At 47.2% G+C, this 576,716-nt stretch overlaps 2 protein-coding genes, 1 long non-coding RNA gene and 1 pseudogene across 13 annotated transcripts; 3 read left to right on the top strand and 1 right to left on the bottom strand.

The window, feature by feature from the left end:
* The first annotated feature begins 43,208 nt into the window (after positions 1-43,208).
* LOC134937689 (5S ribosomal RNA) lies at positions 43,209-43,326 on the top strand (annotated as a pseudogene).
* Positions 43,327-145,684: 102,358 nt separating this feature from the next.
* Positions 145,685-177,247, top strand: FIGLA (folliculogenesis specific bHLH transcription factor). 2 transcript variants are annotated; one of them, XM_063930376.1, is made up of 7 exons: positions 145,685-145,787; positions 146,004-146,094; positions 158,142-158,372; positions 158,463-158,615; positions 171,958-172,191; positions 172,552-172,589; positions 177,144-177,247. In XM_063930376.1, exons 2-6 carry the CDS (start codon positions 146,020-146,022, stop codon positions 172,570-172,572), a joined length of 714 nt encoding a protein of 237 aa, XP_063786446.1. In that variant the 5' UTR covers positions 145,685-145,787; positions 146,004-146,019; the 3' UTR covers positions 172,573-172,589; positions 177,144-177,247. The 2 variants fall into 2 exon arrangements, with proteins under 2 accessions (XP_063786446.1, XP_063786447.1); XM_063930377.1 differs by having other exon boundaries at positions 145,700-145,752.
* A 43,888-nt stretch (positions 177,248-221,135) lies between these two features.
* ADD2 (adducin 2) lies at positions 221,136-497,983 on the top strand. Of its 8 annotated transcripts, none has more exons than XM_063932101.1 (16): positions 221,136-221,276; positions 349,729-349,806; positions 377,906-378,125; positions 379,099-379,237; positions 386,937-387,088; positions 388,003-388,083; positions 400,754-400,903; positions 401,026-401,169; positions 412,934-413,032; positions 428,103-428,279; positions 430,061-430,309; positions 439,493-439,612; positions 442,445-442,534; positions 444,214-444,379; positions 453,439-453,555; positions 492,783-497,983. In XM_063932101.1, the coding sequence occupies exons 3-16, from the start codon at positions 377,943-377,945 to the stop codon at positions 493,058-493,060; spliced, it is 2,145 nt and encodes a 714-aa protein (XP_063788171.1). In that variant the 5' UTR covers positions 221,136-221,276; positions 349,729-349,806; positions 377,906-377,942; the 3' UTR covers positions 493,061-497,983. The 8 variants fall into 8 exon arrangements, with proteins under 8 accessions (XP_063788171.1, XP_063788176.1, XP_063788169.1 ...); XM_063932106.1 differs by lacking the exon at positions 349,729-349,806 and adding an exon at positions 454,123-454,156 and having other exon boundaries at positions 492,783-492,851; XM_063932099.1 differs by lacking the exon at positions 349,729-349,806.
* Positions 496,580-534,706, bottom strand: LOC134936832 (uncharacterized). 3 transcript variants are annotated; one of them, XR_010180556.1, is made up of 5 exons: positions 534,523-534,706; positions 532,706-532,895; positions 506,498-506,701; positions 497,864-497,947; positions 496,580-496,668 (listed from the first exon to the last, which is right to left on the bottom strand). It is a non-coding gene; the product is annotated as an uncharacterized LOC134936832 (long non-coding RNA). The 3 variants fall into 3 exon arrangements; XR_010180558.1 differs by having other exon boundaries at positions 532,706-532,898; positions 534,561-534,706; XR_010180557.1 differs by having other exon boundaries at positions 534,561-534,706.
* Between the last annotated feature and the right edge of the window lie 42,010 nt (positions 534,707-576,716).

The following is a 576,716-nucleotide window of genomic DNA, read 5'->3' as shown; positions in this document are numbered from 1 at the left end:
TTAGGGTTAGTGTAGGGAAAAGGTGAGGGTTAGGGGGCTGAATTGGGGGCTGTCAGGATTATAATGGATGGGATACTGCTGTCGGTATACTGACCGCCGGCACACCATCCATCGGTGACTCTTACTGAACCCCCACAGTCATAAGGAGTTCTCCAGCTTCACCAATGTGTTTCTGATAACTGTCCTTCCTCAGGGGCAAACCATCCACGATGATTGGTACTGCATATTGATAATCGCCACCCAGAAAATCCTACTTCACCTTAGGCTGTGTTTGTACCAGATGCACCACGCACGTACCTACTGGTGACTTTGGGCACTTCATGTTTTCTATTCGGATGCATGTGCAGTCAGCTGGAAATCGGAGATGCGTCCAAATCAGAGTCACCCCGTCACTCTTACATTGAGCACAAGCAGGATAAATGTGGAAACACATGAAGATGAAGCCAAACTTTATTTAGAGATGTAAAAGTGCTGGAAAACGTGACTGTACTTGGATTTAAAAATTCCCAATTATCATTTCTATTAAGCAAAATAACAGAGATCACCAATACCTGGCTAGACAGAGTGTTAAATATAGCAGTAACTGTCACACAAAGGTTACACTTTCCCTGACGTTATTTCTTGGTTCATGATTGTCACAAATAACATTTTCAAGGACTGAAGCCCAGGGTTAATTGTAGAGTCATTAATGAGGTCAATGGGTTTCTACTTGGCAGCGGTATCAATAAGTACAGCATGACATGCCATCCACACCATAGCATTTCCCACCAGCTGCAGTCAAGCAGTTACACCATTTGCTTAATTACTTACATTAATAAGTATCAGTTTGTTTTCAAAAGCTAGAATTTAGATTAGAGATGAGCGCCTGAAATTTTTCGGGTTTTGTGTTTTGGTTTTGGGTTCGGTTCCGCGGCCGTGTTTTGGGTTCGAACGCGTTTTGGCAAAACCTCACCGAATTATTTTTGTCGGATTCGGGTGTGTTTTGGATTCGGGTGTTTTTTTCCAAAAACACTAAAAAACAGCTTAAATCATAGAATTTGGGGGTCATTTTGATCCCAAAGTATTATTAACCTCAAAAACCATAATTTACACTCATTTTCAGTCTATTCTGAATACCTCACACCTCACAATATTATTTTTAGTCCTAAAATTTGCACCGAGGTCGCTGTGTGAGTAAGATAAGCGACCCTAGTGGCCGACACAAACACCGGGCCCATCTAGGAGTGGCACTGCAGTGTCACGCAGGATGTCCCTTCCAAAAAACCCTCCCCAAACAGCACATGACGCAAAGAAAAAAAGAGGCGCAATGAGGTAGCTGTGTGAGTAAGATTAGCGACCCTAGTGGCCGACACAAACACCGGGCCCATCTAGGAGTGGCACTGCAGTGTCACGCAGGATGGCCCTTCCAAAAAACCCTCCCCAAACAGCACATGACGCAAAGAAAAAAAGAGGCGCAATGAGGTAGCTGACTGTGTGAGTAAGATTAGCGACCCTAGTGGCCGACACAAACACCGGGCACATCTAGGAGTGGCACTGCAGTGTCACGCAGGATGTCCCTTCCAAAAAACCCTCCCCAAACAGCACATGACGCAAAGAAAAAAAGAGGCGCAATGAGGTAGCTGTGTGAGTAAGATTAGCGACCCTAGTGGCCGACACAAACACCGGGCACATCTAGGAGTGGCACTGCAGTGTCACGCAGGATGTCCCTTCCAAAAAACCCTCCCCAAACAGCACATGACGCAAAGAAAAAAAGAGGCGCAATGAGGTAGCTGTGTGAGTAAGATTAGCGACCCTAGTGGCCGACACAAACACCGGGCCCATCTAGGAGTGGCACTGCAGTGTCACGCAGGATGTCCCTTCCAAAAAACCCTCCCCAATCAGCACATGATGCAAAGAAAAAGAAAAGAAAAAAGAGGTGCAAGATGGAATTATCCTTGGGCCCTCCCACCCACCCTTATGTTGTATAAACAAAACAGGACATGCACACTTTAACCAACCCATCATTTCAGTGACAGGGTCTGCCACACGACTGTGACTGATATGACGGGTTGGTTTGGACCCCCCCCAAAAAAGAAGCAATTAATCTCTCCTTGCACAAACTGGCTCTACAGAGGCAAGATGTCCACCTCATCTTCACCCTCCGATATATCACCGTGTACATCCCCCTCCTCACAGATTATCAATTCGTCCCCACTGGAATCCACCATCTCAGCTCCCTGTGTACTTTGTGGAGGCAATTGCTGCTGGTCAATGTCTCCGCGGAGGAATTGATTATAATTCATTTTAATGAACATCATCTTCTCCACATTTTCTGGATGTAACCTCGTACGCCGATTGCTGACAAGGTGAGCGGCGGCACTAAACACTCTTTCGGAGTACACACTTGTGGGAGGGCAACTTAGGTAGAATAAAGCCAGTTTGTGCAAGGGCCTCCAAATTGCCTCTTTTTCCTGCCAGTATAAGTACGGACTGTGTGACGTGCCTACTTGGATGCGGTCACTCATATAATCCTCCACCATTCTATCAATGTTGAGAGAATCATATGCAGTGACAGTAGACGACATGTCCGTAATCGTTGTCAGGTCCTTCAGTCCGGACCAGATGTCAGCATCAGCAGTCGCTCCAGACTGCCCTGCATCACCGCCAGCGGGTGGGCTCGGAATTCTGAGCCTTTTCCTCGCACCCCCAGTTGCGGGAGAATGTGAAGGAGGAGATGTTGACAGGTCGCGTTCCGCTTGACTTGACAATTTTGTCACCAGCAGGTCTTTCAACCCCAGCAGACCTGTGTCTGCCGGAAAGAGCGATCCAAGGTAGGCTTTAAATCTAGGATCGAGCACGGTGGCCAAAATGTAGTGCTCTGATTTCAACAGATTGACCACCCGTGAATCCTTGTTAAGCGAATTAAGGGCTGCATCCACAAGTCCCACATGCCTAGCGGAATCGCTCCGTGTTAGCTCCTCCTTCAATGCCTCCAGCTTCTTCTGCAAAAGCCTGATGAGGGGAATGACCTGACTCAGGCTGGCAGTGTCTGAACTGACTTCACGTGTGGCAAGTTCAAAGGGCATCAGAACCTTGCACAACGTTGAAATCATTCTCCACTGCACTTGAGACAGGTGCATTCCACCTACTATATCGTGCTCAATTGTATAGGCTTGAATGGCCTTTTGCTGCTCCTCCAACCTCTGAAGCATATAGAGGGTTGAATTCCACCTCGTTACCACTTCTTGCTTCAGATGATGGCAGGGCAGGTTCAGTAGTTTTTGGTGGTGCTCCAGTTTTCTGTACGTGGTGCCTGTACGCCGAAAGTGTCCCGCAATTCTTCTGGCCACCGACAGCATCTCTTGCACGCCCCTGTCGTTTTTTAAAAAATTCTGCACCACCAAATTCAAGGTATGTGCAAAACATGGGACGTGCTGGAATTGGCCCAGATTTAATGCACACACAATATTGCTGGCGTTGTCCGATGCCACAAATCCACAGGAGAGTCCAATTGGGGTAAGCCATTCCGCGATGATCTTCCTCAGTTGCCGTAAGAGGTTTTCAGCTGTGTGCGTATTCTGGAAAGCGGTGATACAAAGCGTAGCCTGCCTAGGAAAGAGTTGGCGTTTGCGAGATGCTGCTACTGGTGCCGCCGCTGCTGTTCTTGCGGCGGGAGTCCATACATCTACCCAGTGGGCTGTCACAGTCATATAGTCCTGACCCTGCCCTGCTCCACTTGTCCACATGTCCGTGGTTAAGTGGACATTGGGTACAGCTGCATTTTTTAGGACACTGGTGACTCTTTTTCTGAGGTCTGTGTACATTTTCGGTATCGCCTGCCTAGAGAAATGGAACCTAGATGGTATTTGGTACCGGGGACACAGTACCTCCAACAAGTCTCTAGTTGGCTCTGCAGTAATGATGGATACCGGAACCACGTTTCTCACCACCCAGGATGCCAAGGCCTCAGTTATCCGCTTTGCAGTAGGATGACTGCTGTGATATTTCATCTTCCTCGCAAAGGACTGTTGAACAGTCAATTGCTTACTGGAAGTAGTACAAGTGGGCTTACGACTTCCCCTCTGGGATGACCATCGACTCCCAGCGGCAACAACAGCAGCGCCAGCAGCAGTAGGCGTTACACGCAAGGATGCATCGGAGGAATCCCAGGCAGGAGAGGACTCGTCAGACTTGCCAGTGACATGGCCTGCAGGACTATTGGCATTCCTGGGGAAGGAGGAAATTGACACTGAGGGAGTTGGTGGGGTGGTTTGCGTGAGCTTGGTTACAAGAGGAAGGGATTTACTGGTCAGTGGACTGCTTCCGCTGTCACCCAAAGTTTTTGAACTTGTCACTGACTTATTATGAATGCGCTGCAGGTGACGTATAAGGGAGGATGTTCCGAGGTGGTTAACGTCCTTACCCCTACTTATTACAGCTTGACAAAGGGAACACACGGCTTGACACCTGTTGTCCGCATTTCTGGTGAAATACCTCCACACCGAAGAGCTGATTTTTTTGGTATTTTCACCTGGCATGTCAACGGCCATATTCCTCCCACGGACAACAGGTGTCTCCCTGGGTGCCTGACTTAAACAAACCACCTCACCATCAGAATCCTCCTGGTCAATTTCCTCCCCAGCGCCAGCAACACCCATATCCTCCTCATCCTGGTGTACTTCAACACTGACATCTTCAATCTGACTATCAGGAACTGGACTGCGGGTGCTCCTTCCAGCACTTGCAGGGGGCGTGCAAATGGTGGAAGGCGCATGCTCTTCACGTCCAGTGTTGGGAAGGTCAGGCATCGCAACCGACACAATTGGACTCTCCTTGTGGATTTGGGATTTCAAAGAACGCACAGTTCTTTGCGGTGCTTTTGCCAGCTTGAGTCTTTTCAGTTTTCTAGCGAGAGGCTGAGTGCTTCCATCCTCATGTGAAGCTGAACCACTAGCCATGAACATAGGCCAGGGCCTCAGCCGTTCCTTGCCACTCCGTGTGGTAAATGGCATATTGGCAAGTTTACGCTTCTCCTCCGACAATTTTATTTTAGGTTTTGGAGTCCTTTTTTTTCTGATATTTGGTGTTTTGGATTTGACATGCTCTGTACTATGACATTGGGCATCGGCCTTGGCAGACGACGTTGCTGGCATTTCATCGTCTCGGCCATGACTAGTGGCAGCAGCTTCAGCACGAGGTGGAAGTGGATCTTGATCTTTCCCTAATTTTGGAACCTCAACTTTTTTGTTCTCCATATTTTATAGGCAGAACTAAAAGGCACCTCAGGTAAACAATGGAGATGGATGGATTGGATACTAGTATACAATTATGGACGGACTGCCACGGTTAGGTGGTATAAAAAAACCACGGTTAGGTGGTATATAATACAATTATGGATGGACGGACTGCCTGCCGAGTGCCGACACAGAGGTAGCCACAGCCGTGAACTACCGCACTGTACACTGGTTGATAAAGAGATAGTAGTATACTCGTAACAACTAGTATGACGACGGTATAAAGAATGAAAAAAAAACCACGGTTAGGTGGTATATATTATAATACAATTATGGTTGGACGGACTGCCTGCCGAGTGCCGACACAGAGGTAGCCACAGCCGTGAACTACCGCACTGTACACTGGTTGATAAAGAGATAGTAGTATACTCGTAACAACTAGTATGACGACGGTATAAAGAATGAAAAAAAAACCACGGTTAGGTGGTATATATTATAATACAATTATGGATGGACGGACTGCCTGCCGAGTGCCGACACAGAGGTAGCCACAGCCGTGAACTACCGCACTGTACACTGGTTGATAAAGAGATAGTAGTATACTCGTAACAACTAGTATGACGACGGTATAAAGAATGAAAAAAAAACCACGGTTAGGTGGTATATATTATAATACAATTATGGTTGGACGGACTGCCTGCCGAGTGCCGACACAGAGGTAGCCACAGCCGTGAACTACCGCACTGTACACTGGTTGATAAAGAGATAGTAGTATACTCGTAACAACTAGTATGACGACGGTATAAAGAATGAAAAAAAAACCACGGTTAGGTGGTATATAATACAATTATGGTTGGACGGACTGCCTGCCGAGTGCCGACACAGAGGTAGCCACAGCCGTGAACTACCGCACTGTACACTGGTTGATAAAGAGATAGTAGTATACTCGTAACAACTAGTATGACGACGGTATAAAGAATGAAAAAAAAACCACGGTTAGGTGGTATATATTATAATACAATTATGGTTGGACGGACTGCCTGCCGAGTGCCGACACAGAGGTAGCCACAGCCGTGAACTACCGCACTGTACACTGGTTGATAAAGAGATAGTAGTATACTCGTAACAACTAGTATGACGACGGTATAAAGAATGAAAAAAAAACCACGGTTAGGTGGTATATATTATAATACAATTATGGATGGACGGACTGCCTGCCGAGTGCCGACACAGAGGTAGCCACAGCCGTGAACTACCGCACTGTACACTGGTTGATAAAGAGATAGTAGTATACTCGTAACAACTAGTATGACGACGGTATAAAGAATGAAAAAAAAACCACGGTTAGGTGGTATATAATACAATTATGGTTGGACGGACTGCCTGCCGAGTGCCGACACAGAGGTAGCCACAGCCGTGAACTACCGCACTGTACACTGGTTGATAAAGAGATAGTAGTATACTCGTAACAACTAGTATGACGACGGTATAAAGAATGAAAAAAAAACCACGGTTAGGTGGTATATATTATAATACAATTATGGATGGACGGACTGCCTGCCGAGTGCCGACACAGAGGTAGCCACAGCCGTGAACTACCGCACTGTACTGTGTCTGCTGCTAATATAGACTGGTTGATAAAGAGATAGTATACAATACTACTAATATACTGGTGGTCAGGCACTGGTCACCACTAGTCACACTGGCAGTGGCACTCCTGCAGCAAAAGTGTGCACTGTTTAATTTTAATATAATATTATTTATCATGTACTCCTGGCTCCTGCTATAACAACCTGCAGTGCTCCCCAGTCTCCCCCACAATTATAAGCTTTATATACAATACATTGATGTGCAGCACACTGGGCTGAGCAGTGCACACAGACTGAGTCACTGTGTGACTGTGTATCGTTTTTTTCAGGCAGAGAACGGATATATTAAATAAAACAAACAACTGCACTGTCTCTGGTGGTCACTGGTCACTGTGGTCGTCAGTCACTAAACTCTGTCTGCACTCTCTTCTAATCTACAGTATCACAGCAATCTCTCTCTCTCTCTCTCTTCTAAATCTAATCTAAATGGAGAGGACGCCAGCCACGTCCTCTCCCTATCAATCTCAATGCACGTGTGAAAATGGCGGCGACGCGTGGCTCCTTATATAGAATCCGAGCCTCGCGAGAATCCGACAGCGTCATGATGACGTTCGGGCGCGCTCGGGTTAACCGAGCAAGGCGGGAAGATCCGAGTCGCTCGGACCCGTGAAAAAAAAAGTGAAGTTCGTGCGGGTTCGGATTCAAAGAAACCGAACCCGCTCATCTCTAATTTAGATGTGTATGAAACATACTGATGAGTTCAATGCTGGGTACACACTAAATTATGTGTGTACCCAGCAATGGCACAATGCGATGGCACGATACCCGATGCAGCGAACGATGGCTTGATGTATTGTTGCTCGCTGCATTTAAAATGCATGCCGTCATTCCCTGGGTTATCCCATTGGACAATGACATGCAACGCCCAACAGGATGATCCAGGGAAAGAGCAGAGGGAGCACGTGATCGCAGGTATACACTGAGCGAAGTGGCCGATATATAGTTCCGACCCATATCAGAACTATATATCATCTGATTAATCGCCTAGTGTGTACCCAGCCTAAGACCCTGTGTATATACATAAACTGCAAAACAATGCTTGCTAAAAAAATCTGTTGCTTTTAACAGTGTCCAAAGTGTCCCTGCAGCATAGTGTACTAACTGCAGAACGCTAATTCCAGTGACCTCTGCGTGCAGCATTGTAATGCAAATAACAGCTGTTTACCAGATGATGGGGTCTGTTCAATTTCAGACCTCGGCACAGCCGAGCGTTCCCACGCATCGGCCACATCCAGGGGGTCTGCGCACGCACACTCACCACAGTACGCATGCGCGACCCTTCACCATGCGGCTGCATCCCACCAGGATGCAGCCACAAAGTGATTTATAGCAGCGGCCGTCGGGGGAGCGTCAGGATGAGGTCCAGACAACACAGACGTATCTGGACCATTTTTCAGGGCGGCTGCGTGACGTTATATGCAGCCACTCTGATCAAAAAAATGGCGGTGGACTGCCTGCCAGCATAGCCAGGGGTCAACCTTAAATCGATGCGTCTGCAATAAAAATGTACACTGTAGAAAGCATTCATTCTGACTGTTTGTTATCATTACTGCATCTGTAGTTAATGGCTACTATTAATTGCGCCAGCAGCTAATTTTTCAAATTAGCCTACATTTATGAAGGGATAGAAGTGATTCACCCACTTGTAGTCAAAAATAGGAATGAACCACCCGAACGTAGGGATTACAGGTGAATCCGAGCCACGGCTCAGGTTTTCCTGCCAGGCTCAGATTCCAAAACAAGTCAAAATATCTTCTTCCCGGTGTCAGTTCTCGTGTGTTTTGGATTCGATATAAGTCCCTCCCACTGTGATTTACTCAGGACTCAAATATTGAGGAAATGCAGTAAGGTGGATCACACCAGAGACCCTTACTGAATTAGTCCCTATGTCAGAGCTTGATACAGCAAACAAAGTGAAAGAAAACTCAGACTGAGAACACAGAGCAAAGCCTTAAAGGTACTGAGGGAAATGGGTCCGGTATTGATGACCGTCAGACAGTATGCCGGCGGTAACAATACAGATGCCGGCATCCCGACGGCCACAATCCTGACAGGGGCGAGGTAAGTATTCTAATTCCTAACCACCCACCCCGCTAACCCTAACCTTCCATTACCGCAGCCTAAACCTAACCCCCCTCTCCGCAGCCTAACCCTCCCCCTTAGTGCCTAAACTGAACACCCCTTCCCGGTGGTGCCTAAACCTAACCCTCCCGGCTATACTTACCTTCAGGATTCCAGCTGTCAGGATTCCGGGGTCGGGTTGATGACCTGGGGGTATATTTACTAAGCTCCCGATTTTGACCAATTTGGTGTTTTTTGATCAAAGTGTCATCTCGGGAATTTACTAAACTAAAATCTCGGCAGTGATGAGGCCATTCGTATTTTTTTGGTAGGTAAAAAAATACGAATGAATACACCATCGGTCAAACGCGGCTGTTTAGGTTAGGTATACAACTCGGTAATTTACTAAAAATTGTATTTCACAAACACTGCCGGCAATAGCCAAACACTGCCGTGAAAAAAAACAATTCGTAAAAAAAAGCAGTTTTAAAACAGACCTGCTTTTTTTTACCGTGTTCTGATAGTCATGCACGGATCCATAAGATCCATGCATGTTTATTAGTGGGAAGGGGTGGGAAACTGTTAAAAATGTAAAAAAAAAAAAATGCGTGGGTTTCCCCCTCCTAAGCAAAACCAGCCTCGGCTCTTTGAGCCGGTCCTAGTTGTAAAAATATGGGGGGGGAAATGACAGGGGTTCCCCCATATTTAAACAACCAGCACCGGGCACTGCGTCCGGTCCTGGTGCAAAAAATACGGGGGACAAAAAACGTAGGGGTCCCCCGTATTTTTTTAACCAGCACCGGGCTCCACTAGTCAGAGAGATAATGCCACAGCCGGGGGACACTTTTATATTGGTCCCTGCGGCCCTGGCATTAAATCACTAACTAGTCACCCCTGGCCGGGGTACCCTGGAGGAGTGGGGACCCCTTAAATCAAGGGGTCCCCCCCCCTCCAGCCACCCAAGGGCCAGGGGTGAAGCCCGAGGCTGTCCCCCCCCCCCCCCCCCCATCAAAGGGCTGCGGATGGGGGGCTGATAGCCATGTGTAAAAATACGAATATTGTTTTTTGAAGCAGTACTACAAGTCCCAGCAAGTCCTCCCCTGCAAGCGGTGAAAAAACGGGCCCGCTGGTACCTGTAGTGCTACAAAAAAAAATACCCAAATAAAAACAGAACTCACACACCTTGAAAGTAAAACTTTATTACATACATGCACACCTACATTCACACATACTTACCTATGTTCACACGAGGGTCGGTCCTCTTCTCCATGTAGAATCCATGGGGTACCTGAAAATAAAATTATACTCACACAATCCAGTGTAGATCGGTCCTCTTCTGAGCTTGTAATCCGGTGCACACGGGCCCCTGAGTCCCGGGGGGCCCACACCGCACACAATGCACCCATTTTTCCTATACTTACCTTTCCGGAGTCCATCTCTGACCGTGTGTGGGCCCCCTCCTCTCCCGTAGCACCGCTGCTAGCGCACTGACCTCTAGAGACTCTGGTACAGTGCCAGAGTCTACAGCGCATGCACAGGACTCCAAAAAAATGACGCAGCGGCCATTTTTCGGAGTCCTGCGCATGCGCTGTAGACTCTGGCACTGTGCCAGAGTCTACAGCGCTCAGAGCGCTAGCAGCGGTGCAACGGCTACGGGAGAGGAGGGGGCCCAAACACGGAGTCTGCACATTGGTCCCCTCCTTTCTAGAGACACACCTGGTTCCAGCGTTAGCGTTCAGATTGCTGTCAGGATTCGGAGTCTGTATTCCGATTGGCCGGATCCCAACAGCTGGGATCTTGAACGTATAACGAGGGAATATCATACAAAAAATCCCCCAAGTGATTCCAATACTGTCTCAATTTGTACTACACTGACCTTTCCTTTTCCTTTATAGTTCAGTTCACAATACCTGAAGCCAATTACACAAATTGTCCTTCTGTTTTGGCCAGTTCTCTTTTTTTTTTTTTTTTTTAATTAATCAATCTATTTAATATCAATGACATGGAAATAATGTTTTGAGCTTTACTTTTCAGACTTGTATATTATACTTGGCACAGAGAAAAAATTAATTACATAGAGCATTGACCTGCTCAATAAATAATTTCTGCCTCTGCTCATTTGGCTTGGTAAACTATAGGTTTTCTAACAATCTTGGAAAAAATAAATCATTAGCTTTCCATAACAGGCAACTACACCACAACATTCCTGCAAATGTAATTAAAGGCTCCCGTATAGCCATGTCACCCATTGTTATCCATGCATTTGTCTTTTAGGGCTTTGTTTAGGTGCCATTAGGTGCCAGTGCAGTGAGTCACAGCAGTGTGTAAAAAAAGAAAAGAAAAATAAAGAACACAAAAAAAAATGTACAGTATGTTTGTAGTTTAGGTTCAGAGAGGGTGTTGTAAAACAATAACATTAACATACCTCCCAACATAACCCTCTCCAGGAGGGACAAAATGCTCTGCTTCTGGACTTTTCTCTTAATTTATTATTTCCGGCACCTGTGTTGAACAGGGTAATGGATAAGAAAGGTGTTTCACCACAGGTGATGGTAAGCATAAATTAGGAGGGAAGTCCAGGAGCAGAGCATTCTGTCCCTCCTGGAGGGGGTCATGTTGGGAGGTATGTATTCATTAGGTGTCAGTATGCCTATAAGCGCAATGATTCATAGCAGTGTGTAAAAAAATGAAAAAATAAAATAGAGCCTTGTGTGTGTTCAGGGCCAAGGCAATAATGCTCAGTAGGTGGTGTGAGCTGCAGTGTTAAGTTGTTGAGATTGTTAAAATACAGAAAAAAACTATATTAATGTGTGTGTTCAGGGAGGCACTATGTTAAAATAACTCTCAGTAGGTGCCATGCCATTGCGTTAATAATATAAGCGCTGTGAGACAATATGGATCACAATCAGTCGATAGAAGAGGAGGAGCAGCAACCAAGTACTAGTGCTGTGGCTGCTGCCAGTCATGATGAGACTAGTACTTCAAGATTTATTTATTGTTTACTTATTACCAGTTATTTATATGGCATGAATATATTATGCAGTGCTTTACAGAGAATATTTTGACCAGTCACATCAGTCCCTGCCCCAGTGGAGATTACAATCTATGGGAGTCATTCCGAGTTGATCACTAGCTGCCGTTGTTCGCTGCGTAGCGATCAGTGAAAAAAACAGCTAATCTGTGCATGCGTATGCACCGCAATGCGCACGTGCGACGTACGGGTACAAAGAGCATCGTGGTTTTGCACAGGTTCTAGCGAAGCTTTCAGTTGCACGGCCGAACGCAGGAAGATTGACATGAAGTGGGCGTTTCTGGGTGTCAACTGACCGTTTTCAGGGCGTGCTTAGAAAAACGCAGGCGTGTCGGGAAAACGCAGGCGTGGCTGGGCGAACGCTGGGTGGGTGTGTGACGTCAAAAGCCGTCCCACGGCTGCTAAAAACTGCTAGCGAGCGATCAACTCCGACTTACCCCCTATATTCACTACTATGTGTACACACATTCATTCTATGGGTTATTTTCTTATTGGGAGCCAATTAACCTACCAGTATATTTTTGGATAGCGGGAGGAAACCGGAGTACCCGGAGGAAACCCACACAAGCACAGGGAGACTATACAAATACTACACAGCTGGGGCCATGGTGAAAATCGAACCCATGACGGCATTATACAGAAGGGGGCATGGCTATGATGACGCGATTCAACAAGAATCGCATCATCGCCTGTCCGGACCGCCCACTTTACTCGCTAAGTAGGCGGCCGGGCAGGGGGGACCCCTGAAATCGGGAGACTTGCCTGCTCTTCCGATTTTCGGGAGCCTCACGGCCATTCCGGGAGAGTAGGCAGGTATGGTATGTGTCTGTTATATAGAATGCAGTTAGTGTGTGTATACTGTAGAACACTTTAAGATGTCTCCTCTAGTTAGTCTTGTTTTGTAGTGTTGCCCTCTGAAACTGAAATAACATTAACTGCAATTTTTGGTATTCTTTATAGTTTTGTGTGTGATTTTATCACATAATTTCCAATATGTTTTTTTTCTTTTCTTTTTATCTACGTAGCATAACTGGAATAAAAAGTACTGTAACTTTACTTTGTATGCTCCCTCTTCGTCTCATATGCGCCCTACACACTGGGCGATGTTGCAGGGTGATATGAATGTTCTCGTTCAGTAATGAACAAGAAATCATTCATATCGAGTGTGTATGCACCAAAGATGAACAATGTGCATCCCTGCGGTCGTTCATCTTTGGTTTCCGACGTTTTTCAACGCAAGTCAATTTGGACGATATCGAGATCGATCATCGTCAAAATTGTTGCCATCGGCCAGTTTGTAGGGTGCATTATACTAGAATAGGAATCACACTGCTTGCTGGCTGAGATGACTAGCTGCTGCTGGACTGTACACTCACTGGGTGTTTCAGGAGTTATTAACATTGCTGTCTAATGGTCACTTCTCCAGATTCCAAGGTATGTATAGGTGCCTCTATACTCTTCTCTTACAAAGCCTGCATAAAGGTCACATCTAGCTTTGTCTGGTAATTTAGGTAAGCTGCAGTTGTTTTATGCGAAACAGTTGTATGTGTGTTAAGCCCCGTACACATGGTGCAATTTGTCCTTAAGATTTTGACTATATAGTTAAAATCATAAGAAAAGTTAGTGCATATTGCACCATGCGCATGCTCTTGCGATGCGCGTTCCTGGGGGATCGGCATGGTAATAAAAATAGACTGTGCAGGCAGGGCTGATATTGGCTAGATTGGAGGCTCATGCCTCTGGGCAGTTTCTTGCCAATATTGGGGGTCATTCCGAGTTGATCGCGCGCTGTTGATTTTCACAGCGCAGCGATCAGGTTACTACTACGCATGCATATGCTCCGCAATGTGCAGGCGCGTCGTACAGGTACAAACAGCATTGTTGCTGTGCAATGCTTCTAGCGACGATTCCATTCGCACAGCTGTTCGCAAGGAGATTGACAGAAAGAAGGCGTTTATGGGTGTCAACTGACTGTCTTCTGGGAGTGGTAGGGAAAACACAGGCGTGTCCAAGTGTTTGCAGGGCGGGTGTCTGACGTCAATTCTGGGACCGGACAGGCTGAAGTGATCGCAGCGGCTGAGTAAGTTCAGACCTACTCAGAAACTGCAAAATACTTTTTCGTCCCGCTCGGCTGCACATGCGATTGCACACTTGCACAGCTAAAATACACTCCCCTGCGGGCGGCGACTATACGTTTGCACGGCTGCAAAAAGTAGCTAGTGAGCGATCAACTTGGAATGAGGGCCATTGTCCATAAACCGAAATCGTGTAGACACCATCAGACTGGTAACCTGATAAATACAGTACTGATTTATAGCAAACTTCAGAGGCAGGTTAAGCCTTACATATTTATTTATTGCTAGCCAGACTTATAAATTCTGTAAATTCTGTAAATCATCCTGAGGTTCTGACCATACAGCGGCACCAGCTTGTTAGTTAAGTGACTTAGGGGTTTATTTACTAAGCCTTGGATGGAGATAAAGTCAACGGAGATAAAATATCAGCCAATCTGCTCCTAACTGCCATGTCACAGGCTGGGTTTGAAAAATGACAGTTAGGAGCTGGTTGGTTGGTTCTTTATCTCCATCCACTTTATCTCCATCTAAGGCCCATACACACTTGATGATGCACACATCGTTAACGACCGTCGTTAACGACTTCCCTTGAACTTCCCTTGAACCGCTGAGCAAACGACATGAGCATACACACTACCAACGATCAAAGACAAAAGACGAAAGACCAAAGACGAAAGACCAAAGACCATAGACCATTCATCGTTGAAGCATCCAAGCTGAACAGTTTATTAAAATAATGAGCTGAGAACAGGGCTGGTGAACAGTGGCTTGGTCGTTGGTCTTTCACACCATACACATTCAACGACGTCTCTGGTCGGTAACGACCATAGTGGAAATTGAGCATACATGCTCCACAGATAAGCGAGGGTCGTTAACGTCCCGCGGGCCGCACATCGGTGGTCGTCGGATGCATACACTCTTGACGATATAATGAGCGACGTCGTTGATGAGGGCTGAAATGAACGACGTCGTTCATTTTATCGTCATACTGTAATGTTAGCAGTTTTGTTTGGAGCTTCTGTACAATGAAAAGCTAACAAAATGTAACCTGGGTGAAGTACGCACAGTGTGCAACACAGCACAGTCCTCCCTGACAAACGCCTCTATTGGGCTCATATATGTGTAAATCTGGCTCTGATGCAAGCCAGTGCCTCCCCAGCCATTTACCTCACCGCACGTCACTGGGCAGTATTGATAACCGTTACACCACCTGTCCTGCCTAATCTACTAAAGCCGGTGCTCAAGGCCATAGAGAGTTTAAATCAGGGTACCTGAAATGAAAACAATATTTCACAATGATAAAGAAAATATCATCACCTCTAATTAAGGGAAAGTTTGCTTCCGAAAAACATAAAATTGACAACATGCCATACACCACAAGCGGTGGCAAAGAAATGCTCAGGCCTTGACATTTATTTGTGAGTGGTGGTTCTAGAAGTACTGTCAGTAAGGTATCTTCTTCTGTAACCTCGCATGATAATGCAACACCTTCTAACTCAGAGTCTAGAATAGGTACACAAAAGAAAGTTACAAAAAACGGTAAGCTGCGCAATGGATCGGCATGCAGGGGGAGTTTCCAGGTACTCAGAAACTCCCCCTGCGTGCGTGTATGCATGAGGGTGGTTTTGCAAAGCCGGAACTAAAACACGCAAATGTATCCAAATCCAAAACAAACACACGGGAGTCAGTGCACATCTTTATTCACAATGCATTTATTAGTGCTGATGTGCAGGAGAGAAAAAGGTTCTGATTGTGACAGCAGTCATGGTTGATGCATAATGCAGGTGTGAGGTTGGAATGAGTGTCCCTAGTACATACTTACTTATATGTTGTTTTATGTATTTTCTCATATTTTTTATTTACGCATAGTGATTTATATCACAATTCTAGCAATTATGTTGTTCCTTTGAGCTGGTCAACATAACTTAACATATATTACGATATGTTAAAATAACACTCCCTATTTTTAATGTATTTGGTGAGTGTAGATGTTCTGTGTTCCTCTTGCATGGATATTGGGGTCATTCCAAGTTGATCGTAGCTGTGCTAAATTTAGCACAGCTACGATCATCTACCCTGACATGCGGGGGGACGCCCAGCACAGGGCTAGTCTGCCCCGCATGTCAGTCCGCCTCCCCCGCATCAAATACAAAAGCATCGCATAGCAGCAATGCTTTTGTATTTGTGGAGTAACTTCCGGCCAGCGCAGCTCCTGTGCCTGACCGGGAGTTGATCGTCACTGCCACTGCCCGCAGCGGCTGCGTGTGATGTCACACAGCTGCCACGCCCTCCCACATGGTGTGGCCACGCCTGCGTTGGCCGGACCACGCCGCCGTCCAGTCCCCTCCCGCCCTGCGACCGCCTCTGGCTGTCAATCAGGCAGAGGCGATCACTACTGAACAACGGCCTTCGGCCGTCCGGCATGCGCCGGCGCACTGCGGTGCCGGCGCATGTGCAATTCCGAACTGATCGCTGCGCTGCGATAAACTGCAGCGAGCGATCGGGTCGGAATGACCCCATGGTGAGTTCCCTCATGCACCCTAGTTATGGATATGGTGAGTTCCCTCTTGCACACTAGTTATGGATATGGTGAGTTCCCTCTTGCACACTAGTTATGGATGTGGTGAGATCCCTCTTGCACCTTAGTTATGGATATGGTGAGTTCCCTCTTGCACCTTAGTTATGGATATGGTGAGTTCCCTCTTACACCATAGTTATGGATATGAAGAGTTCCCTCATGCACACTAGTTATGGATATGGTGAGTTCCCTCATGCACCCTAGTTATGGATATGGTGAGTTCCCTCATGCACACTAGTTATGGATATGGTGAGTTCCCTCATGCACCCTAGTTATGGATATGATGAGTTCCCTCTTGCACCCTAGTTATGGATATGGTGAGTTCCCTCTTGCACCCTAGTTATGGATATGGTGAGTTCCCTCATGCACACTAGTTATGGATGTGGTGAGATCCCTCTTGCACCTTAGTTATGGATGTGGTGAGTTCCCTCATGCACACTAGTTATGGATATGGTGAGTTCCCTCTTGCACTTTAGTTATGGATATGGTGAGTTCCCTCATGCACACTAGTTATGGATGTGGTGAGATCCCTCTTGCACCTTAGTTATGGATATGGTGAGTTCCATCTTGCACCATAGTTATGGATATGGTGAGTTCCCTCTTGCACCATAGTTATGGATATGGTGAGTTCCCTCATGCACACTAGTTATGGATATGGTGAGTTCCCTCATGCACCCTAGTTATGGATATGGTGAGTTCCCTCTTGCACCCTAGTTATGGATGTGGTGAGATCCCTCTTGCACCTTAGTTATGGATGTGGTGAGTTCCCTCTTGCACCCTAGTTATGGATATGGTGAGTTCCCTCTTGCACCTTAGTTATGGATATGGTGAGTTCCCTCATGCACCCTAGTTATGGATATGGTGAGTTCCCTCTTGCACACTAGTTATGGATATGGTGAGTTCCCTCATGCACACTAGTTATGGATGTGGTGAGATCCCTCTTGCACCTTAGTTATGGATATGGTGAGTTCCCTCTTGCACCATAGTTATGGATATGGTGAGTTCCCTCTTGCACCATAGTTATGGATATGGTGAGTTCCCTCATGCACACTAGTTATGGATATGGTGAGTTCCCTCATGCACCCTAGTTATGGATATGCTGAGTTTCCTCTTGCACCCTAGTTATGGATGTGGTGAGATCCCTCTTGCACCTTAGTTATGGTTATGGTGAGTTCCCTCTTGCACCCTAGTTATGGATATGGTGAGTTCCCTCTTGCACCATAGTTATGGATATGGTGAGTTCCCTCATGCACACTAGTTATGGATATGGTGAGTTCCCTCATGCACCCTAGTTATGGATATGGTGAGTTCCCTCTTGCACCCTAGTTATGGATGTGGTGAGATCCCTCTTGCACCTTAGTTATGGATGTGGTGAGTTCCCTCTTGCACCTTAGTAATGGATATGGTGAGTTCCCTCTTGCACCATAGTTATGGATATGGTGAGTTCCCTCTTGCACCATAGTTATGGATATGGTGAGTTCCCTCATGCACACTAGTTATGGATATGGTGAGTTCCCTCATGCACCCTAGTTATGGATATGCTGAGTTTCCTCTTGCACCCTAGTTATGGATGTGGTGAGATCCCTCTTGCACCTTAGTTATGGTTATGGTGAGTTCCCTCTTGCACCCTAGTTATGGATATGGTGAGTTCCCTCTTGCACCATAGTTATGGATATGGTGAGTTCCCTCATGCACACTAGTTATGGATATGGTGAGTTCCCTCATGCACCCTAGTTATGGATATGGTGAGTTCCCTCTTGCACCCTAGTTATGGATGTGGTGAGATCCCTCTTGCACCTTAGTTATGGATGTGGTGAGTTCCCTCTTGCACCTTAGTAATGGATATGGTGAGTTCCCTCTTGCACCATAGTTATGGCTATGGTGAGTTCCCTCATGCACCCTAGTTATGGATATGGCGAGTTCCCTCATGCACCCTAGTTATGGATGTGGTGAGATCCCTCTTGCACCTTAGTTATGGTTATGGTGAGTTCCCTCTTGCACCCTAGTTATGGATATGGTGAGTTCCCTCTTGCACCATAGTTATGGATATGGTGAGTTCCCTCATGCACACTAGTTATGGATATGGTGAGTTCCCTCATGCACCCTAGTTATGGATATGGTGAGTTCCCTCTTGCACCCTAGTTATGGATGTGGTGAGATCCCTCTTGCACCTTAGTTATGGATGTGGTGAGTTCCCTCTTGCTCCCTAGTTATGGATATGGTGAGTTCCCTCTTGCACCTTAGTTATGGATATGGTGAGTTCCCTCATGCACCCTAGTTATGGATATGGTGAGTTCCCTCTTGCACACTAGTTATGGATATGGTGAGTTCCCTCATGCACACTAGTTATGGATGTGGTGAGATCCCTCTTGCACCTTAGTTATGGATATGGTGAGTTCCCTCTTGCACCATAGTTATGGATATGGTGAGTTCCCTCTTGCACCATAGTTATGGATATGGTGAGTTCCCTCATGCACACTAGTTATGGATATGGTGAGTTCCCTCATGCACCCTAGTTATGGATATGCTGAGTTTCCTCTTGCACCCTAGTTATGGATGTGGTGAGATCCCTCTTGCACCTTAGTTATGGTTATGGTGAGTTCCCTCTTGCACCCTAGTTATGGATATGGTGAGTTCCCTCTTGCACCCTAGTTATGGATGTGGTGAGATCCCTCTTGCACCTTAGTTATGGATATGGTGAGTTCCCTCTTGCACCCTAGTTATGGATATGGTGAGTTCCCTCATGCACCCTAGTTATGGATATGGTGAGTTCCCTCTTGCACCCTAGTTATGGATGTGGTGAGATCCCTCTTGCACCTTAGTAATGGATATGGTGAGTTCCCTCTTGCACCATAGTTATGGCTATGGTGAGTTCCCTCATGCACCCTAGTTATGGATATGGCGAGTTCCCTCATGCACCCTAGTTATGGATATGGTGAGTTCCCTCTTGCACCCTAGTTATGGATGTGGTGAGATCCCTCTTGCACCTTAGTTATGGATATGGTGAGTTCCCTCTTGCACCCTAGTTATGGATATGGTGAGATCCCTCTTGCACCTTAGTTATGGATATGGTGAGTTCCCTCTTGCACCCTAGTTATGGATATGGTGAGTTCCCTCATGCACACTAGTTATGGATATGGTGAATTCCCTCTTGCACACTAGTTATGGATGTGGTGAGATCCCTCTTGCACCTTAGTTATGGATATGGTGAGTTCCCTCTTGCACCTTAGTTATGGATATGGTGAGTTCCCTCTTACACCATAGTTATGGATATGAAGAGTTCCCTCATGCACACTAGTTATGGATATGGTGAGTTCCCTCATGCACCCTAGTTATGGATATGATGAGTTCCCTCTTGCACCCTAGTTATGGATATGGTCAGTTCCCTCTTGCACCCTAGTTATGGATATGGTGAGTTCCCTCATGCACACTAGTTATGGATGTGGTGAGATCCCTCTTGCACCTTAGTTATGGATATGGTGAGTTCCCTCTTGCACCATAGTTATGGATATGGTGAGTTCCCTCTTGCACCATAGTTATGGATATGGTGAGTTCCCTCATGCACACTAGTTATGGATATGGTGAGTTCCCTCATGCACCCTAGTTATGGATATGGTGAGTTCCCTCTTGCACCCTAGTTATGGATGTGGTGAGATCCCTCTTGCACCTTAGTTATGGATATGGTGAGTTCCCTCTTGCACCCTAGTTATGGATATGGTGAGTTCCCTCATGCACCCTAGTTATGGATGTGGTGAGATCCCTCTTGCACCTTAGTTATGGATGTGGTGAGTTCCCTCATGCACACTAGTTATGGATATGGTGAGTTCCCTCTTGCACCCTAGTTATGGATATGGTGAGTTCCCTCATGCACACTAGTTATGGATGTGGTGAGATCCCTCTTGCACCTTAGTTATGGATATGGTGAGTTCCCTCTTGCACCATAGTTATGGATATGGTGAGTTCCCTCTTGCACCATAGTTATGGATATGGTGAGTTCCCTCATGCACACTAGTTATGGATATGGTGAGTTCCCTCATGCACCCTAGTTATGGATATGGTGAGTTCCCTCTTGCACCCTAGTTATGGATGTGGTGAGATCCCTCTTGCACCTTAGTTATGGATATGGTGAGTTCCCTCTTGCACCCTAGTTATGGATATGGTGAGTTCCCTCTTGCACCTTAGTTATGGATATGGTGAGTTCCCTCATGCACCCTAGTTATGGATATGGTGAGTTCCCTCTTGCACACTAGTTATGGATATGGTGAGTTCCCTCATGCACACTAGTTATGGATGTGGTGAGATCCCTCTTGCACCTTAGTTATGGATATGGTGAGTTCCCTCTTGCACCATAGTTATGGATATGGTGAGTTCCCTCTTGCACCATAGTTATGGATATGGTGAGTTCCCTCATGCACACTAGTTATGGATATGGTGAGTTCCCTCATGCACCCTAGTTATGGATATGCTGAGTTTCCTCTTGCACCCTAGTTATGGATGTGGTGAGATCCCTCTTGCACCTTAGTTATGGATATGGTGAGTTCCCTCTTGCACCCTAGTTATGGATATGGTGAGTTCCCTCTTGCACCCTAGTTATGGATGTGGTGAGATCCCTCTTGCACCTTAGTTATGGATATGGTGAGTTCCCTCTTGCACCCTAGTTATGGATATGGTGAGTTCCCTCATGCACCCTAGTTATGGATATGGTGAGTTCCCTCTTGCACCCTAGTTATGGATGTGGTGAGATCCCTCTTGCACCTTAGTAATGGATATGGTGAGTTCCCTCTTGCACCATAGTTATGGCTATGGTGAGTTCCCTCATGCACCCTAGTTATGGATATGGCGAGTTCCCTCATGCACCCTAGTTATGGATATGGTGAGTTCCCTCTTGCACCCTAGTTATGGATGTGGTGAGATCCCTCTTGCACCTTAGTTATGGATATGGTGAGTTCCCTCTTGCACCCTAGTTATGGATATGGTGAGTTCCCTCATGCACACTAGTTATGGATATGGTGAGTTCCCTCTTGCACACTAGTTATGGATGTGGTGAGATCCCTCTTGCACCTTAGTTATGGATATGGTGAGTTCCCTCTTGCACCTTAGTTATGGATATGGTGAGTTCCCTCTTACACCATAGTTATGGATATGAAGAGTTCCCTCATGCACACTAGTTATGGATATGGTGAGTTCCCTCATGCACCCTAGTTATGGATATGATGAGTTCCCTCTTGCACCCTAGTTATGGATATGGTGAGTTCCCTCTTGCACCCTAGTTATGGATATGGTGAGTTCCCTCATGCACACTAGTTATGGATGTGGTGAGATCCCTCTTGCACCTTAGTTATGGATATGGTGAGTTCCCTCTTGCACCATAGTTATGGATATGGTGAGTTCCCTCTTGCACCATAGTTATGGATATGGTGAGTTCCCTCATGCACACTAGTTATGGATATGGTGAGTTCCCTCATGCACCCTAGTTATGGATATGGTGAGTTCCCTCTTGCACCCTAGTTATGGATGTGGTGAGATCCCTCTTGCACCTTAGTTATGGATATGGTGAGTTCCCTCTTGCACCCTAGTTATGGATATGGTGAGTTCCCTCTTGCACCTTAGTTATGGATATGGTGAGTTCCCTCATGCACCCTAGTTATGGATATGGTGAGTTCCCTCTTGCACACTAGTTATGGATATGGTGAGTTCCCTCATGCACACTAGTTATGGATGTGGTGAGATCCCTCTTGCACCTTAGTTATGGATATGGTGAGTTCCCTCTTGCACCATAGTTATGGATATGGTGAGTTCCCTCTTGCACCATAGTTATGGATATGGTGAGTTCCCTCATGCACACTAGTTATGGATATGGTGAGTTCCCTCATGCACCCTAGTTATGGATATGCTGAGTTCCCTCTTGCACCCTAGTTATGGATGTGGTGAGATCCCTCTTGCACCTTAGTTATGGATATGGTGAGTTCCCTCTTGCACCCTAGTTATGGATATGGTGAGTTCCCTCTTGCACCCTAGTTATGGATGTGGTGAGATCCCTCTTGCACCTTAGTTATGGATATGGTGAGTTCCCTCGTGCACCCTAGTTATGGATATGGTGAGTTCCCTCATGCACCCTAGTTATGGATATGGTGAGTTCCCTCTTGCACCCTAGTTATGGATGTGGTGAGATCCCTCTTGCACCTTAGTAATGGATATGGTGAGTTCCCTCTTGCACCATAGTTATGGCTATGGTGAGTTCCCTCATGCACCCTAGTTATGGATATGGCGAGTTCCCTCATGCACCCTAGTTATGGATATGGTGAGTTCCCTCTTGCACCCTAGTTATGGATGTGGTGAGATCCCTCTTGCACCTTAGTTATGGATATGGTGAGTTCCCTCTTGCACCCTAGTTATGGATATGGTGAGTTCCCTCATGCACCCTAGTTATGGATATGGTGAGTTCCCTCTTGCACCCTAGTTATGGATGTGGTGAGATCCCTCTTGCACCTTAGTTATGGATATGGTGAGTTCCCTCTTGCACCATAGTTATGGATATGGTGAGTTCCCTCATGCACCCTAGTTATGGATATGGCGAGTTCCCTCATGCACCCTAGTTATGGATATGGTGAGTTCCCTCTTGCACCCTAGTTATGGATGTGGTGAGATCCCTCTTGCACCTTAGTTATGGATATGGTGAGTTCCCTCTTGCACCCTAGTTATGGATATGGTGAGTTCCCTCATGCACCCTAGTTATGGATATGGTGAGTTCCCTCTTGCACCCTAGTTATGGGTATGGTGAGTTCCCTCTTGCACCCTAGTTATGGATATGGTGAGTTCCCTCATGCACCCTAGTTATGGATATGGTGAGTTCCCTCTTGCACCCTAGTTATGGATATGTGAGTTCCCTCTTGCACCCTAGTTATGGATATGGTGAGTTCCCTCATGCACACTAGTTATGGATATGGTGAGTTCCCTCTTGCACCCTAGTTATGGATATGGTGAGTTCCCTCATGCACACTAGTTATGGATATGGTGAGTTCCCTCTTGCACCCTAGTTATGGATATGGCGAGTTCCCTCGTGCACCCTAGTTATGGATATGGTGAGTTCCCTCTTGCACCATAGTTATGGATATGGTGAGTTCCCTCATGCACCCTAGCTATGTATATGGCGAGTTCCCTCATGCACCTTAGTTATGGATATGGTGAGTTCCCTCATGCACCCTAGTTATGGATATGGTGAGTTCCCTCTTGCACCCTAGTTATGGATATGGTGAGTTCCCTCATGCACCCTAGTTATGGATGTGGTGAGATCCCTCTTGCACCTTAGTTATGGATATGGTGAGTTCCCTCATGCACCCTAGTTATGGATATGGTGAGTTCCCTCTTGCACCCTAGTTATGGATATGGTGAGTTCCATCTTGCACCTTAGTTATGGATATGGTGAGTTCCCTCTTGCACCCTAGTTATGGATATGGTGAGTTCCCTCATGCACACTAGTTATGGATATGGTGAGTTCCCTCTTGCACCCTAGTTATGGATATGGTGAGTTCCCTCATGCACACTAGTTATGAATATGGTGAGTTCCCTCTTGCACCCTAGTTATGAATATGGTGAGTTCCCTCTTGCACCTTAGTTATGGATATGGTGAGTTCCCTCATGCACCCTAGTTATGGATATGGTGAGTTCCCTCATGCACCCTAGTGATTGATGTGATGAGTTCCCTCTTGCACCCTAGTTATGGCTATGGTGAGTTCCCTCATGCACACTAGTTATGGATATGGCGAGTTCCCTCATGCACCCTAGTTATGGATATGGTGAGTTCCCTCATGCACCCTAGTTATGGATATGGTGAGTTCCATCATGCACACTAGTTATGGATATGGTGAGTTCCCTCTTGCACCCTAGTTATGGATATGGTGAGTTCCCTCATGCACCCTATTTATGGATATGGTGAGTTCCCTCTTGCACCATAGTTATGGATATGGTGAGTTCCCTCATGCACCCTAGTTATGGATATGGCGAGTTCCCTCATGCACCTTAGTTATGGATATGGTGAGTTCCCTCATGCACCCTAGTTATGGATATGGTGAGTTCCCTCTTGCACCCTAGTTATGGATATGGTGAGTTCCCTCATGCACCCTAGTTATGGATGTGGTGAGATCCCTCTTGCACCTTAGTTATGGATATGGTGAGTTCCCTCATGCACCCTAGTTATGGATATGGTGAGTTCCCTCTTGCACCCTAGTTATGGATATGGTGAGTTCCCTCATGCACACTAGTTATGGATATGGTGAGTTCCCTCATGCACCCTAGTTATGGATATGGTGAGTTCCCTCTTGCACCCTAGTTATGGATATGGTGAGTTCCCTCATGCACCCTAGTTATGGATGTGGTGAGATCCCTCTTGCACCTTAGTTATGGATATGGTGAGTTCCCTCATGCACCCTAGTTATGGATATGGTGAGTTCCCTCTTGCACCCTAGTTATGGATATGGTGAGTTCCCTCTTGCACCCTAGTTATGGATATGGTGAGTTCCCTCATGCACACTAGTTATGGATATGGTGAGTTCCCTCTTGCACCCTAGTTATGGATATGGTGAGTTCCCTCATGCACACTAGTTATGGATGTGGTGAGTTCCCTCTTGCACCCTAGTTATGGATATGGTGAGTTCCCTCTTGCACCTTAGTTATGGATATGGTGAGTTCCCTCTTGCACCCTAGTGATGGAAATGGTGAGTTCCCTCATGCACACTAGTTATGGTTATGGTGAGTTCCCTCGTGCACACTAGTTATGGATATGGTGAGTTCCCTCATGCACACTAGTTATGAATATGGTGAGTTCCCTCTTGCACCCTAGTTATGGATATGGTGAGTTCCCTCATGCACACTAGTTATGGATATGGTGAGTTCCCTCATGCACCCTAGTGATTGATGTGATGAGTTCCCTCTTGCACCCTAGTTATGGCTATGGTGAGTTCCCTCATGCACACTAGTTATGGATATGGCGAGTTCCCTCATGCACCCTAGTTATGGATATGGTGAGTTCCCTCATGCACCCTAGTTATGGATATGGTGAGTTCCCTCATGCACACTAGTTATGGATATGGTGAGTTCCCTCTTGCACCCTAGTTATGGATATGGTGAGTTCCCTCATGCACCCTAGTTATGGATATGGTGAGTTCCCTCATGCACCCTAGTTATGGATATGGTGAGTTCCCTCATGCACCTTAGTTATGGATATGGTGAGTTCCCTCATGCACCTTAGTTATGGATATGGTGAGTTCCCTCGTGCACACTAGTTATGGATATGGTGAGTTCCCTCATGCACCCTAGTGATTGATGTGATGAGTTCCCTCTTGCACCCTAGTTATGGCTATGGTGAGTTCCCTCATGCACACTAGTTATGGATATGGCGAGTTCCCTCATGCACCCTAGTTATGGATATGGTGAGTTCCCTCATGCACCCTAGTTATGGATATGGTGAGTTCCCTCATGCACCCTAGTTATGGATATGGTAAGTTCCCTCATGCACCCTAGTTATGGATATGGTGAGTTCCCTCATGCACCCTAGTTATGGATATGGTGAGTTCCCTCATGCACACTAGTTATGGATATGGTGAGTTCCCTCTTGCACCCTAGTTATGGATATGGTGAGTTCCCTCATGCACACTAGTTATGGATATGGTGAGTTCCCTCTTGCACCCTAGTTATGAATATGGTGAGTTCCCTTTTGCACCCTAGTTTTGGATATAGGGCGGTATCCAATTAGCCGTGGTAATGAATTCACCGGGGGCTATCCAATTACCCTGATAGCTGGCACTTAGCTGGGATTATGCTTCCTGTGCTTCATGCCTTAGAGATTATGTTTCATGCGCCAATAATCAGCTCTTAGAGTGATGATAACGCCTCTTTCCAAGGTTTGATAAATCTCCCACTATGGGGTAGATGTACATATTGCTCTTCCAGCTTCCCAAGGACGGTACATTGATGAGATGTAAGAACATCACATTTGTTGGAGTGAGTGGAAACTCCCCCTTCTGGCGATTCCCGCTAGGGTGCACAGTGCATCAGTTTAGTGCTAGTCTTGTGAGATCTCACATGCAGCCCAGAGAAGGCACCCGCCACAGTAAGGGACAGCGCAGTCCATGACTGTGGTGTATGGCCAACCACAACTGCTGCTGTCAAAATCGATAGCTGCAGGTGTCGGAATGGTCAGTGCCACTGACCGCTCTTACATTGCCCACAATATCTGCATGCTATCTTGTAGACAGCAGCACCAATAGAGACATAGCGCCCCTGTCATACAGCGCACATCTCCTTCTTCATATATGGGGAGAAGCGGTATCAGAACACATAATGGCGCTGAGAGTGCTTCTCCCCCATAATGAGTGTTCTTACATCTACTACCCAACAATGGATGCTTATGGACATATAAATGTTTTTATTTCACCAATGTAGTATACAAGTCAGGATGCTACTTACTCCAAAAGGTAAGTACAGCTGTCGCTTTAGAGGGACTCTCTGCATGGAACCACAAGTCTCAGCCAGTCTGTTTGCTGCTTATCTCTTTATCTGCGTCACACTGCCCAGTGGCGCCCCCCCAGCTCTCCTCTGTCAGTGGCTCCAACTGTCACCCCTCCAACTGCTCTTTTCGGCGCTGGCCTCTATGGACGTCTCCAAAATGGCCTAATTTAAGTGGTCTCTCATCAACCACAGTTTGCGATGGACTTGTATCATCTGTGGATGGGATAGATCTTTAAGTGATACCTCACAACTCTAGGGTATCACATGCATTTGGCGAGCGCAGAGTTTCCATTTCCCATTTGTATTTATGTATATACAGTATGTAGGTTATACCACCACCATTCTTGCAAACAGATATACTGCCTAAAAAAGTTCCACATTTTTCTGTAATGTGATGATCTAGCAAATTCCATTAACAGATCTAAATAGATTCTTTAAAGGACTTTCATGATTTCAGCATGGTGTATGCCTATGAGAGTAGCATTGTTTAGAAATATAGCTGTATAAAAATACAGAACTGGGCTCTAGGAGGTGATAGTGTGTATGCAACCAACGCAACAGCTGAGTTATTTCATACAAGTGCGACACCTAGTGGTCTGGTTTTAATATTACAGAAAAACAATCAGGTTCACTTTGAATACAGTAACAATAAATATGGGCAAAGGGCTCAATAAAAACAGTCAAATTACATACATTCTGTATCTAAATTCACTTTCTTCCACACTCACTGCTTTTTTGTTCTCAGATCTTATCGTTTAATTGTGGCTTCTTGAAAAATTCTTGATTAAGAAGTCATTGTGATCAAGAAGACAGCAACCAGACACGCATCAACGCATCATCATAAAGCAGAACTACATAACAATGGGCAGGTGTAAAGAAATATCATTATATGAACTCTATGTAACGACAGTCGCACTTGCATTAATGGACACTGCATTCAGAAGTTTCCCTTGCCTATTTCCCTATAGATTGCCTTCCTACCTCTATGTCTGTCTGTTTTTTTACCCAGTTTTGTTCTATTACTGTTGTTCTAATTGTAAAGTGCAATGGAATATGCTGCGCTATATAAGAAACTGTTAATAAATAAATAATAAATAAATAAGTTACTTTATGGGCATAATTATAGGAAACACAGTTTTCCAGTCACACCACATTGCTTCACCTATTGCACAAGCACGCTGTATCCCAGCTTCTTCATTTTTTGAACATGTACATACCTGTGGTTAATTAAAGTAACTCAAGCTTATATTTAACTCATACTTGCCAACTTTTTAATTTTCCCTTGGCGGCGGGTGATGTAAGTAATCAGTATAGGGGGATTTACTTTATTAGCTTCCTCTCCATGGAATCACAAGAGGGAGAGCTGGGCTAAGAAGATACAAATCTCTGCTAATTGCATCATCAAGTCCCCTGATTTAACAAAAGTACCCCTTGCATCTGTCACAGGTACCCCTTTAGGTTCACATAACACATCTTGACAACCCCGAATTTTATGTAACACGGAAAACATGGAGTAAATTTTACTTGCTCATCATCACACATCGCCAGCAGTAGCGGATCTTGCCACGGGCAAGCAGGACTTTTGCCCGGGGCGCCACCTTCCGGAGGGTGCCGGCGCCATCCAGTAGTCGCCGCACCATGGCAAGATCCGCTACTGTGCCCCCCGCTGTGTCCCCCGCTGTGAAGGGAACTAGACGCTACCTGTCTAGTTTCCCTTCGTGGAGAGGACCTTTGCTGTGCGGTGCGCGATGACGTCATCGCACACCGCACAGCATTGTGGGACTGACACAGACACTAGAGCTCATAATTGACCTCTAGTGTCTATCTGTCCCATAGATTCGAGGAGAGGAGCGGCGACGGCGGAGGTCTGCAGCGGTCGGGAATCAGGAGCGGGGATAGTAAGTATTATTTTTTTTGTGTGTGTAAGCGGCGCTACTCCTACAGGGGGCACAAATGGGGGCACAACTCTACAGGGGGCGTAACTGACCACGCCCTCTGTATGAAGTCATGCCCCTATTTTCCGCCCGGGGTGCCAAAGGGGCTAGAACCGGCCCTGATCGACAGCAGTGTGCAGCTACAGAGGATGAGCTCTCAAACCATTGGCAATGCCAAATGCATGGAAATATATACATAAAAAAAGCATAACGCGGGGGCGTGGTCTGGCTGCTGAAGGAGGCAGCTGTGTGTTAGTGGAGCTCCCGGGACTCACAGCCTAAAACACTTCTTTAGCACCTACCTAAACTCTCCTGTTTGCCCCAATACCTCCACTGCCCTTCTCGTGCCCCCTGCTGAGCCCCCCTGAGGTACCGCGGAATCGGGGAGCAGTTTTAACTGCTCCTGCGGGTTGCGGCCTACGGGGCTCACGGAGGCCGGGGCCTCGAGTTTGAACTTCAAGCCGGAGTTAGTTCTGGGACCCGCTGCTCGGGCCGCGGACCTCCTCCGGAGCTCCGACCTTCCTGCTGCCACTAGCCGCTGACCGCGACTAAGCGTGTCTCCCCGCTACCGGCCGCATATACAACACTCCTGCCCGGCGGGGACCCTGAGACGCGTCGCGCGGGACGGCGCCGGCGGGTGCCCGGCAGCCATATTGGAAACACCTCAGACATTGATTGTCTTTCTCCCGCTGGGCCACCAATTGCAATTGCGACCCCAGGGCCAGTGACCCGCGATGCCCAAGTAAGAGAGAGGAGAGGGGCATAAATAAGGCTGGGATACACAGATCCTGGTGTTATACACTATTGGTCACAGTGCCCCCCCCCATCCATCCATCCATCCACCCATCCATCCATCCAGGTGTCTGCGTCAGCCGGCGCCCTGCTTAGTGGCTCCCACACAGCCCGCCACCCGCTGCCGTCATTCATCTATAACACCGTGAAACGGGGACAGGGCAACGTACTCTCTAACGCATAGAGTCCCGCAGATACACCTCAATTGGACCGAGACGGATGTACGGCCAATGTGAGTGGACGTATGGATCCCTAGCCATGCGCCTGCCTGATGTCACCCTAAGGCCGCGGGGGGGCTTTGGCACGGTGTCGACCCACATGCTTTCCACTGCCGAGGATATGTGAAAGTGTAATTCTAAACTGCTATATTTGAAGACCGATCTCATGGTGAGAGGGATAAAGAAAAAAAAGGCCAAGACCAAGCCGGACGCGATCCCATCCCCCGCGAACCGACATTCGGCGGACCTACGTCAGTTCTTAACTACTCCAACCTCAATTCCCGCTACTTCCTCTACTGTCCCAACCTCCCCGAATCTACACGACCCGGTGGACGACATGGCATCCCCTGGGACTCCGTTGCCTCCACAGGCCCTCTCCCTGTCTGCGGAGATAAGCGAGATATTGGCTCATGTAAGGTCACTTCCTACGAAACAAGATTTCTCAGCCTTGGAGACTCGCTTGCTTTCCACCATCACTCAGGAAGTGACAGCGCTCCGACAAGATATGTCCCAAATCGCGACTCGAGTCGTTGTCCTGGAACGCCATGAATCGTCTACTGTGGATTCTCTGATGAAATTTCGGGAGGTGCTGTCTCACCAACGGGACGATATCTCTTTTCTAAAATCACGCATTGAGGATATGGATAATCGCGGCCGGCGAAATAATATCAGAGTCAGGGGCTTACCCGAGAGTGTCCAACGGGCGGATTTGACAGCTGCCTTATCTACGATATTTGGAGAACTTATTGACCTGGATCCGAACAAGGACATTATATTTGATAGAGCTCACCGAGCCCTCCGTCCTCGCGGCCTACCCTCCGACAGACCACGAGACGTGATTTGCAAGCTCCATTATTATGCCCAAAAAGAGGAAATAATGAGGTCGGCCCGTCAGCTGGACAGCATTGACTTTCAAGGGGACAAGATTCAGATATTTCCTGACCTTGCCTGGTCGACCTTACAACAACGTCGAGCCTTGAAACCTCTTACGGACTCTCTTAGGAAACTGGAGCTGAAATACAGATGGGGCTTCCCTTTCTCCCTTCAGGTTTCTCATGGTGGTAAAGTCGCGAGTCTCTCTAGACCTTCGGATTTACAGGCCTTCTTCACGACCTTGGGAATTCCTCCGGTACCGTTACCAGATTGGGACGCTTTTCACCACCTGCCGGACCTGCCGGTTGTTCTCCCTCCAGACGACGCGTGGCAACAAGTTCGTTCCCCACGGACACGGGGAGCCACTCCTGGTCCACATTCTTCAGAGCCTCCCTGAATGAGAAGTTTCGTCCCGAGCGGACGTAAATTTATTGGCTACTCATGTTTAATATTCAGTTCTTTTTTCTCTTAAATAGTGCTATGTGTTGCTCACATGTGAGATCGGTTTTTGGTAACTTAGTAATAGTATGCAGTTGCCATGGTTTCATAGATAAGTGATGTGGTATCGTCAACATGTTATTTTGGTTTATTTTTATGCTGAATTTTTTATCTTGTTGTCGATGCTCACATACACAACTGGTCAGCCTTCATGAAACCTGGTATGATTGTTTAAGGATTATATGTACACTTTTATATAAGCTTTTATATATGTATATTTATTTTTTTTATTTTTATTTTTTGTTTCACTTGTGCCTTTGTGCACACCTCAGTAATACCACATATTTGTTTAGATTTTATCTTGTGGATGGTCACTGTCCTGGGCCCCCCGTAGGACCCCCACTATGCTGCATCCCCTGTTTCTTTGGACTGGGAGTCGGCAGGATTCCGCTCCTGTCCTTTTTGCAGCAGCCCTTTTAGTAGTATTATCATCTCTGTTTAATGTCAAAGTACTTTTCGGCGTGGTTTCCCACGCTGCATCTTTTTTTCTTCCATTCTTAGCTTTTCCTTTTTTCCTATTTCCTTCCCTTGCTGCTCTTCCTTCATCTCCCCCAGTGTCTGCCGTAGGGAAGGCTAATGTGAAACAACTAGGTCTGCCTGATAATGGGGGTGAATGATTTACATGTAACTTCCCTTAACGTTAAAGGGTTGAATATACCTGAGAAAAGGTCTAAACTTCTTAAATGGCTTAGAGATGAGAAAGTTGACGTTGCTTTTATTCAGGAAACACATTTCAAGATGGGACACGTACCGTCCCTAAAATGTCACTATTATCCTCATGTTTTCCTGTCTAATAACTCTGCTGGTAAGACATTGGGAGTGGCTATATTGCTGGCCCGCCACCTGTCTGTCCTTAATGTTGCTTCCCACAGAATAGCTGAGGGTAGGGGGTTGCTGGTGAAATGCGACATACATGGTCAGCGTTTTTCTTTCTTGAACATATACGCTCCTAACACTAAACAACCTTCCTTTATATCCTTAGTTCTAGATAACGTGGAACCTCTCTTGGAGGGGGTGGTGGTGATGGGAGGTGATCTTAATTGGACCCTAGATCCCCACCTGGACAATTCTAAAAAGATCTCCTGTAGGCCAGAGAGGGAGCATAGGGGAATGAGACGCGCCCTGCTCGACCACCAGATGATTGACACTTGGAGACTGACGCATCCTACTGAGACAGATTACTCTTTTTTCTCACACCCACATCAGACATATTCCAGACTTGATTACTTGTTCCTGAGCCACCGGCACTTACACCTCCTTTCTGATGCCTCTATAGGACAGATTGTGTGGTCAGATCATGCCCCAGTTAACCTCACTTTACGCTTGCCTCCTAGTACACATCGCCAATGGTCCTGGCGTTTTAACAACACTTTTTTGCAGGACGCAGACTGTAGGTCTCGAATCGACAAAGCTTTAGATTCCTACATTTGTACCAATGACTTAGAGGACATTTCCAAAGTCTCAGTCTGGGAGGCTCACAAATGTGTCATTAGGGGGTCTGTGTTCAGATAGGATCCTTCCGCAAAAAGCAGAGGGAGAAACTTCGGGGTGATCTATTGTCTAAAATACAATCTCTCGAGCTTCTACATAAAAAATCCCAAATCCCTCAACATTATGCCGATCTCGAAGCCGCTAGGGCTGATCTGAATAAGTTACTCTCTGATAGAGTCAAGTTCTCTTATCGGAAGTGTCGTAGTAGATACTATCAATGGGGCAACAAACCTGGGAAATTATTAGCCAAAGCACTTAGAGAACAACGTGCTCTTACTTTTATTCACACAATTAAAAATAGTCACGGCCAATCCCAACACCAGACGCCCCACATCGCTAGGGCCTTTAGGACATATTATTCCACTCTGTATAACCTCTCTGGTCCGACCGGAAGATTTGACAAGTCGTCCCACCAAACAGCCATAGCTGACTATTTACGGGCCTTAGACTTCCCCTCGCTATCCACAAAAGAGGTAGAAGATCTAGATGCCCCGTTTTCTATTGAGGAGGTTACGAAAGCCATTGAATCCTCTCCCAACGGCAAGAGTCCCGGCCCCCATGGATATACCATTGCCTATTACAAAGCTTTTAAAGAGAAACTAGTCCCTATACTCACAAGAGCCTTTAATACCATATCGGAACAATCACCTTTCTCCCCACAATCTCTCGAAGCCCATATTACAGTTCTACCCAAGGAGGGTAAAGACCCCAGCCTTTGCTCCAGTTACCGGCCAATCTCACTATTAAACATAGACATAAAACTTTTTGCTAAACTGATTGCAAACCGCCTTAAACTATTATTACCTGGTCTGATACATGGAGATCAAGCTGGATTTGTCTTAGGCCGAGAAGCCAGGGATAATACCTCTAAAGTGCTTAACATGATTCACTATGCCGGCCAGCTTTCATCCCCCTCAATCATACTGTCGACTGATGCTGAAAAAGCATTTGATAGAGTAGACTGGGACTTTCTGGCTGGTATACTGAAACATTTGGGACTCGGTAATGCCTGTCTTCACAGAATCCTATCCCTTTATACCTCCCCATCCGCCAAAATTAGGATTAATGGCTCCCTTTCAGACTCCTTTCCAATTTCCAATGGCACGCGACAGGGCTGTCCATTATCTCCATTGCTCTTTGTCCTTTGCATGGAAACGTTAGCTCGAAGTATTAGGGCTAACCAGAGCATTTCGGGTTTGTTGGTAAAAGGGACTGAATACAAACTGGCTTTATATGCTGACGACCTACTTGCTATAATCACAAAACCGGTCACTTCTTTGCCAAACTTGATGGTAGAATTTGAGAAGTTTGGAGCCCTCTCTAACTTCAAAATAAATTATTCCAAATCTATTGCCATGAATTTAACTACTCCTCCTGATATAGTAGAGGGCCTGAAACATGCCTTCCCTTTTACCTGGCATGATCACAAATTAAAATATTTAGGGGTGTTACTGACTAACGATCTATCCAAACTATTTTCCCTAAATTTTAACCCCTTATTGGCTAGGCTTCGCCTAGACTTCCAGAAATGGAAGAAACTAAGATTGTCTTGGTTCGGCAGGATTAACGTTGTCAAAATGAACGCCCTCCCTAGGATACTATTCTTTCTCCAGACCCTTCTGATACACATCCCCCTGCTTTGGCTCCGAGATGTCCAGAGCCTTATTCGTGCGTTTGTATGGGGTTATAAGACACCCAGGTTTAAACACGACATTTTATTTAGGAGAAAACATCAAGGGGGGCAACAACTCCTGCATATTCCTAACTACTACCACGCAGTGCACTTGAATAGGATTCTGGAATGGACGCATGCTAAAGACCGCAAACAATGGGTCCTACTGGAGGAGAGCTGTCTCCCACATTATATTGAAATTGCACCTTGGCTTCCTTCCCTTCCGAGGGTCTCACACCCCACGGTTTCCCCCACGCTCAAATTATGGGCCACGTTGAGAACCCAGAGCCATATTGTCACAACTGAGGGCCTGAGCTGACGGAAGGCAGCCTCAGTTGTAGGGGCTGAGATGTACCGGAACCTGGGAGGTTGTATCAGACCCCTGGACATGTAAGTAACATGAAGAGAAACCGCCCGAAGGCGTGACCACGACAACTTGAGTAAAAGTCAATGATATTTATTTATGACAAACTCCATGCATCACAGTAGCAGTAAAAAGAAACGTAAAAATCAGCAGAGAAATAATAATACAGTTCCTGGGTACTACAGGGTGGCAGGGGCCACAGAGCTCTGGTGGTATGAGACAGTTCTTATTATCTGCAAGTTGGAAAGTCCTTACCAGGCTCAACTGTAGCAATGAGGAAAGCCCAGGGTCGTACCAGCTGGTGTTCCAGGGAAAGCTGGACTGCTGTAGATAAAATGCTGCTGTGGGTACTGGTTAGAACCAGACAGGTGTTGGCACGGAGTGGATACTGGCTGCAACCAGTTAAATAATAAATAAAGCTTGAGAGCGATGCAATATAGATGAAATGTAGAATTTGAGAGCGGAGAAATAATAATACCGGTGGAGAGTGGTAAACTGCAGAAAGGACACCGGCCCTTTAAGAGAAGCTGTACACTGCTGGAAGCTGAGCTGGAAGCAGGTGATGTTGTAGCTGGAAACAGGTGAGTCCAGAATGGATCGGAGAGTCAGGCTACACCGCAGATGGAATGCTGGTGCGGGTCTCTATAGCAGAAGTCTGGAGACAGGAGCTGGAACCTGGAAGACAATCACAGGAGAGAGACAAACTGGAACTAGGTTTGACAACCAAAGCACTGACGCCTTCCTTGCTCAGGCACAACCTATTTATACCTGCAGCAAGGAAGGCATTGGCTAGGCAATTATGCAAATTAATAATAGACAACGGATTGGTAGGAATGATCAGCTGACAGAATCCAAGATGGCTGCGCCCATGCAGACACTTGGAGGGAAGTTTGGATTGTAATCCATGTGGTCTGGAAAACAGTAATGGCGGCGCCGGCCACCGGAGACAGGAGACGCCAGGCTGACAGATGCACATCCGACCACGCGGACACAGCGGAGGCCGCGGCTGACGTAATCGCCACTCTGAATGCAGAAGCTCAGGGACGGCGGCGGAGGCCGCGGGAGACGCCATGCCAAATGTATAAGGCGTTACTGTGACTGCGTCCAGAGAGACAGGAGAGGATGCGGGAATGTGCACATCAGGATAACAGATGGGATCCGGTCCTGGAGCGCTGAGTCAGCCTTAGGAGGCATCTGATAGGTAAGAAATGGCGTCCAGATACCCGGATCGTGACAGCACCCCCCCCTTTAGGAGTGGCCCCAGGACACTTCTTTGGCTTTTGAGGAAACTTGGAATGGAATCTCCGGACCAAGGCAGGAGCATGGACATCAGAAGCATTGGTCCATGAACGTTCCTCAGGGCCATAACCCTTCCAGTCAATAAGATACTGAAGTTGACCGTAACGGTGACGTGAGTCCAGGATCTTGGCTACTTCATACTCAACGCCTCGTTGAGTTTGGACTTTCGGAGTTGGAGGAAGTGAGGAATGAAACCGATTCAAGATTAGCGGTTTCAACAGGGAAACATGGAATGTCCTGGGTATTTTTAAGAAGGGAGGCAACTGGAGTCTGTAAGCAACAGGATTGATGACTTGATCAATTTTAAAAGGACCGATGTAGCGAGGTGCAAACTTCATACTGGGAACTCTTAACCTCAAATTCTTCGTGGATAACCATACCCGATCACCCACTTGAGAGCAGGAACTGCTCGACGCTTCTTATCCGCAAACTTCTTGTACCTGAACGATGCCTTGAGCAGAGCTGATCGTACGCTCTTCCAGATATTGGCAAACTGATGCAAGGTGATATCCACTGCGGGAACAGAAGTTGCTGGAAGCGGTTGGAACTCAGGGACTTTAGGGTGGAATCCAAAGTTGGTGAAGAATGGTGTTGAAGAAGATGAAGAATGATACTGGTTGTTATGACAGAACTCGGCCCAGGGAAGTAATTGAACCCAGTCATCTTGAGAGGAGGACACATAGATGCGGAGGAAGGACTCCAAGTCCTGATTCACCCTCTCAGTTTGACCATTGGTCTGAGGATGGTAAGCCGTGGAAAACTTTAGCTTGACTTGGAGGACTTGACATAAACTTCGCCAGAATTTGGCTGTGAATTGAACTCCTCGATCTGAGATAATTTCTTCTGGAAGACAGTGGAGTCGAAAGATCTCTTGTATGAATACTTGAGCCAACTTGGAAGCTGACGGAAGACCGGTGAGAGGAATGAAGTGTGCCATCTTGGTGAACCGGTCAACTACCACCCAGATGGTATTAAACTTGTTGCACATGGGCAAATCTGTAATAAAATCCATCGACAAATGGGTCCATGGTCGACGGGGAACAGATAGTGGAACCAGTTGCCCCGCAGGCGACTGGCAGGATACTTTATGTTGAGCACACTTTGGGCAAGATGCAATAAACTCCAAAACGTCCTTTTTCAGAGTTGGCCACCAATAGGACCTAGAGATAAACTCCAGGGTTTTTTGGATACCTGTATGTCCGGCAAAGCGGGAAGCATGGGCCCAATGCATGAGCTTCTTCCTTAGTGTCGGCTTCACAAAACTTTTCCCTGATGGGGGCGTAGAGTCCATCCCTACCGTGGAGAATGTCAACGGATTTATAATAGGATGCTTGTCTGAAGACTCTGACTCATTTTCTTGCTCCCATGAGCGGGAAAGGGTATCGGCCTTGTGATTCTGAGAGCCCGGACAGAACTGGAGTTTAAAGTCGAACCTGGAAAAGAAAAGTGCCCATCTGGCCTGACGAGAGTTGAGACATTGTGCGCCTTTCAGATATAGAAGGTTCTTGTGGTCTGTAAGGATGGTGATTGAATGAGAAGCTCCCTCCAACAGATATCTCCACTCCTCTAGAGCGAGCTTGATGGCTAGCAACTCCTGGTCGCCAATGGCATAGTTGCGCTCCGCTGGGGAGAACTTCCGTGAGAAGAAACTGCAAGGATGTAAATGGCCATCTTTAGCCCTCTGAGATAACACCGCTCCTACTCCAACGGAGGAGGCATCCACCTCTAAGATGAAAGGAGAGTCGATGTCAGGCTGTTTCAGGACAGGCGCAGAGATGAACCTCTGTTTTAAAAGATGAAAAGCTTGCATGGCTTCTTCAGACCACTTGGACGGGTTAGCACCCTTCTTGGTGAAAGCAGTAATAGGCGCCACAATGGTGGAAAAGTCTCGTATAAACTTTCGGTAATAATTGGCGAACCCTAAGAACCTCTGGACCCCTTTGAGGGTTAAGGGTACCGGCCAATTCTGGATTGCTTGTAGTTTCTCAGGATCCATCTCTAGTCCGGAACCGGACACAATGTACCCTAGAAACGGAATGGACTTGACTTCAAAGACGCATTTCTCTAATTTGCAATAGAGATGATTGACACGGAGACGGGACAGAACCTCCTTTACCCAAAAACGATGTTCCTTTAAATTGTTGGCAAAAATGAGGATATCATCTAGATAGACCACGACATGACGGTATAGAATGTCTCTGAAGATCTCATTGACGAAATGCTGGAAGACAGCTGGAGCATTGCTCAATCCGAAGGGCATGACGAGGTACTCATAATGTCCGTCACGGGTGTTAAATGCGGTCTTCCACTCGTCACCCTCACGGATCCGGATGAGATTGTATGCACCTCTCAAGTCCAGCTTTGTAAAGATGGTAGCTCCGCTAACTCTGTCAAAGAGCTCAGTAATCAGGGGTAAAGGATAGCGGTTCTTGATGGTAATGTCGTTCAAACCTCTGTAGTCGATGCACGGCCGCAGACCACCATCTTTCTTTTTTACAAAAAAGAAGCCTGCGCCGGCTGGAGAAGAAGAAGGTCGAATGAACCCCTTTGCTAGGTTCTCTTTAATGTATTCCTCCATAGAATGCGTCTCGGACAGAGACAACGGATAAGTTCGGCCTCGAGGTGGAACCTTCCCTGGAACGAGATCAATCGGGCAGTCCCATTCTCTATGAGGAGGAAGGATATCAGCAGAAGCTTTACTGAACACATCCGTGAAATCTTGATATGGAGGAGGTGGAACATTAGACGACCTGGGGGAGGAAGAACAGACAGGCAACACTTTAAACAAACATGTCTCAGCACAGGAGGGACCCCATGCCAGGATTTGCGTAGTCGTCCAATCAATTGTAGGATTGTGAAGACGGAGCCATGGAAGGCCCAGGACCACAGGATGTGTGGCTCTTGGAATCACTAAAAGTGAAATAAGTTCGGAATGAAGAACTCCCACTCTCAGACGAACTGGTAGAGTCCTTAGAGCAATAACTGTATCAAAAATTTTACTGCCATCCACGGCAGTTAAGGAAAAGGAGGAAGGAAGTCTCTCGGTGGGTAGGGACCACCGTTTAACATAGGCTTCGGTAATAAAGTTCCCAGCTGCTCCGGAATCCAGGAGGGCAATGACGTTCTGATAACGTTGAGCAACTTGAAGCGAGACTGGGAGATTACAATCTTGAGGAGATGGAGAGGAGATCATTACTCCTAGCCGGCCCTCTCCTTGGCGAGCTAGGATATGGAGTTTCCCGGACGTTTGGGACAGGCATTAATAGTGTGAGACGGAGCTGCACAATACAGACAGAGAGACTCAGAGAGACGTCTTCGGCGCTCAGCAGGAGTTAAACGGGAACGGCCAATTTGCATGGGTTCATCTTTAGTTGGTGACAGTTGGCGAGGAGGAGGAGCAGAAGATTTTGGAGCAGATGATCTTCCACGCTCAGTTGCTCTCTCTCTGAAACGTAAGTCAACTTTCGTACAAAGTGAGATTAGCTCATCTAACTTGGAGGGTAAGTCTCTGGTAGCTAACTCATCTTTAATACGCTTGGATAAACCATGCCAGAATGCAGCATACAGGGCCTCGTCGTTCCATGCCAGTTCAGATGCCAGGATCTGGAACTGTATAAGATATTGTCCTACAGTACGTGATCCCTGGCGTAAACGGAGAATCTCAGACGAAGCTGAAGTTACCCGGCCTGGCTCGTCGAAGATGCGCCTGAATGTTGACACGAATGCAGTGTAAGAAGATAGCAGGGTGTCGGACCTCTCCCATAACGGTGATGCCCAGTCAAGGGCTGAGCCACCGAGAAGAGAGATGATGTAGGCAATTTTTGTACGGTCACTGGGAAAATTGCCAGGTTGTAGCTCAAACTGAATCTCACACTGGTTGAGAAATCCCCTGCAGAATCTTGGAGATCCGTCAAATTTTGCTGGCGTTGGAAGATGAAGACGTGGAGCAGAAACGGGTAAGGTGGGTGGGGTTATAGTTGGAGTCACTGTGGTTGACGCCCCAGATGCGCCTGATCCACGGAGAGTTGTCTGAATCCCATCCAGCCGAGTAGAGAGATCCTGGAGACAGCGGATGATGTGGCCCTGTGCAGCCTCCTGATGTTCAAGTCGGGCTGCCAGTTCTTGCATCGGCCTGGCCGCTTGATCCTGGTCTCCGGCTGGATTCATTTGGTCAGTGCTTACTGTCACAACTGAGGGCCTGAGATGTACCGGAACCTGGGAGATTGTATCAGACCCCTGGACATGTAAGTAACATGAAGAGAAACCGCCCGAAGGCGTGACCACGACAACTTGAGTAAAAGTCAATGATATTTATTTATGACAAACTCCATGCATCACAGTAGCAGTAAAAAGAAACGTAAAAATCAGCAGAGAAATAATAATACAGTTCCTGGGTACTACAGGGTGGCAGGGGCCACAGAGCTCTGGTGGTATGAGACAGTTCTTATTATCTGCAAGTTGGAAAGTCCTTACCAGGCTCAACTGTAGCAATGAGGAAAGCCCAGGGTCGTACCAGCTGGTGTTCCAGGGAAAGCTGGACTGCTGTAGATAAAATGCTGCTGTGGGTACTGGTTAGAACCAGACAGGTGTTGGCACGGAGTGGATACTGGCTGCAACCAGTTAAATAATAAATAAAGCTTGAGAGCGATGCAATATAGATGAAATGTAGAATTTGAGAGCGGAGAAATAATAATACCGGTGGAGAGTGGTAAACTGCAGAAAGGACACCGGCCCTTTAAGAGAAGCTGTACACTGCTGGAAGCTGAGCTGGAAGCAGGTGATGTTGTAGCTGGAAACAGGTGAGTCCAGAATGGATCGGAGAGTCAGGCTACACCGCAGATGGAATGCTGGTGCGGGTCTCTATAGCAGAAGTCTGGAGACAGGAGCTGGAACCTGGAAGACAATCACAGGAGAGAGACAAACTGGAACTAGGTTTGACAACCAAAGCACTGACGCCTTCCTTGCTCAGGCACAACCTATTTATACCTGCAGCAAGGAAGGCATTGGCTAGGCAATTATGCAAATTAATAATACTGACAACGGATTGGTAGGAATGATCAGCTGACAGAATCCAAGATGGCTGCGCCCATGCAGACACTTGGAGGGAAGTTTGGATTGTAATCCATGTGGTCTGGAAAACAGTAATGGCGGCGCCGGCCACCGGAGACAGGAGACGCCAGGCTGACAGATGCACATCCGACCACGCGGACACAGCGGAGGCCGCGGCTGACGTAATCGCCACTCTGAATGCAGAAGCTCAGGGACGGCGGCGGAGGCCGCGGGAGACGCCATGCCAAATGTATAAGGCGTTACTGTGACTGCGTCCAGAGAGACAGGAGAGGATGCGGGAATGTGCACATCAGGATAACAGATGGGATCCGGTCCTGGAGCGCTGAGCCAGCCTTAGGAGGCATCTGATAGGTAAGAAATGGTGTCCAGATACCCGGATCGTGACACATATATCCTCAAAATGGTCCCCCCTAACTTCCCTTCTCCATAACTCCGAATTTGCTCCAGGCCTTCACGGGACAGCCTTCGCTCCATGGGCGGAAGCCGGGATTTTTAGAGTCGGTCAGCTGGTGAGCTCGGGTAGAGTGCGCTCCTTTTCAGATGTTCAGTCTTCTTGGAACCTGCATAGTTCTGAGTTTTGGAGGTTCCTGCAGGTTCATCATTTTATATCACCTTCTAAGAACCTCTCTGACATAACTAGGGATCTCACCGGGTTTTAAAGACTATGCACCTCTCCCAGTTCTCCCACACATACCATCTCACAAATCTATACGCTGATCATGGAAAACTTTTTTCCGCAACCTCCTACCTTTCTGGCTTCCTGGGAGAGGGAACTGTCAGGGCTACCTACGCAGATTAACTGGGATTCCGTATTCACAAACACTCAGGCGAGTTCTTTATGCTTATCGACATTGGAGACCCTCTATAAACTTATATATAGGTGGTATAAGACCCCTCTTGTTCTCAATAAAATGTTTCCCTCTCTCTCGAATTTGTGCTGGAGATGTAAAAACACCCCAGGAAGTTTTATACATATTTGGTGGGAATGCCCTCTTATAACTCCATTCTGGGCAGAGGTTTTTAAATGCACCGAACAGATAGTGGGAGATGAGATCCCGAAAGACCCGGGCTTTTGGCTTCTCAATCACACCCCTACAGGAACACACTCTTACAAACATTCCCTGCTGAGACATCTTAGCAACGCAGCAAAAGCGGTAGTTCCAATCCTTTGGAGATCCCCTTCTCCACCCTCGATTAAATTATGGCTCACAAAGGTCGATTACTTTTTAGATATGGAAGACCTTGTCTCCTTCTCATCCGGGAAAACCGTTAATTTTATAGCTATTTGGTTTCCCTGGTACGACTTTAAAGACACGCCTTTGTATCGGTCCTACATGGCGACATAACCCCCTTCGTATTCATATTTATATCCACATTCATATTCATAGCCATATTCATATTCCCACAACGACGTCTCTCTAATATGTCTCAGTCCCTTAAGGGGTGGAGACCCCCCCCTCCGTCCCCCAAACAACCTTCCCCTACTGTGCAGACTCTCACACCTGACTTTACCCGTCTTCAGTGGCGTAAGTTCGTCCCAGTCGCCCGGAGGCAAGATAAATATTGGTGCCCCCGTATATTTAGATAAATATATGTATGTCTGTGTGCTTGTACTAATCAAGCCTATCACTGCTTTGCTTCCAAGAGCAGACGGATTTGGGCATGTCCAGTGAGGTGTGGCAGCAGTATTAGTCCAACAAATGAGAGAGTATGTGGTTGTGGCTTAATTACCAAAGTGAGAACTTCTGCTGTCCTATTGGTATGCCCCAAAGCCCTGTTACTGATGCATTGCAGGGAAATTGATATCAGGCATGGGATGAGAGAGTTCTCGAAAAAATTAGAGAAATAGGCAGGACTGCCTATTTCTATAATTTGTTGGACTAATACTACTGCCACACCACACTGGACACGCCCAAATCCGTCTGATCTTGGAAGCAAAGCAGTGATAGGCTTGATTAGTACAAGGTGGGTGACTCCCTTGGAATATCAGGTGCAGTAGGTGTACAACACCCTCAAACAGCAGAAGTGGTGGAGAAAGCATTGGCCTTACCTCTCATGTTTCAAAGACTATTCTATCTTCTATCGAATAGAAGAGATACATATATCAGTGAGCATTATTAACCAAAACATTTATCAACAGTAAATCATCTTTGCCCTACCTTTGTTTATACCAAGAAAGTCATCATATGTACCAAAAATGAAGATATCTATCATTACACTTAGAAATGATTTTGCCTCAGTAATATACATACCAAGAGAGCTAATACAAAGAAGTGTATCATTATAAGAAATTTTGTTTGAATAATTGATGATATAAGCACTTCCATTTACTGTATTTGTTTTTAATATTTTCACCCAGGTACAATTTAACTCCAAATAGGAGCATAATTTTCGCTTACACTGGACAATCAAATCCCTATGTGAGCGTCTTTCTGTTCCTTAATGGGTGATGATTTTTATACAAAGGTCTGTACAATATCATAAAATAAATTCAATCAAAGTTAAGTTTTAACATAATTTATATTTTGGAGTGCCCCAATACGCATTATTGACTCTGGGAGCACCACCAACCTAAAATATATTTATGACTGATACCCTGTTTAGGGGACTGTCATTGATTTTCTTCTATTGTTGTTTTTTTTTAAGGTATCCTTCATACAATCCTTCATAAAAATAAGTCCAGTGCTGCCTCAACCCCTCTAAGCTTACACTTTACCAAAGGAGCAATTTGCTCCTGTACAGGAAGCATGAGAATTCTAACTATATGAAGTAACATGTAAATGTCAGAGAAGTAACTTCATATAGTTAGAATTCTCATTTCTCTAATGTCCTAGTGGATGCTGGGAACTCCGTAAGGACCATGGGGAATAGCGGGCTCCGAAGGAGGCTGGGCACTCTAGAAAGATCTTAGACTACCTGGTGTGCACTGGCTCCTCCCACTATGACCCTCCTCCAAGCCTCAGTTAGATTTCGTGCCCGGCCGAGGTTGGATGCACACTAGGGGCTCTCCTGAGCTCTTAGAAAGTTATAGTCTTAGAATTTGTTATTTTCAGTGAGACCTGCTGGCAACAGGCTCACTGCAGCGAGGGACTAAGGGGAGAAGAAGCGAACTCGCCTGCTTGCAGCCGGATTGGGCTTCTTAGGCTACTGGACACCATTAGCTCCAGAGGGATCGACCGCAGGCCCAGCCTTGATGTTCGGTCCCGGAGCCGCGCCGCCGTCCCCCTTACAGAGCCAGAAGCAAGAAGATGGTCCGGAAAATCGGCGGCATGAAGACTCAGTCTTCACCAAGGTAGCGCACAGCACTGCAGCTGTGCGCCATTGCTCCTCTCACACACTTCATACTTCGGTCACTGAGGGTGCAGGGCGCTGGGGGGGGCGCCCTGAGGCAGCAATAAAAACACCTTGGCTGGCAAAAATACCTCAATATATAGCCCCAGGGGCTATATATGAGGTAAATACCCCTGCCAGAAGTCCATAAAAAACGGGAGAATAGGCTGCGAAAAAGGGGCGGAGCCTATCTCCTCAGCACACTGGCGCCATTTTCCCTCACAGCTCCGTTGGAGGGAAGCTCCCTGGCTCTCCCCTGCAGTCTACAAGGGTTAAAAAAAGAGAGGGGGGGCACTAAATTTAGGCGCAGTATACATTATATATATATATATAAAGCTATAGGGGACATAACTCAGTTAGTCCCTGCAGTATATAGCGCTCTGGTGTGTGCTGGCATACTCTCACTCTGTCCCCCCAAAGGGCTTTTGTGGGTCCTGTCCTCGTTTAGAGCATTCCCTGTGTGTCTGCGGTGTGTCGGTACGGCTGTGTCGACATGTTGAATGAGGAGGCTTATATGGTGACGGAACAGAGGCCGATATATGTGATGTCGCCCCCTGTGGGGCCGACACCAGAGTGGATGGATAGGTAAAAGGTATTAACCGACAGTGTCAACTCCTTACATAACAGGGTGGATGACGTAACAGCTGTGGGACAGCCGGCTTCTCAGCCCGCGCCTGCCCAGGCGTCTCAAAGGCCATCAGGGGCTCAAACACGCCCGCTCTCTCAGATGGCAGACACAGATGTCGACATGGAGTTTGACTCCAGTGTCGACAAGGTTGAGACATATACAAAATCCACTAGGAACAGCCGTGACTTGGTCCCGGCAATAAAAAATGTGTTATATATTTTTGACATTAACCCAAGCACCTCTGAAAATGGGTTTTTAGGTTTGGGGAGAAAAAACAGGCAGTGTTTTGTTCCCCCATCAGATGAATAAATGAAGTGTGTGAAAAGCGTGGGTTCCCCCGTTAAGAAACTGGTAATTTATAAAAAGTTACTGATGGCGTACCCTTTCCCGCCAGGAGGATAAGTTACGCTGGGAGGTATCCCCTAGGGTGGATAAGGCGCTCACACGGTTGTCAAAAAAAGGGTGGCACTGCCGTTTTAGGAACGGCCACTTTGAAGGTACCTGTTGATAAAAAGCAGGAGGCTATCCTGAAGTCTGTATTTACACACTCAGGTACTAGACTGAAACCTGCAGATTGTGCTGCTGCAGCGTGGTCGGTGACCCTGTTAAGCATACTAGCTTGCTAATATGAGAACATATTAAAGACGTAGTCTTATATATGAGGGATGCACAGAGGGATATTTTGCCGGCTGGCATCCAAAATGAATGTAATGTCCATTCTGTCAGGAGGGTATTAGAGACCTGTCACTGGACAGGTGATGCTGACTTAAAAAGCGCATACAGATTCTGCCTTATAAGGGTGAGGAATTATTTGGGGGTGGTCTCTGGGACCTCGTATCCACAGCAATGTGCTGGGAAGAAATATTTTTACCTCAGGTTTCCTCACAGAAAAAGGTACAGTCCTGTCGGCTTCAGAAAAGCAAGCGGGTCAAATGGCGCTTCCTTTCTGTACAGAGACAAGGGAAGAGGGAAAAAGCTGCACCAGCAGCCTGTTCCCAGAATCAAAATTCTTCCCCCGCTTCCTGTGAGTCCACAGCATGACGCGGGTGCTCCACAGGTGTAGCCAGGTATGGTGGGGGGCCGTCTCAAAAAATTTCAGCAATTAGTGAGCTCGCTCACAGGTGATCCCTGTTTCTTTCAAGTAGTATTTCAGGGGTATAAGCTGGAATTAGAGATGTCTCCCCCCAGCCGTTTCCTTAAATATGCCTTGCTGACAACTCCCTCAGGCAGGGAGGCTGTGCTAGAGGCAATTAATAGGCGGTATTCCCAGCAGGTAATACTCAAGGTGCCCCTACTTCAACAAGGACGGGGTTACTATTCCACACGGTTTGGGGTACCGAAACCGCATAGTTCGGTGTGACCCTTCTTATATTTAAAATCCTTGAACACATACATAAAAAAATTAAAGTTCAAGATGGAATCGCTCAGGGCGGTTATTGCAAGCCTGGACGAGGGGGATTACATGGTATCCCGGGGCATCAAGGATGCTTACCTGCATGTCCCCATTTACTATCCTCGCCAGGAGTACCTCAGATTTGTGGTACAGGATTACCATTACCAAATCCAGACACTGCCGTTTAGACTGTACATGACACCGAGGGTGTTTTATCAAGGTAATGGCCGAAATGATGATACTCCTTCAAAAAAAGGGAGTTTTAATTATCCCGCACTTGGACAATCTCTTTATAAGGGCGAGGTCCAAGGAGCAGTTGGTAGTAGGGGTAGCACTATTTTGGAAAGTGCTACAACAGCACGGTTGGATTCTAAACAGTCCAAAGTCACAGCTGGTTCCTATGACACGTCTACTGTTCCTGGGGATGGTTCTGGACATAAACCAGAAATAGTTTTCTCCGGGAGGAGAAAGCCAAGGAGTTGTCATCTCGAGTCAGAGACCTCCTGAAGCCATAACAGGTAGCGGTGCATCATGGCACGCGAGTCCTGGGAAAAATGGTAGCTTCCTACGAAGCAATCTCATTAGGCAGGTTCCATACAAGAACTTTTCAGAGGGACCTGTTGGACAAGTGGTCCGGACCGCATCTTCCGATGCATAGGCTGATAACCCTGTCTCCAAGGACCAGGGTATCTCTACTGTGGTGGCTGCAGAGTGCCCATCTTCAAGAGGGCCGCAGGTTCGGCATACAGGACTAGGTCCTAGTGACCATGAATGCCAGCCTTTGAGGCTGGGGGGGCAGTCACACAGGGAAGAAACTTCCAGGGACTTTGGTCAAGTCAGGTGGATTTCCCTACACATAAACATTCTGGACCTGAGGGCCATTTACAATGCCCTGAGGCCGGCAAGGCCTCTGCTTCAAAACCAGCCGGTACTGATCCAATCAGACAACATCACGGCAGTCGCCCATGTAAACCAACAGGGCGGCACAAGAAGCAGGATGGCGATGGCAGAAGCCACAAGGATTCTCCGATAGGCGGAAAATCATGTGTTAGCACTGTCAGCAGACACGACCTCCACCCGGGAGAGTGGGGACTTCCTCCAGAAGTCTTCCAAAGGATTGTACACCATTGGGAAAGGCCACAGGTGGACATGATGGCGTCCCGCCTCAACAAAAGCTATAAAAGATATTGCGCCAGGTCAAGGGACCCTCAGGCGATAGCTGTGGACGCTCTGGTAACACCGTGGGTGTACCAGTCGGTTTATGTGTTCTCCCCTCTGCCTCTCATACCAAAGGTACTGAGAATAATAAGAAGGCGAGGAGTAAGAACGATACTCGTGGTTCCGGGCTGGCCAAGAAGAGATTGGTACCCAGAACTTCAAGAAATTATATCAGAGGACCCATGGCCTCTGCCACTCAGACAGGACCTGCGGCAGCAGGGGCCCTGTCTGTTCCAAGACTTACCGCGGCTGCGTTGGACGGCATAGCGGTTGAACGCCGGATCCTGAAGGAAAAGGGCATTCCGGAGGAAGTCATTCCTACGCTTACTAAAGCCAGGAAAGAGGTTACAGCAAATCATTATCACCGCATATGGCGGAAATATGTTGCATGGTGTGAGGCCGAAAGGGCCCCAACAGAGGAATTTCAACTAGGTCGATTTCTGCATTTCCTGCAAGCAGGAGTGACTATGGGCCTTAAATTAGGTTCCATTAAGGTACAGATCTCGGCTCTGTCGATTTTCTTTCAAAAAGAACTAGCTTCAGTACATGAAGTTCAGACATGTATAAAAGGAGTGCTGCATATTCAGCCCCCGTTTGTGCCTCCTGTGGCACCTTGGGACCACTAAAGACCGTGGATCTGTAATATCTCACTTGGAAAGTGGTCATGTTATTGGCCTTGGTTTCGGCCAGGCGAGTATCAGAATTGGCGGCTTTATCATGTAAAAGCCCTTATCTGATTTTCCATATGGATAGGGCAGAATTGAGGACTCGTCCCCAGTTTCTCCCTAAGGTGGTGTCAGCGTTTCACCTGAACCAGCCTATTGTGGTGCCTGCGGCTACTAGGGACTTGGAGGACTCCAAGTTGTTAGACGTGGTCAGGGCCCTGAAAATATATGTTTCCAGAACGGCTGGAGTCAGAAAATCTGACTCGCTGTTTATCATATATGCACCCAACAAGCTGGGTGCTCCTGCTTCTGCGCAGACTATTGCTCGTTGGATTTGTAGTACAATTCAGCTTGCACATTCTGTGGCAGGCCTGCCACAGCCAAAATCTGTCAATGCCCATTCCACAAGGAAGGTGGGCTCATCTTGGGCGGCTGCCCGAGGGGTCTCGGCTTCACAACTTGCCGAGCTGCTACTTGGTCAGGGGCAAACACGTTTGCAAAATTCTATAAAATTGATACCCTGGCTAAGGAGGACCTGGAGTTCTCTCATTCGGTGTTGCAGAGTCATCCGCACTCTCCCGCCCGTTTGGGAGCTTTGGTATAATCCCCATGGTCCTTACGGAGTTCCCAGCATCCACTAGGACGTTAGAGAAAATAAGAATTTACTCACCGGTAATTCTATTTCTCGTAGTCCGTAGTGGATGCTGGGCGCCCATCCCAAGTGCGGTTTATCTGCAATACTTGTACATAGTTATTGTTAACTAAATCGGGTTGTTGTTGAGCCATCTGTTGAGAGGCTCTATTGTTTCATACTGTTAACTGTGTTTCATATCACGAGTTGTACGGTGTGATTGGTGTGGCTGGTATGAGTCTTACCCGGGATTCAAAATCCTTCCTTATTGTGTACGTTCGTCCGGGCACAGTAACTAACTGAGGCTTGGAGGAGGGTCATAGTGGGAGGAGCCAGTGCACACCAGGTAGTCTAAGATCTTTCTAGAGTGCCCAGCCTCCTTCGGAGCCCGCTATTCCCCATGGTCCTTACGGAGTTCCCAGCATCCACTACGGACTACGAGAAATAGAATTACCGGTGAGTAAATTCTTATTATTTCCTATACAGGAGCAAACAGCTTCATCAGTAACGTGTCTGCTTCCAGTGTAATAGGTTAAGATTTCTAATCCTTGCTATGACACTTGTAAAATGTGTATCTACAGTATAATAAAAAGGGAGTGATTTGTAAGGTGCAGGGACCAGTGAGGAAGTCGGCCACTGAAGAGATAGCGGCTGCTGTCAATTAACTTAATTCAATGGTGTCACAGAATGGGAGGCAAGGTGCCCCCCTTCAGAGCAGGAGCCCGGCGGCAGATGACTCCGTTGCCTCCCAGAGTTACGCCTCTGTCCGTCTTAATTTTCCCTCTCTTCTCCTTTTTCCTTCATTTCTTCTCTCTCTTTCTCCTCTTTTCTATTTTCCTATGCTGTTTTGTTAAAATGTTCCTCCTTTTATAAGTTCTGATGTTGTAAGCGAAGTAGACAAATAATTTTTCTACTTTGGACGCTCTATGTATAGTGTATTGACATACATGATATGTGATGTTTTTGTCGTCCCCCCCCCCCCTTTTTTTCTTTTTGGAAAAGTTTTTGCTGTAATGTTTTGTCTGCTGACTAAATTAATAAAAATAAGATTTTACTTACCGATAAATCTATTTCTCGTAGTCCGTAGTGGATGCTGGGGACTCCGTCAGGACCATGGGGAATAGCGGCTCCGCAGGAGACAGGGCACAAAAGCAAGCTTTTAGGATCACATGGTGTGTACTGGCTCCTCCCCCTATGACCCTCCTCCAAGCCTCAGTTAGGTACTGTGCCCGGACGAGCGTACACAATAAGGAAGGATCTTGAATCCCGGGTAAGACTCATACCAGCCACACCAATCACACCGTACAACTTGTGATCTGAACCCAGTTAACAGTATGATAACAATGAAGTAGCCTCTAAAAAAGATGGCTCACAACAATAATAACCCGATTTTTGTAACAATAACTATGTACAAGTAATGCAGACAATCCGCACTTGGGATGGGCGCCCAGCATCCACTACGGACTACGAGAAATAGATTTATCGGTAAGTAAAATCTTATTTTCTCTAACGTCCTAGTGGATGCTGGGGACTCCGTCAGGACCATGGGGATTATACCAAAGCTCCCAAACGGGCGGGAGAGTGCGGATGACTCTGCAGCACCGAATGAGAGAACTCCAGGTCCTCCTCAGCCAGGGTATCAAATTTGTAGAATTTTACAAACGTGTTCCCCCCTGACCACGTAACTGCTCGGCAAAATTTTAAAGCCGAGACCCCCTCGGGCATCCGCCCAAGATGAGCCCACCTTCCTTGTGGAATGGGCACTTACAGATTTTGGCTGTGGCAGGCCTGCCACAGAATGTGCAAGCTGAATTGTACTACAAATCCAACAAGCAATAGTCTGCTTAGAAGCAGGAGCACCCAGCTTTTTGGGTGCATACAATATAAACAGCAAGTCAGAATTTCTGACTCCAGCCGTCCTGGAAATATATATATATATATATATCTATATATTTTTAGGGCCCCGACAACGTCTAGCAACTTGGAGTCCTCCAAGTCCCTAGTAGCCGCAGGCACCACAATATGTTGTTTCAGGTGAAACGCTGACACCACCTTAGGAAGAAACTGGGGACGAGTCCGCAGTTCTGCCTTGTCCGACTGGAAAAACAAATATGGGCTTTTTTAAGACAAAGCCCCCAATTCTGACAATCGTCTGGCCGAGGCCAGGGCCACAACATGGTCACTTTCCATGTGGGATATTTCAAATCCACAGATTTGAGCGGTTCAAACCAATATGATTTTAGGAATCCCAACACTACGTTGAGATCCCACGGTGCCACTGGAGGCACACAAGGGGCTGTATATGCAATACTCCCTTGACAAACGTCTGGACTTCAGGAATTGAAGCCAATTTTTTCTGGAAGAAAATCTACAGGGCCGAAACTTGAACCTTAATGAACCCCAATTTGAGGCTCATAGACACTCCTGTTTTCAGGAAGTGCAGAAATCGACCTAGTCGAAATTTTTTCGTGGGGCCTTCCTGGCCTCACCCACGCAACATATTTTTACCACATGTGGTGATAACGTTGTACGGTCACCTCCTTCCTGGCTTTGACCAGGGTAGGTATGACTTCTTCCGGAATGCCTTTTCCCTTAGGATCCGGCGTTCAACCGCCATGCCGTCAAACGCAGTCGCGGTAAGTCTTGGAACAGACAAGGTCCCTGCTGGAGCAGGTCCTTTCTTAGAGGCAGATGCCACGGTTCCTCTTGGAACAGACATGGTTCTTGCTGAAAGCAAATCCCATCTTACCTCCCGAGGCCATTAGTCCTCTGTGAGCATCTCTTGAAGTTCCGGGTACCAAGTCCCTCTTGGCCAATCCGGAGCCACGAGTATAGTTCTTACTCCTCTACGTCTTATAATTCTCAATACCTTGGTTATGAGAAACAGAGGAGGGAACACATACACCGACTGTTACACCCACGGTGTTACCAGGACGTCCACAGCTATCGCCTGAAGGTCTCGTGGCGCAATACCTGTCACGTTTTTTGTTCGGGCGGGACGCCATCATGTCCACCTTTGGTCTTTCCCAACGGTTCACAATCATGCGGAAAACTTCCCGATGAAGTTCCCACTCTCCCGGGTGGAGGTCGTGCCTGCTGAGGAAGTCTGCTTCCCAGTCATCCACTCCCGGAATGAACACTGCTGACAGTGCTAACACATGATTTTCCGCCTAGCGAAAAATCCTTGCAGTTTTGACCACTGCCCTCCTGCTTCTTGTGCCGCCCTTTCTGTTTACGTGGGCGACTGCCGTGATGTTATCCCACTGGATCAATACCGGCTGACCTTGAAGCAGAGGCCTTGCTAAACTTAGAGCATTATAAATTTGCTCTTAGCTCCAGTATATTTATGTGGAGAGAATTCTCCAGACTTGATCACACTCCCTGGAAATTTTTTCCCTGTGTGACTGCTCCCCAGCCTCTCAGGCTGGCCTCCGTGGTTACCAGCATCCAATCCTGAATGCCGAATCTGCGGCCCTCTAGAAGATGAGCACTCTGTAATCACCACAGGAGAGACACCCTTGTCCTTGGATATAGGGTTATCCGCTGATGCATCTGAAGATGCGATCCGGACCATTTGTCCAGCAGATCCCACTGAAGAGTTCTTGTGTGAAATCTGCCGAATGGAAGCGCTTCGTAATAAGCCACCATTTTTACCAGGACTCTTGTGCAATGATGCACTGACACTTTTCCTGGTTTTAGGAGGATCCCGATTAGCTCGGATAACTCCCTGGCTTTCTCCTCTGGGAGAAACACCTTTTCCTGGACTGTGTCCAGAATCATCCCTAGGACCAGCAGACGTGTCGTCGGAACAACTGCGGTTATGGAATATTTAGAATCCACCCGTGCTGTCGTAGAACTACTTGAGATAGTGCTACTCCGACCTCCAACTGTTCTCTGGACCTTGTTCTTATCAGGAGGTCGTCCATTCTCTTTGACGACGAATCCTCATTTCGGTCATTACCTTGGTAAGGACCCGGGGTGCCTTGGACAATCCAACGGCATCGTCTGAAACTGATAGTGACAGTTCTGTACCACGAACCTGAGGTACCCTTGGTGAGAAAAGCAAATTTTTGGGACATGGAGGTAAGCATCCCTGATGTCCCGGGACACTATATAGTCCCCTTGTTTGCTATCACTGCTCTGAGTGACTCCATCTGAATTTGAACCTTTGTAAGTGTTCAAAAAAAAATTTTTGATTTAGAATCGGTCTCACCTAGCCTTCTGGCTTCAGTACCACCATATAGTGTGGAACAATACCCCTTTCCTTGTTGTAGGAGGGGTATTTTTATTATCACCTGCTGGGAATACAGCTTGTGAATTATTTTCAATACTGCCTCCCTGTCGGAGGGAGACATTGGTACAGCAGACTACAGGAACCTGCGAGGGGGGAAACGCCTCGACATTCCAATCTGTACCCCTTGGATACTACTTGTAGGATCCAGGGGTCCTGTACGGTCCCAGCGTCATGCTGAGAACTTAGTAGAAGCGGCGAAGGGCTTCTATTCCTGGGAATGGGCTGCCTGCTGCAGTCTTCTTCCCTTTTCTCTATCCCTGGGCAGATATGACTCTTATAGGGACGAAAAGACTGAGGCTGAAAAGACGGTGTCTTTTTCTGCAGAGATGTGACTTAGGGTAAATAACGGTGGATTTTCCAGCAGTTGCCGTGGCCACCAGGTCCTATGGACCGACCCCAAATAACTCCTCCCCTTTATACGGCAATACATCTTTGTGCCGTTTGGAATCTGCATCACCTGACCACTGTCGTGTCCATAAACATCTTCTTGCAGATATGGACATCGCATTTACTCTTGATGCCAGAGTGCAATATCCCTCTGCGCATCTCGCATATATAGAAATGCATCCTTTAAATGCTCTATAGTCAATAAAATACTGTCCCTGTCAAGGGTATCAATATTTTTAGTCAGGGAATCCGACCAAGCCACCTCAGGTCTGCACATCCAGGCTGAGGCGATCGCTGGTCACAGTATAACACCAGCATGTGTGTGTATACTTTTTAGGATATTTTTCAGCCTCCTATTAGCTGGCTCCTTAAGTACGGTCCTATCTGTAGATGGTACCGCCACTTGTTCTGATAAGCGTGTGAGCGCCTTATCCACCCTGAGGGGTGTTTCCCAACGCGCCTTAACTTCTGGCGGGAAAAGGTATACCGCCAATAATTTTCTATCGGGGGAAACCCACGCATCATCACACACTTCATATAATTTATCTGATTCAGGAAAAACTACAGGTAGTTTTTTCACCTCACACATAATACCCTTTTTTGTGGTACTTGGAGTATCAGAAATATGTAACACCTCCTTCATTGCCCTTAACGTGTGGCCCTAAAGGAAAATACGTTTGTTTCTTCACCGTCGACACTGAAATCAGTGTCCTTGTCTGGGTCTGTGTCGACCGACTGAGGTAAATGGGCATTTTACAGCCCCTGACGGTGTTTGAGACGCCTGGACAGATACTAATTTGTTCGCCGGCCCTCTCATGTCGTCAACCGGCTTACAGCGTGTTGACATTATCACGTAATTCCATAAATAAGCCATCCATTCCGGTGTCGACTCCCTAGAGAGTGACATCACCATTACAGGCAATTTGCTCCGCCTCCTCACCAACATTTACCTCATACATGTCGACACACACGTACCGACATACAGCACACACATAGGGAATGCTCTGATAGAGGACAGGACCCACTAGCCCTTTGGGGAGACAGAGGGAGAGTTTGCCAGCACACACCAAAACGCTATAATTATCCAGGGACAACCTTTATATAAGTGTTCCTCCCTTATAGCATTTTAATATATGTACATATCGCCAAATCAGTGCCCCCCCCTCTCTGTTTTAACCCTGTTTCTGTAGTGCAGTGCAGGGGAGAGCCTGGGAGCCTTCCCACCAGCATTTCTGTGAGGGAAAATGGCGCTGTGTGCTGAGGAGAATAGGCCCCGCCCCCTTTTCGGCGGGCTTCTCCTCCGGAGTTTTTGATATCTGGCAGGGGTTAAATACATCCATATAGCCTCAAGGGCAATATGTGATGTATTTTTCGCCATACAGGTATTATACATTGCTGCCCAGGGCGCCCCCCCCCCCCAGCGCCCTGCACCCTCCGTGACTGCTGTGAGAAGTGTGCTGACAACAATGGCGCACAGCTGCAGTGCTGTGCGCTACCTGATGAAGACTGAAAGTCTTCTGCCGCCTGGTTCCGGACCTCTTCATCTTCAGCATCTGCAAGGGGGGTCGGCGGCGCGGCTCCGGGACGAACCCCAGGGCGAGCCCTGTGTTCCGACTCCCTCTGGAGCTAATGGTGTCCAGTAGCCTAAGAATCCAATCCATCCTGCACGCAGGTGAGTTGAAAATCTCTCCCCTAAGTCCCTCGATGCAGTGAGCCTGTTGCCAGCAGGACTCACTGAAAATAAAGAACCTAAAAACTTTTTCTAAGTAACTCTTTAAGAGAGCCACCTAGATTGCACCCTACTCGGACGGGCACAAAAACCTAACTGAGGCTTGGAGGAGGGTCATAGGGGGAGGAGCCAGTACACACCATGTGATCCTAAAAGCTTGCTTTTGTGCCCTGTCTCCTGCGGAGCCGCTATTCCCCATGGTCCTGACGGAGTCCCCAGCATCCACTAGGACGTTAGAGAAAACAGTTTACACACAAAAAAAAAAAGCATAACGCTCTTAGGGGGACATTTACTAAGCAGTGATAAGAGTGGAGAAGTGAGCCAGTGGAGAAGTGCCCATGGTAACCAATCAGCACTGAAGTAAAATCTATAATTTGCATACTATAAAATGATACAGAGCTGCTGAGTGGTTGATGGGGAAACTTCTCCACTGGCTCACTTCTCCGCTCTTATCACTGTTTAGTAAATGTCCCCCTTAATCGGCTAAGCAATTTGTTTGTGAGAGCAACCACTCCGCAACAACAACACCAATTTTAATGGATCAGGTGCCATTCGATAGGGTGTGTGATGTAGATGTGCAATAAGGTCGAAGAATTTTGATAAGTGGTCTTTCTAACACTTTTAATATACAGTAAACTTTTGGGATACAGTAAAATGTTGGGGTACAGTACTGTACAGTAAACTTTAGATGAAAGCATTGTAGAACACAAAATAAATTAGTTTTTTGCTCGATTTCAAGCAACTCGTTTGACTAGTTATTTTTTTATTACAACAGAGTAGTTAGTCTGGGCCTCTCTAAGCACAAGAACCCAATCACCTTTTAGACCTAAGGGCCTTATTCATGTTTTTAGAAAACAAAAAAAGCACACTAATGGCAAAACCATGTTGCACTGCAGGTGGGGCAGATGTAACGTGTGCAGAGAGAGTTAGATTTGGGTGGGGTGTGTTCAAACTGAAATCTAAATTGCAGTATAAAAATAAAGCAGCCAGTATTTACCCTGCACAGAAACAATATAACCCACCCAAATCTAAATCTCTTTGCACGTTACATCTGCCCCACCTGCAGTGCAACATGGTTTTGCCCATTAGTGTGCTTTTTTGGTTTGCTAAGAAACCTGAATAACCCCCCCCCCCCCAATTCCTCTAATGGCTAGAACAGCCCATTATAAAGTGTAAAAGGAGAAATGAGACTTTTTTGTCTTTAGTTCATTTTTTACTTTTTTCCATTCTGACAGAGAAGATCATGCAGTCTAAGTGGTTTTGGGGCCAAAAAAAAAGAGAACCAAAACCTGTGTATAGTATAATCATGCACCCATATTCAGAGCTAGGCGAATCCTATAGGGCTCTATTCATGAAGCAGTGAAAAGATTGGAGAAATAAGCCAGTGGAGAAGTTACCAATGGCAACCAATCAGCTTTGAAATGATATTTATCAAGTGCATTCTATAAAATTATATATAGCAGTTGATTGGTTGCCATGGGCAACTTCTCCACTGGCTCACTTCTCCAATCTTTTCACTGCTTCATGAATAGACCCCTTAGAATGGTGTGCATTCATGTAAAGCATGTTGATACACTATTAAGTGTATCTTCACACATAAATACACCAGTAATCCTCTATTAAAGAACATAAATAAAAATAATACAATATGCTAAATTGCCGCTAAACCCCATGTGGGTGTAACTACTTTAACCAATCACAATGCTTTCCTCGCACACACAAAAAGAGAATACAAAAGATAAAAGTAGGAATAAAGGAGGCACCAAACTTCCCACACCCTGAAGGGTCGAAGAAGGTGAATGGGTGGTGGAGAGTAATGGGACAATGGGCAAGGGAAGATAAAGAAAGGAGAGTTGTTAATGTTATTAGTGGAAACTATATACTACTCAGCGTGATAAGTTCTACTCTCTTTAGGTAAAGCTGTTTTCATTGAAGGACTAGTGGAGGAAGTAGATAGAGCGTAGAAGATAAAAGAGTTGTAGTAAAGTCTTACAATTAAATGAATATAATGATTATTTGGCATGTTGGAAAATGGAGCAAGGATATGATCACTATTGGCTCTGTGCCATCAATTTATGATCTCACTAACGGTCCACAGTGATGCCTTAATTGACATTTGGGCCAAACTGTACAGTAATCTTGATCTGTACCATCATGTTAAAAGTTGTAAAGCCGACACATAGAAACATAGAATTTGACGGCAGGCAAGAACCACTTGGCCCATGTAGTCTGCCCCTTTTTTTATCCTTTAGGTAATCTCCACCCTTTTTGAACCTTAATTCTTTGTAAGGATGTTCATATGTCTATCCCAAGCATCTTTAAATTGCTCTACAATCTTAGCCTCTACCACCTCTGATGGGAGGCTATTCCACTTATCCACTACGCTTTCTGTGAAGTAATTTTTCCTTCAATTTCCCTAGAACTTGCCTCCCTCCAGTTTCAGTGTATGTCCTCGAGTTCTAATACTTCTCTTCCTTTGAAGAATGTTTCTCTCCTGAACTTAGATAAAACCCTTGGTATATTTGAAAGTTTCTATCATGTCTCCCCTTTCCCTTCTCTCCTCCAAACTATACATGTTAAGATCTTTTAGCCTTTCCGGGTACGTCTTGTGATGTAGGCACAGTTACAGTGCTGCACATCGCAGTAGTAGTACCATGTTGGCATGCCGAGTTCAACATCATGCTGTCAACTTTTTGATTGTAGATCACTTATATCTAGCCATTCCTGCTTCTTTAACATATGGAAAAGAAAGAGATGTGAGAAATTTCAATCAAAGCAGTAGCTAAACAGTACACAGTGGTGATCATTAAACTGTCAGGAATGCTATAAATCAACAGGAACAGCAAATAATGAGTTCTTACTATAAGACACCAAAAACTGCACCAAGCACTCAGCACATAGCATTTTGCTATTTTTTTTTTTTTTCATCTATTGCTCCCAACAAATTGGGGAACATCATGCTACTTTCTTGGAAACGATACCAATAGTATATCATTACCTTTTTTCCCCAGGTTCATACAGGCTATTTCGTATAATAAAAGCACCTAAAAATGTTTACTTTTTTAATCCCTGTTCTTTACACCGTAGCGGCCCAAGATTTTTCCCATGCTTACCCTCCACTCTGGAACTTACATCCACATTCTCAGGCTTTTCAATCTCTACATCTTCAAATGACTTTTTAAGGCTCACTTATTACTAGGCGATATTTTAAACTATATTGCTCATTTTCACCCTTCCGAGCGATATCGTATGTAATATCGTCCAGTGTGTATGCACTATGGCCCTCATTCCGAGTTGTTCGCTCGCTAGCCACTTTTCGCAGCAGTACACACGCTAAGCCGCCGCCCTCTGGGAGTGTATCTTAGCTTAGCAGAATTGCGAACAAAGTATTCGCAATATTGCGATAAGATTTTTCTGTGCAGTTTCTGAGTAGCTCGAGACTTACTCTTCCAGTGCGATCAGTTCAGTGCTTGTCGTTCCTGGTTTGACGTCACAAACACACCCAGCGTTCGCCCAGACACTCCCCCGTTTCTTCAGCCACTCCCGTGTTTTTCCCAGAAACGGCAGCGTTTTTTCACACACTCCCATAAAACGGCCAGTTTCCGCCCAGAAACACCCACTTCCTGTCAATCACACTCCGATCACCAGAACGAAGAAAAAACCTCGTAATGCCGTGAGTAAAATACCAAACTTCTTAGCAAATTTACTTGGCGCAGTCGCAGTGCGAACATTGCGCATGCGCAATTAGCGGAAAATCGCTGCGATGCGAAGAAAATTACCGAGCGAACAACTCGGAATGAGGGCCTATATCATTAACGATGCACACTCCCAGGGCTCTTTAACGATATAGCTGTTGTCTGTGCATGCAGCTCAATTTGGAGTATATCGTCCAAAACTGCATGTTCGGCCAAGCAGCAGGATGATGTCACTAAAAGATATCGTTAGCAATATCGTTCAGTGTGTACACACTATGGGGGTCATTCCGACCAGATCGCTCGCTGCAGTTCGCAGCGCAGCGATCGGGTCGGAACTGCGCATGGGCCGGCGCCACAGTGCACCGGCGCATGCCGGATGGTCGAAGGCCGTCGAACCTTAGCGATTGCCTCTGCCTGATTGACAGGCAGAGGCGGCCGCTGGGTGGGAGGGGGCGGCACGGCGGCGCTTGGCCGCCATTTGGGGGGCACAGTCTGGCCAACGCAGGCATGGCTGGACCGTGCAGGGAGCGGGCCACAGCGGCTGCGTGATGTCACACGTAGCCGATGCGACCAGGGGCAGCGACGACCGCAAGAGCTGCGCTGGCCGGGAGTTACTCAACAAGTACAAAAGCATTGCCGCTGTGCGATGCTTTTGTACTTGTGCAGGGGGCGGCCTGACAGACATGCGGGGCGGGCTAGCCCTTTGCTGGGCGTCCCCCCGCATGCCTGGGAACATGATCATAGCTGTGCTAAATTTAGCACAGCTACGATCAACTCAGAATGACCCCCTATAGGCCTAATTCAGCATGAGTTGTAGTTGTGCGAGTCATTACACTTACATGCGGGGGGGTGCCCAGCACAGGGCAAGGACACCTCACATGCTGGGTCCTCTCCACTCCGCTACAATGTGAGCGCTTCCCCGTTGCATCTCACTGTGTGTGCACGTGCAGTACAGCTCCTGCGCGTGCACACACCTCACAGGGACTTCCGTATGCGAACGCATCGCTGATGAATTCCATACTGAATTAGGCCCTATGTCATCTACCCGGGAGACAAGGGAAAACACTAGGCGATATCGTTAATTGAGTATATTGTCTACCTACCTTTTAGCTATTAGCCCTTCCAGGCAGGACCCTCTTCCATCGTTCATTTTCCTAAATATTATCCCTGTCATCAGTGTGCCTTTCTTCCTGTGTGTCCTCTTTCCTGGCCGGTGACTCTGATCTTGTCCGTATGCCCACTTCTGGAGGCATACTAGTATGGAGTCATTCAGTGTAATCTGGCTTCCTGCTACCTATCATTGCTTCACTCTACCCCAACCTGTAACTCCTCTACTCTATCATCCTGCCTCTGGCTGTATCTTTGTATTAATAGCTATTATATATGTAAATTGTATTGCTTATCACTGTACAGCACTGCAGACACGATATAACTAAAAGATAATAATAATAATAATAATAATGATAAGTGTATGATACTATAATTAAATATATAAAGAGATCTAGATCTTTGTATTTTCATGAATGATTGAAGGGCTACCAGGGTCGGACTTGCCCATAGGGGTACAGGAGAAATCCTTAGTGGTCCCCACTGCTCAGGGCCCAGCTCCTTTTCTAGGGATCAGGTTCCAGACTGTGCACTTGAATTATTCATTATACTGTACACAGTGGCGCACCCAGGGGGGGTTTCCGACCACCCAGAAACCCCCCTCCACTAAAAAAATATATATATATATATATTTTTTTTTTAGCTGCATGAGTATTATTAATGGCTGTCTAGCGTCCTCTGCAGCCTGCTGTCTTCCTGGTGGCACTTGTAAGTGCAATAAAAGTTTACTTTATTTTAATTATAGTACATATATATCCATGTGCATACATATATACACATGTATATACATACATACATACATATAAACACACACACATACACACATATGATATATATATATATATATATATATATATATATATATATATATACACATGTGTATATATATGTGTACTGTATGTGTGTGTACATATATATATATATATGTATGCATGTTTAATATGCTATGTATATGTGTATATGTATGTGTGTGTAGATATATGTATATATATATATATATATATATACACACACACAGACACACTATTTTTACGGACCCAGCATATACTGGGTCACCTCAGTCGCCACCCCCGTGATTGGCTCCGCCCAGTTCTGGAAACCCCCCCATGCAAATCCTGCGTTTGCCACTGGTACAGCAGTGCTTAAAGTGGTCCTAGAGAGGTGATGGAACTCACCCCACCCCCTCCTCCTGGCGCCCATCCAAAAAGGGGCGTGGTCTCAAAAAGAAAGGGGCATGGTTACACAATAGTATTAATGCCCACAGTAGTAGCACCCCTAATACACATAATGCCCACAGTAGTAGCACCCCATAATACACAATGCCCACAGCAGTAGCGCCCCTTTTACAATGCCCACAGTAGTAGTACTCCTTATGCAATGTCCACTGTACTGGTAGTGCCCACAGTGGTAGTGCCCCTTATATAAAGCCCATAGTAGTAGTGCCCCTTATCCAATGCCCACAGTAGTAGTGCCCCTTATGTCCCCAGGAGTGATGCCCTTTATGAAGTGCCTCCTTTACAATGCCCTCATTAGTAGTGCCCCCATTAGTAATGCCCTTTATGGTAATGCCCCTGTAGTATTGCCCCCAGTAGTAATGTTGCCTGTAGTAATGCCCCCAGTCATTTAGCCCCTGCAGTTTAGCCCCATGTAGTTTGCCCCAAATAGTAATGCCCCCAGTAGTTTAGCCCCTGCAGTTATGCCCCCAGTAGTAATGCCCCCCTATAGTTTGCCCCATTGTAGTTCAGTACCCCTCTAGTTTAGCCCCCCAGTAGTAATGCCCCCAGTAGTAATGCCCATTTAGTTATGCCCCCAGTACTAATGTGCCCCTGTAGTTATGCCCCCAGCAGTAATGTGCCCCTGTAGTTATGCCCCCAGTAGTAATGTGCCCCTATAGTTATGCCCCCAGTAGTAATGCCCCCAGTAGTTTGCCCCCTTGTAGTTAGCCACTGTGGTTTAGCCCAATGTAGTTTGCCCCCAGTAATTATCACCAAGTAGTAATGCCCCCAGTAGTTTAGCCCCCTTGTAGTTTGCCCTCTTGTAGTTTAGCCACCAGTAGTTTAGCCCCGTTGTAGTTTTCCCCCTTGTAGTTTAGCCCACCTGTAGTTTATCCCCCCTGTAGTTATGCCCCCAGTAGTTTGCCCCCAGTAGTAATGCCCCAAGTAGTTATGCCCCCAGTAGTAATGCCCCCAGGAATAATGTCACCCTGTAGTTATGCCCCCAGTAGTAATGTGCCCCTGTAGTTTGTCCCCAGTAGTTTGCCCCCTTGTAGTTTACCCCCAGTATCTTGCCCCCTTCTAGTTTGCCCCCAGTAGTTTACGCCCCTGTAGTTTGCCCCCAGTAGTTAGCCCCCTTGTAGTTTGCCCCCAGTATCATTCCCCCTTGTAGTTTGCCCCCCAGTAGATTGCCCCCAGTGGTTAGCCCCCTGTAGCTTGCTCCCATTGGTTAGCCCCCTGTAGCTTGCCCCCAGTAGATTAGCCCCCTGTTGCTTGCCCCCAGTCACACATGTTTAAAAAAAAAAAAAACATACTTACCAAGCCGCGCTCCCGCGTCCAACCGCTGTGATCCTCCTGGCGTCCGGCTCTCTCATAGCACACACTGACAGAGCCGGAAGTCAGAGCTCAGTAGTGAGCTCCTGCCGCTGGCTTCCGCTGTGCAGGGAGAGCCAGGCGCCGCTGGTAACACAATCCCAGCGGGCGCTCGGCATCTCCCTGCGGCGCCGGCACACATCGGGTGAGGTGAGCCGGAGGAGGCGGAACTGCGTTCCATCTCCAAGTGGAACTGACGGAACACAGTTCCGGCTCACTTTAGCCCCTGCTGTACAGGACTATGGTGTATTTACTACAGTCTATTTTTGTTATTAATCTGGTACATACCATGCACTAGCAATAATTACTACACATATCATGCAGTCTGTCTGATTGTAACTCAAGCCACTGTGAATGCTGGCCACACCCCTGAGTATGGACCCCTACCACAGCATTCCCCAGTGGGCCCTTCATTTCCCAGTCTGACACTGAGGGCAACTACTTGCCTCTGTCCCCAACAAGTACTCATATTACTTCAACACATTCAGTTTGATAGATGCAGGGGAGAGCGTTACTCATTACAAACATAAATATGAATAATGCTGTCTTTCACTTAGCATTTTAGCTCACTTTCCGCATACTGCAATCTTCAAACTGTGCTGTATTGTCATATTCATCTGATGGTTTTGAATTGATATATAGTACAGATCAGAGCCGTAACTATGTGTGTGCCAGGTGTGCCTGGCAAACAGCGCAGTCGCCCTGAGGGTGCAACGGCCAGCATTCCATGTCAGCGGCTTGTAATGAGTCAAATTGACTCATTACAGGCCGCCTGTGCTGTGTGTGCCAGAGGAGAAGAGGAGCAGCGTCAGGGGAGGACCGGGGAGGAGAAGGAGGGAGGGGGACTGGAGCCGCAGCAGCGCTATGTAATTAGTAGAGGCACCGCTGCAGCTGTCCCTCTCCTTCCGCATTGGCTGGCCGGCGCTTCTGTGAATGCTGGGATGCGCTTCCCTCAGCCAATGCGGAAGGAGAGGGACAGCTGCAGCGGCGCCGCCACCAATTACACTGCGCTGCTGCGGCACCCAAGTCCCCCTCTCTCCTCCTTCTTCTACCCTGCCCGGGATCTGCCAGCACCGAGGAGCCTGACTGCCTGAGCCAGCGGGGAGAGAGGCACAACCCCTATCTATCTATCTATCTATCTATCTATCTATCTATCTATCTCTCTATCTATTCTCTCTGCCTTACTGTTTAAAAAGGGGACGCTGTCTGCCGTACTGTGTAAAAAGGGGGAAGCTGTCTGCCGTACTGTGTAAAAAGGGGGACGCTGTCTGCCGTACTGTGTAAAAAGAGGGACGCTGTCTGCCATAATGTGTAAAAAGGGACGCTGTCTGCCATAATGTGTAAAAAAGGGAACGCTGTATGCCGTAATGTGTAAAAAGGGGGACACTGTCTGACGTCATGTGTAAAAAGGGGACGCTGTCTGCTGTAATGTGTAAAAAGGGGGACGCTGTCTGCCGTAATGTGTAAAAAGGGGACGCTGTCTGCCGTAATGTGTAAAAAGGGGTACTGTCTGCCGTAATGTGTAAAAAGGGGATGCTGTCTGACGTAATGTGTAAAAAGGGGACGCTGTCTGCCGTAATGTGTAAAAAGGGGTACTGTCTGCCGTAATGTGTAAAAAGGGGACGCTGTCTGCCGTAATGTGTAAAAAGGGGTACTGTCTGCCGTAATGTGTAAAAAGGGATGCTGTCTGATTTAATGTGTAAAAAGGGGACGCTGTCTGCTGTAATGTGTAAAAAGGGGGACGCTGTCTGCCGTAATGTGTAAAAAGGGGACGCTGTCTGTCGTAATGTGTAAAAAGGGGTACTGTCTGCCGTAATGTGTAAAAAGGGGATGCTGTCTGCCGTAATGTGTAAAAAGGGGACGCTGTCTGCTGTAATATGTAAAAAGGGGGACGCTGTCTGCCATAATATGTAAAAAGGGGGACGCTGTCTGATGTAATGTGTAAAAAGGGGACGTGGTCTGCCGTAATGTGTAAAAAAGGGACGCTGTCTGCCATAATGTGTAAAAAAGGGGACGCTGTCTGCCGTAATGTGTAAAAAGGGGGACACTGTCTGACGTAATGTGTAAAAAGGGGACGCTGTCTGCCGTAATGTGTAAAAAGGGGTAGTGTCTGCCGTAATGTGTAAAAAGGGGATACTGTCTGCCGTAATGTGTAAAAAGGGGACGCTGTCTGCCGTAATGTGTAAAAAGGGGTACTGTCTGCCGTAATGTGTAAAAAGGGGGTGCTGTCTGCCGTAATGTGTAAAAAGGAGGACGCTGTCTGCCGTAATGTGTAAAAAGGGGACGCTGTCTGCCGTACTGTGTAAAAAGGGACGCTATCTGCCGTAATGTGTAAAAAGGGGACGCTGTCTGCCGTAATATGTAAAAAGGGGGATGCTGTCTGCCGTAATGTGTAAAAAGGGGGACGCTGTCTGATGTAATGTGTAAAAAGGGGGACGCTGTCTGCCATAATGTCTAAAAGGGGGACACTGTCTGCCATAATGTGTAAAAAAGGGGACGCTTTCTGCCGTAATGTGTAAAAAGGGGGACACTGTATGATGTAATGTGTAAAAAGGGGACGCTGTCTGCTGTAATGTGTAAAAAGGGGGACGCTGTCTGCCGTAATGTGTAAAAAGGGGACGCTGTATGCCGTAATGTGTAAAAAGGGGTACTGTCTGCCGTAATGTGTAAAAAGGGGATGCTGTCTGCCGTAATGTGTAAAAAGGAGGACGCTGTCTGCCGTAATGTGTAAAAAGGGGACGCTGTCTGCCGTAATGTGTAAAAAGGGGACGCTATCTGCCGTAATGTGTAAAAAAGGGACGCTGTCTGCCGTAATATGTAAAAAGGGGGACGCTGTCTGCCGTAATGTGTAAAAAGGGGGACGCTGTCTGCTGTAATGTGTAAAAAGGGGACGCTGTCTGCCATAATGTGTAAAAAGGGGGACTGTCTGCCATAATGTGTAAGAGGGGCTCTACCTGGTGTAGTGGCGCTACTGTGCGTCGTAATTTGAATAATGGAGACTACTGTGCGCCGTACTATGAATTGGTATTATTTTGTGGCCACACCCCTTCCCCATGAAGCCACGCCCCTATATTTTTTGCACACGCCTGCGGCACGCACTGCCCCTATTTTACATAAGGGGGGGGCGCCAGTGCAATTTCTTGCACACAGCCCTAAAATGCCTAGTTACGGCACTGCACAACGCCCCTAGTAGTAGTGACGATTATGCATACAACACCCCCTGTAGTACTGATGCTTACGCATACAACGCCCCCTGTAGTAGTGACGCTTAAACACTGCCCAGTCACACATACACAGATGAACCCACATACACATATATACAGTATATACACAGTAGCGGATCTTGCCACGGGCAAACAGGACTTTTGCACGGGGCGCCGCCTTCCGGAGGACACTGGCACCATCCGGAGAGCGCCGCACCATGGCAAGATCCGCCACTGCTGTGCCCTCCGTTGCCCGCTGTGTCCCCCGGCTGGGTCCCCTGTGAAGGGAACTAGACGCTACGCGTCTAGTTTCCCTACGTGGAGAGGACCTTTTCTGTGCGGTGCGCGATGACGTCATCGCGCACCGCACAGCAAAGGTCCTCTCCGCGAAGGGAACTAGACGCTACACGTCTAGTTTCCCTTCGTGGAGAGGACCTGTTGCTGTGCGGTGCGTGATGACGTCATCGCGCACCGCTCAGCATTTAAGCGGCGCTACTACTGTACAAGGATTGTAACTGACCACGCCCCCTGTATAAGCCATGCCCCCATTCCCTGACCGGGGCGCAGTGAGGGCTCGAACCGGCCCTGTATACACACACACACACACACACATTCTCTTGCTCACTCTCTTTCCATTCACTCACCTAAAAAAGTCTGGGTGCTGGAGCCGCTCATCATCCTGTGTAACAGGCTGCAGCTTGGTCCCGTGTAGCCCCCCCCCCCCTCCAGTTCCGTCTAGCTCCGCCCCCTTATTGGCAAGGCTACGGACGCTGCAGGGGGAGTAGGGGGAGGCTTCTAGCTGCTGGCACCGCTGCCTGCAGTGTTGGATCCATGGGGGGGGCACTCGGGCCCGTGCCCCCCCTGTCATTTGTGGCCGTTCTCCCTCCCTCCATCCGTCCGTCCCGGCCGCCGCCGCACAGGGAGATGAATGGCGCCCGCTGAGATTGTTTTACCAGCAGGCGCCCGTCTCCCTGCACAGCGGCAGCCGGAGGCAGGAGCTCAGTACTGAGCTCCGGCTTCCGGCGCTGTCACTGCGGCGTGCGCTATGGGAGAGACGTCAGTCATGACGTCTCTCTCATAGTGCTGAGGAGAGGACGCCAGGAGGAGGTCTGGAAGCGGGAACGGGGCTCGGTAAGTATGTCGTTTTTTATCTTTCTTAGTGCAGCGGGGGCATCTACTGGGGGCAAATTACGGGGGGACATTACTACTGGGGGGGGGGCATCAACAAGGGGCATTACTGCAGGGGGGGCATTACTACTGGGGGCATTATTATTGGGGGGCATCTACTGGGGGCATTACTACTGGGGGGGTCATCTATTGGGGCATTACTACTGGGGGCAGCTACTGGTGGACATTTTTACTGGGGGGCATCTACTGGGGGCAAACTACTGGGGGCCATTATTACTGGGGGGCATCTACTGGGGGCAAACTACTGGGGGACATTATTACTGTGGGCATTATTACGCTGCCCCCTGCCCCTCACACACTGCCCCCTGTACCCAGCACCTCACACACTGCCCCCTGCACCTTGACTCTCACACGCTGCCCCCTGTCCCTCAAACGCTGCCCCCTGCACACTGCACCATGCATCGAAGCCGCACGCAAATGTACTTGCCCCTTCCATGGTGCCCCCCCTATCATTTTCTTCTGGATCCGCCCCTGGCTGCCTGTACAGTGTGACAGGCACAGCAGCCGGCAGCAGCAAGGGGAGATAGGGCGGCGCAGCAAAAATAAGATTTTAAACCTACCGGTAAATCTTTTTCTCGTAGTCCGTAGAGGATGCTGGGGACTCCGTAAGGACCATGGGGATAGACGGGCTCCGCAGGAGACATGGGCACTTTAAGAAAGACTTTAGGTATGGGTGTGCACTGGCTCCTCCCTCTATGCCCCTCCTCCAGACCTCAGTTAGAGAAACTGTGCCCAGAGGAGACGGACAGTACGAGGAAAGGATTTTTGTTAATCCAAGGGCAAGATTCATACCAGCCACACCAATTACACTGTATAACTTGTGATATACTAACCAGTTAACAGTATAAAAACAACATAGCATCAGTCCAAGACCGATGAAACTATAACATAACCCTTATGTAAGCAAAACTATATACAAGTCTTGCAGAAGTAGTCCGCACTTGGGACGGGCGCCCAGCATCCTCTACGGACTACGAGAAAAAGATTTACCGGTAGGTTTAAAATCTTATTTTCTCTTACGTCCTAGAGGATGCTGGGGACTCCGTAAGGACCATGGGAATTATACCAAAGCTCCCAAAACGGGCGGGAGAGTGCGGATGACTCTGCAGCACCGATTGAGCAAACAGGAGGTCCTCCTCAGCCAGGGTATCAAACTTTAGGAACTTTGCAAAGGTGTTTGAACCCGACCAAGTAGCAGCTTGGCATAGTTGTAGTGCCGAGACCCCTCGGGCAGCCGCCCAAGACGAGCCCACCTTCCTAGTGGAATGGGCCTTAACCGATTTTGGTAACGGCAATCCAGCCGTAGAATGTGCCTGCTGAATCGTGTTACAGATCCAGCGAGCAATAGTCTGCTTTGAAGCAGGGGTGCCAACCTTGTTGGCTGCATATAGGACAAACAGTGCTTCTGTTTTTCTGACACTAGCCGTTCCGGCCACGTAAATTTTCAAAGCCCTGACTACATCAAAGGACTCGGAATCCTCCAAGTTTTGCGTAGCCACAGGCACCACAATAGGTTGGTTCATATGAAAAGATGACACCACCTTAGGCAAGAATTGAGTACGGGTCCGCAATTCCGCTCCATCCATATGGAAAACCAGATAGGGGCTTTTATGAGACAAAGCCGCCAATTCCGACACTCGCCTAGCCGAAGCCAAGGCTAATAACATGACCACCTTCCAAGTGAGATATTTTAACTCCACCGTTTGAAGTGGTTCAAACCAGTGCGACTTAAGGAAACTCAACACCACGTTAAGGTTCCAAGGCGCCACCGGAGGTATAAAAGGAGGCTGAATATGCAGCACTCCCTTCACAAAAGTCTGTACTTCTGGGAAAGAAGTCAATTCTTTTTGAAAGAACATGGATAAGGCCGAAATCTGAACCTTAATGGAGCCTAATTTTAGGCCCAAATTCACTCCAGTCTGTAGGAAGTGAAGGAAACGGCCCAGATGGAATTCTTCCATAGGAGCATTCCTGGCCTCACACCAAGAAACATATTTTTGCCATATACGGTGATAATGTTTAGCTGTCACGTCCATCCTAGCCTTTATCAGCGTAGGAATGACCTCATCCGGAATGCCTTTTTCCGCTAGGATCCTGCGTTCAACCGCCATGCCGTCAGACGCAGCCGCGGTAAGTCTTGGAACCGACAGGGCCCCTGTTGCAACAGGTCCTGTCGTAGAGGAAGAGACCACGGATCTTCTGTGAGCATTTCCAGCAGATCCGGATACCAGGTCCTTCGTGGCCAATCTGGAACAATGAGAATTGTTCTCACTCCTCTTTTTCTTATTATTCTCAACACCTTGGATATGAGAGGAAGAGGAGGAAACACATAGACCGACTGGAACACCCACGGTGTCACTAGGGCGTCTACAGCTACCGCCTGAGGGTCTTTTGATCTGGCGTAATACCTCTGTAGCTTTTTGTTGAGGCGGGACGCCATCATGTCTATCTGGGGCAGTCCCCACTGACTTGCAATCTGTACGAAGACTTCCTGATGAAGTCTCCACTCTCCTGGATGCAGGTCGTGTCTGCTGAGGAAGTCTGCTTCCCAGTTGTCCACTCCCGGAATGAACACTGCTGTCAGTGCCCTTACATGATTTTCCGCCCAGCGAAGAATCCTGGCGGCTTCCGCCATTGCCACTCTGCTCCTTGTGCCGCCTTGGCGGTTTACATGAGCCACTGCGGTGATGTTGTCTGACTGCATCAGAACTGGTTGGTCGCGAAGTAAGGTCTCCGCTTGACGTAGGGCGTTGTATATGGCCCTCAGTTCCAGGATGTTGATGTGAAGACAAGTCTCTTGACTTGACCAAAGACCTTGGAAGTTTCTTCCCTGTGTGACTGCTCCCCAACCTCGGAGGCTCGCGTCCGTGGTCACCAGGATCCAGTCCTGAATGCCGAACCTGCGGCCTTCTAGAAGGTGAGCACTCTGCAACCACCACAGGAGAGATACCCTGGTTCTGGGGGACAGGGTGATCAACTGATGAATTTGTAGATGTGACCCGGACCACTTGTCCAGTAGGTCCCATTGGAAAGTCCTCGCATGGAACCTGCCGAAGGGAATGGCTTCATATGATGCCACCATCTTTCCCAGGACTCGAGTGCAGTGATGCACTGACACCTGTTTTGGCTTCAATAGGTTCCTGACCAGAGTCATGAGTTCCTGAGCTTTTTCTATCGGAAGATAAACCCTTTTCTGGTCTGTATCCAGAATCATGCCCAAGAAGGTCAGACGAGTCGTAGGAACCAACTGCGACTTCGGGATATTGAGAATCCAGCCGTGTTGCTGTAACACCTTCAGTGAAAGTGAGACGCTGTTCAGTAACTGCTCTCTTGATCTCGCTTTTATGAGGAGATCGTCCAAGTACGGGATAATTGTGACACCCTGCTTGTGCAGGAGCACCATCATTTCCGCCATTACCTTGGTGAAAATTCTCGGGGCCGTGGAAAGCCCAAACAGCAACGTCTGAAATTGGTAATGACAATCCTGTACCGCAAATCTCAGATATGCCTGATGAGGTGGATACATGGGAACATGAAGGTACGCATCCTTTATGTCCAGAGATACCATAAAATCCCCCCCTTCCAGGCTGGCGATGACCGCCCTGAGCGATTCCATCTTGAACTTGAACCTTTTCAAGTATAGGTTCAGGGATTTTAAATTTAAAATGGGTCTGACCGAACCGTCCAGTTTCGGGACTACAAATAGGGTTGAGTAATATCCCCTCCCTTGTTGAAGTAGGGGAACCTTGACCACCACCTGTTGAAGATATAATCTGTGAATTGCATTTACCATTATCTCCCTTTCTGGGGAAGAAGTCAGCAGGGCCGATTTGAAAAACCGGCGAGGAGGCACCTCTTCGAATTCCAGCTTGTAACCCTGAGAAACAATTTCTATTGCCCAAGGATCCACCTGTGAGTGAACCCAGATGTGGCTGAAAATTCGAAGACGTGCCCCCAATGGGGCGGGCTCCCTTAGCGGAGCCCCAGCGTCATGCAGTGGATTTTGTAGAGGCCTGGGAGGACTTCTATTCCTGGGAACTAGCTGTGTTGTGCAGCTTCTTTCCTCTGCCCTTACCTCTGGCAAGAAAGGACGCACCTCGTACTTTCTTGTTTCTCTGTGATTGAAAGGACTGCATCGGATAATGTGGTGCTTTCTTAGGTTGTGAGGGAATAAAAGGCAAAAATTTTGATTTACCAGCTGTAGCTGTGGAGACCAGGTCCGAGAGACCTTCCCCAAACAATTCCTCACCCTTGTAAGGTAAAACCTCCATATGCCTCTTTGAGTCGGCATCACCTGTCCATTGCCGGGTCCATAGGACTCGTCTAGCAGAAATCGACATAGCGTTGATTCTAGAACTCAGTAGGCCAATGTCTCTTTGAGCATCTCTCATATATAACACAGCATCGTTAATATGACCCCGGGTCAATAAAATGGTACCCTTATCCAGGGTATCCGTTTCTGTCGATAATGTACCTATCCACGCTGCTACCGCGCTACAAACTCCAGCCGACACTATTGCCGGTCTGAGTAAGGTACTAGAATGTGTGTAAATGGACTTTAAGGTAGCCTGCTGTTTGCGATCAGCAGGATCCCTGAGGGTAGCCATATCTTGGGATGGCAGCTTTACTCTTTTGGATAAGCGTGTCCATGCTTTTTCCCCCCCTTGGGGAAGATTCTCACTATATCCTGTCCTTAGCGGGAAAGGATACACCCTAAGAATCCTTTTGGGAATCTGCAGTTTCTTGTCTGGAGATTCCCAAGCCTTTTCAATAACTCGTTCATGAGATGGGGGAAAGGTTACCTCAGGTTTCTTTACCCTATACATGTGTACCCTCGTGTCAGGGACAGGGGGTTTCTCTGTGATATGCAAAACATCTTTTATTACAATAATCATATATTGAATACTATTTGCCAATTCTGGCTGTAACTTTGCATCATCGTAGTCGACACTGGAGTCAGAATCCGTGTCGGCGTCAGTGTCTACTATTCTAGATAGTGGGCACTTTTGAGACCCCGGAGGTCCCTGTGACATAGGAGAAAGGCAGGGTTTGACGCCTGTACATTCCCTAGACTCAGTGCAATAAATTCACATTAGCACTAAAACATTCCACATATCCAACCAGTCAGGTGTCGGTGTTGCCGACGGAGACACCACAGTCATTAACTCCACCTCCTCCCTATGAGAGCCTTTTACCTCAGACATGCCGACACACGCGTACCAACACACCACACACTCAGGGAATCCTCTTATCTGAAGACAGTTCCCCCACAAGGCCCTTTGGAAAGACAGAGAGAGAGAGTATGCCAGCACACACCCAGCGCTATATGACCCAGGAAAAAAACACACAATATGTTTACCCAGTTAGCGCTGTAATCCAGGGGCGGATCCATTAGAAAATGATAGGGGGGGCACCATGGAAGGGGAAGTACATTTGCGTGCGGCTTCGGTGCATGTGAGGTGGCGCTTCTTATACAATGCCCACAGTTGTAGCGCTCATTATGCAATGTCCACTGTACTGGTAGTGCCCCTTATATAGACCCCATAGTAGTGGTGCCCCTTATGCAATGCCCGTATTGCCCCCAGTAGTAATGTTGCCTGTAGTAATGCCCGCAGTCATATAGTGAGTGTGGCCAATTAAAATGCGACGTGATACACAGACATATGCCCCCAATAGTGCAGTGCCAAATCCACAATTGCCCCCACAGTGCCAGATCCACAATTGCCCCCACAGTGCCAGATCCACAAATGCCCCCACAGTGCCAGATCCACAAATGCCCCCACAGTGCCAGATCCAAAAATGCCCCCACAGTGTCAGGTATACAAATGCCCCCACATTGCCAGGTAAACAATTGCCCTCACAGTGCCAGGTAAACAATTGCCCCCACAGTGCCAGGTTTACAATTGCCCTCACAGTGCCAGGTATACAAATGCGCCCACAGCAGGTATACAAATGCCCCCACAGCAGTTCTGCAGCTGCTTACTGCTGCTGCTGCTTCTCTGCCCGGCTGGCTCTGAGGGTGTCAGGAGGAGAGCGCGGCTATGTCTGGCGGCGTGTAGGACTTCAAACTAGCCGCCAGTTCGTGAGCCAATCATAGCTCACGGACCGGCGGCTCCTGATTGGCTGCCGGTCCGCGAGCTCTGATTGGCTCACAAACCGGCGGCTGGTTTGAAGTCCGCAACACGCCGCCAGATAGCCGCGCTCTCCTCCTGACAGCTGAGACACGCTGCCGCCGGACTGAGCGGCAGCGTGTCTCAGTGACACAAGCGGGGGGGGGGACGGATGGGGCCACAAATGACAGGGGGGGCACGGGCCCGAGTGTCCACCCCCCCCCCCCCTGGATCCAACACTGCTGTAATCTTTATTTTTGCGCCAAATTATGTGCCCCCCCTTCTTTAAAACCCTCTTTCACTGTGGATAAGCAGGGGAGAGTCCGGGGAGCTTCCTCTCAGCGCTGTGCTGTGGAGAAAATGGCGCTGGTGAGTGCTGAGGAAGAAGCCCCGCCCCCTCAGCGGCGGGCTTCTGTCCCGCTAAAATATATAAAAAACTGGCGGGGGCTCTTTATATATACAGTGCCTAGCTGTATATATCTTCTTTTGCAAGAAATTGAGGTTATATTGCTGCCCAGGGCGCCCGCTCTGCACCCTTACAGTGACTGCCGTTTGTGTGTGCTGTGTGGGAGCAATGGCGCACAGCTTAACTGCTGTGCGTTACCTCAGTGAAGATCTGAAGTCTTCTGCCGCCTCTGAAGTCTTCTTTCTTCTCATACTCACCCGGCTTCTATCTTCTGGCTCTGCGAGGAGGACGGCGGCGCGGCTCCGGGACGAACTCCAGGGTGAGACCTGTGTTCCGACTCCCTCTGGAGCTAATGGTGTCCAGCAGCCTAAGAAGCAGAGCCTTGAAACTCACAGAAGTAGGTCTGCTTCTCTCTCCTCAGTCCCACGATGCAGGGAGTCTGTTGCCAGCAGTGCTCCTTGAAAATAAAAAACCTAACAAAATACTTTCTTTCAGGAAACTCAGGAGAGCTCCCTGTAATGCACCCAGTCTCCTCTGGGCACAGTAGTAAACTGAGGTCTGGAGGAGGGGCATAGAGGGAGGAGCCAGTGCACACCCATACCTAAAGTCTTTCTTAAAGTGCCCATGGTACCTGCGGAGCCCGTCTATCCCCATGGTCCTTACGGAGTCCCCAGCATTCTCTAGGACGTAAGAGAAAGGATGCAGGGCAGGCAGAGCGCCTGTCCGGTGCCTACCTGCTCTGTAACCCTTTGCTGAGCGGGAAGCGCCGGGCCTGTGCATACAGTACAATGACATTCTGATGAATTGTGTGCTTGCCACCTTGTGCAGTTTGGAGAAGGTCCTAACCTGTTTCATAAGGACGTGTTCCATTAAAATAAAAAGTAAACCACAGATTTACCTATAAAATTACCAAATTACCAGCTTGATGTGTGGGGATAGGGGAATTGGCATACAATGATGCAGCGCGCAGAGTTGAGTCACAAGTTTCCCGGTGAAAGATGATCCATCCGTTCCCATGAGACAGGAGGCCCAGGGCATGTGCCCTCTTTGCCCCTCCTTAAACCAGCTGTGCCAAACCCCCAATATGTGTCCTCTTTGTACACATGTTGTGGACCTTGGGGGAAACGTGTTGTAGAACTTACTTTTGGATAAATATATGGTAAGGCACCTGGTATTGCATAGCCCCATATATCAATGTTCCCCATTAGTAGTTATGGTCTATGACCACCGCACCGGGATGTAAACCCCATGTCTCCCCCATATTGTGTCAAATAGAAGAAGTTCACTCATTTAATACAATACATTTCCTGGTTTAAAAAACAAAGGTATGCCTTGTTGAGCTATTATATTATTCCTACATACTGTAAGCATTTAAATGGCAAACGCTAAATTAGAAAAAAAAATAGTATTTTAATTACCTATCGGTAAATCCTTTTCTCGTAGTTTGTAGAGGATACTGGGGTTCCATTTAGTACCATGGGGTATAGATGGGTCCACTAGGAGCCATGGGCACTTTAAGAATTTGATAGTGTGGGCTGGCTCCTCCCTCTATGGCCCTCCTACCAGACTCAGTCTAGGAAACTGTGCCCGAGGAGACGCACATACTTTGAGAGAAGGACAGATAAAGATAGTGGTGAGATTCCGAACCAGCACACACAAAACTGAGGAAAGCTATGCTAACCCAACTTTAAACAGGAACAGCAACAGCTGAACCAACAATACCTAACCAAGTAACAGTGCAGGAAGAACGAAGCACCGGGCGGGCGCCCAGTATCCTCAACGGACTGCGAGAAAAGGATTTAACGGTAGGTAATTAAAATCCTATTTTCTCTTACATCCTAGAGGATACTGGAGTTCCATTTAGTACCATGGGGATGTACCAAAGCTCCCAAAACGGGTGGAAGTGTGCTAAGGTTCCTGTAGAACTGACTGAGCAAACTGAGGGCCCTGAGAGGCTAAAGTATCGAACTTGTAGAACTTAGCAAACGTGTTCGCCGCCCAGGAAGAACCCACCGACCTAGTAGAGTGGGCCTGTACAGATTTTGGAACCGGCAAGCCTGCCATGGAATAAACATGCTGGATAGTGAGCCTGATCCAGCGTGCAATTGTCTGCTTTGAAGCAGGACATCCAATTTTATTGGGATCATATAGAATGAACAGCTAGTCAGATTTCCTGTGACGAGCTGTCCTCTTTACGTATACTTTCAAGGCCCTCACAACATCCAAAGACTTTGAAGTAGCTGAAGTGTCGGTGATAACCGGAACCACAATAGGTTGGTTGATGTGAAATGCAGACACCACTTTCGGAAGAAATTGCTGACGAGTTCTGAGTTCATCTCTGTCCTCATGGAAAATTAAATAGGGGCACTTGTGAGACAAAGCCCCCAGCTCCGACACACGTCTTGCTGAAGCCAAGGCCAACTTTGTGACGGTCTTCCACGTAAGATATTTTACGTCCACCTCCTGTAATGGTTCAAACCAGTCTGATTGGAGGAACTGCAGCACCAAATTGAGATCCCAAGGTGCCGTGGGAGGCACAAAGGGAAGTTGGATGCGCAGAACACCTTTAAAAAACGTCTGGACCTCAGGGAAAGCAGTCAATTGTTTTTGAAAGAAAATGGACAAGGCCGAAATTTGGACTTTTATGGATCCCAGACGTAGGCCCACATCCACACCCGCCTGCAGAAAAAGCAGGAAACGTCCCAGGCGAAATTCCACCGGAGAATAAGTTCTGCTCTCACACCAAAAGATGTATTTCTTCCAAATACGGTGGTAATGTGTAGACATTTCCCCCTTCCTGGCTTGGATCATAGTCGGGATAACTTTGTTAGGGATCCCTCTTCTGGCTAGAATCAACCGTTCAACTTCCATGCCCTCAAACCTAGCCGCAGTAAGTACTGATAGACGAACTGGCCCTGTTACAGAAGATCCTCGTGAAGAGGCAGAGGCCACAGATCTTCGAGGAGCATCTCCAGAAGGTCCGCATACCAGGCCCTTCTTGGCCAGTCTGGAGCAATGAGTATTGCTTGAACCTTTTCCCTTTTTATTCTTTTGAGAATTCTTGGGATCAGAGGAAGTGGAGGTAACACATACACCATCTGATAGACTCATGGAGTCGTCAGAGCGTCTACCGTCAATCGCTTGAGCTTCTTGTTGAGACAAGAGGCCATCATGTCGATTTGTGGATATTCCCACCGACGTATCAAGCACCTGAACACTTTCGGGTGAAGGCCCCACTCCCTCGTGTCTGCTGAGGAAGTCTGCTTCCCAGTGTCATGCCTGTGGTTTTTGTGAACCCAGTGTTAGTGAAGTCTGTGTGGGCGACTGGAGGACTATGTGAATATAAGGCTGGTCTGTAGGAATCAGTGAGAAGAAGGAGCAATCCCTGACCGGGGATCGAACCCGGGCCTCGGCAGAGGAAGCCGTATCCTGACCACTGGATCACCAGGGACTTAGTGTTGATAGCAGGATGATGAATATACAGGTGAGATTGAACTGGATATAGGGGTATATGCAATTGCGGTTGAATTCCGGCTGGAATTTGACCGTTTTTTAATTCGACACAATTCGACAGTCAGACTCCCTGCCGCCGGGACCCGAATTCGACATATTCAATAAAGAACGGATTCTACAGTCCCGCTGTCGAAAAACGGACCAATTGACGGATAGTGTGCGTCCTGGATTCGACTTTTTGGACGGCACAAAAGTGTTTAAAAAACCCAGAAAAAAAATGTGTGGGGTTCCCCCCTCCTAAGCATAACCAGCCTCAGGCTCTTTGAGCCGGTCCTGGTTGTAAACATACGGGGTAAAAATTGACAGGGGATCCCTCGTATTTTTACAACCAGCACCGGGCTCTGCGTCCGGTCCTGGTACAAAAAATATGGGGGACAAAAGACGTAGGGGGTCCCCCGTATTTTTAACACCAGCACCGGGCTCAACTAGCTGGAGATATAATGCCACAGCCGGGGGACACTTTTATATCGGTCCCTGCGGCCGTGGCATTAAATCACTAACTAGTCACCCCTGGCCGGGGTACCCTGGAGGAGTGGGGACCCCTTAAATCAAGGGGTCCCCCCCTCCAGCCACCCAAGGGCCAGCGGTGAAGCCCGAGGCTGTCCCCCCCCCCCATCCAAGGGCTGCGGATGGGAGGCTGATAGCCAAGTGACAAAAATAAAGAATATTGTTTTTTGTAGCAGAACTACAAGTCCCAGCAAGCCTCCCCCACAAGCTGGTACTTGGAGAACCACAAATACCAGCATGCGGGGGGGGGGGGGGAAACGGGCCCACTGGTACCTGTAGTTCTACAGCAAAAAAAATACCCAAATAAAAACAGTACACGCACACTGTGATAGTAAAACTTTATTACATACATGCACGCCGACACACACATACTTACCTATGTTCACACGCCGACTCGGTCCACTTCTCCAAGTAGAATCCACGGGGTACCTGAAAATAAAATTATACTCGCCAAAATCCAGTGTAGATCTGTCCTCTTCTTTTTTGTAATCCTCGTACTTGGCAAAAAAATAAAACGCAAAACCCGGACCACGCACTGAAAGGGGTCCCATGTTTACACATGAGACCCCTTTCCCCGACTGCTGAGACCCCCCGTGACTTCTGTCACAGTGGGTCCCTTCAGCCAAACAGGGAGCGCCACGTTGTGGCACTCTCCTGATTGGCTGTGTGCGTCTGAGCTGTCAGACGGCGCATAGCACTGCTGCTCCATTATCTTCAATGGTGGGAACTTTGCGGTCAGCGGTAAGGTTACTCGCGGTCAGCGGCTGACCGCGAGTAACCTCACCGCTGACCGCAAAGTTCCCACCATTGAAGATAATGGAGCGACATGTGCCGTCTGACAGTTCAGACCCGCACAGCCAATCAGGAGAGTGCCACGACGTGACGTGGCGTGGCGTGGCGTGGTCCGGTTATTGCATTTTATTATTTTGCCAAGTACGTGGATTACAAGGAGAAGAGGACAGATGCTACACAGGATTTTTGTGAGTATAATTTTATTTTCAGGTACCCCATGGATTCTACATGGAGAAGTGGACAGAGTTGGCGTGTGAACATAGGTAAGTATGTGTGTGTCGGCGTGCATGTATGTAATAAAGTTTCACTTTCACGGTGTGCGTGTACTGTTTTTATTTGGGTATTTTTTTTGCTGTAGAACTACAGGTAACAGCGGGCCCGTTTCCCCCCCGCACGCTGGTACTTGTGGTTCTCCAAGTACCAGCTTGCGGGGGAGGCTTGCTGGGACTTGTAGTTCTGCTACAAAAAACAATATTCTTTTATTTGACACAAGGCTATCAGCCCCCCATCCGCAGCCCTTGGATGGGGGGACAACCTCGGGCTTCACCCCTGGCCCTTGGGTGGCTGGAGGGGGGGACCCCTTGATTTAAGGGGTCCCCACTCCTCCAGGGTACCCCTGCCAGGGGTGACTAGTTGGGGATTTAATGCCACGGCCGCAGGGACCGGTATAAAAGTGTCCCCTGGCTGTGGCATTATCTCTCCAGCTAGTGGAGCCCGGTGCTGGTGTTAAAAATACGGGGGACCCCCTACGTCTTTTGTCCCCCATATTTTTTGTACCAGGACCGGACGCAGAGCACGGTGCTGGTTGTAAAAATACGAGGGATCCCCTGTCAATTTTTCCCCCGTATTTTTACAACCAGGACCGGCTCAAAGAGCCCGAGGCTGGTTATACAACACAAAAAAAACATGTTTTTAAATTTTTTTATTAGATTCCGCCACCAAAATTAGGCGGACTGAAATTGACGAAATGACTGTCGAAAAGCACTGTTGTCGAATCGACATTCTTCAATTGAATATACTTTTGTCGCAAAGCCGCATTTTTACCATTGCAGACATCTTGAATTTGACAACTGTCGAATTTCAAAAAGTCGAATCTGAAACGGCCGTTTTTTTGTCGAAAAGTACTGTATTGCATTGTCGAATTTTTTTTGTGTTGAAAATGCCCCGTTTTTCGACATTTGCGGCAATTCGACCGCAATTGCATATACCCCATAGTGTCACAGGAGTAGGTGCTTATGTACTCAAGGTTACTGGTGAGATAGTAAGCCGGAGTGGTTACTGGTGAAACTGAGAACCGGGCTGGTTACCATTGAGACTGGGACGCAACTATAATCCGGGCTGGTACCGGATATGACTGGAAACGCAACTGAAAGTAGAACGATGACTGTGGCTGTGACTTTAAGATAAAACTAGAATACTGCAGCTGTGGCTTTAAGAGGAGACTATGGAATACTGTAACTGTGACTTTAAGATGAAACTGTAGAACACTGCAGCTGTGGCTCCAAGATGAGACTGTGGAATACTGAAACTGTGACTTTAAGATGAAACTGTAGTATACTGCAGCTGTGGCTTTAATAGGAGACTGTGGAATACTGCAACTGTGACTTTAAGATGAAACTGTAGAAATACTGGATATCAATGGTAACACAACTGTAATCCAGACTGCGTGGCAAAGAAACAGAGTTTTACAGGAACCGAAGTACAAGTGTTACCTTTAGGGAGCTCAGCTTCTAAGCTCACACAGAGCTGTGTGTGACACGAGGCACTGGCAGAGTTTCCAACTCAAGTCTCCTGACTTATACTTCCTGGTCCTTGGTGATTGGTGAGCAGTGTCAGGTGATTCAGAGAGTTCCAGGCTGGCACAGGATTGGACAGCTCTGGGTCAGGTGAAAAGTCACAGTCATGTGAGTACTCTAGACTAGGCTGTGATGTGGAGTGAGGCCTAGCAGGCCGAAAGAACACTGAAGCCTGAACTTCTGCATACAAACAGAGGATGCTGGCTTTTAGGCCTAAACTTCAGATTGCTGAATTCAGACTCACACAGAAGATTAATCACCACAGGTGGAGCTCGTTAACTCTTATCTTCCAGGCAGAGAACTCAGGACTCAGGAAACTCATGGTATTGGCAAGCTGTTTATCCCAGTGAGCAGAAAGATGCAGGATCCAGGACAGAGATGGCAGAGGTAAATCACCAAATATGAGAACTACAGTGAGGATCATGACACCCAGTTGTCTACTTCTGGAATGAAGACCGCTGACAACGTCACAGCGTTTTTTTCTGACCAGAGGATAATTCTTGACACCTCTGACATTGCTGCTCTGCTTTTCGTTCTGCCCTGTCGGTTTATGTACGTCACTGCCATCACATTGTCCGACTGGACCTGAATGGCCCGATCATAAAGAAGATAAGAGGCCTGCAGAAGGGTGTTGTATATGGCCCTGAGTTCCAGAATGTTGACTGGAAGGATGACTTCCTGACTTGACCATCTTCCTTGAAACTGCACCTCCAACCTCTGAGGCTTGCGTCCATGGTTAACAGGATCCAGTCCTGAATTCCAAACCTCCGACCCTCGACGAGGTGAGAAATCTGTAGCCACCACAGAAGGGAGATCCTGGCTTTTGGCGACAGACGGATCCCCTGGTGCATGTGAAGATGCGATCCGGACCATTTGTCCAACAGATCGAGATGGAAGGGTATTGCGTGAAACCTTCCGTATTGAAGCGCCCCGATATCCGGGTTGGCTTCAGTACATCCCGACATGCGACTCCATGTCCAGTATCATTCCCAGGAATGGGAGCCTCAGTGTTGGCTCTAGGTGAGATTTTGGAAGGTTCAGAAGCCACCCGTGATCCTGGAGAAGTTTGGTTGAGAAACCAATGCTGTCCAGCAACCTCTCCCAGGGACGGCGACAGGGGGGGGTCAAAGGGGACATCTGTACCGGGCCCCAAGGGTATGCCACTTAGTGCCCGGCAGGGATGTTAGTCATCTTGTCCAAATGGGGCAGCAAGCTGTAGCAGGTGCGTTCGCAGCCTCAGAGTGACAGGAGCCTCTCACACACAGTGATTGTGGGCTGTGACTGTGCGTCTGCTCTTCCAGATCCAACTCTGTTGCAGGCAGTTATGGGACATGGCAGCAGCTCTGCTGACAAGGATTCCCGTGCCTTGTACCGGCCTCTTCTGGTGGGTTGTGGGGGGTGCATGGTACCTGCTGTGCGGTGTTCGAGTCTGGGTACTGAGGAGTGCAGTGCAGGTGAGTCTCTCACCGGGGTAAGAGTGGCTTGGTGAGGGGAGCTTTGGGATGAGAAGGGGGGGAGAGCGGGGAATGCTGCATGGAATCATTGGGGAGAGACAGACTGTGGGGTGTGTGGGAGGAAGGAGATTATATATGTGTACACATAAATAAATATTTATTTATTAACAGTTTTTTATATAGCGCAGAAAATTCTGTTGCTCTTTAAGATATATATGTGAGGAGGCCCCAGAGATATCACTGTACTGGGCCCCGAGATTTCTGTTGCCGGCCCTGACCTCTCCCTGGACCAGGGGCGGATTGGGACGCCGGGACACCGGATCAGTTTCCGCTTAGCCGGTCCCGGCGTCCCCTTAGTGGCCTTCACGCACCCCTGTGTTGGGCCGGATGCCGTGATCGGGCTGCATTGAGAGACAGCTTCTGCGCATGCGCAGAAGCTTAAGCAGGCTCAAATGTGCGGCGCAACCTCCCGTCCCTCTGCTCTCACAAGGCAGGGGGTCCCCACTGCAACCGCACTCCATGGCTGCGGCGTCCATGGCATGACAACATCACGGCAGCGCAGGCTCAGTGTCTGCCTGCGCTGCATGTAGCAAAGAAGAGGAGGACCCCAGGGAGAATAGTGCGGCTGGTGCCTGCCTCAGCCCACACACCACGCTGAACAACTGCCGCCAAATTGCTAGGCTGCAGACGTCCTCTTTAAAACATAAGATAGCGATGCATCTGGCCTGGCTGATCCTAGCTCCATTCAGCTTTTCCCAGGCCGTCTCTGTCATCTGCAGCTGCTTTCAAAAGGAACCTGCCACCATGGAGCAACCGCCCCCAGCCACAGCCATTCAACTAAAGGTAAATACACAGCTCTCCCCTCCTCACTCAGATCCCCACACACAGCCCTACCATCACACAGCCCCCCCCCCACTCAGATCCCCACACACAGCCCTACCCTCCTCACACAGAACCCCTCACTGCTCCCCCCACTCAGGTCCCCACACACAGCCCTACCCTCCTCACACAGAACCCCTCAGTGCTCCCCCACTCAGATCTCCACACACAGCCCTACCCTCCTCATACAGAACCCCTCACTGCTCCCCCCACTCAGATCCCCACACACAGCCCTACCCTCCTCACACAGAACCCCTCACTGCTCCCCCCACTCAGATCCCCACACACAGCCCTACCCTCCTCACACAGAACCCCTCACTGCTCCTCCCACTCAGATCCCCACACATAGCCCTACCCTCCTCACACAGAACCCCTCACTGCTCCCCCCACTCAGATCCCCACACACAGCCCTACCCTCCTCACACAGAACCCCTCACTGCTCCCCCACTCAGATCCACACACACAGCCCTACCCTCCTCACACAGAACCCCCACTAAGATCCCCACACACAGCTCTCCCCTCCTCACACATACCTCCCCACACTCAGATCTCCACTCACAGCCCCCCCCCCCCAGCTCTGCATCGTCCCACTCAGATCCCCCAACACACTTCTCTCCGTCTTACACCGCTCCCCCCCCCCCCCCCCCCCCTCATAGAGCTCTCCTCTTCTCACACAGATCCCTCGCACACTGCTTTGCCTTGACCCACACTCAGATCGCCCCAAACAGCTCTCCTTCCCTCACGTAAATCATTGCTAAATATATTATCAGGAGAGGATCTTACACACATGGATGAGATGGTAATGAAATCCCGGTGGACAGGATGCCAACTGTCAATATACCAACAGCGGCATCCCGGCCGCCAGAGTGCCAGCAGTGGGGCGTGAATAAAGAGTCCCATTGCGGGCTCACTGTGCTCGCAACAGTGCAGATTTTATTCCCACTCTATGGGTGTCATGAAGCCCACGAGTGGGAATAGCCGTGGCAAGCGCTGTCGCATTCCCGGCTGTCAGGATTTCAGCGTTGGGATCCCGGCCGCCGGGATATTAACTACATCCCACATGGATATATCAGCACATAGTATGTCCCTCTGCACAGTAGTGGCCCATGTCAATTGCTGGGGGGATCGAATGAATAGTCATTTTTGTTTTTTGAGGGGGTGGCCATGCCTCTCCATATTTGGCCACACCCCACCAGTACATCGATCCATTGCTGTTCTCTGCTGCCCTGACCCCACCCCCTATTTAGGGCTGCTTCCCGATATTTCCCGGTCTGGTTCTGTATCCCAATCCGCCCCTGCCCTGGACTATGTCTTTATCAGAAGATCGTCCAGGTGCAGAATTATGTTCACTCCCTGCTTGCAGAGTATAAACATCATGTCTGCCATCCCTTTGGTGAACACCCTTGGTGCATGGAGAGACCAAATGGCAGGGCCCGGAACTGGTTGTGACAGTCCTGCAGTGCAAACCGTAGATAAGCCTGATAAGGCGGCCAGATCGGAATGTGAAGGTACGTATCCTTGATATCCAGAGACACTAGGAATTCCCATTCCTCCAGACATGAGATCACCGCTCTCAGAGACTCCATCTTGAACTTGAACACTCTTAAGAACGGGTTCAACGACTTGAGGTTCAGAATTGGTCATACTGAACCGTCCGGTTTCGGTACTACAAACAAGTTGGAATAGTACCCCTTGTTGTGCAGATGAGGTGGAACTGGAACAATGACTTGAGTCTGTACCAGTTTTTGAATGGCATGCTGTAAAGTTATACTTGCCTCTTGTGAAGCTGGTAAGCCTGAATTGAAGAATCTGTGAGGTGGGAGCTCTTGGAACTCCATTCTGTAGCCCTGGGAAATATGACCCAGGGAACTATGACCCAGGGATCCCGGCACGACCTTGACCAGATGTGACTGAAGAATTTTAGTCGGGCTCCCACCTGACAGTCCTCCAGACATTGCGCTCCACCGTCATGCTGAAGGCTTTGAGGAAGCAGAACCTGAGCTCTGTTCCTGAGCACCTGCTGTTGCTGGTTTGCGTGGTTTTCCTCTTGCACCTCTGGAGGCCGTAGAAGCACCTCTGAATTTTCCCTTAAACTTGGCTGTCCGAAAGGACTGTAAATTTGAAGCTGAATAAGCTTTCCTGGCTAGGGGAGCTGCGGAAGGAAGATACGTAGACTTACCCGTAGTAGCGTTGGAGATCCATTTGTTTAGGTCATCTCCAAACAAGGCCTCTCCTGTGAGTCCGCATCAGCAGTCCACTGGCGTAGCCACAAGCCCCTACATGCTGACACTGCCATAGCGGTGGTGCGTGCATTAAGCAAACCAATCTCTTTTATGGCTTCCACCATAAAGTTTGCAGAGTCCTGTATATGCTGTAGGAGTAAAACAACATCCCCCCTAGACAAGGAATCTAACCCCTCAATTAGGTTATCTGACCATTTAGTAATGGCTTTTGTGATCCACGTACATGCAATAGTGGGTCTCTGGGCCACCCCAGCAGCTGTGTACAATGATTTGAGTGTAGTCTCAATTGTACGATCAGCCATATCTTGTAGATTTTTCGTGACAGCCTAGAGACTGATACGTCCACTATCGGTTGATTTTCCCATTTTTTCCTATCCTCCAGAGGAGTAAGATGAGAGCAACCTTTTAGGGTTTTGAAATTTCTTATCAGGATTAACCCACGGTTCTTCAAACGGGGTATTCAACTCCTTTGACGCAGGAAAAGTGACTGAGGACTTCTTTTTTACATTAAAATAAGATTCCTCACACTCCTCTGACACCTTATCAGGAATTTGCAGAACATCTCTGATAGCCTCTATAAGAGCCTCTATTCCCTGTGACAGAATAGCATCCCCCTCTCCTCCAAATCCACCTCACCCTCCTCCATGTCTGACCCATCAGCGTCAGAGTCAGACTACAGGATATGGGCCAGAGATCGTTTTTGCGGACAAATTGGAGGGGATTGAGATGCTGGTTTGGGGACTGAGTCTCTATTCATAAACTCATCCACAGTCTGTCTTAAGTATTGCGTCTCTTTCTCATTGCGGGATAGCTTTGTAGAAATATTTGAGATCATTCCCTAAATGGAATTAACCCACTCCGGTTCAGCCCCGCTATTCTGGGAAGGTGCACTACCCTGGGTACCCAGTAGTTAGCCACCTGGTGAAGAGGAACACTCCGCTGTACAAGAAACACACTCATTGCTTGACATAATGTAAATGTGACAGCACACACACACACACAAACACTCACACACACACACACACACACACACACACACACAAAAAGGTTAAGCACAATTAACCCACAAAGTGCCCTTCAGGGAGACACAGAGTTATTTGGAGCCAGCCCCCACCTTGCCCTTATCGCTAATGCCATGCATAGCCGGGTCGCAGACTAAGGCCCTCATTCTGAGTTGATAGCTCGCTAGCAGTTTTTAGTAGCCGTGCAAACGCATAGTCGTCGCCCACGGGGGAGTGTATTTTCGCTTTGCAACAGTGCAATCGCATGTGCAACCGAGCGGTACAAAAACATTTTGTGCAAAACAAGACCAGCCCTGTAGTTACTTATCCTGTGCGATGATTCTAGCATTGGAGGTCCCGGAATTGACGTCAGATACACACACACAGCTTTCATATTGGAAATTAAGACACATTTGGGGGGTGTTATAGGTAACCAGCCTTCTAACCGATTGCCAGGATTGTGATCTTAGAACCAATTACATAGACCCCACGGTGTGCTTTTATATAATTACGCTTTGTGGCCCTCATTCCGAGTTGATCGCTCGCTAGCTACATTTATTAGAAACTCGCCCTCCAAACGCCTGGTCACGCCTGCATTTTCCCTACCACTCCCAGAAAACGGTCAGTTGACACCCATAAACGCCCTCGTCCTGTCAATCTCATGTTTGTACCCGTACGACACGCGCGCGCATTGCGGTGCATACGCATGCGCAGTTTTGCCATATTTTTACCTGATCGCTGTGCTGTGAAAATCGTCAGCGTGCGATCAACTCGGAATGACCCCCTAAGTACCCTGATAGGGGACTTAGTACACTAATAATCGCTTCCCCCCTGCTATGACCCCCTGGTACCGCTGAGGTAATCTGGAGTCTCTCCGGAGGAGCTGCGTCTCCCTGTCAGTCAGCGTCTGTGTCCACAGCAGAGGGAAAATGGCACTGGTGAGCTGCTGGATCTGCTCATAGTGAAGGCCCCGCCCCTACAATGGCGCGTGGTCTTCCCACTTTTTTTATACTGGCTGAGGTAATCTGGTGCTTAAAATGGACAGAAACCCATATTTAATGCTGTTTTTGCCAGTGTGGGTACTGTGTACAGTATACTGAGACGCAGCTGTGTACTGTGTCAGGAAACGCATTCCGCCCCAGTTAGAAGCCGTGCGCCCCCGTACCCTCATGCCGCCATAATGGCCAGCAACCCACTAGTCGGGATGCCGGCTTAGTACTCACCACTCTTCATTCTTCTGGCTCTGTTAGGGGTGGCGGCGTGCTACGGGAATGTACGCTCGCCATGGTGGGGCTTGCAAATAGTTCCCTCAGGAGCTCAGAGTCCTGTCAGCAGAGAACGGGACCATTAACCCTTCAAGAGGTTGGGCCGTTCCCACCCCCCTAAGTCCCATGAAGCAGGCAGATTGGTGCCAACCAGCCCTGCTTGAAAATAACAAACATATAAAATAAATGCAGAAAACTCTTCAGGAGCTTCCATAAGCGTGACCGGCTTAAAGTGCCCATGGCTCCTACTGGATCCGTCTATACCCCATGGTACTAAATGGAACCCCAGTATCCTCTAGGACGTAAGAGAAAAAAACCTTATAATTTTAAAGCAGAGACTTCTTATGAAAACCACAGCATAGGATTCTGCGTTTTGGTATTCTGGAAAGCAAGAAGGAAGAACCACTAAGTATTTTTACATGTTATTTTATTTGAATGAAGACAAAATAACATTTGCTTTTAGTTCATTTTGAAATGTACATTTTTGTCTAAGGGGGTAATTCTGAGTTGATCGCAGCATCAAGTTTGTTAGCAGTTGGGCAAAACCATGTACACTGCAGGGGGGCAGATATAACATTTGCAGAGAGAGTTAGATTTGGGTGGGTTATTTTGTTTCTGTGCAGGGTAAATACTGGCTGCTTAATTTTTACACTGCAATTTAGATTTCAGTTTGAATACACCCCACCCAAATCTAACTCTCTCTGCGCGTTATATCTGCCCCTCCTGCAGTGCACATGGGGGGTCATTCCGAGTTGTTCGCTCGCAAGCGGATTTTAGCAGATTTGCTCATGCTAAGCCGCCGCCTACTGGGAGTGAATCTTAGCATCTTAAAATTGCGAACGAAGTATTCGCAATATTGCGATTACACACCTCGTAGCAGTTTCTGAGTAGCTCCACACTTACTCGGCATCTGCGATCAGTTCAGTGCTTGTCGTTCCTGGTTTGACGTCACAAACACACCCAGCGTTCGCCCAGACACTCCCCCGTTTCTCCGGCCACTCCTGCGTTTTTTCCGGAAACGGTAGCGTTTTTCCCCACACGTCCATAAAACGGCCTGTTTCCGCCCAGTAACACCCATTTCCTGTCAATCACATTACGATCGCCAGAACGATGAAAAAGCCGTGAGTAAAATTCCTAACTGCATAGCAAATTTACTTGGCGCAGTCGCAGTGCGGACATTGCGCATGCGCATTAAGCGGAAAATCGCTGCGATGCGAAGATTTTTACCGAGCTAACAACTCGGAATGACCCCCCTGGTTTTGCCCAACTGCTAACAAATTTCCTGCTGCGATCAACTCGGAATTACCCCCTATGTTGGTTACTTTTTTTTTTATGCGTTGGTTAGAGGATGCAAAATGTTCTGAGAACACAATGGAGCCCTCATTCCGAGTTGATCGCTCGCTAGCTACTTTTAGTAACTGTGCAAATGCATAGTCGCCACCCACCTAGGAGTGTATTTTAGCATAGCAGGAGTGCGAACGCCTGTGCAGCAGAGCGGCTGCAAACACATTTTGTGCAGAACAAGACCAGCCCTGTAGTTACTTATGCTGTGCGATGATTGCAGCGTCAAATTACATGGTAATGACATCAGATACCCACCCAGCAAACTCCCGGCCACGCCTGTGTTTTTCCAAACACTCTCAGGAAACGGTCAGTTGACACCCAGAAACACCCACTTCCTGTCAATCTCCCTGCGTTCGCCAGTGCGACTGAAAGTGTCGCTAGAACCTGTGCAAAACCACAATGATCTTTGTACCCGTACGCTGCGCGTGCGCTTTGCGGTGCATACGCATGTGCAGTTTTGCCATTTTTTTAACTAATCACTACGCAGCGAACAATGGCAGCTAGCGATCAACTCGACATGAGGGCCCATGTCAGATGCGGGACAAAAAAGATGTTGGAGTGTGACAAACACAAACATCAGAAAATGGGCTCAGCCCAGGACTGAGAGAAACCACAGCAGGAAAGGGGTTAAAGCTCTGGTGGTACTCTAAGCCTACTTAGCACTGAACAAGACATATACTACAGATGGTGGGGGCAGCACAGAACAATACATGCAGATGGTGGGGGGCAACATAGGACAGGACAGGGCATACAGATTGGGTTGTGGGGGCACAATAAGAAATCAGAAATAAGGGTGTACAGTCAGGGCTGCCATCAGATATTGTGTGGCCTGGGATTTACAAAATAGCTCCCCCCCCCCCCCTTCTGGAACCTTCGGTGTGCCTGGAGATGCCTCCTGAGTCCGCAGCACGGGCCTGACTATCCTACCTCTACATTGCTTCAAGGGAAATGTGAACTTTGTTTATGGTAACTTATATTTGACAGACTGAAGGGTTTCATTTTGCTAACAAAAGATCCTGCCTCACCTATTCCATTGGTCAGAGTGTCTTGCAGAGTGTATCTAACAGGGTACAACCAAGTTGAATATTTCCCGTAGCCATCTTTTCTCTGCCATTTGATGTCCATGATTTTGGCAGGACTGTCAGCTCACCCCTGAAGCGTGGCCTCTCCTGCTTGGTTTACCAAGTTACGCTGGCCCATTAGACATGTTGGTAACCATAGATAACTTCCAAACTATGCAAGATGAAATCCCATATGTCTGGATACAGGGTCTTTGTGTGTACACTACGCACCGTAGTCTTCGGAAATTCTCATGCATGCGCAGTTGCAAATAATAACTCAACTACGTGATTGTGGTTATTACGTGTGACTTAGAATCAGGCCCACAATATCCTATTTAGCCAAATCAGACGCTGCTCCTGTCGCTCAGTGCTCATCTCAGTGCTCAAGGGCTTTAGAAGTTACTTAATTGTAATGGCCCAGATTTATCAGGCCTTGGAGAGTGATAAATAGCACGGTGATAAATGACCAGCCAAACAGCTCCTAACTGTTATTTTTCAAACACAGCCTGTGACATGGCAGTTAGGTGCTGATTGGTTGGTACTTTATCACTGTACTATTTATCACTCTCCAAGGCTTGATAAATAGGGCCAATGTCACCATACGTAATTGGCTTTTATGTAGCTGACACCAGCATTACAGAACATTAACATCTGTCACCATAAAAGGACTGTGGAGCAGTTATATAAGTGAAGTATCTTTATCACAGTCACCCACAGGCTGAAACCCTGCCTCCCTGATGCCAATCTGGCTTCTTCACCGGATGTAAGCCCTGACCCCCAGACAAGCCCGGCGACAGGAGTGTGTGGGGGGGGGGGGGGGGGGGTGTGAGGACACACCTGTGGAGGGCCACAGGGTTCAGGGGGGCCCCAAGGATCAGGGTCCCAAAACACGGGGTCACAGTGCCAATATTGCTTTTAAAGTATATGCTCCAACTGCTCAATTTAAGTAGGAAAACAATTAACAGGCCCCCTAGCCCCTCCCCCTCCTTTTACCCCATCACTTTGTCCATTCCCTGTGGTCCATGCTGTATTGCCATCATTATGCATGTCGCTGCCCTGGTGCTTTTCTGTATGTCCCTGCCACCGAAGAGCCGGATAGCCCAGCAGGAAAACCACCGGCCAGGCTCACTGACAGTCTATGTTTTTATGTGTATAGGGGGTCATTTCGACCCGTTCGCACGCAACGGTTCTTTGCTGCGGTGTGAACAGGTCAGAACAGCGCATGCGCGGCCGCCGCATTGTGCACCTGTGTCGTTGCCCGATGACGGTCGTCGCCGGGCAGCGGCCAGAACAAAGAAGAAAGTGATCACTAGCGCGATTGCAAGAAGATTGAAAGGGAGGAGGCGTTCCGGGGCGTCTACTCACCATTTTCCGCCCGTGGAGATCCGGCGTGTCCAGGCATTTGGAGGGCGGATGTCTGACGTCAATCCCGGGACCTTCGTCGCTGGATCCGTCGCACAGGGTAAGTAGGTCTGACCCTGGTCTTGTTTTACAGGAAACTTTTTTAGCATAGCAGGGCTGCAGAAGTGATCGCAGCCCTGCTATGCTAAAATACATTCCCCCATAGGCGGCGTCCAGGTGATCTCACGAGCAGCAAAAAGTTGCTATATGCTGTCAAAGTCGGAAAAATATCATGCTACACGTTGCCATATATTCACCTCATGCGCTTGCCCGCGGCACGTGCACATTCTCTCCCGTGCGTGCGGATACTCGCAGCTGCGTGATGGCGCTTCCTCGGCCATGCGCTCGAGCGCGTGGTATGTGCATTTACGGTAGAGTTTGTGTGCGTCTAGCGGGCGACTCAATCGTTAAATAATAAAACCAAATAGTATGTGTCCAATGAACAATGAGATTGTAGGTCCCTTTGTAGTATACTGTACGCAGTGTATATAAGGACAGCCAGCCTGGCCAGCTCAGTCTCTTCTCTCCACAAACGGTTTTCATCTTGACTAACTCGGAGCTGGTACCAGGACTGCGCAGCGATCATTCCCCAGTGTGTGTAAGTTATTCTCTGTGACCATTCTAAATCTCTGACTGTATTCTGCCACGATCTCTCTCTCTCTCATTGTATGTTATTGTTTGCGATTGTGCCGCTATTGTATATTTATGTGTAGTTATTCTGCTTAGATATTGATGTTAGCCTGTAGTGTATGAACTGTTAACTGTTTTTTTTTCCTTTTTTACATAGCTAGATATTGTTAGTAAAGGTGTTGGAACCTTAGCAAGATATTGTGTGTTTATTACATTGCACAGGGTAATCGGAGCGTCTCAATCGCTCAAGCAGCTTTAGTATTAACAAGGTTAAGCAGCGTTATATCGCTACAGTATTTCAGTAGTAAGGTTTACAGTACAAACTCAATCTTTCACTGTGTTGCATACAAGGTTTACTGAGTGTCATCCCGTGAGCGTCTGCGCCGCTCGTGTTCCCCTCGTGGTCACGAGCGTACGCTACGCTAATAGCGTAGCATTACGGTAGTCGGCCGCCTATAGCGTGCTCGTCACCAAGCGTTAAGCTGTGAGCGAGCGTGTCGCATGTGCGTCTCGACCACGGATAAGCGTCTGCTACGCTAAGTACGTACCCTTACGGTGCCCCATACGCCAATTGCGTACTGAGTCTCTTACCCATTTTATAGTGAATGTTATAAGATAAATAATTAGCTTTATCAATGCGATCAACTCGGAATGATCATCATAGTGTATTGCAAGAAAATATCTGCAAATCTAGTGGTACGGTAAATGCGGTATATACTTGCACTTCTTTGCGGGGAAATAAATTCTCCCCTAATTGAATTCAGCCCTATGAATAGTGTGATACCTATGCAGCAGTCACAGAAAGGGTTCATCTCTGCAGTTTGTCACTCAAATTACATTGTTGCATTTTTTGCAGAAGTGGAGCTGGGAGCTGTAACCCACAGACCAGCTGCAATAATTATGCTGGGTACACACTAGACCAGTGGTTCTCAAACTGTGTGCCGTGGTTTGGATTGGTGGCCCAGGACCAATTCAAATTATTTATAGTCAATGTTATAGCCAAAACCAGTGCTGGTGGCCGGCAATCAGAACATATATGTGCACAAACATAAGCAAATCCTGTCCCCCACCATATAACTGAGCCTAAGGATGATATATAGCGATTTACAGATAGATATAGATAATATTTCTGAAAGCCACTCTCTGACAAGTCCAAAAATGCTGTTGCCGGCCCTGTCCCGATTTGTAGGTTTGTAGAAGCAAAAATAATGATTGGGGGTATTACATAGAGTAATGAGGGGTAGTTTAATGTGCATAATGCTTATGTGTGCAGAGAGCTGGTGACACAGTATAACGTGCTGGTTTATCAATGTGTGTAGGCAGTGTCACAGTGGAATACGGTAATGTGTAAGTAAGGTGTTGTATGGGTATTATGACTGTACACAGCTACAATACATACCACTCAGGATTCCCCATACTTTGTACATGGCCTGATGGATAGTAGCAGTGTGAATGGCGATACAGGATGTGGCTGGGTGCATTCACCTGATTTGCCAGTGGCCTGGGTGCATGTAGCGAGGTTGTATGTTGGAATGATGGATAAAGCAATAAACAAGCTAGATAGACGTTATTATTCAGGGAGGAGATAACAAATTCTTCACCAATGTAGACATAATACATCCCAGCCTATACTGTACATCAGGGCCCAAGGGTAGGACCATGTGCAATGAGAAAGGGAGATGGGGATCTTGCATAGTTGTGGATGTGTGCTAGTTATGACAATCATGCCTTTTTAGGCACCAAACTATGGGGGAGGTTTATCAAAGCTTGGAGAGAGATAAAGTGAAGAGAGATAAAGTACCAACCAATCAGCTCCTAACTGCCATGTTACAGGCTGTGTTTGAATAATGACTGGAGATGATTGGTTGATACATTATCTCTCTCTGCTTTATCTCTCCACGCTTTGATACATCACCCCCTAAGCGGCATATTTATTGAAATTCACAATTTAGCCCCAATATTGGTAACTTCTCATTGCCTCATATTGTGACAATAAGAAATTATGTTTTCGGGAAATGTATCAAAAAAGACATGCAGAGACACAGGCTACGGTAGGAGCCCATCCCTGAGATGCGTAAGAAGTAAAGAGGTCTCTTTATTTCCGGCAGAGCCACTGCACATGTGCAAGCGGACTATGGGCCTAATTCAGGTAATCGCCGCCTACAGGGGAGGGGATAAACGCTTTGCAGGGGTGCGATCGGCTGTGCAGTGAGCTGAAGTGTCTGCACAGCCCAGGACTTACTCAGCTGCTGCGACGATCCGGGATGTTGCTGACGTCAGGAATCCTCCTCCCAAATGGCTGGGCACGCCTGCGTTTTTCCGGACACTCCCTGAAAACGGTGAGTTGCTGCCCACGAACGCCTTCTGCCTGTCAATCTTCTTGCGATCGGCGGTGAGATTGCTTTCTTTGTTAGTTCTGTCGCTGCCCGGCGATACCTGTTGCCGATCTCACAGCTGTGAAAAAAGAAAGCGTGCAATCGGGTCTGAATGACCCCCTATGGGGGTCATTCAGACCTGATCGTAGCAGCAAATTTGTTCGTATATGGGCAAAACCATGGGGGTCATTCTGACCCGATCGCACGCTGCAGTTTATCGTAGCGGTGCAATCGGGTCAGATCTGTGCATGCGCCGCTGCCGCAGTGCGCCGGCGCATGCCAGACGGCCGAAGGGCTGGGGGGGCGGAAAGGCGGTGTTTGGCCGCCGTTTTGTAGGCGCGGTCCGGCCAACGCAGGTGTGGCCAGACCAAATGGGGGGCGGACCGCAATGGCTGCGTGACGTCACACGTAGATGCTGCGGGCCGAGGAGCGATGAGTAGCTCCCGGCCAGCACGCTAAAGCTGCGCTCGTCGGGAGCTGCTCTTGAAGTGCAAAGGCATCTCCGCTGTGCGATGCCTTTGCACTTCTGTGGGGGGGGGGGGGGGGGGGGGGCGGCACTGACATGCGGGGCGGGATAGCCCTGTGCTGGGCGTCCCCCCACATGTCAGTGTGAATGATCGTAGCTGTGCTAAAATCTCGGTATGACCCCCAATGTGCACTGAGAGTTAGATTTGGGTGGGGTGTGTTCAGACTGAAATCTTAATTACAGTGTAAAAATAAAGCAGCCAGTATTTACCCTGCACAGAAACAAAATAACCCACCAAATCTAACTCTCTCTGCAAATGTTATATCTGCCTCCCCTGCAGTGCACATGGGCCCTCATTCCGAGTTGTTCTCTCGTTCTTGTGCGATCAGTTCAGTCAGTTTCGTTCCTGGTTTGACGTCACAAACACACCCAGCGTTCGCCCAGACACTCCCCCGTTTCTTCAGACACTCCCGCGTTTTTCCCAGAAACGCCAGCGTTTTTTCACACACTCCCATAAAACGGCCAGTTTCCGCCCAGAAACACCCACTTCCTCTCAATCACACTCCGATCACCAGAACGATGAAAAATCCTCGTTATGCCGTGAGTAAAATACCTAACTTTTGAGTAAAATAACTAAGCGCATGCGCTCTGCGAACCTTGCGCATGCGCAGTAAGCGACTAATCGCAATATAGCGAAACTCGGCAACGAGCGAACAACTCGGAATGAGGGCCATGGTTTTACCCAACTGCTAACAAATTTGCTGCTGTGATCAGGTCTGAATTACCCCCATTGTACTCTTGCACATGTGCAGTGGCTCTGCCGGAAATAAAGACGAAGCAGTTTTTAGGCTATTTATTTTCTTTTCCAAAAAATAGGAAACAGTTTTTGTTCAGGGCAGCAAATTAAGGGGCCAATTCAGACCCTGACGCTGATGTGCAAACATCACTATGAAGCGATTTCTGCACATCTGTGCATGCGTGTACTCCAGTCTATGTATGTGCAAGGTCCTAAACTGCGTTCTATTCAGAAGGGGGGCCTGGAGGGGGGCGGGAACGGGACATCGATGCTGCATTTTGTGGGCGTTGATGCTCCGTTTTTGGGGCACAGTCCGAACAATACAGGCGTGTCCGGACCGTTTGCGGGTTGGCCATGGCGGCTGTGTGACAGCACACGCAGCCGCTGTGTCCCTTAACATGGGTAGCCATCTGCCTTCACAGGCTGTGCAGGCAGAGGGCTACTTTAAACATGCGAAAGCATCGCCGCCGCGTGATACTCTCGCATGTCTGTGGGGATGGGGGGGCTGGAACCGGCATGCGGGGCGGACTTGCCATGTGCTGGGCGTCCCCCCGCCTGTCAAAGAAATTGACCGTAGATGTGTGTGTTCTCGCACATCTATGATCAAGTCTAAATCAGGCCCTAAGTCTTGATGCATGGTAAAGTCTTACATAAAATACAGAGAGACACGGGTCCTCATTCCGAGTTGATAGCTAGCTGCCGTTGTTTGCTGCATAACGATCAGTTAATAAAATGGCAAAACTGCGCATGTGTATGCACCGCAATGCGCACGCGCGGCGTACGGGTACAAAGAGCATCGTGGTTTTGCACAGGTTCTAGTGATGCTTTCAGTCGCACAGCCGATCACAAGGAGATTGACAGAAAGAGGACGTTTATGGGTGTCAACTGACCGTTTACTGGGAGTGTTTGGAAAAACGCAGGCGTGGCCGGGCAATTGCTGGGCGGGTATCTGACGTCATTACCGGGTCATTCATCGCAGCAATGATCACACAGAATAAGTAACTACAGGGCTGGTCTTGTTCTGCACAAAATGTGTTTGCAGCCGCTCTGCTGCACAGGCGTTCGCACTCCTGCAAAGCGAAAATACACTCGCCCATGGGTGGCGACCAGGGACGTGCAGTCAGGGGAGGCAGTGCCGCCCCTGTCATAATGATTAAAATAATAAAAAGAAGATATTTATAACAGAGTCTGTGATAAATATCTTCTTTTATTATTGTAATCATTTTTCCCCTCTTACAATGGCTGCATGTGAGGGTGGGAGGCAGCGGGAGAGGTGCCTCCCGCTGCTAAAACTAAAAGTCCGAGCAGCGGGGGGTGGGCAGGGGGCGGGGCGCAGCAATGGACTGTGAAAGCCCATTGAAAATGAATGGTGAAGCGGCACCTGTACTGGTGCCTCAATGACAGGGGCGTGCATTCATCCCCGATGAATGCACGCCCCTGTCAGTGCCCCAGATGTGATTGGCCCAGCGGATCAAGTGCTGGATCCGCTGTCCAATCACTAGCGAGCCCCCTTCCCGGCTGCAGCAAGCGCCGTGGACTGTGTGGGTGCCCGCTGCAGCAAGCGCCGCTGACTGACACCAGAGGTCATAATTGACCCCTAGTGTCTGAGCGGCGCTACTATGGGAGAGACGTCATGAGTCATGACGTCTCTCCCATAGTAGAGACGAGCTGGCGGACGGAGACGGAGGACAGCGCTGCAGGAGTATGTGTGTGTGTGTGTGTGTGTATTTTTTTTTTTATGTGTTTGTGTTGGGGGCACAGCAACAGGGGCACAACTACAAGGGGCACAACAACAAGGGGCACAGCAACTGGGGGCACAACTACAAGGGGCACAGCAACAGGGGGCACAGCTACAAGGGGCACAGCTACAGGGGCCACAGCAACTGGGGGCACAATTACAGGGGTCACAACTACTGGGGGCACAGCCACAAGGGGCACAGCTACTGGGGGCACAATTACAGGGGTCACAACTACTGGGGGCACAGCCCCAAGGGGTACAGCTACTGGGGGCAAAGCTACAGGGTGCACAGCGACTGGGGTCACAACTACTGGGGTCATAACTACTGGAGGCACAGTTACAGGGGGCACAGCGACTGGGGGAACAACTACAGGGGTCACAACTACTCGGGGCACTGCTACAAGGGGTACAGCAACTGGGGGCACAATTACAGGGGTCACAACTACTGGGGGCACAGCTACTGGGGGCAAAGCTACAGGGTGCACAGCGACTGGGGTCACAGCTACTGGGGGCAAAGCTACAGGGGGCACAGCGACTGGGGGCATTGCTACTGGGGGCACAGCTATTGGGGGCACAACTACAGGGGTCACAACTACTCAGGGCAAAGCTACAGGGAGCACAGCTACAAGGGGCACAGCAACTGGGGTCACAACTAATGGGGGCACGGCGACTGGGGGCAAAGCTACAGGGGCCACAGCGACTGGGGGCACAACTACTCAGGGCACTGCTACAAGGGGCACAGCTACAGGGGTCACAACTACTGGGGGCACAGCCACAAGGGGCAAAGCTACAGTGGGCACAGCAACTGGGGGCACAACTACAGGGGTCACAACTACTCGAGGCACTGCTACAGGGGGCAAAGCTACTGGGGGCACAGCTACTGGGCTCACAACTATTGGGGGCGCCTGCTCCATCATCCCAGCTAGCAGCAGCACTCTCCCCTGTCTGTGCTAACGTCCTCCCGCGTCAGCGAGTGTATAATATTCATTCATTTCTCTCTCTCCTCCTGTGGATTACTTTGTTTGTAAGTATAATTTTCATTTTTACAGGTACCGGCCCTATTGGATTCTACTAGACAAGTGGACGTGACCAGCGTGGGATGTAGGTAAGTAATCTCTCTCTCATTTTTACAGGAACCGCCTATTGGATTCTACATGGACAAGTGGACGTGAACGGCGTAGGATGTAGGTAAGTATGTGTGAGTGTGTAAGTGTGTTTTAATAAATTTTTACTTTCACGGTGTGCATGTTGTGTTTTTATTTGGGTATATTTTTGGTTGTAGAACTACAGGTACCAGCAGGCCCATTATTTCCCCGCATGCTGGTACTTGAGGTTCTCCAAGTACCAGCAAGCGGGAAAGGCTTGCTGGGCCTTGTAGTTCCACAACAAAAGACAATATTCTTTTTTTTACACACTTATGGCTATCAGCCCAGCACCCACCACCCAGGGGTGCTGGGGACAGCCTCGGGCATCACCCCTGGCCCTTGGGTGCCTGAAGGGGGGGACCCCTTGATTTAATGGGTCCCCACTCCTCCAGGGAACCCCGGCCAGGGGTGACTAGTTGGGGGGGTAATGCCACGGCTGCAGGGACCTACATAAATGTGTCCCCCGGCTGTGGCATTATGTCCGTGGCTAGTGGAGCCCGGTGCTGGTTTTAAAAATATGGGGGACCCCTACATATTTTGTCCCCCGTATTTTTGGAACCAGGACCGGTCTAAGAGCCCGGTGCTGGTTGTCTAAATACGGGGAACCCCTGTCCAATTTTTCCCCAGTATTTAAACAACCAGGACCGGCTCAAAGAGCCCGAGACTGGTTATACTTGGGAAGGGGGACCTCACGCATTTTTTTTTAAATTTTTTAACCCATTCAGACCCTTCTCCATTAAGTTAATGGAAGCCCTGGACAACAAAATTGCATTCATGTCCTCCTCCCACTCCCTTCCCAGTCCCAAACACTATTTTTTATTTTTATTTTCTATAAAAATGTACAATATATCACAAGTATGATGAGCAGGCAGGCAGCGGGCATTGGCAGCATCGGATTGAGATGCAAATTAGTGGCGGAGGGCTGGGTCAGTTGATGGTGGGCAAGTTTGTAAGCCATTGGCGGTGGCAGCAGGCATCGGCTCAAAGGCAGTAGCGGGCATTGGCTCGGCGGCGGTAGGGGTCATCGGCAGGATCTGGCATACATTATGGCTGTAGTGCCTCACCAGCCACTGACCTCACCGCATGCCACTGGTGGCGACTATGGGGTATATTTACTAAGGTCCCGATTTTGACCGAGATGCCGTTTTTTCTTCAAAGTGTCATCTCGGTAATTTACTAAGCAAAAATCACGGCAGTGATGAGGGCATTCGTAATATTTTGTAAGTCCTTGGAAAAAATCACGAATCAATACACCATCGGTCAAATACGCCTGCAATTTGCCAGAAATCGGTCATTTACTAAAAAGTGCAAAACACAAACACTGCCGACAATAGCCAAACACTGCCGTGCTAAAATACAAATCGTGAAAAAGTGCTAAAAAAAAAACAGACCTGCTTTTTTATCCCGTGTTTGTATAGGCATGCACGGATCCATGAGATCCGTGCATGTTTTTCAGTGGGAAGGGGGGGGAAATGTTATAAATTAAAAAAAAAAAAATTGCGTGGGGTCCCCCCTCCTAAGGCAAACCAGCCTCGGGCTCTTTGAGCCGATCCTGGTTGCAGAAATATGGGGGAAAAATGGACAGGGGTTCCCCCATATTTAAGCAACCAGCATCGGGCTCTGCGCCTGGTCCTGGTTCCAAAAATACGGGGGACAAAAAGAGTAGGGGTCCCCCGTATTTTTGAAACCAGCACCGGGCTCCACTAGCTGGACAGATAATGCCACAGCCGGGGGTCACTTTTATACAGTGCCTTGCGGCCGTGGCATCAAATATCCAACTAGTCACCCCTGGCCGGGGTACCCTGGGGGAGTGGGGACCCCTTCAATCAAGGGGTCCCCCCCCCAGCCACCCAAGGGCCAGGGGTGAAGCCCGAGGCTGTCCCCCCCATCCAATGGGCTGCGGATGGGGGGCTGATAGCCTTTGTTCAAAGTGATTGATATTGTTTTTAGTAGCAGTACTACAAAGCCCAGCAAGCCTCCCCCGCAAGCTGGTACTTGGAGAACCACAAGTACCAGCATGCGGCGGAAAAATGGGCCCGCTGGTACCTGTAGTACTACTACTAAAAAAATACCCCAATAAAGACAACACACACACACACCTTGAAAGTATAACTTTAATACATCCATCCACACCTCCATATACACATACTTACCTTATGTTCCCACGCAGGTCGGTCCTCTTCTCCAGCAGAATCCATGGTGTACCTGTAGAAAAAATTATACTCACATGGTTGAAGGCTCCTCTGCTTGTAATCCTTTTGTAATCCACGTACTTGAAAAAATAAAAAAACGGACACCCGACCACGAACTGAAAGGGGACCCATGTTTTCACATGGGACCCCTTTCCCCGAATGCCAGAAACCCACTCTGACTGATGTCTAAGTGGGTTTCTTCAGCCAATCAGGGAGCGCCACGTTGTGGCACCCTCCTGATCGGCTGTGTGCTCCTGTACTGTCTGACAGGCGGCACACGGCAGTGTTACAATGTAGCGCCTATGCGCTCCATTGTAACCAATGGTGGGAACTTTCAGGTCAGCGGTGAGGTCACTTTCGGTCAACCGAAACTCTTTTTGTCCCCCGTATTTTTGGAACCAGGACCAGGCGCAGAGCTCGATGCTGGTTGCTTAAATATGGGGGAACCCCTGTCCATTTTTTCCCCATATTTCTGCAACCAGGATCGGCTCAAAGAGCCCGAGGCTGGTTTGCCTTAGGAGGGGGGACCCCACGCAATTTTTTTTTACATTTAAACATTTTTTTTTTTTTTTTACAAGGTGCACAATGAAGCCCAGCACGGATCTCTCAGATCCGGCCGAGATTCATTGTATTAAAGTCGGCAGTGTTTTACAAGTCACTCACGTAAAACACTGCCAAAAAAAATGAATGACATCGACATCGGAAAACCCGAAAATGCAGAATACGGCAGCTTAGTAAATTAGTCGTAATCAATTCAAAAAGTTGCATATTTACACTTTCGATGTCATTCGTGATTGAACTTTGACCTCAAACGGGAAAATACGAATCTTAATAAATTTACCCCTATGTGTTTGCACGGCTGCTAAAAGTAGCTAGCGAGCTATCAACTCCTCGGAATGAGGGCCACACAGTGTAATTATATAAAATCACACCATGGGGTCTATGTAATTGGTTCTAAGATCACAATCCTGGCAATCGGTTAGAAGGCTGGTTACCTATAACACCCCCCAAATGCGTCTTAATTTCCAATATGAAAGCTGTGTGTGTCCCCATGCTGGGAAATAATGAATATATGTTTATCTGACCCATTTAATGATGCTCCCAAAGATACATTCAGCATATAGACACTTCAGTGGGGGGGAAAACAGAGAGCGTAGTACATAGGCGCTGATTCCGTGGGTGCTCCCGGGGCTGAGCACTCACGGACATTGAGGAGCACCCACGGAACTAGCCACCCAATAAAGCTAGCACCTGCCACAGCCCCCACAGTGGATTGAGACGCGGTGGGGGCTGCGGAAGGGCTTCCGTACATTACAGTGTAAAAAGATCTACCAAAAATGGCCACTGCCAAGGAGGAGACAAACGCTAGAGGTCACATTTGACCTCTAGCGCTTGTCTCCCCGGCGGCGGGCATTTTAAGTTTTTTTTTTACATGCATTGTACGGAAGCCCTTTCCGCAGCCCCCAGCGCGTTTCAATCCACTGCGGGGGCTGAGCGCATGAGGGGGAGACAGGTACGGTATATGTAGGTGTGTCTGTGCTCTATGTGTGTGTGTTCTATGTGTTTGTGTGTGTTATATGTGTGTCTTTGTGTGTTTGTTCTATGTGTGTGTGTGTGTGTGTGTTCTATGTGTTTGTGTGTTATATGTTTGTCTTTGTGTGTGTTTGTATGTGTTCTATGTGTGTATACATGTATGTTTGAGTTTGAGTGTGTACATGTATGTGTTCTATGTAACGTGTATGAAACTCACCCAACACCCCTCCCCTACAAAACCTGCATTTACTCCTAACAATCATGTACAGAAACCCCCCAGGAAAATCCTGCATTTGCCCCTGGGCTAGCAGCACAGTATACTTAGTGATGCCCACTTGCTCCCACCCTCACAAACTTTGCAGGCAATGTGCAGGATACCTCTGGAAACACGCATTAAGCCCCTGGCAATGCACATTAAACCCCTGACAACGCGCAGGAGACCCCTGACAATGCGCATGAAACCCCTGGCAACGTGCTGGAGACCCCTGGCAACGCGCAGGAGCCCCCAGCGAGCATGGAATCCAGAGCATGAAACCCCTGACAACAGGCAGGTAATTTAAAACTAATTAGAAGCATCATTTGTAAGGGGCATTATTGTGTGTGGGGCATAAAATGTGTCAGGGCTATAATTGTGTATGGCATAATATGTAATTGACGTTACAGTGTGTGGCATATTGTGTAATGGGCATTACGGTGTGTGGCATAATATGTAATGGGCATTACTGTGTGTTGCATAATGTGTAATGGGCATAGTCACTGCAGCTGCCGCCCGTTCATTCCCGCTGCTGCCGAGCACCCACCAGCAAATACATACATTGGCACCTATGGTGTAGTATCATTAGCAACAAGTATTTTATTTAAAAAAAATTGTGTCTGCAAGTATTTCTCCAATGATGGTAGTGAGGGCGCATACCTCTGATGGTAGTGAGGGAGCATGCCTCTGATGGTGGTGAGGGCGCATACCTCTGATGGTAGTGAGGGAGCATACCTCTGATGGTTGTGAGGGAGCATACCTCTGATGGTAGTGAGGGAGCATGCCTCTGATGGTGGTGAGGGCGCATACCTCTGATGGTAGTGAGGTTTGCATGCCTCTGATGGTAAAGAGGGTGCATACCTCTGATCGTAGTGAGGTTTGCATGCCTCTGATGGTAGTGAGGACGCACACCTCTGATGGTGGTGAGGGCGCATACCTCTGATGGTATTGAGGTTTGCATGCTTCAGATGGTAAAGGCATGCCTCTTAGGTGGTGTTGGTGTAAGCCTCTATGGCAGGGGTGCCTGCCTTGCCCGGGGAGGCGGAGGTGCCTGTCTTACCCGGGGTGGAGGAGGTGGCTGCCGTGCTCGAGGTGGTGGGGGCACCTGTCTTGGCCGAGAGTTGGCTCCTTGTCTTGCCCGAGGTGGTGGGGGCACTTTTCTTTCCCGGGGTGCAGGAGGTGCCTGTCTTGCCCGAGGTGGAGGGGGTGCTTGTTTTGCCCGGCCTTGGTTCGGCTCATCCCTCTCCGAGGGTGGCACAGGCTCCTGCCTCTCAGGTTGTGGCAGCTGTTCGGGCATCTCCCGTGCTGGGGGCACCTCTTTCTCGATCAGCCTCTCCTTAATTAAATGAAGATGAAATAGAAATTCTCTATAAATAATTAAGCATAGTTATACGCAAACTTCCCTAGTCAGGCTTCCACCATTACAATCTCCTGAGGCCGCTCTTACAAGAGGTGATCAGTGATCTACGTATAAAAAAATCTAAGGGTCCCATTTATCAACAATCGCATTTGCGGTGCAATGTGCTTACGATGTTGGTGCCCAAAATCACATTGTAAGATGTGATTATACCACCCAAATGTATTACAGAGCACATGCATGGTGTAGGGTACAGGCATTAGGTATATGAGGTGGGGTACAGGCATTCAGGTACATGAGGTGAGGATTCGATAGACCAGTGGTCACCATTCCGTCATTCGCGAGCGACGGATAGCTCGGCCGCTTTTTCAGTAGCTTGATGTGCCGGCGGCGGTGCTGGGTGCATATTAATATGGTGCCGGCCGTCAGCCAATCAGAGCACGCACGCCGGCTTCTGATTGGCTGGTGGTCCACACCATATTTCAAACGGCGCGCGGCAGGTGATGGCAGCGGCAGCGCCGGTCGGAGCAGGAGATTGAGCCTCGAGGCACACCACGCGTTGTGCTAGTGCCGGGCTCTCATCTCCTCCCCAGACGCACATAAGCGAACGGCAGCTGCGGGGGCAGTACTACTGTATCTGGTGAATACTACTTGTACCTGGCACTGCAGGGGGGCCTTACTTGTGTATCTGACACTGCTAGTAGGCATTACTTGTGTATCTGGCACTGCTGGGAGGCATTACTTGTGTATCTGACACTGCTGGGGGGAATTATTTGTGTATCTGACACTGCTGGGGGGCATTATTTGTGTATCTGGCACTACGCAGGGGGCATTACTGTTACGAGGTCACACCCACTTTTGTGAGACCGCACCCACTTTTGTGAGCCCACACCCACTTTCACAGGAATGTGCACGCATTGGGGGGAGGGTGCAGCTCTTCCAGAGGTTTTTTTCTGAAAGTAGCTCACACCCTAATTAAGGTTGGAGACCACTGCGATAGACTAACAGGGATGTTCAAGGTGCGGCTCTCCGGCTGTTCTGGGGCTGCATGTCTCAGCATACTCTGTGGCGGGGCATGCTGGGATGTGTGCTTCCACGGCAGCTGGAGGACCGCATGTTGAACCCACTGGACTATATAAACCATTTCTAGAAAAAGGAAAAATGATCACTGCGTTTAGTGAAACTCAATTAAATGTTATTGAAATTATATAGAAAAAAAAGTATCTATGTCTGACTGTGTTTGCTCCCAGATGAGTCAATAGATAGACCCGAGGCTTGCTTCATATATAAAATCACACTTTACTTAGAGAATATCCACATATGAAATTTGTTTTGCAAATATCACATACACAAAAAAAAAAATTAAGTTGTTCGATTTTTTTTAGGACATCATACACAGTATATACTGAATATGGGATCACTATGAGATCCCGGCGGTCAGGAGACCGACATCGGTCAACTGACTGCCTCCACTGAATATACATATAAAAAACCTATTCCAGGCTAGAATTCACTTTTGAATAAGGAAATAAATGTGTCCATTTGTTGTAGGAAAGCAATTAGTGTTACCGAGCAGTTCTCAATGTGGTGCTCACTTAATAAGCACCATACAACCAGTTATGATGTCATCAGAAACCGGAACAGAGAGAAAATGAGCTTATTAGGGCAGTAACCTACTACCAAAAATGTATATATATATATATATATATATATAAAAGGAGAAATGAACCACAGATGGTTAACAGTAGGGACATTGCTATTCCCACAAAAGTGGACAATTAGTCATGAGTTTATCACCCTAAACCTCTATTGGATATAGAACTCTATTCTTAAGTGTATAATTGGAAAGATTTGGGGTACTTTAATTTGAGTCAAATGGCTGTTTAAATGCATTCTTATTTCTAAATGGGTAAGTTAGCTCTCAATTTGGGTATATCTGTTAGGTGCCATTATCATGTGGCACTATATTTAGTATGACCCAGAAGGGCTGCTATTATTATTATTATTATTATTATTATTATTATTATTACTGGAAATGGGTCTGGGGTGCAGTTCCCCCTGATTGGAGTGGCTGGGCTGCTGTGGGGTAGCACACTATTATATTTATTTAGCACCCCCCTTAACACTGTTATTAATCCTTTAGGTCTTTTAATTACACCGTCACTAGTGTATCACTTTCTGTATACAGATTTTGCGTTCCCTTTAATTAACACATACTAACACTTTACCTTCTCACATGTGTGCTGCCCTGGGGTGGCTGGCCTGTGCCGGTTTGTGGGGTTCTGCACCCCAGGCCCAGATATAGTATTAGGTTTAGGACCACCAGCATCAGAGGAGCCTTGTCGAGGCCTGGTGGCTTTGCCATATTTCTGCAGATATATGTAACGAAGACCTCTGGATTTCTATTATATGTAGGTTTTCAAGTCATGTTACCCATATAGTTTGGTGTGCTGGGGGACACCAGGGGTTAATCCCCATCCTGTCTCTTGCTTAGAATTACCCCTCCCTTTCAAGCACCTGAAGTATATTGTCAAATTGATATGAGCAACTTGCATTCTGTTTTGCTAGAATTCACTTTTGAATTAGGAAATAAATGTGTCCATTTGTTGTAGGAAAGCAATTAGTGTTACCGAGCAGATCTCAATGTGGTGCTCACTTAATAAGCACCATACAACCAGTTATGTCATCAGAAACCGGAACAGAGAGAAAGGGAGCTTATAAGGCAGCAGCCTACAACCAGAAATGTGTATATATATATGAACCACATGAACCACAGATAGTTAACAGTAGGGACACTGCTATTCCCACAAAAGTGGACAATTAGTCATGAGTTTATCACCCTACACCTCTATTGGATATAGGACACTATTCTTAAATGTATAAATGGAAAGATTTGGGATACTTTAATTTGAGTCAAATGGCTGTTTAAATTAGAGATGAGCGGGTTCGGTTTCTCTGAATCCGAACCCGCACGAACTTCATGTTTTTTTTCACGGGTCCGAGCGACTCGGATCTTCCCGCCTTGCTCGGTTAACCCGAGCGCGCCCGAACATCATCATGACGCTGTCGGATTCTCGCGAGACTCGGATTCTATATAAGGAGCCGCGCGTCGCCGCCATTTTCACACGTGCATTGAGATTGATAGGGAGAGGACGTGGCTGGCGTCCTCTCCATTTAGATTAGGAGAGAGAGAGAGAGATTGACCTGAGGCTGATACTGTAGAAGAGAGTGCAGAGTTTAGTGACTGACCACAGTGACCACCAGCAGTGCAGTTGTTTTATTTAATATATCCGTTCTCTGCCTGAAAAAAACGGTACACACAGTGACTCAGTCACATACCATATCTGTGTGCACTGCTCAGCCCAGTGTGCTGCATGCCTGCATCATCTATGTATATATTATATATCTGACTGTGCTCAGCTCACACAGCTTATAATTGTGGGGGAGACTGGGGAGCACTGCAGTGCCAGTTATAGGTTATAGCAGGAGCCAGGAGTACAAGACAGTCACATACCATATCTGTGTGCACTGCTCAGCCCAGTGTGCTGCATCATCTATGTATATATATTATATATCTGACTGTGCTCAGCTCACACAGCTTATAATTGTGGGGGAGACTGGGGAGCACTGCAGTGCCAGTTATAGGTTATAGCAGGAGCCAGGAGTACATATTATATTAAAATTAAACAGTGCACACTTTTGCTGCAGGAGTGCCACTGCCAGTGTGACTGACCAGTGACCTGACCACACTGACCACCAGTATAGTTAGTAGTATACTATATTGTGATTGCCTGAAAAAGTTAAACACTCGTCGTGTGACTTCACTTGTGTGGTGTTTTTTTTTTTATTCTATAAAAAACTCATTCTGCTGACAGACAGTGTCCAGCAGGTCCGTCATTATATAATATATATACCTGTCCGGCTGCAGTAGTGATATATATATATTTTTTATATCATTATTTATCATCCAGTCGCAGCAGACACAGTACGGTAGTTCACGGCTGTAGCTACCTCTGTGTCGGCACTCGGCAGTCCATCCATAATTGTATACCACCTACCCGTGGTTTTTTTTTCTTTCTTCTTTATACATACATACTACTACATCTCTTTATCAACCAGTCTATATTAGCAGCAGACACAGTACAGTACGGTAGTTCACGGCTGTGGCTACCTCTGTGTCGGCACTCGGCAGTCCGTCCATAATTGTATACCACCTAACCGTGGTTTTTTTTTCATTCTTCTTTATACATACATACTACGACATCTCTTTATCAACCAGTCTATATTAGCAGCAGACACAGTACAGTATGGTAGTTCACGGCTGTGGCTACCTCTGTGTCGGCACTCGGCAGTCCGTCCATAATTGTATACCACCTAACCGTGGTTTTTTTTTCTTTCTTCTTCATACATACATACTACGACATCTCTTTATCAACCAGTCTATATTAGCAGCAGACACAGTACAGTACGGTAGTTCACGGCTGTGGCTACCTCTGTGTCGGCACTCGGCAGTCCGTCCATAATTGTATACCACCTAACCGTGGTTTTTTTTTCTTTCTTCTTTATACATACATACTACGACATCTCTTTATCAACCAGTCTATATTAGCAGCAGACACAGTACAGTACGGTAGTTCACGGCTGTGGCTACCTCTGTGTCGGCACTCGGCAGTCCGTCCATAATTGTATACCACCTAACCGTGGTTTTTTTTTCTTTCTTCTTCATACATACATACTACGACATCTCTTTATCAACCAGTCTATATTAGCAGCAGACACAGTACAGTACGGTAGTTCACGGCTGTGGCTACCTCTGTGTCGGCACTCGGCAGTCCGTCCATAATTGTATACCACCTACCCGTGGTTTTTTTTTCTTTCTTCTTTATACATACATACTACTACATCTCTTTATCAACCAGTCTATATTAGCAGCAGACACAGTACAGTACGGTAGTTCACGGCTGTGGCTACCTCTGTGTCGGCACTCGGCAGTCCGTCCATAATTGTATACCACCTACCCGTGGTTTTTTTTTCTTTCTTCTTCATACATACATACTACGACATCTCTTTATCAACCAGTCTATATTAGCAGCAGACACAGTACAGTATGGTAGTTCACGGCTGTGGCTACCTCTGTGTCGGCACTCGGCAGTCCGTCCATAATTGTATACCACCTAACCGTGGTTTTTTTTTCTTTCTTCTTCATACATACATACTACGACATCTCTTTATCAACCAGTCTATATTAGCAGCAGACACAGTACGGTAGTTCACGGCTGTAGCTACCTCTGTGTCGGCACTCGGCAGTCCGTCCATAATTGTATACTAGTATCCATCCATCTCCATTGTTTACCTGAGGTGCCTTTTAGTTGTGCCTATTAAAATATGGAGAACAAAAATGTTGAGGTTCCAAAATTAGGGAAAGATCAAGATCCACTTCCACCTCGTGCTGAAGCTGCTGCCACTAGTCATGGCCGAGACGATGAAATGCCAGCAACGTCGTCTGCCAAGGCCGATGCCCAATGTCATAGTACAGAGCATGTCAAATCCAAAACACCAAATATCAGTAAAAAAAGGACTCCAAAACCTAAAATAAAATTGTCGGAGGAGAAGCGTAAACTTGCCAATATGCCATTTACCACACGGAGTGGCAAGGAACGGCTGAGGCCCTGGCCTATGTTCATGGCTAGTGGTTCAGCTTCACATGAGGATGGAGGCACTCAGCCTCTCGCTAGAAAAATGAAAAGACTCAAGCTGGCAAAAGCAGTAGCACCGCAAAGAACTGTGCGTTCTTCGAAATCCCAAATCCACAAGGAGAGTCCAATTGTGTCGGTTGCGATGCCTGACCTTCCCAACACTGGACGTGAAGAGCATGCGCCTTCCACCATTTGCACGCCCCCTGCAAGTGCTGGAAGGAGCACCCGCAGTCCAGTTCCTGATAGTCAGATTGAAGATGTCAGTGTTGAAGTACACCAGGATGAGGAGGATATGGGTGTTGCTGGCGCTGGGGAGCAAATTGACCAGGAGGATTCTGATGGTGAGGTGGTTTGTTTAAGTCAGGCACCCGGGGAGACACCTGTTGTCCGTGGGAGGAATATGGCCGTTGACATGCCTGGTGAAAATACCAAAAAAATCAGCTCTTCGGTGTGGAACTATTTCAACAGAAATGCGGACAACAGGTGTCAAGCCGTGTGTTCCCTTTGTCAAGCTGTAATAAGTAGGGGTAAGGACGTTAACCACCTCGGAACATCCTCCCTTATACGTCACCTGCAGCGCATTCATAATAAGTCAGTGACAAGTTCAAAAACTTTGGGTGACAGCGGAAGCAGTCCACTGACCAGTAAATCCCTTCCTCTTGTAACCAAGCTCACGCAAACCACCCCACCAACTCCCTCAGTGTCAATTTCCTCCTTCCCCAGGAATGCCAATAGTCCTGCAGGCAATGTCACTGGCAATTCTGACGAGTCCTCTCCTGCCTGGGATTCCTCCGATGCATCCTTGCGTGTAACGCCTACTGCTGCTGGCGCTGCTGTTGTTGCTGCTGGGAGTCGATGGTCATCCCAGAGGGGAAGTCGTAAGCCCACTTGTACTACTTCCAGTAAGCAATTGACTGTTCAACAGTCCTTTGCGAGGAAGATGAAATATCACAGCAGTCATCCTGCTGCAAAGCGGATAACTGAGGCCTTGACAACTATGTTGGTGTTAGACGTGCGTCCGGTATCCGCCGTTAGTTCACAGGGAACTAGACAATTTATTGAGGCAGTGTGCCCCCGTTACCAAATACCATCTAGGTTCCACTTCTCTAGGCAGGCGATACCGAGAATGTACACGGACGTCAGAAAAAAACTCACCAGTGTCCTAAAAAATGCAGTTGTACCCAATGTCCACTTAACCACGGACATGTGGACAAGTGGAGCAGGGCAGGGTCAGGACTATATGACTGTGACAGCCCACTGGGTAGATGTATGGACTCCCGCCGCAAGAACAGCAGTGGCGGCACCAGTAGCAGCATCTCGCAAACGCCAACTCTTTCCTAGGCAGGCTACGCTTTGTATCACCGGTTTCCAGAATACGCACACAGCTGAAAACCTCTTACGGCAACTGAGGAAGATCATCGCGGAATGGCTTACCCCAATTGGACTCTCCTGTGGATTTGTGGCATCGGACAACGCCAGCAATATTGTGTGTGCATTAAATATGGGCAAATTCCAGCACGTCCCATGTTTTGCACATACCTTGAATTTGGTGGTGCAGAATTATTTAAAAAACGACAGGGGCGTGCAAGAGATGCTGTCGGTGGCCAGAAAAATTGCGGGACACTTTCGGCGTACAGGCACCACGTACAGAAGACTGGAGCACCACCAAAAACTACTGAACCTGCCCTGCCATCATCTGAAGCAAGAAGTGGTAACGAGGTGGAATTCAACCCTCTATATGCTTCAGAGGTTGGAGGAGCAGCAAAAGGCCATTCAAGCCTATACAATTGAGCACGATATAGGAGGTGGAATGCACCTGTCTCAAGCGCAGTGGAGAATGATTTCAACGTTGTGCAAGGTTCTGATGCCCTTTGAACTTGCCACACGTGAAGTCAGTTCAGACACTGCCAGCCTGAGTCAGGTCATTCCCCTCATCAGGCTTTTGCAGAAGAAGCTGGAGACATTGAAGGAGGAGCTAACACGGAGCGATTCCGCTAGGCATGTGGGACTTGTGGATGGAGCCCTTAATTCGCTTAACAAGGATTCACGGGTGGTCAATCTGTTGAAATCAGAGCACTACATTTTGGCCACCGTGCTCGATCCTAGATTTAAAGCCTACCTTGGATCTCTCTTTCCGGCAGACACAAGTCTGCTGGGGTTGAAAGACCTGCTGGTGAGAAAATTGTCAAGTCAAGCGGAACGCGACCTGTCAACATCTCCTCCTTCACATTCTCCCGCAACTGGGGGTGCGAGGAAAAGGCTCAGAATTCCGAGCCCACCCGCTGGCGGTGATGCAGGGCAGTCTGGAGCGACTGCTGATGCTGACATCTGGTCCGGACTGAAGGACCTGACAACGATTACGGACATGTCGTCTACTGTCACTGCATATGATTCTCTCACCATTGAAAGAATGGTGGAGGATTATATGAGTGACCGCATCCAAGTAGGCACGTCACACAGTCCATACTTATACTGGCAGGAAAAAGAGGCAATCTGGAGGCCATTGCACAAACTGGCTTTATTCTACCTAAGTTGCCCTCCCACAAGTGTGTACTCCGAAAGAGTGTTTAGTGCCGCCGCTCACCTTGTCAGCAATCGGCGTACGAGGTTACATCCAGAAAATGTGGAGAAGATGATGTTCATTAAAATGAATTATAATCAATTCCTCCGCGGAGACATTGACCAGCAGCAATTGCCTCCACAAAGTACACAGGGAGCTGAGATGGTGGATTCCAGTGGGGACGAATTGATAATCTGTGAGGAGGGGGATGTACACGGTGATATATCGGAGGGTGATGATGAGGTGGACATCTTGCCTCTGTAGAGCCAGTTTGTGCAAGGAGAGATTAATTGCTTCTTTTTTGGGGGGGGTCCAAACCAACCCGTCATATCAGTCACAGTCGTGTGGCAGACCCTGTCACTGAAATGATGGGTTGGTTAAAGTGTGCATGTCCTGTTTTGTTTATACAACATAAGGGTGGGTGGGAGGGCCCAAGGACAATTCCATCTTGCACCTCTTTTTTCTTTTCTTTTTCTTTGCGTCATGTGCTGTTTGGGGAGGGTTTTTTGGAAGGGACATCCTGCGTGACACTGCAGTGCCACTCCTAAATGGGCCCGGTGTTTGTGTCGGCCACTAGGGTCGCTAATCTTACTCACACAGTCAGCTACCTCATTGCGCCTCTTTTTTTCTTTGCGTCATGTGCTGATTGGGGAGGGTTTTTTGGAAGGGACATCCTGCGTGACACTGCAGTGCCACTCCTAAATGGGCCCGGTGTTTGTGTCGGCCACTAGGGTCGCTAATCTTACTCACACAGTCAGCTACCTCATTGCGCCTCTTTTTTTCTTTGCGTCATGTGCTGATTGGGGAGGGTTTTTTGGAAGGGACATCCTGCGTGACACTGCAGTGCCACTCCTAAATGGGCCCGGTGTTTGTGTCGGCCACTAGGGTCGCTAATCTTACTCACACAGTCAGCTACCTCATTGCGCCTCTTTTTTTCTTTGCGTCATGTGCTGATTGGGGAGGGTTTTTTGGAAGGGACATCCTGCGTGACACTGCAGTGCCACTCCTAAATGGGCCCGGTGTTTGTGTCGGCCACTAGGGTCGCTAATCTTACTCACACAGTCAGCTACCTCATTGCGCCTCTTTTTTTCTTTGCGTCATGTGCTGATTGGGGAGGGTTTTTTGGAAGGGACATCCTGCGTGACACTGCAGTGCCACTCCTAAATGGGCCCGGTGTTTGTGTCGGCCACTAGGGTCGCTAATCTTACTCACACAGTCAGCTACCTCATTGCGCCTCTTTTTTTCTTTGCGTCATGTGCTGATTGGGGAGGGTTTTTTGGAAGGGACATCCTGCGTGACACTGCAGTGCCACTCCTAAATGGGCCCGGTGTTTGTGTCGGCCACTAGGGTCGCTAATCTTACTCACACAGTCAGCTACCTCATTGCGCCTCTTTTTTTCTTTGCGTCATGTGCTGATTGGGGAGGGTTTTTTGGAAGGGACATCCTGCGTGACACTGCAGTGCCACTCCTAAATGGGCCCGGTGTTTGTGTCGGCCACTAGGGTCGCTTATCTTACTCACACAGTCAGCTACCTCATTGCGCCTCTTTTTTTCTTTGCGTCATGTGCTGATTGGGGAGGGTTTTTTGGAAGGGACATCCTGCGTGACACTGCAGTGCCACTCCTAGATGGGCCAGGTGTTTGTGTCGGCCACTAGTGTCGCTTAGCTTAGTCATCCAGCGACCTTGGTGCAAATTTTAGGACTAAAAATAATATTGTGAGGTGTGAGGTATTCAGAATAGACTGAAAATGAGTGGAAATTATGGTTTTTGAGGTTAATAATAATATGGGATCAAAATGACCCCCAAATTCTATGATTTAAGCTGTTTTTTAGTGTTTTTTTAAAAAAACACCCGAATCCAAAACACACCCGAATCCGACAAAAAAAATTCGGTGAGGTTTTGCCAAAACGCGGTCGAACCCAAAACACGGCCGCGGAACCGAACCCAAAACCAAAACACAAAACCCGAAAAATTTCAGGCGCTCATCTCTAGTTTAAATGCATTCTTATTTTTAAATGGAAAAAATTAGAAATGCAAATTTTTCAGCAAAATAAGCGCTCTCATTAAATTCTGGGTGCATAAAAATGTGCAATCCTTACTGAATAACCCCCCAAGTGTACAAAGTATTATGAAAATCTCAGCCGCTGGATGTCCTATTGACATTTTTCTGGGTGATTGGACATGGAAAGTCCAGGCATGTCCAAACTGCGGCCCTCCAGCTGTTGAGAAACTACACATCCCAGCATACCCTGACACAGCTTTAGCATTCTCTGACAGCAAAACTGTGTCAGGGCATGGTGGGATATGTAGTTTCACAACAGCTGGAGGGCCGCAGTTTGGACATGCATGCCTTAGTCAGATATGGGCAGAGATACCTTCTGACATTTAGGCCTACTCCACTGGGACAAAACCGCCTTCTATGCCCTGGCCACACCCACCTTCAGGTGAGCCGTGCCCTTTAGAAAATCCATGAAAAACCCTAATAGTGCAAACAACAAAGTACAAATAAAAATGACAGCGCACTTACCTTCCGCTTTCCAAATGGCCAGCACAGGCCAAATGGGAAGCAGCAGCCCATGGCTGCTTCCTTCTCCGTCCTTCCTCCTCCTTCCGCTCGCCTCTCCGATATACTTTACTATAAAGTAAATATATATGACGCTACTATCTAAACTTAGACAGCCTGCAGACTCTGTAGAATATCACCAAAACGGTAATTTAAGAACAAATGCCAGGAGTACCGACAAATGCTTCCTGCTCTAGGGGATACCACGAGACAGGATAACCCTAGTGTTCTGCGCTGGCATTCCATTCATAGGACCATTATGATGTCATAGCACAGACATTAGCAGCAGCCATACAGGCCAATGTGTGTATGACAAAAAGCATCAGACTGTGTATAGGGGTAAGCAGGGGCAGAACAGCATCTCTCCCACCTGCCCCAATTCACACACCATGAAAGGGGCTTATTTTGTCCCAATGTCACATGTCTGAATTAGAGATGAGCGGGTTCGGTTTCTCTGAATCCGAACCCGCCAGAACTTCATGTTTTTTTTCACGGGTCCGAGCGACTCGGATCTTCCCGCCTTGCTCGGTTAACCCGAGCGCGCCCGAACGTCATCATGACGCTGTCGGATTCTCGCGAGGCTCGGATTCTATCGCGAGACTCGGATTCTATATAAGGAGCCGCGCGTCGCCGCCATTTTCACACGTGCATTGAGATTGATAGGGAGAGGACGTGGCTGGCGTCCTCTCCGTTTAGAATAGATTAGAGAGACACTTGATTTACTAATTTTGGGGAGCATTAGGAGTACTCAGTACAGTGCAGAGTTTTGCTGATAGTGACCACCAGTTTTATTTATAATCCGTTCTCTGCCTGAAAAAAGCGATACACAGCACACAGTGACTCAGTCACATACCATATCTGTGTGCACTGCTCAGGCTCAGGCCAGTGTGCTGCATCATCTATTATCTATATATAATATTATATATATCTGTCTGACTGCTCAGCTCACACAGCTTATAATTGTGGGGGAGACTGGGGAGCACTACTGCAGTGCCAGTTATAGGTTATAGCAGGAGCCAGGAGTACATAATATATTATATAGTGAGTGACCACCAGACACACAGTGCAGTTTATTTAATATATCCGTTCTCTGCCTGAAAAAAGCGATACACACAGTGACTCAGTCAGACACATACCATATCTGTGTGCACTGCTCAGGCTCAGGCCAGTGTGCTGCATCATCTATATATATTATATATCTGTCTGACTGCTCAGCTCACACAGCTTATAATTGTGGGGGAGACTGGGGAGCACTACTGCAGTGCCAGTTATAGGTTATAGCAGGAGCCAGGAGTACATAATATTATATTAAAATTAAACAGTGCACACTTTTGCTGCAGGAGTGCCACTGCCAGTGTGACTAGTGACCAGTGACCTGACCACCAGTATATATAATATTAGTAGTATACTATCTCTTTATCAACCAGTCTATATTAGCAGCAGACACAGTACAGTGCGGTAGTTCACGGCTGTGGCTACCTCTGTGTCGGCACTCGGCAGCCCGTCCATAATTGTATATACCACCTAACCGTGGTTTTTTTTTCTTTCTTTATACATACATACTAGTTACGAGTATACTATCTCTTTATCAACCAGTCTATATTAGCAGCAGACACAGTACAGTGCGGTAGTTCACGGCTGTGGCTACCTCTGTGTCGGCACTCGGCAGCCCGTCCATAATTGTATATACCACCTAACCGTGGTTTTTTTTTCTTTCTTTATACATACATACTAGTTACGAGTATACTATCTCTTTATCAACCAGTCTATATATTAGCAGCAGACACAGTACAGTGCGGTAGTTCACGGCTGTGGCTACCTCTGTGTCGGCACTCGGCAGCCCGTCCATAATTGTATATACCACCTAACCGTGGTTTTTTTTTTCTTTCTTTATACATACATACTAGTTACGAGTATACTATCTCTTTATCAACCAGTCTATATTAGCAGCAGACACAGTACAGTGCGGTAGTTCACGGCTGTGGCTACCTCTGTGTCGGCACTCGGCAGCCCGTCCATAATTGTATATACCACCTAACCGTGGTTTTTTTTTCTTTCTTTATACATACATACTAGTTACGAGTATACTATCTCTTTATCAACCAGTCTATATATTAGCAGCAGACACAGTACAGTGCGGTAGTTCACGGCTGTGGCTACCTCTGTGTCGGCACTCGGCAGCCCGTCCATAATTGTATATACCACCTAACCGTGGTTTTTTTTTCTTTCTTTATACATACATACTAGTTACGAGTATACTATCTCTTTATCAACCAGTCTATATTAGCAGCAGACACAGTACAGTGCGGTAGTTCACGGCTGTGGCTACCTCTGTGTCGGCACTCGGCAGCCCGTCCATAATTGTATATACCACCTAACCGTGGTTTTTTTTTCTTTCTTTATACATACATACTAGTTACGAGTATACTATCTCTTTATCAACCAGTCTATATATTAGCAGCAGACACAGTACAGTGCGGTAGTTCACGGCTGTGGCTACCTCTGTGTCGGCACTCGGCAGCCCGTCCATAATTGTATATACCACCTAACCGTGGTTTTTTTTTCTTTCTTTATACATACATACTAGTTACGAGTATACTATCTCTTTATCAACCAGTCTATATATTAGCAGCAGACACAGTACAGTGCGGTAGTTCACGGCTGTGGCTACCTCTGTGTCGGCACTCGGCAGCCCGTCCATAATTGTATACTAGTATCCAATCCATCCATCTCCATTGTTTACCTGAGGTGCCTTTTAGTTGTGCCTATTAAAATATGGAGAACAAAAATGTTGAGGTTCCAAAATTAGGGAAAGATCAAGATCCACTTCCACCTCGTGCTGAAGCTGCTGCCACTAGTCATGGCCGAGACGATGAAATGCCAGCAACGTCGTCTGCCAAGGCCGATGCCCAATGTCATAGTACAGAGCATGTCAAATCCAAAACACCAAATATCAGTAAAAAAAGGACTCCAAAACCTAAAATAAAATTGTCGGAGGAGAAGCGTAAACTTGCCAATATGCAATTTACCACACGGAGTGGCAAGGAACGGCTGAGGCCCTGGCCTATGTTCATGGCTAGTGGTTCAGCTTCACATGAGGATGGAAGCACTCAGCCTCTCGCTAGAAAAATGAAAAGACTCAAGCTGGCAAAAGCAGCACAGCAAAGAACTGTGCATTCTTCGAAATCCCAAATCCACAAGGAGAGTCCAATTGTGTCGGTTGCGATGCCTGACCTTCCCAACACTGGACGTGAAGAGCATGCGCCTTCCACCATTTGCACGCCCCCTGCAAGTGCTGGAAGGAGCACCCGCAGTCCAGTTCCTGATAGTCAGATTGAAGATGTCAGTGTTGAAGTACACCAGGATGAGGAGGATATGGGTGTTGCTGGCGCTGGGGAGGAAATTGACCAGGAGGATTCTGATGGTGAGGTGGTTTGTTTAAGTCAGGCACCCGGGGAGACACCTGTTGTCCGTGGGAGGAATATGGCCGTTGACATGCCAGGTGAAAATACCAAAAAAATCAGCTCTTCGGTGTGGAGGTATTTCACCAGAAATGCGGACAACAGGTGTCAAGCCGTGTGTTCCCTTTGTCAAGCTGTAATAAGTAGGGGTAAGGACGTTAACCACCTCGGAACATCCTCCCTTATACGTCACCTGCAGCGCATTCATAATAAGTCAGTGACAAGTTCAAAAACTTTGGGTGACAGCGGAAGCAGTCCACTGACCAGTAAATCCCTTCCTCTTGTAACCAAGCTCACGCAAACCACCCCACCAACTCCCTCAGTGTCAATTTCCTCCTTCCCCAGGAATGCCAATAGTCCTGCAGGCCATGTCACTGGCAATTCTGACGAGTCCTCTCCTGCCTGGGATTCCTCCGATGCATCCTTGCGTGTAACGCCTACTGCTGCTGGCGCTGCTGTTGTTGCCGCTGGGAGTCGATGGTCATCCCAGAGGGGAAGTCGTAAGCCCACTTGTACTACTTCCAGTAAGCAATTGACTGTTCAACAGTCCTTTGCGAGGAAGATGAAATATCACAGCAGTCATCCTACTGCAAAGCGGATAACTGAGGCCTTGGCATCCTGGGTGGTGAGAAACGTGGTTCCGGTATCCATCATTACTGCAGAGCCAACTAGAGACTTGTTGGAGGTACTGTGTCCCCGGTACCAAATACCATCTAGGTTCCATTTCTCTAGGCAGGCGATACCGAAAATGTACACAGACCTCAGAAAAAGAGTCACCAGTGTCCTAAAAAATGCAGCTGTACCCAATGTCCACTTAACCACGGACATGTGGACAAGTGGAGCAGGGCAGGGTCAGGACTATATGACTGTGACAGCCCACTGGGTAGATGTATGGACTCCCGCCGCAAGAACAGCAGCGGCGGCACCAGTAGCAGCATCTCGCAAACGCCAACTCTTTCCTAGGCAGGCTACGCTTTGTATCACCGGTTTCCAGAATACGCACACAGCTGAAAACCTCTTACGGCAACTGAGGAAGATCATCGCGGAATGGCTTACCCCAATTGGACTCTCCTGTGGATTTGTGGCATCGGACAACGCCAGCAATATTGTGTGTGCATTAAATATGGGCAAATTCCAGCACGTCCCATGTTTTGCACATACCTTGAATTTGGTGGTGCAGAATTTTTTAAAAAACGACAGGGGCGTGCAAGAGATGCTGTCGGTGGCCAGAAAAATTGCGGGACACTTTCGGCGTACAGGCACCACGTACAGAAGACTGGAGCACCACCAAAAACTACTGAACCTGCCCTGCCATCATCTGAAGCAAGAAGTGGTAACGAGGTGGAATTCAACCCTCTATATGCTTCAGAGGTTGGAGGAGCAGCAAAAGGCCATTCAAGCCTATACAATTGAGCACGATATAGTAGGTGGAATGCACCTGTCTCAAGTGCAGTGGAGAATGATTTCAACGTTGTGCAAGGTTCTGATGCCCTTTGAACTTGCCACACGTGAAGTCAGTTCAGACACTGCCAGCCTGAGTCAGGTCATTCCCCTCATCAGGCTTTTGCAGAAGAAGCTGGAGGCATTGAAGAAGGAGCTAAAAGGGAGCGATTCCGCTAGGCATGTGGGACTTGTGGATGCAGCCCTTAATTCGCTTAACAAGGATTCACGGGTGGTCAATCTGTTGAAATCAGAGCACTACATTTTGGCCACCGTGCTCGATCCTAGATTTAAAGCCTACCTTGGATCTCTCTTTCCGGCAGACACAGGTCTGCTGGGGTTGAAAGACCTGCTGGTGACAAAATTGTCAAGTCAAGCGGAACGCGACCTGTCAACATCTCCTCCTTCACATTCTCCCGCAACTGGGGGTGCGAGGAAAAGGCTCAGAATTCCCAGCCCACCCGCTGGCGGTGATGCAGGGCAGTCTGGAGCGACTGCTGATGCTGACATCTGGTCCGGACTGAAGGACCTGACAACGATTACGGACATGTCGTCTACTGTCACTGCATATGATTCTCTCAACATTGATAGAATGGTGGAGGATTATATGAGTGACCGCATCCAAGTAGGCACGTCACACAGTCCGTACTTATACTGGCAGGAAAAAGAGGCAATTTGGAGGCCCTTGCACAAACTGGCTTTATTCTACCTAAGTTGCCCTCCCACAAGTGTGTACTCCGAAAGAGTGTTTAGTGCCGCCGCTCACCTTGTCAGCAATCGGCGTACGAGGTTACATCCAGAAAATGTGGAGAAGATGATGTTCATTAAAATGAATTATAATCAATTCCTCCGCGGAGACATTGACCAGCAGCAATTGCCTCCACAAAGTACACAGGGAGCTGAGATGGTGGATTCCAGTGGGGACGAATTGATAATCTGTGAGGAGGGGGATGTACACGGTGATATATCGGAGGGTGAAGATGAGGTGGACATCTTGCCTCTGTAGAGCCAGTTTGTGCAAGGAGAGATTAATTGCTTCTTTTTTGGGGGGGGGTCCAAACCAACCCGTCATATCAGTCACAGTCGTGTGGCAGACCCTGTCACTGAAATGATGGGTTGGTTAAAGTGTGCATGTCCTGTTTTGTTTATACAACATAAGGGTGGGTGGGAGGGCCCAAGGACAATTCCATCTTGCACCTCTTTTTTCTTTTCTTTTTCTTTGCATCATGTGCTGATTGGGGAGGGTTTTTTGGAAGGGACATCCTGCGTGACACTGCAGTGCCACTCCTAGATGGGCCCGGTGTTTGTGTCGGCCACTAGGGTCGCTAATCTTACTCACACAGTCAGCTACCTCATTGCGCCTCTTTTTTTCTTTGCGTCATGTGCTGTTTGGGGAGGGTTTTTTGGAAGGGACATCCTGCGTGACACTGCAGTGCCACTCCTAGATGGGCCCGGTGTTTGTGTCGGCCACTAGGGTCGCTAATCTTACTCACACAGCTACCTCATTGCGCCTCTTTTTTTCTTTGCGTCATGTGCTGTTTGGGGAGGGTTTTTTGGAAGGGACATCCTGCGTGACACTGCAGTGCCACTCCTAGATGGGCCCGGTGTTTGTGTCGGCCACTAGGGTCGCTTATCTTACTCACACAGCGACCTCGGTGCAAATTTTAGGACTAAAAATAATATTGTGAGGTGTGAGGTATTCAGAATAGACTGAAAATGAGTGTAAATTATGGTTTTTGAGGTTAATAATACTTTGGGATCAAAATGACCCCCAAATTCTATGATTTAAGCTGTTTTTTAGTGTTTTTTGAAAAAAACACCCGAATCCAAAACACACCCGAATCCGACAAAAAAAATTCGGTGAGGTTTTGCCAAAACGCGTTCGAACCCAAAACACGGCCGCGGAACCGAACCCAAAACCAAAACACAAAACCCGAAAAATTTCAGGCGCTCATCTCTAGTCTGAATACTGTGACTTGGATCAGGCATTGCCAGGCACCAGAATAAAGTTTGGGTAAGGGCCTGTCGATGCTGCTCCAGTTTTCCAAGGCACCCTCTGTGCTCTCAGAAGGGCAGAGCGGGCGCCTCTTCTGATCAAAACTTTTGTTCACACAAATTTGTAAAATCCGTGTTGTAACCAATTTGTCTGAATGACCGGTTGTGTCCATTTCCCAGTGTTTGGGAGCAGATGGGCGATTGTCATTTGCTCTCATCCATTACCAGATTTTCATTCCAGCCAGCCAGATCTGGCAGATGATTTACCAGATAATTGTAAAGTGTATGCCCAAGCAATAAAACGACAGGGGTGATAATGTGCCCTACATTTATAGCCAGTAGGTCAGCGTGGCAGATGAATCCAGTTCTACCATATGAGTCTTCCTGTTCTGGCAATATGTACTGCATATGGGGCCTGAGTAAGGCATGTACACTAATGCATGCGCAGCTGCCATCCCGTACCCAATTACTGTGTGACAGTATGCTAATGAGATGCCAACCGGTGGCCTCGCTAATATCAGCATCTGTGTACACACACAGTGAGTAACCCTATGGTCACGCAGAATGGCCGCTGGAACTGAGATGCTGGCGCCATGTTTTCTGCGTACAAGATTGCAAATGTAGGCATGCCCCAAACACTGTTGCACACTGTTGCCCCCTCATCCATGACTGCGATTACGATGCGCTGCGCGGTCCCGTGGGTCGAATGTCACTTTCTCTGATCATACATGCAGCCCATATTATCCGTTGTAATTGTATGCACGTCGTACTGTGTTTTATGCACATACGATGCATCATCAGACTTTGAGTGGCATTTCCCTGGAGGCACACGATCGATCATTTAACGACAGTCGTTAGCATGTCGTGTATCACTGGTGTGTCCGGGATTTCCAGGGAGCTGCCGGGGAGGTTAAAGGGAAATCGTGATACGGCTCGCATCGGATACTAGTTGTCCTAATGGGTGCTCTTCAGTATGCCGATTGTCGAGATCCCGGCGCACAGTATACCGGTGCCGGAATCCCGACAGCCGACATACCGACACTTTTTCTCCCTCGTGGAGGTCTACGATCCCCCTGGAGGGAGAATAAAATAGCGTGGCGCGCGCCACCGTGCCTGCAGCGTGGCAAGCGCAGCAAGCCCGCAAGGGGCTCATTTGCGCTTGCCACGCTGTCGGTATGCCGGCGGTCAGGCTCCCGGCGCCAGTATGCTGGTCGCCGGGAGCCCGGCCGCCGGCATACCATACTACACCCGTCCTAATGTATGGTCAGCATTACTCTCTATCCATCTATAATTGTTTATATTTAGGAGGCGCAATTTTTTAATTTGCCCTGCGCACTGTCAAAGTCGGAAAAATATCATGCTACACGTTGCCATATATCCACCCCATGCGCGTGCCTGCTGCACGTGCACATTCTCTCCCATGCGTGCGGATACTCGCAGCTGCGTGATGGCGCCTCCTCGGCCATGCGCTCGAGCGCGTGGTATGTGCATTTACGGTAGAGTTTGTGTGCGTCTAGCGGGCGACTCAATCGTTAAATAATAAAACCAAATAGTATGTTTTATAGATAATGTTCCCCTTAATAATGACTGTAAGTTTGTTTAATGTAACTGGTCGCTGGACAGAGGAATTCCTCTTTTCATGGTACGAAGGGTCAGACAGGGTTTGAGCAGTTGTGTTTGGTACCTAACTAAAGAACATTTTATTAGAAACAATCCGGTGCTGGTTAGGTAAAGATTAATCGCTCCTGCGTATAGTTATGTCTATTAGTAGTTTCTGGACATTTACTATATTTGCGGTTCATTATCCTTGTGGCGGGAATTCTCAGATTCCCTCCCACCTGAGCAGTTTGATATAGTCACAGCCCACCTGTTCAAACTAACCTATGACCTTTTGTTATGATGCGAGGAGACATTCCTGTGTCCAATGAACAATGAGATTGTAGGTCCCTTTGTAGTATACTGTACGCAGTGTATATAAGGACAGCCAGCCTGGCCAGCTCAGTCTCTTCTCTCCACAAACGGTTTTCATCTTGACTAACTCGGAGCTGGTACCAGAGCTGCGCAGCGATCATTCCCCAGTGTGTGTAAGTTATTCTCTGTGACCATTCTAAATCTCTGACTGTATGTGCCATATTCTCTCTCTCTGTTATTGTATAAGATTGTGACGATATTGTATATTTATGTGTAGTTAGTCTGCTTAGATATTGATGTTAGCCTGTAGTGTATGAACTGTTAACTGTTTTAACTTTTACATAGCTAGATATTGTTAGTAAAGGTGTTGGAACCTTAGCAAGGTATTGTGTGTTTATTACATTGCTGAGAGTATTCAGAGTGTCTCAATCGCTCAAGAGGCTTTCATACAATAGAGGTTAATTAGCATTGCATTGTGCTCACATTACAAAACCAAGGTTTACAGTACAAACTCAATCTTTCACTGTGTTGCATACAAGGTTTACTGAGTGTCATCCCGTGAGCGTCTGCGCCGCTCGTGTTCTCCTCGTGGTCACGAGTGTACGCTACGCTAGTAGCGTAGCATTACGGTAGTCGGCCGCCTATAGCGTGCTCGACACCACGCGTTAAGTTGTGAGCGAGCGTGTCGCATGTGCGTCTCGACCACGGCTAAGCGGCTGCTACGCTAAGTGCGTACCCTTACGGTACCCCATACGCCAATTGCATACTGAGTCTCTTACCCACATATAGTGAATGTTATAAGATAAATAGTTAGCTTTATCAATTGGCAGCTCGTCCGTCCTCCACATATCCGCACCAGCGAACACAGACTTTATCTGTCAGCAAGGGCGGGAAGGCAGTATCCCTTCATATCCGTATTGGTGGTGAGGGATACAGTAGTGCTGACTAGATAAGCGTCTGCATCGCTACGCTGTAGGAGTGCTGGTGGAATCCGGAACCGGAAGGTAAGAACAGTACGCTATTGTCTTTTAAAACTGTTTATTTCTGTTTTGCGTACGCACACACGCACGCACGCACACACCTGTATTTCTTTTCATTTGTGTATTTTCACAGCTCACTTTCCTGTTTGCCATTTCACAATTGATAACGTGCTGAGAAAGATTTGTTGCTATTGGTAGTTAAAAGTAATATTAATACGTTAAGGAGTAAATTGTAAAACACGCGCACGGCTTGCCTAAGATACAAGGAAGTTCGGTGTGATGTTCAGTAGATGATTACAGTTAAAGATCATCTACATTGATATAAACGTGTTAATTGTATTTCTGTGGATATACCTGGCCTGCGTACATGTGTCTCTAACAAAGGGCGGGACTAGCGTACGCGACGCAAGGGCCGACGCACGGAGCGTATATTACGCAACGGAGCGTCTGGGTACGCCCACATGATACAAATCACACGATAGTATTGTTTTAGTTAGGCGATAAGGAGGCAACGCGATAATAGCGCAAACCAATCTCAGTGTCCAAAATTTTAAGCTAATAGATCCTTCTCTAGTTGCAACTCCTCGGGATTAGCCTGCGATACTGAATGAAAGGGATTTCTGCGCAGAAACGAAAGTAAAGAGTATATGAGGTGAAAGAGTGTGTATATATATATATATATATAAGTTTCTAAAATTTTGGGGTTGAACCACAGGAAATCATCGAGTTCTCGTGAGGTACATACGTGTAAGTGACTGCACGGTGGCTTGGGAGGCATCCCTTGTTAAACATTTAAAAAAAGAGCATTAGAGTATAGCAGACCAGGAGGTCTACTGTAGCACAGACCAGGAGGTCCAGACAGACCAGGAGGTCTAGGTACGGCAGACTAAGAAGTCCGCTATAGATAAAGAGTAAAGGAGCACAACACCAGAAAGGGTTGGTGCGGTACCCATATAGGCCATTAAGCTCTGGCTGAAGGAATTCGCAGCCACAATTTTCGATTCCACTGGTCGCTCCGCACATAAGATTAGTTGCTTATGTGCAGAACGATTGTACCGCACGTAATTGTGTGCATTAGTTAGTAACTTGACCCAGTACCATTTGCGTACGCTAGAGGGGTCATAAACGCTATTTGTACATTCTAACGTGATTTGTGTAATTTTTTTTATTTTAAGGGAGGTTCGCTGGTCACTCGGGAATTCTCTAACAACCAATAGTTACTGGGAAGGGTTAAGTGCTCTTCGGATCACACCCACATGTTCCAGTAAATAGAGGTTCAGGTCGCAGGGGCCCGAGGTCGAGTACGCCAGCGCTAGGGCAGTGTGTGGGCGTATTGGTCGACGTGGGCGAGTGAGTGGAGGTACTCGGTAAACTTCCGCCGCCGGCCTACCCCGGACATCTTGGTTTTTGTAAGGGTTCGCTGAAGACCCTGATTTGAAGGTCAGAGGTAGTGAAAGCAACACCTGCAAAGATGGGGGCCAGTTGTTCAGGTAGGGGGCGATCAACCTCGGTTCGGGTTGACTTAGTAAACCGACCAATCGGGTCGGCAAGGTATGTCATGTGTGAGAAATACGGTTCACACACAGAGGTTTTGTGCGATGAATGGGAAAGAATGACTGTGCATGATGGGGAAAAGTTTCCATGGGTAGGCAGTTTTAGTCCCGAGGTGTTACAAAATCTAAGGAGAAAGATATGTCTCATTAAATTTGCAAAGAGACGGATAAAACATTATGATTATTTACAATTATGGCAACAGGAAGGTGAAATACAAAGAGGATTGGCTCAAGCGGCTGGATCTAACCCTATCAGAAAACTGATAGCCACCGCGCCACCACCACCATACATAACGGGAGAGAAGGTGGTTACAGAGAATGGCACACTGGTGAATGATAAACATGCACTTAGTAACTGTATAAATGTTAAGAATAATGTAACCAAGATTGTTGATGCTAATATTAACCCGTGCAAGCTGTACCCTGTTTTAAACTTTCCCCAGGATTGTGACCAAGAGGATGAGCCAACAACAATATCGGCACTCTCTCTAGCAGCCACCAGAGCAGAAACAACAGTGGGCACGTCCCAACCAGTAAGAGCAGTATCAAAGGCCCCTAGTGGAGGGACAGGTAAGGTCGTATCAACTGGTAAGTACGGCACCATACACTATGCTGAAACCATTTCACCACATGTTGTAGAATCTACTCAGAATGATGTTATTGAACTTAATCCCGTTAGGGTAATTGCAGTGCCAAATGGGAAAACTGACACTTCAGGAGTCACTCCTCTCAGACACATCGCCATGCACTGCCCCTTTTCCCGAATGGAATTAAGATCAATGGTGTCTGAATTCCCTGATCCTAGGAAAGATCTAGTTGCAAGCCAGAAATACATTAGAGAGCTAGGAAATACTGTGGAGCCCAATAACAAAGACTGGCAGATATTGCTGAGGGCATGTTTACCCTCCAATGTCGACTCAGCGAGATTTATAGCTGACTGTAAATTAGATGAAGAGGTACCCCTTACGGATGTGTACAACCAAGATAATGTAAAGAAAATAAATTCACAGTTAAAAGAGTATTTTCCAGCTGTTGTCAAATGGAACAGAATTTTCTCCATCAAACAAAAAGAGGGAGAAACAGCTGCTGATTATTTTCATCGGGCACTACAGGATATGGCTAAGTATACAGGCATAGAAGACATTAAGACAAATGTGAATCATAGAGAAGTAGCAGTATCTGTGTTAATGGATGGTTTAAAGGAAGTATTGAGGACGAGGGTACAGACCACCCAACCATGTTGGCGAGGTCTGTCGGTGGCTACTTTGAGAGAGGCCGCTATTGATCATGATTGGAATATCACCAGACACAGGGAGTCACAAAGTGATAAGTTAATGACCGTAAGTATACAGGCCCTGACCACAAGGCCACCTCAGTATAAATCTCCGACCCCTGTGGGTAAGTCAAATGTGGTAACTTGTTATTACTGTCATAAAGAGGGACATTTTGCACGAGACTGTAGATCGAAAAATGCACCAAAATCATATCAACCCCCTAGACAACGACATGACACACGAAATTGGGATCAAGGACCGCAGAGACGGAGTTATGAGCCACACGCAGGGGAAACAAAAAGGTATCCCCCAAAAAGAGACTGGCAAGTCACTGATAGTTCCCATTTACCCCCTTCACAGGTAATAGCTGCCAGCGCAATGCAGGGAGGTCACCACGCACCATAGGGGCGGGGTCACACCTGTAATCTGCAGCCAGTGAAATTAATTGCAAGCCTTAGAAGTGAACCCGAGGTCACAATTGATGTAGCTGGTAAATCTCTAAATTTCCTTGTAGATACGGGGGCGGCCAAGTCAGTGATAAATTCGACCGTGGGCATGAGAACCACTGGTAAAACAATTCCAGCCATGGGAGTAACAGGAGTAGTACAGCACTACCCTTTAAGCAAACCTGCAGAGATTACGATAGGGCCTTTGCATACCAAGCATTCTTTTCTGCTGGCTGCATCGGCTCCGACTAATCTCCTAGGGAGAGATTTACTGTGCAAAATGGGATGCGTCATATACTGTACTCCTGAAGGTGTGTTCTTGGACATACCCGAAAACCACGCTCAGGAAGCGCAAGATATGCTAGACTCCCCAACAAGATTAATGTCACACACTGTTGTTGTAAATAGGTGTCCGTCCAAGGTAGAGGAAATGATTTCCCAGATACCGGAATCACTTTGGACCAAGGATGGACAAGACACTGGATTGATGGCAAACGTAGCCCCAGTAGTAGTACAAGTAAAAGATGGTAGGATAGCTCCAAAAATCCCACAATACCCTCTGAAGCCAGAGGTGGAGTTAGGAGTTTACCCTGTAATAGAGCGCTTGCTACAACAGGGCATTCTGGTAAGAACGTCCAGCACTGCCAATAGTCCCATCTTCCCTGTTAAAAAGAGTGGGGGGAGGGGTTACAGATTAGTGCAGGATCTAAGAGGGATCAACAAAATAGTTGAGAGTCAATTCCCCGTAGTGCCAAATCCAGCTGTCATCCTTATGCAAATCCCTCCCACTGCCAAATTTTTCACAGTGATTGACCTCTGCTCCGCTTTCTTCTCGGTACCTCTGCACCCTGACAGTCAATACTTATTCGCATTCACATACAGAGGAGTTCAGTACACTTGGACTCGATTACCACAAGGTTTCATAGACAGTCCAAGTATTTTCTCACAGGCCCTGCATGATTGTTTACAGTCTTTCCAACCAGAGTGTGGATCAATATTGATACAGTATGTGGATGATTTACTGCTGTGTTCAGATTCACTGGAAGCGTCCCTGAGAGATACGAAACAACTCCTGTTTCATCTTTCAGACACAGGACACAAGGTTTCCAAGGACAAGTTACAATTATGCCAAACCCGTGTGAAGTATTTGGGACACTGTCTAACACAAGGACTGAGACACCTTACCGCTGATAGAATTCAAGCAATTCGTGACATGACCCTGCCACAAACCCAGCAACAGATTAGAACATTTTTAGGAATGTGTGGGTATTGCCGTAACTGGATCCCAGGTTTTTCCATACTAGCCCTACCTTTGCAGGAGATGGTCTCCTCAAACAAACCTGATCGGATTTCGCACACAGACGAATCTGAGATGGCATTTGAGAGACTTAAACAGTGCCTAACGCAGGCACCAGCATTAGGTATGCCTGACTATGGGAAACCCTTTGAGCTGTACGGAACAGAGAGTGCTGGGTGCGCAGCAGGTGTCTTAACCCAGAAGCATGGTGATGCCAGCAGGCCGGTAGCCTACTATAGCGCTCAGCTAGATACGGTAGCGCGATCCCTCCCCACATGCTTGCGAAGCGTTGCAGCAATAGCATTGCTAGTCACAAAGAGCGAAGATGTAGTGCTAGGACACAACCTCACAATTCATACACCACATGCAGTGTCAGCCTTACTGAATTCGGCCCAAACCAGACACGTCTCATCAGCGCGGTTTACAAGATGGGAATTGGCATTGATGGCCCCCGTAAACATCACCATAAGGAGATGCAGCGCATTAAATCCTGCAACGTATCTCCCAGGTGTGCCTGGACAGGCACAAAGGGTGGAGGATGAGAGTGATGGTGAAGGAGGATTTAATACAGGGGATGACACGCATGATTGTATGGAATATTTGACCCAAAATTTCACGGCAAGGCCTGACAATCAGTGACAACCCACTGGAAGATGTAGATTTTACTTTCTACATGTCACGATCCGGGTATCTGGACGCCATTTCTTACCCATCAGATGCCTCCAAAGGCTGGCTCAGTGCTCCAGGACCGGATCCCATCTGTTATCCTGATGTGTACATTCCTGTATCCTCTCCTGTCACTCTGGGACGCTGTCACAGTAAACGCCATATTACACCTGGCATGGCGTCTCCCGCGGCCTCCGCCGCCGTCCCTGAACTTCTGCATGCAGAGTGTCTGAGTGGCGATTACGTCAGCCGCGGCCTCCGCTGTGTCCGCGTGGTTGGATGTGCATCTGTCAGCCTGGCGCCTCCTGTCTCCGGTGGCCGGCGCCGCCATTACTGTTTTCATTACCACATGGATTACAAACCAAACTTCCCTCCAAGTGTCTGCATGGGCGCAGCCATCTTGGATTCTGTCAGCTGATCATTTCCACCAATCTGTTCTCAATATTGATAATCTGCATAATTGCCTAGCCAATCCCTTCCTTGCTGCAGGTATAAATACACTGTGCCTGAGCAAGGAAGGCGTCAGTGCTTTGGTTGTCAAACCTAGTTCCTGTTTGTCTCTCTCCTGTGATTGTCTTCCAGGTTCCAGCTCCTGTCTCAAGACTTCCTCCATAGAGACCCGCACCAGCATTCCACCTGCGGTGTAGCCTGACTCTCCAATCCATTGTGGATTCATCTGTTTCCAGCTACAACATTACCTGCTTCCAGCTCAGCTTCCAGCAGAGTACAGCTTCCCTTAAAGGGCCGGTGTCCTTTCTACACTTTACCACTCTCCACCGGTATTATTATTTCTCCGCTCTCAAGTTCTACATTTCAGTTCATATTTCATCGCTCCCAAGTTCATTTATTATTTAACTGGTTCCAGCCAGTATCCACTCCGTGCTAACAACAGTCTGGTTCCAGCCAGTATCCACAGCAGCTGTTTTATCTTCAGCAACCCAGCTTTTCCTGGAACACCAGCTGGCACAATCCTGGGTTATCTCCATTGCTACAGTCGGGCCTGGTAAGGACTTTCCATCTAGAGGATCATAAGAACTATCTCACACTACCAGTGCCCTGTGGCTCCTGCCATCCTGTAGTACCCAGGAACTGTATTTATTCTTTGCTGACTTTTACGTTTTCTTTTACTGCTGCTGTGTTGCGGAGTTGTCATAATAAACATCATTGACTTTTATCCAAGTTGTCGTGGTCACGCCTTCGGGCAGTTATTATTCATGTTACTTACATGTCCAGGGGTCTGATACAACCTCCCAGGTTCCGGTACATCCCAGCCCCTACAACTGAGGCTGCCTCCCGTCAGCTCAGGCCCTCAGTTGTGACAGTAAGCACTGACCTAATGAATCCAGCCGGAGACCAGGATCAAGCGGCCAGGCCGATGCAAGAACTGGCAGCCCGACTAGAACATCAGGAGGCTGCACAGGGCCACATCATCCGCTGTCTCCAGGATCTCTCTACTCGGCTGGATGGGATTCAGACAACTCTCCGTGGATCAGGCGCGTCTGGTGCGTCAACCACAGTGACTCCAGCTATAACCCCACCCACCTTACCCATTTCTGCTCCACGTCTTCATCTTCCAACGCCAGCAAAATTTGACGGATCTCCAAGATTCTGCAGGGGATTTCTCAACCAGTGTGAGATTCAGTTTGAGCTACAACCTGGCAATTTTCCCAGTGACCGTACAAAAATTGCCTACATTATTTCTCTTCTCAGTGGCTCAGCCCTTGATTGGGCATCACCGTTATGGGAGAGGTCCGACACCCTGCTATCTTCCTACACTGCCTTCGTGTCAACATTCAGGCGCATCTTCGACGAGCCAGGCCGGGTAACCTCAGCTTCATCCGAGATTCTCCGTTTACGCCAGGGGTCACGTACTGTAGGACAATATCTGATACAGTTCCAGATCCTGGCATCCGAACTGGCATGGAACGACGAGGCCCTGTATGCTGCATTCTGGCATGGCTTATCTGAGCGTATTAAAGATGAGTTAGCTACCAGAGACTTACCTTCTAAGATAGATGAGCTAATCTCACTCTGCACGAAAGTTGATTTACGTTTCAGAGAGAGAGCAACTGAGCGTGGAAGATCATCTGCTCCAAAATCTTCTGCTCCTCCTCCTCGTCAACTGTCACCATCTAAAGATGAGCCCATGCAACTTGGCCGTTCCCGTTTAACTCCTGCTGAGCGCCGAAGACGTCTCTCCGAGTTTCTCTGTCTCTATTGTGCAGCTCCGTCTCACACCATTAATGCCTGTCCCAAACGTCCGGGAAACTCCAAATCCTAGCTCGCCAAGGAGAGGGCCGGCTAGGAGTAATGATCTCCTCTCCATCTCCTCAAGATTGTAATCTCCCAGTCTCGCTTCAAGTTGCTCAACGTTATCGGAACGTCATTGCCCTCCTTGATTCCGGAGCAGCTGGGAACTTTATTACCGAAGCCTATGTTAAACGGTGGTCCCTACCCACCGAGAGACTTCCTTCGTCCATTTCTTTAACTGCCGTGGATGGCAGCAAAATTTTTGATGCAGTTATTTCTTTAAGGACTCTACCAGTTCGTCTGAGAGTGGGAGTTCTTCATTCCGAACTTATTTCTTTTTTAGTGATTCCAAGAGCCACACATCCTGTGGTCCTGGGCCTTCCATGGCTCCGTCTTCACAATCCTACAATTGATTGGACGACTACGCAAATCCTGGCATGGGGTTCCTCCTGTGCTGAGACATGTTTGTTTAAAGTATTGCCTGTCTGTTCTTCCTCCCCCAGGTCGTCTGATGTTCCACCTCCTCCATATCAAGATTTCACGGATGTGTTCAGTAAAGCTTCTGCTGATATCCTTCCTCCTCATAGAGAATGGGACTGTCCGATTGATCTCGTTCCAGGGAAGGTTCCACCTCGAGGCCGAACTTATCCGTTGTCTCTGCCTGAGACGCATTCTATGGAGGAATATATTAAAGAGAACCTAGCAAAGGGGTTCATTCGACCTTCTTCTTCTCCAGCCGGCGCAGGCTTCTTTTTTGTAAAAAAGAAAGATGGTGGTCTGCGGCCGTGCATCGACTACAGAGGTTTGAACGACATTACCATCAAGAACCGTTATCCTTTACCCCTGATTACTGAGCTCTTTGACAGAGTTAGCGGAGCTACCATCTTTACAAAGCTGGACTTGCGAGGTGCATACAATCTCATCCGGATCCGTGAGGGTGACGAGTGGAAGACCGCCTTTAACACCCGTGACGGACATTATGAGTACCTCGTCATGCCCTTCGGATTGAGCAATGCTCCAGCTGTCTTCCAGCATTTTGTCAATGAGATCTTCAGAGACATTCTATACCATCATGTCGTGGTCTATCTAGACGATATCCTCATTTTTGCCAACGATTTAGAGGAACATCGTTTTTGGGTTAAAGAGGTTCTGTCCCGTCTCCGTGTCAATCATCTCTATTGCAAATTAGAAAAATGCGTCTTTGAAGTCAAGTCCATTCCGTTTCTAGGGTACATTGTGTCCGGTTCCGGACTAGAGATGGATCCTGAGAAACTACAAGCAATCCAAAATTGGCCGGTACCCTTAACCCTCAAAGGGGTCCAGAGGTTCTTAGGGTTCGCCAACTATTACCGAAAGTTTATACGAGACTTTTCCACCATTGTGGCGCCTATTACTGCTTTCACTAAGAAGGGTGCTAACCCGTCCAAGTGGTCTGAAGAAGCCATGCAAGCATTTCATCTTTTAAAACAAAGGTTCATCTCTGCGCCTGTTCTGAAACAGCCTGACATCGACTCTCCTTTCATCTTAGAGGTGGATGCCTCCTCCGTTGGAGTAGGAGCGGTGTTATCTCAGAGGGCTAAAGATGGCCATTTACACCCTTGCAGTTTCTTCTCCCGAAAGTTCTCCCCAGCTGAGCGCAACTATGCCATTGGCGACCAGGAGTTGCTAGCCATCAAGCTCGCTCTAGAAGAGTGGAGGTATCTGTTGGAGGGAGCTTCTCATTCAATCACCATACTTACAGACCACAAGAACCTTTTATACCTGAAGGGCGCACAATGTCTCAACCCTCGTCAGGCCAGATGGGCACTTTTCTTTTCCAGGTTCGACTTTAAACTCCAGTTCTGTCCGGGCTCTCAGAATCGCAAGGCCGATGCCCTTTCCCGCTCATGGGAGCAAGAAAATGAGTCAGAGTCTTCAGACAAGCATCCTATTATAAATCCGTTGGCATTCTCCACGGTAGGGATGGACTCTACGCCCCCATCAGGGAAAAGTTTTGTGAAGCCGATGCTAAGGAAGAAGCTCATGCATTGGGCCCATGCTTCCCGTTTTGCCGGACATACAGGTATCCAAAAAACCCTGGAGTTTATCTCTAGGTCCTATTGGTGGCCAACTCTGAAAAAGGACGTCTTGGAGTTTATTGCATCTTGCCCAAAGTGTGCCCAACATAAAGTATCCCGCCAGTCGCCTGCGGGGCAACTGGTTCCACTATCCGTTCCCCGTCGACCATGGACCCACTTGTCGATGGATTTCATTACAGACTTACCCATGTGCAACAAGTTCAATACCATCTGGGTGGTAGTTGACCGGTTCACCAAGATGGCACACTTCATTCCTCTCACCGGTCTTCCGTCAGCTTCCAAGTTGGCTCAAGTATTCATACAAGAGATCTTCCGACTCCACGGTCTTCCTGAAGAAATTATCTCAGATCGAGGAGTTCAATTCACAGCCAAATTCTGGCGAAGTTTATGTCAAGTCCTCCAAGTCAAGCTAAAGTTTTCCACGGCTTACCATCCTCAGACCAATGGTCAAACCGAGAGGGTGAATCAGGACTTGGAGGCCTTCCTCCGCATCTATGTGTCCTCCTCTCAAGATGACTGGGTTCAATTACTTCCCTGGGCCGAGTTCTGTCATAACAACCAGTATCATTCTTCATCTGCTTCAACACCATTCTTCACTAACTTTGGATTCCACCCTAAAGTCCCTGAGTTCCAACCGCTTCCAGCAACTTCTGTTCCCGCAGTGGATATCACCTTGCATCAGTTTGCCAATATCTGGAAGAGCGTACGATCAGCTCTGCTCAAGGCATCGTTCAGGTACAAGAAGTTTGCGGATAAGAAGCGTCGAGCAGTTCCTGCTCTCAAGGTGGGTGATCGGGTATGGTTATCCACGAAGAATTTGAGGTTAAGAGTTCCCAGTATGAAGTTTGCACCTCGCTATATCGGTCCTTTCAAGATTGAACAAGTCATCAATCCTGTTGCTTACAGACTCCAGTTGCCTCCCTTCTTAAAAATACCCAGGACATTCCATGTTTCCCTGTTGAAACCGCTGATCTTGAATCGGTTTCATTCCTCACTTCCTCCAACTCCGAAAGTCCAAACTCAACGAGGCGTTGAGTATGAAGTGGCCAAGATCCTGGACTCACGTCACCGTTACGGTCAACTACAATATTGTATTATACAGCATCAGAACCACTCCCAGGTCCCCTCTTAATCTGTCTCCTTTTGAAATTCTGTTTGGTCGACAACCTCATGTTATGATTAACCCCCAGGATGTTTTGAAATGTAACAATGAAGTAACCGTAAAGTACTTGGTTAAGATGAGTAAGCAATTGAGGAATCAGAATGATAATCTAAAGTTGGTGATTCCTGATCTGCCAGACAGTAATTGTCATGACATTGAACCTGGGGATTATGTAATGATACAGAATTTTCTACGCTCAGGTTGCCTTATTGACAGATGGGAAGGACCATATCAAGTCTTATTGACCAGCACAACAGCATTGAAGGTTGCCGAGAGAGAGACTTGGGTCCATTCGTCTCATTGTAAAAAGGTCTCTGACCCAGAGAGGTCCCGTGATAAAGAACAGACGGTAGAGGTTGTATCACTAGAGTGTCTGTTCAGGGAGGATTGAGACGACACCTGAGCGCTGAGAATAATAAGACCGGAAACTTGTCGAGCCAGATTTCTTTTTCCCATTTGTTATTTTCTCCAGTTCCCACCTCCCTCCTATTTCCTTTCCCCCTTCTTATTTTTCTCCTTTTACTCCTCTAAGATGGACTTGCCCCAAGAGACTGTGATCCGGATTTTCCTGTTGACCATGATGTTGACCAGAGCAGTCTGTTTCGGTGAGAGTACCATGGAGGTCGAGAAAGGATCGGGAATGGGTTCTGATGACCAGGATGGAGGCGTAAATTTCCAAGAGCAACATAATCTCCGAGTAAAGGCGAGTATCAGAAAACGATCTGGTAGCATTGACAATAGAAGGAATTGTGAAGGATTGTTAGCTGAAGAGAACTGCATCTGTAGGCATTGTGACAATATAGTTGAGGATGGGTGCATCAAGAAATGTCAGTCCAGTTTTAATGACCACATGGACCGGCATCCATTGAGTGACTATCACTCCTTAGTGGGTAAAGTGTTAAATCAGACAGACTGTTGGGTATGCTCTCAAGTACCTCAAGGTCATAGCAAATCAGGACTAGTACCATTCCCTTTAACTGTAGGAGAGGTACTTGAGCTAAGTGGTGGGAGGCCGGTGGACAAGAGGTTTAATATCTCTAGTCCTCCTAGTTTGAAGCTCCACCAATATCATGTGGATAGGTCCTTAGTGTGCTTTAACATTTCCAATCCCCGAAAGCCGGGAAATTGGGAAGTGTCATGGAGTAATCAAACCATGACCTTTTCATACAGACCCGACAGAATGCCCATAGACACAGAACTTATACGCCAGATAGCCGACCATGAAAGATTTTTCCGGTACAGGTACACTCTAGGAAGTAGGACCATGCGAGTTGGAGAAGTATCACCAGGATACTGTGCACATATCGTACAACCTGATACGTGTACTAAACAGATGCGAGAGTTAGGGTTAGGAGATTTCACATGGAAAATTTGTAACATGGTAATGTCATACTCCGTCCCATATGTTCTCCCCGATGATGCATATTTCATATGCGGGAGAAAGGCGTATAAGTGGCTTGCCCCAAACTCAGAGGGATTGTGCTATATTGGAAAAGTACTGCCTGAAGTAATGACTGTAACCCATAACAAAATGAAAGATATTCACCGCAGTGCCCAAGCTCCTTATACTCATACTCATTACGAGCACGTCGTTAAACGGCACCTGATAGAGAGGACAGAGCATTCAGCCTCTGATCTGATCCATGAATCCACCGGGATTCAATTCCTACTCGCGTTAGATATCACTCGTACCGCCAGAGGAGTGATAAATTATAAATATATATCTGCGCTTGCAAATTTATTAGACAATATTACCGAAATGTATGACGACACATTCAGGTACACTGGGAAAGAGTTACAAGCCTACAAAACAGAACTGGTACAGCATAGGATGATTCTCAATTACCTCACAGCTGTGACAGGCGGGTATTGTGTTACCCTAGCAACTCAATATGGAATAAAGTGCTGCACGTACATTACAAACAGCACGGAGGACCCAGCCGAGGTCATAGACCAAAAGATGGATGACATTTTACAATTAAAGTGGGAGTTTCGAAGGAAACACAATCTCACACTCGCTGCTATGGGTAATGAGCTGACCAGTTGGGTGTCATGGTTGAACCCACAAAATTGGTTCTCGGGCTTAGGAGAATGGGCCCAAGGTATTATTATGGATGTAGGGAAATTTCTTTTGTGTATTATGGGAGTCGCCATATTGGTTGGCCTGATGTTTAGATGCGTTCGGGTTTTAGCGAAGCGTAAAAGTAATACCAGGGTGATGAGTCTGAGGAGTGAGGACACTGTACTAACAACAACTAATTTGATTTATGACCCAACGATAGAGACAATGTTGTGATGAAAATGTGATTCCACGGTCCGTTTCTTTCACCCGTTTCTCCTTTGTTTTCCTCCAAGGTACAAAGACATCCGCTTGGAAGAAGAATTTGACAACCTCTTTTATACAGACCATTGATGAACTATGCTACAAGCCCCAATTTCCCTAGTGACTTTAACTTTTACGATAGCCCAACACTTTAGAGACTGTAACTTTATGGACAATGGAACAACTTTTGCTCGTTATTTATAGCAAAAGCACCGAGAGACATCAGACAACATGTACATCAAGGCAAGACATCAGACAAGACCTCAATCGGCGAATGCATATTAAACTCACATAGTTTACGACTGCATTTATAATAATTGCTTCTTATCTTCACCTCTACAACCTTCAGGTAATGACACACATAGTCGATAGGGAATATAGATACAGATATCAGCACTCACATATCCCCCCATTCATGTATCATCAACTAAATGTGCTCCCCCATTTGTTGCAACCAAAAGCCGAAAAGAGCTCGGTAAAGTTTGACAGCCCATCCACAGACCCGTAATACAGGATAAGAAGGAATTCAAATGTATACTTCGCAATACCTCGAAGCTTGATCTAAAACACGTACGGCACGATGATACATGACCCCCCAAACATGGATTAATACACACATGCTTCTACTATCCCACTAGGTCATACCTTTTTCCCACCTGCTCCTCTCCTCCCTTTACCCAATCATAAAATGGTATTTACATTATGACATATATTTTTCTTTTTTGAACTGTTTTAGGAAGTGGCAGTTATTGATGACTGCCAAAGGGTGGACTGTCAAAGTCGGAAAAATATCATGCTACACGTTGCCATATATCCACCCCATGCGCGTGCCTGCTGCACGTGCACATTCTCTCCCGTGTGTGCGGATACTCGCAGCTGCGTGATGGCGCCTCCTCGGCCATGCGCTCGAGCACGTGGTATGTGCATTTACGGTAGAGTTTGTGTGCGTCTAGCGGGCGACTCAATCGTTAAATAATAAAACCAAATAGTATGTTTTATAGATAATGTTCCCCTTAATAATGACTGTAAGTTTGTTTAATGTAACTGGTCGCTGGACAGAGGAATTCCTCTTTTCATGGTACGAAGGGTCAGACAGGGTTTGAGCAGTTGTGTTTGGTACCTAACTAAAGAACATTTTATTAGAAACAATCCGGTGCTGGTTAGGTAAAGATTAATCGCTCCTGCGTATAGTTATGTCTATTAGTAGTTTCTGGACATTTACTATATTTGCGGTTCATTATCCATGCGGCGGGAATTCTCAGATTCCCTCCCACCTGAGCAGTTTGATATAGTCACAGCCCACCTGTTCAAACTAACCTATGACCTTTTGTTATGATGCGAGGAGACATTCCTGTGTCCAATGAACAATGAGATTGTAGGTCCCTTTGTAGTATACTGTACGCAGTGTATATAAGGACAGCCAGCCTGGCCAGCTCAGTCTCTTCTCTCCACAAACGGTTTTCATCTTGACTAACTCGGAGCTGGTACCAGAGCTGCGCAGCGATCATTCCCCAGTGTGTGTAAGTTATTCTCTGTGACCATTCTAAATCTCTGACTGTATTTGCCATATTCTCTCTCTCTGTTATTGTATAAGATTGTGACGATATTGTATATTTATGTGTAGTTAGTCTGCTTAGATATTGATGTTAGCCTGTAGTGTATGAATTGTTAACTGTTTTAACTTTTACATAGCTAGATATTGTTAGTAAAGGTGTTGGAACCTTAGCAAGGTATTGTGTGTTTATTACATTGCTGAGAGTATTCAGAGTGTCTCAATCGCTCAAGAGGCTTTCATACAATAGAGGTTAATTAGCATTGCATTGTGCTCACATTACAAAACCAAGGTTTACAGTACAAACTCAATCTTTCACTGTGTTGCATACAAGGTTTACTGAGTGTCATCCCGTGAGCGTCTGCGCCGCTCGTGTTCTCCTCGTGGTCACGACCATAAGCTACGCTAGTAGCGTAGCATTACGGTAGTCGGCCGCCTATAGCGTGCTCGACACCACGCGTTAAGTTGTGAGCGAGCGTGTCGCATGTGCGTCTCGACCACGGCTAAGCGTCTGCTACGCTAAGTGCGTACCCTTACGGTACCCCATACGCCAATTGCGTACTGAGTCTCTTACCCACATATAGTGAATGTTATAAGATAAATAGATAGCTTTATCAGCACCATGAACCGTAGTTGCGCCTCTGACCACAAAACAACTTTAACAGTCCAGTAAGTAAGGATTACAGATTCTGCTAAACGCAGAATCTGCATTCCTCACAATCACATGCTGGGTGCCGTCCACCATATGGCAAGGCCACCCAGCATGCTACCCAACGCCCGCCCAACTGCGATCATGCTGTAATTGCGATCCCATGCCCCTATATTTTGCCTACGGCATGCACTTGACCTATTTTAAATATGGGGGGCACCAATTCTCTCTCTGGCACAGGGCACCAAAATGTCTAGTTACGGCTCTGGTACAGATCACCCTATTTATAAAGCTGCTCAGTGTAAAAGCTTAGTACTGTACATGGTGGACAAGTGCTACTGGAGAATTTTTATGAATAAAAAGCGAATATCTTTCTCCATTCCGGCCATATGCCAATGACATTTAAAAACGCCCACTTACCTCTGACAAGTGAACGGCTGTGTGCTATTTCTCTACAGAATTTGCTATCCTCTTTACTAACAAACAGTCATAGGGGGTCATTCCGACCTGATTGCACGCTAGGATTTTTCGCTGCGCTGCGATCAGATCACAACTGCGCATCGTATGAGTACAAAGCAGATCGTTACTGAGCAATGGATTTAACGAAGAATCCATTCGCACAGCCAATCGCAAGGAGATTGACAGGAAGAGGGCATTTGTGGGTGGCAACTGACTGTTTTCTGGGAGTGTTTGGAAAAACGCAGGCGTGTCCAAGCGTTTTCAGGGCGGATGTCTGACGTCAATTCCGGACAAGAACAGGCTGAAGTGATCACAGCGGCTGAGTAAGTTCTGAGCTACTCAGAAACTGCTCAAAACTTTTTTGTACCTCTCGGCTGCACATGCGATCGCACACTTGCAATACAAACGTACACTCCCCTATAAGCGGCGACTATCTGTTTGCAGCGCTGCAAAAAATAGCTAGCGAGAGATCAACTCTGAATGACCCCCATAGACTGAGAATATCAACTACTGATATTTACTGTATTTCCCACGGTGACAGAAGGGGATATTTATCACACAATCAGGAGATCTATTCAATTTAGACTCCCTCAGATGGGTTTTCTATGACACATAAGAGGACATGAGCAAAAAAAGGCTCTAGTTCAGGGGTAGGCAACCTGCAGCTCTCCAGCTGCTGTGAAACTACACATCACAGCCTGCCCTACCACGGGTTTGCTGTTAGAATGTCCTAAAACTGTGGCAGCGCATGCTGGGATGTATAGCTCCACTGCTGCTGGAGAGCTGGGTTGCCTACTCCAGGTTGTCTACCCCTGCTCTAGTTATATCCAAAGGTGTTTGTATGAATGAGGGAGCGATGCTCAAACTCGACTCCTGATTGGTGTTCATTTCAAGATGATTTCTCAAAATCTACATATGCATTTTTAGGTCTCTCTCATTGGAGAAATCACCTATTCTATGTGTCAATACACATAGAATATGTGATACACCCTAAGACACAAACAGAAGGGTTGTTGTTTGTACAAGAGTTCTCTGGATTTTTGACACAAATCACAGGTATTTCTTGTGAGATAATTAAGAAATTACCTTACGGTTTCTTTTATATATTATTTTTTCTCCCATGTTCATTGGTTCTCTAGTGGATCTTGTAATACTAAAGCAAATTATTTTCTGAAAGACTCCAATGTACATTTAATTCTTTGGGGGGTATTCAATTCGTGTCGGAAACTGCCGTCCTGTCGGAGCGACGGCAGTTTCCGACAGGTTTAGGTTGGAAAAGTTCAATGTCACGTGGATTGTCGGAATCCACGTGTACTGTCGAAGTGTGGCCAAACCCGACAGGTTTTAGCCCCGTTTCCTACAATGTCAATACGACTTTAAAAAACTTATCGAGTTTGGCCGATTATTGAATACTCACATTTTGGATCCTTTCCATCGGAAAGGATCCGACATGAATTGAACATACCCCTTTGCAGTTGTATTCCATCAGTATGTGTTGTTTCTTATTTACACCAAACTTGGGCCTGCTTCTGAGGTGGATGTATGCCGATGTTTGTGTAATTGAGCTTTTTCTTTGTACCGCACATGCATCAATCGCATTCCGCATGCACCAAGGGGGGTAATTCCAAGTTGATCGCAGCAGGAAATTTTTTAGCAGTTGGGCAAAACCATGTGCACTGCAGGGGGGGGGGGGGGGGGGGGCAGATATAACATGTGCAGAGAGAGTTAGATTTGGGTGGGTTATTTTGTTTCTGTGCAGGGTAAAATCTGGCTGCTTTATTTTTACACTGCAATTTAGATTGCAGATTGAACACACCGCACCCAAATCTCTCTCTCTCTGCACATGTTATATCTGCCTCCCCTGCAGTGCACATGGTTTTGCCCAACTGCTTTCAAAGTTCCTGCTGCGATCAACTCAGAATTACCCCCAAGGTCAATAACCGAGACGGCAGTCGTAGCAAGGATTTTCCGCAGAGACTGACAGTCAGTGAGCATTTGGGGGTGGCGAGTCAAACGCAGATGTGTTGCTCTCATTTTGAGGGAGTGTCTTACATTCTGAGCATATGACACTGTTGACCACTCTCTTCTCATACAGGGCGGGATGTACTATAAGACATCGCCGCCCCTCGGCAACTACCGCAGCGATACTAATTGCATATGTACTAACATATGCGATTAGTATCGCAATGCGGTATAGGAGGCCCCCCGCGATGATGTCTGCGGTGGTCGGCGGGGGTCAGCGGAGGTCTCCGTCACCTCTCAGACCCGGGAGGTGACGTGCGCAGGGAGTCCCCGGGCTTCTCCTCCTCCCCCCTGCAGCCGGAAGGAGACAAGCCTGTTCTGCGGGGGGGGGGGGGGGAGGAGGGGGGCCGCACCAGCAGCCTCTCAGGTATGCCGGGGGGAAGGGGGAGTCGTTGTGAGCGGCGCGGGACGGCGGCGGTGAGAGTCCCATAGGCTTCTATAGGGTATCGCCATAAAAAGATGGCGATACCCTATGGGGCGAAAACGCGGCGGTCGGGGGTTAGTACATATGAAAATGCGGTAAAACGGGGGTTTTACCGCATTTTCCCTTTAGTAAATCCCGCCCACAAACACTACAATTCCTACGTCTTCAAGATACAGCCCTTTCTTGGTTCCTATCCTACCTATCTAATCGCTCCTTCAGTGTCTGCATCTCTGAATCCACCTCCTCTTCGCTACCTCTTTCAGTTGGAGTACTGCAAGGCTCAGTCTTGGGTCCTCTGCTTTTCTCATTCTATACCACATCTCTTGGTAAATGAATCAGCTCTTTCCACTGGCCAATAGTAGTTACTAACCTGATATCTCTATCACTGTTAAAAACTCAGCAATAAATCCTACCCCACAAGCTCACTACCTAAGTGTCATCCTTGACTCTAAACTGTCCTTTGTTCCCCACATTCAGTCTCAAAATCGTGTTACTTACATCTAAAAAACATATCCAAAATACGACCATACCTTACACAAGACACTGCAAAAACTCTAATCCATGCTCTCATTATCTCCCACATTGGTTATTGCAATAGTCACCGATCAGCAATGGGATGGTGTGAAAAATCCGATCGCATGGGTGTTTGCAAGGTGATTGACAGAAGGAAGCCGTTTGTGGGTGGTAACTGACCATTTATTGGGAGTGTCCAGAAAACCGCAGGCGTGCTCAAGCGTTTTCAGGTAGGGTGCCTGACGTCAGCTCAGCCCCCGATCAGCCTGATGTGATCGCACTGTAGGAGTGAGTCCTGGGCTGCACAGAGACTGCACAAAGTGGACTTTAGCTGCGGGGCGTACACATAGCATTGCACACTTGCACGGCGAATATACACTCCCACGGCCAATAATCAGAGTACCTCATACACTGCAAGATGTATGGCATTAATGTTCATTCACAGCCTGAAGCTGGCTAATCGATAGCTGGGTGGATCAGACAGGTTTGATAACTAAACCAAATGTAACTAAACCAAATGATCCAGATATTTTTTTAGCCATTTTCAGGCTGTGAACAATCATCATTCAGTACCATGCACGATAATCGTTTAAACCAGACATTCTATAGCCAGCTTTACTCTCCTTTTTTTAATGGATTTTATGAAAGTACAGAATTAATAAACATTTTATTTTAGAAATATCTAATAGCACACACTGCGTTTAGCAACTTTGTTTCACAAAATGCTGCAGGTCACCGCTGCAGCGTCTGCCTCTGCGTCTTGTGCCAGTATTGCTTCTGCGACACTACAAGCCCTTCCCTGGTGTATAACCATGCGTCTGCATGTGCAAGGGCTGAGACGCAGCTTTAGATGCTGTAATACCACATTGTGCGTCTGTACACACAACCATCGATCACACCATCAAACACCAGCCCCATGCTAGGTGCAGATTCTCTGTCAGAGTATGGCTTCCAATGAGAGTGATGAAGCATCTGAGTTTGCAACCACTTCTGTGACACGTTCACAACACTCACGTAGCACGCCCATAATTTGGACCATCCCTGTCTTGGTGAATTAAAGCTTTGATAACTCTTTTTTTTTTTAAAAACCACAGACAAAGGATTATCCCTGCTGTATAAAGAGTCCCCACAGAGACACATCATCCATAAAACATAATGTACAGAGACCTACAGTATTAGCCATATAATATACTGAGGCATCTCATTCACCATATAGCACAGGCGCCACTACACGGGGAGACCATACACTTACTGTAGGTGACAGTTTGTCATTTTTAACACAGAATCAACACAACTCTATAGGAATCAATGAAGCTGACCAATTTAATCTGGCTGATATTTGTGTGCTCCTGCATTTAACACATTGGGCCGGATGATCAACTAATCTATAGAAAAGGACAATTCTATATCGGCTAATAAATTGACAAATATATGCTTGATGAAATGGACAATGAGAAGTCACAGAGGATGCAGGATAATAGCACAGGAATAATCTTCTGGATATATGCTCTGTCCTAAAGGTGGGTACACACTAGGCGATGTACTCCATGAGCGACATCGCCTAGTGTGTCCCCTCCTGGCCCGCTAGTGATATCGCACAGTGATGTCATGCCGCTGCTGGGCTGTACATGCCGCGTTGGACAATGAGTCCAAATTAATCTACACGAACAGTCGACACCGAAGGTCGTTAACGACCCACATGGCCGCACATCAGTTGTCCCCAGCTGCATACACACTGGGCGATATAGTAGACGATATCGCTCAGGAGGGTGAAAATGGACGATTTTGTTTACCTTATCGCTAAGTGTGTATGCACCTTCACTATTACAGATGCATGCGGGCTCTGGTATAAAGAATATCCCTATCCCTACAGGTCTTTCACAGCAGTTTTCCTAGATGATTAATAAGGGATCCGGACTGAAAGTCGACAGTAACTAGGTCGACAATGTCTAGGTCGACCACTATTGGTCAACAGTAACTAGGTCGACAGGGTGTCTAGGTCGACAGGGTCTTTAGGTCGACATGTTCTAGGTCGACAGGTCAAAAGGTCGACATGAGTTTTTCACAATTTTTTTCTTTTTTTGAACCTTTTCATACTTAACGATCCACGTGGACTACGATTGGAACGGTAATCTGTGCCAAGCATGGCGAGCGAACGCGGTGCACTAATTGGGGTTCCCGGTCACTCTACGAAGAAAACGACACCAAAATAACATAAAAACTCATGTCGACCTTTTGACCTGTCGACCTAGAACATGTCGACCTAAAGACCCTGTCGACCTAGTTACTGTCGACCAACAGTGGTCGACCTAGACATTGTCGACCTAGTTACTGTCGACTTTCAATACCACACCCGATTAATAAAGTAAAATACTTCTAGCAGTTTATATTTTATACTCCTATTAACCTAGGTCTATGAATGATAGAATTGTGAGAAATTAAACATTTTGGATTAAGCAGCGTAGAAATACAATAAAATGGAAAACAAGCTGCACTAAAGGGGTATATTGTATGTACTAAGCAGTGGATTTTCAAAATCCTCAATTTTTGCAGATTTATCCTGCCAGATTTAAAAGGGCAATACTGTCTAATGTGAAACCAGCTTGCTTTTGCAATTACTTTTATCGCCCTTTTAAATATTGCAGGCACAAATCGTGGTTATCGCAAATCCATTGCTTAGTAAATACACCCCATATCACAGACGACCCCATCCAAGAGCCCAGTCTGCCAGATCTTCCTAATCACAGCCCTACTAAACGAGGGGTCACAGGGCTTGCCTATATTAATAGCACTAATTAAAGCACCTGTGCCCCATAGAAGCAGCCTCAAAATCTGGGACTGAAAGTAAGCTCTCGAGTTCATTAGAAAGCAGGGTGAAGGTTTGTACCTATACTGTCTGATAATATAATATACAGATTACCACCTTCTTCCAGGCCTTATATATGACCTTATAATGACATGGCATCGCACTAAACTGTGCGCAGTGTATGAAGTATGCATGGATTTATTCCCATCAGCTGTATTCCCGGCTTTATAATGGCTGTGGCTCCAACCTGTTCCCGTGTAATGTGTATCATTATGTCTCCCGCTAACAGCGCCGCCTGCAGGACGATGGAGGCCATTCCCGGGGAGGACGGAGGGAAAGTTGTTGGAGTTGGATTGGGGGGCGGATTCCCGGCCAGGGAGGTATGCAGCCGGGGGAGTTCTCTGAGGGAGATGATGGCTATAAACGGGAGTCCAGCTAGTGCATGCGACAAGATCTGTAATGACCACGGTGTGATGCTAATGTATAATGCAATGAGTCTGTATAAATAACATGCAGGATTCTTACTTCAGTTGTTGCATTAATCCAAATTACTATAAGTGGGTACTGTATACTGTATCTTGAATTGGATGCCAGAGCGAAAGTGTTTCTGTGCGCTTGTTATAAAGCAGGGGGCACTTCTAGGGCCTTAGAATAGAGCCTGTGCATTTGGCTTTTACACATCATTTCCTCATACGTTTTCTAAAAAATTAAGTGTGTAAATTTTTTTCTTTTTTGTAATTCTAAATTCCTAGAGCCATTAATATTTTTGTGTTTGCATTCTGCTGTTAATACATGGGGATATTTACTAAGCAGTGGATTTGAAGACCATTCATTTGTCTGTCATATAAAAAGGCAGTACTAGTGAATGCAGAATCAGGCTTGTTTTATGTATATTAAATATTTCCCCTTTTACATTTGGCAGGCAAAAAATTAAGGGGTTTAAAAATGCATTACTTGTTATATTTTTTCATATCTCATTTTACTTATTCAATTCCTCTGGGAGTCCTGTTTAGTCACCAATGGGTGAGTGTAATAGAAACAAACCTTAAGAATAAGCTATTCCATGGAAAAGATTGTCAGCTTTTGAGAACATCTACAAGTAACTGATACAGCATTTATTACGTGTATACATACATGTGTCTCTCTGGCCCACCCCATTTCCGGCTGGGGGAGTCTACACGTTATTTTATATTAATCATATTCCCCTCTGTCCCTAGCTGTGTACTATTGTAGACCATGTCCGTTAAATGCTCTTTTACAGGACAGAAGTGGACAGATTACCATTGTCCTGGTATGCATAGTACTGACGTTGGGGTGTAAATACAGTGCAAATGAAATATTATCATCCTTATTGAGATTGGGGCTGCAGTTTCTCTCCAGCATAAATGTGTGTGTGTGTGAGCAACTGCCCAAAAACCGGTTCCTTGATACTGTAGCCAAGAGTTGACAAATGGCCATTATATAGTGACTGAAGTGAAGCTAGCCATGTACATATTTTATTTTACATTATATTATATACATAACTGCGTAACTGCTTTCGACATGTAGGGATAGAAGCACCCTTAAAGGTTTTCAAATAGGGGGCAGCTAAAGGGATCCCAAGTGTAGGGTGTACACAGTATAAACTGTGGTGCAAGTACAAAAAAATATTTCTCTAGCATCCATAAGGGATATTGGGGACAGAATTAGTACGATGGGGTATAGACTGGTCCAAGGGAGCTAGTGCTCCTGGGTGTGCTGGCTCCTCCCCTTTATGCCTCCTCCTACAGGTCAGTTTAGAAAAAAGTGCCCTCAGGAGAGGATGCACTCTCTGCAAGCTCCAGAGTTTTTCTTCAATTTCTTTTAAACTTTTATTTCTTTCGGTATGCTGTTTGGGCAACAGCATACCTACACCGTGGGAGTTAGGGAGGGGACGGTCACCGGCCTCTTGAGGTGTAGAGCCGCTTCCCCGCTGCAGGACCACCGTCCTGAAAGGCTGTTTGTTCAGCGGGGCATTGCGCCTTGGCTGTCACAGCCGCAACATACCGCACACCCCTAACGCTACCTGAAGGTGATCATCGGTGGAGAGTACACACCGGGGTCCCCTGGTTTACTGTGCGGCAGAAGCGCGGCTGAGGTGCATGGGTCCCTGTTGAGGGGGGGGGGACCCGCTTTGACCTCTGCGTGAGACTGGCTTAATACAACTGTATCAAGCATTTGTTAGGCTAAAAACATTTAGACCTGGCCAGTATAAAAATTACACAGTAGCTCCGGCGCCATAGTGGGTGGTGGCACTACATAAGAGCGGGCTCTGCAGCATTTTGGCGCCTTACTCTGCATAAGAAGCAGCAGCCTCGCACAGCTCCTCCATAAGTCACATGCTGGATCACTGGTACAGGGGTTACGGCCGTTAGGTCGACATGAGTTCCCCCCCCCCCCCCCCCCCCCCCCCCTTAATTTTCAGGATTTTTTCATACTTAACGATCCACGTGGACTACAATTTGAACGTAATCTGTGCCAAGCGAGGCACCCGATGGGACACTGTGCACTAATTTGAGTTCCCCGTCACTTTACGGAGAAAACGATTCCAAAACCAGTCAAAAACCATGTCGACCTTTTGACCTATCGACATAGTACATGTGGACCTAATGACCATGTCGACCTATTGTCCCTGTCGACCTAATGCATGTCGACCTAAATTGTCTATCCAACGACCCATACCCCTGGTACAGGGTGTAGAGGGGGAACGCCAGTATATTGTGCACAAATATCATCACTCTGAGGGATTTTTCATTCAACAGACTTACTGTTGATCTATATCTAGCTCTACACTACTGCAGGTGTAGCTCAAAGGCCGGTCGTTGCTGGATGACACATGCCATTCATACATGGGCTACTCAAATTCAAGAGGGCTTTTCAGGGGATATGACTTTGGTTACTACTGTAACTTTCCAAAAAACACATTCAGGACGCTGCAAGAGTCATCTGACTCCCTTAAAGAGATTGGCAGTATACAGGCTAGAACATCTGATATGGCTGTGTCTGCACACAGAGCCATATGGTTGCGTCAGTGGATTACAGACGCCGACTCCAAACGTAATGTGGAATCTCTTCCATTCACAGGCGATTGGCTCTTCGAAGGGGAATTAGACGCATGGCTCTCCAAAGCTACTGCTGGGCGGGGTGGATGCAGCTGTCACAGGGAATAGAGGCTCTTATAGAGGCTATCAGAGATGTTCTGCATATTCCTGATAAGGCAGGGGTGGGCAAAGTACAGCCTGTGGGATGGATGCGGCCCGCGAGCTGAACCTGCCCGGCCCGCTACCTCCCATCAGTGTGCAATGACAAGCGGCCCGACTGGCTGAGCTGCTTGTCATTGCACTGCATTGCCTCCTAGCCGTCGGCGCCACTGAGGAAGCTTTGTCACATCGGGTACCGCTGGCCGGATTACCTGTGACCTCAGGCGCTGTTGGGGGTGGAGCCAAAGGTAGAGCCTCAGTGTGGATGTGGGTGGCGTGCGGCGGCCAGTTTGAATACATGCACAGGCACAGCACCTTCTGTGCTTGGGAAAGTGCACCTAAGTAAGGTACATGCTTGAATGGCGGGTGGCAGCAGGACCTGTCTGGCAAGGGGGAAGGGGTGCCCAGTAAAGGGGGGGGATCTGGAAGTTCTTTCCAGGGAGGGAGGCTGGTAACTTTGTCTGGGGAGGGGGAAAGCTGGTAACTTTGTCTGGGGAGGTGGGGAGCTGATTATTTGGCCCAGGGAGTGGGAGAGGGGGGGGAGCTGATTATTTTGTCCAGGGAGGGGATAGACGGGAGGGAAGATAACTGTTATGTAGCCCATACACTTATGACAGGTATGTCCAAACTGCGGCCCTCCAGCTGTTGAGAAACTACACATCCCAGCATGCCCTGACACAGCTTTAGCATTCTCTGACAGCAAAACTGTGTCAGGGCATGCTGGGATATGTAGTTTCACAACAGCTGGAGGGCCGCAGTTTGGACATGCCTGACTTATGAGATATCAGGTACAATCCTTCGATTTCGACCACATCTGTGAGATAAATCGAAGGATTGTATGCACATTCTAGGTACCATGCGAAGTGATGCGTGGTCACGATATTTTCTGTGCGGCCCTCGAGTATTTGCTGGAAAGTGTTAAGTGGCCCCCCAGCTGAAATAATTGCCCACCCCTGTGATAAGGTGTCAGAGGAGTGTGAGGAATCTTATTTTAATGTAAAAAAGAAGTCCTCGGTCACTTTCTGCGTCAAAGGAATTGAATACCCTGTTTGAAGAACTATGGGTTAGTCCGGATTAGAAATTTCAAATCCCTAAAAGGTTGCTCTCATCTTTTCCTTTTTCTTTGGAATATGGGAAAAAATGGGAAAATCTGCCCATAGTGGACACATCAGTCTCTAGGCTGTCACGAAAGATTGTATTGCCTGTCCCTGATGCAGCCTCCCTAAAAGACACGGCTGATCGTAAAATTGAGACTACACTCAAATCAATGTACACAGCTGCTGGGGTGGCCAGAAGACCCACTATTGCATGTGCGTGGATCACAAAAGCCATTGCTAAATGGTCAGGTACCCTAATTGAGGGGTTAGATTCCTTGTCTAGGGGGGATGTTTTACTCCTGCAGCATATACAGGACTCTGCAAACTTTATGGTGGAAGACATAAAAGAGATAGGCTTGCATAACGCACGCATCACCGCTATGGCAGTGTCTGCACGCAGAGGCTTGTGGCTACGCCAGTGGACTGCTGACACAGACTCCAGGAAAGGCGTGGAAGGCCTACCATTCACGGGAGAGACCTTGTTCAGGGCCGAAACTAGGGGGGGGCAGGGGGCACGTGCCCCGGGTGCTGGGCTGTAGGGAGCGCTATTGAGCCCAGTTTTCGTGTTACAATAGCTTCCGCTAGCTCCCCGACAGCAACTGACCTGCTGTAGGGAGCCAGCAGCACTAGACGCGGCTTCCGGGATGCGGACGGCGGCACATTGCGCGTGTGACGTCATGACGTCGCACATGCATGTGACATCACATGCGCGCACCCGGCTAGAGAGAGGACGGAGCCGGAGGCGGGAGTCTCTGGCGCCGCGGCCGCATCTATCCCCACGCTATCAGCAACGGGGGCCAGGGCTAACATGCCTGGCTGCAGAGTACGATATACACTGTGACTGGCTCACTGACAGGTAAAAAAAATGTTGAACCAGTATCCCACATTAATATTAATATATATATATATATATATATATATATATATATATATATATATATATGAAATATATGCCTATTTTTGTATGTATATGACAGCAACTTTTGGCTCTTGTCCTGTTTCTCCGCCGTAAGTGCCGCCTGCACAGACGTTTTATGTTTGAGGAAAAAGTTTCTTTCTTCAATTGGAGAGCGCCGGCATGCTTTATGTCAGGGGTGGCCGGACTTTTGGCACCTGGGATCTACTTTTTGTTCACTTACTAACCGGTGATCTACCGGCGTCAAATAACACCATTAGTAACGCTCACATTTAAAAACAGCCTTAACAATGATGCCCTCAAATAACAGCACCAATAATAATGCGAACATTTAAAAATAGCACTAAGAAAAACAACATCAAATAACCCCCCTCTGTACAAATCCCCCGTTTTGCAGATCTCCCCCTTGTGCAGATATCCCCCTTCCACTCACCTGCATAATAGCCCCCTGTACAATAATCCCCTCCGTGCAGATCCTCCACCCTTTGAAGATCCCCCCTGTGTAAGAAAAAACCCCTTTGTGAAGATACCACGTTTGTGCAGATCACCCCCCCCCCCATTTGCAGATTGTCCTTCCCCTTGTGAAGAAACCCCCCTTTGCATAACTGAAAAGTTGTCACGCTACCTAGCTTCAGTCCTCCCTCTCCCCGCAGTCATGGCTCCCGCTTTCATGCTGCAGGGCCTCCCGCTGGCTGCTTCTACTGTCGTCACCACCGCCAGCTGGATCAAACTGGATCCAACTAACACCCAGACTCCTCACAACGCGGGTGATGTCATTACGTCACCCGCGTACCCGCACACTGCATCCCTGGGAACTGTGAAGAGAAGCAGCGGCGGCAGGCTCCTTACAGTTATTTTTATTAAGTCTGTCGTGATCCACTAGGGGATGCTCCGCGAGCTACCGGTAGATCGCGATCTACCTTTTGGCCACCTCTGCTTTATGTGAATCATTTGAAGTAATTGGAGTGCCGCCTGACTGGCTGTTCTATGTATGTATGTATAAATATATATAAATATATATATATATATATATATATATATATATATATATATATATATATATATATATATATACATATACTTAGGAAAAAATAATTCTCATGGGAGCTGAACCACCTCAGATGTCACATATAGATGTATTTATTCTTAAAATTTAACAGTAAATACTGCAATATTACATAAAAACATCAATAAAACAAGTAGATAACTTTATACAGGTTGAGTCTCCCTTATCCAAAATGCTTGGGACCAGAGGTATTTTGGATATGGGATTTTTCCGTATTTTGGAATAATTGCATACCATAATGAGGTATCATGGTGATGGGACCTAAATCTAAGCACAGACTGCATTTATGTTACATATACACCTTATACACACAGCCTGAAGGTCATTTTAGCCAATATTTTTTATAACTTTGTGCATTAAACAAAGTGTGTCTACATTCACACAATTCATTTATGTTTCATATACACCTTATACACACAGCCTGAAGGTCATTTAATACAATATTTTTAATAACTTTGTGTATTAAACAAAGTTTGTGTACATTGAGCCATCAAAAAACAAAGGTTTCACTATCTCACTCTCACTCAAAAAAGTCCGTATTTCGGAATATTCCGTATTTCGGAATATTTGGATATGGGATACTCAACCTGTACCATAAGTGAACAATATAGATTGATAATCATCTGGCGAATTTTGTTTAGTGATAACTACACTTTAATCGAATATCAATTCTTCCACCAGAGAGTTCAGATGTATACTCAAATTCACAAATTCGTGAAAACCCAACGCGTTTCGTCCATATAGGACTTCTTCAGGGGTCGTTATCAAAATGGTCAATGTTTGTAAATTTCAAAATCCCATCCAGCCTTTGCCGTGGGCATGAACAGTATTCTCAAAGGTAGATAATATTACAATATTCGTGTTTATCGTATATAGTTAACCAATATATACAAAGAGTAAAATTGCTGTGACAATGACCTTTTAAGTATAAGATGACAACTCCAATTCTGAATGAGAGCAATAAGGTAAGCTCAAAATAGGTCAATTAAAATCCCTAGTAGTATGTCAGGATTCCCTTCACAGCTATAACCATAACATATATATATATATATTTTTTAATATAAATAGATTATATATATATATATATATATATATATATATATCTATCTATCTATCTATCTATATATCTCTCTATATATCGGCACTCAGGCAGGTCTTTTGAAGTGCTACAAATTTGGATATTTGATGGTGTTATTTAAGAAACCATTCAATATTTTTAAGGGATGGATACTACATTTATGTCAGAAAGGCCATCGTTCATGGTTGAAAAATGTCTGAAAGGCAAAGTGTACAGTTGTGGGGTTTTCTGTGTTTTTTTTATTTATTTTATTTATGTTTTTATTTAAAAAAATGTATTCATTATTTTAAACATTTTTGTGGGGTGTGGGGCGCCAAATTAATGCCTTGCCCCGGGTGACAGGAATCCTAGTTTCGGCCCTGCCTTGTTTGGAGATGAACTAGACAAATGGATCTCCAAAGCTACTGTGGGTAAGTTGACGTATCTTCCTTCCGCAGGCCCCCCAACCAAGAAGACTTATTCAGCTTCTAAGTTGCAGGCCGTCCGAAAGGACAAGTTCAAGGGCAAATCCAGAGGTGCTTCCACGTCCTCCAGCGGCCAAGAGGTAAACCACGCAAACCAGCAACTGCAGGCACTCGGGAACAGAGGTCAGGCTCTGCTTCCTCAAAGCCTTCAGCATGACGATGTACCGCAATGCCTGGAAGGCTGTCAGGTGGGAGCCTGACTATGATTCTTCAGTCAGATCTGGTCAAGTTCGTGTCAGGATCCCGGGGTCATGGATCCTATTTCCCAGGGCTACAGACTGGAGTTCCAAGAGCTCCCACCTCACAGATTTTTCAAATCAGGCTTACCAGTTTCACAAGAGGAAAGTATAACTTTACAACATGCCATCCAAAAACTGGTACAGACTCAAGTCATTGTTCCAGTTCCACCTCATCTGTATAACAAGAGGTACTATTCCAACCTGTTTGTAGTACCGAAGCCGGATGGTTCAGTAACGCAGATTCTGAACCTCAAGTCGTTGAACCTGTACTTACAAGTGTTCAAATTCAAGATGGAGTCTGAGAGCGGTAATCTCGGGTCTGGAGGAGGGGAAATTCCTAGTGTCTCTGGATATCAAGGATGCATACCTTCACATTCCCATCTGTCCACCTCATCAGGCTTACCTACGGTTTCCACTGCAGGACTGTCACTGCCAGTTCCAGGCCCTGCCATTTGATCTCTCCAGAGCACCGAGGGTGTTCACCAAGGTCATGGCAGAGATGATGTTTCTACTCCACAAACAAGGAGTGAACATAATTCCGTACCTGGATGATCTCCTTATAAAAGCACCGTCCAGGGAAAGGTTACTGGACAGCATTGGTCTCTCAACCAAACTCCTCCAGGGTCACGAGTGGATTCTGAACCTTCTGAAATTCACCTGGAGCCAACACTGAGGCTTTCATTCCTGGGAATGATACTGGACACGGAATTGCAGAAGGTGGACAAATGGTCCGGATCGCATCTTCACATGCACCAGAAGATCTCGGTCGCCAAAAGCCGGGATCTCCCTTTTGTGGTGGCTACAGACTTCTCACCTCATCAAGGGTTGCAGGTTCGGAATACAGAACTGGATTCTGTTAACCAGACGCAAGCCTCAGCGGTTGGGGAGCAGTCACCCAGGGGGTGCAGTTTCAAGGAAGATATTCAAGTCAGGAAGTCATCCTTCCAATCAACATTCTGGAACTCTGGGCCATATGCAACGCCCTTCTTCAGGCCTCACATCGTCTTCAAGATCGGCCCATTCTGGTCCAGTCGGACAATGTGGCGGTGGTGACGTACGTAAACCAACAGGGCGTAACGAAAAGCAGAGCAGCAGTGTCAGAGGTGTCAAGAATTCTCCTCTGGGCAGAAAAACCCGCTGTGGTGTTGTCAGCGGTCTTCATTCCTGGAGTAGACCACTGGGAAGCAGACTTCCTCAGCAGACACGACCTGCACCTGGGGGAGTAAGGCCTTCACCCGGAAGTGTTCAGGTGCTTGATAAGTCGATGGGGATATCCACAGATCGACTTGATGGCCTCTCGTCTCAACAAGAAGCTCAGTCTGTATTATTCCAGGTCGAGAGATCCACAGGCAGTGGCGGTAGACGCCCTGACGACTCCATGGGTCTATCAGATGGTGTATGTGTTTCCTCCACTTCCTCTGATCCCAAGAATTCTAAAGCGAATAGAAGGGCCTGGTATGCAGACCTTCTGGAGATGCTCCTCGAAGATCCGTGGCCTCTACCTCTTCGTGAGGATATTCTGCATCAAGGCCCATTCGGCTATCGGGACTTACCGTGGCTATGTTTTGATGGCATGGAGAGCAGAAATTAATCTGCGGTGGAATTTCATCTGGGACGTTCCTCTCTTGTGTTTTTTTTTGTTTTGTTTTTTTTATTTTTATTTTTTTATTTTTTGCAGGCAGGTGTGGATGTAGGCCTACATCTGGGCTCCATAAAAGTCCAGATTTTGGCCTGGTCTGTTTTCTGGCAAAGACAATTGGCTTCTCTTCCTGAGGTCCAGACGTTCTTGAAAGGTGTTCTGCACATCCAACCTCCCTTTGTGCCTCCCGGGGCACCTTGGGATCTCAATGTGATGCTGCAGTTCCTCCAATCGGACTGGTTTGAACCATTACAGGAAGTGTAAAATATCTTGCGTCGAAGACCGTCACACTGTTGGCCTTGGCTTCAGCATGATGTGTGTCGAAGCTGGGGGCTTTGTCTCACAAGTCCCTATTTAATTTTCCATGAGGACAGAGCTGAACTCAGAACTCATCAGCAATTTCTTCCTAAAGTGGTGTCTGCGTCTCGCATCAACCAACCTATTGTGGTTCCGGTTGTTACCGACACCTCTGCTACTTCAAAGTCTTTGGATGTTGTGAGGGCTTTGAAGGTGTATGCAAAGCGAACAGCTCATCACAGAAAATCAGACTCATGGTTTGTTCTTTATGATCCCAATAAAATTGGGTGTCCTGCTTCAAAGCAGACAATTGCACGCTGGATCAGACTTACTATCCAGCATGCTTATTCCACGTCAGGTTTGCCATGTCCAAAATCTGTACAGGCCCACTCAACTAGGTCAGTGGGTTCTTCCTGGGTGGCTGCCCGGGGTGTCTCAGCTTTACAGCTCTGCCGAGCAGCTACTTGGTCAGGTTCGAAAACGTTTGCTAAGTTCTACAAGTTCGATACTTTGAGAAAACTGAAGGTCCTCAGAGGCCAATCAGTTCTGCAGGAACCTCCGCACTCTCCCACCCGATTTGGGAGCTTTGTTTCATCTCCATGGTACTAAATGGAACCCCAGTATCCCCTAGGATGTAAGAGAAATTAGGATTTTAATTACCTACCGGTAAATCTTTCTCGTAGCCCGTAGAGGATACTGGGCGCCCGCCCGGTGCTTCGTTTTTCCTGCGCTGTTACTTGGTTAAGTAATGTTGGTTCAGCCGTTGCTCTTCCTGTTTCAAGTTTGGTTAGCTTGGCTTTCCTCTAGTTTGTGTGTGCTGGTTCGGAATCTCACCACTATCCTTATCTATCCTTCTCTCAAAGTATGTCCGTCTCCTCGGGCACAGTTTCCTAGACTGAGTATAGTAGGAGGGGCATAGGAGGAGCCAGCCCACACTATCAAATTCTTAAAGTGCCCATGGCTCCTAGTGGACCCGTCTATACCTCATGGTACTAAATGGAACCCCAGTATCCACTACGAGGAAAGGATTTACCGGTAGGTAATTAAAACCCTAGTTCTAGTGGCACTGACGTGCCGGAAAAATGGGCGTGGCCAATGAAAAGGGGGGGGACTGATACACAAAAATGCCCCCACCGTGCATATTCATTCTCCCCCCCCCCCCCCCCCCCCCTCCCCACCGGTCCGCAAGCTCTGTCTAATGAACCAGCGTCTCATTTAAGATTCATGCCACCGGAGACCGCACTGAGGGGCTGGTGAAGCACGCTCTGCGCTCTCCTCCCCTCACACAGCAGCTGTGGCAAACATGGCGGTTGGGCCAGCGGGCCGTTTCTTACTGGTATGCAGTACCGCCATACTTGCAGCACTAAGTGTAAGTTACATACTGTTAGACCAAATGCTTCACATTTTATACTTCTCACAGAATTTCAATTTGTCATTGACTTTTCTGTATATAATACAGTGCAGTATAACCATTGCATTCTGATGTCAGACTGTGCTGGATCTGTGTGTGTGTGTGTGTGTGTGTGTGTGTGTGTGTGTGTGTGTGTGTGTGTTTTATTGCATTGGATTCAGAGTGTGCAATCTGCTGCCCAAGTTGATGCCAATACAGCCTGTTTTGACTTGTTTACCTCTGACATAACTTGCCTGTAATCACAAAACAGAGGTTCTCCAACGCGGTCCTCAAAGGTCCAGGTTTTAAGTATAGCCATGGCTCGGCACAGATAATTAAGTCAAATTGACTGAGGTACTAGTTAAGTCACCTGTGGCCAAGAATGGATATACAGGTTGAGTATCCCTTATCCAAAATGCTTGGGCCCAGACGTATTTTGGATATGGGATTTTTCCGTATTTTGGAATAATTGCATACCATAATGAGATCATGGTGATGGGACCTAAATCTAAGCACAGAATGCATTTGTTACATATACACCTTATACACACAGCCTGAAGGCAATTTTAGCCAATATTTTTTATAACTTTGTGCATTAAACAAAGTGTGTCTACATTCACACAATTAATTTATGTTTCATATACACCTTATACACACAGCCTAAAGGTCATTTAATACAATATTTTTAATAACTTTGTGTACATTGAGTCATCAAAAAACAAAGGTTTCAGTATCTCACTCATTCAAAAAAGTTCGTATTTCGGAATATTCCGTATTTTGGAATATTTGGATATGGGATAATCAACCTGTACTTAACCTGCCCTGTTGGGGTACCCTGAGGACAATGTTTGAGAATCTTTGACATAACACATTCCCTAATAATGGACCTATTTAGCGAACTGAACCGCAAACCAACATTGTGCTGTTAGGTGAGACTTTGTTCGCTATTACTGTAACCACTCTCCTATGTGGACAATTCTTCTTCCCCCCCCCCCCCCCCCTTTTTTTTTTTTATTATTGCAGGAGAAGAAGCAAACCGCTCAGACGCAGAGGAAACGGGAACTTCCGCAGCTACACATTACACCCGATCCTGAACTACTGGGGGATGTTCTAAAGGAGCATTATAACTGTGTGCCTCTTATGGCCTCCATCAGTAAGATGAAGAGAATTCCAACTGGGCACTACCTATGTTTTGAAAACTTTGAGGAAGTTCTAGAAAAGAGGCAGATGGCCAACGCCAAGGAGAGAGAGCGGGTGAGAGAGTATAATGGGCATCACACTGCTCAGTTGGCTAGATCAGATACAGATATACATGGTGGTGGCACTGAGTTTAATTCTTTACAGATCCGAAATATCAACAGTGGGTTTTCCAAGCTGAAAACCATTGTCCCACTGATCCCCAAGGATAGGAAACCAAGTAAAGTGGACACATTGAAAGCAGCCACAGAATACATTCAATTTCTTCATGACCTCCTAGAGGAAACTGGAGGGTTCGAGGTATGTGCTAGATACTGTGCTCAGTATGGTATTTCTCTTACGTCCTAGAGGATGCTGGGGATTCCGTAAGGACCATGGGGTATAGACGGGCTCTGCGGGAGATAGGGCACCTAAAAAGAACTTTGACTATGGGTGTGCACTGGCTCCTCCCTCTATGCCCCTCCTCCAGACCTCAGTTAGATCTTGTGCCCAGAGGAGAATGGGTGCACTGCAGAGAGCTCTCCAGAGTTTTCTGTTGAAGAATTTTGTAAGGTTTTTTTATTTTCAGGGAGTCCTGTTGGCAACAGGCTCCCTGCATCGTGGGACCGAGGAGAGAGAGAAGCAGAGCTGGCTTGTCAAGTTGGGCACTGCTTCTAAGGCTACTGGACGTGGCTCCAGAGGGAGTCGGAACACAGGTATCACCTGGGGTTCGTCCCGGAGCCGCGCCGCCGTCCTCCTCACAGATGCCGAAGATAGAAGCCGGATAGAGAAGGCAGAAGACATCAGATCTTCATGAGGTAAGGCGCGCAGCGGTAAGCTGCACGCCATTGCTCCCAGTCACACACACAGAGCAGCACTGAAGGGTGCAGGGCGCAGGGGGGGGCGCCCTGGGCAGCAATAAACCTCACATTTGGGCAAATACAGGTTGATTAGGCTGCGGAGGCAGTAAATCTATGATCCCCCGCCATTTATATGAAAAAATCACTGGGACCGAAGCCCGCTGTCGGGTGGGCGGGGCTTGATCCTCAGCACTAACCAGCGCCATTTTCTCCACAGAAGCTGCATGAGGAAAACGCTCCCCCCTGCTGAACTTCACAGGCTGGAAAAAAGAGGAGGGGGGCACATTAGCGACGCAGTGAGTGGGAATTGGCATATTATATATAGAAAAGCGCTATCTGGACATATTTTTTTCCAGTGTTATTAAGCGCTGGTGTGTGCTGGCATTCTCTCTCTCTCTCTCTCTCTCTCTCTCTCTCTCTCTCTCTCTCTCTCTCTCTCTCTCTCTCTCTCTCTCTCTCTCCTTAGGACCTGGTTGGGGTTTTGTCCCCTTATAGGTTAATCCCTGTGTATGTGGGGTGTCGGTACGTGTGTGTCGACATGTCTGAGGCGGAAGGCTTCTCCAAGGAGGAGGTGGAGCAAATGAGTGGTGTGTCCCCGTCGGTTGTGCCGACTCCAGATTGGATGGACATGTGGCATATGTTGAATGCAAGTGTGGCATCTTTACATAAAAGGCTTGATAAGGCTGAATTAGGGGGGACATCAGGGGGTCAATCCTCGGATTGGACAGACTCACAGGGCCCGTCGGGGTCTCAAAAGCGTCCCTTAACACAAGACACTACTACCGACACGGATTCTGATTCCAGTGTCTACTATGACGAAGTAAAATTGCACCCTAGGGTGACTAAAACCATTCAGTGTATGATTGTGGCAATAAGGGATGTGTTGCATATTGTGGATGAAGCCTCGGTCCCCGACACAAGGGTACACATGTTTAAGGAAAAGAAACACATTATTAACTTTCCCACATCTCATGAATTGAATGATTTCTTTGGGAAAGCTTGGGAGACTCCGGATAAGAGACCGCAGATCCCCAAAAGAATTTATATGGCATACCCCTTCCCTAAACAGGACAGGGAGATTTGGGAATCACCCCCCACTGTGGACAAGGCCCTGATGCGCTTGTCCAAGAAAGTAGCGCTACCGTCTCCTGACACAGCGGCCCTTAAGGACCCTGCAGATCGCAGGTAAGAAACTACCTTAAAGTGTATTTATTCTCATACGGGTGCTGTGCTAAGACCGACAATTGCGTCGGCATGGGTGTGTAGCGCAATTGCAGCTTGGACAGATGAGCTGACAGATCAATTTAATAATATGGATAAGGATACTATATTCTTAACTCTAGCCCATATTAAAGACGCAGTCTTATTTATGAGGGATGCTCAAAGGGACATTGGATTGCTAGCTTCTAGGGCCAATGCCATGTCGATCTCAGCGAGAAGATCCTTATGGACTCGCCAATGGACGGGTGATGCGGATTCCAAAAAACATATGGAAGTACTACCCTATAAGGGTGATGTATTGTTTGGGGATGGGCTGACGGACCTGGTTTCCACAGCTACAGCAGGTAAATCAAATCAAATTTTTTACCATATATTCCCCAACAGCAAAAGAAAGTAACACCCTATCAGATGCAGTCCTTTCGGTCGCACAAGTCCAAAAGAGGTCTGGGATCCTCTTTCATCTCCAGAGGTAAGAGAGCACCTGCTTCGGCAGGTGCCCAGGAACAAAAGTCCTCCCCGGCTGCTCCAAAACCCACAGCATGACGCTGGGGCTCCCCTGAGGGAGTCCGCACCGGTGGGGGCATGTCTTCGACTTTTCAGTGAATCCCTGGGTGTTGGAAATAGTTTCCCAGGGTTACAAATTGGAATTCGAGGAGGTGCCCCTGCGCCGATTTTTCAAATCGGCCCTACCAGCTTCCACATCGGAAAGGGATATAGTGTTAGCTGCAATTCAAACGCTGTGTATACAGCAAGTGATAATCAAGGTTCCCCTGCACCAGCAGGGAAGAGGTTACTACTCAACCCTATTTGTGGTCCCGAAACTGGACAGTTCGGTCAGACCTATTTTGAATTTGAAATCCCTAAACCTGTACATAAAAAGATTCAAATTCAAAATGGAATCTCTCAGAGCGATAATAGCCAACATGGACGAGGGGGGAGTTTATGGTGTCTCTGGACATTCATGTCCCCATATATGCCCCCCATCAGGAATACCTGAGATTCGCTGTACAGGATTGTCATTACCAATTTCAGACGTTGCTGTTTGGACTCTCCACGGGCCCGAGGATTTTCACCAAGATAATGGCGGAAATGATGGTGGTCTTGCGCAAGCATGGAGTCACAATTATCCCATACTTGGACGATCTCCTGATAAAAGCGAGATCAAGGGAGAAATTGCTGAGCAGTGTGGCGCTCTCTGAGTGCTCCAGCAACACGGTTGGATTCTAAATCTACCGAAGTCACCGTTGATTCCGACAACTCGACTACCGTTCCTAGGTATGATACTGGATACGGAGCAAATGAAGGTCTTCCTCCCAATAGAGAAAGCCCAAGACATCCAGAACATGGTCAGAGACCTGCTAAAACCGAAAAGGGTGTCAGTTCACCAATGCACTCGAGTTCTGGGGAAAATGGTGGCGGCCTACGAGGCCATTCCCTTCGGAAGGTTCCATGCAAGGACTTTTCAATGGGACCTTCTGGACAAGTGGTCTGGGTCCCATCTGCACTTACATCGGAAAATAACTCTGTCCCCAGGGACTAGAGTGTCCCTCCTGTGGTGGTTGCAAAGTGCTCACCTCCTGGAGGGTCGCAGGTTCGGAATTCAGGATTGGATCCTGGTTACCACAGACGCGAGCCTCCGAGGATGGAGAGCGGTCACACAGGAAAAAAATTTTTTTCAGGGTCTTTGGTCAGACCAAGAGTCCTGTCTACACATCAATGTGTTCGAACTCAGGGCCATTTACAACGGCCTTCGACAAGCGGAGAGTTTTCTTCGAAACCTACCGGTTCTGATTCAATCGGACAATGTCACAGCAGTGGCTCATGTGAACCGCAAAGGCGGGACAAGAAGCAGAGTCGCGATGGCGGAAGCCACAAGGATCCTTCGCTGGGCGGAAAATCATGTAAGCGCTCTGTCGGCTGTCTTCATTCCGGGAGTGGACAACTGGGAAGCAGACTTCCTCAGCAGACACGATCTCCATCCAGGAGGGTGGGGACTTCATCAAGAAGTCTTTGCAGACGTAACACGTCTTTGGGGAACTCCTCAAATAGACATGATGGCGTCACGCCTCAACAAAAAACTTCGGAGGTATTGCGCCAGGTCTCGGGACCCTCAGGCAGTAGCAGTAGACGCTCTGGTAACACCGTGGGTGTTCAAATCGGTCTACGTGTTTCCTCCTCTTCCTCTCATCACAAAAGTGATGAGGATCATAAGACGAAGAAGAGTACAGACGATACTCGTTGTCCCAGACTGGCCTCGAAGGGCCTTTTACTCGGATCTACAAGAGATGCTCACAGGAGATCCCTGGCCTCTTCCTCTGAGGGAAGACCTGTTGCAGCAGGGGCCCTGTGTATTTCAAGACTTACCGCGGTTACGTTTGACGGCATGGCGGTTGAACGCCGAATCCTAGCGAAAAAGGGGATTCTGGAAGAGGTCATCCCTACTTTAATAAAGGCTAGGAAGGAGGTGACGGTAAAACATTATCACCGTATCTGGCGAAAGTATGTGTCTTGGTGTGAGACCAAGAATGCACCTACGGAAGATTTTCATCTGGGTCGTCTTCTCCACTTCCTACAGACAGGAGTGGATATGGGCCTGAAATTAGGCTCTGTTAAGGTACAGATTTCGGCCCTCTCGATTTTCTTTCAGAAGGAATTGGCTTCTCTTCCAGAAGTCCAGATGTTTGTAAAGGGAGTGCTGCACATCCAGCCCCCTTTTGTGCCTCCAGTGGCACCATGGGACCTGAACGTGGTGTTGCAGTTCCTAAAATCACACTGGTTTGAACCGCTTAACAAGGTTGAGTTGAAATTTCTTACCTGGAAGGTGGTCATGTTGTTGGCCTTAGCATCAGCAAGGAGAGTGTCAGAATTGGCGGCTTTGTCACACAAGAGCCCCTACTTGATTTTTCATGTGGATCGAGCTGAATTGAGGACACGTCAGCAATTTTTGCCTAAAGTGGTTTATTCGTTCCATATGAATCAACCTATTGTGGTGCCTGTGGCTACAAGTGACCTGGAGGATTCCAGATCCCTGGACGTAGTCAGGGCATTAAAAATTTATGTAGCCAGGACGGCTAGAATTGGGAAAACAGAGGCTCTGTTTGTCCTGTATGCGGCCAATAAGATTGGCGCTCCTGCTTCGAAGCAGACTATTGCTCGCTGGATCTGTAATACGATTCAGCAGGCTCACTCTACAGCTAGATTGCCGGTACCAAATTCGGTTAAGGCCCATTCCACTAGGAAGGTGGGCTCTTCTTGGGCGGCTGCCCGAGGCGTCTCGGCATTACAACTTTGCCGAGCGGCGACTTGGTCGGGGTCAAACACTTTTGCTAAATTCTACAAGTTTGATACCCTGGCTGTTGAGGACCTAGCGTTTGCTCAGTCGGTGCTGCAGAGTCATACGCACTCTCCCGCCCGATTGGATGCTTTGGTATAAACCCCATGGTCCTTACGGAGTCCCCAGCATCCTCTAGGACGTAAGAGAAAATAAGATTTTAAACCTACCGGTAAATCTATTTCTCCTAGTCCGTAGAGGATGCTGGGCGCCCGTCCCAGTGCGGAAACTCTGCAAGACTTGTATATAGTTGTTGCTTACATAAGGGTTATGTTACAGTTGACATCGGTCTTGGACCGTTACTGTCGTTTGTTCATACTATTAACTGGTAATGTATGTTCCAGGTTACATGGTATGATTGGTGTGGGCTGGTATGAATCTTGCCCTTGGATTGCTAAATCCTGCCTTGTATTGTCCATCTCCTCTGGGCACAGTTCTCTAACTGAGGTCTGGAGGAGGGGAATAGAGGGAGGAGCCAGTGCACACCCATAGTCAAAGTTCTTTTTAGGTGCCCTATCTCCTGCGGAGCCCGTCTATACCCCATGGTCCTTACGGAGTCCCCAGCATCCTCTACGGACTAGGAGAAATAGATTTACCGGTAGATTTAAAATCTTATTTTTGTTTGGACAAATATTTTAAGAATGTGAAAATACAATGCAGATTTGACCTGGTTTCCCTTTGTGTAATAGGTTTGTTGCATTGGGTGGTAGTCATGTGACCGGCGGTCGGGAGACCGACAGTCACATGACCTCCTCCAGCATCCCGACACCTCACTATCCCGATGGGCGGCATGCCGACCAACAGGGATTATTTCCACTCGTGGGTGTCCACGACACCCATAGAGTGGGAATAGAACCCGTGGCGAGCGCAGTGAGCCCGCAAGGGGCTTGCTGCACTCGCCCCTCCCCGCCGGGATCTCGGCGTCGGTAAGCTGAAGGCGATCTTCTGACCGCCAGGTAGCAATACTGCACCTGTTGCATCACCTGCTCTTATATTAGGGCTGGTGTATCCATCTTGCCTCCGTCAGAAAGATGCCTCGCATTGCTACTTCTTGCTGTGGGACAGCCGTGGCCAACCTGTGGCTCTTGAGCCGCATGCGGCTTTCTTTATTCAAATTTTGGCTCCCGACACTCAGTCACCTGACCACAACAGATCCCGGAAACTGGTGCACTCCAACCAGACACACAGCAGCACTACGACGACTGAAAACTGAGGGAGCCAGATACTGGGCTGTAGTGACATATGAGGGTGGGCTGTAGTGACATATGAGGGTGGGCTGTAGTGACACAGAAGGATCCTGGTAAGAGAGACATAATGAGGGTGCTGGCTGGAGTGACACATGGAGGAGCTGAAGTGTATTATGTGAATATGGCTCTTTCAATATATTTTATGTGGATATGGATTTTTACATTTTATGTGGAAGTGACTTTTTCAATGTATTTTGTTGATTCTGACTCTAAAATGTATTTTATGTAGTGATGAGCAGGTTCGGTTCCTTGGAATCTGAACCCCCCCGAACTTCACCCTTTTTACACGGGTCCGAGGCATACTCTGATTCTCCCGTATGGCTCGGTTAACCCGAGCGCGCCCGAAAGTCATCATCCCGCTGTCGGATTCTCGCGAGATTCGGATTCTATATAAGGAGCCACGCGTCGCCGCCATTTTTCACTTGTGCGTTGGAAATGATAGTGAGAGGATGTGGCTGGCGTCCTCTCACTTTGTTTCAGGGGGCTGCAATGCAAATATCTTTATTCTGGGGACCAGCAGTATTATAGGAGGAGTACAGTGCAGAGTTTTGCTGACCAGTGACCACCAGTATTATACGTTGCCTGCCTGAAAAACGCTCCATATCTGTGCTCAGTGTGCTGCATATATCTGTGCTCACACTGCTTTATTGTGGGGACTGGGGACCAGCAGTATTATATAGGAGGAGTACAGTGCAGAGTTTTGCTGACCAGTGACCACCAGTATTATACGTTGTCTGCCTGAAAAACGCTCCATATCTGTGCTCAGTGTGCTGCATATATCTGTGCTCACACTGCTTTATTGTGGGGACTGGGGACCAGCAGTATTATATAGGAGGAGTACAGTGCAGAGTTTTGCTGACCAGTGACCACCAGTATTATACGTTCTCTGCCTGAAAAACACTCCATATCTGTGCTGCATTGTAGTATATAGTAGGAGTACAGTGCATAATTTTTGCTGACCACCAGTATATAATATATAGGAGTACGGTACAGAAGGCCACTGCTCTACCTACTTCTGTGTCGTCAAGTATACTATCCATCCATACCTGTGGTGCATTTCAGTTGTGCGCAGTATATATAGTAGTAGGCTATTGATACTGGCATATAATTCCACACATTAAAAAATGGAGAACAAAAATGTGGAGGGTAAAATAGGGAAAGATCAAGATCCACTTCCACCTCGTGCTGAAGCTGCTGCCACTAGTCATGGCCGAGACTATGAAATGCCATCAACGTCGTCTGCCAAGGCCGATGCCCAATGTCATAGTAGAGAGCATGTAAAATCCAAAACACAAAAGTTCAGTAAAATGACCCAAAAATCAAAATTAAAAGCGTCTGAGGAGAAGCGTAAACTTGCCAATATGCCATTTACGACACGGAGTGGCAAGGAACGGCTGAGGCCCTGGCTTATGTTCATGGCTAGTGGTTCAGCTTCACATGAGGATGGAAGCACTCATCCTCTCGCTAGAAAAATGAAAAGACTTAAGCTGGCAAAAGCACAGCAAAGAACTGTGCGTTCTTCTAAATCACAAATACCCAAGGAGAGTCCAATTGTGTCGGCTGCGATGCCTGACCTTCCCAACACTGGACGGGAAGAGTTGGCGCCTTCCACCATTTGCACGCCCCCTGCAAGTGCTGGAAGGAGCACCAGCAGTCCAGTTCCTGATTAGTCAAATTGAAGATGTCACTGTTTAAGTACACCAGGATGAGGATATGGGTGTTGCTGGCGCTGAGGAGGAAATTGACAAGGAGGATTCTGATGGTGAGGTGGTTTGTTTAAGTCAGGCACCCGGGGAGACGCCTGTTGTCCGTGGGACGAATATGGCCATTGACATGCCTGGTCAAATTACAAAAAAAATCACCTCTTCGGTGTGGAATTATTTTAACACAAATGCGGACAACCGGTGTCAAGCCATGTGTTGCCTTTGTCAAGCTGTAATAAGTAGGGGTAAGGAAGTTAACCACCTCGGAACATCCTCCCTTATACGTCACCTGCAGCGCATTCATCAAGTTCAAAAACTTTGGATGACAGCGGAAGCAGTCCACTGACCACTAAATCCCTTCCTCTTGTAACCAAGGTCCTGCAAACCACACCACCAAATCCCTCAGTGTCAATTTCCTCCTTACACAGGAAAGCCAATAGCCCTGCAGGCCATGTCACTGGCAAGTCTGATGAGTCCTCTCCTGCCTGGTATTCCTCCGATGCATCTTTGAGTGTAACGCCTACTGCTGCTGTTGTTGCTGCTGGGAGTCTATCGTCATCCCAGAGGGGAAGTCGGAAGACCACTTGTACTACTTCCAGTAAGCAATTGACTGTCCAACAGTCCTTTGCGAGGAAGATGAAATATCACAGCAGTCATCCTGCTGCAAAGCGGATAACTCAGGCCTTGGCAGCCTGGGCGGTGAGAAACGTGTTTCCGTTATCCACCGTTAATTCACAGGCAACTACAGACTTGATTGAGGTACTGTGTCCCCAGTACCAAATACCATCTAGGTTCCATTTCTCTAGGCAGGCGATACCGAAAATGTACACAGACCTCAGAAAGAGTCACCAGTGTCCTAAAAAATGCAGTTGTACCCAATGTCCACTTAACCACGGACATGTGGACAAGTGGAGCAGGGCAGACTCAGGACTATATGACTGTGACAGCCCACTGGGTAGATGTATTGCCTCCCGCAGCAAGAACAGCAGCGGCGGCACCAGTAGCAGCATCTCGCAAACGCCAACTCGTTCCTAGGCAGGCTACGCTTTGTATCACCGCTTTCCAGAAGAGGCACACAGCTGACAACCTCTTACGGAAACTGAGGAACATCATCGCAGAATGGCTTACCCCAAATGGAGACATTGAAGGAGGAGCTAAAACAGAGCGATTCCGCTAGGCATGTGGGACTTGTGGATGGAGCCCATAATTCGCTTAACCAGGATTCACGGGTGGTCAATCTGTTGAAATCAGAGCACTACATTTTGGCCACCGTGCTCGATCCTAGATTTAAAACCTACGTTGTATCTCTTTCCGGCAGACACGTCTGCAGAGGTTCAAAGACCTGCTGGTGAGAAAATTGTCAAGTCAAGCGGAACGTGACCCGTCAACAGCTGCTCCTTCACATTCTCCCACAACTGGGGGTGCAAGGAAAAGGCTAAGAATTCCGAGCCCACCCACTGGCGGTGATGCAGGGCAGTCTGGAGCGAGTGCTGACATCTGGTCCGGACTGAAGGACCTGCCAACGATTACTGACATGTCGTCTACTGTCACTGCATATGATTCTGTCACCATTGAAAGAATGGTGGAGGATTATATGAGTGACCGCATCCAAGTAGGCACGTCAGACAGTTCGTACGTATACTGGCAGGAAAAAGAGGTAATTTGGAGGCCCTTGCAGAAACTGGCTTTATTTTACCTAAGTTGCCCCCCCTCCAGTGTGTACTCCGAAAGAGTGTTTAGTGCAGCCGCTTACCTTGTCAGCAATCTGCGTACGAGGTTACTTCCAGAAAATGTGGAGAAGATGATGTTCATCAAAATGAATTATAATCAATTCCTCTGTGGAGACATTCACCAGCAATTGCCTCCAGAAAGTACACAGGGACCTGAGATGGTGGATTCCAGTGGGGACGAATTAATAATCTGTGAGGAGGGTGATGTACACAGTGAAAGGGGTGAGGAATCGGACGATGAGGAGGAGGTGGACATCTTGCCTCTGTAGAGCCAGTTTGTGCAAGGAGAGATTGCTTCTTTTTTGGTGGGGGCCCAAACCAACCAGTCATTTCAGTCACAGTTGTGTGGCAGACCCTGTCGCTGAAATGATGGGTTTGTTAAAGTGTGCATGTCCTGTTTATACAACATAAGGGTGGGTGGGAGGGCCCAAGGACAATTCCATCTTGCACCTCCTTTTTTTTTTTTTTTTTTTTTTTTTTTTTTCTTTCATTTTTATTTGCATCATGTGCGGTTTGGGGACTATTTTTTGAAGTGCCATCCTGTCTGACACTGCAGTGCCACTCCTAGATGGGCCAGGTGTTTGTGTCGGCCACTTGGGTCGCTTAGCTTAGTCATCCAGCGACCTCGGTGCAAATAATAGGACTAAAAATATTGGGAGGTGTGAGGTGTTCAGAATAGACTGAAAATGAGTGGAAATTATGTTTGAGGTTAATAATACTATGGGATCAAAATGACCCCCAAATTCTATGATTTAAGCTGTTTTTGAGGGGTTTTTGTAAAAAAACACCCGAATCCAAAACACACCCGACTCCGACAAAATTTTCAGGGAGGTTTTGCCAAAACGCTTCCGATGCCAAAACACAGCCGCGGAACCAAAACACAAAACCCGAAAAATGTCCGCTGCACATCACTAATTTTATGTGGATCTGGAATTTTCATTGTCTTTTTTTTTTTTTTTTTTTCTTTTTTTTTAAACCAGGGTTGTGGCCTAGCAGGCACAAGGTCACACCCCATTTTTGCACACACGCCTTCGGCTTGATGTCTGCTCTTTGACGTACCTAACAAGGTTTTTGTTTTTTTTGTCTCTGACTGGTTGGCCCTGCTGTAGGAGGATTCTGTAACACTTGTGGATGTAGCTGTTTTAAAACTCTGTGTAAATAAATCCCGTAGTCTGAGTTTTTGAAGGACCCAGAATCTGAAAAAGTTGCATTTTTGCACCCTATGTAGAGGTATATTGCATACACACATGTGTGCCACTGCAGCTCCCTCCCCTTCATGGGGATCCGGTCTGAAAATCGACAGTGCCTAGGTTGACCACTATAGGTCCAGTCACTAGGTCGACATGTTTTCAAGTCGACAGGGTTTCTAGGTTGATATGTTCTAGGTCGACATGAGTTTTTTTTATTTCTTTTCGAACTTTTTCATACTACAATTGGGAACGGTAACCTGCCCGAAGCATGGCGAGCGAACACTGTGTGCACTAATTGGGCTTCCCGGTCACTGAAAACGACACCCAAAAAAAATGAGAAACTCATGTCGACCTTCAAACCCTGTCGATCTAATGATCCCCACCCCCTTCATGTGCCTGATGCGGCTGGCGTATGACTGGAGGAGTGGCTTCGTTGTGAGAGCTATACAAGTTGCGATACACCACCGTTCATTTAAGAGTTGTATAGTGGAGGAAAGTTCTACCCAAGTGGCTTAGAGCTTCTGAACTGCTAAGACCGTCAAAGGGGTGGTATCCAATTGGCGTTACTAATGCCATTTTTAAAAAATGTATTTATGATGTAAGCAGCTTTTTAGGTCCATTAAGTATTTTTAGAAGAAAATTGCTCTGACCTCTACTAATAAGAGGCCATTGGCTGCCGTTTCTGGAGTTCAGTACTGAGCTGCTGCCACTGTGGGGAGAGCCGGGCGCCCACTGATAACACAATCTAGGCGGGCGCCCGGCATCTCCCTGCAGCGCCGGCCACACATCGGGTTAGGCGAGGCGGAACTGCGTTCTGTCTCCAAGTGAAACTGATGGAACGCAGTTCCACCCCGTTCCGGCTCACTTTAACCCCTGCACCCAGCACATTATTTAAGGACATCTCTCATGGCTCAAGGAGGAAGAACAAATCACACTTGGAGACCTATTATTTTTATTAATGGACACAGTAAATTATTAACATAATAGTGCCCTCTAGGCGTTATGTTGAGATTATTGTAGGATCCTGCTAATTGGCTCCTCTTAGAGGTGTAGCTGTCTCTTTTGGTGCAAGATAAGGGTCATCTTCTACATTTATATTTAATATAAAAATAGTATATACAGTAATCCACTTTTTTTTCTGCTCTGTAACAAAACAAAAGTTTACATTTAATGCAATACAAAAAACTAGAAGCTAAATTATAATCATATCAGGATTATTTATTTATGTTAATATTATAGTACACATTTGCAACAGCAGCTTGTTGGACCTTATGCTAAACTACAGTACGTGTGTTCAGTTCCTGTGCCACAGTTAATTAGGGACCCATACCTCTAGTAATTCAGCTATGACAAGTAGAAATGCTCCTCAATTGAAACGCATACTTTTGGCTGTTGAGCATAAAATATGCACTGGTGACTTTTAGGTGGTGGTTTTCATCGTATTTAATCTAAATAAATAGGATATTAATGCCATCTACTGGACAGACAACTTACTACAATATAAACTGTTTCACTGCCCTATTTGCGGAGTCCAGAACTAGTTATTCTTCTGGTAGACTTAACTGTAAAGGTCCTTTGTGAAATTTGAAATGGATTATGTGATGGAATGGGGTACTTGGACAGCGTGGTGGTTTTTCTTTGTTGGGGTGTTTGTTTACTTTTTGTTAAATTTGAACATTTCTTCTGTTATGTACGGTGGTGATGGGTCTGTTTTTGCACCTGTCAGATTGGGAGTGAGGCACTGGGCAGAAGTATTTTCTCCTTTTACTCCCTGACAAATGGACAAATTTCCTGTGACTGCTTAAGTTCTTTCTGTACTTTAAACTGAGTGTAGACGGGTTGATGTGTGGAAATGTCAGTCGAGTGAGTGGTGCAGAGGCTGTATTACCAGTCTTCTCCTTGTAGTCCTACCCCTGTTCTACAATGCTGCAATTAGTCATTGTAAAGTAGGAGTTGGGGCCATGATGAGATTCAGCATGAATGTCTTCAAGCTGTCTGGTCTGCCATTTAAACCCTGAAGTTGGCTGTAGTGGCGACCTCTGGCTTGCTCACTTCTTCCAGGAGAGCCATCTGGGAGTCTCTTGGACATTCTGAAACATTAAGCATGTATATGATATGCAATTGTGCGAATTTAAAGTTGTGGACTTGTTTGTAGAAGTCTGTACTCCATGTAATGTGGTGTCTGCTCTACTCCTTGTATGCCTTCTAAATAAGTTTAGTGTAACATGGACTGAGTCTTGTAAACTCTTTTTGGATGGGTGGAGTGGTCCTTCGAAAGGCAACTGTGCAAATGAGATCCTGTTGATGTGCTCAATGTGACTTCTACTGAAGATTTTTGCTTTGGGTTTTGATACCATACATTTTCTTTAAATTTAATTTAGAAAGTAGAAGATATTCCTGACCTAGAATCTCCCGATGGATACCTGGGGCCAGTACCTTTCAGACCAAACTTTATGGACACCTTATCTGCCGACTACCACATAAAGCGCCTTGGAAATATTCAAGGAGGAATGCCGTTCATGTTTAAGCGTGAAGATCCGATGGGTTTATGGAGGGCAAATGGCATGTTACCTGGATATCTAGGCTTCATGCAATTTCACAAGGCTGGTAGACTGGTACGTTTTTATACTATGGTTATGGTCCCCTGTCTGTCGAACATTAAACTCTCGCTGTGCATTGGTTCCTTGACCATTAAGGGGGAGATGTATCAAGTGTTGGAGAGATAAAGTAGGGATGTTTCCCAAAGAAACTAATCCCTTCTGTCATTTAGCAAAGTCTTTGAAATTACAGAAGCTGGTTGTTTTTGCAACTTCTCCACTTTATCTCTCTCCAACGTTTGATACAGCTCTTTGCTTGGGAGGAATATATTAGTCACCTGTTACTCTGCACCAACATGTGGAGGCCTCCACCAGTCCCTGTATCTCATTAATGACTAATTTTGCTGTAAAATTTATTTATTTTTTCCCTCCCACCAGGCATTTCAGAGCAGTCATTAAGCCTCGTTGCTCTTTTGGTGAGTATATGCTTGCACTGGTTAACACTGGTTTTGTTTTTGTGGGCAACACATTACTTTTTGCGTTAAATTTCATATTATAATGTTTTGGGGGTTTTTTTTTTTTTTTTTTATATATAGAACCACAAGTGCTCTGTTGTGCCTTTTTTACAAAGCACAAACCGTGTGAACACAACAGTGACTTACAGTACAACACAATGCAGGACAAGGCTTATAAACATTGTCACGTCAGCAGTTATAATACCACTGCTTATGGGAGAGGGTAGACACATGAGCCAGTTAGCAGCATTGAACACAGTGGAATGGAGAAAGGTAGCAGTCAGGGAGACTCATCAGTTTGAAGATGACCAGTGAGTGGATGAGGGTCTTAAAGTGCTGGTACAGCCACAAGGGGATGGCAAAAAGCCAGTTGGAGATTTGAGTGAAGAGAGAGGTGGAAGTTCAGGGGAAGACAGAGATCGGAGTGTCCTCAGCATAGAGCAGATATTTGAGGCCAACAGAGCGGAGGAGCTCAAAGGGAGAAGATAAGCAGTCCCAGAACAGAAATTGGAGCACACCTACTAGTAGAGTAGGTGGGGGAGAAGTAGAATCTTGAGAGCAGGATGGCCAGGAGAGGGCAGTATCACTCAGACAGAGGGAGTGAAGGATTTAAAGGAGGGTTTCAGTGTCAAAAGCAGAAGAGAGGTAAAGGTGAATGAGCAAAGAACAGTGGCCCTTAAAGTCGGCAGCAAGGAGTTCATTGCTGACTTTAGTGAGGGCAGCTTCTGTGGAAAGGATGAAAGCCAGATGGAAATGGGTCCATCAGGGAGAGGGAGGAAAGAAAAAGAAAAGTGGTTTATAAACAATGTGCTCAAGGAGTTTAAAGGCAAAAGGGAGAAGAGGGATGGGGCAGTAATTAGTGTCAAAAAATTTTTTTAGAATGAGAGAGACAAGGGCATGCTTGAATGCAGAGGTATTACAGTAAATTAAACGTATCTGTTGCAATAACATTGCTGCTGTAGCAAATTTTGCCATTCATCTTCAGAATCTCTAATTTTGCTTAATCCCCCCACTACCACCATTTCTCTGACGTCCTAGTGGATGCTGGGTACTCCGTAAGGACCATGGGGAATAGACGGGCTCCGCAGGAGACTGGGCACTCCAAAAGAAAGATTAGGTACTATCTGGTGTGCACTGGCTCCTCCCTCTATGCCCCTCTCTCAGACCTCAGTTAGAATCTGTGCCCGGCCAGAGCTGGATGCACTTAGTGGGCTCTCCTGAGTTCACTAAAAAGAATTTGTTAGGTTTTTTATTTTCAGTGAGATCTGCTGGCAACAGACTCACTGCTACGTGGGACTTAGGGGAGAGAAGCAAACCTACCTGCTTGCAGCTAGCCTGTACCTCCAGCAGGTGATAGTCAAAGTTCCCCTCCAACAGGGACGGGGTTACTATTCTACAATGTTTGTGGTACCGAAATCAGACGGTTTGGTGAGACCCATTCTAAATTTGAAATCCTTGAACACTTCTATAAGGAAGTTCAAGTTCAAAATGGAATCGCTCAGGGCGGTTATTGCAAGCCTGGAAGAGGGGGATTATATGGTATCACTGGGCATCAAGGATGCTTACCTACATGTCCCCATTTACCCACCTCACCAGGAGTACCTCCGATTTGTGGTACAGGACTGCCATTACCAATTCCAGACGTTGCCGTTTGGTCTGTCCACGGCACCGAGGGTATTTACCAAGGTAATGGCCGAAATGATGATACTCCTTCGAAAGAAGGGAGTTATAATTATCCCATACTTGGACGATCTCCTTATAAAGGCAAAGTCCATGGAGCAGTTGTTGGTCGGAGTAGCGCTATCTCAGGAAGTGCTACAACAGCACGGCTGGATTCTGAATATCCCAAAGTCGCAGCTGGTTCCTACGACGCGTCTGCTGTTCTTGGGTATGATTCTGGACACAGAACAGAAGAAGGTGTTTCTCCCGGAGGAGAAGGCCAAGGAGTTGTCATCTCTGGTCAGAGACCTCCTGAAACCAAAACAGGTGTCGGTGCATCACTGCACGCGAGTCCTGGGAAAGATGGTAGCTTCTTACGAAGCAATTCCCTTCGGCAGGTTCCATGCAAGGATTTTTCAGTGGGATCTGTTAGACAAGTGGTCCGGATCGCATCTTCAGATGCATCGGTTGATCACCCTGTCCCCGAGGGCCAGGGTGTCTCTGCTGTGGTGGCTGCAGAGTGCTCATCTTCTCGAGGGCCGCAGATTCTGCATTCAGGACTGGGTCCTGATGACCGCGGATGCAAGCCTCCGAGGTTGGGGGGCAGTCACTCAGGGAAGAAACTTCCAAGGACAATGGTCGAGCCAGGAGACTTCCCTACACATAAATATTCTGGAACTAAGGGCTATTTACAATGCCCTAAGTCAAGCAAAACCCCTGCTTCAAAACCAGCCGGTGCTGATTCAGTCAGACAACATCACGGCGGTCGCCCATGTAAACCGACAGGGCGGCACAAGAAGCAGGATGGCAATGGCAGAAGCCACAAGGATTCTCCGATGGGCGGAGAATCACGTGATAGCACTGTCAGCAGTGTTCATTCCAGGAGTGGACAACTGGGAAGCAGACTTCCTCAGCAGGCACGACCTCCACCCGGGAGAGTGGGGACTTCATCCAGAAGTCTTCCAGCTGATTGTAAACACCGTGGGTGTACCAATCGGTTTATGTGTTCCCTCCTCTTCCTCTCATACCAAAGGTACTGAGGATAATAAGAGAGAGTAGTAAGAACTATACTCATCGTTCCGGATTGGCCAAGAAGAACTTGGTACCCGGAACTACAAGAAATGATCTCAGAGGACCCTTGGCCTCTGCCGCTCCGACAGGACCTGCTGCAGCAGGTCCTGGTCTGTTCCAAGACTTACCGCGGCTGCGTTTGACGGCATGGCGGTTGAACGCCGGTCCTGATGGAAAAGGGCATTCCGGTTGAAGTTATTCCTACACTGATAAAAGCTAGGAAGGATGTGACAGCAAAACATTATCACCGCATATGGCGAAAATATGTTGCTTGGTGTGAGGCTATGAAGGCCCCAACAGAGGAATTTCAGCTGGGTTGATTTCTGCACTCCCTACAGTCAGGAGTGACTATGGGCCTAAAATTGGGATCCATAAAAGTCCAGATTTCGGCCCTGTCTATTTTCTTTCAAAAAGAACTGGCTTCACTGCCTGAAGTTCAGACGTTTGTCAAGGGAGTGCTGCATATTCAGCCCCCTTTTGTGCCTCCTGTGGCACCTTGGGATCTCAACGTTGTGTTGGATTTCCTAAAATCACATTGGTTTGAGCCACTTCAGACCGTGGAGCTAAAATATCTCACGTGGAAAGTGGTCATGCTATTGGCCTTAGCTTCGGCTAGGCGTGTGTCAGAATTGGCGGCTTTGTCATGTAAAAGCCCCTATCTGATCTTCCATATGGACAGGGCAGAATTGAGGACTCGTCCCCAATTTCTCCCTAAGGTGGTATCAGCGTTTCATTTGAACCAACCTTTTGTGGTGCCTGCGGCTACTCGGGACTTGGAGGATTCCAAGTTGCTGGACGTAGTCCGGGCCCTGAAAATCTGTTTCCAGGACGGCTAGAGTCAGAAAAACTGACTCGCTATTTATCCTGCATGCACCCAACAAGCTGGGTGCTCCTGCTTCTAAGCAGAGTATTGCTCGCTGGATCTGTAGCACGATTCAGCAGGCTCATTCTGCGGCTGGACTGCCGCATCCTAAATCAGTAAAAGCCCATTCCACGAGGAAGGTGGGCTCTTCTTGGGCGGCTGCCCGAGGGGTCTCGGCTTTACAACTTTGCCGAGCTGTTACCTGGTCGGGATCAAACACGTTTGCAAAATTCTACAAGTTTGATACCCTGGCTGAGGAGGACCTTGAGTTTGCTCATTCGGTGCTGCAGAGTCATCCGCACTCTCCCGCCCGTTTGGGAGCTTTGGTATAATCCCCATGGTCCTTACGGAGTACCCAGCATCCACTAGGACGTCAGAGAAAATAAGAATTTACTCACCGGTAATTCTATTTCTCGTAGTCCGTAGTGGATGTTGGGAGCCCATCCCAAGTGCGGACTTCTGCAATACTTGTATATAGTTATTGCTTAACTATAGGGTTATTGTTCTGAGCCATCTGTTGAATGAGGCTCAGCTGTTATTCATACTGTTGACTGGGTATAGTTATCACGAGTTGTACGGTGTGGCTGGTATGAGTCTTACCCTGGATTCCAAATCCTTTCCTAGTAATGCCAGCTCTTCCGGGCACAGTTTCCTTAACGGAGGTCTGGAGGAGGGGCATAGAGGGAGGAGCCAGTGCATACCAGATAGTACCTAATCTTTCTTTTGGAGTGCCCAGTCTCCTGCGGAGCCCGTCTATTCCCCATGGTCCTTACGGAGTACCCAGCATCCACTATGGACTACGAGAAATAGAATTACCGGTGAGTAAATTCTTATTTTTCCCTCCTCTGACCCCTCCAACTAAATTAAAATTAAGAAACTATTTTTGAAACAATTTGTAATTGTAGAATAATTTGTTCTTCTAGGTTCCAATGAAGATCAATATGAAATGAAGATTATTTAATTTGTTTATATAATATATATGTTGTATAATGTACACCTGCTAAATATGAATATTTTAAGAAACTCATTTTGGCAAGCTGTTTTCTTTCGGTATGTAGAGTATGTGGTTTATTTCTGCCCTCAGGGAAGTGTTTTTAGTGGAGAGATTAGCAACATCAAGGAATTAATAACTATTTTCATGTATGTTCTAAACTCCAGATTTAGAACCTTCACAAGCTGCATTGTGTGCCACCCCCGGAACATGGGGGGGTGTCATTCCGAGTTGATCGCTAGCTGAAAATGTTCGCTGTGCTGCGATGATGCAAAAAAAGGCAGTTCTGCGCATGCGGCGCAATGTACTTTCACAACGGCCAATGTAGTTTAACACAAGGTCTAGCGAAGCTTTTCAGTCACACTGCTGACCGCAGAGTGATTGACAGGAAGTGGGCGTTTCTGGGTGTCAACTGACCGTTTTCAGCGAGTGTGTGAAAAAATGCAGGCGTGCCAGGAAAAAAGCAGGCGTGGCTGCCCGAACGCAGGGCGTGTTTGTGACGTCAGAACTGAACATTCTGAAGTGATCGCAAGCACGGAGTAGGTCTGAAGCTACTCTAAAACTGCACAAAATTTTTATGTTGCCGCTCTGCGATCCTTTCGTTCGCACTTCTGCTAACCTAAAATACACTCCCAGTGGGAGGCGGCATAGCGTTTGCACGGCTGCTAAAAACAGCTAGCGAGCGATCAACTCGGAATGACCCCCATGGAGTCTAGCAAAGTGCAGTGTTGACTCCTTACACTATCTCCAAGACACTGGTCACTCAAACTTCATATCCTGAGCCTCTTTTTCACAGCATCCCTAGGCTAGAAGTTCAGTAAAATGATTACAGTAAGCAAAGTGTGCTTACTTGTCATCCTTAGTTTCCATTAAGTTGTAGTTGACCATGTTGCTCCTGTCTATGTATTATGATGTGCAACCTCCAGGGTTGTTGTTGTTGTTGTTGTTGTTGTTGTTGTTGTTTTTTTTTAACTACTGCATGGACCATGAACAGGGGTGTATCTCCGGGTCCAATTACCCCTGGTCTGGGCCTGGGGCACTCTGCCTCCTGGGGTCAGGGCTTAATAATTTCAAAGGGGCAGAGCTAGAATGGACTCTGAGGAGCAGCAGCTGAGGGGCGTCTTATGCTGTAGAAGTATTAAACTGCCCTGGACTTGGGTCAGGAGTGCATAATTTCAGTATCCTCCCTGCGCTGCTAATTGGTCAGTCCTGCGCTGTAAATTCAGTTGTGTATACAGGTATAACCCTGATTGCCACTGCACCCTTCCAGACTGTAGCGCTCTATCCCTTGGGCACGGCTGGGTGGTGTCCCTTTCTGCGGGTACACCTGGCAAGTGCCATCCTGGCCAAGGGGTAGATATGCCTCTGACCATATAAAATGGGGATTGGACCATGATCCTGTGCCATGGCACCAGTCTCCGGTTGGGATATGAAGGGCCCACAGATGCAATGGTAGGTGCCCACTAAAGCTTAAGATGTGTTACCAGCTCCTTGAAGAGGTGTGGAAAGGAGCATCACAATGCCCACCATATAATGCAGGGAGCCTCATGATGCCTGCCGCCTAATACAGAAAGCAACACAGTAACTACCATAAAATGCAGAGATCATCACAGTGACCGCCATAAAATGCATGATTACGTGTTTAGCATCCAATTCCACAGCTCGGACGACAGTGCAGCATAGCGGACTCAGAAGGAGTGCTCAGTGTAGCCACAAGTTGCATGAATGTGACTGACAGCCAAGCCACAGTCAGATACTGCCCAGCCATGCTGATGTTTCTATATGAACACCCTGTGAGACTACAGAGGGCCATATGCCCCCTCCCTGCCCACCCCTAGTTGTTACACAGCAGAACATGCAGGGCAGCACAATCCCGTGGCATGTAAGCAGTGGATCCTACTAGATAATTACCTGTTCCTCCAGTCTGACCCTGCATGGAACCCAGTTTGGGAACCACTGGTCTGTGTTGCAATGTTTTAAGATTCTGACACTCACTGCACTGGTGACTCGACTCTCTAATTTGAGAAATCTCGTGGAAGAATTAAATTCTGCTCCTGCGCTCTTTAAGATTACTCAAATACAAAATTGCACCTGTAACAGTGTGGGAAGCGTTCAAAGTTGGTATCTGGGGGTTATTGATCCGTACTGCATTGGTCATTTAGAAAGTGTTGCCTAATGAAATCACCACTGGCGAATTTGAGAGCTTAATTTCTTGCCCCAAACAGATCATTGCAGCTAAAGGTGCCCATACGCTAGACGACCTGTAAACGATGCATTCTCGTTAACGCTTTCCCTTGAACTCACCCTGCAGCTTTAAAGGTCAGAAGCTCTGACAGACTACCAGCGGGACCACAGACACTGAACCATCTGCACTATTATGAACTGTTTTGAACATTTCCGATGGATCGGAACTACAATCGCTCATATCGTCTAATGTATGGGCACCTTAACACCCAAGTAATGGCACTTTGTTGTGACAAAGTGGACAAATCTGTCAGCATTTTACATTGGAACATAGAATTTGATGGCAGTTAAGAACCACTTCGCCCATCGAGTCTGCCCTGAACAAGTACACTAGGGTTAATTATTTTTTTTTTTTTTTTGGGTGCCAGTTAACCTACCACTATATATTTGGATTGTGGTTGGAAACCCATGCAAGTCTGGGGCGAATATACAAACTCCATGCTGTTACTGTCATGGTGGGAATTTGAACCTATAAGCTTGTAGCAAATGTTGCAGCTTGAAATTTTAAAATGATCAGAACCCTGATGGCTGCCTTGCATGTACAGTTAATTGTCACAAAGCAGTTCAGGAATGCTGGAGATTGTGTACCCCTATATAACTTACAACACTCCCCACAGTCAAAGACATGCATGCACTGCTGCTATAAACCGTAACTTTTATTTATTTTTTAAAGCTCCAGAATACAGAGGCCTCACACACCAAAGTTAATGCAATTGTAGTTTGCCATTTTAGGACCTATAAATGTATGTTGCAATGTAGAAATATATTAAGAAATGTAGATGCATACGTGCTAGCCACCCCTCTACATCGTCCCCTCCTTTCATTGCTGGAACACTTGGTTAAAGTCTGTTTTCATGCAAGTTGTCAGGCCTTGGAGAACATCAAATGCACAACCTACACATGAAGAAATGTCCGCTCTCTTAATTGCTCTAGGCATCCCAGCCAGTCATGATGTTTTTAAGGGGTCCCTTTCGGAGGTCTGTTTCTCTGGTCAATTGACCACATAGCTATTTTTTATCACAACTCGCTAGTCACCATTTTTCCAAACTGCTTCAAAGCTGCCGATACCTGACCCACAATCATTCATTTCACACCTATTGCAGCAAAAACTCGTAAATTAATCTCTTGTGATACAAAATAAATACTGATACCAGTTACTGCTAACCTAGAAGCCAGTTTCCCCTTCAGATGCCAGTGTCGCAACTGAAACCCGTTCATACAAATCACAACTGATCAGACAAGCAGATGATATCGTAGATCAACTAGTTTTAATTGGGGGGGGGGGGGGGGGGACTAGACCCACATTTTAGAAAATGTAATTTAGCTGTACAAATAATTTCCTGTGTGCAATGCCTCTCATTATTCTCCAATGTGTGGCCTAGTATTGAAGCGCAGAGCAGGGATCTCTCCCCTCTCTCCCCTGGCAGCCTAGACAGCAATGCCCCTTATGTACAAACCACCATCCCATGAGCTCTCTCCTTTGTAGCTTGGGCTTATTTGTGCAGATGTAGCCACATCACAAGACCTCTTTACTTCAGTCCTGCTGTGGTATGACCCTTGGCTTGTGAAATCCTTTGGACTTTGGCCCCCTCTTTGCAAAGTGGAATTACATTTCTTAATGACCAATATAAAACCTAAAACTTTTCTGAACAATTTGGTGTGCAATATGAAAATGAAAAAGCCTCTCAAACAGAAGGGAAGCCATCTTGGCCATTGCATCTCTCTCCCTTTCCTACTTGTCCCCGACTCCCATTTTTAGCCAATACATAAAGTGAAGAGCACCCTGCCTAGTGCCACTGTACATCTAATCTTTAGTGTTGTGTTCATTTATAGTAAAGATTAAATCTAATCCGAATGCACTTATAAAGTAAAATAAAAACAAATCTTTCTGCAGCAGGGTACATTGGTTTCCACAGGGAAGCATCGGGTGTAGCGTGGATCTTGATCCAGAGAGGCACCAACAGGCTAAGGGGGTCATTCAGAGTTGTTCGCTCGTTGCCGATTTTGGCTATGCTGCGATTTGTTGAAAACTGCGCATGCGCAAGGCACACAGGGCGCATGCGCTTAGTTATTTAACTGAAAACTTAGTAGATTTGCTGTGGATTCTGCGGCGCTTTTCAGTCGCACTGCTGATCGGTGAATGATTGACAGGAAAGGGGCGTTTCTGGGTGGTAACTGAGCGTTTTCCTGGAGTGTGCTACAAAACACAGGCGTGTCGGAGAAAACCGCGGGAGTGTCTGGAGAAACGGGGGAGTGGCTGGCCGAACGCAGGGAGTGTTTGTGACGTCAAACCAGGAACTAAACGGACTGAGCTGATCGCAATCTGTGAGTAGGTCTGGAGCTTCTCAGAAACTGCAAAGAATTATTTATTAGCAGTTCTGCTAATCTTTCGTTCGCTATTCTGCTAAGCTAAGATACACTCCCAGAGGGCGGCGGCCTAGCGTGTGCAATGCTGCTAAAAGCAGCTAGCGAGCGAACAACTGGGAATGAGGGCCTAAAGCTTTAGGCTGTCCCAGGATTCATTGTGGGGCCTCCTCTATAACGAAAGCCTCCATGCACTGTGAACTCGGTTTTGAGTTGGTGCCTGTAGAAGCAGTCACTAACAGGAGAGCTGCACTGGGCAGCCCTGAAAAAGCTATTTCTGACAGAAAATTTCTTCAAAAATAGGCTGTCAGGGCGACACTTTAGCGCTGCAGCTTTATCACCTCCCATGCGGCGTTGCATACTCCCACGGCCTGTTCCCGGGTACTTTCGGCGGAGACGCTCCGGCTCTAGGCACGCGGTCGCAGACGCTCTCCTGGTTCACGTGGCTGCTACGGGGAGGAGGTAAGAGGATCCCTCAGGCGGGACCCGCCACTAAATCTCGTTCCTGTCGCAGCCTATGAAGATGGACAGCGACGCTGGCGTGGACACTGTAACCGAACAGGAACCCCACTATATCCACCAGGGCATAGGAGTACAGGTCGGATATACTAATATCCATTTTAATTACTTGTAGCCTCTCCCCCGGCCCAGGGCGCCATCTACTGCTGGTGTTCCCTACCTGGAGCTGCCTCAAACTCTCCCTCAGTCCTGACTGAGACACTGCGCACCATTTTCTAAAATAGATGTGACTGGTCTCCAGGACTGCAGGGCAAGGTCTCCTTTGTAAACCTGCCTGTACATCAGTGCCCTGGTTTTACAAGCACTTAAGTATTCTACATGTCGATATATTAAGACGGCGTTCGTTAAGAACAAGTGTATCTGTGCCAGAATATATTGTACAAGTATTCTGATATATACATCCGGTCTCAGACCGTGCATTGCTATATATGATATACATATACTAGTCCAGTGCAGTTTTATTGTATTACTAAAATAATTATCTGCATTGTCACTGACTCTGTGTACCTGTATCTGCTGTGTGGATTTCACTTTCAGTGTATCCCAGCTATATCTATCACTGTATTCTGTACCCTAAAGGACTAGGTGCGTCAGGGTCAATATATAGTGCTTCACAGTATTGACTGATTTAAAGTGTACTCGGTCACTTAATGCCAGATTTATTCGCTAGTGTTGTGTACTGTGGGCTCAGTCGCATAATACCGGACTTATTCGCTGGTGTTTGTGTACTGTGTACGCAGTCACGTACTAGGGAATTTATTTGCAGGTATTGGACTCTGTCTGGCTGTATCGAACTAATACGCTCTGCAGTTGCATTCACTAATAATGTCTAACACAAAGGGCAGGAAATCCGAGGATGCGCCTGCATGCGCCAAGGATTTGCCTGAGGGGGAAGTTTTGTATGACTGTCTGTGTTCTATGTGCCAAACATCTCCCAGTCAGTCCGCGGCTCCTGTAACCAATCAGAAGCCACCTTGGGCGGCGTTCTCAACTATGCTCAATACGCTTGTGACACTCTATGGTAAATCCGCCTTGGGCGGATAATTTGTCTACCCAGTTGCAGTAATGGAGTCACTCCTTGGTTAGACATGAAACTGCCCCAAGTCACTCTCGCGTCACGGGGTCATCTAAGCGGGCCACTTCCTCCTCACAATCCACTAATCTCTCTCAGAAGATTCTTCTGCTGAGGATGGAGTATACTACTCGGGTTGATGTCCCTAACTTAGTGGTTGCTATTAAGCAGATCCTACAAATCACTGATGATGATGATTCCACTACGGTGTCTAAGAAACCTGATAGGTTTGAAAGTCAGAAGGTAACTAAAACGTAATGACCTCTGACCATCTAGTGGACATACGACAAGAACCCTGGTCTTTTCCAGGAATGAAATTCTCCCTGTCTAAAAGGATGGTAGCTCGATATCCTCTCCCTGCAGAGTTGTGTAACAAGTGGAAAAATTCACCACCGGTGGATTCCCATTTTACCCCTGTCTAGTGGTGTTGCCTATTCTGCCTGTCACCTCACTGAAGGAACCAACAGATAAGCATGTGGAAAGATGCCTGAAGTCTATTTACTCCCTTCCAGGTGCTGTACATAGACCCACTATAGTAGCCTCTTCGGCTGCAAAAAGGAATTGAAGCATGAGTTCAGGCATTAGAAGAACTGCCTCAGGATATATCTGACATTGCCAGACAGTACCTGCCTCACATGACCACCGACGCCTATTACATTCAGGAGGCATCCTCTGAGGTGTTGGCGGCCAAGGCACTGATTACGTCCATCCTGGCTCGCCGTATTCTGTGGTTGAGGTCATGGAAGGTGGACCTGGACTCCAAAAAGACCTTGGAGGTACTCCCCTTTTAAGGGAGACATCCTGTTTGGGGTAGACCTCAATAAAATTGTGGCTGACTTGGCAGCTGCTAAGACTGCCTTTCTCCCTAAGACTACTCCTTCTGCACAGAAGGCAAAACGTACCACTTTTCGCTCCTTTTGGCCTCAAGGGAAAGCAAAAGGTCAGTCATAATAGACAATCTCGTGCTTCCAAAGCCCAAGGCTAAACAATCCTGGACATCCCGTCAACCTGCTTCTAAACACGATAAGCCTGCTGCATGACTGGGCAAGCCTCCTCCTGGGGGACCCCAGGGTGGGAGGCTGACTTCCGCGATTCACCCATGTCTGGTTAAAGACCACTTCAGATGCATGAGTGCGAGAAGTTGTCTCTCCAGGTACGCAGTCTCTCGAGCCATCCCCCTCGCCAGTTTTGCACAACGGTTATCCCTTCGGATCCATTACAGGCGCAAGCTCTACAAATGGTTGAGAGTTCCCTCTTGGATACAAGAGTGGTGGTGCCAGTACCGCTATCCCAGAGAGGCAGAGGATACTGCTTGACCCTGTTTCTAGCACCAAAACCCAATGGGCCTTTCCGGCCTATACTCAACCTCAAATCACTGAACAAGTTTGTGAGAGTATCCAAGTTCCATATGGAAACACTGCTCTCAATTGTACTGGCCATGGAACCTGGAGATTATATGGTATCCCTGGATATACAAGATGCTTACCTGCATATACTTATTGCCATATCGCATCAGCAATATCTGCAGTTTGCTATTGGCAACCTTCACTATCATTTCCAGGCTCTGCCAAGGTTATGGACGTGATGATGGCTCATCTCCGTCACCAGGGAGTAAGGATCCTGCTGTATCTGGACGACTTGCTGATCCTGGCAAACTCCCACGATGTCATCTGCAACTGACGGCAAACTTACACCAGCCCACATATGGCTTATCAACTGGAAGAAGTCCTCGCTGGTCCGTGCTCTGAGCATGGTGCACCTAGTGGCACTTCTGGACATACACAGTCAACGGCTGCAAGTACTAGGCCTGACTGTCGGCTTGTGTCATAGTAGAGTATGCTCAATTTCATTCCCGCCCTCTGCAGAGGTTAATCCTTTCCAAGTGGGACGGCCTACCTCATCCGATCAGGTCTCGCATGATCTCTTTGACTCCGGAGGTTCGTCTATCGCTGACCTGGTGACTACAGGACCAGCAGATCAACAGGGGCCGTCCCTTCTGGATCCCCAACTGGGTCTTACTGACTATGGATGCCAGTCTGAGGGGCTGGGGCGCAGTGTTGGCGCAACATTCTTTCCAGGGTCAGTGGACCAGGAGGAATCGCTCCTCTTGATTTAAACATTCTAGAATTGCGGGCAGTGTTCATTGCTTTGTCTCTCGCCCTGCTTCTGTTAAAGAACAGGCCTGTTCAAGTACGGTCAGACAATGCCACCACAGTGGCATACATAAACCATCAGGGAGGCACTCGAAGCCTCATGGCAATGATGGAAGTGTCAAAAATTCTTCGTTGGGCGGAACACCATCTGCCAGCAGTATCAGCAGTGTTCATTCCGTGAGTCCTCAATTGGGAAGTGGATTTCCTCAGTCGTCAGGACGTGCATTCCGAAATGTGGAGTCTTCATCAGGAAGTCTTTCAACTCCTAGTGGACAAATGGGGCCTACCAGATGTAGACCTGATGGCGTCTCGACACAATCACAAAGTTCCGGTCTTTGGATCAAGAACCAGGGATACTCAAGCAGCGTTGGTGGATGCACTGGCAATTCCATGGAACTTTTGGCTGCTCTGTGTTCCCTCCAGTGTCACTCCTGCACAGGGTACTACGGAAGTTCAAACAAGAAGGAGGAATACTACTTGTAGTCGCTCCAGCGTGGCCCAGACAGCATTGGTTCTCAGACCTGCAGGGTCTATCAATAGAGCGTCCTCTTCTACTTCCTCAATGCCCAGGCCTCCTCGTTCAGGGCCCTTGTTTCTACCTGGACCTGGCCGGACTGGCTTTGACGGCATGGCTCTTGAAGCATCACTCCTGAGGGCCAAAGGATTCTCTTAGGTGGTTATCCAAACTATGCTAAAGGCCCGCAAACCAGCATTTGCACGGATACATTACAGGGTCTGGAATTCTTACTTTACCTGGTGTGGTGCAAAGAATTACGATGCATACAAATTCGGAACTTCCAGAATTCTGGCTTTTCTGTAACAAGGCCTGGACTTTCGATTTTCGTCTGGCCTCCCTCAAGGTTCATATATCTGCCTTGGTTGGTGTGGTTTCAGAGAAAAATTGCATCTATTCCTGACGTTCATACTTACTTTCTTTATGGGTGTTTTTATGGATTCCGTTTCCCTATGTCCCCTTCTGTGGTTCCATGGGATCTGTCTGTTGTCCTGAATGCCCTGCAAGAGTCTCCATTTGAACCTCTTGAGTCAGTGGACCCTAAATAGCTCAAGGTCCTGTTCCTACTGGCTATTGCTTCTGCTAGGAGGGTGTCAGACCTAGGCGCTTTGTCCTGTCATCCACCCTTTCTGATATTTCACCGTGACCGGGCAGTTCTTAGAACTCGCCCTTGTTATTTACCTAAGGTGGTGTGAACTTTTCACCTGAACCAAGAGATTATGGTTCCGATCTTCACCTCTTCTGGTTTGTCCTCCAAAGAGCGATCTTTGGATGTGATACGGGCTCTCTGTATATACGTGGAGAAGACTGCCTTTATCTGGAGGTCAGATTCCATTTTTGTTTGGGTTTTCACAAACGTGGCTGGCCTGCGAATAAGCAATCCCTGGCCAGATGGATTAGAATGGGGAATGCACAAGCTGAAGCACAGGCTGGACTCCCAGTTCCTGCTGCTATTGCCTATTCTTCTTGGTCTGTTGGACCTTCACGAGCGGCCCGCCGTGGTGCGTCTGCTGAACAATTGTGCAAGGCGGCTACGTGTTCCTCCGTGAACACGTTCATTAGGTTCTATGCCTTTTGATACTGCCGCCTCCCACGATGCTTCCTCTGGAAGCCGGGTTCTCATACCCGCTAAGGCGTGCCCCCTCCCTTGAGGAACTGTTTTAAGACCTCACCCCATGTTCCCTGTGGAAACCAATGTACTCTGCTGCAGAAAAGGAGATTTATGGTAGACTTACCATTAAATCTTTCTGCAAAGTACATTAGGTTCCACACGGCGCCCACCCTGACGCACCTAGCTTCTATGGGTTTGTATGGCATTAGCTGCTGGTCTCTTCTCCTGTCATGAGAATGTGGTTCTATGTGACTAACATCTGCCTTCTTTTGCCTGCTCCTACATTGGACTGGTTAACAAAACTGAGCTCACAGTGCCTCGAGACAGGGTTAAAGGGGAGGCCCCACAATGCATCCTGGGACATCCTAAAGCTTTAACCTGTTGGTGCCTCTCTGGATCAAGATCCACTCTACACTCGATGTTTCCCTGTGGAACTCAATGTACTTTGCAGAAAGAGATTTCAAAATGGTAAGTCTACCATAAATCTCCTTTTTATACAGTCACTTTAATCTGATTCCATTGATTTTTAATAATGAATGATGCATTGTTTAACTAGGTGTTTTTCACAGTGGATGCTCTGTAAAAATGGTGCACACATGCTATAGGTAGCGGAACTTAATGCTAGAACTAAAGAGTATATATTAGGGGCGGAGGTGTGTAAAGGGAATACTGATGTATATGTATAACTGGGTAGGGAGGGACCTTTTGTAAAATATATGAAACACAGAAATGGATCATATGGCCCTTTACTTTTATGCATGTCTGCATTTTCTCATACACCAATACAACACATGTGCCCCTGGAAACTAGGATTTATGTGTAAAATATTTGGGTGTATTTAAGGACGGAGCTACCATTAGGCAACTGCCCAGGGCGCTGGGATCTTGGGGACGCCTCTTTTGAAAACGAGGTAATTTGAGAGGAACTGAATGGATCTGCATGTAAACGGCAGATTAATGTCTTAGTGTAACCAGTGGGTCAAAATGATTTCTGCATGCCTTGTAGTTTACTGTGGGGCAGAATGAGGCCCTGAGAAGGCGCTTGTACACAAACTTAAGAACAAATATAGCAAACCGTGAAGATAAGATGGTGGTGTAGCAGAGTGGGTACACTGAGTATTAGGTCAAAATACCAGTTGTGTGTGAACAGGATCAGGGGCCATAGCCAATAAGCAGAAGCTCTAGCTTTGTAAGTAGAAACTATAGTATATGAATGGAGTCTTCCCTGTGTTTAATTAGGATTTACCCTAAGGCAGAGAGACATGCATATCTGTGCTTAGGAAGGTATTTCTGTGATGACTGACCATCGATTCTGAGTGTCATGTGTGACAACAGATCCTCCTCAGATGAATAAATTAAGATATGAAGGACATTTTTTAAGGACTTTCACATATAGGGAGTTATTCGGAATCTGCAATCCTTTCTTTCGCATGCTGGGGCCTGCCCATCGCAGGGCAAGGCCACCCAGAATGCTGAACATTCTGCCAGCGGCTGTGTCTGCAATTTAATTGCTGTGGTAGCAACTGTGGATGACCCCCTGCCTTACCAACCTGGCTGCAAAGGTGAAGTTTTCCATCGGATCGTCTGCATGTCACGTCACGCAGCTGCCCCGGAAAGGCTATCCCTGAAACTGTTCACCAGGTAGAGGCGTTCGCAGCCAATGCGTTGGCATCGCATTGGCTGCAAATGCCCCTACCTGGTGACTGTTTCGGGCAGGATATGCAGCTGGTATCGCATTGGCCGGACAGGACGGGACCTGCGCATGCCCACTGGCGCCAACAATGGTAAAATTGTGGTCACATTGCTATGTAATCTGAATAACCCCCATAAGTTGACTATTGAGTCTTGTTTGATCATTCTTTTGAATTGCATACTGTTTTAAGATCATTTTATATGCACCAATAAACTGAATTTCCATATTTTTACATACAGTAATACTGATTTTAGAGTATGTTTACTGATTGACATAGAACAAACATTGTGAAGGATTATACTTGGTTTACCAATAATAAAAATAAGCATTTATGTAGTTAAAATAAATTAATAAAGTCAATTTAAAGTAATAATAAAATGTTACTTCTATAAAAAAAAATAGTTTTTGGTTTCCCCTCTTTTTCTTTACCTGTGTGCCAAAAGGTCCCTGAATGCTTGGCAATGTAGCAAGTTGTGAGTTACTGCTCCCAGGTATGTTTACCATTGTTTAGCTGCTCTGTCAACTTTTCCTTTTTGTTAAGCCTGAAAATATTTTGGTGATCAAAATTATTAGACCTTGATGATGATAAACTTTAAATAAGAGATGGTAAAGATATTTCCTCTCACTAAAATGTTTACCACTGTTTTTCAGCAGAAAGTATTTATTTCTCTTACGTCCTAGAGGATGCTGGGGACTCCGTAAGGACCATGGGGGTATAGACGGGCTCCGCAGGAGACATGGGCACTCTAAAGACTTTAGAATGGGTGTGCACTGGCTCCTCCCACTATGCCCCTCCTCCAGACCTCAGTTGGATCCTGTACCCAGAGGAGACTGGGTGCACTGCAGGGGAGCTCTACTGAGTTTCTCTGAAAAATACTTTTTGTTAGGTTTTTTATTTTCAGGGAGCACTGCTGGCAACAGGCTCCCTGCATCAGGGGACTGAGGGGAGAGAAGCAGACCTACTTAAATGATAGGCTCTGCTTCTTAGGCTACTGGACACCATTAGCTCCAGAGGGTCGGAACGCAGGTCTCACCCTCGCCGTTCGTCCCGGAGCCGCGACGCCGTCCTCCTCACAGAGCCGGAAGATAGAAGCCGGGTGAGTATTAAGAATAAAGAAGACTTCAAAGGCGGCAGAAGACTTCAGATCTTCACTGAGGTAATGCGCAGCGGTAACGCTGCGTGCCATTGCTCCCACACATATACACACAGCGGGCACTGTAAGGGTGCAGGGGGGGTGCCCTGGGCAGCAATATTAACCTCAAGGGACACTGGCAAATAGATTAGACACTGCAGAGGCGGTATATTGAAAAACCCCCGCCAGTATAAATAATTTGAGCGGGACCGAAGCCCGCCGGTGAGGGGGCGGAGCTTGATCCTCCAGCACTAACTAGCGCCATTTTCTCCACAGCACACTGCAGAGAAGCTGGCTCCCCAGACTCTCCCCTGCTGAACACGGTTACAGAGGGCAAAAAAGAGGGGGGGGGGGCACATTTGATTGGCACAGTGAGTGTATTTATATAAAAGCGCTGTACTAACTGGGATTTTATTCCGGTGGCGCTGGGTGTGTGCTGGCAAAGGGCCTTATTGGGGGGACTGTCTCCATATAGATATATCCCTGAGTGTGTGGGGGTGTTGGTATGTGTGTGTCGGCATGTCTGAAGCGGAAGGCTCATCTAAGGAGGAGGTGGAGCCGATGATTGTGGCGTCTCCGTCGGCAATGCCGACACCTGATTGGTTGGAGATGTGGAATGTTTTAAATGCAAATGTGTCTTTATTACATAAGAGATTGGACAGAGCAGAGTCCAGGGATAAGACAGGGAGTCAATCCATGGCTTTGACTGTGTCACAGGCCCTTCAGGGTCTCAGAAACGTCCCCTGTCCCAGGTAGCAGACACTGATACCGACGCGGATTCTGACTCCAGTGTTGACTACGATGATGTGAGCTTGCACCAAAGGGTGGCCAAAAGTATTCATTATATGATTATTGCAATAAAAGATGTTTTACATATCACAGATGACCCCACTGTCCTTGACACGAGGGTATGCATGTTTAAGGAAAAGAAACCTGAGGTAACCTTTCCCCCATCTCATGAGCTGAACGCTTTATTTGAAAAAGCTTGGGAAACTCCAGACAAGAAACTGCAGATTCCCAAGAGAATTCTTATGGCGTATCCGTTCCCTGCACAGTACAGGTTACGGTGGGAATCCTCACCCAGGGTGGACAAGACTTTAACGCGCTTGTCCAAAAAGGTGGCGCTACCATCTCCAGACACGGCAGCCCTCAGGATCCTGCTGATCGTAGACCGGAATCTACTTTAAAATCAAGTTTTGCACATACGGGTGCCTTGCTCAGACCGGCAATAGCGTCGGCTTGGGTTTGTAGCGCTGTAGCAGCTTGGGCAGATACCTTGTCAGCTGACATTGATACCCTAGATAGGGATAGCATTTTATTGACCTTGGGTCACATTAAAGACGCAGTCTTATATATGAGACGCTTTCAGAGACGTTGGTCTGTTGGGTTCAAGAGCCGACGCCATGGCGATTTCTGCTAGGCGAGCCCTGTGGACCTGCCAATGGACGGGTGATGCCGACTCAAAGAGACATATGGAAGGGTGAGGTTTTATTTGGGGAAGGTCTCGCGGACCTGGTTTCCACAGCTACCGCGGGTAAATCTACTTTTTTACCTTATGTTCCCCCACAGCAAAAGAAAACACCACAATATCAGATGCAGTCCTTTCGGTCGCATAAATCCAGAATAGATCGGGGCTCTTCCTTCCTCGCCAGAGGTAAGGGTAGAGGGAAAAGAATGCCTGCTACGGCTAGTTCCCAGGAGCAAAATTCCTCCCCGGCTTCTACTAAATCCACCGCATGACGCTGGAGCTCCACTGAGGGAGTCCGCCCCGGTGGGGGCATGTCTTCGACTCTTCAGCCATGTCTGGGTTCAATCAGACGTGGATCCTTGGGCGATGGAAATTGTATACCAAGGATACAAGCTGGAATTCGAAGAGGTGCCTCCGCGCCGATTTTTCATATCTGCTTTACCAGCTTCTCCAGAGAGGGAGATAGTTTTAGCTGCAATTCAAAAGCTGTATCAACAGCAAGTGATTGTCAAGGTTCCCCTAGTTCAACAGGGGAAGGGGTACTATTCAACCCTGTTTGTGGTTCCGAAACCAGATTGCTCAGTCAGGCCCATTCTAAATCTAAAATCCCTAAACCTGTACTTGAAAAAGTTAAAATTCAAGATGGAATCGCTCCGGGCGATTATCTCCAGCCTAGAAAGGGGGGGGGGGGGATTTTATGGTGTCACTAGACATAAAGGATGCATACCTTCATGTCCCCATATTTCCCCCTCATCAGGCATGCCTGAGATTCGCTGTACAGGACTGTCATTACCAGTTTCAGACGTTGCCGTTTGGGCTTTCCACGGCCCCGAGGATTTTCACCAAGGTAATGGCGGAAATGATGATGCTCCTGCGCAGGCAGGGAGTCACAACTATCCCGTACTTGGACGATCTCCTGATAAAAGCGAGATCGAGAGATCAGTTGCTGAAAAGCGTGTCGCTCTCCCTGAGAGTGCTGCAGCAACATGGCTGGATTCTAAATCTACCAAAGTCACAGTTGGTTCCAACGACTCGGCTATCTTTCTTAGGCATGATTCTGGACACGGAACAAAAGAGGGTTTTTCTCCCGATGGAAAAAGCCCAGGAACTCCAGAACATGGTCAGAGACCTGTTAAAAGCGAAAAGAGTGTCAGTCCATCAATGCACTCGAGTACCGGGAAAAATGGTGGCGATCTACGAGGCCATCCCCTTCGGCAGGTTTCATGCGAGGACATTTCAGTGGGACCTTCTGGACAAGTGGTCCGGGTCCCATCTTCAAATTCATCAGAGAATAAGCCTGTCCCCCAGGGCCAGGCTGTCTCTCCTGTCGTGGGTGCAGAGTGCTCACCTTCTAGAAAGTCGCAGGTTCGGCATTCAAGACTGGGTTCTGGTGACCACGGACGCAAGCCTCCGAGGATGGGGAGCAGTCACACAAGGAAGACATTTTCAGGGAACATGGTCAAGCCAGGAGGCTTGTCTACACATCAACATACTGGATTTAAGGGCCATATACAACTGTCTACGACAAGCGGAGAATCTTCTTCGCGACCTACCAGTTCTGATTCAATCAGACAACGTCACAGCTGTGGCTCATGTTAACCGCCAAGGCGGGACAAGGAGCAGAGTGGCAATGGCGGAAGCAACAAGGATTCTGCGCTGGGCGGAAAATCACGTAAGCGCTCTGTCAGTAGTCTTCATTCCGGGAGTGGACAACTGGGAAGCGGACTTCCTCAGCAGACACGACCTGCACCTGGGGGAGTAAGGCCTTCACCCGGAAGTGTTCAGGTGCTTGATAAGTCGATGGGGATATCCACAGATCGACTTGATGGCCTCTCGTCTCAACAAGAAGCTCAGTCTGTATTATTTCAGGTCGAAAGATCCACAGGCAGTGGCGGTAGACGCCCTGACGACTCCATGGGTCTATCAGATGGTGTATGTGTTTCCTCCACTTCCTCTGATCCCAAGAATTCTAAAGCGAATAGAAAGGAAAAAGGTTCAAGCAATACTCACCAAGGGCCATATACAACGGTCTACGACAAGCGGAGAATCTTCTTCGCGACCTACCGGTTCTGATTCAATCAGACAACGTCACAGCTGTGGCTCATGTTAACCGCCAAGGCGGGACAAGGAGCAGAGTGGCAATGGCGGAAGCAACAAGGATTCTGCGCTGGGCGGAAAATCACGTAAGCGCTCTGTCAGCAGTCTTCATTCCGGGAGTGGACAACTGGGAAGCAGACTTCCTCAGCAGACACGATCTCCATCCAGGAGAGTGGGGACTTCATCAAGAAGTTTTTGCAGAGATAACAAGTCTTTGGGGACTTCCTCAAATAGACATGATGGCGTCACGCCTCAACAAGAAGCTTCGGAGGTATTGTGCCAGGTCAAGGGACCCTCAGGCAGTAGCAGTAAACGCCCTGGTGACACCATGGGTGTTTTAGTCGGTCTATGCGTTCCCTCCTCTTCCTCTCATCTCCAAAATATTGAGAATCATAAGAAGAAAAAGAGTGCAGACAATACTCGTTGTTCCAGATTGGCCTCAAAGGGCCTGGTATTCAGATCTGCAGGAGATGCTCACAGAAGATCCATGGCCTCTTCCTCTCAGGGAGGACCTGTTGCATCAGGGGCCCTGCGTGTTCCAAGACTTACCGCAGTTACGTTTGAAGGCATGGTGGTTGAACACCGAATCCTAGCTGGGAAAGGTATTCCGGAAGAAGTCATCCCTACTCTGATAAGGGCTAGGAAGGAGGTGATGGTGAAACATTATCACCGTATCTGGAGGAAGTATGTTTCTTGGTGTGAAGCCAAGAAGACTCCTATGGAAGATTTCCACCTGGGCCGTTTTCTCCACTTTCTACAGAGAGGAGTGGATATGGGCCTGAAGTTAGGGCCGAAATCTGTACCTTAATGGAGCCTATCTATATTCTTTCAGAAGGAATTGGCTTCTCTCCCAGAAGTCCAGACTTTTGTAAAGGGAGTGCTGCACATCCAGCCTCCTTTTGTGCCCCCAGTGGCACCATGGGACCTTAACGTGGTGTTACAGTTCCTTAAGTCACACTGGTTTTGAACCTCTTCAAACAGTTGAATTGAAATTTCTCACTTGGAAAGTGGTCATGTTGTTAGCCTTGGCATCTGCGAGGCGGGTGTCCGAATTAGGGGATTTTGTGAGACAAAGCCACCATCTGATTTTCCATGTGGATAGAGCAGAGCAGAGTTGAGGACTCGTCCTCAATTTCTGCCTAAGGTGGTTTTATCGTTTCATATGAACCAACCTATTGTGGTGCCTGTGGCTACAGGGGACTTGGAGGATTCCAAGTCTCTTGATGTAGTCAGGGCCTTAAAAGTTTATGTAGCCAGGACGGCTTGAGTTAGGAAAACAGAGGCACTGTTTGTCCTGTATGTAGCCAACAAGGTTGGCACCCCTGCTTCTAAGCAGACTATTGCCTGCTGGATCTGTAACACGATTCAGCAGGCTCATTCTACGGCTGCATTGCTGGTACCAAATTCGGTAAAGGCCCATTCCACTAGGAAGATGGGCTCTTCTTGTGCGGCTGCCTGAGGTGTCTCGGCACTACAACTTTGCCGAGCAGCTACTTGGTTGGGTTCAAACACTTTTGCTAAATTCTACAAGTTTGATACCTTGGCTGAAGAGGACCTCATGTTTGCTCAATCGGTGCTGCAGAGTCATCCACACTTTCCCGCCCGGTCTGGAGCTTTGGTATAATCCCCATGGTCCTTACAGAGTCCCCAGCATCCTCTAGGACGTAAGAGAAAATAAGATTTTAAACCTACCGGTAAAACTTTTTCTCCTACTCCGTAGAGGATGCTGGGCGCCCGTCCCAGTGCGGACTAAATTCTGTAAGACTTGTATATAGTTTTTGCTTACATAAGGGTTATGTTACAGTTTGATCAGTTTCGTGCTGATGCTGTTTTGTTTCATACTGTTAACTGGTTCGTATATTCCATGTTATACGGTGGGGATGGTGTGGGCTGGTATGAATCTTGCCCTTAGATTAACAAAAATCCTTTCCTCGTGCTGTCCGTCTCCTCTGGGCACAGTTTCTCTAACTGAGGTCTGGAGGAGGGGCATAGAAGAAGGAGCCAGTGCACACCCATTCTAAAGTCTTTAGAGTGCCCATGTCTCCTGCAGAGCCCGTCTGTACCCCCATGGTCCTTACGGAGTCCCCAGCATCCTCTACGGACTAGGAGAAAAAGATTTACCGGTAGGTTCAAAATCTTATTTTCATGGCTTAGCTTCTTCAAAAAATAAGTTTCTGAATCTCTCAAAATAATCTTGTATTCTAATTCAACAACTTGTAATACACAAAAAAAATATATAAAATTCAGCGGAAAGAATTAATTGCCACAGTCAATTATGCACTTTAACCCCTCACTGCTGACGCTGGTTCTAAAGGGTCCTACACACTGGCAGATCTTACTGCACGATATAAACGTTCTCGTTCATTAATGAATTAGAACTCATTTATATCGTGCAGTGTGTAGGCACCAACGATTAATGATGCGTGGCCCTGTGCTTGTTAATCGTTGGTTCTCCGTCGCTTATGCATGCAGGCCAATATGGACAATCTCGTCCATATTAGCATGCACTGCTATGTAGCTGGGTGATGTGGGGAGTGAAGAAACTTATCTCCCACAGACACCGCTACCCCACCCCCTGCCGCCGGGTCGGCCAGCTCGGTGGTGGATTGCCGAATATGTAGGGCCCTTAAGACGCAGCCATTCTGATTGTTGTTCTATCTGGCCGCATCTCTGAGAAGGAGCGATACGTTTTTCAGTACCTACATATCGTTTACTGTTTGACAGACAGAATAAAGATGGGCTAGTCGCTATTGCTGCACCAGCCCTTCCTTTGTCTGCCGAGTCTGAAAGATCCAGCATGAAGTAACTCTTTTGAGTGCCTGTAGAACACTGCTGTATGGAAAAATTGCAACTTCCCAGGAAACAAGGAAGATGCAGCAAATGCATCAACAAGGATAGAAAAACACATTATTACTGTCAGAGGTTAAAGTGAGCCGTAACGGGGGTCGAACTGCGTTCCGTCCGTTCCATTTGGAGACTGAACGCAGTTCCGATTCCCTGGGCTCACCTAACCCAGAATGTGAGCCTGGAGCTGCATGGGGATGCCGGTTGCCCGGCTGAGGATGTTACCAACGGGTGCCGGCACCTTACCCTCAGCGGCAACCGGAGCTCACTGCTGAGCTCTGGCTTCCGCTGTGTGCGGTGCCCGCTCCCATAAATCCGAGGGGTGGGCAGTCAGGCGGAGGTCAGTGGTCCGGAAGCAGGAGCGGGGTTTGTGAGTATTGTGTTTTGGGGTTTTGTGTGTGAGATGCGGCACTACTAGGGAGCAGCTTCTACAGGGGCCATATCTACTGGGGGCAATACTACACGGGGCATATCTACTGGGGGTACTACTAATGAGGGCATTGCATAGGGGGCACTTAATAAGAGGCATCACTCCTGGGGACATAAGGGGCACTACTTCTGGGGTCACTGTATAAGGGGCACCAATACTATGGGCTCTACATTTGGGTCACTACAACTGTGGTCACTGCATAAGGGGCACTAGTACAGAGGGCATTGTATAAAGGGTGCTACTGCTGTGGTCATGTGTATTAGGGTGCTACTACTGTGGGCTTTGTGTATAAGGGGGTACTAATGTGTGTCATAACATGAATAAGGGACATTACTATGTGATGTAATGTGAATAAGATTGTGCTACTGTGCAGCGTAATTTAAATTGGGAATACTATTATGTGACCACGCCCCTTTCTTTTTTGAGACCACCCATTTTTTTATGGCGTGCACAATCCCTTTAGGGCTGGGGCGGGAGGGGGTGGTGAGTTCCACCACCTCTCCAGGACCACTTTAAGCACTGATCATTGTGAAAAATTGTAATTTTCTTTGTATGGAATATGTAAAATGTGTGTGAGGAATGCTTAAACAATATTGGACAGGAAATATAATAAATAAATAATAAATTTTCTGGGTGAACTGAAAAAACAATTAATGGTTGGAAGTTAACAAGAGGATTCTAGTTCCGCTCCTGATGTCATTCCTGATCAATATCCATAGGTTTCCTAAAACAACGCAGAAATGCAAATGGGTCTCACAGACCCTGCGGCGGCATTCGGGTCACAAAATTTGGTGTCATTACTGGAGGATTAATAGTCTCCTTTACAATAAAACACTTTTACATAAGTACTTTTCTTATAATAAAAAAAGCTGTTTTACAGAATAATAATCAAGTAGCGAGTACTCGCTCCCAATACGTTTACCTATAGCTAACAGTATTGCGCAATCAATCTAATTCATAATTATTATTTTTTTAGCTTCAACAATCTTTTACAAAATACCATGCAAGTACATATAAGCATTTCAACCTTGGGGCCCCATAGAGCTAGATAATACAGTTTGTCAGTAATGAGTGAGGAGAAAACCGTTGTGAGCACAAACCTTCAGAATCCATATAAATATATAGCCAAAGCCATGGCAATTCTACAAATATAAGAAAAGGAGGATCCATATTAATATTGAAAAAGCCATTTCCACACAAACTGGCAAATGTTACTGCTGCCTGGGTTTTTGGCAGTGATAGCAGCCTTGGGCTGGATACACACTCTTCAATATATTGTTCGTCATATCAACGAACAATATATCCGGAGCGGATCAACCGCTGTATACATCTGATATTTGAATAAAATGGATGTAAGCATGGCTTTGGTATTGCAGAGCAGATATATCAGCATGTTTGGCATGGGCAATCCACTGACTACCAGTACACCGGCTGCAGGAAACACCCAACACTGATGGGCAAATTCAAATCATGTGACCGATTGGTAAGTGTGTATACTGTCGCTTGCCTAATCAGCCGCTGTGGTGGACAAGTCGCCCAAGTGTATGCCCAGCCTAAATCAGCAGTTTGTACTTACCTGCCATGCTCAGGTTTCTCCACATTGTTTCTGATCGTTGCCCAGCAGGAGTCCATCTCCTTCAGCAGAAGAGAATGAAAATGAATGTATTTAATCTTTTTTTGCCTTGTTTCTTTATTGATCCACCACAGCCCTCTGGGTCGGTTTGGGATCAATTTTTTGGGCATTTTGTAGTTCGAGTTTGGCCTAGGAGCGGTATAGGTTAAACGCCATCAACCCTCACCTCTTCCACAACAATACAATCACGGTTCAAGTTAGTATCGTAGAATGTTGAAGGGCTTAATACCCATATTAAAAGGAAAAAGGTTCTTACCTATTTTAAAAAATGCAGCGTGTGATCGGGTCTGAATGAGGCCCTGTGTCCATGACCAATAGAGCTCTGATTTAGAGTTGGAGGCAATTGCGTTGTTCACATAATTTAAAAATATATTGTGTCTAAAATAAAATTTTAGGTCTAAAACACAGTGTCTGCACAGTGGCGTAAGTTCATACCAGGCACCTGGAGGTGATATAGACTATGCTCCTGGAATGAACTTATGTCTGTGGCCACATATGCATACACACAGCTACTTATGAATACACACAGACACATCTACACACACACAGCCACGTATACACACAGCCACCACATATACCACATGTACTACTGTCACCACCCTGGCACTATCCCCCGTCAGTCCAATCTCCCATTCTCATCTGTTGCTACCCACACTGCTACTGCTCCTCACTATAACAGTATGAGCTGCTGAGGCGGGGGTGTTTGGGTGGGAAACAGGCATCAGGGCTGTCAGGAGACGGACACACTGCCTGACACTGCTGGCATACCCTGACTCCACTGACTTTAATTTCAAGTAGAATGATGCCACTGCAGCCGCTTTGCATCGCTGCTCATTGTAAGTGGCTGGGGCACAGAGACTCGAGGTCAGGTTGGCGCCTTCAGTACTGGTGTCCGAAGGCTATTGACTCCATTGTCTCCGGTACTTTTGCCGCTGTCTGTGCAGAGTCACAGGACTGATTGAGCTGCACAAACTCTGGAATGTATTAGGCATTCCTGGAAGGTGACTCGGAGGTGGCTAAACAGATACACAAAGATATTCTGTCTGATGGGTGTGTTCTGGCAGTGCCATAGGAGTGGTTGCGTACTCAGACGTTTAATTGCATACATTGGAGGCCATACTCTGACTGCAGGTGTAAGGGGTTGGGGATGAAATTCCAGAACCCGGTATCCTGGAGGTGAGAATACTGACACCAGTATCCCGGCTGCCAGATTGCTAGCAGCAGGGCGAGTGCTAGAAGCCCCTTGTGGGCTTGCTGGATTCGCCGCAGGTTCTATTCCCACTCTATGGGTGTCGTGAACCTAGCACAGCTGTCGGCGGTCAGGATCCCGGAGTCTGTATTCTGACCGCCGGGATCCCAACCGCTGGGATATTAACTACATCCTGGTGCAAGTCCTGATGGTGTTTCTGATGGTTTCATCTGCAGCCACTGAGAGTGGGCGTCCCAGCACCTGTGCATTTAGACACACACTTGTACACAAGGGGAAGAGATTTAGCACAAAGTCGCAGACACGATTATGGCAAATGACGCTAACACAGTCGCAACAGCGCGAAACTCAGAATCAGCCCCAGTGTGCTTATCTGTGGAAAAATAAATCAAACTGCATCTTGGAGATAAAATAACAATGGCACTAATAACCATTTTCTTAGCCGCTCGCCTACACATTGGAAAGCTAAAAATCTTCAATGGGCTGCCATCATACAGAGGACAAACAGAATGTGCATCCTTAGACGAGTGTCATGTTTTAAGAAGAACGTGTTGGCTAAATACAAGAACATATTGCTGTTATGGCTGCACAGATCATATGCACAGCATCTTGGAGAAATGATCACTAGACATCACTAGATTCAGTACAACTGATGAGAAAAGAACATAAGGGAGAGTAAACTCTTTGTAAACCTTTGCTATTTATTAGGGCTGTGCGCTGGCCCCCGTCATGGGTTTTGGACCTGTTTCTCGTTTTTTTGTTCTGTATTGTTTTTGCCAAAACTGACGTTATATGGTTTTAGATCTGTATTTTTTTTTTTTTTTAATCATAAAAACAGCTAAAATCATATAATTTGTGGCTGTTTTTGTTCCTACAGTATTATTAACCTCAATAACATTAATTTCCAATCAATTTTGACTACCTCACAGCTCACAATATTGTTTTCATCCATTTTAGGCCAAAGGCTGCAGCAAGCTGGCTGGTTACTAACCGACAGAGCAGCAGCACAAATACGCGGCAGTTTATAGCACATCTATGAAACATTGGGGGTTATTCAGAGATGGATGCAGATCTTACTCCCGCAGCAAGATCTGAATCAATCTGCTCACATGCTGGGGGCCGCCCAGTATGTGTGTGGTGCCGCCCTGTGATGCGCTCGCAATTTAATTGTGAACGCATCAATCTGAGGTCAACCCCTGTCAACCCCTGTCTATACAGCCTGACTGCGTACAGCATTTTTTTCTCAGAGCAGCTGCGTGTGACATTATGCAGCCACCCCAAAACCGGTCCGGACATGGCTGCATGTCTGGTCTACACCCCCCGACGGCTGTCGCTGTCAATCACCTTGTGGCCACATCCTTCCGGGATGCATTTGCACGGTGAAGGGTCACGCATGAACACTATAGACCAGGGGTTCTCAAACTCTGTCCTCAGGATCCACAGGTGGAGCTAATTATTTCACTTGTGATTCTGTGAGGAGATGTGCAAATCATGCACTGTGTGGGGTCCTGAGGACCGAGTTTGAGAACCTTTGCTATAGACAATGCGCGTGTGCAGACTCTGGACACATGGCTGTGTCCAGGTCAGAATAGCCCCCATTGCCACTATTACCCATACCCTTATATGGCATATCAAAAAGGACATGCAGTTTAACAAACCAAGCACTTCAGTGACAGCCTTTTGTGGCTAAAGTGCTTGGCTTGTTTGGGCCCCCACAAAACAATTTTTTGGAAGGACTACCTCCAATCACTAATGAGGATGTTGATGATGAGGGTGTTAATTACATTATAGTCTTGTGAAATAAATTTCATGAACTCACCGCAAATTACGTAACATGTAGGAGATGCCTCGATGGCTAACCTCTACTAACCTTGGCCTCAGAAATGGAGCAGATGCCTTCACAAACATTGTCAGGATTTGGGTAAAAATAATCCCACACCCAAGAGGTGGATTTTTTGGTCTTCTGCATAGGCATCACAATGGCTTTCTTTTTATCATGGGCAAGAACTGCAGCCAATGGTGGCTGATTTACACAAACAACATCTGTAGTAGTAGTAGTAGTAGTAGTAGTAGTAGTAGTAGTAGTAGTAGTAGTACAACACACATATCCCCCTCATCCTGTTCCACTTCCACACATGAATCCTCAATTTCTATTATGGACTCATCACCGTATTTACTTGTACTGCTCCCCACATGTGCAGAAATGGTGGATGTAGGTAAAAGCGGCTTCTCTATGAGAACATTGTGAGAAATATCAGTCTCACACATAGCTAACGTGGACACTCCTAAACATTCTTCAGAAATGTGTGATGGTTTTGAACGCACAGTTTGTTCTACTTTCTTAGTGGTTTCAAGTTTTTGGGCACATCTTCTAGACTCTGAGTGAAAAGTTCTTGCTTCGTCATGAGAGTCAGAAGAAGATGCCTATTGACAGTTGTGAAACCACCACTCATAAATACAAAGCCAAGGCCTGAGCCTTCCCTTGCCATTGCGTGTGGTGAATGGCATGTTGACAATTTTATGTTTCTCTGCAGCTAACTTTCCTTTTGATGGTTTTTTTTCTTTACCACTGTAAAATTATATTGCTAATTTGATTTTACATGCCCTGACTTAAGCCCTCTATGCTCTTGGGCATCGGCCTTAGTAGATCATGTTGACGGACTTGTATCATCATGACTGGTGGCAGCAGCTACTGCAATAGTATGTGGTTTCTACTCTCCTCTCAGTTGATTGTCCTCCATATCAACAAACCCGAATGAGGTGGGGTACAGCGCAAACAACAAGCTTTGTTCACAAATGACACTGCGTAGTGACACAGCTTATGTGGATGCACTAGGGTACAACCTACAGCGTCACAATACGTGTATTAATATTAAGCTGCTGTACGACCTGCAGTGTCTCAATACATGTATAAACATTACACTGCAGTACAACTTGCAGCGTTACAATACTTTTAGGAATATTAAGCTACGGTAAGACCTGCAGCATCACAATAAGTGTATGAATATTAAACTGCGATATGACCTGCAGTATCACAATACTTGCATGAAATTGAGGTACAGCCTGCAGCGTCACAATACGTGTATGAATATTACACTGCAGTCTGGCTTACAGCGTCACAATACATGTATGGATATTATGCTGCGGTACGACCTGCAGCGTCACAATACTTGTATGAAATTGGGGTACGACCTGCAGCATCACAATACATGTATGAATATTAAGCAGTGGTATGATCTGCAGAGTCACAATACTTGTATGAAATTGAGATACAGCCTGTAGCATCACAATACTTGTATGAATATTACACTGTGGTCTGGCTTACAACGTCACAATACGTGTATGAATATTAAGCTGTTACGACCTGCAGCGTCACAATACTTGTATTAATATTACTCTGCGGTATGACAAGCAGCGTCACAATACTTGTATGAAATTGGGGTATGACCTACAGCGGTACAATACATGTATGAATATTAAGCTGCGGTACGACCTGCAGCATCACAATAATAAGAATTTACTTATCGATAATTCTATTTCTCATAGTCCGTAGTGGATGCTGGGGACTCCGTAAGGACCATGGGGAATAGCGGCTCCGCAGGAGACTGGGCACATCTAAAGAAAGCTTTAGGACTAACTGGTGTGCACTGGCTCCTCCCCCTATGACCCTCCTCCAAGCCTCAGTTAGGATACTGTGCCCGGACGAGCGTACACAATAAGGAAGGATTTTGAATCCCGGGTAAGACTCATACCAGCCACACCAATCACACCGTATAACCTGTGATCTGAACCCAGTTAACAGCATGATAACAGAGGAGCCTCTGAAAGATGGCTCACAACAATAATAACCCGATTTTTGTAACAATAACTATGTACAAGTATTGCAGACAATCCGCACTTGGGATGGGCGCCCAGCATCCACTACGGACTATGAGAAATAGAATTATCGGTAAGTAAATTCTTATTTTCTCTAACGTCCTAAGTGGATGCTGGGGACTCCGTAAGGACCATGGGGATTATACCAAAGCTCCCAAACGGGCGGGAGAGTGCGGATGACTCTGCAGCACCAAATGAGAGAACTCCAGGTCCTCCTCAGCCAGGATATCAATTTTGTAGAATTTTACAAACGTATTTGCTCCTGACCAAGTAGCTGCTCGGCAAAGTTGTAAAGCCGAGACCCCTCGGGTAGCCGCCCAAGATGAGCCCACCTTCCTTGTGGAGTGGGCATTTACAGATTTTTGGCTGTGGCAGGCCTGCCACAGAATGTGCAAGCTGAATTGTACTACAAATCCAACGAGCAATAGTCTGCTTAGAAGCAGGAGCACCCAGCTTGTTGGGTGCATACAGGATAAACAGCGAGTCAGATTTTCTGACTCCAGCCGTCCTGGAAACATATATTTTCAGGGCACTGACAACGTCTAGCAACTTGGAGGCCTCCAAGTCCCTAGTAGCCGCAGGCACCACCAATAGGTTGGTTCAGGTGAGACGCTGAAACCACCTTAGGGAGAAACTGAGGACGAGTCCTCAATTCCGCCCTGTCCGAATGGAAAATCAGATAAGGGCTTTTTCAGGATAAAGCCGCCAATTCTGACACGCGCCTGGCCCAGGCCAGGGCCAACAGCATGACCACTTTCCATGTGAGATATTTTAACTCCACAGATTTAAGTGGTTCAAACCAATGTGACTTTTGGAACCAAAAACTACATTGAGATCCCAAGGTGCCACTGGAGGCACAAAAGGAGGCTGTATATGCAGTACCCCTTTTACAAACGTCTGAACTTCAGGGACTGAAGCTAGTTCTTTTTGGAAGAAAATTGACAGGGCCAAAATTTGAACCTTAATGGACCCCAATTTCAGGCCCATAGACACTCCTGTTTGCAGGAAATGTAGGAATCGACCCAGTTGAATTTCCTCCGTCGGGCCTTACTGGCCTCGCACCACGCAACATATTTTCGCCAATTGCGGTGATAATGTTTTTGCGGTTACATCCTTCCTGGCTTTGATCAGGATAGGGATGACTTCATCCGGAATGCCTTTTTTCCTTCAGGATCCGGCGTTCAACCGCCATGCCGTCAAACGCAGCCGCGGTAAGTCTTGGAACAGACAGGGTCCTTGCTGGAGCAGGTCCCTTCTTAGAGGTAGAGGCCACGGATCCTCCGTGAGCATCTCTTGAAGTTCCGGTTACCAAGTCCTTCTTGGCCAATCCGGAGCCACGAATATAGTGCTTTCTCCTCTCCATCTTATCAATCTCAGTACCTTGGGTATGAGAGGCAGAGGAGGGAACACCTACACTGACTGGTACACCCACGGTGTTACCAGAGCGTCTACAACTATTGCCTGAGGGTCTCTTGACCTGGCGCAATACCTGTCGAGTTTTTTAATCATGTGGACGACTTCTGGGTGAAGTCCCCACTCTCCCGGGTGGAGGTCGTGCTGAGGAAGTCTGCTTCCCAGTTGTCCACTCCCGGAATGAATACTGTTGACAGTGCTATCACATGATTTTCCGCCCAGCGAAGAATCCCTGCAGCTTCTGCCATTGCCCTCCTGCTTCTTGTGCCACCCTGTCTGTTTACGTGGGTGACTGCCATGATGTTGTCCGACTGGATCAATACCGGCTGACCTTGAAGCAGAGGTCTTGCTAAGCTTAGAGCATTGTAAATGGCCCTTAGCTTCAGGATATTTATGTGAAGTGATGTATCCAGGCTTGACCCTAAGCCCTGGATATTCCTTCCCTCGCAGGCTGGCATCCGTGGTCACCAGGACCCAGTCCTGAATGCCGAATCTGCGGCCCTCTAGAAGATGAGCACTCTGCAACCACCACAGGATGGATACCCTTGTCCTTGGTGACAGGGTTATCCGCTGATGCATCTGAAAATGCGACCCGGACCATTTGTCCAGTAGGTTCCACTGGAAAGTTCTTGCGTGGAATCGAACGAATGGGATTGCTTCGTAGGAAGCCACCATTTTTACCCAGAACCCTTGTGCATTGATGCACTGAGACTTGGTTCGATTTTAGGAGGTTCCTGACTAGCTCGGATAACTCCCTGGCTTTCTCTTCCGGGAGAAACACCTTTTTTCTGGACTGTGTCCAGGAACATCCCTAGGAAACAGAAGACAAGTCGTCGGAACCAGCTGCGATTTTGGAATATTGAGAATCCAATCGTGCTGCCTCAACACTACCTGAGATAGTGCTACACCGACTTCCAACTGTTCCCTGGATCTTACCCTTATCAGGGAATCGTCCAAGTAAGGGATAACTAAAATTCCCTTCCTTCGAAGGGATATAATTTCGGCCATTACCTTGGTAAAGACCCGGGGTGTCGTGGACCATCCCTACGGCAGCGTCTGAACTGATAGTGACAGTTCTGTACCATAACCTGAGGTACCCTTGGTGAGAAGGGTAAATTTTGACATGAAGGTAAGCATCCTTGATGTCCCGAGACATCATGAAGTCCCCTTCTTCCAGGTTCGCAATCACTGCTCTGAGTGACTCAATCTTGAATTTGAACCTCTGTATGTAAGTGTTCAAAGATTTTAGATTTTAGATTTAGAATCGGTCTCACCGAGCCGTCTGGCTTCGGTACCACAATAGTGTGGAATAATACCCCGTTCCCTGTTGCAGGAGGGGTACCTTGATTATCACCTGCTGGGAATACAGCTTGTGAATGGCTTCCAAAACTGCCTCCCTGTCAGAGGGAGACGTCGGTAAAGCCGACCTTTGGAAACGGCGAGGGGGAGACGTCTCGAATTTCAATATGTACCCTTGAGATATTACCTGAAGGATCCAGGGGTCTACTTGCAAGTGAGCCCACTGCGCACTGAAATTCATTGAGAACGGGCCCCCACCGTGCCTGAGCTTGTAAGGCCCTAGCGTCATACTGAGGGCTTTGCAGAGGCGGGAAAGGATTTCTGTTCCTGGGAACTGGGTAATCTCTTCAGCCTTTTTTTCTCTCCCTCTGTCACGAGCAGAAAAGAGGAACCTTTTGTCCGCTTGCCAACAAAGGACTGCGCCTGATAATATGGCGTCTTATTTTGAGAGGCGACCTGGGGTACAAACGTGGATTTCCCAGTTGTTGCCATGGCCACCAGGTCTAAAAGACTGACCCCAAATGTCCCCTTTCAAAGGCAATACTTCCAAATGCCGTTTGGAATCCGCATCACCTGACCATTTTACTGGTAGAATTGGACAACGCACTTATACTTGATGCTAGTCGGCAATTATTCCGCTGTGCATCCTGCATATATAGAAATGCATCTTTTAAATGCTCTATAGGCAATAATATACTATCCTTATCTAGGATATCAATATTTCCAGTCAGGGAATCCGACCATGCCAACCCAGCACTGCACCTCCAGGCTGAGGCGATTGCTGGTCGCAGTATAACACCAGTATGTGTGTGAATACATTTTTGGATACCCTCCTGCTTTCTATCAGCAGGATCCTTAAGGGCGGCCATCTCATGAGAGGGTAGAGCCCTTGTTCTTACAAGCGTGTGAGCGCCTTATCCCCCCTAGGGGGTGTTTCCCAACGCACCCTAACCTCTGGCGGGAAAGGGTATACAGCCAATACTTTTTAAGAAATTATCAATTGTTATCGGGGGGAAACCCACGCATCATCACCCATTTTATTTCTCAGATTCAGGAAAACTACAGGTAGTTTTTCCCTCACCGAACATAATACCCCTTTTTGGTGGTACTCGTATTATCAGAAATGTATAAAACATTTTCTATTGTCTCAATCATGTAACGTGTGGCCCTACTGGAAATCCCGGTTGTCTCTTCACCGTCGACACAGGAGTCAGTATCCGTGTCGGCGTCTGTATCTGCCATCTGAGGTAACGGGCGCTTTAAAGCCCCTGACGGCCTATGAGACGTCTGGACAGGCACAAGCTGAGTAGCCGGCTGTCTCATGTCAACCACTGTTTTTTTTATACAGAGCTGACACTGTCACGTAATTTTCAACAGTACATCCACTCAGGTGTCGACCCCCTAGGTGGTGACATCACTGTTACAGACACTCTGCTCCGTCTCCACATCATTTTTCTCCTCATACATGTCGACACAAACGTACCGACACACAGCACACACACAGGGAATGCTCTGATAGAGGACAGGACCCCACTAGCCCTTTGGGGAGACAGAGGGAGAGTTTGCCAGCACACACCAGAGCGCTATATATATACAGGGATAACCTTATATAAGTGTTTTTCCCCTTATAGCTGCTGTATAGTTAATACTGCGCCTAATTAGTGCCCCCCTCTCTTTTTTAACCCTTTCTGTAGTGTAGTGACTGCAGGGGAGAGCCAGGGAGCTTCCCTCCAACGGAGCTGTGAGGGAAAATGGCGCTTGTGTGCTGAGGAGATAGGCTCCGCCCCCTTCACGGCGGCCTTTTCTCCCGCTTTTTTTAGGAAAACTGGCAGGGGTGAAATGCATCCATATAGCACAGGAGCTATATGTGATGTATTTCTTTAGCCATATAAGGTTTAAACATGTTGTATTGCGTCTCAGGGCGCTCCCCCCCAGCGCCCTGCACCCTCAGTGACCGGAGTGTGAAGTGTGCTGAGAGCAATGGCGCACAGCTGCAGTGCTGTGCGCTACCTTATTGAAGACAGGAACGTCTTCTGCCGCCGATTTTTCCGGACCTCTTCGCTCTTCTGGCTCTGTAAGGGGGCCGGCGGCGCGGCTCCGGGACCCATCCAGGCTGAACCTGTGATCGTCCCTCTGGAGCTAATGTCCAGTAGCCAAGAAGCCCAATCCACTCTGCAGTCAGGTGAGTTCGCTTCTTCTCCCCTTAGTCCCACGATGCAGTGAGCCTGTTGCCAGCAGGTCTCACTGAAAATAACAAACCTAAACTAAAACTTTCACTAAGAAGCTCAGGAGAGCCCCTAGTGTGCACCCTTCTCGTCGGGCACAGAAATCTCACTGAGGCTTGGAGGAGGGTCATAGGGGGAGGAGCCAGTGCACACCAGTTAGTCCTAAAGCTTTCTTTAGATGTGCCCAGTCTCCTGCGGAGCCGCTATTCCCCATGGTCCTTACGGAGTCCCCAGCATCCACTTAGGACGTTAGAGAAATTTGTATGCAATTGGGGTACGGCCTGCAGCGTCACAATATTTGTATAAAATTGGGGTACAGCCTGCAGCATTACAATATTTGTATGCAATTGGGGTACGGCCTGCAGCATTACAATATTTGTATGAATATTAAGCTGCACTATGACTAGCCGCGTCACAATACTTGTATGAAATTAGGGTACGGCCTGCAGCATCATAATACTTTTATGAATATTACACTGCAGTCTGACTGGCAGTGTCACAGTACTTGTATATGAAAAATAATAAGATTTTACTTACCGGTAAATCTATTTCTCGTAGTCCGTAGTGGATGCTGGGGACTCTGTAAGGACCATGGGGAATAGACGGGCTCCGCAGGAGACATGGGCACTTTAAGAAAGAATTTAGATTCTGGTGTGCTCTGGCTCCTCCCTCTATGTCCCTCCTCCAGACCTCAGTTAGAGAAACTGTGCCCGGAAGAGCTGACAGTACAAGGAAAGGATTTTGGAAATCCAGGGCAAGACTCATACCAGCCAAACCAATTACACCGTATAACTTGTGATAAACTTACCCAGTCAACAGTATGAACAACAACAGAGCATCAGTTCAACCCTGATGCAACAATAACATAGCCCTTATTGCAGCAATAACTATATACAAGTATTGCAGAAAAAGTCCGCACTTGGGACGGGCGCCCAGCATCCACTACGGACTACGAGAAATAGATTTACCGGTAAGTAAAATCTTATTTTCTCTTTCGTCCTAGTGGATGCTGGGGACTCCGTAAGGACCATGGGGATTATACCAAAGCTCCCAAACGGGCGGGAGAGTGCGGATGACTCTGGAGCACCGATTGAGCATACAATAGGTCCTCCTCAGCCAGGGTATCAAACTTGTAGAACTTTGCAAAAGTGTTTGAACCTGACCAAGTAGCAGCTCGGCATAGTTGTAATGCCGAGACCCCTCGGGCAGCCGCCCAAGAAGAGCCCACCTTCCTAGTGGAATGGGCTTTAACTGATTTTGGCAGCGGCAATCCAGCCGCAGAATGAGCCTGCTGAATCGTGTTACAGATCCAGCGAGCAATAGTTTGCTTTGAAGCAGGAGCACCCAGCTTGTTGGGTGCATACAGGATAAACAGTGACTCCGTTTTCCTGACTCTAGCCGTTCTGGCTACATAAACCTTCAAAGCCCTGACCACATCCAGTAACTCGGAATCCTCCAAGACACGAGTAGCCACAGGCACCACAATAGGTTGGTTCATATGAAAAGATGACACCACTTTTGACAGAAATTGTGGACGGGTCCGCAATTCTGCTCTATCCATATGGAAAACCAGATAGGGGCTTTTATGTGACAAAGCTGCTAATTCTGACACACGCCTAGCCGAAGCCAAGGCTAAAAACATGACCACTTTCCACGTGAGATATTTTAACTCCACTATTTTAAGTGGATCAAACCAGTGTGATTTCAGGAAACTTAACACCACGTTAAGATCCCAAGGTGCCACTGGAGGCACAAAAGGAGGCTGAATATGCAGCACTCCCTTACAAACGTCTGAACTTCTGATAGAGAAGCCAACTCTTTTCGAAAGAAAATGGATAGGGCCGAAATCTGGACCTTAATGGAACCCAATTTTAGGCCCAAATTCACTCCTGACTGTAGAAAGTGAAGGAAACGGCCCAGCTGGAATTCCTCTGTAGGAGCATTCCTGGCCTCACACCAAGAAACATATTTTCGCCATATACGGTGATAATGTTTAGCTGTCACGTCCTTCCTAGCCTTTATCCGCGTAGGAATGACCTCGTCCGGAATGCCCTTTTCTGCTAGGATCCGGCGTTCAACCGCCATGCCGTCAAACGCAGCCGCGGTAAGTCTTGGAACAGACAGGGCCCCTGTTGCAACAGGTCCTGTCTTAGAGGAAGAGGCCATGGGTCCTCTGTGAGCATTTCTTGCAGATCTGGATACCAAGTCCTTCGTGGTCAATCTGGAACAATGAGGATTGTTCTCACTCCTCTTTTTCTTATTATCCTCAGCACCTTGGGTATGAGAGGAAGAGGAGGAAATAAATAGACCGACTGGAACACCCACGGTGTCACCAGTGCGTCCACAGCTATCGCCTGAGGGTCTCATGACCTGGCGCAATACCTCTGTAGCTTTTTTTTGAGGCGGGATGCCATCATATCCACCTGTGGCAGTTCCCACCGACTTGCAATCTGCGTGAAGACTTCTTGATGAAGTCCCCACTCTCCCGGGTGGAGGCCGTGCCTGCTGAGGAAGTCTGCTTTCCAGTTGTCCACTCCCGGGATGAACACTGCTGACAGTGCGCTTACGTGATTCTCCGCCCAGCGAAGAATTCTCGTGGCTTCTGACTGAATCAGAACCGGTTGGTCGCGAAGCAGGGTCTCCGCTTGACGTAGGGCGTTGTATACGGCCCTTAGTTCCAGGATGTTGATGTGAAGGCAAGTCTCCTGACTTACCCACAGACCTTGGAACTTTTTTCCCTGTGTGACTGCTCCCCACCCTCGGAGGCTTGCATCCGTGGTCACCAGGATCCAGTCCTGAATGCAGAATCTGCGGCCCTCGAGAAGATGAGCACTCTGCAGCCACCACAGGAGAGACACCCTGGCCCTGGGGGATAGGGTGATTAACCGATGCATCTGAAGATGTGATCCGGACCACTTGTCCAGTAAGGCCCATTGAAAGGTCCTCGCATGAAACCTGCCGAAGGGAATGGCCTTGTATGATGCCACCATCCTTCCCAGGACTCGAGTGCAGTGATGCACTGACACCTGTTTTGGTTTTAATAGGTTCCTGACCAGTGTCATGAGCTCCTGAGCTCTCTCTATCATGCCTAGGAAAGGCAGATGAGCCGTAGGAACCAACTGTGACTTTGGAATATTTAGACTCCAGCCGTGTTGCCGTTACACTTCCAGAGAAAGTGATACGCTGTTCAGCAACTGCTCTCTTGATCACGCTTTTATGAGGAGATCGTCCCAGTACGGGATAATTGTGACACCTTGCTTCCGCAGGAGCACCATCATTTCCGCCATTACCTTGGTGAAGATTCTCGGGGCCGTGGAGAGACTAAACGGCAACGTCTGAAATTGGTAATGACAATCCTGTACCGCAAATCTGAGGTACGCCTGATGAGGTGGATAAACGGGGACATGAAGGTATGCATCCTTTATGTCCAGAGACACCATAAAATCTCCCCCTTTCAGGCTTGCTATGACCGCTCTTAGTGATTCCATCTTGAACTTGAACCCTTTCAGGTATATGTTCAGGGATTTTAAATTCAATATGGGTCTGACCAAACCGTCCGGTTTCGGGACTACAACATGGTCGAATAATAACCCCCTCCTTGTTGAAGGAGGGAAACCTTGACCACCACCTGTTGAAGATACAATTTGTGAATTGCAGTTAACACTATTTCCCTCTCGTGGGGGGAAGCCGGCAGGGCCGTCGGTGAGGGGGCATCTCCTCAAAGTCCAGCTTGTATCCCTGAGACACAATATTGCCCAGGGATCCAACAGGGAGTGAACCCACTTGTGGCTGAAATTACGAAGACATGCCCCCACCGGGCCTAGCTCCGCCTGTGGAGCCCCAGCGACATGCGGTGGATTTTGTAGAGGCCGGGGAGGACTTCTGTTCCTGGGAACTAGCTGTGTTGTGCAGCTTCTTTCCTCTGCCCCTGCCTCTGGCAAGAAAGGACGTACCTCTGTCTTTCTTGTTTCTTTGTGATCGAAAGGCTGCATTTGATAATGTCGTGCTTTCCTAGGCTGTGCAGGAATATAAGGCAAAAGATCGGAATTACCAGCCATAGCTGTGGAGATCAGGTCCGAGATCCCTTCTCCACACAATCCTCAGCCTTCCATATGCCTCTTAAGTCGGCATCACGTGTCCATTGCATATCTACAGGACACGTCAAGCAGAAATCGACATAGCGTTGACTCTAGAACCCAGTAGACTAATGCCTTTTTGGGCATGTTTTATATATATATCTTAAGACAGCATCTTTAATATATATATATCTATATATATACATATATATATATATACACATACATACTAGGGTCTCAATCTCTGCTGATAAGGTACCTGTCCACGCTGCTACAGCGCTATAAACCCATGCCGACACAATCGCCGGTCTGAGTAGTGTACCAGAATGTGCACGCTATCTGCAGGATCCCTGAGGATAGCTGTTAAGTCAGGGCTACCTTTTGGGCAAACGTGACACCCTAGGGGAAGATTCCCATCGTATCCTGGCCCTAGTAGGGGAAGGATACTCCCTGAGAATTCTTTGTGGGAAACAGCAGTCTCTTGTCTGGAGATTCCCGCTCTTTTTCATCATGAGAGGAGGGAAATTTACCTCGGCTTTCTTCCCCTTAAACATGTGTATCCTTGTGTCAGGGACAGATGAGTCATCAGTGATATGCAAATCATCTTTTATTACAATAATCATATATTGAATACTTTCCTGCCATTTTGGCTGTAACTTTGCATTATCGTAGTCGACACTGGAGTCAGACTCCGTGTCGATATCAGTGTCTATTATTTTGGATAGTGAGCATTGAGAGACTCTGAAGGTCTCTGCGACATAGGGACAGACATGGGTAGATTCCCTGTCTGTTCTCTAATCTTTTGTGCAATAAATTCACCTTAGCACTTAATACACATATCCAAACAGGTGTCGGCGTTGTCGACGGAGACACCCCTCACACACATATTTGCTCCATCTCCTCCTTAGGGGAGCCTTTTACCTCAGACATGTCGACACACACGTACCGACACACCACACACTCAGGGAATGCTCATCTGAAGACAATTCCCCCACAAGGCCCTTTGGAGAGACAGAGAGAGAGTATGCCAGCACACCCCCCAGCGCTATTAACCCAGGAATAACACAGTAACTTAATGTTAACCCAGTAGCTGCTGTTTATAATGATTTTTGCGCCTAATTGTGTGCCCCCCCCCCCCCCCCCTCTCTTTTTACCCTCTTCTACCGTGTATCTGCAGGGGAAAGGCTGGGGAGCTTCCTCTCAGCGGTGCTGTGGAGAAAAACATGGCGCTGGTGAGTGCTGAGGAAGAAGCCCCACCCCCTCGACGGCGGGCTTCTGTCCCGCTTAAATATACATTTTCTTGGCAGGGACTCATACATATATACAGTGCCCAACTGTATATATGCTAAACTTTTGCCAAAGAGGTCCCAATTGCTGCCCAGGGCGCCCCCCCCCCCCCCCCCCTGCGCCCTGCACCCTTACAGTGACCGGAGTATGTGAGGTGTGTGTGGGAGCAATGGCTCACAGCTGCAGTGCTGTGCGCTACCTCAGTGAAGACTGGAGTCTTCTGCCGCCGATTTCGAAGTCTTCTTGCTTCTTATGCTCACCCGGCTTCTGTCTTCCGGCTCTGCGAGGGGGACGGCGGCGCGGCTCCGGGATCGGACGACAAAGGGTGAGATCCTGTGTACGATCCCTCTGGAGCTAATGGTGTCCAGTAACCTAAGAAGCAGGACCTATCTGCAGAGAGTAGGGCTGCTTCTCTCCCCTCAGTCCCACGATGCAGGGAGTCTGTTGCCAGCAGAGCTCCCTGAAAATAAAAAACCTAACAAAATACTTTCTTACAGCAAGCTCAGGAAAGCTCACTAAGTAGCACCCAGCTCGTCCGGGCACAGATTCAAACTGAGGTCTGGAGGAGGGACATAGAGGGAGGAGCCAGAGCACACCAGAATCTAAATTCTTTCTTAAAGTGCCCATGTCTCCTGCGGATCCCGTCTATTCCCCATGGTCCTTACGGAGTCCCCAGCATCCACTAGGACGTTAGAGAAAATAGTATAGTACACTGAGGTACAGCACAAAAAATATATATTTTTTTTTAATTATAGTTTTAGCTTTTATTTGTGTACACTGGGGCAGAGCCCCTGGATGGATGGACAGAGTAGCCCCTTGATGGACGGACAGAGCATCCCTGGACGGACAAAGCAGCCCCTTGATGGACGGAGAGAGCACCCCTGGAGGACACAGCAGCACTTGATGGACAACACAGCACCCCTGGATGGACAATGCTGCACCCCTGGATGGACAACACAGCACCCCTGCACGGACACAGCATCCTGGATAGACACAGCACGTCTGCACTATACAAGCTCCACAGCCGGAATCCAAAACCTGCGAGAATCCAACAGCGGAAGGGTGACATTTTGCCTCATTTTGGGATCCGAGTCAGGCGGGAAAACCTAAGCCAGACTCTGATCCTATCTCGGATCGTGAAGTTCGGGTGGGTCTGGTTCTCTGATAACTGGTCCTGCTCATCTGTACTATTTATCTTGAACACCCATCCCATACTGGTGATTCCCCCAGGCTTCCTACCCATTATCTGTAATTGACTTTCTTCAGCTGCAATGACAGCTTGCTGAGGAAAGAGCGGTCAGTGTGGAGGGGGCCAGAGCTGGATTAAGGCTTTGTGGGGCTTGCGGCCCTTAACACAGGGGAAACCCTAAAGTTCTAACATCATAGCGTCATCATTCATCATTTTATAAAAGCACTTTTTTTTTTTTTTTTACTGCCTCTGAGGGGTAAATTTTACTAAAGTTCAATTTGAATTCTATTTGAAGCGATCAACATTGATGTTGCTAGATTTAAATTGTTGTAAAATCGATCATAATCTAGGGGGTAATTCTGAGTTGATCGCAGCAGGAATTTTGTTAGCAGTTGGGCAAAACCATGGTGGTCATTCCGAGTTGTTCGCTCGCAAGCTGTTTTTAGCAGATTTACTCACGCTAAGCCGCCGCCTACTGGGAGTGAATCTTAGCATCTTAAAATTGCGAACGAAAGATTCGCAATATTGCGATAAGACATCTCTGTGCAGTTTCTGAGTAGCTCGAGACTTACTCTGCCAGTGCGATCAATTCAGTGCTTGTCGTTCCTGGTTTGACGTCACAAACACACCCAGCGTTCGCCCAGACACTCCTCCGTTTCTCCAGCCACTCCCGCGTTTTTCCCAGAAACGGTAGCGTTTTTTCCCACACGCCCCTAAAACGGCCTGTTTCCGCCCAGAAACACCCACTTCCTGTCAATCACATTACGATCAACAGAACGATGAAAAAACCGTGAGTAATATTCCTAACTGCATAGCAAATTTACTTGTCGCAGTGCGAACATTGCGCATGCGCATTAAGCGGAAAATCGCTGCAATGCGAAGAAAATTACCGAGCGAACAACTCGGAATGACCACCCATGTGCACTGCAGGGGAGGCAGATATAACATGTGCAGAGAGAGTTAGATTTGGGTGGGTTATTTTATTTCTGTGCAGGGTAAATACTGGCTGCTTTATTTTTACACTGCAATTTAGATTGCAGATGAACACACCACACCCAAATCTAACTCTCTCTGCACATGTTATATCTGCCTCCCCTGCAGTGCACATGGTTTTGCCCAACTGCTAACAAAATTCCTGCTGCGATCAACTCAGAATTCCCCCCCTAGTTCTAGTAAATGTACCCCTTAGTGTCTGCGCCAACCTCACTGCCTCCCCCCCTCACCAATGTGTAGAATATGAACCGACAGGAAAAACTGTAGTACTATTTTTAATTGTTTGCACCCCATGGGTCTGATTCTGGGGGTCATTCAGATCTGATCGCTGGGCTGCGATTATTGCTGTACTGCGTTCAGATAGTCGCCGCCTACAGGGGTACTGTATTTTCGCCATGCAATGCTATGTGTACGCCGAGCTGCTAAAATTCAGTATGTGCAGTGTCTGCGCATCCCAGGACTTACTCCTACAGTGCGATCACATCAGGCTCGGGGCCGGAGTTGACGTCAGAGTCCCTCCCTGAAAACACTTGGGCACACCTGCATTTTTCCAAACACACCCAGTCAATGGTCAGTTACCACCCACAAACTGCTTCCTCCTGTCAATCACCTTGCGAACGAACGTGTGTACAGATTTTTCGCACCATCCCGCCGCTGACCAGCGATGCCCTTTGTTGTTGTCCAACACGCGTGCGCATTGCGGTGCATGCGCATTTAGTACCTGATCGCCCGCTGTGCAAAAACGCACAGCAGCGATCACATCTCAATGACCCCCTCTGTGTCACACAATTTTGTGGCTGCTGTTCCCTATGGCCGCTGCATTGTACTTACAGTGCCTTGCTAAAGTATTCACCCCTCTTGGCTTTTTACCTATTTTGTTACATTAAAACCTGTAATTTAATTATTTTTTATTTAGCTGAATTTTATGTGATGGATAAAGGCCCATACACACTTGACGATAAAATGAGCGACGTCGTTCATTTCAGCCCTCATCAACGACGTCGCTCATTATATCGTCAAGTGTGTATGCATCCGACGACCACCGATGCGCGGCCCCGCGGGACGTTAACGACCCTCACTTATCTGTGGAGCATGTATGCTCAATTTCCACTATGGTCGTTACCGACCAGAGACGTCGTTGAATGTGTTTGGTGTGAACGACCAACGACCAAGCCACTCCCCGGACACACCCAGCGCCATTACACTGGACTCGCCAGCCCTGTTCCCAGCTCATTATTTTAATAAACTGTTCAGCTTGGATGCTTCAACGATGAATGGTCTTTGGTAGTGTGTATGCTCATGTCGTTTGCTCAGCTGTTCAAGGGAAGTCGTTAACGACGGTCGTTAACGATGTGTGCCTCGTCAAGTGTGTATGGGCCTTAAGTTGGTGATGTGAAATGAGAAATATTTATATAAAAAATAATTTTTATAAATAAAAATGTGAAAATTGGCATGTGTATTCACCCCCTTTGCTATGAAGCCCCTCAAAAGTTCTGGTGCAATCAATTACCTTCAGAAGTCACATAATTAGTGAAATGAAGTCCACCTGTGTGCAATCTAAGTGTCACATGATCTGTCAGTATAAACACACCTTTTCTGAAAGGCCCCAGAGGCTGCAACACCACTAAGCAAGAGGCATCACACCATGAAGACCAAGGAGTTCTCCAAACAAGTCAGGGACAAAGTCGTTGGGAAGTACAAGTCAGGGTTGGGTTATAAAAAAATATCCAAATCTTTGATCCCCGGAGCACCATCAAATCCATCATCTTCAACTGAAAAGAACATGGGCTCTCATTCCGAGTTGTTCACTCGCTAGCTGCTTTTAGCAGCATTGCACACGCTAGGCCGCCGCACTCTGGGAGTGTATCTTAGCTTAGCAGAATTGTGAATGAAAGATTAGCAGAATTGCAAATAAATAATTCTTAGCAGTTTCTGAGTAGCTCGAGACTTACTCCTACACTGCGATCAGCTCAGCCCGTTTCGTTCCTGGTTTGACGTCACAAACACACCCTGCGTTCGGCCAGCCACTCCCCCGTTTCTCCAGACAGTCCCGCGTTTTATCCTGGCACACCTGCGTTTTTCCGCACACTCCCAGAAAACGGTCAGTTTCCGCCCAGAAACACCCACTTCCTGTCAATCACACTCCGATCACTTCAACAATGAAAATTCTTCGTTCGGCCGTGAGTAAATCTACTAAGTTTTGTGCTAAAATACTTAGCGCATGCGCACTGCGTATCATGCGCATGCACATTTTTGCCTTAATCGCTCCGTTGCGAAAATCGGCAACGAGCGAACAACTCGGAATGACCCCCATGGTACCACAACAAACCAGCCAAGAGAGGGCCGGCCACCAAAACTCAAAGACCGGAGGCAGTTACCAAAGGTAACCCTGAAGGAGCTGCAGAGTTCCACAGCAGCGACTGGTGTATCTGCGCAGGTGACCACAATAAGCCGTACACTCCATAGAGCTGGACTTTATGGAAGAGTGGCCAGAAAAAAAACATTACTTAGTGTTAAAAATAAGAAGGCACGTTTTGAGTTTGCCAAAAGGCATGTGGACGACTCCCCAAATGTATGGAGGAAGGTGCTCTGGTCAGATGAGACTAAAATTTAACTATTCGGCCACCAAGGAAAATGCTATGTCTGGCGCAAACCCAACACATCCCATCAGCCCAACAACATGGCAGCATCATACTGTGGGGCTGTTTTTCAGCAGCAGGGACTGGGAAACTGTTTCGAGTCAATGGAAAGATGGATAGTGCTAAATACAGGGATATTCTTGAGCAAAACCTGTTTCAGTCTGCCTGTGATTTGAGACTGGGACGGAGGTTCACCTTCCAGCAGGACAATGACCCGTAGCATACTGCTAAAGCAACACTCGAGTGGTTTAAGGGGAAACATTTAAATGTGTTGGAATGGCCTAGTCAAAGCCCAGATCTCAATCCAATAGAGAATCTGTGGTCAGACTTGAAGATTGCTGTTCACAAGCGGACACCATCCAACATGAAGGAGCTGGAGCAGTTTTGCCTTGAGGAATGGGCAAAAATCCCAGTGGCAAGATGTGGCAAGCTCATAGAGACTTATCCAAAGCGACTTGCAGCTGTAATTGCCGCAAAAGGTGGCTCTACAAAGTACTGACTTTAGGGGGGTGAATAGTTATGCACGGTGAAGTTTTCTGTTATTGTGTCTTATTTGTTGTTTGCTTCACAATAAAAAAAATTAAAAAATTCTTCAAAGTTGTAGCCATGTTCTGTGAATGAAATGATGCAAACCTTCAAACAATCCATTTTAATTCCAGGTTGTGAGGCAACAAAACATGAAAAATGCAAAGGGGGGTGAATACTTTAGCAATGCACTGTATTTTCATACGTTAATGCGACCGATGTTGCGAATCTGTTTCTGAAACTGCGAGCCTATCCCGCCCACTGTTCTAGTGTCTACAGGTGCAACCGTCATAATAAGTATTCGCACTTACACCAATCCCATGCTAGGAGTAAGAGATCTGTCAGATACAGACTTCCATTTCCCATACGCACTATTCAGAATCACACAAAGCTGTACATACTTCCACCAGAAATAACTGCTCCATGCAACGTGATAGTCACCGCACTGTATCGCCTACATTACATTAGCCTCCGTTAGCACAAGCTGCATCACACACATAGCTACTTGTGACTCTGGGGTCACCATTCAGTCAGGGGCGGTTTAAGGGAGGAGGGGGCCCATGTGCACTCTCCGTGAAGGCGTCCTCCTCTATGTGGCATAGTCTACTCTGCACATGCACTGGTCTCCTGAAACATGGTGCCCACCATGTTGCCGGTGACTAATCTCTATTGCGCATGCTCATGTCTCTGGAAACATGGTGCCAGTCATGTTCCCACCGACAAATATCTCTATTGTGCATGCACAAATCACTGTGAAAATGACCACCACGCCATTTTCTGAGTGATTTTTACTGTAGTAGCAGTGCCGAAGCAGCACTTTAGATAGGTAAGTAATTGAACATGGGTGCAGGGTGTGTGGTGTGGGGCCCCCTTGGTCCATATGCACCGCACACACTGCGCACATTATAGATATGCCTCTGTGCAGCACATGCGCACACCATGCATTGTGATTCAGACGTTGGCGCAGTCAGCTTGTAAACAGAGATGAGTCCATTATCACTGATGTGTCTGACTTAGAATCAGGCCCCATGTTTAAAGGAGTGCTACGAGGTCTCAGAAGTGTTACAAGGTCTATGGACAAATCCCACTTGTCACTGTCATTGGAAGGGGTTAATTAAAGCATGTGAGGAGACCTACAGTATGGCTAATAATATTCAAACAATGATTTGAAACCATAGGCTTCGCCCCATAGCAAAATATTGAAAGCTGCATGTACCACCCAAACGTAAAGCAAACACACTTGTACATATGACTTTAATGGAGAGGAGGGGGCCTTCTGGTGTCTCCCAAAACTTATGCACCCCGATACTGCGGTAGTTATGCCATTGCTGGCACTTTTATATCCAACAGATTATAGCAACCCTTTGTATAAGGCTCTTCCATGATTGTGAGGTACCCAACACTAGGAGCGATGCAGGATCATAAAGGAGGCGTGAGGCACCTCTGAAGGTATGGCGTGGGCAGCCGAATAATCAATCTGTGCTTTCCTTAGTTTTTTGCAGAGAACATGGAGGTGGTTTAATAAGGAGGAGGAGACGTTCATGTCGGCTAACGAGTAATCCAATTTTATGAGAGATTTGCAAAGGTTGAAAGCTGGTATGAGTCAGGGAAGGGGAGTGATCGATCTCTCCCTCTGCATTGTTTGTTTTTCATGTTATCTTTATGGAAATTGGATGTATAATTTGTATCCACCTGCTGTGTGCCTGTAACTCCTCCGCTGCCAGTGTAAATGTCTGTGCTATGCTTTTCCTGTGGATGGTGAAACCCTTTCAGTGCTGAAAGTTATCGCTCCATCTGGACCTTCTCATCTCCTTAATGTGACAGGCATGCTGGGATATTCCCTAGTCCCTGGTGAGGAGGAGAAGATGCACAGAGCATCCCAGGGATGCTGCACGGTGGGTGGGTGTGGTGGGGGAGGGCCCACAGAGATCACTGTCACTGCCTTTTGTTTGCCAGCTGTATCCAGAGAGGGGCTGGGCTTCTCTATAGCCATAAACCAGGAGAAAACATGGGCTTCCCAACCTGCAGGAGATAACATTCCCATCCATTGCAGAGATTAAAGGTATGTCCACATCCTTTCTTTCTACATACAGGGATATTGTACAGAAGAAACTGCCTTCTGCAAATAACAGTGCAAGGGTGCAGCAGTCATTTGCTGCATGATGCTTCTGAATGTGGTGTGAAATAATGCTTTGCAGATGTCTCCAGTCTGGTGACCCAGGCTTTCTACAAGCAGTAATTATAGGATTTTACACGATGGTGTGGCAGGTGGGTGTATATATTATTTTGACGTGTACATTTCATTATGAAGAGAATAGATGTGACAGAGCAGAGGAATACAGCACCCTGCTGACATTCTTTTCATTGCTGCAGTTCTGCCAGCAGCCACGGGGAGCTGTCACGCTGCAGAGGGAATTGCTGGCAATAATATACAGTATATGTTATATTAATAAAGGTGACAGATGGTTGTGATGAAATGCTTCATTGTAAGATATTCTAAACGCTTCATTTGCTTTATCTGGAGAGAGGCTGGAATACTGGAATCACCGCTTCTGCAATGGATGATGAGACGGGCGCTGGGTCCTTGTATGAGCCGAGAGGTACCTGCTGGACCCGTTGACTGTCTCATCCGAATCAGGAGGCTTACTCGGATCTCCCCTTTAACTATTTCATTGACAGAGATTTGTGCGGTCTATGTGTTGCCATTGTCCTCTCCCATCTTAGAGTATGTTAAATTCTAAAGCCATTTTCCTACAGATCCGGGTGTGACCTTATTGGGTTGTCAGTTGTGAACCAAGACAGTGTAGCAAGCGGTTGATGAAACCAGCGGTGTGTCTGTATTGAGACAACCTGAGGCTCAGTCTTACTGCAAGTTTGGAAACGGGGAGACTGAGAACTGAGGATATCTTCATTTATAAATCAAATTTTAATATTTATGTTAAATCTGAATTGGTAATCTTAGACTGCATTATAATAGGAAAAATTGTGATTTAAAGTGCAATCATCTCAAAATTCTATGCAAGCTTGTATACAGGGTGGGACCATTTTAGCTCTCCCTTCAGGCAGTAAAATGGCCAGGCACACCCCTGGATATAGCCATATACCTGTACTGCACTTAGGATAGCGTCTAATAATGTGCTTAACCTATAAACTTCTCTGTGTATAACCAGCTGTACAGCAAGTTTACAGATTGCACAACTCATTTATTCCTTTAAATCCTGTAATGTATTTTGCATGTGTAAAGTGTACTCTTTCCAAAGAATCTTTTCACTGTAATCTTGAACTACAGTATTAGATTAGGAACCTTATATCCAGTGCTTTAAGACACATCCTCACTTCCACTGCAGGGGTCCTGTTTGGACATATATATTTATTATTATATTTTTTTTTGTGTTTGTTTATTGATCTGGTATATTATGGAAGGATGGATAGATAGGTAGGTAGATAGATAGATATAGATAGATTTTATATATATATATATATATATACTGTATAATCTATCTTTGTAGATGGATGAGACTTGAATAGTTTGATGTTGCATTATTAAGTAGTGTCGTTGTATCCGAATTCCAGTTACAAGTTCTTTGTTTTGTTCATTGTTTGCTAAATGTAGATTCTCCCACATTTATGCTTTAGGACCACTAATTATGGCCCTCATTCCGAGTCGTTCGCTCGTTCTTTTTTTTCGCATCGCAGTGAAAATCAGCTTAGAGCGCATGCGCAATGTTCGCACTGCGACTGCGCTAAGTAATTCTGCTATGAAGAAAGGATTTTTACTCACGGCTTTTTGTTCGCACCGGCGAACGTAGTGTGATTGACAGGAAATGGGTGTTACTGGGCGGAAACACGGCGTTTTATGGGCGTGTGGCTGAAAACGCTACCGTTTCCGGAAAAAACGCAGGAGTGGCCGGAGAAACGGGGGAGTGTCTGGGCGAACGCTGGGAGTGTTTGTGACGTCAAACCAGGAACGACAAGCACTGAACTGATCGCACAGGCAGAGTAAGTCTGGAGCTACTCAGAAACTGCTAAGTTTTTTTTGTTCGCAATATTGCGTAAACTTCGTTCGCACTTTTAAGATGCTAAGATACACTCCCAGTAGGCGTAGACTAAGCGTGTGTAACTCTGCTAAATTCGCCTTGCGACCGATCAACTCGGAATGAGGGCCTATGTACAAAGCTCTTGCTCATTTCTGGTTGCATATAAGATACTGATACATGTAACAGGTTTCCGCATTCCTTCACTAAAGGTCCTACCACTGCAAATTGATCAGCAGAAAGAAAATAAAACTTCTTTGTAATAAGATAAAATGCAAATGATTTAAATAATACCGGTTAATCTAGGCAGAACAACAACAAAACTCTTTTTTCAAAAAATTTTTATTGCAAGGCAAAAATATAAGCTATGTATGGGGTTCTGTCCATAGTACAAAGCAGACTAAAAGCAATTGGTCAGATATACTGTCCACACCCATACATTTCGGGGTCTGGAAGAGCAAGGCTTGAATGTCCTTTTCTTCTGCTTGCATTCTGGTCTTACAAGTTGGAGGATAAGTAAGGTTGATGCAGTATTGTGTGAGACACTTTGGGGTATATTTACTAAGGTCCCGATTTTGACCGAGATGGTGTTTTTTCTTCAAAGTGTCATCTCGGGAATTTACTAAACTCAAATCACGGCAGTGATGAGGGCATTCGTATTTTTTGGGAAGTCCTAGGAAAAAAATACGAATGAATACACCATCGTTCAAATACGCCTGGAATTTGGTAGAAATCGGTCATTTACTAAAAAGTGCAATTCACAAACACTGCCGACAATAGCCAAACACTGCCGTGAAAAAATACAAATCGTGAAAAAGTGCTAAAATAAAACAGACCTGCTTTTTTTTACTGTGTTCGGATAGGCATGCACGGATCCATGAGATCCGTGCATGTTTATCAGTGGGAAGGGGTGGGAAAGTGTTAAATTTGCACACAAAAAATGCGTAGGGTCCCCCCTCCTAAGCAAAACCAGCCTCGGGCTCTTTGAGCCGGTCCTGGTTGAAAAAATATGGGGGGAAAAGTGACAGGGGTTCCCCCATATTTAAACAACCAGCACCGGGCTCTGCGCCTGGTCCTGGTTCCAAAAATACGGGGGACAAAAAGCGTAGGGGTCCCCCGTATTTCTGAAACCAGCACCAGGCTCCACTAGCCAGATACATAATGCCACAGCCGGGGGACACTTTTATATTGGTCCCTGCGGCCCTGGCATTACATACCCAACTAGTCACCCCTGGCCGGGGTACCTTGGAGGAGTGGGGACCCCTTCAATCAAGGGGCCCCCCCCTCCAGCCACCCAAGGGCCAGGGGTGAAGCCCGAGGCTGTCCCCCCCATCCAAGGGCGGCGGATGGGGGGCTGATAGCCTTTTTGACAAAATTTGAATATTGTTTTTAGTAGCAGTACTACAAGTCCCAGCAAGCCTCTCCCGCAAGCAGGTACTTGGAGAACCACAAGTACCAGCATGCGGTGGAAAACCGGGCCCACTTTTACCTGTAGTACTACTACTAAAAAAATACCCCAATAAAAACAGAAGACACACACCTTGAAAGTAAAAGTTTAATACATACATCCACACCTCCAAACATACATACTTACCTATGTTCACACGAGGGTCAGTCCTCTTCTCCATGTAGAATCCATGGGGTTCCTGTTGGAAAAATTATACTCACATAATCCAGTGTAGATCGGTCCTCTTCTTTTCTATTTGTAATCCACGTACTTTGCAAAATAAAAAAACAGATACACGACCACGCACTGAAAGGGGCCCCATGTTTTCACATGGGACCCCTTTCCCCGACTGCCAGGAACCCCCCGACTTCTAAAAAGTGAATAGATCACAAACTGTGCGCCACAACAAAGCAGCCCAAGAAAATAGGTGGTGGAGAAAGTGTCACCTACACTTTGGAATGAACAAAATAAAAATAGTTACCACCCTGATTCTCAGGCGCTTTCAAAAAGAGCCCATTGATACTCAATCTCTCAAAATCTTTGGAAATAATTCGACCTTTTAAAAATAAAAAGAGACACTAACATAGCATAATACTGTTATAACAATTGATTTGATTGTATATGGGGGGAGATCCAGACTCGTACCCAAAATGGTGGTCTACCGTGGTAGACAAATGCGCAATATGTAAAGAGCGGATCACCATCCGTACTTGCTGTAGTTCTTATGGATATCCTCCTTATTTCATCAACCGTGATGACATGTAAATGAAATGGATCTCAAATAGCGTTATACCATTTAAAATTTATTGCCACATGAAAACATATAATAAAATATAAAATAAACCCCTTTGACAGATGGGTTCTCACCAGACAAGATGGTCTACCAGGAAAAGTAGACAACAGCGTTTGTTATATGAAAAAACAACCAGGCGTCCCCAGGAGTCGTCATAAACAGCCAAGTGAGAGCTCCACTTGTCCCCTGCTACCTCAACCAACACGTTTCGATAACTAGACGTTATCTTTTTCAAGGTGTAGGTTGTAGCCAGAAGACTGGGGTATTTATCCCCATCTCAATTACATTTCTCTAATTCCTAATGCCAGACATGGAATTTCTAATTGCTATACATCCTATTAACATTAAGAACCACATCATATAGAAAGAATCCATTTCATATATTCCTTTTTGTCCTGGACAACTACGTTTCCCGCCTTAACAATCATGCCCCGCTCCCCGGAAGTGACATAGCGGAAGTTCTCGACGATAGTCCGTGCCGTGAATGTTCCTCCTTCATTAGGGCGGAAGTATCGTGTTCGGTGGTGCCAGAGCTTCTGTCTAAGAGGGTTCCTTCAGCCAATCAGGGAGCGCCACGTTGTGGCACCCTCCTGATTGGCTGTGTGCTCCTGTAGTGTATGTCAGGCAGCACACGGCAGTGATACAATGTAGCGCCTATGCGCTCCATTGTAACCAATGGTGGGAACTTTGTGGTCAGCGGTTGACCGTTTTTTTATTTTGCAAAGTACGTGGATTACAAATAGAACAGAAGAGGACCGATCTACACTGGATTATGTGAGTATAATTTTTCCAACAGGAACCCCATGGATTCTACATGGAGAAGAGGACCGACCCTCGTGTGAACATAGGTAAGTATGTATGTTTGGAGGTGTGGATGTATGTATTAAACTTTTACTTTCAAGGTGTGTGTCTTCTGTTTTTATTGGGGTATTTTTTTAGTAGTAGTACTACAGGTACCAGTGGGCCCGGTTTTCCACCGCATGCTGGTACTTGTGGTTCTCCAAGTACCTGCTTGCGGGGGAGGCTTGCTGGGACTTGTAGTACTGCTACTAAAAACAATATTCAAATTTTGTCAAAAAGGCTATCAGCCCCCCATCCGTCGCCCTTGGATGGGGGGGACAGCCTCGGGCTTCACCCCTGGCCCTTGGGTGGCTGGAGGGGGGGACCCCTTGATTGAAGGGGTCCCCACTCCTCCATGGTACCCCGGCCAGGGGTGACTAGTTGGGTATGTAATGCCAGGGCCGCAGGGACCAATATAAAAGTGTCCCCCGGCTGTGGCATTATGTATCTGGCTAGTGGAGCCCGGTGCTGGTTTCAGAAATACGGGGGACCCCTACGCTTTTTGTCCCCCGTATTTTTGGAACCAGGACCAGGCGCAAAGCCCGTTGCTGGTTGTTTAAATATGGGGGAACCCCTGTCACTTTTTTCCCCATATTTTTTCAACCAGGACCGGCTCAAAGAGCCCGAGGCTGGTTTTGCTTAGGAGGGGGGACCCCACGCATTTTTTTTTTCCAGATTTTAACAATGTTTTATTTTTTACGAAAGGTGCTGTAACACTGTAGGGGTGCAAGGCGCCTTTTCCTGGGGAATATGGTAGCACGCAGCAGCTGAGGAACAACACAAGTCCAGTTTCTGGTACAACTGACCCCGGCCAGTTTTATTGAAACAGAAAATAAAACAAACCCCAAAATAAAAATACCTTGCCTGTCCGGCACTAACTAAACATAAGATATTCCTAACTGTCACTAAACAAAACACAGAGTTCTTCAGTACATACTGTATAGCTCACTTGCATTAGAAAGCGTGTCTCTCACACACAGATCCTGCAGCCTTCCCAGGCAGTCTGCCCATACTAATCAGGTTAGCAGCACTATAACACACTTACACAGCTGAAACCCTGATTAGCCCTCTGTGAGGCCAAAGACCCGAACTGGGCCCAATGTCTAGAACTCGCCTTATCTCTCTCTCAGAGCCTTTACCCAGCTTTTACAGCAAACTGAAAAGGTTCAGACAAAACAAAAAGCATTTTTCCTAGAAGTTAACATTTTCTAAAACATGTAAGACAAGAACCTGGGACAAATATACCTGCCCTCAAACACTATCCCAGTGTTCTTGTCACAGTGCACAATGAAGCCCAGCACGGATCTTACAGATCCGGCCGAGATTCATTGTGTTAAAGTCGGCAGTGTTTTACAATTCACTCACGTAAAACACTGCAAAAAAATACGAATGACATCGACATCGGTAAATACGAAAATGCAGAATACGACAGCTTAGTAAATTAGTCGTAATAAATTCAAAAAGTTGCAACTTTACACTTTCGATGTCATTGGTGATTGAACTTTAACCTCATTCGGAAAAATACGAATTTTAGTAAATATACCCCCTTGAGTTTTACAAACTGCATTGCTCCACTGCAGCTAATAACATATGAACTGCAGGCAGAGTGCACCTCTTCTCAGTGTAAGCAGTGATTGTGGCCAGCAGTGATGGGAAGGACTGGCATGCATTGGCTTTTCTATAATGGGTGCAGTGGGTGCAGTGCACACGGGCCCCTGGGTCCAGGGGGGGCCCACACAGCACCCATTTTAACACTTACCTTTCCTGAGTCCAGCGCCGGGACCTGCAATCACGTCGGAAATCGCCGCCACGCATGCGCGGTAGCCAAATTGGTCTCCGGATCATGGCGGGCGCCATGTTTTCGGAGACATGCGCATGCGCAGTAGACTCTGGCACAATGCCAGAGTCTACAGCGCCGTACAGAGGGGAGGCCCCCTCCTCTGTAGAAACGCCCCTGCTGGCAGGGATGATACATGGAACAGTGAGTTCTCCACAAAGGTTATAGACCAAAGTTCCTCACTGGCAGGGTCGGACTGGCCCACGGGTACAGGGGAAACCACTGGTGGGCCCAACTGCCTGGGGGCCCTCCTCCTCCTTTAGGGATCAGGTTCCAGACTGTGTTCTTGAATTATACATTATACATATGTTACATTATACTGCACAAGACTATGGTGTATTCTCTACAGTGCATTGCCAATATTTATCTGGTACATTATCATGCACGCACTAGCAGTATTTATATATTTGTCAAAGGGCCCAGCCCATGCACTCACTGATGGTTAGGCAAACCAATGTAGCGGCTGGCCACACCACCTCTGGAAACTGACCACACCCCTAAACATGGGCACCTACCACGGCATTCCCCGGTGGGCCCTTCATGCCCCAGTCCGACACTGCTCACTGGGGAAGATCTTGCAGAAGAATCAGTATTTTCTGAGCTTTCACCTGCTCGCATTGCAAGCAAGGGTTATAGAAAGCAAGTGGGAGTTACAGAAGAAGGCTTTATAAAGGAATAGATGTGCAGGAATTCTCTATTGATCGATAAGAGTTACCAGGGGGATTACATAATTAAGGAGATATGCTAGCAGAGGCTTCCTGACCATTATCACGTAGAAGAGTTATAAATATTTGGTGTATAGTGCATAATGAGCTAAGTAGAGATGTGGTTCCCAAACTTTTCTTCAATCATAGCGCCGTAGAGAATCTGCATTTTTTTAGCAGCACCCCTAGGCAAAATGGTTCTTATTCAGAAAAAAAATACAACCGCTGAAGTAGAGGAACATTTGATAGGTAGATACAATGTTTTATTGATATTTATAGGGACCATTCATTCTCCAATTCTGTGTATGTAGAAACATTGGGTGACTTGGTTGCTGTTAGGTGCCGCGGTCCGCGGCGCCGCTTGGTCTGCTTCCGAGCGACGCTCACGGCCGCCGCACCTCCCTCGCTGCCCGCCCGGCGCCTAGCAACGCCAGGATGCCGTGCGTACTGTAACCGCCGTGTCCCTGGCAACGCTAGGACGCCGGGCGTCCTCAGCCGCCGGGTCCATGGCAACGGGGACGCCATTGGCGGACTGCGTTCCCCGTTGCCAGATAAGACTGATTAGTTGTTCGTGCAGCAGGGCAGCTGCACGGCAACTATTAATTAGGGTCTGGGGGCTAATCTTGCTGGCCCTCCTGTCATTGGCCAGCAGGGCCTTTTTATGGGAGACAGCACACTGCAGCCTCGCCGGTGATAGCTTCCTGCACGCTGTTCCTGCCTTGCAAAGTTTGTTCCTGGTCTGCTGTATCTGGTCGATCCTGCTCCCCGTGCTCCTGAGTCCTGGAGTTCTGAAGCCGGTCCTGGGAATCCTTCCAGTCCAAGTGAACCTGTTGCAGTCATCTGGGGTTTCTTGCTTATTGGGGTTCTCTCCCGGTTTCGTGAGTAGCGGCTTCTGCCGCGTGTTGTGGCCTAGGCCTCTTAGTCCTTGCGTTTGTTTTGTACTGGTGTTTTTGCGGAGGATTCCGCTTTTCACTGTCCTCCCCGGTACACGACGGTGCCGTGTGGGGTGTTGACAGTGGTATCTTTTGTTGTTCTTTTCCTTTGGCGGCGTGCCGCACATATATTTAGTTTTAGGGTTGTTAGTAGCCCCTGGCCTTCTGTTTGCTTTAGTTAGAGGTCCCCTTGTTATTGTCCTGTCTCGGTTCACGCCTTGTCTCACTCTAAGACCTGGGGGCATCGGAGTTGGGCAGACCTAATCCGCCCTTCAAACGCGGCTGCCGTGGGCCCAAGAAACCATAGTCACGCAGGCGTGAACTGACCACACGGGTGAAACAAAGGAGGTAGGGTGTTAGGGGCTATTTCCATACCACACCTTATTTCAGCGTCACGTCCTGGTGCTCTGGACTCACTACGCAACATCTCTCTTGTTCTGAGCACCAGGAACGTAACAGTTGCTTACTTTCTTCTGTTGCACGGGACCAAATCAGAAGTTGTTACGAGCAGTCCTGTTTAATGATACACATGAGGATTGCATCAGCACGTGACCATAACATAACATAACATAGCAGATGCAAGTTATTGCTCTCCTTATCACCCTTGCATAACACCCTGACAACATAATAAATTGCTTAAAATAAGATTTTACTCACCGGTAAATCTATTTCTCGTAGTCCGTAGTGGATGCTGGGAACTCCGTAAGGACCATGGGGAATAGACGGGCTCCGCAGGAGACTGGGCACTCTAAAAGAAAGATTAGGTACTATCTGGTGTGCACTGGCTCCTCCCTCTATGCCCCTCCTCCAGACCTCAGTTAGGATACTGTGCCCGGAAGAGCTGACACAATAAGGAAGGATTTTGAATCCCGGGTAAGACTCATACCAGCCACACCAATCACACTGTATAACTCGTGATACTATACCCAGTTAACAGTATGAAATATAACTGAGCCTCTCAACAGATGGCTCAACAATAACCCTTTAGTTAGGCAATAACTATATACAAGTATTGCAGACAATCCGCACTTGGGATGGGCGCCCAGCATCCACTACGGACTACGAGAAATAGATTTACCGGTGAGTAAAATCTTATTTTCTCTGACGTCCTAGTGGATGCTGGGAACTCCGTATGGACCATGGGGATTATACCAAAGCTCCCAAACGGGCGGGAGAGTGCGGATGACTCTGCAGCACCGAATGAGAGAACTCAAGGTCCTCCTCAGCCAGGGTATCAAATTTGTAGAATTTAGCAAACGTGTTTGCCCCTGACCAAGTTGCAGCTCGGCAAAGTTGTAAAGCCGAGACCCCTCGGGCAGCCGCCCAAGATGAGCCCACTTTCCTCGTGGAATGGGCTGTTACTGATTTAGGATGCGGCAATCCAGCCGCAGAATGCTCCAGCTGAATTGTGCTACAAATTCAGCGAGCAATAGTCTGCTTAGAAGCAGGAGCACCTATTTTGTTGGGTGCCTACAGGATAAAAAACGAGTCAGTTTTCCTGACTCCAGCCGTCCTGGAAATATAAATTTTTAAGGCCCTGACTACGTCCAGTAACTTGGAATCTTCCAAGTCCCTAGTAGCCGCAGGCACTACAATAGGTTGGTTCAAGTGAAAAACTGATACCACCTTAGGGAGAAACTGGGGACGAGTCCTCAATTCTGCCCTATCCATATGGAAAATCAGATAAGGGCTTTTACATGACAAAGCCGCCAATTCTGACACACGCCTGGCCGAAGCCAAGGCCAATAACATGACCACTTTCCACGTGAGATATTTCAAATCCACAGTTTTAAGTGGCTCAAACCAATGTGATTTTAAGAAACTCAACATCACGTTGAGATCCCAAGGTGCCACAGAAGGCACAAAAAAGGGCTGAATATGTAGCACTCCCTTTACAAATGTCTGAACTCCAGGCAGTGAAGCCAGTTCTTTCTGGAAGAAAATCAACAGAGCCGAAATCTGGACCTTAATGGAACCCAAATTTAGGCCCATAGTCACTCCTGACTGTAGGAAGTGCAGAAAACGACCCAGCTGAAATTCCTCTGTTGGGGCCTTCCTGGCCTCACACCACGCAACATATTTTCGCCAAATACGGTGATAATGGTATGCGGTTACTTCTTTCCTGGCTTTTATCAGCGTAGGAATGACTTCCTCCGGAATGCCCTTTTTCTTTAGGATCCGGAATTCAACCGCCATGCCGTCCAACGCAGCCGCGGTAAGTCTTGGAACAGACAGGGCCCCTGCTGTAGCAGATCCTGTCTGAGCGGTAGAGGCCATGGGTCCTCTGATATTATTTCTTGAAGTTCTGGGTACCAAGCTCTTCTTGGCCCATCCGGAACCACGAGTATCGTTCTTACTCCTCGTTTTCTTATTATTCTCAGTACCTTTGGTATGAGAGGCAGAGGAGGGAATACATAAACCGACTGGTACACCCACGGTGTCACTAGACCGTCCACAGCTATTGCCTGAGGGTCCCTTGACCTGGCGCGATATCTAGTTTTTTGTTTAGGCGGGACGCCATCATGTCCACCTGTGGCCCTTCCCAACGGTTTACCAACAGTTGGAAGACTTCTGGATGAAGTCCCCACTCTCCCGGGTGTCGGTCGTGTCTGCTAAGGAAGTCTGCTTCCCAGTTGTCCACTCCCGGAATGAACACTGCTGACAGTGCTAAGACGTGATTTTCCGCCCATCGGAGAATCCTTGTGGCTTCTGCCATCGCCATCCTGCTTCTTGTGCCGCCCTGTCGGTTTACATGGGCGACTGCCGTGACGTTGTCTGATTGGATCAGTACCGGCTGGTTTTGAAGCAGAGGCCTTGCCAGACTTAGGGCATTGTAAATGGCCCTCAGTTCCAGAATATTTATGTGTAGGGACGACTCCTGACTTGACCAAAGTCCTTGGAAATTTCTTCCCTGTGTGACTGCCCCCCAGCCTCGAAGGCTGGCATCCGTGGTTACCAGGACCCAGTCCTGTATGCCGAATCTGCGGCCCTCTTGAAGATGAGCACTCTGCAGCCACCACAGTAGAGATACCCTGGTCCTTGGAGACAGGGTTATCAGCCGATGCATCTGAAGGTGCGATTCCGACCACTTGTCCAAGAGGTCCCACTGAAAGGTTCTTGCATGGAACCTGCCGAATGGAATTTTGCTTCGTAAGAAGCTACCATTTTTCCCAAGACTCGTGTGCAGTGATGCACCGATACCTGTTTTGGTTTCAGGAGGTCTCTGACTAGAGATGACAGCTCCTTGGCTTTCTCCTGCGGGAGAAACACTTTTTTCTGTTCTGTGTCCAGAACCATCCCCAGGAACAGCAGGCGTGTGATAGGAACCAGCTGTGACTTTGGAATGTATAGAATCCATCCGTGCTGTTGTAGCACTTCCCGAGATAGTGCTACTCCGACCAACAACTGCTCCATGGACCTCGCCTTTATAAGGAGATCGTCCAAGTACGGGATAATTAAAAACTCCCTTTTTTCGAAGGAGTATCATCATTTCTGCCAAATACCTTGGTAAAGACCCTCGGTGCCGTGGACAGTCCAAACGGCAGTGTTTGGAATTGGTAATGGCAATCCTGTACCACAAATCTGAGGTACTCCTGGTGAGGATGGTAAATGGGGACATGTAGGTAAGCATCCTTGATGTCCAGGGATACCATGTAATCCCCCTCCTCCAGGCTTGCAATAACCGCCCTGAGCGATTCCATCTTGAACTTGAATTTTTTTTTTATGTATGTGTTCAAGGACTTCAAATTTAAAATGGGTCTCACCGAACCGTCCGGTTTCGGTACCACAAACAGTGTGGAATAGTAACCCCGTCCTTGTTGAAGTAGGGGCACCTTGACTATCACCTGCTGGGAATACAGCTTGTGAATTGCCTCTAGCACAGCCTCCCTGCCTGAGGGAGTTGTCGGCAAGGCAGATTTGAGGAGACGGCGGGGGGGAGACGCCTCGAATTCCAGCCTGTACCCCTGAGATACTACTTGAAGGATCCAGGGATCCACCTGTGAGCGAGCCCACTGATCGCTGAAATTTTTGAGGCGGCCCCCCACCGTACCTGGCTACGCCTGTGGAGCCCCCGCGTCATGCGGTGGACTCAGAGGAAGCGGGGGAAGAGTTTTGATTCTGGGAACTGGCTGACTGGTGCAGCTTTTTCCCTCTTCCCTGTGCAGAAAGGAAGCGCCTTTGACCCGCTTGCTTTTCTGAAGCCGAAAGGACTGTACCTGATAATACAGTGCTTTCTTAGGCTGTGAGGAAACCTGAGGTAAAAAAATTTCTTCCCAGCTGTTGCTGTGGATACGAGGTCCCAGAGACCATCCCCAACAATTCCTCACCCTTATAAGGCTCTATGTGCCTTTTAAAGTCAGCATCACCTGTCCAGTGTCGGGTCTCTAATACCCTCCTGACAGAATGGACATTGCATTAATTCTGGATGCCAGCCGGCAAAATATCCCTCTGTGCATCCCTCATATATAAGACAACGTCTTATGTTCGCAAAATAGTATCCCTGTTTGACAGGGTTACAGACCACGCTGCTGCAGCACTAACTGCAGGTCTCAGTCTAGTACCTGAGTGTGTAAATACAGACTTCAGGATAGCCTCCTGCTTTATATCAGCAGGTACCTTCAAAGTGGCCGTATCCTAAGACGGCAGTGCCACCTTTTTTGACAAACGTGTGAGCGCCTTATCCACCCTAGGGGATATCTCCCAGCGTAATTTATCCTCTGGCGGGAAAAGGTACGCCATCAGTAACTTTTTAGAAATTATCAGTTTCTTATCGGGGGAACCCACGCTTTTTCACACTTCATTCACTCATTGGATGGGGGAACAAAACACTGCCTGCTTTTTCTCCCCAAACATAAAACCCTTTTTTAGTGGTACTTGGGTTAATGTCAGAAATGTGTAACACATTTTTTATTGCCGGGATCATGTAACGGATGTTCCTAGTGGATTGTGTATATGTCTCAACCTCGTCGACACTGGAGCCAGACTCCGTGTCGACATCTGTGTCTGCCATCTGAGGGAGCGGGCGTTTTTGAGCCCCTGATGGCCTTTGAGACGCCTGGGCAGGCGCGGGCTGAGAAGCCGGCTGTCCCATAGCTGTTACGTCATCCAGCCTTTTATGTAAGGAGTTGACACTGTCGGTTAATACCTTCCACCTATCCATCCACTCTGGTGTCGGCCCACAGGGGGCGACATCCCATTTATCGGCATCTGCTCCGCCTCCACATAAGCCTCCTCATCAAACATGTCGACACAGCCGTACCGACACACCGCACACACACAGGGAATGCTCTGACTGAGGACAGGACCCCACACAGCCCTTTGGGGAGACAGAGAGTATGCCAGCACACACCAGAGCGCTATATAATGTAGGGATAAACACTATCACTGAGTGAATTTTCCCCAATAGCTGCTTGTATAAACAATATTGCGCCTAAATTTAGTGCCCCCCCTCTCTTTTTAACCCTTTGAGCCTGAAAACTACAGGGGAGAGCCTGGGGAGCTGTCTTCCAGCTACACTGTGAAGAGAAAATGGCGCCAGTGTGCCGAGGGAGATAGCTCCGCCCCTTTTTCGCGGACTTTTCTCCCGCTTTTTTTATGGATTCTGGCAGGGGTAATTATCACATATATAGCCTCTGGGGCTATATATTGTGATTATTTTGCCAGCCAAGGTGTTTTTATTGCTGCTCAGGGCGCCCCCCCCCCCAGCGCCCTGCACCCTCAGTGACCGGAGTGTGAAGTGTGTATGAGGAGCAATGGCGCACAGCTGCAGTGCTGTGCGCTACCTTGGTGAAGACTGAAGTCTTCTGCCGCCGATTTTCCGGACCATCTTCATGCTTCTGGCTCTGTAAGGGGGACGGCGGCGCGGCTCCGGGAACGAACACCAAGGACGGGTCCTGCGGTCGATCCCTCTGGAGCTAATGGTGTCCAGTAGCCTAAGAAGCCCAAGCTAGCTGCAAGCAGGTAGGTTCGCTTCTTCTCCCCTTAGTCCCTCGGTGCAGTGAGCCTGTTGCCAGCAGGTCTCACTGTAAAATAAAAAACCTAACATATACTTTCTTTCTAGGAGCTCAGGAGAGCCCCTAGTGTGCATCCAGCTCGGCCGGGCACAGAAATCTAACTGAGGTCTGGAGGAGGGGCATAGAGGGAGGAGCCAGTGCACACCAGATAGTACCTAATCTTTCTTTTAGAGTGCCCAGTCTCCTGCGGAGTCCGTCTATTCCCCATGGTCCTTACGGAGTTCCCAGCATCCACTAGGACGTCAGAGAAGTCATGGTGATGTTACACGTGGAAGGGCACCATTTTAGGCATACCCCTGGATATAACAATACACTGCATTTATGGGAGTGCTCAGTGTGATTCGCTCATAGATGTATGCGCCTCTGAGATGATTTTCCTACTTTCCAAACCTCTCTAAAGAATCCTTTCAGTGTAAATCTTGAGCCACTAAATTTAGTGGATTGAGGGGCTAATTCAGTAAAGGCCAGTACTCACTGGCCGATGCGGGAGAGATGTGTGCTGAGCGTGCAGGGGGAGACGGGGGGGGGGGGCGCTCACTTCACCCAGCGGGTGAAGTTAGCGACCCGCTAGATTGGCCTGCATGCAGGCCAATCGAGTAGCAGCGATAGCGATGCACGGGGCTGCACATCGCTATCGCTGTGAGGGGTACACACGGAGCGATAATGCTTAAATTCTAAGCAATCTAGTCAGATTGCTTAGAATATCGCTCCGTGAGTACCCCCCTTAAGGATAGCAAATTATGCTAATCAGCAGCATTTGCTATCCTTTTGGTCACATGCTGGGGGCCGCCCATCGCTGGGCAAAGCTGCCCAGCATACTGACCGGCGCCTTTCCCCCCTTCAACAAGCAGAAATTGCGATCGCTTCGCAATTTCTGCTTGTCAGCAGAAACCATAGATGAATCCGGCGCGACCCTGCCCCCGACACCCCCCCCCCCCCCCCCCCCCCGTTCTCACTGCACTGCTCACCGTTCGGTTCGCCCAGCAACGCTCCATCTTCTCCCTGGAGACAGAGCGTTGCCCGCCCCGCGACCGCCTCTGCCTGATTGACAGGTACGGACAGTACGGACGCTGTGCATGCATCCGTGGCCCCAATGCAAAAATTCCGGTTGGATCGCGATTTGCGATCCAACTTGAATTAGCCCCTGAATCCGTACACGTTGGCGCATCAGTTTCATTACCATTCTTTCTTTGGACACATGAGGTCACCTGTTGCAGTTGGATTATGGATTTTAAATATTCTGTTTAACCCTTTAGCTGCATTACTGGATTTATTGGCCAGGAAAATAGAAGTTTGAAGGCTTGCATGTGTTTACTTTTAGTGTTGATTTACTGTTACTTCCGTTTAATATGTTGCGGGTTCCTCAGTTTTTCCATGGTGGATGAAGGCCAGATTTTATCCAATAATAGGTGGCTCAGCGTGGTATGTAGTCCATTATCCTACTTTCTTCACCATATTGTCGCCTACAGGGTCTTGATTGCCAAGTGCCCCATGTATGTCATTGCATGTAGGAATGGATTACGTACTGTATAAATCAACGTTCCTTCTGACTCACTTGAGTTATTTTAGGTTCACGCCTCTGATCTTCCCACGCAGCTGTGTGAATACAAATCTGCCAGCTCTCCCTGATTATCTGAAAGTCGCTGCTGTAGGCAATGCTCACACGTATTTTAATGGGGAAAAAATAACCAATAACACTTAAAAGCGAGATAGAAGCAATTGCCCTCTACATTAATATGTACGGTCATACCTAGATTACCTATCGAACCATAGTATGATTATTGATCATTGCTCCCACTGGATTTGGAAAGGCTTTCCTGTGACTTGCAGATATTTGAATTTATTGATTCAGCCTAAAATGTTCTATGATGAACTAAGGCATTCTGATTCTGAGGTGTAGCAAAAGCATGCCTGTATGTATATTATGCAAACCATTTATTTCACGAAGTTTCCTCTGTTTACATTGTTTGCAGGTGTTTTAATACATTAAAGAAGAGATGTGCGTAGCCCCCCCCCCCCCCCCCCTTCACATGTTTTGGTTCTAAGGGGCCTATTATCACCATCCACATCTTGGATGCGGATATCGGCCCTCATTCCGAGTTGTTCGCTCGCAAGCTGCTTTTAGCAGCATTGCACACGCTAAGCCGCCGCCTACTGGGAGTGAATCTTAGCTTAGCAAAATTGGAAACAAAAGATTCTCAAAATTGCGAATAGAAATTTCTTAGCAGTTTCTGAGTAGCTCGGGACTTACTCTGCCACTGCGATCAGTTCAGTCAGTTTCGTTCCTGGTTTGACGTCACAAACACACCCAGCGTTCGCCCAGACACTCCCCCGTTTCTCCAGCCACTCCCGCGTTTTTCCCAGAAACTGCAGCGTTTTTTCACACACTCCCATAAAACGGCCAGTTTCCGCCCAGAAACACTCACTCAAGCTTTGTCCCTGCAATGCCTCTTCGCAGCATCATCGAGGTATTTTTCGTAAAAAATACCCCGATGCCCTGCTGCGCATGCCACCCCCACCGACATCGCCACTACCGCCGCCTGGTCGACCCCCCCACCGTTGCAACTACTCCCGTGCGCCGCGGACACCCCCCCACCCCAGCGGGTGTAGTATGGTATGCCGACGGCCGGGCTCCCGGCGACCAGCATACCGGTGCCGGGAGCCCGACCGTCGGCATACCGACAGCGTGGCGAGCGCAAATGAGCCCCTTGCGGGCTCGCTGCGCTCGCCACGCTGCTGGCTCGCTGCGCTCGCCACGCTGCTGGCACGGTGGCACGTGTTTTATTCTCCCTCCACGAGGGAGAAAAAGTGTCGGTATGCCGGCTGTCGGGATTCCGGCGCCGGTATACTGTGCGCCGGGATCCCGACAGTCGGCATACTGAAGACCCCCCACCCAGCAGGATCATATACTCACCTATCCAGGAAGCCGGTCCGCGCAGCTCCTGCTGGGCTGCCGGGCGCCGGATCCTGTGTGCTGCGGTGACCCCCGGTGATGTAAAGTGCGCTGCCGCTTTGCAGCATCACTTTACTGCACCGGGGTCACATTGCAGCATATGGGGAACCCAGCACCCGGCAGTGCTCACCGGAGCAGCGGACACCGGCTCTCTGGACAGGTGAGTATGGATTTTTTTGTTTTTACACTGTGATCAGCCTGTGTGTCCATCTGATGCACACAGAGCTGATCACACTGCCGGGTCCCCGCTCAGATTTTTCTGGACAAATGCCTGCCTATTGCAGTGCTGCACTGTGATCTCGCCAGCCTGAGCTGGCGAGATTATCACAGGGCGCACTGCGGTATTTTTTCACTTTTTAAAATTTTTTTGGCCACATCACATTTCCCATTATAAGTATGGGGTATGCGATGTGGGTTGCTTAAAAAAAAAAGTGAATTAAAAAGTTTGGAGCAGTTTTTCATGAAAACTGCTCCAAATGCCTTTTAATACATTCAGGTGATTCTAAAATAATGTTAGTAAATAGACCTCTATGTCATTGTCATGTTTTGGAGTTTGTGAAAACCACCCTCAACTGTTTTGGTTTGGATTCAGATTTCAGTCTGGTTTAAAATCGATTAAAAAATCTATAATCATCGGTAAAAACCTACAAAAACAGCTAAAATCATGTAATGTTTGAAATCCAAAACCCAAAAATTGGATTTAAAATCGAAATTATGAACCGCGGAAGTTTCGTACTGGGACGGATCGGATTGGATTTTTTGGGTTTTGGTTCGGTTTCGGATCCACAGAAATCAAATGGATTTGGATTTCTGGAGAACCAAACCGTATATCATTACTTTGAAGGGTTGCTGACCTTGATCAATCCCAGCAACTTGGAGTGGACATCTTAGTGTAGCCCTGTACTAGCGTCTTCATAAATTCCCACCTTAAACACCCACAAAAACTGAAACCCAACAGGGCATTGACAGCTGGGTGAGGAGTTAGTGCCCACTGCTGGCTGTTTTCATGCAGAAAGGACAAATGTGTGTAATAAATCTAGTTCCTGATTGGGTAGGCTGTTGATTTTGTTACTCTGTGATAACAGAACATCTGAAAAAGCCCTTCCCGGTGAAGTGTTAGAAGCGGAACGATAGCCATCCGGGCTGGGACCCAACAAGCCTAATGTGCATGTGCAGCTGACGGGGAGTACTATAAAATAAAATAAAAAAAAATAAAAATATATATATATATATATATATATATATATATACTAAGGGTTGAGTAAACCATATAGAAAAATGCTTGGAACCAGAAGTATTTTGGATATCGGATTTTTCCGTATTTGGGAATAATTGCATACCGTGATAAGATATCATGGCAATGGAACCTAAGTATAAGCACAGAACGCATTTATGTTTCATATACACCTTATACACACAGCCTGAAGGTCATTTAATACAATATTTTTAATAATTTTGTGTATTAAACAAAGTTTGTGTACACTGAGCCATCAGAAAACAAAGGTTTCACTCTCTCAGTCTCACTCGAAAAATTCCGTATTTCGGAATATTTGGATATGGGATACTCAACCTATGTGTGTGTATATATGTGTGTATATATATATATATATATATATATTTATATATACCACTGTAGCCCAAAGGCTGAAGATGTCATTGGCAACTGAGGCCAAGCTCGGTAAATTTGACAGTTTAGCAGCCCCATAGAAACATATATGTTGGCTGCTTTTGCTATTTAAAAAGGTGGGATTGCATCAAACATCGTCGGAATTTGCTGTGGTTCCCATACATACATACATACATACATACATATATACATACATACATACATGCTGGGGATGCTTAATATTTGCATGTAACCCCTGAAAATATCAAGGGATATCTAGAAAATATTTCATGATAATCACAGCAAAATATTTTGAAGTAATTGTTCATATAGGGGTATATCAATCACTTACATCCTATTTTGGAGACTTTGGGCCACCAGTCCTCACCAAGCTGCTTTAGTTCTTTGATTTTTGAGTACATCGCTTTATGTGTGCTACTCCTGAGGCTACCCCCCCCCCCCCCCCCTTCCTCCCCCCAAACTCCATGTCAGCAGGGTTTAGGGAAGAATTGGCCATTCCACAACCCTGGCTTTTATTTTTCTGCCATTCAGTTGTAGATTTGCTGTTATGCCTAGTATAGCTAGCGTGTTGCATGAGACCATTTGGCCTAGCTCCAGTTGTCAGACAGATGGTCTCACAATTTCCTTTAGATTAGCCTGGTATGGAGAGAAGCTAATGGTGGGCATCCAGGTCGTGTGGCTTCAAAACAATTACAAATCATCAGCCCATCACCACCATGCTTCATGGTTGGCATGAGGTTCTATATTTGGTCAAATTCAGACCAGGTTTGTTTCGATCCATGAGAGGTTTTTCGTTCAGATGTCTTTTATGTTTTGTAAAGAAACGGCTTTCTCCTGAGGAAGGCAAAAAACCCACAGAATATACAGATTGAGTATCCCTTATCCAAAATGCTTGGGACCAGAGGTATTTTGGATATGGGATTTTTCCGTATTTTGGAATAATTGCATACCATAATGAGATCTCATGGTGATGGGACCTAAATCTAAGCACAGAATGAATTTATGTTACATATACACCTTATACACACAGTCTGAATGTCATTTTAGCCAATATTTTTAATAACTTTGTGCATTAAACAAAGTGTGTGTACATTCACACAATTCATTTATGTTTCTTATACACCTTATACACACAGCCTGAAGGTCATTTAATACAATATTTTTAATAACTTTGTGTATTAAACAAGGTTTGTGTACATTGAGCCATCAAAAAACAAAAGTTTCACTATCTCACTCTCCCTCCAAAAAGTCAGTATTTCGGAATATTCCGTATTTCGGATATTTGGATATGGGATACTCAACCTGTATTACACTTTGGCTACTTTGGAATAAAATGTACTCCTTTGCGAGAACCTGCCACCTTTTTTTATTATGTATTGTATAACTGTTAACATTGGAATTTTGGGTGGGATGTAACGCCATCTGAGTTGGCCAGAGGTGCAGGTTGCCAACTGAACTCGGATGTTTTTATAAAGCTCCAAGCCAGCAATCATTTACAAGGCAAAACCATGCCTTATAAATGATTGTGACATTTTAAAAAAAAATGCCCGAGTTCGGCTGGCAACCCGCACCTCTGTCCAAGTCCCCATGAGACGAGGTTCTGCAATAAGCTGCACCAGTGATTATTTTGGTGAAGCAGAATGAATAGGAGTCTTGTACCTTGGACTCTGCTTGCTGGCTTGTCCTTATAGTTCCAATAAAGCAATACTTGTTCTCATGAACTGTAGCATTTATTGACCGAGGCAGGCCCAGCGCCACCCACTCAGAAAAAGGGATGCAGAGCAGGTAGGCGTCAGGCTAGAGAGGCGCTGTCCCTGCTCTTCATCCCCGCTGCTGCGCCTGGCCTCCCTACTGCTGGCAGCTGCTGTGACAAGCAGCGGCGCTGGAAGCTTAAAGCCTCCTCTCCCCCTCCTCTGACAGTGACTGATCGGACAAAAAGAGGGTGAAGCTACATTGGCTGATGGGTGGAGCTACATGGGAGGGGCGGAGCTACACGGGACCAGCAGACTGCAGTGGCACAGAGGAGGACATGTTGCTCCAGATCCTGCCAGCCAGACCGTGATAAGTAAGTGAAGGGAGAGTAAGTGAGAAAGTCTGTTTGTGTGTGTGTGTGTGTGTGTGTGTGTGTGTGTGTGTGTGTGTGTGTGTGTGTGTGTGTGTGTGTGCGTGTGTGTATATGTTAGAGGGGTGCAGGTGCAGTGCCTGCTGCTTTGCAGGTATAGTCTCACTGCTTACCTCGCGCCGCACTTTCACCTTCAGGTCACGGAAACCTCAACGGACCTGGAATCTTCACTGGAACCTGGACACAGCGATCCCCTTCCAGAAACAGATGACGGATGAGTTAGGAAGGAAAGGAAATCAATGAAGGAGTATCATATCTTTTCCAAAGGAAAAGAGGAAACTCCAGGGGTGGCGGCGACCTTCATCGGATAGGATGAAACTCATCATCGGTATAAAGTCTCAGCCACCCAATTTTCACCTAACCGCTAACGCTGAGGTGTACCCTGGACCTTGCACGGCCGAGCAAGGTCCACTGAAGAGGTGCTCAGGGGACAGATGGACACAGGGACAGACAGACACAGATGATGCTCACCGTTGCCAAACTTGTACTCTTATCTTCTCCACTTACAGGTACCTGTAAGGAGGCAAAAAGAAACAACAGCCGTCCAGGGCCAAAAGCTAACCTAGTGTACATTCGCTACACTAGCTTCATTAACAGAGCCCTCAAACTAGCTCAGGTGTATGTGGTGCAACACAATCTATGCACAAACTATAAAAAAACACTTTGCCCTGCATGGAAACAAACATCACAACAGTACAGTACAAGAAATAACAAGTCCTGTCCCTTTAAATCCCTATCTCCTAGTGCTGTTGTGGCTATGTGTGTGGAACTGGTCCGCTTCTCCACACAGGGGAAAATCTACTTTATATTACTGGGGAGTGGGCGCCATACAGCCTACCCACCTCCCCATACACTAATTTACCAAGGGCTCAGGCCATGCGGGCCTGTCTACATGTACACGTTGGAGTGGCCTGGGCCTAGTGCCCAGTACCACTCTTATTCACCTGTGGGGGCGCACCCTATTTGTACTGTACCTAGTGCCCCCTAATTATCCATAGGCCAGAGGCCTGATAATTAGTCACGAGCCTAGTGCCCGCCTAACATGGGTCTGGTTGGGTGACCTGGGCCTAATGCCCAGAGACACTTTATAAACCTACTGGCCGCACTGGAACTAGGGACTAATGCCCTCTAACGTAGCCAAAGGCCTAATGCCTGATATTACCCACGGGCCTAGTGCCTGCTTACTGTGCACACACGCCTGTGGCCTGACTGTCCCCCACGGGCCTAATGCCCGATCCCTAGTAGCCTAGGGAGGAAAAATGTAGGTCCTTACAAGGGCCTACCTTACGGTGGAGAAGGCTGCAGTGGGGAACTTCACAGCTCTAATTCTTCCAACCACTGCAGCGCTTCTTAGTCTTGGATGGGCTCTTCTGCCGCTGGCCTGTCCTGTCCAGCAGCGCCGCCACCTCTTCTTCGCGTCCAGCCGCCACTGGACATATTCTTCCTGGCCTCTTCCGCTTACTCAGGAACGCCTTACCGCTCCTTGGTGCGGCCTCTCCTCTCTTTGTCCCAGCGGCGTCTGACATCAGATGCTGGGAGCAAGGTCAGGTGTGGTGCGGCGAACTCTGATTGGCTCACCGCAGCCGCTTCCTATTGGCTGCCGCTCCGCGAGCAATGATTGGCTCACGGAGGGCACCAGATTCGAAAGCCCGCGGGCGGTGCTTCTAATTGGTTGCCGTATCAGCACCAAGTTTGAATCGCTGCATCTGCAGTACTGCCCGCCGCAAGTCTACCAGTGCTGGGATCAGACACTTGATCCCAGTGCTGTCTGACACCACTTCCCGCTGCCGCTATTCTGAGGCACATCTCTACATGGGATCCGGACTGAAAGTCGACAGTAACTAGGTCGACAATGTCTAGGTCGACCACTATTGGTCGACAGTAACTAGGTCGACAGGGTGTCTAGGTCGACAGGGTCTTTAGGTCGACATGTTCTAGGTCGACATGAGTTTTTCACAATTTTTTTCTTTTTTTGAACCTTTTCATACTTAACGATCCACGTGGACTATGATTGGAACGGTAATCTGTGCCGAGCGAAGCGGTAGCGGAGCGAAGGCACCACGCCCGAACATGGCGAGCGAAGCGAGCCATGCGAGAGGACGCGGTGCACTAATTGGGGTTCCCGGTCACTCTATGAAGAAAACGACACCAAAATATCATTATAAACTCATGTCGACATTTTGACCTGTCGACCTAGAACATGTCGACCTAAAGACCCTGTCGACCTAGACACCCTGTCGACCTAGTTACTGTCGACCAATAGTGGTCGACCTAGACATTGTCGACCTAGTTACTGTCGACTTTCAATACCACACTCCTCTACATTCCTCCCCCTTTTCCTTTGTAGTCCCTCCAAAGGTGTTCTCAATATCCATTGTCAGCGGGACAGGGAATTCCAATATCCCTCCAGCGAGGTTGTATTTGAGGGCCCAGCCTGGACCGACGGTGACCCCACATCCTTCTTCCGCCAGCTCCAAGTTCCTTTTCTTCGTACCTCCTGACCTCAATCTGTGTATCCTCTGGGGGAGTGGTGACTCATCATGGCCACTTACTGTAGGCCACAAGGGGGAATCCTCTTCCATGGGTGCAACAGTCACCCACTCTTCGTCTCCCATATCTTTTGGGGTGTCCTCACCATCTTCAGGGTGTGAAACCGACCACCACCCCACAGTAGGATCCACCGGGGAATCCTTTTCCTCCCGGGCTACCGCCAGCATCTGCAGTGTCTCTTCGTGGGGCACTTCCAACGGTTCCACTTCTTCCGGAACCAATCCTCCCACAGTGTCACAATAATCCCCACGTATGTCCGTCCAACTCGGCACTTCCGGCAGGTGTTCTTGCTCCAGGACTGTCTGCTCCTCTTCATTGAGGGCAATCGACTGCAAACACGACTCCACTTGATCCTGCCAGTCCTATTCGTCGGCACTCCCTATGCCCGAGTCTTAATCCATCTGTTCTTGATGGAGAGATTCATCATCAGACACGGCGGACATCTCGCAGGAGTCTTGGTTCTTCTCCACAACACCTGGACTAGGTGACTATATTGTACCTCAGCATACTTTGTCTTTTCCGCTGGCATCTCTACTTCCTCAGCGTACTTCTCTTCCGCTGGCATCTCATGGTCCCCAGGACACTCCAGATCCACACGTCCTGGTCGTGGACAGTTCCAAAGTGGAGAACTTCTGGACACCTCTGTCACTGGGTCTTCATGCTTTTCCTCACAGCGTGGTTTCTTCTCCTCCCAGTTGTCCACGTCCGCCTTCTGCGGGTAAGGATCCACCTTCACTGGGGTCGCTTTCTTTGGGCAGAGTAGGTCCGCAGCATCTTCCCAGGGGCACTCACTGGCCGAATGTCCCTGTTGCCGACACTTCCAACAAGGGAGTGTTACTGCCACCTTCTCCAACACGGGTTCCTTTGCCACCTCCATCACCGAGGGGTCTCCACCCTTTGGCTCTGGCTCAGATTAAATGGGCCCCCTACTGGGGGCGTTACATGTAAGTTGCGCTACTACTGGGGGCATTACGTGTAAGCTGTGCTACTACTGGGGCCGTTACGTGTAAGCTGCGCTACTAGGGGCATTACGTGTAAGCTGCGCTACTTCTGTGGCGTTATGTGTAAGCTGCACTAGTAGTGGGTTTATTATGTGTAAGCGGTGCTACTACTGGGCTGGTTATGTGTAAGCGGCACTACTACTGGGCTGGTTATGTGTAAGCGGCGCTACTACTGGGGTGGTTACGTGTAAGCAGTGCCACTACTGGGGCGTTTTAAATGGGGGTACTATTGTGTAGCCACGCCCCTTCCTTGCGAGACGGGCGCTGTCCCTTTGTAAAGTGTGGGAGGGCGCAAATTTATAGTTTGTAGGGGGGCGTCAAACACCCTAGCACCGGACCTGGACACAGGCAAGTCATTTTATCAGCATGGTTTTTTTGGTTTGATTGAGTCTCTTGGAACATCATACTGTCTGAACTACCTGTTATGTTCTCAGTTTGTAAGTAGACTGCATGTACAGTGATGTACACAAATCCTTCTGTCATGCCTTTGAGACTCAAACATACAGGCCATTACCATACCTCCCAACTGTTCCGCTCTTGTCTCCTCAATGTGCGGCATCAAGAAGCCAGAATTTTTCCACACCAGCGACTGCTGTCGAGATCCCTGATGTATCTATCATATAATGGCCCTCATTCCGAGTTGTTCGCTCGCAAGCTGCTTTTAGCAGCTTTGCACACGCTAAGCCGCCGCCTACTGGGAGTGAATCTTAGCTTATCAAAATTGCAAACGAAAGATTAGCAAAATTGCGAATAGACACTTCTTAGCAGTTTCTGAGTAGCTCCACACTTACTCGCCAACTGCGATCAGTTCAGTCAGTTTCGTTCCTGGTTTGACGTCACAAACACACCCAGCGTTCGCCCAGACACTCCTCCGTTTCTCCAGCCACTCCCGCGTTTTTCCCAGAAACGGTAGCGTTTTTTCGCACACACCCATAAAACGGCTAGTTTCCGCCCAGAAACACCCACTTCCTGTCAATCACATTACGATCACCAGAACGAAGAAAAAAACTCGTAATGCCGTGAGTAAAATACCTAACTGCATAGCAAATTTACTTGGCGCAGTCGCACTGCGGACATTGCGCATGCGCATTAGCGACTAATCGCTCCGTTGTGACAAAAAATTAACGAGCGAACAACTCGGAATGACCCCCCATGTGTGTGTAACTATAGACATAGACACTAGCATCTGTTCTCGATTCTTTTTACTACATTCCTTGCAGCACTGACTAGAATTCTACCAGGTTGCAGGTTTAGGTGAGGGTGCAGTTCTTGCGTATACAGTTTGTTGGTATTTAATTATCCACATCCCTATGTGTGGTAGTTTTAGTTCTGCTATAGGAAAGAAAAATTCCATAATAATGGCTCAGATGTGTAGTCATTGTCTTGTGATTTCAGGAGGTTGAAGTATCTCTGATTCAGTTTATGTTGTCTCTAATTTTTGTCAGAAGCGTGGCAAATGATGTACGCGACAAGAAACTCTTTCAGATCGTAGCACAACAGAGACATCCTGTTTAATTAATAGCCTTTATTTTTCTCCATCTGCACTAATTAATGACCCTAATGGAAAATTTGGTGACTTATTAACTTACTGTAGTCATCCTGCTTCAGAACTTACTATTGCCTGTATGAAAATGAGGAGGGACCCATTACTGAACTGGCCTGTCCATGAATGTACTTCTTGCCCTTCCCTAGCAGAAGTCTAAGGGATCAGCTTCTGGGATGTCTGATGTTACCTCACCAGACCCTTTAATTAGCACTGTATGCTGTATAAAACTTGTTCTTTGTGTTGTTGTTTTAAACCTTTTACATCTAACAGGGCCTTTTTATTTATCTGTCTGTGGGTCAGACTGTCAAAGAAATATGGCATCTTCCCATGAGCAACTCATAACTGATTGTGAAGACTCTGGTGTCCCGACTTCTGCTTTCTAACCATGATGAATAATCTGGTGGGGCGTAACCCTCTCTCTCACCTCAACGTGCCAAAAACCCTTTTAAACACTGAAATATCTTTTCTAAAAGGAAATATTATGCAAGCACATTTTTTAACATAAATTTGGACTAACTGACTTGCAGACTGTAAATATTGTCCTACAGTGGCGCACCCAGGGGGGGTTCCGAGCACCCAGAAACCCCCCTCCACTAAAAAAATAAAAATGTTTTTTTTTTATTTTTTTAGCTGCATGAGTATTATTAATGGCTGTCTAGAGTCTTCTGCAGCCTGCTGTCTTCCTGGTGGCACTTGTAAGTGCAATAAAAGTTTACTTTATTTTAATTATAGTACATATATATCCATGTGCATACATATATACACATGTATATACATACATACATATACACACACACACATGATATATATATATATATATATACATGTGTGTGTGTATATATATATATATATATGTGTACTGTATGTGTGTGTACATATATATATATGTATGTATGCATGTTTAATATGCTATGTGTATATGTATATATGTGTGTGTGTGTGTGTGTGTGTGTGTGTGTGTGTGTGTGTGTGTGTGTGTATATATATATATATATATATATATATATATACACACACACACACACACACACAAAGACACACTAGTTTTACGGACCCAGCATATACTGGGTCACCTCAGTCCCCACCCCTGTGATTGGCTCCGCCCAGTTCTGGAAACCCCCCCATGCAAATCCTGCGTTTGCCACTGTTGTCCTAGGTGGCTTACATACATCTCTAAGTGCTTATCAATAGAGAAACTCAGTTTGGATCAGTTTATTGTATCTAAAAATTGTACAGAGAGACTAGTAATCATAAAACATTGCCTCATATCTAACAAGCCGTTAATGTCCATTATAAGTGATATCGGAATACATATGATTTACCGGCGGACGGGATGACAGCTGTCCATATTCCAACAGCGGCATCCCGCCAGAATGCAGGCAGCGGGGCGAGCGCAATGAGTCCCCTTGACGGCTCGGTAGCTCGCGCGTGGACACCCACGAGTGGGAATAGTCCTGTTTTGCTGGGATTCCGGCTGGCAGCATTGCCAGCTGGCGGGCTTCCGGCGTCTATATCCTGATCGCTGGGATCCCAATAGCCGGCAAATTGAACGGATCCCCCGAAAGCATAGTAATATTATGTTCTTATCTATATAATATATATTTATATTTGAACATATTTAAAAGTCCAAAGTCATTCTGTTGTAAATGTTGCCTTGAAGAATTGTATTTGTGGGAAAGATATGTAATTACATTCCACTAAAGCCAGCATTGTACTTTATCCAGTATATGGAAGAAAACATTTGCAAGTCTCGTTAGGACAGAGTTAACTCTCTCCTACTATAATGTTCAACTGGCAGGATGACAATAGGAACTGGGATTGTTGCATTATTAATATTCATTTGTATTTACCACTTGGGCCCATCACAAAACATCCATTTCCCTATAACTGTCAAATGTCCGGATGTGGAATTGTGTTCCAAGCCTGTAATTACTCTATATGTCCGACTAACAGAAACAAAAGCTTATTAGAATATGAGCAAACACTCATTGTGGAGAAATCATATCTTCCATTTGACAGGCACATCTTAAAAATGTACATTCCTCATTGGTTTATAGATGAGCACCTGTAATCCTTATACCCTAGCCGCCATGGTGTGGGGTGTGGCATATATGTACTAAGAAACTGTGGCATTTTACATTTGGCCCTGACATAAAGTCCTATAGAAAGGATAAAGAGCATTAAGTGCTTTTTATAACGCTTTCTTTTATACTTTCTATACATATTTACAGCTGAAAAATGTGGGCAAATTCAGTAAAATATTCTATGCCAGGTTCACTAGATGCATATTGTTATATTTATGTAGCTAATTTGTCCTGCTGTGCATATTACGTGTGTTAGCCTTGTGATGCTAAATGCTTTGTTAAAAGTTATTACTGTTTTATTTCCATTTGCAAAAGTAGCAGGGGCTGGGGGTGCTGCATACACCTTACACTTTCTAGAGCTATGGTGATCTGGTAGCTAGAATTAGCAATATCCCTGACATCTAGATTATCTTCTCCAGCCTATTTGGGGGGTAATTCAGACCTGATCGCTAGGAAGTGATTTTTGCAGTCCTGCGATCAGATAGTCGCCGCCTACAGTTGGAGTGTATTTTCGCTGTGCAAGTGTGCGATCGCATGTGTAGCAGAGCTGCAGAAACTGATTTTGTGCAGTGCCTGCGCAGCCCAGGACTTAGCTGCTGCGATCACTTCAGCCTTCCCGGGACCTGATTTGACGCTTGGACACGCCTACGTTTTTCCAGACGCTCCTTAAAAACGGTCAGTTGCCACCCACAAATGCCCTCTTCCTGTCAATCTCCTTGCGATCGCCAGTGCGATCGTTTTTTTTTTTTGCACCATCCCGTAGCTATGCACCGATGCCTGGTACAGTCATCCGACGCGCCTGCGCATTGCGGTGCATACGCATGCACAGTTCGAACCTGATCGCCGGCTGTGAGAAAACGCAGCCTAGCGATCAAGTCTGAATTACCCCCTTAGTCAGGGGCCTCCATTGCACATAGCCAGCGGATAATGCTGGGCTATAACCTTTGTTTGAACAGTCTGTTTTCAGCACCCCGGACAGCTCACCAGATTTATGGCCTTTTCCTAAATAAAAACTACTGCCTTGGTTAGTTTGTAAACACTACTATATTCTAAACTTGTCTAAATGAAACAATAGTTCCCGACCAGGAACTGGCATGTTGGTGAGTGAAAATGCCAGTGTGGGTGCCAGGTAAGAAATCTCATAATGGTAATATAGCATACACTTCAAGCAGTGTGATTAAATATTTCAAGTCATTATATCTTTTGTACCCCTGCAGGAATATATTTTTATCTGATAAAATAATATATGATATTTTTGTAACACTATCGGCCTAACATAGAGTTGGATAGAAATTGGGTTCTACAGCACGACAAAGGGGGTCATTCAGACCTGATCGCACGCTAGGTTTTTTCGCTGCACTGCGATCAGGTCAGAACTGGTATCCGTTCAGGTGGTCGACCATGTTATGGTCGACAGTCATTAGGTCGACCACTATTGGTCGACATTGACATGGTCGGCATGGACACATGGTCGACACCTGAAAATGGTCGACACATGAAAGGTCGACACATGAAAAGGTCGACATGAGGTTTTTACCTTTTTTTTCTTTTGGGGAACTTTTCCATACTTTACGATCCACGTGGACTACGATTGGAACGGTAATCTGTGCCGAGTGAAGCGGTAGCGGAGCGAAGGCACCATGCCCGAAGCATGGCGAGCGAAGCGAGCCATGCGAGGGGACGCGGTGCACTAATTGGGGTTCCCAGTCACTTTACGCAAAAAACGACACCAAAAAAGTTAAAAAAACTCATGTCAACCTTTTCATGTGTCGACCTTTCGCGTGTCGACCATTTCCATGTGTCGACCATGTGTCCATGTCGACCAATAGTGGTCGACCTAATGACTGTCGACCATAACATGGTCGACCATTCATACCAGAACCGTCAGAACTGCGCATGCGTAACGCTACAAAGCGGATCATTGCTGGGTGATGGGTTTTACGAAGAATCCATTCGCACCGCCGACCGCAAGGAGATTGACAGGAAGAAGGCGTTTGTGGGTGTCATACGGACCATTTTCTGGGAGTGGTAGGAAAAACGCAGGTGTGTCCAAGCGTTTGCAGGATGGGTGTCTGACGTCAATTCCGGTCCTGAACAGGCTGAAGTGATTGCAGCGGCTGAGTAAGTCCTGAGCTACTCAGAAACTGCACAAACTCTTTTTGTACCACTCGGCTGAACATGCAATCGCACACTTGCACAGTTAAAATACACTGCCCTGTAGGCCAGTGATTTTCAACCTTTTTTCACTCGCGGCACACCGAACAATATTTTAAAATTTCCAAGGCACACCATCCGTTCCCCACAGAAAAAAACCTAAAAAAACACACATTGGCCCTCACAGTAATAAAAAATCCACACATACATCGGCCTACACAGAAAAAACAATCACATTGCTCCCCACATAAATCATGTTGCTCACACAAAAATCAATTACATTTCTCCCCACAAAAATCCTATTGCTCCCCACGTGAATTATTCACATTGTTCCCCCCCATAAATCCTATTGCTCCCCACAGGAGAAATAACATAACAAATATTAGCCCCTACCGGTCAGCTGTCCTCCTCCCTGTACCTCAGTGGCTGAGGTTGTTCATAGTGGAGTGCTGCGAATACTGAGCAGCGGGCGGTCAGGCAGGTGTGGATGTGGGTGGGCAATGAAAGCTGTGGATACAGGCGGGAACTCGAAGATGTGTATGCAGGCGGGTGGGCTGGCTGGGTGGTGAGATGCAGTGGCCGTGACCTATGATATCACACTGCCGCTTCATCAAGGCATAGGTCATGGCCGGAGCATGAATGATCCTCTAAGAAGAGCCCGGGCCAACAGTTCACTCTGAAGGTGCTGGAAGCTGCTCTGGCTCCGCGGCACACCTTGCAACTGGTCGCGGCACACTGGTTGAAAAAGCCTGCTGTAGGCGGTGACTATCTGATCACAGCGCTGCAAAAAATAGCTAGTGAGCGATCAGGTCTGAATTAGGCCCAAAATGCGTATATGCCCCCACATGCTGTGTGATATGCATTTTGCAGTACACATGCCCCATATCTGTATGCTTGGCTCTTGACTTGTCATCACGCTTACCGCTTGCTTGCATCTGCCCATTACTAGATGCAAAGACATATGTTCATATTTATGCATAGCTGGCAGTACCATTGACATGCCCTCTCTGAACTTTGCCTACATCAGGACACCCCAATTCAGCCCAGTTACGCCTCTCCAGCTGTAAGTGTGGATGCAGTTGGAATGCGCAGGACCATGCATTGCCGATATTTGCACTTGGTGCATGTATAGTGCAAAACCACTCTAGGTACTCTCGTCCAGCTTCTCCAACATTAGCAATATACACATTTTTTACAGTGTTTGTAAATAAGTCCAGTTGAACGTGAGGGCAATTCTAAAGATGTATGTATTTGTATAATACTATTATAACAGGACCATGGGTATTTTACCTTACAGTAGGTTCATTCTTCAATTCAAATTGGGCAATAGTGTCTTGTATATACAGAGTGCAGAGAAAAAATGTGGTGGAAATGTTCTGATCTAATTGTATGTATTTGTATTTATTAAGAGGCATAACATGTAAACAGAGAATGTTGACATAACAGAACTAGACCTGTGATAGTATATGTTGCTGTTGACTGAAAAGTTCATTTATTGTTGTATGGTAATTTGCAGAAGTATGGCAGCAGCAGCTGTTGTGCATTTTATGCTTATAACCGACACTCGAAACAAGACCTAGTATATATGTTTTCAAGTTTTTATTTTAGACTATACTCTTACAAAATAAATGATGTAAAGGTATTTACATTATAAAATAATATTTAAACACATTGGAGTTACTTATAAACGTTCCTGGGGTCATTATAACCTGTATAGGTGACAAAAAGGCATCCAGTTCTACTTCACTACAATGGTAGACACACCATAAAACTCTACATGAAATTAAAAGTGGAATATAGTAGAATAACTATTTTTTTAGCTATAATTATTAGAACGCATCAGATAATTACTGTTTTGTGATCTATAAAGCACAAAAAAGCTATAGTTTAAATACATTAATGAAACAATATTTTTTTTTTTATAAAGACTGTTTATTGAAGAATTTTAGCAGAACACAATGAGTGAACAGTTGGAGGGGGTACAAGGGAAACAGGGTAGTGCAGCTACATACAGCATGACAAAAAGTATACAGACAAGCGGTAAAGACAACAAACCATTAATGCACAAAAATAGTACAACTAACGCTGTCAGATCAGATATCACATGGCACAAGGAATGAGAGCGAATATAGATAAGAGCTACGTGACTCCTAAAATATCAAATTGTTCTAAAAGCCATATGTCAGAGGGGGAGGAGCTCTATGATAAGTCAACCAGGGGGGCCCATGATTCTGTGAAGGGTGATGCTTTACGTTCGACTACACTGGACAGGAATTCCATATGATATGTGTCCCAAATAGCGATGGTAAGGGCAGCCATGGATGGAACAGTGTGGGATTTCCAGTGGTGAGCAATTCTACATTTTGCTGCATTAAGGATATGCCATACGAGTTTCTGAGCAGGTCTAGCCGTCCCAGGAATGTTCCGGGCGAATAGAAAGAAAGAAGGGGATAAGGGTATGCAGTATCAACCTCAGTAACTCGCAAGATCAATCTCCGAACAGCCTTCCAAAGCGGGACTAGTTTGGGACAGTCCCAAAATATATGGAGCAGAGTGCCCTTCAATCCACATCCCCTCCAACAAAGATCTGAGGTATTGGGGAATGCACAATGCAATCCGGTCGGGACTAAGTACCGGCGAACAAAAATTTTAAACAAATTCTCTCTATGTCTAATTGAGGTAGTAGAGGAAACCAAATTCTGCCTTATTTGATCCCAGATATCAGGCCCCATTTGTTCTTGGGGATCAGTTTCCCAAGAAATCTCGTGTGGGGCTAATGAGGGGAGGATGTAATTAAGGAGGAGGCGATATATAATTGAAATGAGGCCCTTAGAGGAGGAGCGAACATAACTTAGCGATTCTATGGCAGATTCTATGGCATTCATGGGGTTATGTGAATGTAGTGTTGCCGAGTGAAAGCTACAAAGCTGCAGGTATTGGAAAAAGCACTGAAGGGGGAGATTATATCTATCGTGTAAATCTGCAAAGGACGGAAACGTATGTAAGGGGGAAATATCAGTTATGAAAAGTAGCACTTTACGAGGCCAGTGTTTGAAAGCCTGACTGTCCCTACCTTCAGGAGAAGCCGGGTTATCCCATAGGGGCGAGAGAGTGGGGGGGTGGGGAGAAACGAATCCAAAAGTCCTAGTTAATCTATCCCACAATGAAACAGTGAAGGCAATGGTAGACCAACCTAAGGGTTACCCACAGAAGGGAGGATACTGAGAACATCTGAGCTACTGCTGATTCTAACTGCACCCATCTACGCGAGGAAGTATTTGAGTGCCATAGTGCAGCTTGGGAGAGATGAGCCGCGTAAAAATACAGTTTAATGTTCGGTACGCCTAAGCCACCTTCCATGGTGCCTTTGTATAGAGCAGGGGTGGGGAACCTTCGGTCCTCCAGCTGTTGTTGAACTACACATACCAGCATGCCTTGCTACAATTTTGCTTTTTGGCCATGCTAATACTGTTGCAGGGCATGCTGGGATGTGTAGTTTAACAACAGCTGGAGGGTCGAAGGTTCCCCATCCCTGGTATAGAGTCTTGAAACGCACCCGGGGTCGTTTACCAGACCACAGGAAACAAGGATTTTCTCTGCAAATTGGAAATACATGTGAGGGAACCATTACTGGGAGAGCCTGAAAAAGGTATAGCAAACGGGTCAAAATATTCATTTTCAGAGCGTTGGCCAGTCCCATCCATGAAATAAATTGGCCTGACCACTCATGAATATCAGTAGAGAGGGTATCAATTAGAGTAGGATAATTAGCCGCATATAGTTGAGAGTATTGTCTGGTGAGATGTATGCCTAGGTATTTCAGGCGAGATTTCTTCCAGTCAAAGTCAAAACTATTGGCTAATGATGCTTTTAGAGAGGGGTCAAGGTGAAGATCTAAGACTTCCATTTTGGAGGCATTCATTTTAAAGTTCGAAACAGTCCCAAACTCTCGTATAATCTTAAAGAGATTGGGAGGGGAAATGAGAGATTTTGATAAAGTAGGATGTCGTCTGCGTAGAGTGAAATTTTGAATTTAATCGAGTCTATTGTAATTCCTGAGATTTTAGAGGCCAGCAGGGGTTCGACCATCAAGGCAAATATTAAGGGTGATAATGGGCAAACCTGTCTGGTACCATTCCTAATCGAGAAAGATTGTGACATTATCCCATTCACTAAAACACATGCGGTTGGGGAATCATAAAGGGACCGAATACCTGTGAGGAAGCGGTTCGTTAAGCCAAAGCGTTGTAAGGTCCTTAGCTGTAACTATTTAAATTGTTTCATTATCAGTTTATTTTTGCTTCTCAAAACTTTAAAGGGGGCATAAGCTAGCCACACATCTATATAACGTTCTTTGCCCTCAGACCCCTGATCAGCATTTTGTCACACGTATCCTAATCACTACCAGCATTTCAACATGGAAGCTTGTCGCGAATGCAGGTGTGCTGAAAGGGAGGACGACAGATACTGATTACATGGGCCTGTTCGAGGGACCTAGTGGGGGTTCGGGGCTTGCTGCTGAGGGGACAACATTTTTTTCGGGCATGGCCACTCCTCCCGGATTTCGCGACACCCACCCCCAGTACTCAAGCCCCATTGATTTCTTAATGGCCCTGCACACATCCTCTGCCCCTGTTGAAAGAGTCAAAAGCAATTTGACACATATTCCCTCTCCCACTGCACAGCTGGTTGTCAGACATCTTCCCACCCTGTCGTAGGTCTCAGGTGCCTCCTCTGTCTACTCCTCTTGTAGACAGGAGGAGTAGACAGCCACACCCATATTGCAGCCAGAAATACTCCTCTCCCCCTCCAGCCCGCAGCAGGTCTTCCCTATAGCCCCTTCAATTGTTCTTCTCTCAAGTACTATGTGCACAAGCGCCCTACTCTAATCTCCTAAATCTGATACCCCCCCATCATTGACCATCTTCTGCCCCCACATCATCAGCATTATCACCATTCACTGAGATGTACTGCTCCCCACAGGGACCGCTCTCGTCACCACCAGCCGAGGATGTGATTGGCGTCTCTGTCCACTTAGTGATCAGCATCCTACAGATTGAGGGAGGGGGGATGCACTAAGACGTGAAAAATAGTGAAGAAGTGAGCCAGTGGAGACAACCAATCAGTATTGAAGTAATATTTATAATTTGCATACTATAAAATTATACAGAGCAGCTGATTGGTTACCATGGGCAACTTCTCCACTGGCTCACATCTCCACTCTTTTCACTGCTTAGTACATCTCCCCTGAGGTTGATTAGTGTCATGATTCCAGGGAATTCCCAGCCCAGTGTCACCATGTCTGACTTGTGGCCTTTCAGGGAGGCACAGCAGCAGGAACATACATGTTGGAGCGGGGGACATGGCTGGATAGATCCTCCTCATTTGCCTCCCCCTGGACAGCTGCAAATTCTACTACATACTGTCACAAGTGCACCCTATTCACAGTAGAGTGAGCCAGTGGAAGAAGCAGAAGTAGGCTGCGCAGTAGCTTGGTTAGGGAGAAAGTTTCCCCATAACTGATTATCATAGAAACATAGAACTTGACGGCAGATAAGAACCATTTGGCCCGTGTAGTCTGCCCTTTTAGGGTGCGGCTATTAGGGCTTAGAGATGAATTAGGGGTTTGGGTAAGGGGACATGTGGCCATTTACTCCTTTTATCTGTACTGATAAAACTTCACTGCTTTACTTCTTTAGCATTTGTTCCACATTCCACTGCTTCTACGCCTTTAACACACTAGTTCTTCTTGATATCTCAGTCCCAGAATCTCTCTCTCTCCCTAAACTATTACCCTTGAAACTAAAACACAGTCTGGCAAGTGTTTTAAAACATTCTGTTCGATTGGTAAATTCAAACTTCTTTGATTCAACCAACTTGTCTGGACGATTGTTTTTCTGCGTTGTAGAGCAAATGAAAGATTATAATTTGTTCCCATAAATGATTACCCGATTATCGTTCCAACTAGCCAACTGGAGTGATAATTAGCTGATGTGTGGCCAGCTTTAGAGCTTCCTTACAGTCATTTGTCTTATGCAAGTAGATCTACGGTGACATCACAGCCATATTTATAGCCCTCAGTGAGCAGCCGGCATCCTTCCTAATGGGAACTGCTTCTACCTAGCAACCATGGAAGCCAGTTTCCTCTGTCTTGGCAACAGCCAGGGTGTTACAGCTGCTAATTGACTGTGGAGGAGGCTGTATAGTCTTCTTCTACCCATCCCGCTGCTCCTCTGTTGTAGAATGTCACTTCAGTAGCTATTAATTACACTCTCCATGTAATAGCTGCCGACCCTCAGACACAAGATCTACAAGCAGATCCCCAACGGCTAGGCTAAATGAATAAATGAATAGGAGAGAATTTAAATCTGACTCATTTTAAAAGGTGACGCATAATAAAATTGTTGGGTTTTTTTTTTTTGTTTATATCTTTTGTCTCCTGCCCCCTGCCTTTGTGCCACAAATACAAATGATTTATCTTTTTGTGAACACCGTTTAATTGGAGGTTTTTAATTAGTGCTGCCTCTTGTTACATTGATTTATTTTGATACACACAAAGTCAAGTACAAAGCAATGGAAGTCTGTAGCAGGGCTACCCAGCTACGTTCCTCAAGGCACACTAACGGACCAGGTTTTAAGGATATCCATTTTTGAGGCAGGTGACTTAATTAGTACCTCAGTTACTTTGATTTAACCATCTGTTTTCAAGCATGGATATCACTAAAACCTGGACAGAGGTTAGAAAACACTGGTCTATAGAGTTGCATTTATGGGCTCAGCGTAAGGGACTACTGAACTGAGAATAAATTTCCTAAACTGTGTTTTATAAAAGTAGTTACTTCTCGCAGTGTTTACGCAGGAAATTTAAAACGGCGATGCTATTCAAAGCAAAACACACCATATAGTATTTCTGTTTTAAATTTCCATTGCCAAATTAAATAAACATATTTCTTTAACCACTGACTTTCTCCCAAAAAACGCTCAGAAACTGTCAGGGTTTTTTTTGATAAGTAAATCAGGTGAAGAACATGAATTTAACCTTATCCAAAATGATTTTAGTAAAAAAAAAAAACAAAAAAAAAAAAACATTTTCCTCAAATATCAGAACATTGGTCGGGAAGATCGGTAACATCGGAACATCGGTAACATTGCTTTTTACACCTAATACAGCTGCCAGGTACACAGTGGGGTCTGGGGGGGTTGTTTTACACTTTCCCAGCAGCTGCTTATTGTCTGCAGCTGCTGGGTGGGGGGTCCTGCCGTGCTGACCAATCAGCAGTGATCGGCAGAAGGGCAACAATGAGCGGAGGGTGCGGGGAGGCAGAGGGACCTTCCGGTCCCTCTGACAGCAGCAGCGGAGGGAAGTTTCTCTTCCCTGCCACTGCTAACACTCTCTATCTGACTGGTCGCATCCTGTGCGACCAGGTCAGATAAAGCACTTGCTGGTGTGGACGCATCTGATGCTACCATGCCAGGCAAGTGGTTAAGAAGTATTCAATTCACTTAATGCAGTGGTACCCAAACACAGTTCTCAAATCACCCCAACAGTCCAGGTTTTTTAAGGACATCCATGTTTAGGCATAGGTGACTTAGGGCCTAATTCAGGGTATCCGGTCTTTAGGTTGACCACACTTAGGTCGACAGTCAATAGGTCGACCACTATTGGTCGACATGGTCACTAGCTCGACATGGCCACTAAGTCAACATCTACTAGGTCGGCATGGAAAAATGTCGACATGAGTTTTTGTTTTTGTTTTAATTTCACTTTTTCATACTTTACGATCCATGTGGAATACGATTGGGAATAGTAACCTGGTAGCGGAGCGAGGCACCTTGCCCAAAGCATGGCGAGTGAAGAAAGCCATGCGAGGGGACACGGTGCACTAATTGGGGTTCCCAGTCATTTTACGAAGAAAACTATACCACTTTTTTTTTAAAAAACCTCATGTCGACCTTTTTCCATGTCGACCTTGGTGGTTCTCAAGTACCCCTAACAGAGCCTGTTTTATAGATTTGTTTAATCATGCACCGGTGAGTTACATTATTTTGCTGGCTCAGTACTTATCCCACCTGATTCCACAGACAGAACTTTTATCAAACATCATATGTTGGGTACACTTCCAGGGCCGTCTTTACAGCGGTGTAGACACCTGGACAAAGGCAGTGGAGGTGTTGTCCAAGGGGAGCGATTTGCTGCCGATGGCTGTGGAGGTACTATCAGCGGCGGCCAGAGCTATAGTTAGACATTTTGGTGCCCTGTGCATTTTTTAAGTAGTGACATCAGGAGTGAGGTGCGTGAAAAAAAGGAGCCTGGTCTAGTAGGGATGGGGTATGGCCTTGCAGCGGGATCCGGTCTTTAGGTCGACAGTAAGTAGGTCGACAATGTTTTGGTCGACCACTATTGGTTGACAGTAAGTAGGCCGACATGTTCTAAGTCGACAGGAGTTTTTCCCATTTTTTTATTTTTTTGAACTTTTTCATACTTTACAATCCACGTGGACTATAATTGGGAACGGTAACCTGTGCCGAGCGCAACTGTAGCAAAGCGAGGCACCTTGCCCGAAGCAAGGTGAGCGAAGTCAGCCATGCGAGGGGACACGGTGCACTAATTGGGGTTCCTGCTCACTGTACGGAGAAAACTACACCAAAAAAACATCAAAAACTCATGTTGACCTTTTGACCTAGACCATGTCGACCTAAAGATCCTGTCGACCTACTTACTGTCGACCTTACATACCACACACCCTTGCAGCATGCCCCTGTAATGCATGCTGAATTAAACCAGTAAGATTATTCAGTAGTTATAGGCATTTTTGTATGGACTTATATACAGTACAGAGCAGTACGGATGGTGTAATGGTTAGCATTACTGCCTCACAGCACTGAGGTCATGGGTTTAATTCCCACCATGGCTCTAACTGTGCAGAGTTTGTGTGTTTTCCCCGTACTTGCGTGGGTATACTGGTAGGTTAATTGGCTCCCAACAAAAATGAACTCTAGCGTGAATGTGTGTGCATGTACATGTGATAGGAAATATAGATTGTAAGCTCCACTGGGGCAGGGACTGATGTGAATGGCCAAAATATTCTCTGTAAAGCGCTGCGGAATATATGTGCGCTATATAAATAACTGGTAATAACTGGTAATAAAATAATAAATAGTACAGAGAGAATCCAAGAGATCAATATACAATGTAGAGAACATTTCAGGGACCAATATACAGGGAGCATTCCAGAGACAAATAATGCATACACTACACACCTGCCCCATCCCCTGTACATAAAACATATTACATACCTGCCCTATCCCCATTACATAACCATTTGTGCATCCACAATCGATAGTAAAACTGTTTGACATCGGTGTGTGACCATTGATAATTTTAAATCATTGATTGATGGCCATCCCTAGCAGCGAGTGACAGGGGGCCTCCCAACTGCCCTCCCACCACCACCACCACCACCACCACCACCACCACCGTGTTGGGGGTATGATGTTCTATACATGCTTCCTTTGAAATATAAACCCTGCACCATAGTGTAAACTTCCAAGCATGCTTATTATACAGAAAGACTAGACATTTCTGGACAACCATTTGGACAACCAGGATACGTTCAATATCCAAGCTGTTGGGTAGGTTTAGGTTTAGTTTGCCGGTTAGGGAGGTTAGGTTCAGGCTGCAGACAGGGGAGGTTAGGGTTAGGCACCACTGGGGGGAGGGTTAGGTTTAGGCAGCGGGGTGTGGAGGGCGTGTGGGAGGCTAGTGTTAGGGTGCAGTCACGGAGGGTTAGGGTTAGGGGGGTGAGTTAGAATTCATAACTCACGCCTATTGGGATCATCATCATCGGGATGCTGGCATTGATATTTGAAGCGCTGGCATCCTGTGTGCCGGGATAGTCTACCCAACCCCCACAACCACCCACCTGTTAATGGCAGTAAGAAGTGGGAAGATTGATGTCTGTTTGTAGTATTTGTACAACAATGGTATGAAAACAAATGCGCTTTGTTCTGTGTATTAATATGTACATGGTACAAAGATAACCACAACTGGTCATTAGTAGGAAAAACTATTGATATATTGTATATGTGATCAACTAAATTTCAATAGTGAATATGTTTCTATAACTTACTGAGAAGTTAACCATAACTACTACCAGGTTCAGATAAAGGTTTGTGGAGGCCCCTACCCAGGGTCGGTGCAAGGGTGTTCGGCACCCTTCTGCAAACTCTCAATTTTGCGCCTTTCTACACATACAAATGTGACTGCTCTCATCCTCAGAGCTGTAACTAAACATTTTGGTGCCCCCCTCAAGATCTATAACATGGACAGTGCGCGCCGAAGGTACGCCGCAAAAATATAGGGACATAAAATAATTACGTAAAATATAGGGGCATAAAATAATTATGACGCACAGTAGTCTCCATTATTCAAAATTACGCCACACAGTAGTACCACTACCCCATTAATGACACCCCCCAGCACAGCACAGCACACATTAACTACACCCCCCCACCCCAGCACACATTAATGACACTCCCCAGTACACATTAATTACACCCCCCATCACATATTAACTACACCCCCCTACATGGCACACATTACACCCCCCCAGCACACATTCACTACACCCACCCCACCCCAGCACACATTAATTACACCCCCCAGCACATATTAATGACACCCCCCCACTCCAGCACAGCACACATTAATGATACCCCCCACCCCAGCACAGCACACATTAACTACACCACCCCAACACATAGTTGCCTACCCTCCCTCATTCTGCAGGAGACTCCCTGAAATAGCAGCAATCTCCCTGACTCCCTGAATAGTCCAGCAATCTCCCTGATTGCACCTTGGCTTAACCCTATTATGCAGCTGTTACATTCTTTGGGGGGGGGGGATAAATCACAGATACATACATTCAAATGGGAACATCAGTGCCATTTCCCTGCATTGGTTATATGGCACAATGATCCCTATGGCTACATGCATTTTAAATAAAGTTTCTCGTGGCTACTTACAGTATATGGAACCTCTTGTAAAGCACAATACACGAACAAACTCTGCAAAATATAAGAGTCTTCTCTTCAACAAGTAGATCTTACTAACTTTGGGGCTCATTTACATTTGGATGTAAGTCATTTTTATGACACGCCTCTCAGATGTGCACGTCCGCACTGATAGGTGTTACTTTCACATTTCCCAGAAATGCTTTTTCAAAAGTAGGCAAGTATGCCCCAACACAGCACACATTAATGACGCCCCCCCCCACCCCAGCACAGCACACATTAATGACACCCCCCCACCCCAGCACAGCACACATTAATGACACCCCCCACCCCAGCACAGCACACATTAATGACACCCCCACCCCAGCACAGCACACATTAATGACACACACACCCCCACACCAGCACAGCACACATTAATGACACCCCCCCACCCCAGCACGCATTAATGACACCCAGTGCCAGATTAAGGACCAAACGGGCCTGGAGCTGAAATTTATGAAGGGCCTATTGTATACCGTCACAGTGGGAGTGACCAGCAACAGCAGGATTGTGACTAGGGGTTGTGTCACGCAGGGTCCGCCACACATTGATCGCTCGCTAGTTACTTTTAGCAGCCGTACAAACGCATAGTTGCCGCCCATGGGGGAGTGTATTTTCGCTTTGCAAGTGTGCGAACACCTTGCAGCCGAGCTCTGCAAAAACATTTTGAGCAGTTTCTGAGTAGCTCTGGACTTACTCAGCGCTTGCGATCACTTCAGTCTTTTTGGTGCCGGAATTGACATCAAACATCCGCCCTGCAAAAACACGGACACGCCTGCGTTTTCCCTACCACTCCCAGAAAACGGTCAGTTGCCACCCATAAACGCCCTCTTCCTGTCAATCTCCTTGCGATTGGCTGTGCGAATGAATTCTTCCCTAGATCCATTGCACAGCAACGATGCTCTTTGTACTCGTACGACGCGCGTGCGCATGCGCAGCTTTGCAGTTTTTTTACCTGATCGCTGCGCTGCAAAAATCTGCAGCGAGCGATCAACTCGGAATGACCCCCATTGTCCCTTGAGTCTGCCAATAATTACAGCAGCCAGTCTCAAGCCAACAAGTAACTAACTGCAGGTTATTTTTGGCTTGAGAGCGGCTGCTGTAATTGTTGGTGGTCTTGAAATTGGTCCGGAAGGGGACCGAAGCATTGACAACCGTTACTACAGCATGTGATGCAGGTTATACTGTTTCTGGTGGTATTACATTTCCATTCTTTCTTCTATATCTATCTATCTATCTATCTATCTATCTATCTATCTATCTATCTCTCTCTACATAATAGGGTTGGGTATGTGTTACCGGCGGCTGGGATCCCGGCTACGCTCACCACAGGTTCTATTTCCACTCTATGGGTGTCGTGGATACCCACGAGTGGGAATAGTCCCTTTTAGTCGACATGCCAACTGTCGGGATTGTCAGGCTTCGGGATGCAGGGGGAGCTATTGTGACTGGTGATCACATAACTACATCCCATATATATCTATATATATCTATAGCTCTATCTCTTTCTCTCTCTCTCTCTCTATATATATATATATACGATACGCTGGTATATTTTATTAGTAATAAATCGATACAGTTCAATCAATGTATTGGCCCAGAAGTGAGTATCAAAACAATCTAAAAACATATTAAGGATGGTGATATAGGTGCTGGCCAGTGTCTAATAGAAGTGTGTAGAATGTAATGTGTACGACACATACAACATGAAATATTTGCCAGTATTCAGGGTGGATGTGTGAGGGAAGTGTATGAAGACAGATATGGGCATGGGGAGCACCAGCGGTAAGTAGAAGTTCACTAGGGGAACACTTGTATAGCACTGTCCTTGAGATAATAGCTAGACGTCTGAGTGAGGGCTTGCGGTGTTGTGGTGCCTTGCTGATGTTATATGCCGGCTGACAGGTGGTATAACTTACGGTTGGTTGGAGGTGCACGCCTCTGTCTGTGCAGCAGCTATTTATCCCGGCTTCCCTTAGCAATAAGCAGCAGCCAGATAACTGTCACGATCTTCCCGGGCCATCTTCACAGAGCCCCTTTTATTCACGTTATGCCAGGTAGAGCCCCTTTTATACACGTTTCACCAGTCCCTTTAATACATGTTGCGCGAGGTAAAGCCAGATATACACACTGCGTAAGGTAGAGCCGTTATACAATCTGTGCCAGGTAGAGCCCGTTATACAAACTGCGCCGGGTAGCCTCTTTTACACACTGTACCAGGTAGAGTCTGTTATACAAACTGCGCCAGGTAGCCCCTTTTATACACTGTGCTAGGTTGCCCCTTATACACTGTGCCAGGTTGCCCCTTATACACATTGCACCAGGTAGCCCATTATACAAATTGCACCAGCTAGCCGTCACTCACCATTTGGCGCCTGTGGTCCCGTGGCTCTATGCTCTCCTCATACATCCGCCCAGCGTGAAGCTGAAGGGGAGTAAGTAGTGGCAGGAGGTGGCCGGCAGGAAGCCTCCAATAGAGGGGGGTAGTCGGCAGGAGGCAGCGGTGAGGTGCGGGCAGTGTGAAGTGGCCAGGACGGGCCGGCTGGCCGGCAGCAGGAAGTGGTGGGGGGTATTGCGGTGCAGTCAGCAGATGGGTGCTGATGGCGCTGGTGGGGTAACTGCAGCCTCAGGCCAAAGCGCCCCGGGCGAACGCCCTGCTAACCCGCACCTAAAACCGCCACTGGCGGGATCCCCTGAGCTGGAAGACCAGCGACCCTCCACGTACCCCCCCCCCCCCCTGCAGCCAACACTCCGTCGACAACAAAGCCCCTCCCAGTGCACATAGTGCAGCCAAATGCACAAGGACCTCAAGGACCGAGTGTCCACAGACATGCGCCTGAGCATAGCTTCCAATGTGAGCAGCCCAGTCTATGCGCGCAACTAATCCCAGCAACATACCCATGTCACCACAGACACACAAAGTCTGCTCCCCTCGCCTCCCTACACACACAGCCTGTTTCCCCTGTCCCTACACACACCACACACATACAGTACATACATACATACTGTACATACACACAAAGCCTGTTCCACCCAGCACCCCCCCCCCCTCCCCACCCACAGCCTGTCCCCTCCAGTCACCATAGACACACTCTCACCCTGTTCATCCCAGTCACTACGCACACCCCCAGCCTGTCCTTTCCAACACAAAATCCCTGTTCCCACAGCCCTCCCACTCTCCCCCATTTCCCCCAGACACTGAGCCTTCCGGAATCCGGACACAGCATGAGCACTAGAAAGACCGGGGGCGTGGCCTAATCACGGACCCGTGGCCACGCCCCCTTGAGGGAAAACTACCTTACCTTTATCATTGAGCAAGGATCACTAGCCGCCCTGCACAGGGGTCACGGGACCAGACAAGTTGCTAAATCACCCTGCATCCCGGCAAGCAAGGGGAGGAGAAGAGAAATGTTTCAGCGCAGGGAGGCATTCTGGTGCTACTGACATGCTGGAACAGGAAAAACATTTTTTCCTGTTTCCAGCAGCAGGGGATGCTGTGGGCCTATTTTGATGGGGTGGCCTGGAGCTGCAGCTCCATCCGCCCCATTGTTAATCCGGCTCTGATGACACCCCCCAACCCAGCACAGCACACATTAATGACGCCCCCACCCCACCCCAGAACAGCACACATTAATGACACCCCCCCCGCCCCAGCACACATTAATAACACCCCCCCACCCCAGCACAGCACACATTAATGACACCCCCCCACCCCAGCACACATTAATAATACCCCCCCACCCCAGCACAGCACACATTAATGGCACCGCCCAGCACACATTAACTACACCCCTCCAACGCAGCACATATTAATGACACCCCACCCCCAGCTCAGCACACATTGATGACCCCCCCCCCCCCAGTGGCGCACCCAGGGGGGGGGTTCCGAGCACCCCGAAACCCCCCTCCAGCAAAAAAAAATTTTTTTTTTTTATTTTTTTTTTAGCTGCATGAGTATTATTAATGGCTATCTAGCGTCCTCTGCAGCATGCTGTCTTCCTGGTGGCACTTTTAAGTGCTTAATAAAAGTTTACTTTATTTTAATTATAGTACATATATATCCATGTGATTGTGCATACATATATACACATGTATATATATATATATATAAAATAAGATTTTACTTACCGATAAATCTATTTCTCGTAGTCCGTAGTGGATGCTGGGACTCCGTCAGGACCATGGGGATTAGCGGCTCCGCAGGAGACAGGGCACAAAAATAAAAGCTTTAGGACTAGGTGGTGTGCACTGGCTCCTCCCCCTATGACCCTCCTCCAAGCCTCAGTTAGGATACTGTGCCCGGACGAGCGTACACAATAAGGAAGGATTTTGAATCCCGGGTAAGACTCATACCAGCCACACCAATCACACCGTACAACTTGTGATCTGAACCCAGTTAACAGTATGACAAACGTAGGAGCCTCTGAACAGACGGCTCACAACAATAACAACCCGATTTTTTTGTAACAATAACTATGTACAAATATTGCAGACAATCCGCACTTGGGATGGGCGCCCAGCATCCACTACGGACTACGAGAAATAGATTTATCGGTAAGTAAAATCTTATTTTCTCTGACGTCCTAGTGGATGCTGGGACTCCGTCAGGACCATGGGGATTATACCAAAGCTCCCAAACGGGCGGGAGAGTGCGGATGACTCTGCAGCACCGAATGAGAGAACTCCAGGTCCTCTTTAGCCAGGGTATCAAATTTGTAGAATTTTACAAACGTGTTCTCCCCCGACCACGTAGCTGCTCGGCAGAGTTGTAATGCCGAGACCCCTCGGGCAGCCGCCCAAGATGAGCCCACCTTCCTTGTGGAATGGGCCTTGATAGATTTAGGCTGTGGCAGGCCTGCCACAGAATGTGCAAGTTGAATTGTGCTACAAATCCAACGAGCAATCGTCTGCTTAGAAGCAGGAGCACCCAGCTTGTTGGGTGCATACAGTATAAACAGCGAGTCAGATTTTCTGACTCCAGCCGTCCTTGAAATATATATTTTCAATGCCCTGACAACGTCCAGCAACTTGGAATCCTCCAAATCGCTAGTAGCCGCAGGCACCACAATAGGCTGGTTCAAGTGAAACGCTGAAACCACCTTAGGCAGAAACTGAGGACGCGTCCGCAGTTCTGCCCTGTCCGAATGGAAAATCAGATATGGGCTTTTATACGATAAAGCCGCCAATTCTGACACTCTCCTGGCTGAAGCCAGGGCCAGTAGCATGGTTACTTTCCATGTAAGATATTTCAAATCCACCGATTTGAGTGGCTCAAACCAATGGGATTTGAGAAAATCCAAAACTACATTAAGATCCCACGGAGCCACTGGGGGCACAACCGGGGGCTGTATATGTAGTACTCCTTTTACAAAAGTCTGGACTTCAGGAACTGAAGCCAATTCTTTCTGGAAGAAAATCGACAGGGCCGAAATTTGAACCTTAATGGACCCTAATTTGAGGCCCATAGACAATCCTGTTTGCAGGAAATGTAGGAATCGACCCAGTTGAAATTCCTCCGTCGGGGCCTTCCTGGCCTCACACCACGCAACATATTTTCTCCAAATGCGGTGATAATGTTGTGCAGTCACCTCCTTCCTGGCTTTTACCAGGGTAGGGATGACCTCTTCCGGAATGCCTTTTTCCCTTAGAATTCAGCGTTCAACCGCCATGCCGTCAAACGCAGCCGCGGTAAGTCATGGAATAGACACGGTCCCTGCTGAAGCAGGTCCCGTCTTAGAGGTAGAGGCCACGGATCTTCCGTGAGCATCTCCTGAAGTTCCGGGTACCAAGTTCTTCTTGGCCAATCCGGAGCCACGAGTATCGTTCTTACTCCCCTTTGCCGTATAATTCTCAGTACTTTTGGTATGAGAGGCAGAGGAGGAAACACATACACTGACTGGAACACCCACGGTGTTACCAGAGCGTCCACAGCTATTGCCTGAGGGTCTCTTGACCTGGCGCAATACCTGTCCAGTTTTTTGTTGAGGCGGGACGCCATCATATCCACCTTTGGTTTTATCAACGGTTCACAATCATGTGGAAGACTTCTGGATGAAGTCCCCACTCTCCCGGGTGTAGATCGTGTCTGCTGAGGAAGTCCGCTTCCCAGTTGTCCACTCCCGGAATGAACACTGCTGACAGTGCTATCACATGATCTTCCGCCCAGCGAAGAATCCTTGCAGCTTCTGCCATTGCCCTCCTGCTTCTTGTGCCGCCCTGTCTGTTTACGTGGGCGACTGCCGTGATGTTGTCCGACTGGATCAACACCGGCTGACCCTGAAGCAGGGGTTTTGCCAGGCTTAGAGCATTGTAAATCGCTCTTAGCTCCAGTATATTTATGTGAAGAGACATCTCCAGGCTTGACCACACTCCCTGGAAGTTTCTTCCCTGTGTGACCGCTCCCCAGCCTCTCAGACTGGCATCCGTGGTCACCAGGACCCAGTCCTGTATGCCGAATCTGCGGCCCTCTAACAGATGAGCACTCTGCAACCACCACAGAAGAGACACCCTTGTCTGTGGAGACAAAGCTATCCGCTGATGCATCTGCAGATGCGATCCGGACCATTTGTCCAGCAGATCCCACTGAAAAGTTCGTGCGTGGAATCTGCCGAATGGAATCGCTTCGTAAGAAGCCACCATTTTTCCCAGGACTCTTGTGCATTGATGCACAGACACTTTTCCTGGTTTTAGGAGGTTCCTGACAAGTTCGGATAACTCCCTGGCTTTCTCCTCCGGAAGAAACACCTTTTTCTGAACCGTGTCCAGAATCATTCCCAGGAACAGCAGACGTGTCGTCGGGGTCAATTGAGATTTTGGAAAATTCAGAATCCACCCGTGCTGTTGCAGCACTACTTGGGTTAGTGCTACTACGTCCCCCAGCTGTTCTCTGGACCTTGCCCTTATCAGGAGATCGTCCAAGTAAGGGATAATTAATACGCCTTTTCTTCGCAGAAGAAACATCATTTCGGCCATTACCTTGGTAAAGACCCGAGGTGCCGTGGACAATCCAAACGGCAGCGTCTGAAACTGATAATGACAGTTTTGCACCACGAACCTGAGGTACCCTTGATGTGAAGGGCAAATTGGGACATGCAGGTAAGCATCCTTGATGTCCAGGGACACCATAAAGTCCCCTTCTTCCAGATTCGCTATCACTGCTCTGAGTGACTCCATCTTGAACTTGAATTTTTGTATGTACAGGTTCAAAGATTTCAGATTTAGAATAGGCCTTACCGAGCCGTCCGGCTTCGGTACCACAAATAGTGTGGAATAATACCCCTTTCCCTGTTGTAGGAGGGGTACCTTGACTATCACCTGCTGAGAATACAGCTTGTGAATGGCTTCCAATACCGTCGCCCTGTCTGAGGGAGACGTTGGCAGAGCAGACTTTAGGAACCGGCGAGGGGGAGACTTCTCGAATTCCAACCTGTAACCCTGAGATACTACCTGCAGGATCCAGGGGTCCACCTGTGAGTTAGCCCACTGTGCGCTGAAATTCTTGAGTCGACCCCCCACCGCCCCTGAGTCCGCTTGTAAAGCCCCAACGTCATGCTGAGGGCTTTGCAGAAGCCGGGGAGGGCTTCTGCTCCTGGGAGGGAGCTGCTTGGTGCACTCTCTTACCCTTTCCTTTGCCTCGGGGCAGATATGACTGTCCTTTTGCCCGCTTGTTCTTATAGGAACGAAAGGACTGCGGCTGAAAAGACGGTGTCTTTTTCTGTTGGGAGGGGACCTGAGGTAAAAAAGTGGATTTCCCGGCTGTTGCCGTGGCCACCAAATCCGATAGACCGACCCCAAATAATTCCTCCCCTTTATACGGCAATACTTCCATATGCCGTTTGGAATCCGCATCACCTGACCACTGTCGCGTCCATAAACTTCTTCTGGCAGATATGGACATCGCACTTACTCTCGATGCCAGAGTGCAAATATCCCTCTGAGCATCTCGCATATAAAGAAAAGCATCCTTTAATTGCTCTATAGTCAATAAAATACTGTCCCTATCCAGGGTATCAATATTTTCAGTCAGGGAATCCGACCAAACCACCCCAGCACTGCACATCCATGCAGAGGCGATGGCTGGTCGCAGTATAACACCAGTATGAGTGTATATACTTTTCAGGGTAGTTTCCAGCCTCCTATCAGCTGGATCCTTGAGGGCGGCCGTTTCAGGAGACGGTAACGCCACTTGTTTTGATAAGCGTGTGAGTGCCTTATCCACCCTAGGGGGTGTTTCCCAGCGCGCCCTAACCTCTGGCGGGAAAGGATATAATGCCAATAACTTCTTTGAAATTAGCAGTTTTCTATCGGGGTTAACCCACGCTTCATCACACACTTCATTCAATTCCTCTGATTCAGGAAAAACTACAGGTAGTTTTTTCAGACCCCACATAATACCCCTTTTTGTGGTACTTGCAGTATCAGAGATATGCAAAGCCTCCTTCATTGCCGTGATCATATAACGTGTGGCCCTACTGGAAAATACGTTTGTTTCTTCACCGTCGACACTAGATTCGGTGTCCGTGTCTGGGTCTGTGTCGACCGACTGAGGTAAAGGGCATTTTACAGCCCCTGACGGTGTCTGAGACGCCTGGACAGGTACTAACTGGTTTGCCGGCCGTCTCATGTCGTCAACTGATTTTTGTAACGTGCTGACATTATCACGTAATTCCATAAACAAAGCCATCCATTCCGGTGTCGACTCCCTAGGGGGTGACATCACCATTACCGGCAATTGCTCCGCCTCCACACCAACATCGTCCTCATACATGTCGACACACACGTACCGACACACAGCAGACACACAGGGAATGCTCTTATCGAAGACAGGACCCCACTAGCCCTTTGGGGAGACAGAGGGAGAGTTTGCCAGCACACACCCAAGCGCTATAAATATATAGGAACAACCCTACAGAAGTGTTGTTTCCTTTATAGCAGCTTAATATATCAATATCGCCAAAAAAGTGACCCCCTCTCTGTTTTTTACCCTGTTTCTGTAGTGCAGTGCAGGGGAGAGTCCTGGGAGCCTTCCTCGCAGCGGAGCTGTGCAGGAAAATGGCGCTGTGTGCTGAGGAGATAGGCCCCGCCCCCTATTTCGGCGGGCTCTTCTCCCGGTGTTTGTGAGACCTGGCAGGGGTTAAATACATCCATATAGCCCCAGGGGCTATATGTGATGTATTTTTAGCCAGAACAAGGTATTATCATTGCTGCCCAGGGCGCCCCCCCCCCCAGCGCCCTGCACCCTCAGTGACCGCTGGTGTGAAGTGTGCTGACAACAATGGCGCACAGCTGCAGTGCTGTGCGCTACCTCATGAAGACTGAAAAGTCTTCTGCCGCCGGTTTCTGGACCTCTTCACTTTTCGGCATCTGCAAGGGGGTCGGCGGCGCGGCTGCGGGACCGGACTCCATGGCTGCGCCTGTGTTCGATCCCTCTGGAGCTAATGGTGTCCAGTAGCCTAAGAAGCCAATCCATCCTGCACGCAGGTGAGTTCACTTCTTCTCCCCTAAGTCCCTCGTTGCAGTGAGCCTGTTGCCAGCAGGACTCACTGAAAATAAAAAACCTAATAACTTTTTCTAAGCAGCTCTTTAGGAGAGCCACCTAGATTGCACCCTGCTCGGACGGGCACAAAAACCTAACTGAGGCTTGGAGGAGGGTCATAGGGGGAGGAGCCAGTGCACACCACCTAGTCCTAAAGCTTTTATTTTTGTGCCCTGTCTCCTGCGGAGCCGCTAATCCCCATGGTCCTGACGGAGTCCCAGCATCCACTAGGACGTCAGAGAAATATATATATACATACATATAAACAAACACACATATGATATATATATATACATGTGTATACTGTATACAGTAGACGTGTACTGTATGTATGTATATATATATATATATATATATATATGTATGCGTTTAATATATATATATATATATACACATATATATGTGTATATACGATATATATATGTGTAGATATGTATGTATATATATATATATATATATATGGGGATCGGCACTCCCACTGATGGCCACAGTAAGCACCGGTGCCCTCTTGAAACAAATACTTACAAATACGGAAAGGAGGAAGCTGCACTCTGCGTCTTTAAAAAGGCAGGTCCTGTAGATGTGTTGTTGAATACACTTTTTGCCTGCTTCCTCCTATCCGTATTTGTGTATTATATATATATATATACACACACACACACACACACACACTAGTTTTATGGACCCAGCATATACTGGGTCACCTCAGTCCCACCCCCGTGATTGGCTCCACCCAGTTCTGGAAACCCCCCCATGCAAATCCTGCGTTTCCCACTGCCCCCCCCTTCCCCAGTACACATAAATATGATGCTCCGCTCAGCAGTATATTTACCCGAGTCTCTGCTCCTCCCTCCGTGTGGCTGCCTGCTCCTCTTCTCATTCCTGACACTGCTGGCTCCTCCAGTGCACATGACTTCCTGTGTATTGGAGGCAGTGCTCCGACTCCACTACCGAGTCACAGGGGAGGGAGGGGCGACATTGCAGCCTGTTTTCCTGCTTGACAGGTGCAGCAGGAGGAGCAAGGGGGAGAGAGAAGGGGGGAGGGCTCTGACATAGACAGGAATCAGGATGTGTCAGTACTCAGCATCAGACGGACGTTTCAGTTCATGCTGCCGTCTCTGCTGCTGACTGACAGTGTGACAGGCGCACTCCGCGCTGAACGTCAGTAAGGTAGCAGAGCAGGAAGAGCGCCTCTTTAGCCCAGCGCCTCCCTGCTTTGCAGACCTCGCTGAGCGGGTAGCGCCGGACCTGCCCCTACCAATAAAGTTGTCAAAATGATATACTGGCAATGTTATTATAAAATATAATGCATATACTGTATACTCCCAGGGCCGTAGAGAATGTGACTGGGCCCAGGTACAGGGGGTATGGTCTGATGTAAGGGAGAGTGGCCATGTCTCAACAACAACAAACAAAACTGTAGAAATAGCACTCCACATGGGGGCACTGTATGCGGGCCCCTCCATTAGGCCCGAACTCGGGTAATTAGTACCCCCACACCCCACTTTTGCTGTCCCTGCTTACCCTCAGCACCACAAATGTGTTGAACATGCTGCCTGTTCACATCCCATACAGAGCTCCCCTGTCATATTATGAATCCCCACTGCTACCCGCCTCCCTGTGTTCTCAGATCAGCAGGATCTGTGAAGGAGCCTCTGGTGGTACACTGTGAACATGTCAGGCCTTCTTGAACCTCCCCCTTGCCCCTCCCACTCACCTCCTCATGCCCTCACTGACAATGTTGCCTGTCGCTGCATCATTTGTTGCATTGTGCACCATGCCACCCATAGGCAGCCTGATACTGATTATGTAGCTATGTGTGGGGGCCCTTAGGTGACTGCCCTGGATATCTTGCTATTCATCCAGCCCTGTCACTGCTGCATTTCTGATATACAATGCAAAAAAACAGACACTATATCATATTTAGGGTGGGATGTACTGAAGCTGAAAATACAGCCAGAACTTTGAAAATCTCATTGTTCACAGTTTTGGACGCATTCCCGTACCAAGGTCTGGAACACATTCCAGAGCTTCGACCTGGTGAGTCCATCTTTAGATGGTGTTAACCAATAGAAGCCCATGGGCCTATATTAGCCTGCCTTCTGAGAGGGATCCAATCGGCTCCCTCCCAGCACCCCCCGTGGCTGCAAACACTACTTTGATCATGCGCAGAAGGACTCTGGGTTCTAAAGTTCTTCTATCTCAAAGGAGAGCTCTTATCGGGAGAGCTGTCCAATGCACATTTCTAAGTACATACCAGCATTATTAAGGCCAGTATGTACCCAATAAATTGCATTGCAGATAAATTGCATTGCCGGTGTGATGCTTAGTACATCATGCCCTTAATGATACCCTGGCTGCCCCCTCCGGGAGGAGACAGCCAGGTGGAAAGTCCTGGGAGCTGCGAGGGTATCACAACATTTTGGAGAGCATTTTAAGCTAGGGCCGGAGCTACAATGACAATTCAGGGCAAATCATGTCATCAAGTTGCCGAACTGGGCAGATGTGTCCTTGAGGTCATGTTACTGCTGACATCAGAGAGGCGAGACTTTCAGATTGTGCTCTATAAACCTCAAGCTGACTTTTATTCTTATCTACCTCCTATGTAGATAGATAGATAGATAGATAGATAGATAGATAGATAGATAGATAGATAGATAGATAGATAGATAGATAGACTGACTTTATTTTGTCATTGTACAAAACAATAAAATACATTTTACAGAACAAAATTTTACTCCAGATCAACCATATACGCATAACAATCTAGAAACAGAATATATATTAGAAATCCCCGGCTAGGTTCGTTCTTACAATAATGGATGGAAAAAAACTGTTTCTAAACTGTGAGGTTCTAGATTTTATACAGCCAAAACATACTGTGGAACGTATGTTCACAATCCATTACAATACTATTTCCTTTCCGTAGACTACTCCTAATATACACTTATTCAGCGGTGGGCAATTCAGTGCCAATGATATTGCCAGCTGTCTTGACAACCTGCTCTAAAGGTCCATACACACTTAACGATAAAATGAGCGACGTCGCTCATTTTCCCCCTCCTTGAGCGACGTCGCTCATTTTATCATCAAGTGTGTATGCCGCCAGCGACGACCGATGCGCGGCCCCGTCCACGACCTTCATGCAGGGCTGGCGGGGGCGTGACGTCACTGAGCGATATGAGCGGTCATATCGCTCAGTGCGTACAGGCGGCCGCCGACCGGCCGGCCCGGGAGGGGGAAACGTTAGACGATGTCGCTCACAGAGCGACATCGTCTAATGTGTATGGGCCTTAACAACTTACTGTCTAAATTGGTGCAATTTCCGTACCAAACTGAAATACAATAAGTTAGAATGCTTTCAATAACACAATGATAACAATGATAAAAATTCATTAAGTGTTTCATGGACAAGTTTACTGCCCTCAGTTTCCTCAAAAAATACAGACGCTATTGTGCCTTCTTTACTATAGTTAAAACATTGGCACTCCATCACAAATCATCTGAGTTGATGGTTCCTAATAATTAAAAATATTTTACCCTTTCAACCTCCAAGTTTGCAATAAGTACCGGTAAGAATTTAGACTTATTTGTCTTCCAAAAATCAGTGATGATTTCTTTATTCTTTTTCGAATTTAAAAGTAAGCAATTAATCTCACTCCAGCTAACCAACCTATCTACCTCTTCTCGGCACAACGTCTCATCTCCATCTGATATCAGCCCCACCATTGTCATATCGTCAGCAAATTTTATAATAGAGTTTGATTCAGACGAGAACGAGGAAACACAATCCTAATGAGAATAAAAGTGGGCTTAAAACACACCCTTGTGGGGTACCAGTACTAATCTTAATAATAGATGACTTCAAACATCCCAGTCTAAAGGTGTGTACACACGGTGAGATTCGGACTTATCCGATTCTCACTGTGCGACGGGGGGCCGGGTCGGCACTTAGCCAGTATCGCAAGCACATAATGAGTGTGCTTGCGATCCTGGTTCTGTGCGATTTTGGCTAAGTGTCAATCCTGACTATCTCTTCTATAGAGATAGTCAGGATTGACTTGCCTGCACAGCCTATTTTTTCGGCCGATGCCGACCGTGCGGGTTCGCGCATCGGCATCGGATCGGGATCGCAAGGTGACTGTCACCTTGCGATCTGCACTATCTTTTCTTCCGATTCTGACTATATAGTCAGAATCGGAAGAAAAGATCTTACCGTGTGTACACACCTTAACTTGTTGCTGTCAATTTATTAAGAAATCTAAAGCCCAGTTGCAAAGTGTGACAGGGAATTCAAGGTGCAACAATTTTCTAATCAAAGCAGTAAGGAGGATGGTTTTAAATGCTGCGCTGTAATCAACAAAAAGTACTCTAAGGGGCCATATACACCGGGAGATTTCTCCCAGAGATGTGTCCTGAGCGATGTAGCAGAGAACGCTCAGCACACATCTCTTCCCCGCTCAGCACACAGCGCGATGTGTGCTGAGTGAGGAAGGTGGACGGGGGGAACGCTCATTTCACCAAGCGGCGAAGTGAGCGATCTAACTAGATTTGGCCTGCATGCCGGCCAATCTAGTACCGACGATAGCGACGCGCGGGGCCGCGCATCACTATCGTTATGGGGCATACACACGGAAAGATCTGTGCTTAATTTCTAAGCTATCTATTCAGATTGCTTAGAACTTAAGCACGGCTCTCCCCCTTAACACAGCTTGTGACATGACAGTTAGGAGCCGATTGGCTGATGCTTTATCTCTAGCGACTTAATCTCCATAATAACCAACGTATTCTTAAAGCATTCAGGGACAATGCACTGTGATAAAGACAGGTTAAAACTATAGGTGAAAATCTGATAGATCCCATCAGCACACCTTTTCAATACTTTCCCCGTAATACCGTCGGGGCCAGAGGCGTTTTGGACACTAAAACCTAATTTCTAAGCTCACCTTCTGAGAAAACGAACACCTGATCAACACACTCAGGAAGCAGTTTAGACACTACCAATTTATTTTCCATATCAAAATGGGCATAAAAATGACTTAGGGGTCTATTTACTAAGCCTTGGATGGAGATAAAGTAGCTGGAGATAAAGTACCAGCCAATCGGCTCCTAACTGTCATTTTTCAAACACAGCCTGTGACATGACAGTTAGGAGCCGATTGGCTGATGCTTTATCTCTAGCGACTTTATCTCCATCCAAGGCTTAGTAAATAGACCCCTTAATTCGTCCAATATGACCTGACTTATCCTGTGACCTTACTCCCTTATATCCTTGTGGCATATCCCAGACATCTCTGTACCAGTCCTATCTAGTCTTGTTTACTGACTTTCCAGTGTTTTATCCCTGTTGTCTTATCCATGACCTTTCTATGTGTCAGTCCCTGGCTTGCGGGCCAATCTTCCATATAAAACAAGTAGCCTGTCACATCAGGACACAGGGCAGGGGGCTGCGACCTGTGGACTGTGCGCCACCACCACGAAAACCAAACTCCCTTGCGGCCATCTCTGGTGAAGACCACTGGTGCATTAGACTCCTCACCTTTGTACCAGCTAATTACCATTAACAAAATGCACTTGAAATTTAGTGCATACAAAAACATTGACATTTTTCGGGTCATTCTAAGTATTCCAGAAATGCTGCAATAACCCCTGAGGAGATTCATACAAAAATAGGCTGTTTGCAGACCTGGAGGCAGCAGACTAATATAATTTGGGTAAGCAGAGTGGGAAATTACATTGTATGGGAACTTTTTAGAAAGTAGAATTGGCTTTTAGAGCCATTAAGAGAACATTATGTATAAATTAGCCGTATTGATTTAATTTAAAGTGTTAAAGAACCAAATTGTACAATTTAAGAGCTAAAGATAATGGAAAAACAACAGAAGCTGAACATATGACTATTGACTACTACAAGCTGCTTACCTGCAAGGCATGGGTGGGCTCAGCCAATATTATATTGGCTGTATGTGAAGGAGATACTACTGGAATACATAAGGTGGGGGCTGGCCCGTAAAGTTGCAAAATCTCTGCGGAAAGGAGGTGTTTATGTTCTACTGCTGCATTAGAGACGTAATGGGGGTGGCGCAGAACTGGAGTTAATATGGCTTACATAAAAAGAAACAGGCACAGAAATATTCACCCATGTGCTGAACAGCACACATCAGCGTCTAAAACATATCAGCCTGGTTTACTGCACTACTAGTAAACATCATTGATGATACTTGCACCTGCCCTGTACTAGGACATACTTGCCTACATTAGAAACATAGAAACATAGAATTTGTCGGCAGATAAGAACCACTTGGCCCATCTAGTCTGACCCTTTTTTTTTTTTACATTATTTTTTTCTCTAACCTTGTTTAATCCTTATTTCTTTGTAAACATATCCTTATGTCTATCCCATGCATGTTTAAATTGCTCTTCTGTCTTAGCCTCTACCACCTCTGATGGGAGGCTATTCCACTTGTCCACTACCCTTTCTGTGAAGTAATTTTTCCTCAAATTTCCCCTGAACCCCCCTCCCTTCCTCCAGTCTCAGTGCATGTCCTTGTGTCCTATTGCTTCTCTTCATTTGGAGAATGTTTCCCTCCTGGACTTTGTTAAAACCCTTGATATATTTGAGTTTCTATCATGTCCCCCCTTTCCCTTCTCTGCTCCAAACTATACATATTGATATTTCTTAGTCTTTCTGGGTATGTTTTGTGATGTAGGCCATGCACCATTTTAGTTGCCTGTCTTTGTACAGTTTCTAATGTATTAATATCCTTCTGAAGATATGGCCTCCAGAATTGAACACAGTATTCTAGATGAGGCCGTACCAATGACCTATACAGTATTGCTTTATGGAATCATATTTATGAATATTAATATTTAATATATCATATATGGTATTTAATATATGGATATATTTTAATTAATATGCGTTTATCATATATATCTGCAAATATATTACGTCAGGCCTACAAACTAATTGGCTGATACATATATGCAGTCCTTATACATATGACTTATTAATTTATGAAGTTAAGATTCCTTAAAGAGAGTTCAAGCTTGAATATTACCGCTCTTTTTATATGATTCTTTATTTACAGGCAGATCAAATCGTACAGAATAAGATATACACAGTAGTGATATATATGCTAATTATTATATTAAGCTTCCTTCGTTACATAACATAAAACAACATGACATAAGTTTCACAAACAGTTCCAATTACTATCATATTTATACTTGCAAGTTAAAGATTGCCATCCCAAGAATCATTCCTTCTGCATGTTCTCCATGACTTCTCCTCCTGACTGACTTCCTTCCTTCTCCTTCTTCTTCTCCCTCTCCCTCTTCCTTCTAACTCCTAACTACAAGTCTGGTCCTTTTATCTCATATTTTACCAATTCAAACTATCATATTCTCATAGTTTCCAATGGAATAGGTAATTATAGGTTTGTCAGATTCCAAGGTGTAATAAAACAAACATTGAACTGGGCTGTCGTGTCCTGTTCACGGAGGCATGGTGTCATAAAAGTGTGGTGTCCACACTGCCTTAAGCAAGTATAGTATTGTAAAATCTGGAATGTCTTTTCATCCAAAGTTCTGTTGTATTGACAAGTTTTCCTGGGGTCGGTTACACAATGTTTTATCAATGGATGTGATCTCTTTTCATAGTAGTTAATTTATGCTCCCTAGCTTTTAACATTCACTGGACAATAGACAAACCAGTAGATTCTGATCTACTGTAAGCACACCTGTGAATTCCAATGACCAACAGAGCTCTGTCACATACCTATTATCATTTATGGCCTAATACCTTTTCTCTACAATGACTCTTGATCTTACTGTAACCTCTCTGGCCTTATTTATGACTAGAGCAGAATAAACCTGTTCCCTACACTATTTTATTACCATCTTGCAGTAAAACACAAATATACAGTATATCTATATAAACACATACACAAACCTAATCTCTTAAATCAGCTAAACATTACCTCATACATTCAAACTTATTTCATATCTATTCCTTACTATATATATCCACTATACTGTCCACTATGGTAACATCGCCTATTTATAATGAATTATATTTTGATTCAGACAACATCTATTGCCCTAATATTAGACGAAGTGCAGACAATTACCTATAAGGCAACAGTCGCCCCCTTGTGGCCATGAGAAATTATTTTGATTGGCCACACATTAAACTAGCGTAATTGCTTCCAAATACATTTCAAAATATTTCTTCAAAACATAACTTTTGTTGTAACCCTAATATATACCATAAGTGTAATAATAATAACCATTGTGATTTTAAAAATCTATAAAAATTCTTAGCTTACCTAACCTTATTCTACTTTTTAACTAAAGCAGACAAGACTGAGGTTTTTATTCAGTATTCATGAGGAAAACTAATTTCTACAGACATTTGGAATACCATAGCCCAATTGTAGACCTTTTTTTCTGTATCTGGATCAGTACGTTTGGACATTTTTGCTGTTCTTGGCTGTAGCAATTTACTGGGAGAGTAATGTCATCTGCGTGGTTTGCTTGCCATTGGAGACGTATTACGTTTGCATCATGAAGGCAGTTGAAGTAGAATTCTTCATAGCAGCTGCTCCTTTGCTTGCCATTTCGCTGTTTGAGGCAGAGGGCTGTGTACGTCGAGTGCTGTGTCTTGAACATTCAGTACTTGTGACGACCCTCAGTAATGGTCTTTAGCCTTGTGCGTCCTTTAAATGTTTTTCCAATGCCGCAGTTGTGACAAGTGTCCATATTGCTTTTGCACAAACAGGTTGTGATTTTGAATAGAACAGGCATATATGAAACAGTCTTTTTTTTTTTTTTTCTCTTTCTTTCCTTCTTTCTTTCTTTCTTTCTTTCTTTCTTTCTTTCTTTGCTTGTTAATAGTAGGTCTTAATTGTCTTCGGGCAATAGTACCACAAATGGCTGTGAGTAGTACACCTACTCTGTTCTGTATTTCCTCACTGAATAAATTACCATGCAGTCTTAAGTCTCCTTATTCTACCTTGAACCTATTTATACATCTCAATCTTAAATAACCCTATACCAGTTTAACCCATATAAAGGCGTTTTCTATCCTACCTATATTTTGACTAATAATTATTTAAAATGCTTTTGATGTGTATATAGTAACATGCTATCAATACAATAAATGAATACAATTTTGCTTCAAATAGATATTAAATATCATTTAGGAATGGCTTTGACTAAATCTAATTCCATCCAGTATTAGATATTTAATTACTTTTGAAGCTTTTACGAAGGAAGCATAGGTAGTATCTACTGTGTAATATAAAAAAAAAAACATAAAATATTTACAAGGTATATAATACAATGATATCAAATATATATATATATATATATATATATATATATATATATCAGACAAATGTTTACATATATGTGATTAAGGTATATGAAGGGATGAGACAGTTCTGTATAATCACAGTGATGAGATGTGCTGTACACTGTTTTGGGAGTGTACATGTAGTTTGAAAGACAAGTAATGATTACTTGTGATGAAAAGGTTAATGAAAACATTCCCCTTTCTTGTGAAACTGGAAAACTCCTTGAGGATTTGTCCATATATCAGTCTTTAGGGATGCTATGTAGATTTTGCTGGATAGCAGCGATGAAAGGGTTAATGAAGACCTTTTCCCTTGTAAATTGGAGTCTTTTTGGAGTCTTGCACCATTCTGTATACAGGTTGCCAGGATTACTATGAATCAAACAAAAATACATACAATGAATATCACAGATATTTATACAGTGATTTAACATACCGTGCTATGCATTCTGTCCTATCTGCTGCATGTTATCAGGTACAGAATTTACAAATGTGTCTTTAAAGATTGAATAACAAACAAACAATTGTTTCTGGCCTGTGCCAATCTTTCCTGTCACCTTGTGTGTCAATGGCAGTACAATTGTCGCTGCAGATATGATGCAGGTTTAATTTGGAAACTGTGGCTGTTGGAACATCAAAGCAAACAATGGCTACATTGGATCTAACAAGTAAAGGAATGATACTACCGTATTCACTTGTGACCATACTCCCTTGTGATGCAGCCTGGTCCCAGACTGTCTCCAACCATAGCGTTTGCTGCTTGGCATGGCTTCTTGGTCTTGAAGCATCTTGTATTTCCTGAAAAATATTCTTGTGGGGAGAGAAACTTGTTAGACTTTGCCAAATATGTTTTGTAGGTTCCAGGGCCTTCTGTTTGTCCACACCTTTAATAAAATGGTTATGGCACCAGTGCATAAAAACATTTTCATCCTGGTGATCCTTTTTGTCATTGTTAATTGGTGTGTGGTTTGCAGAATGACATTCTGCATGTGGTCTCTCTGAGAGACTGCAAACATTTGCACCATCACTAGATGTCTCTGAGTGTTGTGTGGGGGTTACAAAAGTTTGGGAACTTTGTTTGTAAACATGCATTCCTGAATTAATTTCATGGATTTTCCCTTTAAACATGTTCCCAGGTGAATACATTTCAGGGTTTTCAACTCTGGTTACCATTAGATTTTTCACCATGGAGAACTTCTCCACCCCTGTGTGCACTGTACTGCAGCTATCCGTGTTTAAGTCTGCTGACAATTCACCTTTGCCTAAGGGCATAACAAATTCTTCATTTACATTGGGAACTCTGAGAGTGTATTCAGCAGAATACTCATAATCTGAATTACACTGATCTTCCCCCTTACTAGAAACAGTATAGGGGACATCTCCTATTGCTGCTACCTCCTTTACATTAATGTGCTGTCTGATGATAGACACATCCTGCACATTGCTACTTTCTTCATTTACCAAAGAGGCTGTTCTGCTGGTGGTCTGTGTGACCATAGCAGACTCTGTGTGCTGCACATGGACAGTGCTGTCCTGAGTCTCACCTACATCTACAATGTTCTCCCTTGTACTTTCTTTTATCTCCTCCTGAGAGGTCATGACAGTTTGCTTACAATCTGCCAGGCTTTTTGCTTCTGCCCCAAACTTTTTCTGTTTATTTTTCTGTTTAAGGGACTTAAATAATGAATGCATTTTTGCATTAATGGTCAGGCACGCCTTACGAAGACGAGAACCTGATTCTTCTTTACATTTCTGTTTGGCTTCTAAAGCCGCAGTTCTGCGCATTTTTCTTAATGCTACAGAAAACTTTTGCATTTTTAACATTGCAATCATTTACAATGCTAAATTTTTATATTCCTTGTTTTTGTACTGACGGTATCCTCTCCTTAAGATTGACCGGTGTCTTAAGGTTAAACTCTAATACCTGGTACATATATTCATTTATTTGGAAATACTCATTTCCACTGTGCACATTTTCTATTCTAGGCCTTTAAATTCTTTATTCTCATTTGTAACCTATTCCACTGTGATCTTGTACTTTGCCAGCAGGCTTATAGCCATTGGTGCTGCTTCCTAATAGATATTATGTTAGTTAAAATAATGTATATTGCACTAACACATTTATCCTAGGTTATACAGAATACAAAATTGACATTACACAATGGTAATAAATTTTCATAGATACATCCCCACCGTGATTCTGCAGATTTGGTAGCCAGCTTATAGCATTTGCTACTCCTAATAAATATTATAAATCAGATAATCAGATTCAGTAATAACAAGTCCAAATCGTGGTCGCCAATATTGCTGTCTGATGATAAATCAGCTAAACATTACCTCATACATTCAAACTTATTTCATATCTATTCCTTACTATATATATCCACTATACTGTCCACTATGGTAACATCGCCTATTTATAATGAATTATATTTTGATTCAGACAACATCTATTGCCCTAATATTAGACGAAGTGCAGACAATTACCTATAAGGCAACAACAGTGGCATTATTACTTCTTTCTTTCTGCTGCTGATTCCTCTCCCAATGCAGCCAAGCATCTGACTAGCCTTCCTCACTGCTTTGTTACATTGCTTACCTGCCTTTAAGTCACCTGAAATAGTGACTCCTAGATCCCTTTCCTCCTCAGTAGTTTCCAGTATAGTGCCATTTATACTATATTTAGCCTTTGGATTTTTGAGACCCAAGTGCATGATTTTGCATTGTGTTTCTCCTGGCCGGGAGAAGATGCAGCTGGCCACTTCAGGCAGCGGGGCTGGGCTCTCATGTCATTATGCCCCGTAAATTGCGAATCCACGATAACTGTCCTTTTAGCCCCGCACCCTCCATACGGAGTCGCGATAACTGGTATTATCTTCACATCCTGCCCTCTTCACTAGAAGTGGACAGGATGTGGGAGACCCAGCAACTTTTCTAGGGGTGTGGGGAATTACATGAACAAACAGGAGTCTCCTGCAACTTCTGGGAGAGTAGGCAAGTACGTTCTACGCGCACAAGGACCGTATAACTCAAATTAATACGCTGTCCCTGAACTGTGTCTACCTGAACATGCCGGTCTCATCTCAGTCCCACCTAAATGGAGAAGCCATCAAAATGGGTATACTCTGCATTGCTTTACTTGCCTGTGCACATTTCCAGACTGCCCTAATCCAAATCTACACAAGCTGTGCTCTGGAATCTTTAGTGCATTGCATTAGCCCAACTGTATGCAACGGTGTGGAATGATACATTCCACGTCCACATTAAAAGTCATCTTTGACAAGAGTAATGACTTCTGTCAAATATGATTTTTAATATAAAAAGTTTGCGATCAGAGCTTATCCTTAAATCCAAAGTAATTTGCATTTTAGCACAAAAATACTGTCTTTTTTTATTGCTCTTATAGGTAAATGTGTTATAGCGGCACACATTGTGCCGATATAACACTTACTGCTTCGCCTCACTACTAGATCGACAGCTGCAGGTGTCGGAATGGTCAGCGATGCTGACTGGTTCATACATTGCCCGTGCATATCGACCTGCTATCTGTTAGATAGCAGCGCCGATATGGGCAGGTGCGCAGAGCGCGCCTGTCACTGTGGCCGCACCACAGCCATCATACATGGGGGAGAAGCGGTATAGCGCACATAACGTGCACTGATACCGCTTCTCGCCCATATCGCCACATCATACATTTTCCCAATAGTTTCCAGGAACTCCGTTATTGTCTATTACCATTTGCTGTTTCCCGGGGTATAAATATGAGGTTACACACATGTCAGGCCCTTTTGTCATTTAGCAACATGGCTAAAACGAAATAGCTGTCTTCTCAAATGAGACAAAGGTTGTGAAGCTAAATAGATTAGGAAATTTCAAATTATTATTAAAATAAATAGTAGTCTATTGAAATTACCATCAGAGCCGGCCTTAGGCATAGGCAAACTAGGCAAATGCCTAGGGCATTTGGTATGCTATGGGGCACCAGCAGCTTCTGCTGATTAAAATGATATGCGGCATGCCTATATTCTGTGTGTGACTGCGGCTTTATCTGCATCCGAAATGCTACATTGTACTGTGGTCCTGGAAATCACTGTAATGTAGCATTTCATATGCAGATATAGCCGCAGTCGCACACAGAATATAGGCATGCTGCATATCATTTTAATCAGCAGAAGCTGCTTGTTGATCCTAGCCACATAGTAATGCAAATACGATGCATTTTCATAAACAAAAGGCGCCCGATGTTAGCAGAGCTGCCAGCTGACTCATGCCAGGCATCTCCTGCAGAACTAGCGGCGGTGCTAGGGGGCACCAACCAAAATATTGCCTAGGGCATCATATTGGTTAGGGCCGGCTCTGATTACCATTAAGCACAGTCAGAAAAGCATGGACTACTGCATACTTGAGTCGTATTGGGGACAGAGCACTGTATTTATATATATATATATATAGATACAGACAAAAGTCCGGCACTCACGCTTGCAATGGAAACAACGGGTCCGGTGCCTAACCTCTCAGAATGAGCATATAGAAGAACGTATGGTGGCACTCAGAAAAACGACAGCAAAGGCAACGCTGATGCGGTCAACGTTTCAGGGATGGTTCCCTTTTATCAAGACACAACCAGCAACCTGTGATACAAAACATTTAAATACAAAACCGGTACCTGGCAGGACTCCAATCGCGCGGCTACGTCCGTCCCTCCCTGCCGCCGAACGACGACGTCATCAGTGCAGGACTGCACCGAGATACCACGTCAGGCGGGTAGGGGGCGCGGCTGCACACACGTCGGGGCATTGCTAGGCAACCAGAAACAACAGGAAGTGCAGACGTACTGAAATAACACTTTAACAATACAAAAACATGAAAATAACGAACAGTTAAAAACACCTAAAGATATGTATATCTATATACCCGGCAGCACTATCTTATACAGCAGAAAAGCTAATTAAAGAAGCATGCAATGTAAACCATATTCTGATATATAAATCGCTAACCCTCACAATATGAATTGTACTACAGCACAACCATCCTGAAAACAGAATGATGTGCACCTTAATAATAGTATGATAGTGCGATAGCATACGCTAATTTGTGAACGGACAATCTAGTGAAAACAACAAAATATAAATAGTAATACTCTGTAATGCCTTATGTACTAAAAAGCATTGCATACTAGCAATATTCTAGTGAATAATAGTGCCTACATAAAATGTATAAAAAGCACACTTTAACGGCCAAAAATGGAACAGACTGTAGATGATAAATTACAGAAAACAATTAAAGCTAAGAGCTTCATTGAGGCCCTGCGGGTGAACCGTTTGGAGGGTGTAGATCCACCACGCTTCTTTTCTCAATAACACCTGGCCTCTATCACCACCTTTATTACTGGATGGAACATGGTCGATCATTTTATAGCGAATGGACGACAAGCTATGGTTACAATTTTTAAAGTGTCGTGCCACTGGAAGATCGCTGCCTCTACCTTCTAAAGCTGCTCGTATACTAGACCTGTGTAGGGCAATCCTCTCCTTGAACTGTCTAATGCTTTTGCCGACATATATGCCACCAAGGAAATTTCCGTTGGAGACGGATCAATCAAGCACAGCTATCTCATCAAGTGATACAGAATGTGCTATGGCATCCTCCTCAAAGAAAACCAATTCTGGAATAAAGACTCGCTCAAAAAACGAGCGGACAAAAGAGCCAGGACCCGTCGGGGGGGCCAAAACAGGAGGGAAGCCGCCAAAAACGTCACGGAAGAAAGTCTAGTATTTAATCTGTCTTCTAGACCACTCACTATTGATGAAGTTAATGTGTTGAACAAAGGATTGTCCTTTGTCCCTACCTGTACTCCAGATGTCTTCAACAATAAGGTGGATTTGTTTAAATTAAACCGACGCATTAAACTCAAAGAATTTCTTCAAGAGAACCTCTCTGCATCTGAGAAAATCCCCATCTACAAGAAGTCACTATTTAATCCATTCTCACAAAACAAAAGTATCAAAAGTTTTTCCAGTTGCTTGGAAACATATATTAACGAAGCTACTCCACAGACGTTTAAAGGACCTTACAATCTCTCTAAAAATGAGCAGGTGGCACTCAGTAATCTTGGAAAATATGACGACATTACGATCCGCCCGGCGGACAAAGGGGGCGGGATCGTAGTGCAAGATTTAACCAGTTATAAGAACGAAGCCTATCGACAACTGAATAATACAGCTGTTTATGAAATCCTCTCAGAGGACCCTACTGTACAGTATAAAATGGAACTTGACCTTATCTTACAATCAGCAGTCTCTTCAAATGTCATTCCAGCGGCCACTAAAGAAGCTTTAAGTGTCACATGGCCTAAGACTCCAATTTTCTATACGATCCCCAAACTTCATAAGGATGCAGTCAACCCGCCTGGATGCCCCATCATCGCTGCCAGAGATTCGTTATATTATAAATAATCTAGATATCTGGACTTTTATTTACAGCCTTTAATATTGGGATTGCCCTTATGTCTGACAGACACTACCTCTCTCATTCGAATATTGCAATCTGTTTCACCTCTTCCAGCCCGGTATCTGTTATGTACCATTGATGTAGTTAATTTGTACACTAGCATCCCCCATGATAGGGGTTTAGCGGTGATGCATGCTTTTCTGGATTCCAATACTGAATATTCAGGTCCTGATATAAATTTTTTTGTCAAACTGCTTGCATTGACCTTAGACAGGAATTATTTCCTGTTCGACAAGAAAATCTTTCGCCAGCGAACTGGGTGCGCCATGGGATCATGTGTGGCACCCAGTTTCGCGAATATTTTTATGAGTGAAATAGAGAAGCAGTTGTTTTTTGACAATGAGACATACTCCAAACATATCGTCTTATTTTGTTGTTATATCGACGACATTTTGATGATTTGGTCAGGTACACCACAGGAATTTGAAGAGATGATGTTTCAGGTGAACCAGAAAGATGCAGCCATTAAATTTACTTTTGAGAGCAGTTATAATACTGTACACTATCTAGACGTAGCCATTTCAGTAGATAGTGATTGCAATATTGTCACTAGTATGTATTATAAACCTACCGATCGCAATACCTTATTAAGGGCTAATAGCCACCATCCAGAACCTATGAAATGGAGTCTTCCATTTTCGCAGTTTCTGAGAATCAGACGGATCTGCAGTGATGCGGAAGATGCTAAAATCCAGATGCAAAATATGGCTGCAAAATTCACAACTAGAGGTTATTCTCCAGAATCCCTCAAGCTGGCGATGTCAAAAGCCTTAAGCACTCCTAGACCAGACACCTTAGTCCGCAAAGATTCAGGAAGGGTACACAATAGAATGATTTGGACTCAAGATTACACAACAGCGAGTAAGAAATTACATCGCCAAGCCAAAGACATATGGCCAGTGATTGCTAGAGACAAAGAATTACCTTGTTTCAAAGATACCACACTTATGGCAGCATACAAACGTGGTTGCAATATAAAAGACATAGTAGTTCATAATGATATTTCAGATTTTGGTCGAGAAAAATTGCCACACTTCTTGACTCGTAAACCGGGCAACTACAGATGTACAGGGTGCACTACCTGTAGTTGTCTAGAACCTGGTAGTACCTTTAATCATCCTAGATCGGGCAAGCTCTTCAACATTAAGTATACACTGACATGTAGCAGTAAATTTATTGTCTATTACATGTGGGCTGTTATATGTCGGCAAAAGCATTAGACAGTTCAAGGAGAGGATTGCCCTACACAGGTCTAGTATACGAGCAGCTTTAGAAGGTAGAGGCAGCGATCTTCCAGTGGCACGACACTTTAAAAATTGTAACCATAGCTTGTCGTCCATTCGCTATAAAATGATCGACCATGTTCCATCCAGTAATAAAGGTGGTGATAGAGGCCAGGTGTTATTGAGAAAAGAAGCGTGGTGGATCCACACCCTCCAAACGGTTCACCCGCAGGGCCTCAATGAAGCTCTTAGCTTTAATTGTTTTCTGTAATTTATCATCTACAGTCTGTTCCATTTTTGGACGTTAAAGTGTGCTTTTTATGCATTTTATGTAGGCACTATTATTCACTAGAATATTGCTAGTATGCAATGCTTTTTAGTACATAAGGCATTACAGAGTATTACTATTTATATTTTGTTGTTTTCACTAGATTGTCCGTTCACAAATTAGCGTATGCTATCGCACTATCATACTATTATTAAGGTGCACATCATTCTGTTTTCAGGATGGTTTTGCTGTAGTACAATTCATATTGTGAGGGTTAGCGATTTATATATCAGCATATGGTTTACATTGCATGCTTCTTTAATTAGCTTTTCTGCTGTATAAGATAGTGCTGCCGGGTATATAGATATACATATCTTTAGGTGTTTTTAACTGTTCGTTATTTTCATGTTTTTGTATTGTTAAAGTGTTATTTCAGTACGTCTGCACTTCCTGTTGTTTCTGGTTGCCTAGCAATGCCCCGACGTGTGTGCAGCCGTGCCCCCTACCCGCCTGACGTGGTATCTCGGTGCAGTCCTGCACTGATGACATCGTTGTTCGGCGGCAGGGAGGGACGGACGTAGCCGCGCGATTGGAGTCCTGCCAGGTACCGGTTTTGTATTTAAATGTTTTGTATCACAGGTTGCTGGTTGTGTCTTGATAAAAGGTAACCATCCCTAAAACGTTGACAGCATCAGCGTTGCCTTTGCTGTCGTTTTTCTGAGTGCCACCATACGGTCTTATATATATATATATATATATATATATATTCTTAGCTACTAATATTCTTAGCTACTAATATTCTTAGCGTAACTTCCATTGCCCTTAGGGGCCGTACGCCTATCACTCTCATTATCTCCACTGCTTTTGTATTCTGTGGTGTTAGATTTTGCTTTTTAAGATTCTCCTCAGGGAAGAAGGGTGGGAGTTAAAAATGTGGGTGAAGTAGGCAATGAGTTTATCTCATGCAAACAGCCATCTGTCCTCACTCTGTCATCAGATAACAGGACAGATCCACAGCAGAGCTGTGTGACACGTGTGAGTGTGCTCTGCCTGCCGTGGAAGCAGCACATCACCCCGTGGGACAGTCATCTGAACCCAGAACAGGCTGTCAGGAGCAGAAGGTCCCTGATTCCAGAGCCCTCTCCTGTCACCTGATGCCTACACTCGGAGTGAGTAACTGCTTGGTGCACTATAAAGCTGCATTACATAATGACAGAGGGCTGCTCTCCACAGGGCTGACTGTTCCGTGAAGTTGTCCTGGCATTTTGTACAGTCCGTGGGCTCGGAATATCTGTCTCTGTATTACACTTTCACTCCTTTGAAAGTCTCCACTGTGCCTCGTTATATTATCCTGTGTCTTAAATCTCTACTGATGTTTTGGTTCTATATAAAGTATATAATATCGATTTTATTATGATTATTGTATTTATATAAAAACTGTATCAGGACTATTTTCATTGGTTTTATATGCTCTCAGTTTACTGTGCATGCGCAAGTTTACTGGAAAATGGCCATCACGCCATTTTCCTGGTGATATCTGTCTGCAGCACCGGCAAGCGTGGGACTCCGGAGTGGTAATTATAATTATATAGGTGTACCCATGCACCCATTATAGATGCGCCAATGCTTTAATGGTTTTCTTGTGTCAGCGTTCTTGATGGCTTGTCGTGTTTTTTTCTAAATCTGTTGCATATTATGTTTCCATAATATAAAACATATCTTGGAAATAGTTTCCCTGGCACTGGAAATAGTAAATCAGAGGTGCTCAGCCTGTAGCTTGAGTTCCCACATGGTTGTCAGATAGGCAATAATACTTATTAGTAGCTGTCACTGTTCCAGAAAAAAATCCCTAAATCAGGAGCTCCTTTTGGCAGTTGGTGGAAATAGCTTACCGTAGTGATGGGCAACAGGCAACACTGGGGCCACGTGCTGCCCTCCAAGCCTTCCCTTGCAACCCTCAGCTCTGTCCTGTTTTGTTGTCGTCACACTTGTTTGTTATACAGTAGTTTGTAATAGTTGTTTAAAAGGCTGCTTATATGCTATTACAGATAGGTATCTATTACATTGACAAATAGGTCTATTTATAATATTTGTGGGATATCCCCATACTTGCCTACTCTCCCGGAAACCTGCGGCAGACACACAATTTTTTGTGTAGTTCGCCACAACGCAGCAAGAGTGGGAATCTCACCCACATCCCGCCCACTTCCCAGTGAAAGTAGGGCAGAATGGGGAAGTTAATAGAGAGAATCCTGTGGACTTCTGGGAGAGGCCAGGGCCAGTTACTACTTAATTTGCATTGCTATGGATTGCATTTACAAAGCTGCTGCGAGTAGCTTTGCAATTGCCATCCATGCTGAATGAGAACCTATGTTTTTACAGATATATGTTTGGCCGCACACCTGGAGCCAGACTACAATTGACAGTCCAGGGCTCTAGAGAGACATTCAGCAAATGTTATGAATAGTTTAATCACTTCTGCACAGCGATTATTAATAGGATGTTGTTCAATGTATCCCCCAAAAAAACTGTTTGTTTGCCTTATGGTGGAGGGTATGCCTGCCTGACTTAGAGCAAACAGACACTTGATTTACAGATGGAAATATGTTTGTAGTGTCCCCCGAGGATTAATAGCAAAAATAATATTTAAAACATTTTTTTTTTATATATAAAAAGGGTGATTTATATCCTAATCTTGCAATTTCCCAGTAATAGTTTTCAGAAACTAGACCGGAATACATTTTGTACCAAAATAAATGGTATAAATAGGACACAGGGACGTGTGGTGAGCTAAATGGCTCAGGAGGCACTGGCTAGCACCAGAGACAGATTTACATGCAATTTATGAGCCAAAGCGTACATCTGGGAATTATACACAGGTGTAGCAGTATAAACTCCTGGAAATTTGTTGAGTTTTGATTAGAGATATGTGGAAAGGATACCCAGGTGAGGCACTGCCTCACCTGCATAGACTTTATACTCCAGAGTTTTGGCTATAAAAATGATTAGAATAATGCAAAGAAGATAATTCAAACATATTCTTTGTATTTTTCATATACTTTATACAGTCAAACCTCTGGTACAAACGTTAGTATGACAGGAAAGGCTCTGCCTCACCTGCCTCACCCCACCGCACGTCACTGATAGGACAGTGCTTTTAAAGATATATTTCTGTGGGCGCACTAACTGCTTAAAAGTAATTATAAGCGTAATCATCAAAGTGTATTTTTTATATTTTGTAATTTTACTCATTTCTGATTTTCTAAGACATGAAAGTAAAACAAACTACCTAAAAACCCTGTAAATCTAAAAAAAAACAATATGAAAATGTACCGCAATACCATGAGAATGGGGGGAAAAAAGTTATTTTCGTTTAACCAACAAAAAGCACAAAAAAAAAATGTATATACTAATGCTAAACTGTGCCTGGTCATGAAGTTACAGCGTATTCCAGTTCCAGCTAATGAAGAAGTTAAGGGGCCTATTTATCACCATCCGCATCCAGGATGCGAATGACAGGTGATAAAATCTCCCAAACTCGCACAGGGATGTATCAATTATCGCATGCAGGGACAGTGCTTGCGATAATATACTCACCTGTCCAGGGAGCCGGTCTGCGCTGCTCCTGCTGGGCTGCCGGGCGCCGGATCCTGTGTGCTGCGGTGACTTTACTGCACCGGGGTCACATTGCAGCATATGGGGCACCCGGTGCCCCGGCAGTGCTCTGCGGAGCAGCTGACACCGGCTCCCTGGACAGGCATGGGTTTTGTTTGTTTTTTACTTTTCTTTTCTCTAACGTCCTAGTGGATGCTGGGGACTCCGTCAGGACCATGGGGAATAGCGGCTCCGCAGGAGACAGGGCACAAAAGCAAGCTTTTAGGATCACATGGTGTGTACTGGCTCCTCCCCCTATGACCCTCCTCCAAGCCTCAGTTAGGTTTTTGTGCCCGTCCGAGAGGGTGCAATCTAGGTGGCTCTCCTAAAGAGCTGTTTAGAAAAGTTTTTTTTTTAGGTTTCAATCTCAGTGATTCCTGCTGGCAACAGGATCACTGCATCGAGGGACTTAGGGGAGAGATTTCCAACTCACCTGCGTGCAGGATGGATTGGAGTCTTAGGCTACTGGACACTTAGCTCCAGAGGGAGTCGGAACACAGGTCAGCCTGGGGTTCGTCCCGGAGCCGCGCCGCCGATCCCCCTTACAGACGCTGAAGAGACGGCAGAACGGAGGTCCGGAAAACAGGCGGCAGAAGACTCCACAGTCTTCATGAAGGTAGCGCACAGCACTGCAGCTGTGCGCCATTGTTGTCACACGGCTCACTGACTCAGTCACGGAGGGTGCAGGGCGCTGCTGGGGGCGCCCTGGGCAGCAATATAATTACCTTTAGTGGCAAAATAAATACATCACATATAGCCATTAAGGCTATATGTATGTATTTTAACCCAGGCCAGTTTATTAAAAACCGGGAGAAGAAACCCGCCGGAAAAGGGGCGGAGCTTATTCTCCTCAGCACTCAGCGCCATTTTCCTGCTCAGCTCCGCTGGTGAGGAAGGCTCCCAGGACTCTCCCCTGCACTGCACTACAGAAACAGGGTAACAAAGAGAAGGGGGGCATAAATTGGCGATATTTATATATTAAGAGCGCATATATAGTAAACAACACCTTCTAGGGTTGTTTATATACATTTATAGCGCTTTTGGTGTGTGCTGGCAAACTCTCCCTCTGTCTCCCCAAAGGGCTAGTGGGTCCTGTCCTCTATCAGAGCATTCCCTAGTGTGTGCTGTATGTCGGTACGTGTGTGTCGACATGTATGAGGAAAATATTGGTGAGGAGGCGGAGCAAATTGCCTGTAATGGTGATGTCACTCTCTAGGGAGTCGACACCGGAATGGATGGCTTATTTATGGAAATTACGTGACAATGTCAACACGCTGCAAGCCGGTTGACGACATGAGAGGGCCGGCGAACAAATTAGTATCTGTCCAGGCGTCTCAAACACCGTCAGGGGCTGTAAAATGCCCATTTACCTCAGTCGGTCGACACAGACCCAGACACGGACACTGATTTCAGTGTCGACGGTGAAGAAACAAACGTATTTTCTTTTAGGGCCACACGTTAAGGGCAATGAAGGAGGTGTTACATATTTCTGATACTCCAAGTACCACAAAAAAGGGTATTATGTGTGAGGTGAAAAAACTACCTGTAGTTTTTCCTGAATCAGATAAATTAAATGAAGTGTGTGATGATGCGTGGGTTTCCCCCGATAGAAAATTATTGGCGGTATACCCTTTCCCGCCAGAAGTTAAGGCGCGGTGGGAAACACCCCTCAGGGTGGATAAGGCGCTCACACGCTTATCAGAACAAGTGGCGGTACCATCTACGGATAGGGCCGTACTTAAGGAGCCAGCTGATAGGAGGCTGAAAAATATCCTAAAAAGTATACACACACATGCTGGTGTTATACTGCGACCAGCGATCGCCTCAGCCTGGATGTGCAGAGCTGAGGTGGCTTGGTCGGATTCCCTGACTAAAAATATTGATACCTTTGACAGGGACAGTATTTTATTGACTATAGAGCATTTAAAGGATGCATTTCTATATATGCGAGATGCGCAGAGGGATATTTGCACTCTGGCATCAAGAGTAAATGCGATGTCCATATCTGCAAGAAGATGTTTATGGACACGACAGTGGTCAGGTGATGCAGATTCCAAACGGCACAAAGATGTATTGCCGTATAAAGGGGAGGAGTTATTTGGGGTCGGTCCATGGGACCTGGTGGCCAGGGCAACTGCTGGAAAATCCACCGTTTTTTACCCTAAGTCACATCTCTGCAGAAAAAGACACCGTCTTTTCAGCCTCAGTCCTTTCGTCCCTATAAGAGTCATATCTGCCCAGGGATAGAGGAAAGGGAAGAAGACTGCAGCAGGCAGCCCATTCCCAGGAACAGAAGCCCTCCACCGCTTCTACCAAGTTCTCAGCATGACGCTGGGACCGTACAGGACCCCTGGATCCTACAAGTAGTATCCAAGGGGTACAGATTGGAATGTCGAGAGGTTTCCCCCCTCGCAGGTTCCTGTAGTCTGCTGTACCAATGTCTCCCTCCGACAGGGAGGCAGTATTGAAAACAATTCACAAGCTGTATTCCCAGCAGGTGATAATAAAATTACCCCTCCGACAACAAGGAAAGGGGTATTACTCCACACTATATGGTGGTACTGAAGGCTAGGTGAGACCTATTCTAAATCTGAAAAATTTGAACACTTACAAGGGTTCAAATCCAGATAGAGTCACTCAGAGCAGTGATAGCAAAGAACAAGGGGACTATATGGTGTCCCGGGACATCAGGGATGCTTACCTCCATGTCCCAAAATTTGCCTTTTCTCACCAAGGGTACCTCAAGTTCGTGGTACAGAACTGTCACTATCAGTTTCAAGACGATGCCGTTGGATTGTCCAAGGCACCCCGGGGTCCTTACCAAGGTGATGACCGAAAGGAGGATTCGTCTTCAAAGAAAATGGACGACCTCCTGATAAGAACAAGGTCCAGAGAACAGTTGGAGGTCGGAGTAGCACTATCTCAAGTAGTTCTACGACAGCACGGGTGGATTCTAAATATTCCAAAACCGCAGTTGTTCCGACGACACGTCTGCTGGTCCTAGGGATGATTTTGGACACAGTCCAGGAAAAGGTGTTTCTCCCAGAGGAGAAAGCCAGGGAGTTATCCGAGCTAATCGGGATCCTCCTAAAACCAGGAAAAGTGTCAGTGCATCATTGCACAAGAGTCCTGGTAAAAAATGGTGGCTTATTACGAAGCGCTTCCATTCGGCAGATTTCACGCAAGAACTCTTCAGTGGGATCTGCTGGACAAATGGTCCGGATCGCATCTTCAGATGCATCAGCGGATAACCCTATATCCAAGGACAAGGGTGTCTCTCCTGTGGTGATTACAGAGTGCTCATCTTCTAGAGGGCCGCAGATTCGGCATTCAGGATTGGATGCTCGTGACCACGGAGGCCAGCCTGAGAGGCTGGGGAGCAGTCACACAAGGAGTGTGATCAAGTCTGGAGAATTCTCTCCACATAAATATACTGGAGCTAAGAGCAAATTTATAATGCTCTAAGCTTAGCAAGACCTCTGCTTCAAGGTCAGCCGGTATTGATCCAGTGGGATAACATCACGGCAGTCGCCCACGTAAACAGAAAGGGCGGCACAAGAAGCAGGAGGGCAGTGGCAAAACTGCAAGGATTTTTCGCTAGGCGGAAAATCATGTGATAGCACTGTCAGCAGTGTTCATTCCGGGAGTGGACGACTGGGAAGCAGACTTCCTCAGCAGGCACGACCTCCACCCGGGAGAGTGGGAACTTCATCGGGAAGTTTTCCGCATGATTGGGAACCGTTGGGAAAGACCAAAGGTGGACATGATGGCGTCCCGCCCGAACAAAAAATGGGACAGGTATTGCGCCAGGTCACGAGACCTTCAGGCGATAGCTGTGGACGTCCTGGTAACACCGTGGGTGTAACAGTCGGTGTATGTGTTCCCTCCTCTGCTTCTCATAACCAAGGTATTGAGAATTAAAAGACATAGAGGAGTAAGAACTATACTCGTGGCTCCGGATTGGCCAAGAGGGACTTGGTAACCGGAACTTCAAGAGATGCTCACAGAGGACTAATGGCCTCGGGAGCTAAGAAGGGATTTGCTTTCAGCAAGTACCATGTCTGTTCCAAGAGGAACCGTGGCATCGGCCTTTAAGAAAGGACCTGCTCCAGCAGGGACCTTGTCTGTTCCAAGACTTACCGCGACTGCGTTTGACGGCATGGCGGTTTGAACGCCGGATCCTAAGGGAAAAGGCATTCCGGAAGAGGTCATACCTACCCTGGTCAAAGCCAGGAAGGAGGTGACCGCACAACGTTATCACCACATGTGGTAAAAATATGTTGCGTGGGTGAGGCCAGGAAGGCCCCACGAAAAAAAATTTCAACTAGGTCGATTTCTGCACTTCCTGCAAACAGGAGTGTCTATGAGCCTCAAATTGGGGTCCATTAAGGTTCAAGTTTCGGCCCTATAGATTTTCTTCCAAAAAGAATTGGCTTCAGTTCCTGAAGTCCAGACGTTTGTCAAGGGAGTATTGCATATACAGCCCTTGTGTGCCTCCAGTGGCACCGTGGGATCTCAACGTAGTGTTGGGATTCCTCAAATCATATTGGTTTGAACCACTCAAATCTGTGGATTTGAAATATCTCACATGGAAAGTGACCATGCTGTTGGCCCTGGCCTCGGCCAGGCGATTAGCAAAATTGGCGGCTTTGTCTTACAAAAGCCCATATTTGATTTTCCATTCGGACAGGGCAGAACTGCGGACTCGTCCCCAGTTTCTTCCTAAGGTGGTGTCAGCGTTTCACCTGAAACAACCTATTGTGGTGCCTGCGGCTACTAGGGACTTGGAGGACTCCAAGTTGCTAGACGTTGTCAGGGCCCTGAAAATATATATATATATATATATATATATATATATATATATATATATAATTCCAGGACGGCTGGAGTCAGAAAGTCTGACTTGCTGTTTATATTGTAGGCACCCAAAAAGCTGGGTGCTCCTGCTTCTAAGCAGACTATTGCTCGTTGGATTTGTAGTACAATTCAGCTTGCACATTCTGTGGCAGGCCTGCCACAGCCAAAATATGTAAATGCCCATTCCACAAGGAAGGGGGCTCATCTTGGGCGGCTGCCCGAGGGGTCTCGGCTTTACAACTTTGCCGAGCAGCTACTTGGTCAGGGGCAAACACGTTTGCTAAATTCTACAAATTTGATACCCTGGCTGAGGAGGACCTGGAGTTCTCTCATTCGGTGCTGCAGAGTCATCCGCACTCTCCCGCCCGTTTGGGAGCTTTGGTATAATCCCCATGGTCCTGACGGAGTCCCCAGCATCCACTAGGACGTTAGAGAAAATAAGATTTTACTTACCGATAAATCTATTTCTCATAGTCCGTAGTGGATGCTGGGCGCCCATCCCAAGTGCGGATTGTCTGCATTACTTGTACATAGTTATTGTTACAAAAAAATCGGGTTATTATTGTTGTGAGCCATCTTTTTTAGAGGCTTCTTCATTGTTATCATACTGTTAACTGGGTTCAAATCACAAGTTGTACGGGGTGATTGGTGTGGCTGGTATGAGTCTTACCCGGGATTCAAGATCCTTCCTTATTGTGTACGCTCGTCCGGGCACAGTACCTAACTGAGGCTTGGAGGAGGGTCATAGGGGGAGGAGCCAGTACACACCATGTGATCCTAAAAGCTTGCTTTTGTGCCCTGTCTCCTGCGGAGCCGCTATTCCCCATGGTCCTGACGGAGTCCCCAGCATCCACTACGGACTATGAGAAATAGATTTATCGGTAAGTAAAATCTTATTTTTTCTTTTTACACTTTGATCAGCTTGTGTGTCTTTCGGACACACATAGCTGATCACTGGAGCTGGGTCCCGCTCAGCTTTCTCTGCCAGGTGCAGAGAAAGCTGGGCAAATGCCTGCCTATCGCAGTGCTGCCCTGTGATCTTGCCAGGCTGACCTGGCGAGATTATCACAGGGCACACCGGTATTTTAAAAAATATTTTTTTTTTGTAAATCTGGCCAGATCGCATTTCCCATTATAAGTATGGGGAATGTGATGTGCGTTACTAAGAAAAAGTGAATTAAAGGGTTTGGAGCAGTTTTTCATGAAAACTACTCCAAATGCCCTTTAATACATTCAGGATTTCAGGTGATACTAAAATAATGTGAAAAGGGTGTGAAAACGCCCTTTTTCACATTATTTTAGTAAAAATACTAATAAATAGACCTCTAAGACACATGCTTACGGTTTAGCATACAGGGCTGCTGAGAAACTATTTGTGGTGAGTACATACAGGAGCCCGAGCCTCTCCCTGCTCTCCTGCTGTGCTTGAAATTCTGTAAACAAATTGGCTGGCGCTCAGAGACTGTGACACTGGTAACATGTATGAGTGTCACAGCTGAGCTACTGGGTTCAGCTGGAGCTGCCTCTGTGCCTTGGCTTGGCAGTAATAGGTGTGCTTGGTTGGCAGCAGTTATCCTTATGCTTGCAGTGTGTGTGTGTGTGTGTGTGTGTGTGTGTGTGTGTGTGTGTGTGTGTGTGTGTGTGTGTGTAGGGATGCAGTAAACGAGCTGTGCGAGCATCCATCCTCCTGTCTCCCTGTATCCTAGCAACCCCAGAGATGCTGCAACCCTGCACAGGCGGAGGTGGTGGAAGAATAAGGAATGGGGATTGTGCTTAAGTACGGTAACCCATTCGCTGCCGCACTGAATATTAACACATTCCCTTCTTTGTGCTTTCTCACATGATGACTTTGTCTCCTAATCATTTCAGTGCTATTAATTCAGAAGGGCTGTTAATGCTAGGTTGCATCACCAGTCCATCTGTATTTCATCCAGAAATGGATTTTTGATACAGTTACCAAGTGGACAGCCAGCATATTGCAGATGCATTTTAAAGTGCATATATTAAAAGGGACACTAACATGAGAAAGAGCTGTGATTTTAAATAAAGGAGGGTGACCTTTAAATTAGTGGCACAACGATGTAATTTGCTAATACTGTTCAGAATCATTGTGTGCAGAATAGCCGGAGATATCACTGTGCTCACTGTCACCGTAGGTTCTCTGTGCAACAGGATTTACAATGGAGGGACCACAGAAGATATCTCCGAAATCTGCCACGTTTCCTCCATTTCCGACTACAAAGCAGCCCCCATAGGTTTGTATAGGGACTGCTATGCTGTCAGATTTACCACGCTCTGGAATGCTTTGCTTGGCAATGGCAACTAACGTCATCTGAAGGTGATGTTAACCTATAGTAGCCTATGGGTCACTGTGTCAGGTATTTTTCCGGAAGGGGTATCTGAAGGAGCCCATCTCCTGGCAAGGGCATCATTTTGCGTGAAAACATTCAATTCACAATGCAAATTTACATGAAAAATGCGCATTGTAAAAAATATGCCCCATAGACCACTATTGTATTTTAGAAATGTTGGCCCATTAATAATGAGCAAAAGTTTACATGACAAAGCTGCACCTTTAATTTGCAGAGATTTCTGGGCCCATTTATCAAGAATTTTAGCTATTTAAATATGTATAATAATGTATGATAATGAAGGGTTGCACAAAGTGTAGAGTATGTAAATCTTCTGACTTATACAGGGCCAGTGATCACAGCAAGCTGTTACATGCGGTAGTAGGGCCGGCCTGTTTTAGCTGAATGGTTTATCTTTTCCCGGATAATTGCACCACAATCCCAAATCCTCCACTCTGTGGAGAAGTTTGGGAGTATGGAGGAGCAGCAGAAGAAACCAGTACTGTCCCAGGACATGTATGTACACATTGGTGTCCCTATACAATGGATAGTGTATGTAATACAGAATGAATAATTAATAATAATAATAATAATAATAATAATAATAATAATAATTTTATTTATATAGCGCTCTTTCTCCAATAGGACTCAAGGCGCTTAACAGATACATAGCATAATATAGTACAGAAAATAATTAAGTACATTTTCATAAAATACAGAAGCATGAAGATACTGAAAGGGACATTATGGAAATGCTTGAGTAAACAGAAAAGTCTTGAGTCTACTTTTGAAGGATTCTATAGTTGGAGCCTCTCGCACTGTGCGGGGAAGTGAGTTCCATAGAGTCGGAGCCGCATGACTAAAAGCTCGACCCCCAGATGAATTACGGTAGATTCTAGGTACTGCTAAAAGTCCTTCATCTACAGATCGCAGTAATCGAGTGGGGCAGTATGGGGTCAGAAGTTGTTTCAGGTACCTTGGGCCTTAGTCATGTAATGCTTTGAAACTCAGTAAGCCAATCTTGAAGATGATTCGCCATCTTACAGGCAACCAGTGAAGGGAGTAGAGGATGGGTGTTATGTGGCTAGAACGGGGCTGGTTGGTTAATAGCATGGCAGCTGTGTTTTGCACCAGCTGTAAGCGTTGCAATTCTTTTTCTGGTAGACCAAGGTAGAGGGCATTACAGTAGTCTAAACGAGATGATACAAATGCATGTATGACTTTTGGCATATCATCTGAGGGAATTAAGTGCTTGATTCTGGCTATGTTCCTCAGGTGAAAGAATGAGGATTTGATTGTGGCTGATATCTGATGTTTAAGTGTCAAGCCACCATCCAGGACAACGCCAAGATTCCGCACACGATCACTGGTCTGTAATTCTGAATCCCAGAGTGTAAATCCAGTTGGTTGGCTATGCTGCAGTCTTGTCCTTTGATGTTGCGGTCGTATCATAAGGACCTCTGTTTTATCCGGGTTCAGTCACAGCCAACTGGCGCTCATCCACTCCTGTAGTTCAGCTAGACAGCCATTTAGGGTTGCTATTGGGTTATCAGTGCCCGGAGCAAAGGACAAGTACAGTTGTGTATCATCTGCATAGCAGTGGTAGACCAGGCCATGGCGCCTGATTATTTCGCCCAATGGGAGCATGTATACTGCAAAAAGCATGGGGGATAGTATAGAACCTTGTGGGACACCACATGGCAATGGCACTGGTGGTGATGAGTATAATCCAGATGATACTCTCTGTGACCTGCCTGTGAGAAATGATTTGAACCAGCTTAGGACTGTGCCATTCAGACCACAGAAATGTATCAGTCGCTCAATCAGGAGCCCATGGTCCACGGTATCAAATGCTGCCGAGTGATCCAGAAGGATTAATATTGAACAGTCACCTCTGTCTTTTGCCATCAGAAGATCATTTAACACACACACCAGGGCTGTTTCAGTGCTATGTCTTCTCCTGAATCCTGATTGAAATGGATCATAAATATCATGGGTTGTCAGGCGGGTTTCCAGTTGATTTGCAATGACTTTCTCAATAACCTTTCCTAGGAAAGGAAGGTTTGATACCGGTCTGTAGTTGGTCATGCATTAACACTACAGATGGTCTACATCAGGGTTTTTCAACCAGTGTGCCGTCGCACACTAGTGTGCCGCGACCAGCTACAAGGTGTGCCGCGGAGCCAGAGCAGCTTCCTGCACCTTCAGAGTGAACTGTTGGCTCGGGCTCTTCTTAGAGGATCATTCATGCTCCGGCTGTGACCTGTACCTTGATGTCACGGCGGTATGATATCATAGGTCACGGCCGCCGCATCTTACCACCCAGACAGCCCACCCGCCTGCATACACATCTTCCATTTACCACCTGCATCCACAGATTTCCTTGCCCACCCACATCCACACCTGCCCGACTGTCTGCTGCTCAGTATTCGCAGCACTCAACTATGAACAACCCCTGCCACTGAGGGACAGGGAGGAGGACAGCTGCCCGGTAGGGGCTAATATTTGTTATGTTATTTCTCCTGTGGGGAGCAATAGGATTTATGGATTTATGGGGTGAACAATGTGAATAATTCATGTGGGGAGCAATAGGATTTATGTGGGGAGAAATGTGACTGATTTATGTGTGAGCAACATGATTTATGTGGGGAGCAATGTGATTGTTTTTCCTGTGTAGGCCAATGTATGTGTGGATTTCTGCTGCGGGGTACACTGGGCTCCACAAGGATAGACATTGGGGGTATAGAGTAGGATCTTGATCCGAGGCACCAACAGGCTCAAAAGCTTTGACTGTTCCCAAGATGCATAGCGCCGCCTCCTCTATAACCCCGCCTCCCTGCACAGTGGCTCAGTTTTGTAGTTGGTGCCGCAGATAGCAGGCACTTAACAGAGGGGCTGCTCCTAGCAGCCCTAAAGAAGAGCTTTTTAAGAATGAAAAGTGAAGACTTCAAGGGCTGCAGCAGTGTGTAGATGTCAGGAGACATTCACTGCTGCAACTCCATCTCTCCCTAGCGGCGCTGTACACTCCCGCGCCCTGGTTGCCGGGTAACTACAGCCGGAGGCTCCGTTTTTCTTCCTGTCAGGCACACGCGGCTGGAGCTCTCCGGGATCGCGTGGCCGCGCTTCGGGAGGTGGTCCGTGCTGTATCGCGATCCGGCGCGGTCGGTGGGAGGCGGGCCGCACGCACTGGTGGTGGACACTGTGGCATACAGGCGATCCCACTAGATCACCAGGGCATGGGTGCAGGTCAGGTTTTCTCTCTAAACCTTGTTACAAGTAGCCCGCAGTACCAGGTGGTTTTGCCAGCAGGGGGATAAGGCTTAGACCTGGAGCCCCTCCCCCAGCCCCAGGGCGCCATTTACAGTAAATGTTCCCGCCCTGGAGCTGCATATCTGTCTCTCTCTCACTCCCTGTCAGTGTTTGGGCGCCATTTCTCTCAGCTACACTGTTCCTGGGACTGCTTGGGCAATCCTCCTTTGTAAAGCCGCCTGATAGTCAGCGCTGTGACTTTACAAGACACTTAAGTATTCTACATGTCGTTTAGACAGTGATAGTTAAGAAAAAGTGCATTTAGTCAGGGTTCTCTGGTACAAGTGCCCTGTGATATACATCTAGTTTTTTACTGTGCAGTGTTATATCTATTGACTACATAGCTATATAAGCTGGTCCAGTGCAGTATTATTGTTTATAATAACCTCTGCATTGTACAACACGTGTGTGCATTAGCTTGCTGGGTGAATTTCATTTTGTGTCTCTCACTCAACTTGCTATCCCTATATTCTATGAGGGGGCTTGGTGCGTCAGGTTATAATACTGTAATATAGGATATTCACAAGATACACTGTAATTGTATTTTTCTCTGTGATTTTAGTCACCATATCTCTCCTATATCCCTGCTTGTGCTGACTACACTGCGCAGGGGTTTGGGCAAGAGATATTGTGCTGCTGATAATTGTACTGTGTTACCTGATATTGCAAGTTATATCATGTCTGCTTCTGAGGGTAACGGTTCTGGGGCTGAAAACACTACCGGTGTTGCTGACGCCACAGATCCCTATGAGGAGAATATAGCAGCTGAGGGCTATGGTTCTGGGGGCTCCTTGCCCCCCAGTGGGACTGTGGCAACGGGGGTCCATAATGACCCGCCGTGGGCTACTTTCTCCACACTTCTGAATACGCTAGTTACTAATCTAACGCCCCCTATGAGACCTCCTATGCCGGTTCAACCGTATGTGGTCCCCGCGGCTAACCCGCCGTGGGCAGATAACTTGTCCGCTCAATTGAAGAAATTGAACCAGTCTTTGACTACTAAAAAGTCTGACCCTCGCTCGCCTAAGACCAAGGGGTCCTCTAAGTGAGCTCTTACCTCCTCACAATCCACTGCTGTCACTGACACCTCATCTGATGAAGATGGCGCTTACACTGACCCCACAGATTCTGACACAGATACTGCTGATGGGGAGGGTAGTTCACAAGTGGATGTTCCTGATCTTTTGGAGGCTATTAAGTTGATTCTACAGATTACGGATGATCCCGAGCCATCCGTCCCTCCTAAGAAACCAGATAGGTTCAAGCGTCAGAAGGTGGTTAAGCAAGTTTTACCTCATTCTGATCACCTGGTGGATATACGTTAGGAATACTGGGAAAATCCAAGGAAGAAGTTTGTGCCTCACAAGAAGATGCTTACTCGCTATCCCCTCGCGCCAGAACTGTAAAAAAATTGGGAGACGCCTCCTCCAGTGTACTCGCATGTGGCAAGGATGGTGGTTTCCTCAGCTCTACCTTTCACTACCGTCACGTCTCTGAAAGAGCCTACGGATAAACATGTGGAGGGTTGTCTGAAAGCGATTTACACCCTCACGGGTGCTGCGCAAAGGTCCACTATTGCAGCAACATGGGCTGCAGAAGCTATTGAAGCGTGGGCTCTAGAGTTGGAAGCTGAAATCTCTTCTGACCATGCTAGACAGTGCTTGTCATATATTGTCACAGCTTCTCACTATATTAAAGAGGCGGCTTCTGATGCCGGTATTCTAGCAGCCAAGGCTTCTACTACGTCAGTCCTGGCTCGCCGAATATTGTGGCTGAGATCCTGGTCCGTGGATCTGGATTCTAGAAAAACCCTGGAGATACTCCCTTTTAAGGGAGATATTCTGTTTGGGGAGGATAAGATAGTGGATGATTTGGCTACTGCCAAAACTGCCTGTCTGCCAAGTACCGTTCCTTCTGTGTCGAAGGCTAAAAGTACTTCCTTTCGTCCCTTTCGTCCTTCAGGTAAAGCAAAAGGTCAGGCGTACCACAAACAGGCCTGCACTTCCAAACCTGGTAAGCCGAAGCCCAAAAGAGCCTGGGCTGCCCGTCAGCCAGCTTCCAAGACCGATAAGCCTACCGCATGACGGGGCGGGCCTCCCCCTGGGGGACCCCAGGGTGGGGGGCCGGCTTCTAGGGTATACCCAGGAATGGTTGAAGATCACTTCAGGTGCCTGGGTACGGGAAGTTGTCACTCGAGGTTATGCCATAGCCTTCAAAAACCGTCCCCCTCGCCGATTTTGCCTGACAGACGTCCCTTCGGATCAGGTGAAGGCAAAGACTCTACATTCGGTGGTACAGAACCTCCTGGACACAGGAGTGGTAGTACAGGTGCCTCTTGCTTAGAGGGGCCAGGGGTACTATTCTCCACTGTTTCTAGTCCAGAAACCCAATGGGTCCTCCCGGCCCATTCTCAACCTCAAGGCATTGAACAAGTTTGTGAGAATCTCCAAATTCCGTATGGAAACTCTTCGCTCTATTGTTCTGGCCTTGGAACCTGTGGATTATATGGTCTCCCTGGATATACAGGATGCTTACCTGCATATTCCTATAGCAGTGTCGCATCAGCAATACCTGAGGTTTGCGGTTGGCAACCTCCATTACCAGTTTCGGGCGTTACCTTTTGGTTTAACCACGGCTCCGCGAGTCTTCACCAAAGTTATGGCGGTGATGACGGCGGAACTCCGCCGTCAAGGGGTCAGGATCCTACCGTATCTGGACGACTTGTTGATCCTGGCAAATTCCCCAGAAATTTCCTACGTCACTTGGATCTGACTGTCCGGTTTCTACAAGCCCACGGGTGGCTCATCAACTGGAAGAAATCCTCCCTGGTCCCTGCTCAGAGCATGGTGCACCTGAGAGCACTATTGGACACTCACAACCAGCGGTTGTTCTTGTCTCAGGAGAAAGTCCTGAAGCTTCAGGACAGGATTCGTTGCTTCCTCTCTCATCTGCAAGTGTCGATACATTCGGCGATGCAGGTGCTGGGCCTCATGGTGTCAGCATTCGACATGGTGGAGTATGCTCAATTCCATTCTCGCCCCCTCTAGAGGCTGATCCTGGCCAAGTGGGATGGCCTGCCTCACCGGATCAGGTCTCACATGATCTCATTGACTCCGGAGGTCCGTCTGTCGCTGTACTGGTGGCTCCAGGACGAACGATTGTGCAGGGGCCGTCCCTTCTGGATATCCGACTGGGTCCTGTTGACGACGGATGCCAGTCTAAGGGGTTGGGACGCGGTGTTGGAGCAACACTCCCTTCAGGGTCGGTGGACCAAGGAGGAGTCTCTCCTCCCGATCAACATTCTGGAATTGCCATTGAACCTGGCCCAGCATTTAATACAGAACCATCCTTTTCAAGTACAGTCGGACAACGCCACCACAGTGGCTTATATAAATCATCAAGGCGGCACTCGCAGCCACTTGGCAATGAAGGAAGTCTCACGGATTCTTCAATGGGCAGAACGCCATCTACCGGCCATATCGGCAATATTCATTCCGGGAGTCCTAAATTGGGAAGCGGAGTTTCTCAGTTGTCAGGACGTACACGCTGGAGAGTGGGGCCTCCATCCAGAAGTGTTTCAACTCTTAGTGGAAAGGTGGGGCCTTCCAGACGTGGATCTGATGGCGTCTCAACACAATCACAAGGTTCCGGTCTTCGGAGCAAGGACAAGGGATCCTCAAGCAGCATTCGTGGATGCGCTGGCGGTGCCATGGAGGTTTCGGCTGCCGTACGTGTTCCCTCCGGTGTCACTCCTGCCCAGGGTAATTCGGAAGTTCAAGCAAGAAGGAGGAATTCGGCTTCTCATAGCTCCAGCGTGGCCCAGACGGCATTGGTTCTCAGACCTGCAGGGCCTATCGTCAGAGCGTCCAATTCTACTTCCACAACGCCCAAATCTCCTCGTTCAGGGCCCCTGTGTCTACCAGGACCTGGCCCGACTGCCTTTGACGGCGTGGCTCTTGAAGCTTCCGTCTTGAGGGCTAAAGGTTTTTCTGAGGCGGTCATTAAAACTATGTTGCGGGCCCGGAAACCAGCTTCTGCTCGGATTTACCATAGGGTGTGGCATTCTTACTTTGTTTGGTGCGCATCTAACAATTATGCCGCTTCCAAGTTTAGTACGGCCAAACTTTTGGCCTTTCTGCAGCAGGGCCTAGATGTAGGCCTGCGTCTGGCTTCCCTCATGGTTCATATTCCTGCCTTGTCAGTGTGGTTTCAGAGAAAAATTGCGACCTTGCCTGATGTTCATACCTTTACTCAGGGTGTGTTGCGTATCCAAGTCAGGGTGTATTGCGTATCCTGTGGCTCCTTGGGACTTGTTGGTGGTGTTGGAGGCGTTGCGAGAGTCTCCATTTGAACCTCTTGGCTCAGCTGACCTTAAGTGGCTTTCTTTTAAGGTGGTGTTTTTGCTGGCTATTGCTTCCGCGGTTCTTCGAACTCGTCCCGGATATTTGCCTAAGGTGGTATCTTCGTTTCACCTTTACCAGGAGATTGTGGTTCCGGCCCTGGTCTCTCCTGACTTGTCTTCCAAAGAGCGGTCTTTGGATGTGGCACGGGCTCTCCGTATCTATGTGAAGAGAACTGCTTCTGTTAGGAAATCGGATTCTCTCTTTATTCTGTTTGGTTTTCACAAACGTGGCTGGCCTGCTCACAAGCAGACTTTGGCCAGATGGATTAGAATGGTGATTGCACAAGCTTATGTGAAGGCTGGTCTATCAGCTCCTGCTCACATTACGGCCCATTCTACTCGGTCTGTTGGACCTTCTTGGGCGGCCCGCCGTGGTGCGACCCTTGAACAGTTGTGCAATGCGGCTACGTGGTCCTCAGTGAACGCGTTTATAAGGTTCTATGCCTTCGATACTGCCGCTTCCCAGGATGCTTCCTTTGGACGCCGGGTTCTTGTGCGCGCTACAGTGCGTCCCCTCCCATAAGGAACTGCTTTAGGACATCCCCAATGTCTATCCTTGTGGAGCCCAGTGTACCCCGCAGCAGAAAACGAGTTTTATGGTAAGAACTTACCTTTGTTAAAACTCTTTCTGCGAGGTACACTGGGCTCCACAAGGCGCCCACCCTGATGCACTTAGCTTCTTTGGGTTGGTATGGCATTAGCCGCTGACACTTCTCCTGTCGTGAGAATGTGGTGTTTGTGGCTACTAACTGTTGTCGTCTCTTTTCCTGCTACTGCATTGGGCTGGTTAACTAAAAACTGAGCTCCTGTGCAGGGAGGCGGGGTTATAGAGGAGGCGGCGCTATGCATCTTGGGAACAGTCAAAGCTTTTGAGCCTGTTGGTGCCTCGGATCAAGATCCTACTCTACACCCCCAATGTCTATCCTTGTGGAGCCCAGTGTACGTCGCAGAAAGAGTTTTAACAAAGGTAAGTTCTTACCATAAAACTCGTTTTTTTATTACTGTGAGGGCCAATGTGTGTTTTATTGTTTTGGTTTTTTTTTCTGTGGTGAACGGATGGTGTGCTTTTGCAATTTTTAAATAATATTCAGTGTGCCGCGAGTAAAAATAGGGTTGAAAATAACTGGTCTACATTATAGCCAAAGCTGGCCTTAGCCAATTTGATGCCCTAGGCAAAATTTTGGCAGGTGCCCCCTAGCACCGCCACTAGTTCTGCATCTGACCTAGCAACACTCAGTCAGTGGGGCCAACCGGGGGGTTACCCTGTGCCCAGAGCTGGATTAAGGCTCCAGGAGGCCAGGGGCACTAAAGAGCAGGGGGCCCCCATGGACTAAAATAAAAAAATATATATATATTTATTTATTTTTTACCAGGCTTGATCCGGCACTCCACTCTCTGCTATTAATTATCTTGCTCTGGTGCCCTCTACTTTGAAGTGTCACTCCATATAGCAATGCAGGCGGCACTCAGAGACTTGTAGCGTTTATAAATGCTTTGTTTCCTGATGAAGGGGACTCGATCCCCAAAACGTTTAAGTAAACATATCAAAGTTTTTTCACTAAACGCTACAAGACTCTGAGTGCCACCTGCATTGCTATATATATATATATATATATATACATACATACATACTGGGCGCCACACACAGAGAGGTGCAGGGGGTGCTGAGTGTATCAAACATAGAGGAATGGGGGCACAGGGTATCACGAACACAGGGGCAGGGGACACACAATGCACCACACTTGGGAGAGCACAGAATGTTATACACACAGGAGTAGGGGGGGCACAGGGTGACACACACACTCAAAGTCAGTAGGCACAGGGGGCCACACAACAATGTGGGGGGGGGGGGGGCGGTAGATGGTGCCACACACACATAGGACAGGGGGTAGAGGGGCCACACACAGGGGGTTGGGATGGGCAGGAGGACACAAGGTGTCATACACACACAGGGGGCCACACAACAATGTAGGGGGGGGGGGGGCGTTTGGCATTTGATAGTGCCACACACCCATAGGACAGGGGGTAGAGGGGCCACACACAGGGGATTGGGATGGGCAGGAGGACACAAGGTGTCATACACACACAGGGGGCACAGGGGGCCACACAACAATGTAGGGGGGGGGGGGGCGTTTGGCATTTGATAGTGCCACACACCCATAGGACAGGGGGTAGAGGGGCCACACGCAGGGTGTTGGGTTGGGCAGGAGGACACTGTCATACACACACACACACACACACACACAGGGGGCACAGGGGGGGCACACAACAGGCTGAGGGGGGTAGAGGGTGCCACAAACACATAAGGAAGTAGGTACATGGGGCCACACACAGGGGGGTAGGGGCAGGAGGTCACAGGGCTCTCATGTCACTCACCGCTAGTGAGGCCCGCGGATCCAGGCACAGGCTGAAGAGGAGGCCGGCGGCAGCAGGAGCAGAGTGTCTGCGCCATTGCAGTACCATGGAGCCACACTGTAGGGAGAGGTCGGTAACTGTTTCACCCCACACATGCTGCTGGAGGAGGGTGGGTGGCGGGGATGCTGAGGACGGAGTCGAGCATCTCAGATCTCCAGCAGGGGTGGAGGGCGGGAAATGCTTTGTGTTGCGTGAGAGATCGCCGGCGCACGGGGGGAGGAGCAGAGGGGGGAAATGCAGTGTAGTCGTGTGTGACAGGGTACAGCGGGAGCGGCTGCCCCTGAAGGAAGTCCAAGGCAATGGCAGTCGCAACCCTGCACCCAGCACAGTCACACAGCCTGCACCCTCACCCCCACAGTAGCAGCCAGCCACACACCCTGTGGTGGATGGCAGGGACGGGGGGCCCTTGGGAAAGGGGGGACCAGGGTAATGTACCCCTTGGGGCCCCCCCCCCCTTAATCCGGCTCTGCCTGTGCCCCTGTGGGCCACTTCAACCCTGCATAATTCCCCACAGTAATGCCCATAATACACATAATTCCACACAGTAATGCACCTTACACATATGCCCCACATTAGTAATGCCCATAATACACATAATTCCACACAGGAATTCACCTTACACATATGAACCACATTAGTATTGCCCATAATACACATAATTCCACACAGCAATTCACCTTACACATATGCCCCACATTAGTAATGCTAGTAGCTTTTTTCTGTAATAAAACTTACTTTTGCTTGCTGGTGAGCTTGCAGCCAGTGTGTGCGCCCATGCAGCTCCCTAGATCCGTGACTGCTTTTTGTGACATGGGGGTGGCAGGATGGATGAGTGCTTGCGCTCGAACCCGTTAAAGGGGCACCCTTACAAGGGATGTGACCTCACAGGATATACCGTCCTTTGCAAGCCTCATCCTATATTTTAGCTTGCTGGTTGGACACAGATGGCAGCAAAGTCCAGATCCTGCCATACTTGGTGGTTATACACAAAGACCAGTATCAAACATGTAGCAACTGTCCATTCTCTTCACTGCTCAGTGTGTTTGCTGGTGTTACTCCCGGCAACTGCATGCCCTTTATTTTATACTGCAGGAGCAATATGCCCTGCTCTCCAGTCTGACGCATCTGAAAGTCACACTGCACTGACGTTTCATATAGAAATAGCGCAATGCAACTTACTGACCACGTTACAGTGGTGGATGGCAAGGGAATTTTATGGCATGGACTGACTGAGAAATAAAGTGTAGGGAGAACACTGCCCATGTTATATCCCTGCAGACACCTGGGGTTTGAACAGGGATAAGGGACACAGGATAGCAGGGTCTCCCTCCCCATGTGCACAAGCAGTATATGTGATGTCAGATTTATGTGGAGCAGTCTTCCACAATACACATGTGGTATCATAAGGAGCCATCCAGTAATAACCTTATATAGTCAGTGAAAATGTTACAGGTCCAGGAATTGCAGTTACTGGGCTTCTGCTATCTAAGGTCTCACAAGTCAGGGGCATTCAAGCATGTCGGAGGGAGTTCAAGGGACAGTGGCCCTCATTCCGAGTTGTTCGCTCGTTAGTGTTTTTCGCAACGGAGCGATTAGTCGCAAACTGCGCATGCGCAATGTTCGCAGTGCGTCTGCGCCAAGTAAATTTGCAAAAAAGTTTGGTATTTTACTCACGGCTTAACGAAGAAATTTCTTCGTTCTGGTGATCGGAGTGTGATTGACAGGAAGTGGGTGTTTCTGGGCGGAAACTGGCCGTTTTATGGGTGTGTGCAAAAAAACGCTGCCGTTTCTGGGAAAAACGCGGGAGTGGCTGGAGAAACGGGGGAGTGTCTGGGCGAACGCTGGGTGTGTTTGTGACGTCAAACCAGGAACGAAACTGACTGAACTGATCGCAGTGGCAGAGTAAGTCTCGAGCTACTCAGAAACTGCAAAGAAATTTCTTTTCGTAATTCTGCGAATCTATCGTTCGCAATTCTGCAAAGCTAAAATTCACTCCCAGTAGGCGGCGGCTTAGCGTGTGCAAAGCTGCTAAAAGCAGCTAGCGAGCGAACAACTCGGAATGAGGGCCTGTGTGCGATTCTATTTGACAAATGTAAACAGCAGTGTACAAGTACTGATTGAATACATTTAGAAAGTAACAGATAGTTTACAGACTGTCCCTCCCACCATGAGATACTGCAGGGACATGCTTGGATGCCCCTAGACATGCTTGGATGCCCTAGGCAAATGCCTAGCCTGTCTATAGCTAAGGCCGGGTCTGATTATAGCATGCCTCCCAACTGTCCCGATTCTAGCGGGATAGTACCGCTATTCGGGCACTGTCCCGCTGTCCCAACCGAGGACAGCATTGTACCGCAGGTGGGGAGGGGGCAGTTGAGAGATCCTTTTATCACCCGCTGCTCTGCAAAGCAGCGAGTGATCTCTGAATAGATGCCCCGTGCACACTGTATCTATTCAGTACAGGGAGGTGAGCAGGGGGCAAAGTGCTGGAAAATGGATCAGTGCCACGAAGCCACGGCCATCTTTAACCTAGGCCACACCCCCTTTCCGGGCCACGAGGTATGTTATCGAAGTTGGGAGGTATGTTATTGGCTGAAGGAAATACAGTTTTAAAAAAAATAGGACTTTCTGTATCAAACATATATATCATGTAAATAACATAATAGCAAGTAGTCAGGAAAAGGTTAAACATCCCACAAAAAATATACATTTCACGGTAAGATGTCTGTCTCCTCTTGCTTGCAGCCTCTCTCTGGTCAGCAGCACTGGTTGTGCTCTCAGATCCCAAACACAGCAGATTTGGGGGGTCATTCAGACCTGATCGCACGCTAGGATTTTTTGCTGCGCTGCGATCAGGTCAGAACTGTGCATACGTATGCACCACAATGCACAGGTGTGTCATATGGCTACAAAGCGGATCGCTGCTGGGCGATGGATTGTACGAAGAATCCATTCGCGCAGCCGATCGCAAGGTGATTGACAGGAAGAAGGTGTTTCTGGGTGTCAGCTGGGAGTGTTTGGAAAAACGCAGGCGTGTCCAATATCATCTATGTATATCTGACTGTGCTGAGTGCTCACTGCTCACACAGCTTAATTGTGGGGGAGACTGGGGAGCAGTTATAGCAGGAGTACATAACAGTGCACACTTTTGCTGCCAGTGTGACTGACCAGTGACCACCAGTATATTGTCTGCCTGAAAAAGTTAAACACTCGTGTGGTGTTTTTTTTTTTTATTCTATAAACGCATTCTGCTGACAGACAGTGTCCAGCAGGTCCGTCATTCATTATATTATAATATATACCTGCAGTAGTGATATATAATATATATATTTTTTATATCATTATCATCCAGTCTATACTAGCAGACGCAGTACGGTAGTCCACGGCTGTAGCTACCTCTGTGTCGGCAGTGCTCGTCCATAATTGTATACCTACCTGTGGTGGGGTTTTTTTTTTCTATCTTCTTCATACTAGTAGTTTAGGAGTCTGCTGCTGACAGTGTCCAGCAGGTCCGTCATTATATAATATATACCTGTCCTGCAGTAGTGATATATATATATATTTTTTATATCATTATCATCCAGTCTATACTAGCAGACGCAGTACGGTAGTCCACGGCTGTAGCTACCTCTGTGTCGGCAGTGCTCGTCCATAATTGTATACCTACCTGTGGTGGGGTTTTTTTTTTCTATCTTCTTCATACTAGTAGTTTAGGAGTCTGCTGCTGACAGTGTCCAGCAGGTCCGTCATTATATAATATATACCTGTCCTGCAGTAGTGATATATATATATTTTTTATATCATTATCATCCAGTCTATACTAGCAGACGCAGTACGGTAGTCCACGGCTGTAGCTACCTCTGTGTCGGCAGTGCTCGTCCATGTCGGCAGTGCTCGTCCATAATTGTATACCTACCTGTGGTGGTTTTTTTTTTTTCTATCTTCTTCATACTAGTAGTTTAGGAGTCTGCTGCTGACAGTGTCCAGCAGGTCAGTCATTATATAATATATACCTGTCCTGCAGTAGTGATATATATTTTTTATATTATTATCATCCAGTCTATACTAGCAGACGCAGTACGGTAGTCCACGGCTGTAGCTACCTCTGTGTCGGCAGTCACTCGTCATCCATAAGTATACTAGTATCCATCCATCTCCATTGTTTACCTGAGGTGCCTTTTAGTTGTGCCTATTAAAATATGGAGAACAAAAATGTTGAGGTTCCAAAAATAGGGAAAGATCAAGATCGACTTCCACCTCGTGCTGAAGCTGCTGCCACTAGTCATGGCCGAGACGATGAAATGCCATCAACGTCGTCTGCCAAGGCCGATGCCCAATGTCATAGTACAGAGCATGTAAAATCCAAAACACCAAATATCAGTAAAAAAAGGACTCAAAAATCTAAAATAAAATCGTCGGAGGAGAAGCGTAAACTTGCCAATATGCCATTTACCACACGGAGTGGCAAGGAACGGCTGAGGCCCTGGCCTATGTTCATGGCTAGTGGTTCAGCTTCACATGAGGATGGAAGCACTCAGCCTCTCGCTAGAAAAATGAAAAGACTTAAGCTGGCAAAAGCACAGCAAAGAACTGTGCGTTCTTCGAAATCACAAATCCACAAGGAGAGTCCAATTGTGTCGGTTGCGATGCCTGACCTTCCCAACACTGGACGTGAAGAGCATGCGCCTTCCACCATTTGCACGCCCCCTGCAAGTGCTGGAAGGAGCACCCGCAGTCCAGTTCCTGATAGTCAGATTGAAGATGTCAGTGTTGAAGTACACCAGGATGAGGAGGATATGGGTGTTGCTGGCGCTGGGGAGGAAATTGACCAGGAGGATTCTGATGGTGAGGTGGTTTGTTTAAGTCAGGCACCCGGGGAGACACCTGTTGTCCGTGGGAGGAATATGGCCATTGACATGCCTGGTGAAAATACCCAAAAAATCAGCTCTTCGGTGTGGAAGTATTTCAACAGAAATGCGGACAACATTTGTCAAGCCGTGTGTTGCCTTTGTCAAGCTGTAATAAGTAGGGGTAAGGACGTTAACCACCTCGGAACATCCTCCCTTATACGTCACCTGCAGCGCATTCATCATAAGTCAGTGACAAGTTCAAAAACTTTGGGCGACAGCGGAAGCAGTCCACTGACCAGTAAATCCCTTCCTCTTGTAACCAAGCTCACGCAAACCACCCCACCAACTCCCTCAGTGTCAATTTCCTCCTTCCCCAGGAATGCCAATAGTCCTGCAGGCCATGTCACTGGCAATTCTGACGAGTCCTCTCCTGCCTGGGATTCCTCCGATGCATCCTTGCGTGTAACGCCTACTGCTGCTGGCGCTGCTGTTGTTGCTGCTGGGAGTCGATGGTCATCCCAGAGGGGAAGTCGTAAGACCACTTTTACTACTTCCACCAAGCAATTGACTGTCCAACAGTCCTTTGCGAGGAAGATGAAATATCACAGCAGTCATCCTGCTGCAAAGCGGATAACTGAGGCCTTGGCATCCTGGGCGGTGAGAACCGTGGTTCCGGTATCCATCATTACTGCAGAGCCAACTATAGACTTGTTTGAGGTACTGTGTCCCCGGTACCAAATACCATCTAGGTTCCATTTCTCTAGGCAGGCGATACCGAAAATGTACACAGACCTCAGAAAAAGACTCACCAGTGTCCTAAAAAATGCAGTTGTACCCAATGTCCACTTAACCACGGACATGTGGACAAGTGGAGCAGGGCAGACTCAGGACTATATGACTGTGACAGCCCACTGGGTAGATGTATGGACTCCCGCCGCAAGAACAGCAGCGGCGGCACCAGTAGCAACATCTCGCAAACGCCAACTCTTTCCTAGGCAGGCTACGCTTTGTATCACCGCTTTCCAGAATACGCACACAGCTAAAAACCTCTTACGGCAACTGAGGAAGATCATCGCAGAATGGCTTACCCCAATTGGACTCTCCTGTGGATTTGTGGCATCGGACAACACCAGCAATATTGTGTGTGCATTAAATATGGGCAAATTCCAGCACGTCCCATGTTTTGCACATACCTTGAATTTGGTGGTGCAGAATTATTTAAAAAACGAGAGGGGCGTGCAAGAGATGCTGTCGGTGGCCAGAAGAATTGTGGGACACTTTCGGCGTACAGGCACCACGTACAGAAGACTGGAGCACCACCAAAAACTCCTGAACCTGCCCTGCCATTAGCTGAAGCAAGAAGTGGTAACGAGGTGGAATTCAACCCTCTATATGCTTCAGAGGTTGGAGGAGCAGCAAAAGGCCATTCAAGCCTATACAACTGAGCACGATATAGGAGGTGGAATGCACCTGTCTCAAGCGCAGTGGAGAATGATTTCAACGTTGTGCAAGGTTCTGCAACCTTTTGAACTTGCCACACGTGAAGTCAGTTCAGACACTGCCAGCCTGAGTCAGGTCATTCCCCTCATCAGGCTTTTGCAGAAGAAGCTGGAGACATTGAAGGAGGAGCTAACACAGAGCGATTCCGCTAGGCATGTGGGACTTGTGGATGGAGCCCTTAATTCGCTTAACAAGGATTCACGGTGGTCAATCTGTTGAAATCAGAGCACTACATTTTGGCCACCGTGCTCGATCCTAGATTTAAAACCTACGTTGTATCTCTCTTTCCGGCAGACACAAGTCTGCAGGGGTTCAAAGAACTGCTGGTGAGAAAATTGTCAAGTCAAGCGGAACGCGACCTGTCAACATCTCCTCCTTCACATTCTCCCGCAACTGGGGGTGCGAGGAAAAGGCTCAGAATTCCGAGCCCACCCGCTGGCGGTGATGCAGGGCAGTCTGGAGCGACTGCTGATGCTGACATCTGGTCCGGACTGAAGGACCTGCCAACGATTACGGACATGTCGTCTACTGTCACTGCATATGATTCTCTCCCCATTGAAAGAATGGTGGAGGATTATATGAGTGACCGCATCCAAGTAGGCACGTCAGACAGTCCGTACGTATACTGGCAGGAAAAAGAGGCAATTTGGAGGCCCTTGCACAAACTGGCTTTATTCTACCTAAGTTGCCCTCCCACAAGTGTGTACTCCGAAAGAGTGTTTAGTGCCGCCGCTCACCTTGTCAGCAATCGGCGTACGAGGTTACTTCCAGAAAATGTGGAGAAGATGATGTTCATTAAAATGAATTATAATCAATTCCTCCATGGAGACATTCACCAGCAGCAATTGCCTCCACAAAGTACACAGGGAGCTGTGATGGTGGATTCCAGTGGGGACGAATTGATAATCTGTGAGGAGGGGGATGTACACGGTGATGAATCGGAGGATGATGATGAGGTGGACATCTTGCCTCTGTAGAGCCAGTTTGTGCAAGGAGAGATTAATTGCTTCTTTTTTGGTGGGGGTCCAAACCAACCCGTCATTTCAGTCACAGTCGTGTGGCAGACCCTGTCACTGAAATGATGGGTTGGTTAAAGTGTGCATGTCCTGTTTATACAACATAAGGGTGGGTGGGAGGGCCCAAGGACAATTCCATCTTGCACCTCTTTTTTCTTTCATTTTTCTTTGCGTCATGTGCTGTTTGGGGAGTGTTTTTTGGAAGGGCCAGCCTGCGTGACACTGCAGTGCCACTCCTAGATGGGCCAGGTGTTTGTGTCGGCCACTAGGGTCGCTTAGCTTACTCACACAGCTACCTCATTGCGCCTCTTTTTTTCTTTGCGTCATGTGCTGTTTGGGGAGTGTTTTTTGGAAGGGCCAGCCTGCGTGACACTGCAGTGCCACTCCTAGATGGGCCAGGTGTTTGTGTCGGCCACTAGGGTCGCTGAGCTTAGTCATCCAGCGACCTCGGTGCAAATTTTAGGACTAAAAATAATATTGTGAGGTGTGAGGTGTTCAGAATAGACTGAAAATGAGTGGAAATTATGGTTATTGAGGTTAATAATACTTTGGGATCAAAATGACCCCAAAATTCTATGATTTAAGCTGTTTTTTTAGGGTTTTTTGAAAAAAACACCCGAATCCAAAACACACCCGAATCCGACAAAAAAAATTCGGTGAGGTTTTGCCAAAACGCGTTCGAACCCAAAACACGGCCGCGGAACCGAACCCAAAACCAAAACACAAAACCCGAAAAATTTCCGGTGCACATCTCTAGTGTCCAAGCATTTGCAGGGCGGGTGTCTGACGTCAATTCCGGTCCAGAACAGGCTGAAGTGGTCGCAGCGGCTGGTCTGAGCTACTCAGAAACTGCACAAAACTTTTTTGTACCATTTGGCTGCACATGCGATCGCACACTTGCAAAGCTAAAATACACTTCCCTATAGGTAGCGACTATCTGATCGCAGCGCTGCAAAAAATAGCTAGCGAGCGATCAGGTCTGAATGACCCCTTTGGTAAGAGAAGCAGGGGCACTAAGAGGGAGGCCAAGCCAGCTGCACCCCACATTATATTTGACATTATATTTTTTCTTGAGCAAGTGTGTCCACACCTCCCAGATTTGACCATGTGCCCCTTGAGGAGAAACTGCTGCCACTGGACATATGCAGCAGCTCCTTTCTGTCCCTTATACTGCTTACTAATCTCATAGAATAGGGTCATACTAGCCTGCTTCCTGTAGACCTGTAATTGCCGGCATTATTCTGCCCATCTTGCCCACTTCACTAGGAACTAGGAAGTGTGCTAGTGGTTCATTCACAGGTCCAGGGAACTACCGTTCTGGTAGAGCAAGTACAGTAATTATGTACAGCATGTTGGTGCTCAGTGGGAACATCATATTATAGCCCTAGTTCATGTTAATTTGCTTGACATCACAACTGCTGATGTTAGCAAGTGAAGCTGCTGTCCAGAAATGAAAAGAGACGCTCACTGGAGCCATTGCAAACTCATTCACAATTGCGTACACATTCACAGCCTATACGCAAAAAGAGGAACATTGGATCTAAGGGTTGGCCTATGGCTACGCAGATTGGACATGGCAGTAGCGATGCAGATGCCATGTTTTTGTACAGACGAGACTGCAGCTGATAGCAGAGATACGCCCCGAAAATGGCAATGACTCCCCATTAACACCTCCAGAATGTCACTTCTTGTTAATCACTTTCCCATGAAATCCTTATTGTGAGTGGGATCACAACGGCACCTTGATGCATGCGCAGTGCAATTGCAGCACATGCATCTACAGATAATCGCTCACTTAGGTAAATATTGGCCATAGAGTACAAACATGAATTAGGCCTTATATCACATGGTGATGTGGTCATGATTTGAGATGCTGGCCATGGGGTTTCCAGGGAAATGGAAACTCCCTCTGCGTTTGCCTATTTTAGAAGGACCGATCTTGTTAATTACTGCAGCACCTACAGCCTGTGGGACAGAAAGAGCCCCAGCTGTTATTGTTGTGGGGTTCTAAAGAGTGAGGGGTAACACACCTTCAAGTTATACTTACCTACATGTCGGAGGCTCACAATTTTAAGGGTAGTCCCCCACACACTTGGAAGAGTGGGTTCTCCTCCTGCATCCCGCCCGCTTCTTAGTTAATCAGGCAGGATAGGGAGTAAATGCAAAAAATCACGGGTCCGTATGGAGGGGGCAGGGCTATAATGACACGGTTACCGTCATTTTAGCCTCGCCCCTTCCAAGAGGACCCACGATTAGCGGGAATTGCCGTGATGGGGCGGGGGCCTAATGACGTAGATGCCCGGCCCCATGACGTGCCCAGCTGCTTCTCCTTTTCAGGCTTCTCCCGGAGAGGAGTATTAAAAAGTTGGTAAGTATGCTTCAAGTCTTGCTGCCAGTCATTTCCGTAGTAGCTCAACTCCTTGTAGAAGTGTAAATGAATATTGGGCTCAGTGCAGTGTTTGGGTTTTTTTTGTTTTCTTTTATATTTGTTCAAATACAGAAAAGGTTACAGACTTTTTAGGTTCAGCACTTTTTTGTATTATAGCATATCGTTAACTAAAGCTGGATACACAATAGGCAATACAACGGACATTGGAGCGAACATCCAATATATCGCTAGCTGTCAGCGGGTATGTTCAAATTATACGTCTGTGAATGAGTGTTGTTCACAAACCTATCATGTTGGCTGTGCACATGACCAACCGCAGCATCCTGACATTGAAGATCCCAACATCTGTGGGGCTAGTATTTCCACCCCTCTTGTCCCATACCCTAACCCTCGGGGGGTGTCAGCTACGGCTAAGCCTCGGGGGGGGGGGGGGGGGGGGGGCAGGGCAGCCATCAGGGGGGGACTGTGGGGACTGGTGTCCCGGGCCCTTACAGAGAGGGGGGCCCACCCCTGGCTTCTACCGCCAATACCTATAGAGCTGCTTAGTCTGTGAATCAACAGTAGTCTGATGCGTAAGGAGGACTTCTTACAACAAGCCTTATCTGCACATCAGCCCTCTGTAAATTGTTCCTGTAAGTCCTCAACACTCCACCTATATGTAACATCACAATGTATGACATCACATAGGGGTGGAGCAGTGCAGCAGAACCTTTTTTTTTTTTGGGGGGGGGGGGGGGGGGGAGAGTGGTCCTGTCTATTTTGTCTGTCACGGGCCCCATAATTTCTAATGGCAGCCCTGTCGGGGGGCGTTGGTTATGGCTAATCCTATCCCCCAGTCCGTAACCCCCCCCCCCAGTGCCTAACCTAACCCCCCTTGGTGTCTAACTCTAACCCCCTGGCCCTAACCTTAACCCCGATACTCACCTTACGGATGTCAGATATCAGTGATCCAGCAAAAGTTTCCTGAGTGAAGTAGGGATTTCAGTGTAAGTCACATGACTGCCAGAATCCCGATAGACGGGATGCTAAACGCATGCCGAATGGCCAGTGATCAGATACTTGTCTTTTATAAATATATAGGTTTTTGTAGAGACACGATTTAATACATTTTTAAGGCATTGTAAATGATATTATTGAAGTGTTTCTACACATTGACAAATTCTTGCACCCTGACTGCTTTCTGCAATGTGGTTTCCCAGTACAGTAGAATATACTGTAAATTTGATTGGCCTTAGTGACCTGTGAATGAATTGCGCTGTATGAGCGCAATATGGCTCACTCCAGTGTCAGTGGTGTATTATTTAATAATGAGAGCTCTGTGGCTTGTAGCTTTTTACAAACTCTGTATACAGGCAATTACATGGACAATGGTTAAGCATAGCCTCTGGGCATATTTTATAGTGACGTGACATGAAAAATCCCAGATTATATGGGGATATTTATGGAGCATGAACAACTGAGCAACAGATTTTTTGCTGTAAGGAACGATTTAAAAAAAACCTGAAAAATGTTACAATATTAGAAGTTGCTAATTTTTTTAAACTGTCCTGCATTTAGAAAATCCCATTTAATGGGGTCAATCCAATTATTTGCGAGTTTCTCGCACCCGGGAGTCATTGCAGCAGGAGCCGTACTTTACGGCAACGCGAACTCGCACAAAAGTGCTGATTGCCTCACAGGGCTGCAAGCAATTTTTAAGCAAATTCTGGCAGAAATCAGGCTGCAAGGGGTGTGAATCTGAGTGCCATTACCGGCATTGAAACGCCATGGCAACGCTTACTCGTACCCTTCGCAAATTATTGCATTAACCCCTATATGTGTAATCTAGAACATTTTTTAAGATAAGAGAAGATGGCTAGTTTTAGTCACATTGGGATCTTATAACATTGTCACATTGGGATCTTATAACAGTTTCTTATGTCTCACTGGTTTGAACCTTTGCGTAAGGTTGAAGTTTCTCACTTGGAAAGTGGTCATACTTTTGGCTTTGGCGTCTGCCAGACGAGTGTCCGAGTTGGCGGCTTTGTCTCACAAGAGCCCATATTTGATTTTTCATGTGGATAGAGCGGAATTGAGGACTCGTCAACAATTTCTGCCGAAGGTGGTGTCTTCGTTTCACGTAAATCAACCTATTGTGGTACCTGTGGCTACGGATGCTGTGGCAGTCCCAGGATCTCTTGATGTTGTAAGAGCTTTGAAAATTTATGTCGCCAGAACGGCTCTTACTAGAAAAACAGAGGCTTTGTTTGTTCTGTATGCTTCCAACAAGATTGGAAATCCTGCTTCTAAGCAGACTATTGCACGCTGGATTTGTAATACGATTCAGCAAGCTCATTCTTCGGCTGGGCTACCGTTGCCGAAGTCAGTAAAGGCCCATTCTACCAGGGAGGTGGGCTCATCTTGGGCGGCTGCCCGAGGGGTCTCGGCGCTTCAACTTTGCCGAGCAGCTACATGGTCGGGTTCAAACACTTTTGCTAGATTCTACAAGTTTGATACCCTGGCTGATGAGGACCTTATGTTTGCTCAATCGGTGCTGCAGAGTCGTCCGCAATCTCCCGCCCGGTCTGAAGCTTTGGTATAGACCCCATGGTCCTTTTGGAGTCCCCAGCATCCTCTAGGACGTAAGAGAAAATAGGATTTTAATACCTACCAGTAAATCCTTTTCTCCTAGTCCGTAGAGGATGCTGGGCGCCCATCCCAGTGCGGACTGTTCCTTGCAGTTGTTTTGATACTGGTTATTTTCGGTTACACGAGGTTTGTGTATCAGTTGTATTCAGCTTGTTGCTGTTGTTAGTTCATACTGTTATCTGGTTTCCTGTTGTTTCAGTTGTACGGTATGTTTGTGGTGTGGGCTGGTAGTGTTCTCGCCCTTAGTTAACAAAAATCCTTTCCTCAAAATGTCCGTCTCTCCTGGGCACAGTTCCTATAACTGAGGTCTGGGGGAGGGGCATAGAGGGAGGAGCCAGTTCACACCCAGTAAAAGTCTTTTTAGTGTGCCCATGTCTCCTGCGGATCCGTCTATACCCCATGGTCCTTTTGGAGTCCCCAGCATCCTCTACGGACTAGGAGAAAAGGATTTACCGGTAGGTATTAAAATCCTATTTTCTCCAGCACAGAGGAAGCACTTTGTGTCTTTTGATACCGGCTCTTATATTAGATGCGGCCAATCTGATGCCTCACTCTCATAACTTGTGGTATTGTGGGAAGATAAATAGATTTTGGAATACATTTTTGGACTATCTGAACTCCACCTTACAATTGAGAGTAACGAAAAATGCAGCGGCCTTCCTATTTGCAGAGTTCTCTGCCTGGGAAGCAGGTCAATACTTAGACCCATGGAAACCTCTGTTGTTTGTTATGGTCATGGTAGCCAAACACTTAATTCTTAAACATTGGATTTCCCGCTCTGCACCTACCCTATCTGAATGGAAAATTGCAGTGCTAGATATATTATACCACAAGAGGCATATGGCGACTTACAATACAGAAAAAGGTGTTTCAAAATTTTTTACGTAAGCAAATTATTTGATTCCACCTACCACATGACGGTACCCTCTTCAATATGGAGGTGCTTATTGTTTGCTTTTACTTTCATTGACTCCTCTTCTGGCCCTTTTTTAGCTTAAAATCAGGGGCGGCATGGGTATATTACTATTACTAGTATTAATATTATACTATACGAACAGCATATTTTACTACATGGAAGGTGCTAACTCCTCATTCTTATCTTGTATACATTGATATATTATTGGAAAATTAGGAAGCCATTTTGTGATTTCACTCTCATATACGTGTACTGTTTATAACTTATTCTTATAAAATCAAAAAAGAGAACAGTGTCAGTAACATTGATTTACAGTTACTATATTTATAAAGCATTGAAATATTTGTATATGCTGGATTCTGTAATTTATATTTATGTACTTTGTATATGCTGTTTAATAAACAGTTTTTTTTTTTAAAAGACATAGGGCGAGATTCTAATCTCCATCCTCCCCTCCCGCCCCGTATCGCACCCTCCAGCAGTATTTTAATCATACCTCCAAACTGTCCCGATTTTCGCAGGACAGTCACGTTTTTTTGGGGACTGTCCCACTGTCCCTTCTGCAGGCCGCAGTGTCCAGTGGTGATGGTGGGGGCAGCTGGGAGGCTCCTGTCAGTCACTGCTCTGCCTAGCAGAGCGGTGTTGAATAGATGCTGTGCGTATGCGCACAGCATCTGTTGACAGGAGACAGAGGGTCTGGGGCATGTTTGCTGCTCATAGACCGTGCCCCCATAGTAAAGGAAAATGGGGGAGTGGCTGCAGGGAACTGAAGGTATGGGGGGTTAGGGGTAAGACCAGGACAAAACAAGTGGATTCAGTAAGAGTTACAAATTAAGGTTACTATGGACAACATCTCCACTTCTAAAAGCCTGCATTTTATTAAATATACCCACCTAGTCTCTGGACTATATTGCAATGGGACAGAGCAGTGTTTCCCAATTCCTATCAGCACAGTGAAATAATCAGTACCACCTGTGGTTCTTTTAAAACGTGTCAGCCAGTAATAAATACACCTGTGCTCCTGAGGACTAGAGTTGGGAAACAGTAGTCCTGTCTGGGTTTACCATACCATCCCTTTAAACGGGGGAGCTCATGGATTACACAGGTTCTGTGGCTGATTAATAGGGTAAAATACAGACGTGAAATAAGCCAGCCACAGAACCAAGGGCGGAACAGTCGGAGATAATGGAGTCAGTTGCCACCTGAATGGGGCACTTCTTCTTTTATTATTAGCCGCAGTTGGCACTATGTATACTATTCCCCCTTCTCCTTGTCAGTCAGCACAGCTCCTCCAGCTACTCTCACTTCCCCTCCCAGCCAGCCCAGGCAGATATGAGCAGGGTGGGGGAGCTGCTTGCTTTGCAGTAAGAATGGTGGGCTCTCAGTACCAGGAGGTCTCTGGGGGCATGTGTCCAGGGCCCCCCTCTGTCAAAGGGCCATCCTCGATTATCAGAAGGAAGGAGGAAGCAGTGTCCCAGCAGGGATCAGGGCTATCCAGCATGGAGCACAGCCCTGATTCCTGCACTTTAACAAGAACGTAGGATGATATACCTGCCAGAGCAGTCAAAGTTTTCATTCAGTGACAGTCTGTAAGGTATGAGGGACAATAAATTATATTATGTCTGTTGTAATGGGTTGGTATCGCGTGACTAGCGGTTGGGATCCCGGTTTTACACGCCCGGCGAGGGGAGCGCAACGAAGCCCCTTGCGGGCTTGGTGGAAAGCTGTGCCCGCCACAGGTTCTATTCCCACTCTATGGGTGTCGTGGACACCCACGAGTGGGAAAAGTCCCTGTTAGTCAGCATACCAATTGTTTGGATTGTGAGGGGACAGGATCCCGGCATCGGTATTGTGACAGGCGGTTACATAACTAGATCCCTGTGTAATTATATATATATGATAATGTGCCTGTAACTCTGTGTACGTGGCTGTATATGTGTCTGTGTAACTCTATGGGGGATATTCAATTGTTTGAAAAGTCAGTTGGGTGTCTGTTTTTTCCTATCTAATAGACAGGAAAAAACAGACACCCAACCGACTTTTCAAACAATTGAATATCCACCATTATGTGTATATGTGTCTGTGCAACTCTATATATGTCTGTATACTGTATGTCTCTGTGTAACTGTATGTGTCTGTAGCTTTGTGTATGTGTCTGTGTAACTATATGTATCTGTAACTCTGTATATGCGTATGTTTCTGTGTAACTCTATATGTGTGTGTATGTATGTGTATATATATATATATATATATATATGTCTGTGTAACTGTACAGTCAGGTCAATAAATATTGGGACATCGACACAGTTCTCATATTTTGGGCTCTATACACCACCACAATGGATTTGAAATGAAACAAACAAGATTAACTGCAGACTTTCCGCTTTAATTTGAGGGTATTTACATCCAAATCAGGTGACCGGTGTAGGAATTACAACGGTTTCTATATGTGCCTCCCACTTTTTGTGGTGTATAGAGCCCAAAATATGAGAATTGTGTCGATGTCCCAATATTTTTGGACCTGACTGTATATGTGTCTGTGTAACTCTATGGGGTATATTCAAAAAGAGTCGGATCCATTCCAACATACATTTGTCGGAATGGATCCGATAACCCGTATTCAAAGAGTGGCCAAATCCGACTGTCGGATTTGAGCCTAATCCGACTGTCGGATTTGGCTGGTGTCTGTGCGGTTGTCAGCAGCTCCCCGTGTGTAATAACACAGGGAGTTGCTGGAGCCGCACAACACGCCCAGTGGCACGCTGCAGGGAGAGAGGTACCTGGCGGAGGGAATGGCCGTCAAAGTACCTATCATCCCCGCTCCTTGTAGCTGCCGCACCGCTCCCCCTAGCCGCCGCACCGCTCCCCCTAGCGGCCACACCGATCACCATAGGACGCCGCTCCGCTTACCTAAATCCAACTTTTTTAAAAGTCGGATTGAGATTTGGCCTTGTTTCCTACAAAAGCACATGGATCAGTGGCTATTCCGCCGATCCACATGCTTTCCTACAAGTCGGGAATTCTTCTAATGAATATGTCGGAACTCCTTCCGACCTATTTCTGTCGGAAGCTGCCGTCTTTCCGACAAGACTGCAGCTTCCGACACTTATTGAATACCCCCCTATATGTGTATGTGTATATATGTGTCTGCAACTGTGTATACTATATGTGTCTATGTAACTCTATATGTGTCTGTATATGTCTCTGTGTAACTCTATATGTGTCTTTAGCTCTGTATATGTGTGTATATATGTCTGTGTAACTGTATATGTGTCTGTGTAACTCTATATGTGTATATATGTCTATAACTCTGTTTATGGTGTCTATGTAACTCTATATGTGTCTGTATATTTCTCTGTGTAACTCTCTATATGTGTCTTTAGCCCCGTATATGTGCCTGTATATATGTGTCTGTGTAACTGTATATGTGTCTGTAACCATATGTGGAACTCCTGGAGACAGAGTGGGTGGGCAAGTGGTTCAATATTGGGCTGCAACCTTCTTTGCATTATATGGTGGTCACTGTGACACTCTCTGCACAATATGGCGGACACTGTGACACTCTGCATTACATAGTGGTCACTGTGCTACTCTGCACTATTTGGCAGGCATTGCGACACTTTGCATAATATGGTGGTCACTGAGACAGACTACATTATATAATGAGCACTGCAATGCTATGAGTTATATGGTGGGTACTGATGGTCTCTATATTATATGGCAGTCACTGCAATGCTCTCCGTATTGTCTGGTGGTCACAAAAATGCTTTTAGTGGTGTATGGAAGTAATTAAAATGCTTACAGTATTGTCTGGCGGTCACAAAAAAACTCTCATTATTATCTGGCAGTCACTAAAATGCCCTGTATATTGTCTGGCGATCACAAAGATTGCAGATGTAATGAGTAATCTTTATGTTACTTCGCATTTGGTATTGGCTGAGAATTCACTCTGTGATTGAGTCAAATTAGCTGTCCAAAGTTGCATGGATCTGCATCCATGGGCCAAAGCGACTGATAGGTTAGCTGGAAATGGGCTGTAACAGGATGGTGAGTATTGAGACAGACGATATAACTAATTATCATAGGACATACGCGTGTAATTTATTTTACAAGCTGACATGGGGGGGCGGAGCGCAACATCTATCTTGCCTCCGGTGGACTGGGATGAAGTTACGCCACTGCACAGAACCTGTGTAATTCATTAGTGTACTGGTTTATACGGAAAGTATGGTAAGCCTAATTATGTCAAATACTATGAACTTAGGGGAGTATTCAGGTTACATCGCTAATCAATGCGACCGTAATAACCCCGACAGCACTGCACATGCGCAGGTCCCGTCCTGTGTGTGCGCATACAGTTAATGTGATTGGGTTGCATTAACTGTGAATGCTTCTGCCTGATTGACAGGCAGAGGTGTTCGAGGGGCAGGCAGGGGTATTCATTGACCATTGCGGGGGCGGAACAGGGGAAAATAAGATTTTAAACCTACCGGTAAATCTTTTTCTCCTAGTCCGTAGAGGATGCTGGGGACTCCGTAAGGACCATGGGGTATAGACGGGCTCCGCAGGAGATAGGGCACCTAAAAAGAACTTTGACTATGGGTGTGCACTGGCTCCTCCCTCTATGCCCCTCCTCCAGACCTCAGTTAGAGAACTGTGCCCAGAGGAGATGGACAATACAAGGCAGGATTTAGCAATCCAAGGGCAAGATTCATACCAGCCCACACCAATCATACCATGTAACCTGGAACATACATAACCAGTTAACAGTATGAACAAAAATAACAGTAACGGTCCAAGACCGATGTCAACTGTAACATAACCCTTATGTAAGCAACAACTATATACAAGTCTTGCAGAGTTTCCGCACTGGGACGGGCGCCTAGCATCCTCTACGGACTAGGAGAAATAGATTTACCGGTAGGTTTAAAATCTTATTTTCTCTTACGTCCTAGAGGATGCTGGGGACTCCGTAAGGACCATGGGGTTTATACCAAAGCATCCAATCGGGCTGGAGAGTGCGGACGACTCTGCAGCACCGACTGAGCAAACGCTAGGTCCTCATCAGCCAGGGTATCAAACTTGTAGAATTTAGCAAAAGTGTTTGACCCCGACCACGTCGCCGCTCGGCAAAGTTGTAAAGCCGAGACGCCTCTGGCAGCCGCCCAAGAAGAGCCCACCTTCCTAGTGGAATGGGCCTTAACCGAATTTGGTACCGGCAATCCAGCCGTAGAGTGAGCCTGCTGAATCGTATTACAGATCCAGCGAGCAATAGTCTGCTTTGAAGCAGGAGCGCCAATCTTATTGGCCGCATACAGGACAAACAGAGCCTCTGTTTCCTAATTCTAGCCGTCCTGGCTACATAAATTTTTAAGGCCCTGACTACGTCCAGGGATCTGGAATCCTCCAGGTCACCGGTAGCCACAGGCACCACTATAGGTTGATTCATATGGAACGACGAAACCACTTTAGACAAAAATTGCGGACGTGTCCTCAATTCAGCTCGATCCACATGAAAAATCAAGTAGGGGCTCTTGTGTGATAGAGCCGCCAATTCTGACACTCGCCTTGCTGATGCTAAGGCCAACAACATTACCACCTTCCAGGTAAGAAATTTCAACTCAACCTTGTTAAGCAGTTCAAACCAGTGTGATTTTAGGAACTGCAACACCACGTTCAGGTCCCATGGTGTCACTGGAGGCACAAAAGGGGGCTGGATGTGCAGCACTCCCTTTACAAACGTCTGGACTTCTGGAAGAGAAGCCAATTCCTTCTGATAGAAAATCGAGAGGGCCGAAATCTGTACCTTAACCGAGCCTAATTTCAGGCCCATATCCACTCCTGTCTGTAGGAAGTGGAGAAGACGACCCAAATGAAAATCTTCCGTAGGTGCATTCTTGGTCTCACACCAAGACACATACTTTCGCCAGATACGGTGATAATGTTTTATCGTCACCTCCTTCCTAGCCTTTATTAAAGTAGGGATGACCTCTTCCGGAATCCCCTTTTTTGCTAGGATTCGGCGTTCAACCGCCATGCCGTCAAACGCAACCGCGGTAAGTCTTGAAATACACAGGGCCCCTGCTGCAACAGGTCTTCCCTCATAGGAAGAGGCCAGGGGTCTCCTGTGAGCATCTCTTGTAGTTCCGAGTACCAAGCCCTTCGAGGCCAGTCTGGGACAACGAGTATCGTCTGTACTCTTCTTCGTCTTATGATCCTCAACACTTTCGTGATGAGAGGAAGAGGAGGGAACACGTAGACCGATTCGAACACCCACGGTGTTACCAGTGCGTCTACTGCTACTGCCTGAGGGTCCCGAGACCTGGCGCAATACCTCCGAAGTTTTTTGTTGAGGCGTGATGCCATCATGTCTATTTGAGGAGTTCCCCAAAGACGTGTTACGTCTGCAAAGACTTCTTGATGAAGTCCCCACTCTCCTGGATGGAGATCGTGTCTGCTGAGGAAGTCTGCTTCCCAGTTGTCCACTCCCGGAATGAAGACAGCCGACAGAGCGCTTAAATGATTTTCCGCCCAGCGAAGGATCCTTGTGGCTTCCGCCATCGCGACTCTGCTTCTTGTCCCGCCTTGGCGGTTTACATGAGCCACTGCTGTGACATTGTCTGATTGAATCAGAACCGGAAGGTTTCGAAGAAAACTCTCCGCTTGTCGAAGGCCGTTGTAAATGGCCCTGAGTTCCAACACATTGATGTGTAGACAGGACTCCTGGTCTGACCAAAGACCCTGAAAAGTCTTTCCCTGTGTGACCGCTCCCCATCCTCGGAGGCTCGCGTCCGTGGTAACCAGGATCCAGTCCTGAATCCCGAACCGGCGACCCTCCAGCAGGTGAGCACTTTGCAACCACCACAGGAGGGACACTCTGGTTCCTGGGGACAGAGTTATTTTCCGATGTAAATGCAGTTGGGACCCGGACCACTTGTCCAGAAGGTCCCATTGAAAAGTCCTTGCATGGAACCTTCCGAAGGGAATGGCCTCGTAGGCCGCCACCATTTTCCCCAGAACTCGAGTGCATTGGTGAACTGACACCCTTTTCGGTTTTAGCAGGTCTCTGACCATGTTCTGGATGTCTTGGGCTTTCTCTATTGGGAGGAAGACCTTCATTTGTTCCGTATCCAGTATCATACCTAGGAACGGTAGTTGAGTTGTCGGAATCAACTGTGACTTCGGTAGATTTAGAATCCAACCGTGTTGCTGGAGCACTCTCAGAGAGAGCGCCACACTGCTCAGCAATTTCTCTCTTGATCTTGCTTTTATCAGGAGATCGTCCAAGTATGGGATAATTGTGACTCCATGCTTGCGCAGGACCACCATCATTTCCGCCATTATCTTGGTGAAAATCCTCTGGGCCGTGGAAAGTCCAAACGGCAACGTCTGAAATTGGTAATGACAATCCTGTACAGCGAATCTCGGGTATTCCTGATGGGGGGCATATATGGGGACATGAAGGTACGCATCCTTTATGTCCAGAGACACCATAAACTCCCCCTCCTCCATGTTGGCTATTATTGCTCTGAGAGATTCCATTTTGAATTTTAATCTTTTTATGTACAGGTTTAGGGATTTCCGATTCAAAATCGGTCTGACCGTACCGTCCGGTTTTGGGACCACAAATAGGGTTTAATAGTAACCTCTTCCCTGCTGGTGCAGGGGAACCTTGATTATCACTTGCTGTATACACAGCATTTGAATTGCAGCTAACACTACATCCCTTTCCGATGTGGAAGCTGGTAGGGTCGATTTGAAAAATCGGCGCGGGGGCACCTCCTCGAATTCCAATTTGTAACCCTGGGAAACTATTTCCAACTCCCAGGGATTCAGGTCCGAACTGACCCAGGCCTGACTGAAAAGTCGAAGACGTGCCCCCACCGGTGCGGACTCCCTCAGGGGGAGTCCCAGCGTCATGCTGTGGGTTTTGGAGCAGCTGGGGAGGACTTTTGTTCCTGGGCACCTGCCGAAGCAGGTGCTCTCTTGCCTCTGCCCTTACCTCTGGCGAGGAAAGAGGATCCCCGACCTCTTTTGGACTTGTGCGACCGAAAGGACTGCATCTGATAGGGTGTTGCTTTATTTTGCTGTTGGGGAATATATGGTAAAAAATTTGATTTACCTGCTGTAGCTGTGGAAACCAGGTCCGTCAGCCCATCCCCAAACAATACATCACCCTTATAGGGTAGTACATCAATATGTTTTTTTGAATCCGCATCACCCGTCCATTGGCGAGTCCATAAGGATCTTCTCGCTGAGATAGACATGGCATTGGCCCTAGAAGCTAGCAATCCAATGTCCCTTTGAGCATCCCTCATAAATAAGACTGCGTCTTTTATATGAGCTAGAGTTAGGAATATAGTATCCTTATCCATAGTATCAAATTGATCTGTCAGCTCATCTGTCCAAGCTGCAATTGCGCTACACACCCATGCCGACGCAATTGTCGGTCTTAACACAGCACCCGTATGAGAATAAATACCCTTTAAGGTAGTTTCTTGCCTGCGATCTGCAGGGTTCTTAAGGGCCGCTGTGTCAGGAGACGGTAGCGCCACTTTCTTGGACAAGCGCGTCAGGGCCTTGTCCACAGTGGGGGGTGATTCCCAAATCTCCCTGTCCTGCTTAGGGAAAGGGTATGCCATAAAAATTATTTTGGGGATCTGCGGTCTCTTATCCGGAGTCTCCCAAGCTTTTCCAAAGAACTCATTTAATTCATGAGATGTGGGAAAATTAATAATCTGTTTCTTTTCCTTAAACATGTGTACCCTTGTGTCGGGTACAGAGGGTTCATCCACAATATGCAACACATCCCTTATTGCCACAATCATACACTGAATGGTTTTAGTCACCCTAGGGTGCAATTTTACTTCGTCATAGTCGACACTGGAATCAGAATCCGTGTCGGTAGTAGTGTCTTGTGTTAAGGGACGCTTTTGAGACCCCGACGGGCCCCGTGAGTCGGTCCAATCTGAGGATTGACCGCCTGATGTCCCCCCTAAACCAGCCTTATCAAGCCTTTTATGTAAAGATGCTTCGGTCCCATCAACTTTCTATAGAAAAATGGCGGGGGTTACCGGATTTACTGTGCCACAGCCTAATCCATGCTTATCAATGCCAAATATGAGGAATATTGCTGCCCAGGCCCCCCCCCCCCTGCGCCCTGCACCCTTCAGTGCCTGCTTGTGTGTGTGTGTGACTGGGAGCAATGGCGCGCAGCTTACCGCTGCGCGCTTACCTCATGAAGATCTGATGTCTTCTGCCGCCTGATGTCTTCTTTGCCTTCTCATACTCACCCGGCTTCTATCTTCGGCATCTGTGAGGAGGACGGCGGCGCGGCTCCGGGACGAACCACAGGTGAGACCTGTGTTCCGACTCCCTCTGGAGCTAATGGTGTCCAGTAGCCTTAGAAGCAGTGCCCAACTTAACAAGCCAGCTCTGCTTCGCTCTCCTCGGTCCCACGATGCAGGGAGCCTGTTGCCAACAGGACTCCCTGAAAATAAAAAACCTAACAAAATTCTTTTTCCACAGAAAACTCTGGAGAGCTCTCTGCAGTGCACCCATTCTCCTCTGGGCACAAGATCTAACTTAGGTCTGGAGGAGGGGCATAGAGGGAGGAGCCAGTGCACACCCATAGTCAAAGTTCTTTTTAGGTGCCCTATCTCCTGCGGAGCCCGTCTATACCCCATGGTCCTTACGGAGTCCCCAGCATCCTCTAGGACGTAAGAGAAATGGGGGAGTGTCAGCAGTGTTTTCGGGGTGGCTCTGATTGAGAAAAATGGCGGTGGCAGGAGGCTTTTCTAGTTTCTGCGACCACGCACTATTTGCAGTGCAATCGCAATTAGAGTGTGGTCGCAATTGGTGGGCAGCTGGTAGCATGCTGGCCAGATTTGCCCTGTGATGGATGGCCCCAAGCATGCGAAAATCAGGATTGCAGATTCTGCTAAAATGTAGAATCTGCAATACTTACTAAATAGGGTCCTTAATATCTTACAGCCAAAATTCTGGATCTGTACGGAGTGACCTGCTGTAGAAGTCTGCAAGGGACCCCAGGCACAAGCTAGTATGCTTACTGTCTTCTAGTAGCACAAGTTATTTTAGGAGGTGGAAAGGATACATACATGTCTGGAGCACAGTTGATAATTGTCAATTTACATTTTTCACTGGTGCTTTTTAAAAACGTACATTTAACACACCGGTTGAAGCCACCTTTTGCAGATATAACCGCCTAGCACACTCTTGGCTTTCTTTCTACAATGTAGCAAAGCCACTTGTAGGTGGCTTTGCTTTCACCCTTCTGTCCAGTTCATCCTAAACCAACTCAATAGGACTTAAGGGGAGTTGGATACGAAATCCTGGCAGTCACAATCCCGACGGTCAGGATGCTGACAGTGGCATCCCCACAGTCAAAAGCTAGAGGGGTCCCAGTAAGCAGAGGTTAAAGTTTGCCGGAAAAGGGTGGAATTGTGTTCCGTCACCTGTAATGGTAGGTGGAACTAGTTCTGCCTCCGCCGTGGTCCTGCACAGTAAGTCCAACAATGAAGCCTGCCACCTACATCAATAGAGGATGCAGGCTGCGCTAGTGTCACTGGCAAGCTGCAACCACCTCCCCCTTCCTCAGATCCGGGTGGCTCCATTGTCCTCCTCCGCCTGCGGCCCACCTTTCCTGGTTTTCAAATAGGCTGTGTCTGTCGGGCAGCATTGGTACCCTCCAAAGGGCCTTTTTCCGGTACGGCGTATGTGATGTCATGCCATCACTACAGCTAAAGTGAAGAAGAGACATAAAGAGGAGCAGGCACTGTGCATGCTGAAGCCAAGAAGGTGAGAGGCAACCGGAGGGACACAGCTGCTGGAGGGACAGAGGCAGAGATGTGTAAAAGGGGCACTACTATGTTGCATTATGTGGCTAAAGGGCATTACTACTGTGAGCATGATCTGTATAAGGGGTACTACTGTGGGCATTATGAGTATAAGTGGCACTACTGTGGGCATTATATGTATAAGTGGCACTACTGTGGGTATTATATGTAAGGGGCACTACTATTTTGGGCATTATGTGTACAAATAGCACTGCTACTTCGTGCATTCTGTATAAGCGGCACTGCTACTGTTGGCATTATGTGTAAAGGACACTACTACTGTGGGCATTATATGTATAAGGGGTATTACTACTGTGCATTATGTTTATAAGGGGCACTACTATGGGCATTATGTATATAAAGGGCACTACTGTGGGCATTATGTGCATAAGGGCCATTACTACTGTGTGCATTATGTATATAAGGGGCACTAATGTGGGCATTATGTGTATAAGGGAGTACTACTGTGGGCATTATGTGTAAGGGGAACTACTGTGGGCATTATGTGTAAGGACCACTACTACTGTAGGCATTAAGTGTATAAAGGGCACTACTACTGTGGGCATTGTGTATAAGTGGCACTACTACTGTGGGCATTATGTATAAGGGGCAATACTACTATAGGCATTATGTTTAAGGGACACTATTATTGTGGGCACTATGTGTATAAGGGGCACTACTACTGTGGGCATTATGTGTATAAGGGACACTACTGTGGCCATTATGTGTATAGGGGCTACACTATGGACATTTTGTGTAAGGGGCACTACTACTGTGGGCATTATATGTATAAGTGGCATTACTACTGCAGGCATTATGTATAAGAGACACTACTACTGTGGCCATTATGTGTATAAGAGGCACTACTGTGGGGATTATGTGTTAGGGGCACTACTACTGTGGGCATTATGTATATGGCTCACTACTGTGTGGCGTAATGTGTATAAAGGGTACCACTGTGTGGCATAACATCTATAAGAGGTACTGCTGTGTAGCATAACATGAATAAAGGGCACTATTGTTTGACAATGTGAATAAAGGGTGGTGTAATATGAATCAATCAGGGGCACTACATGTGGCGTAATGTGAATAAGATTGTGCTACTGTGTGGGGTAATTTGAATTGAGGGTACTATTGTGTGGCCATGCCCCTTACATATGAGATCACACTCCTTTATGCAGTGCATGCCGTTGGCGCGCACTGTCCCTTTATAAAGTATGGAAGGTAGGCTACAAATGTATAGTTTGCAGGGGGGTGCCAAAAAACCTAGCACCGGCCCCTGCCTAATGGGGAGGGGGGGTTAGGGAAAATTAGTTCCACTACCTCTCCAGGACCACTTTAAGCCCACAAAGTAAGTATTTTAACCCTACCCCTATCCCTAACCAACTCCTCCTGCAGCCAAACCCTAACCATCCCCTCCCACAACTTAATCCTCACTGTCTGTGACCTCATCCCCCCCTCCCCTCTCCTCAATCAACTTGCTTCTAAATGCCATGTCACGGGCTGTGTTTGAAAAATCATAGCTACTGTAGGAGCTGGTTGGTTGGTACTTTATCTCTCTTAGTACGTAGGGCCTAATTCGGCATGGGTTGTAGTTGTGTGAAAAATTGCACAACTACAACCTTTTACACTAGCATGCGGGGGGGCACTCAGCGCAGGGCAAGTCTGCCCCGCATGCTGCCCCCCCCCCCCCCCTCCAACATGCGAATGCTTCGCTAAGCAGCGAAGTACTTGCAAGTTAAAGGTAGCCCTCTGCCTACGCAGCCTTGCTGCAAAGGGAGGCGGCAACCCGCCATGTTTTGGGTTGCAGTGGCTGCAAATGACATCACACAGCTGTCGTAGCCCGCCCCGCAAATGGTCAAGACACCCCTGTGATGTCTGGGCCGCCCCCTCCCCCCCCATGCCGCAACGCAGCCCCCTCCCGCCCTGCGAACGCCTCTGCCTGTCAATCAGGCAGAGGTGTTCGCATATGTGAGATGCCGTCACATCTTACTGGCACTGCAGAAGGGCTTCAGTATGCAAATGCAGATGTGTGCCATGCTGAATTGGGCCTATAGACCCCTAAGTCTGGAGACTATGCTGTTCATTCCATGATTTCAAGCTTATCATCTTGTTCTTTTCCCTAAAAGTAGTCCTGATATAGACTGAAGGTATGATTGGGATCATTATCTTAATGTAGGAATGATCCCTTGAATTACTAGACGACGACGTAGACCAATTTTGTGGCAGTGCAAAAAGGTTATAGTAGCACTTTTGATCAGGGTGCCAGTCCCTCTGTGCAAGTCACCAATTGAGTATCCAGCAAAAGTTCCCCATATACAGATGTGTCCTCATACATCTGACGCAGCTTAAGATGCCTGGAGCGAGTGAGCCGTTTGTTCCCATGCAACTCTGCTAGTATTGGGTGTCTTTTTTTGCCAAAACATGCGTCTTAATTAAAACACGATGCGACAAGGGGTTAAAGTGGGCCAGAATGGGGAGGAAATGCATTCCGATACTACGAATTGCAGACGGAACTGAACCCGCCCACTTGACTACACAGCGCCATACATAGACAGCACTGTGCTCGCCTGCGCGTGGCAACCAGTGTCACTAACACAGTAGCGCCAGCCTGTTCAGTGCTGGTGCTGCAGTTTCCCTGCTCGTCGGATGTAGCTGCAGCTCATTGGCCCGTAATCTGCGGCATGATGTCATGACATCACAGCTCAAATTACAAGAAGCGCATACTGTGCTGGGGCTGGACGCAGAGAGATGGATGCACTTACTTGAAGACATGTTTGAGCTTGTAGTAGCTGAAAGGGTGAGAGGGCAGCACACAGGGAGTGGTGGGCATTATGTGTTATGGGGGTGCTACCAATGTGGTTGGTATTATGTCTTATGGTGGTGCTAGTATTGGGGTGGGCATTATGTGTTATTGGGGTGCTGGTACTGTGGTGGGCATTATGTGTATAAGTGGCACTACTGTGGTGGGCATTATGTGTTATGCATTTGCAATCCTTAGTAATGCAACTGTAGGAGGAGGTGTACAGTACCTCCTTCCTGCATTTGCAACGCGATTGTATTTGAGATGAGCATCGCGACCATCGGTCCTGATGTTCATTTGTGACGACAGGCTTGCCATCATAGGTGGCCTTGCCAGGATATGGAAACTGTGTCCAATTCGCAGTTCTTTGCCACGCCATTCCCAGAAAATGAGGATGACACGCCCCTGTTTTCAGCATCGCCGATCACCCCTGCCCCTCCCTCCGAACGCCTCTGTCTATTAATCAGACAGAGGCATTCGCTTTACTGCGATCGCATTTTTCCCCACCATTGGGAAACTGCACAGAGGCGATCTTTAGTGAATCTAGCCCACTATTTGAAATTATTATTTGATGTTTTAATAAACAGCTGATACCTGAACCAGACCACAATCATTTGAGGTGCAAATAAAGAAGAATTCATATTGGTGAGTAGTATTGCAGATTGGGGCTACTGCATTGTTGTACTTTCTACACAGGTGGCTCTGTTATTCTGTTTCAGGGAAAATGAGGAGGAACAAGTTGAGACTTTTGTATCACTATCTCTAGGGGTTTGTTATTCATTAAAGATTCGTACATTGAGGAAGTTGTGGTTTTCAAAACAGGGAAGCGCTAGATTGAATTTTTCCTGCTTGACACTGCATTATGGTGTGGTGACCGCACGCCTAGTAGTATCTTGTGTATTGCCCTCAGCTAGTGTGTTATTTTCTGTATATTAGTACCCTGCACCATCAGCGTTTCTAGAGAGGAGGAGATCCGTGTGCAGACTCTGTGTGTGGGCCCCCTCCTCTCCTGTAGCCGTCACCGCCGCTGCTAGCGCTTTCAGTGCTCTCAGCGCTGAGACTCTGGCACTGTGCCAGAGTCTCTAGCGCTCAGTGCGCCAGCAGCAGCGGTGACGGCTACAGGAGAGGAGGGGGCCCACACACAGTCGCCGATGGACGCCGGAAAGGTAAGTATAGAAGAAATGAGTGCAGTGTGTGCGGTGTGGGCCCCCTCTGGACCCAGGGGCCCATGTGCACCGCACACACTGCACCCATTATAGATACGCCAGTGCCCTGCACTCTCCTAACTTAGGTCCTAATTCAGATCTGATCGTAGATGTGCTAAATTCTACGATAATTTACTCAGACATGCGGGGGGACACCCAGTACAGGGCTAGTCCGTCCTGCATGTCTGGCTCTGCCCCTTCCCCCCGCAAGGGCGCAATGCTTTTGCACCCAGTGAGTAGCTTCCTGCCTGCCACGTCCCGGGTCGCAGTGGCTGCGTGTGATGTCACGCAGCCGATGCGGTTCGTCCCCGCAATGGTCCGGACACGCCTGCGTTGTCTGAACCGCGCCCCGCCAACCGCGTTCTAACCCCGTTGGCAAGCCCCGTGACCGCCTCTGCCTGTCAGTCAGGCAGAGGCGATTGCAGCCCAGAGATGCTTTTAGCATCTCACTGGGCTCCTGAGGTGTGCACGCTGCGTGTGCGCACCCCACAAAGGAATTCAGACTGCAATTGCTGCAGCGATCCAGTCTGAATTAGCCCCTTTGAGCCTAATTCAGACCTGATCGCAGCAGCAAACTTTTTCTCTAATGGGCAAAACCATGTGCAGTACAGATGGGGCAGATGTAACATGTGCAGAGAGAGATTTGGGGGCGGTGTGTTCAAACCAGTGTAAAAATAAAGTAGCCAGTATTTACCCTGCACAGAAACAAAATAACCCACCCAAATCTAACTCTCTCTGCACATGTAATATCTGCTTCCCCTGCAGTGCACATGGTTTTGCCCATTCGAGAAAAAGTTTGCTGCTGCAATCAGGTCTGAATTAGGCCCTTGCAGCTACTTCTGCAATCGGGCAGCTGCAATTTGGCTTCACCTCTCGGAGTAATCAGCACAGATGAATGCATACCTCCCAACTTTCTTTTCTTGTGGAGCGGGACCTATGAAAAGGGGGCATGGCTTCGCGGGAGGACCCACGATCGCGAGCCACGGCTCCGTTTTCGTCCCTGAGGGGGCATGCCCAGCGCTCTGAGCCGCTAGCATGCTCCCTCTCCCTCTGACTCCACTGAATAGACGCTGTGCGCATGCGCACAGCATCTATTCACCGCTGCTCTGCTAAGCAGAGCAGCGATTGACAGAGCCTCCCAACTGCCCCCCCCCCCACCACCGCGGGACACTGTGGCCCGCGGGTGGGACAGTCCCCAAAAAACGGGACTGTCCCGCGAAAATCGGGACAGTTGGGAGGTATGTGAATGGACCAATGAAATGCATGCGCTACCTTCTCTAGAGATGTCACACTTATACCTCTCGCTAAAGTCCCACAGCCAGGCTGCTATCAATAATAATAAAATTATTAAACCCAAAATAGAGACGCTTGGGAATTAGGCACAAACATAGTAACATTTTAACCATTAGTACAGAGATTGAATAAAACTCCATAGCCCAGTCTGCATTTATTTATAGATTTCTTTGTTACAATATACAACAATCATAAGAGCCTTCACATTGGGAAACAGTTGAGTGCACAATGTCCGTCACGATATGGGTTAATTTCCTGTCCACTCTGCAGACAGCACATTCAGCACAGCTCATAACCTGGTGCCAGTTACTCAGCGTTAGATTTATAGTATAATTTTGATGTGCTGAGGCGGGCACTTTAATGGCATGAGGCTGTGCAGTTCTAGGACAACAGACTAATCTGACAGCACTAATCCTCTCCGCAGACCATTCTGATGGAGCAGGGAGGGGGGGCTCTGGTGCTCATCATCATTGTGTTAAGTGCATGGACCAGAAAGGGCCAAAGTGATGTGCACAGATGTAAAGTGTTGGGAGGGAGGTCACATAGACTCGCATTATACATTTCAGCAGTGAAAGCTTGATGTGTAATGACTAATACGTTTCCAGTGAAGCAGGCGTGACCAGTGTATTGCAGATTTGCCAGTGAAAGAATGTCAGTTGTTTCTCTGCATCATATTATAGCTAGGGCATACAGTATTCTTGCATAATGGTACATCATAATGTACGACAGAGAGAAGCAAGTTACTGTTGTTCCGGGAAGGCTTCCATAATACAGAACTGGATGAGATCACGGCTTGCGTACATTGGTGGTCATTCCGAGTTGTTCGCTCGTTGACGATTTTCGCTATATTGCGATTAGTCGCTTACTGCGCATGCGCAAGGTTCGCAGAGCGCATGCGCTTAGTTATTTTACACAAAAGTTAGGTATTTTACTCACTGCATAACAAGGAATTTTCATCGTTCTGGTGATCATACTGTGATTGACAGGAAGTGGGTGTTTCTGGGCAGAAACTGGCCGTTTTCTGGGAGTGTGTGAAAAAACGCTGGCGTTTCTGGGAAAAACGCGGGAGTGTCTGAAGAAACGGGGGAGTGTCTGGGCGAACGCTGGGTGTGTTTGTGACGTCAAACCAGGAACGAAACTGACTGAACTGATCGCAGTGGCAGAGTAAGTCTGGAGCTACTCAGAAACTGCTAAGAAATTTCTATTCGCAATTTTGCAAATCTTTCGTTCGCAATTCTGCTAGGCTAAGATTCACTCCCAGAGGGCGGCGGCTTAGCGTGTGCAATACTGCTAAAAGCAGCTAGCGAGCGAACAACTCGGAATGAGGGCCATTATTGGAGGGGAGGAAAGATGAGCTGGTGATATAACTATTGCTGATTCCCCAGTTCAACCAGTTGCCAGCTCTCCCCTGGCATTAAATCCCCTTCTGGGATTATTAGTGGTCCTCTGGTTGCAGATTTCTGTAGAACACTCTAATAATTCTGACTGATTTGGATATGAGTCCAAGCTGATGTCAAAAACATAATCTGTAAACTAAATCATCGTGACATCACGCAGCCGCCGTGGCCCACCCCCTTAACGGTCCGGACACGCCTTCGTTGTCCGTACCGAGCCCCGCCAATGGCGTTCTAACCCCATTGGCATGCCCCCTCCCGCTCCACGACCGCCTCTGCCTGTCAATCAGGCAGAGGCAATCGCAGCACTGAGATGCTTTTAGCATCTCACTGGGTTCCTGGGGTGCGCACACGCAGTTTGCCCGCGCAGGATTCAGACTGCGGCAGCGATCCAGTCTGGATTAGGCACTGTGTACAAGATGCATTTGCATGCCATTGATCCGCCTCTTCAGGCATGTGGAGCAGATAGATGTGAGGAAGAGGTGTAAAGAAATTGGGAGGCAAAAGTGGTAGAGAGAGTGATTGGAGGTAGAGGAGGAAAGAAGCGAGAGTGGGAGAGGGAGTGATTTTAAGACTGAGGGTGAGAGAGAATTGATGATGGTAGGAAAGAGGAGTAGAGACAGATTACAGGTAGAGGTGAGAGGAAGTGATTGGAGGTTGAGGGGGAGAGAGTGTGGTTGGAGGTTGAGGAAGAGAAATAGGGGGAAGAAGAGGCGAGAGATAAGAGGAACATGGGGAGATACAGCTATGGGATGAATGGGGAAAGAACAAGAGAGACTGAAAGAAAAAGGAAAAGAGGAGGATATGAGTGAGACATGAGAAGTAAAGGGGGACAGAGAGAGATGAGAAGAAGGAGAGATGAGACGATGGGGAATACCTTGCAATGCTGAGAACAATAGCTAGCAACCCTACGAATGACTGGTCCATAATACTAGTTAAAATATTGTGCATTAATCCTTCATTATAAATATAAAATAACCAATCAGTTATTGTATATAACAAATTCAACAACAATACTAACATGTATTCATCTATTGTTAATCAGGGATGCGGTTATGTGACTGGTGGACGGGATCCTGAACGCTGAATAGCCCGCCAGTCGGCATGCCTACCAATAGGGACTATGCCCAATAGTAGAATGGGAATCAAACTAGGGATGAGCGGGTTCGGTTCCTCAGAATCCGAACCCGCCCGAACTTCATGTTTTTTTACACGGGTCCGAGCGACTCGGATCTTCCCACCTTGCTCGGTTAACCCGAGCGCGCCCGAACGTCATCATCCCGCTGTCGGATTCTCGCGAGGCTCGGATTCTATCGTGAGACTCGGATTCTATATAAGGAGCCGCGCGTCGCCGCCATTTTCACACGTGCATTGAGATTCATAGGGAGAGGACGTGGCTGGCGTCCTCTCCGTTTATAGAGAAGAGAGTGAGACAGTAGAGAGAGACACAGTAGTAATTTTGGGGAGCATTAGGAGGAGTACTAGTTACTTGCTGAAGTGATAGATAGTGTGACTGTATATTATCTGACTTGTGGGGGAGACACTGACAGTGGGGAGCAGTTAGAGTCTGAGAGCAGGACTCAGGAGTACATATAACGTACAGTGCACACTTTTGCTGCCAGAGTGCCACACTGCCATTGTGACCACACTGACCACCAGTATAATATATATTGTGATTGTCTGCTTAGGAGTACTACTTGCAAGTTGCTGATAGTGTGACCAGTGACCTGACCACCAGTCACCACCAGTTTAATATATATATATATATATATATAATTGTATATAATATATATATAATATTGTATACCACCTACCCGTGGTTTTTTTTCTTTTCTTTCTTCTTTATACATACTACTATAGTAGCTTACTGTAGCAGTCTGCGGTGCTGCTGAGCTGACAGTGTCCAGCAGGTCCGTCATCAGTCATTACATAATAAATATATATACCTGTCCGGCTGCAGTACTAGTGATATTATATATATATATATTGATTTCATCTCATTATCATCCAGTCTATATTAGCAGCAGACACAGTACGGTAGTCCACGGCTGTAGCTACCTCTGTGTCGGCAGTCGCTCGTCCATCCATAATTGTATACCACCTACCCGTGGTTTTTTTTTTCCTTTCTTCTTTATACATACTACTATAGTAGCTTACTGTAGCAGTCTGCGGTGCTGCTGAGCTGACAGTGTCCAGCAGGTCCGTCATCAGTCATTACATAATAAATATATATACCTGTCCGGCTGCAGTACTAGTGATATTATATATATATATATTGATTTCATCTCATTATCATCCAGTCTATATTAGCAGCAGACACAGTACGGTAGTCCACGGCTGTAGCTACCTCTGTGTCGGCAGTCGCTCGTCCATCCATAATTGTATACCACCTACCCGTGGTTTTTTTTTTTCTTTCTTCTTTATACATACTACTATAGTAGCTTACTGTAGCAGTCTGCGGTGCTGCTGAGCTGACAGTGTCCAGCAGGTCCGTCATCAGTCATTACATAATAAATATATATACCTGTCCGGCTGCAGTACTAGTGATATTATATATATATATATTGATTTCATCTCATTATCATCCAGTCTATATTAGCAGCAGACACAGTACGGTAGTCCACGGCTGTAGCTACCTCTGTGTCGGCAGTCGCTCGTCCATCCATAATTGTATACCACCTACCCGTGGTTTTTTTTTTTCTCTTTCTTCTTTATACATACTACTATAGTAGCTTACTGTAGCAGTCTGCGGTGCTGCTGAGCTGACTGTGTCCAGCAGGTCCGTCATCAGTCATTACATAATAAATATATCTACCTGTCCGGCTGCAGTACTAGTGTGATATAATATATATTGATTTCATCTCATTATCATCCAGTCTATATTAGCAGCAGACACAGTACGGTAGTCCACAGCTGTAGCTACCTCTGTGTCGGCAGTCGCTCGTCCATCCATAATTGTATACCACCTACCCGTGGTTTTTTTTTTCTTTCTTCTTTATACATACTACTATAGTAGCTTACTGTAGCTGTCTGCGGTGCTGCTGAGCTGACAGTGTCCAGCAGGTCCGTCATCAGTCATTACATAATAAATATATCTACCTGTCCGGCTGCAGTACTAGTGTGATATAATATATATTGATTTCATCTCATTATCATCCAGTCTATATTAGCAGCAGACACAGTACGGTAGTCCACGGCTGTAGCTACCTCTGTGTCGGCAGTCGCTCGTCCATCCATAAGTATACTAGTATCCATCCATCTCCATTGTTTACCTGAGGTGCCTTTTAGTTGTGCCTATTAAAATATGGAGAACAAAAATGTTGAGGTTCCAAAATTAGGGAAAGATCAAGATCCACTTCCACCTCGTGCTGAAGCTGCTGCCACTAGTCATGGCTGAGACGATGAAATGCCAGCAACGTCGTCTGCCAAGGCCGATGCCCAATGTCATAGTACAGAGCATGTAAAATCCAAAACACCAAATATCAGTAAAAAAAGGACTCCAAAATCTAAAATAAAATTGTCGGAGGAGAAGCGTAAACTTGCCAATATGCCATTTACCACACGGAGTGGCAAGGAACGGCTGAGGCCCTGGCCTATGTTCATGGCTAGTGGTTCAGCTTCACATGAGGATGGAAGCACTCAGCCTCTCGCTAGAAAACTGAAAAGACTCAAGCTGGCAAAAGCACCGCAAAGAACTGTGCGTTCTTCGAAATCCCAAATCCACAAGGAGAGTCCAATTGTGTCGGTTGCGATGCCTGACCTTCCCAACACTGGACGTGAAGAGCATGCGCCTTCCACCATTTGCACGCCCCCTGCAAGTGCTGGAAGGAGCACCCGCAGTCCAGTTCCTGATAGTCAGATTGAAGATGTCAGTGTTGAAGTACACCAGGATGAGGAGGATATGGGTGTTGCTGGCGCTGGGGAGGAAATTGACAAGGAGGATTCTGATGGTGAGGTGGTTTGTTTAAGTCAGGCACCCGGGGAGACACCTGTTGTCCGTGGGAGGAATAGGGCCGTTGACATGCCTGGTGAAAATACCAAAAAAATTAGCTCTTCGGTGTGGAAGTATTTCACCAGAAATGCGGACAACATTTGTCAAGCCGTGTGTTGCCTTTGTCAAGCTGTAATAAGTAGGGGTAAGGACGTTAACCACCTCGGAACATCCTCCCTTATACGTCACCTGCAGCGCATTCATAATAAGTCAGTGACAAGTTCAAAAACTTTGGGCGACAGCGGAAGCAGTCCACTGACCAGTAAATCCCTTCCTCTTGTAACCAAGCTCACGCAAACCACCCCACCAACTCCCTCAGTGTCAATTTCCTCCTTCCCCAGGAATGCCAATAGTCCTGCAGGCCATGTCACTGGCAATTCTGACGAGTCCTCTCCTGCCTGGGATTCCTCCGATGCATCCTTGCGTGTAACGCCTACTGCTGCTGGCGCTGCTGTTGTTGCTGCTGGGAGTCGATGGTCATCCCAGAGGGGAAGTCGTAAGCCCACTTTTACTACTTCCACCAAGCAATTGACTGTCCAACAGTCCTTTGCGAGGAAGATGAAATATCACAGCAGTCATCCTGTTGCAAAGCGGATAACTGAGGCCTTGACAACTATGTTGGTGTTAGACGTGCGTCCGGTATCCGCCGTTAGTTCACAGGGAACTAGACAATTTCTTGAGGTAGTGTGCCCCCGTTACCAAATACCATCTAGGTTCCACTTCTCTAGGCAGGCGATACCGAGAATGTACACGGACGTCAGAAAAAGACTCACCAGTGTCCTAAAAAATGCAGTTGTACCCAATGTCCACTTAACCACGGACATGTGGACAAGTGGAGCAGGGCAGGGTCAGGACTATATGACTGTGACAGCCCACTGGGTAGATGTATGGACTCCCGCCGCAAGAACAGCAGCGGCGGCACCAGTAGCAGCATCTCGCAAACGCCAACTCTTTCCTAGGCAGGCTACGCTTTGTATCACCGGTTTCCAGAATACGCACACAGCTGAAAACCTCTTACGGCAACTGAGGAAGATCATCGCGGAATGGCTTACCCCAATTGGACTCTCCTGTGGATTTGTGGCATCGGACAACGCCAGCAATATTGTGTGTGCATTAAATATGGGCAAATTCCAGCACGTCCCATGTTTTGCACATACCTTGAATTTGGTGGTGCAGAATTTTTAAAAAAACGACAGGGGCGTGCAAGAGATGCTGTCGGTGGCCAGAAGAATTGCGGGACACTTTCGGCGTACAGGCACCACGTACAGAAGACTGGAGCACCACCAAAAACGCCTGAACCTGCCCTGCCATCATCTGAAGCAAGAAGTGGTAACGAGGTGGAATTCAACCCTATATATGCTTCAGAGGTTGGAGGAGCAGCAAAAGGCCATTCAAGCCTATACAATTGAGCACGATATAGGAGGTGGAATGTACCTGTCTCAAGCGCAGTGGAGAATGATTTCAACGTTGTGCAAGGTTCTGCAACCTTTTGAACTTGCCACACGTGAAGTCAGTTCAGACACTGCCAGCCTGAGTCAGGTCATTCCCCTCATCAGGCTTTTGCAGAAGAAGCTGGAGGCATTGAAGGAGGAGCTAAAAGGGAGCGATTCCGCTAGGCATGTGGGACTTGTGGATGGAGCCCTTAATTCGCTTAACAAGGATTCACGGGTGGTCAATCTGTTGAAATCAGAGCAATACATTTTGGCCACCGTGCTCGATCCTAGATTTAAAACCTACCTTGGATCTCTCTTTCCGGCAGACACAAGTCTGCTGGGGTTCAAAGACCTGCTGGTGACAAAATTGTCAAGTCAAGCGGAACGCGACCTGTCAACATCTCCTCCTTCACATTCTCCCGCAACTGGGGGTGCGAGGAAAAGGCTCAGAATTCCGAGCCCACCCGCTGGCGGTGATGCAGGGCAGTCTGGAGCGACTGCTGATGCTGACATCTGGTCCGGACTGAAGGACCTGACAACGATTACGGACATGTCGTCTACTGTCACTGCATATGATTCTCTCACCATTGAAAGAATGGTGGAGGATTATATGAGTGACCGCATCCAAGTAGGCACGTCAGACAGTCCGTACTTATACTGGCAGGAAAAAGAGGCAATTTGGAGGCCCTTGCACAAACTGGCTTTATTCTACCTAAGTTGCCCTCCCACAAGTGTGTACTCCGAAAGAGTGTTTAGTGCCACCGCTCACCTTGTCAGCAATCGGCGTACGAGGTTACTTCCAGAAAATGTGGAGAAGATGATGTTCATTAAAATGAATTATAATCAATTCCTCCGTGGAGACATTGACCAGCAGCAATTGCCTCCACAAAGTACACAGGGAGCTGAGATGGTGGATTCCAGTGGGGACGAATTGATAATCTGTGAGGAGCGGGATGTACACGGTGATATATCGGAGGATGATGATGAGGTGGACATCTTGCCTCTGTAGAGCCAGTTTGTGCAAGGAGAGATTAATTGCTTCTTTTTCGGTGGGGGTCCAAACCAACCCGTCATTTCAGTCACAGTCGTGTGGCAGACCCTGTCACTGAAATGATGGGTTGGTTAAAGTGTGCATGTCCTGTTTATACAACATAAGGGTGGGTGGGAGGGCCCAAGGACAATTCCATCTTGCACCTCTTTTTTCTTTAATTTTTCTTTGCGTCATGTGCTGTTTGGGGAGTGTTTTTTGGAAGGGCCATCCTGCGTGACACTGCAGTGCCACTCCTAGATGGGCCAGGTGTTTGTGTCGGCCACTAGGGTCGCTTATCTTACTCACACAGCTACCTCATTGCGCCTCTTTTTTTCTTTGCGTCATGTGCTGTTTGGGGAGTGTTTTTTGGAAGGGCCATCCTGCGTGACACTGCAGTGCCACTCCTAGATGGGCCCGGTGTTTGTGTCGGCCACTAGGGTCGCTTATCTTACTCACACAGCTACCTCATTGCGCCTCTTTTTTTCTTTGCGTCATGTGCTGTTTGGGGAGTGTTTTTTGGAAGGGCCATCCTGCGTGACACTGCAGTGCCACTCCTAGATGGGCCCGGTGTTTGTGTCGGCCACTAGGGTCGCTTATCTTACTCACACAGCTACCTCATTGCGCCTCTTTTTTTCTTTGCGTCATGTGCTGTTTGGGGAGTGTTTTTTGGAAGGGCCATCCTGCGTGACACTGCAGTGCCACTCCTAGATGGGCCCGGTGTTTGTGTCGGCCACTAGGGTCGCTTATCTTACTCACACAGCTACCTCATTGCGCCTCTTTTTTTCTTTGCGTCATGTGCTGTTTGGGGAGTGTTTTTTGGAAGGGCCATCCTGCGTGACACTGCAGTGCCACTCCTAGATGGGCCAGGTGTTTGTGTCGGCCACTAGGGTCGCTTATCTTACTCACACAGCTACCTCATTGCGCCTCTTTTTTTCTTTGCGTCATGTGCTGTTTGGGGAGTGTTTTTTGGAAGGGCCATCCTGCGTGACACTGCAGTGCCACTCCTAGATGGGCCCGGTGTTTGTGTCGGCCACTAGGGTCGCTTATCTTACTCACACAGCTACCTCGGTGCAAATTTTAGGACTAAAAATAATATTGTGAGGTGTGAGGTATTCAGAATAGACTGAAAATGAGTGGAAATTATGGTTTTTGAGGTTAATAATACTTTGGGATCAAAATGACCCCCAAATTCTATGATTTAAGCTGTTTTTTAGGGTTTTTTGAAAAAAACACCCGAATCCAAAACACACCCGAATCCGACAAAAAAAATTCGGTGAGGTTTTGCCAAAACGCGGTCGAACCCAAAACACGGCCGCGGAACCGAACCCATAACCAAAACACAAAACCCGAAAAATTTCAAGTGCACATCTCTAAATCAAACCTGTGGCGAGCATGCAAGGGGCTTCGTTGCGCTCGCCCCTGTCGGTGATCTAACAGCTGGGATCCCAGCGTCGGTATGGTGACCGGTGGTCTCCCAATCGCCAGTCACCTGAACCCAACCCGTTAATCATTATGGAAAAAAATGGTGGATGCTTTTAACTGTGTATACGATTGTACTGTATACTGTATGGTAACATAATGTGAAGCATCTGCTGTTATATTGTAATACTTACACAAAATATATATGTATTGCAGCAATATCATGAACTTAGTACGGGAAAACCTTGGTTACTAAGATACTATCAGTACAAGCTGACAACTGAAACTGCTCAGGTAAACATAACACTACAATACTACAGCTAAGAAACCGTGCAAACATGCTCCGTTTTATATTGCAGTGCACAAAAAGGTGGGGGTGGCAGTCTTTGTCCTTTGCAACAAGGATCGAGATAGAAAGCAAAAAAATATTTAATTTCCAATCTGAACGACATAACAGAGACATGAGGCCGCCAATGGGAGGTGAGCTGTGCTGTCATTCCTGAACTCCTGAGATAGTTCTTAGCATTAGTGAATGCATTTTATGGTTGCCAATAGCACTACAGAATGAGGAAAACGTAGTCTTATGCCATCCAGCACTTGTTTATTATGTAACTCTTTGTTCTCAGCGTTCTGTGCTGATGATTCATAGTACCTGGCACCTTACTGCCAATCCTGTGCACAGCTATTGTCTTCCAGGCCAGAAGAGTTATTCTTGCAGTGACAGTCCAGTGATGCCAGGGTGCTATCGCTCGTAATGCTGACTGAATTCCAATCACTGTGCCCCCAGGTCATTATTTTAGCATTTGTGTAGTATGCAGATGTTACCTTGGTGACTAAGGGGGACATTTACTAAGCAGTGGTAAGAGCGGAGAAGTGAGCCAGTGGAGAAGTTGCCCCATGAATCAGTCAGCTGCTCTGTATAATTTTATAGTATGCAAATTATAGATGTTACTTCAGTGCTGATTGGTTGCCATGGGCAACTTCTCCACTGGATAACTTCTCCGCTCTTATCACTGCTTAGTAAATGTTCTCCTTAGTCAGTGTTCTGTCCATGTGCTTTAATCATCTGCTTACATTGCTGTTCATTCCATCATCTTTAACTTTAGTTTAAAAAGCCCAATCTTCTACTTTCTTGCCAGCATTGTAGGGTTCCTCCGCTGGATATAGCTTTCTCTTCACTTTTGGAGTCCCTGATTAAATTGTGAGTACACAAAGGAGTTTTGGTGGTCATTCCGAGTTGTTCGCTCGGTATTTTTCTTCGCATCGCAGCGATTTTCCGCTAATTGCGCATGCACAATGTTCGCACTGCGACTGCGCCAAGTAAATTTGCTATGCAGTTAGGTATTTTACTCACGGGATTACGAGGTTTTTTCTTCGTTCTGGTGATCGTAATGTGATTGACAGGAAGTGGGTGTTTCCGGGCGGAAACTGGCCGTTTTATGGGTGTGTTTGAAAAAACGCTACCGTTTCTGGGAAAAACGCGGGAGTGTCTGAAGAAACGGGGGAGTGTCTGGGCGAACGCTGAGTGTGTTTGTGACGTCAAACCAGGAACGAAACTGACTGAACTGATCGCAGCTGCCGAGTAAGTGTGGAGCTACTCAGAAACTGCTAAGTGTCTATTCGCAATTCTGCTAATCTTTCGTTCGCAATTTTACTTTGCTAAGATTCACTCCCAGTAGGCGGCGGCTTAGCGTGTGCAAAGCTGCTAAAAGCAGCTTGCGAGCGAACAACTCGGAATGACCACCTTTGGCTCCAGCTTCAGGCTGCTGCCACAGTCAGCAGTGACAAACGCAGGATTTGCATGGGTGGGTTTCCAGAACTGTGTGGAGCCAAGCACGGGGGTGGGGACTGAGGAGACCCAGTATATGCTGGGACTGTAAAACTAGTGTGTCTGTGTGTATGTATATGTGTGTATATATATATATATATATATATATAGAGATAGATACATACATACATACATACATACCATATTAAACATGCATACATATATATATATATATATATATATATATACGCATGTATATATATCACATGTGTGTGTTTATATGTATGTATATACATGTGTATATACGTATGCACATGGATATTTCTGCTGCGGGGTTCACTGGGCTCCACAAGGATAGACATTGGGGTGTAGAGTAGGATCTTGATCCGATGCACCAACAGGCTCAAAACCTTTGACCTTCTTCCCAAGATGCATAGCACCGCCTCCTATATCACCCCGCCTCCGTGCACAGGAGCTCAGTTTGTAGTTGGTGCTTGCAGTGCAAGCAAGTAACAGGAAGAGCTGCTCACAACAGCTCTTTAAAAGCTTTTTCTGAAGAAAAAAGAAGACTACAAGGGCTGCAGCAGAGGCACAGATTGTGCTGGATGTCAGTAGACATTGCCTGCTGCAGCTCCATCTCTCCCCCAGCGGCGCTGTACACTCCCGAGCCCTGGTTGCCGGGTACCTACAGCGGAGGCTCCGGTTTTCTTCACGTTAGACACACACGGCTGGGGCTCTCCAGGATCGCGTGTCCGCGCTTCGGGAGGTGATAAGTGGGTCCCGCTTGCGATCCGGCACGGTCAGTGGGAGGCGGACCACGCACGCTGGCGGTGGACACTGTGGCAGTACAGGCGATCCCACTAGATCACCAGGGCATGGGCGCAGGTCAGGTTTTCTCTCTAAACCGGTTTTTATATTGCCCACAGTACCCGGTGGTTTTGCCAGCAGAGGGGATAAGGCTTAGACCTGAAGCCCCTCCCCCAGCCCCAGGGCGCCATTTCTAGCAAGTGTTCCCGCCCTGGAGCTGCATTTCTGTCTTTTCCTCATTCCCTGTCAGTGTCTGCGGCGCCATTATCCCTCAGCTCACTGTTCCTGGGACTGCTTGGGCAAATCCTCCTATGTAAAGCCGCCTGGTTGTCAGCGCTGTGACTTTACATGACACTTAAGTATTCTACCTGCCTTTTTAGACAGTGATGGTTAAGAAAGAGTACATTTAGTCAGGGTTTTATAGTACAATTACCCTGTGATATACATCCAGTTCTTACTGTGTACTGTTATATCTATTGTTATATAGCTGTGTAAGCTAGCCCAGTGCAGTATTATTGTCAGTAATAACCTCTGCATTGTACAGACTCTGACTTTCTGTGTGTGCATTTGATAGCTGAGTGGTGTCCATTTCGTGTATTTCACTCAACTTGCTATCCCTATATTCTATAACCTGAGGGGGCTTGGTGCGTCAGGTTTTATATTGATATAGGATTTTCACAAAGATATACTGTATTACGTATTTTTCTCTGTGATTTAGTCACCATATCTCTCCTTTATCTCTGCTAGTGCTGACTACACTGCACAGGGGTTTGGGTTTAGGGATATAGTGCTGCTGATAATTGTACTGTGTTACCTCATACTGCAAGTTATATCATGTCTATTTCTAAGGGTAACGGTTCTGGGGCGGAACACACTGCTGGTGTTGCTGAAGCCACAGGCACATATGAGGAGAATATAGCAGCTGTGGGTTCTGGTTCTGGGGGCTCCTTAACCCCCAGTGGGACTGTGGCAACGGAGGCACATACTGACCCACCTTGGGCCACTTTTTTCCACGCTTCTGCATACGCTAGTTCATAAACTAACACCCCCTATGGGACTCCCAATGCCGGTACAACCGTATGTGGTCCCTGCAGCTAACCCGCCGTGGGCGGACGATTTATCTGCTCAATTAAAGACGTTGAACCAGTCCTTGACTACTAAAAAGTCTGACCAATGCTCGCCTAAGTCCAAGAGGTCCTCTAAGGGAGCGCTTGTTTCCTCACAATCCACTGCTGTCACTGACACCTCGTCTGATGAAGACGGCACTTACACTGACCCCATAGGTTCTGACTCAGATACGGCTGATGGGGAGGGTAGTTCACATGTGGATGTTCCTGATCTTTTGGAGGCTATTAAGTTAATTCTGCAGATTACGGATGATCCAGAGCCATCCGTCCCTCCTAAGAAACCAGATAGGTTCAAGCGTCAGAAGGTGGTTAAACAAGTTTTACCTCACTCTGATCACCTAGTGGATATACGTCAGGAACCCTGGGAAAACCCGGGTACGAAGTTTGTGCCTCAAAAGAAGATGCTGGCTCGCTATCCCCTCGCGCCAGAGCTGTATAAGAATTGGGAAATGCCTCCTCCAGTGGACTCACATGTGGCTAGGATGGTAGTTTCCTCAGCTCTACCTGTCACTACCGTCACGTCTCTAAAAGAGCCTACAGATAAACGTGTGGAGGGTTGTCTGAAAGCGATTTACACCCTCACGGGTGCTGCACAAAGGCCCACTATTGCAGCTACATGGGCTGCAGAGGCTATTGAAGCATGGGCCTTGGAGATAGAAGCTGAAATCTCCTCTGACCATGCTAGACAATGCTTGTCATATATTGTCACAGCTTCTCGATATATTAAAGAGGCGGCTTCTGATGCCGGTATCCTAGCAGCCAAGGCCTCTACTACGTCAGTCCCGGATATTGTGGCTGAAATCCTGGTCTGTGGATCTGGACTCTAGAAAAACCCTGGAGGTACTCCCTTTCAAGGGAGATATTCTGTTTGGGGAGGACTTAAATAAGATAGTGGCTGACTTGGCTACTGACAAAACTGCCTGTCTGCCTAATACCGCTCCTTCTGTGTCGAAGGCTAAAGGTACGTCCTTTCGCCCCTTTCATCCTCCAGGTAAAGCAAAGGGTCAGGCGTACCATAAGCAGGCCCGCACTTCCAAACCTGGTAAGCCGAAGCCCAAAAGAGCCTGGGCTGCCCGTCAGCCAGCTGCCAAGATCGATAAGCCTGCCGCATGATGGGGCGGGCCTCCCCCTGGGGGATCCCAGGGTGGGGGGCCGGCTTCTAGGGTATACCCAGGTTGAAGACCACTTCAGATGCCTGGGTACAGGAAGTCGTCACTTGAGGTTACGCCATAGCCCTCAAAAACCGACCCCCTCATCGATTTTGCCAGACAGACGTCCCTTTGGACCAGACAAAGGCAAAAACTCTACACTCGGTGGTACAGACCCTCCTGGATACAGGAGTCGTAGTACAGGTGCCCCTTGCTCAGAGGGGCCGGGGGTACTATTCTCCGCTGTTTCTAGTCCTGAAACCGAATGGGTCCTCCCGGCCCATTCTCAACCTCAAGGCATTGAACAGGTTTGTGAAGATTTCCAAGTTCCGTATGGAAACTCTTCGCTCTATAGTTCTGGCCTTGGAACCTGGGGACTACATGGTCTCCCTGGACATACAGGATGCTTACCTGCATATTCCTATAGCAGTGTCACATCAACAATACCTGAGGTTTGCAACATCCATTACCAGTTTCGGGCATTACCTTTTGGTTTAACAACGGCTCCGCGAGTCTTCACCAAAGTTATGGCGGTGATGACGGTGGTACTGCCGTTTCTGGACGACTTGTTAATCCTGGCAATTTCTCCTACGTCATCTGGATATGACGGTCCAGTTTCTACAAGCCCACGGGTGGCTCATCAACTGGAAGAAATCCTCCCTGGTCCCTGCTCAGAGCATGGTGCACCTGGGAGCGCTGTTGGACACTCACAACCAGAGGTTGTTCTTGTCTCAGGAGAAAGTCCTGAAGCTTCAGGACAGGATTCGTTGCTTCCTTTCTCGTCCGCAAGTGTCGATACATTCGGCAATGCAGGTGCTGGGCCTCATGGTATCAGCATTCGACATGGTGGAGTATGCTCCATTCCATTCTCGCCCCCTCCAGAGGCTAATTCTAGCCAAGTGGGACGACCTGCCTCACCGGATCAGGTCTCACATGATCTCATTGACTCCGGAGGTTCGTCTGTCGCTGCTCTGGTGGCTCCAGGACCAACAATAGTGCAGGGGCCATCCCTTCTGGATATCCAACTGGGTCCTGTTGACGACAGTTGCCAGTCTAAGAGGTTGGGGCGCGGTGCTGGAGCAGCACTCCCTTCAGGGTCGGTGGACCTAGGAGGAATCTCTCCTCTCGATCAACATTCTGGAATTGCGGGCGGTCTTCAATGCGTTGAACCTGTTCGAACAGCATATAATTCGGAACCGTCCTGTTCAAGTACAGTCGGACAACGCCACCACAGTGGCTTACATAAATCATCAAGGCGGCACTCTAAGCCGTTTGGCAATGAAGGAAGTCTCACGGATTCTATGTTGGGCGGAACGCCATCTACCGGCAATATCGGCAATATTCTATTCCGGGAGTCCTGAATTGGGAAGCGGACTTTCTCAGTCGTCAGGACGTGCATGCCGGCGAGTGGGGCCTCCATCCAGAAGTGTTTCAACTCCTCGTGGAAAAGTGGGGTCTTCCAGATGTGGATCTGATGGCGTCTCGACACAATTACAAGGTTGCGGTCTTCGGAGCAAGGACAAGGGATCCTCAAGCAGCATTCGTGGATGCGCTAGCGGTGCCGTGGAGGTTTCGGCTGCCGTACGTGTTCCCTCTGGTGTCACTCCTGCCCAGGGTAATTCGGAAGTTCAAGCAAGAAAAATGAAATCTGCTTCTCATAGCTCCGGCGTGGCCCAGACGGCACTGGTTCTCAGACCTGCAGGGCCTATCGTCAGAGCGTCCAATTCTACTTCCACAACGCCCAGACCTCCTCGTACAGGGCCCCTGTGTCTACCAGGACCTAGCCCGGCTGTCTTTGACGGCGTGGCTCTTGAAGCTTACGTCTTGAGGGCTAAGGGTTTTTCTGAAGAGGTCATTAAAACTATGTTGCGGGCCCGGATACCGGCTTCTGCTCGGATTTACCATAGGGTCTGGCTTTCCTACTTTGTTTGGTGCGCATCTAACAATTATGACGCTTCCAAGTTTAGTACAGCCAAGCTTTTGGCTTTTCTGCAGCATGGTCTAGAGTTAGGCCTGCGTCTGGCCTCCCTCAAGGTTTATATTTCTGCCTTGTCGGTGTGGTTTCAGAGAAAAATTGCGACTTTACCTGATGTTCATACTTTCACTCAGGGTGTGTTGCGTATCCAACCTCCCTATGTCCCGCCTGTGGCTCCTTGGGACTTGTCGTGGTTTTAGAGGCGTTGCAAGAACCTCCATTTAAACCCCTTGGTTCAGCTGACCTTAAGTGGCTTTCCTTTAAGGTGGTGTTCTTGCTGGCTATTGCCTCTGCTAGAAGAGTGTTGGATCTGGGTGCCTTGCGTTTGTAGTTCCCCATATCTGATTTTTCACCGTGACCGGGCGGTTCTTAGGACTCGTCCCGGATATTTACCTAAGGTGGTTTCTTCGTTCCACCTTAATCAGGAGATTGTGGTTCCGGCCTTTGTCTCTCCTGATTTGTCTTCCAAAGAGCGGTCTTTGGATGTGGTACGGGCTCTCCGTATCTATGTGGAGAGAACTGCTTCTGTTAGGAAATCTGACTCTCTCTTTATTCTGTTTGGATTTCACAAACGGGGCTGGCCTGCTCACAAGCAGACTTTGGCCAGATGGATTAGAATGGTGATTGCACATGCTTATGTGAGGGCTGGTCTGTCAGCTCCTGCTCACATTACGGCCCATTTTACTCGGTCTGTTGGACCTTCTTGGGCGGCCCGCCGTGGTGCGACCCTTGAACAATTGTGCATGGCGGCTACGTGGTCCTCAGTGAACACGTTCATTAGGTTCTATGCCTTCGATACCGCCGCTTCCCAGGATGCTTCCTTTGGACACCGGATTCTTGTGCCCGCTACTGTGCGTCCCCTCCCATAAGGAACTGCTTGAGGTTACTTTCGGTCAACCGCTGACCGCAAAGTTCCCACCATTGGCTACAATGGAGCGCATAGGCGCTACATTGTATCTGTGCCGTGTGCTGCCTCACAGACACTACAGGAGCACACAGCCAATCAGGAGAGTGCCACGACGTGGCGCGCCCTGATTGGCTGAAGGGACCCTCTTTGACAGGAGTCAGGGGGGGTCCTGGCAGTCGGGGAAAGGGGTCCCATGTGTAAACATGGGACCCCTTTCAGTGCGTGGTCGGGTTTCCGTTTTATTATTTTGCCAAGTACGTGGATTATACAAAGGTCTGATTCTACACTGGATTATGGGGGTCATTCCGAGTTGTTCGCTCGTTATTTTTTTCTCGCAACGGAGCGATTAGTCGCTAATGCGCATGCGCAATGTCCGCAGTGCGACTGCGCCAAGTAAATTTGCTATGCAGTTAGGAATTTTACTCACGGCATTACGAGGTTTTTTCATCGTTCTGGTGATCGTAATGTGATTGACAGGAAGTGGGTGTTTCTGGGCGGAAACTGGCCGTTTTATGGGTGTGTGTGAAAAAACGCTACCGTTTCTGGGAAAAACGCGGGAGTGGCTGGAGAAACGGAGAAGTGTCTGGGCGAACGCTGGGTGTGTTTGTGACGTTAAACCAGGAACGAAACTGACTGAACTGATCGCAGATGCCGAGTAAGTCTGGAGCTACTCAGAAACTGCTAAGAAGTGTCTATTCGCAATTCTGCTAATCTTTCGTTCGCAATTTTGATAAGCTAAGATTCACTCCCAGTAGGCGGCGGCTTAGCGTGTGCAAAGCTGCTGAAAGCAGCTTGCGAGCGAACAACTCGGAATGACCCCCTATGTGAGTATAATTTTTTTCACAGGTACCCCAAGGATTCTACATGGAGAAGAGGACCGAGCCTCGTGGGAACATAGGTAAGTATGTATGTATGTATGTATGTATGGAGGTGTGCATGTATGTAATAAACTTATACTTTCACGGTGTGTGCTGTTTTTTTGGGGGTATTTTTTTAGTAGTAGTACTACAGGTACCAGCGGGCCTGGTTTTCCACCGCATGCTGGTACTTGTGGTTCTCCAAGTACCAGCTTGCGGGGGAGGCTTGCTGGGACTTGTAGTACTGCTACTAAAAACAATATTCACATTTTTACAAAAGGCTATCAGCCCCCCATCCGCCGCCCTTGGATGGGGGGGACAGCCTCGGGCTTCACCCCTGGCCCTTGGGTGGCTGGAGGGGGGGACCCCTTGATTTAAGGGGTTCCCACTCCTCCAGGGTACCCCGGCCAGGGGTGACTAGTTGGGTATGTAATGCCAGGGCCGCAGGGACCAGTATAAAAGTGTCCCCCGGCTGTGGCATTATATACCTGGCTAGTGGAGCCCGGTGCTGGTTTCAAAAATACGGGGGACCCCTATGCTTTTTGTCCCCCGTATTTTTGGAACCAGGACCAGGCGCAGAGCCCGGTGCTGGTTGATTAAATATGGGGGAACCCCTGTCATTCCCCCCCCCATATTTTACCAACCAGGACCGGCTCAAAGAGCCCGAGGCTGGTTATGCTTAGGAGGGGGGACCCCACGCAATTTTTTTCAGATTTTTTAAGACTTTAATCAACTTTTTAAGGTACACAATGAAGCCCTGCACGGATCTCACAGATCTTTGTAAATATACCCCATGGTTTTGCCCAACTGCTAAAAAATTTCCTGCTGCGATCAACTTGGAATTACCCCCATTGGCCGATCTCTGGGGGAGGCAGATAACATCAGGGACCTCAACAGTGCATGGCAAGGAAGTGGAGGAACTCCCATAACTCAGGTAATGATATTGTTAATATGATAACACTTAAAACTATATTTCCCACTTATGGATGACCTGGTCCTGCACAGCCACGTGGGGCTTCTGTATAGAGTGTTTCCTATGGCTGGTATGGTTTTTCTGTGAGAACATCAGACATCCTGTATAAAACACTATTGGATGGAATATACTGATTATATATCATGTCTTCAACAAAATTGTAATCTGTATTTTAAATATATTCACCATTGGATTTTTATGTGATAATCTATGTTCACTAAAAGTATAATGTGCATAGATAATATGTGAATAAATCTACTGTTTTTATCACTTTGTGGTCATAATCTGGAAAAGTATTTCATATAATCAACATATACAGCTCCCTTTGACATTCTGTATTTTTATATATATATATATATATATATATATATATATATATATATATATATATATATTATAGTTAGATATCTTAGACAGGTATTTTAAATAGTTCATTACTAGTTTACATGAATATTTGATAAATAAATAAAAATAAGTTCATGACTAAATAGTTGATAAATAAAGCCGACCTTCCTTTCCCCTTATTCAAGTCTTTGTGTCTTTATTTATGGAAGAAAGAAAATAGAGAAATAAAGAAAAGAATGAGAAAGAGAGGTGAGACAAAAGAGGGGGCCTGAAAGAGAGAACAGGGGAGGGAGAGAAAGAAATGGCCTAATTCAGAGTTGATCGCAGCAGCAAATTTGTTAGCAGTAGGGCAAAACCATGTGCACTGCAGGGGGGGCAGATATAACATGTGCAGAAAGAGTTAGATTTGGGTGGGTTATTTTGTTTCTGTGCAGGGTAAATACTGGCTGCTTTATTTTTACACTGCAAATTAGATTGCAGATTGAACACACCCCACCCAAATCTAACTCTCTGCACATATTAAATCTGCCTCCCCTGCAGTGCACATGGTTTTGCCCAACTGCTAAAAAATTTCCTGCTGCGATCAACTTGGAATTACTCCCCATGTGCACTGCAGGGGAGGCAGATATAACATTTGCAGAGAGCGTTAGATTTGGGTGGGTTATTTTGTTTCTATGCAGGGTAAATACTGGTTGCTTTATTTTTACACTGCAATTTAGATTTCAGTTTGAACTCACCCCACCCAAATCTAACTCTCTCTGCACATGTTATATCTGCCTCCTCTGCAGTGCACATAGTTTTGCCCAACTGCTAAAAAATTTCCTGCTGCGATCAACTTGGAATTACTCCCCATGTGCACTGCAGGGGAGGCAGATATAACATTTGCAGAGAGCGTTAGATTTGGGTGGGTTATTTTGTTTCTATGCAGGGTAAATACTGGTTGCTTTATTTTTACACTGCAATTTAGATTTCAGTTTGAACACACCCCACCCAAATCTAAATCTCTCTGCACGTTACATCTGCCCCCCCTGCAGTGCATACGGATCTTCTTCCCTGGCATGCGGGGGGACGCCCAGCACAGGACTAGTCCACCCCGCATGTCAGTCTGGCTTCCCCCCCGTACAAATACAAAAGCATCGCATAGCGGAGATGCCTTTGTATTTGAGGAGTAACTCCCGGCCAGCGCAGCTCCTGTGGCTGGCCGGGAGTTAATTGTCGCTGCCGCTGGCAGCAGCGGCTGCGTTAGACGTCACGCAGCTGCCGCAGACCGCTACCCCCCCAACGGTCCGGCCACGCCTGCGTTGTCCAGACCGCTCACCCTAAATGGCGGCTTAACGCCGGCGGCTTAACACTGCCGTTCAGCCCCCTCCCCCCCAGCGACCGCCTCTGTCTCAGAGGCGATCGCTAGGCAATGAAAGCTGCCATGCACCGGTGCACTGTGGCGCCGGCGCATGCGCAGTTCGACCCGATCGCTGCGCTGCGACAAACTGCAGCGAGCGATCGGGTCGGAATGCCCCCCATGGTTTTGCCCAACTGCTAACAAATTTTCTGCTGCTATCAACTCTGAATTACCCCCAAAGAGAGAGAGAGAGAAAGAAAGAGAGAGAGAGAGAAGTGGGTGAGGGTTGAGAGAAAGGGGGGCAGGTGGGAGGGAGAGAGGAGGAGAAGAGGTGAGACAGAGTGTGGGTGAGAGTGAGAAAGGGTGAGATTCAAATGATTATATCACGCATAATTTCCTTTCTAAAATGATCTCCGTTATCGCACATATTGCGACCATAGTAATCAGGTTTAGCTGTGTAAAGGGTTGGGTGCATCGCTGCTCCGGGGGTAGTGAGCTGAAATAATGATACAACATCCCTGAGGGCAGAAACAGAACGGGTGTGGAAAGGGGTGAAAATAATTGAATCCCGCCCAAACAGAGGGAAAGGGGAGAGAAAGACAGAGGTGAGACAGACAGCAGGGAAGAGAAAGCAGTGTGAGAGAAAGGAGAGAGAGAGGCGAGAGGGGGAGAAAGAGAAAACAAGACAGAGAAAGAAAGAGAGACAGAGGGTTGATGGAGTGGGGGAGCAGGGTGTAAGAGGGAGAGGATAGGGAGGGAGAGAGAGAGCAAAAGAAAGTGAGGGAGAGACGGGGAAAAAGAGGGTTCGAGAGAGAGAAAGTAAGAGGGAGAGAAAGGTGAGACAGAGAGCTAGTGTAAGAGAGAGGGTTGAGTGGGATGCGGGGAGAGCAGGGGAGAGAGACACAGGGAGAGATAAGGTTGAGTGAGACAGGGGGGTGAACAAGGGAGAGGGGGCGGAGAAGAGGGAGCAGGGTAGAGAGAGAGAGGGGGGACAGAGAAAGAGAGAGAGAAAGTGAGAGGGAGACAGAGCAAGACAGAGAAATGAGAGAAAGAATGAAAGAAAAAAGTGAGAACGAGAGAGAGAGTTAAAAATAGAGAGAAGGGGTGAGAGAGAGGGTTGAGAAGTGGGGGATATAGAATGAAATACAGATAAAGAGGGAAACAGTGGGTGTGAGAGAGAGGGTTGAGAGAGAGAGAGGGGTCTGGGGAGGGGAGAGAGACCAGCGGAGAAAGGGGAGATTGGGAAAGAGAGAAACAGAGAGAGGTGAGACGGATGGAGGGTTGAGAGAGAGGAGGTACAGGTGGCCCTGTGTACATCGCTCTTTCCCCCTGCCCCCGGTACAAGCGTCACTGTGCGTCCCTGCCTTCAGTGCAAGCGGCACTGTGTACCTCGGGCAGCAGCGGGTCCCCCTTCTTATCAGTGCCAGTAGCAGCGGGTCCCCTTCCAGCTCCAGCCGCAGTGGGTCCTTTCTTCTGTTATTTGCTGGATCATAACGTAGGGCAACAGCTTCAGAGAGTGGAAGAAAAGGTGATTGTGGCTGGATTGGCTGGACCACCTCCTCCTGCTAGTACTGCTGCATGCCCTTTCATTGCACCACACTGCTGCAGGTCCCTGCTTATAAAACAAAAGTGGCAGAAATGACATGGGGTGGATCAGACAGTGCCTCCAGTCACCACACACAGCCTGTTCCCCCCCCAGTCACCCCCCCCACCACCACACACACACACACACACACACACACACACACACACACGGACTGTTACCCCAGTCACCCCCCCTCCCCACACACACAGCCTGTTACCCCTGCCCTGCACACACGCAGCCTGTTACCACCAGTGACACACTCCCTCCCACACACACACACACACACACACACACACACACACACACACACACACACACACACACACACACACACAGCCTGCTACCCCCAGTCACCCCCAACACACACGCACAGCCTGGTACCCCCAGTCACCCCCCTTCCCTCCCCACACACACTCAGCCTGTTCCCCCCAGTCACCCCCCCCCACACACACACAGCCTGTTACTCACAGTCACCCCCCCCCCCCCCACACACACACACACACACACACAGCCTGGTTTCCCCAGTCACCCCCCTTCCCTCCCCACACACACTCAGCCTGTTCCCCCCAGTCACACCCCCCCCACACGCACACAGCCTGTTACCCCTAGTCACCCCCCCCCCACACACACAGCCTGGTACCCCCAGTCACCCCCCTTCCCTCCCCACACACACTCAGCCTGTTCCCCCACAGTCACACCCCCCCACACACACACACAGCCTGTTACCCCCAGTCACCCCCCCACACCCCACACACACAGCATGTTACCCCCAGTCACCCCCCCCCCCACACACACACACACACACACACACAGCATGTTACCCCCAGTCATCCCCTCTAGCCACACACACACAGCTGCAGCTCCATCCGCCCCATTGTTAATCCGGCCCTGATTCATGAGACTGTGTGAGAGAGAGTGTTACAGTGGAACATAGTAGCCTTTCACTTAGCTCCAGTGAGACCTGTGATTTAGATGCTGTTCTAGCACCTTGCTCCGCTACCCGGTACCTACATACACTCACTGACTGGTGAGCGGTCTGACATCCTGCTCCATTCCCTGTACCAGTGTGTATAACAGTGAGTACAGCTGTACCTGATTTATCTTTAGTAAAACTAGAGATGAGCGGGTTCGGTTTCTCCGAACCCGCCCGAACTTCATGTTTTTTTACACGGGTCCGAGCGACTCGGATCTTCCCGCCTTGCTCGGTTAACCCGAGCGCGCCCGAACGTCATCATCACGCTGTCGGATTCTCGCGAGGCTCGGATTCTATCGCGAGACTCGGATTCTATATAAGGAGCCGCGCTTCGCGGCCATTTTCACACGTGCATTGAGATTGATAGGGAGAGGACGTGGCTGGCGTCCTCTCCGTTTAGAAATTAAAATAGATAGGAGAGTGAGAGTGAGACACTTCATTTACTTACTGGAGCTTAGGAGGAGTTATACTAGTGACTGATGACCAGTGACCTGACCACCAGTGCAGTTTTATAATTTATTATTATTTAATAATCCGTTCTGTTCTTGTTCTCTGCCTGAAAAAAACGATACACAGTGACTCAGTCACACTCACATACCATATCTGTGCTCAGCCCAGTGTGCTGCATCATCTATGTATAATATCTGACTGTGCTCACACAGCTTAATTGTGGGGGAGACTGGGGAGCAGTTATAGGTTATAGCAGGAGCCAGGAGTACATATTAAACAGTGCACACTTTTGCTGCCAGAGTGCCACTGCCAGTGTGACTGACCACTGACCACTGTGACCAGTGACCTGACCACACTGACCACCAGTATAGTATATTGTGATTGAATGTCTGCCTGAAAAAGTACACTCGTCGTGTGACTTGTGTGGTGTTTTTTTATTCTATAAAAATTAAAAAACTCATTCTGCTGACAGACAGTGTCCACTCCAGCAGGTCCGTCATTATATAATATATACCTGTCCGGCTGCAGTAGTGATATATATATATTTTTTATATCATTATTTATCATCCAGTCTACTAGCAGCAGACACAGTACGGTAGTTCACGGCTGTAGCTACCTCTGTGTCGGCACTCGGCAGTCCATCCATAATTGTATACCACCTACCCGTGGTTTTTTTTTTCTTTCTTCTTTATACATACTACATCTCATTATCATCCAGTCTATATTAGCAGCAGACACAGTACAGTACGGTAGTCCACGGCTGTAGCTACCTCTGTGTCGGCACTCGGCAGTCCATCCATAATTGTATACCACCTACCCGTGGTTTTTTTTTTCTTTCTTCTTTATACATACTACATCTCATTATCAACCAGTCTACATTAGCAGCAGACACAGTACGGTAGTTCACGGCTGTAGCTACCTCTGTGTCGGCACTCGGCAGTCCATCCATAATTGTATACCACCTACCCGTGGTTTTTTTTTCTTTCTTCTTTATACATACATACTACATCTCATTATCATCCAGTCTATATTAGCAGCAGACACAGTACAGTACGGTAGTCCACGGCTGTAGCTACCTCTGTGTCGGCACTCGGCAGTCCATCCATAATTGTATACCACCTACCCGTGTTTTTTTTTTCTTTCTTCTTTATACATACTACATCTCATTATCATCCAGTCTATATTAGCAGCAGACACAGTACAGTACGGTAGTCCACGGCTGTAGCTACCTCTGTGTCGGCACTCGGCACTCGGCAGTCCATCCATAATTGTATACCACCTACCCGTGTTTTTTTTTTCTTTCTTCTTTATACATACTACATCTCATTATCAACCAGTCTATATTAGCAGCAGACACAGTACAGTACGGTAGTCCACGGCTGTAGCTACCTCTGTGTCGGCACTCGGCAGTCCATCCATAATTGTATACCACCTACCCGTGGTTTTTTTTTCCTTCTTTATACATACTACATCTCATTATCATCCAGTCTATATTAGCAGCAGACACAGTACAGTACGGTAGTCCACGGCTGTAGCTACCTCTGTGTCGGCACTCGGCAGTCCATCCATAATTGTATACCACCTACCCGTGTTTTTTTTTTCTTTCTTCTTTATACATACTACATCTCATTATCAACCAGTCTATATTAGCAGCAGACACAGTACAGTACGGTAGTCCACGGCTGTAGCTACCTCTGTGTCGGCACTCGGCAGTCCATCCATAATTGTATACCACCTACCCGTGGTTTTTTTTTTCTTTCTTCTTTATACATACTACATCTCATTATCATCCAGTCTATATTAGCAGCAGACACAGTACAGTACGGTAGTCCACGGCTGTAGCTACCTCTGTGTCGGCACTCGGCAGTCCATCCATAATTGTATACCACCTACCCGTGGTTTTTTTTCTTTCTTCTTTATACATACTACATCTCATTATCATCCAGTCTATATTAGCAGCAGACGCAGTACAGTACGGTAGTCCACGGCTGTAGCTACCTCTGTGTCGGCACTCGGCAGTCCATCCATAATTGTATACCACCTACCCGTGGTTTTTTTTTTTCTTTCTTCTTTATACATACTACATCTCATTATCAACCAGTCTATATTAGCAGCAGACACAGTACAGTACGGTAGTCCACGGCTGTAGCTACCTCTGTGTCGGCACTCGGCAGTCCATCCATAATTGTATACCACCTACCCGTGGTTTTTTTTTTCTTTCTTCTTTATACATACTACATCTCATTATCAACCAGTCTATATTAGCAGCAGACACAGTACAGTACGGTAGTCCACGGCTGTAGCTACCTCTGTGTCGGCACTCGGCAGTCCATCCATAATTGTATACCACCTACCCGTGGTTTTTTTTTTCTTTCTTCTTTATACATACTACATCTCATTATCAACCAGTCTATATTAGCAGCAGACACAGTACAGTACGGTAGTCCACGGCTGTAGCTACCTCTGTGTCGGCACTCGGCAGTCCATCCATATGTATACTAGTATCCATCCATCTCCATTGTTTACCTGAGGTGCCTTTTAGTTGTGCCTATTAAAATATGGAGAACAAAAATGTTGAGGTTCCAAAATTAGGGAAAGATCAAGATCCACTTCCACCTCGTGCTGAAGCTGCTGCCACTAGTCATGGCCGAGACGATGAAATGCCAGCAATGTCGTCTGCCAAGGCCGATGCCCAATGTCATAGTACAGAGCATGTCAAATCCAAAACACCAAATATCAGTAAAAAAAGGACTCCAAAACCTAAAATAAAATTGTCGGAGGAGAAGCGTAAACTTGCCAATATGCCATTTACCACACAGCTACCTCATTGCGCCTCTTTTTTTCTTTGCGTCATGTGCTGTTTGGGGAGGGTTTTTTGGAAGGGACATCCTGCGTGACACTGCAGTGACACTCCTAGATGGGCCCGGTGTTTGTGTCGGCCACTAGGGTCGCTTATCTTACTCACACAGCTACCTCATTGCGCCTCTTTTTTTCTTTGCGTCATGTGCTGTTTGGGGAGGGTTTTTTGGAAGGGACATCCTGCGTGACACTGCAGTGACACTCCTAGATGGGCCCGGTGTTTGTGTCGGCCACTAGGGTCGCTTATCTTACTCACACAGCTACCTCATTGCGCCTCTTTTTTTCTTTGCGTCATGTGCTGTTTGGGGAGGGTTTTTTGGAAGGGACATCCTGCGTGACACTGCAGTGACACTCCTAGATGGGCCCGGTGTTTGTGTCGGCCACTAGGGTCGCTTAGCTTAGTCATCCAGCGACCTAGGTGCAAATTTTAGGACTAAAAATAATATTGTGAGGTGTGAGGTATTCAGAATAGACTGAAAATGAGTGTAAATTATGGTTTTTGAGGTTAATAATACTTTGGTATCAAAATGACCCCCAAATTCTATGATTTAAGCTGTTTTTTAGTGTTTTTTGAAAAAAACACCCGAATCCAAAACACACCCGAATCCAACAAAAAAAAATTCGGTGAGGTTTTGCCAAAACGCGGTCGAACCCAAAACACGGCCGCGGAACCGAACCCAAAACCAAAACACAAAACCCGAAAAATTTCCGGCGCTCATCTCTAAGTAAAACCACTCCGCTGTTTAAGTAACTGGGGTGATCGTAATTGTAAGGCATTTGCTGGTGTGTACAGAAACTCTGCAACATCTTCATGCCTGTACACGCATATTTCTCTGACGTCCTAGTGGATGCTGGGAACTCCGTAAGGACCATGGGGAATAGCGGCTCCGCAGGAGACTGGGCACAAAAGTAAAAGCTTTCTGACTAGCTGGTGTGCACTGGCTCCTCCCCCCATGACCCTCCTCCAAGCCTCAGTTAGATTTTTGTGCCCGGCCGAGAAGGGTGCATGCTAGGTAGCTCTCCAGAGCTGCTTAGAGTAAAAGTTTTAAACGAAGAGGTCCGGAAAAATCGGCGGCAGAAGACGTTCCTGTCTTCAATAAGGTAGCGCACAGCACTGCAGCTGTGCGCCATTGCTCTCAGCACACTTCACACTCCGGTCACTGAGGGTGCAGGGCGCTGGGGGGGAGCGCCCTGAGACGCAATAAAACATGTTTTAAACCTTATATGGCTAAAGAAATGCATCACATATAGCTCCTGGGCTATATGGATGCATTTAACCCCTGCCAGTTTTCCTAAAAAAAGCGGGAGAAAAGGCCGCCGAAAAGGGGGCGGAGCCTATCTCCTCAGCACACAAGCGCCATTTTCCCTCACAGCTCCGCTGGAAGGACGGCTCCCTGACTCTCCCCTGCAGTCCTGCTACAGAATCAGGGTAAAACAAGAGAGAGGGGGGCACTAATTGGCAGAAAATACATATACAGCAGCTATAGAAGGGAGAAACACTTATATAAGGTTATCCCTGCATATATATAGCGCTCTGGTGTGTGCTGGCAAACTCTCCCTCTGTCTCCCCAAAGGGCTCGTGGGGTCCTGTCCTCTATCAGAGCATTCCCTGTGTGTGTGCTGTGTGTCGGTACGATTGTGTCGACATGTATGAGGAGGAAAATGATGTGGAGGCGGAGCAATTGCCTGTAATAGTGATGTCACCCCCTAGGGAGTCGACACCTGACTGGATGGTAGTATGGAAGGAATTACGTGACAGTGTCAGCACTTTGCAAAAAACTGTTGACGACATGAGACAGCCGGCAAATCAGTTAGTGCCTGTCCAGGCGTCTCAAACACCGTCAGGGGCTCTAAAGCGCCCGTTACCTCAGATGGTCGACACAGACCCAGACACGGATACTGACTCCAGTGTCGACGGTGACGAGACAAACGTAATGTCCAGTAGGGCCACACGTTACATGATCACGGCAATGAAGGAGGCTTTGAACATTTCTGATACTACAAGTACCACAAAAAGGGGTATTATGTGGGGTGTGAAAAAACTACCCATAGTTTTTCCTGAATCACATGAATTAAATGAGGTGTGTGACAAAGCGTGGGTTTCCCCCGATAAAAAACTGCTGATTTCTAATAAATTATTGGCATTATACCCTTTCCCGCCAGAGGTTAGGGCGCGTTGGGAAACACCCCCTAGGGTAGATAAGGCGCTCACACGCTTATCAAAACAAGTGGCGTTACCGTCTCCTGATACGGCCGCCCTCAAGGAACCAGCTGATAGAAAGCTGGAAAATATCCTAAAAGGTATATACACACATACTGGTGTTATACTACGACCAGCAATCGCCTCAGCCTGGATGTGCAGCGCTGGAGTGGCTTGGTCGGATTCCCTGACTGAAAATATTGATACCCTGGATAGGGACAGTATATTATTGACTATAGAGCATTTAAAGGATGCATTACTATATATGCGAGATGCACAGAGGGATATTTGCACCCTGGCATCAAGAGTAAGTGCGTTGTCCATTTCTGCCAGAAGAAGTTTATGGACACGACAGTGGTCAGGTGATGCGGATTCCAAACGGCATATGGAAGTTTTGCCGTATAAAGGGGAGGAGTTATTTGGGGTCGGTCTGTCAGACCTGGTGGCCACGGCGACGGCTGGGAAATCCACCTTTTTACCCCAGGTCACCTCTCAGCAGAAAAAGACACCGTCTTTTCAAACTCAGTCCTTTCGTCCCCATAAGGGCAAGCGGGCAAAAGGCCACTCATTTCTGCCTCGGGGCAGAGGAAGGGGAAAAAGACTGCAGCAGGCAGCCTCTTCCCAGGATCAGAAGCCCTCCCCCGCTTCTGCCAAGTCTTCAGCATGACGCTGGGGCTTTACAAGCGGACTCAGGCACGGTGGAAGCCCGTCTCAAAAATTTCAACGCGCAGTGGGCTCACTCGCAAGTGGACCCCTGGATCCTGCAGGTAGTATCACAGGGGTACAAATTGGAATTCGAGACGTCTCCCCCTCGCCGGTTCCTGAAGTCTGCTCTACCAACGTCTCCCTCCGACAGGGAGGCAGTATTGGAAGCTATTCACAAGCTGTATTCCCAGCAGGTGATAATCAAGGTACCCCTCCTACAACAAGGAAAGGGGTATTATTCCACGCTGTTTGTGGTACCGAAGCCGGACGGCTCGGTGAGACCGATTTTAAATCTGAAATCATTGAACACTTACATAAAAAGGTTCAAATTCAAGATGGAATCACTCAGAGCAGTGATAGCGAACCTGGAAGAAGGGGACTATATGGTGTCTCTGGACATCAAAGATGCGTATCTCCATGTCCCAATCTACCCTTCTCACCAAGGGTACCTCAGGTTTGTGGTACAGAACTGTCATTATCAGTTTCAGACGCTGCCGTTTGGATTGTCCACGGCACCACGGGTCTTTACCAAGGTAATGGCCGAAATGATGATTCTTCTTCGAAGAAAAGGCGTCTTAATTATCCCTTACTTGGACGATCTCCTGATAAGGGCAAGATCCAGGGAACAGTTAGAGGTCGGAGTAGCACTATCTCAGGTGGTGCTACGTCAGCACGGGTGGATTCTAAATATTCCAAAATCGCAGCTGATTCCAACAACACGTCTACTGTTCCTAGGGATGATTCTGGACACAGTCCAGAAAAAGGTGTTTCTCCCGGAGGAGAAGGCCAGGGAGTTATCCGAGCTAGTCAGGAACCTCCTGAAACCAGGACAAGTGTCAGTGCATCAATGCACAAGGGTCCTGGGAAAGATGGTGGCTTCTTACGAAGCGATTCCATTCGGAAGATTCCATGCAAGAACTTTTCAGTGGGATCTGCTGGACAAATGGTCCGGATCGCATCTTCAGATGCATCAGCGGATAACCCTATCTCCAAGGACAAGGGTGTCTCTCCTGTGGTGGTTGCAGAGTGCTCATCTTCTAGAGGGCCGCAGATTCGGCATTCAGGACTGGATTCTGGTGACCACGGATGCCAGCCTGAGAGGCTGGGGAGCAGTCACACAGGGAAGAAATTTCCAGGGCTTGTGGTCAAGCATGGAAACGTCTCTTCACATAAATATCCTGGAACTAAGGGCAATTTACAATGCCCTAAGCCAAGCAAGGCCTCTGCTTCAGGGTCAGTCGGTATTGATCCAATCGGACAACATCACGGCAGTCGCCCACGTAAACAGACAGGGCGGCACAAGAAGCAGGAGGGCAATGGCAGAAGCTGCAAGGATTCTTCGCTGGGCGGAAAATCGTGTGATAGCACTGTCAGCAGTGTTCATTCCGGGAGTGGACAACTGGGAAGCAGACTTCCTCAGCAGACACGACCTCCACCCGGGAGAGTGGGGACTTCATCCAGAAGTCTTCCACATGATTGTAAACCGTTGGGAAAAACCAAAGGTGGACATGATGGCGTCCCGCCTCAACAAAAAACTAGACAGGTATTGCGCCAGGTCAAGGGACCCTCAGGCAATAGCTGTTGACGCTCTGGTAACACCGTGGGTGTACCAGTCAGTGTATGTGTTCCCTCCTCTGCCTCTCATACCCAAGGTATTGAGAATTATAAGACGGAGAGGAGTAAGAACTATACTCGTGGCTCCGGATTGGCCAAGAAGGACTTGGTACCCGGAACTTCAAGAGATGCTCACAGAGGACCCGTGGCCTCTACCTCTAAGGAAGGACCTGCTCCAGCAGGGACCTTGTCTGTTCCAAGACTTACCGCGGCTGCGTTTGACGGCATGGAGGTTGAACGCCGGATCCTGAAGGAAAAAGGCATTCCAGATGAAGTCATCCCTACCCTGGTCAAGGCCAGGAAGGATGTAACCGCAAAACATTATCACCGCATTTGGCGAAAATATGTTGCGTGGTGTGAGGCCAAGAAGGCCCCTACAGAGGAATTTCAACTGGGTCGTTTCCTGCATTTCCTGCAAACAGGACTATCTATGGGCCTAAAATTAGGGTCCATTAAGGTTCAAATTTCGGCCCTGTCGATCTTCTTCCAAAAAGAACTGGCTTCAGTGCCTGAAGTTCAGACGTTTGTCAAAGGGGTACTGCATATACAGCCTCCTTTTGTGCCTCCAGTGGCACCTTGGGATCTCAATGTAGTGTTGAGTCTCCTAAAATCACATTGGTTTGAACCACTCACCACTGTGGAATTGAAATATCTCACATGGAAAGTGGTCATGCTGTTAGCCCTGGCTTCAGCCAGGCGTGTCTCAGAATTGGCGGCTTTGTCATATAAAAGCCCTTACCTAATTTTTCATTCAGACAGGGCAGAACTGAGGACTCGCCCTCAATTTCTCCCTAAGGTGGTTTCAGCGTTTCACATGAACCAGCCTATTGTGGTGCCTGCGGCTACTAGGGACTTGGAGGACTCCAAGTTGCTGGACGTAGTCAGGGCCCTGAAAATATATGTTTCCAGGACGGCTGGGGTCAGAAAATCTGACTCGCTGTTTATCCTGTATGCACCCAACAAGCTGGGTGCTCCTGCTTCTAAGCAGACGATTGCTCGTTGGATTTGTAGTACAATTCAGCTTGCACATTCTGTGGTAGGCCTGCCACAGCCAAAATCTGTAAAAGCCCATTTCACAAGGAAAGTGGGCTCATCTTGGGCGGCTGCCCGAGGGGTCTCGGCTTTACAACTTTGCCGAGCAGCTACTTGGTCAGGGGCAAACACGTTTGCTAAATTCTACAAATTTGATACCCTGGCTGAGGAGGACCTGGAGTTCTCTCATTCGGTGCTGCAGAGTCATCCGCACTCTCCCGCCCATTTGGGAGCTTTGGTATAATCCCCATGGTCCTTACGGAGTTCCCAGCATCCACTAGGACGTCAGAGAAAATAAGAATTTACTTACCGATAATTCTATTTCTCGTAGTCCGTAGTGGATGCTGGGCGCCCATCCCAAGTGCGGATTGTCTGCAATACTTGTATATAGTTATTGTTACAAAAATCGGGTTGTTTATTGTTGTGAGCCATCTTTTCAGAGGCTCCTACGTTTATCATACTGTTAACTGGGTTCAGATCACAAGTTGTACGATGTGATTGGTGTGGCTGGTATGAGTCTTACCCGGGATTCAAGATCCTTCCTTATTATGTACGCTCGTCCGGGCACAGTATCCTAACTGAGGCTTGGAGGAGGGTCATGGGGGGAGGAGCCAGTGCACACCAGCTAGTCCTAAAGCTTTTACTTTTGTACCCAGTCTCCTGCGGAGCCGCTATTCCCCATGGTCCTTACGGAGTTCCCAGCATCCACTACGGACTACGAGAAATAGAATTATCGGTAAGTAAATTCTTATTTTCCAACAGTTCATTCATTCACCATGTTGGGTTTGGGATATTTGCACTCCGCTAGTGATGTCTGTGATCTGCCCACTGCCATTCTGTACACTTACATCATCATGCCAATATGTGGTACTTAAGGGTCCCAAACAGGGCCGGCTCCAGGCACCCTGTGCGAGAAAATGTAAAAGCGCCCCCCAACCCCTATGCGCGCGCCGAAGGCGCGCGCGCTTCGGGAAAAGTGGGCGTGGCCTCCTGGGAAAGTGGGTGTGGCCTCGTAACTTCATATTATTAAACTATAAATAAATATATTTTTTCACACCCCCTCTATGCACACAATTAGCAGCCTTATGCAGAACAGCCACAGTAGTGTTCCTTACACACAATGTCTCCAGTGTAGTGCCAGCTACACATGACATGCCCCGCAGCAGTGCCAGCAACACATGACATGCCCCGCAGCAGTGCCAGCTACACATGACATGCCCCGCAGCAGTGCCAGCTACACATGGCATGCCCCGCAGCAGTGCCAGCTACACATGACATGCCCCTCAACAGTGCCAGCTACACACAATAGACCCCCAGCAGTGCCAGCTACACATGATAGTGTTCACGTTTTAGGGCAGGGTGCTGATCACAAGGAGGGCACATTTTTAAGTAAGGAGGGCAAAATGATGTACATACTGTAATGCTTGGTGCTCCTCCACCCACATGCTGAAGCAGGGACAGTGCGCGCCGAAATTTAGAGCCGTTGCTTCGTGGGGAAGGTGCATGACCACAGAGTAGTGGCAATTCGCATTACACCACATAGTAGTGCAGCTAATACACATTGCACCAGGTAGAACCTCCTATACACTTTGCGCCAGGCAGAGCACGTTAGACACTTTGCGCCAGGCAGAGCACGATAGACACTTTGCGCCAGGCAGAGCACGATAGACACTTTGCGCCAGGCAGCGCACGATAGACACTTTGCGCCAGGCAGCGCACGATAGACACATTGCCTAGCCACAGACGCCTAGTAGATACACTACATGATATGCCCCCCAGCAGTGCCAGCTACACGTGACATGCCCCCCAGCAGTGCCAGCTACACGTGACATACCCCCCAGCAGTGCCAGCTACACGTGACATACCCCCCAGCAGTGCCAGCTACACGTGACATGCCCCCCAGCAGTGCCAGATACATAAATGGCCACACAGTGCAGATATGCCCCTAGTGCCAGATACATAAATGCCCCCACAATGCCAGATACATAAATGACCACACAATGCCAGATACATAAGTGCCCCCACAGTGCCAGATGCATCAATGACCCCACAGTGCCAGATACATAAGTGCCAGATACATAAATGCCCCCAGTGCCACAAAACATAAATGCCCCCACAGTGCCAGATAAATAAATGCCCGCCGTGCCACAAAACATAAAAGCCCCCACAGTGCCAGATACATAAATGCCCCCAGTGCCAGAAACATAAATGCCCCCACAGTGCAGATATGCCCCCACAGTGCCAGATACATAAATGCCCCCAGTGCCAGAAACATAAATGCCCCCACAGTGCAGATATGCCCCCACAGTGCCAGAAAAATAATGCCCCCACAGTGCAGATATGCCCCCACAGTGCCAGAAAAATAATGCCCCCACAGTGCAGATATGCCCCCACAGTGCCAGAAAAATAATGCCCCCACAGTGCAGATATGCCCCCACAGTGCCAGAAAAATAATGCCCCCACAGTGCCAGAAAAATAATGCCCCCACAGTGCAGATATGCCCCCACAGTGCCAGAAAAATAATGCCCCCACAGTGCAGATATGCCCCCACAGTGCCAGAAAAATAATGCCCCCACAGTGCAGATATGCCCCCACAGTGCCAGAAAAATAATGCCCCCACAGTGCCAGAAAAATAATTCCCCCACAGTGCAGATATGCCCCCACAGTGCCAGAAAAATAAACGGCCCCACACAGTGCCAGACAGATTTTAACTTACCTGTCTGTCACTGACACTGCGGTGCTGCTGGGAGCCGGGAATACTGTTGTGGGCGGGCCGCGGACGGAGGAACAAAACTGTGTGCGCGCTATGCACGCTGCGCGGCACCGGCGTCCAACGTCAGACGCCGGCGCCGCACAGCGCGCTGCATAGCGCGCACACAAGCGGCCGGGAGTCGGAGTCGGACACACAGAGGCTGGCTCCAGGCAGGAAAATGGCGGCCGCAGCGTGCGGCGCCCTGTAAGAGTGGCGCCCCGCGCGGCCGCTCTAGTCGAACATGCCTGGAGCCGGCCCTGGTCCCAAATGCCCCAAAACTGAGCTACAAGGCGTATATTGAGAATGTGTATAATTCTATGGGGGATATCCTATTAGCAGCGGTGCTTTACCACTGCTAATAGGGTTGCCAGGGGCTATCCTATTAACCCCGATGCTGACGTCTTATTCCCCTCGGGGATTGTGGCATACGAACCATAATCCCACATAGGCAGCCGTGATAACACATGGAATTGGGTATTAATTCCCGATCCCATGTGTTTTTGTGCTACTGTGGGTTCAATATCGGCTGTTAAAAATGGCCTCTAATTGGATACCGCGATAATGACCATCATAGGCTTCTATAGGGTAACGTAAACTATAGCTGACTTCACCCTCTGCATCGTAAATTCAATGGCGGGGCTTTATTACATATGGAAAATGCGAAAAAACCTTGAAGACTGGGTTTTACCGCATTTTCCCATTAGTACATCCCGCCCTATGTGTTCTGTGTAGCTGTGTGTGGCAGCATGTACTTGTTATTATGATTTTATCACAATTCTGCAGACGTGTAGACACCTGCCTGAAGACAAGACAAATTGTGCATAAATATTTCATTTTTCTTTTAAAATGATTGGGGCAATGCAATTATTTTATTTCTTTGGTGAAAGGTGATGGCGGACTGTGTAAGCCGGGCCTGGCCAACCGATGGCTCACCAGCTGTTGTGAAACTACAAATCCCAACATGCTCTGCCTTAGTTTTGCTATTAGGGAAATCTAAAACTATGGCAGGGCATGCTGGGATGTGTAGTTTCTCAATAGCTGGACAGGCACAGGTTGGCCAGGCTTGACTTACAGAATATAACAATCCGTTGTTATTTTTTTAATTAAAGTTTATTTTCCTGTACTTGTGTGCTGTTAATGGGGAGCAGGTCTGTTAGGACACACATGCCTGGCTGCATTGGGATGTTCATTATAATTGTTATTTATTGGTAGGATGCAATTACTTTTTGATACAAATGGAACATGGTGGAATTTGGGACCATGAAGCTCTATTGAAGTCAGAGATGAGGGTTTGTTATAAGTGACCAAGGTCAATTTTTTTTGGCCAGTATCCATTAATTGTACTACTTGTTGTTATTGTAAATCCCTATTACATACTTACTAATGAACATTGGGGGTAATTCCAAGTTGATCGCAGCAGGAAATTTTTTAGCAGTTGGGCAAAACCATGTGCACTGCAGGGGAGGCAGATATAACATGTGCAGAGAGAGATAGATTTGGGTGTGGTGAGTTCTATCTGCAATCTAAATTGCAGTGTAAAAATAAAGCAGCCAGTATTTACGCTGCACAGAAACAAAATAACCCACCCAAATCTAACTCTCTCTGCAAATGTTATATCTGCCCCCCTGCAGTGCACATGGTTTTGCCCAACTGCTAAAAAAAATTCTGCTGCGATCAACTTGGAATTACCCCCCTTGTGCTGCAGGAACAGTTGGCAGCACATCTGGCTTGTTCTGTTCATGTCGCATTATTTACAGCCACGTATACACTTTTAGTTTATACACTGCACACAGTGTACTTGCCATACATCAAGGCAGACAGGGCACCCTCACCTGATACAGGCCTTCATTGTTGTAGCACCCTCTTCCGTTCCAACTTTATTCCCAGCATCTAGATTAAACAGTCCAGTTACTTTCTTACATTTAAGTCTCATTAACAGACTTAAAATGGCTAATCGCTTTAAAGATCTTACACAGCACTGCCGTAGCATGGCATTATCAGAGGAAATTACACCTAACAAAGAAGTTATATTTAACTCTGTCAGCGCTGACATGAAGTAGGGCTCACTCTATGAACTTCCCACCATGAATGAAGATGCTTGAGATAATAATACGTTTATTTACGTGGAACTTTATGGTAGCCTGCTCCAACTCCTTTATAGGTATTACCCTTCCAATACTCAGAACTTAAGCATTCAGTCAAAATAAAATGTAGTTTTCCCTGTCACTACAAATGTTTCTGTGGAGTGCATAGCTATAGACTTGGGAGTTTTAATATTTACAGGATACGATTTCAGTCAGATTTATTATCGGGCATTAGAACTGTTTTAGGGCCACATGCTGAAAGAAAATAATGCGTATGGCTAGTAAAATATTAATACAAATGAGATGTATCAAGCCTTGGAGAGAGATAAAAGCAAAATAAATGACAGAAAGTGATTAGTTGATTTGGGTAACTTCTCCACTTTTATCTTTCTTCAAGCCTTGATACATCTCCCCCAAAGACTTAAAGGCAGCAGCCATTTTCCTTGAATTCAGGCCTCAGCTGAGGGCGTTTATTGTGATGTGGTGAACACACCCATTAATAACACTGACCATATGAGTGGTCCACATATAAAATGTCCTTTTTCACTTAGGGGGGAATCCAATTACCCGCGATAAATTCACGGGTGTAAGTGCGGCTGTATACTTTACTTACTGTACCCCGAACTCGCAGATTTTAGTTCGCTGGCCAATAGGCCGCGAGCAAAAACAAGGGGCCGCGAGCGGTGCATGTTTGGGTGTCCATTGCCAACATTTAAACATCGCTGCAATGGCAACTTGCACCCTTCGCGGGGCATATGATTCCCCCCCCACCCTTCAAATGTTCCTCCATTTAAATGTTCACCGCTTCTCTTATAAAGTTACTTTTTAGATTTCAGTTCTTGGAAATATTAATAACAGTTTAACTTATATTTAACCTTCTTTCCAATCCACAGAACTGATGTGTGGTCAGGACACAGATAAATTACAAAGATGAGTAGTGAAACTACGCCCGAGCCTGTGTCCTCCCCTCCCCGAAATGGACAGAAATACTTTGACCGATTTACGGAGAATGACCCCGAATACTTGAGAGTCCGAAATATGGCGGCTGACCTGAGGCAGGATTTCAATGTCATGGATCAAAAGAAACGAGTCACCATGATCCTACAGAGCCCGGTGAGTGAGGGGTCTTCTGATGGGTGTGGTCCCTGAGCCACAGAAATTGGTCATTGTCCTTTTTTAATTTACAAGTTCATTTTTATTGAGCTTTTGAATCCACAAATGTAAGATATAATAACATACCATGATGATAGATACCCAGTACACGTAAGCATGAACAAACTATAGCTGCCCAGACGGGTCACTACTGTATAAACAGACCTGTAAAATGTCCAAAACTTTATGTTGTGATGAGACTGTCATTGGGCAATAGTCAGAAGATGTGTGGATACAAGTATTAGGCCACTATGCATGGATGAACAGGTCACTGAGAGAGTGCACTGTCTTTTTTTATACTGATGTGATGTAAGGAGAAACGTAGCAAACCTTCTAAACAGGACAAGTTGCATATAGCAAGTAATCAGCTTCTAGCGATCATATATCGGAATCCGTATTTAATACCGATGGCCGGGATTCCGTCCGTCAGTATACCTACAGCGGCATCCCGGCCACCAGGATGCCGGCAGCAGGACGAGCGCTAGTAAGCCCCTTGCACGCTCACTGCGGGCACGGTGGCGTGCTGTGCTCGCCAAAGGTTATATTCTCCCGCTATGGGTGTCGTGGAACTCCACAGAGGGAGAAAAGCCTGTGGCGCTGGGATTCCGGAGACTGCATTGTAGCACTGTGCGGGATGCCGGCGTCGGCATTGTGATCGCTTCACCATATATCTAGTACATTCCATTAAATGGTAGCTAGAATCTGACTGGCTATGGGCAACTTCTTCATTTTTCCTCTCACGACAGGTTGATACATCTCCCCCGTAATCTCTATGCAAGATAACAATGTTTTCCTTGCATTGTGCTGCTAGTACATAAACTAGTTTTACATAGGAAACTTTCTGCTGTATTTTGTTGCTAAATACTGTCTGTCAGTGTCCCCAGTCATTCCGTCACTTCCTTACTGTTTTGACTTGTGTCGTTTTGTCTGTCAGTCTTTCAGGGAGGAACTGGAAAGTCTCATTCAGGAGCAGATGAAGAAAGGAAACAACTCTTCCAATATCTGGGCTCTCAGGCAAATCGCTGACTTCATGGCCAGCACGGCACCATCTGTCTTCCCGTCCTGTCCAGTCAGTACGTGCCCTCAATCTTCTCCTAGGGAGCAGTACCTGAACGGCAGACCTCTTCCAGTGTTCATTAAATTGCTGAAAATTATTTAACCATAGGCACTAAGATGTACTTCTTGTGCGCAAAAAAAACTTAATGGGCAAATACGTACGCTTTGTTAGTGTTTTGGAATAAGTTATTATACACATCCATCCTTATTTCTCCAGTGTACCAGTCGTCTGCTCAGTGTTGGATACCGCCTGTGAATTCTCAGGCAGCCTCGTTTAGCAGCCATCATTCCCTCGTTTAGCAGCCTCAATCTGTCCACTTGTGCTTGACTTTTTCAGGTCTTCAGCCTGAAATGATAGTTGCTGGCCAGTATGTGTAGCCCTTAAGGTGTGTACACACGGTGAGATATTTTCTTTCGATTTTGACTATATAGTCAAAATCGCAAGAAAAGTTAGTGCAGATCGCAAGGTGAAAGTCACCTTGCGATCCCGATGCGCGGTCCCGCCAGGTCGGCATCGCAAGAAAAGATAGACTGCGCAGGCAAGTCAATCCTTGCTAGATCGGTATACTATCTAGTTCATCTCACATGTCAATGACATCTCACATAAGCCAAAATCTCACATAAGCCAAAATCGTAAGCACACATAGTCCATATCTCAAGAAAAGTTAGTCAAAATCTGTGCTATCTGGGCTCCGAGGAGTTCAGGGGAAATCGCAAGTGAAAATCGGGCATAGCAAGAATCTCACCGTGTGTACACACCCTTAGACAAGGCTGGTAATTATAACCAGATAAGCACTTAAATCAAACAAGACCCATACAAAAATAAGAATTTACTTACCGATAATTCTATTTCTCGGAGTCCGTAGTGGATGCTGGGGTTCCTGAAAGGACCATGGGGAATAGCGGCTCCGCAGGAGACAGGGCACAAAAAGTAAAGCTTTAGGATCAGGTGGTGTGCACTGGCTCCTCCCCCTATGACCCTCCTCCAAGCCTCAGTTAGGATACTGTGCCCGGACGAGCGTACACAATAAGGAAGGATTTATGAATCCCGGGTAAGACTCATACCAGCCACACCAATCACACTGTACAACCTGTGATCTGAACCCAGTTAACAGTATGATAACAGCGGAGCCTCTGAAAGATGGCTCACAACAATAATAACCCGATTTTTGTAACTATGTACAAGTATTGCAGATAATCCGCACTTGGGATGGGCGCCCAGCATCCACTACGGACTCCGAGAAATAGAATTATCGGTAAGTAAATTCTTATTTTCTCTATCGTCCTAGTGGATGCTGGGGTTCCTGAAAGGACCATGGGGATTATACCAAAGCTCCCAAACGGGCGGGAGAGTGCGGATGACTCTGCAGCACCGAATGAGAGAACTCCAGGTCCTCCTTAGCCAGGTTATCAAATTTGTAGGATTTTACAAACGTGTTTGCCCCTGACTAAATAGCCGCTCGGCAAAGTTGTAAAGCCGAGACCCCTCGGGCAGCCACCCAAGATGAGCCCACCTTCCTTGTGGAATGGGCATTTACATATTTTGGCTGTGGCAGGCCTGCCACAGAATGTGCAAGCTGAATTGTATTACACATCCAACTAGCAAAAGTCTGCTTAGAAGCAAGAGCACCCAGTTTGTTGGGTGCATACAGGATAACAGCAAGTCAGTTTTCCTGACTCCAGCCGTCCTGGAACCTATATTTTCAGGGCCCTGACCACATCTAGCAACTTGGAGTCCTCCAAGTCCCTAGTAGGCGCAAGACACCACAATAAGCTGGTTCAGGTGAAACACTGACACCACCTTAGGGAGAGAACTGGGGACGAGTCCGCAGCTCTGCCCTGTCCGAATGGACAAACAGATATGGGCTTTTTTGAGAAAAAAACCACCAATTTGACACTCGCCTGGTCCAGGCCAGGTCCAAGAGCATGTTCACTTTTCATGTGAGATGCTTCAAATCCACAGATTTGACTGGTTTTAAACCAATGTGTTTTGAGGAATCCCAGAACTACGTTGAGATCCCACAGTGCCACTGGAGGCACAAAGGGGGGTTGTATATGCAATACTCCCTTGACAAACTTCTGGACTTCAGGAACTGAAGCCAATTCTTTCTGGAAGAAAAATCGACAGGGCCGAAATTTGAACCTTAATGGACCCCAATTTGAGGCCCATAGACACTCCTGTTTGCAGGAAATGCAGGAATCGACCGAGTTGAAATTTCTTCGTGGGGCCTTCCTGGCCTCACACCACGCAACATATTTTCGCCACATGTGGTGATAATGTTGTGCGGTCACCTCCTTTCTGGCTTTGACCAGGGTAGGAATGACCTCTTCCTGAATGCCTTTTCCCTTAGGATCCGGCGTTCCACCGCCATGCCGTCAAACGCAGCTGCGGTAAGTCTTGGAACAGACATGGTACTTGCTGAAACAAGTCCCTTCTTAGCGGCAGAGGCCATAAGTCCTCTGTGAGCATCTCTTGAAGTTCCGGGTACCAAGTCCTTCTTGGCCAATCCGGAGCCATGAGTATAGTTCTTACTCCTCTACGTCTTATAATTCTCAGTACCTTAGGTATGAAAAGCAGAGGATGGAACACATACACCGACTGGTACACCCACGGTGTTACCAGAACGTCCACAGCTATTGCCTGAGGGTCTCTTAACCTGGCGCAATACCTGTCCCGTTTTTTGTTCAGACGGGACGCCATCATGTCCACCTTTGGTAATTCCCAACGGTTTACAATCATGTGGAAAACTTCCCCATGAAGTTCCCACTCTGCCGGGTGGAGGTCGTGCCTACTGAGGAAGTCTGCTTCCCAGTTTCCATTCCCGGAATGAAACACTGCTGACAGTGCTATCACATGATTTTCCGCCCAGCGAAAAGTCCTTGCAGTTTTTGCCACTGCCCTCCTGCTTCTTGTGCCGCCCTGTCTATTTACGTGGGCGACTGCCGTGATGTTTTATCCCACTGGATCAATACCGGCTGACCTTGAAGCAGAGGTCTTGCTAAGCTTAGAGCATTATAAATTTACCCTTAGCTATATTTATGTGGAGAAAAGTCTCCAGACTTGATCACACTCCCTGGAAATTTTTTCCTTGTGTGACTGCTCCCCAGCCTCTCGGGCTGGCCTCCGTGGTCACCAACATCCAAAACTGAATGCCGAATCTGCGGCCCTCTAGAAGATGAGCACTCTGTAACCACCACAGGAGAGACACCCTTGTCCTTGGATATAGGGTTATCCGCTGATGCATCTGAAAATGCGATCCGGACCATTTGTCCAGCAGATCCCACTGAAAAGTTCTTGCATGAAATCTGCCGACTGGAATTGCTTCGAAGGAAGTCACCATTTTTTTACCATGGCCCTTGTGCAATGATGCACTGATTTTAGGAGGTTCCTGACTAGCTCGGATAACTCCCTGGCTTTCTCTTCCGGGAGAAACACCTTTTTCTGGACTGTGTCCAGAATCATCCCTAAGCACAGGAGACTTGTTGTCGGGATCAGCTGCGATTTTGGAATATTTAGAATCCACCCCTGCTGTTGTAACAGTATCCGAGATAGTGCTACTCCGACCTCCAACTGTTCCCTGGACTTTGCCCTTATCAGGAGATCGTCCAAGTAAGGGATAATTAAGACGCCTTTTCTTCGAAGAAGAACCATCATTTCGGCCATTACCTTGGTAAAGACCCGGGGTGCCGTGGACAATCCAAACGGCAGCGTCTGAAACTGATAGTGACAGTTCTGTACCACGAACCTGAGGTACCCTTAGTGATAAGGGCAAATTTGGGACATGGAGGTAAGCATCCCTGATGTCTCGGGACACCATATAGTCCCCTTCTTCCCGGTTCGTTATCACTGCTCTGAGTGACTCCATCTTGATTTGAACATTTGTAAGTGTTCAAATTTTTTTAGATTTAGAATAGGTCTCACCTAGCCTTCTGGCTTCAGTACCACAATATAGTGTGGAATAATACCCCTTTTCTTGTTGTAGGAGGGGTAATTTAATTATCACCTGCTGGGAATACAGCTCGTGAATTGTTTCCCATACTGCCTCCTTGTCGGAGGGAGACCTTGGTAAAGCAGACTTCAGGAGCCTGCGCAGGGGAAACGTCTCGACATTCCAATCTGTACCCCTGGGATGCTACTTGTAGGATCCAGGGGTCCTGTACGGTCTCAGCGTCATGCTGAGAGCTTGTCAGAAGCGGTGGAACGCTTCTGTTCCTGGGAATGGGCTGCCTGCTGCAGTCTTCTTCCCTTTCCTCTATCCCTGGGCAGATATAACTCTTATAGGGACGAAAGGACTGAAGCTGAAAAGACGGTGTCTTTTTCTGCAGAGATGTGACTTAGGGTAAAAAACGGTGGATTTTCCAGCAGTTGCCGTGGCCACCAGGTCCGATGGACCGACCCCAAATAAGTCCTCTTCCTTTATACGGCAATACACCTTTGTGCCGTTTGGAATCTGCATCACCTGACCACTGTCGTGTCCATAAACATCTTCTGGCAGATATGGACATCGCACTTACTCTTGATGCCAGAGTGCAAATATCCCTCTGTGCATCTCGCATATATAGAAATGCATCCTTTAAATGCTCTATAGTCAATAAAATACTGTCCCTGTCAAGGGTATCAATATTTTTAGTCAGGGAATCCGACCAAGCCACCCCAGCTCTGCACATCCAGGCTGAGGCGATCGCTGGTCGCAGTATAACACCAGTATGTGTTTATATACTTTTTATGATATTTTCCAGCCTCCTGTCAGCTGGCTCCTTGAGGACGGCCCTATCTATAGACGGTACCGCCACTTGTTCTGATAAGCGTGTGAGCGCCTTATCCACCCTAAGGGGTGTTTCCCAACGCGCCCTAACTTCTGGCGGGAAAGGGTATACCGCCCATATTTTCTATCGGGGGGAACCCACGCATCATCACACACTTCATTTAATTTATCTGATTCAGGAAAAACTACGGTAGTTTTTTCACATCCCACATAATACCCTCTTTTGTGGTACTTGTAGTATCAGAAATATGTAACACCTCCTTCATTGCCCTTAACGTGTGGCCCTAATAAGGAATACGTTTGTTTATTCACCGTCGACACTGGATTCAGTGTCCCTGTCTGTGTCTGTGTCGACCGACTAAAGTAAACGGGCGTTTTAAAACCCCTGACGGTGTTTTTGAGACGTCTGGACCGGTACTAATTGTTTGTCGGCCGTCTCATGTCGTCAACCGACCTTGCCGCGTGTTGACATTATCACGTAATTCCCTAAATAAGCCATCCATTCCGGTGTCGACTCCCTAGAGAGTGACATCACCATTACAGGCAATTGCTCCGCCTCCTCACCAACATCGTCCTCATACATGTCGACACACACGTACCGACACACAGCACACACACAGGGAATGCTCTGATAGAGGACAGGACCTACTAGCCCTTTGGAGAGACAGAGGGAGAGTTTGCCAGCACACACCAAAAACGCTATAATTATATAGGGACAACCTTATATAAGTGTTTTCCCTTATAGCATCTTTTTTATATATTTCGAACGCCAAATTAGTGCCCCCCCTCTCTGTTTTAACCCTGTTTCTGTAGTGCAGTGCAGGGGAGAGCCTGGGAGCCTTCCCTCCAGCCTTTCTGTGAGGGAAAATGGCGCTGTGTGCTGAGGAGATAGGCCCCGCCCCTTTTTCGGCGGCCTCGTCTCCCGCTCTTAACGGATTCTGGCAGGGGTTAAATATCTCCATATAGCCCCCGGAGGCTATATGTGAGGTATTTTTAGCCAAAAATAGGTTTTCATTGCCTCCCAGGGCGCCCCCCTTCCAGCGCCCTGCACCCTCAGTGACTGCCGTGTGAAGTGTGCTGAGAGGAAATGGCGCACAGCTGCAGTGCTGTGCGCTACCTTAAGAAGACTGAGGAGTCTTCATGCCGCCGATTCTGGACCTTCTTCTTGTTTCAGCATCTGCAAGGGGGCCGGCGGCGAGGCTCCGGTGACCATCCAGGCTGTACCTGTGATCGTCCCTCTGGAGCTAATGTCCAGTAGCCAAAGAAGCCAATCCATCCTGCACGCAGGTGAGTTCACTTCTTCTCCCCTAAGTCCCTCGTTGCAGTGATCCTGTTGCCAGCAGGACTCACTGTAAAATAAAAAACCTAAGCTAAACTTTTCTAAGCAGCTCTTTAGGAGAGCCACCTAGATTGCACCCTTCTCGGCCGGGCACAAAAATCTAACTGAGGCTTGGAGGAGGGTCATAGGGGGAGGAGCCAGTGCACACCACCTGATCCTAAAGCTTTACTTTTTGTGCCCTGTCTCCTGCGGAGCCGCTATTCCCCATGGTCCTTTCAGGAACCCCAGCATCCACTAGGACGATAGAGAAATGTAAGGTAAAGACAAGATCAGCAACATGCGGAGGTGAAGCCAGTAGTCTGATGAAAGCACCAGTCAGTAGTGCAGCCAATGCACCCAGGTCGCACAGATTCATACCTCCCAACATGACCCTCTCCAGGAGGGACAGAATGCTCTGCTCCTGCACTTCCCTCTTAATTTATGATTGCCATCACCTGTGCTCAGGCTTGGACTGGCCCACAGGGGTACAGGGGAAACCAACGGTGGGCCCTACTGCTTGGGGGCCCACCTCCTGCTCTAATGATCAGGTTCCAGACTGTGCACTTGAATTATACATTATACATATGTTTCCTTATACTGGACTATGGTGTATTTTGTACAGTGCAGTGCTGTTATCAATCTGGCACATTATCATGCATGCAGCAGCTGAATTTACTGTATATATTTATGACGGGGCCCAGAAATTGCACTCTCTAATGGTTAATCAAACCAATTAGTTGGCAGGCCACACCCCCTCTGCAGACTGGCAGCACCCCTAACATGGGCCCCTACCACTGCATTCCCCCGGTGGGCCCTACATGCCCCAGCCCGACACTGCCTGTGCTGAAACACCTTTCTTATCCATTACCCTGTTCAACACATGTGCAGACAATCATACATTAAGAGAAAACTCTAGGAGCAGAGCATTTTGTCCCTCCTGGAGAGGGTCATGTTGGGAGGTATGCAGATTAACCCTATAGTAGGTGCCTAAGCTGTGTTAGGAGATTGTTGGTTGGTAGTTTATCTCTCTCCACTTTATCACTCTCTAAAGGGGGGCACACATGGAGAGATCTGTGCTTAAATTCTAAGCAATCTGACTAGACTGCTTAGAAATTAAGCACGGAACTCTCTGTGTGTATGCCCATAGTGATAGCTGACTCTAGATCTGGCATGCATGCCAAATCCAGTGAGATAGCTCATTTCACAGCTGGGTGAAATTAGCGCCCCCTCCCCCACCTCGCTCAGCACACATCACGCTGTGTGCTGAGCGGTCTGTGCTAGATCGCTCAGCACACATCTCCCCCGTGTGTACGGAGCTTAAGGCTTAGTGCATCTGCCCCTATGATTTATAACCGCTATCAGATTTCTAATTATAAATAGGCACCTTAATCCCTGGCTCACAATTCTGATATCAACATCAATGTATGTGTTTTGTTATTATAAAGTAGCAATGTACTAAATTGTGCATGTGATCAGAGCAGAGATTTGGGAGACATTCAATTGCCTGAACAAATTCAGGGTTTTAAAAATAAATGATACTATATTAGTAACTAAAACAGCAAAGTTACAGCATGCAACTGAAAAAAACATCAGTTCTTATACGCTTAACCTAACTGATGCTCCATATTTCAGACTTATCCATGGTGGCTCCTATCAATGACCTTCATTGCAGTGACTCATTATCTCTGGCGAAGGGTGAAAGGCTAATGAGATGCAAGCTTGCCAGTGTCTACAGGCTACTAGACCTCTATGGATGGGCCCAACTCAGCGGCACTTTTGCTTCTGTAAGTTATTTCTGTCTACACTTTGCTTGTACTGTATTTATACATTCTCTTTACAGCAAACTAGTTAAAAGACTGTACTGCAAAAGTGCAAAGCTGTCACTGATGGCTACATTTTTGCACGTGTCTAGTTTTCTGGAAGAGTGATGCGATAATGAGTCCTATTGCCAGTAAGCACACTTGTTTTCACTGGCAATAGGGCTCTTCCCTGTCAATAGATATACAGTATATAGATTTAATCCAAACATTTTAAGAAAGTGATAGGCAATTTTCAAATACCCTGACATTCCATTCCTTCCTCCCTATATCTGTAGCTTTTTGGGGGACATGTACTAAGCAGTGATACAGATGGAGAAGTGAGCCAGTGGAGAAGTTGCCCATTGCAACCAATCAGCATTGACATAACATTTAAAATTTGCATACTATAAACGTATACAGAGCAGCTGATTGGTTGCCATGGGCAACTTCTCTGCTGGCTCACTTCTCCACTTTTATCACTGCTTAGTACATGTCCCGCTTAGTGATATATTACAGTTTATAACAATCCCAGGCTTTAATGCTTCACTGTGCACTATAAAGATGCATTTGGTTTGAAATAATGAGGATATCGGTTACATATGGAGAGACGTTTTCCAAATCTTCTAAAGAGGACTATTGACTACTGGAGGTGGTCCTCCTACCAACCAATCAATCAGGTTCTAGCTATAATCTATCTAGTAGATTCTATAAAATGAGAGCTAGAATCTGATTTGTTGCTTTGGGCAACACCTCCAGTAGTCCTCTTTAAAAGGCTTGATCAATCTCCTGAGTATTAGAATAAATATTCTTAACCTGTACATATTATCTACAGCACAGTACACAACATCATGTACACTTTTCCATGCTACTTTTTTGTAGTACTAATATTCTGCTTTCAGATAAGAGTGAATAAAGAACAGGATCATTTCTTATTCAGCCCGCGTGGAGTGGCTTGCAATGAAGTGACTGCCTCAGTCCTAGTGAGTATAGTTCAGTTTATATTTTCCCAAGATTTAAAAAAAAAATCTTTTTAAATAAAGGGTATTAGAAATAAGATTTGAACACTACATGGTAGTAGAAAATGCAGCGATCTTAGTTACATATATTTGCAAAGATATGGTTAAGCCACCAGGCCACATCACGGCTTCTCTGATACCGGAGGTCCCTAACACTGCATGATAGCAGCACCCACTCTGGACCATATAATTGTCTACTGTAAGGCCACCTGATAATAGCAAAAAATACTTGAACTTTGCACCAGTTTTCAGAAGATTAAAACGGGACCCCATCTTTTACATTAATGGGACACATTTTGCTCCTTCCAATTGCATTTTGGGTGAGACGACAATTCCCAGGACACCTGTGCCAAATATATAATAATCTTCAAATGTATAAAAAAAGTCACATGGAACATAGATAGTTAAAATATTCCCTCTATCTCAACATCAATTTAATGTGGAACATACATCAGTTGGCAGAATCCCAGATTCCCCAATGCCAATCTGTTTGTTGAACAGCAGACTTTGATGATTGGCTATCTCTTTGATAAATGGCAAAATACATGTAAAAAAAAAAAAAAAAAAAATGTGCTGATTCCAATCACTTCTGGGTCTGAATCAGCGAATTGAGATTGTCCAAAATTCTTTTGCGATCATCCAACCCAATCATCGGCAGAAAGGAGAAATGCCCCAATTTATTGCTGAAGTATGGGTCCCTTAAGCCATAACTGAGTATTTTAGTAGAAAAATACAAATGTTTTGTTGAATGAGATATATGTATCTATAGTTGTGTGATATCTTGCTGTGGCGTTTTCACAGTGCATCCTTTCAGATATGACCACCTCTCCGCTCACTAGTTTTTGCAGACATTCTACAGTGTTGGAGGTTGGACTTTCTCAAACCATGTACAATTTCCAGACTACAAATGCTTTAGCATAATGATTTACTAGGAGACGTTTTAAAGACCGCTAAGTGCACCTTAGAACGCTTGGGCCAAAAGTAGGTGTGCTTGCACAAATTAACAAGTATAGAGGATTCACATTTTTTTTTTTTTGTGATACGAGCAGGGGACAGCTATGAAAATTCTTCTAAAGAAAAAAGTAACATCTAACTTTTGTCAGGACTACTTGAAGGTAATTTTCATCCACTAAGGGTCACTGGAGTACTCTTGGGATATGGACGGCTTCCGAAAGGAACAGGGCACTGAATATTCAAATTCAGTAACACTCCTCCCCTCCATACTCCCCGAGTACCTCAGTGTTTTTTCTGTGCTCGTCGGAGCAACAGGGCTGGTGTGGGGGGCTCCCACACTTAGTGAATATTTTATTTTTATTTTTACACTTAAGCCACATCCCTTCCCAGTTTCTTCTAAAAACATGGGTCAGGGATAGTGCCGCTGCAGAGACGGACGGAGCTTACAGCAAGAATGCAGCGCATGGCGTGTCGGTCCTCACAAAGAGCACCCTCACAGCCACACGCAGTTCACTACTGCTGCAAGAGCTGGACGCAGCCATGAACAAGAGCTGGACGGAGCTTACAGCAAGAAGCCCCGTCGCAGCCATGAACTGAACAGCTGGACGGAGCTTACACATAGAAGCCCGTCGCAGCCCTCCCTACAAAAAGACAAGGTATGCTGGGGGGGACGGGGCGGTCAGCGCGCGCTGCCGCCCCGCTGTGTGGGGTCCGTTTTCATTACCGCCGCCCGCACCCGCCGCTAATACCAACGCCCGCCCCAGCCGCTCCGTCCGCGCTGGACGGACTTCAAAGCCAGGAACCGCCTCAGCACAGCGCTCTCACTAGCGCCGCCGGAAGCCGCTCCAGCCAGCCGAACACTCGGCCGCTCTCCTTACAAGCGTCCCTCCCTGCAAGGTCAGCTTCCCGGCACCCGCTCCCCGTGAGACACACGGAGCACAGGGGGAGGGGGGGGGGGGGGACAAGCCACAAGCAGCGCTGCTGCAAGGAGAAGATAAACTTATAATATGCTGCATGACAGGCTGCCACATTCATATTCACATAGGTTATATTAATAACCTGACCTGTGATTATCGCTGTATAATAGACTATTGAGCCTATATTAACAGGCATGTATTGTAACCTGATCTGGGATTATCAGTGTCAGCATGGCATGGGGGCCATTTTAACCATGCTTCCTGTTTCTTCCTGTTTCTAATTCCAGAACGTTCCTGTCCTACATCTCTACTCCACCGGAGGCGCAGGGGTGTTAGTGGGAATTTTCTCTATCGTCCTAGTGGATGCTGGGGTTCCTGAAAGGACCATGGGGAATAGCGGCTCCGCAGGAGACAGGGCACAAAAAGTAAAGCTTTAGGATCAGGTGGTGTGCACTGGCTCCTCCCCCTATGACCCTCCTCCAAGCCTCAGTTAGATTTTTGTGCCCGGCCGAGAAGGGTGCAATCTAGGTGGCTCTCCTAAAGAGCTGCTTAGAAAAGTTTAGCTTAGGTTTTTTATTTTACAGTGAGTCCTGCTGGCAACAGGATCACTGCAACGAGGGACTTAGGGGAGAAGAAGTGAACTCACCTGCGTGCAGGATGGATTGGCTTCTTTGGCTACTGGACATTAGCTCCAGAGGGACGATCACAGGTACAGCCTGGATGGTCACCGGAGCCTCGCCGCCGGCCCCCTTGCAGATGCTGAAAAGAGAAGAAGGTCCAGAATCGGCGGCAGAAGACTCCTCAGTCTTCTTAAGGTAGCGCACAGCACTGCAGCTGTGCGCCATTGCTCTCAGCACACTTCACACGGCAGTCACTGAGGGTGCAGGGCGCTGGGAGGGGGGCGCCCTGGGAGGCAATGTAAACCTATTTTTTGGCAAAAAATACCTCACATATAGCCTCCGGGGGCTATATGGAGATATTTAACCCCTGCCAGAATCCGTTGAAGAGCGGGAGACGAGCCCGCCGAAAAAGGGACGGGGCCTATCTCCTCAGCACACAGCGCCATTTTCCCTCACAGAAAGGCTGGAGGGAAGGCTCCCAGGCTCTCCCCTGCACTGCACTACAGAAACAGGGTTAAAACAGAGAGGGGGGGCACTAATTTGGCGTTAGAAATATATAAAAAGATGCTATAAGGGAAAACACTTATATAAGGTTGTCCCTATATAATTATAGCGTTTTTTGGTGTGTGCTGGCAAACTCTCCCTCTGTCTCTCCAAAGGGCTAGTGGGTCCTGTCCTCTATCAGAGCATTCCCTGTGTGTGTGCTGTGTGTCGGTACGTGTGTGTCGACATGTATGAGGACGATGTTGGTGAGGAGGCGGAGCAATTGCCTGTAATGGTGATGTCACTCTCTAGGGAGTCGACACCGGAATGGATGGCTTATTTAGGGAATTACGTGATAATGTCAACACGCTGCAAGGTCGGTTGACGACATGAGACGGCCGACAAACAATTAGTACCGGTCCAGACGTCTCAAAAACACCGTCAGGGGTTTTAAAACGCCCGTTTACCTTAGTCGGTCGACACAGACACAGACACGGACACTGAATCCAGTGTCGACGGTGAATAAACAAACGTATTCCTTATTAGGGCCACACGTTAAGGGCAATGAAGGAGGTGTTACATATTTCTGATACTACAAGTACCACAAAAGAGGGTATTATGTGGGATGTGAAAAAACTACCTGTAGTTTTTCCTGAATCAGATAAATTAAATGATGCGTGGGTTCCCCCCGATAGAAAATTATTGGCGGTATACCCTTTCCAGCCAGAAGTTAGGGCGCGTTGGGAAACACCCCTTAGGGTGGATAAGGCGCTCACACGCTTATCAAAACAAGTGGCGGTACCGTCTATAGATAGGGCCGTCCTCAAGGAGCCAGCTGACAGGAGGCTGGAAAATATCATATAAAAGTATATACACACATACTGGTGTTATACTGCGACCAGCGATCGCCTCAGCCTGGATGTGCAGAGCTGGGGTGGCTTGGTCGGATTCCCTGACTAAAAATATTGATACCCTTGACAGGGACAGTATTTTATTGACTATAGAGCATTTAAAGGATGCATTTCTATATATGCGAGATGCACAGAGGGATATTTGCACTCTGGCATCAAGAGTAAGTGCGATGTCCATATCTGCCAGAAGATGTTTATGGACACGACAGTGGTCAGGTGATGCAGATTCCAAACGGCACAAAGGTGTATTGCCGTATAAAGGAAGAGGAGTTATTTGGGGTCGGTCCATCGGACCTGGTGGCCACGGCAACTGCTGGAAAATCCACCGTTTTTACCCTAAGTCACATCTCTGCAGAAAAAGACACCGTCTTTTCAGCCTCAGTCCTTTCGTCCCTATAAGAGTCATATTTGCCCAGGGATAGAGGAAAGGGAAGAAGACTGCAGCAGGCAGCCCATTCCCAGGAACAGAAGCCTTCCACCGCTTCTGCCAAGCTCTCAGCATGACGCTGGGACCGTACAGGACCCCTGGATCCTACAAGTAGTATCCCAGGGGTACAGATTGGAATGTCGAAACGTTTCCCCCTCGCAGGCTCCTGAAGTCTGCTTTACCAAGATATCCCTCCGACAAGGAGGCAGTATGGGAAAAAATTCACAAGCTGTATTCCCAGCAGGTGATAATCAAATTACCCCTCCTACAACAAGGAAAGGGGTATTATTCCACACTATATTGTGGTACTGAAGCCAGAAGGCTAGGTGAGACCTATTCTAAATCTAAAAAAATTTGAACACTTACAAAGGTTCAAATCAAGATGGAGTCACTCAGAGCAGTGATAACGAACCAGGAAGAAGGGGACTATATAGTGTCCCGGGACATCAGGGATGCTTACCTCCATGTCCCAAATTTGCCCTTCTCACTAAGGGTACCTCAGGTTCGTGGTATAGAACTGTCACTGTCAGTTTCAGACGCTGCCGTTTGGATTGTCCACGGCACCCCGGGTCTTTACCAAGGTAATGGGCGAAATGATGATTCTTCTTCGAAGAAAAGGCGTCTTAATTACCCCTTACTTGGACGATCTCCTGATAAGGGCAAAGTCCAGGGAACAGTTGGAGGTCGGAGTAGCACTATCTCGGATACTGCTACAACAGCACGGATGGATTCTAAATATTCCAAAATCGCAGCTGATCCTGACGACACGTCTGCTGTGCCTAGGGATGATTCTGGACACAGTCCAGAAAAAGGTGTTTCTCCCGGAAGAGAAAGCCAGGGAGTTATCCGAGCTAGTCAAGAGCCTCCTAAAACCAGGAAAAGTGTCAGTGCATCATTGCACAAGGGTCCTGGTAAAAATGGTGGCTTCCTACGAAGCAATTCCATTCGGCAGATTTCACGCAAGAACTTTTCAGTGGGATCTGCTGGACAAATGGTCCGGATCGCATCTTCAGATGCATCAGCGGATAACCCTATATCCAAGGACAAGGGTGTCTCTCCTGTGGTGGTTACAGAGTGCTCATCTTCTAGAGGGCCGCAGATTCGGCATTCAGGATTGGATGCTGGTGACCACGGAGGCCAGCCCGAGAGGCTGGGGAGCAGTCACACAAGGAAAAAATTTCCAGGGAGTGTGATCAAGTCTGGAGACTTTTCTCCACATAAATATACTGGAGCTAAGGGTAAATTTATAATGCTCTAAGCTTAGCAAGACCTCTGCTTCAAGGTCAGCCGGTATTGATCCAGTGGGAAAAACATCACGGCAGTCGCCCACGTAAACAGACAGGGCGGCACAAGAAGCAGGAGGGCAATGGCAAAAACTGCAAGGACTTTTCGCTGGGCGGAAAATCATGTGATAGCACTGTCAGCAGTGTTTCATTCCGGGAGTGGAAACTGGGAAGCAGACTTCCTCAGCAGGCACGACCTCCACCCGGGAGAGTGGAAACTTCATCGGGAAGTTTTTCCACATGATTGTGAACCGTTGGGAAATACCAAAGGTGGACATGATGGCGTCCCGTCTGAACAAAAAACGGGACAGGTATTGCGCCAGGTCAAGAGACCCTCAGGCAATAGCTGTGGACGTTCTGGTAACACCGTGGGTGTACCAGTCGGTGTATGTGTTCCCTCCTCTGCTTCTCATACCTAAGGTACTGAGAATTATAAGACGTAGAGGAGTAAGAACTATACTCATGGCTCCGGATTGGCCAAGAAGGACTTGGTACCCGGAACTTCAAGAGATGCTCACAGAGGACTTATGGCCTCTGCCGCTAAGAAGGGACTTGCTTCAGCAAGTACCATGTCTGTTCCAAGACTTACCGCAGCTGCGTTTGACGGCATGGCGGTGGAACGCCGGATCCTAAGGGAAAAAGGCATTCCGGAAGAGGTCATTCCTACCCTGGTCAAAGCCAGGAAGGAGGTGACCGCACAACATTATCACCACATGTGGCGAAAATATGTTGCGTGGTGTGAGGCCAGGAAGGCCCCACGAAGAAATTTCAACTCGGTCGATTCCTGCATTTCCTGCAAACAGGAGTGTCTATGGGCCTCAAATTGGGGCCCATTAAGGTTCAAATTTCGGCCCTGTCGATTTTCTTCCAGAAAGAATTGGCTTCAGTTCCTGAAGTCCAGAAGTTTGTCAAGGCATATACAACCCCCTTTTGTGCCTCCAGTGGCACTGTGGGATCTCAACGTAGTTCTGGGATTCCTCAAATCACATTGGTTTAAAACCAGTCAAATCTGTGGATTTGAAGCATCTCACATGAAAAGTGGCCATGCTCTTGGCCCTGGCCTGGGCCAGGCGAGTGTCAAATTGGTGGGTTTTTTCTCAAAAAAGCCCATATCTGTTTGTCCATTCGGACAGGGCAGAGCTGCGGACTCGTCCCCAGTTCTCTCCCTAAGGTGGTGTCAGTGTTTCACCTGAACCAGCTTATTGTGGTGCCTTGCGCCTACTAGGGACTTGGAGGACTCCAAGTTGCTGGATGTTGTCAGGGCCCTGAAAGTATAGGTTCCAGGACGGCTGGAGTCAGGAAAACTGACTTGCTGTTATCCTGTATGCACCCAACAAACTGGGTGCTCTTGCTTCTAAGCAGACTTTTGCTAGTTGGATGTGTAATACAATTCAGCTTGCACATTCTGTGGCAGGCCTGCCACAGCCAAAATATGTAAATGCCCATTCCACAAGGAAGGTGGGCTCATCTTGGGCGGCTGCCCGAGGGGTCTCTGCTTTACAACTTTGCCGAGCGGCTATTTAGTCAGGGGCAAACACGTTTGTAAAATCCTACAAATTTGATACCCTGGCTAAGGAGGACCTGGAGTTCTCTCATTCGGTGCTGCAGAGTCATCCGCACTCTCCCGCCCGTTTGGGAGCTTTGGTATAATCCCCATGGTCCTTTCAGGAACCCCAGCATCCACTAGGACGATAGAGAAAATAAGAATTTACTTACCGATAATTCTATTTCTCGGAGTCCGTAGTGGATGCTGGGCGCCCATCCCAAGTGCGGATTATCTGCATTACTTGTACATAGTTACAAAAATCGGGTTATTATTGTTGTGAGCCATCTTTTCAGAGGCTCCGCTGTTATCATACTGTTAACTGGGTTCAGATCACAGGTTGTACAGTGTGATTGGTGTGGCTGGTATGAGTCTTACCCGGGATTCAAAATCCTTCCTTATTGTGTACGCTCGTCCGGGCACAGTATCCTAACTGAGGCTTGGAGGAGGGTCATAGGGGGAGGAGCCAGTGCACACCACCTGATCCTAAAGCTTTACTTTTTGTGCCCTGTCTCCTGCGGAGCCGCTATTCCCCATGGTCCTTTCAGGAACCCCAGCATCCACTACGGACTCCGAGAAATAGAATTATCGGTAAGTAAATTCTTATTTTTGCTTCAGGTTTTATATAGGCTGGCCATGTGAATGCACTTCGGCCATATATATATGTATATTACACACCTTAAGTAACACTTTTACTGAGTCGTGCAAGTGTCTGTCTTTGTTTATTGTGTTGTCTGTCTGCATAATGAGTACGGCACCAGCAAAGACGTTTTACTGCAATGTCTGTACATGAATCTACCACATGTTCCGTATGTTTTGTAGGTTTCCACTCCGGAACCCGGTTTCGTTCCTATGTTACGCAAATGTAATGGCTGGGTTGCAATTACAATTGCCCACCGTTCGACACGAGCGGCAAGATCCGAGTCTCGAAGGAGACCGCCAAATCTAACGAAGGAGTCTCAGCCGTTGCAAAAGTCCAACTTCACTTTGGGTAACAGGGTATTAATTTAATTGGTCTTATAATTTAACCGTTTCTGCTATGTTGCAGTCTGACAATTCTATGCCAAACCTCACGGCGCTAAATAAGGGTGAGGAGAGCACATTAGACCAGCAGTCAGATAGTGCGGTTTTTGACAGCCCAGACATTGATAATGACCAGTGCGTCAGTCTCTGAAGTTTACAGAGACTAAGGAGCCTCTAACATATAATCCAGGCATTCCCAACCGCGGTCCTCAAGGCACACCAACAGTGCAGGTTTTAGTGATATCCAGGCTTCAGCACAAATGGTTAAATCAACATAACTGAGCTACTAATTAAGTCAGCTATGTTCAAGCCTGGATATCACTAAAACCAGGACTGTTAGTGTGCCTTGAGGACCGAGGTTGGGAATGCCTGATATAATCAGTCGTATTTACTAAACGACAGAGATCTCCAATGGGCTTCTTATTTAGGATATCTTACTAAGATGTTAGTAGAAATAAGCGAATAACCCGTTCTATACCTCACAGATTTAAGTCTATTTACCCGTTTCCACACAGTGACATCTACATTGGAGAATCCGCCATTGGTGAATTCATCTGTGTCAAACCTTATAAAGACCCAACATACATTTGGGTCACTAAGGCGCTCTACGTATGGAAACAATGACGATCACGTTATACTTATCGTTAATCAAATCTGAGAAGCTGCTGAGTATCTATGAACAGCTTCTGCTGCCGGCTTTTAGCTCGCTTCTCGCCTTTCATCGTCGCTAGTTACAGCACGACAAGGACTCTGGCTGCGTTCTTGGCAAGCGGAGTCAGAGGTCAAAAGAATAGGGTGGCCAGAAGTTGTTTGGGCCTAATTTTGACAAATGCATTTCTCAGGCCAAGGCGGTGGGGGGGAAAGTCTAGTTTCCTGCCATTCCCTCCTCCGGTACCAAGACGGAAATGCTCTGGTCCGGCGTTTAAATCCTTTAGACTTCAGTCTTTTCAAGGCTGTGGTACAGAAACAGTCACGCCTTGTAACGCCAGGGCGCTAAAGTCACCAACAAGCCAGTGGCTTGACGGGCTCCCAGGCCATCTCGAATTTCCAATTGTGGGAGCGCGCCTTTAGACGTTACATTTGCCGGGATTCCAGACATCCACTGATGGATGTATCCGCAATTTAGTGTTAAAAGAAAGCTGTCTCCCGCCACTGCGCTTTTTCAAGACAGGACTGCCTCTGTCGGACGACAAGAAGGCGTTTTGGCAGATTGCCATTCAGTCTCTGCTGGATTCAGCAGTTTTTAATTCCAGGCCTGGTACACCAACAAGGTCAGGGTTATTATTCCCGTCTGTTTGTGGTACCGAAGCCGGAGGGCTCCGTCACAGTCTCCATCAGTAAGTCACTTACTACAGATTGAAGATGCAATTTCTGCGGTCAGTATTTGCAGATTTGGAGCCACAAGATTGCATGATTGCACTTGATTTCCAGGATGCGTACTTACACATTCCGATTTGGTCGCCTCATCAGAGGTTCTTGCGTTTTGCAATACGCCACAACTACCGTTTGGCCTCTCGTCAGCGCCACGGATATTCACCAAAGTGATGTTTGTGATGATAGCTCATCTCAGATCCCAGGCAGTGACAATCGTTCCGTACTTAGACGATCTGCTCATAAGAGCTCCGTCACAACAGATGCTCCTCCAACTTGCGCTGCTAACGTACACCACGGTTGCAGTGTCAACTTCAAGAAATCGCATCTAATTCCGTCTCAACGACTTCAATTCCTAGGTATGATTCGAAATACGGTAAATCAAAGAATTTACCTACTACACCAGAAAGTACAGATTATTCGCCATCTGGTACAATTAGTGCTCAAGCCACGCACACTCTCGGTACATTTGTGTATTCGCCTATTAGGAACAATGGTGGTGGCTTTCGAAGCGCTTCAGTTCGGAGGTTTTCACTCACGTCCATTTCAACAGCATGTGCTCGCACAGTGGTCGCCCTCGCATCTGCAGATTCCCCACAGGGTGCGGTTGTCGCCAAGGGCGAGGGTGTCTCTACTCTGGGTGAGAGTCTCAGAAGTTGGGGAGCTGTAGTTTAAAATTGTCAGCGACAGGGTCTCTAGGCGGATCACGACAGATTGCTGTCTATTAATGTCCTGGAACTCCGCGCAATTTACAATGCACTACATGCTTCGCTCTCAGACTGTCCAAGTGCAGTCAGACAACAGGGAGGAACGAGCAGCCGCATGGCAATGCGGGAAGTAGCTCGAATCCTCAATTGGCCAGAATACCACCAGGTGATATTGTCGGCAGGGTTAATTCCGGGAGTGGACAACTTGAAGGCGGATTATCTCAGCCGTCGGGATTTTCATCCAGGAGACTGGGCATTAATTCCAGAGGTGTTTCACATGTTGGTCCACAGGTGGGGTTACCCTCAGGTGGATCTGATGGCATCTCGCCACAATTACAAACGCCCCAGTATGTGTCCAGAACGAGAGATCCAAGGGCAGTGGCGGTGGATGCTCTCACAATCACGTGGCCGTACAGCCTCGTGCATCTGTTTCCACCGTTTCCGCTGCTCTCTCAGTTGCTAAAACGGATCAAAAGAGAGTCCGTCACAGGTGCCTCATTGGTCTCGGAGAGCTTGGTTCTCGGATCTCCGTGGACTACTCGCAGACGATCCTTGGCCGCTCCTACTACGTCCAGCCCTGTTACAACAGGGTCCGTTCTTTTACCCCGATTTAGCGCGGCTGCGTTTGACGGGGTGGCTGTTGAGACCGCCCTCTTAAGAAGAGAGGGCATTACAGTATCGGTTCAACCATGTTACGAGCTAGGAAGCCGGTTACGGCAGCTCATTATTACAGAATTTGGCGTGCCTATATAGGTTGGTGTGAAGCTCGGAAGTTTCCGACATCATCTTTCAAGTTATCCCGTCTTTTGTTATTTCTACAGATGGGGTTAGATGGAGGACTGCGTTTATCTACACTAAAGGTGCAGGTATCTGCGTTGTCAATTTATTTTCAAACACCATGGGCTCTATTGCCGTCGGTACACACTTTTCTACAAGGTGTCCTCAGAGTACAGCCTCCATTCATTCCACCTACAGCGCCATGGGACTTGAATCTGGTTTTAGATTTCTTACAGTCTTCATATTTTGAACCCTTACAGCAAGTGGATATAAAGTTTCTCACTTGGAAAAAATTTTTCTTCTAGCCTTCGCTTCGGCAAGGCGTGTTTCAGATTTGGGTTCCTTGTCATGCAAGCCACCGTATTTGGTGTTTCATAATGACAGAGCGGAACTTCGAACGAATCCCGTTTTCTTACCAAAGGTAGTGTCATCTTTTCACATCAATCAACCAATAGTAGTTCCTGTGTTAACAGCACATTCTGGAACTCTGGATGTGGTACGCGCATTACGCGTTTATGTATTCCGAACGTCTACAGTTCGTAAGACGGATACGTTGTTTGTTTTCTATGATGCTGCCAACATGGGTTGGCCAGTTTCTAAGCAGACCTTATCCAGATGGATTAAACTGACCATACGTCAGGCTTACCTTAATGCTAGGTTACAGCCGCATACATCAGTAACAGCTCATTCCACACGTTCTGTGGGAACTTCATGGGCAGCTGGTCGTGGACTTCTACGACGCAGCTTTGCCGTGCGGCTACATGGTCTTCAGTGCACACGTTTGTGCGCTTTTACAAGTTTGATACGTTTTGCGGCATCAGCATCTTGCTTTGGCCGCCTAGTTTTACAGGTGTCAAACAGCTCTCCCGCCCACGGGGGAAGCTTTGGTACGTCCCAAGAGTACTCCAGTGACCCCTAGTGGATGAAAAAGAAAATAGGATTTTGGTACTTACCAGGTAAATCATTTTCTTTGAATCCATAGGGCGCACTGGACGCCCACCCAGAGCAGTTTTACCTGGTTTGAAGTAAGCTCAGGGAATCTTATGGTAACACATTTTCAACGACTGGTTCAAATTTTCTAGTTCTATCGGTTATGGTGTCAACTGTTTCGTTGTCAGTTACGTTATGTGTCAACTTTATGGTTGTCCGTTATGTTATAGGTAATTCTCCATTGTCAACCTCTCTATCGCTCCTGTTCGGCTCAGTAAAAAACACTGAGGTACTCGGGGAGTATGGAGGGGAGGAGTGTTACTGAATTTGAATATTCAGTGCCCTGTTCCTTTCGGAAGCCGTCCATATCCCAAGAGTACTCCAATGCCCCCTATGGATTCAAAGAAAAGGATTTACCTGGTAAGTACCAAAATCCTATTTTCTCCTTGGCCTCCCTAGCCATTAGCTTGTAGAGATAAGGAGGCCCAGAATCGTAGTAATCAGACCATGGGCAGGTCAGAGTGGTGGATATTAGTAGTGGAAGCCCCCAAAAAATAAAAACACAGGAGGAACCTTTTCAAGCTCTTTACATCTACTCGGCAGACAAGCCATCTCACATTTATTTAATGATCTCTTCCTCCTTGTTGGTTATTCACAACTAATAGATCTTGTGCAATGTTGCTGATAGGTAAAAGTAAATATCCTGGGGGAGATGGTGGAGGTCGGCAGCACCAGCTATGAGGTGGAAACCAGTGACTTCAGCCTGCACTCAGCGATCTACTCTGCCAGACCGGATGTGAAATGTGTCATCCAGCTGCACACAGCGGCCACGACGGCGGTGAGAGCACTCAGGATAACATATCTATATAGCGCATGCTGCTCGGACAGAGCAAGGTACAGGGCATCAAACAATATATCTCATTAGTTGCAGATTTTACAACTAGCTCTGTTTTATTGTAGGTGTCCGCCATGAAGTGTGGCCTACTACCTATCTCCCATGATGCTTTGCTGGCTGGGGAGGTTGTGTATTTTGATTTCAGTGGAGATATGGAAGAGGAGAAGGACAGGATCGAACTGCAGAAGTGCTTGGGACCTACGTGCAAGGTTGTGCCACAACTTTCCCACACACCTCACTTCTTTAAATCCTTGAATTTAGTGTATTCTTTATTGTCACAGTGTTTTGTGAACTTACACTGTCCCCAAGTACAGAGAGCCGGCCCTAGCTATAGGCAATAGCCTAGGGCATCAGAAAATCCTTGGGGCATCTGGGCAGGATGAGCATACTACAGTCAGTGTGAAGACAGCTGCAGCATGCAAGCTGTGAAAGTGAAACTATAGAGAGAAGACTCTGATCAGGGGGCGGGGCTACACGGCTCACTGCTGCCTGCTGTGCAATGTGGGAACTGAGGGGAGGATCTGAGCTGCTGTAGCATTTACATTACGGTAGATGCTAGAATCAAATGGCCTAAAGGACCTGTGATGTCAGGGGGAGCAGCCACATCGCCAGGGGGAGGAGCTAGGCCAGCGGGATAGTTCTTCTACTATCCACGCCACCAACTACTACCTTTTAGTAATCCGGTTGCGAGCCACCGAGCCCGAAGCGTGGCGAGCGAAGCGAGCCTGCGAGGGTACATTTTGGGTACCCTGTTCGGGCATGGCTCCTCTCCCTGGTAACGTGGCTCCTCCCCCTGGTGACATCAGATGTCCCTTATCCAACTTGGATTTAGAAATAACCTATACATTATGGTGCGCTGCCATGTGATTGTGATGTGTTAAGGTAAGGGGGGCACCATCTATAAGTCTACATGTGTGCATAAGTGTGTGGCTGTATGTATATATGTGTATAAGTGTGTGGATGTGTGTATATATGTGTATTAGTGTGTGACTGTGTGTATAAGTGTGTGGCTGTGTGCATATATGTGCATACCTCCCAATTCTGTAATGTTGTCGGGCGGGATCTGGCGCGCCCGAAAAGGGGTAGGGCTTTGCCAGAAGGGGCGGGGCTTTGTCAGAAGGGCAGGGTCTCACAACACGACCCCCGTTTTCCGTCATTTTTGGGGCGTGTCCAGCGCTCCTGAGCAGCTGGGCAGCCCCCTCCTCACTCCCTGCACTGTTTAGATGCCGTGCGTGTGCGCATGGCATCTAATTCAGTGATCACTGCCTGCTTTGCAGAGCAGAGCAGCAGTGATCACGGGATCTCCCAACTGCCCCTCCCCACCCACGGGACACTGCGACGGGATGGGCAGCGGGACAGTGTCCGAATAGCGGGACTGTCCTGTTGAAATCGGGACAGTTGGGAGGTATGTATGTGGTGTGTGGCTGTGTGTATATATGTGTATATGTGTGGCTGTGTGCATATATTGGTATAGGTGTGTGGATGTGTGTAAAGGTGTGTGGCTATGTGTATAAGTGCATACCCTCCAACTGTACTTTTTTTTAGCAGGTACAGTACCTTTTTTTATGGTCTGTACCGATTTTTGGCTCTCCAAACCGCCATTGAAAGTACAGGAAAGGGGGTGGCCACTCCCCCTTTACCAGTGACCACGCCCCCTTTCCTAATTTGTACCGATTTTTATGTGTAAAATGTTGGAGGGTATGTAAGTGTGTGGCTGTATGTATATATTTGTACAGGTGTGTGGCAATGTGTATAAGTGTATGTATGGATGTGTCTATGTGTGTATTAGTGTTTGGCTGTGTGTAGAAGTGTGTGGCTGTGTGCATATATGTGCATATATGTGAGTCTGTGTGTATAGGTGTGTGACTGTGTGCATATGTGTGTATAGGTGTGTGGCTATGTGTATAAGTGTGTGACTGTAGATATGTGTATAAGTATGTGACTGTGTGCATATATTAGTATTGGTGTGTGTATAGGTGTGTGTCTATGTGTATAAGAGTGTGATTGTGTGTATAGGTGTGTGGCTTTGTGTGTGTGTGTGTGTGTGTGTGTGTGTGTGTGTGTGTGTATATATATATATATATATATATGTTAAAAAGAAAGCAGGAGCACTCACCAGTCTTCAAAATAGCAAAAGGTTTTTTTATTCAGATCATCAGTGCAAAGTTCAGATCAACGTTTCGGTCTATATGTAGACCTTTGTCAAGATGATTATAGACTGAAAAGATTACCCTTATATACCCTATATAAGCCCACCCACCAATTTATCAAAGCAACACCCCCACACCCCATACAAACACAACAGTGACAATGAACATATCACAGATGCACATAAAACATATAAAGATCAACCATTAAAATGCCAGTCATCACCCTACCTAATTCCAGTCATGATAATAAACACCGATCGTGTGCATACCATTAGAAGCACATTGATGATCTGAGAGCTCCGGCGTGCGTTCCACAGGCATCCTCACTTCCTGCATGTGGAGCGCATCAGCTGACCGGAAGTCAGACGCTACCATGGCAACAAAGCGCCGAGACCAGATAATACTGAATCCGTTATATCTTCATTAGTATTAAGAGCACAGGCTCCCGCATAAGATCAAGTGATCTCAACAATAATTAAAGATATCCTTAGGGCTCATAGTAAAAATCATGAGGTTAAATAATCACTCCGTCTGCCGGAACTAATACGTTGCTATGGCAACTGAACGCCTTATTCGAAATATCAAAAAACTGGACTGGATAGGCAGGGCGAGATTGGTATCAGGGGGAACCATATAGTTAATATGTGCACGCAAATTAGTGCACACGTATACACATAGGTACACATATGCATCCATATGCACACACAGACAACCAGCAGGACTGGATTAAACATATTTTCTCTATCGTCCTAGTGGATGCTGGGGTTCCTGAAAGGACCATGGGAATAGCGGCTCCGCAGGAGACAGGGCACAAAAAGTAAAGCTTTTTCCGATCAGGTGGTGTGCACTGGCTCCTCCCCCTATGACCCTCCTCCAGACTCCAGTTAGATTTTTGTGCCCGGCCGAGAAGGGTGCAATCTAGGTGGCTCTCCTAAAGAGCTGCTTAGAAAAAGTTTAGCTAGGTTTTTTATTTTACAGTGATTCCTGCTGGCAACAGGATCACTGCAGCGAGGGACTGAGGGGAGAAGGAGTCAACTCACCTGCGTGCAGGATGGATTGGCTTCTTGGCTACTGGACATCAAGCTCCAGAGGGACGATCACAGGTACAGCCTGGATGGTCACCGGAGCCACGCCGCCGGCCCCCTTGCAGATGCTGAAGATAGAAGAGGTCCAGAATCGGCGGCTGAAGACTCCTCAGTCTTCTTAAGGTAGCGCACAGCACTGCAGCTGTGCGCCATTTTCCTCTCAGCACACTTCACACGGCAGTCACTGAGGGTGCAGGGCGCTGGGAGGGGGGCGCCCTGGGAGGCAAATGATTACCTATAAAGGCTAAAAATACCTCACATATAGCCCTAGAGGCTATATGGAGATATTTAACCCCTGCCTAATTTTTCTAAATAGCGGGAGACGAGCCCGCCAGAAAAGGGGCGGGGCCTATCTCCTCAGCACACGGCGCCATTTCCTCTCACAGCTCCGCTGGTCAGGACGGCTCCCAAGTCTCTCCCCTGCACTGCACTACAGAAACAGGGTAAAACAGAGAGGGGGGGGCACATTTATGGCGATATTTTTATATAACAAAGCAGCTATAAGGGAGCACTTATTATAAGGCTATCCCTGATATATATATATAGCGCTTTTGGTGTGTGCTGGCAAACTCTCCCTCTGTCTCCCCAAAGGGCTAGTGGGTCCTGTCTTCGTTAGGAGCATTCCCTGTGTGTCTGCTGTGTGTCGGTACGTGTGTGTCGACATGTATGAGGACGATATTGGTGTGGAGGCGGAGCAATTGCCAAATATGAGGATGTCACCCCCTAGGGAGTCGACACCAGAATGGATGCCTTTATTTATGGAATTACGGGATAGTGTCAACACGCTAAAACAGTCGTTTGACGACATGAGGCGGCCGGACAATCAATTAGTGCCTGTCCAGGCGACTCAAACACCGTCAGGGGCTGTGAAACGCCCTTTGCCTCAGTCGGTCGACACAGACCCAGACCCAGGCGATGACTCCAGTGGTGACGGTGACGAATCAACCGTATTTTCCAGTAGGGCCACACGTTATATGATTTTGGCAATGAAGGAGGCGTTACATTTAGCTGATACTACAGGTACCACTAAACAGGGTATTATGTGGGGTATGAAAAAACTACCTATAGTTTTTCCTGAATCAGAAGAATTAAATGACGTGTGTAATGAAGCGTGGGTTGCCCCTGATAAAAAGCTGATCATTTCAAAGAAATTATTGGCATTATACCCTTTCCCGCCAGAGGTTAGGGAGCGCTGGGAAACACCTCCTAGGGTGGACAAGGCGCTAACACGCTTATCTAAACAAGTGGCGTTACCCTCTCCTGAGACGGCCGCACTTAAAGATCCATCAGATAGGAGGATGGAAAATATCCAAAAAAGTATATACACACATGCAGGTGTTATACTACGACCAGCTGTAGCGACTGCCTGGATGGGCAGTGCGGGGGTAGTTTGGTCAGAGTCCCTGATTGAAAATATTGATACCCTGGACAGGGACAATATTTTACTGTCGTTAGAACAAATAAAGGATGCATTTCTTTATATGCGTGATGCACAGAGGGATATCTGCACACTGGCATCACGGGTAAGTGCTATGTCCATTTCGGCCAGAAGAGCTTTATGGACGCGACAGTGGACAGGCGATGCGGATTCAAAACGGCATATGGAAGTTTTGCCGTATAAAGGGGAGGAGTTATTTGGAGTCGGTCTATCAGATTTGGTGGCCACGGCTACAGCCGGGAAATCCACCTTTCTACCTCAAGTCACTCCCCAACAGAAAAAGGCACCGACTTTTCAACCGCAGCCCTTTCGTTCCTTTAAAAATAAGAGAGCAAAGGGCTATTCATATCTGCCACGAGGCAAAGGTCGAGGGAAGAGACAGCAACACGCAGCTCCTTCCCAGGAACAGAAGCCCTCCCCGGCTTCTACAAAAGCCTCAGCATGACGCTGGGGCTTCTCAAGCGGACTCGGGGACGGTGGGCGGTCGTCTCAAAAATTACAGCGCGCAGTGGGCTCACTCGCAGGTAGATCCCTGGATCCTGCAGATAATATCTCAAGGGTACAGGTTGGAATTAGAGACAGATCCACCTCGCCGTTTCCTGAAGTCTGCTTTACCAACGTCCCCCTCCGAAAGGGAGACGGTTCTGGAAGCCATTCACAAGCTGTACTCTCAGCAGGTGATAGTCAAGGTACCTCTTCTACAACAAGGGAAGGGGTATTATTCCACTCTTTTTGTGGTACCGAAGCCGGATGGCTCGGTAAGGCCTATTTTAAATCTGAAGTCCTTGAACCTGTACATAAAGAAGTTCAAGTTCAAAATGGAGTCACTCAGAGCAGTGATAGCGAACCTGGAAGAGGGGGACTTTATGGTATCCTTGGACATCAAGGATGCGTATCTCCACGTTCCAATTTACCCCTCACACCAGGGGTACCTCAGGTTCGTTGTACAAAACTGTCACTATCAGTTTCAGACGCTGCCGTTCGGATTGTCCACGGCACCTCGGATCTTTACAAAGGTAATGGCCGAGATGATGATTCTTCTTCGAAGAAAAGGCGTATTAATTATCCCATACTTGGACGATCTCCTAATAAGGGCGAGGTCCAGAGAACAGCTAGAGATGGGATTAGCACTGTCTCAAGAAGTGCTAAAACAGCACGGGTGGATTCTGAATATTCCAAAATCCCAGTTAATGCCGACAACTCGTCTGCTGTTCCTAGGGATGATTCTGGACACGGTTCAGAAAAAGGTTTTTCTCCCGGAGGAAAAAGCCAAGGAGTTATCCGAGCTTGTCAGGAACCTCCTAAAACCAGGAAAGGTGTCTGTACATCAATGCACAAGAGTCCTGGGAAAAATGGTGGCTTCTTACGAAGCAATTCCATTCGGCAGATTCCACGCAAGAATTTTCCAAAGGGATCTGTTGGACAAATGGTCAGGGTCGCATCTTCAGATGCACCTACGGATAACCCTGTCTCCAAGGACAAGGGTGTCTCTTCTGTGGTGGTTGCAGAGTCCTCATCTATTAGAGGGCCGCAGATTCGGCATACAGGATTGGATCCTGGTGACCACGGACGCCAGCCTGAGAGGCTGGGGAGCAGTCACACAAGGAAGAAACTTCCAGGGAGTATGGACGAGCCTGGAAACGTCTCTTCACATAAACATTCTGGAACTAAGAGCAATATACAATGCTCTAAGCCAGGCAGAACCTCTGCTTCAGGGAAAACCGGTGTTGATCCAGTCGGACAACATCACGGCAGTCGCCCATGTGAACAGACAGGGCGGCACAAGAAGCAGGAGTGCAATGGCAGAAGCTGCAAGGATTCTTCGCTGGGCAGAGAATCATGTGATAGCACTGTCAGCAGTGTTCATCCCGGGAGTGGACAACTGGGAAGCAGACTTCCTCAGCAGACACGATCTTCACCCGGGAGAGTGGGGACTTCATCCAGAAGTCTTCCACATGCTGGTAACCCGTTGGGAAAGACCAATGGTGGACATGATGGCGTCTCGCCTCAACAAAAAACTGGACAGGTATTGCGCCAGGTCAAGAGATCCGCAGGCAATAGCTGTGGACGCGCTGGTAACGCCTTGGGTGTACCAGTCGGTGTATGTGTTTCCTCCTCTGCCTCTCATACCAAAAGTATTGAGAATTATACGGCAAAGAGGCGTAAGAACGATACTAGTGGTTCCGGATTGGCCAAGAAGGACTTGGTACCCGGAACTTCAAGAGATGATCACGGAAGATCCGTGGCCTCTACCTCTAAGGAGGGACTTGCTTCAGCAGGGTCCCTGTCTGTTTCAAGACTTACCGCGGCTGCGTTTGACGGCATGGCGGTTGAACGCCGGATCCTAATGGAAAAAGGCATGCCGGAAGAAGTCATTCCTACTTTGATTAAAGCAAGGAAAGAAGTAACCGTGCAACATTATCACCGAATTTGGCGAAAATATGTTGCGTGGTGCGAAGATCGGAGTGCTCCGACGGAGGAATTTCAACTGGGTCGATTCCTACATTTCCTGCAATCAGGATTGTCTATGGGTCTCAAATTGGGATCTATTAAGGTTCAAATTTCGGCCCTGTCGATTTTCTTTCAAAAAGAATTGGCTTCAGTCCCTGAAGTCCAGACCTTTGTTAAGGGAGTGCTGCATATACAGCCCCCTGTGGTGCCTCCAGTGGCACCGTGGGATCTCAATGTAGTTTTGGATTTTCTAAAATCTCATTGGTTTGAACCACTAAATAAGGTGGATTTGAAATATCTCACTTGGAAAGTGACCATGCTTCTAGCCCTGGCTTCTGCCAGGAGAGTGTCAGAATTGGCAGCTTTATCTTACAAAAGCCCATATCTGATTTTCCATTCGGACAGGGCAGAACTGCGGACTCGTCCGCATTTTCTCCCTAAGGTGGTGTCAGCATTTCATCTGAACCAGCCTATTGTAGTGCCTGCGGCTACAAGTGACTTGGAGGACTCCAAGTTACTGGACGTTGTCAGAACATTAAAAATATATATTGCAAGAACAGCTGGAGTCAGAAAATCTGACTCGTTGTTTATATTGTATGCACCCAACAAGATGGGTGCTCCTGCGTCTAAGCAGACGATTGCTCGTTGGATCTGTAGCACAATCCAACTTGCACATTCTGTGGCAGGCCTGCCACAGCCTAAATCTGTAAAGGCCCACTCCACAAGGAAGGTGGGCTCATCTTGGGCGGCTGCCCGAGGGGTCTCGGCATTACAACTTTGCCGAGCAGCTACGTGGTCAGGGGAGAACACGTTTGTAAAATTTTACAAATTTGATACTCTGGCTAAGGAGGACCTGGAGTTCTCTCATTCGGTGCTGCAGAGTCATCCGCACTCTCCCGCCCGTTTGGGAGCTTTGGTATAATCCCCATGGTCCTTTCAGGAACCCCAGCATCCACTAGGACGATAGAGAAAATAAGATTTTACTTACCGATAAATCTATTTCTCGGAGTCCGTAGTGGATGCTGGGCGCCCATCCCAAGTGCGGATTATCTGCATAAATTGTACATAGTTATTGTTAACTAATTCGGGTTATTGTTGAAGGAAGCCATCTTTCAGAGGCTCCGCTGTTATCATACTGTTAACTGGGTTTAGATCACAAGTTGTACGGTGTGATTGGTGTGGCTGGTATGAGTCTTACCCGGGATTCAAAATCCTCCCTTATTGTGTACGCTCGTCCGGGCACAGTACCTAACTGGAGTCTGGAGGAGGGTCATAGGGGGAGGAGCCAGTGCACACCACCTGATCGGAAAAAGCTTTACTTTTTGTGCCCTGTCTCCTGCGGAGCCGCTATTCCCATGGTCCTTTCAGGAACCCCAGCATCCACTACGGACTCCGAGAAATAGATTTATCGGTAAGTAAAATCTTATTATAATACCTATTAGAAAATTCTATTAGGGAAAAAACTGCTCCATAAATAGAGCACTCATATATTCAAATCGCATATAGGAAAAAAGACCATGTCTAGGAATACAAAAAAAGAGGATAATAAATCGCAGATAGGCCACCATCACAGGCAAAAGAAATAAAAAAAGAGAGAATGTGTTGAAAAATGAGAAAAATGAAAAAAGTCCAAAATTATTCCAGAAAAATGCCATAGTGAATGCCATCATTGAGGCCATGAGGTCTTGTGGTGTCTAGGCGGTGTATCCAGGCCGCCTCACGTTTCAACAAGAGCTTTGCCCGATCTCCACCTCTTCTCAATGGTGCTACTCTATCAATCACCATACTTTTCAGAGTCGCAAGAGGGTGACAGGCCTCATAGAAATGTCTGGCCACCGGTTTATCGGAGTTACCATTAGTCAGAGCTTCTCTAACAGACAGACGGTGGTTTGCCATCCTTTCACGAAAGGGGCGAATTGTTTTGCCCACATAGACGAGGGAGCAAGGACATGTCAAAGTATAGACAACAAAATCAGATGTGCAGCTCAGTCTATGTCGGATAAATATTTTGGCACCAGTATGCGGATGGTGAAAGTACTCTCCACTTGTCATACTCCGCAAGTGGTACAATTAGTGCATCTATAGCATCCCATTTTTTTGGGTGCCAGCCACATATCCGAAGCGGACCCAATTGGTCTATCTGGCTGCATTAAGATGTCCTTCAAATTGCGCGCCCGTCTAAAGCTCAATAAAGGTCTATTTGGCAGTCTCTTTGTTAATGATGGATCTGTTTTAACCATTGGCCAATGTTTGTTGACCACTTTTCGTATGACAGGTCCTGCTGTATTAAACCGTCATTGAAAGTACAGGAAAGGGGGTGGCCACGCCCCCTTTACCAGTGACCACGCCCCCTTTCCTAATTTGTACCGATTTTTATGTGTAAAATGTTGGAGGGTATGTAAGTGTGTGGCTGTATGTACATATTTGTACAGGTGTGTGGCAATGTGTATAAGTGTATGGCTGTGTCTATATATGTGTATTAGTGTTTGGCTGTGTGTAGAAGTGTGTGGCTGTGTGCATATATGTGCATATATGTGAGTCTGTGTGTATAGGTGTGTGGCTGTGTGCATATGTGTGTATAGGTGTGGCTATGTGTATAAGTGTGTGACTGTAGATATGTGTATAAGTATGTGACTGTGTGCATATATTAGTATTGGTGTGTGTGTATAGGTGTGTGTCTATGTGTATAAGAGTGTGATTGTGTGTATAGGTGTGTGGCTTTGTGTGTGTGTGTGTGTGTATGTATATATATATATATATATATATATATATATATGTATATATATATATATATATATATATATATTTATTATATGTGTATGGCTGTGTGTGTATATATGAGTGTGGCTGTGTGTGTATATATGTGTGTGTGGCTGTGTGCATATATGTATATAGATGTGTACACCTGTGTATATATGTGTATAAGTGTTTGGCTGTGTGTATAAGAGTGTGACTGTGTGTATACATGTGAATAAGTGTGTGGCTGCATATATTGGTATAGGTGTGTGACTGTGTGTATAGGTATGTGTGGCTATGTGTATAAGTGATTGTGTGTATATGTATATAGGTGTGTGGCTGTGTGTATGTATGTGTATATGTGTGTGGCTGTGTGCATAAGTGTGTGTCTATGTGTATAAGTGTGTGGCTGTGTGCATATGTTGCTATAGGTGTGTGGCTGTGTGTATAGGTGTGTGGCTGTGTATAAGTGATTGTGTGTGTTTATGTGTATAGGTGTGTGGCTGTGTGTATGTGTGTGTGTATATATATATATATATATATACATATATATGTATAAGTGTGTGGCTGGGTGTGTATATATGTATATAAGTGTGTGGCTGTGTGATATATGTTTATAGGTGTGTATATATGTGTATAAGTGTTTGGCTGTGTGTATAATTGTGTGACTGTGTGTATACATATGTATAAATGTGTGGCTGTATGCATATATGGTTCTAAGTGTGTGTGGCTGTATGTACAGTATATATGTGTATGAGTGTGGCTGCATGTATGTATATAGTACAGTATACTGTACGTTTATCACTATATGTGACCATATGTATATATGTGTAAGTGTGTAGCTGTATGTGTGTTGCTGTTTGTACGGTATGTGATTGACTGTACATACGTATGGGACTATGGGCTAGGTGCATCATCGCTTGGAAAGTGATAAAATGGAGAGTGAAAAAGTGGCAGCCAATCAGCTCCTAACTACCATGTCACAGGCTGTGTTTGAAAAATGTCAGGAGCTGATTGGCTGGTACTTTTTCACTCTCCATTTTATCACTTTCCAGGCGATGATGCATCTGGCCCTATGTGTGTGACAGCATATATGTATGTATGTATGTATGTATGTATGTATGTATGTATGCGTATAAGTGTGACTGTATGTACAGTGTGTGTGCACCTGTATGTGTGTGACTATATCTGTACTGTATGTGTAACTTTATGTTTGTGTATAGGTGTGTGAATATATATATGTGATGCACTTGCAGTCAGCCCACTGGCACCTGTCACAGGGAGAGTGGCCTGGCAGCGGATATCCCAGAGAGAAGCAGCAGCGCAGAGCACTGATTCCCAGGACTCCGCAGGGTGGGTTAGTGGGGCGGGTTTAATACGCAGCCACCATGTCAAACTGCCCTTGCATCTCTTCAAACTGTGCTGCAGCTCTCCCTTTGTGACCTTTGTGCAATCTGTTCTCTATATAGCTCTTTGCTCACAGCTATCTTTCCTCTTTGTCTCCTATTATTCCTGTTCCTGTCCTGTTCTCACTGCTGTCTGTCACTTTCTGTTCCTCTTTATCTCTATTTCTCTGTACACATCCTCTCTGTACTATATTCTCCCTGCACTGTACTCTGCACTCCAGTTATCTGTCCTGTCTACGTTATAAGCCAATAATGCCCTACAACTTCCCCCTCTCCCTGGCACCCCAATATTCTGCCCTGTCCTGTGAACCCCACAGAATTGCATCCACATACTATTGTCACAGCACTGTGCTACTCTGACCTTCACTATGCAGCCTTATATCCCACTACTGTGTCCTTACCCCACTAACCCTGCACCCACTACTCCCACTAGTGTGTCCTTACCCCTAACCCTGCACTCTATACAGTGCCCTTACATCCTAACTTTGCACCCTCTACTATATGCTTATCCCCCTAATGCCCTTCCATGAAACTACACCCCTTCTGTGAGCACCATGCCGCTTTTTGATGTGTGCGGACGCGCGCAAAAGCCTCCACATGAGGGAGGGGGGGGGGGGCGGCAACAGACAAAATGTTGCCTAGGTCACTAAATTGGTCTGGGTCAGCTCTGCCCAAGTATCTTACACTTTGTACTTCATCGTCCCCAGGTTCTCATCTTGCGGAATCACGGGGTTGTTGCACTAGGTGAAACTGTTGAGGAAGCTTTCTACAAAATCTTCCACCTGCAGGCGGCCTGTGATATACAGGTACGTGGTGTTACAGAGTTAAAGTACAAATAATGGGGTAAATGTATGAATCAGTGATAAGAGTGAAGAAGTGAGCCAGTGGAGAAGTTGCCCATGGCAACCAATCAGCATTGAAGTAACATTTATAATTTGCATACTATAAAATTATACAGAGCAGCTGATTGGTTGCCATGGGCAACTTCTCCACTGGCTCACTTCTTCACTCTTATCACTGATTCATTAATTTACCCCATAGTGGTCTATTCATGAAGCATTGAAAAGAGTGGAGAAGTGAGCCTGTGGAGAAGTTGCCCATGGCAACCAATCAGCTGCTCCGTACAATTGTATAGTATGAAAAATAAGAATTTACTCACCGGTAATTCTATTTCTCATAGTCCGTAGTGGATGCTGGGGACTCCGTAAGGACCATGGGGATTAGCGGCTCCGCAGGAGACTGGGCACAACTATAAAGAAAGCTTTTAGACTACTGGTGTGCACTGGCTCCTCCCACTAAGACCCTCCTCCAGACCTCAGTTAGGATACTGTGCCCGGAAGAGCTGACACAATAAGGAAGGATTTTGAACCCCGGGTAAGATTCATACCAGCCACACCAATCACACCGTATAACTCGTGATACAATACCCAGTTAACAGCATGATAACAACTGAGCCTCTCAACAGATAGCTCAACAATAACCCTTTAGTTAAGCAATAACTATATACAAGTATTGCAGACAATCCGCACTTGGGATGGGCGCCCAGCATCCACTACGGACTATGAGAAATAGAATTACCGGTGAGTAAATTCTTATTTTCTCTAACGTCCTAAGTGGATGCTGGGGACTCCGTAAGGACCATGGGGATTATACCAAAGCTCCCAAACGGGCGGGAGAGTGCGGATGACTCTGCAGCACCGAATGAGAGAACTCAAGGTCCTCCTCAGCCAGGGTATCAAATTTGTAGAACTTTGCAAACGTGTTTGCCCCTGACCAAGTTGCAGCTCGGCAAAGTTGAAGAGCCGAGACCCCTCGGGCAGCCGCCCAAGAAGAGCCCACTTTCCTCGTGGAATGGGCTGTCACTGATTTAGGATGCGGCAGTCCAGCCGTAGAATGTGCAAGCTGAATCGTACTGCAGATCCAGCGAGCAATAGTCTGCTTAGAAGCAGGTGCACCCAACTTGTTGGGCGCATACAGGATAAAGAGCGAGTCAGTCTTCCTGACTCCAGCCGTCCTGGAAACATATATTTTCAGGGCCCTGACTACATCCAACAACTTGGAAGCCTCCAAGTCATTTGTAGCCGCAGGCACCACGATAGGTTGGTTCAGATGAAAAGCTGATACCACTTTGGGGAGAAACTGGGGACGAGTCCTCAATTCTGCCCTATCCATATGGAAAATCAGATAAGGGCTTTTACATGACAAAGCCGCCAATTCTGAAACACGCCTGGCGGAAGCCAAGGCCAACAACATGACCACTTTCCACGTGAGATATTTCAAATCCACGGTTTTAAGTGGCTCAAACCAATGTGACTTTAGGAAATCCAACACCACGTTGAGATCCCAAGGTGCCACTGGAGGCACAAAAGGGGGCTGAATATGTAGCACTCCCTTAACAAAAGTCTGAACTTCAGGTAGTGAAGCCAATTCTCTCTGGAAGAAAATCGATAGAGCCGAAATCTGGACCTTAATGGAGCCCAATTTAAGGCCCATAGTCACCCCTGACTGTAGGAAGTGCAGGAATCGGCCCAGCTGAAATTCTTCCGTTGGAGCCTTCCTGGCCTCACACCACGCAACATATTTTCGCCATATGCGGTGATAATGGTTTGCGGTTACTTCTTTCCTAGCTTTTATCAGCGTAGGAATGACTTCCTCCGGAATGCCCTTTTCCTTCAGGATCCGGTGTTCAACCGCCATGCCGTCAAACGCAGCCGCGGTAAGTCTTGGAACAGACAGGGCCCCTGCTGCAGCAGGTCCTGTCTGAGCGGTAGAGGCCATGGGTCCCCTGACATCATTTCTTGAAGTTCCGGGTACCACGCTCTTCTTGGACAATCCGGAACAATGAGTATAGTTCTTACTCCTCTTCTCCTTATTATCCTCAGTACCTTTGGTATGAGAGGAAGAGGAGGGAACACATAAACCGATCGGTACACCCACGGTGTTACCAGAGCGTCCACAGCTATCGCCTGCGGGACTCTCGACCTGGCGCTATATTTTTCTAGCTTTTTGTTTAGGCGGGACGCCATCATGTCCACCTGTGGTTTTTCCCACTGATTTACAATCATTTGAAAGACTTCTGGATGAAGTCCCCACTCTCCCGGGTGGAGGTCGTGCCTGCTGAGGAAGTCTGCTTCCCAGTTGTCCACTCCCGGAATGAACACTGCTGACAGTGCTAACACGTGATTCTCCGCCCATCGGAGAATCCTTGTGGCTTCTGCCATCGCCGTCCTGCTTCTCGTGCTGCCCTGTCGATTTACATGGGCGACCGCCGTGATGTTGTCTGACTGGATCAGTACCGGCTGGTTTTGAAGCAGGGGTTTTGCCTGACTTAGGGCATTGTAAATGGCCCTTAGTTCCAGAATATTTATGTGCAGGGAAGTCTCCTGACTTGACCATAGTCCTTGGAAGTTTCGTCCCTGTGTGACTGCTCCCCAGCCTCGAAGTCTGGCATCAGTGGTCACCAGGACCCAGTCCTGTATGCCGAATCTGCGGCCCTCCAGAAGATGAGCACTCTGCAGCCACCACAGCAGAGACACCCTTGTTCTTGGAGACAGGGTTATCAGACGATGCATCTGAAAATGCGATCCGGACCACTTGTCCAACAGGTCCCACTGAAAGGTTCTTGCATGAAACCTGCCGAATGGAATCGCTTCGTAGGAAGCTACCATTTTTCCCAGGATCCGCGTGCAATGATGCACCGACACCTGTTTTGGTTTTTAGGAGGCCTCTGACTAGAGATGACAGCTCCTTGGCCTTTTCCTCCGGGAGAAACGCTTTTCTCTGTTCTGTGTCCAGAACCATCCCTAGGAACTGCAGGCGTGTCGTAGGGACCAGCTGTGACTTTGGAATGTTTAGAATCCAGCCGTGCTGTTGTAGCACTTCCTGAGATAGTGCTACCCCTACCAACAACTGCTCTCTGGACCTCGCCTTTATCAGGAGATCGTCCAAGTACGGGATAATTAAAACTCCCTTCCTTCGAAGGAGTATCATCATTTCCGCCATTACCTTGGTAAAGACCCTCGGAGCCGTGGAGAGACCGAACGGCAACGTCTGGAATTGGTAATGACAATCTTGTACCACAAATCTGAGGTACTCCTGGTGAGGATGGTAAATGGGGACATGCAGGCAAGCATCCTTGATGTCCAGCGATACCATGTAATCTCCCTCGTCCAGGCTTGCAATAACCGCCCTGAGCGATTCCATCTTGAACTTGAATTTTTTTATATATGTGTTCAAGGATTTCAAATTTTAAATGGGTCTCACCGAACCGTCCGGTTTCGGTACCACAAACATTGTGGAATAGTAACCCCTTCCTTGTTGAAGTAGGGGCACCTTTACTATCACTTGTTGTGAATACAGCTTGTGAATTGCCTGTAACACTGCCTCCCTGCCTGAGGGAGTGGTTGGCAAGGCAGATTTGAGGAAACGGCGGGGGGGGGGGGAGACGTCTCGAATTCCAGTTTGTACCCCTGAGATACTACTTGAAGGATCCAGGGATCCACCCGTGAGCAAGCCCACTGATTGCTGAAATGTTTGAGACGGGCCCCCACCGCACCTGGCTCCGCCTGTGGAGCCCCAGCGTCATGCCGTGGACTTAGAGGAAGCGGGGGAGGACTTTTGCTCCTGGGAACTGGCTGTATGCTGCAGCTTTTTCCCCCTACCTCTGCCTCTGGGCAGAAAGGACGCGCCTTTAACCCGTTTGCCCCTATTGGGCCGAAAGGACTGTACCTGATAATACGGTGCTTTCTTTGGTTGTGAGGGAACATGGGGTAAAAATGTAGACTTCCCAGCTGTTGCTGTGGAAACGAGGTCCGAGAGACCGTCCCCGAACAATTCCTCACCCTTATAAGGCAGAACTTCCATGTGTCGTTTGGAATCTGCATCACCTGTCCACTGCCGAGTCCATAACCCTCTCCTGGCAGAAATGGACATTGCACTAATTTTGGATGCCAGCCGGCAAATATCCCTCTGTGCATCCCTCATGTATAAAAGTGCGTCTTTGATATGCTCTACGTTTAGCAAAATAGTGTCCCTGTCTAGGGTATCTATATTTTCTGACAGGGAATCTGACCACGCAGCAGCAGCACTGCACATCCAGGCTGAAGCTATAGCCGGTCTCAGTATCACACCTGTGTGTGTATATATAGATTTCAGGATAGCCTCCTGTTTTCTATCAGCAGATTCCTTCAGGGCGGCCGTATCCGGAGACGGTAGTGCCACCTTCTTTGACAAGCGTGTGAGCGCTTTATCCACCCTAGGTGATACTTCCCAGCGTGACCTATCCTCTGGAGGGAAAGGGTACGCCATTAGTAACCTCTTAGAGATTACCATCTTTTTATCAGGGGAAGCCCACGCTTCTTCACACACTTCATTTAATTCTTCAGATGGAGGAAAAGCTACTGGTAGTTTTTTCTCTCCAAACATTATACCCTTTTTTGTGGTACCGGGGGTAACATCAGAAATGTGCAACACATTTTTCATTGCCTCAATCATGTAACGTGTGGCCCTACTGGAAGTTACATTAGTCTCATCGTCGTCGACACTGGAGTCAGTATCCGTGTCGACATCTGTGTCAACCATCTGAGGTAGCGGGCGTTTTAGAGCCCCTGATGGTTTCTGAGACGCCTGGGCAGGCACAGGCTGAGAAGCCGGCTGTCCCACATTTGGTATGTCGTCGAACCATTTATGTAAGGAGTCGACACTATCACGTAATTCCTTCCACAGCACCATCCACTCAGGTGTCGACCCCGCAGGGGGTGACATCACATTTACAGGCATCTGCTCCGCCTCCACATAAGCCTCCTCATCAAACATGTCGACACAGCCGTACCGACACACCGCAAACACACAGGGAATGCTCTGACAGAGGACAGGACCCCACAAAGCCCTTTGGGGAGACAGAGAGAGAGTATGCCAGCACACACCAGAGCGCTATATAACACTGGGATCCAACTATCTATGAGTGTTTTCCCTATAGCTGCTTTTTTATATATATTATATATATATAATATCTATACTGCGCCTAAATTTAGTGCCCCCCCTCTCTTTTTTACCCTTCTGTAGTATTCAGACTGCAGGGGTGAGCCAGGGAGCTTCCTTCCAGCGGAACTGTGAGGGAAAAATGGCGCCAGTGTGCTGAGGGAGAAGCCCCGCCTTTCTCCCGCTTTTTCTGTAATACTGGCAGGGGTAATTTTACATCTATATAGCCTCTAGGACTATATATGATGTATATTTTGCCAGCCAAGGTGTTATTATTGCCCTCAGGGCGCCCCCCCCAGCGCCCTGCACCCATCAGTGACCGAAGTGTGAGGTGTACATGAGGAGCAATGGCGCACAGCTGCAGTGCTGTGCGCTACCTTGGTGAAGACCGAAGTCTTCTGCCACCGATTTTCCGGACCGTCTTCGTGCTTCTGGCTCTGTAAGGGGGACGGCGGCGCGGCTCCGGGAACGAACACCAAGGTCGGGTCCTGCGGTCGATCCCTCTGGAGCTAATGGTGTCCAGTAGCCTAAGAAGCCCAAACTACCACCTGTTAGGTAGGTTCGCTTCTTCTCCCCTTAGTCCCTCGCTGCAGTGAGTCTGTTGCCAGCAGATCTCACTGAAAATAAAAAACCTAAATATACTTTCTTTCTAGGTGCTCAGGAGAGCCCCTAGTGTGCATCCAGCTCAGCCGGGCACAAGAATCTAACTGAGGTCTGGAGGAGGGTCTTAGTGGGAGGAGCCAGTGCACGCCAGTAGTCTAAAAGCTTTCTTTATAGTTGTGCCCAGTCTCCTGCGGAGCCGCTAATCCCCATGGTCCTTACGGAGTCCCCAGCATCCACTTAGGACGTTAGAGAAATTATAAATGTTACTTCAATGCTGATTGGTTGCCATGGGCAACTTCTCCATTTGCTCACTTCTCCACACTTTTCACTGCTTTATGAATAGACCCTATAGTATCATAACGGACATAGGGGGAGATGTACTAAGCATTGATAAAGTGATAAATTACCAACCAACCAGCTCCTGTCCTTTTTCAAACCCAGCCTGTGACATGGCAGTTAGGAGCCGATTGGCTGGTACTTTATCACCATGAAATGTATTACTTTTCAAGGCTTAGTACATCTCCCCCATAGTGTATATTCATTTCATAACTGTTTCCATTTCTTGCAGAATGATTAGTGTCACACTGAATTCCTACAACTGTCACAGCATTCATTACTGCATGGCCAAGATACATAGGAGAACACTGGTTCTCGATAGTACTGAATTATGCATGTCCCCCTCTCTCATGTGTTCAACACTAAACATTTTGTGGCTTCCTGTTAATTTGGTCAGTTGCCCCTCAGGGATTTTATAGGCTATAAAATAGGTACTGTAATTGTCATTAGATTGCGCTACACAGTGGCACTGCCTTTTTAACTCATTCATTTTGTCACAGTGATTATGGCATTTTAGGTCTCAGTGGGACTGACCTTCAATCTCATAAAGTATATCGTGACATCATTATTTATAGACCTATGGGGGGTAATTCAGACTTGATCGCTCGCTAGCGTTTTTTGCAGCACTGCGATCAGATCAGAACTGCGCATGCGTATGCACCACAATGCGCAGGCGCGTCATATGGGTACACAGCGGATCAGTGCTGTGCGATGGGTTTTACAAAGAATCCATTCGCACAGCTGATCGCAAGGCGATTGACAGGAAGAAGGCGTTTGTGGGTGGCAACTGACCGTTTTCTGGGAGTGGTTGGAAAATCGCAGGCGTGTCCAAGCGTTTGCAGGGCGGGTGTCTGACGTCAATTCCGGCCCCAGACAGGCTGAAGTGATCGCAGTGGCTGAGTAAGTTCTGGGCAACTCAGAAACTGCACAAAGCTTTTTGGACCGCTCAGCTGCACATGCGATCGCACACTTGCACAGCTAAAATACACTCCCCTGTAGGCGGCGACTATCTGATCGCAGCGCTGCAAAAAACAGCTAGCGAGCGATCAGGTCTGAATTACCCCCATACTCGGAGTCTCTCCCTAGACATATACTCTGAATCACTTCCTAAATTGTATATTCTTGTATATGTGTATAGTTCTTTTACCTTTAAACATACACTGTAGATACTGCATTAAGAAGAGAATTACTCGAAAAACAGATGCAGAAAATTGGCAAAATTAGCAATAGTCCTAAAGAGAAATACTTATTTTTAATCCAATATTTGTAATGCAAGCTGCCACAGTTCCACATTTCTGGCCAAGAGTCCTAACCGTGCCTATGTACATTACCGGGTACCGTTGCTTGGGATGTCAGTGAAGCTTTCTATTTCAAGAGAGTATCCCTTCCACAGGGTGTAGTACGGCTGACCGGCGGTCAGCTTACCGACGCCGGGATCCCAGCAGCATACCGACGCCGGGATCCCGGCGGGGAGGGGCGAGTGCAGCAAGCCCCTTGCGGGCTCGCTGCGGTCGCCACGGGTTCTATTCCCACTGTATGGGTGTCGTGGACACCCACGAGTGGAAATAGTCCCTGTTGGTCGGCATGCCGACCATCGGGATAGCGAGCCATCGGGATGGTGGAGGAAGTCATGTGACTGTCGGTCAGCTGACCGGCGGTCACATGAATACCACCCCTACCACATACTATACTCCTCCCCTGTCACACAGGAGCTATTAAGCTTTGAAGATGGGACATGCAGCATTTGCTCTGTGATACTGTGTTATAAGAGAGAAGTGTTCCCCATTCATGTCAGTGCCCCAGCATGGGAGCGATTGAGCTCTACAAGCAAAGGCGCTTTTCTAACTGAAAAAAGATTAGCTTGTCTGACAAAACTCAAAGCCTAGCAATGTTTACAGAAATCCTTGTGGAAACAAAATTTTGACAGTATGGGGCCGATTCAATTGTTTTAGGCGTCTAAAAATCCTGTCTAAACTGGACTTTTTAGACGCCCAAACAATTGTCACTATTCAATTGTGTTTGGGCGCCCATACACGCTGCGCCCAAACAGACCGGGTTTAGCCGTCTAAAACGGCTAAACCCATCTATACTCCCTGGTTTGGTCGCCCAGTTTCAACATGTGTTTTTCTCGCACCTCAGGTGGCTGCGAGAAAAAATAAGATTTTACTCACCGGTAAATCTATTTCTCGTAGTCCGTAGTGGATGCTGGGGACTCCGTAAGGACCATGGGGAACAGACGGGCTCCGCAGGAGACTGGGCACTCTAAGAAAGATTTAGTACTACTGGTGTGCACTGGCTCCTCCCTCTATGCCCCTCCTCCAGACCTTAGTTAAGGAAACTGTGCCCGGAAGAGCTGACATTACAAGGAAAGGATTTTGGAATCCAGGGTAAGACTCATACCAGCCACACCAATCACACCGTATAACTTGTGATAACTTACCCAGTCAACAGTATGAACAACAATAGAGCATCAACAATGGATGCCAACATAACGTAACCCTTTATTAAGCAATAACTATATACACGTATTGCAGAAAGTCCGCACTTGGGACGGGCGCCCAGCATCCACTACGGACTACGAGAAATAGATTTACCGGTGAGTAAAATCTTATTTTCTCTAACGTCCTAGTGGATGCTGGGGACTCCGTAAGGACCATGGGGATTATACCAAAGCTCCCAAACGGGCGGGAGAGTGCTCTGCTCTGGATGACTCTGCAGCACCGAATGGGCAAACACAAGGTCCTCCTCAGCCAGGGTATCAAACTTGTAGAACTTAGCAAATGTGTTTGAACCCGACCAAGTAGCTATTCGGCAAAGCTGTAATGCCGAGACCCCTCGGGCAGCCGCCCAAGAAGAGCCCACTTTCCTTGTGGAATGGGCTTTTAACTGATTTTGGATGCGGCAATCCAGCCGCAGAATGAGCCTGCTGAATCGTGCTACAGATCCAGCGAGCAATAGTTTGCTTTGAAGCAGGAGCACCCAGCTTGTTGGATGCATACAGGATAAACAGCGAGTCAGTCTTCCTGACTCCAGCCGTCCTGGCTACATAGATCTTCAAAGCCCTGACTACATCAAGCAACTTGGAATCCTCCAAGTCACGAGTAGCCGCAGGCACCACAATAGGTTGGTTCAAATTAAAAGATGACACCACTTTCGGCAGAAATTGCGGACGAGTCCGTAATTCTGCCCTGTCCATATGGAAAACCAGATAGGGGCTTTTACATGACAAAGCCGCCAATTCTGACACACGCCTAGCCGAAGCTAAGGCCAATAACATGACCACCTTCCACGTGAGATACTTTAGCTCCACGGTCTTAAGTGGCTCAAACCAGTGGGATTTCAGGAAACCCAACACCACGTTGAGATCCCAAGGTGCCACTGGTGGCACAAAAGAGGGCTGAATATGCAGCACTCCCTTAACAAACGTCTGAACTTCAGGAAGAGAAGCCAGTTCCTTTTGAAAGAAAATGGATAGGGCCGAAATCTGGACCTTTATGGACCCCAACTTCAGGCCCATAGTCACTCCAGACTGTAGGAAGTGCAGGAACCGGCCCAGCTGGAATTCCTCTGTAGGGGCCTTCCTGGCCTCACACCAGGCAACATATTTTCGCCATATACGGTGATAGTGTTTTGCTGTCACGTCCTTCCTAGCCTTTATCAGCGTAGGAATAACATCATCTGGAATGCCTTTTTCCGCTAGGATCCTGCGTTCAACCGCCATGCCGTCAAACGCAGCCGCGGTAAGTCTTGGAACAGACAGGGCCCCTGTTGCAACAGGTCCTGTCTGAAAGGCAGAGGCCATGGGTCCTCTGTGAGCATTTCTTGCAGTTCCGGGTACCAAGTCCTTCTTGGCCAATCTGGAACAATGAGTATTGTTCTCACTCCTCTTTTTCTTACGATTCTCAGCACCTTGGGTATGAGAGGAAGAGGAGGAAACACATAGACCGACTAGAACACCCACGGTGTTACCAGGGCGTCCACAGCTATCGCCTGAGGGTCTCTTGACCTGGCGCAATACCTTTGTAGCTTTTTGTTGAGACGGGACGCCATCATGTCCACCTGTGGCAGTTCCCATCGATTTGTAATCTGAGTGAAGACTTCGTGATGAAGTCCCCACTCTCCCGGGTGGAGGTCGTGCCTGCTGAGGAAGTCTGCTTCCCAGTTGTCCACTCCCGGAATGAACACTGCTGACAGTGCTTGCACGTGATTCTCCGCCCAATGAAGAATCGTGGTGGCTTCTGCCATCGCCACTCTGCTTCTTGTGCCGCCCTGGCGGTTTACATGAGCCACTGCGGTGATGTTGTCTGACTGAATCAGCACCGGTTGGTTGCGAAGCAGAGGCTCCGCTTGACTCAGGGCGTTGTATATGGCCCTCAGTTCCAGGATATTTATGTGCAGACAAGCCTCCTGACTTGTCCACAACCCTTGGAAGTTTCTTCCCTGAGTGACTGCCCCCCATCCTCGGAGGCTCGCATCCGTGGTCACCAGGACCCAGTCCTGTATGCTGAACCTGCGGCCCTCGAGAAGGTGAGCACTCTGCAGCCACCACAGAAGAGACACCCTGGCCCTCGGGGACAGGGTGATCAGCCGATGCATCTGAAGATGCGATCCGGACCACTTGTCCAACAGATCCCACTGAAAGATCCTCGCCTGGAACCTGCCGAAGGGAATGGCTTCGTATGATGCCACCATCTTTCCCAGGACTCGCGTGCAGCGATGCACCGACACCTGTTTCGGTTTTAAGAGGTCTCTGACTAGAGTCACGAGCTCTTGAGCCTTCTCCGCCGGGAGAAACACCTTCTTCTGGTCCGTGTCCAGAATCATGCCCAGAAAAGGCAGACGCGTAGTAGGAATCAGCTGCGACTTTGGAATATTCAGAATCCAGCCGTGCTGTTGCAACACTTCCTGAGAGTGTGCTACGCTGATTAGCAATTTGCTCTCTGGACCTCGCCTTTATGAGGAGATCGTCCAAGTATGGGATAATTGTGACTCCTTGCTTTCGAAGGAGCACCATCATTTCTGCCATTACCTTGGTAAATATTCTCGGTGCCGTGGAGAGCCCAAACGGCAACGTCTGGAATTGGTAATGACAGTCCTGTACCACAAATCTGAGGTACTCCTGATGAGGTGGATAAATGGGGACATGCAAGTAAGCATCCTTGATGTCCAGAGACACCATAAAATCCCCCTCTTCCAGGCTTGCAATGACCGCTCTGAGCGATTCCATTTTGAACTTGAATCTTTTCAGATAAATTTTCAGGGATTTTAAATTCAATATGGGTCTGACCGAACCGTCCGGTTTCGGTACCACAAACATTGTGGAATAGTATCCTCTTCCTTGTTGAAGGAGGGGAACCTTCACCACCACCTGCTGGAGATATAACTTGTGAATTGCCGCTAACACTACTTCCCTTTCTATGGGGGAAGCTGGCAGGGCCGATTTGAGGTAACGGCGAGGGGGCATCACTTCGAATTCCAGCTTGTATCCCTGAGACACAATCTGTATAGCCCAGGGATCCACATGTGAGCGAACCCACTGGTGGCTGAAATTTCGGAGACGCGCCCCCACCGCTCCTGGCTCCACCTGTGGAGCCCCAGCGTCATGCGGTGGATTTAGTGGAAGCCGGGGAGGACTTTTGCTCCTGGGAACTAGCCGTAGCAGGCATTCTTTTCCCTCTCCTGGGAACTAGCTGTATGGTGCAGCTTCTTTCCTCTACCCCTGCCTCTGGCAATAAAGGACGCACCTCTGACCTTCTTACTTCTCTGTGATCGAAAGGACTGCATTTGGTAATACGGTGCTTTCTTAGGCTGTGAGGGAATATATGGCAAAAAGTTTGACTTCCCAGCCGTAGCTGTGGAAACTAGGTCCGAGAGATTGTCCCCAAACAATTCCTCACCCTTGTAAGGTAACACCCCCATGTGCTTTTTGGAGTCGGCATCACCTGTCCATTGCCGAGTCCACAGGACCCTTCTGGCAGAAATTGACATTGCATTTATTCTAGAGCCCAGTAGGCAAATGTCCCTCTGGGCATCCCTCATATGTAGGACAGCGTCTTTTATATGCCCCAGGGTCAGTAAAATGGTATCCTTGTCTAAGGTATCCATTTCCTCAGACAGATTATCTGTCCATGCTGCTACAGCACTACACATCCAGGCCGACGCAATTGCCAGCCTCAGTATAGTACCTGAGTGTGCATAAACAGACTTCAGGATACTTTCCTGCTTCCTATCTGCAGGATCCTTTAGGGCGGCCGTATCCTGTGACGGCAGGGCCACCTTTTTAGATAAGCGTGTCAGAGCTTTATCTACCCTAGGGGAGGATTCCCAGCGCATCCTGTCCGTTGGCGGGAAAGGGTATGCCATAAGTAACCTTTTGGAAATCAGCACTTTCTTATCGGGGGAATCCCACGCTTTTTCACATAATTCATTTAACTCATGTGAAGGGGGAAAAGTCACCTCTTGCTTTTTCTCCCCATACATATACACCCTTTTGTCAGGGACAGGGTTTACCTCTGATATGTGCAATACATCCTTCATTGCTATAATCATGTAGCGGATGGCTTTTGCCATTTTAGGCTGCAATTTTGCATCATCGTCATCGACACTGGAGTCAGAATCCGTGTCGATATCTGTGTCAACCATTTTGGATAGTGGGCGCTTCTGAGACCCTGACGGTCTCTGCACTGTAGGATCAGGCATGGGCTGAGACCCCGACGGTCCCAAGGCATCAGCTTTATCCAACCTTTTATGTAAGGAGTTTAAATTATCATTTAACACCTTCCACATATCCATCCAATCAGGTGTCGGCGCCGTCGGCGGAGACACGTCATTCATCTGTACTTGCTCTGCCTCCACATAGCCCTCTTCGTCAAACATGTCGACACACGCGTACCGACACACCACACACACAGGGGATGCTCTATATGAGGACAGGACCCCCACAAGGCCTTTTGGAGAGACAGAGAGAGAGTATGCCAGCACACACCCCAGCGCTATATGACCCAGGAATCACACAGTAACTTAGTGTTTACCCAGTAGCTGCTGTACATATATTAAATGCACTAAATTTACGTGCCCCCCCTCTCTTTTTATCCTTTCTACCGTGAGTCTGCAGGGGAGAGCCTGGGGAGCTTCCTCTCAGCGGAGCTGTGGAGAGAAAATGGCGCTGGTGAGTGCTGAGGAAGAAGGCCCCGCCCCCTCAGCGGCGGGCTTCTGTACCGCAATTTTGTGTAAAATTAATGGCGGGGGCTCATGCATATAACAGTGTCCAACTGTATATATGCTGCTTTTGCCAGGAGGTATCTAATTGCTGCCCAGGGCACCCTGCGCCCTGCACCCTACAGTGACCGGAGTGTGTGGGTTAGTGTGGGTGCAATGGCGCACAGCTGCAGTGCTGTGCGTTACCTCATATGAAGACAGGAGTCTTCTGCCGCCGATTTCGACGTCTTCTTTCTTCAACCCGCCGGCTTCTGACTTCTGGCTCTGCGAGGGGGACGGGGGCGCGGCTCCGGGAACGGACGACAAGGTCAGCTCCTGTGTTCGATCCCTCTGGAGCTAATGGCGTCCAGTAGCCTAAGAAGCGCAACCTAGCCGCAGTTAGTAGGTTTGCTTCTCTCCCCTCAGTCCCACGTAGCAGAGAGTCTGTTGCCAGCAGAAGCTCTCTGAAAATAAAAAACCTAACTAAAATACTTTCTTATTAGCAAGCTCAGGAGAGCTCACTAAAAGCACCCAGCTCTGGCCGGGCACAGATTCTAACTGAGGTCTGGAGGAGGGGCATAGAGGGAGGAGCCAGAGCACACCAGTAGTACTAAATCTTTCTTAGAGTGCCCAGTCTCCTGCGGAGCCCGTCTGTTCCCCATGGTCCTTACGGAGTCCCCAGCATCCACTAGGACGTTAGAGAAAAATGTGTTCTCTGCGGCCGCTGGGCACCTAAATGGAGGAACAATTGAATTGCTGTCGTCCCTAAGTAATTAAAACACTGAAGAACATTTCTATCGGCAACTTATCTAAGTAACTCCGTACACACACTTTGATATATTACAGCTGGTACTGGGCAACTAGTGCTGAGCAAGACCACCCAAAACAACCACCAAGCTTGAAAATAAGGATATTTCATTTTATCGGCCATACTAGTAAATGCAGTGGAAATGTAAACAGTTTTACCCTGTGTATGTGGTAATCTTCCATAGGCCATAGTGACGCCAAAATTGATGTAGCCAAACTGGACAGAGATCCAAGCATATGGTAGGTAACTACTGTACGTGTGTGGGCAACATAATTTATTATCCAATTCCTGCAGGGGCTTTGTTAGGTCCTCAAAAGGGTGTAGTATGGTATGCCGACGGTCGAACTCCCGGCGACCAGCATACCGGCGCGGGAGCCCGACCGCCGGCATACCGACAGTGTGGCGGGCGCAAATGAGCCCCTTGCGTGCCACTATTTTATTCTCCCTCCAGGGGGTCGTGGACCCCCACGAGGGAGAATAAGTGTCGGTATGCCGGCTGTCGGGATTCCGGCATACTGAAGACCGCCCCCTCAAAAGACACTGGTTCAACCCCACTATCTAGCACACCAATTATCCCGCCTTGCCACGATGCACATGCATCGCGGCAGGCTACTCACAACTTTCCCGGCTTAGTGCATACGCAGCTTAGTGTGGCTTAGCGTTGCCATGTATGCATGTGCCTGTGCGTACACATTGCGGCAATGCTGGAAGAGAACACATCTGTATACCGGTCACACAACAATTTTAGTATATAAATAAAATACTATTAACTAACTACAAAAAAAAAATAGTTTTAGAAAAACTTAGGGCACTGTGCTTGATGCTTGGACCTGAGCTGCTGGTGACTGGACCTTGAAAGCCCCCATCTTCCGTCACTCCTTGGGGTATTTTTTATTTGTGGGGGTGTTAAATCAATGAAGGGTGTTTCTAAAAAAAACAACTTTTTGTTTAAGGTCTCAGCTGTGCCGAGCGCAGGAGGGCCGGAGAACCTGATCCTGATGGACCGGGAAAAATATCGTCCACACGAGGTGGGCACAGTCGGCTGGGCTGGAGGCATGTTCGGACCCATGCAGAAGAGCAGGTTGGGGGAACATGAGTTTGAGGCCTTAATGAGAATGATGGATAATTTGGTGAGTGCACATACTTATCTCTAAAGGAATAAGCTCAAAAAATGTGATATTATTCTATAAATAATAGGCTTTAGACAAAGGTACCACAACTTACATTTGTAAAAACACTGCTCCCGCCTGCAATATTTGTATAAAAATGTCCACACTTTTATCAGATAGTTGTGTCATTTTGTAACCATTGAATCTCTAAGTAAGTTATATAAGTTTTTTGATGCAACTCATTGAAAGAGGGGGATCCACTATCTCTGAAACAATAGATCCCTTGTCTAGGACTCCAGAGGGGTTATATAGTTGTTCTTTTTGGGCCTCTCCTATTACAAATTGAAACTGTGAACCCCATGTCCTTTGTTCTGACTCCGGATGCACCACTATGATTGGCATAGACTACTATCACTATATAGAAAAAACAAACAATGACCAGGCGCTTATTAGTTACCCAGATACCTGCTGCTTTTCATCGGGTATACTCGACCCGAAAATAACAAGAAATATATGAACAACCCAACCCGAAAATAACAAGAAATATATGAACAACTCAACCCGAAAATAATAAGAAATATATGAACAAACGATAAGAAAAGCGCTGGTATATGGTAAAAACAATATTTTACTTTTATTTTTCTTCCCTTTTCAAAAGGACGTAATATCTAAAATTTTACACGGTATATATAGATAAGCATTAGCTGGCCGGCATGATATACAATTAAAACAATTAGAACACAATTAAAAAACAAACCAAATCCAGCAGTGGAATTTATGAATTACTGCTCATTGGTTATAAACAATCACCAGCAAATGTGTGTTCAGTCCAATTTAGTTAATTTAGCACATATCAGTTAAAATAGCAGCTGTTATTTCGGCAGCAGCAAAGAATACCTTTCCATAATTTAGCAGTTACCCAAAGTTCTGAGCAGCTAGTGGATTTTCAATTTTATATATAAATAATATAAATATATATATAAATATATATATATATATATATATATATATATATATATATATATATTTAAATATATATATATATATATATATATACAAAGATGTATTTACCAGTTTCTTGAAAAGTCACTGTCCTCACGCCCACTGGTGCTAATAACCTTTTCATGGGGCCATATCCAGAGGAATATGTGTTCAATTGTTATATAAAAGCCTCCACTTGAGCTCCTTATTTTAATGCATTATATCCATTTTGGGGCAAATGCACTGCTGTCAATAAAATGTTATGCTCCCCTTGCTGAAATAGCTGCTTCAGGAAAAGTAGACCCTAGCAGAGATGATCTCCTTCTCCTGATGTGTACTGTGGTGCTTCGCGGGTAAGTGTACGTATGTAATTAATACTGGGGCGCTCCCGCTGTGAACTGCGGCAGAACGGGCTGCGTTTCTTCTGTCAGCTCCGTCTCTCCGTTATGCCGCGGCACTGCTCTCCTCGCACAGCCGGCCTTTGCTCTCTCTACCGATATTGTGGTTTGCTCTCTCCACCGGTAGTATGGTGACGCGTTTCCCCACCTAAGCAATAATCAGCAGTTTCCTCAGACCATAATGCTTATCTGTATATGATGTGTAAAATTTTAGATAGTATGTCCTTTTTGAAAAGGGAAGAAAAATAAAAGTTAAATATTGTTTTTACCATATACCAGCGCTTTTCTTATCGTTTGTTCATATACTATCACTATCACCCATAAGGATCTACATGGTGTATTTTGTGATCTGAGGAAACTTTGAATGAAAGTTTTTAACTTCCTCATTCTAAAATGGTTGAAAGTGTGATCTATCCCCTTCAGGGTTACCGCACAGGTTATACATACCGACACCCATTTGTGCAAGAAAAAACTAGACACAAGAGCGATGTGGAGATCCCTGCTACAGTCACTGCATTTGTATTTGAAGAGGAAGGTATCCCTCTTTCCACATTACGGCAGCACGCCCAGAAACAGCAGAAGGAGAAGACCCGCTGGCTGAATACACCTAACACCTACCTGCGAGTCAATGTGGCTGAGGAGAATGTAAGCAGCCAAAGGAGCAAGACCACGGTAAGGGGACATGTGACATTGGAAGAGCCCTGCTCTTGTGGCGCAGTGCCACTACAATCCATTTATGGTGATTCCCGTGACAGTGTAGACTGGAAGACCTCATAATGAATTATCTCACAGGGAATTCTAATAGACAGAATGCTCTCAGACTGCATCCACTTCCCTGCACAAGGAATTCTATACACACATTTTTATTATCATTTGCCTATGTTCCTACCAGGGCTTAAAGTGGTCCTGGAGAAGTGGGGGAACTCACCTCCTCCACTACTGAAGGCGCGCGTGCCGCAGAAAGGGGCGTGGCCTCACAAGGCCACACAAAATTTTATAACTGTGTAACATGTTGGTCTCCAGCAGGGGCGTAAGTTATTACCAGACGCCAGGAGGCGAAAAAGTTTATATTGCCCCTCCTCGGCCCAGTCCAGGTATACACTCACAGCCACATATACACGCACTCGCATATATACAAATACACACCCAACCAGATATACACACACACATTATACCACTTATACACACAAGTCACATACTTCTATTGCAGTATAGGAGATGTCTCCTTCCAGGCAAAACAATACTCAAGGGTTGCTGGGGATTTGTAGTTTCATTTGTGACTAGCAGAGCCACAGTTTTCCCAGTTGGCATTTCTTTCCTGTAAATAAATGAAATGGTTAAGTCAGTGGATACCTTTATGAAAAACTCTCAGTGACTTCTTAGCTCAGTGCAATACCAAGCGTCACATGTTTATAACTGGGAATATTTATTGCACGATCTTTAAAGCAGTGTCTGTTGACATTTAATTTGTCAAAGCCAACCTACCGTATTACATATCCTTCAAATTATTAATAATACTTTAAATTCCCTTGACACTGCTGACATCACTACATAACTGTAGTCACACTTATAGTTTTACATACGCCCTTGACATGGCCCCACCATTTGTAATATACCAGGCCTGGCCAACCTGTGGCTCTCCAGCTGTTGTGAAACTACAAGTCCCAGTATGCCCTTCCACAGTTTTGTTACTAGGGAATGCTAAAATTGTGGCAGAGCATGCTGGGATGTGTAGTTTCACAACAGCTGGAGAACCACTGGTTGGCCAGGCCAGTGCTAGGCTGTCAAGGACTGATGGTTGGATAGCTTTCATTGCTGTTCAGTCAACTCTGTTCAGTCTGATTATATTAAATCTCCTGAAATCTGGGCCGTAACTGGAGGGGTGGATCTGAAACACAGTAGACGCAGGTGGGGCAGATGTAACGTGCAGAGAGAGTTAGATTTGGGTGGGTTATATTGTTTCTGTGCAGGGTAAATACTGGCTGCTTAATTTCTACACTGCAAATTAGATTTCAGTTTGAACACATCTCACCCAAATCTAAATATCTCTGCACGTTACATCTGCCCCACCTGTAGTGCAACATGATTTTGCCCAATTGCTAACTTTTTTGGTGTGCTAAACCTGAATAAGGCCCATAGAATGGCACACGGACACCTGGGGCTCTCTCCTGGGGTCCAGCTTTCCATTTCCTGGACTCCCAATTACGTAAGGGGAGCCAAATTACTTCCTTAGCCCAGGTGATAAAATCCTTGTTTTGGTCCTGCTGACATAATACTAAATACGTCAAATTTTAAAGGAATGCTCCATGCATTTTCTAGGTGCATTTATAAAGCATCCTTTATAGTGACTACCTATTGCACAATGGGTGAGATGTATCAAGCCTCCTGGGATTGGAGAAGTTGCCCATAGCAACCAATTAGCTGATACTGTAGCTGGCATTTAACTAGTACAGATGTGTCCTGGCTTGAGTGAGCTGACAAGTCCTGTGCAACTCACTTAGCATTGGGCATTTGTTTTGCAGAAAAATAGGATTTTAATTACCTGCCGGTAAATCCTTTTCTCGTAGTCTGTAGAGGATGCTGGGGTCCATTTTAGTACCATGGGGTATAGACGGTTCCGCAGGAGCCTCTGGCACTTTAAGACTTTTTAATAGTGTGAACTGGCTCCTCCCTCTATGCCCCTCCTCCAGACCTCAGTATAGGAACTGTGCCTGAGGAGACGGACATCTTTGAGATAAGAATTCATATTAAACTAGTGGCGAGATTCACACCAGCTCACACCATACAACAAACATGCCGTCAAACATGGCCTTAAACATAACCCGTGCTAACGTGCATGCCTAATGTAACAGCAACCGCTGTAAAACATCTTAACACATGAGAACCTGTGTAAAAAGATAAAATGTAAAACTGCAGGAAAAAAGGAGCACTGGGCGGGCGCCCAGCATCCTCTACGGACTACGAGAAAAGGATTTACCGGCAGGTAATTAAAATCCTATTTTCTCTTACGTCCTAGAGGATGCTGGGGTCCATTTAGTACCAAAGCTCCCAGTACGGGCGGGAAAGTGCTACTGTTCCTGCAGAACTGACTGACCAAACTTAAGGTCGTCAGCAGCCAGGGTATCAAACTTGTAGAACTTAGCAAACGTGTTTGCCCCTGACCAAGTAGCAGCTCGGCAGATTTGTAATGCCGAGACACCCCGGGCAGCCGCCCAGGACAAACCCAGTTTCCTAGTAGAGTGGGCTTTTACCGAAGTCGGTAACGGCAATCCTGCCGTGGAATGAGCGTGCTTAATGGTACCTTTGATCCAGCGCGCAATAGTCTGCTTAGAAGATTCTGTTTTCCGTATTCGAGCCGTTCTTGTAACATAAGTCCTCAATGCCCTGACGACATCCAGGGACTTGGAAACGGCTGAGGTGTCAGAGGCCACTGGCACCACCACAAGTTGGTTGATATGGAAAGAAGATACAACCTTCGGAAGAAAGTGCTGACGTGTTCTCAGTTCAGCCCTATCTTCATGAAATATCAAATAAGGACTCTTGTGAGACAGAGCCCCTAACTCAGACACGCCTGCCTGAAGCCAAGGCCAACAACATGACCACTTTCCAAGTTAAAAACTTCAACTCCACCTCATGTAGAGGCTCAAACCAGTCCGATTTAAGGAAGTGCAACACTACATTAAGATCCCATGGCGCCGCAGGAGGCATAAAGGGAGGTTGGATGCGCAGAACCCCCTTCACAAACATCTGGACCTCAGGAAGGGAAGCCAATTGTTTCTGAAAGAAAATGGACAAGGCCGAAATTTGGACCGTGATAGATCCTAATCTCAATCCAGCATCCACACCCGCCTGTAGAAATAGGAGAAGCCGTCCCAATTGAAACTCCGCCGCAGGAGACTTCTTGGATTCACACCAAGATACATATTTCCTCTAAATACGATGGTAATGTTTGGACGTTACCCCTTTCCTGGCCAGAATAAGTGTGGGAATGACTTCAGTAGGAATACCCTTATGGGCTAGGATCTGGCGCTCAACAGCCATGCCGTCAAACGCAGCTACGGTAAGTCTTGATAAACTAACGGCCCCTGCTGAAGCAGGTCCTCGCAAAGAGGAAGTGGCCGAGGATATTCCAGTAGTAATTCCTGAAGATCTGGATACCAGGCCCTCCTTGGCCAGTCTGGGGCAATGAGGATTGCTCGAATCCTTGTTCTTCTGACAATCTTGAGAACTTTTGGAATTAGTGGAAGTGGAGGAAACAGATACACTGACTGAAACACCCACTGGGTCACCAGTGCGTCCACTGCTATTGCTTGTGGGTCTCTCGACCTGGAACAATATTTCTGAAGCTTCTTGTTGAGATGTGAAGCCATCATATCTACTTGAGGAACGCCCCAACGACTTGCTACCTCCGCAAAGACTTCTGGGTGGAGGCCCCATTCTCCTGGATGGAGATCGTGTCTGCTGAGGAAGTCTGTTTCCCAGTTGTCCACTTCCAGAATGAAAATTGCCGACAGAGCTTTTGCATGTCTTTCTGCCTAGAGGAGTATCTTTGTCACCTCTGCCATTGCCGCTCTGCTTTTTGTTCCGCCTTGACGGTTTATGTAAGCTACAGCTGTTACATTGTCTGACTGGATCTGAATGGGACAACCTTGAAGAAGGTGTGCCGCTTGATGAAGGCTGTTGTACACAGCTCTCAATTCCAGAATGTTTATGTGAAGAAGAGTTTCCTGACTTGACCATCTTCCTTGGAAGCTTTCCCCTTGCATGACTGCTCCCCAACCTCGAAGAGTTGCATCCGTGGTCACCAGGATCCAGTTCTGAATTCCGAACCTGCGTCCCTTCAGGAGGTGAGAAATTTGTAGCCACCACAGGAGCGAAACTCTGGCTTTCACCAACAAGATTATCTTTTGATGCATGTGGAGATGCGACCCAGACCACTTGTCCAGTAGGTCCCACTGGAAAACGCTGGCATGGAATCAGCCATATTGTAGCGTCTCATAAACTGCTACCATTTTCCCCAGCAGGCGAATGCACTGATGAATCTGATAATTTTCGTGGTCTCAAAATTTGTTTGACCATGCTCCGGATTTCCTGTACCTCAGTGTCCAGTATCATTCCCAGAAATGATAACCTCATCGTCGGTTCCTATTGTGATTTTGGAAAGTTGATGATCCAACCGTGCTGTTGAAGCACCGTCAGGGATAATGTTATGTTCTGGAGTAACTTGTCCCTGGATCTCGCTTTTATGAGGAGATCGTCCAAGTATGAAATTATGTTGACTCTCTGCTTGCGAAGGAGAACCATCATCTCCGCCATCACCTTGGTGAATATTCTCGGAGTCGTGGAGAGCACGAACGGTAATGTTTGGAATTGGTACTGGCAATCCTGAACCGCAAACCTCAGGTATGTTTGATGTGGCGGGTAAATGGGGACATGCAAGTAAGCATCCTTGATGTCCACTGACAACAGAAATTCCTTTTCTTCCAAGCTGGAAATCACCGCTCTTAGGGACTCCATCTTGAACTTGAACCTTTTCAAATAAAGATTCAGAGATTTTAGGTTTAAAATCGGTCTTACCGAGCCATCCGGCTTCGGCACCACAAACAGGCTTGAATAAAAACCCTGGTTCTTTTGTTCGGCAGGAACCAAGGAAATTACCTTGTCTTGGCATAATTTGTGTATTGCGTTCAGGACCTTTGCGCTGTCCTGAGCAGAAACTGGCAAGGCTGATTTGAAAAATAGGCATGGGGGAAGGTCTTGAAATTCCAATTTGTACCCTTGGGATACTATCTGCAATACCCAAGGATCCAGATCTGAGTGAACCCAGACCTGGCTGAAAAATAGAAGACGTGCCCCCACCCGATCGCACTCCCGCAGGTGAGCCCAAGCGTCATGCTGTGGCTTTTGCAGAAGTAGTTGCGGACTTCTGCTCCTGGGAGCCTGATGGTGTTGTAGGTTTCCTACCTCTTCCTCTCCCTCTTCCTGCGAAGAAGGGGGTACCCTTTGCCTTGTTGGGCCGAAAGGACTGCATAGTATGAGAATGATATACTTTTTTAGGCGGCGCAGCTGCCGACGGCAGAAATGCTGACTTGCCCGATGTAGTAGTTGATATCATGGCATCCAGCTTCTCACCAAAGAGGGCCTCCCCATTGTAAGGGAGTGCCTCAATATTTCTTTTGGATTCTGCGTTAGCATTCCATTGGCAGATCCAGAGTGCCCTGCGGGCTTAAATCGCCATAGTAGAGGCCCTTGAGCCCAGTAAGCCAACGTCCTTTATAGCCTCCACCAAGTAACCTGCAGAATCTTTGATATGACCTAGAATTAGAAGCATATCATCTTTATCGACCGTGTCAATATTAACAATCAAGTTATCTGCCCACTTTTCCACTGCATTACCTACCCAAGCAGAAGCAATTGTGGGCCTGAGCAACGTACCTGTAGCAATATAGATGGACTTTAAAGTCATCTCTAATTTGCGGTCAGCAGGTTCTTTTAATGAAGCTGACACTGGGGCAGGTAAAATAATTTTCTTCGACAACCTAGAGACTGAGGTGTCTACCATTGGGGGCAATTCCCACTTACGCCTGTCCTCTTCAGGGAAAGGGTACGCTACCCGCAGCCTTCTAGGCATAGCAAACTTCTTTTCCGGGTTAGCCCAGGATTCCTCATAGAATGCATTTAAGTCCTTAAAAGGAGGGAAAGTCACCACCTGTTTTTTATTTAATTTAAAATAATCTTTTTCCTCAGGTGCAGGTGTTGTGTCAGTAAATTCTAACACCTCTTTTATAGCGACTATCATACATTGAATGCTCTTAGCCAGTTTGGGGTCTACCCCCCTCAAATCTCCAGTGTCGACCTCAGTGTCGGAATCTGTGTCAGTGTCCCTTAGCATAATTTGAGCCAGAGACCTTTTCTGGGAACTGGAGGGGTCCTGAGTGGATGACGTGGAGGGATCAGCAAACAATGCATCCTCCACAGACTGTCTCCAGTACTTTGTCTGTTGTTCAGACTCAGAGAATTTCTTTGCCAGTTTAGACATATTACTCTGCAACTTTCTCACCCACACCGGCTCAGAACACTCTTGTGCCTCCAAAAAGGGGTCCTCTGGGAAAGAACTTTCTCTAGACATGGTACACGCGTGTACAGTCACACCACTCACACACAGGGGAGCTATTGGGGACAGATCTAACCTAACGTTGTCAGAGGGACCCAGAGGGAATTGCCAGTCCACAACACGCGCCCTGTATGTATTGCATACAATAAAGAAATATTATATATATATATATATATATATATATGTGTGTGTGTGTGAAATAATAATATAATTCCTTAATGCGCTCTTATTGTAAGTCTATTGTTCTATTGCTTATTTTATATCAGTTAGTTTATTCTATATCAGTTAGTTTAACACTATTTCTTTTATAGGCAGGCTTCAACACAGAGAAAGGATCCCTTGTCGACAGATCAACATAGAAACAGATACACAAATGATATCTCTGTGGAGCGCACTACTTTAACGTATTCGGCAATTATTTGTCTAATGATAATACTTTTTCTGAATATATATATATATATATATATATATATATATATATATATATATATATATATATATATAGAGAGAGAGAGAGAGAGAGAGAGGATGACTTTACACATTTAGACACCCATATTTAAAAAAACCCACATGTTTTTATTGTTAAGACAATGTAGTTCAAAATCACATTTACAATAAAAATGATAATTGTTTCCTTACAAAGTAATATTGATCATTAGGAATACAATTGTTTGTTCAGTTTATACATTTAAAATTAATAATAAAGATGCTTTATTATTAATTTTAAATGTATAAACTGAACAAACAATTGTATTCCTAATGATCAATATTACTTTGTAAGGAAACAATTATCATTTTTATTGTAAATGTGATTTTGAACTACATTGTCTTAACAATAAAAACATGTTTGTTTTTTTAAATATGGGTGTCTAAATGTGTAAAGTCATCCTCTCTTTATATATATATATATATATATATATATATATACACATTCAGAAAAAGTATTATCATCATTAGACAAATTGCCTAATACATTAAAGTAGTGCGCTCCACAGAGATATCATTTGTGTGTGTGTATGTATATATATATATATATATATATACATCCAGAATAAGTATTATCATCATTAGACAAATTGCCTAATACATTAAAGTAGTGCGCTCCACAGAGATATAATTTGTGTGTATGTGTGTATATATATATATATATATATATATATATATACATTCAGAAAAAGTATTATCATCATTAGACAAATTGCCTAATACATTAAAGTAGTGCGCTCCACAGAGATATCATTTGTGTGTATATATATATATATATATATATACACATTCAGAAAAAGTATTATCATCATTAGACAAATTGCCTAATACATTAAAGTAGTGTGCTCCACAGAGATATCATTTGTGTGTGTATATATATATATATATATATATATATATATATAAAAAGACCTCAATACATTATGTGCTCCCCTCCCTCTATAACACCCTGGTACTTGTATCAGCCATGTGAGGAGCAGCAGCGTTCAGGATCAGCGCTCTGGCGTCTCTGTGAGGAAAAAATGGCGCCAATTGAGTGTAACTAGCAAGTCTGAGGAGAAGCCCCGCCCCCTGTAATGACGCGGTTCAGCCTCAGCAAATACAATATTTATACTGGCAGGGGTATGTACACCAGCGGCTCCCATGTGTGTACTTTAGTGCCAGTGAGAGTAAGGATTTAACCATGTCCCTCAGAGTGCGCCCCCCCCCCGCGCGCGCGCGGTCTGCACCTTGTGCTGAGAGACATGTTTGTGCGCAGCGTCCCGCCAAGATGACCGGAGAGCCCCTCTCCGTAGGTCTCCGGTAAATACTCACCAGCCTTCTGACTTCCGGCTCTGTTAGGGGGTGGCGGCAGTGCTGTGGGAGTGAGCAGCAGCCAGGCTTGGGCTGTGTTCAGTACCCTTCAGGAGCTAATGGTGTCCTGTCAGCGGAAGCAGCGCCATTGAACTAATGGAGAAGTTGGTTCCTACTTCTCCCCCTAAGTCCCACGAAGCAGGGAAGCTGTTGCCAGCAGCTTCCCTGTAAAATAAAAAACCTAGCAAAGTCTTTTTCAGCAAAACTCAGTAGAGCTTCACTGATGTGCAGCCAGTCTCCCGGGCACATTTTCTAAACTGAGGTCTGGAGGAGGGGCATCGAGGGAGGAGCCAGTTCACACTATTAAAAAGTCTTAAAGTGCCAGAGGCTCCTGCGGAACCCCATGGTACTAAAATGGACCCCAGCATCCTCTAGGACGCAAGAGAAATGTGTCTTATTGACATCACTATGCGAATAAGATGCACAAGCAGTCTCTGCTGATTAAAATGATATGCGGAATGCCTATATTCTCTGTGTGTCTGCAACATTTCGCATGCAGATGCAGCCGCAGTCGCACACAGAACATAGGCATGCCATATATCATTTTAATCAACAGAAGCTGCTTGTACATCCTACTTGCATCATTTTGTGTATAAGACGCATTTTAATGGAAAGAGCCATACACAAAGACGCTCTGCGCTACTGAGTCACGGCATGGCGTGACTAGAAGAGCTGTTCAACATGCAGGGAGGCTATATGGAAGTGGACAAATCTGTACATTCTATAAAATAATAGGTAGAAGCTGATTGGTTGGAATAGGTAACTTCTCCACTTGTCCACGTCACCACCCTTAGGAGGCTACATACATACATCTCTCCTATAGTTCTGTAAGGTTTGGTAAGCTAATGTAGATTTTGGAGATGGGTCATATGAAGTTGTTATCACTATATTTCATCCTGCAGTGGCTAAAAGCAGATGAAGTTGTGAAGCCCAGCAGTGGAATGCCCATCCGGATTGAGAACTCCAACCAATTTGTGCCACTCTTCACTGACCCTCGCGAAGTCTTAGAGACCAGGAACAAGGTGGGTTCAGATTTAGGGCCTAATTCAGACCTGGTCGCTGCAGCGTAAGGTCTGTGCTGTGTGCGCACGTGCAACAGCTGCACTGCGCGTGCGCACACAGGGGGTAATTCAGAGATGATTGCAGCAGCAAATTTGTTAGCAGTTTGGCAAAACCATCTTGCACTACAGGTGGGGCAGATATAACATATGCAGGAGAGTTAGATTTGGGTGGGTTAGTTTGTTTCTGTGCAGGGTAAATACTGGCTGCTTTATTTTTACACTGTAATTTAGATTTCAGTTTGAACACACCCCACCCAAACCTAACTATCTCTGCACATGTTATATCTGCCCCCCCTACAGTGCACATGGGGCCTAATTCAGAGTTGATCGCAGCAGCAAATTTGTTTGCAGTTGGGCAAAACCATGGGGGTAATTCTGAGTTGATCGCAGCAGAAACTTTGGTGGTCATTCCGAGTTGTTCGCTCGTTGCCGATTTTCGTTATTCTGCGATTTGCTGCTAAATGCGCATGCACATGGTATGCAGCGCACATGCGCTTAGTTATTTAACTAAAAACTTAGCAGTTTTGCTGTTGTTTGTGAGGCGCTTTTCAGTCGCACTGCTGATCGGTAAATGATTGACAGGAAAGGGGCGTTTCTGGGTGGTAACTGAGCGTTTTCCGGGAGTATGCTAAAAAACGCAGGCGTGTCAGGCAAACACGCAGGAGTGTCTGGAGAAACAGGGGAGTGGCTGGCCGAACGCAGGGCGTGTTTGTGACGTCAAAGCAGGAACTAAACGGACTGAGGTGATCGCAATCTAGTAGTAGGTCTGGAGCTTCTCAGAAACTGCAAGGAATTATTTAGTAGCAATTCTGCTAACCTTTCGTTCGCTATTCTGCTATGCTAAGATACACACCCAGAGGGCGGCGGCCTAGCGTGTGCAATGCTGCTAAAAGCAGCTAGCGGGCGAACAACTCAGAATGAGGGCCTTTGTTAACAGTTGGGCAAAACCATGTGCACTGCAGGGGGGGCAGATACAACATGTGCAGAGAGAGTTAGATTTGGGTGTGGTGTGTTCAAACTGCAATCTAAATTGCAGTGTAAAAATAAAGCAGCCAGTATTTACCCTGCACAGAAACAAAATAACCCACCCAAATCTAACTTTCTCTGCACATGTTATATCTGCCCCACCTGCAGTGCACATAGGTGGTCATTCCGAGTTGTTCGCTCGTTGCCGATTTTCACTATGCTGCGATTTGTTGCTAAATGCGCATGCGCATGGTACGCAGAGCGCATGCGCTAAGTTATTTAACACAAAACTTAGTAGATTTGCTGGTGTTCGTGCAACGCTTTTCAGTCGCACTGCTGATCGGTGAATGATTGACAGGAAAGGGGCGTTTCTAGGTGGTAACTGAGCGTTTTCCGGGAGTGTGCTAAAAAACGCAGGCGTGTCAGTGAAAAACGCGGGAGTGTCTGGAGAAACGGGGGAGTGGCTAGCCGAACGCAGGGCGTGTTTGTGATGTCAAACCAGGAACTAAACGGACTGAGCTGATCGCAATCTAGGAGTAGGTCTGGAGCTACTCAGAAACTGCAAAGAATTATTTAGTAGCAATTCTGCTAATCTTTCGTTCGCTATTCTGCTATGCTAAGATACACTCCCAGAGGGCGGCGGGCTAGCGTTTGCAATGCTGCTAAAAGCAGCTAGCAAGCGAACAACTCGGAATGAGGGCCAGAGTTTTGCCCAACTGCTAACAAATTTGCTGCTGCAATCAACTCTGTATTAGACCCACAGTGAGATGCAGCCGCATCCCACTTGTGCGAACGCCTCTGCCTTATTGACAGGGAGAGGTGGATGCAGTGCGTTGCGGCAGCGTTTTTGGGGCGCGGCCCGGACAACGAAGGCGTGTCCAGACCATTTGCTTGGTGGCCCATCTGCAAGGGGGGGGGGGTAGGGCCTGGCATGCAGGGCGAACTTGCCTGTGCTAGGCGTCCCCTCGCATGTCAAAGATTTTGATTGCAGATGTGCGGTTTTTCGCACATCTACGATCAGGTCTGAATTAGGCCCTTAGTCTGTCTGTACTAATCATTCATTCATGTAATTAGTAGAACAATACAACATTAGAACATATAATTTTATCTATATTTAGAGACAGATGTTAATTGCACTAAATAAATAGATTTGGGTACTGGAATAGACCAGTGTTTTATTCCTCTGCAAACTTGAACTTAGTGATAAAGGGCCTATTTCAGACCTGATCGTAGATGTGCGATCTACAATCGAAATCTTAGGCATGCGGGGGGAGGAGACACACACACAGCACAGGGCTAGTCCGCTCTGCATGCCAGGCCCAGATGCTTTCGCACCTGCCGAGTAGCTCCCTGCCTACGCAGCCTAGCTGCAAAGGCAGTTGCCGGGCGGAAATGTTTTTGACCGCAGCTGCTGCGTGTGACGTGACACAGCCGCTGTGGCTTGCCCTGCAAATGGTCCGGACATGCCTGCGTTGTCCGGACCAAACATACCCCCCAATGCCATACCAATGCCGCCGACACGCCCCGACTGCCTTGCGACTGCCACTGCCTGTCAATCATATATATATATATATATATATATATATATATACATATATGTACTGTATATTTATATATTTAGACTACCATATAGTCCTCTACTGCTTTTGTCGACCACTGGTCTGATGGGATACAACAGTCTGCTGAACTACACAGCTACAACATCCCATGGAGTTATAGAAGCAATGTCTATATTCTCAATGACAAGAACATACTATCATTCTAATCATGATGGATATGGTTCTGTCTGACAGAACTGGTCTTAATCCCTTTTTTTTTTTTTTACAGATCCGAGAGCAGAATCGCCAAGATGTGAAGTCTGCCGGGCCACAGTCTCAGTTACTAGCAAGTGTAATAACAGATAAAAGCAGAAGTCCGGTATATACATTTTTCCTATATGCTTACACTACCTAGTAGGAAGTAATGTTTTTATTGAGTTGTGGTTAATATTTTCATACATCCACCAAATGAAATAGACATGTAACAACAGCAGTGCAGATTCCCGGCATTATGTGATGGGGTGTCTCAGGTCTGGTCAGTCATGTTCTCCCAATGATATCTGATCTGCTCCAAAACAGCAACTGAAATGCCATTGTGCTAATCATGTCTTTGAAGTGTATGTAGAAATATAAAATACAATAATGCCTCCTTATCACAGAAGGTATTCACATTAACCTGCAATAAAATAGCAGTAAATGCTCCTTGTTGACACTCCTGTAATGCTATCTGCTACGTGATTTATTATGATCCAGTGATGGGTGTAGTACGGCTGACCGGCAGGTCAGCTTACCGACGCCGGGATCCCGGCAGCATACCGACACCGGGATCCCGGCGGGGAGGGGCGAGTGCAGCAAGCCCCTTGCGGGCTCGGTGGCGACACCCACGAGTGGAAATAGTCCCTGTTGGTCAGCATGCCGACCATCGGGACAGTGACCCATCGGGCTGGTGGAGGAGGTCATGTGACTGTCGGTCAGCTGACCGGCGGTCACATGAATACCACCCCCAGTGATGTATGGGCTGACTAGACTCCTCTCTGTTCCCTGCTGAATGGAAACCTTTTGACAGTTTGACAATGCGTGGTCTGTAATACCCCGTTCACATCGCAAACCCGGGTAAGAGACGTTCACATCGCAATATTGACCTGGGTTATTCTCGGGTTATTGCCGTGTTGGTGTCTTTTTGCTCAACCCGGGTCACCCATGTTAAAACCAGTGTGATGCCATTTTAAAAGGACTTGATTGGTTCCCAGTTTTCAACAAGAAAGGCAGGGGGCTGGGTAATGCTCACAGTGCAGCAATCATGGCCGACAGAGCACAAGTCCCAGCGCAGAGCCCGGAATTCATGATTGAACTCAGCATTTTACTGATGTTGCGATATGTTATCACATCCCTGACTGTACCCGTTATCTGCCTACATATTTCTCCTTCACCCCTGATCCGCAGCAACTCCCTGACTTCCTCATCACTCCAGTTTACCATGGCTAATGAGGTCCAAAGGAGTGAAGAACTAGGTCCAAAGGAGTGCAAAACTGTGCAGATTGCTTTCCAACACGTGTGCTCACAGTGGAGTACAGTAAACAGACCTCAGCTGACTGGAAACAGCCAATCAGCGCTATTTCTTCAGAGCCAGGCCGAATATCCCGGGACTGTCGCTTTTTAGTGCAAAATAAGCCGGGTCCGACACGTGTTCAACCCTTCTTTTAACCCGGGTTGAAATACCGGGTTGGACGTCCCAGGATATTCAGTTTGGCACCTCGACCCGGGTCGACTCGGCAACAACCCGGTAAAAAGCCGGGTTATTTTGGTGATGTGAAAGGGGTATAAGGGGCTTTACATTTAATATGTTTAATTGCACATTATAATGAGCATAAATTGGATACACAAGCCTGCCACCCTGCCAGATAGAGTTGGTTGCTGAACAATATTCCGTGCCATCTTTGCTGGGTACTGTAGCTAACTATGACTACTAAAATACTTATCATCACAAGGGTGTCTAAACTGATTAGGTACAAATGATTTAAGGGTGGAGAAAGCCTTTAATATTCCTTCTAATTGCAGTCTGCAGAGAGTCAGCTGACTTCCAAAACAGAAACAGAAATCAGGGAGCAGCCCGTGGAGGAGATCCCACCGGAACCAGAGCCACCCAACCCCTTTAGCCAGCTGACAGACCAAGAGCTTGACGAGTACAAGAAAGAGGTGGAGAGGAAGAAGATTTCCCTTGATGGTAGGTCTCACTTTCAATTTAATATCCAACTGATTCACCAAACAGATCTTGTAGGCCTTCCATCCACCACGATAGGTTATGATCAAGCAAAACCAGGTTGCTATTAGACATCCATATCCTTAATAATGTCCATGTGTTTACCCTAGGCCAAAGGTTCTCAAATGCAGTCCTCAAGGCACCCCAATGGTCCAGGTTTTAAGTTTATCCGTGCTAGGTCACAGGTGACTTAATTAGCACCTCAGGCAATTTGATTTAACCATCTGTTATGAGCTATGAATATACCTAAAACCTGGACTGTTGGGGTGCCTTGAGGACTGCGTTTGAGAACTTCTGCCCTAGGCACAAATTCCATTTGGACTACATTTTAATTCTGGAAATATATAACAAAAATCAATTTTACAAGCAGGTCTTAGGGGTATATGCAATTCACGGCGAATCGCGGCAAATTATCGACGTTTTTTAATTCGACACAATTCGACAGGTGAATTCCGGCAGGTGGCTGCCGGAATTCACCATATTCAATGAAAAACGGATTCGACATTCCCGCGGGCGAAAAACGGCCGATTTGCCGCGAATTAAAAAAACGGGGAAAAACGGGAAAAACCCGGAAAAAAATGGCGTGGGGTCCCCCCTCCAAAGCATAACCAGCCTCGGGCTCTTCGAGCTGGTCCTGGTTCTAAAAATGCGGGGACAAAATTGACATGGGATCCCACGTATTTTTAAAACCAGCACCAGGCTCTGCGCCTGATGCTGGTGCAAAAAATACGGGGGACAAAAAGAGTAGGGGTCCCCCCGTATTTTATACACCAGCATCGGGCTCCACTAGCTGGACAGATAATGCCACAGCCGGGGGTCACTTTTATACAGCGCCCTGCGGCCGTGGCATTAAATATCCAACTAGTCACCCCTGGCCGGGGTACCCTGGGGGAGTGGGGACCCCTTCAATCAAGGGGTCCCCCCCCCAGCCACCCAAGGGCCAGGGGTGAAGCCCGAGGCTGTCCCCCCCCATCCAAAGGCTGCGGATGGGAGGCTGATAGCCTTGAGTAAAATGACAGAATATTGTTTTTTCCAGTAGTACTACAAGTCCCAGCAAGCCTCCCCCGCAAGCTGGTACTTGGAGAACCACAAGTACCAGCATGCGGGAGAAAAACGGGCCCGCTGGTACCTGTAGTACTACTGGAAAAAAAATACCCAAATAAAAACAGGAGACACACACCGTGACAAGTACAACTTTATTACACACCGCCGACACACACATACGACGATCCGAGGGTACCTGTGAAAAAAATTATACTCACCTGCCAGTGTCCAGAGATAAATCCACGTCCAGAGATCAAATCCTCGTACTTGGCAAAATAAAAACACGCACACCCGTACCAACGGACTGAAAGGGGTCCCATGTTGACACATGAGACCCCTTTCCATGAATGCCGGGACACCACGTGACTCCTGTCACTGAGGTCCCTTCAGCCAATCAGGAAGCGCTACTACGTGGCGCTCACCTGATTGGCTGTGCGCTGTCTGTGCTGTGACAGCGCATCGCACAGCTCTCTCCATTATTTCAATGGTGGGAACTTTGCAGTCAGCGGGGGGGTTACCCGCGGTCATCCGCTGACCGGCGGGTGACCCCACCGCTAACCGCAAGGTTTCCACCATTGAATATAATGGAGAGGCTTTGCGATGCGCTGTCTGAGCTCAGACGCGCAGAGCCAATCAGCAGAGTGCAAGGACGTTGCACTCGCTGATTGGCTGAAGAGACCTTTCAGTGACAGCTGTCACGTAGAGGTCTCTGCATTCGGGGAAAGGGGTCTCATGTGTCAACATGGGACCCCTTTCAGTCCGCTGGCACGGGTTTATGCGTTTTGTTATTTTGCCAAGTACCTGGATTATACTCTGGACGTGGATTTAGCTCTGGACGCTGGAAGGTGAGTATAATTTTTTAACAGGTACCCTCGGATTGTCGGAGACTGTGGCAGTCGGCGTGTCAACATAGGTAAGTATGTGTGTGTCGGCAGTATGTAATAAAGTTGTACTTGTCACGGTGTGTGTCCCCTGTTTTTACTTGGGTATTTTTTTTCCAGTAGTACTACAGGTACCAGCGGGCCCGTTTTTCTCCCGCATGCTGGTACTTGTGGTTCTCCAAGTACCAGCTTGCGGGGGAGGCTTGCTGGGACTTGTAGTACTACTGGAAAAACAATATTCTGACATTTTTCACAAGGCTATCAGCCTCCCATCCGCAGCCCTTGGATGGGGGGGGACAGCCTCGGGCTTCACCCCTGGCCCTTGGGTGGCTGGGGGGGGGGACCCCTTGATTGAAGGGGTCCCCACTCCCCCAGGGTACCCCGGCCAGGGGTGACTAGTTGGATATTTAATGCCACGGCCGCAGGGCACTGTATAAAAGTGACCCCCGGCTGTGGCATTATCTGTCCAGCTAGTGGAGCCCGATGCTGGTGTAAAAAATACGGGGGACCCCTACTCTTTTTGTCCCCCGTATTTTTTGCGCCAGCACCAGGCGCAGAGCCCGGTGCTGGTTTTAAAAATACGGGGGATCCCCTGTCAAATTTTTCCCCGCATTTTTAGAACCAGGACCAGCTCGAAGAGCCCGAGGCTGGTTATGCTTTGGAGGGGGGACCCCACGCCATTTGTTTCCTTGATTTTACCGTTCCAGCTATAAAAAAAAAAAAAAAAAAAAAAAATTTTTCAAAATATATAAATAATACTTGTGCCTCCAAAAAAGACAAACCAAGTACCTAATCCCTTCTAATATAAATAGATATGCTATTACCAAAAAAAAAAACACCAAAAAAAACATGTTTTAAATTTTTTTTATTGCTTTCACCCTCCAAATTGTGGCGGATTGAAAATGACGAATTTACTGTCTAAAAGCACTGTTGTCGAATTTCCAAACTTGAATTGAATACACTTTGGTCGAATTGCAGCACTTGTATCATTGCAGAAAAGTCGAATTTGACAAAAGTCGAATTTCAAAAAGTCGAATTTTTAAAGTCCGTTTTTTTTGACGGAAAGCACTGAATTGCATTGGCGATTTTTTTTTTTTGGTCGAAAAAGTCCAGAAATTTGACAATTTCGGAAATTCGACCGCAATTGCATATACCCCATAGTGTGATTAGTTTTCATTTTTCCCCTCCACTCACATTGAACTAGGACTTGACTTGAATTGGTGAAGTTTCTGGATGGTATATCTTGTCCAGTTTTTTCCCAAGCAATCGGAAGACTTTCCTGCCGCATATCAATGCAATTGAAAGATGGTCACACACAGGGCTGATAAATGTCTAACAATCATGCAGTTGGTTTGAATGATTGGTGTATCGGTTATTTTGGGCCTACCTATGCAGCAATATTTCTCTGACGTCCTAAGTGGATGCTGGGACTCCGTAAGGACCATGGGGAATAGCGGCTCCGCAGGAGACTGGGCACAACTAAAGAAAGCTTTAGGACTACCTGGTGTGCACTGGCTCCTCCCACTATGACCCTCCTCCAGACCTCAGTTAGAATCTTGTGCCCGGCTGAGCTGGATGCACACTAGGGGCTCTCCTGAGCTCCTAGAAAAGAAAGTATATTTTAGGTTTTTTATTTTCAGTGAGATCTGCTGGCAACAGACTCACTGCTACGAGGGACTAAGGGAAGAAGAAGCGAACCTACCTGCTTGCAGCTAGTTTGGGCTTCTTAGGCTACTGGACACCATTAGCTCCAGAGGGATCGAACACAGGACCCGACCTCGATCGTCCGGTCCCGGAGCCGCGCCGCCGTCCCCCTTACAGAGCCAGAAGCATGAAGATGGTCCTGAAAATCGGCAGCAGAAGACTTCGGTCTTCAACAAGGTAGCGCACAGCACTGCAGCTGTGCGCCATTGCTCCTCATGCACACCTCACACTCCGGTCACTGATGGGTGCAGGGCGCTGGGGGGGGGGGCGCCCTGAGCAGCAATATTAACACCTTGGCTGGCAAAATAATCACAATATATATTCCTAGAGGCTATATATGTGAAAAATACCCCTGCCAGGATCCATGAAACAGCGGGAGAAAGTCAGCCGAAAAAGGGGCGGGGCTATCTCCCTCAGCACAATGGCGCCATTTTTCCCTCACAGCTCCGCTGGAAGGATCGCTCCCAGGCTCTCCCCTGCAGTTTCAAGACTACAAAGGGTAAAAAAGAGAGGGGGGGGCACTAAATTTAGGCGCAGCAGTATATATATAAGCAGCTATAAGGGAAAATCACTCAGTTATAGTGTTCATCCCTGTGTTATATAGCGCTCTGGTGTGTGCTGGCATACTCTCTCTCTCTGTCTCCCCAAAGGGCTTTGTGGGGTCCTGTCCTCTGTCAGAGCATTCCCTGTGTGTGTGCGGTGTGTCAGTACGGCTGTGTCGACATGTTTGAGGAGGAGGCTTATGTGGAGGCGGAGCAGATGCCGATAAATTTGATGTCACCCCCTGCGGGGTCGACACCTGAGTGGATGGTTATGTGGAAGGAATTACGCGACAGTGTCGACTCCTTACATACAAGGTTTGACGACATACCAAATATGGGACAGCCGGCTTCTCAGTCTGTGCCTGCCCAGCCGTCTCAAAAGCCATCAGGGGCTCTAAAACGCCCGCTACCTCAGATGGCAGACACAGATGTCGACACGGATACTGACTCCAGTGTCGACGACGAAGAGACTAATGTAACTTCCAATAGGGCCACACGTTACATGATTGAGGCAATGAAAAATGTGTTGCACATTTCTGATGTTACCCCAGGAACCACAAAAAAGGGTATTATGTTTGGAGAGAGAAAACTACCAGTAGTTTTTCCTCCATCTGAGGAATTAAATGAAGTGTGTGAAGAAGCGTGGGCTTCCCCCGATAAGAAACTGGTAATTTCTAAAAGGTTACTAATGACGTACCCTTTCCCGCCAGAGGATAGGTCACGTTGGGAAACATCCCCTAGGGTGGATAAAGCGCTCACACGCTTGTCAAAAAAGGTGGCACTACCGTCTCCGGATACGGCCGCCCTAAAGGAGCCTGCTGATAGGAAGCAGGAGGCTATCCTGAAGTCTGTATATACACACACAGGTATTATACTGAGACCAGCTATTGCTTCAGCATGGATGTGCAGTGCTGCAGCTGCGTGGTCAGATTCCCTGTCGGAAAATATTGATACCCTAGACAGGGACACTATATTGCTAACCGTAGAGCATATTAAAGACGCAGTCTTATACATGAGAGATGCACAGAGGGATATTTGCCGGCTGGCATCTAAAATAAGTGCAATGTCCATTTCTGCCAGGAGAGGGTTATGGACTCGGCAGTGGACAGGTGATGCAGATTCTAAAAGGCACATGGAAGTTTTGCCTTATAAGGGTGAGGAGTTGTTCGGGGATGGTCTCTCGGACCTCGTTTCCACAGCAACAGCTGGGAAGTCAGCATTTTTACCCCATGTTCCCTCACAGCCAAAGAAAGCACCGTATTATCAGGTACAGTCCTTTCGGCCCCATAAGGGCAAGCGGGTTAAAGGCGCGTCCTTTCTGCCCAGAGGCAGAGGTAGAGGTAAAAAGCTGCAGCATACAGCCAGTTCCCAGGAGCAAAAGTCCTCCCCCGCTTCCTCCAAGTCCACCGCATGACGCTGGGGCTCCACAGGCGGAGCCAGGTACGGTGGGGGCCCGTCTCAAAAACTTCAGCAATCAGTGGGCTCGCTCACGGGTGGATCCCTGGATCCTTCAAGTAGTATCTCAGGGGTACAAGCTGGAATTCGAGACGTCTCCCCCCTGCCGTTTCCTCAAATCTGCCTTGCCAACAACTCCCTCAGGCAGGGAGGCAGTGCTAGAGGCAATTCACAAGCTGTATTCCCAGCAGGTGATAGTCAAGGTGCCCCTCCTTCAACAAGGTTGGGGTTACTATTCCACAATGTTTGTGGTACCGAAACCGGACGGTTCGGTGAGACCCATTTTAAGTTTGAAATCCTTGAACACATATATAAAAAAATTCAAGTTCAAGATGGAATCGCTCAGGGCGGTTATTGCAAGCCTGGACGAGGGGGATTACATGGTATCACTGGACATCAAGGATGCTTACCTGCATGTCCCCATTTACCATCCTCACCAGGAGTACCTCAGATTTGTGGTACAGGATTGTCATTACCAATTCCAGACGTTGCCGTTTGGTCTGTCCACGGCACCGAGGGTATTTATCAAGGTAATGGCCGAAATGATGATACTCCTTCGAAAAAAGGGAGTTTTAATTATCCCGTACTTGGACGATCTCCTGATAAAGGCGATGTCCAGGGAGCAGTTGTTGGTCGGGGTAGCACTATCTCGGGAGGTGCTACAACAGCACGGTTGGATTCTAAATATTCCAAAGTCACAGCTGGTCCCTACGACACATCTACTGTTCCTGGGGATGGTTCTGGACACAGAACAGAAAAAAGTGTTTCTCCCGGAGGAGAAGGCCAAGGAGCTGTCATCTCTAGTCAGAGGCCTCCTAAAACCAAAATAGGTGTCGGTGCATCACTGCACGCGAGTCCTGGGAAAAATGGTAGCTTCCTACGAAGCAATTCCATTCGGCAGGTTCCATGCAAGAACTTTTCAGTGGGACCTGTTGGACAAGTGGTCCGGATCGCATCTTCAGATGCATCGGCTGATAACCCTGTCTCCAAGGACCAGGGTGTCTCTGCTGTGGTGGCTGCAAAGTGCTCATCTTCAAGAGGGCCGCAGATTCGGCATACAGGACTGGGTCCTGGTGACCACGGATGCCAGCCTTCGAGGCTGGGGGGCAGTCACACAGGGAAAAAACTTCCAAGGACTATGGTCAAGTCAGGAGACTTCCCTACACATAAATATTCTGGAACTGAGGGCCATTTTCAATGCCCTAAGTCAGGCAAAACCCCTGCTTCAAAACCAGCCGGTACTGATCCAGTCAGACAACATCACGGCAGTCGCCCATGTAAACCGACAGGGCGGCACAAGAAGCAGGACGGCGATGGCAGAAGCAGTCAGCAGTGTTCATTCCGGGAGTGGACAACTGGGAAGCAGACTTCCTCAGCAGGCGTGATCTCCACCCGGTAGAGTGGGGACTTCATCCAGAAGTCTTCCAACTGATTGTGAACCGTTGGGAAAGGCCACAGGTGGACATGATGGCGTCCCGCCTAAACAAAAAGTTAGAAAGATATTGCGCCATTTCAAGAGACCCTCAGGCGATAGCTGTGGACGCTCTAGTGACACCGTGGGTGTACCGGTCGGTTTATGTGTTCCCTCCTCTTCCTCTCATACCCAAGGTACTGAGGATAATAAGGAGAAGAGGAGTAAGAACTATACTCATTGTTCTGGATTGGCCAAGAAGAGCTTGGTACCCGGAACTTCAAGAAATGATCTCAGAGGACCCATGGCCTCTGCCGCTCAGACAGGACCTGCTGCAGCAGGGGCCCTGTCTGTTCCAAGACTTACCACGGCTGCGTTTGACGGCATGGCGGTTGAACACCGGATCCTGAAGGAAAAGGGCATTCCGGAGGAAGTCATTCCTACGCTGATTAAAGCTAGGAAAGAAGTGACCGCAAACCATTATCACCGCATTTGGCGAAAATATGTTGCGTGGTGTGAGGCCAGGAAGGCCCCAACGGAGGAATTTCAGCTGGGACGTTTTCTGCACTTCCTACAGTCAGGGGTGACTATGGGCCTAAAATTGGGTTCCATTAAGGTCCAGATTTCGGCTCTATCGATTTTCTTCCAGAGAGAACTGGCTTCGCTACCTGAAGTTCAGACTTTTGTTAAGGGAGTGCTGCATATTCAGCCCCCTTTTGTGCCTCCAGTGGCACCTTGGGATCTCAACGTGGTGCTGGATTTCTTAAAGTCACATTGGTTTGAGCCACTTAAAACCGTGGAATTAAAATATCTCACGTGGAAAGTGGTCATGCTGTTGGCCTTGGCTTCGGCCAGGCGTGTGTCAGAATTGGCGGCTTTGTCATGTAAAAGCCCTTATCTAATTTTCCATATGGATAGGGCAGAATTGAGGACTCGTCCCCAGTTTCTCCCTAAGGTGGTATCAGCCTTTCATTTGAACCAACCTATCGTGATGCCTGCGGCTACTAAAGACTAAAGGTTTCCAAGTTGTTGGACGTAGTCAGGGCCCTGAAAATTTATGTTTCCAGGACGGCTAGTGTCAGGAAAACTGACTCGCTATTTATCCTGTATGCACCCAACAAACTGGGTGCTCCTGCTTCAAAGCAGACTATTGCTCGCTGGATCTGTAGTACGATTCAGCTTGCACATTCTGCGGCTGGACTGCCGCATCCTAAATAAGTGAAAGCCCATTCCACAAGGAAGGTGGGCTCTTCTTGGGCGGCTGCCCGAGGGGTCTCGGCTTTACAACTTTGCCGAGCAGCTACTTGGTCGGGGTCAAACACATTTGCTAAATTCTACAAGTTTGACACCCTGGCCGAGGAGAACCTAGAGTTTGCCCATTCGGTGCTGCAGAGTCATCCGCACTCTCCCGCCCGTTTGGGAGCTTTGGTATAATCCCCATGGTCCTTTCGGAGTCCCAGCATCCACTTAGGACGTCAGAGAAAATAAGATTTTACTCACCGGTAAATCTATTTCTCGTAGTCCGTAGTGGATGCTGGGCGCCCATCCCAAGTGCGGATTGTCTGCAATACTTGTATATAGTTATTGTTTAACTAAAGGGTTATTGTTGAGCCATCTGTTGAGAGGCTCAGTTATATTTCATACTGTTAACTGGGTATAGTATCACGAGTTATACGGTGTGATTGGTGTGGCTGGTATGAGTCTTACCCGGGATTCAAAATCCTTCCTTATTGTGTCAGCTCTTCCGGGCACAGTATCCTAACTGAGGTCTGGAGGAGGGTCATAGTGGGAGGAGCCAGTGCACACCAGGTAGTCCTAAAGCTTTCTTTAGTTGTGCCCAGTCTCCTGCGGAGCCGCTATTCCCCATGGTCCTTACGGAGTCCCAGCATCCACTACGGACTACGAGAAATAGATTTACCGGTGAGTAAAATCTTATTTTAGCCTATTGCCAGCATTTATGGCCAGAATGTGCCTCTGTATCTACAGAACCAGGAGACAAGGATGAGGAATCCCAGCCATCGCTGGTGACACCCCCTACTTCTCCTGTAAGAACTCCTACTAAGACCTCGGCTCTGATTGTGTCTCCTTCCAAGTCCTCAGAAGGTAAGTCTTTACATGTTCTGGGGCTGTGCTAGATCTCCTGGAAGTTACATAATTTAGATATGACACCTGACTAAGTCATTCTCACTTCTTATTTGTATAGAATGTTTTTTAGATTTCTGTTGTAGACTATTTTGTATTTTTATATGAATATCTCCGATTTCCCTTCTGTCTACAGGCTGAGATGTATTAAAACCTATTATAAGATTTGATCCAAACATAGCTCAGTATATTAGATTAATGTGCCAGTAGTGAGGCTTCTCACCATGGTGTATGATCCCATCCAGAGTGGTCTCACTAAGAAGTGTGCCCATATATCCAGATGAGAAACCTCCCTACTGACTCCGTGTTGGTGTTATTACACAGTGTGCAGTCTCTATGGTCTTTTTCCATAGACCCAGGTTGGGAATATTGCACTCTCTCCCTGGAAGTCAATATTTTACTGCCATCTTCCTCTTTCTTCTTTAGCTCTTTGTGTATTCATAGTGATCATATGTTGTCATTGTGTCTTTGTGTGTGTGTGTCGCCACAATGTTTCCCCTTCTCTTTCCATGTGCTGTCTCATGGCAGGAGTGCCCTCAGACTCTGAATACCTGTCTCTGTAGTAAGTATAGATGGCCTGGCTTGCTTCTCTCCACCCACCTGAAGCTTTTGCTCCTCTTGTTTTACACTACAGCCTTTTGGTTACCATGCAAGGCAATCTGCTGTCAGTCAAACTATCTTGTTGTCAACAAATTATTTGATCATTCTATTTTATTTTATATGTGTGTGTGTGTGTGTGTGTGTATATATATATATATATATATATATATATATAGTGTATTTAAATGAACTCTTAGTGGACGACTGACTGTAGTATCAAAACCTTGATAACATGGCATCCAAATTCTGCAATGTAAAAAGACCACCTGAGATGGCATACAACCTCACCTGCCTATGCCCTATACAGGCAGTGAATTGGTGGCTATCTTGTAGACTGTTTTTCTTTGCACTGACTAATGCACTTCCTGTGAACTAACAACTAAAGCAGCAATTTACCCCTATAACACGTATTAACATGGAACAGTGTGGATATTTTTAGCTGCTTGCTTTTGTAAATGGTGCTTCTAATGTTGATTATTTCCACAGCCTAAGCTATTCCTCCACCTAAGATAGCAGGGATGTAGCCAGCTTTACTTTGCTGAAATGGAAGTATTTAGGGTAATGCTGACAAGGGGGGTAATTCAGACTGGATCGCTGCCGCAGTCTGAATTACTGTGTGGAGTGCGCACGCGCACCCCGGGAGCCCAGTGAGATGCTGCCAGCATCTCACTGGCTGCGATCGCCTCTGCCTGACAGGCAGAGGCGGTCGCAGGGTAGGAGGGGGCGTGCCAACAGCGTTAGAACGCAGTTGGCGGGGCAAGGTCCGAACAATGGAGGCGTGTCCGGACCATTGAGGTGAAGGGGGGGGGGGACACGGCGGCTGCGTGATATCATACACAGCCGCTGCGACCCAGGACGCGGCCAGTAGCTCCCTGCCAGAGCGCAGGACCTGCGCTGGCAGGAAGCTACTCGCTGCAAGTCCATGCAATGCTTTTGTACCTGTGCGGGGGAAGGGGAGGGCTAGACATGCGGCGGGGCGGACTAGCCCTGTGCTAGGCGTCTCCCTGCATGTCAGAGTAAATTATCGTATATGTGATCAACTCTGAAAATGAATTACCCCCAAGTCAGGTGACAGCAGACAATCTCCATTCAATGCAACCCGGGTACAGTCCTTGTAGCATAGTTGGGAATGCTGGTCTGCAGTGGTGTTCCGGAATTTGCAGTATTGTGAAAGGTCGCGTTGGGTCGTGCAACCACAAATTATTTATTATAAAATAAGAATTTACTTACCGATAATTCTATTTCTCGGAGTCCGTAGTGGATGCTGGGGTTCCTGAAAGGACCATGGGGAATAGCGGCTCCGCAGGAGACAGGGCACAAAAAAGTAAAGCTTTACTAGGTCAGGTGGTGTGCACTGGCTCCTCCCCCTATGACCCTCCTCCAGACTCCAGTTAGGTACTGTGCCCGGACGAGCATACACAATAAGGGAGGCATTTTGAATCCCGGGTAAGACTCATACCAGCCACACCAATCACACCGTACAACTTGTGATCTAAACCCAGTTAACAGTATGACAACAGAAAGGGCCTCTTAAAGATGGCTCCTTAACAATAACCCGAATTAGTTAACAATAACTATGTACAAGTATTGCAGATAATCCGCACTTGGGATGGGCGCCCAGCATCCACTACGGACTCCGAGAAATAGAATTATCGGTAAGTAAATTCTTATTTTCTCTATCGTCCTAAGTGGATGCTGGGGTTCCTGAAAGGACCATGGGGATTATACCAAAGCTCCCAAACGGGCGGGAGAGTGCGGATGACTCTGCAGCACCGAATGAGAGAACTCCAGGTCCTCCTTTGCCAGGGTATCAAATTTGTAAAATTTTACAAACGTGTTCTCCCCCGACCACGTAGCTGCTCGGCAGAGTTGTAATGCCGAGACCCCTCGGGCAGCCGCCCAAGATGAGCCCACCTTCCTTGTGGAGTGGGCTTTTACAGTTTTAGGCTGTGGCAGGCCTGCCACAGAATGTGCAAGTTGAATTGTGTTACAAATCCAACGAGCAATCGACTGCTTAGAAGCAGGTGCGCCCAACTTGTTGGGTGCATACAATATAAACAGCGAGTCAGATTTTCTGACTCCAGCCGTCCTTGCAATGTATATTTTTAAGGCTCTGACAACGTCCAACAACTTGGAGTCCTCCAAGTCGCTAGTGGCCGCAGGCACCACAATAGGTTGGTTCAGATGAAATGCTGATACCACTTTAGGGAGAAAATGCGGACGAGTCCGCAGTTCTGCCCTATCCGAATGGAAGATTAGATAAGGACTTTTATAAGATAAAGCCGCCAATTCAGATACTCTCCTGGCAGAGGCCAGGGCTAGTAACATAGTCACTTTCAATGTGAGATATTTCAAATCCACCTTTTTCAATGGTTCAAACCAATGGGATTTGAGGAAATCTAAAACTACATTTAGATCCCACGGTGCCACCGGAGGCACCACAGGAGGCTGTATATGCAGTACTCCCTTGACAAAAGTCTGGACCTCAGGGACAGAGGCCAATTCTTTTTGGAAGAATATTGACAGGGCCGAAATTTGAACCTTAATGGATCCCAATTTGAGACCCATAGATAATCCTGATTGCAGGAAATGTAGGAAACGACCCAGTTGGAATTCCTCCGTCGGAACCCTCCGATCCTCGCACCACGCTACATATTTTCGCCAAATGCGGTGATAATGTTTCACGGTGACTTCCTTCCGTGCCTTAATCAAGGTAGGAATGACTTCTTCTGGAATGCCTTTCCCTTTTAGGATCTGGCGTTCAACCGCCATGCCGTCAAACGCAGCCGCGGTAAGTCTTGAAAAAGACAGGGACCCTGCTGTAGCAGGTCCCTTCTCAGAGGTAGAGGCCACGGTTCGTCCGTGAGCATCTCTTGAAGTTCCGGATACCAAGTCCTTCTCGGCCAATCCGGAACCACTAGTATTGTTCTTACTCTTCTTTGCCGTATGATCTTCAATACCTTTGGTATGAGCGGCAGAGGAGGAAACACATACACTGACTGGTACACCCAAGGAGTTACCAGTGCGTCCACAGCTATTGCCTGTGGATCTCTTGACCTGGCGCAATATTTGTCCAGTTTCTTGTTGAGGCGAGACGCCATCATGTCTACAATTGGTCTTTCCCAACGGTCTATTAACATGTTGAAGACTTCTGGATGTAGACCCCACTCTCCCGGATGAAGATCGTGTCTGCTGAGGAAGTCTGCTTCCCAGTTGTCCACGCCCGGGATGAACACTGCTGACAGTGCTATCACGTGATTCTCCGCCCAGCGAAGAATCTTGGCAGCTTCTGCCATTGCACTCCTGCTTCTTGTGCCGCCCTGCCTGTTTACATGGGCGACCGCCGTGATGTTGTCCGACTGAATCAACACCGGCTTTCCTTGCAGGAGAAGTTCCGCCTGGCTTAGAGCATTGTAGATTGCTCTTAGTTCCAGAATGTTTATGTGAAGAGACTTTTCCAGACTCGTCCATACTCCCTGGAAGTTTCTTCCTTGTGTGACTGCTCCCCAGCCTCTCAGGCTGGCGTCCGTGGTCACCAGGATCCAATCCTGAATGCCGAATCTGCGGCCTTCTAATAGGTGAGCCTTCTGCAACCACCACAGAAGTGACACCCTTGTCTTTGGTGACAGGGTTATTCGCAGGTGCATCTGCAGATGCGACCCTGACCATTTGTCCAACAGATCCCTTTGGAATATTCTTGCATGGAATCTGCCGAATGGAATTGCTTCGTAAGAAGCCACCATTTTTCCCAGGACTCTTGTGCATTGATGTACTGACACTTTTCCTGGTTTTAGGAGGTTCCTGACCAGATCGGATAACTCCTTGGCTTTTTCCTCTGGAAGGAAAACCTTTTTCTGAACCGTGTCCAGAATTATTCCTAGGAACAGCAGACGAGTTGTCGGGATTAAATGGGATTTTGGAATATTCAGAATCCACCCGTGTTGTCTTAGCACCTCTTGAGATAGTGCTAAAGCTGTCTCCAGCTGTTCTCTGGACCTTGCCCTTATTAGGAGATCGTCCAAGTATGGGATAACTAATACGCCTTTTCTTCGAAGAAGAATCATCATCTCGGCCATTACCTTGGTAAAGACCCGAGGCGCCGTGGACAATCCGAACGGCAGCGTCTGAAACTGATAGTGACAGTTTTGAACAATGAACCTGAGGTACCCCTGGTGTGCGGGGTAAATCGGAACGTGTAGATACGCATCCTTGATGTCCAAGGATACCATAAAGTCCCCTTCTTCCAGGTTCGCTATCACTGCTCTGAGTGACTCCATCTTGAACTTGAACTTTTTTATGTAGAGGTTCAAGGACTTCAGATTTAGAATAGGCCTTACCGAGCCATCCGGCTTCGGTACCACAAATAGAGTGGAATAATACCCCTTTCCTTGTTGTAATAGGGGTACTTTGACTATCACCTGCTGAGCGTACAGCTTGTGAATGGCTTCCAACACCCTCTCCCTTTCGGAAGAGACGGTTGGTAAGGCAGACTTCAGGAAACGATGAGGAGGATCCGTCTCTAATTCCAACCTGTACCCCTGAGATATTATCTGCAGGATCCAGGGGTCTACCTGCGAGTGAGCCCACTGCGCGCTGTAATTTTTGAGACGGCCCCCCACTGTCCCCGAGTCCGCTTGAGAGGCCCCAGCGTCATGCTGAGGTTTTTGCAGGAGCCGGGGAGGGCTTCTGTTCCTGGGAAGGAGCTGCCTGTTGGTGTCTCTTCCCTCTTCCTCTGCCTCGTGGCAGGTACGACAAGCCCTTTGCTCTCTTATTTTTGTAGGAGCGAAAAGGCTGCGGTTGAAAGGTCGGTGCCTTTCTATGTTGGGGAGTGACTTGAGGTAAAAAAGTGGATTTCCCGGCAGTAGCCGTGGCCACCAAGTCTGATAGACCAACTCCAAATAACTCCTCCCCTTTATACGGCAAAACCTCCATGTGACGTTTTGAATCCGCATCGCCTGTCCACTGTCGTGTCCATAAGGCTCTTCTGGCTGAAATGGACATAGCACTCACCCGAGATGCCAGTGTGCAAATATCCCTCTGTGCATCACGCATATAGATAAATGCATCCTTTATTTGTTCTAACGACAGTAAAACATTGTCCCTATCTAGGGTATCAATATTTTCAATCAGGGATTCTGACCAAACTACTCCAGCACTGCACATCCAGGCAGTTGCTATAGCTGGTCGTAGTATAACACCTGCATGTGTGTATATATTCTTTTGAATAACTTCCATCTTTCTATCTGATGGATCCTTAAGTGCGGCCGTCTCAGGAGAGGGTAACGCCACTTGTTTGGATAAGCGTGTGAGCGCCTTGTCCACCTTAGGGGGTGTTTCCCAGCGCGCCCTAACCTCTGGCGGGAAAGGGTATAATGCCAATAACTTTTTTGAAATTATCAACTTTTTATCAGGAGCAACCCACGCTTCATCACACACGTCATTTAATTCTTCTGATTCAGGAAAAACTGTTTGTAGTTTTTTCACACCATACATAATACCCTGTTTTACGGTATCTGTAGTATCAGCTAAATGTAACGTCTCCTTCATTGCCAAAATCATATAACGTGTGGCCCTACTGGAAAATACGTTTGAATTTCTACCGTCGTCACTGGAATCAGTGCCCGTGTCTGGGTCTGTGTCGACCGACTGAGGCAAAGGGCGTTTTACAGCCCCTGACGGTGTTTGAGGCGCCTGGACAGGCATTAATTGATTGTCCGGCCGCCTCATGTCCTCAACTGACTGTTTAAGGGAAGATAAACCATCACGTAATTCCACAAATAAAGGCATCCATTCTGGTGTCGACCCCCTGGGGGGTGACATCTGCATATTTGGCAATTGCTCCGCCTCCACACCAATATCGTCCTCATACATGTCGACACCACGTACCGACACACACCGCAAACTCACAGGGAATGCTCTAATGAAGACAGGACCCACTAGCCCTTTTGGGGAGACAGAGGGAGAGTCTGCCAGCACACACCACAAAGCGCTATATATACAAGGGATATCCTTATATTAAGTGCTCCCTTATAGCTGCTTTAATATATATATATATAGCCATTAATGTGCCCCCCCTCTCTGTTTTACCCTGTTTCTGTAGTGCAGTGCAGGGGAGAGACCTGGGAGCCGTTCTGACCAGCGGAGCTGTGACAGAAAATGGCGCCGTGTGCTGAGGAGATAGGCCCCGCCCCTTTTTCGGCGGGTTCTTCTCCCGCTATTTTTCCAGTCAGGCAGGGGTTAAATATCTCCATATAGCCCCTATGGGCTATATGTGAGGTATTTTTAGCCTTGTATAAGGTTTATATTTGCCTCTCAGAGCGCCCCCCCCCAGCGCTCTGCACCCTCAGTGACTGCCCAGTGAAGTGTGCTGAGAGGAAAATGGCGCACAGCTGCAGTGCTGTGCGCTACCTTATGAAGACTGAGGAGTCTTCAGCCGCCGGTTTCCGGACCTCTTCACGCTTCAGCATCTGCAAGGGGGTCGGCGGCGCGGCTCCGGGACCGGACTCCACGGCTGGGCCTGTGTTCGATCCCTCTGGAGCTAATGGTGTCCAGTAGCCAAGCAGCAAATCCACTCTGCATGCAGGTGAGTTTACTACTTTCCCCCTAAGTCCCACGTTGCAGTGATCCTGTTGCCAGCAGGACTCACTGTAAAGAAAAAAAAAACCTAAACTAAACTTTCTCTAAGCAGCTCTTTAGGAGAGCCACCTAGATTGCACCCTTCTCGTTCGGGCACAAAATCTAACTGGAGTCTGGAGGAGGGTCATAGGGGGAGGAGCCAGTGCACACCACCTGACCTAGTAAAGCTTTACTTTTTTGTGCCCTGTCTCCTGCGGAGCCGCTATTCCCCATGGTCCTTTCAGGAACCCCAGCATCCACTTAGGACGATAGAGAAAAGACAGGTGTTATATGGGGATGCAGTTAATTTGCCGGCTGTCGGGATCTCAAGATACCGACACCTGAATCCCAACAGCCGGCAGCCGGAATCCCGGCGCACAGGGGCTATTCCCACTCATGGGTGACTCTTTGCACTCGCCCCACTGCCGGCATTCTGGTGGTTGGGGTGCCGCTGTTGGGATCTTTACAGCCGGCATCCCGTCAGCCAGGAATACGTAAGACTGCATAGCTCAGATGGGACAGAGGGGCTGATGCGGAGTTGAGTGGAAGTCAGTTTTGCAGATGGATTTTGCGTACTGTGCATATGCCATGGACAGCGTATGCATCTCCACTTCCAGCTGAAAGGGTGTACCTGGGCAGTAACTGGGCCTTTACACACAGGCATATTTTAGTGAGTCCATGAAGATGAAATTGCAGCTATGCATATACATATATATATGCCTGTATTCAGAAAGACTTGTCTGCACCAGGAATAGGGCTGGTGCCGTTCCGCACTGACAGCTATGACACCAACTGAACACATAGGATGGTCCTGACATACACCCTACAGCTCTGAGCTCTCTGTACATACAGTGGGCCACTGACTGTAGGGTCAAAATGTCAGAATTGCGTTCAGTTCTGCATCAGCACCTGTATGATTGGATTACACGCAAATGCGCCCATACCCTACACACAGAGGAATGAGCTGGTCTTGTCAGCTATACCAATATTCCCGGGAATGTACTATGGGTCTCATTTACAGTCAGTTGCAATTCTAGATTGATGGTGTTATTTGCACTTTAGCTCAACCATGTTGCCATGCAAGGAAGTGAATTTGGTTGGTAGAGGGGGAAGGAGGGGGCGCGGATGTTCATTACTTCACAGGACGGCTGGCAGGTTAACTGGAAAAAAATTCAGACTAAAGACGTATGTATTAAGTCAGTCAGGTTGGGTTTTATTATCATGGTGAGAACGGCTCCCAGAGGGGTAGGTGTATTAAGCCTGGAGAAGTGATAAAGCAGTGATAAGTGGAAGGAATATGTGTCGTTTTTAAACCCATAATGATTGGCTGGTGCGTTATGACCTTTCACTTATCACTGCTTTATCACTTCTTCAGGCTTAATACATCTGCCCCAATGTCCCGCTACTCTGTCCAACAGCCAACAAATTCCTCCCCCTTTTTAAAGGGAAACCATCCTCACTCTACAGCAATCACCTCTCAGCATCCAGCCCTCCCATATGTTACCAGACACACTTTCACAGTGTGGTAAATGAAAAACGTAGGGAGTACTTATCCTGTGTGCAAAACAAAATGACATTTGCATCCCTTGCATCACAACATGGTTTCTCCAAGAGCAAATCTGCACCTTTAGCTGTAAAATAGGCCCTCTGTGTTTCAGGCACTAGTTATTGGATAGGCCATATTATTAAGAATATTGCTCCAGCTCACAGGTGTTCACAGTGGCGTAACTTCGTCCCAGTTGCCCGGAGGCAAGATAAATATCGGTGCCCCTCTATTTCCTATATTAAGATAAATATGCGTGTGCGTGTGTGTGTGCATGTGTGTGTATGGAGTGTTCTGAAAAAAATGTATATACTGTATTTATACATTTAATTGTCTTTTATTTTAAATCACACATTTCTTAGCAGTCATACCCAGGATTAGAACCCATGACCTGTTACACTAACAGCAGACACTTTACTGATGGAGTTATTTGCTCCTGTAGAGAAAGCATGAGAATTCTAACTATTTGAAGTTACGTGTAATTGTCAGAGAAGTATCTTCATATAGTTAAAATTCTCATATTTCCTATACAGGAGCAAACAGCTTCATCAGTAAGGTGTCTGCTTCCAGTGTAATAGGTTGTGGTTCCTAATCCTGGGTGTGATACTTGTAAAATGTGTATACTCAGTATAATAGGGAGGGTGTGATTTGTAGTGTGCAGGGACCAGTGAGGAAGTCGGCCACTGAAAAGACAGCGACAGCTATCAATTAACTTAATTCAATGGTGTCACAGAATGGGAGGAGAGGTGCCCCCCTTCAGAGCAGGAGCCCGGCGGCAGATGACTCCGTTGCCTCCCAGAGTTCTGCCTCTGGGTGTTCAGGAGACACAGCAAAATGTTTTCTAACACAATTGCTTTAGCAAAGCTGTAGTAAAACCAGGGCCCTCATTCCGAGTTGTTCGCTCGCTGCCGTTTTTCGCAGCGTAGCGATCAGGTGGAAAATGTGCATGCGCATGGTACGCAGCGCGCATGCGCTAAGTAATTTAACACAAAACTTAGTAGTTTTACTGAAGCTCGTGCAACGTTTTTCAGTCGCTCGAGTGTTCGTTGTTTGATTGACAGGAAGTGGGTGTTTCTGGGCGGCAACTCAGCGTTTTCAGGGAGTGTGCTAAAAAAACGCAGGCGTGCCAGGGAAAAACGCAGGAGTGGCTGGAGAAACGGGGGAGTGGCTGGACGAACACAGGGCGTGTTTGTGACGTCAAACCAGGAACTAAACTGACTGCAGTGATCGCAAGTTAGGAGTAGGTCTGGAGCTACTCAGAAACGGCATGAAATTTATTAATAGCAATTCTGCTACTCTTTTGTTCGCACTTCTGCTAAGCTAAGATACACTCCCAGAGGGCAGCGGCTTAGCGTGTGCAATGCTGCTAAAAGCACCTAGCGAGCGATCAACTCTGAATGAGGGCCTATGTCAGGTAACCACAGATCTGGATTGCAGGGAAAGAAAAATACTTTTGTCTCAGTTTATTAAACAATACTCACGTGAGATACCTCAGGTAAGTGCTTTCCTGTTACTGTGGTGATTTTCCAATTTATGCAAGCCCATTCAACAAAAGGTATTACTGGTGCAGACTGGTTTTGTTAATAAAATAGTTCTGGTCCACATTTACGGATGTACCAATATTCTGGAAAATTCTGCCTAAGAATTCACTAGGCCCCTAGGATGGCTGCTTCTGCTGTGTTTCTGCGGCGTGTACCTACATCTCCCAATTGTCCCGGATTTTAGCAGGACAGTCCCAATTTGCGGACCCCGATAAAAATGGGCACGGTGTTCATCATAAAGCGGACATTGGGCCTAATTCAGAGTTGATCGCAGCAGAAAATTTGTTAGTTGGGCAAAACCATGTGCACTGCAGGGGGAGCAGATGTAACACATGCAGAGAGAGTTAGATTTGGGTGGGGTGTGTTCAAACTGAAATCTAAATTGCAGTGTACAAATAAAGCAGCCAGTATTTACCCTGCATAGAAACAAAATAACCCACTGAAATCTAACTCTCTCTGCACATGTTATATCTGCCCCCCCCCTGCAGTGCACATGGTTTTGCCCAATTGCTAACAAATTTGCTGCTGCAATCAATTCTGAATTACCCCCTTTACTGGACAGTGTAGGATGTGGAATGAGAGGAATGACAGCTGGGTTTTGGCTGGACTTACTGTGTTTTAGTGCTGCATGTGCTGTACACTTAATAGAAGTCAGGCAGACTTACATTTTTGAGAGCAGTTTTACACTACACTCTATGAATAACATAATATAATATAATATAGGTACTTAATAAACAATTAGCCTAGCTAGTTTATTAGTCTATCACTGATCCTTCATGAGCTCCCAGCTGGTAGTTGATCATGCCTTGGATATTCTTCTGCATAATAAGAGACAACACATTTTTTATAGCTACAAACTTATGCTTATCTATATATCATACCTCCCAACTTTGCCGGCATCCAAGGAGGGACATCAGCGCGCGCCGAAGACGAGCCCCCGAAATTAGGGGGTGTGGCCTACCGGAAAGGGGGCATGGCCTCGCGGCAAGTGCAGCGATCGCAAGCCACGCCCCCATTTTTGTCATTATGTGAGAGCTGCTGGCCATGCCCCCTGTCCCTCTCTGCCAGGAATAGATGCTGTGCGCATGCGCACAGCGTCTATTCACCGCTGCTCTGATTAGAGCAGCGAGTGACAGGGGGGGATCTCCCAACTGCCACCCCACCCACGGGACACTGCGACCCGCGGGTGGGACAGCGGGACAGACCGTGAAAAACGGGACTGTCCCGCCAAAATCGGGACAGTTGGGAGGTATGATATAGATATATATATATATATATATATATAAATAAATGTGAAATCCCTCACGCACGCACTCACTCACTCACTGACTGCTGACTCATGACATAGGGGTCTATTTACTAAGCTTTGGATGGAGATAGAGTTGCTGGAGATAAAGTACCAGCCAATCGGCTCCTAACTGTCATTTCTCTAACGTCCTAGTGGATGCTGGGGACTCCGTAAGGACCATGGGGAATAGACGGGCTCCGCAGGAGACTGGGCACTCTAAAGAAAGATTTAGTACTATCTGGTGTGCACTGGCTCCTCCCTCTATGCCCCTCCTCCAGACCTCAGTTAGAATCTGTGCCCGGCCAGAGCTGGGTGCTCATAGTGGGCTCTCCTGAGCTTGCTAGAAAAGAAAGTATTTTGTCAGGTTTTTTATCTTCAGAGAGCTTCTGCTGGCAACAGACTCTCTGCTACGTGGGACTGAGGGGAGAGAAGCAAACCTACTCACTGCAGCTAAGTTGCGCTTCTTAGGCTACTGGACACCATTAGCTTCAGAGGGATCGAACACAGGTACCTAACCTTGATCGTCCGTCCCCGGAGCCGCGCCGCCGTCCCCCTCGCAGAGCCAGAAGTACAGAAGCAGCAGAAGCAAGAAGACATCGAAATCGGCGGCAGAAGACTCCTGTCTTCACTTAAGGTAGCGCACAGCACTGCAGCTGTGCGCCATTGCTCCCGCAGCACACCCACACACTCCGGTCACTGTAGGGTGCAGGGCGCAGGGGGGGGGGGGCGCCCTGGGCAGCAATTAAGATACCTGATGGCAAAAGTATACATATATACAGTCAGGCACTGTATATATGTGCGAGCCCCCGCCATTTTTACACATGAGAAGCGGGACAGAAGCCCGCCGCTGAGGGGGCGGGGCCTTCTTCCTCAGCACACCAGCGCCATTTTCTCTTCACAGCTCCGCCGGAAGGACGCTCCCCAGGCTCTCCCCTGCAGTATACAGGTGCAATAGAGGGTAAAAAAGAGAGGGGGGGCACATAAATTTAGGCGCAGATATATATATATATATATATATATATATATATATAAAAACAGCAGCTACTGGGTAAACACTAAGGTACAGTGTAATCCCTAGGTTATATAGCGCTGGGGTGTGTGCTGGCATACTCTCTCTCTGTCTCCCCAAAAGCCTTTGTGGGGTCCTGTCCTCAGTCAGAGCGTTCCCTGTATGTGTGCGGTGTGTCGGTACGCCTGTGTCGACATGTTTGATGAGGAAGGATACGTGGAGGCAGAACAAGTGCAAATAGATGTGGTGTCGCCCCCGACGGGGCCGACACCTGATTGGATGGATATGTGGAAGGTGTTAAATGATAATGTAAGCTCCTTAAATAACAGATTGGATAAAGCTGTAGCCTTGGGACAGTCGGGGTCTCAACCCATGCCTGCTCCCACAGCGCAGAGGCCGTCAGGGTCTCAAAAGCGCCCAATATCCCAGTTAGTTGACACAGACGTCGACACGGAATCTGATTCCAGTGTCGATGACGATGATGCAAAGTTGCAGCCTAAAATGACTAAAGCCATCCGCTACATGATTGTGGCAATGAAGGATGTGTTACACATTTCTGAGGAAAATCCTGTCCCTGACAAGAGGATTTATATGTATGGGGAGAAAAAGCAAGAAGTGGCTTTTCCCCCGTCACATGAATTGAATGAATTATGTGAAAAAGCATGGGATTCCCCTGATAGGAAGGTAGTAATTTCCAAGAGATTGCTGATGGCGTATCCTTTTCCGCCAACGGACAGGTTACGCTGGGAATCCTCCCCCAGGGTAGACAAGGCGTTGACACGCTTATCTAAGAAGGTGGCCCTGCCGTCTCAGGATACGGCCGCCCTAAAGGATCCTGCGGATAGAAAGCAGGAAGCTATCCTGAAGTCTGTTTACACACATTCTGGTACGCTGCTGAGGCCAGCAATTGCTTCGGCCTGGATGTGTAGTGCGGTAGCAGCATGGACGGATACTCTGTCTGAGGAGTTAGATACCCTGGACAGGGACTCTGTTCTAATGACCCTGGCACACAGTGGCGTAAGTTCGTCCCAGTCGCCCGGAGGCATGATACATTTTGGTGCCCCCCTACACATACACACACATACCATATGTAGCTATCCCGCACCCAGGGTGAACAGTAGAAGGGTGCTCAGGTACCTTTCCCAATAGTAATATAGATACACATAGAAAGTGGACGCATTCCAAGTCAGTCATTACAATAAAACAGACACCAGCATACCATTATAGTACACCTACAGTGCTCCCTCACCCACCAGGTCTCCATGGAGATGCTTTGGCGCAGCGGTGTGCCAATATAATTCGTGTTCACTGTAGTATTTTTTTTTTTAGGGCAGGGTGCTGATCACGGGGAGGGCACATTTTTCATTCGTGAGGGTAAATTTTTAAGTTAAATGGGCAAACTTAGGTACATACTATAATGCTTGGTGCTCCCATTCCTATGGGCAAAACATGGACAGTGCGCACCGAAGGTGCGCAGCAAAAATCTAGGGGCGTTGTTTCGTGGGGAAGGGGCGTGGCCACATAATAGTGTCAATTCACATTACACCACACGGTAGTGCCCCTAATACACATTGCACCAGTTAGAACCTCCTATACACACTGCGCCAGGTAGAGGCTAGAGCACGTTATACATATTGCGCCAGATAGAGCACATTATACACATTGCGCCAGATAGAGCACATTATACACATTGCGCCAGATAGAGCACATTATACACATTGCGCCAGATAGAGCACATTATACACATTGCGCCAGATAGAGCACATTATACACATTGCGTCAGGTAGGGAGCACTGAGGCACATTGCACCAGGTAGAGAGCACTGAGGCACACTGCACCAGGTAGAGAGCACTGAGGCACACTGCACCAGGTAGAGAGCACTGAGGCACACTGCACCAGGTAGAGAGCACTGAGGCACACTGCACCAGCTAGAGAGCACTGAGGCACACTGCACCAGGTAGAGAGCACTGAGGCACACTGCACCAGGTAGAGAGCACTGAGGCACACTGCACCAGGTAGAGAGCACTGAGGCACACTGCACCAGGTAGAGAGCACTGAGGCACACTGCACCAGGTAGAGAGCACTGAGGCACACTGCACCAGGTAGGGAGCACTGAGGCACACTGCACCAGGTAGGGAGCACTCAGGCACACTGCACCAGGTAGGGAGCACTCAGGCACACTGCACCAGGTAGGGAGCACTCAGGCACACTGCACCAGGTAGGGAGCACTAATGGCACACTGCACCAGGTAGGGAGCACTGAGGCACACTGCACCAGGTAGAGCACTGAGGCACACTGCACCAGGTAGAGAGCACTGAGGCACACTGCACCAGGTAGAAAGCACTGAGATTAATGTTTACAGCTGCAAAATACTTACAAGGTTAATTTAGCCCAGGGGGACTCTCATGTACGTACCGGGTCCGGCGGCGCACGGCTGGATCCGGCGACGTGGCGGGGTCCGGCAGGCAGCAAACGGCGGGGCGGCAGGGCGCACAAAAACGGGCAGGGCGGGATTCAGCTGTCTAAAAAAGGGGCAGACACCTAGCGTGAACACTAGATATATATTAAAAAAAAGACAAACGCCTCATTCACTTAAACACACGTCTCACTTAAACACACACGCCTCTCACTTACATACACTTCTCACTTACACACACCTCTCACACACGTGCCTCTCACTTACACACACCTCTCACATACACATGCCTCTCACATACACATGCCTCTCACATACACATGCCTCTCACTTACATACACATGCCTCTCACTTATAGGCCCTACACACATAGCGATTTCACTGCACGATATGAACGATCTTGTTCATTAATGAACGAGATATCGTTCATATCGTGCAGTGTGGAGTCCCCAGCGATGAACGATGCGCGACCCCGCGCTCGTTCATCGCTGGGGCCATGTCGGCTGTGCATGCCGGCCAATATGGACGAGATCGTCCATATTTGCCTGCAAGTCTACGGAGCCGGGTGACGGGGGGAGTGAAGAAACTTCACTCCCCCCTTCACTGCCCCCCCCGCCGCTGGGTCGCTCGTCGGCCGTCGGGCACCTCGGCGGCGCATCGCCGAGTGTGTAGGGCCCCTTACATACACATGCCTCTCACACACACACACATGCCTCTCACTTACATACACATGCCTCCCACTTACATACACATACATGCCTCTCACACACATGCCACTCTCACACACATCACACACACACATGCCTCTTTTACTTGAATGTACAACTTTCCTTAAAAACACACACACCTCACTTAAAAACAAGCACACACAAAACACAGTACTTCCCCCCAAATACACCTCTCCCCCACCCCCCACACAGTGCCTACCTTTGGCTATCATCCAGAGCATGGAGGAGCAGAGAGTTCTGAGCTTCCCTCGGCTGGCTTACTAAGGGCCCGGGAGGAGCTGTGCTCTGGAGCTCCCCCTAGCTGCAGCCAGTGCCATCTCTCTCTACAGGAGGCAGCTTCCGTGTCATTGACACAGCTCCTCCATCTGCAATAGCAGCGCAGTCCTCAGGCTGCGTGAGACAGTGGAGGAGATGCGCCCCCTTGTGGCCAGGAGCCCGGCGGCAGCCGACTCCACTGCCTCCCACAGTTCCGCCCCTGCTGGCACATATCAAGGACGCGGTCCTATATATGCGGGATGCCCAGAGGAACATTTGCCTGCTGGGCTCTAGAGTAAACGCAATGTCCATTTCTGCCAGAAGGTTCTTATGGACTCGGCAATGGACAGGGGATACCGACTCTAAAAAACACATGGAGGTTTTACCCTATAAGGGTGAGGAATTGTTTGGGGACGGTCTCTCAGACCTAGTTTCCACAGCTACGGCTGGGAAGTCAAATTTATTGCCTTATGTCCCTCCACAGCCTAAGAAAGCACCGTATTACCAAATGCAGTCCTTTCGTTCGCAAAAGAGCAAGAAAGTCAGAGGTGCATCCTTTCTTGCCAGAGGCAGGGGTAGAGGAAAGAGGCTGCACCACGCAGCTAGTTCCCAGGAACAAAAGTCCTCCCCGGCTTCCACTAAATCCACCGCATGACGCTGGGGCTCCACAGGCGGAGCCAGGAGCCGTGGGGGCGCGTCTCCGACATTTCAGCCACCAGTGGGTTCGCTCACGGGTGGATCCTTGGGCTATACAAGTTGTGTCTCAGGGATACAAACTGGAATTAGAGGTGACGCCCCCTCACCGTTACCTAAAATCGGCCTTGCCAGCTTCCCCCAAGGAAAGGGAGGTAGTGCTGGCAGAAATTCACAAGTTATACCTCCAGCTGGTGGTTGTAAAGGTTCCTCTCCTTCAACAGGGAAGGGGTTACTATTCCACTATGTTTGTAGTACCGAAACCGGACGGTTCGGTCAGACCCATCTTGAATTTAAAATCCCTGAACATTTATCTGAAGAAATTCAAGTTCAAAATGGAATCGCTCAGAGCGGTCATTGCAAGCCTGGAAGAGGGAGATTTTATGGTGTCTCTGGACATCAAGGATGCTTACTTGCATGTCCCCATTTATCCACCTCATCAGGAGTACCTCAGATTTGTGGTAAAGGACTGTCATTACCAATTCCAGACGTTGCCGGGAGTCACAATTATCCCATACTTGGATGATCTCCTCATAAAGGTGAGGTCCAGAGAGCAGTTGCTGATCAGCGTAGCACACTCTCAGGAAGTGTTGCAACAGCACGGCTGGATTCAGAATATCCCAAAATCGCAGCTGATTCCTACAACGCGTCTGCCCTTTCTGGGCATGATTCGGGACACAGACCAGCAGAAGGTGTTTCTCCCGGCGGAGAAGGCTCAGGAGCTCGTGACTCTAGTCAGAGACCTCTTAAAACCGAAACAGGTGTCGGTGCATCACTGCACGCGAGTGCTGGGAAAGATGGTGGCATCATACAAAGCCATTCCCTTCGGCAGGTTCCATGCGAGGATCTTTCAGTGGGATCTGTTGGACAAGTGGTTCGGATCGCATCTTCAGATGCATCGGCTGATCACCCTGTCCCCCAGGGCCAGGGTGTCTCTTCTGTGGTGGCTGCAGAGTGCTCACCTTCTCGAGGGCCGCAGGTTCGGCATACAGGACTGGGTCCTGGTGACCACGGATGCGAGCCTACGAGGATGGGGGGCAGTCACTCAGGGAAGAAACTTCCAAGGGTTGTGGTCAAGTCAGGAGGCTTGTCTGCACATAAATATCCTGGAACTAAGGGCCATATACAACGCCCTGAGTCAAGCGGAGCCTCTGCTTCGCAACCAACCGGTGCTGATTCAGTCAGACAACATCACCGCAGTGGATCATGTAAACCGCCAGGGCGGCACAAGAAGCAGAGTGGCGATGGCGGAAGCCACCAGGATTCTTAGTTGGGCGGAGAATCACGTGCAAGCACTGTCAGCAGTGTTCATTCCGGGAGTGGACAACTGGGAAGCAGACTTCCTCAGCAGGAGGAACCATGGCCTCTGCCTCTCAGACAGGACCTGTTGCAACAGGGGCCCTGTCTGTTCCAAGACTTACCGCGGCTGCGTTTGACGGCATGGCGGTTGAACGCCGAATCCTAGCAGAAAAGGGCATTCCGGATGAAGTTATTCCTACGCTGATAAAGGCTAGGAAGGACATGACAGCAAAACATTATCACCGTATATGGCGAAAATATGTTGCTTGGTGTGAGGCCAGGAAGGCCCCTACAGAGGAATTCCAGCTGGGTCGATTCCTGCACTTCCTACAGTCAGGTGTGACTATGGGCCTAAAATTAGGGTCCATAAAGGTCCAGATTTCGGCCCTATCCATCTTCCTTCAAAAAGAACTGGCTTCACTGCCTGAGGTTCAGACGTTTGTTAAGGGAGTGCTGCATATTCAGGCCCCTTTTGTGCCACCAGTGGCACCTTGGGATCTTAACGTGGTGTTGGATTTCCTGAAATCCCACTGGTTTGAGCCACTTAAGACTGTGGAACTAAAGTATCTCACGTGGAAAGTGGTCATGCTGTTGGCTTTTGCTTCAGCTAGGCGTGTGTCAGAATTGGCGGCTTTGTCATGTAAAAGCCCCTATCTGGTTTTCCATATGGACAGGGCAGAATTGCGGACTCGTCCGCAGTTTCTGCCAAAGGTGGTGTCATCTTTTCATTTGAACCAACCTATTGTGGTGCCTGCGGCTACTCGTGACTTGGAGGACTCCAAGTTGCTGGACGTAGTCCGGGCTTTGAAGATTTATGTAACCAGAACGGCTGGAGTCAGGAAGACTGACTCGCTGTTTATCCTGTATGCATCCAACAAGCTGGGTGCTCCTGCTTCAAAGCAAACTATTGCTCGCTGGATCTGTAACACGATTCAGCAGGCTCATTCTGCGGCGGAATTGCCGCAGCCGAAATCAGTGAAAGCCCATTCCACAAGGAAAGTGGGCTCTTCTTGGGCGGCTGCCCGAGGGGTCTCGGCATTACAGCTTTGCCGAGCTGCTATTTGGTCGGGTTCAAACACTTTTGCAAAATTCTACAGGTTTGATACCCTGGCTGAGGAGGACCTTGTGTTTGCCCATTCGGTGCTGCAGAGTCATCCGCACTCTCCCGCCCGTTTGGGAGCTTTGGTATAATCCCCATGGTCCTTACGGAGTCCCCAGCATCCACTAGGACGTTAGAGAAAATAAAAATTTACTCACCGGTAATTCTATTTCTCGTAGTCCGTAGTGGATGCTGGGCGCCCGTCCCAAGTGCGGACTTTCTGCAATACGTGTATATAGTTATTGCTTAACAAAGAGTTATGGTTAGGTAGCATCGGTTGAGTGATGCTCAGTTGTTGTTCATACTGTTAACTGGGTAAGTTTATCACAAGTTGTACAGTGTGATTGGTGTGGCTGGTATGAGTCTTACCCTGGATTCCAAAATCCTTTCCTTGTAATGTCAGCTCTTCCGGGCACAGTTTCCTTAACTGAGGTCTGGAGGAGGGGCATAGAGGGAGGAGCCAGTGCACACCAGATAGTACTGAATCTTTCTTTAGAGTGCCCAGTCTCCTGCGGAGCCCGTCTATTCCCCATGGTCCTTGCGGAGTCCCCAGCATCCACTACGGACAACGAGAAATAGAATTACCGGTAAGTAAATTCTTATTTTCTCTTACGTCCTAGAGGATGCTGGGTACTCCGTAAGGACCATGGGGAATAGACGGGCTCCGCAGGAGACATGGGCACCTAAAAAGAACTTCCTATGGGTGTGCACTGGCTCCTCCCTCTATGCCCCTCCTCCAGACCTCAGTTAAATTCTGTGCCCAGAGGAGAAAGGGTACACTGCAGAGAGCTCTCCTGAGTTTTCTGTAGAAAAATAATTTTGTTAGGTTTTTTATTTTCAGGGAGTCCCGTTGGCAACAGGCTCCCTGCATCGTGGGACTGAGGGGAGAGAAGCAGACCTACTTAACTGATAGGCTCTGCTTCTTAGGCTACTGGACACCATTAGCTCCAGAGGGAGTCGGATCACAGGTCTCACCCTGGGGTTCGTCCCGGAGCCGCGCCGCCGTCCTCCTCACAGATGCCGGAAGATAGAAGCCGGGTGAGTATGAGAAGATAGAAGACATCTCAGGTGGCAGAAGACTTCAGATCTTCGTGAAGTAAGGGCCATTGCTCCCAGACACAACACACAGAGGCAGCACTGATGGGTGCAGGGCGCAGGGGGGGCGCCCTGGGCAGCAATAATCCTCAATTTTGGGCACAATAGAGTAGGATTAGGCTGCGGAGGCAGTAAATCACAGATCCCCCGCCATTTTATTACAATTGCACTGGGACTGAAGCCCGCTGTTGGGGGGCGGAGCTTGATCCTCAGCACTAACCAGCGCCATTTTCTCCACAGAAGCTGCATGAGAACGCTGGCTTCCCGGTCTTTCCCCTGCTGAACACTTCACAGGCTGGAAAATGAGGAGGGGGGGGCACATTGGTAACGCAGTGAGTGGGAATTTGGATAGTATATAAAAAAGCTCTATCTGGTCATTTTGTTTTTCCAGTGTTATTTGAGCGCTGGCTGTGTGCTGGCATACTCTCTCTCTGTCTCTCCAAAGGGCCTGGTTGGGGATTTGTCCCCTTATAGGTATATCCCTGTGTGTGTGGGGTGTCGGTACGTGCTTGTCGACATGTCTGAGGCGGAAGGCTTCTCCAAGGAGGAGGTGGAGCAAATGAGTGGTGTGTCCCCGTCGGGTGTGCCGACTCAGGAATGGATGGACATGTGTCATATGTTGAATGCAAGTGTGGCTTCTTTACATAAGAGGCTTGATAAGGCTGAATCAGGGGAGGCATCAGGGGGTCAATCCTCGGATCGGACCGACTCACAGGGCCCGTTGGGGTCTCAAAAACGTCCCTTGGCACAAATTGTGGACACTACTACCGACACGGACTCTGATTCCAGTGTCGACTATGATGAAGTAAAATTGCACCCTAAGGTGACAAAAAGCATTCAGTGTATGATTGTGGCAATAAGGGATGTGTTGCATATTGCTAATGAACCCTCTGTTCCAGACACGAGGGTACACATGTTTAAGGGAAAGAAACAGATTATAAATTTTCCCACATCTCATGAACTAAATGAGTTCTTTGAAAAGGCTTGGAGACTCCGGAAAAGAGACCGCAGATCCCCAAAAGAATTGATATGGCATACCCCTTCCCTAAACAGGACAGGGTGCGTTGGGAATCACCTCCCACTGTGGACAAGGCCTTAACGCGCCTGTCCAAGAAAGTGGCGCTACCGTCTCCAGACACAGCGACCCTCAAGGATCCTGCGGATCGCAGGCAGGAGACTACTTTAAAGTCTATTTATTCGCATACTGGAGCTGTGCTAAGACCGACAATTGCGTCGGCATGGGTATGTAGCACAAATTCAGCATGGACAGATGATCTAACGGCTGAATTTGGTACCATGGATAGAGATACTGTATTGTTAATTCTAGCCCATATTAAAGATGCAGTCTTATTTATGAGAGATGCTCAAAGGGATATTGGATTGCTGGTTTCCAGAGCCAATGCCATGTCTATCTCAGCGAGACGATCCTTATGGACTCGCAAATGGACGGGTGATGCGGATTCAAAAAAGCATATGGAAGTCCTACCCTATAAGGGAGACGTATTGTTTGGGGATGGGCTGACGGACCTGGCTTCCACAGCTACCGCAGGTAAATCAAATTTTTTTACCATTTATTCCCCAACAGCAAAAGAAAATACCATTATATCAGATGCAGTCCTTTCGGTCGCAAAAGTCCAGAAGAGGTCGGGGGTCCTCCTTCCTTGCCAGAGGTAAGGCTAGAGGGAAAAGAGCACCCACTTTGGCAGGTGCCCAGGAACAAAAGTCCTCCCCGGCTACTACAAAATCCTCGGCATGACGCTGGGGCTCCCCTGCGGGACTCCGCACCGGTGTGGGCACGTCTTCGACTTTTCAGCCAGGCCTGGGTCAGCTCAGACCTGAATCCTTGGGTGTTGGAAATAGTTTCCCAGGGTTACAAACTGGAATTCGAGGAGGTGCCTCCGCGCCGATTTTCCAAGTCGGCATTACCAGCTTCTACACCAGATCGGAATGTAGTGTTAGCTGCAATTCAAACGCTGTGTCTACAGCAAGTAATTATCAGGGTTCCCTTGAACCAGCAGGGAAGAGGCTACTACTCAACCCTCTTTGTGGTCCCGAAACCGGACGGTTCGGTAAGACCTATTTTGAATCTAAAATCCCTAAACCTGTACATGAAAAGATTCAAATTCAAGATGGAATCGCTCAGGGCGATTATAGCCAGTATGGAGGAGGGGGAGTTTATGGTGTCACTGGACATAAAGGATGCGTACCTTCATGTCCCCATATATCCCTCCTATCAGGAATACCTGAGATTCGCTGTACAGGATTGTCATTACCAATTTCAGACGTTGCCGTTTGGGCTTTCCACGGCCCCAAGGATTTTCACCAAGATAATGGCGGAAATGATGGTGGTCCTGCGCAAGCATGGAGTCACAATTATCCCATACTTGGACAATCTCCTGATAAAGGCGAGATCAAGAGAGAAATTGCTGAGCAGTGTAATGCTCTCTCTGAGAGTGCTCCAGCAACACTGTTGGATTCTGAATCTACCGAAGTCACAGTTGATTCCGACAACTCGACTAACGTTCCTAGGTATGATACTGGATACGGAACAAATGAAGGTTTTTCTCCCATTGGAAAAAGCCCAGGACATCCAGAACACGATCAGAGACCTGCTAAAACCGAAAAGGGTGTCTGTTCATCAATGCACTCGAGTTCTGGGAAAAATGGTGGCGGCCTACGAGGCCATCCCCTTCGGCAGGTTCCATGCGAGGACGTTTCAATGGGACCTTCTGGACAAATGGTCCGGGTCGCATCTGCACTTACATCGGAAAATAACTCTGTCCCCAGGGGCCAGGGTGTCTCTCCTATGGTGGCTGCAAAGTGCTCACTTGCTGGAGAGTCGCAGGTTCGGAATTCAGGACTGGATCCTGGTAACCACGGACGCGAGCCTCCGAGGGTGGGGAGCAGTCACCCAAGGAAGAAATTTTCAGGGACTGTGGTCAGACCAGGAGTCCTGTCTACACATCAATGTGTTGGAACTCAGGGCCATATAAAACGGCCTTCGACAAGCGGAGAGTCTTCTTCGAAACCTACCAGTTCTGATTCAATCAGACAATGTCACAGCAGTGGCTCATGTGAACCGCCAAGGCGGGACAAGAAGCAGAGTCGCGATGGCGGAAGCCACAAGGATTCTTCGCTGGGCGGAAAATCACGTAAGCGCTCTGTCGGCTGTCCTCATTCCGGGAGTGGACAACTGGGAAGCAGACTTCCTCAGCAGACACGATCTCCATCCAGGAGAGTGGGGACTTCATCAAGAAGTCTTTGCAGACATAACACGTCTTTGGGGAATTTCTCAAATAGACATGATGGCGTCACGCCTCAACAAAAAGCTTCGGAGGTATTGTGCCAGGTCTCGGGACCCTCAGGCAGTAGCAGTAGACGCCCTGGTAACGCCGTGGGTGTTCCACTCGGTCTACGTGTTTCCTCCTCTTCCTCTCATCACAAAAGCGTTGAGGATCATAAGGCGAAGAAGAGTACAGACGATACTCGTTGTTCCAGACTGGCCTCGAAGGGCCTGGTACTCAGATCTTCAAGAGATGCTCACAGGAGATCCCTGGCCTCTCCCTTTGAGGGAGGACCTGTTGCAACAGGGGCCCTGTATATTCCAAGATTTACCGCGGTTACGTTTGACGGCATGGTGGTTGAACGCCGAATCCTAGCGGAGAAGGGGATTCTGGAGGAGGTCATCCCTACTTTAATAAAGGCTAGGAAGGAGGTGACGGTGAAACATTATCACCGTATCTGGCGAAAGTATGTGTTTTGGTGTGAAACCATGAACGCGCCTACGGAAGATTTTCATCTGGGGCGTTTTCTCCACTTCCTGCAGACAGGAGTGGATATGGGACTGAAATTAGGTTCTGTTAAGGTACAAATTTCGGCCCTTTCGATTTTCTTTCAGAAGGAATTGGCTTCTCTTCCAGAAGTCCAGACGTTTGTAAAGGGAGTGCTGCACATCCAGCCTCCTTATGTGCCTCCAGTGGCACCTGAACGTGGTGTTGCAGTTCCTAAAATCACACTGGTTTGAACCACTTAACAAGGTTGAGTTGAAATTTCTTACCTGGAAGGTGGTCATGTTGTTGGCCTTGGCATCAGCAAGGCGAGTGTCAGAATTGGCGGCCTTGTCTCACAAGAGCCCCTACTTGATTTTTCATGTGGATAGAGCGGAATTGAGGACACGCCCTCAATTTTTGCCTAAGGTGGTTTCTTCATTCCATCTGAACCAACCTATCGTGGTGCCTGTGGCTCCGAGTGACTTGGAGGATTCCAGGTCTCTGGACTTAGTCAGGGCTTTGAAGATTTATGTAGCCAGAACGGCTAGACTTAGGAAAACAGAAGCATTGTTTGTCCTGTATGCTGCTAATAAGATTGGCGCACCTGCTTCGAAGCAGACTATTGCTTGCTGGATCTGTAATACGATTCAGCAGGCTCATTCTACGGCTGGATTGCCGGTTCTAAATTCGGTTAAGGCCCTTTCCACTAGGAAGGTGGGCTCTTCTTGGGCGGCTGCCCGAGGCGTCTCGGCATTACAGCTTTGCCGTGCGGCGACTTGGTCGGGGTCAAACACCTTTGCTAAATTCTACAAGTTTGATACCCTGGCTGATGAGGACCTAGCTTTTGCTCAGTCGGTGCTGCAGAGTCATTCGCACTCTCCCGCCCGATTGGGAGCTTTAGTATAAACCCCATGGTCCTTACGGAGTCCCCAGCATCCTCTAGGACGTAAGAGAAAATAAGATTTTAAACCTACCGGTAAATCTATTTCTCTGACGTCCTAGTGGATGCTGGGAACTCCGTAAGGACCATGGGGAATAGCGGGCTCCGAAGGAGGCTGGGCACTCTAGAAAGATCTTAGACTACCTGGTGTGCACTGGCTCCTCCCACTATGACCCTCCTCCAAGCCTCAGTTAGATTTCGTGCCCGGCCGAGGTTGGATGCACACTAGGGGCTCTCCTGAGCTCTTAGAAAGTTATAGTCTTAGAATTTGTTATTTTCAGTGAGACCTGCTGGCCTGTTGCTCACTGCAGCGAAGGACTAAGGGGAGAAGAAGCGAACTCGCCTGCTTGCAGCCGGATTGGGCTTCTTAGGCTACTGGACACCATTAGCTCCAGAGGGATCGACCGCAGGCCCAGCCTTGATGTTCGGTCCCGGAGCCGCGCCGCCGTCCCCCTTACAGAGCCAGAAGCAAGAAGATGGTCCGGAAAATCGGCGGCATGAAGACATCCTGTCTTCACCAAGGTAGCGCACAGCACTGCAGCTGTGCGCCATTGCTCCTCATACACACTTCACACTCCGGTCACTAACGGTGCAGGGCGCTGGGGGGGGGGCGCCCTGAGGCAGCAATAAAAACACCTTGGCTGGCTAAAATACCTCAATATTGTTAGGCGCCGGGGTCCGCTCGTCGGTGCGGCCCGGCGCGGCCCGGCGCCTAGCAACCAGGGACGCCGTGCGCGTACAGCCGCCGGCTCCCTGGCAACGCTAGACGCCGGGCGCACGGAGCCGCTCTGACCCTAGCAACGGGGACGCCACGTTCGGGCCGCGTTCCCCGTTGCTGGGTCTGTTCTAATTATTTTATGGTGTGCTGGCCGTGCAGCTTGCAAGCTGCACGGCATTCATTGTGATTACCCAGTCTGGCTCCTGATTGGGGAGCTCTCTGTTATAAGCACCCTTTGGACTTCCCACAGACGCCGGTGATAGCTTCCTGTTTGCCTGTGTCAGTTGCAGAGAGTTCCAGTCTTGCTCAATCCGGTTGTTCCTGTCCTCAGTGGTCTGTACTCGGAAAGTTGTCATCATTCCTGGAGTCTGACCGAGCACCTTTAACATCCTGTGGTGTTCGTGAGTCGCGGCGCAGCCGTGTGTTGCGGCTTGTCCGCTTACTGTTTATTATTTAGTATATTTGTGTTCTGGAGCTTTTGCGGAGGATTCCGCTCCCACAGATCCACTCTGGTATCCAGCGGTGCTGGATAGGAGTAACGGATCGGTGGATCCTTGGTTGTCCTTTTCCCTGGCGGCTAGTCCGCACATACCTTTGGTTTAAGTTAGTTAGCTTGTAACCCCTGGCCTGGTTGCTTAGTCAGAGGGCCCCTTGTTATCACCCTGTCTCGGATTTCCCTTTGTCTCCCATTAAGACCTGAGGGGGCATCGGGGTTGGGCAGACATAATCCGCCCTTCGAACGCGGCTGCCATGGGCTCAAGCAACCATAGTCTCGCAGGGGATTTCTGATAACACGGGCGAGACAACGGAGTTAGGGCGCCAGGGGTTACTAGGCTCTCCTGCTCCCACTACCAGCAGATCTTCCCTGTACTCAGACCTCTGCCATAAGATCTCCTCTGGTCTGGAGTTCGGGAATCATAACATTATCACCGGCCAGACAAAAAAAAATAAAAAATTAAAAGGAGTTAATTTTTTTTCACTTATTCAGTTGGGAGATTTTGTCGGCCTCATGAATCCCACCGGTGTTGGGCCAAATCCTGGCCAACTTCTAGTTAGTCAGATTCAAGAACTTACTCAGATGGTTCAGGATCTGTCCCTCCGGGTGAGGTCACAGGAAGATCTGTTACGGACTTCCCCGAGGGTCATCCCTGAACCAAAAATGCATCTGCCTGACCGTTTTTCTGGGGATAGAAAACAGTTTTTTAATTTTAAAGAGTCTTGTAAACTTTATTTTCGTTTAAGACCAGTCTCCTCAGGTACGGAGGCTCAGCGGGTTGGAATTATTATTTCTCTGCTTCAGGGGGATCCTCAGACCTGGGCTTTTGGTTTAAAAGACAGTCTCCTTCAGTATCCCGCTCCTGAGACTCTCGATAAACTCATGGAGCTCTCTATTAAGATAGATCGTCGGCTCAGAGAGCGGAGGGCTGAAAAAGGAGCATCTGTCGGATCTACTCCTTGTGTTTTTTCCATTCCTGTGGACATGGAGGAGCCTATGCAGATAGGTCTCTCCAAATTGTCTCCTGAAGAAAGAACCAGGAGGCAAAATTCTGGTCTTTGTTTATACTGTGGAGGTAAGGGACATTTTGCCCGTAGTTGTCCGAACAAGTCGGGAAACTTCCCGACCTAGTGAGTTGTGAGGGGGTTCACTTTGGTCTGCAGCTTATCTCCTCAAATAATTCACTGTTAGTTCCTGCTAAAGTTTCCTTTGGCAGCCTCTGTTCCTCGGTCTCTGCTTTTGTGGACAGTGGAGCTGCAGGGAACTTTATGGATTTAACATGGGCCAAGGCCTTAGGTATTCCTCAGTTAACCTTGGGTAGGTGTGTCACCATGCATGGTTTAGATGGGAGTCCCTTGTCCAATGGGGTTATTTCTCTCTGTACACCTCCTGTTTTACTTTCGGTAGGAGCTCTGCATTCTGAAAAGATTGAGTTTTTCCTTACCCATTGTCCAGCAGTTCCTGTGGTTCTGGGTCACCCTTGGCTGGCCTTTCATAATCCCATCATTGATTGGCAGTCGGGGGAGATCTTACAATGGGGTACCATCTGTAATAAAGAATGTATTACGCTTCCTATCCGAGTAGCTGCCGCCGTTCCCGCACCCATTCCTGTGGAATACCAGGATTTTGTTGATGTATTTTCCAAGGGCAATGCGGATATTCTGCCTCCCCATAGGCCTTATGATTGTGCCATTGAGCTAATTCCTGGTGCCACGTTGCCTAAAGGAAGGTTATATGCATTGTCTGGTCCTGAAACTGTGGCCATGAATGAGTATGTGAAAGAAAGCCCTGGGAAAGGATTTATCAGGCCATCTAAATCCCCTTTAAGTGCAGGTTTCTTCTTCGTAGAGAAGAAGGATGGTTCACTTAGACCCTGCATTGACTTTAGAGCTTTGAATAAAATCTCAGTAAAGAATACTTACCCTCTGCCGCTGATCTCTGTCCTCTTTGATCAGCTACGTTCGGCTGTGATTTTTTCTAAGATTGACCTGAGAGGAGCATATAACCTCATCAGAATCAAGTCAGGGGATGAGTGGAAAACGGCATTCAGTACTCAGTCAGGCCACTATGAGTATCTGGTTATGCCATTTGGCCTGTCTAACGCTCCGGCAGTTTTCCAGGATCTCATTAACGATGTGCTCCGTGAGTTTCTTGGAAGGTTCGTTGTAGTCTACTTAGACGATATTTTGATTTATTCTGACTCTGTAGAACAACATGTTACCCAGGTGCGTCAGGTTCTAAAAAAATTACGTGAAAATCACCTATATGCCAAGCTTGAGAAGTGTGAATTTCATGTCACGGAGGTATCCTTTTTAGGGTACATTATTTCCCCTCGGGGATTCTGTATGGAACCAAAGAAGCTCCAAGCCATCCTTAGTTGGGCGCAACCCACCAACTTAAAAGCAATTCAGCGCTTTTTAGGGTTTGCGAACTACTATAGAAGATTTATTCACTCCTTCTCTGACCTAGTTGCTCCCATTGTGGCACTGACTAAGAAGGGAGCAGATCCTACCAATTGGTCACATGAAGCTGAGTTATCTTTTCAGGCCTTGAAACAAGCCTTTGTCTCAGCCCCTGTCCTCAGACATCCCAACCCAGAATTGCCTTTCATTGTTGAGGTTGATGCCTCGGAGGTTGGAGTAGGGGCTATCCTATCTCAGAAGGATCCGGATTCCCTCGAATTACATCCTTGTGCCTTTATGTCCAGGAAATTCTCATCTGCAGAATCCAACTACGATGTTGGTAACCGGGAATTGCTGGCTATTAAATGGGCTTTCGAGGAGTGGAGGCATTGGCTTGAAGGAGCGACTCATACCATTTCAGTTTTGACTGATCACAAAAATCTTCAATACATTGAATCAGCTAAACGACTGAATGCCCGGCAGGCTCGTTGGGCTTTATTTTTTACTCGTTTCAAATTTATTATCACCTTCAGGCCAGGTTCCAAGAATACTAAGGCAGATGCCCTGTCACGCAGTTTTCTTCCAGTTCAAGACAACAGTCCTGTTACTCCCATACTTCCGTCTTCAGTCATTCGGGCAGGCCTCACACAGGATGTATTTACCCAGTTAAAGCTGCTTCAACATCAAGCTCCTGGAAATACTCCTGCTGGTCGTCTTTTTGTCCCTGAGTTTTTGAGAGCAACTGTTTTGACGGAGTTTCATGATAGCAAAGTTGCCGGGCATCCGGGAATCGCTAAGACTTTGGAATTAGTCTCCCGCTCTGTATGGTGGCCTGGTCTTTCCAAAGACATTAAAGAGTTTGTTTTTTCGTGTCAGGTCTGTGCACAGCATAAAGTTCCTCGTTCTTTGCCTATCGGTCAACTTATGCCCTTGAATGTTCCTCTTAGGCCATGGTCGCATATCTCCATGGATTTTGTGGTGGACCTCCCTCTGTCAGCCGGATGCCGAGTCATATGGGTGGTAGTGGACCGTTTTAGCAAAATGGCCCATTTCATTGCTCTTCCCCGATTGCCATCTGCCCAGGGATTGGCAGTCTTGTTCCTCCGCCATGTTTTCAGACTCCATGGCTTACCCACTGATATTGTTTCTGATCGGGGTCCACAATTCATTGCACAATTTTGGAAGTCTTTTTGTGCTTCATTAAAGATGAAATTATCTTTAACGTCTGGCTATCATCCCCAATCCAATGGGCAGACTGAGCGAGTTAATCAATCTCTAAAACAATATTTGCGTTTGTACTCGGCCAAACTCCAAAATGACTGGTCTGAGTTTCTTCCATTGGCGGAGTTTGCTTATAATAATGCCTGTCATTCTTCCACCAATGTGTCTCCATTTTTTGCAGTTTTTGGTTTTCACCCCAGGGCTAATTCATTTTTTCAACATTCCTCTGTCTCCTCACTGGCCCTGACCTCTCATCTTAGACTCATTTGGAGAAAAGTACACCTGGCTCTCAGAAAAGCGGCATTCCGGGAAAAAAGATTTTCTGACAGGCTCCGGCGGCCGTGCACTTTTAAAGTAGGAGATAGGGTGTGGTTGTCGACTCGCAACATTAAACTTCGACAAACCTCAGCCAGATTGGGTCCTAAATTTATTGGACCATTTCACATTATCAAAAAAGTCAATCCAGTTGCTTTCCGGTTACGTTTACCAAAAACTTTACGGATCGGAAATACCTTCCATTGCTCATTGCTGAAACCATATGTTTCGTCCAGTAGATTTCCTCGTAAAATATCTCAGGGGAGATCACCAATAAATGTACAGGGTCAGCAGGAGTTCCTGGTTGAGAAGGTTCTCGATTCCAAGTTTTCCCGGGGTCGGCTTTATTTTTTGGTACATTGGAGAGGTTATGGGCCAGAGGAAAGGTCTTGGGTCCTGGATGAGGATCTTCATGCCCCGAGGCTCAAAAGGGCATTTTTTCGAGAATTTCCTCAGAAACCTGGCTTTAGGGGTTCCTTGACCCCTCCTCAAGGGGGGGGTACTGTTAGGCGCCGGGGTCCGCTCGTCGGTGCGGCCCGGCGCCTAGCAACCAGGGACGCCGTGCGCGTACAGCCGCCGGCTCCCTGGCAACGCTAGACGCCGGGCGCACGGAGCCGCTCTGACCCTAGCAACGGGGACGCCACGTTCGGGCCGCGTTCCCCGTTGCTGGGTCTGTTCTAATTATTTTATGGTGTGCTGGCCGTGCAGCTTGCAAGCTGCACGGCATTCATTGTGATTACCCAGTCTGGCTCCTGATTGGGGAGCTCTCTGTTATAAGCACCCTTTGGACTTCCCACAGACGCCGGTGATAGCTTCCTGTTTGCCTGTGTCAGTTGCAGAGAGTTCCAGTCTTGCTCAATCCGGTTGTTCCTGTCCTCAGTGGTCCTGTACTCGGAAAGTTGTCATCATTCCTGGAGTCTGACCGAGCACCTTTAACATCCTGTGGTGTTCGTAAGTCGCGGCGCAGCCGTGTGTTGCGGCTTGTCCGCTTACTGTTTATTATTTAGTATATTTGTGTTCTGGAGCTTTTGCGGAGGATTCCGCTCCCACAGATCCACTCTGGTATCCAGCGGTGCTGGATAGGAGTAACGGATCGGTGGATCCTTGGTTGTCCTTTTCCCTGGCGGCTAGTCCGCACATACCTTTGGTTTAAGTTAGTTAGCTTGTAACCCCTGGCCTGGTTGCTTAGTCAGATGGCCCCTTGTTATCACCCTGTCTCGGATTTCCCTTTGTCTCCCATTAAGACCTGAGGGGGCATCGGGGTTGGGCAGACATAATCCGCCCTTCGAACGCGGCTGCCATGGGCTCAAGCAACCATAGTCTCGCAGGGGATTTCTGATAACACGGGCGAGACAACGGAGTTAGGGCGCCAGGGGTTACTAGGCTCTCCTGCTCCCACTACCAGCAGATCTTCCCTGTACTCAGACCTCTGCCATAAGATCTCCTCTGGTCTGGAGTTCGGGAATCATAACAAATATATAGCCCCTGGGGCTATATATGAGGTAAATACCCCTGCCAGAATCCCATAAAAAGCGGGAGAATACGCCGCGAAAAAGGGGCGGAGCCTATCTCCTCAGCACACTGGCGCCATTTTTCCCTCACAGCTCGGCTGGAAGGAAGCTCCCTGGCTCTTCCCTGCAATTCTACAGTACAGTAAGAGGGAAAAGAGAGGGGGGGCATTAAAATTGGCACTGTATACAGTATATTATATAAAAAGCAGCTATTAGGGACATAACTCAGTTAGTCCCTGTATATATATAGCGCTCTGGTGTGTGCTGGCATACTCTTACTCTGTCCCCCCAAAGGGCTTTTTTGGGTCCTGTCCTCTGTTGGAGCATTCCCTGTGTGTGTGGAGTGTGTCGGTACGGCTGTGTCGACATGTTTGAGGAGGATAATGATGTGGAGGGGGAGCAGATGCCTTTAGCAGGGATGTCACCCCCTGGGGGTCAGACACCTGAGTGGATGGTATTATGGCAGGAAATGAGTGCACGTATAGACTCCTTACATAAAAAATTTGACCAGTGTCGACGACGATGAGTCAAATTTAATGCCCGTTAAGGCCATTCACTGCATGATTGAGGCAATGAAAGAGGTGTTAAATATTTCTGATTTACATCCAGGTACCACAAAAAAGGGTATTATGTTTGGGGAGAAAAAACTACCTGTAGTTTTTCCCCCATCAGATGAATTAAATGAAGTGTGTGAAGAAGCGTGGGCTTCCCCTGATAAGAAATTGGTAATTCCTAAGAAGCTACTAATGGCGTTCCCTTTCCCGCCAGAGGATAGGTTACGTTGGGAAACACCACCGAAGGTGGATAAAGCGCTCACACGTTTGTCTAAAAAGGTGGCACTACCGTCCCAGGATACGGCCGCCCTTAAGGAACCTGTTGATAGAAAGCAGGAGGCGATCCTGAAGTCTGTATATACACACTCAGGCATTATACTCAGACCAGCTATTGCGTCAGCATGGATGTGCAGTGCTGCCGCTGCGTGGTCAGATAAACTGTCAGAAGATATTGACATGTTAGACAGAGACACGATCCTGCTAACAATTGACCATATCAAAGACTCAGTCTTATACATGAGAGATGCACAGAGGGAAATCTGCCGGCTGGCATCTAAAGTAAGTGCATTATCCATCTCTGCTAGGAGATGCTTATGGACTCGCCAGTGGACTGGAGATGCAGATTCCAAAAGGCACATGGAAGTTTTGCCTTATAAGGGGGAGGAATTATTTGGGGATGGTCTCTCCGACCTAGTTTCCACAGCAACGTCTGGGAAGTCAGCATTTTTACCCCATGTCCCCTCACAGCCTAAGAAGGCGCCATTTTATCAGGTTCAGTCCTTTCGGTCCCAGAAAAGTAAGCGGGGAAAAGGAGGGTCTTTTCTGTCAAGAGGCAGAGGCAGAGGGAAAAGGCTGCAGCAAACAGCAGGTTCCCAGGAACAAAAGTCCTCCCCCGCTTCCTCTTCCAAGTCCGCCGCTTGACGGTGGGGCTTCACAGGCGGAGCCAGGTACGGTGGGGGCCCGCCTCAGGAATTTCAGCGATCAGTGGGCTCGCTCACAGGTGGATCCCTGGATCCTTCAAATAGTATCTCAGGGATACAGGCTGGAATTCGAGGCGACTCCACCCCGCCGTTTCCTAAAATCCGCCTTGCCGATTGCTCCCTCAGACAGGGAGGCGGTGCTAGCAGCGATTCACAAGCTGTATTCCCAGCAGGTGATAATCAAGGTACCCCTACTTCAACAAGGCCGGGGTTACTATTCCACACTATTTGTGGTGCCGAAACCGGACGGATCGGTGAGACCCATTTTAAATTTGAAATCCTTGAACACATACATAAAAAAATTCAAGTTCAAGATGGAATCGCTCAGGGCGGTTATTGCAAGCCTGGACGAGGGGGATTACATGGTATCCCTTGACATCAAGGATGCTTACCTGCATGTCCCCATTTACAATTCTCACCAGGAGTACCTCAGATTTGTGGTACAGGATTGCCATTACCAATTCCAGACGCTGCCGTTTGGACTCTCCACGGCAACGAGGGTATTTACCAAGGTTATAGCGGAAATGATGATACTCCTTCGAAAAAGGGAGTTTTAATTATCCCATACTTTGACGATCTCCTAATAAAGGCACGATCCAAGGAACAGTTGTTAGTGGGAGTAGCACTATCTCAGGAAGTGCTGAGCCAGCACGGTTGGATTCTGAATATCCCAAAGTCACAGCGGGTCCCCACGACACGTCTAATGTTCCTGGGAATGATTCTGGACACGGCCCAGAAAAAAGTGTTTCTCCCGGAGGAGAAAGCCAGGGAGTTGTCTTCTCTAGTCAGAGACCTCCTAAAACCAAAACAGGTATCGGTGCATCACTGCACGCGGGTCCTGGGAAAGATGGTAGCTTCTTACGAAGCAATTCCATTCGGCAGGTTCCATGCCAGAATTTTTCAGTGGGACCTGTTGGACAAGTGGTCCGGATCGCATCTTCAGATGCATCGTTTAATAACCCTGTCTCCACGAACCAGGGTGTCTCTTCTGTGGTGGCTGCACAGTGCTCATCTTCTGGAGGGCCGCAGATTCGGCATACAGGACTGGGTCCTGGTGACCACGGATGCCAGCCTACGAGGCGGGGGGGCAGTCACAAAGGGAAGAAATTTCCAAGGACTATGGTCAAGTCAGGAGACTGCCCTTCACATAAATATTCTGGAACTAAGGGCCATTTACAATGCCCTAAGTCAAGCAAAATCCCTGCTCCTACACCAGCCGGTGCTGATCCAGTCAGACAACATCACGGCAGTTGCCCATGTGAATCGACAGGGCGGCACAAGAAGCAGGACGGCGATGGCAGAAGCCACAAAAATTCTCCGATGGGCGGAGAATCATGTACTAGCACTGTCAGCAGTGTTCATCCCGGGAGTGGACAACTGGGAAGCAGACTTTCTCAGCAGGCACGACCTCCACCCGGGAGAGTGGGGACTTCATCCAGAAGTCTTCCAAATGATTGTAAATCAATGGGGTCGTCCACAGGTGGACATGATGGCGTCCCGCCTAAACAAAAAACTAGAGAAGTATTGCGCCAGGTCAAGAGACCCTCAGGCGATAGCTGTGGACGCTCTAGTGACACCGTGGGTGTACCGGTCAGTTTATGTGTTCCCTCCTCTACCTCTCATACCAAAGGTATTGAGAATAATAAGAAAGCGAGGAGTAAACACAATTCTCGTGGTTCCGGATTGGCCGAGAAGAGCGTGGTACCCGGAACTTCAAGAGATGATCTCAGAGGACCCGTGGTCTCTGCCGCTCAGACAGGACCTGCTGCAGCAGGGCCCCTGTCTGTTCCAAGACTTACCGCGGCTGCGTTTGACGGCATGGCGGTTGAACGCCGGATCCTGAAGGAAAAGGGCATTCCGGAGGAAGTCATTCCTACGCTTATTAAAGCCAGGAAAGATGTTACGGCAAAGCATTATCACCGCATATGGCGGAAATATGTTGCATGGTGCGAGGCCAAAAAGGCCCCAACAGAGGAATTTCAACTAGGTCGATTTCTGCATTTCCTGCAAGCAGGAGTGAATATGGGCCTAAAACTGGGCTCCATTAAGGTACAGATCTCGGCTCTGTCAATTTTCTTTCAAAAAGAACTAGCTTCAGTACCTGAAGTTCAGACATTTGTGAAAGGAGTGCTGCATATTCAGCCCCCTTTTGTGCCTCCTGTGGCACCTTGGGATCTCAACGTGATGTTGAGTTTCTTAAAATCACATTGGTTTGAGCCACTAAAAACCGTGGATCTGAAATATCTCACGTGGAAAGTGGTCATGTTATTGGCCTTGGCTTCAGCCAGGCGAGTGTCAGAGTTGGCGGCTTTATCATGTAAAAGCCCTTATCTGATTTTCCATATGGATAGGGCAGAATTGAGGACTCGTCCCCAGTTTCTCCCTAAGGTGGTGTCAGCGTTTCACCTGAACCAGCCTATTGTGGTGCCTGCGGCTACTAAGGATTTGGAGGACTCCAAGTTGCTAAGACGTTGTCAGGGCCCTGAAAATATATGTTTCCAGGACGGCTGGAGTCAGAAAATCTGACTCGCTGTTTATCCTGTATGCACCCAACAAGCTTATATGGCAACACTTCCATGTGCCTTTTAGAATCTGCATCTCCTGTCCACTGGCGAGTCCATAAGCCTCTCCTAGCAGAAATGGACAATGCACTTACTTTAGATGCCAGTCGGCAGATTTCCCTCTGTGCATCTCTCATATATAAGACTGAGTCTTTTATATGGTCTATGGTTAACAGGATCGTGTCTCTGTCTAATGTGTCAATATTTTCTGACAGTTTATCTGACCACGCAGCGGCAGCACTGCACATCCAAGCTGACGCAATAGCTGGCCTAAGTATAATGCCTGAGTGTGTATATACAGACTTCAGGATCGCCTCCTGCTTTCTATCAGCAGGTTCCTTGAGGGCGGCCGTATCCGGAGACGGTAGTGCCACCTTTTTAGATAAACGTGTGAGCGCTTTATCCACCCTAGGAGGTGTTTCCCAACGTGACCTATCGTCTGGCGGGAAAGGGAACGCCATTAGTACCTTCTTAGGAATTACCAATTTTTTATCAGGGAAAGCCCACGCTTCTTCACACACTTCATTTAATTCATCTGATGGGGGAAAAACTACGGGTAGTTTTTTCTCCCCAAACATAATACCCTTTTTAGTGGTACCTGTATTTATATCAGAAATGTGTAACACCTCTTTCATTGCCTCAATCATGCAGTGAATGGCCTTAGTGGGCATCAGGTTAGACTCATCGTCGTCGACACTGGTGTCAGTATCAGTGTCGACATCTGGGTCTGCGGTCTGAGGTAGCGGGCGTTTTAGAGCCCCTGATGACCTGTGCGACGCCTGGACAGGCACGAGCTGAGAAGTCGGCTGTCCCACATTTGGCATGTCGTCAAATTTCTTATGTAAGGAGTCTATACGTGCACTCATTTCTTTCCATAAGCTCAACCACTCAGGTGTCTGCCCCGCAGGGGGTGACATCCCTTCTAAAGGCATCTGCTCCGTCTCCACATCATTATCCTCATCAAACATGTCGACACAGCCGTACCGACACACCGCACACACACAAGGAATGCTCCAACTGAGGACAGGACCCACAAAAGCCCTTTGGGGGGACAGAGTGAGAGTATGCCAGCACACACCAGAGCGCTATATAATGCAGGGACTAACTGAGTTATGTCCCCTATAGCTGCTTTTTCTATATAATTTATACTGCGCCTAAATTTAGTGCCCCCCCTCTCTGTTTTTACCCTTTTCTGTAGTGTAGACTGCAGGGGAGAGCCAGGGAGCTTCCTTCCAGCGGATCTGTGAAGGAGAAATGGCGCCAGTGTGCTGTGGGAGATAGCTCCGCCCCTTTTCCGCGGACTATTCTCCCGCTTTTTTCTATATTCTGGCAGGGGTATTTTCCACATATATAGCCTCTGGGGCTATATATTGTGGTATTTTTGCCAGCCAAGGTGTTATTATTGCTTCTCAGGGCGCCCCCCCCCCCCCTCCCCCCAGCGCCCTGCACCCTCAGTGACCGGAGTGTGAAGTGTGTGTGAGGAGCAATGGCGCACAGCTGCAGTGCTGTGCGCTACCTTGGTGAAGACTGATGTCTTCTGCCGCCGATTTTCCGGACCTCTTCTTGCTTCTGGCTCTGTAAGGGGGGCGGCGGCGCGGCTCCGGGACCGAACACCAAGAACTGGGCCTGCGGTCGATCCCTCTGGAGCTAATGGTGTCCAGTAGCCTAAGAAGCCCAATCCGGCTGCAAGCAGGCGAGTTCGCTTCTTCTCCCCTTAGTCCCTCGCTGCAGTGAGCCTGTTGCCAGCAGGTCTCACTGAAAATAAAAAACCTAAATCTATACTTTCTTTCTAAGGGCTCAGGAGAGCCCCTAGTGTGCATCCAACCTCGGCCGGGCACAAAATCTAACTGAGGCTTGGAGGAGGGTCATAGTGGGAGGAGCCAGTGCACACCAGGTAGTCATAAATCTTTCTAGAGTGCCCAGCCTCCTTCGGAGCCCGCTATTCCCCATGGTCCTTACGGAGTTCCCAGCATCCACTAGGACGTCAGAGAAAAATATTTTACTTGAATATCACTTATACCGCATTCAGATCGCAAATGCCGGATCCCACCCGGTAAAAGAAACGTGTCCTTACCGGGTGGGATCCGGCATTTGCGCTCCTTTGCTGGCTTTCCGACCCGGCAATATACCGGGTCGGTTGCCATAGCAGCGGGGGGGGCGCAGCAGGGGCGGGGGTGGAGGCGGCGCTGGGAGATGAGCTCATCTCCTGCGCCGCCTCTCCCTATGCTGTGAATGGGAACCGCGTCGCATCGACGCGGCTCCCATTCACACTGCACCTGACCCGGTATTCAACCCGGGTATAATCCTTCTTTTATACCGGGTTGAATTACCGGGTCAGACGACCCGCTAATTCTTGGAAAGTGCTTTCACATCGCACACTGACCCGTGTCGACACGGCAATATGCCGTGTCGATACCGGGTTATTTGTGCGATGTGAAAGGGGTATTATATACTAAGGGGAACATTTGTAAAAAAAAAAGGCACATAAAAAGGGAGAAAAGTAAAGCGTATGTAAATCTGGTTAATGGTTAATGGTCCCTTACTGCACCTCAGAAAAATCTGCACCTGACGAACATCAGAGCAGTAAGGGCTAGTCAACACCTTTTACTCATCTTGCAATGAGCTGTGCACAGAATATGGATGCAAGATGTTTCATGGCAACCTATCACTTCCCAAGGCACTGGGAAAGTGTGAAACGCGTTGCATCCAAAAAGTGAGATTTCCATATTTTATTATTTTACTTTGATGCTTTTTTATCAATACATTGCTTATATTCTATGATACTGTGTTTTTACATTTTAGTACTTTTGTTTTTTTTATTGTCTACTACAGTAAAAATGTGTTTATATACCGAAACTGTTGATCTAAGACAATATCTGTATTGCTACAAATTTAAATAGTTCAGAAGTGTTTTCATATCTAATCTCATATATTTGTTGTCATGCCTATTCATCACAAGATGAGCACAAGGTGTTGAATAGCAATTAATGTTCTGATGGTCATTTTTATCTGTTTATCCCAAATTCAAACTGCACCCCTTAGGTAGAGAAATGAACATCAACTTCCATTAGCTAGATTTACATAAGGTTTTACATTTCTCACCACTAAAGGTGCATACACACAAGACGCGATTTTGAACGATTTGGCCTTTTTCCGACCGGTCGGAAGGACAAATCATTGAAATTGTACAGTGTGTACACACTATCAAGATGCCGATGCATACACCAGTGGGTCGAGTTGGGAGTTCTCCACAGGCAGCAGTAAAAGTTGAGCCCCCTTTAAGCGTCAATCTTTAATATACACATATAAAAGTGCTGTAGATCATGAACTTATCAATCAGACAGATCCTTTTTTTCTACTACATTTAAGAAAATTAAATAAAAAAGCTAATTGGCTAAAGAACCTTTTTCCCTTATACCGACTTTCATATATGTCCGTAAGTTTTCCACATTTGATGTGGCTTTTATAACTTTAAAATGAAAAGGATGGCTGTCATAATTTTCTTTTTTTATATGCGTCTATATTGTGTATCTTTAAAGGAGCAGAGAGGAAGGAGGATGTCCCAGTCTCCACAGAAGCTGCTGAAGAGAAGGTCCAAGCGACTGTGGTGCTGAACGGAAAAGAGGAGGATCAACCTCCACAGAAGGAAACACCTCCAAAAGTTACAGAAACCCCCAAAGGGAAAAATGAGACGGCCCCCAACGTCTCCCCTGAGGGCTCCCCCACCAAATCACCCTCCAAAAAGAAAAAGAAGTTCCGTACTCCCTCATTCCTAAAGAAAGGAAAAAAGAAGGAGAAAGAGAAGGCAGAGTCTTGATCTCCCGATCCATAAAACTGTTCTGTAATGTAGGGTATAGGAGCTCCTTCGCTTCCAGAGAAGGGAGCTAAACGTACCTGTGGACGCAGAGGTCTGATGTGGATGCTTATTCCTGAGGTGTGTTTTTTAAGGAGATTTGGACAGCCTGTGCCCGGTGCAGCACGGTAAATCCACTGACTCTTGAAATAGATTCCTGCTTAGCTCACATGAAAAAAACAAATGACATTTTTATAATTGTCTAAACACTATAGCTGGCTTCCTTTCAACTTTCCTCTACGGCTACAATTCATTTTTTGTTTTTGTGGTTTCTTTAAAAGGTTTATTTTTGGAGTATTTAAGAATGCAATGTGTTTACTTTAGTTGTATGCAAGTGAAGGGGGTTACAAGATGACGAAGGTATCGCCTGCCACATATGGCATAGCAGAAATGGATGGATCAAATGCTTCTGGGCTGACTACTTAATAATGATTCATATATTAACTATATTGACCTTCTATGGGACCCTGAGTCACTATGTTACTACTACTTGCTCATATCAAGTCAGTAAAGCAGTAATTGAGCTTTTAATCTTATTTTGGGGAAGAAGTTTTAAAGCTTGGAGAGAGATAAAGAGGGAGATGTACTAAGCCTGAAAAGTGATAAATTTCACAGTGATAAAGCGCCAACCAATCCGCTCCTAACTGCTATGTCACAGGCTGTATTTGAAAAATGACAGGAGCCGATTGGTTGGTGCTTTTATCACTGTGATATTTATCACTTTTCAAGGCTTAGTACATCTGGGCCAAAGTGGACAGAGATTTTTGGGCAGATGTACTAAGCCTTGGAGAGTGATAAAGGGGAAAGAGATAAAAGGGCCTACGTACTAAACCTTGGATAGAGATAAAGTGGACAGAGATGAAGTACCAACCAACCAGCTCCGAACTGCCATGTTACAGGCTGTGATTTAAAAATGACAGGAGCTGATTGGTACTTTATCTCCATCCATCCCGTGACCGCCGGAAGAAACAATTGAATCTCCCCCACAGACTCCAAAGTGAAAACCAGTCAGCTCCTAACTGTCACTTTTCAAACACGGGTCTATTTGCTAAGCCTTGGAGAGAAATAAAGTGGAGAGAGATAAATGTTACAGGCTGTGTTTGAAAAATGGCACGAGCTGGTTGGTTGGTACTTTATCTCTCCCCAAGGCTTAGTAAATAGACCTCACAGCCTGTAACATGGTTACAGCTGATTGGTACTTTATCTGTCTCCACAGCTTAGTACATCTGCCTCAAAGCACCAGCCAATCAGCTTCTACCTGACATGTTTCAAACACAGCCTGTAATACTTTATCTCTCTCCACTTTATATCTCTCCAAGGTAGAACTATCTCTCCACCACCCGGTTATGCATTCTCAATCATAACTAAATGAATAGATTAATTTGGTTATAGAACTTAAGGGCCCCATACACTAGAGCGATTATGCCTGATTTCAGTCCAATTCGGGCATTCGGCCCGACATATTGGGTGAAATCGGGCATTTTGGCTGTGTATCCGATCCAATCAGATGCGAGGCCCCGTGAGCATCAGATCGGATCCTCCAGATTGAATGTGCTGCACATTCAATCTGCTCCGACCCCGAAGGCGTGGCTGGGATCGGCCAGGATCGCCCAAGTTACGATGTATCTTGGCCGATCCTGCCCCCGGGAGGCTGACGGGGTGGTCGCCAGCAACATGTCAGATGGACATGTCGCAGTAGTGTATGGGGCCCTTAAGCCTAGGCATACCCTGCTATAGACATCCATATATAACAAACAAGTGTATATATACAAAAACTACTATTATAACTTAAGTCACCACAGAAAGTTAAATATAACTAAGAACCAGAGCATCATTGTGGCATGTAACTCACCAAAAGGTTACTTAAATTTAAATTAAATAAAAATGCATAAAATAAAAATAAAAAACAGTGATGGACCATAAGCAAAACTAAAATTTGTAACAATAAGCCATATAATTTTGTTAACCCATATGCCTGACTACCTATTTATTTTTTTGCTCAATAGTTCTTATTGACACTTATCAAACCAGAGGACAGAATTAAGTTTTGCCCATAGAAACCATTTAGGTTCTAGCTATCATTTTATAGAATGTACTAGATAAATGATAGGCAGAATTTGATTTGCTGATTTGAGCTACACCCCCCCAATTCTTTAGAAGGTTTGGTAAATCTAAAGGCCCCCATACACTAGAACGATATTGTGCATTTGGCACAATATCAACGCATCGGGCTGACGTATCGCGAGTAAGTGGACCAATCGTATGAGGTCCACTTACGATTACGATCTGAGGCACGCTCCCGGGGGTCGTAAGAAGATCTTACCTGCAGTAGGTATGATCTGGCCCTGGCGCTTGCAATGAGGGTGCTTAACATTAGATCACATGCGATCTAACGTTAGCACATCGTGAGTGAAGGTGTCCTGGACTCACTATATCGTGAGTCCAGCAGCTGCCGACGGCTGGCGGGGAGTTGAAGGGGTCTAGTGTTTGGGGACCGTTACACTTTCTGTTATGAGCAACTGATAAGATTAGAGGGCAGGCAGCGATTTTGTGGATTGAACTAATATTCAGACTATCTATTCACTAAGCATTAGTGGCCTCGAGGGATGAGAAGCAAAGTGACGTCACTAATTCTCAGTCGATTGTTGCATTCTCATGATGAATTTTAAATGATGAGTTCACTTTCATGTTAGTGGTAATAACATAGTTGAGCACAAACTATGGTGAGCAGAATACGGACAATAATGTATTCCACTAACATTATAAAAGACTGCCCGCTTACAACGTAAACATAATGAAATAAATAATTAGGGTAGTATGTGCAGGAGAAGGTTAAATAATTAGAGAATATAGGAGAAGCACGAACAGTGGGAATTTAATTCATTTCATTTGACAATCAACATTTCCTGCTATATTTCACATTTCACCTAAATAAGGGGTCTATGTAGTAAGCCTTGGAGAGAGATAAAGTGGACGTAGATAAAGTACCAGCCAATCAGCTCCTCATACCTCCCAACTGTCCCGATTTTTCGCGGGACAGTCCCGTTTTTATGGGACTGTCCCGCTGTCCCTCCCATGGGCCGAAATGTCCCATGGTGGGGGGTGGGGGGGGGGGGGCAGTTGGGATGCTCAGTCACTCGCTGCTCTGCTTAGCGGAGAGGGACTGGGGGCATGCCAGCAGCTCACAGAGCCCTGGCCATGTCCCCATAGTGACCGGAAATGGGGGCGTGGCTCACGAGCACGGCATTGCAACAAAACCACGCCCCCTGTATGGAGTTTACACACCCTTTTTCCAGGCGGGTGTGGCTATGTCGCAACAGAGTCCCTCTTCATTACTGCTAAAAGTTGGGAGGTATGGCTCCTAGCTGACATTTTTCAAACACAGCCTGTAACATGGCAGTTAGGAGCTGATTGGCTGGTACTTTACCTCTGTCCATTTATCTCTCTCCAACGCTTAGTAAATAGATCCGTAAGTTCTACATTTCTCTTGCATAAAGTATGATCACTTTTCTTGTTCCAGAACAGTAGGTTTAAGCTTCATACTCATTCTTCATTCTCCCACAGGATGTGCCCTATGAATAATAAACTTGATTAGGAATAGGTAACAGTGATTGCCCATGGGTATTGCCAGGCAGTACTGTACTTATTGGATCATTGATCTCTAACTAAATAGATTAAACATTTGTGAAAACTGTTACTTACTGTAGAAGAAGATTTTATATCAAGACCTCAAACCCAAAACATATACTAAATGCTCTATATAATAATCACAATATACACATCTGCATATACACACAGAATATAGGAGGAATACTAGCGATGATATATATGAAAGAAAATCAGGTTCAGTAATATATCTTATGGGACTCTGTTTACAAACTTTGTATCTCTTCAATTTATAGCTTTTGGGACCAAACCGAAATTGTTTTGCATGCAGTCTTTTCTACTGAATAGGTATGAACTCTCCACGTCTGCACCCGATATACTTACATGCATGGAACAAAACCACTGTGTGGCTTCAAAATACAGGTTTCACCATTTGCTAACAAATAAATCATCTGATAATTGGTATAAACAAATGCAAAGTTTACTATGTGTGGTAGCTCAACCCTATGAAGCTGGTGTAAGCTGTTGCTGAAGCATCATGGGATGTGTAGTTTTGTAATAGCTGGAGTACCCAAAGTTGCCTGATCCTGCTTTAAATATTGCAATTCACCTCCACTCAGTAGAGGTGGTCATTTAATGGGCTAGACAATATTCTTGCGATGCAGCCTATCGATTCACCAGGACACAGTGACATCATTGACAGTGAGTCATGAGGTGTATATAACGTCACTACTTTCTAGTGAATTGATAGGCTCCAGTAACTCAATTAATGGCTCAGAGCCAAAGATGTCTGCCTCTACTGAATGTAAATAGTGGGTACACTATAACACCAACCTGCATATCGTTACTAAACCTAAATCTCAGGGGGTTATCCCAATCCCTGGTCTAGTTCTGCCTTATTAAAAAAATAATAATGCACAGACGTCCATCACCTTTCTGTAATAAATGGTTGAGTGGATAAGCGCTGTGTCCTGCTAATTATTTTTTTCTGTATGCGCAATTCCAACTGCCCTTCGCCTGAATGAGCCCACTAGCATAATATTGTGTCTTGTATACCACTTGGAATGTTTGATGTCTGACAATCGTAACAATAGTGTTCTTTAGTGTATCCTTTTATGTATATAACTTTTCACAAATGACATTACCCTGTTATGGTGATACCTGAAGACGGTGTAAATATAACTTCCGGCTGCACGGGCTGCGTACCCTGTGTTCATCCACTGGAGCCTCTCTTTACTGCTGTACCTGCAAAATAAATTGAATTCACAGTGGGATGTCAAACCTCAGTGTGTGGTCTTTGTTTCATCCATGAACTTCTCATTTCTAACATGAGACCTGATTCAGATGCAGTCGCAACTTCGATGATGTCGCAACTGTGTGATTCTCAGCAGACTGTACATTAGTCACGGCTGCAGTGCGCACATGCCAAGGTACGGTACCTGAGCAATGCTGCTCGTAGTAAGGAATAAATTGCAGAGTGATTGACAGGAAGAGGTCGTTTGGAGGAGGTAATGGGAAGTGTCTGCAAAAGTACAGGTGTGTCGTGACCGTTTATGGAGCGTATCTCAGCATGCAACTTCGATCTTGTATGCCTAAAACATGGCGCCAGCGTTGCCGCTCCCACGGCCATTCTGCACAGCCATGGAGGCACTACGAGATTTGCATTTGCCTCGTGGTTGCTATGGAGTACGAGGTTGCTGAGACTTGCCAAAGCTTCTGTTGTTGCCTACGGACTAGTGGGTGGCTGCTACATTTGTGATGCCTCGCAGTTCCAGCACTGCAAAGGATTGCTGCTGCATCGGCATGTTGACCGCATCTACATCAGGCCCACTGTTTTTATATGTACTATGCATTAGCACTGGGGCTGTTGTTTAGGGCAAGTAAGAGATGCTATTTCCGGTTTGTCATCTTGCAGAAGGAAGTGGACAGTACACAGGGATGTTCATGCATTACAGATGGTAAATTAGATGTGCATGTCATATTTGGAAAAATATATCTTGTTCATAAGACAAGTTGCTTTTTCTGAAATGGTGGGTGAAATGTGTAGTCATTTACTAATTTATGGCTATTCATGCGTGTATACAGTATATACGTTTCAGTTTTAATGTAAACTTTTGTTGGGAACAAATATTCAAACAACAAGCTTACCTTAAATATGGCTGCATGTTGAAGCTTCTATTACTTAAGAATGGTAAGATTAGGAATTCATTTCAACAAAGGTCTCGGGCAATTTTAGTTTTCTGACAGTTTTCAATAAGAAATATTTTTCCACAAGGTGCATGACTTTAAGGAAGATCTTTTACCAACACAAAGGATACTTCATTATTTACCTGCAGAGAAATATTCTTATTGTGTTAGTGTACTCTTCCCTGTTCCTTCCAAGTGCCTTGCCATTTAGAATGCATTATAGCAGGGTAGGTAAGCAATATGAATTGTATTGGATCTGCCCAATGCTGTCTGCACACTCCATTGTCTGTGGATAGAGGCATGGACACAGGGGCGTTTTAAGAGAGGAGGCCCGTGTTCAGCCTCCTCCGTTCAGGCCCCCTCCTCTCTGCCCGGAGTGGTGTAGAGTCTGAGCACTAGAGGGCTCAGACTCTACTGCGCATGTGCAGATCTCCGGGAAAATGGCGCAGCGGCCATTTTCCCTGAGATTTCTCTACTGCGCATGCGCAGAACTCCGTGAAAATGGCCGCTGGGCCATTTTCACTGTGTTCTAACGGCGCTGCGGATGTCGGCGCTGGACTTTGGAGGGGTAAGTATTTTAAAAATGGGTGCAGTGTGTGTGGTGGGGGCCCTCTCTGGACTCAAGGGCCCGTGTGCACCGCACACACTGCACCCATTATAGAAATACCAGTGCATGGACACTGTGAGAGTACTACAGTTATGTGCATCACTCCTTAATGAAATTTCTTTCCTAACGCTGACACTAATGAATGGAACATTTTTAAGTGAAAGTTATGTAAAAAACAATAAACACAATAGCGGGGGTAAAGGAATAAAAAAGTTAGTATTGGGGTTATGCTATAGGCCGCCTGGAATTAATGTGTCTGACAAGGAATTGTTACTAAAGCAAATTGAAAGAGCAGCAGGAGTAGGAGACATAGTAGTGATGGGAGATTTTAACTACCCAGAGATAAACTGGATAAACAATTCATGTGATACTGATAGGGGTAATATGTTTTTAAACACACTAAATGATAACTACTTAGTTCAACTAATCGAGGAACCTACTAGGTACAGTGCAATCTTAAACCTGGTATTAACAAACAATGGGGAATTGGTATCAAATATTATAGTAGGGGAGCCCATAGGAAACAGCGACCACAATATGGTCACATTCAATATCAGTTTTCATAAGCAGTCCTATACTGGCTCAACTAGAACTCTAAACTTTAGCAAAGCCAACTTTGACATGATGAGGGAAGCTTTAAGGGATATTGTTTCAAGGAAAAAATACTACGGAGAAATGGGATGTATTAAAATCACTGCTAGTTAAAAATACTCTCAAATTTATTCCCACGAGCAGCAAAAAAAGGAATAAAAATCCCAAACCAATATGGCGTAACAAAAAGATAAAGGAACTTATGGGCAAGAAAAGGCGAGCATTCAAAAAATACAAATCTGACGGGAATGCAGAGTCATTTCAGCACTATAAGGACTGTAACAAAATATGCAAAAAAGAGCGTCTAAAGTAGAAACTGAAAAACTAGTAGCAAAGGAAAGCAAAGTGAATCCCAAAACATTCTTTAAATACATCAACAGCAAGAGATTAAAGAAGTAGAGTATAGGCCCTTTAAAAGACAAGTTGGGAGTCTTAGTCAAAAATGATAATGACATAGCAGACACACTAAATGAGTTTTTTTCAACTGTATTTACAACAGAAGACCAAATTCAGGGACTAACACACAATCTCAATAATGATAATGTCCCACTGATAAGTGCTTATTTAAGTGAGGAGGTAGTCTGTGACTAATTAAAAAATGTAAAGATTAATAAGTCACCGGGTCCCGATGGAATTCACCCAATGGTTCCAATGGAGCTTCACTCTGAACTTGCAAGACTGCTATTTTTGATCTTTAAAGATTCAGTTATATCAGGTATGGTTCCCAAAGACTGGCGTATAGCGAAAGTAGTGCCAATATTCAAAAAGGGAAGTAAAGCTGAACCGGGTAATTATAGACCAGTTAGTCTTACATCTATAGTGGGGAAAGTATTGGAAGGTATTCTAAGGGATAGTATTCAGAAGTTCCTTGAAGTCAATTAGGTCATTAATCGGAATCAACATGGATTTGTGAAGGACAGATCATGTCAAACCAACTTACTTAGCTTTTATGAAACAGTTAGTGCAAACCTTGATCAGGGTAAGGAGGTGGATGTAATCTTTTTAAGACTTTGACAAAGCTTTCAACACTGTTCCACACATACGACTTATCTATAAGCTACAAGAAATTGGGCTAGGGAGCACAATATGCACTTGGGTCAAAAATTGGTTAGATAATAGGGAGCAGCATGTTGTGGTTAATGGATCATTTTCAAATTGGACTGAAGTGCTAAGTGGTGTGCCACAAGGGTCTGTACTAGGACCACTATTGTTCAACATTTTCATTAACGACCTTACAGAAGGTCTAGAGAGTATGGTGTCAATTTGCAGTCGATACCAAATTGTGTAAGGTTATAAATACGGAGGGGGATGCTGAGTCTATTCAGAATGACTTAGTTAAATTAGAAGCATGGGCAGCCAAATGGAGAATGCGCTTCAATACAGACAAGTGTAAGGTAATGCACTGTGGTAGCAAGAACAAAAATTACACCTACATAGTAAATGGGGTAACATTAGGGGATTCTGTACTGGAAAAGGACAAGAGTGTTATACTCCCATTATATAAATCACTAGTGAGGCCACATCTTGAATACTGTGTGCAATTTTGGGCACCATACTACAAAAAGGATATTCTGGAGCTAGAAAAGGTTCAGAGGCGGCCGAACAAACTAATTAAGGGCATGGAGACGCTGGAATATGAGGAAAGGCTTGCAGGGCTAGGCATGTTTACACTGGAAAAGAGGAGACTAAGAGGGGACATGATCAACATCTACAAATATATAAGGGGACAATACACAGAGCTTGCGCGGGACCTGTTTTGGTAAGATCAGCACAGAGGACACGTGGACACTCGCTTAGGTTAGAGGAGAGGAGATTCCGCACAATGCAGCGTAAAGGTTTTTTCACAGTAAGGACAATACGTGTTTGGAATTCCCTGCCTGAGGGAGTTGTAATGGCGGACTCAGTCAACACCTTTAAGTATGGGTTAGATAAATTCCTAATGGATAAGGATATCCAGGGTTATGGTGCGTAAGCGCGCACTATAGTTACTATGAAAAGAGGAATAAAACACAACGGCTGACATCAGCATCAGATATAATTTAGACCAAAATAATCCTGCATAGGAGACCACAAATAGGTTGAACTTGATGGAGAAATTGTATTTTTTCAACTTTAGATACTATGTTACTATGTATTGGCTTTTTTTTGGACACAAAGTTAAGATACATTGCTCAGTTTCATCCCTGCCAATCCAGTGATATAAAAAGCCATTGTGTATTTTCTCCATTAAAAATAAAATAAGATTTTAAACCTACCGGTAAATCTTTTTCTCCTAGTCCGTTGAGGATGCTGGGGACTCCGTAAGGACCATGGGGTATAGAGGGCTCCGCAGGAGACATGGGCACCTAAAAAAACTTTCTAGTATGGTATGCACTGGCTCCTCCCTCTATGCCCCTCCTACAGACCTCAGTTAGAGAACTGTGCCCAGAGGAGATGGACAATACGAGGAAAGGATTTTGTTAATCTAAGGGCAAGATTCATACCAGCCCACACCAATCATACCATACAACCTGGAATACACATAACCAGTTAACAGTATGAACAAAACAACAGTATCGGTCCAAGACCGATTCTAACTGTAACATAACCCTTATGTAAGCAATAACTATATACAAGTCTTGCAGATTTTCCGCACTGGGACGGGCGCCCAGCATCCTCTATGGACTAGGAGAAAAAGATTTACCGGTAGGTTTAAAATCTAAAATTTCTCTTACGTCCTAGAGGATGCTGGGGACTCCGTAAGGACCATGGGGTTTATACCAAAGCTCCCAATCGAGCGGGAGAGTGCGGATGACTCTGCAGCACCGACTGAGCAAACGCTAGGTCCTCATCAGCCAGGGTATCAAACTAGTAGAATTTAGCAAAAGTGTTTGACCCCGACCAAGTTGCTGCTCGGCAAAGCTGTAATGCCGAGACGCCCTGGGCAGCCGCCCAAGAAGAGCCCACCTTCCTAGTGGAATGGGCCTTTACTGAATGCGGTAACGGCAATCCAGCCGTAACATAAGCCTGCTGAATCGTGTTACAGATCCAGCGAGCAATAGTCTGCTTCGAAGCAGGCGCGCCAATCTTGTTGGCAGCATACAGGACAAACAATGCATCTGTTTTCCTAATTCTAGCCATCCTGGCTACATACATTTTTAAGGCCCTGACTACATCCAGGGACATGGAATCCTCCAAGTCACTCGTAGCCACAGGCACCACTATAGGTTGGTTCATATGAAACGAAGACACCACCTTAGGTAAAAATTGAGGACGAGTCCTCAATTCCGCTCTATCCACATGAAAAATCAAGTAAGGGCTCTTGTACGACAAGGCCGCCAATTCTGACACACGCCTCGCAGATGCCAAGGCTAACAACATGACCACCTTCCAGGTGAGAAATTTCAACTCCACCGTTTTAAGGGGTTCAAACCAGTGTGATTTAAGGAACTGCAACACCACGTTCAGGTCCCATGGTGCCACTGGGGGCACAAAAGGAGGCTGGATGTGCAGTACTCCTTTTACAAACGTCTGGACTTCTGGGAGAGAAGCCAATTCCTTCTGAAAGAATATTGACAAGGCCGAAATCTGTACTTTAACAGAGCCTAACTTTAGGCCCATATCCACTCCTGTCTGTAGGAAGTGGAGAAAACGACCCAGATGGAAATCTTCCGTAGGAGCATTCTTGGTTTCACACCAAGAGACATATTTCCGCCAGATACGGTGATAATGTTTTGCCATCACCTCCTTACTAGCCTTTATTAGAGTAGGTATGTCCTCTGGAGGAATACCCTTCTCCGCTAGGATCCGGCGTTCAACCGCCATGCCGTCAAACGTAACCGCGGTAAGTCTTGGAACATGCAGGGCCTCTGCTGTAACAGGTCTTCCCTTAGAGGAAGAGGCCAGGGATCTTCCGTGAGCATCTCCTGAAGATCTGAGTACCAGGCCCTTCGAGGCCAGTCTGGAACAATGAGTATTGTCTGTACTCTTATTCGTCTTATGATCCTCAACACTTTTGTGATGAGAGGAAGAGGAGGAAACACATAGACCGACTGGAACACCCATGGCGTTACCAGAGCGTCTACTGCTATTGCCTGAGGGTCCCGAGACCTGGCACAATACCTCCGAAGCTTCTTGTTGAGGCGTGACGCTATCATGTCTATTTGAGGAACTCCCCAGAGACCCGTTATCTCTGCAAAGACTTCTTGATGAAGTCCCCACTCTCCTGGATGGAGATCGTGTCTGCTGAGGAAGTCTGCTTCCCAGTTGTCCACTCCCGGAATGAAGACAGCTGACAGAGCGCTTACGTGATTTTCCGCCCAGCGAAGAATCCTGGTGGCTTAACTCATTACTTTCATGTGAAGGAGGAAAGTTTATAACCTGTTTCTTTCCCTTAAACATATGCATCCTCGTGTCCGGCACCGAGGGCTCATCAGTGATATGTAAGACATCTTTTATTGCAATAATCATGCACTGAATACTTTTTGTCACCCTGGGGTGCAATTTTGCTTCATCATAGTCGACACTGGAATCAGAGTCCGTGTCGGTATCTGTGTCCCTTATTTGTGAGAAGGGACGTTTCTGAGACCCCGATGGGTCCTTTGAGTCGGTACAATCCGTAGATTGATTACCTGCCGACGCGCTGGACTCTGCTTTGTCCAGCCTTTTATGCAGTGAAGCTACACTAGCATTTAACATATGCCACATATCCATCCAATCCTGAGTCGGCACCGCCGATTGAGACACACCACTCATCTGTTCCACCTCCTCTTTGGATAAGCCTTCCGTTTCAGACATGCCGACACACGTACCGACACCCCACACACACAGGGATATAGCTATGAGGGGACAATTCCCTAAAGCAGGCCCTTTGGAGAGACAGAGAGAGAGTATGCCAGCACACACCAGCGCCAAACTGACCCAGGGAAAAAAACCCAGATAGCGCTTTTATATATATATATATATATATATATATATATATATATAGAGAGAGAGAGAGAGAGAGAGAGAGAGAGAGATTTCCCCCACTCAATGCGCCAAATATGTGACCCCCTCTTTTTTCAGCCCTCTGATGCTCAGCAGGGGAGAGTCCGCGGAGCCAGCGTTCTCTGCAGCCTCTGTGGAGAAAATGGCGCTGGTTAGTGCTGAGGGGTCAAGCTCTGCCCCCTCGCGCTGCGGGCTTCAATCCCGCTCGTAAATTTGAAAAAATGGCGGGGATCTGTAGTTTACTGCCTCCGCAGCCTAACTACATGCTTTAATGCCCAAAACGAGGTTTATTGCTGCCCAGGGCGCCCCCCCCCCTGCACCCATCAGTGCCCAGTGTGTGTGTGTAAGTGTGGGAGCAATGGCGCGCAGCTTCCTGCTGCGCGCTTACCTCATGAAGATCTGAAGTCTTCTGCCGCCTGACGTCTTCATATGTCTTTCATACTCACCCGGCTTCTTTTTTCCGGCTTCTGTGAGGAGGATGGCGGCGCGGCTCCGGGACGAACCCCAGGGTGAGACATGTGTTCTGATTCCCTCTGGAGCTAATGATGTCCTAAGAAGCAGAGCCCTTAAACTCTTAAGAAGTGGGTCTGCTTCTCTCCCCTCAGTCCCACGATGCAGGGAGTCTGTTGCCAGCAGAGCTCCCTGAAAATAAAAAACCTAACAAAATTCTTTTTACAGAAAACTCAGGAGAGCTCCCTGTAATGCACCCTATCTCCTCTGGGCACAAGATCTAACTGAGGTCTGGAGGAGGGGCATAGAGGGAGGAGCCAGTGCACACCATACTAGAAAGTTCTTTTAGGTGCCCATGTCTCCTGCGGAGCCCGTCTATACCCCATGGTCCTTACAGAGTCCCCAGCATCCTCTAGGACGTAAGAGAAATAAAACTTAATCTACAACCATTAAAGTTGTACTGATGTAGGGGAAAAAGCATACAGTACAGCGTGCCAGTTATGCTTGTTGCAACCTTGCTGCCAATCTGCTGTCTATACGGGACAGGTAAAACCACCCAGTCATCAGCAAAACTGGGAATAGCCCCAATTAATTGTAGATTTATGGTCCCTATTAGTTTATCAATTTTTTTTCTTTTTTATTCAAATATTTGGTGAAGTTCAAAGCACAAGCAATACAGAAGTAAAGGCATGCTCAACAGGAAAGTACCCGCAAAATCATAGAGTAGTAAATACACAGGGAAAGGAGAAAGAGAAGATAAAGAAAAGGGGGTAGTGTACCAGGCGGGCTCCTCTGATGACATTTACACAGTCACCAGCTAGCAGGTGGCAGCAGAAATAACATATTCATTTATTTTGGTAATGAATTGGCAAAAGAGTTCCTAAGGGGAGAAAAAAATTGGGATCCAGAGAGATAGGGATTTGGAAGAATGAGGATATTACATTGCTGATAATCATAGCGTTTTAGGTAGCTCAGATAGATATGTAGGGCAGTACCTTTCTGATGGAGCAAATGGTTCTTATCTGCCGTCAATTTCTTTGTTTATATGTCTTTCCAACATCTATGCTGGAGACCACCTCACCGAGCCCAGCCTCCCAGTAGAATTCAGTCCCTTTGACAACCATAGAAACGCTCTGTCTTAGAAATTCTTCCTCAGAGGTTTACTACAGAGTCATTGTTTAATCTTGTTATGCGGGAATCTGAGTTGGAGGAAATGAAAGAAGTTTTTGTCGGGGATATTAATTTGGGGAGGAATGTCAAAAAAGGTTAAATATGCAATGCCACCCATCAGCCACTGACCTAACAAGGATGGGAATAAATTAGAGATGAGCGGGTTCGGTTTTACTCGGATTTACTCGGACCTCAAAATGGCATCTTATTGGCTCACGGATGTCACGTGTTTTGGATAGCCATTAAGAAAAATCAGGATAAAACCGAACTGGCATTAATTCTGGCATTAAATCCGAACCCGCTCATCTCTAGAATAAATCAACAAAAAATTTTTTAGGATGCTGAATTCAAGGGAGCCAGAGGAGGGATTATACAGAGTACAGTCCTAGGCCTTTTGCTTTAATCAATAACCAGACTATGAAGCCTGGGCAGCTGCAGAATAAACATTCACCGATCTGCACATCTACATAATATAATTTAAAACCGGGATACCATAATCCCCACCCCGTGAGGGCCCTGAAAAATTACCCTTGCATGAGGATGCTTATTATCCTGATGGAATGTGAAGCGTGATACTGTAAGAACACATAGGGGCCGATTCAACTGTTTATCACGTGGCCGCCACTAGAGGGCACCCAATGGCAGCAGTTCAATTGTTCTGCCGTTCCGGCACTCAGTGGCTGCAGAGGACACATTTTTTCTTGCAGCCACCTGAGGTGTGAGAAAAAATGTGTGGAAACTCTGCACTTTGGGCACTCAAATGGGAGTTTGGATGCCCAAAGTAGGGAGTTTAGATGGGTTTAGCTATTTTAGGTGGCTAAACCCGGTATGTTTGGGCGCGACAGGTGTGCGCCCAAACATGAATTGAATTGTGACAATTGTTTGGATGTCTAAAAAGTCCCATTTGGACTGGATTTTTAGATGCCCAAAATAGTTGAATGGGCCCCTGGGGTTAGACTGCAATGGTTTGAAAAATGAACGACAACTGAGGCAGTATGTTGAATTAATACAACCAATCCATGAAATAAAAAGGTGAGATCAAGTGTCAAGGTCTGATTTTACCTGAGTGGGTAGTTTGCCTGGAAGAGCTAGAGGTATCTCCATGCGATGGCCAGTCTGCCATTGTGAAGACTGCATTTTAAGGATGACATTTCAAGGATGTAGAGTTAGAGAACTGGAGTTAGAGCTGGATGTGGACAATATTTTGCCTCACTCTAATCTCAAAAATGCTGCAAGTTCTCAACAATTACAGCTCCTACATCCTACAACTCTTGAATTCCACCCTCCTGCACCTTTCGCCTGGTAGTTCTACACATTTTTGCCTACAATTGAGTTTTACTATAACAACATACAGTACTGTCCTCATTCATTTTGTAGTATGAAACATCAATTTTACCATGTACTTCTATCTGAAATGGCTCTACATACTGCCTTTTGGAGAGAAAAATCACTAAATATTAATATTAGTATTATTATTACATAAACACTAAGATACTTAGGGGAGATGTACTAAGCCTTGGAGAATGATAAAGTGGAGAGAGATAAAGTACCAGCCAATCAGCTCTTATAACTATAGCAGTCATGGTTTCTATAACATGCAAAAATGACAGGAGGGGAGGCAATCACAAGACCGCCTGTTGGGATACCGGCGGTCACAATGCCATCGCCGGAATCCCGACAGGTGGTGAAATGCTGCCACCAGAATACCGGCTCCGCAGCCTTTTCTTCTTCTGTGGGTGTCCACGACACCCATAGAGGGAGAATATAAACCGTGGGAAATGCAGCGAGCCATCATGACCGCAGCGTGGCGAGCGCAGTGAGCCCGCAAGGGGCTTTCTATTGCTCGCCCCGCTGACGGGATCATGACAGCCAGGATCCTGGCCGCCAGTAACACGTATGTATTCTGACAGGAGATCCTGGAACGGCACCCTGCAGTCCAGGAAGTAGCCAAACACATCCTTGGGATCAGCTTCCTGGTCCCTCGAGGTAGCTCAGGGTGCATGAGTGCCTGCTACAGACCTGCACATATCTGTGACATGTGTCTGGCATAAGTCAGTTGCATATGCTACTGTTTCAAACCAGTACACACTTTCACATAGCCAGGCAACGGGGATTTAGGGGGTTGCACTGATCGACACATTAATACAAACAGACCCAGAGGTAGTCTAAAACAACCAGCAGTGAATCAGTTCAAATGACCCGGTGCCTTCCTAAAAGATGCATACAAAGGTTTGTGAAGGCGGCACTCACAGGTAAATAATCCAACGAAGTCCATATATAACTTCTACGTTTCGGTTTTATTAAAAAAAAATCGTCATCATTCCTGATGACGGTTTTTCTTTAATAAAACCAAAACGTAGAAGTTATATATGGACTTCATTTGATTATTTACCTGTGAGTGCCGCCTTCACAAACATTTATATATATATATATATATATATATATATATATATATATATACTGCTAAAAAAAATAAAGGGAACACTAAAATAACACATCCTAGATCTGAATGAATGAAATATTCGTATTAAATACTTTGTTCTTTACATAGTTGAATGTGCTGACAACAAAATCACACAAAAATGATCAATGGAAACCAAATTTATTAACCCATGGAGGTCTGGATTTGGAGTCACACTCAAAATTAAAGTGGAAAAACACACTACAGGCTGATCCAACTTTGATGTAATGTCCTTAAAACAAGTCAAAATGAGGCTCAGTAGTGTGTGTGGCCTCCACGTGCCTGTATGACCTCCCTGCAACGAGCTCCTGATGAGGTGGCGGATGGTCTCCTGAGGGATCTCCTCCCAGACCTGGATTAAAGCATCCGCCAACTCCTGGACAGTCTGTGGTGCAACCAGGGCCGGTGCAAGGTTTCTTGGCACCCTAGGCAAAACTTCAGCCCCCACCGCCCCCCCCCCAAAAAAAAAAAAAAAAATTAACACCCCGCCATTGGCCACCACAGGAATATATAATAACAAACACATTCGCCCCTTTCAGGAAAAAAAGAAAATAACACTTTGGGCTCCACAGCGTAAAGAAAATACACATTGAGGCAGACGCACACTCACAATGACACTCATACTGAGGCAGAGGCACACATACACACTCATACTGAGGCAGAGGCACACACACGCACACACACACACACACACACACACACACACACACACACACACACACACACTCATACTCATACTGAGGCAGAGGCACACACACACATGCTGAGGCAGAGGCACACACACACACTCATACTGAGGCAGAGACACACACACACTGATGCTGACACACACACACACACACACACACACACACACACACACACACACACACACTGACACTCATACTGAGACACACACACTGATACTGAGACACACACACACACACTGACATTCATACTGAGGCAGAGGCACACACACTCGTAATGAAACACACACACTGATACGGAGACTCACACACTGACACTCATACTGAGGCAGAGGCACACACACTCGTACTGAAACACACACACTGATACGGAGACACACACACTGACACTCATACTGAGGCAGAGGCACACACTGAAACACACACACTGATACGGAGACACACAGTCACACACTGACACTCATACTGAGGCAGAGCCACACACACTCGTACTGAAACACACACACTGATACGGACACTCATACTGAGGCAGAGGCACACACATTCGTATTGAAACACACACACTGATACGGAGACACACACACTGACACTCATACTGAGGCAGAGCCACACACACTCGTACTGAAACACACACACTGATACGGAGACACACACACTGACACTCATACTGAGGCAGAGCCACACACACTCGTACTGAAACACACACACTGATACGGAGACACACACACTGACACTCATACTGAGGCAGAGACACACACACACTGATGCTGAGACACACACACACACACACACACACACACTGACACTGATACTGAGACACACACACACACACTGACATTCATACTGAGGCAGAGGCACACACACTCGTAATGAAACACACACACTGATACGGACACTCATACTGAGGCAGAGGCACACACACTCGTATTGAAACACACACACTGATACGAAGACACACACACTGACACTCATACTGAGGCAGAGGCACACACACTCGTATTGAAACACACACACTGATACGGAGACACACACACTGACACTCATACTGAGGCAGAGGCACACACACTCGTATTGAAACACACACACTGATACGGAGACACACACACTGACACTCATACTGAGGCAGAGGCATACACACTCGTACTGAAACACACACACTGATACGGAGACACACACACTGACACTCCTACTGAGGCAGAGGCACACACTGAAACACACACACACCCTGACACTCATACTAGGACAGAGGCACACACACTCATATTGGAGGCACACACCTGGCACCACCACAGTAGTTACCTCCAGCTCTGATCACAGGAGCCAGTCTCCCAAAGAGCAGGCAGGCCAGGCAGAGCCACAGACAGACCGCGTGGAGAACCGGCAAAGTCGGGGGGCGTGGCCTAATCACAGATTATGTGGCCACGCCCCCTTAAACACAAAAGCATCAAAAAAATCCAAAGCAGCAGTCTATGGAGCCGGCAGAGAGGGGACACGGGAACGGGAACGGCCGAGGGGGAAACCACCTCTCTGCTGCCACTGCATATCTTCTACAGAGAGGTGGTGAATTAAAGAAAAACGGTGGTGGATCCCAAGACACTGAGTAGGGTATAGTGGCCTGGAATGGCCAAAAAGCATCAGTAGCTGTCACTTGGTTTAGTAGCGTTGCAGGACTACCCCCGCAGCGCTGCTACTAGTGTGTCCAATGTCCATGCCGCCTGGTACCCTGCTGCTGCTGCTGCTGGCCTGCTATTTCATGGGGGATACAGGGAGGGGGTCTAACCACTAGAATGACCAGGGCTCCTGACAGCCTCTGTGTGCCGCCCCCTCAGTTCCCTGCGCTCATAGGCAGCTGCCTAAAGCTGCCTAGTGGAAGCGCCGGCCCTGGGTGCAACGTGGCATTGGTGGATGGAGCGAGACATGATGTCCCAGATGTGCTCAATTGGATTCAGGTCTGGGGAAAGGGCGGGCCAGTCCATAGCATCAATGCCTTCGTCTTGCAGGAACTGCTGACACACTCCAGCCACATGAAGTCTAGCATTGTTTTGCATTAGGGGGAACCCAGGGACAACCGCACCAGCATATGGTCTCACAAGGGGTCTGAGGATCTCATCTCAGTACCTAATGGCAGTCAGGCTACCTCTGGTGAGCACATGGAGGGCTGTACGGCCCCCCAAAGAAATGCCACCCCACACCATTAGTGACCCACTGCCAAACCGGTCATGCTGGAGGATGCTGCAGGCAGCAGAACGTTCTCCTTGGCATCTCCAGACTCTGTCACGTCTGTCACATGTGCTCAGTGAGAACCTGCTTTCATCTGTGAAGAGCACAGGATGCCAGTGGCGAATTTGCCAATCTTGGTGTTCTCTGGCAAATGCCAAACGTCCTGCACGGTGTTGGGCTGTAAGCACAACCCCCACCTGTGGACGTTGGGCCCTCATACCACCCTTATGGAGTCTGTTTCTGATCGTTTAAGTAGACACTGGGTTGTTGCCCTCCTACAGCCTCCTCCACGTCTCCTGATGTACTGGCCTGTCTCCTGGTGGCGCTTCCATGCTCTGAACACTACGCTGACAGACACGGCAAACCTTTTTGCCACAGCTCGCATTGATGTGCCATCCTGGATGAGCTGCACTGCCTGAGCCACTTGTGTGGGTTGTAGACTCCGTCTCATGCTACCACTAGAGTGAAAGCACCGCCAGCTTTCAAAAGTGACCAAAACTTCAGCCAGAAAGCATAGGAGCTGAGAAGTGGTCTGTGGTCACCACCATGCAGAACAACTCCTTTATTGGGGGTGTCTTGCTAATTGCCTATAATTTCCACCTGTTGTCTATTCCATTTGCACAACAGCATGTGAAATTGATTGTCAATCAGTGTTGCTTCCTAAGTGGACAGTTTGATTTCACACAAGTGTGCTTGACTTGGAGTTACATTGTGTTGTTTAAGTGTTCCCTTTATTTTTATTTTTCATCCACTAGGGGTCACTGGAGTACTCTTGGGATATGGACGGTGTTAGCAAGGACTGGGCACTGCATATTCAAATTTCAGTAACTCTCCTCCCCTCCATACTCCCAGAATACCTCAGTGTTTTTTCGGTGCTCACATGGACAGGAAGCACAAGTGTGGACCTCCAGAGGGGGACATACATTTTTTACTTTTAAATATTTTTGTTTTTATTTTTTATACATTACAATCCTTTCCCAGCTTACACAAAAGCTCTGGGTACGGGATTATAGAAGCTGCTGCGTGCAGCTCATGGCGTGTCGGGCCTCACAAAGGAGCCCCCTCACAGCCACAAGCAGCTCAGCTAACAACAGCTGAGGCTGCAGAAAGGACTGGACGGAACTTGTTGGAGAAGCCCCGTCAGAGTCCAGGAGTACTGGATCGCAGGTATTTATGCCCAGGGCAGTCAGCTCCCGCTGCCGCCCCGCCGTGTGTGGTACTGCGCACCGCCATCTGCTGCCTGCCTCTTGTCACAGGCTCCATAGCGCCCGCACTACCCGCCGCTCCCGACCCGCCGGCCAGTGTAACAATCCGGCGCAGAGGGGAGCCAGAGAGAGCCCGTCACAGCATTATGCCTGTTGCCGCCACTACCCAGCCCCGGACTGATAGTACTAGCAGCCGCAGCTAGGCGCTCCCCACCGCTCGGCTCCCTGCGCCGCTGCTCTTCCCCTCCCTCCCGTTTCAGAGCTCCGGGCCGCGAACGGCGGCTGGCGCGGCTCTGTCTGCCGGGGGAGGAGAGAGGGGAGACTGACCGCGGACAGTGCTTGCTGCCGCGGTCCGTCTGTGAGGGGGAGGTCGCGCGGGAGAGGGGAGGATTGTGCTCGCATTGAAGCGAGAGGCCCTATAAACTAAGCTGCATTTTAATGCAGCAGCACATGCACAGCACACGTTCAGGCTTTTAAGCCTATATTGCATATAGCTTTAAAGGGGTATATATGCTTGTGTATTTGGATATATATATATATGTATATGTGTAGATAGATATATATATATATATATATATATACTGGATGTAGGTATATATATTTTTGTATATATTAAGCACATGGCAGGACGCCATTTTAACTCTACTTCCTGCTTCTTTTTTCAGGAAGTTGCTGTCCTACTACACTCGGCCATCGGATGGAGCATGGGTGTTACTAGGAATTTTGCACAGATCAGGTTTCATGTAGTGTAGCCCATGTGCACTGCACTTCAGGCTTATATGCACTTTAGTAACATTTACTGAGTCGTGGGACTTGTTATCTTTGTCTACTTGTCTGTATCTGTACATAATAAGTCAGGCTAATGCTAACTCAAAGGCAGCTTAACTGCAACGTCTGTGCGTGTGTGACACAATATGTTTGTAAATACAACAGATACGTTCCCTTCCCCTCAGCCTCCATACCAAGGCTGGAGGATGTTATGTCGGGTTTACAATCAAAAATGGCCACGGCAGGTAAGGAACGTGAGAGATCTGAGGCTAGGACAATGCCTCCTGAGATACAGTAGGGGCTCAGGAGTCGTCCAGCACTTTGCACAAAAGTCTAGCTCTATTCCGAAAAATAGTTATGACGATTCAATGCCATACCTCATATTGCAAGAAGAATATGAGGAGGGTGAGGTGTGCCAGTAGTCAGATAGTGACTATTACTATTAGCCCCGCCAGTGATGATCTCATCAGGGCAGTACGTCAGGTTCTAGATTGTACAGACTGAAGAACCTATTTCAAATGAAGTGTTATTTGCTAAACAACAGAGATCTTCAGTGTGTTTTCCTTATTCAGATTCTCTTAATAAACCAGAGTCTATGAATGGGAAAATCCACCGGCTGTGGATTCGCTGGTGTCAAAACTTTCACAGTTACCCATTCCATCTGCTACTACGCTTAAAGACCCGTCAGAGTGTAAGCTAGAAGCTATACTAAAGTCAATGTATACAGCAGCCGGGGTGTTGCTTAGACCTACTTTAGGGGGAATTTGGGAGAATAAGGCTATAGTTGCGTGGAACACAGCTCAGGTCAGCCTACAGAAAGATGATCATGCGGCACGACGTGCCCTCTGGCTGCGTTCTTGGCAGACGGAGGCAGACATTACCTTATGCTGGCGAGAAATTGTTTGGTCCTGAAGTGGACATATGGATTTCTGAGGTACCTAGACGGTAATACTCTGAACCAGCGTTTCCAATCCTTTAGACCTCAGCCCTATCAAGGCCGTGATACAGGAACAACCACACATGGTAGACGTGGTAGAGGACGTGGTTTCAACAAACCACTAACCGTCGTCAGGACGCTAAGACCATCAACAAGCCAGTGGCATGACGGGCTCCCAGCCATCTCGGATCTCCAGTTGTGGGGGCACGCCTTCAGACGTTCCATTTGGCGTGGTTCCAGACATCCACAGATGGGTGGATCCGCAATTTAATGTAAAAAGGTTACAAAATACAGTTCGACTGTCTCCCGCCACTGCGGTTTTTCAAGACAGGACTGCCTGTGTCGGACGACAAGAGGGCGGTTCTGCAAATTGCCATTCAGTCTCTGCTGGATTCCGCAGTTTTGATTCCAGTCCCTGTACACCAACAAGGTCAGGGTTATTATTCCAGTCTGTTTGTGCCACTAAAGCCGGATGGCTCGGTCAGGCCAATATTGAACTTACAGGGTCTCATTCAGTACGTCACTTACTACAGATTCAAGTTGGAATCTCTGCGGTCAGTAATTGCAGGTTTAGAGCCACAGGAATTCAGGATTGCGCTGGATCTCAAGGATGCGTACTTACACATTCCGATTTGGCCACCTCATCAGAGGTTCTTGCGTTTTGCGATACGGCAGAACCATTACCAGTTTCAGGCTCTACCATTTGGCTTCTCGTCAGTGACTCGGGTATTCACCAAAGTGATGTATGTGATGATAGCTCATCTCAGATCCTTGGGAGTGATAATAGTTCCGTACTTGGACGATCTCCTCATCAAAGCTCCGTCTCAACAGATGCTCCTCCAACATGCGTTGTTAACGTACAATGTACTAGTTCAGCACGGTTGGATTGTCAACTTCAAGAAATCACATCTGATTCCGTCTCAACGACTTCAATTCCTAGGTATGATTCTCGATACGGTAAATCAAAGAATTTACCTACCAGAACAGAAAGTACAGATTATTCGTCATCTGGTACAATTAGTGCTCAAGCCACGCACAGTCTCGGTACATTTGTGCATTCGCCTCTTAGGCACAATGGTGGTGGCTTTCGAAGCGCTTCAGGTCGGAAGATTTCACTCGCGTCCTTTTCAACTGGATGTGCTCGCACAGTGGTCGGGCTCGCATCTGCAGATTCACCACAGGGTGAGGTTGTCGCCACGGACCAGAGTATCTCTACTCTGGTGGCTCAAAGTACACAATCTAACCGCAGGGAAACGGTTCAACGCCTGGAATTGGATAATTCTAACGACGGACGTGAGTCTCAGAGGTTGGGGAGCTGTGGTTCAAAATTGTCAGCTCCAGGGTCTCTGGGCAGATCACGAAAGGTTGCTATCTCTAAATGTCCTGGAACTCCAGGTAATTTACAATGGGCTACGACAAGTAGTGCACATGCTCCGGTCTCAGACTGTCCAGATGCAGTCAGACAACGCAACGGCGGTCGCGTACATTAACAAACAAAGAGGAACGAGAAGCCACATGGCAATGCGGGAAGTAGCTCGAATCCTCATTTGGCCCGAGCATCTCCAAGTGATATTGTCGGCAGTGTTCATTCCAGGAGTGGACAACTGAGAGGCGGATTATCTCAGTCGTCGGGATTTTCATCCAGGAAAATGGGCATTAAATCCAGAAGGGTTTCACATGTTGGTCCAAAGGTGGGGTTACCCTCAGGTGGACCTGATGGCATCTCGCCACAATCACCAAACGCCCCAGTATGTGTTCAGGACAAGAGATCCAAAGGCAGTGGCGGTTGATGCTCTCACAATCGCGTGGCCGTACAGCCTCGTGTATCTGTTTCCACCGTTTCCGCTGCTCCCTCTGTTGCTAAAACGGATCAAAAGAGAGTCCGCCACAGTCATACTAGTGGCGCCTCATTGGCCTCGGAGAGCTTGGTTCTCGGATCTTCGCAGACGATCCTTGGCCGCTCCCACTACGTCCAGAATTGTTACAACAGGGTCCGTTCCTTTACCCCGATTTAGCGCAGCTGCATTTGACGGGGTGACTGTGGAGACCGCCCTCTTAAGAAGAGAGGGCATTCCAGAATCGATTATACCAACCATGTTACGTGCTAGGAAGCCAGTTACGGCAGCTCATTATTACAGAATTTGGCGTGCCTATATAGGTTGGTGTGAAGCTCGGAAGTTTCCGACATCATCTTTCAAGTTATCCCGTCTTTTGTTATTTCTACAGACGGGGTTAGATGGAGGACTGCGTTTATCTACACTAAAGGTGCAGGTCTCTGCTTTGTCAATTTACTTTCAAAGACGATTGGCTCTATTGCCGTCTGTACACACCTTTCTGCAAGGTGTCCTCCGAGTACAGCCTCCATTCATTCCACCTACAGCGCCATGGGACTTGAATCTGGTTTTAGATTTCTTACAGTTGTCATATTTTGAACCCTTACAGCAAGTGGATATTAAGTTTCTCACTTTAACAATTTTTCTTCTAGCCTTAGCTTCGGCAACGCATGTTTCAGATCTGGGTGCCTTGTCATGCAAGCCACCGTTTTTGGGGTTTCATGATGACAGAGCGGAACTTCGGACGAATTCCGTTTTATTGCCAAGGGTAGTGTCATCTTTTTCACATCAATCAACCAATGGTAGTTTCTGTGTGAACAGGTAATTCGGGAACTTTGGATGTGGTACGCGCATTACGCGTTTGGGTATCCCGAACGTCTACAGTTCGTAAGACGGATACGTTGTTGGTTCTCTATCATGCTGCCAAGATGGGTTGGCCAGCTTCTAAGCAGACCTTATCCAGATGGATAAAACTGACCATACGTCAGGCTTACCTTCATGCTAGGTTACAGCCGCCTACATCAGTAACAGCTCATTCCACACGTTCTGTGGGAACTTCATGGGCAGCTGGTCGTGGAGCTTCTACGACGCAGCTTTGCCGTGCGGCTACATGCCCATCAGTGCACACGTTTGTGCGCTTTTACAAGTTTGATACGTTTGCGGCATCAGCATATAGCTTTGGCCGCTTAGTGTTACAGGTGCCAAACAGCTCTCCCGCCCACAGGGGAAGCTTTGGTACGTCCCAAGAGTACTCCAGTGACCCCTAGTGGATGAAAAAGAAAATAGGATTTTGGTACTTACCAGGTAAATCCTTTTCTTTGAATCCATAGGGGGCACTGGACGCCCACCCAGAGCAGTTTTACCTGGTTGTGGTAAGTTCAGTGGATCTTATGGTAACACATTCTCACCGATTTATCGGTTATGGTGTCAACTGGTTAGTTGTCAGTTACGTTATGTGTCAACTATATTGTTGTCCGTTAGGTTATAATGTTATAGGTAATTCTCCATTGTTCATCCTCTCTATCCTGTTCGCCTCAGGAAAAAACACTGAGGTATTCTGGGAGTATGGAGGGGAGGAGAGTTACTGAAATTTGAATATTCAGTGCCCAGTCCTTGCTAACACCGTCCATATCCCAAGAGTACTCCAGTGCCCCCTATGGATTCAAAGAAAAAGATTTACCTGGTAAGTACCAAAATCCTATTTTTTGAGCAGTGTATATATATATATATATATATATATATATATATACATATATATAAATATATATATATATATATATATATATATATAGGATTATTAGGGGGTCATACGGGACCCTACTGGGGGGGGGGGGGGGCTCTAAAATTTCTGGCACAGGATGCCAGTTGTCTGGTGCCTCTTTGATTATTATTTACTATTTTATTTTGCTGCATAGTACAGAAGTATTTAGTAGTGAAAATAGGATTTTAATTACCTACCGGTAAATCCTTTTCTCGTAGTCTGTAGAGGATGCTTGGGTCCACATTAGTACCATGGGATATAGACGGACCTCTACCTCTTGCAGAGGCTCAAACCAGTCAGACTGGAGAAACTGCAACACCACGTTAAGATCCCATGGCGCCGTAGGCGGTACAAAGGGAGGCTGGATGTGCAGAACTCCCTTCGAAAAGGTCTGAACCTCAGGGAGGGCAGCCAATTGTTTCTGGTAGAAAATGGATAGGGCCGAAATCTGGACCTTCACAGATCCCAACCTCAGGCCCATATCCACTCCTGCCTGCAGGAAGAGGAGAAACCGTCCCAGTTGAAACTCCACTGTAGGAAACCTCTCGGACTCACACCAAGACACATTTTTTCCAAATACGATGGTAATGTTTAGACGTTACTCCTTTCCTAGCCTGTATCAGGGTAGGAATAACTTTGTTCGGAATGCCTTCCGAGCTAATATCAGGCGTTCAACCTCCATGCCGTCAAACGTAGCCGTGGTGAGTCCTGATAGGCTGCAGCAGGTCCTCCCGAAGAGGAAGGGTCCTCGGCTCTTCTTGTAGTAGATCCGGAAAGTCCGCGTACCAAGCCCTTCTCGGCCAGTCTGGAGCAATGAGGATCGCTTGAACCCTTGTTCTCCTTATGAGCTTTAGGATTCTTGGGATGAGTGGGAGTGGTGGAAACACGTACACCGACTGGAACACCCACGGAGACACTAGGGCGTCCACTGCCACTGCCTGTGGGTCCCTTGACCTGGAACAATAACGCCGAAGCTTCTTGTTGAGATGAGAGGCCATCATGTCTATTTGGGGTAATCACCAAAGGTCTGTTATGTCTTTGAACACCACCGGATGGAGACCCCACTCCCCCGGATGGAGATTGTATTTGCTGAGTAAATCTGCTTCCCAGTTGTCTACTCCCGGAATGAAGATTGCTGACAGCGCCAACGTGTGTTTTTCTGCCAAAAGGAGGATTCTCGTTACCTCCACCATGGCAGCTCTGCTCTTCGTTCTGCCCTGTCGGTTTATGTAAGCCACTGTTGTTACTCTGTCCGACTGCACTTGAATGGCCCGATTTCTTAGAAGATGGGCCACCTGAAGAAGATCGTTGTATACGGCTCTTAGTTCCAGAATGTTGATCGGAAGGCCGACTTCCAGAATTGACCACCTTCCTTGATCAGCCAGATCGGAATGTGGAGGTACGCATCCTTGATATCCAGGGATACCAGGAATTCCCCCTCTTCCAGACTTTATATCACCGCTCTTAGAGACTCCATTTTGAACTTGAACTCCTTCAGAAAGAGGTTTAGTGACTTTAGGTTCAGAATGGGCCTGACCGAACCATCCAGTTTCGGTACCACGAAAAGGTTCGAATAGTAAACCTTGTTGCGCATATGAGGTGGTACGGGCACAATGACTTGTGACTCCACCAACTTCTGGACGGCGGCTTGTAGGACCGTCCTGTCTGCCAGCAGAGCTGGTAAACCTGATTTGAAAAATCAGTGAGGGGGGAGATTTTGAAACTCCAGCCTGTACCCCTGGGACACAATATCTTGCACCCAGGGATCCAGGCCGGACGACACCCAGACGTGACTGAACTGCCTGAGTTGCGCTCCCACTGGCCACAACTCCGGGACCAGCAGTCCACCATCATGCGGATGACTTTGGTGTACCTGAAATAGGTTTCTGTTCCTGGGAACCTGCCGTAGCGGGTCTCTTGGACTTGGGCCTACCTCCCCGAAAGAAGGTGTTGGACGGCCTGGCCTTTCTGGACTTCATAGTCCGAAAGGGCTGTGATGTAGGTGAAGAAAACGGTTTCTTCGGAGCAGGAGCAGCTGAGGGAAGAAAGGGAGACTTACCTGCTGTAGCGGTGGAAATCCACGCATCTAGCGCTTCCCCAAAGAGAGCCTGACCTGTATACGGTAGGGACTCCACACTTTTCCTGGATTCTGTGTCGGCAGACCATTGACTACCACAGTCCCCGCCGTGCTGAGACCAACATGGAAGAAATTCCTGCAGCAATGGAACCCAGATCTTTCATGGATTCCACCAGAAATCCCGCTGAATCCCGAATGTTGCGCAAAAATAAGCCAACATCATCCTTATCCATAGTATCCAAATCTTCAAGTAAGGTGCCTGACCACTTTACTATAGCTTTGGCAATCCAAGCACTGGCAATAGTGGGACGCAGTATAGCCCCTGAAGCCATGTACATGGATTTGAGCGTATTATCAATCTTACGATCAGCCGGCACTTTCAAGGCGGTAGATCCCGGAACAGGCAACACCACCTTTTTTGAAAGTCTGGATACTGACGCGTCAACAATAGGCGGGTTTTCCCATTTTTTCCTATCCTCAACAGGAAAAGGAAATGCCACCTGAACCCTCTTAGGGATCTGGAATTTTTTCTCAGGGTTTTCCTAAGCCTTTTCAAAAATAGCATTTAATTCTTTTGACGCAGGGAAGGTTAGCGAGGCTTTCTTATTCTCAGAAGCAAGCCTCCTCAGCCTGCTCAGGTGGTGTATCATTAATATTTAACACATCCCTAATAGCCTCTATCATCAACTGCACCCCTTTAGCAAGAGATGCTGTCCCCCTTACCCCATCATCACCGTCAGAATCTGTATCAGTGTCATCTTGCATAATTTGTGCTCAAGGACGCTTATGGGAGTACAAAGCGGGTGGACCTGAGGTACCAGAACTGGGCCAGACTGCTATATTCTGCAGCACCTGGGTAGCAGATTCATTTTGTGCAACCTTCTGTGAAATCTGAGAAATCATATTTTTGATAGAGGATAACCATTCCGGCTCCCTTGCTGGAATCTGTGCTAAATCAGTGCAATCCTGATTACATGGAATGGGATCATCTTGAGAGGACAAATCCTCTGCAGCATATGACACAGAGTCCCTGGACATTGCTATTGGTGACCACAAACACTCCACACACACACACAGGGTATACAGACAGAGTTTCTCCCCAAGAATGGCAAGAGAGACGTAGAGATTGGAGCCAACCCACACACAGCGCTTTTATACATATAAGGGCAGCCTCGCCCCCCCCCCCCCCCCCCCCCCCTTCTACAACCCCCTGGTACCCAGGGCCGGATTAACAATGGGGCGGATGGAGCTGCAGCTCCAGGCCTCCCCATGAAAATAGGCCCACAGGAGATTGGCAGCATTGACAGGAAAAATGTTTTCCTATCACATGCTGCCAGCGTCCGTCCTCCCAGGCCCCTATGAAAACCCTGCTAAGCCGCCGCCTCCCCTACCTGCCCGGGAGAATGTCTTTTGAAGCCGGGTCCCCAGCATTAAAAACAGCGGTGCAGTGAGGAGCTCCCCAGCCCTTCCTGTACCGCATGACATCACATAGGTTCCACCCCAGGGGCGGAGCTAGGGGGCGGAGCCATGGTAGATGTGAGGATGATCTGAAACTACATCTCCATGAACGGGTTAGGTAAGGCGGCTCGCGGCTGGCGCTGATTTTCCTGCTCAGCGAGTCTCATTTACAGCTCGACTTGGCAGCAGCATTTGGTTGTTTCAACAGTGTACTGTGAGCGCATCAACCTTCGCTGCAGAGAGGACACTGGACTGAGGAGAAAGCAGGATGCCTGTCATACTTTGTAGTGTCCCGCAGCTGATTTAATAAAAAAGTTTTTTTTTCATTGTTATAAAAAAATGCTATGCGATGTGTGCGCCGCTGGGGACTTGCAGAGGCTATGTTGCAGCACTGCCCACAGAGTTCCTACATCCTCATGGTGGCCCCCCTAATAAGATTAACATTGATCTTCAACAGGTGAAAGGAAAGTAATAGAAATAAACAGCAGTTTGTGATTGCCTTAGTGGGGATGGAGGGAGAAGTATAATGAGGAAAATGCTATTTGGAATAATTGGGTTAGCTAATTATGGTTAGACGCTCTCTGTATTATATGGCGTCACTGATGCTCTCTGTGTTATATGGCGTCACTGACGCTCTCTGTGTTATATGGCGTCACTGACGCTCTCTGTGTTATATGGCGTCACTGACGCTCTCTGTGTTATATGGCGTCACAGACGCTCTCTGCGTTATATGGCGTCACTGACGCTCTCTGTGTTATATGGCGTCACTGATGCTCTCTGTGTTATATGGCATCACAGACACTTTCTGTATTATATGGCATCACAGACACTCTCTGTATTATATGGGTCACTGATGCTCTCTGTATTATATGGCGACACTGGTAATCTCTGAATTATATGGCGACACTGGTAATCTCTGTATTATATGGCGTCACTGATGCTCTCCGTATTATATGGGTCACTGATGCTCTCTGTATTATATGGGTCACTGATGCTCTCTGTATTATATGGCGACACTGGTAATCTCTGAATTATATGGCGACACTGGCAATCTCTGTATTATATGGCGTCACTGATGCTCTCCGTATTATATGGGTCACTGATGCTCTCACAGACAGCGCTGATGCTCTCTGTATTATATGGCGACACTGGTAATCTCTGAATTATAAGGCGACACTGGTAATCTCTGTATTATATGGCGTCACAGACACTCTCTGTATTATATGGGTCACTGATGTTCTCTGTATTATATGGCAACACTGGTAATCTCTGAATTATATGGCGACACTGGTAATCTCTGTATTATATGGCGTCACTGATGCTCTCCGTATTATATGGGTCACTGATGCTCTCTGTATTATATGGGTCACTGATGCTCTCTGTATTATATGGCGACACTGGTAATCTCTGAATTATATGGCGACACTGGTAATCTCTGTATTATATGGCGTCACTGATGCTCTCCGTATTATATGGGTCACTGATGCTCTCTGTATTATATGGGTCACTGATGCTCTCTGTATTATATGGCAACACTGGTAATCTCATATGGGTCACTGATGCTTTCTGTATTATATGGGTCACTGATGCTCTCTGTATTATATGGCGTCACTGACGCTCTCCGTGTTATATGGCGTCACAGACGCTCTGTGTTATATGGCGTCACTGACGCTCTCTGTTATATGGCGTCACTGATGCTCTGTGTTATATGGCGTCACTGACGCTCTCTGTGTTATATGGCGTCACTGACACTCTGTATTATATGGCATCACAGACGCTCTCTGTGTTATATGGCGTCACAGATGCTCTGTGTTATATGGCGTCACAGACGCTCTGTGTTATATGGCGTCACTGACGCTCTCTGTGTTATATGGCGTCACAGACGCTCTCTGTGTTATATGGCGTCACAGATGCTCTCCGTATTATATGGCGTCACTGAGGCTCTCTGTATTATATGGCGTCACTGATGCTCTCTGTATTATGTGGCGTCACTGATGCTCTCTGTATTATATGGTGTCACTGATGCTCTCTGTATTATATGGTGTCACTGAGGCTCTCTGTATTATATGGTGTCACTGAGGCTCTCTGTATTATATGGCGCCACTGACGCTCTCTGTATTATATGGCGTCACTGATGCCTTCTGTATTATATGGCGTCACTGACGCTTTCTGTATTATATGGCATCTCAGATGCTCTCTGTATTATATGGCGTCACTGATGCTCTCTGTATTATATGGCATCTCAGATGCTCTCTGTATTATATGGCGTCACTGATGCTCTCTGTATTATATGGCGTCACTGATGCTCTCTCTATTATATGGCGTCATTGGTGCTCTCTGTATTATATGGGTCACTGACTGATGCTCTCTGTATTATATGGCATCACTAATGCTCTCTGTATTATATGGCGTCACTGATGCTCTCTGTGTTATATGGCGTCACAGACACTCTCTGTATTATATGGCGTCACTGATGCTCTCTGTGATATATGGCGTCACAGACGTTCTCTGTATTATATGGTGTCACTGATGCTCTGTATTATATGGCATCTCAGACGCTCTCTGTATTATATGGTGACACTGTTGCTCTCTATATGGGATCTAGCCATATAGAGAGCATCAGTGTGCGCCAACTACATGGAACTGCTGCAATGCCCAGCCCACATGCTCTGTAGTCCAACTACACATGACTGCTGTCCTGATTACTGCACTACTGCAATTTGCTTCAGGAAACTGCTGTGATCTATTTCGGGTGAATGGCTCAACCATAGAATAGTCCATTTGAACACCTTGGGATACAAATTAAAAGTGCAGATTACTGTAGGTGCTTTTGTATGCCATTAACCATACCAGGACCCTATATTCATTGCTTAAGATGGCTGACATTTTTTTAGGTTAAAAGATAAATTCATTACCACTTTTATGACCAAATTTTATTTTATTTGTTCAATGCACTGTCATATATTTGTTATATTACTGTTTACATAATTGTAACATTTTATAAACATACATATCTTGAGTTTTACTCATATTACTGTATCAGACATTTTACTTTTTTTGTCACATTAACAAGCGGCATTTCCTTTTGTTAATTTGTAGACTTTCACATTACACTGTTAATTTAAGCATAGTGGGGAAGGCAATTGAGGTGATTGTAGAACGGTACTAGCCACAGTCCATAACTCAGACCACAGCCCCTTTTCAGACCACATCACTAGTCACACAAGCTGCGGCGGCAAACAATAGGCCCTTCAGAAATTTCAGCTCCAGGCCCATGTGGACCTTAATCTGGCACTGCTGGTACCGTGAGATAGCTGGAGATTGCTGTGGAGGGACTTGCTTCTTTCCTGGACAGCGCTGTGCAGGCAGGAAAATGGCGCAGAACGCTGCTGGGTCCGCTCTGAGAAGTTCCGCCCCCAAAATGGCGCTGTCTTCCCGCTCTTCATAGGATTATACTGGCCTGAGGATTTTTTGCTGGCTGAGATCCGGGGACCCCGACAGGCTGAGTGACCAGTGTAGGGTGCAGGCGCTGTCTCCGGGCGCCCCTCACAGCGCCGCACAATTTACAACTGAGCCACCCGGAGCGCAGTTAATACTGCGCTCCTACCCTGATGCCGCCATCTTAACACCGGCCCCCCGCTTGCTAGGGGGGTCGGTGTCTGACTCGCCACAATCTTCAGCTCTGCAAGGGGGTGGCGGCATGCTGCTGGGTTGAGCGATCCCCTGTGGCGGGAAACGATCTATCCCCTCTGGAGCTCAGTGTCCAGTCAGCAGAGACAGTGGCTCAGACCCCGCAGGGCGGACACTGCTCCCCCCCTAAGTCCCTCGCTGCAGGGAGGCTGTTGCCAGCAGCCACCCTGTAAACAATAAACTCTAAAAAATAACTTTTACTAAGGAAACTCTGTAGAGCTCCCCTAGCTGTGACCGGCTCCTCCGAGCACATTTTCTAAACTGAGTCTGGTAGGAGGGGCATAGAAGGAGGAGGCAGCCCACACTCTCAAACTCTTAAAGTGCCAATGGCTCCTGGTGGACCCATCTATACCCCATGGTACTAATGTGGACCCCAGCATCCTATAGGACGTAAGAGAAAATAAAATAAATTAAAACTTGTAGGACCTGATGTATGGTGCACTGTAGAAAAACAAAAATATAATTGGGGCTAATATAGAAATGAATGCATTTACATTTTGAGTGTACTCATATGCAGGAAAAGGGGCAAGCATAAATAGTATACTTTATTATTATTATCTTTTATTATATGGCGCCACAAGGGATCTGCAGCGCCCAATTACAAGAGTACATAAACAACTAATCAAAACAGGAAAACAGTGACTTAAGGTGGGTACACATGTAGCGATGTGTGCTTCATTTATATGCATTCTGACTAGATTGCTTAGAAATTAAACACACATCGCTCCGTGTGTAGGGGTGCTGGCGACAACTATGTGCGGCCCTGCGCGTTGCTATCACCGGCTCTAGATTTGTCTGGGTGAAGTGACCGTTTTTGCTTTCTTTCCCCTCGCTCAGCACACATCGCGCTGTGGGGGTCATTCCGAGTTGTTCGCTCGCAAGCTGCTTTTAGCAGCTTTGCACACGCTAAGCCGCCGCCTACTGGGAGTGAATCTTAGCTTATCAAAATTGCGAACGAAAGATTAGCAGAATTGCGAATAGACACTTCTTAGCAGTTTCTGAGTAGCTCCAGACTTACTCGGCATCTGCGATCAGTTCAGTCAGTTTCGTTCCTGGTTTGACGTCACAAACACACCCAGCGTTCGCCCAGACACTCCTCCGTTTCTCCAGCCACTCCCGTGTTTTTCCCAGAAACGGTAGCGTTTTTTCACACACACCCATAAAACGGCCAGTTTCCGCCCAGAAACACCCACTTCCTGTCAATCACATTACGATCACCAGAACGAAGAAAAAACCTCGTAATGCCGTGAGTAAAATTCCTAACTGCATAGCAAATTTACTTGGCGCAGTCGCACTGCGGACATTGCGCATGCGCATTAGCGACTATTCACTCCGTTGCGACAAAAAAATAACGAGCGAACAACTCGGAATGACCCCCTGTGTGCTGAGCGTCCAGAGATGTGTGCTGAGCAGCCCGCATCTCTGGGAGAAATCTCTACGTGTGTACCCCCCTTTACAGTTGAAGACAATAAAGGACAAGTACAGGGTAAATAAACATAGCTACAGCAGCAGATGACATTGACATAAGTATCAGGGTAGCAGAGAACCGCGGGATTTGGTGCTGTTGAAGATGCTTTAAGTAAGAGAATGATAAGCAAATGAGGGATAAACAATTGTATTTGGGCTGGTTACATTGGACAGGACTGGCATTACCCTATTTGTACACAATATACTAACGTAATAAAGTACGGATGGTGTAATGTTTGGGAGTGGATCGTTGGGCCGACAGTAACTAGGTCGACAGTCATTAGGTCGACCACTTTTGGTCAAGAGTGACTAGGTCGACACCTGAAATAGGTCGACGTGGAAAAGGTCGACATGGAAAAAGGTCGACATGAGCTTTTTCATTTTTTGGGGTATCGTTTTCTTCCTAAAGTGATCGGGAACCCAAATTAGTGCACCGTGTCTGCCTGACAATGCTTCGGGCAAGGTGCCTCGCTCCACTAATGCTGCACTCAACTCAGGTTACTATTCCCAATCGTAGTCCACGTGGATCGTAAAGTATGAAAAAGTTAAAAAAATAAATAAAAATGAAAAACTCATATCGACCTATTCATGTGTCGACCTAGTGACCATGTCGACCTAAAGACCATGTCAACCTAATGCATGTCGACCAATAGTGGTCGACCTAAAGACCGGATACCGTAATGCAGGGGTGGCCAGACTTTTGGAGTCGGTGATCTACTTTGAAAGCTGAAAAGCTTTTGTGATCTACTCATGCGGGATAATTTTGCGCGCCGCAAAAAGGGGTGTGGTATAACACAAAAGGGGCGTGGTATAAAAAGAGGCGTATCCTTGCTGCACTGGGTGTTATGACTGTCTCGCACGAAATCACTCATTGGCCCCCCACAGGTAAAAACCTCAAACACATATGCCCCCACAGTGCCAGATACACATATGCCCCCACAGTACCAGATATGCCCCCACCATTCCAGATACACATATGCCCCCACAGTGCCAGATATGTCCCCACAGTGCCAGATATGCCCCCAGTGCCATATATTCCCCCACAGTGCCACATATGCCCCCACAGTGCCACATACCCCCACATATGCCCCTACAGTGCCATGTGCCCACAGTGCCAGATATGACCCCACAGTGCCACATATGCCCCCACAGTGCCACATATGCCCACAGTACCACATATGACCCCACAGTGCCATATGTGCCCCAACAGTGCCATGTGCCAACAGTGTCACATATGCCCCTACAGTGCCAGATACACATATGCCCCCAGTGCCAGATATGCCTCCAGTGCCACGTATGCTCCCACAGTGCCAGATATGCCCCCACAGTGCCATGTGCCCACAGTGCCACATATGCCCCCACAGTGCCACATATGCCCACAGTACCACATATGACCCCACAGTGCCATGTGCCCACAGTGCCACATATGCCCCCACAGTGTTAGATATACCCCCACAGTGCCACATATGCCCACAGTACCACATATGACCCCACAGTGCCACATATGCCGCCACAGTGCCACATATGCCCCCACAGTGCCGTGTGCCCACAGTGCCACATATGCCCCCACAGTGCCATGTGCCCACAGTGCCAGATATACTTACTTTAGCTGGCTGGATCCACGCTGGCTGTCTCGCTGTCTCCCCGCTGGCTGGATCCTGCTCCCGTGCCTGCTCCCGCTTCCTGCCGCTGCCGCTGTCCTGCTGCCACTGGCGCTGACTGGATCAACCCAGATCAAGCAGGCGCACAGGCTCCTCACATCGCTTTCCCAATCGCGCATCGCGCGGGTGCGCGGCTGACGTCATGACGTCACCCGCGCAATGCATCAGTGGGAACGCTCCGGGCAGAGGCAGCAGGTTACACTTGGATCGCGATCTACTGGTGAGAGCTCCGCGATCTACCGGTAGATCGCGATCGACGTTTTGGCCGCCTCTGCCGTAATGGTTAACATTACTCCCTCACAGCACTGAGGACATGGGCTCAATTCCTATCATGTCCCTAACTGTGTGTAGTTTATATATTCTCCCTGTACTTGTGTGGGTATTCTCTGAGTACTATGGTTTCCTCCCACAATTTAATAATATTCTGGTAGGTTAACTGGGTCCCCCCCACCACCACCACCAAAAAAACCCACAAAAAAATAATAATAATAATTAACCATAGTATGCAAGTGTGTGCGTGTACATGTGTTTATGGCAGACTAGATGGGCCAATTGGTTCTTATCTGCTGTCACATTCTGTTTATATATTTAAGTGTCATATACACTGGACAGTATGGTTCAAGTGCAAAGGTTTCATTTACAATACAAAATGTATTGAAAAACAATACTCAACCCATCTGTTGTACCCCTTTAAGAATAAAATGGGGACCACCAGCTGATTGATACTTGGAAACTATCCCACCCCACTGACCTGGACTACTCATTTTACTCGTACGCGCATCACACATAGGGGGTCATTTCGAGTTGTTCGCTCGGTAAATTTCTTCGCATCGCAGCGATTTTCCACTTATTGCGCATGCGCAATGGTCGCACTGCGACTGCGCCAAGTAAATTTGCTATGCAGTTAGGAAATTTACTCACGGCATTACGAGGTTTTTTCTTCGTTCTGGTGATCGTAATGTGATTGAAAGGAAGTGGGTGTTTCTGGGCGGAAACAGGCCGTTTTATGGGAGTGTGTGAAAAAACGCTACCGTTTCTGGGAAAAACGCGGGAGTGGCTGGAGAAACGGAGGAGTGTCTGGGCGAATGCTGGGTGTGTTTGTGACGTCAAACCAGGAACGACAAGCACTGATCTGATCGCAATGGCAGAGTAAGTCTCGAGCTACTCAGAAACTGCACAGAGAAGTATTTTCGCAATATTGCAAATCTTTCGTTCGCAATTTTGATAAGCTAAGATTCACTCCCAGTAGGCGGCGGCTTAGCGTGTGCAATGCTGCTAAAAGCAGCTTGCGAGCGAACAACTCGGAATGACCCCCATACTTTGGAATAGATTATTTATTTCTTAGCCATTGTCTCCTTCACTTCTTATCAGACACCTCAATAGGTTAGATTACGTGGTCTGACGACGCCCCTGTCTATCTTCAGCTGACACTCCCCCACCTACCCAATAAGTCTTGGATGTGGCACTTTAATTACATGTTTTTACAAGACATTCATTGTAAATCCCAATTACACTCAGCCATATCTGTAACAATGACAGAGAGGAAACTTCCAAAATATAAATTTGGGAAGCTCATAAATGCGTCTTGAAGGCACCTGTATCCAACTAGGTACCAATTATATGCTGCGCTATATAAGACTCTGTTAATAATAATAATAATAATAATAATAATAATAATAATAAATAAATATTTAAAGAAGCAAAAAATGCAGAAGAGAGATGAGCTGCTTGACAAAATTAAATTACTGGAAACCTTTCATAAAGCATCCCATTCCCCCAAATACTACGTTGAACTTGAGGAGGCTCGTGCCGCCCTCAACAGGCTCTTCTCAGACAAAATTAAATTGTCTTATAGTAAATGTAGAAGTCGTCACTACCAGTGGGGAAATAAACCTGGTAGAATGTTGGCCAAAGCGCTGCGGGAACAACGGGCGATCACTTTCATTCACACCATAAAAGATGATCAGGGTCGCCAGTGCCAGATTAAGGTCCATATGGGCCTGGAGCTGAAATTTAGGAAGGGCCTATTGTGTGCCTCGGCAGGAGGTGTGACAAGCGCTGCGGTGGTGTGACTAGTGATGTGGGTGTGTGATCAGTGTGGTGTGGGTGTGGTCTAAATAGGGGGTGTGGCCTATGCCATGTGAGTGACACAGTCACCACTTACTGACAGACACTACTTACTGACACACACACACACACACACACACACACACACACACAACACAAAGCTTACTGACACAATCACCACTTACTGACAGACACTATTTACTAACACACACACTCACAACACAAAACTTACCGACACAGACACTTACTGATAGATATTACTGACTGACACACACGCACAACACAGATAAACTTACTGACACAGACATTACTTACTGACACACACACAACACAATACTTATACCGCTCTCCCATCACAATGCCGGGTCCCACCTAGGAATTGGAAATGGGTCCATTCCTGGGTGGGACCCAGCATTTGACCCTACACACCGCCAACCCGACCTGGCAATTTGCCGGTTCGGGTTGCCATCTGTGGGCGGAGATGGAGTAGGCATCCGGTGCAGAGGCGGTGCTGGGAGATGAGATCATCCCTATGCAGTGAACGGGTCCCGGGTTGCATCGACCTGGGTGACCCGTTCACACTGCACCGGACCTGGTATTTAACCCGAGAATAACCCTTCTTTATTCCCGGGTTGAATTACTGGGTCAGGCAATCCAGAATTCGCCCATGACCCCTTTCACAACACACATCGGAACGTATCGACCCAGCAATATACCCAGTCTATACCAGCAGGGCCGGTGCTAGGGTGTTTGGCGCCTCCCTGCAAACTATAAATTTGCGCCCTCTCTCCAATACTTAATAAAGGGAAAGCACACACTGAAGGCACGTGTGGTCTCACAATTAACGGGTGTGCCCACACAATTGTACCCCAAATTCAAATTACACCACACAGTAGCACAAAAGTATCGTCATTACACCGTATGTAGTGCCCCTATTTCATATTACGTCACACAGTACTGCCCCATATTCACATTATGCTACACAGTAGTGCCCCATATACACAATTCCCATGATAGCAGTGCCGCTTATACACATAATAATGCCCACAGTATCAGTGCCACGTATACAGTTAACATAATAATGCTCACAGTTTCAGTGCTGTTTACACACATAATAATGCCCACGGTAGCAGTGCCGCTTACGCACATAATAATGCCCACGGTAGCAGTGCCGCTTACACACATAATAATGCCCACAGTAGCAGTGCCACGTATACAGTTACACACAATAATGCCCATGGTAGCAGTGCCGCTTACACACACAATAATGCCCACGGTAGTAGTGCCTCTTACACACATAATAATGCCCACGGTAGCAGTGCCGCTTACACAAATAATAATGCCCACGGTAGCAGTGCCGCTTACACACATAATAATGCCCACGGTAGCAGTGCCACGTATACAGTTACACATAATAATGGCCATGATAGCAGTGCCGCTTACACACACAATAATGCCCACGGTATCAGTGCCACGTATACAGTTACACATATACGTTTGTGCCACTTATACACATGCCCACAGTTTCAGTGCCACTTATACATATAATAATTGCACCCCCCTGTGTGTGTGATAGATAGATAGATAGATAGATAGATAGATAGATAGATAGATAGATAGATAGATAGATAGATAGATAGATCGATGGTAAAAAAATAAAAAATATATATATAGAAAGCACACACTTACAGCAGCAGCATTCAATACATTAGAAACCAAAGCTTTCAAAGAGTTAAACTCACTTTTGGCACAGTCGGCCTGCTCTGACCACACTCAAGGTCCTGCATCAGCATGTTGTAGAGGGGGAGGGCTCGAGCGCAGGGAGAATGGAGAACAGCTTCATGTCATAAATCACAAGCAGCCAGGAAGTGGAACAGAAAGTGAAAGTGGCCAGCCTGTGCGGACGATGGAGTGAACTCCCTACTGCATGTTCTGCTGGTAGGAAGAAAGAGGGAAGATCAGCTGGTGGACTGGGCTCCAGCCTCTTGTTGCTGTGGCAGCCGGCAGCAGCAGCGCGCAGCAGCAGAGTCTCAGAGCAGGGAGAGCGCCTCTCTTGACCAGCGCCTCCCTGCTTTGCAGACTCTGCTGAGCGGGTTGCGCCGGATCTGTATACCAGGTTATTTTTGCGGTGTGAAAGGGGTATTACTGACACAGACACCCACCACTTACTGACAGACACTACTTACTGACACACACACACACACACACACACACACACACACACACACACACACACACACACACACACACAGTACAAAACCTACTGACAAACGCTACTTACTGACACACACAAAACTTACTGACACAGACACCATGCAAAATGTACTGACACAAACACTACTTACTAACAGACACTTCTTACTGACACCTGTGGTGCACACAGCATTTTTTCCTCAGTGGTACTGTGCCTGCGTGCCGTGGGCGTGGTCACATGTCATTAAGGGATGTAACCATGTGACACTAGGTGAAGTGGTTATATATTATGTGAATCCATGGCACAGACACCCCCTGTCCCTGCGGACTACAGAGACAAGGACAGCAGGATGTGACACTTGTTATAGAATAAAAAATATTATATATAAGCTGTGTACCCAGCACTCATCCTGTTATAATGTGAATATTTGCTCCAGTGCCCTCCTTCGGTTTTTCAAGCTTGCTGGTGCAGTAAGATTTATTTAGTAAGATTCTGGATCAATAAATCTTACTGCACCAGCAAAACTTGGTAGTGCCGCCTCATTGTACTTGTGAGGAGGGGTCCCGACCATTAGAGTTACTCACCGGGGTGTAGTATGAGTTGCCGGCGGCCGGGTCCCCGGCGGCCAGCATACCGGCGCCGGGATCCAGACTGCCGGCTTCCCGACAGCAAAGTGAGCACAAATGAGCCCCTTGCGGGCTCAGTGGCGCGCGTAAGCTCCACGCTATCCTCCCTCCAGGGGGTTCGTGGACCCCCAAATGGGAGAAAAGGTGTCGGTATGCCGGTTGTCGGGATTCCGGCGCCGGTATCCTGTGCGCTGGGATCCCAACAACTGGTATACTGAATACCACCCACACACCGGTGGCCCGGCACCCCATCGTCACTTTTTCTCTGCCAGTCTGCCAGGTGCGGGAGGGTGATGACATCACCTTCATGCTCCCAGCAGTCCTTTTCCTGGAAAAGGAAGAAGGTGCTGGCGGCGCCTCCGAGCAAGATCTAGGAGCTTGGTGGTGGTGTTTTACAGTGTGGCGGGGGTATGGCGTACTGGCGGACACATTCTTAATGGTACGCCATACCGGAGCGTACTGCCACACTCGCAGGACTGACTAACACACACACACACACACACAACGCAAAACATATTGACACACACGACACAACACAAAACTTACACAGACACACACAAAATGCAAAACTTACTGACACAGACACAATGCAAAACTTACTGACACTACTTACTGACACACACACACACACACACACACGCAAAACCTACTGACACTACTTACTGACAGACACTACTTACTTAGCGACACACACACATCCCCTCCCCCTTCAAAACTTACTGACATAGACACCACTTACATAGCAGACCTCGGGGCCTGGTGTGGGCTGCTACTCACATGGTTTGCATGCCCCCTCAGCTCTGACATCCAGGGACCCAGCTCTCCTAAAAGACAGCAGCCTCCTGTCAAGACCCTTCCCCTCTTTCAATGTTATTGTTGGGAAGCTGCAGCAGGAAAGGTATACTGCAGCAAAAACATTTACGTTTTGATGAACAAGGGGGCGGGGCTTCTGGTGGGTTCGGGGGCGGAGCCTCAGAGATATCTCCGAGGCTCCACCCCCCATGCCCATCCGAAGCCCCGCGCCCTCGCCCATCAAAACATAATTGCTTTTGCTGCAGCATACCTTTCCTGCTGCAGCTTTCCAACAATAACATGCCTCATGAAAGAGGGGCAGGGTCTTGACAAGAGGCTGCTGTCTCGTAACTATTTACGTGGCTCCGCCCCCTTGCCCGTCCGAAGTCCCGCCCCCTTGCCCGTCCGAAGCCCTGCCCCTTGCAACACAAAGCGGTCAGGACACAGGCTGACCAGTTTGGGGTGGGGGTGAATGGGCAGCCGGAGGATAGTGAGCTGATGTATGTGCTGACAGGAAATGTTTTTTTCCTAGCAGCACTGGCTACTGCCTGCACTGCAGGGAGGTCTGTGGGCCTATTTTCAATGGGGGGCTTGGAGCTGCAGCTCCATCCGCCCCATTGTTAATCCGGCCATGACTGGGTCGCACATACAATGAAACACGGAAATTAGCTGAAGTTTTCAGTGCTTACTACAACAAGTTATATAATCTATCGGGAGGGTAGAGGGCATCTGACGATCTTACCCATCAAACGTCGAACTCCTCATATTTATATTAGGTGAACTTTTCTACTCTTAGGAAGATGTAGATTTCTTGATGAACCCATTCTTACCAAGGAAGTAGTCAAGGTCATTGATTCTTCTCCCTTAGGCAAAAGACCAGGGCCTGATGGCTTTTCTATGGCATATTACAAAACATTTAATGAAAAGTTAGCTCCCCTACTCACACGAGCATTTAATTCCATATCTGACAAATCCCGCTTCTCAAAACAAACGCTAGAAGCATACATCACTGTTATCTCGAAAGAAGTCAAGGTTCCCAGCTCTTGCTGCAGCTATAGGCAATCTCGTTATTGAATATTGATTTAAAATTGTTTGCCAAATTAATATCGAATCGTCTAAAGCTACTCTTACCTAAACTGATTCATGGAGACCAGGGGGTATATTTACAAAGATTCGTATTTTGTCCGTTTTGAAGGGTGTTTGAACTCGAATGGTATCGGGTGCATTTTACTGCAACTTTTTGAATCCTGATACGATCATTCACTAAGCTGCCGAGTTTTGCACAATCGTTTTTTCCGATGTCGATGTGATTCGTAATATCAGGCAGTGTTTTACGGGAGTGATGAGTAAAACACTGCCTGACAAAACACAAGGAATCCCGGCCGGATCTGTGAGATCCGTGCAGGGCTTCATTGCGTACCTTAAAAAGTTGATTAAAGTCTAAAAAATAAGAATTTACTCACCGGTAATTCTATTTCTCGTAGTCCGTAGTGGATGCTGGGGACTCCGTCAGGACCATGGGGAATAGCGGCTCCGCAGGAGACAGGGCACAAAATTTAAACGTTTGACCACTAGGTGGTGTGTACTGGCTCCTCCCCCTATGACCCTCCTCCAAGCCTCAGTTAGGATACTGTGCCCGGACGAGCGTACACAATAAGGAAGGATTTTGAATCCCGGGTAAGACTCATACCAGCCACACCAATCACACCGTACAACTTGTGATCTGAACCCAGTTAACAGTATGATAACGTAGGAGCCTCTGAAAAGATGGCTCACAACAATAAACAACCCGATTTTTTTGTAACAATAACTATGTACAAGTATTGCAGACAATCCGCACTTGGGATGGGCGCCCAGCATCCACTACGGACTACGAGAAATAGAATTACCGGTGAGTAAATTCTTATTTTCTCTGACGTCCTAGTGGATGCTGGGGACTCCGTCAGGACCATGGGGATTATACCAAAGCTCCCAAACGGGCGGGAGAGTGCGGATGACTCTGCAGCACCGAATGAGAGAACTCCAGGTCCTCCTTAGCCAGGGTATCAAATTTGTAGAATTTTACAAACGTGTTCTCCCCTGACCACGTAGCTGCTCGGCAGAGTTGTAATGCCGAGACCCCTCGGGCAGCCGCCCAAGATGAGCCCACCTTCCTTGTGGAGTGGGCATTGACAGATTTAGGCTGTGGCAGGCCTGCCACAGAATGTGCCAGTTGAATTGTGCTACAAATCCAACGAGCAATCGTCTGCTTAGAAGCAGGAGCACCCAGCTTGTTGGGTGCATACAGTATAAATAGCGAGTCAGATTTTCTGACTCCAGCCGTCCTTGAAATATATATTTTCAATGCTCTGACAACGTCCAGCAACTTGGAATCCTCCAAATCGCTAGTAGCCGCAGGCACCACAATAGGCTGGTTCAGGTGAAACGCTGATACCACCTTAGGCAGAAAATGAGGACGCGTCCTCAATTCTGCCCTGTCCGAATGGAAAATCAGATATGGGCTTTTATACGATAAAGCCGCCAATTCCGACACTCTCCTGGCTGAAGCCAGGGCCAGTAGCATGGTTACTTTCCATGTAAGATATTTCAAATCTACCGATTTCAGTGGCTCAAACCAATGGGATTTGAGAAAATCCAAAACTACATTGAGATCCCACGGTGCCACTGGGGGCACAACCGGGGGCTGTATATGTAGTACTCCTTTTACAAAAGTCTGGACTTCAGGAACTGAAGCCAATTCTTTCTGGAAGAAAATCGACAGGGCCGAAATTTGAACCTTAATGGACCCTAATTTGAGGCCCATAGATAATCCTGTTTGCAGGAAATGTAGGAATCGACCCAGTTGAAATTCCTCTGTCGGGGCCTTCCTGGCCTCACACCATGCAACATATTTTCTCCAAATGCGGTGATAATGTTGTGCAGTCACCTCCTTCCTGGCTTTGACCAGGGTAGGGATGACCTCTTCCGGAATGCCTTTTTCCCTTAGGATCCGGCGTTCAACCGCCATGCCGTCAAACGCAGCCGCGGTAAGTCTTGGAATAGACACGGTCCCTGCTGAAGCAGATCCCTTCTTAGAGGTAGAGGCCACGGATCTTCCGTGAGCATCTCCTGAAGTTCCGGGTACCAAGTCCTTCTTGGCCAGTCCGGAGCCACTAGTATCGTTCTTACTCCCCTTTGCCGTATAATTCTCAGTACCTTGGGTATGAGAGGCAGAGGAGGAAACACATACACTGACTGGTACACCCATGGTGTTACCAGAGCGTCCACAGCTATTGCCTGAGGGTCTCTTGACCTGGCGCAATACCTGTCCAGTTTTTTGTTGAGGCGGGACGCCATCATGTCCACCATTGGTCTTTCCCAATGGACTACAATCATGTGGAAGACTTCTGGATGAAGTCCCCACTCTCCCGGGTGAAGATCGTGTCTGCTGAGGAAGTCTGCTTCCCAGTTGTCCACTCCCGGGATGAACACTGCTGACAGTGCTATCACATGATTTTCCGCCCAGCGAAGAATCCTTGCAGCCTCTGCCATTGCCCTCCTGCTTCTTGTGCCGCCCTGTCTGTTTACGTGGGCGACTGCCGTGATGTTGTCCGACTGGATCAACACCGGCTGACCCTGAAGCAGAGGGTTTGCCAGGCTTAAAGCATTGTAGATTGCTCTTAGTTCCAGTATATTTATGTGAAGAGACGTTTCCAGGCTTGACCACACGCCCTGGAAGTTTCTTCCTTGTGTGACCGCTCCCCAGCCTCTCAGGCTGGCATCCGTGGTCACTAGGACCCAGTTCTGTATGCCGAATCTGCGGCCCTCTAACAGATGAGCACTCTGCAACCACCATAGCAGAGAGACCCTTTTTTCCAGGACTCTTGTGCATTGATGCACAGACACTGTCCCTGGTTTTAGGAGGTTCCTGACGAGTTCGGATAACTCCCTGGCTTTCTCCTCCGGAAGAAATACCTTTTTCTGAACAGTGTCCAGAATCATCCCTAGGAACAGCAGACGTGTCGTCGGGATCAGTTGGGATTTTGGAAAATTCAGAATCCACCCGTGCTGTTGGAGCACTACTTGAGTTAGTGCTACTCCGACCTCCAGCTGTTCTCTGGATCTTGCCCTTATCAGGAGATCGTCCAAGTAAGGGATAATTAATACGCCTTCTCTTCGAAGAAGGATCATCATTTCGGCCATTACCTTGGTAAAGACCCTGGGTGCCGTGGACAATCCAAACGGCAGCGTCTGAAACTGATAATGACAGTTTTGTACCACGAACCTGAGGTACCCTTGGTGTGAAGGGCAAATTGGGACATGAAGGTAAGCATCCTTGATGTCCAAGGACACCATAAAATCCCCTTCTTCCAGATTCGCTATCACTGCTCTGAGTGACTCCATCTTGAACTTGAATTTTTGTATGTACAGGTTCAGAGATTTCAGATTTAGAATAGGTCTTACCGAGCCGTCCGGCTTCGGTACCACAAATAGCGTGGAGTAATACCCCTTTCCTTGTTGTAGAAGGGGTACCTTGATTATCACCTGCTGAGAATACAGCTTGTGAATGGCTTCCAATACCGTCACCCTGTCTGAGGGAGACGTTGGCAAAGCAGATTTTAGGAACCGGCGAGGGGGAGACTTCTCGAATTCCAACCTGTAACCCTGAGATACTACCTGCAGGATCCAGGGGTCCACCTGTGAGTGAGCCCACTGTGCGCTGAAATTCTTGAGGCGACCCCCCACCGCCCCTGAGTCCGCTTGTAAGGTCCCAGCGTCATGCTGAGGCCTTTGCAGAAGCCGGGGAGGACTTCTGCTCCTGGGAAGGGGCTGCTTGCTGCAGTCTCTTACCCTTTCCTTTGCCTCGGGGCAAATATGAATGTCCTTTTGCTCGCTTGTTCTTATAGGAACGAAAGGACTGCGGCTGAAAAGACTGCGTCTTTTTCTGCTGGGAGGGGACTTGAGGTAAAAAGGTGGACTTCCCGGCTGTTGCCGTGGCTACCAAATCCGATAGACCGACCCCAAATAATTCCTCCCCTTTATACGGCAATACTTCCATATGCCGTTTGGAATCCGCATCGCCTGACCACTGTCGTGTCCATAGACTTCTTCTGGCAGATATGGACATCGCACTTACTCTTGATGCCAGAGTGCAGATATCCCTCTGTGCATCTCGCATATAAAGGAATGCATCCTTTAATTGCTCTATAGTCAATAAAATACTGTCCCTATCCAGGGTATCAATATTTTCAGTCAGGGAATCCGACCAAGCCACCCCAGCACTGCACATCCAGGCTGAGGCGATTGCTGGTCGCAGTATAACACCAGTATGTGTGTATATACTTTTTAGAGTATTTTCCAGCCTCCTATCAGCTGGATCCTTGAGGGCGGCCGTATCAGGAGACGGTAACGCCACTTGTTTGGATAAACATGTGAGCACCTTGTCCACCCTAGGGGGTGTTTCCCAGCGCGCCCTAACCTCTGGCGGGAAAGGGTATAACGCCAATAACTTCTTTGAAATTAGCAGTTTTTAATCAGGGGTAACCCACGCTTCATCACACACGTCATTCAATTCCTCTGATTCAGGAAAAACTACAGGTAGTTTTTTCAGACCCCACATAATACCCCTTTTTGTGGTACTTGCAGTATCAGAGATATGCAAAGCCTCCTTCATTGCCGTGATCATATAACGTGTGGCCCTACTGGAAAATACGTTCGTTTCTTCACCGTCGACACTAGATTCGGTGTCCGTGTCTGGGTCTGTGTCGACCGACTGAGGCAAAGGGCGTTTTACAGCCCCTGACGGTGTTTGAGACGCCTGTACAGGTACTAACTGGTTTGCCGGTCGTCTCATGTCGTCAACCGACTTTTGCAGCGTGCTGACATTATCACGTAATTCCATAAACAAAGCCATCCATTCCGGTGTCGACTCCCTAGGGGGTGACATCACCATTACCGGCAATTGCTCCGCCTCCACGCCAACATCGTCCTCATACATGTCGACACACACGTACCGACACACAGCAGACACACAGGGAATGCTCTGATAGAAGACAGGACCCCACTAGCCCTTTGGGGAGACAGAGGGAGAGTTTGCCAGCACACACCAAAGCGCTATAATTATATAGGAACAACCTTATATAAGTGTTGTTTCCTTATAGCTGCTTAAATATATATAATATCGCCAAAAAATGCCCCCCCTCTCTGTTTTTTACCCTGTTTCTGTAGTGCAGTGCAGGGGAGAGCCTGGGAGCCTTCCTAGCAGCGGAGCTGTGTAGGAAAATGGCGCTGTGTGCTGAGGAGATAGGCCCCGCCCCCTATTCCGGCGGGCTCTTCTCCCGGTTTTTCTGAGACCTGGCAGGGGTGAAATACATCCATATAGCCTCATGGACTATATGTGATGTATTCTTTTTAGCCAGAAAGGTATTAACATTGCTGCCCAGGGCGCCCCCCCCAGCGCCCTGCACCCTCAGTGACCGCCGGTGTGAAGTGTGCCTGAGCGCAATGGCGCACAGCTGCAGTGCTGTGCGCTACCTCATGAAGACTGAAAAGCCTTCAGCCGCCGGTTTCTGGACCTCTTCTTACTTCGGCATCTGCAAGGGGGTCGGCGGCGCGGCTCCGGTGACCCATCCAGGCTGTACCTGTGATCGTCCCTCTGGAGCTAGTGTCCAGTAGCCTAAGAAGCAAATCCATCCTGCACGCAGGTGAGTTCACTTCTTCTCCCCTAGGTCCCTCGTTGCAGTGAGCCTGTTGCCAGCAGGACTCACTGAAAATAATAAAACTATCAAAACTTTTACTCTAAGCAGCTCTTTATGAGAGCCACCTAGATTGCACCCTGCTCGGACGGGCACAAAAACCTAACTGAGGCTTGGAGGAGGGTCATAGGGGGAGGAGCCAGTACACACCACCTAGTGGTCAAACGTTTAAATTTTGTGCCATGTCTCCTGCGGAGCCGCTATTCCCCATGGTCCTGACGGAGTCCCCAGCATCCACTAGGACGTCAGAGAAAAATCTGAAAAAAATTGCGTGGGGTCCCCCCTCCTAAACATAACCAGCCTCGGGCTCTTTGAGCCGGTCCTGGTTGAAAAAATATGGGGGGAAAAATGACAGGGGTTCCCCCATATTTAATCAACCAGCACCAGGCTCTGCGCCTGGTCCTGGTTGCAAAAATACGGGGGACAAAAAGCGTAGGGGTCCCCCGTATTTTTGAAACCAGCAACGGGCTCCACTAGCCAGGTGCATAATGCCACAGCCGGGGGACACTTTTATACTGGTCCCTGCGGCCCTGGCATTACATACCCAACTAGTCACCCCTGGCCGGGGTACCCCGGAGTGGAAACCCCTTAAATCAAGGGGTCCCCCCCTCCAGCCACCCAAGGGCCAGGGGTGAAGCCCGAGGCTGTCCCCCCCATCCAAGAGCGGCGGATGGGGGACTGATAGCCTTGTGAAAAAATGTGAATATTGTTTTTAGTAGCAGTACTACAAGTCCCAGCAAGCCTCCCCCGCAAGCTGGTACTTGGAGAACCATAAGTACCAGCATGCGGTGGAAAACCGGGCCCGCTGGTACCTGTAGTAGTACTACTACTAAAAAAATACCCCCCAAAAAACAGGACACAGCTCCATTGTAGCCAATGGTGGGAACTTTGCGGTCAGCGGTGAGGTTACTTTCGGTCAACCTCTGACCGCAAAGTTCCCACCATTGGCTACAATGGAGCGCATAGGCGTTACATTGTATCTGTGCCGTGTGCTGCCTGACAGACACTACAGGAGCACACAGCCAATCAGGAGAGTGCCACAACGTGGCGCTCCCTGATTGGCTGAAGGGACCCTCTTTGACAGGAGTCAGGGGGGGTCCTGGCAGTCGGGGAAAGGGGTCCCATGTGTAAACATGGGACCCCTTTCAGTGCGTGGTCGGGTTTCCATTTTATTTTTTTGCCAAGTACGTGGATTATTCAAAGGTCGGATTCTACACTGGATTATGTGAGTATAATTTTTTTCACAGGTACCCCAAGGATTCTACATGGAGAAGAGGACCGAGCCTCGTGGGAACATAGGTAAGTATGTATGTATGGAGGTGTGCATGTATGTAATAAACTTATACTTTCACGGTGTGTGTGTCCTGTTTTTTTGGGGGTATTTTTTTAGTAGTAGTACTACAGGTACCAGCGGGCCCGGTTTTCCACCGCATGCTGGTACTTGTGGTTCTCCAAGTACCAGCTTGCGGGGGAGGCTTGCTTGGACTTGTAGTACTGCTACTAAAAACAATATTCACATTTTTTTCACAAGGCTATCAGCCCCCCATCCGCCGCCCTTGGATGGGGGGGACAGCCTCGGGCTTCACCCCTGGCCCTTGGGTGGCTGGAGGGGGGGACCCCTTGATTTAAGGGGTTCCCACTCCTCCAGGGTACCCCAGCCAGGGGTGACTAGTTGGGTATGTAATGCCAGGGCCGCAGGGACCAGTATAAAAGTGTCCCCCGGCTGTGGCATTATGTACCTGGCTAGTGGAGCCCGTTGCTGGTTTCAAAAATACGGGGAACCCCTACGCTTTTTGTCCCCCGTATTTTTGGAACCAGGACCAGGTGCAGAGCCCGGTGCTGGTTGATTAAATATGGGGGAACCCCTGTCATTTTCACCCCCATATTTTTTCAACCAGGACCGGCTCAAAGAGCCCGAGGCTGGTTATGCTTAGGAGGGGGGACCCCACGCAATTTTTTTCTCAGTTTTTACACTAAACAGACCCTTTCCCATAGATAACCATGCACAGATCTCACTGATCCGTGCATGGTTATCCAAACTCGACTGGAAAAAGCAGGTCTATTTTTTAGCTGCTTTTTTTAACGATTCGAAAAAAAAACAGACCCGCACTTGAGCACTCAGAAACTAACACCCAAATACGAATGAATAGTGAATGCCCGTATTGTATGAAATATCAGCCGCGTTTGACCGATGGTCTATTCATTCGTATTTCGGAACTTTGCAAATCAAACCATTACGAATAGTCCAAACACTGCCGAGATTGGTGCTTAGTGAATTCCCGGATTGGGACTTAGAAAAAAAAACACAAATCGGACAAACTCGAATTCTTAGTAAATATTGGCCCAGGTTGGCTTTGTTCTGGGCCGGGAAGCTAGAGACAACACGACCAAAGTTATTAACCTGATTCATTATGCTTCATTGTCCTCGGTCCCCTCTCTAGTGTTGTCAACAGATGCGGAGGAAGCATTTAGCAGGGTAGACTGGGGATTTCTAAATGGAGTTCTTCACCACCTAGGTCACACTTGTCTCCATAGAATCATGGTTTTATATGATATGCCCACATCTAGGGTTCGGATTAATGGCTTTCTGTCTCATTCATTTGAAATTTTGAATGGTACCAGACAAGGTTGTCCCCTGTCGCCCCTTTTTTTCGTCCTATGTATGGAAGTCCTTGCTAGAGCCATTAGATTGAACCTCAGTATCTCAGGTCTGCGAGTAGGAGGTCAAGAACACAAGCTTGCTCTTTTCACTGACGATTTGTTAGCTCTGATTTCAGAACCTATATCTCTTCCAAATCTCATGGCTGAGTTCCAGAGGTTTGGAGACGTTTCAAATTTAAAAATAAATTACTCTAAGTCAGTTGCTATGAATTTAACAATGTTATCTCCTGTTATTGATGCTTTGAAGTGTTCTATTCCTTGTACTTGGAATGACACTAAACTGAAATACTTGGGGTTCAAATTCGGAACGACTTATCCAAACTTTTCTCATTTAACTTCCAACCTCTCCTACACTCTTTATGTTGAGACTTCCAGAGATGGCGATCCCTACGCCTATCGTGGTTTGGCAGGATTAACATTGTTAAAATGGATTCTCTCCCACAGATTTTATACAAACTTCAGACTCTCCCTATACACATTCCTCCAGTGTGGTTTCAGTCAATTCAGAGACTTATATGAAAATTTGTTTGGGATCCTACATCCCACCGAATTAAACATGATATTCTCTTTCGGCGGAAACACAGTGGAGGTATGAAACTTCCTCATATCACTAGCTACTATCAAGCGGTTTTACTTAATAGGGTACTGGAGTGGACTCGTGCAAAGGATACAAAACCTTGGGTTTCTTTAGAAGAACAGTGCTTCTCCAATTACATAGAGATTATCCCCTGGTTACCTTCCCTCCCAAAGGTGGATCACCCTACAGTGTCTACAACCCTGGGTCTCTGTTAGAAGCTTCATATTCTGCCCCACATCTCCTCCATTGCCTCCCCCCTTACTTCCATTCTTTTTAATCCCGGCTTTCCTCCAGATTTAATTAGCTCTTCTTTTAAGAAATGGTCGGAGGCAGGAATCTTTAGCCTGGGTCAGCTGGTGTGTCCAGATGGGGTGCGTTAATTTCCTGATATCCAAAATTCCTGGAATCTTTCACACTCGGAATTCTGGAAATATCTCCAACTACGCCATTTTATAACCTGCTCTTTTAAATTGTCGGAACTTAGGAGGACCTTAACTCCATTTGAACGTTTATCTGTCAACCCTCAAACCCCATCCCACGCAATTTTACGACTCTATGGAATCATTATAGGGAACACCTTTCCTTTTCCCCCTGCATTTACAACAGCTTGGGAAAGAGAGCTACAGGAGAGAGTTCAAGACTGGGATTGGGAGTCCATCTTTCGTAATACTCAAGCTAGTTCGCTTTGTTTGTCCACTTTAGAAAACTTATACAAGATTATTTATAGATGGTACAGGGTGCCTGTCTTATTGCATTATTTCCAATGTCTCTGATAGGTACTGGAGATGTCAATCAGCTGCAGGTGTCACGCCAAGCTGTTTTTGTGAATCAGTTGGACTCAGACCAACCGAAGGAGCAAGGGCTCCAGAATGCAGGAAACAAGGAGGACGAAGGTAGTTCCTTTTCATATATTTATTAACGGTAACAGAGCAAAATTAGACAGTAGGGATACTGGGACTGACCAGTTCTGGGTTGGAAACTGTAGGGAATGTCCACTGAGTGATACGAGGTCAAAACAGGAGTATTGTGAAGAATAAGCTTTAGATGGTACGAAGATGTGGCAGAAGGGCTAGGAAGACTGTTTGCTGGATGATGCGAAGATGTGAATGAAGAACTGTGAAGACTGTTTGCTGGATGATGGGAAGACGTGAATGAAGAACTATGAAACCTGTTTGCTGGATGATGCGAAGACGTGAATGAAGAACTGATGAGATTGTTTGTTGGATGATGCGAAGACGTGAATGAAATTACACGCTGCAGCTGGCGAACCGCCAAGGGAATCCTGCTGAATTCGCGGACACCGGAGAGGAAGAGATTAACCGTGACCACGCACTGGGGAGCTGACGAGCGTAATGCAGCGAGAGCTGGCTGAGAACTCGGAGAGAAGGTAGGACCAATAATAGAGACGCACAGACAAATCTGCGGGAGCACAGAGCTAGGGTACTGAGAAACTGCAACAAAGCAATGGCACAGAATGCAACAGTCCCAGCCTATTCTTAGGCAGCAGGGACACAGGATTGGCTGTACTCACCCATCTTGCTCATTGGTGCTGCTCCTGGTCTCCAACATGGCCGCCCCCCTGCATCGCAGACACACTCGGAAGCTGCGGCCACTAGGTCCTCCCCTCTGACTTTAGTAAGACGTCACTCCCGCCGCCGCCCGCGCCGCATCCCCATGCGGCCACCGAGCACCACAGACCGCTTCACCGGAAGCGCCCGGATCCCGGGACCCGCAGCGGTAAGAGCTTGCCACATGACAGCAGGTAGTTTCTTACACATTTGGTGGGACTGCCCTATACTTACTTCTTTTTGGCCCAATGTATTTAAATGCTCAGAAACTATTTTAGAAGGGAACATAACTAAGGTACCACGCTTTTGGCTACTAAACATTACCTCGGCTTCTGTTAATAAACACTCTGTTAATAAACACTATAAACAGTTCCTTTTGAGACATCTTAATAATGCGGCGAAAGCCATTATACCTGTTTGTTGGAGATCATCTACAGCTCCTTCAATTAAGAATTGGTTTAGGAAAACTGATTATTATATGGAAATTGAAGATTTTATTTCCTTCTCATCCGGTGTCACCTCGTGCTTTATTGCCACCTGGCAACCCTGGTTGGGGTTCAAAGAATCTCCACTTTATCCTTCTTGAGCCAGCCATAATCAGCCATGGATAATCTGCTGCCACAGTTACCCACGTCTTTATGACCTAAACATAGGTCTTATTGCCCGCTCTGATTTTTGGTATCTACTCTACCTCTACTTCCACCCAATCCCCCCCGCCCCCCCCCCCCCCCTCTTCTTGGTCTCTCTTCTCTTCTTCTCTTTCCTCCCCTCTTCTCTCTGCTGTTTTTTATTTAACTGATTTTTATTGTATTGTATTGTATTGATGACAACAATTAATCCTCCAAATGTGCACTTTCTATGTGATAATTTTCACCTGTTAGGATGCTTTTCTTCTTTTTGACATTGTCAATTGTATATGTTTACTTTGTAATCCGACTTGATTTTCTTTCTATAACGTGTAACTTTTCATTGTATTGTTTTGCACAATCTTGATCACAAAAATCAATAACAACTGTTTGAATTAAAAAAGAAGAATAAAATGGCATGCTTCTTTCCTGCAGGAGCACAAATGGAAGTGTCATTTTAGTAATGTACGACGTAATTACACAGCTATGACTTGTGGCATAGAGAATTGCGTTACAGGACCTACTATTCACCACAGATTGCACCAACAAGCATGACCGTCTTTTCATATGGGCTCAATCGGCAGTTGCCCAAGGGCCCCAGGAGTATTAGGGCCCAAGGCTGATAGCTGAGGGTCCCCTTTTTTCAGGGATAGAAAACTGGCCCTGGGGAGCCAGAGATATCCGACTTCAAAGCAGTAGTCCCCATCCGAGCCTGTTAATTGCTCTTCCTGTACAGATATCTCAGGTTTTGTCTGACTTATGAGCCCTACACACTGGCCGACATGACTGCACGATATGAACGATCTTGTTCATTAATGAATGAGATAACGTTCATATCGTGCAGTGTGGAGGCTCCAGCGATGAACGATGCGCGGCCCCGCGCTCGTTCATCGCTGGTCCCCCGTCGGCTGTACATGCAGGCCAATATGGACGATCTCGTCCATATTTGCCTGCACTTCAATGCAGCCGGGTGACGGGGGGAGTGAAGAAACTTCACTCCCCGCGTCACTGCCCCCCCCCCCCCGCCGCCAGGTCGCCCGTCGGCTATATCCGCCGTCGGGCAGCTCGGCGGCGGATCGGCCAGTGTGTAGGGCCTATTAGAGTTTTTCTGAGGGGAAGCTCCAAAAGCTGAAACTCTTCCCTTTCGGTAGACACTGGCAGCTTCTCTCTATTATGGCCAGAACCAGAGATATCAGCCTTCCAGTAGCTGGTCCCTGCTCCAGCTCCACACGTCTGGTATGCAGTTTTATATGTTCGTCAGTGGATTGCCCTTGCTCCTGACCTGTGATCCCCAAGTCCCCAGCACGACCTGAAAGGTGGGACTCTCTAGTATTTTATACTATTGAAAGCTAAGGACACGGGTGGTCATTCTGAGTTGATCGCTAGCTGCATTCGTTCTCTGTGCAGCGATCAGGTAAAAAACCGTCACTTCTGCACATGCGGCGCAATGTGCACGTGCGACGTACTCTTACAACGAACGATGTAGTTTCACACAGGGTCTAGCGAAGCTTTTCAGTCGCACTGCTGGCCGCAGAGTGATTGACATGAAGTGGGCGTTTCTGGGTGTGAACTGACCTTTTTCAGGGAGTGTTCGGAAAAATGCAGGCGTGCCAGGAAAAACGCAAGCATGGCTGGGCGAACGCAGGGCGTGTTTGTGATGTCAAAACAGGAACTGAACAGTTTGAAGTCATCGCATGCGCTGAGTAGGTATTGAGCTATGCTATAACTGCACAAAAAAACTTTGCCGCCGCTCTGCGATCCTTTCGTTCGCACTTCTGCTAAGCTAAAATACACTCTCAGTGAGAGGCGGCATAGCGTTTGCACGGCTGCTAAAAACTGCTAGCGAGCGAACAACTCGGAATGACCACCACTATTTCCAGGAACTGGAGATATCTGCAGTCATGTAAGCTGCCCCCCCCCCCACCAGAAAAACTAGTTTTATGGTAAGAACTTACCTTTGTTAAAACTCTTTCTGCGAGGTACACTGGGCTCCACAAGGATAGACATAGGGGTGTAGAGTAAGATCTTGATCTGAGGCACCAACAGGCTCAAAAGCTTTGACTGTTCCCAGAATGCATAGCGCCGCCTCCTCTATAACCCCGCCTCCCTGCACAGGAGCTCAGTTTTTTAGTTAACCAGCCCAATGCAGTAGCAGGAAAAGAGACAACAACAGTTAGTAGCCACATACACCACACTCTCACGACAGGAGAAGTGTCAGCGGCTAATGTCATATCAACCCAAAGAAGCTAAGTGCGTCAGGGTGGGTGCCTTGTGGAGCCCAGTGTACCTCGCAGAAAGAGTTTTAACAAAGGGAAGTTCTTATCATAAAACTCGTTTTCTGCTGCGGGGTACACTGGGCTCCACAAGGAAAGACATAGGGGATGTCCTAAATCAGTTCCTTATGGGAGGGGACGCACTGTAGCGGGCACAAGAACCCGACGTCCAAAGGAAGCATCCTGGGAAGCGGCAATATCGAAGGCATGGAACCTTATGAACGTGTTCACTGAGGACCACGTAGCCGCCTTGCACAATTGTTCAAGGGTCGCACCACGGCGGGCCGCCCAAGAAGGTCCAACAGACCGAGTAGAATGGGCCGTAATGTGAGCAGGAGCTGATAGACCAACCCCTAACATAAACATGTGCAATAACCATTCTAATCCATCTGGCCAAAGGTGGTCATTCCGAGTTGTTCGCTCGGTAATTTTCTTCGCATCGCAGCGATTTTCCGCTAACTGCGCATGCGCAATGTTCGCACTGCGACTGCGCCAAGTAAATTTGCTATGCAGTTTGGTATTTTACTCACGACATTACGAGGTTTTTTCTTTGTTCTGGTGATCGTAATGTGATTGACAGGAAGTGGGTGTTTCTGGGCGGAAACAGGCCGTTTTATGGGAGTGTTTGAAAAAACGCTACCGTTTCTGGGAAAAATGCGGGAGTGGCTGAAGAAACGGAGGAGTGTCTGGGCGAACGCTGGGTGTGTTTGTGACGTCAAACCAGGAACGACAAGCACTGAACTGATCGCACTGGAAGAGTAAGTCTCGAGCTACTCAGAAACTGCACAGAGAAGTCTTTTCGCAATATTGCGAATCTTTCGTTCGCAATTTTGCTAAGCTAAGATTCACTCCCAGTAGGCGGCGGCTTAGCGTGTGCAATGCTGCTAAAAGCAGCTTGCGAGCGAACAACTCGGAATGAGGGCCAAAGTTTGCTTGTGAGCAGGCCAGCCCCGTTTGTGAAATCCAAACAGAACAAAGAGAGAATCAGATTTCCTAATAGACGCAGTTCTCTTCACATAGATACGGAGAGCCCGTACCACATCCAAAGACCGCTCTTTGGAAGACAGATCAGGAGAAACAAGTACCGGAACCACAATCTCCTGATTAAGGTGGAACGAAGAAACCACCTTAGGCAAATAACCGGGACAAGTCCTAAGAACCGCCCAGTCATGGTGAAATATAAGATATGGGGAACTACAAGACAAGGCACCCAAATCCGACACTCTTGTAGCTGAAGCAATAGCCAGCAGAAACACCACCTTAAGGGAAAGCCACTTAAGATCAGCTGAACCAAGTGGTTCAAACGGAGACTCTTGTAATGCCTCCAAAACCACCGACAAGTCCCAAGGAGCCACAGGCGGGACATAGGGAGGTTGGATACGCAACACACCCTAAGTGAAGGTATGCACATCAGGTAAGGTCGCAATCTTTCTCTGAAACCACACCGATAAGACAGATATTTGAACCTTGAGGGAGGCCAGACGCAGGCCTAAGTCCAGGCCCCGCTGAAGAAAGGCCAACAACTTGGCTATACTAAACTTGGAAGCGACATAATCGTTAGATGCGCACCAAACAAAGTAAGAATGCCAGACCCTATAGTAAATCCGAGCAGAAGCCGGTTTCTGGGCCCGCAACATAGTTTGAATGACCGCCTCAGAAAACCCTTTAGCCCTCAAGACGGAAGCTTCAAGAGCCACGCCGTCAAAGACAGTCGGGCTAGGTCCTGGTAGACACAGGGGCCCTGAACGAGGAGATATGGGCGTTGTGGAAGTAGAATTGGACGCTCTGACGATAGGCCCTGCAGGTCTGAGAACCAGTGCCGTCTGGGCCACGCTGGAGCTATGAGAAGCAGAATTCCTTTTTCTTGCTTGAACTTCCGAATTACCCTGGGCAGGAGTGACACCGGAGGGAACACGTACGGCAGCCGAAACCTCCACGGCACCGCCAGCGCATCCACGAATGCTGCTTGAGGATCGCTTGTCCTTGCTCCGAAGACCGGAACCTTGTGATTGTGTCGAGACGCCATCAGATCTACGTCTGGAAGGTCCCACTTTTCCACTAGGAGTTGAAACACTTCTGGATGGAGGCCCCACTCTCCGGCATGTATGTCCTGACGACTGAGAAAGTCCGCTTCCCAATTCAGGACTCCCGGAATGAATATTGCCGATATGGCCTGTAGATGGCGTTCCGCCCAATGTAGAATCCGTGAGACTTCCTTCATTGCCAAACGGCTGCGAGTGCCGCCTTGATGATTTATGTAAGCCACTGTGGTGGCGTTGTCCGACTGTACTTGAATAGGACGGTTCCGAATTAAATGCTGGGCCAGGTTCAACGCATTGAAGACCGCCCGCAATTCCAGAATGTTGATCGAGAGGAGAGATTCCTCCTTGGTCCACTGACCCTGAAGGGAGTGTTTCTCCAGCACCGCTCCCCAACCTCTGAGACTGGCATCTGTCGTCAACAGGACCCAGTCGGATATCCAGAAGAGACGGCCCCTGCACAATTGTTGGTCCAGGAGCCACCAGTGCAGCGACAGACGGACCTCCGGAGTCAATGAGATCATGTGAGACCTGATCCGGTGAGGCAGGCCGTTCCACTTGGCTAGAATCAGCCTCTGGAGGGGGCGAGAATGGAATTGAGCATACTCCACCATGTCGAATGCTGATACCATTAGGCCCAGCACCTGCATTGCCGAATGTATCGACACTTGCGGACGAGAAAGGAAGCAACGAATCCTGTCCTGAATCTTCAGGACTTTCTCCTGAGACAAGAACAACCTCTGGTTGTAAGTGTCCAACAACGCTCCCAGGTGCACCATGCTCTGAGCAGGGACCAGGGAGGATTTCTTCCAGTTGATGAGCCACCCGTGGGCTTGTAGAAACTGGACAGTCATATCCAGATGACGTAGGAGAATTTCTGGGGAATTTGCCAGGATTAACAAGTCGTCCAGATACGGCAGTTTCCTGACCCCTTGACGGCGGAGTACCACCGTCATCACCGCCATAACTTTGGTGAAGACTCGCGGAGCCGTAGTTAAACCAAAGGTAACGCCCGAAACTGGTAATGGAGGTTGCTAATCACAAACCTCAGGTATTGCTGATGTGACACTGCTATAGGAATATGCAGGTAAGCATCCTGTATGTCCAGGGAGACAATGTAGTCCCCAGGTTCCAAGGCCAGAACTATAGAGCGAAGGGTTTCCATACGGAACTTGGAAACTTTCACAAACCTGTTCAATGCCTTGAGGTTGAGAATGGGCCGGGAGGACCCATTCGGTTTCGGGACCAGAAACAGCGGAGAATAGTACCCCCGGTCCCTCTGAGCAAGAGGCACCTGTACTACGACTCCTGTATCCAGGAGGGTCTGTACCACCGAATGTAGAGCGTTTGCCTTTGTCTGTCCAGCAAAATCGATGAGGGGGTCGGTTTTTGAAGGCTATGGCGTAACCTCGAGTGACGACTTCCCGTACCCAGGCATCTGAAGTGGTCTTCAACTATTCCTGGGTATACCCTAGAAGCCGGCCCCCCACCCTGGGATCCCCCAGGGGGAGGCTCGCCCCGTCATGCGGCAGGCTTATCGGTCTTGGAAGCTGGCTGATGGGCAGCCCAGGCTCTTTTGGGCTTCGGCTTACCAGGTTTGGAAGTGCGGGCCTGCTTGTTGTACGCCTGACCTTTTGCTTTACCTGAAGGACAAAAGGGGCGACAGGAAGTACCTTTAGCCTTCGACACAGAAGGAGCGGTACTTGGCAGACAGGTAGTTTTGGCATTAGCCAAGTCAGCCACTATCTTATTTAAGTCCTCCCCAAACAGAATATCTCCCTTGAAAGGGAGTACCTCCAGGGTTTTTCTAGAGTCCAGATCCACAGACCAGGATCTCAGCCACAATATCCGGCGAGCCAGGACTGATGTAGTAGAGGCCTTGGCTGCTAGGATACCGGCATCAGAAGCCGCCTCTTTAATATAGTGAGAAGCTGTGACAATATATGACAAGCATTGTCTAGCATGGTCAGAAGAGATTTCAGCTTCTAACTCGAAGGCCCATGCTTCAATAGCCTCTGCAGCCTATGTTGCTGCAATAGTGGGCCTTTGTGCAGCACACGTGAGGGTGTAAATCGCTTTCAGACAACCCTCCACACGTTTATCCGTATGCTCTTTTAGAGACGTGACGGTAGTGACAGGTAGAGCTGAGGAAACCACCATCCTAGCCACATGTGAGTCTACTGGAGGAGGCGTTTCCCAATTTTTAGACAGCTCTGGAGCGAGGGGATAGCGAGCCAGCATCTTCTTTTGAGGCACAAACTTCTTTCCCGGGTTTCCCCAGGGTTCCTGACGTATATCCACTAGGTGGTCAGAGTGAGGTAAAACTTGTTTAACCACCTTCTGACGCTTGAAGCTATCTGGTTTCTTAGGAGGGGCTCATCACTCGGGATCATCCGTAATATGTAAAATTAACTTAATAGCCTCCAAAAGATCAGGAACATCCACATGTGAACTACCCTCCCCATCAGCAGTATCTGTGTCAGAGATCTGTGGGGTCAGTGTAAGCGCCATCTTCTTCAGACGAGGTGTCAGTGACAGCAGTGGATTGTGAGGAGATAAGAGCTCGCTTAGAGGACCCCTTGGTCTTAGGCGAGCGAGGGTCAGACTTTTTAGTAGTCAAGGACTGGTTCAACTTCTTCAATTGAGCAGATAAATTGTCCGCCCAAGGCGGGTTAGCTGCAGGGACCACATACGGTTGCACCGGCATAGGAGGTCCCATAGGGGGTGTTAGTTTAGTAACTAGCGTATGTAGAAGCATGGAGAAAGTAGCCCATGGTGGGTCATTATGTACCCCCGTTGTCACAGTCCCACTGGGGGGAAAGGAGCCCCCAGAACCAGAGCCCACAGCTGCTATAGTCTCCTCATAGGGGTCTGTGGCTTCAGCAACACCGGCAGTGTGTTCAGCCCCAGAACCATTACCTTCAGAAGCAGACATGATATAACTTGCAGTATCAGGTAACACAGTACAATTGGCAACAGCACAATACCTCTTACTCAAACCCCTGCGCAGCGTAGTCAGCACAAGCAGAGATACAGGAGAGATATGGTGACTAAAATCACAGGGAAAAATACGTATTAGAGTATATCTTGTGAAAATCCTATACAATTATAAAACCTGACACACCAAGCCCCCTCACGTTATAGAATATAGGGATAGCAAGTTGAGTGAGAGACACGAAATGGAAACCACTCAGCAAGCTAATGCACACACATATAGTCACATGTAAACAATGCAGAGGTTATTACTAACAATAATACTGCACTGGACCAGCTTATATAACTATGTAGTCAATAGATATAACACTGCACAGTAAGAACTGGATGTATATCACAGGGTACTTGTACCAGAGAACCCTGACTAAATGCACTCTTTCTTAACTAACACTATCTAATTGACATGTAGAATACTTAAGTGTCATGTAAAGTCACAGCGCTGACAATCAGGCGGCTTTACACAGGAGGATTTGCCCAAGCAGTCCCAGGAACAGTGTAGCTGAGAGAAATGGCGCCCAAACACTGACAGGGAGTGAGGGAGAGACAGATATGCAGCTCCAGAGCGGGAACATTTGCTGGAAATGGCGCCCTGGGGCTGGGGAGGGGCTCCAGGTCTAAGCCTTATCCCCCTGCTGGCAAAACCACCGGGTACTGTGGGCTACTAGAAAAACGGTTTTAAGGGAAAACCCACTCACCACCTCCCGAAGCGCGGCCACGCGATCCCGGAGAGCCCTCGTCGTGTGTCCCTTACTTTAGAAGAAAACCGGAGCCTCCTGCTGTAGTTACCCGGCAACCAGGGCTCAGGAGTGTACAGCGCCGCTGGGGAGAGATGGAGCTGCAGCAGTGAATGTCACTAGACATGTACACACTGCTGCAGCCCTTGAAGTCTTCACTTTTCTTCTCAAAAAGCTCTTCTTAGGGCTGCCCAGAGCAGCCCCTCTGTTATGTGCCTGCTATCTGCGGCACCAAATACAAAACTGAGCTCCTGTGCAGGGAGGCGGGGTTATAGAGGAGGCAGCGCTGTGCATTCTGGGAACAGTCAAAGCTTTTGAGCCTGTTGGTGCCTCGGATCAAGATCCTACTCTACACCCCTATGTCTTTCCTTGTGGAGCCCAGTGTACCCCGCAGCAGAAATAATGAATACTAAGCCCACTCCAATATCCACTCCTCCCCTGTCTATTGACGACTTAACTGACGATTTTTCCCCCAAAAAAATTTTGCTCCAATTGTTGTGTTTTTTTTTAAATTAGTGAATAAGGTGAAGAACATGAATTTAACCTTATCCAAAATGATTTTAGTTAATAAAAGATTTTTTCTCTCTCAAACATCGGAACATCGGTCAGAAAGATCGGTAACATCAGAACATCGCTACCATCGCGACGTTACTTTTTACCCCCAAGACAGCTGGCAGGTACACGGGAGGAGGGGGGGGGGGAGTCTGGAGGTGGCTTGGGGGGGTTGTTTTACATTTTTCCAGCGGCTGCCATTGTCTGCAGCTGCTGGGTAGGGGGTCCTGCCGTGCTGACCAATCAGCAACACTAAGGGGAGGGTGCAGGGAGGCAGAGGGACCTTCTAGTCCCTCTGAGAGCAGCAGCAGAGGGAAGTTTCTTTTCCCTGCCGCTAACACTGTTTATTGCGACCAGGTCAGATAAAGCACTTGCTGGTATGGTCGCATCTGATGCGACCATGCCAGGCAAGTTGTTAAACACCCCCTACCACCCTGGAAGTCATGTACCGGGGCCCTTTCTTTCAGCCCAATGCCCCCTTCTACAGTTTAGTGTTCTCCCTCCCGACCCATCTCCCACCATCTGTGCAGTAAAGTAGTAATTAGCAGAAATTACTGGTCCATGTCCTACATGGTGAGCGGAAGATAGAACACCTCCTACTGCTTGCGGGACATCACAGCTGCCGCTGATAGCACCCCACCCTTCCTCCCCAACCTTACCGCTGGAGGATGGGTACTGAGTAGGGGCCCCACTGCATTACTTTGCCCAGGGGGCTACTCTGCTGCTAAGATGGCCCTGCCAACAAGCCCCTAAACTGCTACTGCACTGGGACGTGGAGGGGTTTGGGAGGCGGGCCTACATCTTGAAGACCAGGAGAACTGACTATCAGGAGCCAGGCTTGGGGCAGGAAAAAGCCTAGTTGCGCCTCTATGTCTTACGACATAAATTATGATAGAATCTGTAACACCCTGGCCCCACCCCCACCGCTAAAAGAACAGAATAGATCCACCTCTAAAAATGAGTTACTTACATATATAATGATTGACAACACTACTGTGATCTAGGGATGTCTATCGACCGTCGATGATTCTAAATTATTGATGGTTTCTGGCAGATGTAGAATACTTTTGCAATCGATGGGAGAGACCCAGATGGTTTCCCTCCATTGATGGAAAGGCATAACCAAATATATATTTTGGGGGTGCTGGGGCATGGAGCATAGCTCCGCGCCTGACATTCACAAAACTCCACCCAGTGTTCTGGCCACGGGCCACTCAGTGAAAAAACAAGGATGACCAACGGTTGCGGAAACCATCAATGGCCCTCCACTGCATAGTTGGCCGCCATCGATGGCGACCACACCGATGGCCATCTCTACTCTGGTATCCGGTCTTTAGGTCGACAACACTTAGGTCGACACTCACTGGGTCCACCACTATTGGTCGACATGCATTAGGTCGACATGGTCACTAGGTCGACACATGAAAAGGTCGACATGAGTTTTTTGGGTTTTTTTTAAATAATAAGATTTTAATACCTACCGGTAAATCCTTTTCTCTTAGTCTGTAGAGGATGCTGGGGACACTTCAAGAACCATGGGGTATAGACGGGATCCGCAGGAGACATGGGCACTTTAAGACTTTGAATGGGTGTGAACTGGCTCCTCCCTCTATGCCCCTCCTCCAGACTCCAGTTATAGGAACTGTGTCCAGGGAGACGGACATTTCGAGGAAAGGATTTATTGTTAAATTAAGGTGGGATACATACCAGCTCACACCACAAACACGCCGTACAACATGGCATTTAACAGAAATCCAGTCAACGGCATGAACAATGTCAGCAACAGGCTACAACAGAAACACAACCTGTGTGTAACATAACCAAAACTTAGTAAGTAAGAACTGCAGAAAGAGTCCGCACTGGGACGGGCGCCCAGCATCCTCTACGGACTAAGAGAAAAGGATTTACCGGTAGGTATTAAAATCCTATTTTCTCATACGTCCTACAGGATGCTGGGGACACTTCAAGAACCATGGGGTTTATACCAAAGCTCTAGAATGGGCGGGAGAGTGAGGATGACTCTGCAGCACCGATTGACCAAACATGAGGTCCTCCTCAGCCAGGGTATCAAACTTGTAAAATTTAGCAAAAGTGTTTGAACCCGACCACGTAGCTGCTCGGCAGAGTTGTAATGCTGAGACCCCTCGGGCAGCCGCCCAGTATGAGCCCACCTTTCTGGTAGAATGGGCCTTCACTGATTTCGGTAACGGCAATCCAGCCGTAGAATGAGCATGCTGAATCGTATTGCAGATCCAGCGCGCAATAGTCTTCTTTGAAGCAGGAGTTCCAATCTTGTTGGCAGCATGCAGGATAAACAGAGCTTCCGTTTCCCTAAGTGGAGCCGTTCTGGTGACATAAATTTTTAAAGCTCTGACTACATCGAGAGATTTTGATTTAGTAAAAACGTCAGTAGCCACTGGCACCACAATAGGCTGATTCATGTGGAACGATGAAACCACCTTCGGCAGAAATTGTTGACGAGTCCTCAACTCTGCTCTATCTTCATGGAAGAGTAAATACGGACTCTTGTGAGACAAAGCCGCCAACTCAGACACCCGCCTTGCGGATGCTAAGGCCAATAACATGACCACTTTCCAAGTGAGAAATTTCAACTCTACCTTCTGTAAAGGTTCAAACCAGTGAGATTGAAGGAACTGCAACACCACATTAAGATCCCATGGTGCCACTTTGGGCACAAAAGGAGGTTGGATGTGCAAAACGCCCTTTACGAAAGTCTGAACTTCTGGAAGGGAGGCCAATTCTTTTTGAAAGAAAATCGATAAGGCTGAAATTTGTACTTTTATGGAGCCTAACATCAGGCCCGCATCCACACCTGCTTGCAGAAAATGGAGAAAACGCCCCAGCTGAAATTCTTCCGTAGGAGCCCTCTTGGATTCACACCAAGACACATATTTTCTCCAAATACGGCGATAATGTTTTGCCGTTACTTCTTTTCTAGCCTGAAGAAGTGTGGGAATTACTTCACTTGGAATACCCTTTCGGGCTAGGATCCGGCGTTCAACCGCCAAGCCGTCAAACGTAGCCGCGGTAAGTCATGATATACGCACTGCCCCTGCTGTAACAGATCCTCTCGTAGAGGAAGAGGCCAGGGATCTTCTATGAGTAATTCCTGAAGATCTGGATACCAAGCCCTCCTTGGCCAATCTGGAACAATGAGGATCGCTTGAACCTTTGTTCTTCTTATGATCTTTATCACTTTTGGAATGAGTGGAAGCAGAGGAAACACATACACTCACCGAAACACCCACGGTGTCACTAGAGCGTCCACTGCTATTGCTTGAGGGTCTCTCGACCTGGAACAATATCTCTGAAGTTTCTTGTTGAGGTGAGACGCCATCATGTCTATTTGAGGAATTCCCCAAAGACTTGTCACTTCTGCAAACACCTCTTGATGAAGACCCCACTCTCCTGGATGAAGATCGTGTCTGCTGAGGAAGTCTGCTTCCCAGTTGTCTACTGCTGGAATGAAGATTGCTGACAGAGCGCTTGTATGTCTTTCCGCCCAGCGGAGAACTTTTGTGGCCTCTGCCATTGCTGCTCTGCTCTTCGTTCCGCCCTGGCGGTTTATGTGCACTACTGCTGTTATATTGTCCGACTTGATTAGTACGGGAAGGTTTTGAAGGAGACGTTCCGCTTGCAGAAGACAGTTGTAAATGGCTCTTTTTTTTAATTCAACAATTTTTATTAGATTTTTTATAGAAATACAAGAACAGGGAAGACCTTCATGATACAGACATACCAAAAACCGGAGAGAAACCGGTATAGTTACAATAATCCATCGTAAGGTGCTTTTAAGCCACATCAGTGAAACCACAGATACATAGTCGGTACTTGTAGGCTTGAGTAAGAGGTAAAGGATAAACAATCTTTAACCTACATGAGGTCTAGGAAATGATGAAAACATTACCAGCGTGCGTCTTAGCATAAGAAATCACCATATACCTAAGGCTAAGCATACAATTCTACCTGAGGATTCACAGGACATCAGTATACCCGAGAGGTCAGTAAAGAAGACAGACAGGAGGGGGGGGGGGGGGGGAACAAATGGGGAAAACAATACAAGTATAATCATATCATGAATGAGTAGCGGCCAAAGAAGTCCTAAGTAAAAATATTAAAGAAGTAATTCAGGCATGGTTAGCCATTCTAACCAAAGAGAAGGTTCAGTACCCATATGGCATCAGACTAAACATACAGCATGGGGGTATTAAAATTAATATAATTGCATTTCCTAAGAAAACAGCAGGGGGTCCCAAAGGAACAGTACATGGGCCTAGGTTGTCAAGAGGCCCTATCGATTTCTCTATATAGATACCACGTTGTGGTCTCAAAAAGTTTATAGATGAACGACTGTACATCCGGGTCTAGAGTATCAATATACCTCTCCCACTTCTTGGCAAACCGCCTGACCCCCAATTCAATATCAGGAAGAGTAGCACGCCTCTCAAAATAAATAATCCGGAGGGTCATGTGTTTTACAGCCATCAAAGAAGGGGTTAGCGGTTTGATCCAATTATTAAGAATTTGTTTCTTGGCAATTGTCAGGATAACAGAGAGTACCGGAACAATGTCTCTATCTTCAGGCCTAAGAGACCACTCCCTAAAATCAAGTAGCAAACAAGCCCTCGGGCGTTTTATTAACCGTAAGTTAAATACTGTGTTGAGATAAGCGACCACCTTGTACCAAAACTTAGATATTTTCCGGCAAGACCACATATTGTGGTACAAGGTGGCACTCTGCGCAGTACATTTGATGCAACAGCCAGTGTCGTCTGGGACCATGTGTGCCCTCTGATTAGGCGCTATATATGCCCTTTGGAGCGTCTTCAAGTGAACCTCTTGCAAAGAGGCAGAGTATTAGAACCTAAAAGTGGGTAAAATGTTATCTAACAATTCAGCACACGATCCCATATTGGGGATATCTCTGGCCCATGAAGACAACGCGGAATCCCAGAGCCGGTCTCTATATGAGACCCTAAAGGTGTTTCTGAAGTAACTAAGATGGTAAGGACAATCTTTAGTAAGCACCATTAAGGTGCGCAGCGGGTCTGTGGTAGCCTCAGAAATCATTGGGTGAGACTGGGATTGAGCAAAGTGTCTAGCCTGCAGGTACATAAAATATTCCCGGTGGGAAATACCAAATTTTATCTGGATATCAGAGAAAGAAAGCACTGCGTTGCCTCCTGGGTCGTATATGTCTCTAATAGCTGCGATCCCCTTTTCTCTCCAACTTAAAAAATGTGCGTTATCAAGGCCAGGAAGGAAACATGGGTTACCCCAAAACGTAGTGTGAAGAAAAGTGTCAGGTTTTCTCTGGGCTTTAGTGTGAGTGGCCTGCCATGCTCGATATGTATGCCAAAATAGAATATTATGTTTTATCTCAGATGGGAGACGGGAGTTTGGGGTGTGTAAGAGCGCAGCAGGGGAGAAAGGATGGAATACGGCCAGTTCAAGTGGCAAGTTCGTAAATACTGATCTGCCCCAAAGCCAGTCTGTGATATAGCGGTACATCGCTGCTCTACTAAATAGAACAGGATCCGGGATTCCCATACCTCCCTCTTCACGTAATAGCTGTAACCTAGCGTAGGGGACTCTTGGTCGTTTACCTGCCCATAGAAATCTAGTGAAACACTGTTTAAGAAAAAGGACATCTTTCTCAACAAGGGCAATAGGGAGCATAAGAAGAAAATAAGCGGGGGCTTGGCCTAGCTGGAGAAGAGAGAAGACATGCTTCTGCTGCACTCCTCTCCTGTCTTGTTAATTCTCTCTAAAGTTCCCCCCTGGGCCATCCCAACTCACCTCCGGAGGCTCCCCTGTCCATCTACAGCCCCCCTGTGCCCGGCAGTGTCCGCCGCGGAGCCGGGGAGCTGTTTTCACGGCTCCCGCAGGTTGCGGCCTAGGACCATCCGGAAGCCGGGGACTCGCGTACTCCCGGCGCCCGCGTTCTGAGCTCCACGGCGAAGCCGCGGCGCCGGAAAGAGACGCGGACCCCCCCCGGAGCCCCTGGATCCATCCAGATCACTCTCCTGACCCCCAGGGAGGATACCCTGTGGGGCAATAGGGTGTGGGGACCCCTGAAAGTGGGGGAAGGTCGGGAGACACACACACTGAGAGAGGTTCGGCGGCCATCTTGGTTTTTACAAAGGGAGCTGCTGCAAGCTGCAGAAACCACTGAGATTAGCATTCCCAGCCGGCCTGCTCTCCTGGGTGGCAACTGCTGATCTCTCAATCCTCTCCTGCCTGCTGATTCCTGTACCCTACAACAGAGAAGTCCCTGGAGAGAAGTGTACCACATTCATTCACATCTATCTTACAGCATTTAACGCACAGAGCTGCTGGACCCAAAGTGTGTACCTGGCCTCCCATTCCCCTCTCCCGGCTGGGAACCTTTCACCTTTCCTCTAGGCCCCGCAAAATGGAGATGACCCTCTGCCTCATCATGTGTGATATCGCTCTTCTGATGTAGCGCGGATCACTTGCCCGCCACCACCCGTGTCTTTTATGCTTACCTAAATTTTCGTTATATTCTGCGAGATCCTGAGCTTCGTTATTATTATCTTCGTCCCGTCTGCGGAACCTCACTCCTCTGGAATGCCTCCTAAAAAGGTCAAAGGGGTGCTGCCCCCGAGAGTATCTTTCCCGCCTCAGAAGACGACACCTGCCGCCTCTTCTCTACGGAAGTCCCCGGCTGCCGCTTCTCCGCAAGCTACCCCCAGCGGCCCTACCTCCCTGCCGGGGTTTGACCCTGATTCTGATGCACCTCTCACAGTCAAAACTCTGTACCAGGCCCTCTCAGCATTCAAATCTGAGTTGACGCAGGACCTCACCGCAGCTCTTCGGGAGGTTAAGACGGAGCTGCACGCTATAGGAGACCGTACGGACCATCTAGAGAGGAAAGTAGAGGAATTGGTCTCGTCTCATAATGACCTCATAACGGCTCACGACCAGCAGCAAAGTGACCTTGAGGCGTTTAAACTCAAGATTGCGGATATAGAGGACAGATCCCGGCGTAATAATATTAAGATCCGAGGCATCCCCGACTCCGTGCAGAACTCCGAGTTGGAAAATTACGCTACTGTCCTGTTCCAGAAGCTTCTACCTAGAACCGACGCTAGAGAGCTGCTTATTGACCGGATTCATAGACTGCCTAAACCACGCTCAGTTGCCCCTTCGCTCCCGAGAGATACACTCCTGAGGGTGCATTTTTTCACAATCAAAGAACGCATCATGAAAGCGGCCAGAGAGGCGGGCGACTCCGACTCGGATGTCCTTGGCGGGTTACAACTGTTCCCGGACTTCTCCGCTCTAACCTTGGCCAAACGACGAGCATTCCTTCCCGTCACTTTGGCACTTTGCGACCAAGACATCACGTACAGATGGGGTTTTCCAGTGAAGCTTGTCATCTCGTATGAAAACAAGTCTTACACAGTGACTTCATTGGAGACTGGAGTCAAATTATTGGCGGAGTGGGATATCTCTGTTACACTACCTCCTGGATCCAAGAAACAGCCCACCATCCGCTCGGAATGGGTCACCGCTTGACGCTGATACATCCAGCTTGGGTTCTCAAGTTGAACTGTCTCCGATACCATTACTATAGAATTGACTTCGCCATTGTTCTTGATAGGGTCACGTGAGTTGTCCTATGTGCTGTTGTGATAATGGTGTCCCAGCCTTTCATGTTATATCTGAGTTTATTTGTATCTGTTTTATTTTTTATTTTTCATGTGCTCTCATGTGTATTGTTGGTAGGCATATTTATATTTACTTCTGCTTACTCTTGTTTTTTTCTGTTCAGTTTCATGGGTGGTGGCGCTAGGCCACATGTTTTCCCCTGGTAATATACTACTGCATTTTTTTACCTCCCTTGCAGTGGTTATGCCGACCCGATATACTGGGTCGTTTTGGTTTTTTCCTTCCCCTTCACCTCCCTGTACCCCCCCTCCCCTCCCCCACCCCCAGTTTTATGATGTAGGTACTCGCTGCTCGAGACAATTCTATTTTGGTAGGTGTCAAGGCCCTTCACCTCTCACAACGTACATTAGCTTGCTTCGATGGTTCGGGTATTATCTATGAATGTTAAGGGGCTGAATTCCCCTAATAAGCGTAGGCTGGCTCTGGGTTATTTTACTAAGAATAAAGCTGATATTGTTGCCCTGCAGGAGACACACTTTTCATCTGTAGCACCCCCTATTTTCAAAGATCGTAGATTCCCTCTAGGTTATTTCGCCAATGGCCCTTTTAAGAGGAACGGTGTGGCCATATTATTTAGGGACTCCATCTCCTTCATTCTGCACTCTCAGATAGCGGATAAAAACGGCCGGTATCTTATACTGAGCGGCCTTTTAAACGACAAACCGGTCACTCTGGTCTCGGCATATGCCCCGAACTCACACCAAGTTGCCTTTATCCGAAAGTTATGTGTAGCTATTCATAAGATTCGTACGGGCTCCCTTTTGCTCATGGGGGATTTTAATTTAGTCCTTGACCCTAAGCTGGACAGGTCTCCTAGGACCTCTCCCTCCACTTCAGTCTCCCCCAACGCCCCTTCCTTAGCCTTTCGTAACCTCTTAGCTGAATTTGATCTCTATGACATATGGCGAGTGCAAAACCCCACAGGACGGGAGTACACCTACTATTCCCCCGTCCACAACTCTTACTCCCGTATTGATTTTATATTTTCGGACAAATGGACCCTCCAGTTCGCCAGATCTTTAGATATTCTCCCTATAACTTGGTCAGACCACGCCCCGCTGATTCTTAAATAGAGTGTAGCTAGTCAACACTGTCCCCCCCGTCCCTGGAGACTCTCTCCTCATTTGCTGTCCAACCCAGTTTCAAAAAAAATCATAGCTGACAGTATTTCATCCTATTTGGAGTTTAATTCCCCTTCAAACACGTCCACCCTGAACTTCTGGTGCGCACTTAAAGCTGTCACCCGGGGAGCAGCGATTCAGGCGGGAGCACAGCTCAAGAAACTTAATCTACAACGCCAGGCCGATTTGGAACTCAAACTGAAGGACTTAGAGGACAAAAATCAATCTAGACCTACGAAATCTTTACAGAAGCAGTTAGTCGAAATTAGGTCCCAACTTCAGACATTGCTAATGGCGCGCACCCAGGCTTCATTAAATAGGATACGTCAGAAGTTTTATCTAGCGGGGAACAGGCCGGGGAAAATGCTTGCCCGGAAGCTCAGGGCTCAGCAGGCTCGGAATAGAATCAAGCTCATTGTATCCCCCACAGGCACCAAAATTTCTAACCCAAGAGAGATAGCGAACCAGTTTGCCAACTTCTACTCCCAACTCTATAACCTCTCGACAGATCCTGACACCCCGCAGCCTACCCCTTCCTCTATCAACTCCTTCTTAGCGGATTTAAACCTCCCAAATATCTCAGACGATCAACTAGCATTGCTGAATGCCCCATGGTCCTTATCAGAAACCCTCCAAGTGATCAAGTCCCTCCCTCAGGGTAAGGCACCGGGCCCTGATGGCTTTATTAATGACTTTTATGTTTCGTTCCAAGACCTTCTAGCTCCCTCTTTAGTGGCAGTCTACACCGATATTACCTCTCAGGGCACCCTCCCTCAGGAGATGCTCGAGGCGCGTATTGTCACGATCCCTAAACCGGGCAAAGACGTGACCTTTTGCCAAAATTATCGTCCCATTGCGTTACTGAATGGGGATATTAAAATATACGCTAAATTAATAGCCTCTCGGTTGAACGCCCTCCTCCCCTCCCTGATACATCCGGACCAAGTTGGCTTTATCCCGGGAAGACAGGCGTCCGATAATACACGCAGGGTCTTTAACCTTGTTGATTCCCTAACCCCCGAGCGAGGTCTCCTTCTGCTATCTTTGGACGCAGAGAAGGCCTTTGATCGTTTAAACTGGTCTTATATGCGAGAAGTCCTATTAAAATTCGGCCTGCGCGATCGCATCCTCTCTTCGATATTAGCCCTGTATAGCTCCCCGACGGCCCGGGTATTCAGTAATGGTTTTTTATCTCGCTCTTTTCCAATCTATAATGGCACCCGCCAGGGCTGCCCTCTCTCCCCTCTCATATTCGTACTGGCCATTGAACCATTGGCAGCTAGTCTTCGAGCGGACCCACAGTTCCCTGGACTGCGATTGGGCGCCACGTCGCATAAACTATGTCTGTTCGCAGACGATGTTCTTCTATTCGTAACAGATCCAGCCACAACTCTTCCCATTTGCATACTGTTTTAGATAGCTACTCTGCAGCATCGTATTATAAACTAAATGCCTCTAAGACGGATGCTCTGCCCATTAATCTCTCTAACTCCCTGCCCCCATTACGCGCTAGGTATCCGTATAACTGGCAAACATCCTCGATACAATATCTGGGTATCTACATTCCCCCATCTACCTCTTCTGTATTTGATGTCAATCTCCCTCCTCTGCTGTCCTCCCTTCAGATGTTCACCAAATCATGGCTCAACTATGAGGTTTCTTGGTTAGGCCGTCTGGCCGCCTTTAAAATGTCGCTGCTCCCTAAATTAATGTTCCTGTTCCGAACTATCCCTTTTATCTTCCCCAAAAAGTATCTAGATAAGGCCACTACAATCCTCACTAATTATATATGGTCTTCGCGCCCGCCTAAACCTGCTCGCGCGAGGATGTCTCTACCAAGGAGAGCCGGTGGCCTAGATATGCCCAATTTATCACTGTACCAAGAGGCCTCCCTTCTAGCCCAGATTAAAGAATTCTACAAAGATGTATGTCCGGAGTGAACGTGTCTGGAGGAGGCGACCTGCCCCCGTTTTCCCCTGAAAGATCTTTTTTGGATCCCTAGGCCCCTTCGCCCACAGTGCTTAAATATCCTCCCCTCTACCCGAGCCACGCTCCAGATTTGGGACAAATTGACTGCGGCCATATCTCCTTCCTGTCATAATTTCTCTCTGATATCACTACGAACGGTGGCCGCTCTAGTCCCTAATCTTAGCCTGGCGGGCTGGAGATCCAGGGGGATGGAGGTCCTGGGAGACTTGTTTAATGGGTCTGTACTCGCCTCCTTTTCTGATATTCAAAGACGCTTCTCTCTGCCAGACGCTGAGAGGCTTCGATATTACCAAATACAGCACTGGTGGGCTAGCCTCCACCTCTCCCCCTCCCCACCATCACCTGGTATTCTACAAGTCATAGGCCGATTTTCTAACGCTACTTCTAGAGGGGAGATTTCCTTCTGGTATAAAACATTACTCTCACTACTCCCTGTTTCCAAGTCTAGAGCCCAAGTCAGGTGGGAGGCGGATGTGGGATGTGTTCTCCATGATTCTCAATGGCAACGCATTTTTATGTCATCCTTTACTATGTCTAAATGCCTGAATCACTCCGAAATGCATGTTAAGCTACTCCATAGACTGTACCTCACACCGGAAAGGCTACATACGATCTGGCCGGCATGTTCGAAGTTTTGTTGGCGCCTATGCGGAGAGGTTGGCCACCTCTTCCATATTTTTTGGTCTTGCCCCCATATCCAAGGGTACTGGACAGAGGTATTTGGCCTTATCAACAAAGTTTTGAACCTCGACCTGTCCCCCTCCCCTCTTATAGCTTTATTGAATATATACCCGCGAAGCATGGGTGTACATCTACACTATGTCTTAGGCCACATCTGTCGTGCGGCTTTAGCCCAAAACTGGAAACAACCCACACCACCTCCAGTGTTGAAGGTGATACACAAAATACAGCTGCACTTCTTGATGGAGACTGAACACATCCCATACTCCTTCACTGCTAAATCTCCATTTGTGCGCTGGATGCCTTGGTATCTATTTACCTCAGAGGGTGAGGGTGCTGCATTGATGTTGCGTCCCCGACCCCCTGGGCAGTCACCCCCCAGCCCATCGGCTGATGGGGCCCCCTCCCCCCGCCTAAAACAGCAAAGACCTCCTATTTGTGTTGTACAGGTTGAGTATCCCATATCCAAATATCCGAAATACGGAATATTCCGAAATACGGACTTTTTGAGTGAGAGTGAGACAGTGAAACTTTTGTTTTTTTTATGGCTCAATGTACACAAACGTTGTTTAATACAAACAGTTATTACAAATATTGTATTAAATGACCTTCAGGCTGTGTGTATAAGGTGTATATGAAACATAAATGAATTGTGTGAATGTAGATACACTTTGTTTAATGCACAAAGTTATAAAAAATATTGGCTAAAATTACCTTCAGGCTGTGTGTATATGGTGTATATAAAACATAAATGCATTCTGTGCTTAGATTTACGTCCCATCGCCATGATATATCGTTATGGTATGCAATTATTCCAAAATACAGAAAAATCCGATATCCAAAATACCTCTGGTCCCAAGCATTTTGGATAAGGGATACTCAACCTGTATTTATTTCAAGCCCATTGCCGCCCTTCCATCTCCATTAGTTATTTATTTTTCCTTACAATGTACTGGTGTGATCGACTTTGAATTGTTTGCACATGTCTGTTAAAGCGTTCTCTTACATGTGTATGTACCTACTTCCCCCCCCCCCCCTTCCTTTTTCCTTTTTGTACCCCTGTTTGCAATGCAAAAAATTCAATAAAAACTATTGATGATAAAAAAAAAATAAGAAAATAAGCAATCTTGGGAAAAACAACAGATTTAATAACTTCTGCGCGACCCATAAGAGACAAGGGCAGAGACGCCCAGTCTGTAAGGATTTTAGACACCTTGGACAAAATAGGACCAAAATTAATCGCATATAGATCCGGGAGGGAAGTAGGGATCTGAACTCCTAAATATCTAAGACTATCTCGAGCCACTGGGAATCGGGACAGGACCGGGTGTAATGGAAAGAGGGAAGAGTCTCCTGAAAGGAGGAGAAGCTCGGATTTAGATATATTAATTTTGTATCCCGCAAAGGAACCAAATTCTTCAATCAGGGAGACAATCGCAGGGATGGACGTATCAGGCTGAGAAATAAATAGAAGCATGTCGTCAGCATACAGTGATAATTTTATCATGCTGTCCATTATTTTTATGCCTGTAAATCTGGGAGAATTTCTCAGGGAAACAGCTAGGGGTTCTAAAGCTAAGGCAAATAATAAAGGTGACAAGGGGCAGCCCTGACGTGTGCCACTCTGGATAAGAAAAGGGGATGAGAGGATACCATTCCCCAAAACTTGAGTGGAGGGAGATTCATATAATCGGGAAATAAGAGAGACAAAGTCCTCAGGTGCACCAAAGCGGTGAAGCGTTTCATACAGATGGTCCCAGGTGACCAGGTTGAACGCCTTTTCGTCATCAAGTGACAATAATACATTAGTGTCAGTGGGTTTGGAAAGCTGAAAGGCCTGCATAACAGTCAAGACCTTTCAGATATTGCTCACTGATTGCCGACCCCAGACAAATCCAGTCTGGTCTGTATGAACTATATCAGGGACTATGAATTTGAGTCTATTCGAGAGGATTTTAGTGAACAATTTATAATCCGTGTTTAGAAGGGAGATCGGACGATAAGAACTGGGAGACTCAGGATCCCGGCCAGGCTTCGGGATAACCTTTATGACCGCGGAATTAAAATATTGGGGCAAGGAAGCACCCTGCATAAAATAATTAAATAAGACAGAAAGAGGTTCGCACAGTCTAGTAGATAGAATTTTATAGTAGTCATTGGCAAAACCGTCAGGGCCCGGAGTCTTCCCAGTCTTCAGTCCAGCTATTGCTAAAGAAACTTCCTCAGTGGTGATAGGTGCAAGAAGAGAGGTACAGTGCGACTCTGACATTTGAGGCAGATCAGTAGTAGACCAAAAGCTAGACTTGTGGGTCTGGTTAATAACAGGACGTGCATAAAGAGTGATATAAAAAGACTGTAGCACCTCAGCAATCTCGGCCGAGGTCCGTACTCTATCCCCACCTTGGGTGAGCAGAGAGTGAATGACCACTTTAGGGTGTCTGCCTTTTAACAAACGGGATAACAGTTTGCCAGACTTATTGCCATATCTGTAAATGCCACAGTCTCTTGAAAATGAATATTTAGCTTCCATTTGAGAAAGGAGGGTATCAAACAGTGTTTTTTTGTGTAAGGTACCGTTCCCTAGTAGAAGGGGAGGGGGAGGATTTAAATTCCTGAAAAGAGTGAGTAAAAGCCACCTGGGCTTCCAAATATTGTGAGTTTAAATCTAAATCCCTTTTTTTACTATAGGACATAATGTGCCCCCGAATAACTGATTTTGACGCCTGCCAGAAAAGAGCAGGATCATCGCTCAGGGTTTCTCCATTGTGCGTATGATAATCCAGCCACGCTGCATCTAATGAGGAGCGGAATTTCAGAGAGCCACTTAAATGAGAGGGGAAGTGCCAGGAGCGAAAAGGGGATTTTTCTGAGAGGAGCATCAATTTCATCCAGCATAAAGCATGGTCCGAAATACAGATATCCTCAATTTTAGAGTCAGCCACTTTTGAGAAAAAGGAGTCAGATAACAGCAGATAATCAATCCTCGAGAACGTGTGGTGCGCAGCTGAGAGGCATGTAAATACCCTTTCTAATGGGTAGCATGCGCGCCACACATCCACTAAGGACAACTGCGAGCAAATATAGGGGATACCAATACGTGGTAACGAGGGGGGAGCGCGAGGGGGGGGGGATTTATCCAAGGTTGGAGAAGAATATAAATTAAAATCTCCACCCAAGATTATAGGAATTTCAGAGTAGCTTAGTGACCATGTTCGTATAAAATTGCTTAGAGTACTGATTGGGAGCATAGATATTACAAAGTAGGAACCTGGATGCATACAATGTGACATCTGCCAGTACATACCGACCCTGAGTGTCATCTAAAATTGCATGGACAGAGATAGGGACCGTGTGCCGTGCTAAAATAATCACTCCCCTAGCCTTAGAAGAGAAGGAGGAAGAGGCTACCACAGACCAACCCATAGTGTTCAGTTTTACCACCTCATTTGGCATAAGGTGAGATTCCTGAATGAAAACAACATCCATCCCCACCTTCCGAAGATAGAGCAAAATCTTTCTACGTTTAGCTGGGGAGGTGATCCCTCCCACATTCCACGTGCCGACACTCAAACTAGCCATGCATCAAATGAACTGGGAAAACCTGAAAACCTGTGCAGTAATCATGATATCTACAGCCGCTGAAAAACAGATACAAATCATACCGGGGTGGACACATTAGGAGGAGAAGGGGAGGGGGAGAAGAAAATAGGGACAGAAACATAGAAAACACACAAAATATAACATTAACATTGTGAAAGAAAGTCCTGCTAAGGACAATCATAACTTCAGAACACGAGAACAACCGGTTCAAGCAAGCACAGAGGCCGTCATAGACCGCCAATGAGCCAGCCAGAATTATGAAAACCTGAGGAAAAAATGAGGGAGGGGGGCGCCCTTACCCACCCTCGGCAACATAATATATGAAAATATACATAGGAAAAATAACAAGAAAATATCAGAGCACACAGAGCATGTTACAGAAAAAGAAAAACGCAGCCTGTCACATAAGAAGTAGGGGGAGATATCTCCGCTAAGCATATATAACCATTCTAGAAAGATTACATAGCCACAAAAAGACAACAGATGAATAAGAAAAATCTAAAACAGAAAACAAGGCAAATAGGTTCAGCCCGCTGTATAAGACCAAAGTCTCTTTTGGGGGAAAAAACACCTGCAGCAGATTCTACAGCAATAATTAAATTGGCAGACATAACCGGAAACAGAGAAGTCCAGGAGCAATACTCAGCCATCTTGATCCAGGGTGTCATCCGCCTGAGAGGAGTCGTCATCTGCCTTGGATGCCTCAGAAACATAAGCCTCTGCATCTGCAAGATTTCTAAAGTCCCGGAAAGAATTTCCATCAAACAGGCGTAGTCTTGCAGGGAAGAGCAGAGCAAATTTTTTATTCGCCTTTACCAAACGGGAGCAAAGGAGGGTAAATTCCCGACGTGCCCGGGATACCTCCGCGGAGTAGTCCTGGAAAATGGCCAAACGAGCTCCCTCCCATTGTAAATTCCTATGCCTCCTGGATGCCGTCCATATTGCCTCCTTATGGAGAAAGTTCAGACATTTAAATATAACCACACGTGGTCTGCTATTAGGTGAAGAACGTGGGGGACCCAGTCTGTGGGCTGTCTCGATAACTAAGCCAGTGCATTCATCTTGGATATGCAACAAATCAAGGAGGAACGTTTGTAAAAAAAGAGTCAAATCAGGACCTTTCAGTGACTCAGGGAGCCCCAGCACCCGAAGATTCGATCTCCTCGATCTATTTTCAAGATCGTCAACCTTGTTCAGCAGCTGGAAGTGAGATTTCTGGAGCTCATCATATCTGTGCTTAAGATCCCCAACATCCTGAAAAGTCTCCCCCAGCCTTTGTTCATTTGTAAGAACAGTCTTAGATAACTGCTTGATTTGGGATTTTAGGTCTTTTACTGCCTGCTGCATTTTAGCAGCATGTGCATCCATGATAGGCTCCATGGCATCCCTAACAGCTCTCACTACATCAGCATAAGTCACTGGTGAGGCAGGGGAACAGTCAGGCTCACCTGAGGGAGAAATGTGTTTTGCAGAAGCCTGTTTAATGCTGCCAGCAGCCTGCAGACTCGTTTGTGAGCTAGGTGCGGCGGCCATCTTGGATTCCCCCGGACGTTTTTCAGACCTCGATCTCTGGGCTTTAGGGGGCATGGGGGAGGACAGAAACCTTTCCATCCAGTCCCCAACACTTTCCCACAGGTAGTGTGTGCCAGGTGCGGAGAAAAGCCACGAACGGGAGGCGCTGTGTACTCCGGTTACCGAGGGTGCAGGAGAGCTGCAGCAATCAGCTTCTCCTCACATGGGCGCCGGAACCGGAAGTCTCTGTAAATGGCTCTTAACTCTAGAACGTTTATGTGTAGACAAACTTCCTGGCTTGAGCATCTTCCCTGGAAGTTTTCCCCGAGTGACTGCTCCCCAGCCCCGGAGACTCGCATCCGTGGTTACCAGGATCCAGTCCTGGATCCCGAACCTGCGTCCCACTAGGAGGTGAGAGCTGTGCAGCCACCACAGGAGTGAGATTCTGGTCTTGGAGGACAGGATTATTTTCCGTTGCATGTGCAGATGGGATCCGGACCACTTATCCAACAGGTCCCACTGAAAAACTCTGGCATGGAACCTGCCAAATTGAATGGCCTCGTATGCCGCCACCATCTTTCCCAGCAAACGAGTGCATTGATGGATCGACACTCTCGCCGGTTTCAGAATCTGTCTGACCAAACTCTGGATTTCCAGACCTTTTTCTTCTGGAAGAAACACTCTCTGTAATTCTGTGTCCAGAATCATTCCCAAGAACGACAGCCGTTTTGTCGGATTCAACTGTGATTTTGGCAAGTTTAGGATCCAACCATGTTGTTGTAGAACTGTCAGGAATAGCATAACGTCCTGCACCAGCTTGTCTTTGGATCTCACCTTTATCAGGAGATCGTCTGTCAGGAATCGACTCACCACAGCCACATCTGTCCGTCGGTGCGGACTCCGTCCGGGGTCCCTACGTTCTGCTGTCGTCCGCTCCTCTGCCGCCAGACGTCATCCTGGGCCTAGGAACGCTCCTGTAACAGCGGGCGTGTGAGCACGCCGCGTTCCCGCCGGGCCGCGGCATGGGCGCCACCATGACAGTCTCCATCGGTCAGAGTACGGCGGCCAATCCGGAGCTTGGCCGCACCTCCTTTTCCCACTCCAACCAATGTCTGCACACCAGGGGGTATATCAGGAGCTGCAGGGTGAGCCTGTGGTTGTCCTGAACTTTGTGTCACTCCTGCGATCCATGTGCCTGGATTCCTCCGTGTTCCTGGTTACCTACCTGTTCCTCCATGTTCCTGGTTACCTTCCTGCATTTCCGTGGAACTACAAGCATCAGCAATCCCTGCATTTGTATTTGGCTCCACACCTATCTACAACCACTGTGTGTTTCAGCCTCAGCAGTAGAGACTCTCTCCAGGTGCATTCCATCACCTCACCTGTGAAGCAGCTTGCTAGCTGCCTGTGCCTAACGAACTACACTGTGGACTTCCACCTGAGTCTCCTGCATCTGCTACCAGGTTTGCTACACATTTATTACCATCTCTGCTGGCTCCACGTTTTAAACCATTCTGGTTCTCACACCAGTGAACTTATCCATCATTACCATTTCCTCCATAGACTCTCAGCTTCCAAGCTGCACCATTTCCATTGCATACTTTTTATTGTTTATTCCTGCACGTTATTCTGCTGCCTTATTGTGTGAACTTTTATGTTAATAAAACACCATTGCGCTGATGCGCAGAAACCCAATCCAGCCTCCTCACTTCTTCCATCCTACCTCCACTGACCCACTAGCGCCCCCTCCGGGGACACAAGTAAAACCGAACCTGACATCGTCCAAGTAAGGGATAATTGTGACTCCTTGCCTGCGAAGGAGAACCATCATTTCCGCTATTACCTTGGTGAAAATCCTCGGAGCCGTGGACAGACCAAACGGCAACGTTTGAAATTGGTAATGACAATCCTGAATAACAAACCTCAGGTAAGCCTGATGCGGAGGATATATGGGGATTTGTAAGTAGGCATCCTTTATGTCGACCGGCACCATGAAATCCCCTTCCTCCAGACTGGAAATCACTGCTCGGAGAGATTCCATCTTGAATTTGAATTTTCTTAGGTAAAGATTGAGGGACTTTAGGTTCAGAATTGGTCTGACCGAACTGTCTGGCTTCGGGACCAGAAACAGGCTGGAATAAAAGCCTTCTCCCTGTTGAGACTGGGGGACCCTGATAATGACTTGATTTAGGCATAACTTTTGTATTGCATCGCATACATCCTTCCTGAACGGAAGAGAAGCTGGTAAGGACGATTTGAAAAATTGGTGAGGGGGAACGTCTTGAAACTCCACTTTGTACCCCTGGGACACTATCTCTAAAACCCATGGTTCCAGGGCCGCTGAAGAGCTTGAGACGTGCCCCCACCAGTGCGGACTCCCTCAGAGAAGCCCCGGCGTCATGCGGTGGATTTGGCAGAAGCCGGGGAGGACTTCTGCTCCTGGGAAGCTGCGACTGCTGGAGATCTTTTACCTTTTCCTCTTCTCCTATTAGCAAGGAAGGAATAGCCTTGGCCTTTTTTGTATTTATTTGGCCGAAAGGACTGCATCTGAAAATGTCTTTTCTTTTGTTGTGGAGGAACATAAGGCAAAAAAGACGACTTATCCGCGGTAGCCGTAGATACCAATTCAGTGAGACCGTCACCGAACAAGACACCACCTTTATATGGGAGCGACTCCATAGCTTTCTTAGAGTCAGCATCAGCATTCCATTGATGAATCCACAATGCCCTCCTAGCTGAAACTGCCATGGCATTGGCTTTTGCCAATATCCCTTGCCGCCTCCTTTAGGTAGGCCGCAGCGTCCGTGACATAACCTAGAGTTAACAGGATACTATCCCTATCTAGAGATTCTATATCAGATGACAAGTTATCTGCCCACTTTTCAATAGCACTACTCACCCACACCGATGCAATGGTTGGTCTGAGCAGTGTACCTGTGGTGACGTAAATGGATTTTAATGGATTTTCCTGTCTACGATCCGCAGGATCCTTAAGGGCTGCCGTGTCAGGAGACGGTAAAGCCACCTTTTTAGACAACCGTGACAGAGCCTTGTCCACAATGGGGGAAGACTCCCACTTTTCTCTATCCCCAGAGGGGAACGGATACGCCACCTGAATCCTCTTGGGAATCAGAAACATTTTGTCAGGATTTTCCCATATTTACTCAAAATAAGTATTCAGTTCATGAGAGGGCGGAAAAGCTACCTCAGGGTTCTTTACTTTATACATACAGACCCTAGTTTCAGGAACAGCAGGGTCCTCAGTGATATTTAACACTTCTTTTATTGCCACAATCATGTACTGAATATTCTTTGCCAACTTTGGGTCTAATCTGGCATCACTATAGTCGACACTGGAGTCAGTGTCCGTGTCGGTATCTGTGTCTGCCAACTGAGCAAATGAACGTTTATGTGACCCCGAGGGGGTCTGGACCTGTGACAACACATCTTCCACAGATTTCTTACATGCCTGGTTCTGAGATTCAGATTTATCCAATCTCTTATTAATAAGATCCACATTAGCATTCAAGGCATTCAACACATTTACCCAATCAGGAGTCGGCGGTGCCGACATGGTCACTCCCACATCCGTTTCTGTTCCTAACACAGTCTCCTCCTGGGAAGAACACTCAGCCTCAGACATGCCGACACACGTGTACCGACACCCACTGACACACTGGGCAGATAGGGGACAGACCCACAGTAAAGCCTGTCAGAGAAACACAGTGGGAGTTTGCCAGCTCACAGCCCCAGCGCTCAATCCCAGTACTGGAACTATAATATAAAGCTCAGACCTGTTTCTAGCCCTTTTATAAGCCAAATTAACTGTGCCCCCCCCCCCCCCCCCTGTTTTTTGCACCCTGTTACTTGTTACAGCAGTGTGGAGGAAGGACCAGCCTCTCTACAGCTTCTGTGAAGAGAAAATGGCGCTGAAGAGAGCTCTGAGGGCTAAGCCCCGCCCCCTCAATGGCGCGCTTCAGCCCCGCTATTTTATAATACAAATACGCTGGAGGGGGTCAGGATTTTGTGCCTTGGCACATATTATCCACTTTTGCCGCTTATATGAGGAGTTTTTATGCTGCCCAGGGCGCCCCCCTAGCGCCCTGCACCCTGTAGTGCCTCTGTGTATGGGAGCATGGCGCGCAGCGCGATCGTTGTGCGGTACCTCAGAAGCCGTCACTGAAGTCTTCTATCTTCTTCTACTCACCTGTCTTCTGACTTCTGGCTCTGCAAGGGGGGGGGGTGACGGCGGGCTCTGGGAGTGAACCCCTAGGCGTACCTAGTGTTCCAAACCCTCAGGAGCTGATGGTGTCCTGTAGCCAAGAAGCAGAGCCTTTGAACTCATTAGAAGTAGGTCTGACTTCTCTCCCCTAAGTCCCACAATGCAGGGAGACCGTTGCCAGCAGTCTCCCTGAAAATAAAAAACCTAACATAAAGTCTTTTCAGAGAAACTCAGTAGAGCTCCCCTGTGTGTGACCAGTCTCCCTGGGCACAATTCTAAAACATAGAGGGAGGAGCCAGTTCACACCCATTCAAAGTCTTAAAGTGCCCATGTCTTCTGCGGATCCCGTCTATACCCCATGGTTCTTGAAGTGTCCCCAGCATCCTCTAGGACGTATGAGAAATATATATTTTTTTCTTTTTCCTACTTTACGATCCACGTGGACTACGATTGGGAATAGTAACCTGTGCTGAGCACAGCAGTAGCGGAGCGAGGCACCTTGCCTGAAGCATAGCGAGCCATGCGATGGGACACAGTGTACT

Source organism: Pseudophryne corroboree, chromosome 6, assembly GCF_028390025.1.
Source record: "Pseudophryne corroboree isolate aPseCor3 chromosome 6, aPseCor3.hap2, whole genome shotgun sequence".
Lineage (NCBI taxonomy): Eukaryota > Metazoa > Chordata > Amphibia > Anura > Myobatrachidae > Pseudophryne > Pseudophryne corroboree.
Note: the sequence above shows the minus strand (reverse complement) of the source record. Positions and strands in the feature narration are given on the sequence as shown.

Excerpts from the sequence above, each read along its gene's own strand:
- FIGLA (XM_063930376.1), top strand. The coding sequence starts at position 146,020 with ATGGAGGCCATTCCCGGGGAGGACGGAGGGAAAGTTGTTGGAGTTGGA. Across the intron at positions 158,373-158,462 it reads ACGCCAAGGAGAGAGAGCGG|ATCCGAAATATCAACAGTGG; the intron begins GTGAGAGAGTAT and ends AATTCTTTACAG. Across the intron at positions 172,192-172,551 it reads TTCACAAGGCTGGTAGACTG|GCATTTCAGAGCAGTCATTA; the intron begins GTACGTTTTTAT and ends CCCTCCCACCAG.
- ADD2 (XM_063932099.1), top strand. The coding sequence starts at position 377,943 with ATGAGTAGTGAAACTACGCCCGAGCCTGTGTCCTCCCCTCCCCGAAAT. Across the intron at positions 387,089-388,002 it reads TCAGCGGCACTTTTGCTTCT|ATAAGAGTGAATAAAGAACA; the intron begins GTAAGTTATTTC and ends TTCTGCTTTCAG. Across the intron at positions 439,613-442,444 it reads TCTTAGAGACCAGGAACAAG|ATCCGAGAGCAGAATCGCCA; the intron begins GTGGGTTCAGAT and ends TTTTTTTTACAG.